The 576,716-nt window shown below is 44.1% G+C and overlaps 2 protein-coding genes and 1 long non-coding RNA gene across 52 annotated transcripts in view; all 3 read right to left on the bottom strand.

Moving 5' to 3' along the window:
• Positions 1-18,240, bottom strand: part of LOC107967317 (uncharacterized) — a 22,200-nt gene extending 3,960 nt beyond the window's left edge. Inside the window, exons 1-3 of the long non-coding RNA XR_008537994.2 lie at positions 18,032-18,240; positions 4,175-4,292; positions 3,080-3,191 (exon numbers count right to left, since the gene is read on the bottom strand). This is a non-coding gene — a long non-coding RNA (uncharacterized LOC107967317). The remainder of the gene's footprint in view (positions 1-3,079; positions 3,192-4,174; positions 4,293-18,031) is intronic.
• Positions 18,241-107,494: 89,254 nt separating this feature from the next.
• Positions 107,495-260,710, bottom strand: PARVA (parvin alpha). Its single transcript, XM_009459955.5, has 13 exons — positions 260,082-260,710; positions 163,629-163,718; positions 163,480-163,550; positions 159,574-159,676; positions 140,953-141,093; positions 133,125-133,240; positions 128,913-128,971; positions 126,037-126,056; positions 124,213-124,274; positions 123,508-123,576; positions 119,863-119,964; positions 119,051-119,123; positions 107,495-109,685 (listed from the first exon to the last, which is right to left on the bottom strand). Exons 1-13 carry the CDS (start codon positions 260,335-260,337, stop codon positions 109,609-109,611), a joined length of 1,239 nt encoding a protein of 412 aa, XP_009458230.4. The 5' UTR covers positions 260,338-260,710; the 3' UTR covers positions 107,495-109,608.
• A 17,423-nt stretch (positions 260,711-278,133) lies between these two features.
• MICAL2 (microtubule associated monooxygenase, calponin and LIM domain containing 2) lies at positions 278,134-543,772 on the bottom strand. Of its 50 annotated transcripts, none has more exons than XR_010147477.1 (38): positions 526,930-527,078; positions 499,549-499,619; positions 475,648-475,988; positions 433,575-433,782; positions 429,892-430,008; positions 428,432-428,533; positions 424,609-424,764; positions 421,666-421,766; positions 417,516-417,773; positions 416,223-416,338; positions 415,239-415,365; positions 414,504-414,594; positions 413,185-413,332; positions 411,634-411,833; positions 410,877-410,983; positions 401,756-401,824; positions 398,404-398,553; positions 396,826-396,948; positions 395,554-395,772; positions 395,221-395,322; positions 393,881-394,006; positions 388,741-388,803; positions 382,278-382,385; positions 381,057-381,243; positions 379,469-379,557; positions 378,132-378,234; positions 361,431-361,632; positions 356,499-356,665; positions 350,414-350,491; positions 345,287-345,441; positions 342,746-344,024; positions 317,784-317,899; positions 313,521-313,613; positions 310,329-310,422; positions 288,342-288,510; positions 287,923-288,025; positions 283,002-283,075; positions 278,134-279,575 (listed from the first exon to the last, which is right to left on the bottom strand). XR_010147477.1 is itself a non-coding variant. In XM_016920386.4 (38 exons), exons 4-38 carry the CDS (start codon positions 475,909-475,911, stop codon positions 279,391-279,393), a joined length of 5,880 nt encoding a protein of 1,959 aa, XP_016775875.4. In that variant the 5' UTR covers positions 475,912-475,988; positions 499,549-499,619; positions 527,870-527,942; positions 543,590-543,737; the 3' UTR covers positions 278,134-279,390. The 50 variants fall into 50 exon arrangements, 33 of the variants coding, with proteins under 33 accessions (XP_016775875.4, XP_054518070.2, XP_054518069.2 ...); XR_010147476.1 differs by having other exon boundaries at positions 287,923-288,022; XR_010147479.1 differs by having other exon boundaries at positions 350,414-350,488.
• Positions 543,773-576,716: the final 32,944 nt, after the last annotated feature.

Raw genomic sequence — 576,716 nt, 5'->3', positions numbered from 1 at the left:
GGCCAGGCTGGTCTTGAACTCTTGACCTCGTGATCCACCCACCTCGGCTTCCCAAAGTTCTGGGATTACAGGCGTGAGCCACCGTGCCCGGCCAAGGCCTTCACTTCTTAAGGCAACATGGATGACTTTGCTTATTAGGTGAAAGTCAGGAAGTTTCAGGAAAGAAAGATTAATATTTTGGGGTATTTTCCTTATATCTTATTTGTAAGTGATCTTCCCCCACATAAAAGCAGCCTGTTAAATAATTCCTTACCTTTATGAGAATTTTCTAAAATAGTACAATCAGAGATACACCTATTTTGTTAGACATTTTGATTGGGTTGGTTTAGACAATGTGGTCACTCTATGTGTGGATTTGGAGGGGGCTGCCTCATAGCCATTGTCTTGAGAAAAAGCCTTTGCTAAGGGGCTGTGGTGTGCCTTGGCCCCAAGTGTTCGAATTAACTAGCGGTGTAGGAAGCAGGCTCTTTTCCTTCTTCTTTTAATTCCCCAAGGTCCCAGGGAAGGCCTGTGATCCACAGCTCTGAGTAGGAAAGGCAGACAGGGAGGCTGGAGGCTGTCACAGGGCTGGAAGCAGGGTGGGCAAGACCAGGTCCATGGGGAGCCTGTGAGAATGTCCAGGGCAGGACTGGGAGGGAATGTCAGAGAAGAGGACAGGATCCTGACTGCTGAGCAGCACGAGACTGGGACTGGGCAGAAAGGAGGCCTGAAGCTTAAATAATATCACATGAACTCTATTGGTTTGAGGTTTTATCAAAGAGGCTTTTGAGGCCTGGAGAATTCCAAACCTCCTGGAAGGGGAAGTTCACAGGCCTGGGGTCCTGAGATCTTACTTTAGGATACTTTCACCCCTCCCAGTCAAGGCCCTGGGCTCTTGCCCATTCATAGGCCCATCCTGATTGTACCTCACAGTCTGCCTGGGGAATGTGAGCCAAGGAAATGCATGTGTAATGAGATTTGCACCCACATTTTCCACACCCTGTCTGGGGACACCAGGTCTGACAAGCATGCATGTGCTTTTGGGATTATGACCAGAATATGCATAATCAGAGATATCCCAGGAATTTGGCATCCATGTGGCCAAAACTTTGAGCATTGGATCCCAGCTTCTGTGGTTCTCACAAGCTTAGCAGCTGCCTTTTCTTAAGTTATTGTCCAAGCTAGTTTCATTTCAGGAAACAGGCAGGTGACAGTGGGAATCTGTGATGATGCTGGAGGCCCTAAGGAGTCTCTACTGAATAATCATGTCTTGGTGCAATTCCAACTTCAGGTAGGAAAGTTGGGATTGAGAAGAATCTCTCAATTCTTGATGAGAATGCTCCTCCAAAGCAATGTTGCTAGTATAAGGCCATTTTTGTCTTTTAGCAACTTTTTTTTTTTTTTTTGGCAACAGGGTCTTGCTCAGTTGGTCAGGCTGGAGTACCATGGCACTATCATGGCTCACTGGAGCCTCAACCTCCAGGGCTCAAGTGATGCTCCCTCCTCAGCCTCCCTAGTAGCTGGCACTACAAGTACACGCCACCGTGACTGGCTAATTTTTTTTAGTTTGTAAAGATGGGATCTTGCTTTGTTGCCCAGCCTGGTCTTGAATTCCTGGCCTCAAGTATTCTTCCCACCTTGGCCTCCCAAAGTGCTGGGATTGCAGGTGTAAGCTACCACACTCAGCACAACATTTTTTTTTAATGATAATACTCACTTTGGTGAAGGGTTGGGGTGAGATAGATACTACAAGTAGGAATATATGTTAATGAAAGTTTTTTGTAAAAGACATTTGTGGCTGCGCATGGTGGCTCACACTTGTAATCCCAGCACTTTGGGAGGCTAAGGCGGGCAGATTACCTGAGGTCAGGAGTTTGATACCATTCTGGCCAACATGGTGAAACCCTGTCTGTAGTAAAAATACAAAAAATTAGCCGGGCATTAGTGGCGGGCGCCTGTAGTCCCAGCTACTTGGGAGGCAGAGGCAGGAGAATCGCTTGAACCCGGGAGGAGGAGGCTGCAGTGAGCTGAGATCACGCCACTGCACTCCCGTCTGGGCAACAAGAGTGAAACTCTATCTCAAAACAAAACAAAAAAACAAACAAAAGACATTTACTAGTCTGTACAAAGAGCCTTGAGAAATTAGATTTCAAGATAGCTCTGATTACACATATTCTGTTTTATAATGCACTTTTGCCCAATAATTCTCTTTATAGTAATCCCCTTTCAGGAAATAATCAGATATATGGAGAAAGAATTGTGATGTTTATACCGGTATTGCTCATATCAAAATGTGGAAATTTACTTCAGTGTCTGATAATAAGAGAATAGTTAAATTAGTCACATTAAACTTATTTGGTGAAATATTAGGCCTCCGTGAAAAAATGACACTTAGAGAAAATATATGCACAGTTTACAGAAAATACTAATTTCCTTTTTTTTTTTTTTTTTTTTTGAGATGGAGTCTTGTTCTGTCACACAGGCTGGAGTGCAGTGGCATGATCTCGGCTCACTGCAACCTCTGCCTCCCGGGTTCAAGTGATTCTCCTGGCTCAGCCTCCTGAGTAGCTGGGATTATAGGCGCATGCCACCACGCCTGGCTTAATTTTGTATTTTTAGTAGAGACGGGGTTTCACCATGTTGGTCAGGCTGGTCTTGAACTCCTGATCTCATGATCTGCTTGCCTCAGCCTCCCGAAGTGCTGGGATTACAGGTGTTAGCCACCGCGCCCAGCTAATTTTCTTAAATATGTGAAAAAGTGCTCCACCTCACTCCAAATAAGAGAGATGAAAAATTAAAGCAACATGAGATACAATTATCAATAGTGAAAGAGTAAAATGGTTGATAATTTGTGTTATTGAGGGAGAGAGAGAACTGGAACTCTCATATACTGTATTAGTTACCTATTGTAATATAACAAACTCTTAAACTTAGTGGCTTACGACAATAATAAACATTTGTAATGTCTCCTAGTTTCTGTGTGTAAGTTATTTTGGAGCATCTTAGTGGGGTCTTTCTAGCTTGGGGTATTTCATGAGATTGCCCTCAGCTGAAAGCTCGACTGGATATGCACAGTTCCCTTCCAAAATACCTCACTCACATGGCTGGCAAGGCGATTCTAGTTGTTGGTGGCAGGTCTCAGTTTCTCCCCACAGGGACTTCTCCTCAGGGCTTTCTCATGACATGTGTTGTCATGACATGGTGGCTCTCTCCTGAGTAAGGGAACAGATTTTGGCTGCAAGACCTTTTATAATCTAGCCCCACAAGTCACACACTATCATCTCCACAACACTCCATGCATCACATAGACAAGCTCTGATTTAATGTGGGAGGAGAGCACTTGGGGATATGAATCAGATGAAGATTATCTGGGCCATCTTGGAGTCCCACATACTCTGGAAGTGGGAAGATATTTGGCAATATCTATTGAAATTTAAAATGTGCAAACCCTTTGACCCAGGAATTTAACTTTTAGGAATTTATACTGCAAGATTTGCATTTGTGTCTAATGATATATATAAATATATACAAGGAAAGTTATTACAATATTGCTTTAATGCAAAAGCTGGAAATGCCCTAAATGCCTACCAACAGGGCATTGGGTAAATAGTATGGGACAGCTTTCAATGTAACATACTATACAGCTGTTCAAAACAATGAGATTGTTCATTCCACTCATGTAGTTCTGTGGAACTATATCCTACATATATTAAATGGAATGTGGGTGTGTGTGTATAAATTGATAAACTATATTAGGAAGGACATATAAAACCCTGTTAACACTGGTGGCCCATTTGGGGAGCAGGAATAAAGGGAAAAATTATTCACTTTATGTTCTTTCATATTTTTCAAATTTTGTACCATATAGACATATTACCTATTCATTAATTAATAAAAATTTAAATGATTTTAAAAGTAAAGAAGTAGAAATACATTTTAAAATGATTGGAAATGCTCATACTATACAAATAATTTAAAAATACCATAGCAAACCATATTTGTGATATAATTTAATTTGTTTTAAAAACATTGTACATAGGCCGGGCACAGTCGCTCACATCTGTAATCTCAGCACTTTGGGAGGCCAAGGTGGGAGGATTGCTTGAGCTCAGGAGAGCGAGACCAGCCCAGGCAACAAGGCAAACCCCATCTCCACCAAAAAATACAAAAGTTAGCCCAGCACGGTGGCACGTACCTATAGTCCCAGCTACTTGGAAGGCTGAGATAGGAGGATTGCTTGAGCCCCGGAGGTAGAGGTTGCAGTGAGCCAAGATCACACCGCTGCACTCCAACCTGGGCAATAGAGCCAGACCCTGTCTCAAAACAAAACAAAAATGTACATAGGAAAAGACTGAAAAGATCATACCAAAAGTGACAATCAATGATAAAGTGTTTCCCTTAACTTTATCTTCTAGATTTTCTACAATGACTATTTTATTTCTGTAATCAGAACAAAAAACAGACAACTTATTTCTGGTTAATGAGATGAAGGGAAACTTATTTTCTTCTTCATTCTTTTTAGTATTTTTCCATAATGATTTTGTATTACTTGTAAATGCAAAAGAAAAAAGATTTAAAACCTGCAATCCAGGGTTCTGGATCAGAGTTTCCAAAATTATGCTTGGGGATCTCAGCAGTGCCCTGAAGAGTGAGAAGCACCTTTTCCTGGACTTGCTCTGGCCAGACTGGGCTCGACCCCACAGTGTTCATCTGCTAGCCCTGGAGAGCAGGGAAGAGAGCTGCTTTTCTTTCCCAGGGCTGGTTAGCACTGTTCACAATCAAAGACTTCAGATTGTTGAACAGCCACATTTGCTGCTGCAGAGGCACCCTAGGATGGAGGAGAAGTAGAGTGGGAAGTTGGGAGCAGCCAGAAAGACAGAGGCCAACGGAGAAATCCAAGCACAGAGCGAGTTCAGGCTGCAGCCATTTGGGAAACAGTGTTCTAGATTGCTTGGAACACTTCCTGACTCTAAGCTCTTTTACTCTCCAAGGCCACCACATGAGTATCTCCCATGCAGGAAGTCTTTGCCTCTTTTTCTCCCCAGGACTTTGCTTGACCGTGAGTACCTTCATCTGTGAAATTCCTGCCAGAGGACCCTGGCCCCTTGGTTCCACACACACACAAAAAGCACTCATATAAATGTAGTCTGTTAAATTCAATAGTGGAAAAACAAAGGGCAGAGGAAAGACAATTCCTGGATGCTGAGCTGAGATGGCTGCCGTATACTGCCGAGACAGCTACCATGGACTGTTGTCTAGGTTGTATACTGCCACATCTAGTAGGACATCCTTCATGAAATAAACATTAATTTGTATATTTATCATAACATTTCCAGATGATGGTTATAAATTGTTTGAACAAAATTAGTATATTATGATTTTCAGAAAGGTGTTTTGAGAAGGGACACCTTTTTCTAGTTGGTTATTGAGGGTCAGTAGCATCTGTGAATTTTAATTCAGTACTTAATTTAGTACTGAATTTTAATCTTAGTTCAGATTTAATTTTAATACCTTGCCCTTGTCTACAAACCTAGCCTAGTCTGCCATGAGACTCCTGGAGATGGGCAGAAATACTGGACAGTACTGAAAAGAGTTTCAGGTAAGGACAAAAAGTAGAATGGGAAGTTGGGAGCAGCCAGGAAGATGGAGGCCAAGTGGGAAGTTCAAGCACAGAGCAGGTTCCAGACTGCAGACATTTGGGAAACTGTTCTGGCTGCTGGAAATGAGGCAGATACTGGAAAGCAGGCAGAACCATAGACCTTCCTTGCATCTCAGATGTGCATAAGAGATGCTGTCAGTTCTCACTTCACACTTGGATTTTTGGCTTCTCCAGTTATGAAAAACTGTGTGCTGCTGTGTGTGGATTTTGAAGCAATTATTGAGACCTAAGGGCTCTATTAAGGGCAGAAATTGCTGCCTCACTAGGCAGGCTTCAGTGACTTTGTCGCTATGGTGTTTAATCCTGACTCATGGGCCCACATGCTCTTTCTCAGGTTGTGGAGTGTAGATTCTGTGATTTATTGCATCTGGCTGCTCACATCCTTTGTACTGTGTGTGTGTGTATGTGTATAAGTGTGCATGCAAGCTCACTTTTGTATAATTGCACGCTGGCTTCCCTCCAAAATTCTTGCTGTTACAAATTACTTTTGGCTATGTTCAGGTTCAAGGTAGGAAAATCCAAGAGACAAATATAGTTGAAATGTGTCAACAGCCTTAGGCTGCCATGTTTGGGGAAGTATTTTAGTAATGAGAGTCCTGAAGTCTGAGAATGGCCCCATGGTCTACCACAAAGGGCCTCTTTCTCTCTCTCTCTTCCCTCTTTGCTCTCTATCGCCTCAACTAAACTATTTGGGCAGAAAGAGCAGGGAGTCACTGAAATGCCTGGAGCCCCTGGATGTTCCTTTATGGAGATACCTGAGACTCCCTTTTCTCATAAGGCCCTTCTAGAAGTCACTCCTAATGTTCTGTCTGAGCAACCCAGATCCCCTTGTTGAATTCTAGACCTGTATATTTGGCTGGACATGGAATATCTAGGAGGAAAAGATGTATCAAACTCAATATATGCCCAAAGTCAACACATCAATAACCTTCCCTGTTTGCCACTACTGTCTCCTCCTCCCATGATTCCCTATCTTGGCGTGTTGCCTCTGAGAGTGTGTTAGCAGAACTCCAGCCACAGGGAGTGTCATTAACCAAGGACTCATCTTCTGTGCCCCAAAATCTATCACTGTGTTTGCCCTGCAACCATGCTTTCCACAGGCTGTTCCCAGCAATAATTAAGCCTAGTAAAGACACCAAGGCAGATCTGTTGCTGAGAGACATGGGACAACTTTGACAACTGACTTTGGCTCAAGGACTTCCTGATGGCCTTGCAGAATCTTCCCTAGGCTGCATGGCAGTCTAGGATGTTTTTATTCAACCTTTCTTCTGTCACTCCAATACTTGGGATCTCCTAGACTTGTAGTCTGATGCCTCTTCCAGATTTTTGCAACTCTTTCCCCATTTTCTTAAAATCTTTGCACATTTAGTTACATTTTGGCATATTTCTCAAGGACCCAGAATAAGAAACGTAGCATTGCGAATGGGATAGTAGTGCTACTGGTCCTGTTCCATCTTGAAAAGACCAGCAGTTTGTCCTCACAAGGAGAGAGACCTCTTCTGAGTACAAGTTTGCCTTTCCTGTGTTTAGATGGCATGGTATGGGATATCATCAGGGGCTCACTCTTGCCAGGGGACACAACAAGAGTCCTATTGAACTACAGGACATTATCATTAAGACCCTCTTTCATCAAAAGATACCATTAAGAGATTGAAAAATCAAGTTTACACAATGGGAAAAAAAGATTTCTAATATACGCATCTAATATGACTTGTGTAGAGAATATAGGAATTCTTCCAACGCAGATAACTTAATAGAAAAATGGACAAAGGACGTAAACAGGCACTTCAAAAAAAGAATACCCACATGGCCAATACACATTTTTAAAAGTGTTAAATTCTGCTAGTTACTTGGGAAATGTAAATTAAGACCTCAATGTGATGCCATGAGAAATGGCTAAAGTGAAAACGCAAGACAATACCAAATGTTGACAAGTAATTGGAATTGAGCAACGAGAATTCTCACACTGACACTGGAAGTGTGTATGGGAATAACTATTTCGGAAAACTGACGGCATCACTAACCTGTACATGTACATTTCCTATAGTCAGCAATTCCACATGTACATATGTTCAACAAAAAACAGGACACGAATATAGCTAGCAGCCCTATTCATAATGTCAAAAACAAATAGTGACACAAATGTACATTTATAGGAGAATGGATAAATAACTCTTCACACACTAGAAGATAGCAATGAGGATGAATGAACTACAATTACATGCAATAACATTGATAACTCTCACAGACAATGGCAAATGAAGAAAGATAGGCACAGAGCATATGAGGTGATTCATTTGTGAAATGCTTAAAAATAAAGAAAACTCGTCCAGGCTGTTAGAAACCGGGATGGTGGTTATCTTTAGGCTGTGAGTAGTGACTGGAACTGGGCAAAAGGGTGGCTTGTGGAATGCTGGTATGGGTTCTGTTTCAACATCTGGGTACTAATCACTCATGTGTGTTCACTTTATCAAAATCCATGAAGCTGTTCTAGAATTATTGACTTTATGTATGTTTTTCATTAATAAAATTTACCAAGAAGTTTACTTTTTCTCAAAATTTTCATTATCAAAAATTTAGAAAATATAGAACAGAAAAATTGCAATAAGGCTAACCTACTTTTAATATTTTAATGATTATCCTTTTGATTTTTTCTGTATGCACTCAAATGTTGTCCTCTGCAACACTCTCCTTCAAATAAAATCAGGACCATGTTCTAGATGCCATTTTGTAAGTATCTTTTAACACTTTGACTGTATATTCAACTATACACATTGTAAACACCTTTCCCTGTCATGAACATTTGTTTATCACATTTAAAAGGGCTGCAAGTCATCCACTGAATTGGAAGTTCCACTATCTGTAGAAGAACTCATTTTTCATGTCTAGTTTGTTTCCAGTTTTTCAATATTGTAAACAATGTGATAATCAGTCTTGTAGCTAAATCTTTGCCCTACATCTTTGGTTATTTCTTCTTTCTACTAAGTCTTAGAAATTGTGTTTGGGTATAAAGAATGTGTATACTCTTGAAGTTTATACATCCCACAGTTAATTTTTTAACAAGTAACAATTTCAAAGAGGGCATGGCATGATTTGAACTGGGTTCGTATCTGGTTGTTTGTGGCATTCTAAGAGCAACAGCAATGATGACAATGCTAATAGTTACTATGGTGCCTATTATTTATTTCCCACTAACAACCTGGTTAGGTGATTTTTATAGATACATTTACAAATGAGAAAAGAGGTTCAGATACGTGAAGAACCTCGTTTAAGTTCTTTCAGAATAAAGCTGGATACAAAGCCAGGCCTGCCTGAAACCAAAGCCCGTAGCTACCATGATGTCTCCCCAGAGAATGGGAAATCCTATTGTCAAGTTGTACCAGGAAGCCCAGCTGAATTAGTGATTCCTATAAGTTATATCAAAAGTTCATAATTATAGTGAGAGTTGATGCTCAATTAATACTAATAGAGATCCAAAAAGAAGGATTGACACAGGAGAAGAGAATTTGTCTGGAAGGGTGGGTGCTTACGGAGTCTGCTGGAAGTTAGCAGAAGATAAGAAATTGAAATCCTGTGTTAACCCACTTGCTGATGGCATGTCACAAACTGTATGAGCCTTTTTAGCCATCAGGGTACCAGGTTGTTTGGCCTCATTCCCAAGATCGATAAGCACATTCCATTGAGACCAGATGTAGCTGGGAAAGGCAAAAGCCAAATAGTTTCCAAGAAGACCCAGAGAGGGTAAAGTGGTTTTTGCAAGCTTTTAGGATGTGTCTTGGAGTTTTTGTGAAAAGCCAATGAAGTGAGATTGGGGGGATATTTCAGTGAAACTCCGGATCAAGCTGCATCCGTTTTTTCCATGAGGGTATGAGTGCCAGTTACTCAGAAGTGGCAAGAACACTGTGTGTGTGTGTGTGTGTGTGTGTGTGTGTGCACGTGTGAGCATGGGTAGCATCAATGAAGAAAAGGCTGGGATTGGCAAGTGTTCAGGGAAACTGGACAGGTATGTTTATCGATAATTTGCCTCAGTCCCTCTCCTTGCTGACTTACATTTCAGTTGATAGGGTGAGTAGCTCAGACAAGTATAGAGAAGAAAGAGGCAACATGGAGAAGTGGAAGAGAAGGCTTTGGTAGGCCATGGATCTAGCCTTTAATTTCAATTTAGCCACTGGTTAGTTCCTCATAAGACTAATACTAGCTAACATTTATTGAGCCTCATATGTATTTTATAATCTGTGCTAGGTGTATGTTCTCTATCTCATTTAATCTTCAAAACCACTCCATAATTCCATTTAGTCTCCTATTGTCCCATCTCATTGATGAAGAACTGATGTTCAGAAGCGTAGGGCACTTATTGGAGATCCCACAGGATTTGTTGAGAGTCAGATTTGAACTCAGGCCCTTCAAAGTCCAATGTCCCTACCTTCAAAGGCATGACTTGGAGGGTATTTTTAAAACTGAGGTTTCCGTTTCCTTTCCTTTAAAATAGAAATAAACGGCTGGGCGCGGTGGCTCACGCCTGTAATCCCAGGACTTTGGGAGGCCGAGGTGGGTGGATCACGAGGTCAGGAGATCGAGACCATCCTGGCTAACAGTGAAACCCCGTCTCTACTAAAAATACAAAAAATTAGCTGGGCGTGGTGGCGGGCGCCTGTAGTCCCAGCTGCTCAGGAGGCTGAGGCAAGAGAATGGCATGAACCTGGGAGGCGGAAGTTGCAGTGAGCTGAGATCGTGCCACTGCACTCCAGCCTGGGCAACAGAGCAAGACTCCATCTCAAAAAAAGTAAATAAGAATAAAATTAAAAAATAAAACATAAATTAAAAAATAGAAATAAAGCCAGCCGTGGTGGCTCATGCCTGTAATTCCAGCACTTTGGGAGGCTGAGGTGGGCAGATCACTTGAGGCGAGGAGTTCGAGACCAGCCTGGCCAACGTGGTGAAACACCGTCTCTACTAAAAATACAAAAAAATTAGCTAGGCATGGTGGCATGTGCCTGTAGTCCCAGCTACTCAGGAGGCTGAGGCAGGAGAATTGCTTGCAGCTAGGAGGCAGGGGGCAGATGTTGCAGTGAGCTGAGATCCCACCACTGTACTCCAGCCTGGGCAACAGAGCGAGACTCCCCCGCACCCCCCCCCCCACACCCCCACCGCCAAAAAAAAAACCTAGTCTATGACATTGTCTGGAGGCCTAAATTAATATGGTATTTTAGACCACAGTCTGACAGGTAACAGGTCCTGAATGAATGTTACCTTGTCTCCCTCCCCAGGACTTTCAGAGAGAGAGAGAGCATGTAAAAAAAAAACCACACCGCACTAAAGAACCAGAAAAACATCTGGTGGCCTGAGTAAGGCTGGATTAGATAGGGCAATACTATAAACAAGAAGTAGGTTCAGATTCAACTAGGAATACTAACAGTATGGAGGATATGGGGCTCAGAACTTCACGTATACTGATTTCATCACAAGTTTGTGGGAATGATGGTGTATTAGTACATTCTCACACTGCTGTAAAGAAATACCTGAGACTGGGTAATTTATAAAGAAAAGAGGTTTAATTGGCTTATGGTTCCATGGGGCGTACAGGAAGCATGGCAGCATCTGCTTCTGGGGAGGCCTCAGGGAGCTTTCATGGCTGAAGGCAAAGTGAGAGCAGGCGTCTTGCATGACAGAAGCAGGACCAAGAAAGAGAGTGGGGAGGTGCCACACACTTTTAAAAAATCGTATATTGTAGGAACCCACTCACTATACAGCACCGAGGGGGGATGATGCTAAACCATTTATGAGACCACCCTCATGATGCAGTCACCTCCCACCAGGCCCCACCTCCAACATTGGAGATTACAATTTGACATGAGATTTGGGTGGTGACAGAGATCCAAACCATATCAGATGGTATATGTCTAATTGACAAATGAAGAAATGATGCCCTAAAAGACTATCCCTAATAACTTAGGGATATGTTGCTGGGATTCCGTCTGATCGGTGGGAATGTCTTCCATGTTTTTATTGTTTTTCAAATTGAGATAGAATTCACAAACCACAAAATTCACTTTTAAAGTATACAATTTAGTGGTTTTTAGTATATTCATAAAGAAGTGTAACCATTACCACTGTATAACTATCTAATTCCATAGTATTTTCATCACCCCAAAGAGAATCTTCATACTCATTAACAGTCATTCCCCATTCCCCCACCCCTCAGCCCCTGGCAACCACTAATCTGCTTTATGTTTCTATGAGTTTGCCTTGTCTGGACATTTCATATAAATAGAATCATAAAATATGTGACCTTTTATGTCTAGCTTCTTTCACTTAGCATAATGTTTCAAAGTTGACCCATTGTAGCATGAATCAGACTTTTATTCCATTTTATGGATCAGTAACGTTCCATTATATGAATATCACATTTTGTTTCTCCATTTATCACCCGATAGAAGTTTTGGTTGTTCTCACGTTTTGGCTATGATGAGTAAAGCTGCTGTGAACATTTGTGTATATACTTCGTGTGGACATATGCTTTTAATGTTTGTATATACATTAAGTGAAAGAAGTTAGATATATATACTTGGTAGAATTGCTGAGTCATATGGTAATTATGTGGTTAACTTTTTGAGGAACTGCCAAAATGTTTTCCAAAGTGACTACAACATTTTTTGACGTCAGAAGCAAATATATGGGGGTCCCAATTTCCCTACATCCTCGTCAGCACTTGTTGTTATTTGTTTTTTTCATGATAGCCATCCTAGTGGATGTGAAGTGGTAGCTTATTGAGATTTTTATTTGCCATAATTTGACAAATCATGTTGAATGTGTATTTAGAGAAATATCTTCTGTTCATTTTTAAATTGGATTACTTGTCTTTTTGTTATTGAGATGTAAGAATTCTTTGTATAGTCTAGATACTAAATGCTTATTAGATATATGACTTGTGATATTTTCTCCCATTCTTTGGGTTGTCTTCTCATTTTCTTGATAGTATCTTCTGATACACAAAAATTTTAAATTTTGATAAAGTCCAATTTATCTACTTTTGTTACTTAAGATTTTGGTGTCATTATCTAATAATCTTTTTCCAAATCCAAGATTATGAAGATTTAACCCATGTTTTCTTCAAGCGTTTTATAGTCTTAGCATTTTACATTTAGTCTTTCATCTATTTTGAGTTAATTTTTATATATGGTTTGAGGAAAGGAGCCAACTTAATTCTTTTGCATTTCGATGCCTAGTTGTCCCAGCATCATAAATTGAAGAGACTGTTCATTCTACATCAAACGGTCTTAGCACCCTTGTCAGTAATTAATTGGCCACATATATGGATTTATCTGGATTCTCAATTCTATTTCATTAATCTATTTGTCTATTCTTATGCTAGTACCACACCATTTTGATTATTGTAGCTTTGTGGTAAGTTTTGAAATCAGGAAGTGTGAGTCCTCCTTTGTTCTACTTTTTCAATATCTGTTTGGCTATTTTCAAGATTATTTATATTTTCATAAGAATTTTAGGGTGTTTGTTAATTAAAATACTGCTGGGATTTTGATAAAGCTTGTGTTGAATCTGTAAATCATTTTGAGTAGTGTTAGCATGTTAACAATATTATATCTTTTTATCCATGAACATGAGATTTCTTTCATTTATTTCCTTCTTTTATTTTCCTTAACAATGTTTTGTACTTTTCAGTGTACAAGACTTCTTTTTAAAAATTTATTCCTAAGTATGCTATCTATGAATAGAAGTAGTTCTACTTCTTTCTTTTAAATCTGATGATTTTTTATTTCTTTTTCTTGCCTAGTGCCTTGACTAGATTCTCCACTACAATGCTGATTAGATAGAAGGGATGAGATAGACATTCTGGTCTTTTTCCTGACCTTAGGGGCAAAGCTATCAGCTTTCACCATTAAGTATGATGATAGTTGTGGGTTTTTCTTAAATGCTCTTTATCAGATCAAAGAAGTTCCCTTCTATTCCTGCCTTCTTCAGTGTTCTTATGAAAGGTTGTTAGATTTTGTCAATGCTTTCTCTGCATCTATTGGCAAAGTAATGTGGATTTGTCCTTTAATCTATTAATATGATTTAGTACATTGATTTTTTTTCATGAGCTGAACCAATCTTGCATTCCTGGGATTAATCACACTTTGTCATGGTGTATGATCCTTTTTATATGCTGCTGGATTTGGTTTGCTAGTATCTTGTTGAAGATATTTGTATATATATTCATAAGGGATATAGCTTTCTGTAGTTTTCTTGTGAGTTGTCTGGCTTTGGTATCAGGGTAATTCTGGCTCCAGATAATGAGTTAGGAAGTGTTTCCTTCTGTTACTGATGAATTGCCTATGAATACCTTCAAATGTGTCAAGTTCTGCTGCATACATTTCTGGGCTCTGTTTTTAAGTACATATATGCTTATAATTGTTTTGATGGAGTGACCCTTTTATCATTATAAAATGTCCTTTTTTTCTCCAGTAACAATTTTTAACTTAAAGTCTCTTTTGTCTATACTGCAACCACTCCAGCTCTTTTGTTTACTGTTTTCATGGTACACATATTTCCATCCTTTAAACCTATTTGTGACTTTGATTCTAAAATGTACCTTTTGTAGACAACATACATTTGAATCATGCACCCTCCCATCATAATTCTAGTCTTTGTCTTTTAATTAGAGTGTTTAATCAGTTTGTATTTAATATAATAACTGGTAAGATTTACATCTGCCATTTGTTACTTGTTTTCTATATGTATTATGTCTTCTTTGTTTCTTCATTCATTCCCCCGTTACTGCCTTCTTTTGTGTAAAATGGATATTACTTAGTGGGCCATTTTAGTTGACCATTTTACTTTTTTTTTTTTAGTGGTTACCCTGGGTGTTACAATTAACATCTTTTTTTTTTTTTTTTGAGACGGAGTCTCACTCTGTCCCCCAGGTTGGAGTGCAATGGCACAGTCTCAACTCACTACAAGCTCCGCCTCCTGGGCTCATACTGTTCTCCTGCCTCAGCCTCCTGAGTAGCTGGGACTATAGGCACACACCACCACGCCCGGCTAATTTTTTTGTATTTTTAGTAGAGTTGGGGTTTCACCGTGTTAGCCAGGATGGTCTCGATCTCCTGACCTCATGATCTGCCTGCCTCGGCCTCCCAAAGTGCTGGGATTACAGGCATGAGCCACAAAGCCCAGCCACAATTAACATCTTATAACAATCTAATTTGCATTAATACAAAGTTGATTACAACAATATATAAAACTTTCCTCTTATATAGCTCTAGTATCTACCCTCTTATTTGTGCTGTTATTTTCATATAAATTACCTCATTATACATTGCATGGTCTGATACATGACTGGTATACAGATTCATAATTATTGCTTTATGTAGTTGTCTCTTAAATAATATAGTAGAAAAGAGTTATAAATAAAAGATACATTTACATTGTCTTTTATATTTAGTTTTTACCAGAGACTTATATTTCTTTATGTGGACTCAAGTTATTGTCTAGGGTCCTTTCATTTAGGCAGGAAGAACTCCATTCTCTGTTTTCGTTTATATTGGAATGACCTAATTTCTCTTTCATTTTTAAAGGACAGTTTTGCTAGATACAGAGCTTTTGAGTCTTTCAGGTCTTTGAATATGCCATCCACTGCCTCCCAGATTCCATAGTTCCTGATGAGAAATAAGTTAATCTTAATGAAGACCACTTGTGCTGTATTGCTTCTCTCTTGCTGTTTTTAAGATTCTCTGTTTGTCTTTCGACAGTTTGATTATGATGTTTCTACGTATGAAACTCTTTGAGTTTACCCTATTGGAATTTGTTGAGCTTCTTGGAGGTGTAGATTCACGTATTTTAAAATCAAATTTGGGAAGTTTTTGCCCATGGTTTCTTCAAATATTATTTTTCCCCTTTCTTTCCTCTCTTTCTGGGACTCTCATGAATATATTGATACACTTGATTGTGTCCCATAGGTCTCTGAGGCTCTTTTTCTTCCTTTTTTTTTTTTTTTTTTTTTGTTCCTCGGTCTGAATAGATAGTCAAGTGCATAAAAATGACAGAATGGGAGTGAAACAACCTAGAGGTTTGTTAAAATTGTTTGTGAAATTGTTGTTTCATTGTTTGTGAAAATTCTTCCCCTAGTGAATGTGTCCACAGACAGGCAAGGCCCTCATAATGCCTGCTTTGAACATGGTGGGTTCAAAGCAAACAGATACAGAAACAGTTCACTCTTTCTTCACTTTCCCTGAGCCATCTCCTTAAATTCCTTTTCTCCCTAGGACCTAAGGGACTCAGCGTCTCTATTTTCAGCTTGATCCTTTCTCTTGAACCATAGGCTTTTGTGTCCAACAGCTGAAATTCAGATCCAGATCACTCTGACTGCAAGGTCTATGAAGTTGGTCTGATTCCTATGTTCCTTTTCTATTATTTTCCTAAACCCTCAACAGGGCCTCTTTCACAATGACTTAACTCCTTGATGGACAGGTTTGTGGTAGGGTAAGGTGGGGAATGGGGCAGATAAGGAGAGCTGCCTGTCTGGAACTGGATCTGGATGAGAAACCAAAGTCAGCTTCATGTCATTAACAATTTGGTTTATGACTATCCTGGCTATGCCACTTCAAGCCTTTTGAAAGGTCTCCTTTGCCTTATGTACTCCTGATTACCAAACCCAATCCTAGAACAATGAAGAATGGGCATGAAATATTTACTCTGCTGAAGGGATAATTTGAGACCAACGTAACAGGATAATATGGGGGAGGAAAGTCTCTCCTTTCCTGCTGCCCACTCAGGCAACTCTGCAAACAGGGAGTATGGGGAAATAGGAGGAGTCTTCTAAAAATCCTAGGATTCACCCAGTTTTGTAGCCAGCAGACTGGGAGTCATCTTCAGCCTCTTCTTTCCTCTTTTCTTCCTTCTCCTTTCCTTCTTCCTCTTTCATTGCCTTCTTTCTTCCCTCTCTCCTTTTCCATCCCTTTATACATGCCATAAGCCCAATACCTCTTTATTCTTTCACCTCCATGCCTTAGTCAAAATCTCATTGCCTTTTCCACCTGGAGAAAACTGAAACTTGTTCTGAATTGGTCTTTAACTCCAATCTTCAATTCCCATCCACCTTCCACACCAAATCAGAGATAGATTTTTAAAACCCAGATCTAAGGGGACTGGATACCCTTATAATGTAGAAGAGGCACAATGAGTACACAGCCAATCCCACACAGTCAATGCATGTTCATTCTGGTTTAAACAGAAAAACCCATCTTGTAGCAACTACTTATAAGGAAATCCCAACATAACCCCCTTTTGTTTGTAGACTAGCTTCTGAACTTCCAGTTGAAACTGCATATCACTCCTTGTTTGAGCTTCATAGATTTTTTGTGGGTAAGGATCACACAACTTGTCCTCCCATTTCTTCCAGGGTTAACGCATATATTTCTTGTTTATGACTGTTTCCAGACAGATTTTGTCTCAGTTTCAGCAATGCATATCAAAATGGTTCAAGAACCTCACCTTCTACTTAACCCTTGTCTTACAGATGCTGTTTGTCAAGAGACTTTTCTCTGGGATCTAATTCTAAAATGCATAGGCTGGGCATAGTGACTCATGCCTGTCATCCAAGCACTTTGGGAGGCTGAGGTGGGTGGATCACCTGAGCCTAGGAGTTCGAGACCAGCCTGGCCAAGATGTTGAAATCCCATCTCTACTAAAAATACAAAAATTAGCCAGGCATGGTGGTGCATGCCTGTAGTCCCAGCTACTTGGGAGGGTGAGGCAGGGGAACCGCTGGAACCCCAGAGCCAGAGGTTGCAGTGAGCAGAGATTGCGCCACTGCACTTCAGCCTGGACGGCAGTGAGAGTCCGTCTCATAAATGAATGAATTTAATTAATGAACGCATGTGGAGAGTCCAGGGATTTTAATGTGTTTTGAGTGAGAGAGATGTAAGATGTGTGCTAGATCATGCTGTGACATCTTCTTAGACCAGAGAGAGTTGAGTTGGGCCCTAGGCAAGACTAGGAATGGTGCAAAAGAGAGGAAATGTTATTCCAGATTCAGGAAGCAAGGTGAGAGGTTCCCAGCCCTAAGTGGACATACATACTGCACATGTGTAGCAATAAAGAGGTAATCTGATTAGAGCTGCATTTGGGAAATGTGGAAAGGTAGGAAATCATAGCAGAGCAGTTTTAGTACTTGGAATACTTTTTGAATTCATCTAATTAATCATTCCCCAAACTACATTTCTTAGGACACTCGTATCTCTCTAAGTATTAATAAATATTTCCCAATCAAAAAATTTAAGAGGTCCTATGGTCAAATCCATCTGGTGAATACTGTGTTAAAGTCCTCAGGGAAGGATGTCGCAAATGTGCATTATGAGTCTCCAAAGCAAGACGTATTATCCAGAATTTGCCTACCTTATTTGTCCGTGGAGTCCTGTTTTCAAGAAGGTTCAAGCAAATATATTAAAAGGAGAATGTCCTGTGAAATACAGGCAGTAAAATGTTGATCAATCCAATCTTCTTATTTTTTTAAATGTTGCCCTGAGGGAAGAAGTGCTTGCTTAAGGTCATTCCTTAAGCTGGAGACTGTGCTTGGGCTAGAACCAGGCCTCCTGATTCCAGACATAGACCAATTACAGTGGTCTTGGTTGCCATGGATATAAGAAAAAACACTAGATGCTGTAACAATGCCCAAATTTCAGTGCCTTGGCTCAACAGAATTTTATTTTTCATCCATGTGGCAGTATAGTGTGGGAGTTCCTGGCCAGTGGGCAGCTTGCTTCCTGTGGTTAATCAGAAACCCAGACCCCTACAATTGTGTGGATCTGCAATCTACTGGGGCCACAGAGTTGATAGAAGAAGGAAACATAGAGAAGCCCCACTTGCTTTTTAAGGGCTCTGGCCCTGGAATTAGATCTTACCCCAGTCACTTCTTAGCTGTGCTTCTCCGTCACTGAACTGCTTTTACCTTCGGTTTCTTTATCTGTAAAGTGGGGGCAATTATAGAACTACCTCATAGATTGTTATGCACAGTAACTGAGTTAATATTTGTCAAATACTTATCTATACCTGGTACATAGTATGGGCTTTATAAGTACTTTCTAGATAAAATAATAAAAACATTAAAAAAAGACTTCTGCTCACTTCATTAGCTATACCTGGCTGCAAGGGGAGCTGTTTTCCAGTGCCAACTCCACATTGTGGAACTGGGAAGTTCTGAATTTTTGGCAAATAGCTAACTATGTTTGCCAAACATTAGAATTTGTGTCTGAACAGGTGGGTGATGGAAATTTTTGAAGGTTTTGAGAAGAGAAATAAAATATGAATAAGCCACTGCAGATATTTCTCTCCTATCTCAAATCTTTTCTGTAAAATTTGAGTTATTGAAGATAAAATTATATTAGACTGTAAACATGTATGGCAGAGAATACGTGAATTTTTTTTTTCTTTGCTCACTACAACCTCTGCCTCCTAGGTTCAAGCGATTCTCCCACCTCAGCCTCCCAAGTAGTTGGGATTACAGGCACCTGGCACCACGCCCAGCTAATTTTTGTATTTTTAGTAGAGATGGGGTTCCACCATGTTGGCCAGGATGGTCTCCAACTCCTGATCTCAAGTGATCCACCTGCCTTGGCCTCCCAAAATGCTGAGATTACAGGCAGGAGCTACTGCGCCCGGCCTGGAGTATGTGAATATTTATTTGTCATAAGGATTTTAAAATAAAACAGGACAATGTCTCATCACACACATTATATCTGCTTCTAAGCAAAATGAATAAATGGCTACTGCCAAAATCATTGAGGAGAAGAAATTTAAATTTTCCAGAGAGAAAAACCATAATAATAGGAAATTAATTGTATAGGATCTTTATTGCTAATTTAATGTTTTTAAAAACTAATGCTATCTGATGTGCTAAAGTAATTTATTTTCTTTGAAAATTAAAAAATATTTATAAGAGATGTTAATGGTCCTCAGCTTTCCCATAAGGGGTATATGTTTCTCATCTTGAAATTCTCCTATTATAGAAGCAGGAGCTATTTGGATTGTTCACACATACTCCACTTCTCTGCAGGCACATAGTAGGATAGCACCTTCCTGCCCATTTTTGAAGATAGGCATGGGTCATGTGACTTGTCTTGGCCAAAGAAATGTGAATGGCCATCATGGATATCACTTTCAGGCAGAAGATTTAAGTATCACTGTGTGATTTGTCACGTTTCTTCCTTCAGCTGTGGGGCTTACGACCCATCACAGCCTTCTTCCACGCAGGTCTGAGTGTGTAAAAAGAATACAGTCCCACTGCCAATCAGAATTGAATATGCAGCGTAAGAAAGAAAGAAACTTTTGTTAAGCCAATAAGACCTATATTTTTTGCCTCACCATAATGTAACCAATACCAGCTGACCAAAATAATTTCAGGTTGGGAAAGCATAACTTTTAACTTTTTAGTTTTTTAAGCTAATTGGATTATGGCATATAGCATAGATGGATGGAGGCACAGCCTGGAGATTGGAACATAAGTTAAGTGACAAAGGCCTGAACAAGGCTTAGTCCAGTGGAGGCAAAGGGCAATAAAAAAGGCAAAACACTACACAGCCCTTGTTCTTAAACATCATGCTCTCCTCTGAGCCTCAGTCTGCCTCAGATACAGGGATGACTAAAGCTGCAGTTGACAATCACAATATCTTCCCAGGAAATGACTTAACTTTGCCTTTCGAACTATTTTTGAAACTCTAAGGCTAATTATGTTTAACATATTAGTACTGTTTGGTTATTGGTTTATTGGATATTGTCTCTAATTGGCAGTATTCCTATCTTGCAGACTAAAATCTCCTTAACATGGTAATTATTACTGGACAATACTGTATTCAATTTGTTCTGAAAGTAATCATGCTATAATATTAGGCATTGCTTTTTGCAATCAATGGAGATCTTTTTTTCATTATAACAGAAAGAAATACTAATTTAAGGAGTCACAATAGAAAGATAAGGTCCAATAGAGTCATTATTGGTATAGGCAGCTGATTTCAGATCACTAACCGGTACTGTTTGCTGAGTTACAATAGAGCGAGGTTCTGGCGCCATTTGCGTAGATAAAGGTACTGATGTAAAATACACACCTAAGCGGAAGGAATTACTGAGTGAGCCGGGCGTTTCCTAGATATTAGCTGAAGTATAGAATTAGTCCCCCTGTCTTGGTCTGTAGATCATAGATGGGACAAAAACCTTTATAGAAAACTAACTCATCTAACATCCACTAAATTTAGTATGTTCTCACTTATTTCCCTGAATCACTAATGGACATGTATGGGAAGGTTTTTGTTCTTTTGATATTTATTATTTTAAAAATTACAAACAGAACTGAGTTACCAAAGTCAATTTAACAAATATTTCCTGAGCACCTACTGCTCTCTCCACTTTACTAAAGCCCTCACTACAATGGATGTGGCTACTCTGGAAAGTCAGGGGTAGAAAGTGGGAAATATGATTTGAGTGATATCCCTATCTAGTCCCCCATGTACATTAACATGATTAAAATGCTATTTTAGAATTCAATTGCCATATGGCTTCATTTATATTTTTAACTTTTTATTGATATCTGGGTCTTTAATTTTTCTTTTTAATCTTTTTTATTCAATCGTATTTGGGGAACAGGTAGTTTTTGGTTTCATGGATAAGTTTTTTAGTGGTAATTTCTGAGAGCTTGGTGCACCCATCACCCGAGCAGTATACACTCTACCCATTGTGTAGTCTTTTATCCCTTACCCCCACCCCACCCTTTTCCCCAAGTCCCCACAATCCATTGTATCATTCTTATGCCTTTGCATACTCATAGCTTAGCTCCCACTTGTATTAATAAGTGAGAACATACGATGTTTGGTTTTCCATTCCTGAGTTACTTCACTTAGAATAATGGTCTCCAACTCCATTCAGGTTGCTGCGAATGCCATTATTTCATTCCTTTTTATGGCTGAGTAGTATTCCATGGTGTATATATACATACCACATTTTCTTTATCCACTCATTGGTTGATGGGCATTTAGGCTGGTTTCATATTTTTGCAACTGTGAATTGTGCTACTATAAACATGCGTGTACAAGTATCTTTTTCATGTAATGACTTCTTTTCCTTATGGGTAAATACCCAGGAGTGGGATTACTGGATCAAAGGGTAGTTCTACTTTCAGTTCTTTAAGGAATCTCCACACTGTTTTCCATAGTGTGTTGTACTAGTTTACCTTCCCACCAACAGTGTAAGTGTTCCCTTTTCACTACATCCACACCAACATCTGTTATTTTTTGATTTTTTGATTATGGCCATTCTTGCAGGAGTAAGGTGGTATCACATTGTGGTTTTGATTTGCATTTCCTTGATCATTAGTGATGTTGAGCATTTTTTCATATATTTGTTGGCCATTTGTATATCTTCTTTTAAGAATTGTCTATTCGTGTCCTTAGCCCACTTTTTGATGGGATTGTTTGTTTTTTTCTTGATGATTTGTTTTAGTTCCTTGTAGATTCTGGATGTTAGTATTTTGTTGGATGTATAGATTGCAAAGATTTTCTCCCACTCTGTGGGCTGTTGACTCTGCTGATTATTTCTTTTGCTGTGCAGAAGCTTTTTCACTTACGTCCCATCTATTTATCTTTGTTTTTGTTGCATTGCTTTTGGGTTATTGGTCATGAAGCCGTTGCCCAGCCAATGTCTAGAAGTGTTTTTCCAACGCTATCTTGTAGAATTTTTTGGTTTCCAGTCTAAGATTTAAGTATTTGATCCATCTTGAGTTGATTTTGTATAAGGTGAGAGATGAAGATCCAGTTTCATTCTTCTACATGTAGCTTGCCAATTATCCCAGCACTATTTGTTGAATAGAGTATCCTTTCCCACTTTGTTTTTGTTTGCTTTGTTGAAGATCAGTTGACTGTAAGTTTTTGGCTTTACTCCTGTGTTCTCTATTCTGTTCCATTGGCCTACATGCCTGTGTTTATACCAGTACCATGCTATTTTGGTGACTATGGCCTTATAGTATAGTTTGAAGTCAGGTAATGTGATGCCTCCAGATTTGTTCTTTCTGCTTAGTCTCAATTTGACTACGTGAACCTTTTTTTTTTATTTTTTGTTCCATATGAATTTTAGGATTGTTTTTTCTAGTTCTGTGAAGAATGATGCTGGTATTTTCATAGGAATTGCATTGAATTTGTAGACTGCTTTTGCCAGTATAGTCGCTTTCACAATATTGATTCTACCCATCCATGAGCATGGGATGTGTTTCCATTTGTTTGTGTTGTCTATGATTTCTTTCAGCAGTGTTTTGTAGTTTTCCTTGTCGAGATATTTCACCTCCTTGGTTATGTATATTTCTCAGTATTTTATTTTTACTTTTTGCAGCTGTTGTAAAAGGGGTTGGGTTCTTGATTTGATTCTCAGCTTGATGGTTGTTGTACAGCAGTGCTTCTAACTTTTGTACATTGATTTTGTATCCTGAAACTTTACTGAATTCATTTATCAGATCTAGGAGCTTTTTGAATAAGTCTTTAGGGTTTTCTAGGTATATGATCACATCATCAGTGAATAGCAACAGTTTAACTTCCTTTTTGCTGATTTGGGTGCGTTTTATTTGTTTCTCTTGTCTGATTGCTCTGGCTAGGACTTCCAGTACTACGTTGAATAAAAGTGATGAAAGTGGGCATCATTCTCCTGTTTAATTTCTCAGGGGAAATGCTTTCAACTTTTCCCTGTTCAGTATAACACTGGGTGTGGGTTTATCATAGATGGCTTTTAGTACCTTGAGGTATGTCTCTTCTGTGCCGATTTTGCTGAAGGTTTTAATGATAAAGGGATGATGGATTTTGTAAAATGCTTTTTCTGTGTCTATTGAGATAATCATATGATTTTTGTTTCTAATTCTGTTTATGTGATGTATCACATTTATTGACTTGTTTATGTTAAACCATCCTGCATATGGTATGAAACCCATATCTTTTTGATATGCTGTTGGATTCAGTTAGCTGGTATTTTGTTGAGGACTTTGCATGTATGTTCATCAGGGATATTGATTTGTAGTGTTTTGTTGGTGTTTTTATGTCCTTCCCTGGTTTGGGTGTTAGAGTGATACTGGCTTCATAGAATGATTTAGGGAACATTCCCTCTTTCTCTAATTTTTTTAATAGTTTCAGTAAGATCGGTACTAATTATTTGAATGTCTGATAGAATTCAGCTGTGAATCCATCTGGTCCTGGATTATTTTTGCTGTTGGCAATTTTTAAATTACCGTTTAATTTCTTTCCTTGTTATTGGTCTGTTCAGAGTTTCTATTTCTTCCTGATTTAATCTAGGAGGGTTGGATATTTCCAGACATTTATCCATCTCCTCTAGGTTTTCTAGTTTGTGTTCATAGTAGCCTTGGATGGTCTTTTGTATTTCTGTGGTATTGGTTGTAATATCTGCCATTTTTTTCTAATTGAGCTTATTTGCATCTTCTCTCTTCTTTTCTTGGTTAATCTTGCTAACGGTCTATCAATTTTGTCTATCTTTTCAAAGAATGAGCTTTTTAATTTACGTTTTGCATTTTTTTGTTTCAATTTCATTTAGTTCTGCTCTGATCTTTGTTATTTCATTTCTTCTGCTGGGTTTGGGTTTGGTTTGTTCTTGTTTCTCTAGTTCCTTGAGGTGTGACCTTAGATTGTCTATTTGTGCTTTTTCAGACTTTTTGATGTAGGCATTTAATGCTATGAACTTTTGTCTTAGCACCACTTTTGCTGTATCCCAGAGATTTCGATACATTGTGTCACTATTATCATTCAGTTCAAAGAATTTTTTAATGTGCATCTTGATTTCATTGTTGACCCGAAGATCATTCAGGGCAGATTATTTAATTTCCATGTATTTGCATCATTTTGAGGGTTCCTTTTAGATTTAATTTCCAGTTTTATTCCACTGTGGTCCGAGAGCATATTTGATATAATTCTGATTTCCTTAAATTTATTGAGACTTGTTTTGTGGCCCATGATATGGTCTGTCTTGGAGAATGTTCCATGTGCTGAAGAAAAAAGTATATTCTGCAGTTGTTGCATAGAATGTTATGTAAATATCTGTTCATTCCATTTGTTTTAGGGTATAGTTTTAAGTCCATTATTTCTTTGTTGACTTTCTGTTTTGATGATCTGTCCAGTGCTGTAAGTGGGGTACTGAAGTCCCCCACTATTACTGTGTTGCCATCTATCTCATTTCTTAGGTCTAGTAGTAATTGCTTAATAAATTTGGGAGCTCCAGTGTTAGGGACATATCTATGTAGAATTATGATATTTTCCTGTTGGACTAATCATTTTATAATTATGTAATGTTCCTCTTTGTCTTGCTTTAAAATCTGTTTTTTGTCTGATATAAGAATAGCTACTCCTGTTCTTTTTGGTTTCCATTTGCATGGAATATCTTTTTCCACTTTTTAACTTATATTTATGTGAGTCCTTATGTGTTAGATGAGTCTCTTGAAGACAGCAGCTACTTGGTTGATGGATTTTTATCCATTCTGCCATTCTGTATCTTTTAAGTGGAGTATTTAGGCCATTTACATTCAATGTTAATATTGCAATGTGAGGTACTGTTCAATTCATCAAGCTAGTTATTGCCTGAATACCTCTTTTTTCATTGTGTTATTGTTTTATAGGCCCTGTGAGATTTATGCTTTAAAGCAGTTCTATTTTGCTGTATCTTGAGGTTTTGTTTCAAGATTTAGAACTCCTTTTAGCATTTCTTATAGTGCTCACTTGGTAGTGGTGACTTCTCTCAGCATTTGTTTATTTGAAAAAGACTTTATTTCTCCTTCAATTATGAAGCTTAGCTTTGCAAGGTACAAAATTCTTGGATGATGATTTTGTTTGAGGAGGCTAAAGATAGGACCCCAATACCTTCTGGCATTTAGGGTTTCTGCTGAGAAATCTGTTAATCTGATAGGTTTTCCTTTATAGGTTATGTGATGCTTTTGCATCACAGCTCTTAAGATTCTTTCCTTCACCTTGATTTTAGATATCCTGATGACTATGTGCCTAGGTGATAACCTTTTTCTGATGAATTTCCAAGGTGTTCTTTGGGCTTCTTGTATTTGGATGTCTAGATCTCTAGCAAGGCCAGGGAAGTTTTCCTTGATTATTTTCTCAAATAAGTTTTCCAAACTTTTAGATTCCTCTTCTTTCTCAGGAACAATAATTATTCTTAGGTTTGGTCATTTAACATAATCTCAAATTTCTTGGAAGCTTTGTTCACTTTTGAAAAATTCCTTTTTTCTCTGTCTTTGTCAGATTGGGTTAATTCAAAAGCCTTGTCTTAGAGCTCTGAAGTTCTTTCTTCTACTTGCTCTATTGTTGAAACTTTCTAGTGTATTTTATATTTCTCTGAGTTTGTCTTTCATTTCCAGAAGTTGTGATTGTTTTTTTCCTTATGCTATCTATTTCTCTGGAAAATTTTTTATCCATATCCTTGGTTTTTTTTTTTTTTAATTTCTTTACATTGGCTATCACCTTTCTCTGATACCTCCTTGAGTAGCTTAATAATCAACTTTCTGAATTTTTTATCTGACAATTCAGGGATTTCTTCTTGGTTTAGATCCATTGCTGGGGAGGTAATCTGTTGGGGGTATGATAGAACCTTATTTTGTCATATCACCAGAATTTCCTGGTTACTTCTCATTTGGGTAGACTATTTCAGTGGAAAGATCTGGAACTCAAAGGCTGCTGTTTAGATTCTTTTGTCCCATGGGGTGATCACTTGATGTGGTGCTCTCCCCCTTCCTCTAGGGATGGAGCTTCCCAAGAGCCAGACTGTAGTGATTGTTATTGCTCTTCTGGGTCTAACTACCCAGCAGGGCTACCAGGCTCTGGGCTGATGCTGGGGAGTGTCTGCAAAGAATCCTGTGATGTGATCTGTCTTTAGGTCTCATGGCCATGGATACAAGCACCTGCTCTGGTGGAGGTGGCAGGGGAGAGAGGTAGACTCTGAGAGTCCTTGATTGTAGTTTTGTTGAGTGTGCTGGTTTTCTTGAATGCTGGTTAAGCTAGCAGTGAAGTTGTCTGTAGATAGGCTCAGGACCTCTGGTTAGCCAGGATGTTACAGGTGGTGGAATTAGCTGCTGTTTTCTCTTTTCTTGGAGCAGGATTATTCTGTCTTGAGTTGCTGTAATGGCTTGAGTTGGCTGACCTCCAGCCAGGAGGTGGTACTTTCAAGAGAGCACCAGCTGTGGTAGTAGAAGGGGGATATAAACATGCCCTAAGTTGGCCAGCACAATTATTTGGGTTTCTCAGGTGACGGGCAGGGCTATAAAGCTCCCAAGACTTTATGTCTTTTGTGTTCAGCTACCGGGGTGGGTTGAGGGATACCATCAGGTGGGGGCAGGGTTAGGCAGGTCTGAGCTCAGACTCTCCTTGGGCAGGGCTTGCTGCGGCCACTTTGGGGGATGGGGTTCCAAGGGAGACTTTGGCTTCCTCTGCTGCATCATACAGGTTGCCAGGGAAGTGGCGGAACCTGGCAGTGGCAGGCATAACCCAGCTTCCATGCAGCCAGCAAGGCCAGTCTCACTCCTGTCGTGCTCTGCTAACAGCACCAAGTTTCTATCCAGGCATCCCATGCATGGAGTTCAGATGTTGTCCCAAGTTACAATCTTCCCCACTGAGAAAGCAAGCTTTCAGACCTCACACCTCCCACCTGCTCACACCATTGACTGCAACTCCTGCAGCAATTCCTGTTTGCCCCCCACTGCCCCCGATTCTGCTCAAGAAAATCTGTGCTTGGTTGAAATTTTTACAAAGTTTAGTGGGAAGCTTCTTTCACCCTATTACCCCTCTCTAGTTCCACTGGCTGCCTTCCCTGAGGACCCCTGTGAGAAAAAGTCAGGGATAGCTTCCCTGGGCTTGAGCTGGGGACTGGGAGTGCCTACAGGGCTCTTCCTGCTGCTCCTTCTACTTTAATATTTCACTCAGCTCCTTAAATCTGTTTCAACTCTAGGTAAGATGAAATCCTCTCCCATGAGCTGGATTTCCAGATTCCCCCATGAGGTTGTGTATTCAGAGGCAGGTTTCCCCCCATCACACTTTGGGAACTCACAGTTTTCCAGCTGTCTTGTGGAGTTACCAGCAGCAAGCCGCTTATTCCACAAGATCTGTGAACTCTTTCAATTTTCCGGGCACATTCCTTTGGTGGTTCGAGCTGCACGTTAGTCCTGTCCCCTATCTGCTATTTTCCCTACCAGATTAATCCTAATTCCTCTTTTTTAATTTTTTCAAGTTTGTTTTGGCTCTTCTCAGATTTGCATTTTTATATAAATTTGAGAATCAGCTTGTCAATTTCCATTAATAAAGTATTGACATTTTGGTCAGCTTTGCATGTAACTTATATGAGGATTTGGAGAGAATTGGTATCTTAAAATATTAAGTCTAAACAGTCATGAAAATGGTCTCTCCTTCCATTTATCTAAGTTTCTCATTTCTCTCAATAACATTTTGTGGTTTTCAGTGTAGAGGCCTTAATCATAGTTAATCCAATTTATTGCTAGATACTTGATGTTTTTTGATCCTACTTGGGGTAGGTTGAAAAATGGCCTGTAACAATGTTGGGTCCTAGTTCCCAAAAACCTATAAATGTTATCTTATTTGGAAAAAAAGGTCTCTGCAGATGTGATTAGGTTAAGGATCTTGAGGTGAGGAAATTGTCCTGAATTATCTGGGTGGGTCCTAAGTGCTATCACAGGTATTCTTTTTCTCTTTAAAAATTTTTTTAAATTATACTTTAAGTTCTGGGATACATGTGCAGAATGTGCAGGTTTGTTACGTAGGTCTACACGTGTCATGGTGGTTTGCTGCACTTATCAGCCCGTCATCTACGTTAGGTATTTCTCCTAATGCTATCCCTCCCCTAGACCCACACCCCCCGACAGGCCCCAGTGTATGATGTTCCCTTTCCTGTGTCCATGTGTTCTTGGTGCACTGTTTAGTTTTCTGTTCTTGTGTTAGTTTGCTGAGCATGATGGTTTCCAGCTTCATCCATGTCCCTGCAAAGGACGTGAACTCGTCCTTTTTTATGGCTGCATAGTATTCCATGGTGTATATGTGCCACATTTTCTTCATCCAGTCTATCATTGATAGGCATTTGGGTTGGTTCCAAGACTTTGCTATGGTGAACAGTGCTGCAATAAACATATGTGTGCATGTGTCTTTATAGCAGAATGATTTATAATTCTTTGGGTATATACCCAGTAATGGGATTGCTGGGTCAAATGGTATTTCTGGTTCTAGATCCTTGAGGAATTGCCACACTGTCTTCCACAATGGTTGAACTAATTTACATTTCCACCACCAGTGTAAAAGCATTCCTATTTCTCCACATCTTCTCCAGCATCTGTTGTTTCCTGAGTTTTTAGTGATCATCATTCTAACTGGAGTGAGATGGTATCTTGTAGTGGTTTTGATTTGCATTTCTCTAATGACCAGTGATGATGAGCTTTTTTCATATGTTTGTTGACCGCATAAATGTCTTCTTGTGAGAAGTGTCTGTTCATATCCTTTGGGCACTTTTTGATGGGGTTGTTTTTTTCTTGTAAATTTGTTTAAGTTCTTTGTAGATTCTGAATATTAGCCCTTTGTCAGATGGATAGATTGCAAAATTTTTCTCCCATTCTGTAGGTTGCTTGTTCAGTCTGATGATAGTTTCTTTTGCTGTGCAGAAGGTCTTTAGTTTAATTTGATCCCAGTTGTCAATTTTGGCTTTGTTGCCATTGCTTTTGATGTCATGAAGTCTTTGGCCGTGCCTATGTCCTGAATGGTATTGCCTAGTTTTCTTCTAGGAGTTTTATGGTTTTAGGTCTTACATTTAATTCTTTTTTTTTTTTTTTTTTTTGAGACAGAGTCTCACTCTGTTGCCCAGGCTGGAGTGCAGTGGCATGATCTCGGCTCACTGCAAGCTCCACCTCTCAGGTTCACACCATTTTCCTTCCTCAGCCTCCCGAGTAGCTGGGACTACAGGTGCCCGCCACCATGCCCAGCTAATTTTTTTGTATTTTTAGTAGAGATAGGGTTTCACCATGCTAGCCAGGATGGTCTCTATCTCCTGACCTTGTGATCCACCTGCCTCGCCCTCCCAAAGTGCTGGGATTACAGGTGTGAGTCACCACGTCCGGCCACATTTAAGTCTTTAATCCATCTTGAGTTAATTTTTGTGTAAGGTGTAAGGAAGGGGTCCAGTTTCAGTTTTCTGCATATGGCTAGCCAGTTTTCCCAACACCATTTATTAAATAGGGAATCCTTTCCCCATTGTTTGTTTTTGTCAGGTTTGTCAAAGATCAGATGGTTGTAGATGTGTGGTGTTATTTTTGAGGCCTCTGGTATGTTCCATTGGCCTATATATCTGTTTTGGTACCAGTACCATGCTGTTTTGGTACCAGTACCATGCTGTTTTGGTACCAGTACCATGCTATTTTGGTTACTGTAGCTTTATAGAATAGTTTGAAGTCAGGTAGCATGATGCCTCCAGCTTTGTTCTTTTTGCTTAGGATTGTCTTGGCAATGCAGGCTCTTTTTTGGTTCCATATGAAATTTTAAGTGGTTTTTTCTAATTCTGTGAAGAAAGTCAATGGTAGCTTGATGGGGATAGCATTGAATCTATAAATTAACTTGGGCAGTATGGCCATTTTCACGATATTGATTCTTCCTATTGATGAGCATGGAATGTTTTTCCATTTGTTTGTGTCCTCTCTTATTTCCTTGAGCAGTGGTTTGTAGTTCTCCTTGAAGAGGTCCTTCACATCCCTGGTAAGTTGTATTCCTTTTATCTCTTTGCAGCAATTGTGAATGGGAGTTCACTCATGATTTGGCTCTCTGTTTGTCTATTATTGGTGTATAGGAATGCTTGTGATTTTTTCACATTGATTTTGTATCCTGAGGCTTTGCTGAAGTTGCTTGTCAGCTTAAGGAGATTTTGGGCTGAGACGATGGGGTTTTCTAAATATACAATTGTGTCACAGACATTCTTAGAGACAGAGAGAGATTTGACATAGACACACAGGGGAGAAAACCATCTGGAAATGGAGCAGAAAGAGATTTGAAGATGCTGGCCTTGAAGACTGGAGAGAGATGACTATTAGCTCAAGAATGCTAACAGCCTCCAGAAGCTGGAAGGAGCAAGGAACAGATTCTCTCCTAGATCCTCTGGAACATGTCTTTGATTTTCTTGTTTTTCCCCAGTGAAACCGATTTTGGACTTCTGGCCTCCAGAACTATGAGAAAATACATTTTTGTTGTTTTAAGTCATCATGTTTGTAGTAATTTGTTACAGCAGCCTCAGGAAACTGACACTATTGTAAGTGGTATTGTTTTTAAAGTTCAGGCTAATTCAGGCATAATTTACATTCAGTAAAACTTTCCCTTTTTAGGTATAAATTCAATGATATATGACATATATATATATATATAGTAATGTAACTACCACTGCAAGAGACACATAGAACATTTTCATCACCACAAAAAAGTTCTCTTATGCTTGTTTGAAATCAGTCTTCTCCCATCCAAGCTCCAAGTAATTAATGATTTGGTTTCTGCCTCTGGAGTTTGGCAGATGTCATGTAAATGGAATATACAAATTCTAAAGGCTATATACAGTATATAGCCTTTAGAGTTTGACTACTATTTTGTTGAAGAATTTTATGTCTATTTACAAGACAAATTTTATGCAGTTTTTTAAGTATATTTTTTTCTGGTTTCAATATTAGGAAAATTCTGGCTTTACAAAATATGTTGGTAAGTGTTTCTCTTCCATATTCTGGAAGATTTTGAATAGAATTGATACTATTTCTTCTTAAAATGCTTGATATTATTTACCAGTAATGCCATCAGGGCCCAGAGTTTTCGTTGAGGGAGTGTTTTAAACAACACATTCAATTTATGTAATAGATATAGGAATATTCATGTTATCTATATCTTCTTGAGTGAGCTATGATAGTTCACAATTTTCAGGAATTTATTTTATCTATGTTATCAAGCATATTGGCATAAAGTTGATCATAGTATTCCTTTATTATCCTGTTATGTCTGTAGAATCTGTGGTGATGTCCACATCTTCCCTGACTCTGCATTCTTATTGTTGGTAATGTGTATCTTTAAAATTTTTTTTTCTTCATCAGTCTGGCTGGAGATTTATCAATTATATTGATCTTTTCAACTAACTAGCTTTAGATTTCATTACTTTTTTCTCCTTTTTTTGTTTTCAATTCTGTTGATTTATATTATTTTGCTATAAGGAATTCTGTTTCTTGAACTCTTAAACCTCAAGCAATCCTTTTGCCTCAGCCTCCCAAATTGCTGGGATTACAGGTGCAAGCCACTGCACCCAGCCTAAGAATTTTGTTTCTATTTCTATGAAAATTTAATGTCCTTTGGCACTTTAAACATGTCATCCCATTGATTTCTTGCTTTTAGAGCTTCTGTTGAGAAGTTAGCTGTGATTGTTGTGGGGTTTTTTTGTATGGATAATATATTCTCTTTCTCTACCCTGCTTTCAAATTTTTCTTTTTCATTTTTGAAGCAAATGCTACAAAGGAAAAATCCATGCCCAATTATGAGATTCCCATCTCTGGGCTCACATCCCTTCATCTCCTGGCCAAGTTGGGAGCTCTTCTTTGTCTCCCAAAAGACATTTAAACCCACTTTTTCTAGTTGTTTATGGCAAAGTATTGTTCTGATATAAGATAGCTTCTCATAAATGGCAGAAGTCCTTTTATGAGTTTTAAAAGTACATATTTTTAGGTCTTTACTGAAACTGTACATCTTATCTTTTATCATATTGATACAAATTATGTTAAAGACTGTTTAATTATGCAATCTTTGGATCTCTGTGAGTTTGTTTCTATTGTCTGTTATTTCTGCTGGGTGTCTTTTCTGTTGCCATGCCTTACGGTATGCCAAGTTATTTTAAGATTGTGTGCCAGATCTTATATGTGAAAATTATTTTATAAATCATGTGAGGACTTGGAAGTTATGTTCCTCCTCTGGAAAGGATTTTACTTTGCTTCTGTGAAGTTTCTGGATCCACTACCAGTTTGGGATAAACTTAATGTAATTTCAGCAAGTGAGATAATTTAAAACATGGCTGCATTTCCTACAAGTGAGTCACCTTCTGATTTGCCTTTACTTCTAAGTTATAGCCCTTTAGGATCCTAACCCAAACATAGCAAGTTTATCACCTTCTATTCCTTGGCAGGCCTTGGATATCTCCTGTTGGTCCCCAGGCCTGCAAGCTTATCAAAGGCTGCTAAACATCTCAGATACTTTTTCTGGAATTGATAAGTGTCTCTAGAAGAAGCTCCTAATTCCATGTTAGCTCTGTCGTCTTATGCATCTTGGTCCACCAGTTCTTCACTATCTTTTGGGCCCTTCAGTACTCTAGGCAGTTTTAAACTTTTTTAAAATGCAGTTTTTATAGATGTTTCCAATAGAAGAATGGTTCTCTTATCTAGTCCCACATTAATAACCTCATTTGCCATTTCCTTGAGTGTATTATAATTTTATTTTTTCCCTGAGATGGAGTCTCGCTCTGTCGCCAGGCTGGAGTGCAGTGGCACGATCTCGGCTCACTGCAGACTTTGCCTCCTGGGTTCAAGCAGTTCTCCTGCCTCAGCCTCCTGAGTAGCTGGGACTACAGGCGCAAGCCACCACGCCCAGCTAATTTTTTTATTTTTAGTAGAGACGGGGTTTCATCATGTTGGCCAGGATAGTCTCGATCTCTTGACCTCATGATCCGCCTGCCTCAGCCTCCCAAAGTGCTGGGATTACAGGTGTGAGCCACTGCACCTGGCCATAATTTTTAAAAGTCTATTCATTTCCTGAATTTTTTCTAATTTGTCCATGTCTCTCTCTCTCTTCTCCCCCTTTTTTCCTCCTGTTTTTTTATTTTATTTGTCTGTTATGGTAAAAGGCTTTCCTCAAATGTATGGTAAGCCATGTGTGTGTGTGTCTTTTTAATGTTTTAAAAACAGGGACTACATGCTGATTGGAGAGGTGTGTGTGTGAGAGAGAGATCAAGGGGGGTGGGGGAGGGGAGAAAAGATGTTAGTGGACTTCACTGATCAGGGCTAACCTTGCTGTTTCCTTAGGCTGGAGGGGTCATCAAAATGTCAGTATATGTGTGTCTTTTCTCTTGAGCAGGGTTATACTCCTAGCTGCCAACGTCCTGGGAAGTCTCACTGTTCAGTTTTATGACTTTTATTTCTTCAATGTTTAGACCAATGCTTTACCACTTCTTTGAGTTGTTCCCTGAGTTCAAATCATCTCCACCTGGGAATAGAATATGACTACCTCAATTTCCGGTGTTCATCTCAGGCCCAATCAGCTGTGATCAGGGGACTTGGTCACAGGTTATAGAGTTGCCACTTTGGCACTGAGGTGAATGTATTTTCCCAAGAGGATTTGAATGGGAGGAAATTATGGGCGTATTCTTCATAAGGCACATTCTTATATCTTGTTTTACTTGAAGCACTTCTGAAAGTTCTGAAATCCTTATATTTTCAAGGAAATCACTCCTCTTGATTTGGGAGAGTGGAAAAATAATCAAGCTATTTTGAGTAGTCAGCTTCCTCTTGTCAGGGACTTCAAAATTTTCATAAGGCCCACTTGGGACACATTCCAGATGATGGGATGTCCATTTCTGCTCAGAGATGGTTAGTACCTTGGCTATTTCAAAACAACATTATCTATGGGATGTGCAGAGGACTTAAATCTGATTAGAAACTTTCTTCATTCTTTAGATAGAGTCTGTTAGTTCTAAATTTACAGGAGGGAAATTTGGGGATAACCAAGGTCCTACTCTCACCTCATATTCCCCATTGCCAACTGGTGTAGTTAAAAGAGAAAGAATAAACTTTATATTCAGACAGACTTCCTTTTGCGCCAGAGCCACTTACTAGCTGTGTGACTTAGGGCATGTTCTTCAAACTTGGAGGTTCAATCTCCCCCTCTATTTAATATGGCAATAATGAAGCTTGTTCTGTTCATACTCAATGAAAATAGTAATGCTTATGTGTTAAACACATGTTAAATGTGCTAGTTTTTCTCATGCTCTTGTGTCTCACATAATTCAAATTACTCAAAGTCCTACTGCAAACATTTTACTCTATTGGGAAAGCCAGGTTGATTCCTCACTTGTTTTGCTGAGGACATTGCTGGGGCAGGACATAGTGTGTAGGGAGCTTAGATCAATGACTGGTTGGCGTATCATTCATTTAACAGCTGAAATGGGTGGGACTGAGGAAATGACTAGAGAGGTAGTGTCTTGGAGAAAAGGCAAATTAAGAGCTAGACAGTCAATTTGTCAAGTGCAAGAAGCTCAGTTTTACACAAACTGGACTAAAACTTGAAAAATCAATCATGCATGAAACTTTAAAGTGGGGTTGGGAGGTAGGATCTGGAGAAATTCCCAGAACCACAAGATATGGCTCTTCTACTCCAGGAAGGGTGTGGTCTGAGGGCTTAAGATAGCATGATGATTTTTATTATCTTTTATTTTCTACTTATTTTGATATAAATTAAAGATCTACATAAGTATAAGGGGGTAAAAAACAAAAGCCCACCTTTCTGTTACCCCTTCTAATCTGTTTCTATGCATTTACACACATACACAAAATACTTTTTAAAAACATAGATCAATCTGTACATCTTTTAAATTTAATAATATATTTTAAAGATTCATTCAATAAATATTGTGAACTACTTTAGATAAGAGATTTCTGTTTTATTCACTCATTCACTATATCTCTATCTTTTCAATTTTTTTTCATACTGACACACATATATTCACGTCTTTTTTAACAGTGGCAGAACTATTTTACAGTGTAAGAGACATTGTTTTCTCTCAGTCTGAGTCTTACCTTTCCATTTTCAAATGATATCTGTCAAACAACAGCTTTTAACTTCAGTTAAGTTCAATTTATCATTCTTTTCCTTTATAAGTAGTGCTTTTTTGTATCTTATCTAAGAAAATCTTTGCCTATCCCTAGGTTGTGAAGATTTTCTCATGTCTCCTTTTAGAAGTTTAATGGTCTAATCTTTATGTTATATCAATCCCTTAATTAAGGCTTGACCTGGTCTGAATCACCGAGATTGGTCCAGAAATGGACAGTCACAGGATTTTTGCTTGAAAGTTTCTGGGGAGGTATATTTTGTGAGATAAAAACCTAGAGCTGCTCTTAGCCATTTTTGCTGCCTGAGAATGAAGCTGATGCAAAAGAAAGAGAAAAGAGATGGAAAGAGGCAGGTTCCTGACAACATTATTTGAACACCTGGTTCCTCCCGGACCTGCAGTCAGATGTCCTAGGCCCTTTCAGTTACAAGAGCCAATAAACCCCTATTTTGGCTTTAGGCAGTTTGAGTTGTACTTATTTCAACTACCATAAAATTTTAGGTAACTAATGAACATTGTTAAGGATGTGGCATCACTTATTTAATCTGTCCTCTATGGATGGGCATTTCAGTTGCTCAAAGTTTTAGCTGTTATAAGTCATGCAATCCCTGGAGCTGGTGGAAGGAGGGGGTGGAGGAAGATGTTGGGTAAATTAAAGAGCCAATGTTTTGTGAGAGGCACAGAGAATTTCCTAAGAATAAAGCAGCAAGAGGCTACCTTGAGCCTGCATAGTTAAACCAAGGGAGAGGTGATTGTTTCATCAGACTTTTCATTAGAGGACTGGGGGGCTTCTCTTCCACGGGCAAAGGAGTGGCCAGGAAGGAGATAGGGCTGTTCTATAACAGCATCAGCATCAGGCAAGGGGAGAAGGCAGAGAGGCAAGGCTGCTCCCTGCCCGAGGCTCCCAAGATGGGCTCTGCTCAGGCCCTTGTCACGCTTGTGATCACAGCCTTGCCTTCAGCCCTTTCCACAGACCTTTTCTCTCTACTTACATACCATGTCATAGCCCTTTGCAAAGTGACCTTTAGACCTTGTGTTAATCAGTTTCGGCTCCTACAATAAAGTAACAGACTCGGTGGCTTATAAATGATGGACATTTATTTCTCACAGTTTTGGAGGCTGGAAGTCTGAAATCAAGGTGCCTGCATGGTCAGGTTCTGATGAGGGCCCTCTTCTGTGTTGCAGACTGCTGTCTTCTCATTGTGTCTTCACACGGTGGAAAAAAAAAAGCGGTGGGGGGTGCCCTAGAGAGCACTCTGAGGTCCCTTTTATAAGGGCACTAATCCCATCCATGAGGGCTCCACTCTCATGACTGAATCACCTCCCAAAGGTCCCATTTCCTAATACCATTATATTGGGGATTGAGATTTCAACATATGAATTTTGAGACATTCATATGTCATTCAGCTCATTGCAGATCCCAAAACATACAACAAGAAACTTTGAATATAATCATTTGAATAACTTTCAAGTTTGCAAATAAAAATCTGTTATAAAGGCAATATTATTATTATTACTATTGCTCATTTGAAAATGAGAGTATAGTGGAAATAGAAGAGGGCTTCAGCATACTCTTTGAAGTCAGAAAGATCTGAACAACTAGTAGATTAAAAACCTCGGGTAAGCTACTTTTTATGCCTCAGTTCTTAATCTATAAACTGTACATAGCAAACACTTTGTTCATGTAATTATTGCAAGGATTGAATGAGATAATTTTTGGCAGCATGGCATATGGAAAATAACTGATGAATGGTAACAGACATTATTAAAAAACAAAGGCTCAGGGAAATAGAGACATGTCCAAGTTCTCATAACTAGGGAGGGTCCAGAACAGTCTTGGATCCACCCATGACTTCTGATTCTTGTTCTTTCCACTACACCGTTTTTTTTTTTTTTTTTTTTTTTTTTTTTTTTTAAGATAGGGTCTTGCACTGTTGTCCAGGCTGGATGGAGTACAGTGGTGTGATCACGGCTCACTGCAGCCTTGAACTCCTGGGCTCAAGTGATCCTCCTGCGTCAGCCTCCCAAGGTGCTGGGGATTACAGGCATGACCCACGGCACCTGGCTCCACTGCATAGCATCTGAATGTAAATTGGGCAGTCAGGGAAGACCCAGACTAGTCTCTCGGCCAGTGAAGGGAGAGTATGGAGATAATTTGTTTCCAGCTCTTTTTACTTAACTGTTGGACAATTTCCCTTTCTCAAACATCCTCCAAATACTGGTGTATTTAGAATGAGACCCTCGCAGGTGCTGACCTAACACCACTTCAAGGTTTTCTACCATAACTAAGACCTCAACGAGTTGTTCAATTTCCCAGAGCTCTCGGCCCAGGCTCCCCCTGGCGGCCGCTGCGGAGAAGCACCCAGTACCAACTGGGCCAGGGAGCCTCCGCGCTTGTGGAGCAGAAGGGTCAAGAGCAGATTGTGGCCGCCATTTGTATTTACTAAGCCCAAGCAGGGCAAACACTTCGCAGGAGGCACCCAGCTTGTGACACAATCCTTCCCCAGGTGGAGGACACACTCACATTCTGCTCTGGGGATTCCAGCACCAAGAGGACAAACAGTGGTAGGGGACAGAGCTTAGGTCCTCTGGGAGGAAAGTGGCTGAGGAATGGGGTGGAGGAGGCCGAAGCCTTTTATGGCCTCTCTAATTCTTAAGTAGTTGGCTCACATCCCTCAGGGCTGGCGTTATAATGGTACCTGCGGTGCTTAGCCAGCTTGGCCTAGGGAACTTTCTCGTCCAATCTGGACTGGGCCCTGAGCTCTGTGCAGCCTGTGTCTATTCTTGGTCACACACTTGAAAACTCCAGTTTTTGACTACCCAGTTTCTAATACATTTCAATGGAAGCCTGTGCCGTTTAATCCCCAGGATGCCCCTGTAAGCTAGATTCTTTTATTATCCTCATCTTGGAGATGAGGAGGAGACTGCAATACGGAGATCCTGTGTCTCCTGCCGAGGATCACTCAGCCATGCAATAGAAAAGTTGGCATTGAAGCCTAGATCTGAGAGCGTCAAGGGCTTTTTGCCTTCCACCAGGCTATCCTGCACTGAACACAGTAATTATTTGTTACCTATAGACATGACCAATCATAGAACTGAAGAAAAAACCTGGAGTCAAAGCAGAAGGGAGAAACCTAATTATTCACAATTCTACTTGTGTCTTCCTTCCTTCCTTCCTATCCCTCTCCCTCCCTATGGTTTGTTCTACAAGCTTTCCTTTTATCAAAGAATCACTGCCAAGCCGCAGCTTCCTGTGTTTTGTCTTATTACCCAGAGAAGAAAGTAGTGTCTGCTGGCTTGATCTGTAACTCGGGCCATAATTACTTCTGAACTGTTAGGGTTCAGAGGGCTGGCTAAAGATCTCCAAGAAATATCAGAACCTTCTGATTCTGTCATCTCTTGGGTGGAACTTAGAGACAAGTGACGTTATTGGAGCACTATTAAGTATCATATTCTGATTTATAGATAGATATTCTAAGGGGTATGTGTCTGTGTGTATACACACACACACTGTGTACACTTTGGGTCTGGGCTCTTTTGCTCAGCATAACACTTCTGAGATTTATCCATACTGTTGCATACATCAGGGGTGTGTTTCTTTTTATTGCTGAGTAGTACTCTGTTGTATTGATATACAACAATTTATTCACCATTCCTCCTGATAGACATTTGTGTGGCTTCCAATTTTGAGCGATTATGAAAAATGCTATGAACATTTGTGTACAACTCTTTGTTTAGACATATACTTTTGTTTTTCTCTCAAATGTTTTTATTTCCTGTGAATGAAATTTCTGAGTTGTATGCAAAGCATGTGTTTAACTTTTTAAGAAATTGCCAAACTGCTTTTCCAAGTGGTACTATTTTATATTCCCACTATCACTGTTGGAGTTTCGGTTGTTCTACATCCTCATTAACACTATTATCAGTGTTTCAAATTTTAACCATTACACATAAGTTTTAGTTCATGTTGTCTCATAATTTTAATTTACATTTCCCTGAAGATTGGTTATGTTGAAGATATTGTTATGTACTTATTAGCTGTCCATAATCCTCTTTTGTGAAATGGATGTTTAAATATTTTGCCCATTTAAAAAAAATCGGGCCTCTTATCTGTTTCTGAATGAGTTATAGGAGTTCTTATATTCTCGATATAAATTCCTTGTCAGGGCTGGGCGCAGTGGCTTACGCCTGTAATCCCAGCACTTTGGGATGTCGAGGTGGGTGGATTACTTGAGGTCAGGAGTTTGAAACCAGCCTGGCCAACATGGTGAAACCCCGTTTTTACCAAAAGTACAAAATTTAGCCAGACATGGTGACAGACACCTGCAATCCCAGCTACTTGGGAGGCTGAGACAGGAGAATTGCTTGAACCCGGGAGGCGGAGGTTGCAGTCAGCCAAGATCATACCACTGCACTCCAGCCTGGGTGGCAGAGTGAGACTCTGTCTCAAAAAAAAAAGAAAAAAATTCCTTGTCAGATGTGTGTATGTCCGTGTGTGTGTATACATATATATGTGTGTGTGTGTGTGTGTATATATATATATATATGAATGACTATGTAACTATATATTATATACATGTATCTGAAACTTGCCTTTTTAATATTTAAAAATGCTGTCTTTCACAGAGCAGGAGTTTTTACTTTTGATTAAGTCCAATTTATTAATTTTGTTCTTTTGTGCTTAATGCTTTTTTGTGTCTTTCAGAAAAGAAAATAACAAAAAAGAAAATCACACACACAAAGTCTTTAACCTTAAGTTTGCAAAAATTTTCTCAATGTTTAGAAGTTTAATAGTTTTAGCCTCTTTGTTATACTTACGGTAATTTTAGAGTTAATTTTTGTGTATGTTTGAGGTAAGGTTATTAGTCTGTTTTCACACTGCTATAAAGAACTACCCAAGACTGGGTAATTTATAAAGGAAAGAGGTTTAGTTGATACACAGTTCCACATGGCTGAAGAGGTCTCAGAAACTTAAAATCATGGTGGAAGGTGAAGGGAAAGCAAGGCATGACTTACATGGTGGCAGGAGACAAAGAGAGCGAAGGGGGAACTGCCAAACACTTTTAAACCATCAGGCCTCGTGAGAACTCACTTCACTATCATGAGAACAGCATGGGGGATACTGCCCCCACGATCCAATCACCTCCCACCAGGTCCCTCCTTTGACACGTGGGAATTACAATTCGAGGTGAGATTTGGGTGGAGACACAGAGCCAAACCATATCATAAGGGATGAGGTCAAGTTTTTCCAAATGAATATACAAAGTTGTTCCATCACCATTTGTTAAAAAGATGGAGGTTGTGGTGAGCTGAGATCATGCCACTGCACTCCAGCCTGGGCAACGGAATGAGACTCCGCCTCAAAAAAAATTAATAGATCACATATACTAGATCTACTTCTGGACTGTCAATACTGTTCCTTTGATTTATATATCTGCCAATATAACATTACACTGTCCTGATTGTAGCTTTTTTTTTTTTTTTTTTTTTTTTGTGACGGAGTCTTGCTCTGTCACCCACGCTGGAATGCAGTGGCACAATCTCGGCTCATTGCAACCTCTGCCTCCCGGGTTCAAGCGATTCTCCTGCCTCAGCCTCCTGAGTAGCTGGGATTACAGGCACCCACCACCATGCCTGGCTAATTTTTGTGTTTTTTTTTTTTTTTTTTTTTTTTAGTAGAGCTGGGGTTTTGCCGTGTTGGCCAGGCTGGTCTCGAACTCCTGACCTCATGATCTGCCCGCCTCAGCCTCCCAAAGTGCTAGAATTAGAGGCGTGAGCCACTGCGCCTGGCTCTGATTGTAGCTTTATAATCAGGTAATATAAGTCCCCCAACTTAGTTCTTTTTCAAATTGTTTTGGGTATTTGATGTCCTTTGTGAATTTTGGAATAAGCTTATCAATATCTAAAAATAATCTGCTGAGATTTTGATAGGAATTGAGTTAAAGATATAAATTAATTTGGAAAGTATTAACTATATTGAGTTTCCAATCTATGAACATAATATATCCCTGTGTTCATTTAAATTTTCTTTAATTTCTCTTAGCAGTGTTTTAGTTTCCATTTTGCAGATCTTGAATAATTTTTTTAAATTATACTTTAAGTTCTAGGGTATATGTGCACAATATGCAGGTTTGTTACATAGGTATACATGTGCCATGTTGGTTTGCTGCACCCATTAACTCGTCATTTACATTAGGTAATTCCTAATGCTATCCCTCCCCCTGTCCACCCTCCATGACGGGCCCTGGTGTGTGATGTTCCCTGCCATGTGTCCAGGTGTTCTCATTGTTCAATTCCCACCTATGAGTGAGAACATGTGGTGTTTGGTTTTCTGTCCCTGTGATAGTTTGCTCAGAATGATGGTTTCCTGTTTCATCCATGTCCTTGCAAAGGACATGAACTCATCCTTTTTTATGGCTGCATAATATTCCATGGTGTATATGTGCCACATTTTCTTCATCCAGTCTATCATTGATGCACATTTGGGTTGGTTCCAAGTTTTTGCTATTGTGAACAGTGCCGCAATAAACATACGTGTGCCTGTGTCTTTATAGCAGCATGATTTATAATCCTTTGGGTATATACCCAGTAATGGGATGGCTGGGTCAAATGGTATTTCTAGTTCTAGATCCTTGAGGAGTTGCCACACTGTCTTCCACAATGGTTGAACTAGTTTACACTGCCACCAACAGTGTAAAAGCATTCCTATTTCTCCACATCCTCTCCAGCACCTGTTGTTTCCTGACTTTTTAATGATCATCATTCTAACTGGCGTGAGATGGTATCTCGTTGTGGTTTTGATTTGGATTTCTCTGATGACCAGTGATGATGAGCATTTTTTCATGTGTCTGTTGGCTGCATAAATGTCTTCTTTTGAGAAGTGTCTGTTCATATCCCTTGCCCACTTTTTGATGGGATTTTTTTTTCTTGTAAATTTGTTTAAGTTCTTTGTAGATTCTGGATATTAGCCCTTTGTCAGATGGGTGGATTGCAAAAATTTTCTCCCATTCTGTAGGTTGCCTTTTCACACTGATGGTAGTTTCTTTTGCTATGCAGAAGCTCTTTAGTTTAATTAAGATCTCGAATAATTTTTAAAAATTTATACCTAAGTAGCTCATCTTTTTGAATGCTCTTATAAATTATATTTTAGTTACTTTTCCAATTGTTTGTTGCTAATATATACAGATGCAATTGATTTTTACATGTTAATCTTGTATGCTGAAACAAGGTTAATCTCATTTATTAATTCTAGTAGGAAGACTTTTTAGGATTTTCTAGGTATACAGTCATGTCATCTGTAATTACAAATAGTTTTATTTCTTTGTTTCCAAACGGTATGTCCTTCCCTTTTTGTTTTGCCTTTTTACGTTAGCTAGGACCTCCAGCATTATATTTCCTTGTTCCAAATTTATGTGGAAAAATATTCAGTTTTACACCATTCAGTATGATGTTAGATGTAGGTTTTTTTGTAGATAGTGTTAATCATGTTGAAGAAGTTCTATTCCTAGTTTGCAGAGTTTTGATCATGAGTGGATGTTAACTGTTGTTAAATACTCTTCCTACATCTATTGAAATGCACCATATTCTGTTACCATGATAATATGATAAACTAACATATTAAATTATAAATTAACATTAAATTCTGTTACTAGGTTAATATGATAAATTACATTAATTGATTTACAAATGTAAAGCCAAGATTGTATTCCAGGAATAAACCCCACTTGATTATGTATTGCTATCCTTTAAAAATATTACTAGATACAATTTGCTAATTGTGTTGGAAGGATTTTTTTTATCCATGTTCATAAAGGACAGTGATCTATAATTTTCTTTTCATATAATGTCTTTGTCAAGTTTTCTTAACAGGGAATACTGGCCTCATCTTCTATTTTCTGAAAGAGCTTGTGTAGAATTTGTATTATTTTTTTCTTGAAATGTTTGAATGTTGAATGTAGAATTCATTAGGAAGCCATCTGGCCCCAGAGATTTTTCTGTGTGTAAAGGTGATTAATTACAAATTTAATTTATTTAATAAGACATAGGTTTATTCAGATTTCCTATTTCTTCTTGAGTCAGTTTTGGTAAGTTGCATTCTTTTAGGAAATTTGTCCATTTCATCTAAGTTGCCAATTTTTTTGGCATTATATTATTGATAATATTTTATCCTTTTAATATCTGAAATATCTGTAGCGATGTTCTCTCTTTCATTCCTGATATTAGCAATTTATATCTATTCTTTTATTTATTTATTTATTTTTTCTGAGACAGGTCTGTCTTTGTCACCCAGGCTGGAGTGCAGTGGTATGATCATAGCTCACTGTAATCTCAAACCACTGGGTTCAACCAATCTTCCTGCCTCAGTGTCTCTAGTAGCTGGGACCACAGGTGTGCACCATCATGCCCAGCTAATTTTTTTTAAATTTTTTGTAGAGTAGGTCTTGCCACGTTGCCCAGGCTGTATTCTTTTATTTATTTATTTATTTAGAGATGGAGTCTTGCTCTCTTGCCCAGGCTGGAGTGCAGTGGTGTGATCTCCGCTCACTGCAACCTGTGCCTGCCTGGTTCAAAGGATTCTTCTGCCTCAGCCCCCTGAGTAGCTAGGATCACAGGTATGTGCCACCACACCTGGCTGATTTTTGTGATTTTAGTAAAGACAGGGTTTCACCATGTTGGTCAGGCTGGTCTCAAATTCCTGACCTCATGATCCGCCCGCTTCGGCCTCCCAAAGTGCTGAGATTATAGGCGTGAGTCACTGCGCCCAGCCCCAGGCTGTATTCTTTTATTTTTGAGAAGTTGATGTAGGATTTTATTAATTATTTTGATTATTTAAGAGAACGAACTTTTGCTTTTGCCCTAACCCTAACCCTAATATCTGTTTTTTATTTTATTGTTTTCTGTTCTTGGTTATACTATTTCTTTTTACATATTTTTGGGGTATAATTTGCTCTTCTTTTTCTAGCTTCTTAAGGTTGTATTATTGACCCATTATCTGCCTATCGATTCAGGTTTGCATTTTCCCTGCTTGATCTTTTATAGCCAGTGTTATGTTAAATGCTTTCCTTATTGTTATTCATTCTTTTATTATTTTGGATCATGTCTTGTTTTCTCGAATCTGTTTTTACAAGTAAGACAGAATCATACCTTGTTCTTTGACTTGTGCACAGATATTAACTTAGTGTTCTGTATATGTTATGTGCTTAATAATTATTAAAAAATATTTTAGTGTGTTTCCAAGCACCAGATCTATATGAAGAGTGGGGAACAATGCACATAAGAGGAGTGGAGCTTAATATTCCTATTTGGTCATCAAAAGCCAGCTCAGACATCATCTCTTCTTGGAAGGACTCTCCATAGGCAGAAAGTATTTCTCTCTTTCATTCTATTTTCTTTATCTTGTATAAACTCCTCTTGTTGTACCGATGTTGTATCGTAATATTTTAAAAATTAGCTTATAGGTCAGCCTCTCCTACTGTAGTTTTAGTTTTTGACAACAGGGACACTGTCTTGTTCCTTGGTGCCTAGCACAATGCCCGACATACAGAAATTATCCATTAAATGTTTGGGTGAATGAAAGAACAAAAAGCCTTTCTGTGTCTCTGAAGTCTGGTGAAACATTCAGAACATATGTAACAATCCGTGCTCTGTTGTTCTATATTTCAGAGAATAAACATGCAGGCCTATTGTGTTTTTGAAATGCATTTTAAATGGAAAAAGTTTCAGCATGTGTTATAAGTTACTGCTGTCCCTCAGAGTAGGGTCCGGAATCAATCAATGTCTGGGACCCAAAAGCACGTGGACACCACCGCTATTCACCCTCAACCCGTTAATCTGTCTCAAGAGAAAATGACTGGTTTAAGCCAAACTAACCTCTCCTGCCTTCATTCTCAGACATGGGGACTGGTTCACAAAGAAAGAGGGTCTGCAGCTCCACTATTTCAGAAATGCTGAACTCAGAGCACTTAGATAATGGGAAATGTCCCGAAACTCCAGCCAGATCAGTTTGTTCCCCCTCCCTAGGGCTATTGTCACAGTGCCCTTGCCAAAGCTCTCAACAAGTCTTCATAATCTCTTACATGCTTGGTTCTCTGTGGAGTTTTCCAGGCACTTTCCTACCCATTATCTTTTCTAATCGCCACAACAGCTGCTATATACGGTATTCCAGAGGGCACCGAATGAAGGAAAGAGATCCAGCTCTGGAGCTGGACAGCACTGATTCAATTCCTGTTCTGCCAATTACTGATGTGGCAGGGGGCAAATATCTTTACCTCACTAAGCCTCAGTTTTCTCATTTGTAAAATGGGGATAAAAATACTCAAAGGCTTCTTGTATAACTCAGAGCTAATATGCATAAGCCATTTAGCACAGGGTTTGGTACCTGGTGGGTGCTGATAAATGGTAGCTATAATTGTTACTATTTTCATGTTCTGTTAATGCAATTACTTTGGTTTCCTGTAGCAATTCAGGGTAAGATTAAACCAGGTGCCATGTGCAGCGAAATACTGCTAATGGCTAATGGACATCATATATATTGTCAATTAACTGACTTATCACACAATATTTTCTAAAAGTAAGGGTAGAGGGAACTTTAAAAACCTAAAACCAAAAAGAAAAAGCACCAAACCAAATGGAATAAAGGCAAGCCCTGTAGCTTAAATATTGCTGGAGTGCAATTATGTCTGTCCTGGAATCAGTGTAGACCTTGTGCGTAAAGTGGCTGCTTTGGATAAGTTGGTGTTAGTTTATTTGTTCCTATGAACAATTTAACAAAAAATTGAACTGGCATCTATGCAGTGCTGAATGCTAAGTTTAGAGAGAGAAATGAATATGTAAACCTTTGATTTGCTGAACAAACCTTTGCTCTTCAACAAAAGACTGTACAAAGAACACAGAGCATGGAGCCTCTAACTTTACCTGGGAGAACTGGGCAGAGGAGAGTTGAAGGATAGGTTGGCTTTTCCTCAGATGGTATTAACACTAATGGCATCTTCATACTGTGATGAGGTTTTGTGAAGAACGCTGTGGGAAGTGGTGAAGTGACGATTAGCTTGGCATGATAATCAAATATTTGCTCTATAGCTAGGCAGAACTCTGAGTGAGAATCCATGCTCTGTCATTGATGAGTTGGATGAACCTTGGATAAGTTGGTTCAGGTGCTTGTGTTTACACAACTTAAAATGGAGATGCTAGTAATAGCTACTTTGGAAACTTTCAGGGACCAACAAAAAATTTCCTGTCTTCCTCATTTAGACTTGGAACTAATTGAAAGGGTGGAAATTAGAGAGATGAGTATAAAAATGTCATGTTACTACTTATAAAACTGTATTGAGAAACTTGGATGCTTAGAAATGATGGGCTTCCTAATTCTACACCCCAATAATGAACGTAGTCACTAGGCACTGGCAGAAATGGAAACTACAGGCCCCTTTTAGGAGGAAAATGTGCTCCACGAAGCTTACTCAGCAAGAAGACTCGAATGCATTCAGGTCAAAGAGTGGTTTTAGACGTGGCTGAGCCAAGTGCATCTAGTTTGTTCTTCCCAACTAACCAATGGGTTGAGCGATTCTCCCAGGGAGAATGAGGGGTGAGCAAGAGGCTAAGAGTTTGCTGTAGTGAAGATCCTTAATTCTACAGGAAAACCTGAAGTCTGAGAAAGGGAGGGTGCTTCCAACATCCATATTAGCAAAGAACTGGATTAAATATGAGGTAAAATATACAGCGAGCACTCTAAGCATAGTGCCTGGCAGGCAGTAAACACTGAACAAATGTTAGCTTTTATTGTTGTTACTATGGCAGTAGATTAACAGGGCCCAATATATTCTCTGATATTTTTCCCTTAATGTATCCATGAAGACATGCAAAACCTCAAACACTGGATGCTACAGAAAGGGCCATATGCCAAAGTCTGAAGGGGAATTTTTTCCAGCTCTACTATTGATAAATATGTCCATCCTGGATAATACTGTTATATAGAAACCATGGAACTCCCTTTTGGGAAGCAGGGATGTAAATTGATCCGAAATATTGACAAATCTTATGCAGCAACGTCTCTTCTGCATTTGGATATTTTTTAGCTTGATAGAAGTCCTAGCCTCTCATTTTCATAATTTTTCTCCACACATAATCAGAAGCTACAACTCACAGAACATGTGATGCATTGCATCTGGAAAGTAGCTATCCAAGGAAAAGCCTTCTGGTAGAAATGGTAGAGTTCTGGGAACAGTGCAGTAGGTAGAGATGGGGTAGTGATGAAGGAAGAGGCAGGAGAGAAAGGATGGGGTCTTTATGCTCTATATAATAAAAGAACCAACAAATGCATCTAGCCCCAAAGTCAGTGAGAGGAGAGTTCTCCTCAGCCCTGATCAGTCAAGAAGGATAATTACCTACCCAGCCTAGGACTAGGGGCCATGCATATCCACTCCTACTTTAAGTCCAAATCTTATAAAAGAATACTTCAGCACCCAAAGGGACATAGAGAAACCAAGGAGATGCCATGGCCTCTACCTGTTGGCATAAGGTGGTCCTTGTACAAGGATAAGTCAATAGGTTTTTTAAAAGTGCCCTTTAAAAATTACTATAGCATAAAGGAAATGGAAAATTATTCTCTAGGCTCAAAGGGAAATCATAACTCTAAAAATTACTTGCTACAGAAGTCAGAAAATATTTTGGAAAACATTTGCTTTTTTCAATAAAATGCAAAAAGTCATGGTATCTCTGAAAAAGGACAGGTGAGCCTGAAACAGAAATGGTGTGAGATGAAAAGAGTTTGAAAGTCAATTCCAAAAGCAAGACTAATATTCATGTCCATTTTGGACATGATTTTATAAAATGAAATTTCCTGAAGAAAAGATTGGAATGAAACAAAAATATCTAAGTTTTAATAAAACAAACTGTTCTTTAGAAGAAAAGGCCAGTGTTTAGAGATTAACGTGATTTGGTATTTTCCAGGTGACTTTTATATATTGCTGATGACTTTTTTTTTAAAGTTTAAGGAAGACAAAAAAAGTTCTGTAAAAATTCATGCAAAAAAATCACAAAACACAACCAAAACCAACAGCAACACATTATCAAGAAACAAAAATCAGACTTCTCATTGGCAACACTGAATAACTTAAGAAAATAGAACAATTCTGCATAGTTTTGAAGGAAAAAATGTGAACCAAGTAATGGTCAGAGAAACCAGGTGAGGGATCTGGAAATGAATAACTGTTCAAGGAAAAACATTGTGGTAGAAACGGTAGAGTTCTGTGAACACTAATCTAGAATCTAGATCATTAGATTCTAGAATCTAGTAGAACCTAAATTAATTCAAGAATGTTAAAATTGTAGTACAATAGAACAGGTAATAAACATTGAAAATAAGTGAACAGTTTGAACATGAAAACTGTCAGGATCCTGTCAGAAGACAGAAATCATCTAGATATTTCAATCAGAGGGAATTTAATATAGGCTATTTGTTACTTAGAGGATGGTCTTCCTTACTTCTCAAACTTTAATGTCACCTGGGATCTTTTAAAAATGCAGATTCAGGCTGGGCGTTGTGGCTTGCACCTGTAATCCCAGCACTTTGGGAGGCCGAGGCGGGCGGATCACTTGAGGTCAGGAGTTTGAGACCAGCCTGGCCAACATGGCGAAACCCCATCTCTACTAAAAATACAAAAATTAGCCAGGCGTGGTGGCGCACGCCTATAATCCAGCTGCTCGGGAGGCTGAGGTAGGAGAATTGCTTGAACCCAGAAGACGGAGGTTGCAGTGAGCCGGGGTTGTGCCACCGTACTCCAGCCTGGGCAACAGAGCAAGACTCCGTCTCAAAAAAAGAAAAAAACAACAAATAGATTCAAATTTAATAGATTTGGAATGAGCCCTGAGATTCAGCATTTTAAAGATGCTCCTAGATAAAGCCAATGCTGCTGGTTCCTGAAACACTTTTTGAATAGTAAGGAAATAGGAAAAGTTGAGGAAACCAGAGATTAGCAGTAACAGGAAGACACAACTTTCCTTAGGGTTGAAGAAACACGGGAGGGGATGATATTTCAGTGTCACTGAGTGGTAGCTAGCACTGTGGCCAGGGTTTCCTGATGGGAGCTGGGACCAAGGTGAGAGGGGCTGGTAGGATCTGAAATCACAGTGGAGATGCAGCTGCTGCTAGAGACCTAGCTGGAGGCAGAGTGACAGGGAGTTAAATACCTTCACTAGCCTTTGATCTTCAGCAAGTATTTCCTGTTTGCTGCAACTACCTTCCCCAGTGCAGTATGCAGCCTTGCTGGCTCTCAGCTTCTCCTCTGAGTCAGCCTTTAATATGCTGAGCAATTAATTAAACTTGATCCCAACCACTACCTCTAAACGTAGACAATCAAATGAATCACGAGGGGCTCTCTAGGTATAGGATCCACCTCTTAGAGCTAGAGAGATGCGGTAGGGGAGAGTAAGGGGGGAGTAACAAGTTGAGTTTACATCAATAACAAACGCAGTTTTCCTCCTACACTTAGTGCCCTATGTAGCTTCTTTTCTCAGTGTGCCGACCACACCATGCTCTCTCCCACTTCAAGGCCTAAACAAAGGCTGATGCCTTACCATGGAATGTGTTCCCCCATACTCTGTGTCTGGTTAACTCCTCATCATTTAGATCTTAGCTTAAATGCCTCTTATTAACAGAAAGCTCCCTAACACCCTAGACTAGGTAAGGTCTGCCTGAAATAATTTCTTATAACATCTCTTCCTTGCTCTTCCTGGCACTTATAACAATGCGAACTTGTATTTGTGTGATTATGTTCTATGTCCCTGTCCCCACTAGGCTCTAAGTTCCATGAGGGTGAAAATGGTGTCTACTTTGTTAAATATGGTGTTTGCCATGCCTGGATGCACCTCTCCAGGTCATTAGCATAAAAAAGCAGATTGGGTGTTTTGGTGGCCAGAGAACATATTCCTGATGTTAACATTTGAGTGTGAGTATAGAAATGTGATTTCTGGAAGGCATTTTGCTTTGATAATGAGCTGGTCAGTCAGGAGTTGATATTATTCTACACTTTCAAAAGTTGCATCACATATGTAACCCATAAAAGTGGCATTTAAAACATAATAACAACTACCATTTGTTGAATACTATCCCATGCCAAACACTGTGCTGTTTTACAGACATTATTTAATCCTCACAACCACCTATAAGGTTATTCCCATTTTACTGATGAGGACGCTGAAACTCAGATGGTGAATGATGTCCTATATTTCATAAGTAGTGGAGCAAAGATTAGGATTGATGTCTTTCTGTCTTTATTAAGCAATGTAACTATTATAACTTCTAAATAACTAGTTTTAAGTTTAATTTAATAGGCTTTTTTTTTTCTTTTTTCTAACTCAAGGGTGAAGACCTAAGCTGTGAATAGCACAAAGTCTTCAGGGAATGTTCCTTCCTGGGCAAAAGGTAAGTAAAGCAGGCACCTGTTTGTGCAGGGGTGTGGCAGCCCCCAAGGAAGCCCACAGTGGAATATATATCTCTCAGCTGCAAAGAGCCAAGAGAGGTCTTTACGGGAAGTTAAGTCCGAATTGGAACCAGGAGGAAGTTTGGCAGGTCAAAGCCACTGGTGTGCCAGCTCTTAAGAGCTGATTGTTAAATTTTTAGGAATTTTGCAAGCTGGTTATTAGATATAGTCATTATTAAACATTAACTTTTATAAACCTGTAATTTAAAAGTATATTAAAAGCAAAGGTAACAAATACTTAAAACTTATTACTTCCTAATGATTTTATTACATTTCACTATTATTTATGCTCTTGAGTTACGTCTACTGAAACTGAATGGTAGAAATACTATATAGTGGTATGCTACTGTGCATCTCTTCCCACTTCTGTGTTGGGAAGGTAGCTTGAAATTGTCCATCGTCCAATGTTTACACCGTGGAAATTGGCAAGCACTACATATCAGTCATTTCTGAAAGCTGGTTGTCAGATGTTTGTCAGCACACTACTACTGCTTTAATCCCTGGGAAAGGGGCCAAGATCAGAGCCAAATGTCAAAAGCCAAAGAACAGTACAGATTAAAGTTGTAGTTGCCTGTGGTTGCTGCCCTCTGTTATTTGGGGTAGTTGGCATTCAGGGAGCTGGAGAATGGGGTTTTGGTATTTTGCAAATAGAAATGTTTAGTATAGAAAAAAATGGTTTAAATGCTTATGAGAATAAAATTGTGAAATAGAAATTAGATGATATTAATATAAACTCAATTGGTAAACATTTTTTGAGGTCTAACAAAACCCCATTAGTATATAAAGTAGTTAGAGATGAGATACTGGGATTCTTTTGTCTTTTAAACTTGGAGGTGTTGTGTGAGGCGTAATGTATGTTACAAATTGAACACTCGTCACACCCTGCCACTGCGCCGCTACTGCATGACCACTGCCTTCTCTCTATGGAAAACTACAAGACAGTTGTGTACATTTTGGAACGTTTTTGACTCTTGTTATATTTGGAAGAGGCTCTGGGATGTTGTCTAAAGAAGCTGAGAATTATTTATAAGAGGTAAAGGTGAATTGTGAAATGATGTGATGGTGCGACTGTAGTTAGAATTACTGTCAACACCTTACAATTTTGGCTGTGCTTGTAGAATCGGTTTTCCTTAAAGGCTTTAATTATCTTTGAAATCTGATTCATAGCAACCCAGGCAGTAGGGCAAGGAATATAAAATTTTATAGAAATGTTCAATTCAAATTATCTGGGTGAAGTTGGCCAGTCTCAGTAAGTGGTGTGTTTTACCTGGCATGCTTCTCCTAGTTGATTAAATGTCTTACTTGTTTTAATTCATTACAAAGTCATATGTGCTTATTGTAAAAATTCACATAACACAGACTACAAATCTCTTACACACTCACAACCCCAAACCCCAGAGGTAATATCCCATAAGTAAAACAGTTGAGTTTTTCTACCTATATGTACTTAACATATAAATATGAAAATTAAATGAGATCATATTGCTCTGCAACTCTTTTCATTTAAAAAAACATGATATGGTATACCTACAGAAGATTATATAAATGGATGCATACAAATTATAACTAAATGAACACTGGTGCAATCTCTACTTAGGGTATGAAACAGAAAATTGCCTGCACCTTTGAAAGTTGCTGTGCCCCTTCATAATCACAAGTACTTACTCCTATAACATAGGAAACGATGACCTTGACTTTTGTGACAACCGTTGTCTTGCTTTTCTTCATACTTACACTGCGTATCTATGTATTCCTAAATAATCTTTTGTTCAGTTTTGACTATTTTGAACTTAAATCAATCATTCTGAATGCATTTTTGTAACTTTCTTTCATTCAGCTTTGAGAATGAGATATATTAATTTTGCTGCATGTAGCTGTAGTTCATTCATTTTTATTGATGCATAATATTCCATTGCAGAGATAGAAATCAGTTTGTTTAGCCCGTGGATTTTTGATGAATATTTGTGTCATTTTTAGTTTTTTGATATTTTTAATGATGCTATTTTAAATACATACACACACACATACATGTATCTGGTGTAAGTATATTGAAGTTTTCTTATGATGTATACCTAGGAGAGGGGTTATTGAATCACAGGATTTGGATGTGTTAATCTTTACTAGGTAATGCAAATTGTACTCTAGAATGATTTACCAATTTACTTTCTGTTCCATGATGGATGAGAGGATCCTATTTCTTTAAATGTTTGCTAATACTTGGTATTGCCAGGCTTAAAAATTTTTGCCTTCATATATCATTATAGCTTTAATTTGCATTTATCTGATCCTAATGAGGCTATTTTTTTCACATAATTATTGACCATTTTGGTTTTCTCTCTCATGAAATTCCTGTTAAGTCATTTGTCCATTTTTGGTCTTGAATTGTCTTTTACTTAAGGATTCTTCAGTGTTCTTTATATGCAGTTTTTCATCAAATCTAAGATGCCATCATTAAAAATGTACCACTGTATTACATTAAGAACAAAAACATTTTCAATTACGTTGTAACCTGCCAGCGATCATAAGATGCACCCCAACGTCCATGATGGTAAAATGTGGAAAACTGTTTGTCTTAGATACAAAAACTATGGTGTTCTAAGTAGAAGACCTTTGCCAGTTATATGTGTTGCAAATAGCTTCTCCTGATTTGTTGCTTGGTTTTTCCCTCTCTTTCTAGTTCTCTTTGATTAACTGCAGTTCTAGCTTTTAAGGAAGTCGAATTTATCTACCTTTTTCTCTATGGCTTTTTTTTTCTTTTTGCATCTTTTTAAAGAAATTATTTCCAGCTGTGAGATAATGAAGATATATTAATTTCTAAAAGTTACATAGTTTTCTCCTCGTTTTACCTTTAATCTCCCTAGAGTTGATTTTAGTTATGGTGTAAAGTAAGGTCCAATGGCATCTTTCACCTTGTTGCCTGTGTCTTTTTCATTTTTGTCAACCTTTGTACCAATACTCTACTGAGTTTCCTGTAGCTTAACATCTGTTAGAACAACTTCCTCTCCATTTCTTCTTCTTCAAGGACATTTTTGGTTATTCTTGGCCCTTGGCACACATTTCACACACTCAAAATCCACTTCCTCCAAACAAAAAACTTGCTAGGACTTTGATTGGGATTGCTTTGAATCTATAGATCAATTTCAGAAATGACATAATAAAATTGAATCTTACAATCTATTAATGTGATTTGTATCTTCATTTTTGGAATCCTTATTGATTTCTCTTGATAATGTTTTATAGTTTTGTGAGTGTTTTGCAGAGTTACTGTAAGATATATTCCTGTGTATTTTAAATGCAGTTAAAAGCAGTATTTGTGTTTTTGTGTCTTGTTGCGATATATAAAAATATAATTGAGAGTTGTATATTGCCCTTGTATTCAGCAACATTTTATATTTCAAGTTTATTCTAATAATTCATTCATGGATTTAAAAATCACCTACATATATAATCAAAACATCTGTGAGTAATATCAGTTCTGTTTCTTTTGTTTGCCATTATGCTAGGATTTCTAGTATCATAGTATAATAGTATAACAATCTAATACTGAAGAGAGATGATAATAGTGGGCAGTCTTGTCTTACTTTTTTTTTTTTTTTTTTTGAGACGGAGTCTTGCTCTTGCCCAGGCTGGAGTGCAGTGGCATAATCTCAGCTCACTGCAACTTCCGCCTCCCGTGTTCAAACGATTCTCCTGCCTCAGCCTCCTGAGTAGCTGGGACTACAGGCACGTGCCACCACACCTGGCTAATTTTTTGTATTTTTTAGTAGAAACAGGGTTTCATCATGTTGGCCAGGATGGTCTGGATCTCCTGACCTCATGATCCGCCTGCCTCGGCCTCTCAAAGTGCTGGGATTACAGGTGTGAGCCACTGTGCCCGGCCCTGTCTTGTCTTACTCTTGATCCCAAAAGTAGCATTCCATAGTTCACAGTTTGCTGCTGGGTTTTTATTTTTGTAGTTACACTGTATAAGATTAATGAGTTTCCTTGTATTCAAAACCAAGCTTAATGGCTGAGTGATCTTTAACCAGTTTCTTTACTTGTCTGTGAATTAGTGTCCTTATCAGAAAAATTGGATGTCCTACTCTGGATTCCCTAAAATGCAAACACTGGGACAAGGATTAAGTGCTAATGCGTTAGGTGAGAGCTGTGATCCCAGGGCAGCAAGAACGGATGAAAAGAAAAGGGAGGTGGTAAAGTGTGGGAAGCAACGTAGGGTAAAGCCTTTCTGCACTGGTTACTGTCATGACTACAAACACATAACTGCATCTCAGCAGGTGAGTCAGTCACTCAGCCATGCATGAAGCCTCCCGACAGGCTGCATGGCCATCTATGTCTCAGCACAGTCAGTGGGCAGGAGGAAGGAGAGATTTTATCCTTCTGCTTCCTGTCTTTCACTAGTCAAAATTTTCCCCAATAGGAGTTAACTTTTCCACACTGTGGGTTGCATTATCAGGCTTTTTGGCAGCTATGGGTAGCCACTTCTGTGGAGTAGCATTTCATCTGGGTCTGGAGATTGTAGGAGGGGCCAGAGACTCCAGATAAGTGGCTGCTCAGCCTCAAGCAGCAGAAGGGTGTGTCCTTTGGCTGAGATGCTGAGTGAAGCAGAGCAAATGGCTGAGTCCAGGAGACAGGTGAGGCTGAGAGACTATGAGGAGGAACAGTAGATAGGTCAAGTTGATTGTGTGGATTAAATACATTACTTGCATTTAATCTTAGGTTAAATAAAATGCTCAGAAAAGTGCCTGGTATAAAGTGAGCTCTCAAATACTATTAACTAAAATGCAATCCAATTTATAATCCTTTTCTCTATAGACATTAATCTTTGTGAAATGCTTAAAGCCTTTCTCATTCAGCTATTCTAAAAGTATCATCCATCTGGATTTTATTTCGGTATAAGAAGTGAGGTCAGAATCACGCTTTATGTTTTTCCAAATGACTTGACATGGGTCCAAACACCACATATTGAACATTTCATATTTTTCCGTTCCTTTGAAATTTGCTTTGTAAGATATTGAACTTGCATATTTATTTGCTAATTTATTAGCTTTTAATTCTGTTCTATTGATACATCTGTAAATTCTATTGTACTGTTGTAAGGATTGTAGTTTTATGATAACATAGTACTGTAGGGTATGTTCCCATTTCTTGCTCTTCTTTTTAAAGATTTTCCTGATTATTTTCATATGTTTATAATTTTAGATAAAGTTAACAATCATTTTTAAGGTTTCTTCTCTTAAAAATGCTGTTGAGATTTTGATTGCGAATATATTAAATTTACAGTGTAAATTAGGAAATATGTATGATGGTGCAATATACTTTTAAAAAACAAGCTCTCTCCTTTTATTCAAGATTTAATGTTTATTAGTAAAATTTTGTAGTTTCCTATAAGTACCAAACATTTCTGGTTATATTATTGCTAGATACTTTATGACTTTCTGTAGTTGTGAATGGAATGCTTTCTTCTACCTTTATTTTACTTGATTATTGTTTGTATATTAGGAATCTATTGGCTAATTTTTAACAACCTTATTGAGTCATATTTTATAGTATTATATCCATTTCAAGTGTTCAATGATGTTTGGTAACATTTAGTGAGTGGTCCAACTACTACCGTAAACTAGTTTTAGAATATTTTCATTCTCTGAAGATATATTTTATACTTATTTATAGTGAATCCCAGCCCCTACACCCAGGGCAACACCAGTCTACTTTCTATCCCTATAGATTTTCTGAACAATTCATGTAAATGAAATCTTGCTATATGTAGTTTCTTGTGTCTGGCTTGCTTTCACTTAGCAAGGTTCATCTATGATGTAGCGTGTGTCAGTATTTTGTTTTTACTGCTGAATAATATTTCACTGTATGGTTATACCACATTTCCTCTATTCATTTACCAGTGATGGACATTTAGATTCTTTCCAGTTTTGGAGTATTATGAATAATGTTACTGTGAACATGATGTCTTTGTGTGGACATGTTTTCATTTCTCTGGGGTAGATATATAGGAGTGGAATTGTTGGGTTATACAGTAATATTATGTTTAACTTTTTGAGAAATTACCAAACTATTTTCTAAAAGGGCTATACTGTTTTACATTCCTACTAACAATGTATGATGGTTTTCTACTGACTTTAAAATATTTATGTTGTACGTGACTACGGAAAATTGTTTTTATTAACTATTTTTCTGTTGATGCTTGTATTAATATACATTCTTTCTGTTTTGTTGTTGTTTGTTTTGTTTTGTTTTTACTGGTAGGGTCTTGCTCTGTAGTCATGGCTGGAATGCATTGGCACAATTACAGCTCATTGCAGCCTTGAACTCCTGGGCTCAAGTGACCCCCCTGCCTCAGCCTCCTGAATAGCTAGGACTATAGGCATGTGCCACTTATACCTGGCTAATTTTTATTTAAAATTTTTTTTTGTGGCCTGGCGCGGTGGCTCATGCCAGTAATCCCAGCACTTTGGGAGGCCGAGGTGGGCAGATCACGAGGTCAGGAGATCAAGACCATCCTGGCTAACATGGTGAAACCCTGTCTCTACTAAAAATACAAAAAAATTAGCTGGTCGTGGTGGCAGGCACCTGTAGATCCAGCTACTTGGGAGGCTGAGCTTGCAGTCTCCTGGGAGGCGGAGCTTGCAGTGAGCCGAGATAGCGCCACTGCACTCCAGCCTGGGCAACAGAGCGAGACTCCGTCTCAAAAAAAAAAAAAAAAACTTTGTAGGTATGATATCTTGTTATGCTTTCCCAGGATGGTCTCAAGTAATCCTTCCTCCTCAGCCTCCCAAAGTCTTGGGGTTACAGGTGTGAGCCACTGCACCCAGCAGAAAATATACTTAGTTGCACATGACAGCATTCCAACTCATACTAGCTTAAGAAAAAATAAAAGAAAGTATATTGGTTTATGTAATGAAGAAGAAGAAATGAAGTGTTGATCATAAACAACTAGAATTCAGGGAGTTAAAAGACTATCAGGTGGGGTCCCTCTCAGCTATGCTTATTAATCTTGAACATCTTGACAGATGATGCTTAATGGTACAGTTTTTGTCCTTTGATTTCTTTATGTAATATGTTTATCAATCTCTTGCTATTATACCATCCTTGGATCTCGAAATATACCCTATTTGGTCACATCATATTATTTTACATCCTGCAGTTTTTTTGCTAATACTTTGATTAAAACTTTTTCTAGATACCTGGGTGAGCTTGATCTTCTTTGTTTCATACTATCTTCAAGCAATTTGGTTATTAAAATGTTTACTAGTAAAATAAATTCAAGAAGTTTCTATATTTTTATGTGGTCTGGAATAATTTAAATAGTATTATAATAATTTGTCCAATAGCTTAAAGCTCAATTCTAAAATCATTTGGAGTTAGTATTACTTTCAAAGGTAGATTTCTTGTCATTTTCTAACAGCTTTTGTAATTGATGTATTCAATTTTTTTTGCTACTTCTTGCATTAATGTTGATAATTTTTATTTTGTTAGGAAATGATACATTTCCTGTAGGTTTCCAAATCTGTAGCTGTGGAGTTGCATATGATAGTCTCTTGTAATTATTTTAACCTGTATTATGACTTTGGTTAGGAATTGGTTATACTGATTTATAATTCTACTTAAAATATAAAATGATTCCATTCCTGTTTTCTTACTTTATCTTCCACTCTGGATATTATCAGATGATAAAATTTTGCCAAACTGTTGTGTGTAAATTTTATCAAACTAACTTCCATTTTCCTGATTATAAATGAAGGTCAGTGTACTTTCGTGAGTTTATCAGACATTATGGTTCTCTGCCACTGTCAAATGTATGTTTATAACCTTTGCCTGCCTTAATAATTTATTTGAGACTTCTGGTGCTAGCCAAAATGGACTCACTCCACTATGGCCTATCTTCCCCACAGATCACAACTAATAGCTCTGGATAGAATTAAAAAAAAAAAACTACCTGAAGACTGAAAAATAAACACTAGTTGTCAGATTGGGGAAGAATGTCAAATCTTAAAGAACAAGCAGTATGGGAAGGAGTTTTCTGGGTTTTTTTCCTTGTCTTCAAGGTTTGATCCAAGGGTAGCCCCAGTGGCAGAACTGTGTAACAGGTACAGACAGCAAAACTCAGAGAAGGCCTTCCCCATCTGACCAGGAGACCAAAGGAAGAGACTCCTGCACGCCAGAGAGTGTGGGGGAAAATCCCAGTTGTTTTTCTTTTATGTTTTTTCAGCAGCCCCATTTGTGAAGCTCCCTGCTGTAGCAGTGGTGATAATAGCATAGACACTGAAAACCTTGAGAGAAAACTTATCTCTCTGGTCAGAGAAACCGAAATAAGGGATTCCTGTGGTGTGAGAGTCTGGAGCACTCCCTCTGTTTTATCTCATCATTTTACTCTGGGTGTGGCTCCAGCCATGCAAAACTGTGAAAGCACAGAAGCTAAAACTCAGAGAGAGAAACATGTATTTCTAGTCAAAGAAATGAAAAAAGGTGGGACCTCAGGAGCTGGAAAGTGTGGGAGAAATCCTGAGGAGAAGAGAGCTGGAGAAGGGAATCCCCTGATTCTATATGAACCAGTACAAGTCATCCCTCAGCTGGGCATGTGTGGAAACAGGCCCAGAGAAGCATAGCATGGGATTTGAGGACTGAACTAGAATATAATCCACAGCTAAGTCCTGGACTAATGGCGCACATATGGGGCAAACTCACTAGAGCATAGCAAAGGCTTTTAAAATTCGCATTAGAAGCACAGCCCCTAGAAAAATGAAACGGAATTTACAGTCTAGATCTAAACAGGTTCACTGCCCAAATCAACCTTCTTCAGGGGTTTTGACAAAGCCCAAGGTTTCACACACAACATTCAAATTACCCAGATGAATCCAGAATTACTCAACATGTAAAATGCTGGGAATATGTCATACATTCTCAAGAGAAAATACAAACAGATGTTAATCCCAAGGTGATCCAGATGCTGAAATTATCAATGGCTTTAAGCAGCTATTACAATTTGAAGTTAATAGAGAAATAAAAGCCTTAGATATGGAAACAGAAACTACGAAAAGACCCAATTGGGACTTCTAAAACTGAGAAATGTACTATGTGAAATAAAAACTTCACTGAATGAACCGAATAACAAAATGGAGATGACATTTGAAAATGGAGCAATAGGAAGGATCTGATTTGAAAAACAAAGAGAAAAAGATTGACAAATCTGTGAGCTCTTATCAAAAGATCTAATATTTATATCATTGGAGTCCCAGAAACAGAAGAGAAAGAGATGGATTCAGAAAAAATATTTTCAAGAAATAATAGCAAAAAAACTTCCTAAATTCAGTGAAAAACATAAGTTTATATTTCAAGAAGATCATTGAACCCCAGACAAGAAAAACTGAAGAACAACAACAAACAAAGCCCATCTATTCATCAGAGAAAAACTTCTGAATACCAAAGAAAAAGAAAAAGAAAAAAATCTTGAAAGCATCCAGAAAAAAAAAATGACATATTATATAGAGGAGGATAATGATTTTTATGACTGTGGATTTCTTATTAGTATCCTTGGAGGCCAAAGAACGGTAGAATAAAATTTTTAAGGAAAGAGAACTGTTAATCCAGAATTCTATATCCAGTAAAAATATTAATTGAGAATGAAGGAGAAATAAGGCACTTGCAGATGAAGAAAAACGAAGAGAATTCACCAAGCTGAACTGGTCTTAAAAAATGTTAAAGAAAGTTCTTCAGTTTAAGAGGAAATGATACCAGAGGGATCCTTGAAACTTCAGTATGAAGGAAGAGTAACAGAAATGATAAATATCTGGGTATATGTAATAGATAATTTTTCTTCTCAGAAGTTCTTGAAAATATGTCTGACTGTTGAAAACAAATATAAGATTGGTAGTAGGGTTTTCAACGTATCTAAATGTAATACCTATGACAACTATAACAAGAAGTGGGAGAGTGAAGAGAACAATGTGGTTGTAAGACATCTATATTTTAATTCATATGGTAAAATATTCTAAGGAGCCCATGAATGGTTAGTTGTGTGTATTATAATCCCTAGAGCAACTATTAAAAATGACCTTATTTAGTCCTGGAAATAGACATTGGCCTGAAATCTACTCAGTCTAATGATATAATCACTCCAACTATCTGACTTTTAATTAATGTTTGCATGCTGTGTATTTTTCTATCTGCCTACTTTTTAACTTATTTGTGTCTATATTTGAAGTACTTTTCTGTTTTTCTTTTTATTTTTTTTTGAGACAGAGTCTTGCTCCGTTGCCCAGGCTGGAGTGTAGTGGTGCGATCTCCACTCACTGCAACCTCTGTCTCCCAGGTTCAAGCGATTCTCCTGCCTCAGCCTCCCGAGTAGCTGGAATTACAGGCGCCTGCCACCACACCTGGCTAATTTTTTTGTATTTTTAGTAGAGACAGGGTTTCACCATGTTGGCCAGGCTGGTCTTTAACTCCTGATCTCAAGTGATCCGCCCACTTCGGCCACCCAAAGTGTTGAGATTACAGGCATGAGCCACTGCGCCCGGCCTTGAAGTACATTTTTAATAGGCAGCATATAATTGGGCTTCACAATTTTAAAATCTAATCGGACAAAATTTGCCTGTTAATTAGAATACTTAGACAATTTACAGTGAATATGATCATTAATATGGTCAGCTTTAAATCATCTTGCTCTTTTAAAATATGTGTCCCATCTAGTCTTTGTTCCTTTTTTCCTCTAATTCTTTAAAAATTAATTGAATATTTTTATGATGTCATTTTATTTCCAATATTGTGCTTTTACTTCCTTCCTCCTAAACTTTGTGCTATTGTCATATGTTTTACTTTTACATATTATAAATCTCATATTAGTTATTGCTTTAGTTTAAAGAATCAGGGACCTTCGTAGGCATTTATATAACAATGTCTTGTATATTTACCTGTGTAGTTATTATTTCTAGTGTGCTTTCTTTGTGTAGATTCATATTTTTATCTGATAACTCTTTGCTTCTATCTGAAAGACTTCTTTTAATATTTCTTGTAGTGTGGCTCTGCTCTTGGTGAAATCTCTCAGCTTTTGAATATCTGGAAAACCAATATTACCTTCTTTTTTTGCTTCTTCCTGCCAGCTCCTTGATCTTGAATCACCTCTGTTTCTGAAAGATATTTTTGCTGAATATAAAGATTGAGGCTGACAGTTCTTTTTTTTTCAGCATTTTGAAGATGTTGTCTGTTGTCTTTCCACTGACATCATTTCTGTTGAGTTATCTTTGTTCCCCCATATGTTACATATTGGTGATTTTTATTATTTTTTTTTAACCTGGCTGCTTTTAAGTTTGTTTTTTTTTTAATCGTCACTGGTTTTGAACAATTTGATTATGATGGGCCTTGGGATGCTTTTCTTTCTATTTCTTGGGCTTAGCGTTTTAGATTCTTAGATCTTGTAGGATTAAGATTTTTATCAAATTTATAAAAATTATGGCCATTATTTCTTCAAAATTTTTTCTGCTCCTATGTTTTCTCTTCTTTACTGATTCCATTACAAGTATGTTAAGCCACTTGAAGTTTTCCCATAGCTCACTGATGCTGTCTGTGCTCATTTTTTAAAATTCCCATTTCTCTCTGTTTTTGTTTGTTTGTTTGTTTTTTGCATAGTTTCTGTTGTTACATCTTCAGGTTCACTAATTTTTTCTTCTGCAAAATCTAATGTGTCACTAATCCTATCCAATGTATTTGCCATCACGCATTGCAGTTTTCTTCTCTAGAAGTTTTACTTGGTTCTTTTTTATATCTTCCATATCCCTACTTAACTTTTTAAATGTGTGGCATATAGTTGTAGTAACTTTCAATGACTATGCTTGCTATTTCTAATATCTATTATCAGTTATGGTTTATTTTCAATTTATTTAGTTTTTCTCATTACAAGTCATATTTCCCTCCTTTTTTGTACCTAGGAATTTTTTTATTGGATGCCAGATACTGTGAATTTTTCCATGATGGTTACTGCATATTTTTGTGTTTCCATAAAATGTTATAGCTCTTTGTTCTGGGACATAGCTAAGTTACTTGAAGCATTTGATCTTTTCAGGTTTTGCTTTTAAGATTATTATGTAAAGCTGGAGCAGTACTCAGTACTAATTCTTTTCCACTATTGAGGCAAGACTGTTCTGTGCAGTCTATCTTACACTCTGAGGATCATAAAGTTTTTCAGTCTGGCTGAAGGGGAAAGGCATCATGTCTAGCTGTATGTGAGCACTGGACAATGTTACTTCTAAATCTTTTGGTGGTTCTTTCCCCAGCCTTGTCTAGCTTCTCCACACGCATGTGCTTATTATACTCAGCTGAATACTCAAGGGCACTGTTCCACAGTGAGCAAGTATATGCACACCTACCTCCAAAGGCTGGGGAGCTGATAGACTGAAGAAAGAGGCTGACAAATCCAGTTTCTCAGAAAGAAACCTTTAATAGGAGCTTGCAAACAAAAGTGGTCTCAGGCAGCTGTGAGATGGTGAATTCCCCATACCTGCCCTCCAGAAAATGTCCTTTATGTAGCAAGTTTTTAAGGTAAAGACATGTGCAGCTGGTCATGCCTCAAATTTTTCTGCAAAACTTGCAACCACTGGGGAGATTAGATAAGCATCTTTATGAGGGATTATCTATGCTAGAGGCATTGCTTAAAGATCTTACTGCAGAACACCTTGGTATGTGAGGGTCAAACATGGGTCATCATAGCAGTTTCACTGCAAGATGGCATCAGTCTTGGTGTGCAACATGCTGTCTTCCTATGGGTACCCTCTGCAGATTCTCCTTTTCTGTGATACTCTCTCTTCTCTGGTACTCTGTCCTGCAAATGCTAGCCACCTTGGCTTCTCTAGACTCTCAGCTACATCTTCTCAACTCATCATCCTTTTGTTGAATTGATCCCTTCATCATCATCATCATCATCATCATCATTATTCTTATTACATAGCTGTCTTTATCCATGGCAAATTTCGTTGTTCTAAATCTTGGTATCACTAATGAGATGATATCTTTTTAAGTACTTTACTCAATGCCCTTGAATTATGAGGGTTTCCATGCTGGCTGGTAAGAATATAAACTATTCTTGGCTCTGTGTGAGCTTTGGAGATTTTTCCTTCTACTCTTTTTGGTTGATTCTTTCCTCGTCCTTGGGTAGTTTCCTCACATGCATTCTCTGATCTGTCCTCAGCTGAAGACTCAAGGCTTTGAAGATTCTGGAGTTCTCTCCTGATGTGCCCCTCTCTTCTCTGGTGCTCTGTCCTGTCAGGTCTAGCCACTTTAGCCTCCCTATCTTCCAGCTGTTTCTCCTCAGCTCAAGGAGACTGCTAGCCTCTGCCTGGATTCTCTCTTCTCATGCAGCGACTTGGAAACTCCCTCTAGGCAGTAAGCTAAAATGTCCTGTGTTTTCCCTCTCTGAGATGTCACTGTCCAGAACTGCCTGATGTTCAACGTCTGAAAATAATTGTTTCATATGTTTTGTCCTTTTCTCAATTGCTTCAGATGGGAGGGAGTATCCAATCTCTATTATTCCATATTGACCAAATGTAGAAGTCCTTATTTTTTTAATTTCTTTTTATTTTTGGCTATAGTCACTCTGTCGTGTTATCAAATACTAGATTGTATTTATTCTATCTAACTGTATTTTTGTACCCATTAACCATACTCACTTCCCCCTCCCACCATCACCATTCCAAGCCTCTGATAACTATCATTCTACTCTCTATTTCTGAGTTCAGTTGTTTTAATTTTTAGCTTCCATGAATGAGTGAGAACATGCAAAATTGTTTTCTTCTGTGCCTGGCTTATTTCACTTAACATGATATCATCCAGTTCCATCCATGTTGTTACAAACGACAAGATTTCATTCTTTGTTTATGGCTGAAGAGCACTCCATTGTGTATATGTATCATGTTTTCTTTATCCCTTAGTCTGCTGATGGACACTTAGGTTGATTCCAGATCTTGGTTATTGTGAATAGTGCTGCAATAAATATGGGAGTGCAAATATCTCTTCACAATTCTGCTTTCCTTTATTTTGGGTATATACCTAGCAGTGGGATTGCTAGATTATATGGTAGTTCTATTTTTAGTTTTTTGAAGAACCTCCATATTGTTGTCCATAGTGGTTGTAGTAACTTACATTCCCACCAACAGTGTACAAGGATTCCCTTTCCTCCACATCCTCACCATCATTCCTTATTGCCTGTCTTTTGGATAAAAGCCATTTTTATTGGGGTGAGATAATATCTCATTGTAGTTTTAATTTGCATTTCTCTGATGATCAATAATGGTAGTCACCTTTTCATATAGCTGTTTGCCATTCATATGTATCCTTTTGAGAAAAGTCTATTCAGACCTTTTGCCAATTTTTAAATCAGATTATTAGATTTTTTTCCTATGAGTTGTTTGACCTCCTTATATATTCTGGTTATTAATCCTGTGTCAGATGGATAGTTTGCAAATATTTTCTCCCATTCTGTGGGTTGTCTCTTCACTTTGTTGATGGTTGCTTTGCTGTGCGGAAGCCTTCTAACTTGATGTAATCTCATTTGTGCATTTTTGCTTTAGTTGCCTGTGCTTGAGGCACAGAAACTTTGGTTGCTTGCGCTTGTGACACAAGAAGCTTTGGCCCAGATCAATGTCCTGAAAAGTTTCTCCATTGTTTTCTTTCAGTAGTTTCTTAGTTTGAGGTCTTAGATTTAAGTCTTTAATTCATTTTGATTTGATTCTTTTATATGGTAAGAGATAAGGATCTAGCTTCATTCTTCTGAGTATGGATATCCAGTTTTCCCAGCAGCATTTATGTGTCCTTTCTCCAATGTGTGTTCTTGACACCTTTGTTAAAAATGAGTTCACTGTAGATGTATGGATTTATTTCTGGGTTCTCTATAAAAGTCCTCACCTTTAATAACTTTAAAAGTACTTTTAAAGTACTTATTTTATGGATGCAGACTATATCTACGATTCCTGTTGATTACATTTTTTTTTCCTATCAGAATCCTATGTAGCCTGTGTTGATGGAATATTCCTCAAGGGTAGTTTTGTGTTTCCTTCTACCAGATTATGTTAATTTCTCAACTTTGCAGAATTTCCACAGATGAAAATCCACTGAAAACGAGCTAACAAACATATCTGAAATAATTGTTTTTAGACATCAGACGTCTTTGGTATCCTCAGATCACATGGAGAATGTAAAATCAAAGTTGAAACAAATGTTGGTCCACATTTTTAAGTTGTTGAGAGTTCCTTTTCTCAATATGGAGCCCAAGCAAAGACTGACAAACTTTCTCATAATCCTTGTGATATGGTTTGGCTCTGTGTCCCCACCCAAATCTCATCTCAAACTGTAATCCCCATGTGTCGAGGAAGGGACCTGGTGGGAGGTGATTGGATTCTGCGGGTGGTTCCTCCATGTAATTCTCATGATAGTGAGTGAGTTCTCACAAGATCTGATGGTTTAAAAGTGAGGCAGTTCCCCCTTCGTGCTCTCTCTCTTGCCACTATGTAAGACGTGCCTTGCTTCCCCTTCACCTTCTGCCATGATTTTAAGTTTGCTGAGGCTTCTTCAGCCATGTGGAACTGTGAGTCAATTAATCCTCTTTTTTTTTTAAATATATTACCCAGTCACAGGTAGTTCTTTATAGCAGTGTGAAAATGAACTAATACAGCTTGCATGCTGATGGATAGTTTTTTCTTCCCTGGAAGATGTCAAGCTTTGTGTAGATATCTCAGTTCCAGCTCCCAGCATCACATGGGACTTTTCTGTCTCACATGGGTGTGGAACCCAAATCCTTACATTATTGAAACAAGCATTTCTTCCCTATTCTCTAGGAATTTCAGAGTTAGTTCCCATATTTATTCTGATTTTCGGATTCCTCTTCATTCATAGGATGTGAAGATTTCTCTCTATTTCTGATAGTATTATTAATTTTAAAGGATGCACATATATAAAACTACATATGTATATTTTTATACATAAAAATTATAAAGATATCTGAAAGATTATATATATTTATATAAATAAAATATTTCAGATAAACTACATATTTTCTGTGATTACTAGTTAGTGGCAACTTACTGAAGCTTCCAGCCCTCAATAATTTGAAGTCAAAAATTAAGTACCTGGCCATGCAGAGTGGCTCATGACTGTAATCTCAACACTTCGGGAGGCCAAGGTGGGAGAATTGCTTGCGTCCAGGAGTTTGGGATCAGCCTAGGCAAGATTGCAAGACCTTGTCTCTACAACAAGTAAAAAAAAATTCCAGGCATGGTGGTGCATACCTACAGTTCTGTCCCTTAAATGATGCTGCCTCCCTTAGGTATGTGAAACACACTGGATTCTTGTGAGAAAGCAGAATGAGTGTAAGATTATTATAGTCTCTTTGAATGAACATTTTGTTAGTGATCTTATTGTTATTTTTTAGTAAGAGCATACCACCATACATATATATCTGTGTATATGTACACACATAGGGACAGGGCTAAACAGTTTTTAGTGATGATGATTCAGGCTACATGTGTTATAACTGTCTGGCTTTGTTAGTGGGAATTGGCTGAATACCATTTCAGGACACTCTTGAGCAGGGTTCAGAAAACTTTTTCAGTAAAGGCCTAGAGAACAAATATTTTTGGCTTTGCAGGCCATATGGCCTCTGTCACAATTGCTCAACTCTGCAGTTATAGTGTGAAAGGACCATAAACAATATGTAAATGACTAGGTGTGGCTGTGTCCCAATTAAATTATATTTATAAAAACAGATTTGGTCCATGGGTTGTGGTTTGCTGGCTTCTGCTCTTGAGTCTATTCCATAATAAAATGCTATAATCCATGTATCCATGAACTAAGGCTTTCATTGTGCGCATGGAATTCCCAGATGCTGTCTGAGTCAGGTGGAGAGAATCTGGGTGGCTCTTCTTGGAACTCCAACAGAGTAGTGACAATGAGATGGAACCCTGGCATGTACCTCCTCTTCTCTTATCACAGACTGACTGCAATAAGAAGGTAAACAATGTTGATCTTGGCCAAGGAGCTTTTCATAAGATGAATATACTATTCCATTGACTTTTTAATCATTCTTTTCTTCCGAGAGCCTTGTAGGGCTGGTAGAATGACCAAAGCGAGGTTGAGTTTTTGGATTATGATAATGTCAGATGGAGAAGTGTGGAACTTTTAAAGAAAAAAATTTTCAACAGTTGGGTTTAGTTTTAATAGTTTAGTAATTTTTAAAAATTTATTTATAAAAAAGGAGATAGAGTCTCACTGTGTTGCCCAAGCTAGTCTTGAACTTCTGGGCTCAGACAGTCCTCCTGCCTCAGCCTCCCAAAGTGCTGGGATTACAGGCATGAGCCACCACGCCTTGCCTAGTTTAGTAATTTTACAGAAAGACAAGGTGACCGGTCCAAATAGTGATTTTTCCCATTGGTTATCTTCCCTACTGAATGCTATTGATCTTAGTTTCATCAAGGGTGTAACAGACTGGGCTGGATTTAAATAGGCACCCACTGATGTGACTGTGTACTAAATAATCTGGAAATCAGGGAATAGGTGGGTCCTGAATGCTATCCCAAGCATCAAGGTTAAATAGATTCTCTTTGCATATAGCATGCCATTTACACAAATCATGATGAATTTTACTTTGCTTCCAGTTTGGACAAGGACTTTAGGTATAGCCTTTATTTATTTTTTCTCCCTTTCTAGAGTTTGTGATTGCCTTTCTGTGTTTGTGTTGATAAAAGGATAACATGCTTTCATCTTATAATCAAATCTATCAAGTTTCCGTTTTAAAATAAAATTTTCTATTTAATTTTTTGAATATGTAATACATTCCCGAGAGTCAAATATCAGGAATTATAAGACAATATCCTTTCCACCTCATTTTTATATGTGCTCAGTTTCCACAATGGGTGATTACTGGTATTAGTTTCTTAATAATCATTTCATCGAATTTTTAAGCATATGCAAGCCAGTACACGTAACTATTTTTTCTTCTCACCTTTATATATAAGTGATAGCAAAAATATTATTCTGCATCTTGCTTTTTCACTTAATAATATATCTTAGTGATTTTTTTGTGTTAATCCATAGTTTTTTCATGCATTTTGCAACCGCACAGTTTTCCATTGTATAAATAACCATAGCTTTTAAATCTGTGTTTTATCCATAGACTTTCTAATCTCTGGCTGTTGCCAACACCATCGCAATGAATAAGCCTGTCTGTTTGTTATTTTGCATGTCCTAAGTATAGGCATACCTCATTTTACTGCACTTTGATTTATTGTGCTTTGCAGATGTTGCGTTTTTCACAAACTGAAGGTTCATGGCAACCTTGTGTGGAGCAAATTTATTGGCATCATTTTTCCAACAGCATGTGCTCACTTTGTGTGTCTGTGTCACATTTTGGTAATTCTAGCAATATTTAAAACTTGTTCATTATTATATCTGTTATGATGATCTGTGATTAGTGATCTTTGATGTTACTATTATATTGTTTTGAGGCACTATGAATCACTGTGCCTATATAAGACAGCAAGCTTGATAAATTTGTTTGTTCTGACAGCTCCACTGACCTGCTATTCCCTCATCTCTCCCCTGTCCTTGGGCCTCCCTATTCCCTGAGACAAAACAATAGCAAAATGAGGTCAGTTAATAACCTAACAATGGACTCTAAGTGTTCAAGTGAAAGGAAGAGTTGCACATTCTCTCACTTCAAATCAAAAGCTAGAAATTATTAAGCTTAATGAGGAAGACATATTGAAAGGTGAGATAGACTGAAAGCAAGTCCTCTTGCACCCAACAGTTAAGTTGTGAATGCAATGGAAAAGTTATTTGAAGGAAATTAAAAGTACTACTCCAGTGAACACACAGTAAGAAAACAAAACAGCCTTATTGCTGATGTGGAGAATGTTTGAGAAGTCTGGATAGAAGATGAAACCAACCACAACATTCCCTTAAACTGAAGCCTAGTCCAGAGGAGAGCCTAACTCTCTTCAATTCTGTGAAGGCTGAGAGAGGCAAGGGAGCTGCAGAAGAAAAACTGGAAGATAGGAGAAGTTGGTTCATGAGGTTTAAGGAAAGAAGCCATCTCCATAACGTAAGAATGCAAGATGAAGCAGCAAGTGCTGCTGATGATAAAGCTGTACCAAGTTATCCAGAAGATTTGGCTAAGATAATTGATGATGGTGGCTACATTAAACAATATATTTTCAATGTAGATAAAAAAGTTTTCTATGGGAAAAAGATGCCAACTAGGACTTCTGTAGCCAGAGAGGACAGAAGTCAATGTCTAGCTTCAAGGGACAGGCTGATTCTCTTGTTAGGGGCTAATGCAGTTGGTAACTTTCAGTTGAAGCCTATGCTCATTTACCGTTTCAAAAATCCTAGAGACCTTAAGAATTATGCTGCACTCCATAAATGGAACAAAAAAAGCCTAGATAATAACACATCTGTTTACAGCATGGTTTACTAAATGTTTTAAGCCCACTGTTGAGACCTACTGCTCAGAAAAATTCCTTTCAAAATAGTACTGCTCTGCCAGGTGTGGTGGCTTACACCTGTAATCCCAGCACTTGGGGGAGGCTAAGATGGGCAGATCCCTTGAGCCCAGGAGTTTGAAACCAACCTGGGCGTCATGATGAAACACATCTCTACAAAAAATACAAAAATTAACTTGGTGTGGTGGTGTGTGCCTGTAGTCCCGGTTACTTGAGAGGCTGAGATGGGAGGATTTCTTGAGCCCAGGAGGTGGAGGTTGCAGTGAGCTGAGATTGCACCATAGCACGCCATCTTGGGTGACAAAGTGAGACTCCATTTGGGGGGAAAAGAAAGTACTGCTCATTGACAATGCCCCTGGTCACCCCAGAGTTCTGATGGAGATGTACAGGAGATTAAAACCATTTTCGTGACTGTTAGCACAACATCCATTCTACATTCTAGATCAAGGAGTAATTTTGACTTTCAAGACTTAATTTAAGAAATACATTTTGTAAGGCTATAGCTGTCATAGAGAATGATTCCTTTGATGGAGCTGGGCAAAGTAAATTGAAAATCTTCAGGAAAGGATTCACCATTCTAGATGCTATCAAGAAGATTCATGATTTGTGGGAGGAGGTTAAAATACCCACATGAATAGGAATTTGGAAGAAGTTGATTCCAGTCCTTGTGGATGAGTTTGAGGAGTTCAAGACTTTAGTAGAAGTAACTGCAGATGTGGTAGAGCTAGCAAGGGAACTAGAATTAGAAATGGAGCCTGAAAATATGACTGAATTGCTACAATATCATGATAAAACTTGAATGAATGGGGAGTTGCTTCTTATGGATGAGCAAAGAAAGTAGTTTCTTGACATGGGGTCTACTCCTGGTGAAGATGCTATGAACATTGCGGAAATTATATCAAAGGGTATAGAAGATTACATAAACGTAGTTGATAAAACAGTGGTAGGATTTGAGAGGATTGACTCCAATTTTGAAAGAAGTTCTGTGGGTAAAATGCTATCAAACAGCATTGTATGCTACAGAGAAATCTTTCATGGAAGAAAGAGTCCACTGAGCAGCAAGTTTTGTTGTCTTATTTTCAGAAATTGCCACAGCCACCTCAATTCAGGAAACCCCACCCACCCTGATCAGTCAGCAGCCATCAACATGGAGGCAAGATCCTCCACCAGCAAAAATATTACAAATTGCTGAAGGCTCAGATGATCATTAGCATTGTTTGGCAATAAAATATTTTAAAATTAACTATGTACATTTTTAGACATAATGCTATTGCACACTTAGACTACAGTATAGTGCAAACATACTTTTTATTTTGTTTTATTTTTTTTAAGACAGGATCTTGCTCTGTTGCCCAGGCTGGAATGTAGTGGCGTAATCATAACTCACATAGCCTTGAATTCCTGAGCTCAAGCAATCCTTCCACCTCAGTCTCTTGAATAACTAGGATTACAGGCATGCACTACCACGCCCAGCTAATTTTTAAAATTTTGTAGCAACAAGGTCTCACTGGGTTTCCCAGGCTGGTCTTGAACTGCTGGCTTCAAGGAATCCTCCCCCCTCAGCCTCCCAAAATGCTGGGATTACAGGCATGAGCCACTGTGCCTCCCCTAAACATAACTTGTATATGCAGTAGGAAACCAAAAAAAATTGATTCACTTTATTGCAACATTCGCTTTATTGTGGTATCTGGAACAGAACCCATAGCATCTCTGAGGTATGCCTGTATAGGATAAATCCTTAAGATAAATTTCTGGGTAAAAGTTTATACTGACAAGAGGCTGAGAAGAGTTAGGGAGTTGGGGGGTGGGGGAATGAAGAGATGTTGATTAATAGGTCCAAATATATAATTGGATAGAAGAAATAAGACCTACTGTTCAATAGATTAGTAGGGTGACTACAGTTGACAATATTCTATTGTATATTTCCAAATAGCTAGAAAAGAATAATTCAGATGCTCCTAGTATAAAGGAAAGATAAATATTTAAGGTGATAGACGTCTCAATTACCCTGACTTGATCTTTACACATTATATGAATGTATCAAAATAGCATATGTACCCTGAAAATATTTACATCTATTAGGTATCAATAAATAATTTTAAAATTGAAATACGTTTCACAGAAAAAGGCTATATGTGTTTGAATTCTGATAATTATTGCCAATTTATCATCTATAGGGATGGCACCAATTAAAACTCCTGATAGAAATGTATGAAAGGAACTGGGCACGGTGGGTCATGCCTGTAATCCCAGTACTTTGGGAGGCTGAGGCAGGCAGATCACCTGAGGTTGGGAGTTCAAGACCAGCCTGGCCAACATGGTGAAACACCATCTCTATTAAAAATACAAAAATTAGCCGGGCGTGATGGCGGGTGCCTGTAATCCCAGCTACTTGGGAGGCTGAGGTGGGAGAATCGCTTGAACCCCGGGAGGCAGAGGTTGCAGTGAGCCAGGAGCACACCATTGCACTCCAGCCTGGGCGACAGAGCAAGACTCCATCTCAAAAAAAAAAAGAAAAAGTATGAAAGAATATACTACTTCATATCAGCATTATTACATTATTCTGAAATCTTTTGGATTTCTGCCATTATAACTGAGAAATAATAGCTAAATATAGCTTTAGTCTGCATTACTCTTATTAAGAATAAAGTTGAGCCTTTTATATATGTTTTGTGAACTGTTTATATATTCTGTGAATTCATCATATCTTTTGTTCAGTTTTTCTACTAGGTTTTTAATGTGTTTCTTGTCTATGTCCAGGACATTTAACATTCTAGGGAGATTATCCCTCTGCTGTCACACAAATTGCAAATATTTTCCTGACTCATCATTTATCTTTTGCTATTTTAATTATTTGATAAGTTAAACTTGACCTTGGTTGTAGTACTTTTTTTTGCCTTGAAAACATTTTTTTTGTTTTTGTTTTTTTTACTGCAGTCCAATTTAACTATCTTTATTTGTGGCCTTTGGATTTTATGTTTTAATTCAAGTTCTACCCTCATTCCAAGGTCATAAAGAAAGTTCTCCACTATTTTCTCTACTACTTTATGGTTATTTTGTTTCACACTTAAAGATTTGATCTTTTGTAATTTATTCTAGTATATAGTGTGAAATTTGGGTCTAACTACAGTCTTCTCATTATTCACAGATTCTGTATTTATGAATTCACCTACTTGCTAAAATGTATTTATAACCCCAGAATCTATACTCATAGTATTTTTGCAGTCATTCTTGATACAAGCAGTGGCAACAAATTTCAGTTGTGTGACATGTGAGTGTTCCTAGCTGAGGTCGAACAAGTGATGCTCTGCCTTCTCTAGTACTATAAGCAAGTGGGCTCCTTCCAGCCTATTTAGTATGACATTTTTACATTTTTGTGCTGTTTGTTGGTGCCTAAGTATAGTGCTGAAGTGTTATCTAGTATTCCCAACTGCCTTATAGAGCAAATATATGTGTTAGATTAGCTTTGTTCAGGCATGAGTTCCAGTGCTGTTGGCCATGAGTTCAATGTTAATGAATCAACAATATATATTAACTAAGGTGTCATTAACAGAAACACATAAACAAGGTTATGGATTAATCAGTTGATAAAAAATGTTGTGACCGGAGGCTTGAAGAAACTGAACCCAGCATTTCCACTAGCAGCAATGATTCAGTATTCACTAATTCATGTTTGCAGCATCTTTATAGAACTACTGCTAATCATGAGAATCAACTGTATATGTTTTTTCAAGATAACTACATAGCTCCTCTAATACAATCACTTGAATGGTCTATCTCTCACCACTGATTTGAGGTGTCACTTCAAAGTCACCAAAGTGAGAGGATCGCTTAAGCCCAGGAATTCAAGACCAGCCTGTGCAATATAGCGAGACCTTGTCTCTACAAAGAATTTAAAAATTAGCCAGGTGTGGTGGCCACCTGTAGTCCTAGATACTTGGGGGGCCAAGGTAGGAGCATCTTTTGAGCCCAGGAGGTTGGAGGCTGCAGTGATGGTGCCACTGCACTCCAGCCTGGGTGACAGAGAGAGACCCTGTCTCAAATAATAAGAAGAAGAATTTTTAAAAATCTGCTAATCTTAGTTCCCTCCACATTTGTCTTTTTAAGAGTTTTCCTGGATATTTTTGCTTTTTTCTTTCACACAAACTTCAGAATTACCTTGTTTAGTCCTAAAAAACTTATTGGTATTTTTATGGAGTTAATATAGAAATAAACTCAGGGACAACTGGCATCCTTTTGAGTCTTCCTACTCAGGAATGTGGTTTGTCTTGCCATTGAGGCAAGTCATCTTTTGTATCCTTCAGGAGAATTAAAAAGTTCTCTTCACATAGACCTTCAAATTTCTTTGTTTAATAATATCGTTACTTCAGCTGCTGCTATTTCTGTGAGATTATCCATCTTATCGAAGTCTGCAGGACATCTACGGAGGATGAAAAAACCATGTTCTGAACCTAGTTGATATATTTAAAGACTATCTTCACATGAAAATTTAAGGTGGGAGAAACAAACAATTGTTATATAGAGTAGAAGGAATGACGTGGGGAGATTAATGAAAGTGTAGGAAAGGCTTGATGTGTCATCCTGTTTATTTCATCCAACACTTTGAGTTCTTTACAACGTATCAGCAGTATTCTAAGTACTTTACAATTATTCATTTAGTTTTACAACAACCCTATAGGATGGGTACATTATCATTGCCACCTTGACTTTATAAATAAGGAAACTGAGGTTGACAGGGGCTTGAAGTTGCACAGCTGGTTCCTTGAGGGAGCTGGAATTCAGACCCAGCAGATTGGATTCAGGGGCCATGCTCTTAACCACATATGTTATATCGAACAGTTAGGACAGCAGTTGAAGAGAGTGCAGCGGGTCCTTGAATAATGTCATTTCTTTCAACTCATTTCCTTATAATGTTGATGAGAAAAAAAAATTACTCTCTTGCTGGGACCACTGTCTGTATGGAGTTTACACATTCTCCACATATATGTATGACGTTTTTCTGGGGACTCTGGTTTCCTCCCACATCCCAGAATTGTGCCTGTTAGGTGAACTGGCATGTCTAAATGATCCCGGTTTTAAGAATGTGTGTGTGAGTGAGCTCTGTGATGGGATGATGTCCCCTCCAGGGCTGGCTCCTGTCTTCCACCCTAAGCTGCTGGGATAGGCTCTGGCCACCTGTGACCCTGAACTGCAATAAATGGGTTAGAAAAGGAATGAATAAATGAATACCAATTATTGTCAAATAAATATTCGTCAAGCCTACCATAATCATACAAATGCATAACAATAAACAGTGCAGCACAAAAAAAGCTCTGCGAGCCTGCCATATTTGTGACTGTTGGTTTGGAACTATGTGGTAGGAGGAGGTGTTCCTGACCATTTTTGCTTTGCAAGCACTTATTTCTTGATTTAACTTATCACCACTATGACCACCATCATTAGCTGATTTACCAAAGATTGGATAAACAATTAGCTTGTTTTTATCAACCTTTCTTAATGTATATGTAGCTCACACTTATTTCAATGTTTAATATTAGAAGTGTTTGGGTCTCTGTTTAGAAGTTTGGTAATGTTTTGGGGACCACAGATATGCTCTAGGAACTTACCTCTTGTTTATATGTGGTAAAAGTGGTTTTGTTACATGTTGTTTCACTTAAACTTGCAGTTTCCAAGAACCTATTGATGATGTTAAGTGAGGACTTACTGTATTATGGCCCTAAGTATTCATACATCAATGCATGAAAATTTGGTAACTTGCAGAACAGATCTGAGATTATTGTTTATTACTTGAGAAGTTTTATAGTGTTATTGGCACTGTGGAGACCAGAACTGGGTTGGAATATGGTGACAGAAGAGTCACCTTTATGTAAAGAGAGAAAGGGCAAGGGCAGCAGACCACATGGCCTTGAGTGAGACCAAAGGATGCATCCTGACCCAGCTGACGGAAAGGACACAGATGGTGCACACAGCCGTGATGGGAGGCTATTTCTCTGGATCCTTTCCCAAAACCTCAGACCTCTGCCAACAGCAGAATGATTGACAAGCAGCTTTGTAAGTGATTTCACCTCTGGGAACCCTCAGAAGCAACCTGAAGAAATTCAGCCTTGTTTCTTATCCTGATCAATAAAGAAAGATTAGCTGGTTTAATAGGATTGGGAGGAAGCCATATTATACATAGCTGTAAAGCTATAAAAATGATTTGGTCAAGTGACCCCATCATCTCATTTCATTAGAAACGAGAATAGTCAGATGACTACCCTAGAATTCAGGATGAGAGATTCTAAATAGGTGAAAAATAACATAGGTATGATTCTATAGGTTGAAACTGTGGAAAGGAAAAAAAAATAGAAAGGTTAAGAAGAGGTGAGGGAGATAACTGACATTAATTATGGCCGACTGTGTTCCTGGTGCTTTACATAAATGTCATGGCACAGGACTACACAATTAGGACAATGAAGCTTGATAGAAAGTCTAGAAATAGACTCTTACATTTATGGGAATGTAAAATGCGATAAGCATAGCACATCAAAGAATAGTGATGAGAACACTTGGTCTCCATTTAAAAAGTTAGAGCCCAAGTTACATATCCAGACAGGTTCCAGATGGAATATGGAGTTTAACATAAAAATAAAATGTTAGAAGGAAAAATAGAATACTTTATCATTGTGGGTGAAAAAGGACACAAAATTCAGAAGCCATGTGTCGAAACTGATGAATTTGACTGTATCAAATTCTTTTAACTTTTGAATGACTATATCAAAGAAACCGAGATAAAACTTTTGTCACATTTATAATAATGTTCAGTATTCCAAAAAAATAATTAAAAGACAACCCAAAAGAAAAATAATGAGCAAGGAAAATGAGCTGGCAACTCATAGGAAAAATACAAATGGCCAAGAATCAATGGAAAAAAAGCTCAATGTCCCAGTTAACCAGGAGATACAAATTAAGTGAACAATAAAATAATTTTTTACCTATGTTTTTAAATTATTTAAAAACTGATAACATATGTTATTGGCAAGGGTGTTTCAGAAGCTGGTGCTGTCAAATACGAATAGGGTGAATTTGAATTGATGTAGCATTTTTTTGGATTGAAATGTTCTTTCCTTCTAACATAGTAAGTCAGTTTCATGATACTCATCCAGATAAAGGAACACAGTGGTAAGAACCTGGACTTATGAGCACGGTTGCTTGCTTGTTGAATCCTGCTTATTAACTTATTCCCTGCTGCTGCAAGTTATTTAGCCTCTTTCTTAGCTTTGTCATCTGAAAAGTGGGAATGATCATAGCTCCGACCTCAGATGGCTGTTGTGAATATTTAAAAAGTGACTACATGTAAAGTACTTAGATTAACAACTGTAACATAGTAAACACTCAATGAGAATTATTGTGGTCATAGAAACACAATGGAGCTAGGATGTTCACAACAGCATTATTTATAAAGATTAAAAAGAAGTAAGTAACCAAAATGATTACTTTAATGGGGAAAAGTTAAATATTATTGAAGACCATATAGGCATTAGAAGAATTAAGGAGACTGGTAATTGATTAGCTGAGCCTTTCTTTATTGAGTTCCTATAATGTGACAGGCCCTATCCTGGCACTGGAGATACCGTGGTAGATAGAACAAAATCCTTTATCGAAAAGCAAAATACTCCAAGAAATGTTAAGAAGGCAGTTGCAAAACAGTGTTCTTGGAATGAGTCTATGAATGACAAAAACGAGTAGCTTTACCCAAAACTATGGACATGTGAAATGCCAAGACAAATATTTGAAAGGATACTCAACATACTACTGTACCTCATGTTACCTTTTAACGTTTCCAAAACTGGAATGTGTCTTACAAGTGATGGCATCTAAGATTGGATAAAGTATGGCATTAGCAAAGGTTATCTTGGAGGTAGGATTGATGATTGGGTAAGGATGATAAGGGACTTTTTACTTTATTATTCTTTAGTTACACTTGGACTTCCAACTAAGGCACTTCTGTATTTACTTCTTATTATGTGAAACTTTGCTATGAGAAATATGTATATGACTGACTTGTGTAAGAAGGCAACAACAGCTAACCCCTTCGGGCTTTGTGGAGGAGGGAGGTCCAGAACAGATATGGACAGTTGCAGTCCCACCCTGATGCCCAGGTAGACAACTTGACCATACAAACCTTGCCTACCTTGGCCTGTGGACCTTCCTATGCTGTGGTAGCCAATGTTCTTTCAGTTACAAGTAACAGAAACCCACTTGTATTAGCTTAATTTTAAAAAGGGTGTGTGTGTGGGGAGATTTATTATAAGAACAAATGAGTATTGCAGAATCCAGGGGCTGATCCTGTGACCAGGCCTGAGCAAGGATGCCCTCCGGAACCAGGCTTGGGGTCTTTCAGCCTCTGTCTGGCCCTGTGTGATGTCTCTCTCTGTTTCTGTTCACCTGGTTAGTTCATTCCTCTCCTCTCTCTGCAGAGGGAGTTTCAGACTTCTTTCTCCACAGGACAGAAGGTGGCCACCCCATGGCTGCCAGATTACATCTTTTCAGTTCAAGTGGCCAACAGGTACAACTAGCATATCTGGATCCCAAATCTGAACTCCTGCGAGACAGAATCTGATTTGGTCTGTTTGGGTCAGTCAGCATCCACTAGTGATCAATCTGTCAGGGTCAGGGAGTAGGGCATACGTACAGATATTGCTGCCAGGAGCTACTTTTGTGGCCAAAGGAATGCAGCTACTGAGGAAGGTGAATTATGGGCCAGGCAGATGACTTAAACTGAATAGCTGCGAAATGTCATTCCCATGATATCTTATTCCCTTTATTCTTTTCGCTCTGGTCCTAAGGGTGTCTAGGATTTTGGTGCCTTGCAGGACCAATAAAACCAAGATCCCCTTTTCTTCCCTAAGAAACTACTCTTTCTCCCCAAAATGATCCCTTCCTTATAGCTTTCTCAGCCTAGCTTGCTGGCCTTGGGAGAGACTGCTAGTTTTGCCTTCAAGGGCAATTTATTAGGCAGGGCTTCGCTAACAAAACATGTGACTTGCTGGTTTATCTTTGCCTTTGTAGATGGAATGGAAATGTATCTTTTTTTTTGCAAAAACTAGGGATGTGATGAAACAGAGAACTCCATAGCTTCAAATGGCTCTATTTCCTCCATAGTCTAGTGTAATGGCGCTAGAGAAAGCAGTCTTCATAGCCAGAATCACCACAGGGAATGCTTCTAAAATGCCTATGACTCGCATGTACCATAGTCACCTTAGTGAGAAGGTAAAACAGAACTCTCAGGGCTCCCTTCTCTCAGTAGGAAGCATTTCTCAGCATGACTAGCACAAAAGATGTTTGGGGGAGACCCAGAGGCCTCTGGTTGGTTGGACAACTCTAGGCTTGAGCTTCTTTTTTTAATGTGGTGACAAAAAACTTAGGAACTGCTCTTTGGGGGAAAATATGTGAGGATCATGGTTTCTAATTTTAAATGAAAAGTCCACCTTCCACCATATCACCATCATTGTTGATCAGATGTAGCCTTTTCTAAAAGCTGGAGGGAGTTGTAATGCAGAATTCGAGTGAGCTCATCTGGTCCCTAGAGGGCATTTTAAAGGACACAAGGGAAATAGTTGAAGAAAATGAAAATGTCATTGGGTTCAAGCCCTCTTTCATGGGGAAGGACAAAGACAGGGATGGGGAAGGTAAAAGGAAGAAGGGGGTGAGACAAATTCTTCAAGGTAATTTCCTTGAGCATGGGAGAAAAAGGAACGAGTATAAAGATCAGCTGAAGAAATGGAACTCCTTGTTGAGCTTCTTTTAATGGCTCACATCCACGGTAGTCCTGGAAGTGGCCTGTACGATTCAAGGCCTTGGCAGCAGTAAGAAAGAACAGGGCAGTGCCGAGTCCTGCCTCTATCATTGATTTGAGCAAGGGCAGGGTCTTTGCCGGTGTTCTGCAGAGCATCCTTGGGCCAAAGAGGCTCCATGCATTTTTTCGGGACTTTGGATTGTTTGCAGTTTGCCCCATAACTCCCACACATTTGCTTCTTCATGTCCCAAAGCTCTGGCTGCTGCAGCGTTCCCATAGGAATGTGGATGCCTGCCAAGCGACCTCATGTGCATTCCATTCATCTCCTTGGCTGGGAGGCAGCAGGAAAGCAAATTGGCTGGTTGCTTAACTGTTTGGGTCCCAAATTCACCCTGAAAGGAATCACCAAGGTTGTTGGACTTTTCCAATAATCATGAAGAAAAAACAGAAGATAAAACAAAAGAGATATTTATTTACTCATATGATCCCATCTGGAAAACAGCTATTTTTAAGGGTAGCTTAATGAAAATCACATCCTTTGGTTTGTTTGAAATCATCTTCCACCAGAAAGGCATTTTGAAGCAATGAGGCTTTGTGAGGTGTGACTCAAAACAATGTGAGTAATTTTTTTTAAGCAATCACACCAAACTGTAGCCACTCAAATTCAGGTTGTTGCCTTCCAAGTAATCTCAGTGGGCTGTGACCCTGCAATTCCAAGATGCTCCAACCTGTGTAAAATTCCTTTAAGGAAATTACTACACTCTTGCTCTGTTTTGCTTTTTGTTTATCATTCAGTCAGCACATATGGGACACCTCCTGTGTGCCAAGCACTCTGCAAAGCTCTGGGGATAGAGCAATGGGGGAGGCACAGTCTTATTGAATGTTTGACCATGCGAAGCCCCCAGGGGCCAGTGGAAAAAGTTAGTCTGACCTGGATTTGAATCCTGGTTTAGCCTCGTGCAGATTGTGTAATCTCAGGCAACTTTCCTAAACTCTTTGAGTCACAGTGCCCCATTTCTAAAAGGAAGACGGTAAAATCTACTTGATGGGATGTCTTTGAGGAGAAAATCAGAGGAAAATATGTAGTAAGCAGCCTTAGCACAGAAGCTGATATAGAGTAATTGCTCAGAAAATGAGAGCACTTATGATTTTAATTGTTTGAATTACATAGCTAGTTCAACTGTCTTTTTTTTGGACTAGATAGACTCTTACTGTTCGAAAAATTAATCATCCTGTGCATGAGAAATATGCACAAGGTACCAAATTCAAAGTATACAAAAATTAGATGATGAAAAGAATATCTTCTCCCTGTCCTTACCCCTTGCCATTAGTTCTCCTCACTAGAAAGAATACAACCAAGTTCTTGTATATTTCCAGATTTAACTGTATTTCTCAGAGATCGGTCCATAGCAACACTTAGTGCTCATTCTTTTTTTTCTTTTTTCAGCGAATTGAGGTATAATTGACAAATAATGTTGTATATATTTAAAGGGAACAATGTGATGATTTGACATACGTATATATTGTAAAATGATTACCAGAATCAAGTTAGTTAATGCATCATCATCTCACATAGTTACCATTTGTGCGTATGTGGTAAGAACACTTATGGACTACTCTACTTGCAAATTTCAAGTGTACAATACAATAGTATAAACTGTAGTCACCGTGTTGTACATTACACCTCCACAATGTATTCGTCTTATAACTGAAAGTTTGTACTCTTTGACCAACATCTCCCCATTTCCCCCACCCCCCAGCCTTTGGCAACCATCCTTCTACTCTGTTTGTATGAGTTTGACCTTTTCAGATTTCACATATAAGTGGAATCATACAATATTTGCCTTTCTGTTTCTGGCTTATTTCACTTAACATAATGCCCTCCAGGTTAATCCACACTGTCACGAATGGCAGAATTTTTTTCTTCTTTATGGCCGGATAATATTTCATTGTCTATATATACCACTTTTTCTTTATCCATTTGTTTCCATGTCTTGGCAATTTGAATAATGCTGCAACGAACATAGGAGTGCAGAGAGACACTGATCTAACTTCCTTCAGATATATACCCAGAAGTGGAATTGCTGGATCACATGGTAGTTCTAGTTTTAGTTTTTTGAGGAACCTCCATATTGTTTTCCATAATGGCTGTACTAATTTACATTCCCTCCCACTGTATACAAGGATTCCTCTTCCTCCACATCCTCAACAACACTTACTTCATCTTTTTGATAATAGCCATCCTAACAGGTGTGAGGTGACATCTCATTGTAGTTTTGACTTGCATGTCCCTGATGATTAGTGATACTGAGTACTTTTTCATGTACCTGTTGGCCATTTGTATGTCTCCTTTGGAAAAGTATCAATTCAAGTTCTTTGTAACACTTTTTAGAAGAGATTATCTGGGATTTCTTTGCTATCAAGTTGCATGAATATCTTTTATATTTTGAGTATTTACCCCTTATCAGATATATGACTTGAAAATATTTTTTGCTCATTCCATAGGTTGCCTTTTCATTTTGTTGTTTCCTTTGCTGTGCAGAAATTTTTTTGTTTGATGCAGTCCCACTTATTTGTTTTTGCTTTTGTTGCCTTTACTTTTGGTGTCATATGTAAAAATATTGTTACTAAGGCCAATGTCAAGAAGCTTTTTCTCTGTTCTTTTTTTTTTTTCTAGGAGTTTTATCATTTCAGGTCTTATATTTAAGTCTTTAATCCATTTTGAGTTAATTTTTGTGCTGGTGTAAGATAAAGATTCTATTTCTTTCTCTTTTTTTGTGTATCAATATCTAGCTTTCCTAACTTTATTTATGGAGGAGACTTTCCTTTCCCTATTTTGTAATCTTGGTGCCCTCGTCAAATAATAGTTGACCTTATATGCATGGGTTTCTAGTCTCTCTATTCTGTTCCATTAGCCTGTGTCTGCTTTTATGCCAGAACCACACTGTTTTGATTACTATAGCTTTGTTATATAGTTTAAAATCAGGAAGTATGATGCTTCTGATTTTATTCTTCTTTCTTAAGATTACTTTGGTTATTTGGGGTCTTTTGTGGTTCTGTGTGAGTATTGTTTGTTTTTTTTCTATTTCTGTAAACAACACCATTGGAATTTTGATAAGGACTGCTTTGAATCTATAAATCACTTTGGGTAGTTGATCATTCTTACTGCCTCATACTTTTTAAATGATTATGTGGTAGTCCATTGACTGAATGTGTCATAATTGATTTAGCCACTTCCCTATCAATAAACATTTAAGTTTTTTCTAATCTTTCACCATGACAACAATAAAGCAAAGCCCATTCTTGTGCTTAGCTTTGACTACTTCTAGTCAAAGAATGGCAAACTAAAGAAATACAACAGGCTTCTTAAGGCAGCTCCTGGCAATGTCACTGGAATTGGGTGACTGCTTGAAGCAGAAAATGCTGATCTGATTGGATACATTCTGAATGTTTTCTCAAAAAACATCTCATTATTCTATTCCTAGAATATTGATACCACCCTCAAATGCTACTTATTTGAAAAGTGAGCCAGGCACAGTGGCTCATTCCTATGATCCCAGCACTTTGAGAGTCGAAGGCAGGAGGATCACTTTAGGTCAGGAGTTCAAGACCAGCTTGGGTACATACTGAGACCCTGTATCTACCAAAAAAAAAAAAAAAAAAAGAAAAGAAAAAAAGAAAAAAATGCAGAATCTATGTAATAATAATACAGAATGGTGACATTTTAGTCCAGACAGGACTGCCATGAAACCCCTCCAGGACATATAATACATAGACAAATCTTTCTTTCGCCGGCAGAAAAGAGTCAAGGATGCAGAGATTTCAGACAGCCACTCTAGAAGCAGCTGTTAAGAAGATTCACACTCTAATTTGCTGCCACAGCTTGAAACAGTGAAATGTATTAAAATGTGCCACATCAGTTAACATGGGTTCAATTAGATGGAGGTTGCCAGTTTGGAAGGAGGGCAAATGTTCCTTGGTGGCCATCTTTGCTGATGCCCAGGACTGCACAGGCTGTGTGTGGAGCTCAATCAGAGAGAACTTATACATGAGGTTCTGGCACAATCCAAGTACAAATAAGACCCAGGGATTAGCTTTCCTGGATGAATAATTATTTCTGAATCATGAGAAAGGCACACATGGAAAGGAGGCAGGGGGATGGAAGATGGAAGTCTTTCTAAGAAGTCTCCGCTGTCAGAGGCACCAGTCCTCAAATGAGCTCCATGCAAATGAAAACCGGTCCCAACAGCATCTTGAGCCAAAGAAAATTCTTGGTTGGGGTTGAAAAAAATGCCAGATAAATAGTTTCTTCTTGCTTCTCAGCAGGGCCCAGCTATCACTGCAATCCAGATCTGGCCTCTAAGCAGTTCTGGCAGGTTTAGCTTGGACCAGCTGCTGTGATGAAATTGCAATAATTCCAGGTTTCCCTCAAATCTGGACTGAGCCAAAGGCAATCTAGGCTTCTAGCATCCGCTGACTTCATTGCCTTCTCTCCTGTCCCTCCTCAACTTTCAAGCTTCTGGTTTTTAAATTTTAACTTAGATAGGGGTGATAGAGGAAACCTGTTCAGTGCAACCCAGAAGTCTGGAAAATGTTTATTTCAGGTCAATTTAAGAAACCTATATTGAGTACTCAGTGAGTCTATTTAGGTGAGCTGCGTGGTATAACTACTGGCTAACATGGATTGTGTATCCAGTGATGTGCCAGGCTTTGTTACAAGCTTCCTACACAGAAGATCTCATTTAATCAACCAACAGCCTATGACGTAGGAATGATTATCCCTGTATACAAAAGAGATACGTTTAGTCTCTTACCTTAAAACAAACAGCTGGCAAATGGAAGTATCTGGATCTGAACCCAGTGTAGCCTGAATCTCAGGCCTCTACTTGTGCTCGCTATGACACTGGCCATAAGCAAATGAGTCCTTAATTAGAGGTGAGTAAAAGAGACTCGGACAAGAAAAACTAAAGTGAACAAAGGCAGAAAACTGAGACCCACGTGGGAGAAGGTAGAAGTAGGCAGATAAAGAGTGTGGAAAAAACAGTAGAGGCTAGATTCATGCTCATTCTGAGCCCAACCTCTGAAGACCTCGTGGGTCCTGGAAGCCTAGTGGGGAGGTTTCCCCAGAAATCACTTATTTATAAAGAACTTCCAGCCATTAACACAAAGACTGAAGTATTCTGAGAAGTTGTCCAAAACTCTTTGCTCCCAAGAGAAAGGAGAAATCTCTCTGGGTGCATTCAACATGGAAGTTTTAATGTACTCTAAGAGGTTCAAGATTTCAGACACTAAGTCCCAGGGCACTAAGAGACTTGCAGTGTGACGCATTGAAGTTTAGGGAGGAATGTTTATTGTATTTCTTCTAATTAAAACAGGCTTTCTAGACCAGATGGGTGGCTCACTGCCCCTACTCCTGACCCCTGCCCCATTATGGGCACCCAGGAGAATGGAAGTAGATCTGTTTCTAGAGAATAAAGCATCTTTAACCCAGAAAGGGAAAAGAACTCTGGGCAGAGTACACCTCAGCAACATCCAGCAGTCTGTGTTGGTGAAGAACAGGGGTATGGGTTCATAGTGGAGCCATGGGATCCAGAACCACATGGCATGTCCAGAAGCACACTTTTGAGCAAAGCTGGCCAACAAATGTCTTTCATTTTTGCCTGTGGCATGGGAGACCGTGTTCTTCGGCTCATCCCGAGGCAGAGGCCCAGAGATACCAGAGGCTGGTGGTAGCAAAGGGCTGATATTCAAAATGGTGGAAATGATTCCAGGAATGACTCACCAATGGTTCTGAGCTGAGGAAGACTTATCAAAAAAGTAAAGAGGGCTGGGTGTGGTGGCTCATGCCTGTAATCCCAGCACTTTGGGAGGCCAAGGTGGGCGGATCATGAGGTCAGGAGATCAAGACCATCGTGGCTAACACGGTGAAACCCGTCTTTACTAAAAAATACAAAAAATTAGCTGGGTGTGGTGGCAGGCACCTGTAGTCCCAGCTACTCGGGAGGCTGAGGCAGGAGAATGGCATGAATCTGGGAGGCAGAGCTTGTAGTGAGCCGAGATTGTGCCACTGCACTCCAGCCTGGGCCACAGAGCAAGACTCTGCATCAAAAAAAAAAAAAGTAAAGAGAGAAGCAGCATCCCACACCCTCTTCCCTGACTGTGGGTTCTCCCTGGCAGCAGGTTCCATCAGGGAAGGGGAGACACTTTTGTTGTTGTTGTTGAGATGGAGTCTTGCTCTGTCACCCAGGCTGGAGTGCAGTGGCACGATCTCAGCTCACTGCAAACTCTGCCTCCCGGATTCACACCATTCTCCTGCCTCAGCCTCCCAAGTAGCTGGGACTACAGGTGCCCGCCACCAAGCCCAGCTAATTTTTTTGTATTTGTAGTAGAGATGGGGTCTCACTATGTGAGCCAGGATAGTCTCGATCTCCTGACCTCGTGATCTGCCCACCTCGGCCTCCCAAAGTGCTGGGATTACAGGTGTGAGTCACCGCGCCCGGCCAACATTTTAATCTGTGAATTATTGTATTGGGAACTTAATGCGTGAGGCATTCTAATAGCCAAGAACCAGCAGAAAATGATGCAGCTGCCCAACTTTGCATCTCAGGTAGGGGAGGGGGAGCCCCCACTGAATAGAGTAAAAAGTACAATGAGAGACAGACAAATATTGGTCTTTTCACAGTAACTTTTGAGACCTACATAGCCACATACTGGCTTCATGTTATATGTTTTTTATTTATACTCTGGAACATTTAGTAGGATAAGAGACATGTAGAATGTGATTCACAGGAAAGTGGTGGGCCCTGAGCAAGGACCTGAGTGTGTTTTTGGTCTGAAACTGAGTTACATGATTTGGGGCAAGTAACAGGGTCTAGCTTTGTCACCCAGGCTGGGGCGCAGTGGTGCAAACACAGTTCACTGCAGTCTCAAACTTCTGGGCTCAAGTGATCCTTCCACCTCAGCTCCCCAAGTACCTGGGACTGCAGGCATGCACCATCATGCCTTGCTAATTTTTGTATCTTTTTTAGACACAGGGTTTCGCCATGTTTCCCAGGCTGGCCTTGAACTCCTGAGCTCAAGCGATTTGCCCACCTCGGCCTCCCAAATGCTGGGATTGCAGGCATGAGCCAATGCGCCTCAGTTTCTTGTCTGCCAAATGGAGTGAAAATAATTATCCTGAATCTTGATATGAATGTTATATATTTCCAAAATCCCAAGCACATTATGTGTGCTAATTAAATGCTAGTTACTACAGTCATAAGGACAAAAATGTAGACCAAAACATATAAAAATAATCAAAAAGTACCAGATTGTAAGCTCAAGGGCAGAGACTCTGTCTCATTTATCTTTGCACCCCTAGCACACTACAGATTCTTGGCATATAGTAGGCAGCCCCTTGAATGTTTTTTGCATTAAACTGAGCTGATTTGTTGAGTATCACCTATGTGTAGAAATTGTTTCAGTGCTGCTTAGTCTAACAGATAAGCATTTGAGTTATTTAATTCTTCTGAAGATTAGTTTATTTGTAAGACAGAGAAAATGCATCTACTGAGACCAGAGATAATTGTTTACCTCCCTCAAAACAGTTTTCCCTATTTTCCTTATTGACAGACCCCAATTGTATGCAGTAATCCTATGTCTCCTGTCTCTGTCTCGGGGTAAATCTTCATTCTTTCAGATGAAGCATCCTGATGACCTCATTGCCTTTGCCTGTGATTAGTTTAGGGGTGGCCATGAGGCTCTGTCCTGGCCAAGGAGACATAAGAGGATGTCACTGGAGGCTGCCAAGAAAGGTCTTGTTGCGTCAAAGAAGAGGAAGAATACACATGAGGAGAAATAGCCCCCAAAACAGTCTTCTCTTTTCCACTGGCTATTGTTTGATTGCCTGTGATGGCTGGAACTGAGCAGCCATCTTGAGCCCATGTGGAGAACCACACCAATCCCCTGAGGATGGCGGAGCTGAAAGCTGGGAGAACCTGGGTCCTTGATAGCATCTGAGCCACTGATCTAATCAGCCCTGGGATTCTTGTTACGTAGATGAATTTTCCTTATGGTTTAGGTCAGTTAAGTCAGAGAAAGCAACCTAGATGAGATATTCCTTCATGAGGTTCTTAAATTTGGTTCCCCTCATCTCCCCTTCTGGAAGACCATCTGCCAGGAATATTGCAGGAGGGATTCCTGCCTTGTGTGGGAAACATGGTGGCTCCTTTCAAACTTTGAAATTCTCCGCTTCTGTGTTATTCACAAAGCAACTCTGAAAAGCCATTAGTTGGAGCTTCTTAGGAGAATGAAAGGCAGCATGGAGCCCTGGGAAGCATGCAGGATGTGGAGACAGAAATCCTGAGCTTGATCCTGGAGATTCCATTTTCAGCTCTGCAGCTTGGTCAAATCACATAAGCTCTCATGGCCTCAGTTGTCTTATCTGTAAAATGAGGATAAAAGTAGTCCCTACCTCAGCATAAGGATTAAATGAGAAAGTGTTGACATGCTTTACAATGTGCGCTCCTGTTTACAGACAATTATGCAGAAGAAAAACCCACATAACTAAACAAGGAGCAGAAAAGTAAGGCTTTTATTTATTGTGCTGGAAACAGAGAGATGAAATGGATGGATGTTTGTTGGAAAACAAACCATTTGGGGAAAGTGGTGATCTTCTCTAGAAAGGATTTCATGCCCTCTCCCTACCAGCTTTGCAAATAACACAACCCTTTCCCAGTGGTTCTAAAGGGCTGTTGCAACTGAGAGCAGAGGTGAAAGCCATGGAGTCCCTCGGACGATGACCTACAGCTCTGCCGTCTATTAATAGCTTTTAAGTCCTTGGAGTGCAGCCCAAGCCCCTCCCACCTCAGGGACATGAGAGGGTCACAAGGCTGCCTGATACAGTCTGCAGAAAACTGGTGGTCCCCAGAATTCTCCCAGTTAGGAATTTTTTCTCCCCTAATGGATTGGGCCTGCCTGGGCCTCTTCCCACAGAGACCCCAGCCTGATCTGTCAGGTTCACATTCAGCAAGCAGTAGTGAACTGTTTTGGCTCCTCAGGCCACTCACTAGCTGTCTTGACACATCTTATCTCATTGCACCATCACAGGAATGAGCCAGAGCCATTGTATTGAAACAGAACCCAGCTCAGAGAGGGGTTGTGGCCTGTTCAAGGTCACACAGAAAGGACCTTTGGTTTTAGATCTCAATCCGCCTGTCTCCAAGGCCTGTGCTCTAACATTTGTGTTCCATTTTGAACTCTGGGAGACTTCTGGGCCTTCAACAAGACCATTTAAACCCCTCAATCATGTTGGAAAGAACAGTAAGGAGACTGTGGGATGGGGTGAGTAAGGGAGCAAAGACAGCTGGCCTCACACTTGGACTCGGGGTCAGAAGGCATCGATGTGTGCATTGATACAACTCTGGTGGCTAAGGTGTTGCTGAGCACGTCAGTGTGGGCTCTGGGCGCAGGCAGGGCCCTTGGCCCCTTACTGCATGGTCACATCTGATTGTATCACCTCCATGCTTACAGAGCCTTAGAGACCTTGTGTGATTTCCTCTGTGCAGGACAAAGTCAGGTCCCATAGTTTGACGCTCGATGTCCTTCATGACCCAACTCCTGTCCTCCTTTCAAAACTCACTCCCACTCTGAGCCTTCTATTCCCACACAGATCTAGTTACAATTCCCAGGATAGCCATTTTGAGGGCAAGGATCGCATCTTATGACTTTTCAGACTCCTGGAGCTCAGCACAGCATCTGGAGCAGCCATGATGTTCAGGGGCTGCAGGAAAAGCTATCACCCTTGTCAATAGGGCCCAGCAAGTGGAATAGGAGGGATGAGGAGTGGGGTGTGAGGTAGGGCTGTCTACAGGAGAGGAGGCTACAGCAGAGGAAGGCCCAGTCTACAAGGCTGAGTTCTGGAGATCCTGAGCCTTGGGTTGCTTGGCTTTTAAAATGGGCCTGGGACCTGGGCACTGTCTTGGGCATTGGGTCCAGGCTGCTCCAAGGAGGAACCCTTTTACAATGGGCTTAGCACAAAATTAGACAGTGAGCATCAGTTGTCCTGGGCCTGGATGGCAGTGTACCCCATGGAGGAGTGGCAGCATGAACATTTACAGAGGGCTGAGAAGGGGCCAGGAATCAGGCTGGGAGCTGGCGTCCCAGGAAGCACATCCAGAAAGCAGCAAGTCTACCTGAGATGCCATCTTTGCAGACAAAGAATAGGAAGCAGAAAGGGAACCTCTTTGATTGGCCCATTCTGAGAACTAGGATGGTTATAGTTAGTGTCCACCCAGATTGGCTCCCTTTATCACCAACACCTGGAGTGCTCTTACGAAGATAAGAGGATTTGCAGGGAATGATTGCTCCCACACTCTGCAATGAGAACCTTACGCAGTTTATGCTGCATTCTAGCATACGGTGTGCGGGGAAGGAGGAGAATTACAAGGGGAGCCAGCTCCTCCCTGGCTCAGGCAGGATTCTCCTCTTTCCAGCTCCTGTCATTTCCAGCCTCGGATCTCACTGCTCACCTTTCCCTGGTGCTCCTTCCATGAGTCTGCAGTGGCTCAGTTTGCTCTGAGTGTAATCTTGGTGAATTCATCACCATGGAGGTCACTTCTGTCAAATCTGTCTGCCCTACTAGTTCCACCACAAATCCCCAGATGATTTCTTTCCCCAGAGTTTTGGGCCCGGATGCCTGTGTTCTCAATCCCAGTGAGCATAAGTTCCCACCTGTTCAGGGTTTGGGGACCGTATTAGTCAGTGTTCTCCAGAGAGACAGACGTAATAGGATATATGTATATAAGAAAGGAGTTTTTTAGGGAGAATTGGTTCACACGATCACAAGGCAAAGTCCAACGATAGGCCGCCGGCAAGCTGGGGAAGAAAGTGGCTCGTCCTAATTCAAAAGAAGGAAAGCCAATGGGGCAGCCTTTAGTCTGTGGCCGAAGGCCCGAGAGATCCCAGCAAACTACTGGTGTAAGTCCAAGAGTCCAAAGGCCCAAGAACCTGGAGTCTGATGTCCAAGGGCAGGAGGAACGGGAGAAAGATGAAAGCCAGAAGACTCAGCAAGCAAAATCATCCCACCTTCTTCTGCCTGCTTTGTTCTAGCCATGCTGGCAGCAGATTGGTTGGTGCCCACACACACTGAGGGTGGGTCTTCCTCTCCCAGTCCACTGACTCAAATGTCAGTCTCCTCTGGGAACCCTCTCACAGACATACCCAGAAACAATACTTTACCAGCTACCTAGGCATCCTTCAATCCAATCAAGTTGACACCCAATGTTAACCATCGCAGGGAGGATTAGCTTCTTCTCGGCCTTTAATGGAAAGAGGCATTTCCCCATTGTGGCTTCCCTACATATAGCAGCAGCATGGGGAGGGAAGTGTGGGGCATTCCTGTTTGATCACACCACACTTGTACATACGCTTTTTTTTTTTTTTTTGAGACAGAGTCTTGCTCTGTCACCCAGGCTGGAGTGCAGTAGCGCAATCTCAGCTTGCTGCAACCTGTGTCTCGTAGGTTCAAGTGATTCTCATGCCTCAGCCTCCTGAGTAGCTGGGATAACAAGTATGCACCACCATGCCAGGCTAAGTTTTGTATTTTTAGTAGAGACTGGGTTTCACCGTGTTGGCCAGGCTGGTTTCGAACTCCTGACCTGAAGTGATCCACCTGCCTCCGTCTCCCAAAGTGCTGATTACCTGCATAAGCCACCGTGCCCTGCCCACTTTTACATGTTCTTCTATGTGTCCTTTCTGAATCCTCATGGAGACTCTGAAACGGGGATAATGTCATCCCTATTCTGTAGATGAAAGAAGGGGAGACCCAAGGAGAAGCTGTAACCAGTGGCAGAGCTGGAATGGAATCTGGAACTGCTGGCTCTGCATCCAGGCTCTTTCCTCAGTACCCGATTCACATCCCTCACTGAACGAACAAGGCACATGGCCCCTGACTCAGAGGACAGCATGTGCTCAAGGGTTTCCCTACCTGCCTGTCCTAACCACCAGGGCACCTGGAAGCCACTGGATGCCTGTTGAAGTATGTGTTCATTGAGACATGATGGACCAGCCTCTGTGGGGACCTGGGGCTTTGGCTGGTTCATGCTTTGGAACACGGAGAGTCCTGGTCTGCCCTGAGTGTGAGTCATGCCTGGACGTTCACATCAGGTCACTCTGTAGTCTCATGTACTTATCTTACAGCCTTTCTGAGATTCTTGCAGGCCTTCCCCAGTCCTCCTTTAGTGGGATAGGTTTCCTGGGCAACCCATCTCCAGAGTCACATAGAATTCACTTGCTTTTTCACTTTTACTTTCACCAGTTCATGTTAAGTTTGTGCGATTTCCTTCCATGACCTGTGTCCCTAAGCAAGGAAAGTAAGGAAATCACACAGAATGAGAACCTGCTGTCTGCCAGTACTGGGGTGCATCTTCTCCTTGAATTTGATCTTTATAACAAGTCTACATATGTGTTAGGAGGGCGTTATTCCCATTTTTACAGTTCAGGATATTAAGGCTCAGAAGGATTTAGTACCTTTCCTGGAGGTACACCAGGAATAATAAGTGGCAAAGCCAGAATTTGAATCTGGGTCTTTTAACCACTCCTTTTCAGTACGCCCCACTGTCTCCTAAGGACGTTTGTTCCAACTGTGGTGGCCACTTGAATTCAGACTTGAACTCTGCTGTCTCTCTGGAATAGGTCTACTAAGCTTCTCCAGGCTTTTCTCTTCTGTCCAGTTTTTCTTTCAGTGATTTTATTTACTGAGAATCCTGGGCACTGAGAGCTGAAAGGAACTTAAAGAGGCATCCAGTTTCCCCTCCCCTGAAGCTTGAACTTCCTGCCCATCCTCATAGCCCCCTAAGAGGTAAGAAGGACAAATACTGTTGCCTCATTTGTGGGTAAGGATAAGTTTTCAGAGAGGGCATGCTGCGTGTTCTGTTTGCCCCTGCAGGCCCACTTGGAAACTCTCTCTACCTTCCCCGTGTTCCAGGAGCCTCACCTATGGACAGCGCAGCTGGGCTGCCCTGGCCTCTGGCCTCCTTCTGGTAGGTGCTGGCAGGAGACTGGAGGGCGGGAGGAGGAGGAAGGAGATGTTTACCCTTCCGCTCCCTCCCTGCCTGGCCTCAGTCTGGTAGAAGTGAGTGGATTCCTCTACCTAAAGCCATGGCTCCTGTCCAGTTTTCTCATAGTTATAGATCTTGCTGGGTTCCAGTAATAGCCTCTGTCCCTGGCATGGCACCAGCTACCCACTGCTGCCAGCCCCAGGGCTTTATCAGCCCTTGTTGCTTCCCTTAATCCTACCCCACCTTTGAAAATAGCCCCTTCCTTACATTCTCATCAATCGTCTCACTGTTAATTTTTTCTCACTCCATTTGAGTGGTCCATGCATTTTCTTAAGTGACTCGTTCAAAGTCTCTCAGCAACTCAGGAGCGGGGCTGGTTTTCAAACACAGATCTCAGAACTGTTTTTCTAATGATTCACCTCATGGTGTTACCTGGGGCTGGCTCTGCTCCCTAGTCTGCATATTTGCGTCTGAATCTTGTCTCATTCTGCCCCAGGTCCTCTCCAAGACTGAGCACCTTTACTTTTGTCCCTTGCAGCATCCCTGGACATTCCATTGCCCACCCGGATCACTTTTTTGGGATTGCTCACTTGGCATTCCTCAGCCACACATTACAGAATGTGAACATCCCAGGGTCAAGAGCCCTCATCTTTTTGCCCTGGTTGGCTTTACCATCTCCAGGACTGTTGCTGCTAGTCCAGATATAGTTCCGTCCTTCAACCTAAGACTCAGAGTCCAGCCCTTGAGGCCTCTTCTGTCCTGGGGCTCAGCCTTTCATGCTTCTCTGGAGCTTTGAATCTGCCAAGTGCCTTGTCCCTAGTCAGAACCCCCACTTTCTTCCTGACGTTGGATATTGGACACTATGTCTGCCTATGAGATTGTTTCTTCCCAGGTCCGTCCCATCCAAACCTTGCCTGAGCTTCAGGAGCTCAGAAGGAGCATCACAGGAGCCCTATAGTACTGTGCCCACGTCTGACCACCCTCTCTCTGTGTTTGGGCTACTGATCCCCAGATCTCTGCTGTCTCCGACACGGCACAGTTCTGGGAACTCTATCCCTTTGAGAAGGAACACCAATGGCCAGATTTTGGAGCATAGATACTGACATCCTTCACCCTGACACCCAGAAAAGAAAGCCAGGGGCTGGGCCTGATGTGAAAACCTCAGTCAAGCAAGTTGGCTCCACAAGCAGCAATAATTCCTTTGGGAAACAAGAGTGCCAGGCAAGGAGACCAAGGCAGAGACTCAGGTATGTTGGGGAATGGGGAGAGACCACTGCTTAGGGCCACAGCCCCTTGGATCTTAGCTGCTAGCCTTGAGTAAAATAATGTCATTGGGGCACTGAGGGTCCACAAGTATGTTCAGAAACTGGATGAGGTGGAAGTTGCAGGTAGAGGCTTTATTAGCTGAGGTACACGGGGTCCAGAGATGTGTGCATGTGGGGGGTGGTGCAGGAGCCCACAGGGATGGCAGGTCGGCCCACCTGACTTCCTGCCCATTTCCCTTTCTCACTTATGCAGAGGGAATGTCTCCTTTCCTGTTCTGGCTGATATGCAATGAGAATTTTATATTCATAGCTCCCTCATTGTATGTCATCCTGAGAGGTTCCTCCTGCCTCCTCAGTGAGCCACATCTTGGATCACAACAACAATGCTGAGTCTTGTGTACAGAGTGTGAATGTGACACATTTCTACCACCTTTGGGGACATCCCTGGGGAGAGGCAGGATATTTGGTTTAAATCCTGGCCCTAAAGCTGCGGCATCCCTGGGCTGGAATGTAGAGTAACAGGGCTGCCCTGAGGAATGAGTGGGAACTTGATCTGCCAAAGGAGACGCTCCACACAGGGGCCACACCTGGGCCGGGGCTCGCTGAGGCTGGTAGTGTGTGCCTCCTCCACAGAGGGCCTCCCTGAGGTTCTCTTAGGGGAGGGAACTATGCCCTGTGCCCTGCTACCTCTGGTTCTATGCTCAGAGTAGCAGGGCATAGGACCCACGCAGGTCTGGGAAGCCTCATAACAATCCAAAGACCCCCTCTTTCCCAAAAGAGCCAGAGGAAATGTGCCATCGTGCAAAGAATGTGGGCGTGGGAATCACACAGACCTGGGTTGGATCCCACCTCCGCCACGTGCAAGCAGTGCAACCTTGAGCAACTCACTCACAACTTCTTGGAGCCTGTTTTATCATCTGTAAAAACAGGAAGTTAATCACACCTACCTCAGAGGGTGCTGTGATGATTAGGGAAAATGCTTACATACAAATAACATTCAAACATGTCAGCAGTTTTAATATCAGCCCCAAGAATGGAGGGAATGGGGGTCAGAGGTCCCTGGAGCCAGCTTTGCCATCAACGGGCTCTGTGACCTTGGGCAAACTCTCTCCCCTCTGCAGTGGTGGGGCTAGATGCGATTATTTCTAAGAACGCTGAGTGTCCCACCTCCAGGATTCTTCTTTCTCTTTTCTTTTCAAGCAGCCCCCGTTCTGGTCTCCGGGAGGCAGGTTCTGAGATGGAGATTTATGAGCAGGTGGCTTACTGGGGAGTGAGCCCAAGAACACCACCAGTGAGGGAGCGGGAGCTCAGGGAGAGGAGCTAGGCTGTGATATGCTGTGAGGGTGGCCTCAACTGCTCCCACCTGGAGCTCTGGGGCTGGAGGGAGGATCTTGAAAGAGCCTCTTCCCTTCAGAGATGTCCAGATGGAAGGAAGAAAGTATATGCACTGACTGTGTGCACCGACCAGTCCTTGGGTGCCCATGCAAGGGCGTGTCATCTTGGAGACAGGCTCACATCTTTCTTCAGCAGGGCCTATCATGCAGTGGGAGGCAGCTGGGGGTGTGGAGGGTAGGGAGAGAGGGAAGAATGAGTGCCTTGGTCCTCAGGGCCACCTGGGCAGGGGGCACCACAGCATCCACTGCACAAGCCCTTCCTGCTTCTAGACTTCTCTAGAGTGGAGATTCAGTCTGCTGGCTTCTCAGTCTTGGACCTGGCCTGCCCTGGCCTTCGCCAGCAGGGGAGAAATCAGTGTCTGTCCACGAATACTCATCCGCTGCCTGCAGCTGCCAGGAATTCTGAAGGCAAAAGCTAAGGAATTCAAAGCATCTATGACTTAGCAGGATTGTTCCCAAACTGCAGACTTCTCCAAAGAGCCTTCTGGATTTCATTGTGAATGCTTCTCTCAGTTCTTAGAACATAGCCAAGGACTCCCGGGCCTCACTTTTCAGGGCTGTCCTCTGGCTGCTGGGGTCAGTGGGCCTTGGTGAGCTTGCCTGGGGAATGCGTGGGTGTTTGGAACCCTTGCCTTCCTGCCTAAAGGTAAGATGTTTGGAAGCTGGAGTCAGACAGTTCTACCCCTTTCTACAGGGTTATTTTGGCCACTCCACTTAACCTATCTGGGCTTCTTTGCTCATCTCTAACATGGACTCGGTACTACCCTCAGAACCTAGGGACGTGGCTTTTCTGGAGGCTAAAAACAGAACATCTTGAGCAGGTAAACATGCTGCCTTCTGGTAAATATGTAGTTTGAGTGGTAGCTACTATCTTTCTATAGATTTTACCTCCTGCCCCATCCCCAATCATAACTGATTGGTCCAGGAGTGGGCATTAAGAATTTATTTGGAGCCTTGTATTGGCATCCTAAGCTATAAAATTTGTACAAGGCTACAATGGCAAGCAGCTTTCCTTGTAATATTCCTACCTCCCTCCCACTCTACCACAGACATCACTAGTCAAAAGGCATTGGGGAGAGTGCTGGGTTGATTAGTAATGTCTGCCATAGATATGTGAGGAGCAGAGGAAGCATGGTACTATTTGCCAACCCTGGCCTAAGGCTTGCAGGAATAACAGTAGCACTAAGAACCCCTACTGCTGTGGAGCTTTCAGGTTTACAGAGTGTCCATAGCCACACTATTGTTGAGCCTCTTCACCAGCCCTGGGTTGTGGAGTGGCCCTCCTCGGTGTGGGATGATTACCCTCATAGTTGGAGCATAGGTTCAGGAGAGAGGCCTGAAGATGGCAGGGTGGGAGACACTTCTGAGCCAGGCAAAATCAAACCAGGATTCAACAAGTGACAAGCCCCCCTTACATCCTCACTACCGACGGAGAGGCTCAGAGGTACAGTGACTTGCCCAGTATCAGACAGCTAGCAAATGCCAGGCTTGAACATAGGCCCTTTGCCCCTAAATCAAAGTTTTCAGGGGTTCTGGCTGTCCTAATAAAATGTGCTTGCACTCTCTCCCCTGGGCTTCCCCTGAGTCGTGTCTCTAGCAGTGTAACCTGACTGCAGATTTTCACATTGGGAAAATCCAAGAGAAGAAACTTGCTGCATGTGACTTGTTTTCTCTCAGTCCCTGGAATTCGATTTTGTAAAATGACCTCATAGGCTTATTATAAACATGCATTGATGTACATCTTCAACTTTTGAAACAGCCAGTGTGAGTAAACCTGAGTCACGAATGGAGGAAGCAGAGCCTTTCAGTAAAGTCTATTCACATATGGGCACAGGCTGTGCCAGTGGAGCCGTGTGCTTCCAGGCAGGGCTCTGGGCTCAAGTAGGCCGTAAGTCAGGATTGCTGTCATCTTGCTTTTTCAGTCCCCTGTCTCTGGATCTACTGGTGTTCCCAGCCACAGTCTCAGGAACCAATCTGCTGATGTGCAGTGTGGGGAGGTAGAGGTTCACAGGCAGGCAATAACTCAACAGCCCTGGAAAAGTTCTGTTATTAAAGACCTAGTATCTACCTGGAGCTCCTGGACATTGTTTGATGACAGCACCTTCCTCCTTGGCTCTCTCATCCCTCTCACGGGCCTAAGCTCCTGCCTTCACCTGCCCTGCAAAGCAATTGCCCAATGGGACTCAAAAAGCCCACTACTAATTCCAGCTGGTCCCCTGTCTGAGGCTGGCAGACTGGGCCAGCCCCCTCTGTGTGGCGCCATCTCCCCTGATCTCAAGCCCTGCTTGCTGCCTGTCGCTTAGCCCTACCTGCTGGAATCCTCCTTTCCCTGTACACCTGCCTGAACTGTGACCAGCTTGTGTGTTCCTGCCTATGAGACCTCAGCAAGCCTGGCTATTTCCCTGGGCCCAGCATTGGTCAGCTGGGGTGGTGCTGCAGACTCCAGCCTCTGTACCACCCATGTCCTTCCCTCTCCCCCCAACTCCAGTCCAGAAGCTGGGAGCTCAACCTGCCTCTAGCTTTCTACCAGAGGAGGACAGCCCCCCAAGTCCCCACAAGGGCAGAGAGACAGGCCACTTGTTTGTTGGAGAGGAAGTGAGGCTTCCTCAGGCATTCATACCTGTGCCTCTTCCCAGAGTACTCCAAATAACCAAGTGTTTCGCATAAAAAGACACAGAGCATACCCTTAAAAGAATACTTCAAGGCTGGGCACAATGGCTTGCACTTATAATTCTAGTGCTTTGGGAGGCTCAGGCCAGGAGTTCAAGACCAGCCTAGCAACATAGACTCTGTCTCTACAAAATAAAAATAAAGAATTAGACAAGTAGGGTGGCATGTGCCTCTAGTCCCAGCTGTTTGGGAGTCTGAGGCAGGAGGATTGCTTGAGGCCAAGAGTTTGAGGCTGCAGTGAGCTATGGTTGTACCACTGCACTCTAGCTTGGGTGATAGAGTGAGACCCTGTCTCTAAAAACAAACAAAAATGGAACAACTTCAGAGTTCGGATAAACCTCTTTGTTTAATTTCAGAGTTTCCTGCAATCAGTTAAGAAAAGCCCCACCACTCCCCCTCCGTCAACTAACTAGATAAATACATAAAGTCAAGAGGAAACAGTATTTGTGATGGTAAAAGGAATTTGGATTCACAGTTGGAATCAAACCTCGTTGACACTGATCATGACCTCACCTCTAGCCTGTGTGGTGCTGGGGAGCCAGGGTTAAAGGAATGTGGAGGCAGCAGGATGTCCTAGAGAGAATGAAGACTTCAGAGTCAGACAGAGCTAGATTTGAAGCCAGCTGGCGAACCTCTGTTTTCTCTTCTGTAAAATGGGTAACTATAGCACCTACCTGACAGGTTAGCATCTACATGATGGATAGGTTTATGTGCATGGTACATGGCTGGAGTCCAACAAGAATTTATTTCAAGTCTTTCTTTTTCCACTGGAGATCATCACTGAGTTGCGGTCTCCTAAGCAGAAAGGGGGTTGGCAGCCGGAGCATGTGTCTCTCTTGGAACACCCTAGGCTCTGGCAGCACACAGGTTATGCAAGGCACAACCGGAGGAGGAAGTAACATGATCCTAGCAGTGACTGTTGTTGGAGAGGGTCAGACCGAGCTAAAGCTTGGAAGGAGATGCAGCCTGGTTCCATCTGGCATCTGAATCAAGGGTCAGAGGGAAGTGTCAAGGCTTGGAAGTCACTAGAGCATAAGTGCATGAGGCTGACAGCATGTCTGTTTTGTTTGCTGTGGATTCTCCCATGCCTAGCGCAGCATCTGGCATCATAGGCAGTGTTTAAATATTTATTGAACAAATGAAGAATAAATGAATTAGTGACAGCCTTATCAGTTCAGAGCCTGGTTGTTTCGGGAGTTCCATTTGAAAACAAGGCAAAGGAGAACAGCTGCTGGCAGGAAACAAAGGTGGGAACCACCGAAGGTTCTGAAGATACACCATGTTTAAATGGCTAGAACCTCAACTCTGGAGCCACGTGGCCAGGACTCAAAGCTCTGTCACTTACAAGACATGGAACCTGGATCATGTCACTAAATCTTTCTGTGCCTTCATTATGTTTTTTATTTTTTTAATTTTTTGCCTATAACATGGGGATAATAGAACCTACCTCACAGGATTGTTGAAAGGACCAAAGGAGATTATTTGTGTGAAGTGTACACTGTAAGTGCTCAATAAACACAACTGTTAGTATTAGTTGAGAGGGATGTGAAATTAGCTGTGTTTCCAGAAGTTTTGGCAGGGAATACACACAGAATGGATAGCTTCAAGAGAAACTTCTTAATATAGTGATAGATTTTAGAACATAGAAAGAAAAAAATATGGGGAAAAAAACCCTGCAACTAGTTAAGAGTCATTGCAATATCTGGGCATGAGAGGATGAGGCCTAGATTAGGGGACTAGTTGGGGGTCCACAGAGGGAGAGGACCAGTGCAAAACAGATGGTTCATGAAGGAGCAATTGGTAGAACTGATTGGATGTGTTGGGGGGAGCAGAAAATGTAGAACTCCTTTGTGGGTCTGGAAGGAGATGGTAGCTCTCGAAGAGATGAGGGATGTCTAAGAAGGAGCAGGGCTGGTGAAGGATAAAAATCCAGTTTGGAATGTGCTAAGGGGGACAAGGGGTAGCCCGCTTGAAAGATGCTGTGAAGCTGGACATGCCCACGTGGATGGGTGAGATCTTGGGGTTGGAGGGAGGGCAAGCAGGGGTGGAAGCCAGGGGACATGTAGGAAGAGACGTGTGGAGGGCACTTCCAGAGAACACCCATGTTCGGGGGCGGGGAGAGGAAAGACCTCCACCTAGGAGCACACAGAGCTATAGCCAGAGGGCGGGTGAGAAGGGGACAAATGCAGTGCCCCTGAGGCTGTGGCAACCAAGTTCCTGGAGGAGTGGAGCAGGGGAGTGGGGCCAGGGCCAGCCAGTGGGTTCAGTGCTGACAACTCAGAGGGCAACTTGTCTTCTGGAAAATTAAAGGCAGAATCTAGGGGTTCATAAAAGAAGGGAGAAAGGAAGGAAATGGAATTAGCATGGGTCTGTATGAGACCAGGAAAGTGCCTTAAGGAAAAAGTAAAACAGGGCAGAAGATGGAACTGCAGTGAGAATGGAACCTGTACGTGTTAGGAGTGAAAGTCAAGATGCTGGAGAAGGAGGGAGTCAGTCCTGGAGCAGGCAGGTGGAGGAAGTGGCAGCCTCAGAATTGGGGCAGGAGGTAGTGAGAGAGGCAGTGAGAAAAGATGTTGAGATGCTATGGAAAGAACATGAAGCAAATAGCTTTGACTTTCTTGGTGAAGGAAGAGATGAAGACATAAGCGGGGAGAAAGTGGAAGGACATGGGGATTAGGTAGGGCACAGGTGTATGGAAGATGAAGGCAATCCGTGAGAATTAGAGGACTCTCAGAAGGCAGGGAGCACGCAATGGCAATAGAAAAATGACAAAGTAATTGGCTGATGCATGTCCATTCTGGAATTTTCTGCAGGAATTTTATGTTCTGGGACAAGAGTAGAGATGCCTGCCAATGGGGATGACCAAACGGTGAGTTTAGAGAGGCAAGGAAGCTGTGTGTGAAGACAAAGTGGAAATGGCTGGCAGTAGAGCCTAGGCTGGACTTTGGGTCATTGCTGGTTATCTGGAATCTGTAGCATAAAGCCAGTGATTTCCTAGCAACAAGTAGTACTTTAGAAGAACGACCCCAAGTCTCCGTTTGGCTTTAGGGTGAGTTGTGTGATTTTTGGAGCAGCAAATCTGTATGGAAAATGAAGTTGTTGATCCTGGAGGGAGATGCTCCCAAAGATTCCATGGCAGCTGTGGCTGGGGTATTTTCTGGGAGAATCTAACTAGGGACCCTCAGTGGTATCTGATGCTATCTCATCATGTCATTGAATTACCTCAAATGAGCTGCACCTGTCATCCCCACTAAGATGGGAGAGTCATTTGGGAAGAGACCCTGGACTTTCCCAACCCATTTTGTGCAGAGAGTGGGGTTGAAGACAGAACAGACATTCCACAAATATTCGCTGACTTGACTGCATTCTGATTGTGAGGGGTTTGGGGTCCAGCCCAGGGCAGTGACCAGAATTCTTGTCCCATGGTGTTTGGAGTTCCACTTCATCAGTGTTAGGGCAGGCCTGTGCTGCCATGTGGGAATTGGAATCACATGAAAAGAATGGGAGAGAAAGCTCTGTGTCTTATTGACAAAGCACACCAAAGGGATGCTGGTCAGAAAGCCATTTAATCCATAAACAAAGACACATGAATGGGCAAATTTTGTAAATGAAAGCAATCTGGCAAAAGCCCTTGGTGGTGAGCTTGGTCTCCCCCACAGGCAATGACAGTCTTGGTCATGGGTCTAGACAACACACAATTCCAATGCAGGCTAGGAGGACGTTATGGAAGTGAGCTGGGAGAACCAATGATGCAGAAAGTAGACTCAGGAGAGGCACAGAGAATGCACCCCCTGCCCCCAAGTGCAGTGGATCAGAGAGCTCAGAACAGAGAAGAGATGAGGAGCTCATGGCCTCTCGTAGCCTAGCCTAGAGCACACTTACTGCTCACTATCTTATTGTCCATCATTTTAAGTCAAACATCCCCAGTTCAGTGAGAGTGTACATTCTCCAATATTACACACATAAGGAAAGATGGGGTAACCCCTAAAGCCTGAATGAGAAAAAGCTTCCAGGAGCTGTTTTTCAGATACACCAACATATATTTGCCAAGGGCAGGCACTGTGTTTCTCCAGGCAGGCGGTAAGGCCTTTGACAGGGTTTCCAGGAAGACACATAGCAGCCAGAGAGTTGTGCAGCCCCAACCCTGGCTCCACACAGAGCAAACATGTAACAGATTAAATATTTATCTATTGTCCTGTCTACCTCAATAAAATATCACACTCCTTTAAGCGGTTGCCTTAATGACGTTTGTGTGTCTTGGAATGTCGGCCTGTGCTAACAAATTGCATCTCAAGATGTGAAAACATGAAGATCAATAAAAAGAAATGAAAAGTCTGCTTCATTGATAAAACATCATTTATCTTAATAATGGGTACTTCTCTGAATTTCCCAAGTGCCCTTCCAAATGCCAGTATCAAAGCCAGTGCCCACATGTGTGTAGAAAGTTCAGGAGGGTTCAGGGGAGTTGAGGCAGGAACACAGGCTGCTCAGCCCAGGGGGGCCACCGAGGAGAAGCATCATTCTGGGCCAGTCACCCACTGGACTGGTTTCCAACCAAGGAGCTTTCAAGCGGGGATTTCCAAGCATATTTCTGGAATTTCAAAACTTCCAGTGAAAATAATATACAGTTGACCCTTGAACAACAATGATTTGAACTGGGCAGGTCCACTTGTTCATGGATTTTTGTTTTGTTTTGTTTTGTTTTTTTGAGACGCAGTCTTGCTCTGTTGCCCAGGCTTGAGTGCAGTGATGCGATCTCAGCTCATTGCAACCTCTGCCTCCTGGGTTCAAGCAATACTTCTGCCTCAGCCCCCCGAGTAGCTGGGATTACAGGCAGCACCACCACACCTGGCTAATTTTTTGTATTTTTAGTACAGACGGGGTTTCACCATATTAGCCAGGATAGTCTCAATCTCCTGACCTTGTGATCCGTCCGTCTCGGCCTCCCAAAGTGCTGGGATTACAGGTGTGAGCCACCGTGCTCGGCCCATGGATTTTTTTTCTGCCTCTGCCACCCCTCAGACAGCAAGACCAACCCCTCCTCCTCCTCCTCCTCCTCAGCGTACTCAATGTGATGACCATGAGGATGAGGACTTTATGATGACCTGCTTTCACTTAATGAATAGTAAATATATTTTCTCTTGCTTATGTTTTTCTTAGTAACATTTTTTTCTCTAGCTTACCGTATGGTAAGGATATAGTATATAATGCACATAACATACTAGCTATGTGTTAATTGACCGTGTTCAGTAAGGCTATTAGTATTATAGTTACGTTTTGGGGGAGTCAAGTTACATGCAAATTTTCAGCTGCTCAGGGGTCGGTGCCCATATCATTCAAGGATCAACTGTACTTTCATATGAAAGTTGTTTCACCCAACATTGTGGAGCATTAAGTGACCCCCTTTTGGTAGATTTTATATAATGTGGTGGGCATTGGAGCAGTTATAGTTCGTGCTGATTAGTATGAATTTTGAAAACGTATTATTCCACATCCAGGAGGCTTGCTTATAGTTTGTCAAGCCCACAGGCTGAATGGTGGGATTCCTGCTCCTGCCGTTGGTAAAACAGGAGTCCTCCTCCGAGGTGAGAGGGCTGGAAGCACTGGTCTCCATGGATCAGCGTTCTGGCCTGGTAGGCCCCTTATTTCATTCCCTCCACACATGCAGCCTCGTCCACTCTGTCCAGTTCCCCTAGCTCTTCTCAGGACACATTGTGGAGAGGCTGGGGGTAGTCCAGGAGTTCCTGTCCATCAGCAGCAGCAGGTTAGGAGGAGCTATGGGATGCCCAGAGGTTGCTAAGACCAGACTGGTGTTGGGGTGGGCAGAGGTCTGATCTCCTCTCCTGGTCTCCTCCGCTCCCCAGCCAGGACCATGGTATGACATGAGAAAGGCAATCCCAGACTCCGTATTGCTGACGTAGCTTTCCCCAGAGTTTTCCTACACAGTGGGACATTAAAAAAGGTAAATGGCAACCTATTTTTCAAATGAGAAAAATCAGCACTCCCGATGCCTGCGATCGGATCCGTCTTCTCCCTCACTCTGTATCCTCTAGCCATGCTGGCTTTCCGCACTCCTCTGGGGAGCCAGGTCTTCTTGTCTGGGGATCCTCCTCCGTGGTGCGCCCTGGAGTGGCAGGCTTCTCACTGGAGTAGCTCCACGACTGAGGGATTACTTTAAAATGCCACTTCGCCGGAGACTTCTCATGACCTTAAATCTACATTAGACCTCTTTCATAGATTTTAGTACTTCTCCATCGCGACAGTCACAATTTGTAACTAACGTCGATTCATAGCTATTTTTCATCTGTCTCCCCTGCTAGCTATAAGCTCTCACTCACCCTGGGACATGCTGCACTCAACACGTACTTGCCGAATATATGACTAAATGAAATCCTGAGTTCAGAGTACTCATCCTAGAAATTTCTCAGGGGACAGATACGTCCTGTGATCAAACAAGATTGGGACCCATCGTACCCCGTCTTTCCTTAGAAAGTCCTAATATGCATTATGTAGGGGACTCTGAGGTGGGCTCCAACTAGAAAACAAAAAGCCTCAGTAAGCTAACTTTCTTCACCTCATGTTTCCTAAACATATTTAAACGTGACTTTTTTTTTTTCATCTCACATTTACTAATATCCTGTAGAATTTATTTTTAAGAGATGCTTTCTTGCAGGATCCTACTGGGAAGCCTGAGGTTCTCAAGGTCATCAGGCTTGGTTTGGGGGCAGCACCCTCATGGCTGCATTGCTGTTGTCGTGAACACGTGAACATGCATGCACACGTTCACATATGCAACCACCACTGTAGTAAAGCATGGGCTATAAGCAGAGTTTGGAGCTAGCCTGGGGTTATAGTTTTCAGGGAGCAGAGAGTAAAAAAAACAATCGAAACTCTGCTATTCGTAAATGTAGCCTTTGTAGTTAGGATTGTGAGTAACTCATACTGACTTGTCTTTTGGTAAGACCCAAATCTGCAAGTATTTGGGAAGCTGATGTGTGGAGGCAGGTCCCATAGGTGGTGAGTCAGTCTACCTACCCTACCTGGCCTTGCAGCTTAATGCAGCTCTCTTGTTTCCAGCAGCTGCAGCAATTCTCTTGGATTTTCCAATAGAGTTAAGCAAATTTTCGGGGGAAATGACACACAATCTTGGAATTAGTGAAGATTTCAGGACATATCCCTCTTGCCTATCTAGGATGTATTATAAAGGTAAGATTCCTGAGGTGGAGCTCTATTAAAGGCAGCGGATCTCAAATTAGTTTTGATCAGCCTCCACTTAGGCACGGCAAAACTGTTTCACCTACCGACTCCATCTAGTCTTATTTTCCAGTGGAAAAATAAATGAGTGATAATTTGTGGGGAGTGGATTATGTATACATTTGTTCTAGCACTGGACTATGGATGATTCCTATTTGAACCACAATGTATACATGTCTCAGAGTCTAGTTATTGAAAAATTACAGCTCCAGAATACTGTTGATGCAAATAAGCTTCAAGTATACTCTGTAGGGTTAACCAAGCAACCCACAACAAAACAAACTGATGATAATGCAAGCTAACAGTAATTCATAATTAAAAAGTACCAATAGCAGCAATTGAAAATTGCAACCAACTCGAGGCAACACTGATGATGTGCTGATAAAGAAACCTTCTCCCAGATCGGGAAATGTCATCTCTGTGCCTGCACATGTGAAACTGGAGCCTTCTAATATAGCAGGCGAGCACTGCATTGCTGGCAGCTAGACTTTATAGCACAGTATTATAGCGTATGTAGTAACCTTTGTGATGCTTAGTGGATTACAAATTCGTAGTCCTGGTAATATATAAAAATGAAACCTTCATCAATCTGCATACAATTCACCATAAGGTTCCAAAAGAGGACTTAAAAACGTTCGGTTCGAGGCACATGAGGATGCCTCTGATAATGCGCCCCAGCCTCTGGTCCTGCACCCCATAGGTTTTAGACTCTACTTTTGAAATCATTGTCTAGGCAGCCTTTCCCCTTCGGCTAGGGCTTTTTTCCTTTCCTAGCTCAAGCAGACTGGAGATACGCATTTGGATTTATGAAGTGCTCAGATTGTTATTTTAAAATGTGAAAGGAGTTCTTTTTAATACCCAGGGTAATACAATATCCAAGATATAACATTAAGTGATAAAAAACAAAGTGTATGACAGTATAGATGACATCCTACTTATATTTTTTGAAGCCCGCAGATTTTATATGTATGTTTGTGCTTTACATGCCTAGAGTATCTCTGGCAGTGTGTGTAAGAAATGGATCAAAACAGTTGCCTCCAGGGAGAGGTAATGGGTGCCGGAGGAGAGAGGGAGGCTTAGGTTTTCTGCTAGATACCTATTTGCGCTTTTAAAATTTTGCACCATGTATGTATTAAGCATGAAAAATAACTGAGTTCAAATTAACAGAAAAGAAAAGAAAACCCAGTGAGCCTATAAAGTGTTGATTCTCATTTTGGTTTCTTTTTTCTTTTTTTTAAAGATGATTAAGTTTGTTTTATTTATTGTGGATTCCTCTTTTGCCTTTCAAAGTCATGGTCATATATTAAGTAGGAGATTCCAGATTCTAAAGTAAAATATCGAAATGAGATGACAGCATTAGAAAACCAGGCCCAGGACCTGGGATTCTGGGCTGAGACAAAGAACTCAATCCCAAAACACAATTTTCTGATAAATTAGAACTGTTATTTAAAAACTTTCCTAGTGTTCCAATGTATTTTCATACTGTATATATGTAAAATAGAAAAGGAGCACTCTTAATAAGGACACTTGTACATTTGTAACTTGAATATAAGAGAAAAAGACCAAAAAAGAGACAAAATTCATAAAGCAAAGCATGTTTAAATGAATGCACTCCTCTTACTTCATCCTGCTCCAGTATTGCTCAAGAAAATGAAGCAATTATTTATCTTGATTTGCTACCAGGAATTTTTTTAAAAGCAAAAGAAATATTACACTATTTAGTGTTTCCTAATAAAAAATAAAATTTCACTAATTATGTAAAAAAGAATTGTATTCTTTTACATAGATCAACACAAAACAGTACATTGCCTTTGTATGTTAAATGCTCATTATGCTGAGTGACAATTCTAAGAGCAAAGACATGTAGTTATCTAAATTTTATGGGTCCTCAATTACTGCAGATAGATAGTACAGTAAGAGACAGTACAGTAAGAAATAAAAAGGCTGAAAGGAATGTTTTGGACACTAGAGGAGGCCTAACTTCGGGTGGTGTAGATACAGATCAAAATGAATTTCTCAAACCAGAGATGGGCTTTGTGGAATGGGCCTAAAGTAGTGACAAGGTAGTCACAGACTTCTGGAGGAGGGTACTTGGGCTGGTGTCTACCTGGCATATTTAGGAGCATTCCATAACGAGATGTAATATCAGCACAATTGATTATTTAGCCCAAGGTCTCAGTCAGTTGATGGCTACAAGTGTTAAGTACCACAAGCCCCACCTCTATCTCTATATGTTTAGAGTGCAAATATTTTCCCCATGCTTCTCGTCCCCTAGTCACTGCCCACCCCCCTCCGCCCTTCCCTATTCTTACAGGACCTAGCAGGCTGGCACACTAGAGCTCTGTCTTTCAAAGTCAAGTTCACATAGAGGGGATACAAGTAACCACAAGCCCTTGAGTAACCCACGCAAAGAAACTGCTTGGCTTTGGTCTAAATGACTTACATTTTTCCTCGCCTGAATTAGCCGGTAATTACATGTGGGCAGACTTAGCCAGAATAGTCTAAATGATCAATTAGAAGGCAAAAAGAAGTTCCTTTCTTTAAAGTTCAAGGGTCCCTGTTGAAGAGCCCTACTTCCAAAGTGATGCTCACATGGGCCCGTGCCCAGCTCTCTGCGGTGCCTGAGCATATTGTACATTTGCTTAACGATAATGAATTTAGTACTTATTTTGCAGGAAAATATAGGGCATTTCCATTACATGCAATCAAGCAAAAAGGCTGCAAAATGTGCCACTCCATTAATTCTAAACAGAATCCTTCCCAAATGTCACCCTGAAACCAAAGTACAGAGTTATTATAAATCTGAAGGAATTAAGAGTAATTTTCATTTGTACAAAGGATGTGAGGGACATGACTCCTGCCACACACACACTATTAATTGGGTTAAATCCAATTTGCCAATTTCAGTGTGAATCACTAAGCTCTGACCTAGCTTGCCCCAGTGGTGAGATCAGTGGGTTCTCGTGTTTTTGGCTCAGGTGTACATGTGCACGTGCTCATATGTGCACACACATACACAACTTTAGAACATGCCAAGAACATAATTGGCTTGTTATAAACATGTTGTACTGTCTACTATTGAGGAATGCATACTTAGCTAAAAAGAAAAGCAAAACCTTGATGATTGGACTCAGAATAGTGGTTACCTTTAGGGAGAAGGGAGAGGTTATGTTCAAAGAGGAAAAAATTTCCAACTTCTGGCAAGTCATTTAACCTCCAAGCCTTAGTTTCCTCATCTGTAAAAGGGGAATGAAACACCTACTTCAATGGGAGTCCTGAAGATTAATGGCCTTGAGTATATATATCAGAGCAGAGCACTTAGTGTGGGGCCTGACACACAGTTAGCATCTTTTGAATGGTAACTAGGATCTTTATTTTCATCTTGTGGGGACTCTTTTGCCTAAGCTGGTTCCCAAATCATGGAGGGAAATCTGGACCTGGCACCGGGATGGGAACAACCTTCCCAACCTTCATTGCTAGGTTGGTCCCCAGCGCCTGGGAGGGATGGGTCAGCCCACCGAGTTATTGATGATTTCCTTCCTAATTTCAGTTTCCACTATCTCTGGGTTGCAGCTGGACTTGTGGGAGAGCACAGTGCAAGAGACAGGAATAAGCAGGGTAAGGCAGTTCGGAGGAGGGTCCAGTACGCCAACGGCAAGAACTCTTGGGCAGTGGGGGGCCCAGGGCAGCCCCTCACTCCACGTTGCGGTACTTGGTGAAGAGGTTGTACAACACTCGTAGTGTAGATTTCAGGTCACAGTTGACTATGTCTGCGTAGAAAACAAAAAACACCAATTGTTTCCATGGGGCCACATGTTCCAAAGCTGGCATACACTGCCTCTCCCTTCCACCCACCACCCAATCCCATGTACCCAGCATGTTCGGGACGGATGGGTAGAGTGGGCAGCGAGAATTCAGAGCAGGGGGCAGTGAGGGTAGAGGTGCTGGGGCACAGCATCTCCAGATAAGAAGGCCTGACCCTCCCCACTATCGCCACCTGTCCCAGGGGCTCTTTGCCCACTGCCTCCAATCTCCATCATAGAACCAACCATGGGTGGTGGAAAGGAGGGGAAGGCCTGGGGCTACAGTGGAAGACCAGGGGGTGCGTTAGGACTCAAGCTGCCTCACAGAAGCGTGCCTAGCAGAGAAGGGGGACTTGCAAGGAGTACTCAGGAAATAGGCGTCATGGGGGACAGACAGGTTCCGATTAAGAATACAGCACGGCAGAAGGGTTTGAGGTGCTAGAACTTCAGCTGGAGGTTCCTCAGCTTCTATGCTACCATTCCCTCTCTCGCTCACTTCCTCCCTCCCTCCCTCTAATCCTCCCATCCTCCCTCTAATCCTCCCATCCTCCCTCCTTTCCTCTGATCCTCCCATCCTCCTTCCCTCCCTCTATTCCTCCCTTCTTCCGTCCCCCCGGATCTTCCCATCCTCCCTCTTTGCCTTCCTTCCTGTGCAATAGGAGCTTTCCAGGTACAGAAGTGGGCAAAGAATTCCATGTGGAAAGTTTAGTGTATCTTACTAAACCCAGCTATGCTGGAGAATTCCCAATAGGCTACCATGGCTAGAGAGGTTGGGGTGTATGGGGCTGGATCCCGAAAGGCCTTGAATTCCAAGTTACAGAGCTTGCATGATTTTGTAGGCTAGAGGCTGGAAACTGGCAGCTGGCAGGCTAGCTATGACTCACTGACACACTGTGCTTAGCCCTTGCTCCCTTCATCCATCTATTTACTGGTCACCACTTTCTCTGGCTGTTCCTCTAACCCTCTGCTGGCTCCTCTACCTTCCTCCCTCCCCCAACAAGACCCCCTCTCTGCTCTTGTCCCTCTGCTGTCACTCTCCTAGAAAGCCAACCTTTGAAGAGTGGGAGAAGAGAAAACAAACAAAAAAATGGAACTCTGTCTACTATTGAGGAATGCATACTTAGGTAATAAAATTATAAAGAAAAGCAAAAACAAAGCAAAACCTTGATGACTGGACTCAGAATAGTGGTTACCTTTAGGGAGAAGGGAGAGGTTATGTTCAAAAAGGATGCAGGGCAAGTTGAAGGGAGCTCTTGGGAGCCAGCATTACTTTTTTCTTTGTCCTGGGTGGTGGCTGCGTGGTGGCTCGCTTGGTAAAAGTTCACTAACCTGTACATTTATGTTTCATGCACCTTTCTGTATATGTGATATTTTTCACAATAAAAATGATTAAAAAACAACCGTATGGGAGGTCAGATGAAGTAGGTGATTAAGAGAAGGTAATAAATGCCCTGGGATTCAAAGATGGGAGAAATTACACCAAGCCACTGGGAAAGAAGGGGTGGGGGAAGGTGTCAGGATTCTAGCAATGCTCTGGTCAATACCCACAGGGATCCTTCAAGAGTAGGCAGAGTGGGGAGCCAGGGGCTCCCAGGTCTTAGCCTTGGGACTTTTAAAAAAAAGATTTTATTTTTTATTTCAATAGCTTTTGGGGTACAGTGGTTTTCTGTTACACGAATGAATTATATAGCAGTGAATTCTGAGATTTTAGTGTGCCCATCACCCAAGTACTGCACATTGTACCTAACATGTATTAGTTCCTTTATCCCTGTGCCCGCTCCTGCCTGTGCCATTCTCAGTCTCTAAAGTCCGTTATATCACTCTGTATTTAGCCTTGGGATTCTTGCAACTGGAAGTGCCACAGCCTGGCATGCTCAGGCCCCAAGCTCCAGGCCTAGGGCCCAGGGCTTGGGGGAACCTCCTTAGGTTCCCCCCACCCCAGGGCCCCTCCTGCCTGCTCCCTCCAGGCCTTATCCTGGTTATAGACCAACCCTGCTCCACCCTGGCTGGGCCCAAGGTCTCCTACTGATAGACCAGGGGCTTCCAGAGACCCATGGAGAGGCCTGGAGTGGCATGGAGCTCCCAGATTCTGTTTCTGCTCCCATGGTGCTTCATCACATATCTGAACCTCTAACTGGGGCCCAGCTTGAGGCTGAGCCCTGCTACCTTGCCTTGCTAATGCTGAGCCAGGAGTCCCACCCTGAATCACCTTCTGCCAGATGGAATCCCATGCCCTCCAGGCCGATTCCTGTCCTCCCCTGACTGCTTGGTGTTGAGTGTTTCTTAAATTCCACTCAAGTCAAATACCAGGAAGTTACTCCAGGGAGGAACTGCTAGAAAGGCAGAGAGGGGCAAAGGTGAGCTTGCCAAGGGAGTGGGTGTAAAGGGGAAGGTAAAGTGGGCCTGGAGCTACTGCAACAGGCTCCTAATAAGCTCCCCTTACCCTTTCCAAACCATTCTACCTACTGGAGCCAGACTATGATAGGCCTCCAGGCATGGCTGTGCAGGATGTGCACTGCACAACTCCAAGGCACATCATTCACACTTCCAGGGCACCACTGTCATGGACTGCAAGGTAAACAGAGCCCCTTGGAGCTGTGTAGCTCACAGCTTGTATGGCCATACAACTATTTCCCTTAGAAGGTCCAAAATCCTAAATTGTGGCTTTGTAAGGCGTAACCTGACCCGACCTGCCTACCTTCCCACTCTCATTTGGTACCACACTGCCTCCCTCACTATGTATCACAGTCACTGTGGCTTCCTTTCACTACCCTCCCCATGGGCCATGCTTGGCCTCCGCCCATGCTGTTACAACATCTAGATCACTCTTCCCAAATAGCTGGCTCTAGGTCCTCCTGCAGACCTCAGCTCAAAGCACAGGCTCCTGGAGGGAGGCCTTCCTGACCCCGGCCTGGGCGCAGGGGTCCTGTTTTATGTTCTGAAAGCTCCCACATGCTTCCTTCATAGTACTCACTCCAGGTGTAAATCAGTGACTTGTATGCTTATTGATTAACATCTCCCTCTGTCCTGGACTGTAGGTTCCTTGAACACAGAGAGCATGGACCCTCCAAGGATATTAACAGATCCATGAATGAATGGTTGCCCAGTGTCTTGGAAGCCAAGGAAAAAAATTCCAGAGAGGGCGGACAAGAGGGCCACGTGCTCCCAAGAGGGCGAGGAGGTTAAGGACTGAAAAGAGTTCCCAGGGAACATAGGCCCAGCAGGTGACTTGGGAGAGAGCAAGGCCAAGAGCAGGTGGAGGTAAAATGTTAATAACAGCATGGGCAGATCAGAAGTGGAGGCATGAGCACGGGTCACAAAGGAGGAATTTGGGGGCCTGGTGAAGGACAGATACTGATAGAGGCACGGGGATTTGTTTTCCCTTTTGAAAGGTGGGTGAGTTCTGAGGTTGCTAGAAAAAGAAAATGTCCAATATGGGAGAATGTTTTAAACTGGCCATTTTAGTGGTTACTAAGTGACATTTTTATGTTCACAGAAGTTTGCAGTCCATCTCCACTCCAGCTGTGTGACCCTGGCAGTCACTTAAATTCTCTGAATCAGTTTTCTCACTGGTAAAATTGGGCAATACCTTTATGAAAAACACCCAGAATATATTAACGGTCCCCTAAATGGTAGTTTTCTTTCTGTTTTCCCATCTTTGCCCATTAGCAGAGCTGCTGTGTATAGCCGTGCAGTCTGTGCACTGCACAATGCCTGCATCATTCACATGGACTAAGCCCTGCTCCTTGGAAAACTGAGTTGCTTCTTTACCACCTTCACCACTAATGCCAACAGATGGGCCGGGTGAATAGGGGAGACAGCAGTCAGGGACACTGCCTATCACTTATCACCTGTTCTTATCAAGAAAGCCAAGACCTGGGCCCCCAGGTAGTCCCAGGCAGACTAGTAGGCCAAAAGGAGACTGGACTATCTCAGCCAGGAGAAGGGCTGTGGATTCCTGGGAATATATTGTAACTTCATGCTGTATAAACAGAGCCACGTCAAAGCCCTGTTCTCATAAATTATGTGATTAGCAACTCAGTTCAGTTCTGATAGCCTCTGTGTGCTGGCCCAGGGCCCCTCTCTGGAGGCAGACAGCCAGGACTATGGGGCTTCTGGTCAGATACACCAGAACAGAGGCTGTCTGACAGCCTGGGGCCAAGGAAGAGGTGGCTCTAGAGATAAAACAGCTTCTGGCCAAGGGGAAAGGGCTCATTGTTTGCTCCTCCCCCACAGAGGTATTAGTGACTCTTTCTATCAGGAGAGGACCATCAAAAATGAGTTCATGAATCTCTAAAGGATGCAGAGGCCAAAGGAAAGAGAGGAACTCTCTTCCCAGCAGAAACCGTCTTTGCACAAAGGGACAAGGCCCTCTGTGGCCATTTGTGACACCACAGTTTCCTTCATCCCAAGGCACTGCTGAAGGCCCTTCTCCGAAGCCTTCCCCCACGGTCTCTGAACCCCTTGACCAAGGTGGGAGGCCCCTGCTGGCTCAGGGCTGGCAGCTGGTGGGGGCTGGAATCAGTTAGGTGGCCACTAGGTGGTTACTTATGCTCTAGCCCCCAGCCGACCTCCCCGCGCCTCTATCTCATCCTGTCTCGCATCTCTACCTGCTCTCTATTCCCCACTGGGGCAGGATCCATGCTGTACAGATGCTCCTTTTCGTGGTGACCTACTGCCCTATCTGGTGGTGAGTTTGCCATTTGCTTTATTTATTTTTAAAAACTTTTAAGTCATTAAAAATTTTTTTAAAATATGACATACATCCAGAAAAAAAACCATGCAACATATATGTACTGTTTTAAATATTTGAAAATGAACTCCTGCCTGTCAAAAATAGAACATGGTCAGTACCCTAGAAGCATCCCCTCCCCCTTCTACATTCCCTCTCTCATTCCCCAAATATAACCACTGTGCTGACACTTATGATTACTTCCTTGCTTTTCTTACCAGTCCTAGCATCAACATACGTGCCCTTGAACAGTAGATTCGAATGTTGCCTCTTTTTGTATTTCACAGGATTCATCTATGTTGTTACATGAGCTGTCTGTTTTTTTTAACAGTTTTACTGAGGTATAGCTATAATTATCCAACTATAATTCTATAATTGTTCAAGGATAAAGCTTCTTGGCCGGGCAGGGTGGCTCATGCCTGTAATCCCAGCACTTTGGGAAGCCGAGGCAGGCGGATCACCTGAGATCAGGAGTTCAAGACCAGCCTGGCCAACATGGTGAAACTCCGTCTCTACTAAAAGTACAAAAATTAGCTGGGTGTGGTGGTGGCAGCCTGTAATCCCAGCTACTTGGGAGGCTGAGGCAGGAGAATCTCTTGAACCTGGGAGGGGAAGGTTCCAGTGAGCCGAGACCATGCCATTGCACTCCAGCCTGGAGAGCGAAACTCCATCTCAAGAAAAAAAAATAAAATAAAATAAAGCTCTTGATTTGTTGTCTACCTCTGGTAGATTTTCAGTGCTTCAAAATCATTGTTTTGATGATTTTTGTCCAGTTTTACACTTGCTTTTTTGCAGAGAATAGTCACTGATCTCTTCAGGCTACAGTAACTACAAGTTCCTCCCCTGACTTCTCAGTTCAGTCTTTTTTATTGTCATGGTTGTATTATAATCCATGATATGAATATGCTCCAATTTATGTAGCTAGTCTACTGGGATGTACACTGCAGCCTATGCTATCATGGGTATTCTTGGGCTTGTCTCCTGGTGTATGGACATACATACCTATGAATGGAATTGCTAAGTCAAGGAGTGTGCTAACTTCCTATTACTGCTGTAGTAAATTAGCACACATTTGGTGGCCTAAAAACAACATAAATATATTATCTCTGAATTCTAGAAATCAAAAGCCCCAAATCCATCTCACTGAGATAAAATCACGGTGTCAGCACAGCTGCATTTTTTTCTGGAGGCTCTAAATGGAGATCCTTACACTTGTTCTTTCCAAGTGGGGGATGGAATAAGTTAGGTGGCCATAAGGCAGTTACTCATGTTCTAACCCTCTGGGGTTGCCTGCATTCTCTGGCTCATAGCCCTCTTCCATCCCCAAAGCCAGCAATGGTTGGGTGAGCCTTTCTTATGCTACATCACCCTCACACTCCTGCCTCCCACTTCGACTTATAATAAGGACCCCTGTGATGACATTGGGACCACCTAGATAATGTCATCATCTCAAGACCCTAAATTTAATCACATCTGCAAAGTCCCTTTTGCCATGTAAGATAACACATGAACAGGTACTGAGGATTAGGACCTGGACTTTTTTGGCCAGGGGTGGAGACCACATTATTTTGGCAGGGGGTGTCTACCACATTATTTTATAGCGTATTACAAATCTTCAACTATGTTAGATGAGAACAAACTGTTTTCTACTTTCAGCTAAATAGGGACTGAATAAAAATAAAATGGTTCTAGCAATTTAGAACACCAGCAGTTTCTGTTGCTCTACATCCTTGCTAACACTTGGTATGATTAGAGTTTTAAATGTTTGTCACCATTGGCTTCCGTACACTATCTCCAAGGGGAATGGGGGAGTTGAACATTTTCCATGTTATCAGCCACTGACCAAGTCTTCCCCAAATGAAGTGATCACCTGGAACTAAGCTGCCATCACCTGCTTGGTTTTTCAGCATTGCTTGCCATCTGGTCCCAGCTATAAGACTTCTTAAATTTTAGATATTTAGTCCTACAGACTTCAATCCTGCCTGGTACTAGATGTCTTCTGAGTCCCTGCCTGCCTGTTATTCTGGAGTCTTAACCATAATTGATGATGAGTCTACTTGAAAGGTGATAACAGGGTGGACATGTGCATTTGAAGACATGTGGCACAATGCCCTAAATAAAAAGCAGCCAGCTGCATGACAATATTTCTTTTTCTTTCCTTTTTTTTCTTTTCTTTTCTTTGAGACAGGGTCTCACTTTGTTGCCCAGGCTGGAGTGCAGTGGTGCAACTTCCGCCTCGCAGGCTCAAGCGATCCCTTCCACCTCAGCCTCCTGAGGAGCTGGGACCACAGGCATGCACCACTACACCTGGCTGATTTTTTTTGTATTTTTTGTACAGGTGGGGTCTCACTATGTTGCCCAGGCTGGTCTCAAACTCCTGAGCTCAAGCCGTCTGCCCACCTTGGCCTCCCAAAGTGTTGGGATTACAGGTGTGAGCTTCCATGCCTGGCCATTATTTCGACTGCTCCACCGGTTAGGAACTTGATGCTAACCCTTGGCTTACACTAACTCAGGCACTAAACAGTCATGAAGCCTGGGCAGCAAGTCATCTCAGATACAAACCCAGTTTCTAGGGGATTTCAAGGCACAACAGAGCTTTGAGTGTTAAACAGCACAGCAGAGAATGCATTTTCCTGACCTTAAAAACATGTTGCCATGAAAAATGCCTCCACCACAACCAGTTTGATTTTGAAATGCCCTCAAAGAATTACCCACATTGGCACCCTTTGAAATGTCTGCATCATTTACTTCCAAATCTCACTTTCCAGGTAGAAGCATAAAAACCAGACGGAATGCTGGGATTCACTTCTTTCAAAGTACAATTTCATAAAATGCTATTTCCATTCCCCTTTACGTACTGGAAATTTGCAGCATGGGCATAATGCCCTGTGTCATAACAAATAAAACATGTGTTTTTCCATCCACATCAGTCTGTTAGTTTCACATTCAGCAACTTAATAATTGCATAAAAATATACCTATATTCCAAAATATTCCTATAGATTGATTTATATTGGGAAAATTATCTGTCCCAAGGGAAAGAAATATCCCAATTCTAAAATATCAGAAGTACTTCCAATCTGTAACCAGGAAGTTTCATATTAAGTGGTTGAAGAAAGTGGAAGCAAAATGATGGTCAGAACTTTCTCACTGTGTCTGTCCTCCCAGAAGCAGGGTGCTCATCATCTGCCCACAGAACAAGAAGAGTCCATTCCTAATGGCATTAGGAAGGCTGGAGTGGCCTTGCCAAAGAGAGAGCCCCAGGGGGACACCAGCCTTACTAGAGGCCCTCCCCAGGTCTCAGTTGACCAGGGGCTTAGGACAAGGTGGTAATAAATGAGAACAGGAGTTGACCTTTGTTGGCTAGAGTCAATAGATAACGAGTCTGGAAGGAGTCATGAGACAGGGTCCCCATTCTTCCCCAGGGGGGACTTTTGCTCATGCTGTCATTCTGTGTGGCATGCACATACTTCTCTCCCAGTCTCCATATACCAAAGCCCTACCTGGTCCTTATGGTTGAGCCCCACTGTCTCCATCAAACTGTTCCTCCCCCAAGACAGAAGTGGTATCACCTCCTCAGTCCTCACAGACTCTTCCTTGTACCTCTTTCGTAACAGTTCCCATGACTGTCATTTCATTTTGCTAACTGGCTGCAACTTTTCTCTTCCCTGGTTGGCTACACATGCCTTGAGGTTCAGGAAGGTCTTACCCCTCTTGTTATATCATGGTCTACAGGGTCTCAAGCCCACTAGACCAGGGCATGGCCCCCACTAGGTGGGGGTTTGGATAGAGGAGCTCAGAGCAGAGGCAGGAAGGGGGCATGAGAGCCCACCATTCCTACTCATCCACTTGCCTATAAACTACCAGAAAAGTGCGAGCAAAAGGGCCACAGATGGCATTCTCAGTGTTCCCAGGGGACATATGCAGGAGATTATCTGCAGCACAGTGGTGACCTGCCAGCTCTGGTGAAATGGAATACTTCAGTCAGTAAGGGGCAGAAAGCAAACATCCGTACCAAGACTACTAAGAGAAGTGTGCCTCCTCTGCTCACGAGTGCACGTGTGCACTCTTAGCTCGAGTATGCAAGGGCTGCAGAAGCACTTGTTCCTTCTGCATTTCCCCTCAGACTTATATTTACAACCCAAACCCCACAAATCATGGCCTGTCCTCAGACAGAGTCTGAGCAGGCAGAGCTCCGCATCTGTAAGGAGAGAAGCAGTTTTGCTCAGCCCAGAACTGTCTGCGCTGCACCTTCACCCCGACTGGCGGGGACACAGCTCTTTGGCAGGTCAGCACCCTGTGCAGGGACAGGAAAACCTGGAAATTGGGCACAGGGCAGTTCCTGCAGCAGCAGTTCTGCTCGGTCCCTGATCCCCGCGATCCCATGCATGGCATGTGTGGGATTTCAGATTCTTTTCTTCCCCTGGCTGTGCAGCTGGCAGCTCACAAAGGGTCTCTGGGACTGAGCAGCTGCACCGAGTCCCACCTTCCCCAGCAATGAAGGCTTCAGAAAATGCTTCCCTCTGCTACAAAATCTGAGTACTCATGTGCAGGGAGAGGGTCTCACTCTGTTGTCACAAACCCAGGAAAGAACAAAGTACCTTCTGGCCGCGGTTTTGGCTTTTCCAACCCTCCATCTTGCATGAGCTCAAAGGCAAAGGAGACATTCAAGACCTGGCAAGAGAGATGCAGACAGCATGTACCATTGCACACCCAGGAGCCCCAGGACCTGGCCCTGGGAAGTGAAGGAGCCCAGCACTGTAGCCAGAGGGACAGAGGCTGAACTAATTTCAAGGAGAAATATGGCTACCAAAATGGGCAGGCCACCTGGAGGGTGAGCTAGCTGATCCTAGCTTGCTGTTGGGAGAAGCACTCCTGGAGAAGCACAAAACTCCCTTCATATCCTACTGTGTTCCTGTGTAAACTGCCAGGACTTCAAATTGGGGGTGTCAGTGCACACGTCTGGAAGAATCAGATGGCAGGACATGTTCAACAGGCAGAGCAGGCTTTCTGCTGTGGACCAAATGCCTTTGTGTAGCGAGCAGGATGTGGCAGCCTATGAGAGGCCATCGGAACCAGGCTAAGCATGAGCCTCAGGTCTGACCAGCTTCACAGTCACTTTCCTTGTCATCTCTGGGGAGAGAGGAGGCTGGGCTGGGGCACTTGACAGGAACACAGGGCAGGGGACCAGGGCCAGGCTTCAGGGGAAGGGAAAGGCAGTCAGGGATGCCCAGTGGTCTGCAGGTAGCTCCTTCCCAGCTCAGCTCTTATAATGGGTCCCACCTCCAGGCACTGAAGACGTTGAGCAGAGGGGAAGCTTCTGCCTTTTTTCTGGATAGCCCCAGCATGGGTGTGGGCACATGAGTCAGGGGATGTGGGCTAGGGGGCCTCCCTTGATGTCCCTTCTCCTTACCTTCTGTTCAAAGCTGTCCGGGGTCAGGAAGAAGCTGTGCAGGGGCACAAAGTAGCCCTCCAGGAGCCCCATGAGCAGCACCAGGTACACCCCATCTGCAAACTGGAGGAAGAGCCAGGTGATGGCACTGGCCCCTGAGCCTCCCAGCCAATCCCCATCCAGGGGGCCCATCGACTTCTGTGCTATGCCACCTGAAGCCTACCACCCCAGCCAGGCTGCTAGCTGGGGGGTAGGGGCAGTGGCCCGAGACAAGGAGGTCTGCTCTGCCCCACGTCTGGCTGGCACAGGAGCCACAAGCCCAGGCCCTGATCTCAGCTGACCCAGCATTTACTGAACAGAGGCTGTGTACCAACTCCTGGTCTAGGCATGGGGACCAGAGCATGGCGGGGGGTGGGGGGTGGGGGGTGGTCAGTGTGGCTCCTGTCCTGGAGGAGTACACAGTCTAATAGGGAAACTGGTGTGGGGGCAAGGCACAGCTGCTCTGATGGAAGGAAGCTCGCTGGCCTGAGTGAGGTTGAGAAAGGTCGCCCACAAGCACTGAAGGCATCAGAGGAGTCTTCTGGAGGGGACAGAGCCTGAGTGGAGAGCTGAGGATGAGCAGGATTGGCTAGAGTGGGACAGAGGGAGGAGGGGGAGGTGATGTCCAAGGTGAATGGCATGAGGTTCCTAGGGAGATCTGTGCTTTCTGAACAGAGAAAGGACTAGTGTCACACAGGGCTGAGCATTCTTTCTCCCATCTCTCTCCAGTATTACAGCAGCAGAGTGCAGCTGTTATGAATGTGGGCTCTGGGGCCAGGCCTCCCAGGTGCAAATTCCAGCTCTCTCACCTACTAGCTATATGCCTTGGGCGAGTTATGTCACTTCTCTGTACTCATATGTCTTATCTGTAAAACAGGGATGGTAACAGAATAGTATCTACGTCACAGAGTTATTGTGAGGACTAAGCCAGTTAAATATGCAGACAGGGCCTGTAAACTGCTAGGCATGTAGCATTGAATAAATATTAAATATTGCTATTACTGTCTGGGAAAACAACAAAGCAATCAGGACATGACTTACTTGCTCTTGCTGGCAAAAGCAGAACTATGTGCTGAGGGCCCTGGCAGGAGGCTTGCAGCTCGGTCCCTTCCTAGGCAGAAGAGGCCAGATTGGTTGGGAAACCAGGCCCAAGGGACAGGAGAGTCCCTCAGCTAAGTGCGGAGGCTGCTGCTCTTCTGCTCAGGGCTGGGTGAAGTGAGCATACACTGAGGGCTCAGGACAGGCTTGTGGAGGCCGGGGATGATGGACCTTGGGGGGAGCAGGGGTTCCAGGTAGGGGGGATGGCCTAGCAAAGACATAGAGGTCAGATGCACATCTGACATTCTAGAACCCTTTCAAAGGAGGCTGGGCCACCAAATGTTTATGAGTGTATATAGCTGCTGGGGTTTACAGAAGGCCACATTTCTTGGAATCACCTTAGGAGCCCAGAGTCTGCTCAGAGAGCTTTCCAGGTAGCCAGCTAGCCGGCCTGCGGCTCAGCCGTCATTAAGGGCATAAGACCCTGAGCTTGGGCTTGCCTTAAAGGCAGCTCCTGGCCGAGTGCGGTGGCTCATGCCTGTAATCGCGGCACTTTGGGAGGCTGAGGCAGGCGGATCGCTTGAGCTCAGGAGTTCAAGACTGGCCTGGGCAACATGGTGAAACCCTGTCTGTACTAAAAATACAAAAAAATTAACCGGGTATGGTGGTGCATGCCTGTAGTCCCAGCTGCTCAGGAGACTGGGGTGGGAGGATCACCTGAGCCTGGGAAGTTGAGGATGCAGTAAGCCGTGATCGTGCCACTGCACTCTAGCCTGCATGACAGGAGTAAGACCCTGTCTCAAAAACAAAAGGGTAGCTCCTCCCAGCTTCCATCCATCAGGCCTGCAACTCAGGTGGGAACGGCCTGAGCATGACTCACCCTAGGTGGACACGGGAGAGCAGACCCCAGAGTCTGTCAAAATCAAGGCCCTTCTGGTGGGAACTGAGCAACTGGGCTTCATTCAAGCTGTGGTGAGAAGGAGTTAGGAGTAAAAGAATCCAATCTGTGAGCTCAGGGGTGACCTTGGGTTAGGGTTGGGGTCACTGACAGCTCTGAGTGCCAGGCTTAGACTGCTCCTCACCTCCCATGGCTGCTTGCACTGACTTGGTAGGAATCGTAGATAAAACTGTAGAGACCCAAAGTGCTTGGCAGTGACCCCTGTCATAGCACTCCCTGCCCTTGAAAACGGAGCTGATCATTCCAGGGCCCATTCTAGCTCACTCAAGGAAGCGTCACTTTTCTAGAACATTCCTTATTTCCTACAAGAGTACATGAAGCTCATTTCACACAGTCTAGACACACTCAAATGGAGCTCAGCAACAGGCTGGCATTTGTCTTTAAAATAAAAGGAGGTACCCAGATGACTGAAAGAGAAGTATAAGGCAGAAGCTCAGCAAGAATGAAAGGAGGTGGGGAAACAGGATTCATCAGGCTCAAAATATCTCCCCAATAAAGATTAGTTAAGTATAAAGAGAGGAAAAATAACTTTATAATAGGGAAATCCGGTGAACACCATCCTAACCAAATAATCCACGTTATCACTAGCAGTGGGACTAATGGACAGAGTGCCTCCCCCTGGGATGCCCCGGGAAGAACACAGCCTTACTTGGGGCGTGCTGTTAATGAAAATGCATGACCTGAATCTAATATGTGCAGAAAAGACAGTCTATAAACCAACTGGCCTGAACACTTCAAAAAGTGTCAATACCACAACAAGAAAGGCCGAGGAGTTGTTCTACGTTAAAAAGAGACTAAAGAGATGTGACAAGTAAATGCAGCATGTGAGCAAACTGGACAACTGGCAAAATCTGAACAGAGTGTTTTTTCTAACCACATGATGTTGCCATTTTAGTAGGTTAAGAACAGTCAGCTGGGCGCGGTGGCTCATGCCTATAGTCCCAGCACTTTGGGAGGCCAAGGTGGGTGGATCACCTGAGGTCTGAGTTTGAGACCAGCCTGACCAACATGGTGAAACCCCGTCTCTACTAAATACAAAAAATTAGCCGAGCTTGGTGGTGCATGCCTGTAATCCCAGATACCTGGCAGGCTGAGGCAGGAGAATCGCTTGAACCTGGGAGGCAGAGGTTGCAGTGAGCCGAGATCTTGCCACTGCACTCCAGCCTGGGCAACAAGAGTGAAACTCTATCTCAAAAAACAAAACAAAACAAAAAACAAAAACAGTCGAATGTCAGCAATTTCATATGATTCAATCTAAACAGATTAATGTATTATGTTAAAACTGCCTGCCTTTGATAATTGTGTTGTGGTTACCTAAGAGAATGTGCTTGTTCTTGAGAGACATATGCTCAAGCATTTAGGGGTGCAGAAAAAGAGAGAGAGGCGTGGCCAAATATTAACAATCGGTGCATCCCAGTGAAGGGTATATGAGTATTCATTCTTGTAATTTTCATAATAAAAAGTTGGAAAAAATCCACAGAGACTCAGTCCACCCCTCCGAGTAGGACAGATTCCCATGCCCTCATCCCCCTCAGCTGGGAAAGCCCTCCTGGCCAAGTGTGGTGGGCCACTTGGAACAGGGGCTGTAGGGCAGGGCCCTGCCTCTAGCTGTGCTGGGGTCTGTCACCCACCTGGGTTTCCAGTTCTGTGACCTCCAGGTTCAGTTTATTCAGGTGCTTGTTCACGAAAGTGATGAGTGTCTAAAAGAGAAGCAAAGCAGGCCCTAAGCTGGGGACTCGCACTAGTGCAGGAGCCTGTGGCTGCTCCGTGACTCCCGTGAGGGCAAGGGTGAGGGTGAAAGCAGGGGATCAGGCCCAGCCAAGAGCCCCGGGCCCAGGAGCTCTCTCTGCAAAGGCCGTTGAGTGCATAGGGAGGGCCACAGGCTCTACTTTGCAGTCCCATACAACTCAGGGCGTGTAAGGAACAAGGAGGTCCCAAGAGGCAGAATGATAGGTGGAGTGTCTGAGCCAGTGTCTGGGTGGGGGAACTGAAATAAAATGATTCCACTGGATCTCTCCTTCCTGTCCCTTCTTCGGCACAGGTGCCTAGGCCAGGGAGACAGGGAATTCTGTGAGGAGTGGGGAAGGCTGAGATTGCTGGGGTTAGCCTGGGTAGGAAGACAGGCTGTTCATGCTGATGGAGGGGAAAAGGCCCAGGTGCAACATCCAGTGAGGAACAGACAGGTACATGGATGGCAAGGGGGAAAGCCCTGTGTGTGCAGAGGTTAGGTGATGCCACCAGTTCTGGCAGGAAGCTCGCAAGCTGCAGGGATGGGTTTTCCCAATGTTCTGTTGCATCTCGCTTCCCTCTGTCCATCCCAGGCACCCCTTTCCCACCTTTTTCACCACATTCAGCTTGTCTGGGGCATGGTCGAACAAGGTGTCAAAGGCATCACGTTCTGAAAAAGAGGGAAACACAATGTGGAGCACAAGAGCCGATCCCTGGCAGGGAAGCCCACCTTGGGTCCCAGAGCCATGCGCCTCTCAAGGTCACAAGGTCAACTACCGATGGGAAGCCTCTGGGGTATAGACTGTGCTGGGAACTCTGGAATGTGATTTGGGGCTAAGATTTGGGGTGATTCTCACCCTGGGAGCCTGTGTCTGTGTCCGTGCATGTGTACATTATTGGATTGGGGCAGGCTCAGGGCTCTTTTAGGTAGTGTGACCCGGGATTAGTCATTTCCCTTCATTGTATTCCATTATATCCTAACTTAGCTATTGTTCAGGTGTTTCTGAACCTCTGTAGAGGGAGAATGTTATCCAAATATTAAATAACTTCACCCCCCAATTTTCAAAAACAGGAGACCCATGACAAACAAGCTGGCAGAGGGCACAGAGAAGAGGGCTGGGAGCCAGGGAGCTCCAGGATGGGATATGAGCTCTTCCTCTTAAGTGATCTAGGCCACTTCAACTCTTTGTGCCTTAGTTTCCTCTTCTATAAAATGTCATTTTAAAAATAACCCTCCCTCAGGTTTGTCATGAAGATGAAGTGTGAGAACAAGCATGTGCGTGCTCTGTAAACTCTGACATGTTCTCCTGAAGTGAATAATTTTTAGCATGATTGAAATATTTCAAAATATTACCCACAGTAAATATCAGGATCATAGAAAATAGCAAAGCCATGCTCCCTGCAGGGATTCTCCTTGCTGCAGCCTCCGTGTTCTCAGAACCGAGAGGTGACACAGTGGAAGGGATCTGACTCAGGAAAGGAGAAGGGTCTCCAAGGTGAACCTGGGGCTGGGAGGGTGCGAGGCCCTCAGGCCTGCCTTTTCCAACTCTGGCACCAGTGGGTAAATCTGAGACTACCAGGAAGGGGATGGTGATCCCTAACATTCATGGACTTCATAAACAAACAAACCCAGTCGTGATAAATGGAAGAGATAAGAGCTGTGATGAGGGAAGAAAGAGAAGACAGTCTCTAGAAGGACAGAGTGGGGAGAGGGGACAGTCCTTGTGTTCATGCATGTCTTCCTTTATTTCCACGAGACAATTAGAGCAAAACTGCCCTGAAAATGCCCAGGACCCATCCAGACGCCTCGGGCAAGCTAATGAATCTTTCTGGGCTACAGGTCTCTCATCTCTAAAATGAGGATAATTACAGTAAATATTTCAGTGGGATGTTATGAGCATTAGATGATTTAATACGTAGAAATATTTTAGCATACTTCCTAGGACATAGTAAATGCTCAAAACATTTTTTTCTGAGGACACTTTTGGTTCTTTTTGATTGTTGTTTATCCATCTGCACACCTATCACCCACTAAATAAGCACTTGCAAGTAGTGCACTGGCAAGAATAATAAACTCGGAGTTAAGTGCTGGGTAAACCAAGATCATAATCTCCTCCTTCACCCTTGGGCTGTGGGGTCCCAGGGGGTGTAATCGTGGCTTCATGTGTTTACTGTGAACATCAATAGCTACAAAAGTGCTTTGTAAATGGCAAGGTCAATGGCCTGATAACTTTCAAGACAACTGTGCAGGTGTAGGTAGTCTTCTTCCCGCCAGTAAGCTGTCCCTCCCAACCCAATTGGCCATGTCACCCAGGCTGGTGAAGACATATATCCAGGTGACAAGCTGAGAGCCTGTTCCCCCCAGCTGCTGCAGAATTAACTAAAGCCCCAGTGCAGCCACCAGTGCCAGAGGACAATCTTATGTGACTTACCATGCCTCCCGGAAAGAGCCCTGGAGGAAAAAGAGAAAGAAAATAGTGTGACTCTTCTCTTGTCCCTTATAAGAGGCCAGTCCTCTGAAAGGACACTCCATCACTGCTGGAAGCCCACCCCATGCTGCCTGCCACCCACCTGCCCTTGGTTGAGGAGCTCAAAAAGCCTCCTTCCATTGGCATTTTATTCTGCACGGCCTCCAATTATTGAGACTTTACCACATTACCACCCATTTCCCCCGCTCTGTTACACCCATATAGTGGTGTAATGCAAAGCCTGGCATAGTGATGCCTAAAGGATCACTTTTTGCCTTAAATAAAATCATATTATTGCCTGCAGTTAAAGAATATTGGACTCAGGGGCTGAAGATTTCCAACCAGAAAATCTTAGAATTCTTACGAGTGAGCTCAAGCAACCCCTCAATGCAGAATTTTACTGCCTAGGTTGCTGTGGGCAGGTCAGCTTTGTCTCTCTCCTGTCCACCCTGTAGTACCCACCAAGATGTACCTGCCATTGACCCAGGGTAGGTTTTCTCAAAGAGTGCAGGAACTGGAACCACACTCATAGCAGAGAAGCAGCATAGTATCAAGAGCACAAGCTTTAAAGACACATCATTGAGGTTTAAATTGCACTGAGTGATTTTTTTGCTGTGTGACTGATATGGTTTGGCTGTGTCCCTACCCAAATCTCAACTTGAACTGTATCTCCCAGAATTCCTACGTGTTGTGGGAGGGACCCAGGGGGAGGTAATTGAATCATGGGGACTGGTCTTTCCCATACTATTCTCATGATAATGAATAATTCTCATGAGATCCGATGGGTTTATCAGGATTTCCTCTTTTGCTTCTTCCTCATTTTCTCTGCCACCACCATGTAAGAAGAGCCTTTTGCCTCCTGCCATGATTCTGAGGCCTCCTCGGCCATGTGGAACTGTAAGTCCAATTAAACCATTTTTCATTCCCAGTTTCGGGTATGTCTTTATCAGAAGTGTGAAAAAAAACTCATACAGTGACCTTGGGCAAGCTAATGAACCTTTCTGGGCACCAGGTCTCTCATCTCTAAAATGAAGATAATTATGGTAAATACTTCAATCAGATGTTGTGATTATTAAATGATTTAATATCTAGAAATATTTTAGCATAATTCCTAGTATGTAGTAAATGCTCAAAACACTTTTTTCCAAATACACTTTTGGTTCTCATAATGATTATTATATTGGTTTATCCATCAGCACACCTGTCACCCACTAAGTGAGCACTTGCAAGTAGTGCACTAGAAAGAATAATGAACTTGGAGTTAAGTGCTGGATAAACCAAGGGCACAGTCTCCTTCCTCACCCTTGGGCTGTGGGGTTTTAGGGGGTGTAATCATGGCTTCATGTGTTTACTATCGATATCAATAGATAGGAAAGTGTCCCATAAATTGTACTGTGTTGTCATTATTAGGACATTGCATCCATGTTTATGTCTTTGTGGCAGAGAGAGGGACCATAGAAAGCATAACATGCATCCGAGAGATTGTTCAATAATCTGAAACTTCACACTCCCTGGTTTGGGAGTTTCTCCCAGGCCATGCTCCTCTCTGCTCTGTCGTCTTCTTTCCCAGAGGTGAAATAGTGGGCACAGGCAAGCCCAGCATAGGGGAGGGGTGGTGGGCGGTGGGACAGTGAGGAATTCTCCTTTCCCAACAGGCCTGGCTCCTCCCATCCCTCACAGAACCAAGGCCAAGTTGTGCCCTATAGATCAGTTGACCCTTCAGCTACCAAGACTGGCCTCTGAGGTGATACAGAGGCTGCTTGATGGGGTCTCAATAGGCCATAAACAGGGCATCTTGGGAAAGGCCACTTTACATCTCTGGCCCCTAGTCTCGGCCTGGAATGCCCACGCCCCTTAGTCCTTGTTAAGCCATGTACACAATGTGATCTAGACGGGCAGTGCCCCAGACTCCTGTCAGCCATGGCTGGGCAGAGGGCAGGAACCTCCTAGAGACTGGATGGGCTTGGCAGGTACGGGTCAGCTGTGCTGGAGAAAAGATGGAACAGCAGCTACAGAGGGCAAGGGAACGAAGTCACAGCTGTGACCACAATAAATCTTTCCTACCTCTCTGGGTGGGGAAACTGAGGTCAGAGAGGTTAAGGGACTCACCTGGTGAGTAAGTGGCAGGGCCTGTATTTGAACTCAAGTTGGGTTGGCTTAGCAGCCTCTGCTCTTTGCACTATGCTGCTCTTGTTCAAGGGAGACTCAGAGAAAAGTCTGGGGAGCAGGGGATGCTGAAAGCTAACTGCCTGACTTTGCATGGGGCCAGGGTTCAGTTCTCGGGATCACAAACTCACCCCACACTATGAATTTTTTTTCTGCTTGAGGAGAAAACTCCTGTTCCCCATGGCAAAATTTTGATAGGTTCTGATATCCCAATTTCTAAAAATAAATTAAAAAAAAACCCCCACCCCAAACCAAAAGACAAATCTAAGGTAGAGAGGCTTTCTGGGTCATGGCACATGACCAAATCAGATTCAGAAAGGGAAGAAAAACGTCCTTTTGAAGGTTAACAATTTAAATTCAACCCAGTGTTTATGGCATGATGATTTCATGCTGGGTTGGCTTTTTTTGGGCACACTTTTTCCTGGAGTGGCACAAAATTAGAATTTTTCAATCACTGCTAATTCCGTCTCCCTACTTCCCCACCCAAGTTTGTACCTTAAGCATTGAGAGGCATGTTTTGAATGCATGGAAAAGGCTAAACTATAATCATTGGCTGAAGTCTAATCCCTCCTGCAATCCCAATAAATGAAAACTAAATATCAGCAAATGGATGAATTTCAGAGAAACATCTGTGTTCCATTACAGAATCGCTGGCAACAATGGTGTTGACATACTCTGTGTTACCAGTTATTTCCTCTTGGATTTGCCGAGACTGGAGGATTCCTTCTCGTTTCTGAAATGGGGGTGGGGAAAGGGGTTGGGAGGAGAAGAGAAAACTATGCTTTAGAAAAATACAGAAACACTGATGAGCATTCCTGATAATGAGAAAGTTACTGGTGTTTAAGAAATGCACCCAAGATAAGATAATGCTGGAAGTGAAAGGAGGTCTTGATTTTCAGGGACTGGACTGAACCATTAGGACGCAAGTGCAATTAGTGTTTAGTCCAAACAAGTAGGCTGTTTCTTGGATGGTGAATCTTTCCTTTCTTTATTGGAAGACATTCTGCTGGAAGCAAACTGTTTGCCTCCTGGAGTAATCCACAATAAACCAAATGGAAATGAAGGCCAGGGTGTGTCTGCCCTCCAGCTGGGGCCACAGAGGGAAGCTGAGAAACACATTTAACTGGGGGGCTGGGTGGAGGAACTGAGGCCAACTCGGAATTCAGACAAGAGGCAGAGGGTTTTTTTTGTTTTGTTTTTTTGTTTTTTTTTTTTTTTAACTGATAAATATGGGAGCTTTAAATAAGTAGTAAGTCCTCACTCAGGTAACTAGCTTATTCTCTGAGAAAAGGTTAAGCACGTTAGAAACTCGTCCGTCCGTCCGTCCATCCATCCATCCATCCATCCATCCATCCATCCGTCCACACTTCTCCCATCAACTTATCCTCTTTCTTGTTTATTTCATTAATCAGTGCCTTCTATGTACAAGGCCCTGTGCTGGAGTTAGAACAAATACTATGGAGTATATGATATAGTTTCTGCCCTTGAGGAGCTAAAGTCAATCGGGATAGATGAAGTAGACACCTGAGAATGGTTACCCCAAAACAGTCCTGGTTTATCCCCACTGTCCCAGCATATTAGTAAGATTCCCTTTCATCTCAAAAGTGTTACGAATAATAGATTATGTGGTCACCCTCGGCAGAAAGTGCTGAACGCAGGCCAGGAGCAAGCACTTTTAGCTAGAATGGTCAGAGAAACCTTCCAAGGGGAGGGGGCCCTGGAGCTGGACACTGAGAAGGGGTTATTTCAGGGGTCCAAGGGGAATGGCCCCAGCCAAGAGGCAGAGGCAGGACGCACAAATGTGTTCCAGAGGCCATCCAGGGGAGGGCAGCTGCCATCAGTCAGGGGGCAGCTCTGAGTGCCAGTTTGGAGGGTTTAAAAAGCACTGTGTGGGCATGGGAGCTGACGAAGGAGGTAATGTTGGGGTGCAGGAAGACTTTCTGATGGGTGTGAGGAGGGAGATTCATACTACTACGTCCCTCCACCACCAGCACCAGACACCTGGAGGATGCTGTGACATAGCAAGCGATTGACCAAGCAAATGCATCTTCCCCAAGGCTGAGATGAGTGTGAAGAAGGAAGGAGCCTCTGAACTTGGGTGGCTCATCTGAGCCCTGCCTTCTCGAGCCTCCTGCCCAAAGTTCCACAGAACCCAGCATCCTTGCAAAATACTTTTACAGAAGAAAGGAAGAACTGGATAAGGCCAAGAGTCTATCTGGCTTAGATTAAGAATGGACTAATCAAAACAAAAAAGGAGGTAAAAGAAAAAAAAAATCTATCATTTAAAGAGGACCAGGTGAAGATAAATCAGGACTTCTTTCCACATGCAGTTTCAACACAGGCAGTGTTTTCATGTGGGGTTAATGGAATCTGTGTCCTTGTCCTGCATGGCCATTCATAGACATAAAACCTCATCTCCAACTTTATGCAAAATTAAATGGAAAAGAAATCTGGGTTCAATAACCCCTCACACAGCATCCTGATTCACCTCCACCCATTATTTGTTCCCTAAAGAGTTCTCCCTGTGGTTCAGTCTGTGACTCACCACCAATTCTGAGTCTTGCTTCTGTGCCTGTTCAACTTGATAAGGCAAAAACACCCCATAAAACCTGACGTGCATTAATGCCATTCTATGGAACATGTCCTCTTTTCTCCCTCATGCTAACAAAACAGCCTACAGGAGAAATTAAACCAACAACAGGCTTCTGATGGCCTATAATTGAGCTCAAAATAAGGCAGGAGACACAGGCTCGCAATGACCACTGTTTCAAAATAGAAGCCCCCTCTCTCCTGCTCATATTTTCAGTCATCGTTCAGTCTATAGTAATTCCAACAGGCAGATTTTATTATTTCTGTTAGAGGGCTGTTTATTCTAGCTGATAAGAAAAGTCTTAAGATGTTCAACAAATTCATGCACAAAGAACTGGACTGGATTTGTCACAAAAGAGAAGATAAGGGCAATTTAAATAAAAGTATTTATCTCCTCTAGTGATAAGAGACCTATTATAAATGAATATAACAGCAGTATGTTTACTTATGAAAATAATTTTTAAAAATTTCAATGTTAGTGATATGTGGTCACTTTTAAAGTACTCTTTCATGAACTGTTCCAGGAACCATGATTAAAAAAAAACAGACTATATTTTCCAGAGCAGTCTGAGGTTCACAGCAAAATTGAGAGGAAGGTACAGACATTTCCAGAGATTTCCTATATATTCCCTGCCCTGACACATACTTGTCCTCACCCACTTTCAATATCCTACGCCAGAATGATACACTTTTAACAACCGATGAGCTTATAATTGATACTGTCACTATCACCCAAAGTCTATAACTGACATTAGGGTTCACTCTTGGTGCTGTCCATTCTATGGGTTTTGACAAATGTATAGTGACATGTACCTAAAAATCCTCTGTGCTCCCACCTATGGGGACGATGTCCACCTATTCATCTCTGCCTTCCTAATTGTAGTTTTTAAAAACATAAAGAATTGCATTCACACATTATTGATTGGTAAAAATAACATGACAGAGATGACCTGGACTCACTAGGAAGATGCTTGAACCAGAGTAGTCTGAGTTGGCCACATATCCATAGCAGACATAAAATGCTTAGTGCCATGTTTGATACAAGTGAAGAGCTCAATAACGAGGACATTTAGGACCTTTTGGCCAGTGGCACTCGGTATCTGAGCCACACACATTCCCATTTCCTATGAGCCCTCTCTGCTTCTTACTTGTAGTCCTATCTCCTCAGCAGGCAGGGCCGAGGTGTCATATTCCTGTTATACCTTCTTAATGCTTAGTGGAGTTAAGTACCCAGAGGTGTGGAATAAATAGTTTTTCACTGGGGGACAACTGATCAGTTGATTAGGAGGACCATTTCCTCATCTCCTCCTGTTGACAGCTGATCCTTGGAAGTTCAACTCAAAGTCCTTTTGTCTTGGAAACTGGCCTGGTCTGATAGGGCAAAGTCTACCAGCCCTCAAGGCTTTTTCTTATCAAGGGATGGCAGAGCCACTGTTATCATTCCCTATTCCAGAGCCTGGATCGCCAGGGAGCTGCTTAGATGGAGAGCTCTCCTTTGCTGCATGTTTATTTGGAAAAGAACAGGAACAAGCAAACAAAAGGATGACCTTTTGCTAAATGGGTATAAAGTTGGAAAATAAAATTGAATTTGGGTATTTAATGGGGTTAGGAGCGGAGTGAGATAGTCACAGGGAGAGAGCACACCCTCATTGTGGAAATTACACAGCCATATGTGAATGGAAATTCCATCCAACAATCTGGAAAAGATGACTTGAGATCCCAGCTGTGCTTCTGTGAGTGGGTGAACAGTGGCAGTGCCTTCAATACAGACATGGCCAGTTGGGGTCTCTCTCAAACACATGCACATGTACACACACATTCCCTTATATGCACAGATATCGTTCTCCCCATACCTAAGTATCATTTGTTTAACCAAAATATTATGGTTCTCCATGGTTTGCAGGGCACCTGTACACTCCTGTACACAAACTCACACACACACACACACATACCCACATACCTTTCCTCCTGACCCCATGACACACAGCTCACATACATACCACAAACCCTCATCTACACATTACACAGAAAACTCAGACAAAAACACATAAACAATAGGCACATACCCCACACAAAGCTATCTATACACAAGCACACGCTCTTCCATCTTGTGTACACTTACCAGGGGAAGCCACCATGCAACAGAAAGCTCATTCAGTGCCTCACAATATACTGCACACCCAGGCTCACTCAACATTCATGCAGCCATCCTTCTAATGATCTACTCGACGCACCATAGGAACTCGACCTCCACGACTCTTCAAAGACACAGATGTTTGTAGTGTTATCTGTCTTACCTGGACCACAACCACTTGGATGGAAACATGGTCTGGGAGTCGAATTGGTGCCCGGAAATACTGAGACAGAGCAACGAGCAGGTGTAAGATGGCCACCAGGCTCTTGGCATGAACAGCTGAAATGAAAGAAGATTGAAAAATTACAGCATCTTCTTTCAGGTTCTAGGCAATCTAAGCAGATGTTCAAAGTGTAGTAGTACCCCACTGATAGAGTTTGGATATTTGTCCCTGCCCAAATCTCATGCTGAAATGTAATCCCCGGTGTTGGAGGTGGGGCCTGGTGGGAGGTATTTGGATTGTGGGGGTGGATCCCTCATGAATGGCTTAGTGCCATCCCCTTGGTGATAAGTACACTTGAGCTCTCACATGTGATCTGGTGGTTGAAAAGTATATGGCACCTTCCCGCAGGCCACTCTCTCTCTTGCTCCTGCTTTTGTCATGTGAAGTGCCTGTTCCCACTTTGCCTTCTGCCATGAGTAAAAGGTCCCTGAGGCCTCCCTGGAAGCCAGGCAGATGCTGGCGAATTAAACCTCTTTTATTTATAAATTACCCAGCCTCCAGCCTTTCTTAATGGCTATGCATGAACAGCCTAATATATCCACCCAATGTCCCTTTATACCATGCCTGAGGGTCAGGGGACACCTGTGGTCATCACAGGCCTCACTCTGGGCCCCCTCAAATCTTTCTTTTTTTTTGAAGCAGGGTCTTGCTCTGTTGCTCAGGCTGGAGTGCAGTGGTACAATCCTAGCTCACTGCAGCCTCGAACTCCTAGGCTCAAGCAATCCTCCCGCCTTGGCCTCTGTGGAGTAGCTGGGACTACAGGGATGTGCCACCACGCCTGGCCCCCTCAGTTCTTTGCCAGGTCCCATGGGGCTCCTTCTTGGGTCATATTATTGCCAGATTTCCAATGTGGCACCTCTCTAATCCCAGGTTCCCATGAGGATCCTGACAACTGCTGAGCTCTGAGCTCAGATCAGCTCTCTCCCAGTCCCATGTCCCTGCCCACTCCACTCCAATCACCATAAGCATGTCTGCTCTGCACTCCCTCTCCCTTCCCACTTAACCATGAACTCTGGATTATCACTACTACCCTTGTCTCAAGACTGCACATAAAGCACACCCTTAATAAATAAACATTGAGTCAGGAACACTAGGTCTCTTCCTTGGTTCAGGGCTTTAAGATCCCTGGAAGAAGCCATGAGAGAGACATTCAAAGGGCTATGTTACTTGCTTGAGTGTCACTATGGTCACTGTAGGCAATGCCCTTTAAGGAGCAGCTGGGACGGGATGTTACTGAGCCAGGGGGCTGCCAAAGCTGCTGAGTCATGTGCTCAAAGTCAAGCCATTTACACCAGAGAAGGCAGGGTCACACTGGGTTGTAGTTTTCTCACTAGATGAGGAGAAAAAGACTCAGTGAGGTGCACAGAGGGTCAGGCAGACTGGAGCCTGAATTCTAACTTTATAATCTACCACTTATTTACTGGCTACATGGCCTTGGGTAGGGTAGGCCACCGAAGGCCTCTGAACCTTAATTTGCTCATCTTTACAAATGGAGGTAACAGAACCTATGTGCATGTACAGGTTGTAAAGATTCCCCAAAAGCCTTCATTAAAAAAAAAATGAAAATAGTTACACTAGAGTGGATAGTCTTAATTTTTTTCCTATTTCAAAATATTCTTTAGAATAAAAATCTGCCATCTTTTCAATTAAAACAAATTCTAGCCACTGTTGAACATTTGTGTGCCCCTATCATTCCTGCCTCTCGACATGTCTCCTGGGAGTTTTCTCTCTGATGCTCCTGGAACACAACAGGTGGCCAGGAATGGCTGATTTTTTTTTTTTATTATACCTTATGTGAATTTACCTGGCACCTAGGCAATTAAAACATGCCAGCTTTATTCCCTTTCTTTCTCATCAAAGGGAAGATTCATCAGATATTTTGCCTGCCTTCACAGTCCTACCAGCTTCACAGCTTTTCATTACAGGGGGCATTTAAGGGAATAACAACAACAAAAAAATGCCTATTTTGTGTTCTTCGCATGCACTAGGCCCATTACTAGGATGTCATTCTGTCTTCCCTGGGATCAGTGAGTCTGATTTAGCAGAAGCTTTGAGAAATCACTAAGAAAAGAGAATGATTCAGACATTCCTTTGTAACTCATTAGGGTTTCTGGTTATCACTGCTACTTCAAAGAAGGTTTTCTACTGATTATGAACAGCAGCTCACCATCACCACAAACAGAAGCTGAACTGCTCTGAACTCCTAGCCTTCCAGAAGGTTTCAATTTTGGGCTTTCGGGCCTTGTTAACTAAGTTTTACCCAGACTTACAGCCTCAAAAAAAGATCCTGACCCACTGTGACCCACTGACATGGTGTGGTCACCATCAGAGGCAAATCCAGGTTTGCTCTTCTCATCAGAACTACCGGCCCACCACCTGGCATCACTGAGGGTTGTAAGAACATTTGCTACCCCTCTCCCCTTTAATGGCAAAATATAATGCTAGAAAAGCTGTGATCAAATAAGTTGTTCTTATACCCTGGTGACATTGTACACCATCTCCATTGTCTTAGTGAGCTATGCAGAGCTATACCATAAGCATCATATAGATGTCAGACTCATTCAATGAATGCTCTATCCTCCTGGGATTTTTTTTAGAAAGAAATAGTCTATAGTCTCACACACATACATACTACGCTACGTGTACAAAGATGTTACTGTGTAATATACTATGATGTTTTAGAACCCTGGAAAACACTATGTCCAATAACAAGAGGATGGTTTAGATCAGCATTTTTCAAACTTTTAAGTATTAAGCACGGAAATCCTTTGTTCTAAAAGTTGATAGTTAAAACTGATGAAAAAAGTACAACTGCTCCGCTTAAAGTGAGGATTCTGGAGTCCTAACTGCAGCCTACCCATGACTTCTTGTCTTCTCCTTGGTGATGCTAGAGTTTCTCCTTGCAAATCCCTAGTTTTGGACCAACCATAGTTGAATAACCACTGCTTTAAGAAGTTATGGTATATACACATAATGAATAGTTTGCATGCATTGAAAATCATAGTTAAGATAGTATAGCTATATATATGTGTATATGTGTATATATCTATATACACATGTGTATATGTGTGTAATATACATAGCTATAAATATACATTCATGGATATATGCATACATAAAAGCATATACATATGTATGTATATCTACATATACACACACAAACATGTGCTTGTGGCCAACATTTGGAAAGGAATATATTTAAAAAAATGAAAATAGTTATGCTAGAGTGGAAAGATAGTTGTTGTTTTTTTTTGAGATGGATTTTTGCTCTTGTCGCCCAGGTTGGAGTGCAATGACTAGATCTCGTCTCACTGCAAACACCTCCTCCTGGGTTCAAGTGATTCTCCTGACTCAGCCTCCCGAGTAGCTGGGATTATAGGTGCATGCCACCATACCTGGCAATTTTTGTGCTTTTAGTAAAGAGGGAGTTTCACCATGTTTGCCAGGCTGGTATCAAACTCCTGACCTCAGGTGATCCACCCACCTTGGCCTCCCAAAGTGCTGGGATTACAGGTGTGAGCCACCATGCCCCGCCAGATAGGTTTTTTTTCCCCCCTTTTTTCTTTTTTCTGAGATGGAGTCTCACTCTGTCACCCAGGCTGGAGTGCACTGGTGCAATCTTGGCTCACTGCAAGCTCCGCCTCCTGGGTTCAAGCGAGTCTCCTGCCTCAGCCTCCCGAGTAGCTGGGATTACAGGCACCTGCCACCACGCTGGGCTAATTTTTGTATTTTTTAGTAGAGACGGGGTTTTGCCATGTTGGCCAGGCTGGTCTCAAAGTCCTGACCTCAGGTGATCCACCCACCTTGGCCTTCCAAAGTGCTGGGATTACAGGTGTGAGCCACAGCGCCCAGCCTTTTTGCCTATTTTCAAATATTCTTTAGAACAAAAATATGCCATTTTTCCAATTAAAACAGATTCTACCCACTGTTGAACATTTGTGCACCCTCATCATTGCTGCCTCTCAACACGTCTCCTGGGAATTTTCTCCCTATGCTCAACAGAAGCTGAGGCCAACATGTGCCCGCAGTCAAGTCAGGAGGGAACATATGGGATAAGAGTAAGCGCCCAGGCCTCACTGTGCAAGCCGGGAACCGCAGCTGCAAGGCTAAGAGTGTCACTCTAGGGCTGGAAAGCAGTATTTAAAACAGGGCTGCTGAGTTAGAAATAGTCTTCCAAACACGTCCTGTGGTGGAAACAGAAATTGGTGTAATTTTTCTGGAGGTAATTTAACGTTATGTATTATGACCTTAAAAATGCTCTCACCCTTTGGCCCTAACATATCACTCTTGAGTATTTATCCTAAAGAAGTAATTGTGGCTACAAGCAGGGAGAATGCATCCAGCTGTATTGATATCAGTGGGAAAACGGAGAACAATCTGAAAATCCATTATCAGTTAAATAAATTATGGTAGATCCATACAATGTCACATTATATAGTATTAAAAGTGACATACAGAAGAATATTTAATGATTTGTCAATATATACATCTTCCAAACAACATAAACAGGTTGATCTCATTTTTGCTAAAAGTTTTTTATATATACATATATAAAATATTATACACTACTTATTACACACGTACAGACACACACACAACTTGAAGAACACAGCACAATGTTCACGGTTCTTGTCTCTAGGTGGGCAGTGAAAAGACAAAAGTCCCTGCCCTCATGAAGTTTACCTTCATAGTTTCTTAACCTCTGTATGCCCTGACTTTCCCATCTGTAACATGGGAATAAAAGAATTTTTACTTCAGATGGGTGAGTGAAGATTACAAAGATTAAAATACATAAAGTGTTTAGAAGAGGACAAGACATACAATAAGCATAATACATATGTTAAATGTTAATATTTAAATTTATCTGCACTTTGTAAATTTTCAATAATGAAAATTACTGTTGTGAATTAGAAAAAAAAAAAAGGAAGAAATCCCTAAAGCCCCAGATCAAGGACCTTGGTAACTCAGCAGCCTGTCCCTACCACCCTCATCCTGAGCGGAGAGGCGCCACAGTGTCCTCAGGTTTACATCCACGGAAGGTAACTGAGAGAGGAAGACAGAGCTTTTCCCCCAGGAGCTGAGCCTGCCACATTCCTTATGGAACAAGCCACTGTGACTTTGTAAACAAGCCCAGCTCTTCAAAAGCCCCAAGGCATCACAGGGAGCTAGCCACCAAGATGAGATAATTATTCCCTCTGACCTAGTAATCCATCTCAGTTCTGGAAATTTATCTAAAGGGAGTAATTCAAGAGAAGCAAAAAGAGGCACAAGCTAAGACATTCAGTTTGGTGCTATCTGATATTAGAAATAGGTTGGGAAACATCCTAAAAGGATAGGCATCAACCTAGGGTTTAAGTTAACTGTGGGATATCTACCCTAGAAAATAGAAACAGGTATCAAAAATTTTAACTACAAAGACCACGAGGGAATGTAGAAAATACGTGTGATGTAAGATCAAGCGAAAAATAACAAAACACAAAAATGTATATGACTTGGGCCAGGTGCAGTGGCTCACGCCTGTAGTCCTGGCACTTTGGGAGGCCAAGGCGGGTGGATCACCTGAAGTCAGGACTTTGAGACCAGCCTGGCCATGGCGAATTCCTGTCTCTACTAAAAATACAAAAGTTAGGTGGGCGTGGTGGGGCATCCCTGTAATCCCAGCTACTCAGGAGGCTGAGGCAGGAGAACTGCTTGAACCCAGGAGGCGAAGGTTGCAGTGAGCCAAGATTGTGCCACTTCACTTCAGCCTGGGCAACAGAGTGAGACTCCATCTCAAAAAAAAAGAAAAAAAAAGTGTATATGACCTGACCAAGCAAAATGATGCAGTGATGTAACTAGTAACAAATGAAACAGTGAAAAGAAACAAATGAAAACAAACAAATGAAAAGCTAGATTAGCATGGTAATACGAGTGATGATTTTTCTTGCACACATTTCCCCGTAAGCAATTAAAGTAAGCATAAACCAAACAAATCATTCAAAGCCATTGGAGACAATGTTCTTCATGTGGCTTTAAAAGACCCTGTTCTAGGCTGGGCACAGTGGCTTGTGCCTGTAATTCTAGCACTTTGGGAGGCCGAGGCGGGCGGACTGCCTGAGCTCAGGAGTTCGAGACCAGCCTGGGCAACATGGTGAAACCCTGTCTCTAGTAAAATACAAAAGAAATTAGCTGGGCTTGGTGGCACACGCCTGTAATCCCAGCTACTCGGGAGGCTGAGGCATGAGAATCGCTTGAACCTGGGAGGCGGAGGTTGCAGTGAGCTGAGATCGCACCACTGCCCTCCAGCCTGGGCAAGGGTGAGACTCTGTCTCTACAAAAAAAAAATAATAATAATAAAAGACTCCGTTCTTCTATCTCAGACTTTCCCAAATTGGGTGCCATGATAAGTTAAATATGTTTGACTTGTTTTTTTTGGAGGGGTACAGGGAGGTGGTCCATATTCAAAGGAGCGGGAGATAGGATCAAACCAAACTAAACAGCAGTCTTCATTAGAGGACTTCTCTAATGTTTATGACTATTGTGGATTTTTAAAATGCAGATACATTTCCCAAACTAGTCATCAACCTCCCTGCCCTGCCTTGTTCTCCCCCATTGACAATACTAGCATTCCTGGAACACAGTGAAACAGAGCCCCTCTCCTTGATAGCATCTAGGGCCCAGGGCACGGCCTCCCCTCCTCCTGCCCTCAGGTGTCTCCCTCTGCAGGCAAAGAATGCCCTGTGCCCTGTTCCCAGCGTCACTGCTGTGCAAAGCAGCTGATCAGGCTGTGCGCAAAAACGTGTAATTATGCTGAGGAGGTACTTGGTGTCTCAGCCCCAGTGTCAGATGTTAGAGACCTGCTGGAGAGATTGTGACTGGCAGTTACTGGGTTTCTAACTTTAGAGGTGAAGACTCCATTTTCTTTCCCAAGTTTGAAAAGTATTTTTTTTTTGTAGGGGGCTGTTGATTTTAAGTTGTGTAAGTGAGACGCAGTAAAGCATAGTACTTAACCCCTTAATACTTAAAGGCAAAACACAGTCTAATCTAATCTTTTATTAATCTAAATTCATATTTTTATCTATTACAATAAACTTTGGAATCCAGTTGCTACTACTAGATTCACCTAATCCCCTGATTAATTCTGATAGGGACTCATTAAGTCCGTATTAGACACCGGGCCTTTGGAGCAGCAAATGAACTAATAATTTATAAACTAATGATTATTATAAACTAATAATTTATGCTTTCTGAGGTCTCTGAGCTATGCTAGCTGTAAAAAGCTGAATTTTAACATCTTGTTTCAGTGCCTATGATTTCAGCCATATCTTTGCTCTTTCTAGAAAATGAAGGGGGATTGGAAGGGCGTGGGCTTTGGAATAGACAGAACTGAATCCTTGCTCCCTGCTTCTCAGCTGTGTGAATGTGGGGACCTCAGCTTCCCAAGCCTCTCCAAGCTGCAGACAACAGCTTTCTCAAAAGGCTGTGCTGGGACTTAGAAGAAGTAGCTCAGTGAATGAGTTTCCTTCCCTTCCCCATTTCACGTGAGGTTTCTATGCAAAGCCTTTTACAGAAGAGGAACGTGAGATTTTGACATTCTGTTATTTTTCCCCAATGGTATGGATGGAACTTCTTCCAAGTTCTGAGGAAGCGGGGCAACTTGTTCAAAGATAAATGAGTTTGACACCCCTCCCCTGAAGCCTGCCAAGCTTATGGATGGCTTCTTGGGGAAGCCCCATGGCAGGGACCACAGGCATTGTTTAATGGTGCCCCTTTCCTTTGTTCAACTCACAATCCACATTCCACTTGATGCTCCTGGGAGGAAGTTTCAGGGTTTCATTGATCTTCTCCAGGACAGTCTGCAGTTTTTGCTTCTGAGCAATCTCTGACTGGGTGACCTCAGCCACATTTAGCTTCTCACTCTCCAGTTTCTCTGAGGGTGACAAGGGAAAAGAGAACAGCTGTTATGCTGGGCCCCAGACAACCCTACTGCATGCACTTACTCAGTTATTCGGTCTCTCATGCACTCATGCATGCATGTACTTTTGCAACAATAGATACTGGATGCCTACCAGCAGAGGGACACTGCTGTCCCCTCATCACCTTAGGGTGGCACCAGCAGCATCAGTACTGTGAGAGCCTCATGATCATGACTTGAATCCCCAGATCCCAGGGGCATTTAACCTAGCCTGTCATATTTGAACACTATCATTCTGGAGTTTTCTCCTTCTTTTCAATTCTATCTTCTCCAAGGACATCTCTGTGCTCCGACTGGAAAGCCTTCTCTGTAGAGTTAGTCAAGGCATTTTGTACATTCCTGTAGTACAGTCTGGTCAGGTCCAATCATATTTATCTGTTTTAAGTACCTTCTTTCCTTTTAAACCCACCTGGAAGGTAACTTACTTAATGTGTCGTATTTAGTCAATTCTAAGGCACATATTTTTCACATTTTAACATCCTTAAAGTCAGGTTGTGTTTTACTGGCATCCTACAATGGCTGCCAGCTAGGTGGAAGGTCTAAGAGTTATCATTGTCTCCACGGGCGTGAACTTGCTTGTAGCTCTTCACAGTATGATTACTTACATGTCTCAATAAGCCTACATGAGCACCTTCAAAAAGTATAAAATAAAAATTCTCAGCAACAAGAAAGCATTGAGTAATAGCTTAAAGTGATTTTTCTCTTTCTGAGTGGTTTTTATATAATGGTGTGTTTTAAAATCAATAGTTTTTTAATGCAATGACATAACACCTTAATACTTAAAAAAAAGGAAAAACTCAGTCTAATCATTTTATTAATCTAAATTCATATTTTAATCTATTACAAAGAAAAAAACAACTTTGGACTCCTTAACAGGAAATTGGTTGCCTACCACTGGAACTCACCCAATCACTTCTAATTAATTTAAGATTGACAGAACTGCACACATTTAAAATATCTTTTCTCCTAATTTTTAAGGGCTGCTATACAAATTAAATTTTACTATGTATCAATATTTTCCCTAATGCTTACATAATTTATTTTCAAGTAACTGTGGTTTATCTAAGTCAAATGCCCCTTGAGTCATTCTTTGAAGATAAAGTTGCCCAATGGAGAATTTATGCAGGTTCTGTGGATTTGTGAATTTTTTTAAGCACCTCAGTAGGATAATCTCAAGCTATTCTTACCTGTGATGGCCTGAAATGTTCTCTTTAGTTGTTTAAGCCATTTTTATCTCTAAAGTTCAGGGATTTAACAAGAATATATCTAAATGTCTTCTTCTTACATCTCGAAGAGACCTTGTGTGTGCCTTATCCATTTTTAGGCTGAATTCTTATCTTGGATCCTCTCCTACTGAAAAAATGACAAGTTATTTTCTTTCACTTTTTCCCATTATTTTCAGATGATGTAATTGTCTCTATAGAAGCAAGTTATTTTAATCTTACTTTGCAACTACAAGCATTGGATAGAGGCTGCCCAAAATGCTAGGTTAAGAACCTTCTGGTCTTATCTTGGCTCAGAGGCAAAGATTGCAGGCAAAGATTACTGATGACTGTTGTGAGAGAGGGTTGGGTGGGGAGGAGAGGAGTGAGGAGGAGCCACTTGTTTGCTAGCTCTGCTGTGTTACATCATTGTCTATAAATTTTCATATTTAAAATCTGGCATTGAACAGATTTTCAGCTTAGGTCTCTGAGTCTGTTTTCTAGGTCAATAACTTTTTCTTGCACAGTTGTCTAGTTAATTCTTATTTTTCTAAAAATGGTGTGACATAAGAAGAAATATACATCTTGCCTCCTTGATCTCCCTTCCTAGCACAGAGCTTCTAAAAACCTTGTAACTTTCTGAAAGATGATAGTGGCATCTATGGTTATAATATTTGGGTTTTGTCCCCAGTTCCTGAAAAAGCTCTGAAATGATTAAGGTAAAAGGAACATCTTTTGTTATTCATAACAAGCCCCTTTCACCTACATCTGAGTTTATGTTAATGAGGCAACTTTTAGAAAGCTCTGAGGATGGGGAAGCTGATTGCCAGGAGAACCAAGCATATGATTAAAGGATTGGAACATTCAGCCTCATACCCCCCACCCCTGAGAAAGGGGAAGGAAGCTGGAGGTCAACTATCAATGGCCAGTGATTTAATCAGTTATGCCTACTTAATGACCCTTCATAAAAACTCTGGCCGAAAATGTTCAGAGAGCTTCCTGGTTGTTAAATATATGAAGGTGCTGGAGGGTTGTGCACATGAGAAAGCATGGAAGCTCTGTGCCTCTCCCACAAACCATGCCCTATGCATCTCTTCCTTTTGGCTGATTTTGAGTTTTATCCTTTATAATAGACTAGTAAACCTAAGTGCCTTCCTGAGTTCTGTGTGCCATTCTAGCAAATGATCATATCTGAGGAAAGGGTTTTGGAAACCCCTGATCTATTATAGCTAGTCGGTCAGAAGTACCGGAGGTCTGAACTTGGCGAATGCCAACTGAAGTGGGGACACTCTTATGGCACTGAGCCCTTAACCTGCGAGGGCTGTGCTAACTTTGGGACAGTAGTATCAAAATTAAATTGTAGGACACCCTGTTGCTGTCCATAGAGAACTGGAAAATTGCTTAGTGTGGAAAACCCACATATTTGGTGTCAGAAGTGTTAGGAGTATAGAGAAATGTGTTTTCCATTATTGGATTTCACACCTTACTTACTGAAGCATCCATTGTTTTTCTGTTTCCACTAATATATTTAACTAGTCTATGATACTAAAATTGTAGTGCATTCTTCCTAAAATTAAATTTTTTCCTTTTTTTTTTTTTTAGCGTCTGGTATTTCTCATTTAGGAGAAGCATTTTTGTGGCTTTGTTTTGTGTTGCAAATGTTTTATAAAATGTAATTCTGCTTTACTTCTTTCCATTTTAGTCATTATGCTTTGGGTTTATATTCTTGCTTTGAATTTTTGCTGTTCGATATTTTAGTTTAGGCATTGATATTGGTATTAAATGGATTTGCATAAAAATATATCTCGAAGTAATCCTTATTGTGTGTGTGTTAATATTCTCTTTTTTTTTTTTTTTGAGATGGAGTCTCATTATGTTGCCCAAGCTGGAGTGCAGTGGCACAATCTCAGCTTACTGCAACCTCTGCCTCCCGGGTTCAAGTGATTCTCCTGTCTCAGCCTCCTAAGTAGCTGGGATTACAGGCATGCACCACCACGCCCAGCTAATTTTTGTATTTTTAGTAGAGATGGGGTTTCATTATGTTGGTCAGGCTAGTCTCGAACTCCTGGACTCAAGAGATCCACCCACCTCAGCCTCCTAAAGTGCTGGGATTACAGGCATGAGCCACCACACTCAGCCTTCTCTTTCTCTTTTAATGAAAATGAGATTATAGTATATATATATTTTTGCTATTGGCTTTTTTCCACTCATATATATATCATAAGTCTTTTCAGGTCAATATATGAATATAACTCATTATTTTCCAAAACTGCATATTGCATTATATGACTTATAACTTGATATACAGCCAGGTTATAACCCACATTTTCTGTATTTGTAATAAAGTTGCAATAAACATCTTGTGTGTGTGTGTATGTATTACTAATTGATTACTGCTGGTAAACATGAAAGCTATTGCCTTACAGATTTTTTCCTTGTATGTTGTCATCTTACCAAATCCCTTTATTAGTCTTATTGCGGTTTGAGTCTTCAGCATTCTCTGGGTATGCAAATAAAACATCATTATCTCTATTTTGCAGGCTTATGTGACATATTTTATTTTCTAACATTTTAAATAAAAGATTAATTTGCGAACTTCTTCTGCTATTCCTACCCCCTCCTTTATCTTTAAGGTATTCAACCCTTAAAATATAAGAGGCCCACTCAAATAATATTTCTATAGCTTAATAGTAATTTACTCAACATTACTAAGGATTTAAAGATAATGTTCTTTTGTGGGCTAATTTCAGCTAGCTCCATAAAGTTTTCTATTGCTGAAGTTTTATTCTTCCAGGAAACTGTTTCTCTCACGTTTCCATAGTTACACAAATTGTTCATAACTAGTTTAACTCTTCATAAGTATTAGGCATGATTTTGAAATTGATAGGATGTGATTTAGAAAATTTTCTCAGGTGGATTATTTTGTGAATCTTTGAGTTGTTTTTGAAGGTATTACCCAAATTTGCTTTTGGAGAGATTATATATAGAAAACAATGAAACAGTATTCAAAAGTTCTGACGCATAAAGACAAGGCAGAATAAACTCAATTACCCTGAATGGTGGGAGAACTGAGATGTTCTAACAAACACAATTGTCATATATACCACACTATATTAATGTAACCACCCTTCAAGAACTAAAATATGTAAAATACTCTTTCCAGTATGAACAATTCCTGAGTTGTTTAAAAAATACTTTTGTCTCCAAGTATATTAGGAGAGAAACTTGCATTGTAGTCAGAGAATTTGGTCTGTATGCTAATTTGTTGAGATTTGCTTTATGGGCATAGTCAAATTTCGTAAGTGTTCCATGAGCAGTTGAAAAGAATACAGTTTGCAGGGTATCATATGCTATATACAGATTAGTTAGAGCTGATTAACTGTATTATTCAAATATTCTCTATGAACTATTTTCTTAATATGTTATTAAGAGAAGTATGTTAAAAACTACCACTGTGATAGGTTTGTCAAATTCTTGAAGTAATGATTATCATTTTAAATTTTTAAATATTTGATATACAAAAGTACATATAAGTTTAAAATTTCTATATTTTCCTAGTGACTTTAATTTCTTATTAATATGTAGTGACTCTCTGTAGTAATGCCTTTTGCCTTAAAGTCTATTTTGTATGATGTAAAATAGTTACCCCAGCTTTAAAAAAATTAGTCCAGTATACATAATTATTTCCACCCTTTTTCTTTCAACCTTTGCGTGTCCCTCATTTATTAAAACTATCTCAGCTGGGCGTGGTGGCTTTATGCCTGTAATCCCAGCACTTTGGGAAGTTGAGGCAGGAGGACTGCTTGAGGCCAGGAGTTGGAGACCAGCCTGGGCAACATAGTGAGACCCTGTCTGTACAAAAAATAAGAAGAAACTTAGCTGGGCATGGTGGCACACACCTGTAGTCCTAACTACTTGGGGGGCTGAGATGGGAGGATTTCTTTTGAGCCTGGGAGGTAGAGGCTACAGTCGGCTGTGATTGTGCCATTGTACTCCAGCCTGGGTAACAGAGCAAGACCCTGTCTCAAAACAAAACAAAACTATCTCTTGTATATAGTATTTGGCAAGAATTTGTTTTGTTATTTGGTCTGATATTGAGTTTACCAGTATACTTGGATTCACTTCTACCAACTTATTCTGAACTTTCTATTTAGTGGGTTTTCCGATTCTTCTCCCACTTCCAGCCTTGTTTTTTTTTTGGATTAATGTTTTCATTCTTTCTCATTCCATTTTCTTCCCATGATTAGTAGGGAGGTTATATACTCTGTTTCTATTATTTCAGTATTTATGATAGAAAATTTATCATTCATATTTAACTTAATAAAGTCTTAAGCTAATTGGTATCTTTACCCATATACTAAACAATACAAAGACCTCAGCACGCATTGACTCCAATTACATAATTCCTGATTTATGTGCTACGGTTGTATGGGATTCTGATTCTATCTTGTTTTAATTAACAAATTAGACATTATTGTGATTATTTTATATTCATTTAATTGTGGCTTTGATCTACCCACCATGATAATCTTTGTTCACTATTGCATTTTAGATATTTTTGGGGGGTTCATTTTCCTTCCTATTTTACATTCTTGAGAAATTCCTTTGCGGGGGTCTATTGGTAATAAACCCTCTCAGTTTGTGTTTATTGAAAATGCCTTTATTTTCTCTCTCTCTCTCTCTCTCTTTTTTTTTTTCTGAGACATAGTCTCACTCTATCACCCAGGCTGGAGTGCAGCGGCTCGATCTCTGCTCACTGCAACCTCCACCTCCTGGGTTCAAGTGATTCTCCTGCCTCAGCCTCCCAAGTAGCTGAGATTACAGGTGTGCGCCACTATTGCCTGGCTAATTTTTGTATTTTTAGTAGAAATGGGGTTTCACCATGTTGATCAGGCTAGTCTTGAACTCCTGAGCTCAGGTGATCCATTCGCCTCAGCCTCCCAAAGTGCTGGGATTACAGGCGTGAGTCACTGAGCCCCGCCTCTCCTAACTTTTTTTTTTTTTTTTGAGACTGAGTCTCACTCTGTCACCCAGGCTAGAGTGCAGTGGCGCGATCTCGGCTCACGGCAAGCTCTGCCTCCCTGGTTCACACCATTCTCCTGCCTCAGCCTCCCGAGTAGCTGGGACTACAGGTGCCCGCCACCACACCCGGCTAATTTTTTGTATTTTTCATAGAGACGGGGTTTCACCATGTTAGCCAGGATGGTCTCGATCTCCTGACCTTGTGATCCATCTGCCTTGGCCTCCCAAAATGCTGGGATTATAGGCGTGAGCCACTGCACCTGGCTGCCTCTCCTAACTTTTTAAAGCAGCCTCTCCTAACAGTTTTTTTGGCTGTGTATGAACTTACAAGTTGATCATTTTTGTCAGCACTTTAAAGACATCAAAGTGTTTTGATATCTTCAATATTAATATCTTTTGGCTTTTTTTGTTCCTTGTGAAAGACAGCTTTCAGTCTGTTGTTCCTTTATAAATAATTGATTTTTTCCTCTATGCTTTTAATCATTTGTCTTCAGTGTTCTTAGGTTTCACTGTAAAATGTGTAGGTGTAGATTTGTCACTACTTATACTATTTGGGATTCACTGAGCTCCCTGAATCTGAGGATTCATGTCTTTCATCAATTCTAGAAAATTCTCATTCATTATGTTTTCTTTAAATATTTACTCCATTTTCTTTTCTTCTAGAATTCCAATTAGCTATGTATGTTGCATCTACTTAGACTAACCTCTATGTTTTCAAATTCTCTTTCTCGTTTTCTATTCTGTTGTCTCTCTATACTGGATTCTGGGTAATTTCTCTAGTGCTGTCTTCTGGTTCATTAATTCCTTCTTTAGCTGTGTCTAATCCATTGAGGTTTCTAGTTTCATTATTATTCATACTTTTCCATTTCTAGAAGTTCTATTTGGTTGTTTTTCATATCTACCTTCCAGTCTTAATAGTTTCTTGTTCTTTTATCATTTTTAAGTCTTTAAAAACATTTATTTTGACATATTAAACATACTCATTTTATATTCTATAACTGAACACTTTTTTTCTTTTTCTTTTTTTTTTTAAATAGAGGTGGGGTCTCACCATATTGCCCATGCTAGTCTTGAACTCCTGGGCTCAAGCAGTCCTTCCACCTTGGCTTCCCAAAGTGCTGGGGTTACAGGTATGAGCCACCATACCCAGTCTATAGCTCAACAGTTTCTAATATTTATAGTATTTGTGGGATGAATCTATAGATTATTGTTTCTGTTGACAGTGCTCATGGTGGCTTACACTCATGTCTTTGGTGATTTCTAATTTTGAGGTCATATTCCTTGGAATTTTAACTCTGGGAGTTCTTTGTGGTCTGAAATTAGAGTTCCTTCCTCTTTAAAAGAAGGACATATGTTTGCTTCTGTCTTGGGGCACTAGTGACCTGGGACAACTTGTAACTAAAATTTCAATTTAGATTTTTTAAAGTCACATAAGTACTGTGAATCCTAGCCTTAAATCTGTGTGAGTGTAGACTTTTGATGAGGAGTTATCTGAAGCAGACTTCTTTTTAATTGTTCTGTTCACATCCAAGGCTAAGATAATTTATCCTTATTGCCTCCTTCTGTGGGACAAATTTTGTACTCATTGAAAGAGTTGCCCTTTCAAGACCATGGCTCTATTCAGGGGGCTCGAATCCAACCCTCTTTCTTGCTCAGACTCTACCCAAGATTTGTCTCCTGACCCTGTATGTGTGACCCTTTAAACTTCAGGCTATAGGCCATTAGGAATGATAGATTATTAGGAATTAGCACTTATCCCACTAGATTTATACTTCCTTCTTGTTCTTGGAATCAGAAGAATTTCCTTCCTTTTCACACCAGTTTAGCCATCCCATACAAAAATATGTTCTTAAAGGCTTATCCAGATTTTAAAAGTATGCGGTACCAGTAAGATTTATCTGAACATCTAGTCATCAGCCATAATGCTAAAAATGAAAATCTATTTTCTTATTATATTAATTAGGACCTCTGAAACACTTATAATAGTTGTAACAGCCATTATTTCTCATTTGTCCCTAATACCACATCTTTGATATTTCACTATTTAATATGTTCAGTTAGGTTTTATTTAGTGGTCTTTATCATATTTAAGTAGTTTCCTCTTTCTATTTTACTTGAAATGACTGTTCAAATATATATCAAATGTTATTTGATATCTACTGATGGGTTAATTCAGTTTTGCTCCTGAAATTTACATATGCACTCAACCAATTTCAATAAGACTGATAATATACAAACAGAGAAAATTCAAGCTGTGAAAACTGTCTCCTCTCCATGGCAGTCCCAAGTTCCCTAGTCCCATTCATAGAGACAGTTTATTATGACTATTACCAGAAATATTCTATGCATACAAACATTGTATGTGTCCCTTGACACACACACACACAGTCGTTCTCTACCATGCCTTTTTCTATATAGTAAGACATTTTAGAGAGCTTCTCTATTATTTATAAAGAATAATAATAAAAAACTTTCATCTAACTTTTGAGTTTCTGAGATGAGAAAATAACTCTTTCAGTTTAAGAATAGCAGCATATATCAACAATCCTAAAATCAGACTATTATAGGAGGAGGATCTTCAAGCAGTGCTATTCAACAGAACTATCTGGTATGATGGCAATGTTCATTTTTTAATTGTCCAACATGGTAGCTACTAGCTACATTTGGCTATTGAGCACTTGATATCTAGCTGGTGTAACTGAGAAAATGAATGTTCCATTTTAATTGCTTTTAACAGCTGCATATGGCTATTGGTTGCTGAATTGGATAGCTCAGCCATAGAGGTTTTTAAAGCCACCTTCCTGACTTTACAGGAGAGTGATTGGAGTAACGGAGGTATGTTTTAGTGGTGAAACCAAGACTGGAACTGAGATCTCCTGTTTCTTCATTCCTGCTTCAATTTTAGCATAGCTGCCACTTCAGCCCAGCATTTTGGGGCATAGAAAAGTGACTCTCAAAGTAAACAAGATCAAACTCTTCAAGATGCATCTCCTCCTGGGGTTCATGGAGTCATACCTGTTCAACATCCACCACATAGAATCAGCCTGGTTTACTCTGGCTACTCTCCCTACATCTCTAGATCCTCTTCAAGCTTTTCCCCATCCAAACTGACACTCCTCTAGTTTGACACTACTATCCTTTTCTCATGAGGAGATGCTCTGCTGGAGTTCCTTCCACTCTCTCTGAGCATCTCCCATACTGCTCCTATGTTATTTCCTAAAGCCCCATTTCTGACTGTGTTGTTTTGCTCATAAGGCATCACTAGTTGCCGCTACCAAAACAATACAGTCTAAAACTCTTAGTTCATGGTCCTCTAATGTGAGCTTCATCTTCTTCCTTTATTTTATTTATTGTTTTGAGACAGAGTCTCACTTTGTCTTCCAGGCCGGAGTGTAGTGGTACAATCTCAGCTCACTGCAACCTCTGCCTCCTGGGCTCAAGTGATCCTCCTGCCTCAGTCTCCTGAGAAGCTGGGATTACAGGCGCCCACCACCATGCCCCACTAATTTTTGTATTTTTAGTAGAAATGAGGTTTTATCATGTTGGTCAGGCTGGTCTTGAATTCCTGGCCTCAAGTGATCTGCCTGCCTCGGCCTCCTAAAGTGCTGGGATTACAGGCATGAGCCACCGCACCCAGCTTTATTTTATTTTATTTTTATTTTTATTTTTGAGACAGAGTTTCGCTCTTGTTGCGCACGCTGGAGTACAGTGATGTGATCTCGGCTCACTGCAACCTCCGCCTCCCGGGTTCAAGCGATTCTCCTGCCTCAGCCTCCCAAGTAGCTGGGATTACAGGTATGTGCCACCATGCCCGACTAATTTTTGTGTTTTTAGTAGAAACAAAGTTTCTCCATGTTAGTCAGGCTGGTCTCGAACTCCCGACCTCAGGTGATCCACCCACCTTGGCCTCCCAAAGTGCTGAGATTACAGGTGTGAGCCACGGCGCCCAGCCCTTTATTTTAAATAGACTTTTCATTTTAGAATGGTTTTTAGATTTATAGAAAAGTTACAAACAGTACAGACAGTTCCTATGCACTCCGAACTCAGTTTCCCCTCCTATTGTTAACAGCTCACATTACTATGGTACATATGTCACAGCTATTTATGTATGACATTAGTACATGACTGTTAACTCTATATCTTATCTGGATTCACTAGGTTTTTTCTAATGCCCTTTTTCTGTTTCAGGAAATGGTCTAGGATACCACTTCTTTTCTTCATGTCTCCTTAGCCTCCTCTGTTCTGTGATGGTTTTTCACACTTTCATTGTTTTTACCATGACCTTGACAGTTTTGAGAAGTGATGGTCAGGACTGCTTGATTTTTCCTATATTTTTCTCATGGGTAGGCTGGGGAGGAAGACCACAGAAGTGAAGTACCCTTTCATTACACCCTCCCCCTACCCTGTCCCCACTTCCACACCCTAATCATGGGAAGCCTGTCACTAAATTCAGCCACTCAAGGATTGTGGAATTAATTGCCACCCTTTTTGAAGGGGTTATATCTACACAAAGTATTTGAAATTCTATAAGGCAGAGTTGTCTTTTTGTTCCCATTTGCTTATTTGTTCAGTTATTTATATCAGTATCAATTTAAGGATATTTAGACTTTGGGTTATAATCCAATACTGCTATTATTAATTTTTCCCCCAAATAATTCCAGCTTTGGCCACTGGGAGCTCCCTCAGGTTGGTTTCGGACATTTTCAATGTGTGGCCCTGTATATATATTTTTTCTTAGCACTTCTTTTTGGCACTGCAAGATGCTCTAGGCTCATCTATTCCCTGCCCCCGGTCTAAAATTAGCCATTTCTCCAAGAAGTCCTGGTTTCTCCTGTTGGAAATGGTGCTAAAAACCACGACCTGGGAGCTGGGTCTCATTTTCTTTGTTAGCCTCATATCCCAGTCACCCAACCCTGATGGTCATCTACCCACTGGCTCCTGGACTCTACAGCATTTTCCCTCCATTAGCACCAAAATTAACAGAGGCTTCCTGGAAACTCTTTTGTTGTCTTGGCTAAAGTGCCCTTCCTCCTTCCTCATATGGTTGAGAATCTTTTTCTGTAAGGCCCCATTCAAAATGCCCCCTCTGGCTGGGTGAGGTGGCTCATGCCTTTAATCCCACCACTTTGGGAGGCCAAGGTGGGTGAATCATTTGAGCCCAGTAGTTTAAGACCAGCTTGGGCAACATGGTGAAATTCCATCTCTACAAAACACACAAAAATTAGTTGGGTGTGGTGGCACACACCTGTGATCCCAGCTACCTGGGAGGCTGAGATGGGAAGATCTCCTGAGCCCGGGGAGGTCAAGGCTGCAGAGAGCTATGATTGTGCCACTGCACTCCAGCCTAGGCAATAGAGTGAGGCCCTATCTCAAAAAAAAAAAAAAAAAAAAAAAAAAAAAAGTCAACAAAAATCAAACACCAAAATACCCCCTCTTTCCTGAAACCTTTCCCAAACTCCTACTTGATCTCTTACAGACCTGTATACTACCAGGCTGTGAGTTTCCACAAGACAGCAATATGACACATTTACTTTTATATTCCTGAACTCAGCAGTTAGCATATAGCACACCAAATGGTTTTTGCCTAGTGGATATTATTATCTGACTGATTAAGATCAGTGTAAAATGCACTCTTTAGGGTCTATCAGGGAAAAAGAAAAACACACACACACACACACACACAAAACAAAACAAAACCACCCTCCTGCAGAACTTTACTGCCACAGGGAACCTTTTGGTCTCAAGCCTGAAGAATGATATCCTGTTTCAGTCACATGTTACTGTGAAAACCAGAAAGAAGAGCCCTGGAAGCTTATGACTCTCATCTCTGAAAATAGGCCTTTTCTGTTCCCAGCACATGTACATGTTCAAATATAAGGATCAGTCAAATGAAACATACTACAAGGAAATTCACATAGACATCCCAAGTCAGGAAACCTCAATAAGAAGCAGGCAGTGGGCCATGTTCAAATGAAGTGATGAATTATGTTGTATAGGCATCTTCCTGGAATCGCTTATCCCATCTCTCACTCAGTCATGCCTACTGCCTAGGTGTTGTGAATGTAAATATAACCAGGTGACCATGGACATACCTGTATAACTGAGGTATTCGGAAATGTGTCCCAACTTTGGATGATTCTGTGACTTCTTATTGATGCCATGGAGTAAGAGTATATTCTGGGAGACCTAAGGCTCTTTCTTCCATCAATCACCCTGGAAGGGGGTAATCCTGGACAAGAAATGAGGTGACTTTTTGGCTGGGGTAGGAAGGAACTTCCTCCTCATTCTGGGGTTTGAAAACCTCTGCTCTGAGGTTTGGAAAGGGCTAGGGCTGCTCCCGTGAGAGGATGAAGTGTACGTCATGAAGAGGCAGGCCAGCGTTGCTGGCAGCTAATATTTGATTGGCAGCAACACCAACAGCGCAGAGAAGTGGCCAGTGTCCCCACAGCGGGGTTGCTGTCCCTGTGGTCTCTCTGGATGACAGCGATGCCCCTTCCCCCAGCTCCTTGGCCCACCTGCATTCATCTGCAGCTACAGACAGCTCCTAGCACACTGATGGCCATCTCTGGCCCCAAGGCTCTCTCCTCTGTCACCACAGGAGCACAGCCTGGAAGTTTTTCTTTCCTGCACAGGCCACCCTCAACCACAGGGGGAAAGGAGCCATAGGATAAACGCCCTTGCTACCTTGCACTGGGAAGGGTGATTCTGAGATGTGTTGTTACGTGGTTTCTCAGAGGGCCCAACTATGAGCCCTGGTTGAAACAGAGCTGCTGTTCTGATTAACATACTCGTGTTTGGCATTTCTCTCTTCCCCTCTCACGTGCCCTACTCAGTTATTTGTACGTTTTAAGGTCACCTTCTATATAAGCTTCCTCCACCCACATCCTTGTCTTGGCATCTGCTTTTGGGAAAACCTAAACTAAGATCTGCTGCCAGGGCAAGTGGGAAGACCCAGGGAATACAGGCAGCAATGGGGCAGCTGGGTTGGGCAGCTAAGAAAGGACTAGGGAGAGGCTGTTCTGATAGAATCTACCAGAAATGCCTGGGGCCTGTGAGAAGGGTGATTTTCCTGCAAGGAAGGCAGACACTGCTGTGAGCAAGGGGCATGTGGCCACACAGAGGTGAGCCAGGCATGCTATTGCTCCCCATTGAGCTCACAATTGGAGAACACCCAGCCAGTCCTTGCCAGCCAAAGTCACATGGCATCTCAAAGACGCTCACCTGTTCAGGCTTTCACCACAGCAACGAAACATATACAACTCTCTGCCAAGAAGTCCCTGCCTAATATGGTTTGGCTGTGTCCCTACCCAAATCTCACCTTGAATTGTAATAATCCCCATGTGTCAAGGGTGGGGCCAGGTGGACATAACTGAATCATGGGGTAGTGAATAAGTCTCACAATATCTGATGGTTTTATAAATGGGAGTTCCCCTGCACAAGCTTTTTTGCCTGCCACCATGTAAGACATGACTTTGTTCTTCATTCGCCTTCAGCCATGATTGCGAGGCCTCACCAGCCATGTGGAACTGTGAGTCAATTAAACCTCTTTCCTTTTTTTTTTTTTTTTGAGATGGAGACTTGCTCTGTCACCCAGGCTGGAGTGCAATGGTATGATCTTGGCTCACTGCAACCTCTGCCTCCTGGGTTCAAGCAATTCTCCTGCCTCAGCCTCCCAAGTAGCTGGGATTGCAGGTGCCTGCCACCACGCCTGGCTAATTTTTGTATTTTTAGTAGAGATGGGGGTTTCACCATGTTGGTCAGGCTGGTCTCGAACTCCTGACCTCATGATCCACCTGCCTCGGCCTCCCAAAGTGTTGGGATTACAGGCGTGAGCCACCACACCCGGCCAGCTTTCCTTTTTAAATTACCCAGCCTTGGGTATATCGTTATGAGCAGTGTGAGAACAGACTAATACACTGCCACACCTTCTCACACACTTCTGCCTCTAGGTTCTGGGTCTTTGCTCCACAATGTAATCAACATGGCTTCCTGGATACCATGTCCTTTTTTTTTCTTTTTCTTTTTTTTTTTTTTGAGACAGAGTTTCGTTCTTGCTGCCCAGGCTGGAGTGCAATGGCACGATCTCGGCTTGCTGCAACCTCTGCCTCCTGGGTTCAAGTGATTCTCCTGTCTTAGCCTCGCAAGTAGCATGCACCACCATGCCCGGCTAATTTTTTGTATTTAGAAGAGATGGAGTTTCACCATGTTGGTCAGGCTGGTCTCGAACTCCTGACCTCAGATGATCCACCTGCCTCAGTCTCCCAAAGTGCTGGGATTACAGGTGTGAGCCACCACGCCTGGCTCTGTATCCTTTTCTTGATGTCAGATGTGTATGCTCCTGGGCTACGAGAGGCCCCTATGCCATTTCCATCATCTTCTAAGTGCTAGTGTTTCATAGTTACTTTACTAATCTCAAACTCAGACCCCTCCAGCTCGCTGCCCAAACAACTCAGTATTAAGGAAGCTCAAGCCCCAGTACGATTAGAAGCTGGATTTCTGGGAACAATCATGCCTGGTTAATACCACCACGTAAGGGCACTGTACCTAGGTACAGATGTTTGGTTATTTATGCTGCAGACAACAAGTTAAAAACATCCACTAATATACCCAAATCTTGATATCTAAATTCCATTCTCCAATAAAATAAATCAGGGCTCGTTGGAGAAGCGATTGATTTCAGGACTGGAGTAAGAAAAATATAAGATGGTCTTGGAGTATCTTATGATGTGAGAAACAAAGGAAATGCTCAGAAAAAAAAAAAATATGGGCAGCTTGTTGAAAGTGTCCAGGAGGCAACCTGAAAGAGCTCCCAATGGCCGAAGCTGGAGGCCAATGAGCAAAAAAGTGAATGATAAAGTAGTACTGGATTAAACCCAAAGTATAAAATAAATATGTCCATAGTGATATAAATAAATAGAAATGACAACTCTTCCTTTTAGAATTCCAGCTAATAAATGCAGAAGGAATACAGAGAAGAGACCATCTCTGCTAGAACACTACCATAAGAATTGCGGCAGATGCATTCTAAATGGATGCAAAAACTAGAGGGAGAAGTTTAAGGAGAAACAGGATATTTACCTGGTCTCAAAGTATCTCTCCCCACTTAAATTAATTAAAAAGAGAAAACAGTCACTTTATAATGAAGAAATCTGGCAGATACCACCCTGACAATGTGACTGAGGTTAACATGACCAGTGACACGAAAAATAGCCAGAGGGGAACGTAAGGTCAGAGTGCTCACTCAAAACTCTGCCTCCTTTATACTCACAGGGTCGTTAAAAAAAGAAAACAAACCGAAACATTCCCCAAAATCTCTGCTTCCAGACTGATCCCTCCCAGGAGCTCCTGATGCATATTTTTTTTTTTTTACCGCAAACTGGTTCCCTCCACCTGAGTATCCTACCCATTATGGGCTTTGAATGTGTATGCCCTGCCTCAGACCTTTGAGATTAGGGTCTAAACTTAAGTTCACAAAAGAAGCATCACCTCCATAGTGAATCACCTTTTCAGCATGAAGGGTGAAATGTGAAATGATCTAATCTGCTTGTACGCAATGCCTCACTTGGGGTTGCATAGATGTGATGCTGGATGGTTTTGTAACCATTCCTGGAGGCAAGATTCCTCCACAACCATGTTCCATTACTCTGTGGCCACGTTCTACCTTGCTTTGACAGCCTAGCATAGAACATTTTGGCAGTTTCAGATCCTGACTAGATGTCTGCTGGAGGAGTTAAAAGCTGTAGTCACTGGGACAGATGCGTGGTGAGGCTCCCGGCTTAGCCATGTCTTCATGTGCCGAAGCTTTTTCATTTCCTCTCTGTATTCAGTTGGAGTTTACAAGCCTTTAAATATTAACACTCATTAATACTGATGTCTGAGAACCAAATCAGTTTAACTTCCTAGAAATTACATTAGCCATTCATTCATTCAATACACTTTTTTTTTTTGAGAGGGAGTCTTGCTCTGTCCCCCATGCTAGAGTGCAATGGCGTGATCTCGGCTCTCTGCAACCTCTGCCTCCCAGGTTCAAGCGATTCTCCTGCCTCAGCGTCCCGAGTAGCTGGGATTACAGGCACCCGCCACCATGCCCAGCTAATTTTTGTATTTTTAGTAGAGACAGGGTTTCACCATGTTGACCAGGCTGCTCTTAAACTCTTGACCTCAGGTGATCTGCCTGCCTCGGCCTCCCAAAATGCTGGGATTACAGGCATGAGCCACCGTGCCCAGCCTCATTGATTAAGTGCTAGGCAACATATGCTAGACAACCTGATGGTGCTGGAGAAGCCTGGATAAATATATAGGACATGGCTCGTGCCCTTGGGAAGCCTATACACATTTACCTAAACAGCTACAGATGACATGGAAAGTCTTATAATAAGGCATGTATATATACTTACATGTATGTATACAGATGTGTGTACACGTTTATATCTACACACCTATACATATATGCACATATGTGCAAGTGTATATATAGTCCCTCAGAGAGAGAAACATTTGTGTGTGTGTGTGGGGGGGAACACAAAAAAAAGTATATGACTATCTTTTCTAAATGTGACTATAGGGCCAGGTGCAGTGGCTCACTGCTGTAATCACAGTACTTTGGGAGGCTGAGGCGGGTTGCTTGAGCCCAGGAGTTTGAGACCAGCCTGGGCAACATGGCAAAACCCCGTCTCCAGAAAAAATACAAAAATTAGCTGGGCATGATGGTACATGCCCTGTAGTCCCAGCTACTCAGGAGGCTAAGGCAGGAGGGTCACTTGAACCCTGGAGGTCGAGACTGCAATAAGCCAAGATCATGCCACTGCACTCCAGCCTGGGTGACAGTGAGAATCTGTCTCAAGAAAAAAAAAGTGACAGTACTGTAAAGGCTATAATAGGGAGGCACATTTGATTAATTTGATTAATTCTAGAGATCAGAAGGATGAGCAATAATGGTTTCCCCTGGTGGGTAAAGGAGGAAGGCAGGCCTTAGAGGCAGAAGGACTAGCATGATCAAAGATACAGGCATGTTAATATGTGTGGCATATATAAAAATGCAGCAAAGGTATATAAAAAAAATAGTAAAACCAATGATGACAGACATTTATCGAGCATCTACTATGTGTCAGGCACTATCCTAAGCACTTTACACGTATTACCACACGGATGAGCCACATGTGTGGGTGAGACCAAGGAGACAGCTGGGGGTCATCGGATGATGGAATGCTTTGAATGTTGTGCCAAGGGGTTTGGACTTTGTCCAGCAGGAGAGAGGCACTAAGAGTTATAAATAAGTACAGGCAAGACTGGACTTGTGATTTTAAAAGTTTCCTCTGCTAGCTGTGTAGGGAATAGGTTGGAGGAGGTGAGATGGGAAGCAAAGAAGTGAGTTTGGAAGTTTTTTCAATAGTTCAGAGAAGTCGAAATGGCAGAGGATGTATTCAGGAGAGGTAGAAATGGGTCTTGCTGATCCCTGTATACATGGGGGCAGAGGAGGAAGGGAGAGGATTCTATGAACTCAGAGGGGATGAAACAGCTTTAGAAAAGTGGATGAATTCAGTCTAAAGCAGATTCAGGTAGAGGTGCCCAGAGGGCAGCTAAGGATTGAAGTTGAGAATCTGAGGGGACGGTTTGGGCCACAGTTAGATTAGGAGCAGTGGGGGACACCTTAACTCCATTCAAGCTGAAATTTGTCCTTTCAACACTAAGATTACCCCTGAATTCTCCTTTCTCTCCCCATTGTCCTTACATTTTCACATGAACAGCTGCAAAGTGACCCAGGGAGGAATACCCACACACACAAGTCCACAGATGACAGAGGAACACACACACATGCATCTGAAGGTGACAGAGGTCTAAAAATGCATACTCATGCCAATGCATGTAAATATACCGACAGAGGCCACACAGGCATGCTTTTCTGGAGAGGCGGAGGCGTGCTTTCTAGTTATTAATATACAGTGGGGTCTTTTCATCTAGCTGATGATTCTTGGCTGCTAGAAGGAGCAGGCCCACCTAGTCATGGAGACTCCCTCTACAATTCATTCATATGAAACATCCCAAGAGGACATCTAAAGCCTTCACTGAGCTGTTATTCCATGCTCCACACATTTGTAATCCATTTCCAGGTAAGCCACTGTAAACTGAGAATAACTCCTTCTAGCTACAAGTAGGTGATCCAACCACCTGCAATTAAACACACATCCATTGCAGCACTCAACTCTCCTACCGAAAAGCTTCTGCAGGACTTGTCCATCATATAAATCTTCAGCTAGGTCTTTCACAATGATTCTTTCTCCAACCAACACATCATTAATCCAGTCAATTAATACCTACAGAGAGAGAGAGGGGGAATGTGCAATAGTAAGAAAAGAGTTATGGGGTATTTTCTTACAGACCAGCTTTCTTATCCTAAACAATTAAAATCTAAATGAACTTTAGATTTTAAGTTACATTTTATTTGAGATGGGGTCTCACTATGTTGCCTAGGCTGGACTTAAACTCCTGGGCTCAAGTGATCTTCCTGCCTCAATCTCCTGCGTAGCTGAGACTATGGGAGTGTTCCATTGTGCCCTGCTTTGAACTTCAGATTTTAAAAGCAGGAGAACTATCCACATAACCCAGTGTGTGCACAGGTAGCTGTAAGTGTGAGCCCTACTGGCCTTCTTAATTTTCAGATGTATATCCTGCTAGTGCCATGTCCCTGTTAATATCTATGTCCCCTATTATTCCTTACTCTAATGGCAAGCAACACTCACAGTGTACGGCCATAAAAAAAATTTTAGGCTGGGCGTGGTGGTTCACACCTGTAATCCCAACACTTTGGGAGATCGAGACGGGCAGATCACTTGAGGTCAGGAGTTTGAGACCAGCCTGGCCAACATGGTGAAACCCTGTCTCTACTAAAACTACAAAGATTAGTCAGGCGTGGTGATAGGTGCCTGTAATCCCAGCTACTTGGGTGGCTGAGGTAGGAGAATTGCTTGAACCGGGAGGTCGAGGCTGCAGTAAGCCGAGATCGTGCCACTGCACTCCAGCCTGGGCAACAGAGTGAGACTCTATCTCAAAAAAAAAAAAAAGTTAAGTATACAGTGATATGTCTTGGTCATTGTGCACAGTAGTTTAATCCCCACCACAATCGAGATACAGAACAGTTCCCTCCCCAGTAGGATGCTTCCGTAGGTCCCTTTGTACTCAATCCTCATCCCTGACCACAGGCCTGGGGGACCCACGACAGTTTTGACATTTCTCCGATTTCTTATAAGTGGACATCGTCCTTTGTGTTGGACGTCTTTGCCTTAGCATAAGTATGCTGCCTTTATAACACAGCAATAGCCAGACGGTGTTGCCATCCCTGGGTGGGCTGATGTTGGAGTCTGGAGGCTTTTGTTCTGCTGTCCCAAGGCAAGAGGATGGCAACTGTAATACCTACTGTATACCAGGCACTGCACTGTATCCAGTAGAGTAAGACCCAGCCTCTGTCCTGGAGAGGCTTATGGGGGCAGAAAACCGGTCAACCAAAGGATTATAACATAAAGAGTTCAAATCCTGGGGTGGGGAGGACATGGTGCTATGACAGAGTAGAGAAGAGGCCCCAACAGGCTGGGAGTGAGCAGGAGAGATCAGGAATGAGGGGAGGCTTCCAGAAAGCCTTGTGTTTGAGGAGACTTTTTTTTTTTTTCCTTTTGAGGTAGGGTCTTGCTGTGTTGCCCAGGCTGGAATGCAGTGGCTATTCACAGGTGCAATCATAGTGCACTATAGCCTCGAACTTCTGGCCTCAAACCTTCATCTGAAAGTAGCTGGCATTATAGGTACATGCCACTGTGCCCAGCTCCTAAGAAGACTCTTAAACTAGGAGTTGACCAGAAAGAGTAGGATTTCAAGGTGGTCAAAGCAGCCTAGATCTAGAAAATTGAACCTCCCTCTGGAAGTACGGAGGTAGCTGTGCCTTTGGTCAGCACCCCGGTGCTCAGGCCTATGTGCATCTCCAATCCTTCACTCTCTCAAACAGGGCCCGAGTGCAGGTCTAGGTCTGGGAGATCAACATTGAAGCCTAAACCATTTGGAGCCCATTCTGACCGTCCTTACCCTTAGAGGTCTCCTGAGCAAGTAGTAGCATACCCATTCTAGCATGGTGAGCGCCCTCTAATAGGAGCAAGCCCAGGGCTAGCCCCTTTCCCCCTACCCTTGCCCACACAGGCCCAGCACCCCGGAGAGTGTGCAGTGGCAGGCACAGCCTGCACCTCAACTGTTCCATCTTCTTCCTGCACAGAAAGGTGAGGGCTCAGGGTCTCACTGGGCAGGGGCAGTCATCTGTGGATGCAGCACAGACTGCATCAGGAAAGGCCAGATACCCAACATGCACAGCCTAGCTGCCTGTGGGGCTCCGGTTGTGATCCAGGGGAGCAAGGGGCTGCATGGCAGCCTAGCCAAGGCTGCCTCCTTTCTCTTAAACTCTGGGGTCAGGGCACAGACTCCCTTCAGCAGACAGAAGGGACATTTACACATCTCCTCTGAGATGACTGCCCTCAGTCCTCTAGTCCCTAGTGAGATGGCCCAACCCTCACATGGGTTTGATTTTACTTCTGAATACTCCTGGCTGACTTTGAAATTCCTACCCATTCATCCACCCACCCTTCCTTTCCTCCATCCATCCTCTAATGTTTATTAAATACCTGCTATATGTGACATTCTGTGCTAGGTCCTTGGGGTACAATGATAGAAAAAAAAGGCAGTCTCTAACCCCAAGAAGCTCACCATTTAGTGAAGGAGACAGAGAAGTGCATGAGAAGCTATAATATTACGTGGAGACGACAACAGAACTAAGGATAGGGTTATAGCAGCCGTGGAGTGGTTGAGCCATGGCACTAGAGTTTAGAGCAAGCTTCCTGGAGCAAGCAGCCATGCTGAGACTTTCAGATGAGGGGCATGAGAGGCATTCTACTCAGAGTGGACTGCATTAGCCAGGCTTTGGCGGTGGGGAGCGCTGGGAGCACGCATGGGCTGCTGGGAGCAGCAGTTCTGGCATCCTTGTGTTGCTGGGTAGTGGCTGATCTCAGGTTGAAGAGGCAGCTAGAGCAAGGCGTCTAAATACCACCTCTTAGGAGTCGACTGCAACCTGTGGTGGATGAGAAACTCTGAGAGGTCTTGCACAGGGGAACCGTGTATTCAGATTTGCATGGGGGAATGAATCACTCTGACATTCAGTGCTATTTTTTTTTTTTTTTTGAGACAGGGTCAGGCTGGAGTGCAGTGGCGTGGTCATGGCTCACTGCAACCTCTGCCTCCCAAGTTCAAGCCATCCTCCCACCTCAGCCTCCCGAGTAGCTGGGATTACAGTCATGCGCCACCACACTTGGCTACTTTTTGTATTTTTAGTAGAGATGGTGTTTCACCCTGTTGCCCAGGCTTCAAGTGATCCACCCACCAGCTAATTTTTTGTACTTTTAGTAGAGATGATGTTTCATTGCATTGCCCAGGCTGGTCTCGAACTCCTGAGCTCAAGTGATCCGCCCGCCTTGGCCTCTGCAGAGTGCTGGGATGACACTCATGAGTGCCTTTTGTCTTAAGTGCAGCTTGGTTAAGCTGAAGAGGAGGAACATAGGACAGGGAATAAGACGCAGGGGAGAAATGAACAGTTTTGAAAGGACAAGCGCACGCCAGCCACTGCGCAGGTACGTTATGCACAGTATGTCACTTCATCTCCTTTATTTCTGCTTGAGTTCCATCTCCTTGTTTATGACCATAAACAAAGCATCTGGCTTTTCTGAAACTTGATTTTGTCATCTGGAAAATGGGGATGAGACTAATTACTGCTTCACTGCCTGCTTTTGAGGGTCCTTGAGAAAATAAGCATTTTGTACACTCTGGAATCCTGGCCATCGTGAGCTTACCTGTACTGAACTGTCTGGTGCTGTGACCAGCACCACTCACTGGGCATTTGTCACATCCCACGCTTACACAATCGGTTACGTTTTCAATGGCCATCTGCTAGACCACTCACTGCCTGAGGCAGGGGCTGCCATGACTTTTTACCTTCTCTGAGGGGCTCGTGGGGTGCCTGCACAGAGCAGGTGGCATATGGACACGTGGTGGGTCAGTGAGGCACCTGAAGCCGCTCCTGATTTCTTCTTACCTTCATCAGTTCTTGAAGCTTGGGGTCACTGCGTGAGTTTGGATCCACCATTGTTCGCACCTCATTCTCCTCTTTAAAAAGAAAAGGAATTCAGTGGGGGTGCTGGCATAGGAAATCTTAAGCGAATTCAGAGACAAGAGCACAGTTACCCAGCATCGTGTCCTCGGGGTCCAGCTCGAAGGGAATCGGGCTGAGGGGCAGGTTGATGGCGTTCATTCCCTCCTCCTGCAGCTCGGACACTGGAAGAAAAGGAAGAGCAGGGTCACATTTCAGCTGACGGACGGCAGGGGGTTGGAGCTCTGTAACAAGGGTGTTCGATATTGACACTGAGAAAAAAACCCACTAAGGGTAGATTACAGCTGTTACTCAGCCTACGATCAATTCATGGCCTCGCCTGGCTGAAAGGACCTAATTGTCCCTTTAATCTCACCTCTGCCAGCTGTCACTTCACTTGCTTTCCTCAGGGAAGCAGGGAGGTCTCAAAAGCACAGAAATCTCCCTCCTCTCAGAAAAGATTTCGGAATGAATGGAAGCGAGGTGGGCACTGACTTCTTTCTGAGTCTCTACCTCCTGCCTGTCCCATCTTCCAGGACTTCCTGTCTGGTGCCCGGTGACTGTGTGCTGACAGGATGAATGGGGTCATGGGTTTGAGGCTATATGTACGCTGTAAGGCATTTCCATCCTCAGTTCAACCGTCCTCTGACTTCTCACCTCTCCTGGCTTCCCTGAGGTACTCTCCTAATTATCTGCCTTCCCACCTCCACCCAACCCCAGCCACTGCTCAAAAATACCTCAGTTCTGGCCCTTCCCTGAGCTCTGGTCCTATCCCTTGAGATGGAACCAGCTGTGGGACCTGGGGCCAGGCACTTCATCTCTCTTGGCCCATTTCCTCAGCTGAAGATAGAGTTTGACTGGATGAACAGTAAGCTCTTTTACAGTCTTCAAATCCTAGAAATCTGTAATTCCACCTTCCTCAGAAAGAAAAACAAAAACAGGTAAAAACTACCAAAGATTACCAGCCCACGCTCCTCCAAGTGACCAGCCCCCACATGGAGCCTTAGTACAAAAAAATTCCTCCCACAAAACCAGTTGTGTGACAGACGTTTGGTGAGTGCTGACCTTGGATTACCCCTCCTAAAAGCAGTGACTTAAATCCCCTTGCTTTTTGCCAATTAAGCACAGAAAGGCCATTTTCTCAGAAGGCATTGGTCACCAAGAGGTTCTTAAAGAGCTAATACAGCAGCTGCAATCAACCTTAATAAAAGCAGCATCCCATCTTTCCATTTTATTTTTTTTATTGACTCTGGCCTCACCAATTGCCAGCATAGACTTGCAAGAAATCCTAAGCACAAGGCAGCCACTTACAAAGAGTTCTTTCACCTCAATACACTCACTGATAGCTGCAGTTGGACTGGAAGGAGACTGAGAAACAAAGGGAGTGAAACACTCTCTACGCCCTAAGAGACACAACTTGCATGGCGAGGCTGGTATTTAGTACCTTTGCAGCAGGCCTTTGACATTCACATAGGGTACCAGCCAGTCACCACCTTGATCTCCACATTCACAGACACCGACTATTTCATAGAATTCTCCATAAAACATGACAGAAACACAGAAGGGGTACCTTCAAAGCTTAAATCAAGCTTGTCCAACCCACAGCTCATGGGCTGCAATGTGGTCCAGGATGGCTTTGAATGCAGCCCAACACAAATTCATAAACTTTCTTAAAACATTATGAGATTATCTGGAGATTTTTTTTTTTAATAGCTCATCAGCTATCATTAGTGTTTAGTGTATTTTATGTGTGGCCTAAGACAATCCTCCTTCTTCCAATGTGGCCCAGGGAAGCCAAAAGATTGGACATCCCTGGCTTAAATGATTCTGCAGGTACAGATTGTGTTTGTTTTCCAGCTAAGCACAACGGTTTCCTTAAAATTCTATAGTTTCTTCTAATATCTCCCCTAGAACTACCAGTTTTCTTTCTTTCTCAGGCTATTTCTCGCAAAGAAGCACAATTTTCATTACTTTGTTAACAAGCATTGCTACGCAAGGAGTGAGCAGTGGAAATAAAGTCATGTTTAAATGTGGCTGCAAGGCTAGGCTTACTGGCCAATGAAGGAACTTGCTCCTGCCTGGGACTTTCTCTCCTGTAGCTACACTGATCTGCACTGTCCAATACAGTAGCTACTAGCCACTTGAGCTATTTAAATTTCAATGAATTAAAAATTCCGCTCCTTAGCTGCACCAACCACATTTCAAGTACTCAATGGCCACAGGTGGCTGGTACCTACAACACCGGACAGCATGGATGTAGAAAGTTTCCATCACAAGATCATCAAGTATGTTCTCATGATTTAAGTGAGGACATGCCATATTTGGTTTTCTGCTCCTGTGTTAGTTTGCTAAGGATAATGGCCTCCAGCTCCATCCATGTCGCTGCAAATTACATGATCCTTTCTTTATTCACGGCTGCATAGTGTTCCATGGTGTATATGTACCACATTTTCTTTATCCAGTCTATAGTTGATGGGAAAATAATCCATACAACAAACCCCCAGGACACAAGTTTGCCTATGTAACAAACATGTACCCCTGAACTTAAAGTTAAAAAATAAAAATTTTAAAAGAGATTAAGTGGATAATGTCCTAGGTCATCCCATTCAACTAATGTCCATGTCCACATTTAAATCTCCAGCCTGGAGCTCCAAGCTTATGAATCTAATCGCTTATTCAATGTCTCCTCTTAAGTCTACTAATAGAGATCTCAAATGTACACATCCAAACAGAACTTGTGATTCTCAACACCCTCATACCCACCATACCAGCACTAAAATGAACCTGTTCTTTATTCTTATCCTTTTCAGTAGATGGCACCACTGTTTACACCATGGTTCATGCCAAGCTCCGAGGAATCACTCTTAAGTTCTCATTTTCCTCATCTTTTGCATCTGTCCAAAACACTGGCAAGTATTGTGGGCTCCGCCTCCAAACCAGGACCCAATTCCAAACACTTCTCACCATCTCCCTGCTCTACCATCCTGACTTGAGCCACCGTTATCTTTTGCCTGGCCTATCAGAACCACCTTCTAACTGGTCTACCGCTTTGCTTGCATTTCCCCCACTCTCACCTACTTCCCACAGTGCAGCCAGAATGTTCTACAAAAATGTAAATAGGATCATACATTCTCCCACTTCAAGCTTTCTTGTGACTTCCCATCATACTCAGGTCATAGGTAGGAGTTGAGGTTTTATTCTATGAGACTCTGATTAGCACCCTCCCACCTCCCTCTCATGTTTTATTTTCTAATCATGATCTATTTTCTCATCATGATCTGAAATAAAAACTTATATGTCTGTTAACTCTCTCCCTCACCAGAATGTAAGTTTTGTAAGGACTGGCACGATTTCTCTTTTGTTCACTATTAGATCCCCCATGAAGCCAGAGGGCACAGTGGTTAGAAGCCAAGCTGCCTACATTCATATCCAGACTCTACCACTCACCAGCTCTGTGGCCTTGGGCAAGTTCATCAACCTCTCATGCCTTAGATTCCTCACCTGCAAAATGGGAGTGACAGCAATATTGCCAACCTCCAAGGGTTGCTGAGAAGATTAAATGAGTTAATATATGCAAAGTACCCAGAAGCATGCCTGGCAGCTGGTAAGAGCTAGGTAAATACATGCAACTATTATTATTACTTAAAACAACACCTCAAGCATTGTAAGCACTCAAGAAATATTTGTTGAATACATAATCCAAACTGTCAAGACCACCCTTCAACTGCACAGGTTATGAGTTGAGGCAGAATTTGCCAAAGCAGAGAATGGGATGCAAAGGATTTTACCTTTTTCCCAGAAAAACAAAATACATTTCCATTTTAGCCTGACTGTGTGTGTGCACATGTGCGTACACATGCACGCACATTTCTGGGGCAGCATTTCCAGCTTACATTTTATAAGGTAAGTAAAGTCACACCTGTCCCAAGACTTGTTGTATAGCCAAAGTGAGCCAATTTGTAAATAGAGAGGTATTGAAACATCTCTAAAGTGTGACTAGAAACGCAATATTTGAAGCCAGGACTCCTAAAGGTGGGTCTGAACAGGATCTCTTTTTCTGTGTAGATCATTGTTAAAAATGTTTTCAGATGAAAAATCCCCAGTCAGAAACATTCCCCTCTGCCCTGCCTCTTTAATTCACTCACAGAGACATAACAAATCCAAGAAGAAAGGCCAAGATATGTTTGCAATTGGAAATGTTTTTTTCAGGAAACGATTTGGTACAGGAACATCATTCCCATTCCATTAACTGCTGACTCTGAGCCAACTGTTTGTAAAAGTGAATATGCAAACTGCCCAGTGCAGGCCTGGCCCTTGCCCCATGGGGCCCCATTAGTGGCCACTTTCCCAAAACAGCCCTCCTGCTTTGGAGGTTTCATTTCTATGAAACCAAAGCAGGACCCAGCAGAAGCCCCTTGCCAATCCTCACACACTGAAAGAGAAAGAGCTACAACTGAATTTTCTCGGCACAGAATGGGAATCTGATGTTTATCCACTGAAGCTCCTCTAACAATCTAAAACTAGGTCCGAATGTCTCGCAGCGCCATTAAGTCATAACTTAATAAACAGATCAAATGCCCAGCTGAAGGTCAGGCTAGGGAAAGCAGGGAGATTGCCTGAACCCCTGAAGTGCTCACCGTGAGAAAAGGGGCTTTTGTTTCCAGGGATATGTGGTCTGACTCTGAGGCCACATGAGCAGAAGAAAGTACCTGGATGGGCTTTGGCGTGTGGATTTGAACCCTACTTCTATTTTTATCAGCTGTGGAACCTTATATAAGTAGGTTAACCTCCCTGAAATTCGGTATAAAACAATTCTGTACATAACAAGGGTATAGCTGACACTGGTGGTTTGCTCCCCAACATTTATCCGTTTTCCCTGCTGAAAGAACCCTCATTTTGTTCCAGTATACACCCCTCCCTCCTATGCCTCCAGGTAAAGCCACTATTGGTTTAAATGAATCATGATGATCTTGATCCCTGTAGCAGTGGTTGGCTCAAGCATCATCATGTCAATTCTGGTCAATGAACTGTGACAGAAAATTTCTAGAAGCTTCTGGAATCACTTTCCTTCATTCTAAAGAAAGGCCCAAGGAAGAAAAGGCAACCTTCTCCTTCTAATCATTATTGTGTCAGGATATTATACCTGGATTTGTTGCAGCCATTTTGTAGCCATGCAGTGAGTAAGCTCAAGGAAGAAGCTAGTGTGTTGAGGTTGGCAGAGAAAAAATATAGAAAGATGGGGTTCTTGTTGATACTATTAAGCCACCACCCCTGGAACCACTCAAGCTCTATATGTCTTGTTATAGGAGATACAATAAATTCCCTTACTGTTTGAGCCAATTAGAAGAGGTATTTTTCTGGGCCTCAGAGCCCAAACTCCCTAACTGATAACATGGGGATACCAGGATTCTAAAGTCAATGGGTGAATAGAGTAGGTCTGCAATGAATGGTGATTTCCCCTGATTTTTGTTCATGAAGAAAAGAAATGCTATGGCATCTCTTTTACTCCAGAATACATCTAGGGACTCAAAGAGTACCAGGGGAAAAGCAAACATGGAGAGAATAGACAGAGGTCTCTAAATATGCAAGGCCAGTAATTTCATTCATTCAACCAATAAGCATTACTGGGTGCCTCCCCTGAAGCAGTCCCCATGCCAGCACTGGTGATACAGGTTTGGGGATTTGACATAGGCCTGCCTCAGTCTGCTCAAGGTGGTGGGAAAGGCAGGCCCACAGATGCAATGCACACGGTGCTACACTCAGAGGTGATAGAGATGTAAGGAGAGAGCCACAGGGCTCATGTAGAACAAGGCTAACTTTGGATGGAGAAGACTGGGAAAGAGTCCTAAAAAGGGAACATTTGAACTGGACCTTGAAAATGTAAATTTTCAACCAACACAGGTGCACTACAAAAGGCACATCTTGTGTAAAAATAGCAAGATGTGGAAAAACAGGGCAGGTGTTGAGGGAGTAGTGATTATGTCTGAGCACAGGGAATGTAAATGTGCACAGGGGAAGGGGGTGAGGAATGGAATAGCAGATAAGTAGGGCGGGGTTCCAGAGTGTTAGGGTCTTGAATTCATCTATTCTCCACATTCCCTGAACCACGCCCACTGTATCTGTACTTGCAAAAAATCATTCTGAGAGAGGGCAAGAAAAGAACCAGGATGTTCTTTCTCCTTCAGGGCCAGTGGGCCCCAGTGAGATGTTTAGGCTGCTCTAGATCCTTATCAGAAATCTGATTATTAATTTCTAGTCCTCTTGAAAGTTATTAAAGTTCTCTTAATTTCTAAATAGTTCCAGGGCCTATACAGAAGCTCTTGGCAGCTATATTGTCTGGTCAGCAAGTCCCAGCAATGTTTCTCTATGTGAAAAATCAATCTGAAAGAACATCTACAACAACAACAACAACAAAAAAATTAAACCCAACATCATACATTATGGTGAGAAATTGGATGCTTTGCCCCTAAAAAGTGGGAACAAGTCAAGGATGTCTCCTCTCACCATGCCTATTCAAAATTATACTAGAAATCTTAGTACAATAACAAACACAAGAGAAGAAAATAAAAGGTATACAGATTGGGAAGGAAGAAATTGTCTTTGTTTGCCAGTGATATTTCTAAAGAATCAACCATAAAACAAACAAACAAAACACCAATGCTCCTCACCCCTAAAATTCCTACTATAAGCAATTCTAGCAAGGTTGCACGATACAAGGCTAATATACAAAAATCAATTGCTTCCTATATACTAGCACTGAATGGTTGAAATTTAAAATTAAAAACACAGTATCATTTATAGTAGCACAAAAAATGCAATACTTGGGTATAAATCTAAAATAATGGGCACACTATATCTTCTGATATGCAGAAGATTATAAAACCCAGATGATCTAAATAAAGGAAGAGATATTCAGTGTTCATGGACTGGAAAACTTAAGATTTCAGTTCTTTCCAACTTCATCTATAGATTCAATGTTAATCTCAGTCAAAATCACAGAAAGCTATTTTGTGGATATTGACAAACTGATTCTAAAGTTTACACAAAAAGGCGAGAGACCTAGAGTAGCCAACAAAATATGGAAGAATAACGAAGTTGGAGGACGAACACTACCATACTTCAAGACTACTAAAAACATACAATCATCAATTGTTAAAATGATCACAGACCTAAGTTAAAACACAATACTATAAAACTTCTAGAAAAAAAAATAGGAGAAAATCTGTGTGACCTACGGTTGGATAATGAGTTTTTAGATACAACACCAAAAGGATAATCAGTGAAAGAAAACTTGGTGAGTCGGGCTTTATTAATACTTCTACTCTACAGGCCGGGCGTGGTGGCTTATGCCTGTAATCTCAACACTCTGGGTGGCCGAGGCGGGCAGATCACAAGGTCAGGAGTTTGAGACCAGCCTGGCCAACATAGTGAAACCCCGTCTCACTAAAAATACAAAAATTAGCCAGGCATGGTGGCGCATGCCTGTAGTCCCAGCTACTTGGGAGGCTGAGACAGAAGAATTGCTTGAACTCGAGAGGCAGAGGTTGCAGTGAGCTGAGATCAGGCCACTGCACTCCAGCCTGGGCAACAGAGCAAGACTCCGTCTCAAAAAAAAAAAAAAAAAAAAAAAAAAACCTAAATAAATAAATATTTCTACTCTACAAAAGATACTGTTAAGAGAATGAAAAGACAAGGCATAGACTGAGAGAAAATATTTGCAAAATACCTATCTGATAAGACTTGTATGCAAGTCTGACTCAACTACAAAATGGGCAAAAGATCTGAATAAGCATATCACCAGAGAAGATGTACATATAGCAAAGAGGCATATGAGAGGGTGTTCATTATCCTTTGTGATTAGGGAATGACAGAACACCAATGAGATATCACTAGACATCAATTAGAATGGCTAAAATCCAAAAAAAAACTGACAACACTAAACACTGGCAAGGGGTGTGGAGCAACAGGAACTTTCATTTATTGCTGGTAGGAATGCAAAATAGTAACAGCCACTTTGGCGTTTTCTTACAAAACTATAATTTTACCATATAATCCAGCAGTCAAGCTCCTAGGTATTTACCCAACTGATTTGAAAACATGTTCACACAAAACCCTGAATGTGAATATTTATAGCAGCTTTATTCATAATCACCCAAAACTGCAAGCAACCAAGATATCCTCTAATAGGTGAGTAGATAAACTGTAGTACATCTATATGAAAATTATTATTTAGTGATAAAAGGAAATGAGCTATAAAGCCATGAAGAGACATGAAAGAACCTTAAATGCATATTCCTAGACAAAGAAGTTGGTCTAAAAAGGCTACATGCTATACAATTCTAATTATAGGACATTCTGGAAAAGGCAAAACTAGAGAGAGTAAAAAGATAAATGGGGGAAAATGCTGAATAGGCAAAGTACAGAAGATTTTTAAGGCAGTGAAAGTGTTCTGTATGATACTGTAATGGCAGACACATGATATTTATAGTATAAGAAATGTCTTAGTCCATTTTCTGTTGCTTATAACAGAATGTCTGAAACTGGGTACCTTGAAAAAAAATATTTCTTACAGTTATGGAGGCTAAGATGTCCCAGGTTGCGGGGCCACATCTAGTGAGGGCCTTTGTGCTGGTGGGGATTCTCTGCAGGGTCCTGAGGCAGCACATGGCAAAGGGGCTGAGTGTGCCAGCTCACATCTCTCTTCCTCTTCTTATAAAGCCACCAGTCCTATTCCATAACTCATTAATCCATTAATGGATTAATCCAGGCATCCCCATCCCCCAGGCTATGAACTAGAACGTGGACCGGTACTGGTCCATGGCCTGTTAGGAACTAGGCTGTACAGCAGGAGGTGAGCAGTGGGTGAGTATTACTGCCTGAGCTCTGCCTCCTGTCAGATCAGTGGCTTAGATTCTCATAGGAGCGCAAACCCTATTGTGAATTGTGCATGCAAGTGATCTATGTTGTGTGCTCCTTATGAGAATTTAATGCCTAATGATCTGAGGTGGAACAGTTTCATCCCGAAACTACCCCCGACCCAACCCCATGTCCATGGAAAAAACTGTCTTCCATGAAATTGGTCCCTGATGCCAAAAAGGTTGGGGACTACTGGTTTAATCCAGGTAGAGTGCTCATGAGTCAATCACCTCTTAAAGGCCCCACCTTTCAATACTGCCACATTGGGGATTAAGTTTGAACATGAGTTTCAGAGGCGACAAATATTCAAACCCTAACAAGGAGTAAACCTTAATGTAAGCAAATTAAAAAATCATTTAGAAGGTTAGAGGACCCAAGGATGGAATGCAGATTGTGACAATAGAATCTAACTGTATTACAAATGTATGAGATGACCTCAATGGAAGGGGTGATGGGAATGGTACTAACTTAAGTATCTCTGGAAATGAGATGATTCTATAAGACCAAAGGCAAAAGGAACTGCATTTAGGCACTGCACTCTAGTTGATAAAGTTGTTTCCCATAGGGTATGGGTTAACAGTGCTGATATTGCTATATGTGTATGCTGGAATTGAACAATTAAGTAAATGCATGGTGGATGGTAGGAGCCAGTTTTCTCACTGGAGTGGGAGGTTATAGATAAACAAGGGGAGAAAGCTAGAATGGTCCATGTGGTAATGCATTGGAGTTAGAGACATCAGTAAGAACTTATGTTTACCTTAATATAGATACAGATGGTTACAAGATATGTGTATATATCTCTAAGTATTTCTATAAATTAGTGCACACACATATATTTCCTTACTGTGTTAACTGAGAGGGCCTAGATGCATCAATACTCCAGTAGCAATGAATGTACATAGAGCCCAGATGTTTGTTTCTAGTCCTGTTCTCCAATAAAAGTAACCAGGGCTCCTTGGAAAAATGGCTGAGTCTAGGACTGCAGAGAAAATATATGAGATAAGCTTGGAGCCAGAAAGGAAGGAAGTACTCAGGAAAAAAAAAAAAAAAGGAGGGATGTCAAAGGCTCACAGGAGCTGATTGAAAGAGCTGGCCAAAGTTGGAACCATTTGAATAACAAAATAAAGTAGTATTGGATTATAATAAAGTGGATTATCATATAAATTGTATTATAATAATCTGAAGCCCACAGATAAAATAAATGTCTATGAATCCATAGTGATATAAATAATTGAATAAATTAACACATGGAAGAGAAGAAACTAATCTGTGCAGAATTTCAAATTTACATAGATCCTCTGTTCTGAAAGAATGGAGCATAACTCCCCACTCTTTATGTGTGGGCTGCGTCTAGTGACTTCCTTTGAAAGAGTACTGTATAGGAAGGAGGAAAAAAGTTAGGCTTTACAGTGGAGAAATGTGACAAACACCACCTCAGCCAGGAAAACAAGACCAATATCCACAGTCATAAACCATGTTGATGTTATGTACCCTTGATATGATGTGATGAAAATGGCACTTTACCTCTGTGACCTTCCTTCCAGAAACCCATAACTATAGCCTAAGAATGAAAAAATGTCAGTTCTAACAGGAGGGCATCCTAAAAAATACTTGACCAGTACGCCTCAAAACTGTCAAAGTCATAAAAAAACAGTCTGAGAAACTGTCACAGCCAAGAGAAGCCTAAGGAGACGTGAAGACAAAACGTAATGTGGAACAGATAGAGTATGTTAAGTACAAGCTAAAGAAATCTGAATAAACTATGGCTTTAGACAAAATATAGTAATATCAATAATATAACAAAAGTAATATATCAGTAACTGTAAGTTAGTAATAATATATCACTACTGTCCATTAATTTTAAGAATTGTACCATACTAATTTAAGATGTTAATAAGAAAGAAAAGTGGGCGTGGGATATACGAAAACTCTGTACTCCCTTTGCAATTTTTTTTGTTTTTGGTAGATCTAAAACTATCCTAAAAATATATAGTGTTCATGAAGGGGGGGGTGGAAATCCAAGATTTTATGAGACACAAATGTTTCCTCCCATCACCAAGGAGATAGTAGTAACTTATCTGACTAAGCTCTGTAGAAGCATTTGGACAGGAGGCAAAGCCCAAAGATCACTACAGCACCTGAGAACTCAAAGTTGTTGGTTGTTTCCAGGGCTGAGATGAGAAAATTTAGGAGAAGACAGAGCTTCCTCCTAACTTAGGGATGCCTGGCAGGGTCATTTCTACTTTATTAAAAAGGGGTCTGTCTCACTAGTACAAGTGTCACTGAAAGTTCGGTGGTCTCTTCAATGACTTTTCTCTGGAATTGCATCTATCCATGGTCACCTATGGAGGTCTTTATACCATGGGCTTTTGTATTAGTTCTCTATTGCTGTAGTAGCAAATCACAAACTTCATGGCATAACACAATACAAATGTATTATCCTTGCAGACCTGTAAGTTAGAAGACCAACATGGGTCTCACTGGGCTAAAGCCAAAGTGTCAGCAGGGCTGTGTTCCTTTCTACTGGCTTAGGGGGTAATCCATTTTCTTTCCTTTTCTAGCATCTGGAGGCTGCCCTCATTCCTTGGTCTGTGGTCCCTTTCCTCCATCTCAAAGCCAGCAGTGGGGTCAAGGCTCAAATCCCTCTCACTGCATACGCTAAATCTCCTCTTCTACTTTTAAGTTTCCTGTGATTTTATTAAGCCCACCTGAATAATGCAGGCCAATCTCCCTATTTTAGGATCAGCTGATTAGCAACTGAAATTCCCCTTTGCCACATAAAGTAACATATTTACAGATCCTAGGGATTAGGGCATGGATAGCTTTGGGAGAGTGATTATTCTGCCTACAATAGCTTTTTCTGTTAAGGGAACAAGTTCTGTTCTTAATACCCTTCTCTACAACATATGGGTTCACTTTTTTCCCACGTGAGATTGCCAGAAGAAAATGCAAAATCTGCACCCCCCAACCCAGTCCCTTAAACAAGAGAAGTTTTACTACATTTAACTAAAAGGATACTTGTTTCAGTGGTTACAATATGTGGCTTCAGGTAAACATGGGAGCCAGCTCTTGGTGGCCTCAGCAGAATGTTGGGGCCTCACCACACTCTCTTGTACTTGACACAGCTGTCTAGTCACCAAGGTTGACATATGGCCCTTGGAGCACAGCCAAAAAAGAGAACTTAGAGGCGGTGTTGTGATGGGAGCTGACAGCAGGATCTATAGTCCCAAGTCCTACAGTTTCCACCCATCTTTGTTTTGGTCTGTTTCATAGGCTCTGCAGAGTTGGAAGTCTGCCAAGCAAATGGCCCCTAGGCACTTATTCACTGTTCAGCCAACCATGTGATGCGGCTGTCCTCCAATTGCTCGTAGGCACGGAAGGAGATGGAAGCACCATTGGATGGCTTCATGCAGTCGAAACAATCTGAGTTAAAACATTATTTGAGGTCTCATGTAAGCCATGGGAGTTAAATTTAAACACAAAACAGGCATACAGGGCCCAGGGAACAATATTCATCACTGTTCTTTGTCTTTTGCCGTGCCATACACTGTTATCTTTTTAGATTGAGAATGAGAACCATTTCCTTGGTTTAAAAGTCTGCTCCTACTTAGAGAAGAAGTGCCATGCCTTTGTGCATGGGTGTGCATCTGTGTGTGTCCACATGCCCTAAGCATTTGTAACGGCCTTGGGGAGAACATAGAACTTGACCTGGTAGGCTGGCTAATTACATAGGAAATGTAGATACAATAAGCCACCTAAACCAAGGACAGCCAGGGTGGAGCTGGCATTACTTATCTCACAGATTCATAAGCATGTATGAGTATCTCTGGTGCTAGGAGATGGGTCAGGAGCTATGAATACAAAGACAACTACCTGCCTTCCAGAGCTAGTTGGTTCCTGAAGGGCAGCCACCTTGTTGGCCCTCGGAGCCTAGCACAGCGCCAGGTACCTGATAAGCACTTATTAAGTACCTGGAGGATGTTTTAATGTGAGAGGGGGGGACACTGCATCCCGCAAACTGCAATGCAATATGAGGGCCCTCACACAGTCCTGAACCAAGTCCTGAGAGCAGCGTACTCTTCCAGGGTTGAGGCAGCAATAGATGAGCGTTTTGGAGCCACAGGCTGTCAGCAGGACCCCTAAGCAAAGGCCATGTGGGCACAAGAGGCACCTGGTGAAGCCTTGTCATCTCACTGGCCTTCGTCTTCATGCATCACCTGAGTTAAGTTTCCTCTCTTCATCTCATTCTCTGTGGCTCTTTGACCTTCATGTCTATATCCTTCTTATTTATGAATCCTGAACAGCTAGTCATTTATTTTTGCAGTGGCTCAGTGCTGCTTAAAAAGTGCCACATCAACTACTAGTCCACTGAATTCCTAAGAGGTAACCTTGGAAACAGCTCTCAGTGGGGCTAGTAAGCAAACAGACATGCTGTGTTCTGGTTGGATCGATTTGCTGGTGAGTTAATTCTGGGTTTGTCTGAAGAGTCAGTGGTTTACCCTGAAGAGCATTGTTTGTGGAAACTCTCTCCTGTCATCGATGATGATGATGGTGAGGGCACACACATTGTATGTCCCTTGTATCAGGTGCATCGATATAACACTTTGTTTTTTACATGTATTAACTCATATAATCTTTGCAACAATCCAATGAGTAGGTACTATTATTATCCTCATTTTACAGATGAGGAAAATGAGGCCCAGAGAGGTTATATAATCTGAACAAGGCCACACAGCTAGAAAGTGGAGCCAAGGTTTGATCCTGAGCCAGCTGGCTGCACAGCTCTCACATCCTTAACACTATGCTATATGTTGTCCCAGTTTTATGTAGCAACATTTGCTTTTTATACGAAAATGTTTCGTCCATTAGGTTAGGCAGAGGAAGTGCTCCCCAAACACAATGCATATCTCTAAAAAAGGCCTGAAAATACATATCACGCCATTTTTGCAAACCACATTTGTTGTGAAGGCATGGGAACACAGTCACTTCTGCATTCCCACATAAAGCCAGGAGAAAATTTAATGGAGAATAATCTTGCATAAGCTAAGCCCTAGGGGTTGCCTGGTCATTCTATGGAGGCTCAGCCCCTGCAAGGACAGATTAAAAAGGAGGTGATATTTGAGCAGTGTTTTTGTTTGTTTTAAATAATGGTTGATTTTTTTTCTGACTATAAAAGAAAAACATGCTCTTTAAGATAACTTGGAAAATATTTTTAAAAAGAGAAAATAATCCTACTGCTTAGAGTTAAACTCTGTAACATGTTATATTTTCTCACAAGTGTGTCTATGTTTTATATATAGTTTCAAAACATACTGGGTTCTATAGCCTGCTTTTTTCATGTCATATAATCTTGTTATATTTCTATATGCCATAAAAAATATCACTTTAAGTGGCTTCTCAATCTCTATTGAAGGTACACACCGTACATAACCATTCCGTAACTGTTGAACGTTTAGGTAGTTTCCAGTTTTTGGAAGGGGACAGTTGAGTCATTTCCCAGCTATGAAGGGTGAGTGGGTGCTCACAGGCAGACCAGCAAGGAATGTGGGGCCTCTGGGAACTCGTGCACAGTTCTATATGAGAGTTAGGGCACACGCTATATTCTTTCTTCTTCTTTTTTCTTTCTTCTCTTTTTCTTTTTTTTTTTTTTGAGACAGGGTCTCTCTCTGTTACCCAAGCTGGTGTGCAGTAATATGATCACAGCTCACTGCAGCCTTGACCTCCTGGGCTTAAGTGATCTTCCCACCTTAACCTCCTGAGTAGCTGGGACCATAGGCATATTCCACCATGCCCAGCTAATTTTTGTATTTTTTTTTTGTGGAGACAGGGTTTCACCATGTTGCCCAGGCTAGTCTCGAACCCCTGGGCTCAAAAATGCTGGGATTACAGGCTCAAGCCACCATGCCCAGCTGGCACAGGCTATATCCTTTCTCTTTCATGGGGGAAGCCAACATCCAAAAACTTCAGGGACTTCCCTGAAAAGATCCCTAACAGGATGATCCTAACAGTGAGTTGTCTCCTTTCTCCAATGTCTTAGTTTGGAGTTGCTTGAAAGCAGGAAAGAAATCCCAGGAAAGGAAAGAAGAACAAAGAAAGTATGACAGACCCAAGAAGAGACAATAAAGGTGAGTTTCTGAGCTGGTCATGTGGGGGTAACTGGGGCTTAATCCCTACTGGGGCTCTCTGAGAAACTGCAGAAAGTGTCTCAAGGCGACTTTCCCACTAGTTGAGGTTACCCCCAGGGAGTTCTCTCTCTCCACACTTCCAGGCTGTGCAGAGTGCAAGCTGAGGGGGCTTCAGAAGCCAAAGCCTTGAGACAGAAAAGGGGAGGTGTGAGAAGCTGCCACCCTGGGCTGCCACAGAGGGGGTAGGATGTGGGGTGCACAAGCATCTGCTGTGCCCACCCAGAGAACTGGGGGCCAGAGTCTTTCTCCCCTCTTCCCAGGAGAGAAATCACAGGAAACTGGCGGGGAGTTAAGAGAGTATATTTTTAGGAGCAAATCCGGGAACAGAACATGCTCTTTTCCTCCAAGGAAGAAGCAACCAAGAATGAGCAGGTTGCAGAATCCTGTTCCTTATATATGACACTAGGCCAATGCCATGCAAAAACGCATTTCCTCAGTCCCAACTCTATGGCAAGCCCATGCTGCTGAGATGATCAGGATGTCAGTCCTGTCCCTAGCCTGGCTCAGGTCTGGTCTGAGAAAATGCAGGCCATGCTGGCTGGGCAGCTCACTCTCAGTAGGGTATGACACTGTCCTGAGAAAACTCCTGGGGCCAGGCCCCTGCGCCGAGGACTGTCCATTCATTATTTCATGCTTTACAACTCTTCTGGGAAGAGATACCTTCCTGGGAACGGGGCTGAAGTTTTGGAGCTTGTGCATCGTGTTAATACAATCATGATCACAGCACTGGGGAAAGCCAGTGACCCCTTCATCTGATGGAATGGGGACTTGGAAAATGTACTCATTCCTTTCCTCCCAGTCTTACAGAATGATTGAGTACCTACTGTATGCCACACACTATTCTAGGAAAGAATGAACCCTGGCCCCAGGAGCTCACAGTCACACATGACCCCAGTCTCAGTGGGCTGAGGGCCGACTCTGGTCTAGCTCCAGTGGTGAAGGAGCACCCCCAGGTGAGCCTTACACTGCCAGGGGGGACCAGGGAGGGCTTCATGGCAAAGGCAGTGCCAGACCCTTTTGTGGACAGATCTCTACTCTTCTATCTCACTCACCACAGTTTGCAACTGTGCATCTGTGTGCATATCTGAAGGACACCTGTCTCCCCCAACTATTTTGAGTGGTCCAAGAGGACTGAGGCTTTGCGTACCACTGTCCTGCCAGGACCTGACACACAACACATGCTAAATACATATTTACTGAATGGATGAGTGGTCTGTCGACGCCGGCCCTGAGCAGTCTTCCCCTTCCAGCAGAGTCCCACATCCAAATACACAGCTCTCCCTTCTACACCAGAGCCAGGACGTTAATCATCAGAGGGTCTGGGCTTTAAGAAAAGAAGCTGGAATGGGGAAGGCTGAGGAACTGAGGCAGCAATGGAGGAAGCAGAGAGGGTGAGCAAGTGCTGATTCTGAGAGTAGGGGTTCAGGACATTGACTGTGAAGCATTTTTGCTTATAACTTAGGCCTTTTTAGCATGAATGACTAAGCCCTGTCAGCAACTGGAAATCCATGGACTACTGCATTTGAAACAGCAAAACATTGCCAGTCACTGTGCAGCACAGACCCATTGCAGCACCCTGATTTTTTTTCCTAAACCAACAATTCATGTTGACAGCAAATCTGTACAGAGAACCTATTAAAAGAAATTGTAGTAAATCGAAGATGCTTTAACTGCCTGTCTGACGTTCTGCTGATTGCATGCCTGACACTTCCACTATAGCTTCCTTTTGTACAACCTTCCATTTGATTCGATTCAATGGATAATTATTCAGTCTTGACTGTGGGCAAGGCAATGTGATGAGAGCCTCATTCCAGTTGCATCTTCTAGGCCTAGAGCATAATTTAGCTTGTACACAAAAATAAACACGCACAATATAAGCATAGAGTGGCAAAGGCCATAAGAAACTATAAAAACCATTTCAAAGAAGATAACATTTTACCCATGTGAGCAAGTGTGGGGTAGCTGGTACAGACTCATTCATTTAAATGTGCATTTGACAGCATTGCTGACCAATGTTCCCAGGTCAGGCCCTGTGCTGTGTCCTGGGGTAAAAGGGATGAGTAAGAACCAGCCCCAGAGTACAGCATAGTACTCTATGGGAGCCCAGGGATATCACTTAAGTCATCTGAAAGTGGAAATCAGGGAGGGCCTCACGAGGGAGGACATGCTTCAGTTGCTTCTTAAAGGGGATTAGGAGTTCACCAGGTGAAGAGGGAACAAGACATACAAAAGGGCTGGAGACATGAGAACAGGGAACATTTTTGGGAAGGTTTGCTGGAGGGTAATGGAACTGTGGAGTGCCGTTAGAGAATTAAGTCAGGGCCATACAAGCCAGAACATACCAAGTATGAGTTTAATCCTGAAAGCAATGGGGGCCACAAGATACAAGCAGAGTTTTGCAAGTCTGTAGGATGGCTGGGAACAGGTTCCCTAATGGATCCATTCAAGCAGAAGTCTTCATAGGATGTACACTACCCTGATGATACAGTTTGAATTAGCCTGGGCTCTGTAGAAAGGTAGATCTTGGATTAATCCCAGCTCTGACTATTACTTAACTTGTTCCCCCTCTAAAATGGGAATCATGATACTTAGCTCACAGGTTTATAATGAAGCTTAGATGACACAGCACATATGAAATGCCCAGCACAGTAGTGCATGCCTTCGTAAGCATCCTCTAACTCTTGGTTTACCCTTTCCCTACCTTTTCTCAGTACATGCCAACAACGCATACATACTGGGAGGGAGGGAAGGACTGCCCAGTGATGACCTAGTGGAATAAGAATGACTTGGCAAGCCAGCAGAGCTCAAAAACAAAACTGGAGGAGACTTTAAGAAATTATCATCTATCTCCTTGTCTTGGGTTTCAAACAGATGCAAAGAGACAGCAAGGTGAAAAAGGGACTAGAAAAGCCCCACACAATGCTTCATGACATTGAAGGACATTTTGGAACAGGTGGCATGGTGAAAGTACCCAGGCAGACTGGAGAAGGAATATTTTACAGGTGTTAATGGAGTCTGGAAGCTGGACACTTGAGGAAAGATGAAGATGGTATGGTGATGGCCTGGGGGCTGTAATGGGTGGTGGTGCTGATAGTGGAAACTGTGTTGAGATGAAGTTTCAGAGGTGGCAAGAAGCAGAAAAAAAATGGTGCTCAATTCTCACAGCACCTGAACTGTGGTCTCTAAATAAATATGAATGCTATTACCCACTAAAAGCAATCAGAGCTCCTTGGAGGAATGGCTGATTTTAGATCTAAAAATATATAGAACAAAAAATAGACGAGAAGAGCCTGGAACTAGAAACCAGTAAGCAATAGATTTCTACTAGATAGGGTTGTATCAAAGAGGCTTCCAATGGCCAAGGACAGAAAAATTTGAGCATCAATAAGGATATCAGCAATGGACCAAAACACATCAAAAATATTTAAATCCATGAGTTAATAATGACACTAGAAAAACAATATATAACACATTGCTAGTCACCTCTGGAGGATGCTAGGAAACCCACTCATTTTGAAAACTGGTAAATAAAGGGAAATAATCTAACATATATCCTGTTTTTCTAAATCGAAATGTATCTCTGGCTGGTCAAATACTTAATGAGGAAATGTTTAATGAATGAGAGTATTACCACTTGGAAATCCCTAATGGATTAATTATCTAGGCAATGATCATCAATAGCTCCTAACATCACAAAAAGAGAGACAACCAGAAGTAATGCTTCCCCATCTTCCCTGAAGTGACTCACCACCATCAGTCCTATATCTACCCATCAGTTTTTGGGAAATGCAGGGGTCAGGGGAACATGACACCATCAAGATACAAGTAGCAAAGTCTAGACTGTGGAAAACTCTACAGGTTTCTTTAATAAATATATTTTATGACAGGATGTCCACCAGCTGCAGTGCATGGGCCTTATTTCAATCTTAATTCTAACAAACCAGAAAAACAATAAATAATAAGTTGGGCATGTGACTCATGCCTGATGAAACAATCAAAACTATGAGACTGAATAGCTGAACATGTTAAGGAATTATTAATTTTTTTACATGAATATAGTTGTGTTTTTTAAAAAGGATCCTTATTTTTAAGAGCTATAAATATATATGCTAAAATGATATATCTGGTAACCACTTCAAAATAATAAAATAATCTTCCAGCAGGGGCAGAGGGTCAGATGGGAAGTGTGAATGAAGCCAAGATTGGCCATGGATTGATCATTGTTGGCTGCTGGGTGCATTGGTAGTGTATTACACTATCTACCTTTGTAATTGTTAGAAGTTTTCCATAGTCAGAAGTTCTTCTTTTTTTTTTTTTTTTTAAATGATACTTTAGAACTGGATTGCGGGGGTAAAGCAGAAGTGACACACAGGCTTGTTTTGTAACATAAGGAGGCAGATCAAAGCAAGAAGCTTTTCAGACTCAGAATAATGTCCATCTGAAAAAAATATTCAACTAATGTAGCAAGCACAGATTACTATATTTAATATATAATGACTTTACTGTCAAAATCCATAATGAAAGTCTATCAAAGCCCCTAAGGAAAGTCAACAAATTACATTAAGTGGCAATTTGTGTAAAGAAAAAAATTATACTATTTAGTCAATATTGGAGAAAATATCCATCTTCACTGGTCTCCACTGAAATGTAGGTGAAACAGTGAAAGGGCTCTTTTCTATGAGTAGCAGCCCAGGGTCCTCTCACCACCTTCTTCCCTTCATATCTGCTCCGCCCACTTCCTGGATCCAAGGGCAAACACCAGCTCTGCTGAGGAGCCTCCAGGGGTTGCTTGTGACCTCTGGATCCCTCAAAGTCTCCTGTTTTCCCCCCAAGTTACTGTCTTCTCTGGCTGTGACCTTCAATACAAATGCCTTCCTGGAAGGGGCAAAGGAGTGGATTTGTGGTTTATACATTCATCCGTTAGGAAGGGGCTGCTAATCTGTGATGACAGCACAAAGGACCCCAGGGAGATGCTGTGTCCCCCCCAATACGTCTTCAGGGGAACCAAGAGGGCTCGCTCACCATGGCCATCCCTTGGGCTCCACTGTGGCTGAAGGTTGCTTAGAGCCACCCTTTTTATTCCTTTATTAGTTATGTGTGTTTTCAGAACCCAATCAGTGAGCCCAAACCAATGTAACCTTTAACCTGTCAAAATCTACAGGGAGGCGTTTCAGCTCAGCCATCAACCCAAACATATGAATTTTCAAAACCATGTTTAACCTATGGGTGGAAGCCGAATGGAAAATCTTGCCAAAAACTTATGTGCACATCAATAAAACCCACCTCCGTTTCTGTTTTAATCTATTTATTCCAAACTATGTGGGAGAATTGGAAAGGCCTATTAGCCTTCACTGATTAGGAGCTCTTACAGTAAGATACTTGTACTTTTCCTATTACCGTCACTAATCAGAATGACAACACCCTCTCTACTCCAGCTATGGAGTGGAGCTCACTGTCAGGTCTTAGGAAAAGCAAGTAGCAGGCTCACAACTCACAAAGGCCCAAAGCTTCTTTGTATTGTTTCAGAATCCTACCATTATGTAGGAGCACAGAACAGCAAGCAGTAAACTTAGGTAGAGCTTTTCTTCCATAAGTCCTTTACTCCTTCATTTCTTTGTTCATCTTCACCCCTTCCCTCCTATCTCTAAATATCAGACACCCCCACCTACCCCCCATAGCTACCTCTAACAACAGAGCCACAATAAGGCAGGTCAGGATGATATAAAAACCCTTCAAATGCAAGAGGAGGAGCACTCACCATCTCAACTCAAACCCCAGAGACGAGCCTGGGAGGTGGCCAGGGCGCCCCCCAACAAAGAATCGCTCCCACCACAGCACGTTCAACTTTGTCCAGGCTCTGACCTACCTTGAGGGCAAAGTGCCCCGCAGCCCATGGTCTAGGATTTCATGGCAATCATGGCATCTTCTGCCCAGAGCTGACCCCCTCCCTATGGTTTCTACCCTTCTGCTTTCAGACCAACTGGAGGTCTGTGAAGCTATAGGATCTTCTCAAATGCTTCCCGAAGAGAATGCCTCCTGCTCGGCACAACTCTCAGCTCAGTGCGTCAGTTGCAAACAAGTGGCTGCCTATATAATTTAATACGATGCCACTGGAGACTCACAGACCTGCTGCAAAGCAAGCAGGATTCTGCCTCTCGCCTCTTGGCAACCTGAAATCTGAAGTGCCTGCTTGTTTCTGCTCATTCGGGGTATAAGTTACCTGTAGAGCAGGGTAGGGGTGAAGGCTGGGCTGGGTACTCAAATGCTGGGGGCTACTGAGAAAAGAGTCTCACCTGGGGGGATCTGAAATTTCTTAGCTGACTCACAGACTCAAGGTCATGGGGATCTGACAAAGGCAGAGGTAAATTGTGGGTATAGCTGGGTGACCCCAAGGCCACACTGGACACAGAGTGGCTATGCTGTGCTCTCAAAGCTTTTTCTCAATTGTTGTGGGGAGAGCCTGTCCTATCAGGTGAGATAACTTAAACTAGATCACAAAGATCTAACTACTAGTTTAGGTTGTCTCATATGATAGGACAGGCTCTCCCCACAGGAGAGGAGGGCATTTACATACACTTTTCTAAGCACAAGTGTGTAATCTTAGGCATGCATTAAGGAAAAGAAGAAAACTTTCTCATTTTTGAATAACTGTCATTCTGGCCCTTTGGGTTTGCTGCTTGGTTGGCTTAATGCTAAGCCCTGCCTGGAGGCAGGCCCTGGAACCAACCGTATACCTGTTTCCGCTTGCATATAAGGCAGGGAGATGAGCAGCACTGGCCCTCGGCTAAATGGATTGCTCAGGTGCCGGGACCAGTTCATCTGCACCCTGCTGGAGTAGCCCTGCAGGGGGGTGGTGGCAGGAGACTATTTGGGGTACTTCACCCTTTTGGAAAAGGACAAAACTCTAAGTCTCCACAGATCCCCTAAAAGCCCTAGAAGGAGGAATCCCGAGATGTAATTACTATGCTACCCATGATCATTTGAGAAAGGGGCTCTTTCCATAACCATCGGCTTTATGATGATCAGCTAAGAAGCGCGATGTTCTTCAAGGAGCCAATGGCTAAAAGGTACAGAGTATGCAAATTTAGCTAACATTCTTGGATTAATAACTATTATGTAACTGTTAGGCTGAGCCTCTTGCACACATTATCTCATTTAATCTATAGGATGCAGACTTTGTAAATGAATTTATCATACCTACTGCCTAATGCATTAGAGTATGTAAAAGAGAAATCTAGAAATAGCACTGTAGGACTGAACTAAAAGGTTTTGATTCATGGCAAAAGAAATTTAATTAAAGCATGTAATGTCAATTACTGTCATTCATAATCATATTATACCTCCCCAGAAATAATACAGATATAAAAGTCTAGAGTTACCTGCATGTTTGATATAAATAGGATAAAATTATCTAGGTTCTGAAAATATCCAGATATCAGACAGAAAAAAAAAAAAAGCATCTCTACCTAGCCTCATGTGTCATCAAATTTCATTAGGTAGGGACGTGAGTATCCAGCAGCAGGAAAACCCTTCCCTCCTCTGAGAGCAAGTCATAAGGCTTTCGAAGGTGCCTGAAAATCTGGGGTTTAACATACTCATGAGCTTTTAGCTGCTAGAGATGAGATGCTCTCCTTGTTTTGACAAGCCCCAGGAGAAACCAGAGAACTCTCAATAAACTTCCACTAGTTTGGGGACCCTGTATAGTGATAAGGACCAGATCCTCTCATGGGGCAGTTTTGAGGTCTAGTGGAAAGAAGGAGCCACAGGAAAGCATCAGGGCAAGAAAAACACAGCACACTGACCAAGCCACAGCTAGGCCTCAACTGGTCCTTCCAGGGTGTGATGGTTAACATAGAGTGTCAACTTGATTGGACTGAAGGATGCCTAGATAGCTGGTAACATATTGTTTCTGGGTGTGTCTGTGAGGGTGTTGCCAGAGGAGATTAACATTTTGAGTTAGTGGACTAGGAGAGGCAGACCTGCCCTCAGTCTGGGTGGGCACCATCTAAATGAGCTGCCAGCACAGCTAGAATAAAGCAGGTAGGAGAAGATGGAAGAGCAGACTTGCTGAGTCTTCCGGCCTTCATCTTTCTCCTGTGCTGGATGCTTCCTGCCCTCAAACATCAGACTCCAGTTCTTCAGTTTTTGGACTCTTGGACTTCCACGAGTGGTTTGCCAGGGGCTCTCAGGCCTTTGGCCACAGACTGAATGCCATGGGTCTCAGACTGACCCACCACTGGCTTTCTTGCTCCTCAACTTGCAGACAGCCTATTGTGAGACTTTACCTTGTGAGAGTGTGAGTCAATTCTCCTTAATAAACTCCCTTTCATGTATGCTTATATCCTATTAGTTCTGTCCCTCTAGAGAACCCTGACTAATACACATGGGCATCCAACACCCTGAGGCTTCATTCTCTTTTCCCTTAATCACTTAGCATATGTAGTATTGGCAGACCCAGAGCTGAATAGTGGGGTTAACACAAGATCCACCAGATCAGCAAGGTCCTTGCATTCTTTGGATTACAGTGCAGTGGGGAAAACAGACATTAATCTAAGAAATACACAAATTAATAAATACAAGCAAAGTTCTACTGTGTCCTAGTTTCTGCATATCTGAAATAGATTTAGAGAATATCTATTCCATGGGGTCGTGGCAAAGATGAAATGAGTCAATATGTACAAAGATCTTGACTTAATAAAAATTCTACTGGTACTACTATTATTCTTATTACTAATGTGTAGCTTCAGCTGTTACCAGATGTGTGACCTTGGGCAAGTTACTTAACTCTCTCATGTCTCAGTTTTCTCATGTTACAATTTTCCCATAATGATCAGTTTTAGTAAAATGGGATAACAACAATTCTTCATGAAAAAGATTAAATGAGTAAATATGCAGGAAGGGTTTGGAACAATACCTGGCACATGGTAAGAATCTATCTGATCAATGTTAGTCACTAGTGGTGATTATTATTTTGCAAGAATCTGGGGAGTAGAATCCTAAGACAATACATCAGCTCATAATATGCTTACAATCTAGCTCAGAGTTTCTCAACAGAGGCACTATTGATCTTTGGACAGGATAATCCCTTGTTGTGGGGGGCTGTTCTGCACACTGTAGAATGTCTAATAGCACCCCTGGCCCCTACCCACTAAATGCCAGTAGCATTCCCCCACTCCCACAGTTGTGACAACCAAAAATATCTCCAGACATTGCTTAGTGTTCCCCGGAGGAGAGGCTGGTGGGAGCAAAGTCACCCCCATGGAGAACTACTGATCTAGCTGGGAAGTACCACATACAGAGAGGAAGAAAGAAGAATGCGGAGCTAGAACCTGTGGTAAAAGAGCAGCAGTAAGTCCATGAAAGGAACTCATTGACAGAAACAGGGAAGGTTCCTTAGAAGACAGAGCCTTAAATGGTGCTTCATGACCATTTTAAATGTATGTCCCACCAGGTGCTGTGGCTCACACACATGTAATCCCAGCACTTAGGGAGGGTGAGGCAGGCGGATCACTTGAGGCCAGGAGTTTGAAGCCAGCCTGTCCGACATGGCAAAACCCTGTCTTTACAAAAATACAAAAATTAGCCAGGCATGGTGGTGCACACCTGTAATCCCAGCTACCCTGGAGGGAGGCTGAGGCGGGAGAATCACTTGAGCCGGAGAGGCAGAGGTTGCAGTGAGCCGAGATTGCGCCACTGCCCTCCAGCCTGGGCGACGGGGAGACTGTCTGTCTCCAAAAAATATAAAATAAAAAATAAATAAATAAATAAATAAATAAATAAATGCCCCTTTTGGTAAACATAAAAATCTTTTTATTGAGATTGAAATTTCAAAACAAACATCATGCCTAAACCCAAATTAAAGCAACTATAATATAGTGAATATTATTTTCCATTACAAACAGTTCCTTCCTCTCACTAAAATTCTGATAAAGCTTCTTAGCTAAATGTCAACTCACAGTGGTTTAAATAAGCTGGGAAGAGATAAAAGACAGACAGAAGGGAGAGGGGACAGAGAACCTAGGTCATCCCTGAAGAACTTGGAGAACTTTGGAGCAACGTCTGCTGATATCTCTGGAAATGAGTCTAAATTTTACCCAAGTAGTAGTGAGTCTGCTTTCAAGATAGACAATGATCCCTGGCTTCCAGCTGTTGTATCCCATTCCATCCCGTCCCCATGACAGGGACCAGCTGACCTTCAGCTGTAACTCAGTTCTGCCTCATTTTCTAAGACACATCTTGACCTGAGGCTGACTTGGGCTCAACAGCATCACTGTCTGATCCCAGGGCACTGCTTCATTCCAATAAACGACAGTTCTAATCCATTACTCAGGTTCTTATAACTGAAGACCTGCCTTGGTCCCTGTTGATGAATCCCTGTCCAAGAATCTGCTGAGCACCTCATCCCAGAGAATTGCCAAGCACCCTTACCCAATGTCTGGAGCTACAACTCCTGGGTGTCCTAAGCCTGCCTTTCTGGACATCTGAGCATCATCCCATCCAACTGCTGCCGCACTTATCTGCCCTTGGAAACATCCTACTACTTTGTCTTGGATCCTTCTGTGTTGCTGTTGAATCTCAGAAGGATCATGGCTGCACCCATGCTGGCCAGGCTGCATCTTCACCATTAGCGTGCAGGCCAGCAATCCTAGTGCAATCCTAGCCTGGCGGAAGGGTCAGATCTCTATGACCCCCTGCCTTCCTCATTCCATTGTAGGTAACTGGCCATGCTGCAACACGACCAAAATCTCTGAGTTTTGGTTATCTCTACTGTAAGGCAGGTTAATCAGACGGCAGCCCTGCACGTGATTCAATTGTAATTTATACACATTATAAATTGAGCACCTCCTGTATGTAAGATACCTTGACAGGTGAGGGAATGAGAGGGAGAACTAATGCTGAAGGTTTATTTTGTACCAGACATTGATTTCTTGCTTTACACAATTATTTTAACTCATAACAAACCCAAGAGGTAGATATATCATCATTAACATTTTCTGTATGAGAAGACTAAGTTCAAAGAGCCAGCAAAGCATCAGGCAGGGCCCTCAACAGGGGTCCCACTGACTTCAAACCTCATGTTCATTCCCCAACACTGGGAGTGGTCTTTTTGATGGGTGCCTGGAACCCTACGAGGTTTTTATCTTTTTCTTTCTTCCTTTTATAAATTTTGATAATACATTGGGCATCTACCTTCAGGGTTAGTGACTGTACTCAGAGTATTCATACAAACTGCTCTCAGCATCCTCTCCCAGTTTTTTTCTACTACTAAAATTCAGGTCACACAGAAGATGAAATGTGGAGTTCTCCAAACTCTCTCAAGGGAGCTGAGTACAAATAAGTATTATAACTTTATGGGAGCTGCTGTCCCAGCAAGCAAGGCATGAGTGAGACTTGGATTTCCCAGAAGGAAGTCAATGCACCCATACTGACTGGGACCATATCTACAGGGCTCGGGGCTCGGCAAGGCGCTCTGGTCCCTCTCTCTCTCTGCTGAAGACATGAGGTATGCCAGGGATTGCCCATGGTGAGTTACACACCAGCCCTGATGGGGTACTGTTTATGAAAGGGACACAGGGCAAGGTATTTGAAAACTTCACATTTGCATAATGAATTATCTCCTCTCCTGACCCCACCCCCACTTTTAAGATTAGCATTTCAGGCTTTAAAAATACCACCAAAAAAAATACACTAGAGATTATACTGGCTTTTCCCTACAGTGAGGCATGGCAGGGTTGTGTCATTAGATTGACCTTTACATGGGTTGACCTGAGCAATTTTAAAGTCAAGTATAAACTGCTACATTACAGGGTTTGAGTAACACAGAGATGGAACCTCATCACCTGTTACAGCCAGGTGCCTGGGCATGCTTATCAGTCACATTTAGGACACAGAGAGGAGACAGAGAGCCAAGCATATAACACAGGCCTGGAAGAAGTTACTCATCCTGTATGGGAATTTTTCTAAAGACACAACCAACATTTATCCTGAGACTTAACCTATAGACTTATAGGAGTCATAGCCATGTTCTTAATTTTCTCTATTTTTATGGAAAACTTGGCTACATTGAGAATGTATGAAACCAACAATCATGAAACAGCAGGCCAGAAACCACAGAATACACTTTTACCACAGGAAAGCAATGAACTGCAAAATTTAGACTCATCTGATCCTTATAATCGGACAAGGCTAGCTTTCACATGATGACAATCATTACTGCTATATTATTGTATTTTTGTCAATATTTAAAGTGTATCTCTCCACATACTTACAAAGTGAACCTATTTGATATTTTAATAATATTCATTGATCCTAGCCTATTTTAATATATTTAAGTCATCACACAATTGTTGGCCATTGGGTTGTTGCAGTCTAGGTAAAACTCTCCATATAATTTTTTATTACTTTAGGATATATTTCTAAAAGTAGAATTGCTGGGTCAGAGTGGAGGACTGATTTGGTGATATTTTTTGCATATCATCACACTGTTCTCTAGGAAGGAAAAAAAATTATAATGCCTTCTTGAGTGTATGGGTGTATCTCTGCCCATGTTAGATTTTGTAGGTCTTTTTATTTTTGATATTGTAGTAGGTGGGCGTGGTAACTCACAGTTGTTTTAACTTGAATTTATTAACTTACCTCCCTAGGATTTGTGTACAGCTGTGTGAATTGTCTACACATAACCTTTGACCATCTGTCCAATGAAGTCTTGATTGGGACCTCTCAGATTTTTCTAAAACTCCCTCGAAGTGTTTGGATATTATGTTTTTAGATGTCATGTTTATTACAATTATTTCCCCGATCTGTTGCTTCTCTTTTTACCTTTTTGTTTTGTTGATTTTCTTTGTACAAAAAAAGGTGTGTATTTTTTTTTAAAGTAATTGAACCCGTCAAACTTGTCACTGATAATTTCTTCAATTGCTTCAATAGTCAGAAAATTGTCTTTCCTCAACAATTGGGATAAGAATACTATTTAAAAAATTAGCTCTTTAAACCATCTGGCATTTGTTGCGATATAGGGATACACTGACCATATTTTCTGAATCAAAAATTGGAACATGTGATCTGACAAATGCCAGTGTTCTCATGGGTAAAATGGGACAGAATATTTGAAATTGAGACTTTCCTGGAAAATTAAGGACATATGGCCCCCATATGTATGGAGCAGGCTGTTATTTTAAACGTCCCGCTTTTTTCAGCCCCTATCAACTCTAAGCAATAGAGCTTTTTAGCCTAAGATTCAATGTCACCCAAGTCCTGAGCCCAACCTTACGAGGGCAGGCAGAATGGCAATACAGCCATTCCTACCAGAAGGAAGGATCCAGAATTAGTTATGTTACAAAGAGCCTGGTATTTGCCCCTCTAGATCCATGCCTTCCCACCTTGTTCCCCGCTCCATGTTTCAGTGGGCACACTTGCTGTCTGTCCTCAGCTCCCATTAGATCAATGGGAAGTACCCCAAGAAATCTGGGAGAGAGGGGAGAGACAATCAGGGTATTTATGTCCTGATTCCCCTGCTGTAAGGTCACCATGATCAAAGGTCATAGGCCTTGTCTGTTGGGTGGCCCTCCCCACACCACCTTCTCTATCCTGGAATTTAGTAACCATTCACATCCCTCCCGTTTCAGGCTTAGGAGCAATAACAGCTCCCCACAGTTCCCAGCCCCAGGATAGAGTATACTTAGCCCATTCCTATGTGAAGAAACCCTTTATTAAACTGTAGTTATGTTAATCAATTGGAGTGTGCCATGGTGTCCAGCGGGGACCCTTCCTCATATACCCAGTACCCAGGCTGCCTCAGTGAACAAGTACATATACAATCAGAGTTAGTTTTCCCCAGACCCCATTACAGTTGGCTCTGTGCACTCAAGGGTTAAAAGTCTAGTTCCTCCTAGAAGTACAGCCCTCCCCTAGACCACTGCCTACTTGGCTACTTTGCCAGCCCCTTCTTTATACGACAAGCCCTCTCAACTCCACCTACGGACAGCAGAATTGCTACACTCCAGATAGACCACCACGCACAGCAATCCAGCTGCTCATGCTGACCTGAAATCCTGAATTCCAGTCTTGGTTCTACCCCGTCCTAGCTGCTTTCTTTTCCCCTAGGGCCAACGCTGAGGTCTCAGCATGCCTCTGGGTTCATCTATGTAGTAATAACCAGTGGCTTCTTCCTTCAGGGGCAACCAGAATACCAGAGATTATATAATGCATTTAAGATAAACTGGTTGGGAGGCTGAGGTGGGAGGATCACTTGAGGCCAGGAGTTTGAGACCAGACTGGGCAACAACAAAAAAATTTAAAAAATAGCTGGGTGAGGTGATGCATGCCTGTAGTCCCAGCTACTCAGGAGGCTGAGGTGAGCAGATCACTTGAACCCAGGAGTTCCAGGCTGCAGCGAGTTTTGATCTTGTCACTGCACTCCAGCCTGGGCAACAGAGTGAGACCCTATATCTCTATAAAAAAAAAAGAAAAGAAAAGAAAAGAAAGATACACTGGGCTGAGTAAGTATTATACATAAGGATTGGTTCAGTCATCACCATGAATTAGTGAGTATTAATTGTCTAAGCTGCCTGTTCTGGCCCTCAACACCCATCTTTATGGGCTATCCATTTCTTCTGGGTCCTTGAATTTTGCTTTTGGTGCTCTTTGGAAGATTTTGCAATGCCTCCACTGACCCACCTCTTACCAACAGCACTGCCTGATATCCTCCTGTGTGTTCCCATTAACAACCTGGATTCCGCTTCTGCCAAATCCTTACCATTTGGGGCCAACCTCAACATGCCCCTCTCTGTGAGGAAACCATGAGCAAAGGGATGCTGGGGCGTTAGGGGGTGGGTAGGAAGCTGCAAACCTGCCTCCCTGAAGCCACCACATGGTGTCTGAAGTGAGGACCTCAAGATTCAGCTCAACAAGCATTCATGGAGCCAGGTTCAGTACTACAAAGGCACGCTGAAAATGACATGAGGCAAACGGGAATGAGATAGTAAGGCAGTAAAATGGGAGCACAGACAACAAGCAAGTGGTGACAGGACTGGTAAGGCTTTGGAGAAGAAGCAGGGCTCAACCTAGAACTTGAAGGTAGAGGAGAAGAAGCAAGCCCAGAAGCAAAGTCTTCAGAGCAGGAATCAGCAATGGTGGCCATATTGCCTAAGGGTACAGGCAAGGGAAAACAAAAATTATGCTACACCTGCTTCCATCCAAGCACCTCGTGTTCCCATCTGATATCCACTAGGCTGCATCTCTGAATCCCCAGAGCCTAGAAACATGGTTGAGAAAGTATCAGTAAAATAAAAGCATGAATGAATATATTTAAAAAGCATGAATGAATATACTTAACTGTTATTGCCAAAAGCCAAGAGTTCAGTAGTTCCTTTGAATCCTACACCTGCAGGGGAAACAGGTCACCCAAGAGAAGAAGTGGTGTGTGACAGATGCTTTTAAGAAGTCAAGTTGGCCAGGTGTGGTGCCTCACGCCTGTAATCCCAGCACTTTGGAAGGCCAAGGTGGGCGGATCATGAGGTCAGGAGATCGAGACCATCCTGGCCAACATGGTGAAACCCCGTCTCTACTGAAATACAAAAAATTAGCTGGGCATGGTGGCACGCACCTGTAGTCCCATACTCAGGAGGCTGAGGCAAGGGAATCGCTTCAACCCGGGATGCGAAGGTTGCAGTGAGCTGAGATTGCACCACTGCACTCCAACCTGATGACAGAGCGAGACTCCATCTCAAAAAAAAAAAAGGTGGGGGGGCCGGGCATGGTGGCTCACGCCTGTAATCCCAGCACTTTGGGAGGCCGAGGCGGGCGGATCACAAGTTCAGGAGATCAAGACCATCCTGGCTAACACGGTGAAACCCCATCTGTACTAAAAATACAAAAAATTAGCTGGGTGTGGTGGCAGGTGCCTGTAGTCCCAGCTACTCGGGAGACTGAGGCAGGAGAATGGCGTGAACCCGGGAGGCGGAACTTGCAGTGAGCCAAAATCGCACCACTGCACTCCAGCCTGGGAGACAGAGCGAGACTCCATCTCAAAAAAAAAAAAAAAAAAAAAAAGGAAGTCAAGTCAGCAAACAGTACAAAACACCTTGATATATAGCATCCCACGTTGTCCCATGGCTTTTGGAAACTGCCCTTATGTCATTTATTTTATGTGTAGCAGCCTCTGCCTTCTACCCTCCTGAAGCTTCGTGGGGAGGCTCTTTTCCCCTCGGTTCTCATGGTGCCTGGATTCTCAGTGGGCCTGGTGAATAGATCATAGGGGCTCTGCTCTTAGGCTGTACCCCTAAGAGCTTAGTCAATGTACCTGTGGACAGCCAAGCAATGAGGGCTTTTTGTCTTGTACCTGAGACTTCTGCCCTATATCTCCTCCACATCTCCCTCTTTAAAGCAGCCTCAAGCTCCTAGTGTCACAGCTATTGACCTTGAAAATGCAGTCTTTTGCTGCACTCCCAATACCTGTCTTGGGCTCCACATACCTTTTCTTCAGGCACTGGCCATCCACCATCCTAGGTTAGAGTCTCACTTTCTTCCTGTTAATAGTATGAATACCATACCTTACATTTGCTTAATGCTTCCCAAAGCTTACATATGCATCTTATTTAACTCTATAGCAATCCTGCTAAGTAGGTATTGTGATCTCCATTTGATGCTGAGGCTCAAAAGAGGTAAGAAATTTGTTCAGCTGGACAGCAGCATCGGGCACTGCCCAAAGGTCCTCCCTGTCCAGGACTCCTTATCCTCAGTCACAGTTTCTGCCTCACTACTTCTCACTTGCTCTGAAGAGTATGATTAAGTAGAGCTGATGGCTTCCTGCCTCCATGCTGCTGAACTGGTCCACGCATCAAGTAAAGTTTGGATTGGTAGGCTACAAGGGGCAAGGCCCCTTCCAACTCTGAGTCTCTCTGACTCTCTAACCCCACAATCCTTCGACCTGTCGGCAGTTTTCCACAAAGCAAGCTTCTCCCTTCAACTCCCCCCAACTTACCACATGCTATTTTTTGACACTCAACTATTACTATACATTTTGTGGAGCTAGGCAGTCAACTGGATAGCAATTCCCTATCTCCAATTTCCTACAGCGTTGTGGAAAATTGTGTTACATTGGGCAAATGAAAGAGCTAACAGCAGCAGGGGGAAAAATCATTAAAATGTAGTCGTCTTTGTTTAATCCTGCCTCCCTCAGCAGATTTGGTTGGTGACCTCTCTCTGAGTCATAAAAAGGCTTTAAAACTTGCTCTGATTTACATCTGTAGGAAATAGAGTTTATGTCTTGCGTTTTAATTTTTTTTTTTTCATTCTCAAACCATACTTTATTCCCGTCTATGTGGAATTTCTTGATAATACCTCAGGACAAAAATATACATACATAATAGCTTTTCGGCTTTATGGTGTGGATTAACCAAAACCACTCATTTTAACAAGATCCTGGAGGCTTTAAGCCAATTACCCCCGAATGTATTCTGTGAGATTTAGCTGGGCGGTCTTCTCTTGGTCAATTAAGTCATGGGAAAAGGCTCAGGATCACCAATGATCTCACTTGGAGAGTGATCCACAAGGAAAAGCAATTAAAGAAAAAAAGTTTTCTACCAGAGTATAGAGGCAAAAATTATCATTATTTTTGGCATCTGAAGCATGGCAGATGGTCTAATCTTTTGCATCTCTATAGTCTGAACTCAATTCTAGAGGAAAAATAAAGAACCACAATTTAGTAGAGGTCAGGAATGCAAAGTTTGTAACTTCAGCCCCACCTCCACCCCCAAGGCTGGGGCCTCTGTGGATTATGGGCCATTACTCTTTAGTTGTAAGAAACAGAATCCCCCTCCCCTAAGCTAATTAATTAAAGGAGATTGCTTAAAAATACAGTGGTAGGCAAAATCCTGTGCCTTAAGATTTCCTGCTCCAATCCTGGGACTGTGAATGTGATGAGATATCATGTGCTATGTTAGGTTACCTGATAGAGGGATTATGTAGATGTAATCATGGGTACTAGTTTTGATTTGAGTTACCCTAAAGGAGATGATCTGCATAAACCTAACCTAATCATTCTTACCCTTTAAAAGCAGGTAGCAGAAGAGGAAGTCGGAGAGACTTAGTATGAGAGGGATTCGTTGTGTGGGTGATTCTCTGTTGCTGACATGGAGGGGCCCTGTGGCAAGGAGCTGAGAGTGGCCTCTTGGAGGTAAGAACAGTCCCTGGCCAAGGCCAGCAAGGGAATAGGGACTCCAGTCCTACAATGCAAGGAAACAAATTTTGCCAAGAACCTGAATGAGCTTAGAAGCAGATTCTTTTCCAGGGCCACCAGATAAAAACCCTGCCCAGCCAACAACTTGACGTCAGCTTTGTGAGATTCTAAACAGAGAACCCAGTTGAACCCACTGGACTTCTGACCTATAGAACTGGGATATAATACATGGATTGTTTTAAGCTGCTAAGTTTGTGATAATTTGTTACGCAGCATTAGAACACTAATACAGAGCCCCAGTTCATGGGCACAGGAACCCAAATGTGGCCAGGCCCCAGTGGGAAGGAGAGAAGTCCCAAGGAAGCAAAACCTCTCCACCGGCCACCTGGACTCTCCCCCTTAGCTTCTCTTTTGATCTTGACCGGCTTCCTACACTTATCTGTGATGACATATGACTGCTGGCCCCAACCCTAACTGAACTCACGGGGCCAGCACCAATCACTGACCAAAAAAGCCACTGTGTCCTTACTTCAAATTCTGAGAATTTGGAATGAATGGCCAGTTGGTCGTTGGCCATTTATTCATCCAACAAATGTTAACTGAGCATATACAATGGTCAAGAATTGTTCCAGGTGCTGGGGATACAGCAATAAACAAGATGCCATCCTGCTCACAGGGAGTTTATATTCTAGTGAAGGAGAGAAACAATGGAAAGGCAAACAAGGAAACATGCATGCTACGCCAGCAGTGACAGGTTGTAAGAGAAAGCAGAATAGGGCGATGGGAATAAAGAGAACCAGGAAGTGCTATATTTAAACAGGTGGTCATAGGCCTCTCTAAGAAGGGTTGTGCATAAGGAGGATTTGAACAGAGGCTGGAGTGAAGGAGCCAGTCTAAGAAGGGTTGTGCATAAGGAGGATTTGAACAGAGGCTGGAGTGAAGGAGCCAGTTATGCAAATACATAGGGAACATTCAGGAAGAAGAAACAGGAAGTGCAGAGGCTTTGAAATGTAAATGTACTTTGCTCCTGTAGGGAACAAGAAGGCCAGGGCAGCTGGGGCAGAGAAAGCAGAGGGAGGAGGATAGGAAGTGGGGTGGGAGCAGCAGCATGGGCCAACACAGGTAGGGCCAATATGGGAAAACCATCAAGGAGTTTACTGCGAGGTAGTGACACGGATTGCTGGTCTTCAGTCAGAGATCCAAACAAGGTCTCAAACATGGCAACCCAGGCCTGTCCCTTCAGCTGGGCCTCCGGGTGCCATCATTCCCAAAGAATGGGGGTGATGAGTGAGTCAGGCTAGACATCTACTTCATGCTCCCATTATCACTAAGAACAACTTTGGTTAATTCAATAATGTCTCAACCATCTTTGATTCAAGCTGGAGGACTGAGTCAAACGGGCAGAGTCCACAGGAGGTAATGGAAGGTCAGTGGCAAATGAAGGGACAGTGTCTATACCAAAGTCTACAGAGATAGCTGGGCCTTCTTTTCATCTCTCCTGCAGTGTAGTTTGGGGGAAGAATTAGCAGAACCACTGGCCAAGGAGTTGTCCCCTTCCCCATTCACCCTCATATTCCTAGAGAGATGCATCCAATCAAAAGAACACAGCTCAGAAACCATGAGAGAGACTCCAAAAGAATTACTGTTCCTAAAGTGCCCCTGGGATCAGAACTAGTGGTCTCCTCTGTCACTTTCCCAAACCAGTCTACTGTCCATCCCAAACACAGTCTTATTCATGCATCCTCTCTTTCCCATATCATTAGGCCCTTCTGAAGACATGAGCCATCCCAGGCACTACAGTACCTACCCTAACACCATTTTGCCTCAATCTTCCTCTGAACTGCTGGGCCCATTTTTAATCCCAAAGAGCCTCTTTCTTCCCATCCTGGTTTCCCAATTTTCCTGGAATTGATCCAGCAAATGTTTACTGAGTGCCAACCTTGTGGCATTGTACAAGGCAGGAGGGATTTAAGCCCTGGGTTCAAAACCTAATGCTGCCACTGACTATCTTAATTTGGGCAAATAACTGAACCTCCCTGAGTCTCAACTATGAATGGGAACAATAATACCTACTTTAAGGAGGTGTTTAGGGGTTAGGAACAATAAAAGTCAAGTCTCTAGCATGAAGCTGGAGACAAAGTAGGCCCTTAGTGGATATTTATTGAATAAATGAATAAATTAATGAATGCTATGTTTGAATGTCCCCTTCAAAACTCATGTTGAAATTTAAATGCCATTGTAACAGTATTAAGAGGTGGGGACTTTAAGAGGTGAGTAGGCCATGAAGGCTCAGCCCTCATGACGAAATAAATGCCATTATTGCAGGAGTGGATTAGTTATCCTGGGAGTGGACTCCTGATAAAAAGGATGAGTTTGGGCTGATTTCCTGTCTCTGGTGTGCTTGCTTGCTCTCTCATCATAGGATAAAGTAACAAGAAGCTCCTCACCAGATGAAGCCCCTCAATCTTGTACTTCCTAGCCTCCACAACCATGAGCCAAAAACTAGTCTATGTATGGTATTCTTTTTTTTTTTTTTGAGATGCAGTCTCGCTCTGTCACCCAGGCTGGGGTGTAGTGGCGCCATCTCTGCTCACTGTAAGCTCCGCCTCCCAGGTTCACACCATTCTCCTGCCTTAGCCTCCCAAGTAGCTGGGACTACAGGCGCCCGCCACCATGCCCGGCTAATTTTTTGTATTTTTAGTAGAGACAGGGTTGCACCGTGTTAGCCAGGATGGTCTCGATCTCCTGACATCGTGATCCACCCGCCTCGGCCTCCCAAAGTGCTGGGATTACAGACGTAAGCCACTGCGCCTGGCCTATGTATGGTATTCTTTTATAGAACCAGAAGACAGACTAAGACAATGAATGACAAGGTTGGAAGTACATCTGATGATTGGATATTGATGCAACTCCATGATGAATGCTTCAGCAGAGGTACAAAGTCACGGGGTGAATGGGAAGCACCGACCAAGCTGCCACCTTTCCTTTTTACTCTCTCTCTGCCTCCCCTGCACATTCCCCACATGGGCTGCTCAACCTGATTCTGTCTTCAGCTTCAGCGTATTCCCCACACCATCTGATTCCTTCCCAAAGGAGACCTGGACACTAAGCACAGCCTTGATGCTCTTTTATTCCCACCCCCTACCCCAACATAGCATCATCCCTATATCCACTCTCTAAGTCTGCTCTCTTAATTCATGTGAACAAACCTTCACTGAGCACCTAAGATGTGCAAGACAAAGTGGATATAGAGATGAAGAGGCCATAGTCTTTACTCACAGAGCTCATATTCTAGTGAGAAGACTGCCAAGATGGCCAGTTCATACACTGTGATGATGCTGGCAATAGAAATACGTCCAGGGCACAATAGCACCACAAAGGCTAATTAACTTGTGATAGGAGGCTTAGGAGGCTGGGGAGGATGTAGGGAAGAGAAGGCTTCCTGGAAGGAGGGACCCAGGAGTTGGGCTTCACAGAATGAATAGGCACATGCCTGGCAAAGGCAGGGAGAGGATATCCTTCTTGTACCTCACCTCTTCTTTCTGCAGTCCTTTCTTGTTCTTCTAGGAGAGGGTTCCTTAAGTTCTCTGAAGTAAAGGACCAGTTTCTTTTCTTTTTATTTCCAAATAATTGCAGACTGATACTTTGCAAAAATATAATAAAATAAACTACTATAAAATATTGGATTATAACACAAAATACTAGCATGCCAATCCCATGCTCAGATGTTGCAACAATGTCAAATTGCTGTAAAAGTTTCTCCCTTGGTGGTGATGATACCACATTGAACTGGGCACTTAAAGATGGTGAAAACAGCAAAATTTATGTAATGTATACTTCAACACACAAAAAAGTTTCCCTTTCATTTTCATAGTATCCCCATATTTCAAGTTTCATTGAAACTCTGGAGTTGTTCTTAAGCCACTTTTGCTCTCATCTCCAACACCAAATTTATCATCAGTACCTTTAATCATTTTTTCTTTTGAAATAGTTTGCATTTCCATCCTTTCCTTCCCAATCTAACCCCACACTTCTTCAGATCAGGGTCTGGTTCCAGCAACAACCTGCTGAATACCCTTCCTGCCCCCATCCTCCCAAGCAAAAATGCCTTATATATAAAAGGAAGCTAAATTGATCTTCCCAAAACACTGTTTCTTGGTGTTCTCCCTCAATAATACTCAATGGCTCCTTGTGGCCTCTGGCATCAATTTTAGTTCCCCTAACTTTCATAGAAGCCTTTATCACTCATTACTCACTTTATACAGGCAGCCAAAGGTCCTCCTAGGCCACTTGTCACATGTCCCTCTGCTCTGGCCCACACAGATCTCTCTCCATCTCCAGGACTCTTACTTCCCAAGGCCACTGAGACCTTGATGGGAGACTGTTACTGAATGGGCTCTAATTGTGTTGTGTGTAGTTTCCGTAGTCTGAGACCAGCAACCAGTTCTGCTAATTCTCTCCCTTCAACTCTGATACCAGTGTATGAGACAGGTTAATAAAAAATTTTTGGTGAGTTGTCAGGTTTATAATTAGTCTAAGAGAATTTCACTATACGGGCTCAATCATCCTACCGAATTAAGTCTAGCAAATAGTATGTTCCTAATATGCACATTATCCCTAATCCTCAGAAGAGGGAGATATTGCTATCTATTTTACAAATAAAAACAGAGGCTGGGTGAGGTGGCTCATACCTGTAATCCCAGCACTTTGGGAGACTGAGGCAGGTGGATCACAAGGTCAGGAGATCGAGACCATCCTGGCTAACACAGTGAAACCCCATCTCTACTAAAAATACAAAAAATTAGCTGGGTGTGGTGGTACGCGCCTGTAGTCCCAGCTACTCAGGAGGCTGAGGCAGGTGAATCTGGGAACTTGAACCCAGGAAGCAGAGGTTGCAGTGAGCCGAGATCACGCCACTGCACTCCAGCCTGGGCGACAAAGCAAGACTTCATCTCAAAAAACAAAACAAAGCAAAACAGAACAAAACAACAACAACAACAAAAAAACAGAGATATAGCCAGGAGAAGTCACTTGCCCCAAAATCAGACAACTGTTGAGAGGAGAGAGGGATTCTAAATTTAATGTGTAACTCCAAACCCTACACTGTTTCCACTGCACAGCCCAGCTTTTGAAATGGAAGCTCTTCTCCGGAGTTTAGGAACCACCCACTCATCATTCCTTATGACCTATGAGAGTTTGTACACCCAACATGCAGCTCAAACCCCCCTGTAATTCCACGGGTTTGGCTATTTGGAGCATCAAACACAAGCACTTGCTATCATGACAAAAACAAGAACTCTTCGGTCCTGGGACTTAGAAATAGACCGGAAGCTCTGTCACCCATCTGCGTGTTTCACATCTCATCTGTGTTGAATGACAGGGATATTTTCAGAAGCAGCTTTGGAATGGTCAACCCTCTGTACTTTTCCCCATGTTCTGGAATCAGGATCTTGGCTGGAGTGACAGGAGAAGGGGAAGAGGATGGGAACTAAGGAGGAATAATTTTTAAGAAGAAAAGGGAGAGTCAGTGGGGAAAATGGAACAAGTGATCAGAGAGAGGGGGGAGCCTTGAGCAACACCTGTCACAGCTGAGGAAGAGGAGAGCTTCAAGAAGCAGGCAGCTGAAGAGAGAGATCAAGTAAGATTAGGAAAGAAAGTCTGGAAATTGGGAAGTCCCAGGTAAACTTTGCCAGAACAGTTTCAATGGGTGTACAAGTCAGACTGCAGTTTGGTGTATGAATAGAAGCAAAAAAGCAGCACCTTATCTATACGTGAGTTTTCAAGACATTTGGTGAATACGGGCAGGAAAGAAGCTGATTGAGAAGGGACTGGTGTGTGGGGTGGCGGACTGAGGACTGGGGTTATGTTAGAAGCTGGGGGTTTGTAACCAAGTCACTTAGGCAGACTAAGTGATTATCTTCAGACCTGGAGCAGGCTCGGTAAAAATGCCTTCTGGGTTGATTCAAGTTGGGGACTGCTCAGTTTGAGCAGTAAGAACAAAAGGGGTTGGTGATTGGCGGTGGGGGCCACTGAGGATGCTGTGAGTGTGGCTAGAATAATCAACAGATAACCAGGCTGGGTTGGGAGGGTCTGGAAGGATAGAGGCCCAGAAGCTAGAGGCTGAGAGCAAGTCTTCATGGGAGTTACAGAGTAGAAGAGACCAGGAGGTGGAGGATTGTGGTCAAGAAGGGGAAGCCCAGAGGGCACTATGTGTTCAGACATAGAATGATCCAAGCCATGAACCATGGGAGCAAAGTCACATGGTTGGGGGCTGTGACAGCCAGAAGAGCTGAGGAGGAACTCCAAGGCTGGGAGACAGGTCAGGAGGGAGGCTGTTAAACTCACCCGGGAAAGAGAAGGCCTATTTGATAGGGACCAAGCGCCAGAGTCCCTGGTAAGTACGAAAAGTACTGGGGGTCCCAGCAGGCGGGACCTGCAGCTGAGATAGCCATCAAAGCAGTGGGAATGCAGAATTTATCCACACTTCTCAGGCTGCAAAATGCCACTCACTGCTCTCCCTCAGGGAGCGCAGGGCTGCAAAACTCCTCGGTGTCAGTATGTGGGCCTTGCCCCCCACTGCCTTTCAAAACAGGATGGAAAAACTGCTTACGTGGTATGATATTTTAACCAGAGGGCACTTGGAAAATCAGAATTCGAGGGTAGCCTGCACACAAGTCCTAAGGCCAACCTTGGATTTATGAACACGTAGAACATAGTGCTCGCGGTGCTCAGACATGAGCCATCGAGGTAAGGCAAGCTCATTCTCGGCCAGCCTCACATTTTTCTCCTTATTTTTATCTGTGGGATCAGGCGTGTTGGAGAGAAACAAGAGAGGCCTGGTAACAACAGCTTCCCCGTCATTCTTGGTTACTTACATCTGTGGTCAATTTTCCACACTTTATTCCATAAAAGGTAAAGGAGGCACGGTACTTGCAACAGGATAATCTAAACAATATGAACCATGTTACTGTTAAAGACCATCTGGCCGATCACGCCCAGGCCCGGACTTTTAACTCCTTGAGGTAAGAAAGATGCCAAACCCAGAGAGGCCGGGGCCTTTTTCGGGGCTCTTACTCCAAGTCTTTTCCTCCCTCTTCAAGTCAGTTAAAACAACAACCTCTAAGGTCTCTGCCAATCCTAATATTCTCTCTGATTCTAGGCCGGCTGCTGGTGAATCTGCGAGCTTTGTGAATGAGCAACTTGCAAAATGCTTCTATGAAATGCCTCTTTTATTTCTCTTTAAAAGGAAACATTAGAAGCTTAAAAAAAAAAAAAAAACCAAAAACAAAACAAAAAAAACCTTCCACACAACCCAAATTGAAATACTCTCAAGTGCTGGGGTTGCTTCCTTCATTGCTGATTCTCTCACTTAAAACTAAGGTATCATTTACATAATTTTAATTTTAAGAAGCAGCTGATACCAGTGAAGAACCAGTGAAGCCCATGCTTTGCTTTTATTTGGGCTTACACATTTTGTGGCCATCTGTTATCCAAGAAAGTTGCAAACTCAAATAAGAGATGGGAAAACTGTAAATCAGATGGTGTTTTTCATCCTTTGGGTGGGGAGCTAATGATAAAAGATTCCGGGAAAGTTTCAGCTGGGTAAGGTCATCGCAAAAATGAAACTTGGCCTCCCTTGTGAGGTGCAGCCTTTCCACCTGCAGAAGGAATTTAGCATTTGACCTAGAGGTTCGGGTGTATTTTATTCTTCAAATAGGTCAATAAGAACTCTAGCTTTCCCTAGCTTCTCCTATGGGTATTAAAACGATTCAAAACAATTCAATTTAATATACCTTTTAATTTTTTAAATCGTGTCTGGCAACATTCCATCAAGGAAGCATCTTTCAGTACCACGGCTATGACAGAGCCCTCATTTCTAGCCACCATCTCCTTTGTGTGTAACCACAGGACCTAAGCAATCAGTTTTCTGGGAATGGATTTTCAGAGGTCATGATAGAAAACAGGTTCAAATACAATAGCTATGCCTGGCTTCAACAATGCAGCACCAACAGTGCTAGAACAGCTCTCCACTTTTTAAAATATTCTCGAAAATCTTGATACAGAAAAAAATGATGCAAGAGCCTAAATAATGTACACATGACAGAACGTGGTTCTTTGTCAAATTACTTTAACTTGCACAGGCCCAGATAAGCAGTTATTTTTTGGTTTGGTTTGGTTCTGTTGACTTGCCAAACAAACTTCAACATCCTTCTTTCTTCCCCCATCCACCTTGCAAGTTACCTCTTTGGATTCAGAAAGACAAGAGGTGAACGGTTAACGGCAGAGCCGTTGGGAGACAAAGCATCATATCCCATGATCATAAATCTCTTTCAAGGCAAGTTAAACTAAATTCTACAGCTCCCAAATTCAGCATTCATCTTCAATTAGATAAAATGACATTCACATCTATTTGTACTCTCTCCATTTCCCAACACATTTATCTCATGAAATAAAAACTGAAAGATACTACTGTCCTAAACATGCACATTATTTTCAAAAAGAGTTAATGAATCAGGCTAATTTAATAGGCCTTTTATTGGAATTCACTTTTAATATAAATTCTTTAACATGTGTGAGCAATATTTTTCAAGAGACAGGTGAGAAAGAAAATGAGGAAAAACGAGTCACTACTCAACTATAGTAGTAATTTCCCAACCCAAAGCAAAGTAGGAAAAATTTTATGTTAATTGTAAAAAGAATTTTATTTTGATTTTATAATCAGATATTGGGCGTATTATAGCTCCTTTGCAGAGCTCTTCCCTTTTGGAGAAAGGAGTTTCATTTCGTTTATGATTCTGATTCAATGGACAAGCAACCCCAGTGTAAACTAGTATCCTCACCTCTGTGAGGACCAAGGCTGCAGCCAGAGTAAGAAAGTTGGGAATTTCCAACAACTGCTAGATTCAAATGGTTGCTTAGATTTAGAAGCCACAGAACAAGATGAGAAAAAAGTCCCAAAGGTCAAGCAAGGCAGTGTGGCTAAGTGTTGATGGTAGCAAAAAGAGTAACATGAGTGAAGGAAGTTGGCAGGGAGTGGGGGGCCCATGGTGACACTGGCCTCAGGGCCATGCAGATACAGGCATAAGGCCCAGCCGAGCACAGGGCCTGCATTTAGGAGGTCCAATAGATGGTTAGGCCCTAGCATGGGACAGGTGGCCTTTCAGGTCAGGTGAGAGCACACAGGTCCTTTAACCCATTTAAAAGACCTAGGGTGTGGGAATGAATGAGTGAAGCCATCTGGGAACATGTCAGGACTGAAAATGTGGGGCAAGAACTTCAGAGAAGGGGCCTTGGGTTCTGCAGACTCTTGCCTGATTCTAAGCTGCTAAGTTCTTCTCTATTGAAAAACCAAAAATCAGATGGGTCCCACAGCCACGTGGTGGGCCTGAGCCTCCTGGTTTGGATTGCAGGCAGGGGCTGAATGCACAGGGTGTTAAGTGGCTCAAGGCCAAGATTGAAAGAATGGAAGTAGGGGTGACAGATATGTAACAATGCGTAACATCCAGGCACTATCCAGTCTGATACCACAGCAGGGTCTGGAAGCACTTGCTGTTGCTAGATTATGGGAGGGTCTGGCAGGCCCCAATGGGGACAAGGCTGCCTACACAGGATGGGAAACACTGGCAGGGGTATTGGGGGATCAGCTATTTATCAACCACTGCTAAAATAAACTGCTGTGAGTCAGCCCTGGGAGCAGGGGCAGACAGGTTATTCCCGCCTTCCAGTTGGCACTCTGTCCACATCTGTGTGAAAGGGATATTGCTTAAGAAAGGAAAATAAGGCTGAGGGTGGAGCCAGGAGGAGCTTGTTTTTGTCAAATTTCTCAAACATTTGCTTTGCTGGTTAGCACAAACAAAAGCTTGTGCTTTTGCGATTAGGAATCGTGTCTCTTTGTTGTTGTGGCATGGTTGAGGGAAAAGAAAGTCATAGACTTCTCTGCCCTGTCAAGCAGGTTTGGATTTCTTTTAGGAGGTGAGATCAGGAGGGAACTTTTGAACACTTTAGAGTAACTAATTTGACAGCTGCCCAAGTGATATGTCTATAACTATCCTCTATTATAGCCAGGCATGGGCCCTCTTTCTTATTCCTTTTTTTAAGATATAAGGGAAAATAAGTGTGAGATGGAAAGGTATTAGTAAATACATTAAACGTCATGATTCATGTGAGTAATAAGGCTTAGGCAAGATCCATGTCAAACCCCCCACAGCATCTTGGTATGAGATTCAGGAAAGAAAGGAGCCTCTGTGTGTGGGTTTTCTGCTGGAGGCAGCGTGAGCAACAAAGACCTGCGTGTCCAGGAGGGGCAAGGTGACGAAAGGTACTCACTCACCCAAAGAGGAGACTTTTACCCTCGTTAGGAAAGAGGGCAATGGGTGTGTTGGAACTGGCTCCTACCAGCTCTCAAATGTTAAATTTTCAGGGATTCAGGGAGCCAGTTGTTAAATACAGTTATTATTAAAATTTAAAATACAAATTTGCAATTAAGTAAATTATACTTAGAAAGGTAATACTCAAAACTCATCACTTATATTGATGATCTACGTTCTTGAGATGATGTTCTGCATCTATATGGCAGAAGTACTACTACACAATGGTGTGCTGCTCTTCCCAATTCCATGTTCAGGGATACCACAAAATTGGCCCTAGTGGGGGTATTTACTTCTGGGAAATCAACCAACATTGCAAATCAGGGTTTGATTTCTCATTCTGTTGATTATCTAGACTTAAGAAAATGATGAAGGAATGTCAATGATGCAGATTAAACTTAAAGGGAGTCTGTAAAATTTAAAAGTGTCTGTAGTCATTATATCATGAATAACATTAAAAAAAGGAAAATATTCTTCCAGTATTTAAAACTGTTATACGATCAGCAAAGAAGGTGCTCATGCCATTGGTGAATGAAGTTATACTCGGTACTGAAGCTGAAAGAGGTTTCAGTTTATCCCAGTTATGCCTAGTGTTCCATTATTGGAACGCTAAGCTTGTGGCAGTTATTTATATCCTACTGCTCAAGGTCATCGCCAAGGTCTGATTTTTCACAAAAAAATTTGCAACCACCGACATAAATGGGTTAATAGATACAAAGATGAAAAATAGTTTAGTGATCACATATCAGATTTAATGACAATAAATTTATTGGGAAAAGGTTAGTGGACTGATGAAATTCCACGCATCAAATCATGGCTAACCATAGGTTAGCTATGGCTACCAGAGCTCAAAGTATCAAAAGTATTCTGTGAGAATGGATTGGCTATATGGAATTTACAATAAACAGTGTTGATATTTTATTATTATTTGTAAACTGTGTGCTATACATCCTTTATATCAGTGAAGTTTATAATTAACTTATATATGCATTTGTATACACACTTTTTACTGGAAAGCTGGTTGTTAAACATTTACCAACGTGCACCTTATTGAGGGTGCTGCAAATGCAGGCCTCAGGGAGGGGTTTGTTCTCCCTATTTCTCACTGCTAAAGGGCTAAAGGGTTAGTACTTGTTTTAAAACTTTGAGCCAGGCATGGTGGCTCATGCCTATAATCCCAGGGAGGCAGAGGCGGGAGGACTGTTTGAGGCGAGGAGTTCAAGACCAGCCTGGGCAATGAAGTGAGACCCTGTCTCTACCAAAAATTAAAAAATTAACTGGGCATGGTGATGTGCACCTGTGGTCCCAGCTACTTGGGAAGAAGCTGGGGCAGGAGGATCACGTGAGCCCAGGAGGTCGAGGCTGCAGTGAGCTATGATCGCACTGCTGCACTCCAGCCTAGGCAACAGAGAGAGACTGTGTCTCAAACAAAACAAACAAAAACTCTGAACCTGATTTGATTCTAGATTAATAATACACATCATGCTTTTACCAACCCACACAATTTACCCTTCCCCCAAATTCCTGAAGCTCCTTCTGTTTTTATTCACTTAGCAAATGATACCCCTGTATTGGCTTTTTAATTTATAACATTTTAAATTTATGTTCCTTCTCGTTTTAGACAAAGGTCAGTCTCAGAAGCTTTCTCCGAGCCTTTTAAAGGTGCCTGCGTGGGGTGAGCACCAAAAAATTGTATTTGCTCCGTTAGTCAATTGGCCAACTTACCATCTTGACCTCTGCACCCGACACTGAGCCAAACCAGGGATTCAGACACGCATGAATATCTCATCATGATGGAGATGACGGTAATGCCATGATGGCCAGAGTTTACTGAGGACCAAATAGGTGCCAGATACTATGCCAGGGACTCTGCATATACTATCTAGATACAGCGGTATCTGTGAACATGTGGCTAACTAGTCAAAGATAGTGACTTGAGACTGGGTCTTGGTCATCTCAGTCCTCAGGCCCCAGCCCTGTCCTGGCTTAGTAATGTTGAAGCATACATGTCTGCATGAATGATTGATTGAGTACCCTACTGTTAGCATTTAGTTATAGATCTGCTGTGTCTTCTCTTCTTTCCTCTTACCTTCCTTCTTTCCCTCCTTTCATATGAGAGACACTATATGGAAAAGGAAGCTGAAGTGGCCTGCACACGATATGGAAAAGCCATATTACTTTCCTAAGACTGGTAATCCGGCAATACCTAATGCAGCACATGGCTAGAGACTCCACATTTGCCCAACTTCTCTGCTCATCATTTGCTACTGCTCTGTAAATTTCCCAGTCCCCTCACAGAAAGCACATGGCACCATTTAAAATGGCTGCTCACTCTCTAAGGGAGGTCTCACAGGCTGGTAGTGAGCCCTGTCCCAATAGTGAAGTTCTCCACAAATGGGGAGACTTCTCCCAGGAGGAGGGGAGGCCTGGAGATGGGCATGCAGTGGGCAATGTCAGCTGCCCTCCAGGTTCTGCTGCCCTTTTCCGCCCTGGTCAGTATACAAGCTTCGGGGACACACGCCTGGACCAGAAGCAGTTGTGTTACCTAGAAATCGGGAACAGGCTTCCTCATCTCTCAGTTTGAGAACCTGAGGGCAACTGACTTCTAACCACTGTCATTCACCTTTTCTCAAGAGAGTAAAAGTTAGGAACATAGCAGCTGTATTTGATGTTTTTACCTAAAGCTTACAACTTCAATTTGCCAACAGATACTTCATTCTGACTTTATTCAACCCTGCTGATGACCCATAAGACAAAAGTTTCAAGATAATTGTTTTTTTGTATGCCTTTAAAAGTGTCAAAACTTGCTTTAAAAAAAAATGTCTGTTGTAGATGGAAACATTTCTAAAGAAGATTAAGCCCATACTTGCTTCCATCAACAGAGAAGGCTGTACATAATTTAACCTTTGCCTCCACTAATTCAAGGCCATCCTTAACGCTGATAACTGTTGATTTGGGCTAAAATAGCCATGTATTCATGTCAATGATTTTCATTTTTCTGTCCTAGGAAGGGATTTGAACAGGGTCATGAAGACTGGTCAGACTTCAACAGGCAGGGAAGGGAGAGGGGAGAAAGTGAAAGGGTAGGCCACATGCAGGGCAGGAGACTGCATATCAGATTTTATGACAACAAATTGTTGACCAATTTCATTATCTCATGCTATCTAAGTATCTGTTTCAGCTGGGTTAGCTAATTCAGCAAGAGTTATAAATAATATGCCATACATATGACAAATTTCTTTTATAATAATTATATTTCCTTTCTCATTCAGTAGCTCTACTATATTAATTAAAATTTAAAACCCTGTCTTATTAGCCTGATTTTTACTTCATTTCTGTTCATATTTTTATTTTCTTTCTCATGCTGTTTGCTTTAGCTTACTACTTTGTTTCTTTTCTAGATTCTAAATTCTTTAAAATGAGACTTCAAAGCCTTTTTTTGGTCCAAATAAATCATGTCTATTTATTTCAACACATAGTTCCCTTTCTCTCCCCCGTCCTCATTCTGCCCCCAGAATATCCATTCCTCTCCAGTCACACTGCATACCCTGGTCCAAGCTACGGCCTCTTACCCGGACTGCTGAAAGAGCCTCCTAATTTCACCTGCTCCTATACTTGACCAATTCCTCCAGCCACACAGTGGCCAAGTAATCTTGTGGTGGTCAGGCAGCGGGCAGAGCTTAGGCTCTGGAGGCACAAGACAACCTGGTGATACCCTGGCCCCTTTCACAAACATACGATGTGACCCTGGGCTAGTTGCTTAACATCTCTGGGCCTTGGTTTCCTCCACTGAAAATGAGCATATTAAAATCCCATAATTAAAAGCACATACGTCATCTGGATGCTCTCAGTATTAAATGAGAGAATATATTTATTGCTTGGAGCAATAAACTGGCTTTAGGCACTTTGAAACATCTCTGAAAATATATATCAAACTGCTTAAAACCCACTTCAACCCAAATACTCTGCCCTGGATCATAAGGGTCTTCAAGATCAGGGCCTGCCTCACCCCATGCCACTCCCCCTCCTTACTCACCACGCTCCAGCCACACACTGGCTCCTGGTTGCCTTTCAGGCCTACTAAGCTCTTTCACACCTCAGTGCCTTTGCATATGCTGTTCCCTCAGACAGGCTTCTTCACCCAGCTTCACATGGTTAGTGACCCATCCTTCAGCTCTCAGCTTAAATGTCACTTCCTAATCTGAGGCCCTGCTCAACCACCCAGGCTAACTTTAATGGTCCATGTCATTGTCATTCCTTTACAGTACTTAACAAAATTTGAAGTTATACACTTATTTGTCGGTTGACTTGTTTAATACGTCTCCCCCGGTACTGTGAACACCATGAACCATGTTTGCTTTGCTTGACCCTGTCTCCCCAACACCTGGCACATGGGAGGTACTCAATCATTATCTGTTGAATGAATGGGAGTGGATGGCTGATTAATGAACTTCGAAGATGAGTTTGGTTCTTTGTAGAAACTTTTGCCTTTATCTCCAAATAGGTTATAATAGTTTACTAAAGCGAATAAAACCTGTCCTTGGCCACAGATTTTACTGGCTCTGCCTGGTAACGAAGTAAGAATTGTTAACGCCTCAACACACTTATTCAATAAGTATTTCTTAACGTCTGCCATATATTTAGCACTGTATAGTGGACTCTGTTTGCTAAACAAAAGAAATAGAAGACTTCAGATCTCCCTCTGCCCCATCCCTACAGGGATATTAGACATATGAGATGTACATAATAACACAGGAGGTAACTAGATAATATGACAAGGCTATGAATAATTATTTGCCAAGATGAAGGCACACTGAAGGGAAACATTAAGATGAGAGCAGAGAGAAATCACTCAGGGAGAATCACAAAGACAGGAACTTTGGGATGAGTGAGAGGTGAAAAGAAAAAGGGCATTCTCTGCAAGAGAACTTTTGTGTTGGGAAGAGGCAATGAGGAGATCAAGGTATTTTGGGGTTAGGGGTGCAACTAGAAGACTGACCTGGTAAGATTCATGTTGGGGAAACTGCAGGCTGAGGGAAGGCCTTGAGGAATCCAATGAAGAGGTGATATGACCATTCTCATTTCTTTCTGATGGCCAAAACTGTGTTCATCTTATCCTCCAGCATGTTGCCTAGTGTTTCACAGGTGGTTTACATTCAGCAGTGCTTGCTGAACTAATTGTGTTGAATAAAAAATTAAAAACACAGACAAATGACAGAGAAACTGTTAGGGAAAGTTCTGTCCTCTCTACACACTTCTAAAGGAAGCCCCTAATGGATTCTCAGAACATCTCGAACTGTTCAAATACCAGTTACATAAATGATTTCAAAATACAGACAAGATTATATGTTATATAAATAAGATCTTGATCTGAAACACCTGAGGACAACACCAATTGAAAGAGGGGGAGACAGAGCATGTGGATTACAGGCCATTTAATTCATAAATATAGTTTAATCACAAATAATATCCTACACACAGAAAAGGGAAATGTTTCAAAAACAAACAAGTATGAGGTATCCTACAAAGACAGAGCTAGCACATAGGGAAATGATTAGGGTAGTTCAAAACTTTGATAGAAAAAAAGGGTTTTACTGTAAGAATTATTTGGTGGATGCTGAGGCCATCAATTCAACATTAAATCTTCAAAAGAACTCAAAATCAGAAGAGGAGATTTATTCCTTAGGATAAAACAATGATTATAGACGTAAATCTGGGCTTGAGGGTTATTCTTTATGTGGAAATTCTAGAGCAATGCTATCTATTAAGACTTTCTGCAATGATGGAAATATTTATTTCCGCACTGTCCAGTACAACTGGACAACTAGTATTGGTAGCAACTAGTTATGGATGACTATTGAGACTTCGATGTGGCTAATGTGACTGAAGGACTGAATTTTTTATTTTATTTTTAAATTTATTTAAATTTGAATAGCCAGAAGTGGCTATTAGCTACTGTAATGATGGCACTGTCTTAGAGACTTCACTTTGCAAACACAGGTAGAAGCATAAGATGTTCCTCTCAGTACTCATGTTGGAGGTAATAGGAAATGCTGCAGGACAAGATGAAAAATAAATAGAGAATAAATATAGGAAAGATGGAAATGGACATACCACTTGTTTTGCAGATGATATAAAAGTGTAAATAGAAAAAGCAAGATTAACCAAATGCATACCACTGCTATAAAGTTAGAAAAGGCAATGAAAAATGGTGCTATTCACAATATTAAAGAACATCTGAGAATTTATATATCTAGATAAATATCTAGCGAGATAAAAATAATACAATTATAATGGGAAAAATAAAGGAATACCTAAAGAAACAAAGTTATATCCATTGCTCTTGATTTAGAAAATTTAGAGTAATACCAGTAACATTAATCCATAAAACAAAAAATAGATTAACATAATAACAATTATATTCCTGCAAGAATATTCTAGAATGTGATAAATGACTGGCAAAATTAATAAAGAAAAATAAATACACAATAATTCCAAAGAAGATTGCAGGAGGATGTAATAATCAAATTTTAAGACGTATTATAAAGTGATCTTCATCAAAACTGAATTTTGCTGAATCAAAGCCAGGACAAAGACTCTACTAAAATAGTGATTCCAGAGATGGATTCAAGCACTTATAAGTCCTGAGGACATGGCAAACCAAACAAAACTAAGAATCACGATAATAGATGTCGGAATCACCATTTAATAAATGCTGGTGGAACAACCTGATATCAATATGAAGAAAAGTATATTATATCCATAACTCACCATATACAATAGTACTTTCTAAATTGGTTAGTGAACTAATTAAACATGGAAAGCATTTAAAAGAAAAAAAGGAGAGCATATTTATCCCAGCTATAGCAGAGAGAGAAATTCATGATTAAAAAACTAAATAGTATTATAAGACTGAGGTAGGTGAACTCGAATATCATAAAGTCTATTTAAAGTCTCTTTGCACTTTGGAAGGCCAAGGAAGGCAGACTGCTTGAGCCCAGGAGTTCAAGGTCAGCCCGGGCAACATGGCAAAACCCTGTCTCTACCAAAAACAAACAAACAAACAAACAAAAATTAGCCGCGCATGGTGGCGCACGCCTGTGGTCCTAGCTACTCAGGAGACTGGGGTGGAAGAATGGCTTGAGCCCTGGAGGTCAAGGCTGAAATGAGCTGTGTTCACGCCACTGCAGTCCAGCATGGGTAAGCAAGACCCCGTCTCAAAAAAAAAAAAAAAAAAAAATCTCCTTAATGAAAAGTAACAAAACATCTGGCTAGGCGAGGTGGCTCACGCCTGTAATCCCAGCACTTTGAGAGGCCAAGGTGGACAGATCACCTGAGGTCAGGAGTTCGAGACCAGCCTGGCCAACATGGTGAAAGCCCGTCTCTACTAGAAATACAAAACTTAGTTGGGCGTGGTGGCAGGAGCCTGTAATCCCAGCTACTCGGAGGCTGAGGCGCGAGAATTGCTTGAACCGGGAGGTGGAGGTTGCAGTGAGCTGAGATTGTGCCACTACACTCCAGCTTGGGCAACAGAGCAAGACTCAGTATCAAATAAATAAATAAGAAAAGTAACAAAACAAATACCAAGGGAGCCCCCCAAAATTTTAAATTATGATAAATATAATGGATAAATATTTATAATCCAAAATAATAATAAAATCTTATAGTGTGAGATAAACATATATTGTCATCAGTAATGAGACTTCATTTGACAAATGGCTAAAGAGTAAAGGGGGAAAGCAGGAAAGAGAAGGACACTAGCAGGTGGCAGCCCTGTGCCAGGCACTTTATAGGTGCATTACACACACTGGGAAATGTACCCTATAAGCTAACACAGGGAAGGTGTTCAGTCTCACAATTAAAGAAACATGAATTAAAATAACTGTTTACCTACTTGAACACAATAAGAAACACAATGGTAAAATACTGGGCAGAGCTGTTGGACGACAAGCCCACTCAACTACTGCCAGGGGCATTGTACATTACTCTAGTGTTTCTCTCAGTTGTCTAACGATATGGAACTAGAGCTATAAAACCATCCATATTTTTTATCCTTAATTCTTCTTTAGGGACTATATCTTGAAGAAATGCTCAAAAAAGAGACCCACAGAAAGAAACGTAACCAATGTGAGCAATGTTTCTAACAGCATATTATTAAGAACTAAAATGGAATCTGTCTAAATATCCAACCACAGAGAAATGGGTGAAGTAAATTCAATATAGCAATTCAGTAGGATTTCTATGACATTATTTAAAACTTTAAGTGATCATGTGAATTGACCTATGGATAGAAATGTAAATACAAAACAATTTTAAGTTAGGAAAAAAGCATAAGAACCCTAAATGCAAAACATTTCAAATTGTACATAGAAGATGATGATTATGAATCAAAGTCCTTTCTTGGCTGGCATATCCTCCAAATGTGGGGAGAAGTCAAGTTAAAGCAGCAATAACTGGCTTAGCCACCATGGAGGCTCTGAATACTATCAAAAGATCTTGAACTACTCAATCAAGAATGTTCTGGGCCTGACCTGTTCCATATTTCTAGAACTTAGTTTAACTCCAAAAGAACATAATCAGATAAAGATCTGATCAGCCCCAATATTTGTTGAATGCATCCTTTTGGCTTTTCCTTTTATTATGTGGATTAAGGAATGGAGTGTACAAACTATATTTGCACAATTGCAATTCAAGAATTAAGGCCATTGTTGGCCCCTGAAACACATCAATAACTAAAAACACTACAACTAGAGCATTGCTGGTGAGAGCCTGGTTTGTGACAGCCCATGGTATCATCACTGATCTGTCCACAGAGCATGGCCTGGACAGCTGTGATACCACCATGTAGGCAGCTGACAGATGCCCCTCTGGCTATCTTAAGACCATGAGAAGTCCACTTCAGCAAAACTGTACTCTGCAATCACTTCAAAGGTATAAGATTTTAAAAGGCAGATTAAAGAAAAAAAAATCTGTTGCTGGGATTTTTCTGGAATTTAGACTTCCAGAGGAAGAATCTGATAAATGGTGTTGAGGTTACCATCCTGCACACTCTCTCTAGGAAAGTCCATCCATTCTCATGGCTTACTGGCCACCACCAGTGCCCCACAACCTAAAGTCTAGTCTCATGTCTTTACTTGGACTTCCTAAGTATATAATGTAAACACTTCAGTTTTGGGCAGAGATATTTCTAATCCCTCTTGGGTACCATGCTTGGATAGCCTCATCTGTGCAACTTTTTGTAGCTGGGTCAGATCCTTAGTTGCCCCTCTTACCAGCCCACCACCTTGTCCATCTCATGCCTAGCAATCCATAATGGCAAGCTCCGAGTCCACCAAGACACACCAAGTAGTAAATCATGGTAGTATCACCTTTAGAGCCGGTACTGATTGAGAAGTACAAAAAAAAAAAGTCCTAACATGCTGATATAAACAGATGGTTGACCACTGTTTGAGTGATCATTGAAGGATCCAGGAATTTAAGACCTCTGGCAGCTAACTCCTTCCATTCTCGCTGGGTGGGGTGGTGTGAAGAGGACAGGCTCTGGACTCTACCGCCTGGACTTGAATGCTAGTTATGCCATTTACTAGCTGTGTGAACATGGGCAAACAGCTTCACTGGGCCTCATCTTTTTCATCTATAAATTGAGAATAATGATGGTTCTTGCCCCACAAGATTGGTAAGAAGATTAAGTGATTTAAGACCTGTAAAGTGCTTAGAACAGTGTTTGGCATGTAGTAAGCAATCAATAAATGTTAGCTATTATTATCATTCTCATCATCCACTAAAAACAGGTGTTGGGCTCTGGATCTGAGCCTAAAGGACAATCCTTACTTCCAGGAGCTTACAGAACCATACTCCTTATTATTAGGTGGAAACATCCTCAGTGCTTTTAGGTATAGGTATTTTCCATGTGTCTGCTCCAATCTCTCAAGACACATTAGCTTCACTGTCCCTCTGTTCTAGATCTTTTCTCTATATTTAAGAATTTGAATACACTGTTTACACTTCCAAACAGAACAAAAGGTTTAAACCTACATTTCCTCACTCTTGCTTGGTGCACTTGGGAGACATCTCATTCATGAAGTTCCCGTTCAAATTAAACACACAATAATTTGATCTAGTGTTTTTCAAAAAAACCACAAACCTACATTCTTTGCTGAAATTAGTGCCTCCAAAAGGAATAACAGATGTGTACAATAAATGCCTATTAGGAATTTTTAATGGGTCCACATTAGAAGGTGAGTCTCCCAGAACTAACCCTTTTTTTCTCCTAAAGTCTTCATTCCTGTCTAGAGCCATGAATGCCTGATTTCCTTAGTTTTCTTTATTAGTGGAAACTCAAAGACTTCAAGGAATGCATTTTGAGAACTAGCTACATATGTATTCGGAATATTACTGAACAGAACTTATAATTAATATAGTTGATTTAACATCTGCTAAAAATAATATATTTTCCTCATAATGATGGGAGACATTCTGAACAGCAGTATATATGAATCTTAAAAGTGTTTCTGCCAGCATTTACCTAGGTTTTGCCCCCACACCTTCAGCAACAACGTAAGAAGAATTCAGTTTGACATTAACCATGGTAGGGCTAGACTCTGCTTCATATCCATTAGGATGGTTACTATTAATAACAAAAATAACAATAATAAGTATTGGTGAGGATGTTGGGAAACTGGAACCCTTGTGCCCTGCTGTGGAATGTAAAATGGTGCAGCTACTGTGGAAAACAGTATGGCCGTTCCTCAAAAAATTAAACATAGAATTACCTGTAAGATCCAGCAATTTAACTTCTGCATACACTCAAAAGAATTGAAAACAGTCTTGAAGATATAGTTGTACACCCATGTCCAGAGCAGCATTACTCACAATAGTCAAAAGATGGAAGCAACTCAAGTGTCCAACAATGGATGAATGGATAAACAAAATGTGGTATACACATACAATGGAATATCATTCAGCCTCAAACAGAAAGAATATTCTGACACATGCTACAACACAGATATAGCTCTGGACATTATACTGAGTGAAATAAGTCAGTCATAAAAAGGCAAATATCATATGATTCCACTCATAGGAGGTACCAAGAGTACTCAGATTCATCGAGACATAAAACAGGATATTGGCTGCTGGGGCCTGGGGGGTGGGGAGAATGGGGAGTTGTTTAATGGGTATAGGGTTTCAGTTTTGCAAGATGAAAAGGGTTTAGGAGGTTGGTTACAAAACAGTGTGAATGCACTTTATACTACTGAACTGTACACTTAAAATGGTTAAGAATTTAAGTTATATGTATTTTACTACAATTTTTTTAAGATGGCTGGAAAGACTTTTTAAAACCAAAAAATTTTTAAAAAGCAGCTCCTTGGTCAGAGCCTGGTTACTTCATAAATTCAACCACTTAATAACTTTGGCAAGTTATTCAATCTCTTCATGGTTCAATTTACTCATCTGCAAATGGGATTGATTAGTACCTACCTCATAAACCATTGTGAGGATTAAGTAAATTACTACATGTAAAGGGTTTCTAAGAGTTCCTGGTGCAAAGTATTGTTCAATACACATCAGTTATCACAGCAATAATGGTTATTATTGTTACAGGGTGCAAGGCAGCATTCAAAGTGCTTTCCTATGTTGTGGCATTTAGTCTTCAACCCCCCACTTCCACTCTCAACACAGCTAAATTTTACAGATGAGGACATAGAGGCTCAGAGGCATTCAGTGATCAGTCTATGTCACAAAGCCGGTGGCGGGGTGGTAATGGGGAGCAGAATAAAGATGGAATTTGGCTCCAGTGAGGTGCAGTTGCCTGATAGAGAATCAAGCAGTCATCACGCTGGCCCAGACCATGAACTGGGTGGGGGAGGCTGTGGCAGGCACGCTGAGAAGCTGGGCTCTGCTCCAAGCCAACAACCCACCCGCTAAAGAATCCCAACTGTCTTCGCCCTCCTCCCACACCCATCCTGCCCCAGGGATGAGACCAGCTGGATCCAACAAAGAGAACGCAAGCCCAAAGTGGGAAGCTGGATCCAGAGGTCACCACTACGGCCCTCAAGCAGACGGAAGGGCAAGACCCAAACAGGAAGCCACAGAGGCCTGTGGGCGGGGCCTGCTGGGCACCATCACCCAGCCCAAACTAAGGGAACAAAACTCACATCACCCACCCAGGGACCAGGAGTGTCTGTCACAGAGTATTAGGCCCAGGTAGGCGGTCTGGGCTCCAATGACCCACTTCCACCTCAGACTCTCATTGGGCCCCTTGGCCCATGCTGATTTCCTTAGAAAATTTCTGAAATGTGGCAGGAATTCGGTTCCTGATTCTTATCTGAGCCCAGAGGGGGTGCCAGCAGGAACCTTCCAATGACTTGCAGTTTCAGATGTTTTTTGTTTTTTTCTCTCAAGTGACTTCTCTTCCCTACCCCACTCCAAGCCAGCCTTAGGTGGCCTACAGGCACTCTGCATCAGCATCTGGCACTGCTGGGGTCTCTAATCTGGAGGAAAGGGTGCTTTGTAGGAGGTGCTCCCTGGCCAGAGATGCCTCGCCCCTGGGAGCTGCCCAGCTAGAAGGGGCTGTTGGCTCCAGAAGAAAACTCAGGTCAGGCCATAAGCAAGAAGGAAGGCTTGGCACCGGGGGGCCCTGAGGACAAAAAAGATGCAGAAACAGGATTTTGACATTTGGGAAAGTTTTTTCCCTTCCCAACATTGGGAGGGACTCTGTAAATACAAACTTAACTTGGGCCCTTCTCTGTGGAAAAACACTTAAATAAATCCTCTTGCATTTTTCAGTCTTGCAGAGTGAAAAATCCTCCTCTCCTACTGATTGTTTTTATATTAGGCAAGTAATACATATTCATGGTAGAAATTAGAAAATGCAGACAGAAAAATTAAAATCACTCCAAATCCTACCTTCCAGATTTAGTCACTGTTAATACTGTAGGTACACACTTCCAGACTTTATTCAATGCAAGTATAAACATATATATTTTTACATATATACCCTTACAAATATATATAAATACTGTTTTTAAAAAGCTTCAGTTAATATAGCATAAAAATTATTCCAGAAAATAATATAGAACTGCAGTATATTTTTAATGTTACAGTATTTTATTATGATACACCATAATTTATTTAACCAATCTTTTCATATTAGACTTATAGTTTATTTCAAGTTTTTCACAAGTGTGAACAATGCTGTTATCTACACAGGATTTACAACCTCGTCCAATTATTTATTAAGAATAAATTCCTAAAGGTGGAATTGCTGGATCAAAATGTTTTTGTAATATGCATAAATCTCCCTAATCAGTCGATTTCATTGATATACAAGTTTCCTTACAGTGACAGACCTTGGAATTGTGCTTATAGTCTGAACCAGCCCTTGGCCTTCTCAAACACAGTTCTCCATTATAAGTAGTTCCAACAAAGTGACTCAGGGGCATTTAAAAGATACACAATTTTATTTTGACTTTAGTAATCTAAAGATTACTAGAGACCCACAAGACAGATGTCCCAAGATACTGGCCATACAAAACCCATTTGTGCAAAATTAGACTTAACGACCCACCTTGTGATCAGCCCTCATGCTCTCACCTTCCATCTCTCTGCCCTCGTGCCCTCCCCTCCTTTCTCCCTCCCTCCCTCCTCTTCCCTTCTTTCTCCCTCCATTGCTTTCTTCCTTCCTTCTCTGCCTCCTCCCTATCTTTCCTCTCTCCTCCTCTCCCTTTCTTTGTAAAATTGTTCTCCTTCTTTCTCTCCATTCGCTTCTTTCTCTTTCTCCCCTGATTTCCTTCCTTCTTTCCTTTTCTTCCTTCCTTCCTGAAACAGCAGGGACCCTTCATCAGGGTAGATGGCGCTGGAGTCGGCGAAGGTTCCAGCTGTACAGAGAGCCATATAAGCTGTCTGTGAAATCTTCAGGTTTTGGTATTCATTATTTAGGTTCTGTGGAAATGAGTTTGCTTTGAAGTCTACTAACTCATCCTTCTCTTCAACTTCTTATTTCCTGTAAATGATCCATTAGTTTTTGGCAAGATTCATGTCACACAGCATTTCCACCAGAGGGGCTGTTCTCCCGCTAGGGACAGTTTGAATGCTGTCTCTTGAGGTGGAACTGGATGAAAGATGGGGACGTGTAGACTCTGCTTTCTTAAAAGCTGCCTCAACCAGCCCTAAGGTTGCCTCGAATTAATAATGTGAAACACATGCTCTATCTGCCTGCTAACGGGTGACAAAGCCATTTATGTTCATAATGGCCAAAATTATTCTACGGATGAAAATTTTTCTAAAACTGTGCTAGTCAATCAGTTTCACCAAGGGGGAAAATTCCCCCTCAATCATTCCACTTTCAACCTCTTTCCCAAAACAGCCAGTTCACCACAGCATTATGATGTTGAAAGGGACAACAAATGGAGGTTATAAACAGTTCTAAGTTTTCAAACTTTCTGCCCCTAATAAGGCAAGCATAGATTAGTGCCAACAGCTAAGTAGAGAAGGCGCTACGCCTTTTCACCAAGATCCAGGGGGCTATGCGGGACTCTTGTGGGTTTCAGAGACCTAACAAATCAATTACAAGGCTTCATCTTTAAATAAAATTGGGCTGAAAAAGTACTCAGCAAAATGCCTAATCTCTCTCTCTCTCTTTTTCCTGGCTGGTGGGAGCAGAAAGATATCCCTTTGATATCAGAGCAAATAAAATTTGAATTACTGACTGCTCATGTTAATGCTGAATTTTACTGCCACCATATTTCAAAATGAAATTATTCTAACATGTATGTCTCAAATTAACATCTGTGATAATATATATTGTAGTCCAGAAAACATCTTAGGCTCAGATGATGTAAAGGCTGATTCCCCTTGAGAGTAAAGTCTGGCCATTGTTTCTCATAGACTAAAGCTCTCCTGGTCCCTCCCAATAAATCTAAGTATTGATGACATCAGGGAGTGCTGCCTGGTTATTGAAGCACATGTTGGGGTGGGGGAGGGGATGGGGTGGGCAAGGCCACGCCACTTCATTGTCAAAGTGGTTGGTATGTCTTAAATGCAGGGTTGTCAACATACGGCTTTCTCCTCTGATTTACAAAAATGAAAGGCCTAGGAGAAAGCTTAGCATATGACACATGAAACTTTGTGTACTCTTATTCTGCCATGCTGGAATCCTAGTTTCAAGTTTCTCATGCCATCTTTGCTCCCATGAGCCTCATAGTGTCTTTTGGGGGTATTCACAGATTTCCAGTCCCAAAACGCCCATCTGTGTAAGCACAGCCTGCAGCTGACATGTCAAATAAACTCTCTCCCTAAGTCATGACATTCTCAATATTGCCTTTCCTGTTGTTAACACATCACTTCATCAAGGTGTTGGGATGGGATGGAAAACAAGGGGTTAAGCCAGCCCACCAGTGCCCAGGCTGGTTCCTGACAGCCGACGCTAGGTCCACCCTTACATTCTGTGAAGAGCACTGCCCTTGAGACTGTGGGATGATTCCTCCTTAGGGAGGAAAGATGTCTTCACCTCCCCAAAGCCTTCTTGTCCAAAGGCTTGCCAACTTCCACCAGGCCCACTAATTAGATGTTAGTTCACATCGATCCAGGGCTGGCCACAACCCACAGAACTCCTGGCCTAGCCCTGCAGATGGCTCCACGCAACTAACGCTGTAAGAATCTAATTCCATGTTTTGAATTACTTTTCACAATTCTTTTCACTTCATATGAAAACAAGATCAAATGTTTATAAGGACTCGTTTGAATATATTTTCACTTTCCAAGCACAAACTTAGAGACCAAAAAAAAAAAAAAAAAAAAAAAAGAAATTTTCAGCAGCCACAAGACAAGAATGCATTTCTCCGGCTACCAAGTCAGATCATGGTGCAATAAAAACATCTCCAAACGCTTTCTGATACATTCTCTCATTTAATCTTATAACTCCTTAATGTTCACATTTTAATTGCAGTTTTAGAGCCTTAAGATCCTCCAGCAGCGCTGAAAGATGAAAGAATTTAAAAATTATTTAATACTAACTCGAAGCAAAAGCGAAGGCATTTCAGGCGGCTAACACAAAAGTTTCGCATTTAAACCACTCAAACTTCTCAGAATCTGCATAAAACTCAGCAAACGAAGTCTGTTGGATCTTTGACTAAGGAAGTGGGCGGTTGTAAAATGTAAACTCCTAACGGGCATCTCTAGCTCTTTTTGTTTTAATTTAAAAACTGGAGTGTAATTATCTCTTATTTACAAGAGTCACAAACACTGCCGAAGGGAAAATAAACCTCCTCTTTTGGGATGAAGTTGCTGACAAAGGTTTGACAGAGAAAAATAATTAATAGTTCTGTGCTGGCACGGGGAGAGTCCCAGAGCTTGGAGAAGTGAACTTGAAGATGTGCCACGCACGGCTGCCGTGTGGCCCTGGAATCCCAGGGGCCCGGCCAAAGGCAGGGTACACGTCTGGTCCTGAGAATCTGGGCAGCTTTGAGAGGGACTTAGGCTATGGCATGAGACAAAAGTCCAAGAGGTTTTTGAATATCCTTCTTAAGTGATTGTTTTGTGCAGAAACTGCTTTGTTCTCTGGTTACAAACTTTCTCCTGTTCAAGAAACCTGTCCATGGGTGATTAATGTCTTTCAGCTGGGGGCTCGAGTGTTCTCCAAGTTTGGTTCTGGGCTCTGCTGTTTAGAATCCCCATCTTGGGAAATAGAGGCAAGAGAGCCTTCAGGACAGGGAGCCGCCCGTGCCAGCTCCCTGGAGCCTACGGGGCACCTCGCCTGACTACTGAGGTTAAAGCAGAGGAGAGGTGCACGTAAGATCATGTGCAGCTGGGTCAAAACCCTTGGAAGGAAGAGTCTGCTTCTTAAAAATGTGTGAGTGTACAGGTTCCATCATAACACTGCTTTTAAAGTAAACTACAAGAATCTTTTGAATACAAACCATATCGCATTCTAGCAGACATCCCTCTGTATTTTCATTTGCCTACATGAATGCTAGGAAGCCCATGGCCCAAAACAGTAAGATATTATCATCCTTTTGTCATTATTATTAACGATGGATGTACTTGTAATGCCTATACATTTCTGCCTCGTGTGATAATCCCTTCCCTTCCCCTGGAGCACAGTCATGTTTTAAGATTGGCAACTATTTTATATCCTTTTGAGGCATGTTTGGGTGATTGGAAAGGGTTCAGATCTTGAAGCTGGAGAGAATCTGATTTCTAGCCTTAACAAATCATGCAATGTTCCCGGGCCTCAATTTCCTCATCTATGAAATGGAGATAATATCTTTGTGGCAGAATGGGCAGAGATTATCCTGGCCTAATTCCCCTTGTATGCCCAAAGACAAATGCCTGGCACAGGCAGACACCTGCATCCCAATGCCTGGCACAGAGTTGGCACCCCATGCACAAGAGCTATTGTTATTATTACTGTTAATAACACAAACAACAAAAAAACAAAACAGTGGATGTTACTGACCAGAGCAATTTCTAATTCCAGCTTCATTATTTCAAATTAACTCAGCTGTTTTCCCCTCTTCTTATAGAATTCAAAAAAAAGCCCTGAGATTTTGACTCCAACTTCTCAGTGATACTTTTGGCCTTAGGAATATCTATTAAGAGTTTGCGATCCAAGGAGAACTATTAACACTGGCGTGGAAAGGGAAATTAGGAAGTCTGAATGAAGTAAAGGTCTGCTTGCACATATAACAAGACCATTTTTCCTGCAAATATTATTTCTTGGCTCTCAGGATCTTTTGTCCCTTTCTCTGTAGGCTGGGACCTCTGGGGCAAAGGACAGTGAGGGGCCCACACATGTTTGAAGAACAGGCTGGTACATCCTGTCTTTGCTACAGAGCCTGGCACATCGGTAGCAAAACAGACCTCTCTTTTGACACACTTTCTTTGAGGATTCTGCCAGACCCAGGCTTGCTGCTGAAGCCACCACTGAGCCTTCCTCTAGGCCTGGGCTGGTGAACTGCATCCCGGAGCCCCCTGGTGGCCCTTTCCATACTCACACCTCATTCCCACACCCTCTGGGGCAGGGAGAAAACGGCCTTAAAAGATCCACCCAAGGGTTAATCTCTGGTATCCATCATCCACTGGGGCAGCCCATTTTCTTAGGATGAAGGCAACATGCTCTGTGTTAAAGATGGTATAGAAATGGCAGCTTTCTCTAACATCAAGAGTCACTCATTAAGCATCTCTTAAGCACCTACTGTGTGCCAGGCTCACGCTGGACATGAGGAATAGAGGATTATGACTCAGCTCCTGCTCTTAAGAAGCTTCCAGTGTACAGGAAGAGGCGGACATGAGAGCTGAGAAGGACAATAGAGAGATGTGCCCAGGGAACCCTAGGGACAGTGTTAGTCTCTGTGAGGAAAGTGGGAACTGCATCAGGGAGGAAGGATAAGTTAAACTGGATCTTAGAGTCTTTGCACAGAGATTAGAAAGAAACTAGGCAGGCAGAGAAAGGAGGGAAGGCATTCCTGGGGGATGAGTCGATATGCCTCAATGCCCGGACCTATTAGGGGAATGCTGAGACGCTGGGGGTGCCTGCAGCAGGAAGGAGTGATAAAGCAGGCTGGTGATGTGGGCAGGGCTTGGAGTGAGAAGGACCTCGTAGGTCACACCAGGGAGTGTAGACTTGATCTTCTCCACTGATTTTTCAAACCATGTTTTTAGACTCCCCATAAACATCTGATTCTAATTTCATGGATGCTGAGACCAAGGGAAAACTGGAGTGGTCATCCATAAGCCGCTAACTTTACATTTCTATGTTCAATTCCGTCTAACCATGAGAAGAATATCAGATAAATTCTAGTAGAGGGGCATCCTACAAAACACCTGACCAGTACTCCTAAAAAGTGTCGAGGCCATCAAAAACAAGGAAAGTAAAAAAGCTATTATAGCCAAGAGGAACCTAGGGAGGCGTGACAACCTAATGTACTATGGTACCTTCCCTGGTGGAACCTTGGAACAGAAAAAGAAATCTATTAGGGAAAAACTAAGGAGTTTTGAATAAAGTATGAACTTTAGTTGATGATTATGTATTAATATTGGTTCATTAATTATAATAAATGTACCATACCAACGTACAATGTTGACAATAGGGGAACTGGGTACAGGGCATATGGGAACTCTCTGCACTATCCCACAATTTCTTGTAAATCTAAAACTGTTCTATTAGGTTGGTGCAAAGGTAATTGTGGTTTTTACCATTAAAATGGCAAAGATCGCAATTACCTTTGCAGCAACCTAATAAAAAGTGAAATCTGTTTTTAAAAATCCTTTGTTCATCCAAACAGCCAAATTATTGTCACTGATGGGCTTTATAACTGTTATAAGTTAGAACTTAGAAAATTAACTTGTGCTCTAGTAACATTAGCTAACATTTATTTGGTAGCTATACCAGGCCAGGTACTCTGCTAAGTACCATACTTGATCTCCACAACAGCCTCATGAACTAGGGATCGTCAGTATCACACCCCCATTTTACAGCCGAGAAAAGTGAGGTATGGCGAGGTTAGACAGCTTGCCTGAGGTTATACAGGTAAGTGGCAGAGCCTGCATTTGGACCCAGGTCTGTCTGATGCCAGAGTCCAGATGCTTAATGACGAACATTCCATGTGATACTTTATTGAAAAAGAAGGGTCCACACAACTTTCATTTCTTTCTTTCTTTTTAACACTGAAAGCCATAGCTATAGATGGGGTGGGGAGAAGAAGGGATCCTCAGTAGTTTTCCACTGGAGGAGGAACTAGGTCAGAGTTTGGTTTGGGAATGAACATTCTGGCAGCTACAGTGTGAAAGATGGGCTGGCGTAGGCACTGGGCTCCTGCTGCTGAGATTTTCTAGTGATGTCTCCAAAAGGAGGAGGAGAAGCAACCAGAGAGAATGAACTTCCCTAAAAGGATAAAGCAAAAGCCCTCGTATAGCAATCCTTCGGATCTAGCCCCAACCAATCAAACCACAGGCATTGCTGAGCCCCTGAATGTATGCCTGACACAGGCCTGTCTCCACAGACAGGAGCCGACAGTAAAGAGAAAATAACCACAGCCCAAGAGATGGAGCAGCTGGCCCGGAGTCCCTGCCGGGGGGAAAGGCAGACCTTGGAGGGAATGCTTCCTGTGGCCTGGGGTAGGCAGGGGTGTTCCTGGAGGAGGCCTGTGGGCTGAGCCCTGAAGATGAGGAAAGGGCAGATAGGAGGACTTCAAGCAGAGCCCAGGCCAGCACAAGGCAAACCTGATCCCTGCCCTGCAGTCCCGGGGCCTGGGTGGCCCAGCCCGGAGATGCCTAGGGCTGAGAGCCTAATGCCTTACCATGAGCTCTGTAGTCTCTCCTGCCCTCCTGGATCAATTAAAAGTGGGAGTCACTTCACCAGTGTACTTGAGAGGCTACTATGTGCCACCTAGAGGCACATTTGGAATTTGGTACTCCTAGAGTTTACAGAAAACAATAGCAAGTCCCCTAGATAGTCAACTCTGCAGAAGCAAAGATGCTGTCTCAGACAGCCTGGCATGTAGCAGGTACCAATTAATAGGCAGTGAACTCAAGAAAGAATTAAAATTGCATGGGTCAAGGGTAATACTGGAATGTACTAAACTGCAGTTGACAATGTTAGGTGCAAAAACTTCGTACTTGCTTCCAACTGCGGCTCTAACAAATTATTAAATGCTAAGTGGCTTACAACACTAATTTATTATTTCACAATTCTGGAGGTTAGAAGTCGAGCTAAAATCAACATGCTGGCAGGGATGCATTCCGTTCTGAGGGCTCTAGGAGAGAATCCATTTCCTTGCCTTTCCCATCTTCTAGCAGCCACCCCTATTTTTTGGTTTGTGGCCCCTTACTCCATCTTCAAAGCCAGTGATGTCACATCTTCATGGCCATTCTTCCACAGTCACACTTCCTTCTGACTCTTTCTTCTGTCCTCTCTTCCACTTTTAAGGACACTTGTGATCACATTCGGTGCACCTGGATAACTCAGGAAACTCTCCCTATGTTAAGGCCAGCTGATTAGCAACCTTAACTCCATCTGCAACTTTAATTCTCCTTTACCATAGAAGATAACATACCTACAATTCCAGGGATTAGGACATAGACACTTTTGGGCTGCCACTATTCAGCCTACCACAACCCCAGATTTTAAGGTCAAACTGTAGGAGATAACCATTCTGTCTCCAAAATGTGAAAACAATAATTACCTCTTCTGAAGCATCTCTGTGTACCAGGCACACCACTACATATTTTATATATATAACCTTACTTAATTGTATTTGATGTTTAATGAAGCAGGCACTGTTAAGAAACCAGAACTGGTCACTCACTTGCTAAAATCCTCTAATGACTTTCCATATGTCCTTGGGAAAATTCATAGCCTTCCAGTGGCCCTGCAAGGCCCTGTGGGACCTACCTTTGGCCCAACATCTAGCACCATCCCCCTCGGCCTCTCCTAGGTCCTCCGTGCTTCAGCCATGGGGGCCTCCTTTTGGTTCCTTGAACTCTCGTGGCTGTACCTACTGACCCCTCTTTCTGGAACATTCATTCCCAAGATCATAGTTAGTCCCACTTCATTATTCCAATCTCCACTGAAATATCTGTCCTCAGGGAGGCCTTCCTTAGCCATCTGCTCTGAAGTGACCACCCCGCTTCCCACCAAGCCACTATTATCTAAAATTATCATTATTTGTTTTATATCGCCTGTCTGGTCCATGGGGTCAGAAACCTAGTCTACCCTATTCACTGCTATATCCTCCAACCCCTAACATAGGGTTTAGTAAATAGTAGGGTCTTAAGAAATATTTGTTAAGTGAGCAGTTCTGAACTGGATAAATGAAAAAAACTAAGTGATATGGCCAACTTCCCAGAACTAGTTAGCTGGGATTCCAACAAAGCATGTACTCTACACCCCAGCCTCCGAAGGAACCATCCCTGACCTCTTCATCACAGGGTCTGGCTGAGAGGCACAGGGATGAAAACACTGGGTCCAGCTCCCAAGCAGTCCCCAGCTTTGTGAAGTGCAGTGAAACCAAGACAGAGGCCTCCTGAGAGGCTGCTGTGGCCCAAGTAATCAGTGCATCACTAGGTATGGTCTGCAGCTCAGCCAACCGAGAGGGCTGAGAACAGGAGAGGGTGTGGTCACCACAAACCAGGAATGCACAATCAATTTGGGAAAACCAACCCCAAACATGAAACGGTCAGTGGCACAGGAGGCATATGAGCCTGGGTTCACTGCTGCGACAGGAAAGGCTGCAGGGCCAGACATGTAAGAGACAATGGGGTCGCAGTGGCTGGATTTAATAAGTAGGGCCAGGTCGGGGTGGGGGCATGTGGTGACAACAGGGAAATGCCCAAGCAAAGGTGCAGACCTTAGAACTGGCAGGACACACGTGAAAAACAGTCAGTAGAAATTGCTATTATAAAGCAAAGGAAAACAAAGCCAAGTAAGAGCCAGACTCTAGAGTCCTTAAACCTGGACTAAAGAATTTATACTTCCTCTTTAAAAGGATGGGGACTCATCGCAGGTTCCTGAACAACAGAGAAGCCTGTGTTTTAGGAAGACTTATTTTAGCAATGGAAGGCAGGATGGATCAGATGGCAGGGAGACCTACTCCTTATGAGGTGCAAAAAGGCCTCCAATCACAAAACACTTCTGCACCTCAAAGCCACCTGTCAGGGCTCTGTCCTCATGCTGAGGTCCTTCAAGAGGGCTGAGCCATGTACACTCTGAGGGTGATGCAGGGAGAACCTAATACTTCCAGGCCTTAGAGCATCAAACTGCTTTCCTCTGTGCTGGTGATCATTTGAGCAGCTGGGGACATTTAGGAGGGTGTGAGAAGAGACCAAGAGGAGAAAAAATTGGACACTGTAACATGTAACTGGAGCCTAAGAAATCCCTTCTCCCATGTCCCCATAGTGAATATTTACAATTTCCTGATTTCAAAAAACACCTTTAAAAGCTGGCTGGAAAGAACTGTTTACTGGGCATCTTTTAAATGAAACATTAAAAAACATCCTTTCATGGTTTATCTCCTCTATGCTTCAACTCCAAAGAATAGCAGTGTACATGTCTATGGGCTTTCCCTAGCATCAGTTCTATCTATGATGCCTACAGTGGAAAGCTAAATTTATCCACTATTTTTCCTGAAGGCACGCAAGGTAGAACTGAAACATCAGAAATAAGCCTTAAAAAAGATGGTTCCAGCCTCCCAAGGAATTGATATTTCCAGGTGCTAATATATCACAGATATACACATTTTAAACATCAAAACAGTGAATCTGCTTTGATACTAATGATATTGGCCCAAGGATCACACTTTGAGAAGCAACATCCCAGGGAAATGTTAGCAATGTACATCAAAAGCTTAAAATCTTCATACCTTTTGACCCAGTAATTCCAGGCTAATGAATATATTCTAGGGTCTAATAAGACATACATAAGAAGAAAATGTACAAAAAGATGTCAATAAGAATGTTTATAATAAAAACCAGATACAGGCCAGGCACGGTGGCTCATGCCTGTAATCCCAGCACTTTGGGAAGCCGAGGCGGGTGGATCATGAGGTCAGGAGATCGAGACGATCCTGGCTAACATGGTGAAACCCCATCTCTACTAAAAACACAAACAATTAGCCGGGCATGGTGGCGGGTGCCTGTAGTCCCAGCTACTTGGGAGGCTGAGGCAGGAGAACGGTGTGAACCTGGGGGGCGGAGCTTGCAGTGAGCCGAGATTGCGCCACTGCATTCCAGCCTGGGCAACAGAGCAAGACTCCATCTCAAAAAAAAAAAAAAAAAAAAAAAAAAAAAACAGATACAACCTAAATAGCTAACAATGTGGAAATTTTAAATAAATCATGAGAAAGCCATTTGATGAAAAGTCAATATAGTCATTAAATATCAAATTCTTGTAGAACGTTTGGTGTTACGGGAAAATGTTCATGACATGTAAAGTAAAAAAAAAATCAAAATACAAAAGTGGGATATGCAGCATGTTATACTTTAGTTTTATATGTCATCTTGGCTAGGATACAGTATCCTGTTATTTAATCAACCACTAATCTAGATGTTGCTCTGAAGGTATTTTGTAGATGTGGGTAACGTCCACAATCAGTTGACTTTAAGTAAATGAGGTTATCCTCCATAACGTGGCTGGACCTCATCCAATCAGTCAAAAGCCTTAAGAACAAAAACTGAGATTTCTCAGAGAAAATGGAATTCTATCGTAAAACAATAGAATTAATTAATTCCTGCCTGAATTTCCAGCCTGCTGGGTTGCTTATGGATTTTGGACTTCCCAGCCTCCACAATCACCTGAGCCAACTCCTTAAAATAAATGTGTGTTTGTGTGTGTGTATATCTTCCCTACTGGTTCTGTTTCTCTGGATAACCCTAATACACAGTATGATTTCATTTTTGTAAAAACAAAGCTAAAAACATATACATGTATAAATAACACTGAAAAAGCTCGGGTCTCATAATTGAACATATAGTATGATTCCAATTCTTTTTTCTTTTGAGACAGACTCTCTGTCACCCAGGCTGGAGTGCAGTGGCAGGATCTCAGCTCACGGCAACCTCCGCCTCCCAGGTTCAAGCAATTCTCCTGCCTCAGCCTCCCAAGTAGCTGGGATTACAGGCACCTGCCACTGCACCCAGCTAATTTTTGTATTTTTAGTACAGATGGGGTTTCACCATGTTGGCCAGGCTGGTCTCAAACTCCTGACCTTAAGTGATCCACCCACCTCAACCTCCCAAATTGCTGGGATTACAGGGGTGAGCCACTGTGTCCAGCTCTAATTCTATTATTGCAATATTAGATATATGAACAATGAAAGAGAAAACATATACAAATATTAATAGCAAAAACACTATGGTTTATTTTTTGTCTTTATTATTATTTTCTTGAGACAGGGTCTCACTCTGTCATGCAAGCTGGAGTTCAGTGGTGGACTCAACGGCTCACTGCAGCCTTGACCTCCAGGGCCCAAGTGATCCTCCCGCTCAGCCTCCCAAAGTGCTGGGATTACAGGCATGAGGCAACACTCCTGGCTTTTCTTTATACTTAATATATTTTTCTAAACTTTTTCCTATACGCATGTGTTAAATTTGTAATCAGGGAAAACATAATTACAATGTAATTTGAATTCAGTAAAGCAATTTCAATGCCCACTCAAAGGTATATGGTGCAATTTTAGGCAATCTGAAGAAGACAGCATGCTTCTTTACCATCTCACATCAAAAATCTGATTCCTGGCCTTTCCTCTGGACCTGTCCCAGCCCCACCTTTTTGTTGTTCTTGTTCCTTTCTGCCTTTGGACTCTTTTTTCTTGCCCAGAAGGAAAAAGCCTATTCTCTCAAACGAAAAACCTGTTAGATGGGTCAGGCAGAGACTTTTATTATCTGTTTTATAAATGAGGAAACTGAGGCTAAAAGGGTTTAAATGAGTTGCACCTAGATACCCAGACGGTAGCTGACCCAGCCCAGATTCCCACCTTTGTAAACTGTAAAACTAGACACATGTGAATGACTTTCACTACTGCTCCCATATGGACCTTGGGAGAACCATGTCAATTACATTACAGGGTTTTCTCCTTGGCCTTCCACAGCTTTCTTCAGTGACTTCAGACAATGGGTCATTAAGCTCCAGAAAAGATGAGGATGTAACGATGGCCAGGGTCAGGTGCCAGGACCAAAAGTGCTTTGGGCTATGCCACGTGTCCAAAGCATCTGGCCAGGACCCCTAATGACTCAAGCTCCACAGCTGTAAGCGAACAGGGCCACCCGCGCTACCCTAAATGGGGCCAAATTCAGCACTTTCTTTCAGTCTCAGCAGCCTCTCCAGTCCCCATCTAATTATTGGCACATGGCCCTGGCCACCTGCCATCCCATGCCCATGAAGGGATAGCCCAACTGCAGAAGATTTAGGATACAAAAGGAACTCCTTCTGCCAGCAACTTCAAATTCTGCTTCTGTGGAGGCTCTGGTTGGGTCCTAGCACCAAGGGCTTTCCCTCTTCCCTCCTGGGCCCACCCAGACTGAGCGCACTCTTGAATCCCTTTAGGACTGGACCCTTTTTGGGGGCCCTCATGCTCTCCTTTGCATCCCCAAGGAACTGGACCTTGCTCTATCAGCATCCCTGCAACAAATGGACTGATCTCTCCAAATCATAAGCCTTTCATTCCTAAGCACTGGTACCCTGGAATATCCTGCTATAATCTGCAACCCTAAGACCTGATGGTAATGCAGGCTGGGATAACTTCCAGTATTTGCTGAAAAAATGAATAAATAGACTACACATAGGCCATACTACTGAGGTCCTGGCAAGCCTCCTATCCAAGCATTTCTCAGTGATTAAAAAAAAAAAAGAGCTATATTAAACGGTGAGCCAACTGGGCAGCTGCCTGGGGTGCGAGTTTATAAGAAATGCTGAAATATCCCTAGAATAAATTGGAAATATGGTACCAGTTAACTCAGGTTTCTACATGCTGCTTCTTCCATAACTGGTAAAGTGTAAATTGTTTCCATTTCTGTCAAAGAAGATAGTGCATTTGGTGAGAGAGGGTTAAAAATCACAGTTCTCTCTGAGAGCTACTTTGGATGAACATGTTTACACTGCCAAAAGTGCAAGGTGCAAGGTGTAACTAGAGGTGCCACCAACCCCAAAACCAGCTGGCTGACAGAACCTGATGTTGGGAGGTGCAGGTCAGCTGAAAGTTTGAAACTAAACTAACCCTAGACATTAGAGCTGTTTGGTGGGAATGAGCAATGTATCTGAGTAGCTAAATTTTAACTCCTTTACTGTATTTTCTAAGACGTTGCCTAGTGCAGAAAATGACATGAAATAAACAAATCTAATCTCTTATTTTGAATATAAAGAAACCGGCTTACTGGCTTTGTTAATGTAATGTCAGTTTCTCCTCATAACTAAACATTGAGCACATACCTCAGTTATTTGACCTGCTACCTTCTGAGTCCCACCGCATCAGAACCTCCCACGCACACAGTGGAAATGCTCAGAGCACTGGCTGGGCACAGAGAAGGCTGGGGGCCTCCTATCATCACCATGCAAAAGCCTTCAGCTTCCCTAAAGGTTGTGTAGGCTTCCATCACCTGCTAGGGGACTAATCAGGGTACCTGTTGCTCCCCATCCTAGTGACCTCAAAACTAAGGACTCAGGCTGCTCCTGGCAAAACTGGAAAAACAAGAAGATTCCTTCTCCCCCTCCTCCTATTACGATAAATAGGAATGGAAGAGGGAGGGGGACAGGAGTGGGTTAAATACAAGGCAGAGTACAGTAGGGGTTTCACAATGAAGCCTTGGGAAAAAGGGAGAGAGAAGGGAGACTGAGAAGAGGGGACAGGCCCTTCGAGCTGCCCTGTGCTGGCCCCTGTGGGGAAGGAGGCAGCGAGGCATGTGCCAGCAGGGCTGATAATATGTGCTTTAGTACCAAGATTTAATGGGCAGGGCTAACCACAGGCTATAGAGAGGGAACGAGAACGACATATTCTCAGCCGTGCCAAGTACATTACAGAAAAGTTACCATCAGCAACAGAAAAATGTATTTGGATTTCTGAGACTCAGTCGAGGCCCAGAATGGAGACTCAACCACTCTGAGTAAGAAAATGAGAGAGGCATTCAACTTTCTGACAGAGGGCCAGACCCAGGAGGAAAATAAGCTCCTTCTTACGTATGTGTGTGTAGTCTCTGAAACAAAGCAGAATGTACATGTCAACATCTCTTTGAAATTGTGAAGAAGGAAAACAGCTCACTGCTTCACATTTATTGAGAGCCTACTATGGGTCAGACATTATTTGTTCTATGCACTTGATGTGTATTAACTCATTATCTTACTTACATCATGGGAATATACTAGTAGTATCTCGTTTACCAAGACAGAAAAAGCTTAGGCACCATGTGGTTAAGTAATTTTCAATTTTCCAAAACTTACGCATATAGTAATAGCAATCCTATAGAACTTCTTGTGACCAAGGGGGGAAAAGGAAATTAACTGCATAGTACCCATCAACCTTAGTTAACATTTACTATGCTAAATATCCACTTGCCCCTCCAGATCCACTCTGTACTGTGGTTGAGTTTGGCCAATGGATGATGTCAGGAATAATGGATGTTTATTCCCCTGGTTCCCTCCCTGCTGGGCCACACATTGGCAGTTATGGTTTTGCTCTTCTGAGGGCCACAGTTCCTGCTGAGGCCCTCTTCTGTGCCAATAGCTTTCTCCCCAGCTGCTGGTCAATATCCTGTCCCCTTACCTCTTATCTAAGGGTAGTCACTGCTCCCTGCTGTTGCCTTGGGGCATTTCACCCTCATTGGTTCCCTTCAAACCCACTCTTCATAAATGGTCCCTCCACTACTCTCTTCAATCACTCCATAGAGTATGCAAAGCGTTCCCTCCCAGGGCCTTGACTCATACATGAGGTTATAACACTTTACATGAATTTTTAATCCCTCTATCAACCCTATAAATGGGTGAAATTATTATCTACATTCTCTAGTTGGGGAACTTGAGAATTCTGATGGGTTGACTAACTGCTTAAAGGTAATTAAGTGGCAAAGTCTAGATTTGACACAAGCAATCACACTCCCATGCCTACATTACACCTTAGCTACTGTGCAGTAAGTATTGCACTGGTATTGTAAATTGTATAAAATATCCTAACATACTAGGCTGTCTTGATTGTTTTAAAAACATTTTTTCATGCCCTGCGATCATGGTTTCCCAATCCTATTGTTCCCTAAATGTTACTGTTCTGTCACTGGACACAAAGGAAAGTTGGGGGACGTGAATGCATTTCAAATCCAGCCCTTTCTAAAGTAGGGACCATCATTCCCACTTCACAGATAATTCTATACTTCAGTACGATGTCCTCAACTTCGTAAGATTCATGACCAAGGTAAACATCAATGCCACAGACACTGGGCTGGCACCAGCATGCTCCATTGTCTGTGTGTGCTGCAGAATGGTACTGTGCAAGAAGTTAGTAGGTGCTTTTTGAAAAATAGGATCCCATTGGCAAAAAAAGTTCTGAAAAAACTGCATATTAAATCCCACCTTTGCCTCTTCTTTGGAAATTGAAATAGTGTGTTAAGCCTTAGCAGGAAAAGAAGTCCCTTTAACCTTGCTTTTTCCAAAAAGTTGAGCATAATACATTTTTTCTGTAGATATTTAACACAGATTTCCTAAATGTAAAACAGATATCCACATATTTTAGCCACTTATAATTATTTGCCTGTGAGGTCGCTGCAGATTCCAAGTATGCTCTTTTGTCTTGCTTAAAAATAACTACCAGCCCAGGGAAAGGACCCAAGGCTTGTTAAGGTGGGAATCGACCGTGATGGAATACCCTGGTCCCACTACATGCCGCAGTGGCACACATTTTGAAAGTGTGCACTTTGGTGCACACTGAGAAATCACTGTCTTATTGATAAACATCTCCTCATGTTATTAAACAACAAATGAGCCCTCAAAAAGTCTTCAAGGGAAATACAGGTCAACATTTATTGCCAGACTCCAGCCCCAACTGCCTATGTTGCTCCTCAGGCCTCCCTTTGCCCACACTGCTAGTATAGCACAGATCACATGGGAATACAGTTAAATATTTGTGTTCAGGCATCTAGAAGTTCCCAAAATAACCCAGATTTCAAATATTCTTCTTGCTTTCCCTATAATTAACAAAAATATGTCAGAAATTCCATTGGATGCAAAACAGTTGCAAAAATTAATTAATTCAAACTGGTATGTAATACTTACAAAATAGGCCCAAATCACAAAAAAGAGACGGAAGGAAAGAAAAATTTTTAATAAGGCTGAAGAAATAATTGGAAATACTCAAGAAAAGTCCCATACACTTGCTACATTATCAATACATAGTATTTGGTTGGAATTCAAGTGCATTTTTCTAAAGACAAGGACCATCAAGGTCATATAAAAGTACTCCCCAATTCCAAGAGCAGAGAAAAGGAGAAGGATCCAGACAGTGGAGATAAGGTATGTCCATATGCACAGACTTTCTACACACATTGACTTGCCCTCCAATCTGAAGAAGTTTGAAATCTACTCAAAGTAATATATTTTTATTCTAGTGCTCAACTGATTATAAAGCAAAAGGAGAAATATAAATGGGTTTATGCACAAAAAACATTCAACCTCACTGGTAATCATGGAAATTCAAATAAAAACTATTAAAGTTGTTTCCACAAAGCAAATGTAATAAATTAAAACAATAAATGCTAAAAATAATATAGTTAAATAAGCACTCTCATAGACTATGGCTGGGAACATATGTTGGCACATCCCTTTTAAAAAGTAATTTGAATTTGATCAGGCATATATATCAAGTAATTTTTATTTATTTATGTTTTAATTTTTATTTTTTAATAGAGATTGGGTCTCACTATGTTGCCCGGGCTGGTCTCAAACTCCTGGGCTCAAGTGATCCTTCTGCCATCTATCAAGAAATTTAAAAGCCTTCATAATGTTTGACCCAGTTGAATATCACACTCTGGGGACTGTGGTGGGGTGGGGGGAGAGGGGAGGGATAGCATTGGGAGATATACCTAATGCTAGATGACGAGTTAGTGGGTGCAGCGCACCAGCATGGCACATGTATGCATATGTAACTAACCTGCACAATGTGCACATGTACCCTAAAACTTAAAGTATAATAAAAAATAAAGAAAGAAAGAAAGAAAGAAAAAAAAGTTTGACCCAGTAATTCCATTCTAGGAAATTTACCCTAAAGAAGTAACACTAAATATGGAAAAAATATTTATATAAAACTTAATCAATGTATTTTTATGACAGCAAATAACTGAAAACATACCTAAGCTCCAACAATGAGGGAAAAGGTTGGTAATCTATGGTACATCTTCCAAATGGCTATATTATTTACATTATAGTCACTAAAGAAGATATACAAGAATTATTTACTGTAACATTGTAATGGGAAATGCAATGAGAAAAAAATCAAAAAGTATATACAAGCTAAAAACAACAAAATACACACACACAAAAAACTTGGAAATAAATATGATAAAATGCAAACAGTGTTTATCTAGGTCAGTGCTACACAGAGTGTGATCTGCAGACCAGCATCAGCCTGGGAACTGTTTGCTCCCTGTCCATGATAAGACAAGAACTTATAATAAACATTTAGAAATATTTAGCAATTTGATATTGCTATGACATTCAGGAGGGTGTACCATGGCACTGTCTAGTTGAACAGGGTATAGACCAGCTTGACTGCTGTCCAACTCCAGTGGAGAATTACAGGTTACACAAGCTGCGTAGTAGTCACACACAGTAGGACATCACAGTCCACAAAGGATTGGAAATAAAAAAGAACTGCCCCTCTGCTGTAGGTAGTAGCACTGTGGGAAAATATTGTTATATTTCCATATGTTCAAAATTTTTTATAATGCTTTATAGCTATTACAAGAAAAAACTTTTTTAATGAAAGAAAAAAGAGAAAAGTAAATGTCAGTGGACTGCTATGTTTGGAAAACTTTTCTATAGAAATGTAATATATACTGAGCGGCAGAATGACATCATGGTTAGGAAAATAGATTTTGGAACCGACAATCTTGGTTTGAATCCTGGCTCCACCATTTACTAACTATGGGCTAGTTGCTCAACCTCTCTGTGCCTCAGTTTATTCATGCGTAAAATGGGGATAAAAACAGAACCTATCTCATAGTTACGTATAGGGTTCGGCAGGATTAAATAATTCAATAAATACAAAGTGATGGAACACAATAAGGTCTATGTAAGTGCCCACTATTATTATCACAAGTCATGGGCATGGGTGACAGCCACAGTCAGACCATATCTTCCAATGTCTTATTTGCAACATGGGTTAAGAGGAGTGGTATATGTGGTAATAACAGCAAGGAATATTAAGTGCTTTATATGAGCCTGGTTCCATGCCAAGCACTTAACATGAATTAGCTCCTTAATTATTAACACTAGAGATCTGGTATTGAGTTCTTATGCCCATTTTGTAGAAGGGAAAACCAAGATTCAGAGAAATGAACTGACATGCCCAGGGTCACCAAGCTATTAGGTCTGTCTCCCTCCAGGACACTGGGCTAGGCACAGGAGGACGGGGGTCCCTAGAGGCTAGACTGTGAACCCCTTATAAAAGTAGAAATGCCCTGTGTCTCATTTCTGCTCTTATAAGGGGTTCACGGTCTAGCCTCTAGGGACCCCTGTCCTCCTGTGCCTACCCCAGTCAGGGCTCTTAAAATAGCCAGGGTCACCAGCCTATTCAAAAGACCAGGCCAAAATAAAAATCCAGAACTTGTTTCCAGCCAGGGCCCTCACCTGGTCCCTGTCATGCAGGCCAGCAAACAGCAGCTGGTCTTCCTCCGCAGCCTGGTTGGGGTGTTGTTCTCAGGGAGTGATCTAAGTCCCAAGGAGGGCAGCTCTTGGAATGTAACGGGAGGATGCAGGGGCTCTTGAGTCATTCAACACTCCCTCCTCACCATGGCTTTGGATGTAATTTATTACCTTCATCATTTGGGTGTCTGCTCCTAGTTGGCTGGGGGTTGGTGGAGCAGTCATCCCTAAAAGGAAATCAGCCTGTTAACAACTCCCATCTCTCCCTGCCAAATGGACTGGAAGCAGAGGGAAGGACACTGGCAGGGCCCAGCTGTTCTGGGCCTGGAGGAATTCAAGGGGGCAGAGAGGCCCGTGCTGGGCTAGTGGAACACTTAGCAACCACTGGCTTCAGACCTCTGCGTGTGGATGCTCTTCCATGACTTCCTCCTCTAGTCAGAAATCTGGCCCCTCTGCATCCAGAGGAGTGTGAAATCTCTAAATGTTTATCCTCAAAGTTGAAGAAAAAAAAAAAAAAAAAAGACCTTCCCCCAGAAAATGGGGGCAGGGGACTTGGGAGTGGAGAGATGGTTAAGAACACACAGGATTTCGCCTTGAGATCCAGAACATCCTGTCTGAACCAACATGCTGAAGCTAGGAGCCTGAGAATTTGTTGCCTAAAAATGTGTGGCTAAAGAGAAGTATTTCCAATAAGATTAGAGATCGGGATAACTTTTAGTTTCCACCCTCTCTTTTCAAGACTGAATTCTTAACAAGAATAAGAGTTTTACTAAAATGTGTGTAGGTGTTTTTCTTCCCTAGCATTTCCTTTTTGGAGAGCAATATGGTAAAATCCAGCAAAATCCAAACTTAAAAACGTTTTGCCTCAGCAATTCCACCTCTAAGAATTTATTGTGCAGATAAACTGGCATAGAATGTTGTTTGCAAGCATGTTTAATGCAGCATTGTTCAGAGTAGCAAAACGCTAAAATAAATTTAAGCTGGGTGCAGTGGCTCATGCCTGTAGCCCCAGCTACTGGAGAGGCTGAGGCAGAGGGATTGCTTGAGCCCAAGAGTTCAAGTCCAGCATAGGCAATATAGCAAGACGCCATCTCTAAAAATAATAATAAATAAATGAAAGATATGATTAAATAAATTATCTTTCAGCCTATGAAAAAACTTAAATGTTCATCAATAGGGAACCTATTAAACACCTTTATGCATTGAGTGGCACATCCAAGCAATGCATAAAGCTGCTTATAAAAATGAGGTCAATTCCCCATGTGAAACATACCCAGGACAAATAGGTACGTGAAAAAGAATAAACCGCTGAACACTCTTAACAATAATATTGCAGTTGTATATAAACAAAACAAGTACATGAAAGGAAAGGAAAGGAAAGAAAACAAGTACATGAAAGGAAAGAAAAGGAGAAAGGAAGAAAGAACAAAACAAGCATTTCTCACAGGCTACACTACTACAGTCAAAGCCTGGAAGTAAGAAAGAGGGGGCCCTTACTTTTCAGTTTATATTTCTACCCTTTAAAAATTCTGTTTTACCATAAACCTAAACAGTTTTAGCTAGGTTAATACACATAGAAGTCATAATACCAACTGGTTAAACGTACTGTGAACAAGAGGAAGTTCCATGCGAGCAAAGACATAGAGCTTGGGCAATGCCTGGCAGGGGATCCTATTTCTGGAATGCCCACTGAGGGCCAGGCCCTGTTTTAAACACTTCACAAGTATCAATTCCTTTCATCTTCAAGACAACCTTATGAGACAGTGCTAGTCATGCCATTTTGCAGATGAGGAGACTGGAGCTCAGAGAGAATGATGAAACTGTCCCAGGTGACACAGCCAGTGTGTGTTAGGACCAGGCACTTTGCTTCCAAGGCCCAGACACCTCCTTCACAGGCTTGCCTCACAATCAACATTTGTTGAACAAATGGACAAACTAGACAAATTGCCAGCACCTTTAAAGACTAGAAAAATGGTAAATTATTAAACAGCTTCTATTGTCACTGTTGATTTATCTTATTAATAATTATTATTGATGAATGAAAAATAAATACTTCAGAAAAGCCAGCTGTGGTACAGTGGGCAAAGAGTTAGACTTTGGTATGAAGAAACTAGTTGAAATCTCTGTTCTACCAATTAATAGCTGAGAGATCTTAGACAAGTCAGTTCACTTCTCTGGGCCTCAGTTTCCTCATCTGTAAAATTGGGACCTCCCAGGGTTCCTGTAAGGATTAAATGTGATATCATATATGGAGGTCCCTAGGTGCTTGACATATGTTGGATACGTATACAAATAAAAGGAAAAGATGCTGAAGATGGAATAAACTATGCTCAGAGCATTGCCAAGGATAATCTTTCTTTTTCGACCTTCTGAGTTTTAAAAGTGAACTGAAAGTCTTATATCCACTCATATTCCAATGGTCTGAATAGGAAAGCTGGGTTTTAATTGTTCTGATTCTGCCTCCAAAATATTGATTTAGGACATTTAATACCATCTCCAAATGCCAGGCTTAATTTGCATTGGGTCAGAAGCTGGGCTGCCAAGTGTTGGCCGTTGATTTTAGGTGGAGAATTGGGAGGTCCTCCTGGCCAGCCATGAGCAAGCTTCACCTGGGACTCAGGAGAACTAGCCAGTGGAAGAGGCCGAGTCTTTGATGGATTTTCACTGTTTAATTAACGTGCAGCTGGGATCTGGGCCGCACCGTACCTTTCAAGCAAGATATGTGTCATGGGTTGAACAACTAACCCAGGCTGAGCCAATCTGGCCAGGGCAGAGCCCAGACTTTGGCCTGGCTTCCCTGTTACCCAGGAAGCCTGTGCTTCTAACTTTTAGAGGCTCCGGCGCTCATCTTCAGCAGCCCGATTCTCCCGGCACTGACCACTACCTCCAGGAGTATCTCAGAATCAGAGTTCAAAAGCTGACCAATGGCTCCCAAACAGAGCCCCTGAAGACCTGTGTAAAGCTATTCTTCGGTAAACACATTCGGTGCTCTTAGTTTACTATCTGGGGACTACAGAAAGTCTACACTCATGATTCATTAAAGTCTTTTTTTTTAAATTATACAGTTGACCTTTGAACAACAGCAGTTTGAGTTGTGAGACCCACTTATATGTGGACTTTTTTCAACCAAACGTGAATCAAAAATAAAGTATCTGCAAGATGCAAAACCCATGTAAAAACTTCCATAGGGCCTCTTCTTTCTTTCTTTTTTTTGGGGGGGATGGAGTTTCACTCCAGTTGCCCAGGCTGGAGTGCAATGGCCTGATCTCGGTTCACTGCAACCTCCACCTCCCGGGTTCAAGCGATTCTCCTGCCTCCACCTCCCAAGTAGCTGGGATTAAAGGCATGAGCCACCACGCCCAGCTAATTTTGTATTTTTAGTAGAGATGGGGTTTCACCATGTTGGTCAGGCTGGTCTCGAATTCGTGACCACAGGTGATCTGCCCACCTCGGCCTCCCAAAGTGCTGGAATTACAGGCTTGAGCCACCATGCCCAGCCTGTAGGGCCTTTTCATATAGGTGGATTCCGTAGAGCTGACTGCAGGACTTGAGTGTGCTCGGATCTGGGTATACACAGGGGTCCTGGGACCAATCTCTTGTGTATACAGGAGGATGATTGTAATCATAATGGAAAATTTCAGATATACCCAGAGTAGACAGAATACTACAGCAACTCTCCACATACCCACCACCATTCTACAACAAGGAACAACTTGTGCCTACTCTTCATTCCATCTTTACCTTGACCCCTACACTGCATTATTTGATGCAAATCCTAGACATTTCATTGTGTCATCCACAAACATTTCAGTATGTACCTTGAAAAGATAAGGACATTTTTGGTAAGATAACCACAACATCATTCTCACACCCAGTAAGTTAACAATGATTCCTTAATATCATCAGATCTCCCATGAGTGTTTACATTTTCTTGATAGTCTCATAAGTGACTTGTAGAAGTTGATTTGTTTGAAGCAGGATTCAAAACAACTAGCTTGGGTTTTGACTTTGAATTGTGTCTCTGGTGGCTTTGCATCTTTCATCTTCTTTCTTCTTCCCTTCAATCCCTTCCTAGCACAGTAGTTGTATGGGGGCATTCCAAGCCCAGTGATGCCTCTTACTAATAATATGGCCTTGGACATGGAACCAAGCTCTCTGCTTCAGCTTCCTCACCTGAAAAATGAAAATAATAATAATTCCCTATCCCATAGGGTTTTGTAAAAATTCAACAAAATAGTAAGTGTGAAATGCTTACAACAGTGCCTGGCATAGGGCAAATACTTGATTAATATTGGTTTTTATTGTTTCTCTTTTTCTAAAAGGCAATGACTTCAACAGCATCCAGGCAACCAAATATAGTTATATGTGGGAAGAAAACTGAGTAAAAACTTGTGCAACCACACATTTTTCCCAGACCTCTGAGCTACTATTCAGAGGAAGGTAGAGGAGCGTGCCACTCAAGAGCAAGCTTCTGGAGCCAGACTGTCTGGGTTCAAATCCATGTCTTCCACTTGCTACCAGTGCCAAAATGAAACATGTGTTTGCTCAAACCCATTTCCTTTCCCCTGGGGCCAAGAACAAAATTATATATCTCTTGCACTTAGGTGTGGCCACACAGCTGAGTTCTGGCCAGTGGGAAGTGGCAGATGTGACATATGCCACATTCAGGCTGGTCCCCCAAGAACTCCCACTGAGTCCTTGCTTTCTTTCTCACCCACCAGCTGAGTGATGAGGATTTGAAAAACCTTCAGGAAGGTAGAGCCATAAGATGAAAGGGGCCTGGATCCCTGAATGACCATGTGGAAGGCAACTCAATCAAAAACAATGCCACCAGGTTGTGCTGTAAGCAAGAAATAAGCTTATTATGTTAACCTTCCAAGAACTTGGGGCTTATCTGTTACAGCAGCTAATGTTATCTTAACTAGTACACTAGTCTTGACTTTGGGCAAGTTACCTGGCCTCTCTGTGCCTCAGTTTCCTCATCTGTAAAGGGGCAAAGATGCTAATATTAATACGTATTTTGTGAGGTTGTTAGGAAGACCAAATATGTTAACAAATGTAAAGCTACCACATTACCTGGCCCATAATCGCACTTTATAAGTGCTTGTCCCTGTTGCACTTACATTATTATTGTTGTTATTAATAGTAGTATTATTTGAAAAATAATGGTACATCATCGAGAATGTCTACATTTCACTTACGTGTAAATCTTTGCTACTTTTCTGGTATTTTTTTTCTTTCTTTTTTTTTTTTTTTTTTTTTTTACAATTTGAGGTTAAAATTGTTTCCAGCCAACAATTTCCAATTTAATAATAAAAGCCAGTGATGTAACGGGATTGTAACAATTTTCTTCACAGGAAATATTTCAGGAGCACAGCCATTCTGCAAGATGAAACACCTAATACAAGATGCAGCATGTCTCTGGTGTCCCAGTCAGGGTTAAAAAATGGGTGAAGGAGATTCAGTGTGTACCTTTCGGGGTTAACAGTCAGATAACTCATAAGGCTCAGGACTGAGGAGATGTGCACTGAACTCTGTAAAATTTTTAAATACACTTGAGTGTATACTCCTAGGTATATACCTAAGACAAATAAAAATATGTGTCTACACCAAAACTTGTACATGGAAATTCATAGTCACATTATTCATAATTACCAAAAAGTATGAATATCCAAGTGTCCATCAACTGATAAAATGTGGCATATTCAAATAATATTTTTAGTCATAAAAAGGAATGAAGGGTGTGGTGGCTCATGCCTGTAATCCCAGCACTTTGGGAAGCCGAGGTGGGCAGATCACTTGAGGTCAAGAGTTCGAGACGAGCCTGGCCAACATGGTGAAACCCCGTCTCTACTAAAAATACAAAAATTAGCTGGGCGTGGTGGCAGGTGCCTGTAATCCCAGCCAGTTGGGAGGCTGAGGCAAGAGAATTGCTTGAACCCAAGAGGCGGAGGTTGCAGTGAGCTGAGATCGCACCACTGCACTCCAGCCTGAGTGACAGAGCAAGACTCTGTCTCAGGAAAGAAAAAAAAAAAAAAGGAATGAAGTACAGATACATGCTACAACATAGACGAAACCTTGAAAATATTATGCTAAGTGTAAAAGGCCAGTCACAAAACACCATATATTATTCTATTCCATATATTATATTATTCCATTATTCCACATATATTATTCCATGATTATAATAATATATATTATTCCATTTACATGGAATGTCCACAGTAGGCAAATTCAGAGAAACAGAAAGTAGATTAGTGACAACTTGGGGTTAGGAAATGGGGAGGGGAGGAGGAGTGACTGCTAATGGGTACAGGGTTGCTTTTCGGGATGATGAAAATGCTCTAAAATTGATTGTGGCAATGGTTGCACAACTATGAATATACTAAAGACCACGGAATTATGCCATTTAAATGGGTGAATTGTATCTCAATAAAGCTGCTATATTAAAAAAGTGCCCACTCCTCCAAATGGATCAGACCACCTCTCCTCTGGACTTGAGCTTCCATCAGAAGGCAGAGCACATTTCCAGCTCATAAGAAGTCTTTGGGAATTCCATGCTGTGTGTTAAAATCCAGGTCCATTTCTGTGTGCAAGTGACAATGACATGACACACACATGCTAATGAGTCTGAAGTGAAGATGAGAGGTCATGGCTGGAAGTGTAGCTTGGGGAGTTAGCAGCATATGCAGGTAGGAGATGAAATTGTCATCCACACTCACGTGAGAACTGATAACCCATTGATACCAACCTGCACAAACACAACCTTCCAACCCCAGAGATACAAGCAGGGGTGTTGTTTTTCTTTTTCACACAAGAGCATAAGCTAGACCATGAATCACACTTCCCAGAACCAGTAATACTGAAAGGGCTAGGTAGCTGGGAGCCCAAATTACTTAAATTGATGCCATATCATCTGAAGAGGCGACACTGGGATCTCACAAACTGAACGACAATTGCCATCTAGCCAATTCATGGCCCTGGACTCCTGTTTCCCACCTGCTCCAACACCAATTTAAGCAATTCCGAACTTTGATCTCCACAGCAGAATGTCTCAGATTTATTGAAGCGTCAGGTCCCAATTGCGCTAACATCCACCCTGGCAGGGCCATTACAAGGTGTAAAATCTGGGTGCCCATCACTCTGGCCACATTCAGCACAGTGACAATCAGAAGGAACAAATCAATCTGCCTCTCTATAGTCATCATGAGAGCCTTGCAATTTACTGTAATGATGGCCATGGAGGAAATGCAGGCGAAGGGATCATTCTGTTCTCTGGGAACTTGGGCATGTGCTGAAGGAGCTGCTGAGCCCACCAAGAGAGGCCTTGTAACACTCAGCCAAGAGGCAGCTGCTACTCCTTACATGGGGCTATTTCAGGACTTGCCTGTATCCTGAGAGCTGCTTTAAAATGGAATTGTGTTACCCTCCTCCTGTGTTTTGCAAACAGCATCAAAACTGTTGGTTCCTGCTGCCCCAGCTTCTCCCAGCTGTCATTATTAATTACCTGTCATCTGCAGGTCTGCCTCACCAGGGCTGAGAGCCAGGGAGAACTCAGCCTCACGGTAAATAGGAAAACCCCTCCCAACAGAGAGGAAAGTTTACTTTCAAGTCTCAAGTGTGGGAGAATGGAGTGAGGGAGGCAAGAACCAGGGTCCCTTTGTGAGCCTCCCCACCGACCTCTACTTTGCAGGGCCAGGAGTTCTAATTCCACATAGAGACTACAGCAGCCTCTGCCCCTTACTTACTCAGCTAGGGTCGTAACCTGCCTGCTACATTCAGCCCGGTTCTGTCCCCAGGACTCTGAATCTGAGACCTCACCCTGGACTCTGAGGAGTCTCCTTCATTCAGGACTCAGGCACTCAAGAGATGCCAAGAATTCTCTGCTCAGAATCTCTGCACCCTGCCATCTCACTGCCCACCTCAACAGACCTGGTGTGCCCTGCTTCCTAAACTTGGTGATTAGAACTACAGACCCCTCCTGAATTCCTCTCTCCTTCCCCATCCCCACCAGGGGCTCTCAACACATCCCACAGCCAAAACCATGCTAGCCAAGACAAAAAATGCTTTCAGAATAATTGTTTTGAATTGGAAAGTCAATGTAATACTGCAATTGGCAGATTAACGATTCTGCCTATGAATGTTTCCTGGAAAGAAATGAGCACAGAGTCTGCTCCACCTGGGTTTATGTCACCAAGGGAGGAGAAACAGGCCCCCAGCCAAGCCCCTTGGTAGTTCATCATCATCCCCAAGAGATGGGCTGCATTTTCATGAAGAGCCTCATTCACAGCTCCCCAGAGCCAGGCTGCTTTTCAGAGTAGAAGAGGAGCATTGCCTCTGGATTTTAAAAGAGATAAGGGAATGAGTGAACGGAAAAGAGTATGATTCAATGATGAAATAAATGCCCTGACACATCCCTCCCAGGGAGAGCATCCACCTCCTCCAGTGACTCCCCAGAAACACTCTCTGAGGTGTCAGGTGTGATAATGACGTGCTCCAACTGGCTCAGATCCATTCTTCAGAGATGCAATGAGATACCTGCCTACTGACTTCTAATGCAGGTACAGGAAACTGAGCCCCTGAGGCATCAGCCCAACCCACTCTGTCAAAACCAGCTGAAACTCAGGTTCCCAAAGCCCATCCCTTCTCTTGTTGCCCTGGAGGGGAAATGGGTGGGAGGGGATCCCTTTGCTGGCTTCAAGACCCAGCTTGAAATCACCATGTCTCCTAAGGGTTCCACCTAAATGCTTCTACTGCAGCACTCAGCCCACTGTCTTGCAATTACCTCCCATGTGTCTGTAATTGCCAAGTTTGGGGTAAGTCCAAGAACTCAGAAGCTGGGAGGTGGGGAGAAAAGTGTGCAAGAGAAAGAGACTTCTTGACCAGACCTCCACTGGGTCTCACACAGGAGTGGCGAGGGCTCAGAGGGGAAGAGGGGATGGTGGCCATGCTTCTCAGACAGCTTCAAGGATGGCAGTTCCCAGGGCAGCCACGCTCTGGGCTCTGTCAGAAGGGAGTAGACACTAGGGTGATATACAGGGCCATCTATGGATGGAAAGATGGCCATAGAGAACATTCTCAAATAAAGGCCTGCTTCTGAGCACATTACTGGCCAGGCTGGAAATCTCCTCTCCCTGACCCATCATCCTCCCATCCTACACCTTAGGTAACCTGGTCCTGCCAGCCCAGAGCAAATAGAAACTTTCAGCCTCACAATGTTGGTTTTAATTCCAAGCAACCTATCAGAGGGATCACTCAGATCCCTCTGATAATGATTAATGGCAATCATTTCTTCTTGGCTATCAGTTCTAACCTATTGATGATAAGCTAATTATCACACTCTGGCCCTGTAATTGCACTTTTAGGACTTTACCCAAAGTAAAGTACTCTGAATTTTTTTAAAAAAGCTTTAGGTTGCATTATTTACAGAAGAAAACAAATGAGACCAAAGTAAACAACAAGATAATCACTCAATGGAGTATTATGTGCCTATAAAATTGTGTTTAATAAGATTTATAACACAAAAATATTTACATTATAATAAATGAAAAAGATAAAAAAAACCTTATCTTTACAACATACATAGTATACTCACAATACTAAAAAAGAAAAAAATTATAATAAAGAAGAATAGAAAGAAATGAAGCAAAACGCTAATAGCAATTGCCTTTGGGAGCTGGAACTTTGCACAAAGGTTTTATCTATTTTTCCATAAATCCCATATGCATGGGCTAATTTTATAATGGGGAAGGAAAAACTTTTATTAAAAAAAATCAGATGGTAAGTGATTTGGTTCATTCTTCTTTCCCCCAAGAGAGTGTGCAGTCATTAAGAATGTTTCTGTTTAAGCTGATAAAAGTTCACTGCCTCTTCCATCCATGGCCTCTCGTTGCCCTAAAGCTGGTTTGAAGCAAAGACAGTGACACTGGTCACGTGTCGGTTTACTAAGGCTTTGGCAGGCTGGCCTGTTCCAAGCAAACAGAATTATCACTTATTAAATGCTAGTAGAACCAGATTTTAGGTAAGTCCTATAGTGATCCACACATTCAGCTAACATTTGTCCCAGGCCTGAACAAAAATTAAGCAGCTGCAATTAACTGAGGCTAGGCAAAGCTCACCAAAGGTGTGCCCTCCAGCCATCTTCTCCTCTTGGTGAGTTCTGTCTTTTGGGGGAGGGCTGAAGTGAGGAGACTCTTGTTGAGGAGGAATGATAGTGGCTCTGCATCTGGCTGATTTTCAGCTGCCTTCACTTTGCACTTTAGTGAGGAAATGAAGCTGAGATGGGCAAGAGGGGATGGAATAGGCAGGGGAGGGAGAATGAGACAGACTTTGGGGAATTAAGGGAACTCTGAATCTCTCCTATAGAGTTTTGGTCTGTAAGTCTCTTATCTCTCCTAAATCTTGCTATTGGGCTCTTTTACCTTAGTCCTCCTTCATATAAATACATACCATGCCATTTCAGAAAAGCAAGCTTTTCTGGATGAAAACAAAGAAGTCAACTGGCCTTCACATTCCATCTGGTCACCCCCTGCACCCCCACCCCCACCCCAAACCCCCAACCGATGGGCCTCCTCCGGGCTCACTGCTGCCACTGGGAAATCAGTGCCCATGGACTCTAGGACCCTCTGGTCTCACAGGCCTTTGTCAAATAACAGGATTAACTGACAATGTCTTCCCGCAAAAGGAAAAGAGATTCCTAGGGGGTAGGGATGAGGCATTTTCATAAGCTACATACATACACATACACACACACACACACACACACACACACACACACACACACACACACACATACACACACGCTCAAAAATAGAGACCTGGATAGAATCTGGGGACCGGAAGAGCCATCCAAGGTTAAAGCAGAGTTTGGGGTAACCTGGGGACTCCCTCTATGGGAATAAGATGCCCAATGATGATTCAGACAGTTAGTTAAGAAGCATTTTAGGGAGCATTGGTTAAGTACTAGGTAGTATGCTAGGCACCAAAGATACCACAATGGCTCCCCTCATGGCATCTGCAGAAAAAACAGAAAAGAAAGGATGCTGCCTAGGGCCTATGCAGGAGGAGGTCTCCTTGTGCTGGTGCTCTGGTCCTCGGGCAAAGCCCTCATTGGATTTCCTACTGATTTCAGGCTGCACAACCTATTGAAAACCTAACAGAATGTGTTTACATATACTTTTAAAAAGTATTTTATTTTTGAAATGATTGTAGGGCTTTCCTCAAATGTTGTTCTTTGTTCCATGACAGTGAGTGGAGATTTTAGATGCTTACAAATGTTTACATGAGGATTTCATCTCTTCTCCTGGACTCATGGCTGGAACATAATTATGAACTGTGCTTGTTAACCAAATAGAGATATTCCATGAGACAAGACGGCTGATTCCTAATATGGAGGTGTCCTTGGGCCGGGGCCCACTTATCCTGGTATCCATCTCCTCCTCCCGACACAGAGGTGCCTTCATTAGTAGAGGAAAGAAAGAGGTCTTTGTGATGATGTAATTCCCAGACCACCCTACACAGACAATAAAACTGAATTTGAGAGAAGCTGGGTGAAATAAGAGCTCAGAAATCGTAGAATACCAGTGCAGCAGGGGCCTAAGAGGTTATTTAGTCTAATCTTCTAATGTTAGAAATGGGCAAATAACACCAAAAGGGGAAGAGATCTGTCTAAGATTACATGGCCAGTTAATGGTGGGCTATTTTCATCAAGGTAAATATGGGGAAATTCATTCCACAGAAATTCTAATAACTATGTGTTTGATGATATTATGGTAGGCAAGAGGGCTGTCACCATAGTGTGTGACAAGCAGCTGCAATGCAACATGACGAGTGCTAGCACAGAGTATAGACAAGGCACTGTGGAATCACAGAGGAGGAAGCATCTCACTCTTCCTGGGGGCACTGTGGAAGGCTTCATGCAGAAGAGGACTTCTGAGTTGGGTCTTTATGAATGAATAGAAGTTGGTTGTATAGGAAAGGGAAAAGGTCTTTCCAGAATATGGAACAGCATGTAAAGGCATAAACATGTGAAAGAAAATGACATGTTTGGGGGATAAAGAGTGGTTTCCTATGGTAAAAATGGAGATTTATTGGAAGGGAAATAGAGGAGACAGCAAAAAGGTAAGGGAAGGAGTAGCTGTGAAGGCCTTGGATGGCATGCTAAGAAGTTTGTCCTGGAGAGAAGTCATCTTTGTGCTTTAAAAAACAATGTAGTGGCAAAAGGATGAAGAATGGGTTGAACAAAAATGGACCCATGATAGGAAGCCTAGCTGGGTGGATAACACAGTATTTCAGGTGGAAAATAAGAGTAAAAATTTTGAAAATGAACGAACAATCCAGAGCACTTGTGAAGGCTGAATTAAAGCAGTGATATTTAGATATTTAGTGATGGTAGACTCAGCAGGATTTCATAAAAGATGATTAGACATGGGGAATAAAATGGAGGATGGGGCAGCAAACTACTGCCCTTGGGTCATGTGCAGGCTGCCATCTATTTTGTACAGCCCAAGTGCTAAGAATGGTTTTTACATTCTCATGTACATGTACATGCTTCCTTCAATAGCTGAGAAGAAACAAAAGAAGCATCTTTTGTAACACATGAAAATCATGGGAAATTCAAATTTCAGTGACCATAACTAAAATTATATGGGAACATAGCCACACTTGTTCATTGACCTATTGTCTCTGGCAGCAAAGGCAGAGCTGAATAGTGCAAACCAGGTCATAGGTCTCATAAAGCCTTAGATAGTTACTATTTGGCCCTTTCAGAAAAAGTTGCTGACCTCCTTCAGGATTCTCCAACTCAATTAAAATCAGTTCATCTTTTTAGTTGCCCAGACCAAAACCTTTGGGGTCATCTTAATTCTACTCTTAGCTGCCATCCGATCTTTCATCAAGATCTGCTGTATTTTAAAAATATATCCAGAATTTGACCCTCACTCCTTCCCTTGCTACCACTCTGTTCCTGAGCACTATCATCTCTCAGCTGGGTCATTCTGGTAGCCTTTATTTATTTATTATTTATTGAGACAGGGTCTTGCTCTGTCACATAGACTGGAGTGCAGTGGTGTGATCATGGCTCACTGCAGTCCCAAACTCCTGGGCTAAAGCGATCCTCCCATGTCAGCCTCCTGAGTAGCTGGGACTACAGGTGTGCACCACCACCCATGGCTAATTTTTTTGTAGAGATGGGGTTTCGCCATGTTGCCCAGGCTGGTCTTGAACTCCTGAGCTCAAGCAATCCACCCACTTCGCCTCCCAAAGTGCTGGGATTACAGGCGTGAGCCACCATGCCCAGCCTCATTCTAGAAACCTTTTGCCTCATCTCCCTGCTTCATCTCTGCCTGCTTCAGTCACTTAACACCATCTGAGTGATGGTGTTTTAGCACCATCAGTTAAAACAGAAGTGAGATCACGCCATTCCTCTGCACAAAGTCTTCCCGAGCCTTCCCATCTAACTCTGAGTAAAGGCCCAAGTTTTACAATGGCTTCCAGGGCGCTACAAAACCTGCCTCTGCCCTTCCTGTTACACCCGGGACCAACCCCCATTCCACAATCATGCTCACCCTCTTCTCCAGTCACATCAACCTCCTTCTTGGTCCTCAATAATGTACCAGGTCCACACCTGCCTCAAGGTCTTTGCATCTGTCATTCCTTCCACCTGTAATGTTATTTTCCAAGATATACATATGGTTCTCTTCCTCACTTCCTTCAGATTGGGACTCAAATCTACCCTTCTTAGTGAGGCCTTCTCTAGCCATCCTACTTAATACTGACAACCATCCTCATACCACAACCCTCTATTTCTCTTTTTCTTGCTTTATTCTGCTCTCTAGCACTTACTACCACTCAAACAAAATACATACGTTACCAATTTATCTTGTTTATTACCTGTCTCCCCTGTTAGAATGTAAGCTCCAGGAAGGCAAGAGTTTTTGTTTTGTTTTCCTTTCTAGCACCTAGTACAGTGCATGGTACATGTTAGGCACTCAATAAATAGTTGCTGAAAGAATGGGAATAATGGATCAGAAAGTGACTGGGAGATAAGAAAAGACAAGCAGGTAGAGATAACTCTTTCAAGGCATCTGGTGAGTAGCTAAAGAGGAAACCAGTATCAGGAGATTTTCTCCAAATAGGAAAGACTCAAGCATATTTACAGAACGTCAGGGCAACAGAGTGGCAAAAAAAGATGGGATATGAGAAATAGCATATCTGGCTATGCCAAGTCTGGGAGGAAGCTGAAAGAAATGGCCTTATGAGCAAGGAGAGAAGGGACCTCCTTGGAAGGGACTAGGGCAGGTGGGGAGCACAAAGACAGTTGCACATATGGGTGGGACTGGCCAGATATGGTAGAAAGGGAACTTGAAGGAGCTCATAGCTGGTCTCAATTTTCTATTTGAAAATCCAGGGAAGGGTTTTAGGGGCTATGGACAACAACATGGGTGCCATTGTTCAAGGCGTGCCCCTTGAACAATGCAGGTTTGAATTTCAGGAGTCCACTTATATGCAAATTTTTAAAATAAATGTATTAGAAACTTTTTTGAGAACTGCAACAATTTGAAAAAATTGCAGATGAATTTTGTGATCTAGAAATATCAAAAAAAATTAAGAAAAAGTTAGATATGCCCAGGAGTTTGAGACCCACCAGGGCAACATAGCAAGACTGTGTCTCTACAGAAAAAGATGTACTTTGGAAAAATGAGAATGCACCCTGATTAGAAGAAAAGGGTAGCTCTGCAGTGCTAAGGGTTCTACTCACTCTAGAAACCATAAATTTGTTGCAAGGTTTGTGGATTTTTCTCCAGCAACACTGGGCAGCCAATGAGAATCAAGTGGTAAGAACTAGTATTATTAGAAGAATTATGAAATTAAAGCCTTCATTGGATACCTCAGGTCCTGATCAAAATGTAAAACTCTGGGGGATAAAAACTTAAATGAATGGGTAAACGACAGGAATGACCAGTGCTGCTGGCCTAATTCGGGTGCCTTCAGCAGAGAGGTACAATTCAAGTTAGTGTTGCTTGAAAGAGCACGTCTTGAGGACAGTTTCAGGGAAAGAAAGTTGAAAAGTGGCCCTCTGGCAAGTAGACTCTGAAAGGGCAGTGAAAGAATCCACACAGGAGGGCCATGTCCAACAGAAACGGAATTGAAAACCCAAAAGAAGAAGAAAAAGATCAACAGAGAAAAACAAAAGCCGCTTAAGCTACAACTCATAAGAAGGGGCCCAGATAAAGTGCTGAAATGTGTCATCTTGGGAAAAGGGAGGCTCTCACTTGCAAAGAAAGATCCCTTAACTCCTAAAGGGACAAAATAGTGTCCCACAGGCATATAGTCATGGGCCACTAGGCTATTTACAGAACCTGAAAAAGCCAGTGCAGTCCATAATAAAAAGACTATTTCAAATTTCAAAGACCAATGAAAATTGAGTTGTCAATTTTAATAGCTACCATTACTTGTGCCATGCAATGCATTTTACATTCTCGATCTCATTTAAACCTCACAACTTCCATGTAAAGAAGGAATTCTTATTCTCATTTTATAGATGAAGACACAGAGGCTTACAGGGGTTAAGTAACTTGTCTTAAGTCATAGAATGAATAAGGGGTTGAACCAGAAATCCAATTGAAATGTGTCTAATCCTAAAGACCATGCTTTTAACCCTTGTTCTCTCTTGGACTCTAACACTGTTTTTTCTTATGAAAACACAGGAGTGATGACTAGTTGAGTGCATTCTTATGAGACTCATAGTCATTCTATGATGTAGTTTTCCTTAGGAGGACATTTTTTACATGAAATTATTAACCTAAATAGAGTTGATCCTTGAACAACACAGGTTTGAACTGCGAGGGTCCACTTATATGCAAATTTTTTCAATAACTATATGGGAAAATATTTTTGGAGATCTGTGACAATTAGAAAAACCTTGAGATGAACCATGTAGCCTAGAAATATTAAAAAAAAAAAAAGAAAAAGTTACTCATGTCACGAATGCATAAAATATACATCGATACTTGTCTGCCTTCTCATTTACTACCATAAAATATAAACAAATCTATTACAAAAAGTTAGAACTTATCGAAATGTCAAAATGTACACATACACACAAGAACTGTGCGTGATGCCATCTGCAGATGAGAGAAATGTAAACGTAAAGATTAAATCCTCACTGCACGAAACGAACTGTAGTACATACTGTACCACTGTAATAATTTCACAGCTACCTCCTGTTGCTATTGTGGTGAGCTCAAGCGCTGCAAGTATCTGCTTAAAACACCGTGTGACGCTAATCATCTCCACGTGAACAGTTCATCTCTCCAGTAAATTGTGTACCACAGTTAAAAGTGATCTCTTGAGGTTCTTGCATATTTTTCATGCTTAGTGAAATACCATAAACCTTGACTAACACCATGGGACTCTAACAAAGTGCCACTAGAGATGCTGGAAGTACTCCCAAGTATCAGAGAAAAGTCATGACATTATAAGAAAAGTTGAATTGCTTGATATGTACCATAGGTTGAGGTGTGCAGCTGTGGTTACCTACCATTTCAGTCAGACAATGTAAACTTACAGTATCGGTAATGCAGCACAGTTTTGCAAATGTATTTTCTCTTCCTTATGATTTTCTTAGGGGGTAACATTTTCTTTTCTCCAGTTTGTTTATTGTAAGTATACAGTATACAATACAAAATATGTGTTGATTGACTATTATCAGTAAGGCTTCTGGTCAACGGTAGGCTATTAGCAGTTAAGTTTGTGGGGAGTTAAAAACTATACACAGAATTTTGACTGTACAGGGGGTCAATGTCCATAACCCCCACATAGTTCAAGGGTCAACTATATTCTAACAAGTATTATATCTTTCCATTTGTTGTGTCCTACAGTGGGACATAGCAGGTACCAAATGAATGAATGGGAGTCCTTGGGCCTCGGAGAATGCTACACCAAAGCACTGAGATAATCTGTGGACAGACTGATGGCAGTGATCTTGAGGAATGAAGAATGAGAGGTTCAAGAACACCAAACAGAAAGTTGAAGAAGGCAGATTCTACAGAGCACAAAGCTGTGAGCTTATCCAGGATGCAGAGCAATATCCAGCCTTATTTTTACTGAAGTGATGGTTAATGGGGCCCCACACCTACTAACCATCACTTCAGCACTGATCATTGAGATCCAGCACATACTCACTAAGGACAGTCATTTCAAACCAACCCACTGCCTTCTTTGCCTGGGCTTGCAGAAATACCATATGCCGCAGCAAGCAGCTGGAGCTGGGTGGTGGCTGGCCCTTCAGAAGAGGCTCTGTGTTCTTCCATTCACCCATTTACAGCCCCTGGATTAGTTGACAGACTGAATGAAGGAATCAGGACTTTACAGTGAAATATAACAGGGATGAAAATAAGATCTTACACTTGGTTTCAAAAACCCAACTGAGTAAATCCAAGGTAGGGAAGGCTGTGATTTAGGAGCAACAAATATAAAAATGTCTTTGAGTAAGCTGATAGCAAGCTCAATGAGCGATCACAGTGCAACGTGGCTGGCAGAATAGTTAGAAGCAACCTTAGCTGCATTAAAAGAACATTGTGTCTGTGCTAGAATAAGGGAGGTGACAGTCCTAATCTGGGGTGGCTGGCTTGCACTACAACTGTACTATGGTGACTTCTGGAGAGCTCACTTTGAGCGGGTCTGGTAACAGGTTGATCTGCTAGGTATTCTCCATTTCCACCGTCCCCACTGTGATCTATTCTCTGCACTGCTCTGTGCCCTATGGACGCTGCCCCTATCTATTGCAGATCCCTTGCTCTGATGGCTTCCCACTGGGTTCAGCACCAGTAGGTGACGCACGGGCAAGAAGACAGAGAACATGCAGAATGTGCATTTATTGTGCCACTCTCTCCTTGCTCTGTCTGCATATTTCGGACAGTAGCTGCATCCCTCTATGACTATAGTTCCAGTCCAGCAGCCCCTCGTCCATAACCCCAGCTTGTAATAGGTTCCAATTTGCTTCCCTTGTCCCTCAGGCCTCGGAGTGATTAAGAGCTTCCTCCTGTTGCTAGCCCCTAGGGACCTCAGCATCCCTTCTTAGTTCCCTTAACCCTGCCCACAGCTCTGTCAACAGCCCTTTCACTAAATTATTTTCAAAATCTCAACTAAATTGGCCTTCTTTTTCCTGCAGGGACCCTGTCTGAAACTAAAGAGACAGGATGCAAAAGTCCTTAAAATTATGTCTGTGATGAATAGAGGATGTTGGGCCTGGTGGAGAGAAGACTCTAGAAAGCAGGATAGCCTACTTCAGCAAGGTATTAATAAAAGGCCACCCCAGACTCATTCTCTGGCTCTACCAGCAGTGATAGGTACAGAGAGAGAAATTTCTACAGAGTAGGTAAAGATGGTTATCCTGGTAGGTCATGAGCTTCAATATTTCTCAGCTGCCCCATCTTAAACTGGATGAGACTATGTCAGGAATGCTGCAAGGAAGAAGTTAGAAACATGGTCTAGAAAAGAGCTTTCCAAGCCAGGGTTTCATGATTTGCCACCAACTGTACACTACTCAATGGGTTACCAAAATAACCAACGTGGGGAAACTTTCGTATGTTTTTGCTGCTTCTCGTTTCAATCTAGGGAATAGAAGTCTAGTTCTTCATCAAGTCTGATAATCCTCAACGCTGAAGATGTTTTTATACTTTAAGATGACTTACAAACATGAAACATTTCACACAGCATCACAGCTTTCAAAAGGTTATTTCCAATTCACGGAGCAATCTATTGAAAACATTTTTTAGGGGGGAAGAGAAGTTGATTAATGGTTACAAATATACCATTTGATATAAGAAGACCTAGTGTTAGACTGGTAAACTAACTATATTTTACAATAACGTCTTGTATATTTCAAAATATCTAGAATTCCAATGGTCTAGCATAGAGAAAAGACAAATCTTTAACGTGATGGATATCCCAAGTACAGTGATTTTGTCAGAGGCATGTGAACCAGAGCAACTCCATCTTGAATGGGGCCAGGTAAAACAAGGCTGAGTGAGACCTACTGGGCTGCATTCCCAGAAGGTTAAGGCATTCTAACTTACAGGATGAGATAGGATGTGGGCACAAGAAACAGGTCATAAAGACCTTGCTGATAAAACAGGTCGCAGTAAAGAAGTCGGCTAAAACCCACCAAAACCAAAATGGCGACAAGAGTGACCTCTGGTCGTCCTCACTGATACACTCCCAGCAGCGCCAGGACAGTTTACACATGCCATGGCAACGTCCGGAAGTTACCCTATATGGTCTAAAAAGAGGAGACATGAATAATCCACCCCTTGTTTAGCATACCATCAAGAAATAACCATAAAAATGGGCAACCAGCAGCCCCAGGCTGCTCTGTCTATGGAGTGGCCATTCTTTTATTCCTCTACTTTCTTAATAAATTTGCTTTCACTTTACTGTGTGGACTCACCCTGAATTCTTTCTTGCGTGAGATCCAAGAACCCTCTCTTGGGGTCTGGACTGGGACCCCTTTCCTGTGCAATTTGATCTTTACAAATTATATGAATGTATTACATTATCACATGTGCCCCAAAACTATGTACATCATGCATCAACTAAAAAATGTTTAAAACAAAAATGTTTAACTCAGCAACTTCTATCTACACACCAGTCCCCACAGTGCTTCTTGAGAACTGCCACCTCAGTTTTCAAACCAAAAACCAGGACGCAAAATCTGTGCATGGGAAAAAAATATGCTACATGCAAACTACCCTGAAAAAAAAAAAAAAAAAAAAAAAAGAATAAGGTCGCCTCAATTCACTCTGGCGGGGAAAAAACAAAAGTTTTTACAAAAGCCCTGAATGCCTGAGTTCACAGCAGGCCCATGACGAAGTTTGTGTCTCACGCAGGTTTTCTCGTTTGGTGGGAGTTTATTGTGTATTACACCGAGGGCACGCTAGGTTTGCCAGTTTTTCGCTCATTCATTCAACAAACACTCGATGTCCACCTACTCCATTAACAGAGCCCTTCTCCGCCCTCGGGATGGACAAAAGATCCCGAAGAGGCCAAAGCCACGACGCCGCTGCCAGAGGACGTCAGCAGGTCCAGGAAACGACCTGATTTTAAGGACCAATGAAGGCAACGAGTAAGAGTGACGGCGCCCAGGAAAGTTGCAGCGGAAACTTGGGAAATGCCAGCCTTCGGGCGCAGAGGGCGGGGCAGGGCCTACTGGATCGCACTGTCTGCGGGCAGGGGCCCCGCCTGGGCTCCGGTCCCGCCGCCTCCGGCCGCCAAGCGGCGCCCGCCCACGGCCCGGCGGGGGCGTTGGCCTGGTCCCCGGCCCAGGAGGGCAGCGCCCGGGCGACCGCGAGCGGGCGGGGTGGCCTCGATGGCCCGCGAGCCCCGGGCTCAGTGTGGGGTGCGCGTCGCTCCTGCCCGACGTACCCGGGAAGCGCGCGCACGCATCGCCGCGCGCCCCACCGCGCCGGGCACCCGCGGCGCGCTCCCGCCCGGTCCCAGCGCCCCGGCCCCTCGGCCCCTACGGCACCCCCGGCTCCTACCACCCGCCCGGCCGGCCTGGCCGCACTCACCCTCCTTGGCTTTCTTCCTCCGGGCCAGGGTCCCTCCGAGTTTCCCCAAGAAGGAATCATCTTTCTTGCGGGACGGGGGCGACTTGGGAGTGGGAGACTTGGGGACAGAAGGCGACTTCTGCGGGGAGGTGGCCATGGCGCGGCGCAGGCTGCCGCGGGCCGGTCGGGACGCGGAGCTGGCGCTGGGCGGACGCAGCGGGCGGCGGCGGGACTGAGGCTGCGGCTTTCCAAACGGAAGCGGAATTATTCCAAGCATTTGAGGCAGCTCACGCTCGCCTTTCCCTTCCCTCGCTCCCTCCCTCGCTCCCTCCCTCGCGCCGCCCTCTGCCCTGGAAGGAGCTGTGCTCCCGGGGCCGCGCCTTGCGCCCCCGGGTTGCCCCAAGCAGGGAGGATGCCCCAAAACTGCCCCTTGCAGGACAGGAGGCCGTGTGTGCCCAGGTTGGGAGCGGTCGAGCCGGAAAGCTTCATTTACCCAGGCTCTGCACCCACCACACAGCCTGGCGCAAAACACATCTGAGAACCAACCCAACCCTGCTACTCTCCCGGGGTCTTCCAGCCGGCGGCTGGTGAGCTCGCTCTGCCCCAGCACTACTGCCTGTGGGGTTATCAGGCCCACGTCTTGCGCCCACAAGACTGCAGCTCCTGGAAGAAATTATTGCAGTGAACCAAAATGTGTCCAGGCCCCACCAAAGTGGGCAGAACCAATCACTCCTGAACCTATCCATGACCGTCAACCTCCTCGTCTCTACTCCCATCCAAGACTGAGAAGCTTGGAGTGCACAAGGGTAAAGCCGAGGCTTCTTACTCTTGTAAGACATCCGTGTTTCTAGCAGCTTATACAAAGGAAGATCCCACATGGTGGTGGAAACATGAATGGGAAAAGCACAACCATGAGCTCCTACAGGACTTCCCGCAAAATTTATCCTGCCTAAATAAAAGCAAGAGAGTGACAACCAGACTCATTTGAGATAACAGGGGAGTCACACAAAGCACAGTGTTTGAAGGACTCATACTGGAAATGATTAAAAGGCACGTGTTATTGAGTTTGCCCATCTCAAGTTCTCACTCGGGCTCTTTGTCCCTCTGTCTCTCTCTCACACACAGACTCACAGCACCTTGGCAACTGTGTTTCCTCCTTGTGGCCCCTTCCTTCTAGGCTACAGCTGATTGAACCTGGGTGAACACCTAATCCAAAGGGCGCTACTGCTTTACTGAAGAGCAGCCGATCAGCTGGCCCCAGTTAAGACTGCATTAAGCTGGAGAGACTGTTGTCAGAAGTTGTGCTCGTGACTGATGATCATTCGCAATCAAAACTAGGGTGGCTGTTTCTAGCCACGTGCATGCTGAGGAGTAGGGAAACCAAAGAATGGAGCAAAGAAGTGTGCTCAAGAAGCCACGTGGTCTGAGTAATGGAAACCGTGGGGAGTAGCTGCTTGGACCTTGAATCTTTTCCCAGACCCCACTTGCACTTCCTGCCAGGGCCAGCTGTGCTTCTTCACAGGAGATGTTACTCAGCCTTTTATTAACCCATCCACCGTTCCTTAAACTAAATAAAGTGACAAGCAACAGTTTCTGAGTAGAACTAAAATTTAACAAAAAGATAGTCAACAGATTCTCAACACCGTATAGGTTCATTTTATCTTGAGTCTTAATTTTACCTTTTTAAAAAAAAAAAAATTCTGCTTTAGTTGGTGCCTCTTACTTAACAGCAGAAAAGTCATGATGTCTGCTAGCCTGGGAACATTACTACAACTCCTCCTAGACAATAAATCTTAAAGGGATGGTGAGAAGCCAAAATATAAGTGTGTTTTGATTACATCATTAATCATTTTTGTTCAGGATATCAGATATAGGACATCTCCAAAAGCGTATCTCCAGCCCCGAGAGCTCTTGTCAGGGAATTAAGAGACACGTAGCTCAATAGCGGTGTGATCTTGGAAAGGTTTACTCCCTTTTCTGAGTCTCCATTTCCTCATCTACAAAATGAAATGGTTGGCACAGAACAGTGGTTCTCAAACTTGATCGTGCATCACAGTCCCTTAGAAGTTTGTTGCATTCACAGGCCCCATCTCCAGAAATTCTGATTCAGTCGATCTCAGGTGAAACCAAGGGATAGGTGTTTTTTAAACAGACTACATCAGGTGATTTCGATGTATTAATAGCTGATTCACACCCTGATGTCTTGCCATTTAGGGCTACTTTCAGCTCTTAACAGTCTGTGGTTCTTTATTCTTTCAAAAATTGCTAATATCTGTATGCAAGGCTTAGTCCTAAATGTGCCATAATCAAAATTACCCATGGAGATTCCTTCAGTTGCCCATGCATGCTTTTGCATATATAATACTCCTCAGTAATTGTTACGTTCATTAAACTTGGAAAACCACTAAGCAAGGCTAAAAGGAGGAGTAAAGTCTTGATTGTTGAATGCTAGCTCCCAGAAAATATCAGCAAAATAAGCTGTGGAAGAAGGCAAAGCTGAATTTTTTTGTACACCATGATAAGGAGAGCCCTGCCTGGGCAGAGTCTCAGTAGCATCTTGGAGTAGGGGAAGGGATATTTATAAGGTTTTGGAATCTTGATGAAGACAGGCCTTCCAGTGGGATGGTGCTTGATTAAGTTTGACTAAGGATCATGATATAATAGATAAGGACTGGTAGACCCTAGGCAAAGCTTTCCAAGAGTCTTGGAGAGTAAATAGTCTTTTTAATGCTATCTATTGAAAAGTCTAATGGGTTTATGTTCACTTCAATGAGATTTGGTGGGGAGTTCTTGAAAAGAACAAGAAAGTTATTCATAGCTTTTTATCTTCCTGGGCAAGAAATTTTTGGAAGACAGGGGAACAATAAAGTCCTGTTAATGTATGCAGTAACCTGCATTGGTGGGAATGGTTCCCAGGGTCTCCTCAATATTATGCTGATACCTTGTTATTCAAGCATTTCTACTGGTAAGATCATTATCAATCTTTCTGGAAAGGCCAGTGGGAATGGGTGGTGAATTATAAATCAGTGCTACTCACAGTGTAGTCTGCAAACCAGTATTGATCTGGATACCATTATTAGCTGCCAAGACCAGCTTGGTCAGGGAGACCCTAACCCAGCGGCGCTAGAGGAATTAAAGACACACACACAGAAATATAGAGGTGTGAAGTGGGAAATCAGGGGTCTCACAGTCTTCAGAGCTGAAAGCCTCGAAAAGAGATTTACCCACGTATTTATGAACAGCAAGCCAGCCAGTCATTAGCATTGTTTCTATAGATATTAGATTAACTAAAAGTATCCCTTATGGGAAACAAAGGGATGGGCCGAAATAAAGGGATGGGTTGGGCTAGTTATCTGCAGCAGAAGCATGTCCTTAAGGCACAGATCGCTCATGCTATTGTTTGTGGTTTAAGAACACCTTTAAGTGGTTTTCCACCCTGGGCGGGCCAAGTGTTCCTTGCCCTCATTCCGGTAAACCCACAACCTTCCAGCGTGGGCGTTATGGCCATCATGAACATGTCACAGTGCTGCAGAGATTTTGTTTATGGCCAGTTCTGGGGCCAGTTTATGGCCAGATTTTGGGGGGGCCTGTTCCCAACAATTAGCCAATGACATAAATGTAGAAATTGAGAGTTTTTAGAAACTTTTATAGCAATTTAACAACACTTTATGTCTGTTTAATCTAATAATAAAAATCAGAAGCTTATATTTTGAATATGTTTTCATTCTATTTTTCTAGTAATTTTTTATTTTTATTTACAAAAATATTGCTGTATGATGAATTGGTCCTTTAGCAGATTGTTTGAGAAGCACTGTTCTACATTGCTCTTGTTTACTTACAGAGTTCATCTACTCTCATTTGATATAATGCTTTTAGAATCCTTAAGAATGTGAATTGATCTGGTTTTTGTTTAGAAGAGGAAATGAGATAATCTATGGGAAAGCACCATCTACAGGGCCTGGCACTGAAGTAGGCTGAATCTAAATCTTACTTAGAGACATGCTGCATGCTATTCTTTGATAGGATGGGAAGAGCTTGTACCAGCTCCCTCCACTCTAAATTGGTATTTACAATTATGTCCCCACTGAACAGCACCCCCTCTCATGCTCGGTCATTGTTTTCATCTTACCCAAGGGGTTTGATTCTAAGGACAGATCATCAATTAAATGTGTGATACGTAAGACTCTGCTGAATCTCTAGGCTGCCTCTTCTTGAAATTGGGGCCTAGACAAATGCACTGGAAGAGAATAAACTCAGGTTCCAATCTTAGCTTAGCAGCCAGGTGATCTTGGATAAATCTCTTCCCTTTCTGCATTTATTTTTCCCATCATCTATAAAATGAAGCCAAGGCAGTACCTACTAAAGCCAACCATCATACATACCTTATGATCAACAATTTCAATTATAGGTTATACCCAACAAAAATGAGTACATGTGTACACACAGATATAGGCTCTAGAAAGTTCACAGCAGCACCATTCAGCTGCCTGTTAACAGTTGAATTGATTGTGATAACCACAGCAATGAGAGTGAACAATTTGCGACTACAAGCAGCAACAGGAATGGATCTTACAATATAATGTTGAGCGAAGGAAATCAGACACAAAAGAGCACATACTGTATAATTGTATTCATGTAAAGTTCACAAACAGGCAAAACTACTCTATAATGTTAGAAGTCAGGATATTGATTAGCCTTGGACGGTGTAGTGACTAGAATGGAGTGGGTGGCATGAGGGAAACCACTGAAGCTGCTAATGTTCTGTTTCCTGATCTGGATACTGGTTACGTGGATATATTCACTTTTAAAAATCAATGAGACATACACATAGTACTTTCAGCAGATTTTCTGTATGTATTTTATACTTCAATAAAAATCTACAGCTGGGCATGGTGGCCCATGCCTGTAATCCCAGCACTTTGGGAGGCTGAGCCGGGTGGATTGCTTGAGTTTGGAATTCAAGGCCAGCCTGGACAACATGGCAAAAACCTAGCCTGGACAACATGGCAAAAACCTGTCTCTACAAAAAATACAAGAATTAGCCAGGTATGATGGCATGCGCCTGTAGTCCCGGCTACTCAGGAGGCTGAGGTGTAAGGATGGCTTGAGCCAAGGAGGCAAAGGCTGCAGTGAGCCGAGATTGTGCCACTGCACTCCAGTCTGGGCAACAGAGCCAGACCCTGTCTCAAAAAAAAATTATGAATTTATCACAAACATGATTAATTTTTAAAAATGAAGCCATGGGACTATATGCCCTGTAGGGTTTCTTTTATGTCTAGTCTCCTCCAAATCCCTGGGTGGCCCATGTCACTCAAAACTTCACAGTTCCTAAATGAGGCCAGTTCTGTCCCCAGCCTTTTCTTAGGCAATTACATTTCTAGATAAACTTGTGGCTACTCTCAGCCACCCAGCAGCTTTCCTATCCCGGTCCTGTCATCTTCCTTCAAGAATGCCAACAGGCAGGCTGTGTGTTGTACAAGAAAGGGTCACGTAGTGGTGAAGCATATGGGTTCAAATCACCATTCTGCAGCCAAAGCTGTATAATCCTGTGCAAGTTACTTAACCTTGCTGTTGCCTCACTTTTATCATAAAATGAGGAATTCCTCATGAGGTTGTTGAGAGGACCAAGAGAGTGAGAATAAATAAGCAACTCAGCTCAGTGCCTAGCAGATGATAAGACCTTAGTTTAATAAATACTGGCTATTAGTATCTCTCTCTTTTTTTCTTTTTTTTATTATACTTTAAGTTCTAGAGTACATGTGCACAATGTGCAGGTTTGTTACACAGGTATATATGTGCCACGTTGGTTTGCTGCACCCATCAACTCATCATTTACATTAGGTATTTCTCCTAATCCTATCCCTCCCCTAGCCCCCCACCCCCCAACAGGCCCCAGGGTGTGATGCTCCTCGCCCTGTGTCCATGTGTCTCATTGTTCAAGTCCCACTTATGAGTGAGAACATGCAGGGTTTGGTTTTCTGTCCTTGTGATAGTTTCCTTAGAATGATGGTTTCCAGCTTCATCGATGTCCCTTTGAAGGACAGGAACTCATCCTTTTTTATGGCTGCATAGTATTCCATGGTGTATATGTGCATTTTCTTAATCCAGTCTATCATTGATGGGCATTTGGGTTGGTTCCAAGTCTTGGCTATTGTGAATAGTGCCGCAATAAACATACATGTGCATGTGTCTTTATAGTAGCATGATTTATAACCCTTTGGGTATATACCCAGTAATGGGATAGCTGGGTCAAATGATATTTCTAGCTCTAGATCCTTAGGGAATCACCACACTGTCCTCCACAGTGGTTGAACTAATTTATACTCCCACCAACGGTGTAAAAGCGTTCCTATTTCTCCACATCCTCTCCAGCATCTGTTGATTCCTGACTTTTTAATGATGGCCATTCTAACTGGCGTGAGATGGTATCTCATTGTGGTTTTGATTTGCATTTCTCTGATGACCAGTGATGATGAGTATTTTTTCATATGTTTGTTGGCTGCATAAATGTCTTCTTTTGAGAAGTGTCTGTTCATATCCTTTGCCCACTTTTTGATGGGATTTTTTTTTCTTGTAAATTTGTTTAAGTTCTCTGTAGATTCTGTATATCAGCCCTTTGTCAGATGGGTAGATTGCAAAGATTCTCTCCCATTCTGTAGGTTGCCTGTTCACCCTGATGATAGTTTATTTTGCTGTGCAGAAGCTCTTTAGTTTAATTAGATCCTGTATGTCTATTTTGGCTTTTGCTGCCATTGCTTTTGGTGTTTTAGTCATGAAGTCTTTGCCCATGCCTATGTCCTGAATGGTACTGCCTAGGTTTTATTCTAGGGTTTTTATGCTGTTAGGTCTTACATTTAAGTCTTTGATCCATCTTGAGTTAATTTTTGTATAAGGTGTAAGGAAGGGATCCAGTTTCAGCTTTCTACATATGGCTAGCAGGTTATCCCAGCACCATTTATTAAATAGGGAATCCTTTCCCCATTGTTTGTTTTTGTCAGGTTTGTCAAAGAGCAGATGGTTGTAGATGTGTGGTGTTATTTCTAAGGCCTCTTTTCTGTTCCATTGGTCTATATATCTGTTTTGGTATCAGTACCATGTTGTTTTGGTTACTGTAGCCTTGTAGTATAGTTTGAAGTCAAGTAGTGTGATGCCTCCAGCTTTGTTCTTTTTGCTTAGGATTGTCTTGGCTATGCAGGCTCTTTTTTGGTCCCATATGAACTTTAAAGTAGTTTTTTCCAATTCTGTGAAGAAAGTCAGTGGTAGCTTGATGGGGATAGCATTGAATCTATAAATTACTTTGGGCAGTGTGGGCATTTTCACAATATTGATTCTTCCTATCCATGAGCATGGAAAATGTTTTTCCATTTGTTTGTGTTCTCTTTTATTTTGTTGAGCAGTGGTTTGTAGTTCTCCTTGAAGAGATCCTTCACATCCCTTGTAAGTTGAATTCCTAGGTATTTTATTCTCTTTGTAGTAATTGTGAATGGGAGTTCACTCATGATTTGGATCTCTGTTTGTCTATTATTGGTGTATAGGAATGCTTGTGATTTTTGCACATTGATTTTGTATCCTGAGACTTTGCTAAAGTTGCTTATCAGCTTAAGGAGATTTGGGGCTGAGACGATGGGGTTTTCTAAATATACAATCATGTCATCTGCAAACAGAGACAATTTGACTTCCTCTTTTCCTAATTGAATACCCTTTATTTCTTTTTCTTGCCTGATCGCCCTGACCAGAACTTCCAACACTATGTTGAATAGGAGTGGTGAGAGAGGGCATCCTCGTCTTGTGCCAGTTTTCAAAGGGAATGCTTCCAGTTTTTGCCATCAAGTACGATATTGGCTGTGGGTTTGTCATAAGTAGCTCTTATTTTTTTGAGATATGTTCCATTAATACCTAGTTTATTGAGAGATTTTAGCATGAAAGGCTGTTGAATTTTGTCAAAGGCCTTTTCTGCATCTATTGAGATAATCATGTGGTTTTTGTCATTGGTTCTGTTTATGTGATGGATTACGTTTATTGATTTGCATATGTTGAACCAGCCTTGCATCCCAGGGATGAAGCTGACTTGATCATGGTGGATAAGCTTTTTGATGTGCTGCTGGATTCTGTTTGCCAGCATTTTATTGAGGATTTTCACATCGATGTTTATCAGGGATATTGGCCTAAAATTCTCTTTTTTTGTTGTGTCTCTACCAGGCTAGCCTCATAAAATGAGTTAGAGAGGATTCCCTCTTTTTCTATTGATTGAAATAGTTTCAGAAGGAATGGTACCAGCTCCTCTTTGTACCTCTGATAGAATTCGGCTGTGAATCCGTTCTGGTCCTGGCCTTTTTTTCGTTGGTAGGCTATTAATTATTGCCTCAATTTCAGAACCGGTTATTGGTGTATTCAGAGATTCAACTTCTTCCTGGTTTAGTCTTGGGAGGGTGTATGTGTCCAGGAATTTATCCATTTTTTCTAGATTTTCTAGTTTATTTGCATAGAGGTGTTTATAGTATTCTCTGATGGTAGTTTGTATTTCTGTGGGATTGGTGGTGACATCCCCTTTATCAGTTTTTATTGTGTCTATTTGATTCTTCTCTCTTTTCTTCTTTATTAGTCTTGCTTGTGGTCTATTTTGTTGATCTTTTCCAAAAACCAGCTCCAGGATTCATTGATTTTTTGAAAGTTTTTTTTTGTCTCTATCTCCTTTAGTTCTGCTCTGATCTTAGTTATTTCTTGCCTTCTGCTAGCTTTTGAATTTGTTTGCTCTTGCTTCTCTAGTTCTTTTAATTGTGTTGTTAGGGTGTCAATTTTAGATCTTTCCCGCTTTCTTTGTGGGCACTTAGTGGTATAAATTTCCCTCTACAGACTGCTTTCAATGTGTCCCAGAGATTCTGGTATGTTGTGTCTTTGTTCTCGTTGGTTTCAAAGAACATGTTTATTTCTGCCTTCATTTTGTTATTTATCCAGTAGTCATTCAGGAGCAGGTTGCTCAGTTTCCACATAGTTGTGCAGTTTTGAGTGAATTTCTTAATCCAGAGTTCTAATTTGATTGTGCTGTGGTCTGAGAGACAGTTTGTTGTGATTTCTGTTCTTTTACATTTGCTGAGGAGTGTTTTACTACCAATTATGTGGTCAATTTTAGAATAAGTGTGATGTGGTGCTGAGAAGACTGTATATTCTGTTGACTTGGGGTGGAGAGCTCTGTAGATGTCTATTAGGTCTGCTTGGTCCAGAGCTGAGTTCAAGTCCTGGATATCCTTGTTAACCTTCTGTCTCGTTGATCTCTCTAATATTGACAGTGGGGTGTTAAAGTCTCCCATTGTGATTCTGTGGGAGTCTACGTCTATTTGTAGGTCTCTAAGGACTTGCTTTATGAATCTGGGTGCTCCTGTATTGGGTGCATATATATTTAGGATAGTTAGCTCTTCTTGGTGAATTGATCCCTTTACCATTATGTAATGGCCTTCTTTGTCTCTTTTGATCTTTGTTGGTTTAAAGTCTGTTTTATCAGAGACTAGGATTGCAACCCCTGCTTTTTTTTTTTTTTTTTGCTTTCCATTTGCTTGGTAGATCTTCCTCCATCCCTTTATTTTGAGTCTATGTGAGTCTTTGCACATGAGATGGGTCTCCTGAATACAGCACACTGATGGGTCTTGACTCTTTATCCAATTTGCCAGTCTGTCTTTTAATTGGGGCAGTTAGCCCACTTACATGTAAGATTAATATTGTTATGTTTGAATTTGATCTTGTCATTATGATGTTAGCTGGTTATTTTGCCCATTAATTGATGCAGTTTCTTTGTAGTGTCAATGGTCTTTACCATTTGGGATGTTTTTGCAGTGGCTGGTACTGATTGTTTCTTTGCATGTTTAGTGCTTCCTTCAGGAGCTCTTATAAGGCAGGCTTGGTGGTGACAAAAATCTCTCAGCATTTGCTTGTCTGTAAAGGGTTTTATTTCTCCTTCACTTATGAAGCTTAGTTTGGCTGGATATGAGATTCTGGGTTGAAAATTCTTTTCTTTAAGAATGTTGAATATTAGCCCCTACTCTCTTCTGGCTTGTAGTGTTCCTGCCAAGAGATCTGCTGTTAGTCTGATTGGCCTCCCTTTGTGGGTAACCTGACCTTTCTCTCTGGCTGCCCTTAACATTTTTTCCTTCAATTCAACCTTGGTGAATCTGACAATTATGTGTCTTGGGGTTGCTCTTCTCGAGGAGTATCTTTGTGGTATTCTCTGTATTTCCTGAATTTGAATGTTGGCCTGCCTTGCTAGGTTAGGGAAGTTCTCCTGGATAATATCCTGAAGAATGTTTTCTAACTTGGTTCCATTCTCCCCATCACTTTCCGGTACACCAATCAAACGTATATTTGGTCTATTCACATAGTCCCGTATTTCTTGGAGGCTTTGTTTGTTTCTTTTCACTCTTTTCTCTCTAATCTTGTCTTTTTGCTTTATTTCATTAATTTGATCTTCAATCACTGATATCCTTTCTTCCACTTAATCGAATTGGCTATCAAAGCTTGTGCATGCATCATGAAGTTCTTGTGCCGTGGTTTTCAGCTCCATCAGGTTATTTAAGGTCTTCTCTACACTGTTTACTCTAGTTAGTCATTTGTCTAACCTTTTTTCAAGGTTTTTAGCTTCCTTGCGATGGTTTTGAATATGCTCCTTTAGCTCGGAGAAGTTTGTTATTACCGACCTTCTGAGGCCTACTTCTGTCAACTCATCAAACTCATTCTCTGTCCAGTTTTGTTCTGTTGCTGGCGAGGAGCTGTGATCCTTTGGAGGAGAAGAGGCACTCTGTTTTTTGGAATTCTCAGCTTTTCTGCTCTGGCTTCTCCCCATCTTTGTGGTTTTTGATCTTTGATGTTGGTGACCTACAGATGGGGTTTTGGTGTGGATGTCCTTTTTGTTGATATTGATGCTATTCCTTTCTGTTTGTTAGTTTTCTAACAGTCAGACCCCTCAGCTGCAGGTCTGTTGGAGTTTGCTGGAGGTCCACTCCAGATGCTGTTCGCCTGGGTATCACCAGCGGAAGCTGCAGAACAGCAAGTATTGCTACCTGATCCTTCCTCTGGAAGCTTCGTCCCAGAGGGGCACCCACCTGTTTGAGGTGTCTGTTGGCCCCTACTGGGAGATGTTTCCCAGTCAGGCTACACGGGGGTCAGGAACCCACTTGAGGAGGCAGTCTGTCCGTTCTCGAAGCTCGAACACCATGCTGAGAGAACCACTGCTCTCTTCAGAGCTGTCAGACTGGGATGTTTAAGTCTGCAGAAGCTGTCTGCTGCCTTTTGTTCTATTATGCCCTGCCCCCAGAGGTGGAATCTACAGAGGCAGTAGGCCTTGCTGAGCTGCAGTGGGCTCCACCCAATTCGTGCTTCCTGGCCTCTTTGTTTACACTGTGAGCTACTCAAGCCTCAGCAATGGCAGACACCCGTCCCTCTGCCAATCTGCAGCATCGCAGATCGATCTCAGACTGCTGTGCTAGCAGTGAGCAAGGCTCCGTGGGCGTGGGACCCACTAAGCCAGGCATGGGAAGGTATCTCCTGGTCTGCCAGTTGCTGAGACTGTGGAGAAAGCGCAGTATTTGGTCAAGAGTGTACCGTTTCTCCAGGTACAGTCTGTCATGGCTTCCCTTGGCTAGGAAAGGGAAGTCCCCTGACCCCTTGCACTTCCTGGGTGAGGCGACACCCTGCCCTGCTTCAGCTCGCCCTCCATGGGCTGCATCCACTGTCCAACCAGTCCCAATGAGAGGAACCAGATACCTCAGTTTGAAATGCAAGAATCACCTGTCTTCTGTGTCGATCTCGCTAGGAGCTGCAAACCAGAGCTGTTCTTATTTGGCCATCTTAAAAGTGCCCTTTTTTCTTTTTTTTTTTTTAGACTGAGTCTCACTCTGTTGCCCAGGCTGGAGTGCAGTGGCATGATCTTGGCTCACTGCAAACTCTGCCTCCTGGGTTCAAGCGATTCTCCTGCTTCAGCCTCCTGAGTAGCTGGGATTACAGGCGCATGCCACCAAGCCTGGCTAATTTTTGTATTTTTAGTAGAGACAGGGTTTCACCATGTTGGTCAGGCTGGTCTCAAACTCCTGACTTCGTGATCCGCCTGCCTTGGCCTCCCAAAATGCTGGGATTACCGGCATAAGCCATTGGGCCCAGCCAAGCTATTAGTATTTCATTTGAGACTCATACATGATATTATCATCACCACCATTTTATGGACAAGTAATTCAAAACCCAGAATTTAAATTATGGGCTAGAGATCACATGTAGCCAATAACTGAGAGACTAATATTAGCAAACCGAATCCAGCAGCACATCAAAAAGCTTATCCACCATGAGAAAAATTATTAATAGTTGATCCAAACAAGAGGAAATACTGAAGTGAATGGCAGAAGGAAAATCATCCCAAGTGAGGGTAAGTATATGGGTAAGCATAAAAGCCTATTCACTATACAAAACAACATAAATAATACAGGATTTAAAAACTAAATCAAAATAAAATACACAAAAGCAGAAGCATTCAAATCGGGAAGTGAATAAATGGAGTTAAGTGTTTTAAGATCCAGGCATTGTCTGGGAAGAAGTAAAAGTAGCAATTTCTATTGGACTCTGATAAATCAAGGCTCATGTTGTAATCTCTAGGGTAACCATTAAAGGAATAATAACATAGTAACTATAAGTACCAAGATAATGGAACGAAAATTGGAGTCTAGGTGCTGCATTCAGATTTCATAAATTACATGTGATCTATATCTGTCATATAGAAGGAAGCTTTTCTTTTGTATTCTGTTATCTATTTATTTTACTGGGTTGCTTTTTATTGAATAGCTTAAAAACCCAGGATAGAGGTAAACCAATCATATCAAAGCAAATTAAGGCAAAATTCAAGCCCAAAGTGGCTTTCACTAGGAAAAGATATTCTTCCTAAATGTGAAGGCCATCTGTTATGGGTTGAATTTTGTCCCCTAAAAAAGATAAGTTGACGCTGTAACACCCAGTACTTCAGAATGGGATCCTGGAACTAGGGTCATTGCCAATGTAATTAGTTGCTAAAAATTGTATTTAGGTCATACTGGAATATGGTGGGCACCTAATCCAATGAGACTTGTATCTTTATGGGAAGAGGAAAATTTGGACACAGATATGCACAGAGGGAATGTGATGCAAAGATACAGGAAGACGATGGCCATTGGAGTGATGCAGCCACATGCCAAGGGATGCCTGGGACTTCCAGAAGGTGGAGGAGGCGACAAAGAATCCTCCCCTAGAGTCTCAGAGGGAACATGGCTCAGCAGACACCTTAACTTTGGATTTCTAGCCTCCAGGACTGGGAGATAATACATTTCTGCTGTTTTAAACCTGCTGTATTTTGTTAACAGCAGCCCTAGGAGACTCTCACTCTTCCAGATCACACTGACCTCGGAAAGGATTGGGGAGGGGAAAATCAAGAACTTGGTGTCATCTCAGTGGCCTGGGACATGGACCACATACCATCTAAGGGATAAAATGGCATCCCCTGCAGATCAAGATGAGGGTTTTACAAAAGCTCTGGATCCCAACCAATAGTCAGAGTTATTTGACTGCAGCAAAGCAGGAGGGGGAAGAGAGAAGCCAGCCAGAGCCTCTTGAGGATCTCTTTGATCACTGCAAGCAAGATGTGCTCTTAGGATGAAAGGAATGCGTGAGAAATGAAATGTCTGTGGAGTGGGGGTCTTAAGGGACAAGCCTCATTGCATGTCCCCCTTGGGAACTCCGGAATATTAGTGGTGGCCTTTGAAGGTCAGCCTGCCGGTGAGCATGTCCTCCAGGAATTCTACCTGTCTGGGTGAAGGCTGTCCAGGTGGCAGGGATGGAGTGGGAGAATAGGAATTCTTTTGGTGGGCAGGGAAGTCACAGGACAGGAGGAAGTTGGACAACCTCAGCCTTAGTTGGTAACATGGTAGACTGAAGGCAGGGCTGTTTTTGAGGACCACACAGGATGATGCCACTCAAATTGCCTCTGATTCAGCCATGGGGGAATGAGTCCAAAGTTCTTTGAGACAGATGACCTGCTCACCTACCCTTCAGGGGTAATAATGAACTACAGACAGTGGTGGAGAGATTTTCTCACCTCAGCATGCTAGCTGAGGGCCAGCTGCAGAAGTGAAGCCCTAAAATCAGTAGTTCCTTCTTGGGTAATCTAACAGAGGAATGAATAACACACAGGTAAACAAGAGCACAGCAATGCTTTTAAGGGCAGAAAGCAGTAGGTGTGAGCCAGTGCAGACTCAGCCAGGCAAGGGGGAATACCTGGGGCCCCAGTGATTATACTGGTGTGTGGTCCATGTCCCAGGCCACTGAGATTATACCCATGGTCTTGATTTTCCTCTCCCCAATTCTTTCCTAGGTCAGTGTGATCTGGAGGAGTGAGAGACCCCGCTTCCATCTTTCTTGGGGGGAGATATTATAGCTATTCATACGTTGGATGTTTCCTCTTAGGGAGGAAGGTTAGAAGTCTTATATCTAACAATGAAATGGAACCAAATCACCAAGGCCAGATGTTGTCTGCTGGAAACACTAAAGGGTATACTTGAAGGAGTATTGGCCAAAGAGCTGTGCAAGGGGCTGGACATCTGGTCAGCAGAGGGCAGTCCAAAGAGATGGTCCCCAAAGAGATTCCACGAGCACTCTAGTGAGTCAGACGAAATCAGAGAGGTGACAGAGTTCTGGGGAGTGAGTCTCCTGGCCTAGTTCACCTGGTAGGTGAGAAGAGCTGAGTTCACAGTAGCTGTTACCATTATCAGGGTCAGAGGGGCTGGGGGAAGGGTGCTGTGATGTTTGGTTTTGCTTTCTTTTATTTCTAAGTGAACTGGGAGAGGGAGTGAGCATGAAATTACAAAGTGTGCCCTGAAGGCTCAGAGATGGTGAGTTGCAGCAATGGCTGAGAGTCTGCAGCTCTGTGAGTATGAGGATGTCAGCTGAGCCCCAAGGAAAAACTTGCAAAGTGCCATCAGAGGTGGCTGTTGCTTGGAGCTCTTCACTCCCCACATTAGTGCTGGTAAAACAGGAACTCTCATCTGCAGTTATGTATATTTGTTGTTGATGCTCAATGGAAAAATAAATCCTTTCAAATATTTGATCAGCAGACCAAAGCTTTCAAACAAATGGGGCACCTTCGTGTGGAATGATGGGAGCTCCTGGGACTCATGGGTTGATTACTGTGATGTGGCAATTCTGGCGTATCCTGCACTCATAGTTTAAGAATATGCATGTGCTGGGGTTAAGAAAAGAGGTAATAAGAACAAACTAAAAGAATGTGACTTGAAGGAAGAGGCTAGATCTGCGCAGAAGGAAACGTTCCTGTTGAGCGAATTAAATACAAAACCAGGTGAGAGAAAGGTGAGAGAAAGGGAGGGGCTGGGGCTACCATAAGCCTCATCCCTCCCCTTCCCCAGCCTTGAAAACAGCTTTCTTTGTTGAAGGAATACACCTGAGGTGAGCCTTCTTCGCTTCTCCTCCCATTCAAATCCAATTTGCTGGTCAGGTAAGTCCTTCTAGATGCCCCATGGTAATAAAATCTCCCAGGTTAATTAACAGACTCCCACACAAAATCAAAGCCTTGCCCAGGCTCTTTCACTGAGAGCAAATAAATGAAATGGATGCTGCCCTCAGAGGTGCCAGACCAAGCCCACATGAAAATGTTTTGATTCCTGAGACACAAAACCATTTATTTTTGGTTCATTTCAGTATCTATAGCAGTGCACAAATAACACATTTCCATCCACATGAATAGTTCCCAATTGTTGGAGCAAATTAATCTTTTACAAGCTACTCAGCAGTGAGGTTAGAAGATAAACAGTAGATGAAATCGTACACTTTCCCCTGTATGTGAACTTTCTTATTACAATAAACTCCTACATTTGAGCTCACCACATCCAATGACTGCCGCTCTGTGTTCATGTGGCGGCCCCGGCTGCCCCCTGCCACCTCTGCCCTGCTGAGGTAGTTCTCTGATCAGCCACCTGGGTGGGGCATGCTGCCATTTTCAGTTTGGAAGGAAAAGCCTGTAAATCTGCTTCCTGGGAAGAGAGACACTGCTGAATTGTCATTTGCCTCCAGAATGCAGAAAACATCAATTTCATTGCAGCTCATCAGGGTTGGAAACACCTGCCACTTCCTTTCTCGGTTGCAATTAACATGGTGCATCTTGGCATTGATTGATTCCAAGCAGCCTAACACTGCCAAAGTCAAGGTTTAAATGAACAGTACAACCTGAGATGATTTTTCACAGTTTTAGAAATACAAACTTATTTTGTATTTCTAAATACAGCCCAAGAAGCCCTGTGATAGTGGGGGATATTCTTTATGCTTGAGATAAACGTGAGTAGAATAGGTTGATGCTTATAATGAAAATAGCTTTTCATCTTTGTATTTGGGGATGGTACCTACTTCTTGATCTTTCTATTTATTTGGAGGTGGAGTTAAGGACTAATATTCTTTCTGTATCTCAGCATCTGGCACAGGGCTGCAGAACCCCATGGGCATTCAGAGGATGTTAAATAAATAGACCAATAAATCAATGGTTTGGGAGAGCAAGCTTAAGAAATGTCCTCTTGGCCCAACTTAGGTACAATTCTGACCTTATAACTATCATAAACACTTTGATTTAACTTAGAAGCTGTGTGAGACTGACTGTGAAATATGACCTGAGGCTGGGCTTTCTGTCCCATTCAGAGTCCTATATAGTTTGGCCTTGATCACATTCACTAGTGCCCTTTTATGGGGCACTGCAGACTCTGTGTGTTTTCATCATAATCCTACTCATATTGCATACAAAGAAACTGTCTTCAAAATGTACAGTATTTTACATTTTGAGAGTCTTAGAATGCTCTCTCTTGTAAATAAGGAATGGAATCATTTTAGATAGTTCAACAGACACAATATTTGTGTCCATTGGAAATGTTGAAATGGTTTTTATGTACTAGTAAAACAGAAAGGCCAGTGTATATAGAAAACTGTTAAGGATGAAGTTTACGTTTTAACTTGGCCAGATAAAACTGAGCCATAAACCACACAGCACAGCCTGTGAAAGCAAGTGAACAAATTGCTTCTCTCATCTATTAACAGAATACTAGGGGCCAAACCACCTTCTCTCTTGGCCCTCTTGGGAGATTCATTCTTTGGGATGGAAATATAACAAATTAAAGTAAGTGGCAATTAATTCTTTTGCACAATAACAACTCAAACATGACACACTTGAACATCATCTGTTAAATGTATGCAGGCATCAAAGGATGCACTTTTATGCAACTGACAGAAAAGACTGGGGCCTGAATATGGCTGCATATTCTAGAATGAAAACTGACGTTATAAATCTTTTTCTTATAATGAGTTGATATTCTTCTGCATCCATAGTCTTACCTCTAAATGCCTGATAGCTGAAATCTTTAATACTATACAACTCACTGCCCCAAACATCTGGGTTATTTGTATATTAAATAGCTTATGTACCAATTTCTTAGTGCTAATAGGTCTTCTCCAAATTATAACACCTGAAAACCTGAATTATGAGGAAATGATATTATCAATTCTCACCAATACACAAATAAATAAAAATAGATAAATATCCAGAGGTGGTACAGTTTTCATAGGTAGGTAGGTAGGTAGGTAGGTGCCTCCTCATATTGCCTAATAATAGAATTCAGGCCCTGGAAGACCTGATTCTTATCTTTTTTTAAAAAAAAGGAAGGAAGGAAAGAAAAGGAAAAAGAACTGCAACCTTTGGAACTTGCTATAACATAGAAAGGTTGTGCTTAAATGTAACCCAAAGCATTGGCTGACTCAGAGGAAATCCAGTTATACATCTAATTTCTGGCTTGTGAGCTGGCCAGATTGGTGCGTGCAGAGAGCGTCTCTGACAGAAGTGGTTCATGGATTGATTTGAGAGAAATTTGGTCTCCAGTCAGAGCCAACTGTTGCAGAGCACCTTTTGTCTAATGACACATTTAAACACTTGCCGAAATGAGAGCGGCCAAATACACAACCAAGAGTTCTTTAGTGTTTCTCTTATCGATAATAGACTAAATCTTCAAAGAATCCGAGCAAAAACAATCAAATGTTTTATGACAACACATCACCATATTAAATCTTCTCTTCTTTGGCCCCCATGGGAACCCTCATAATGCCCCAGGAATTCCAACATGTCAGCACACAAACTCCATCTTCCAGCTTTCTTTTCAAACTGAAATGTCATTAAAAAAATTCATGACCCAGTTTGGGATTTGGTAAATAGGGTCACTGCATTCAGCCCTCCCTCTAAGTCAGAAGTGGTTTTGTCCTTGCTCTGTAGAGTTCCTGGGGAGAGGGAGAGATACTTCTCTCTTTAAGAAGAGCACCAGCAAGAAGCATTCCTTCTCTTGTACCCTAGTGTGTTCCGTTTCAGTAGCAGCACCAACCTCACCAATATTTTATCAACAAATAAAAGAAGTTCCCCTCTTTTGTTTTCTGCCATCATCAACACTTATTTAAAAAGTACTTTAAAATCATTCATTTTCTGAAAATGCTTTTCATTATTTTCCAGGGTCCATAAAAAGCATAGCACGGGGACGAAAAGCTTTTCTAAGCCAGCAGTGTTTGGTGAACACTAACAATCCCACTGGCATAAAGTTAAAGTTTTATTTCCTTTTTTCTTTTCTTCTTAAAATAAAATTAAGGCTCAAATGTTCTATTAAGCTCTCATTGCTTATGTATATTATATTAAGGCTTATAAATGCACCTGGTAAATTAAATTCACCCTGGATTGAATTAACACCTGCTATATGAGTTATTTGCTTTATGTAATCAGTAATCTCAAGGTTTCTCCTCTTTCTCTGGAAACACAATTTAAATATTAACCTAATCTTTAAACTGCGGCTGCTTCTTTCTGACATTTGGAAACTGGTCATCCATACAAAAAAGGCAAATATGGACATATTAATGAAAAGGCAGCTTCTCAAGAATCTTAAAGTATGTAACTCAATGAATTGGGAAGGAAAATGATAAAAGTAGCAGGAAAGTCAAGTCTTTGTGTCACTTTCTAGGGAAAACAATGCTGGTCATCTGCCAACAACACCTCCAGTCTGAGAGCCTGGCTGAAGTTGACTGCCAATTGCCAAACAGTCTTTGGGTTTTCTTCATTTGAATCTCTGGAAGGACCTTGGGAAGCTGCCATGCGTGCAAGAGAATTTTAATTTTAAAAAATGCAGTAAGGTATAACTTAAGTTCCAGGGATGATAAATCCTGCAGAAAGACCCATGAGGGTGTGTGGTGCACTTGGCCTGATCCGGTCCCAACGTGCAGCCAGGGAGAGGGACTACGGGCCTCCTCAAGTCCTGCTCAGCTGACAGCCTCTGGAGAATACGAAGCTTTCAAAGTGCTGGTCCTCGGCTTTTTCTCTGATGTGTTGTTCCTCTAAGGAATCGACGAGTTTGTCCCTTTGCTCAATCACTTGCATCAGCTCGGTGAATATTTCTTGCTCTTCATTTAGATCCTTCTCATCTTTCTGGCTCTCTAAAGAAAAAAAAGAAAACCACTGGGCTCAGAGAAGATTGGGCCCCGGGAGAGTTTTTGGCATGGACATTCTCGATTGTTATGGACTTGTTCTGCCTTTAATTTTAATGGAGAAAACAAGGAAATGAATTTAACACCAAGGAACCGCCCTTAGAGCGAGAGATGAGAAAGGTGGGTGCGGTGAAGCAGTTCACTCAGTTTTCATCTTGAAGATATGTACAAAGCGACAGGGAAAACCCCTTTGTAAGAAAAGGAATTTAATACCAGCCAAACCCTATCAAATCCCCCAACCTTCCCTCTGCCCCAAAGAGAAGCTAACAAAACAACAAAAAAGGCGGTTTCCATAAACATAGCTGAGCCACAGCAAAGAAATCTGTGAGAAGTTTCTAAGTAAACCACCTGCACCAGTGGCTACTGTTTCAATGACCACAATCTTTTTTTTTCTTTTTTCTTTTTTTGAGATGGAGTCTCACTCTGTTGCCCAGGCTGGAGTGCAGTGGCATGATCTTGGCTCTCTGCAACCTCCACCTCCTGGGTTCATGTGATTCTCCTGCCTCAGCCTCCTGAGTAGCTGGGATTACAGGTGTCTCCCACCACGCCTGGCCAATTTTTTGTGTTTTTAGTAGAGACGGGGTTTCACCATGTTGGCCAGGGTGGTCTCAAACTCCTGACCTTGTGATCAGCCCACCAAAGTCTCCCAAAGTGCTGGGATTACAGGCGTGAACCACAGCGCCCAGCCAGAATCTTTTTCATGTGTAGTTAATGACAAACTAGCCTTTTGTTTAGGGACCACAGGGAAGCAAAGTGAGGCTACAACTGTCTGATAGGAAGGTGTTTCCACACTGACTTTGCTTTTCCCTTTGTCTTCTTGATAATTGGCCTGAGGCATTCGGTTGCCTGGGGGAGATAGGATTGTTAGAAAATGAAAGGACAGAGTAGGAAACAAGTAGTAATGAGCTTTGGACACAGAAAACAGGATTCTGAAGCCAGATTTAAGTCTTGTCAAGCAGACAATTGCCTTGGGAGAAGACTTTCTAAATTCCTAGAGCCCCTGTGTCTAACACACGGAGGACTGGGTGGGGAGCCTCCTCCCAGAGTAGAGAGGGTGCCACTTCCTTCATCAGGCTTAGCTCTGAGGTCTGGGCCGGGAAGCAGGTAGGTCTGATGAAAGGGAGACAAAGAAACACCACCCCATTGCACCTCAAGTTTTAAGAAGAAAGAAGAGAGGCAGGAGGGGCAGAGGGTTAGAGCCCCATGCTCGGTCTCTCCATTCTGGGTCTTAGAAGCCCCAAAGGGGACAGGTAATGTCATATCTCATTGGTGGATGGGCAAAGGACTCTTGCCCTGCCCTTGTTCAGAATTCTGGAAAGAAGCCAGCTTAAAGGGCATCCCTATGTATAAACATAAGACTACTGTCTTATGTTATGGTTGGGCAGAGAAGAAGGGTCTGAGTGTGGCCCCTCAGATCTTGGTGTGCTGTATGCGGCATGGGTGGAGCCTAGAAGGGTCCACTTGCCCCACTGTTACCAGAGACAGCTGGCTAGTGGACCTGCCACAGGGTTCCCCCATGGGGCAGAGTGACCCCACAGGAGAGACTGTCTAGCCATGCTGAATGGAGGATGTGCTGAGGTGAGGCTGGGTGAGCCAGGAATGCCCGCAGGCTCTCAGGCACCCCGAGAGAGTGGGCAGGCTATGGATGAGACCAGCACACACCTCAGTTGCAGATGCCACCAGAGAGAGTTGCAGTCCAATGATGGGGGATGCCATGAGGGGACTCAATAAGCAGAGCACCCCACACAGAGTCCTAATGCCACCACAAGGTCACACAGACCTGCCTTTTCCCATTACCTGCCAGTCACCCTGGGGAGAGACAGAGAAGGGAGGGGTGGCATCTTCAAGACTGCACATTTTCATCCCAAAGAGACCGAGCATCTCCTACACGGATTGTTTAAGTTATTGCATCAGATTAAGTTTACCATGGAGGGGTAAAGAGTTCCTATTTTTTTTCCTTGCTAATCAGTGGGAGGATGCGTAGGCAGAAGATGAGCTCAGGTACAGACAGAATAAAGAAACTACATTTTTTGGATACATCTGACAGGGTTGAGAAAAACCTATGACCTTCACTTCTTAGTAAGAATTTTTTTTAAAAAGAATCAAAGGTGGCAAATAGTCTTTGGTGGTATTTATTTAGTATCCTGAAACAGAACAAATTAAACTTTTCAAATCTGATATATAAATCAGATATCAGTTAGAACCTATGGTTTATTAAGTTAGGTATATTCCAGGATTACTATTCATTTAATAAACAGCACAGAAAAATAAAAAAAATCCTCTCTCAGTTTAGGCTTGTCATGGATGGACCCATCTGAGCCCCTCTGACATATAAAAAATGATTTATACCACTTTAGTCTGTACAGTGCTGCTGCATAAGGATTTTGTTAGAATTCTGTTGCTATAAAGAAACAGTCTGCAAATTACTGACACATGGGAAAGAACAGGAGACCCTGATCTGTGATCTGTTCCTAAATCTTAGCCCTACCATTCACCTTGAGCATGGGATTTAAATTCTCTGAGACTCAGTTTTCTAATTTGTAAATTGGGCGCGAAAATACCTAAATACAAATCAGTGATAATAATGCCTAACATTTGCTCAGTACTTGCCCTATACTGGGCAACCTCATAAGGTAGGTGCAGTATTAGATCCCTGAGGTATAGACATTCTTTAAGTTGTTCTTTTAGATCTAGGTCTGAATATGGGAAGGTCATGCATGGATCTGGCACTGCAAACACACAGGTGCAAAACAGAGTGAATATGCCTTTCTGGCAGGAACTAATAAATGCATACAGCAGTATACTGTGTCAGTTGAGTTTATCTCTACTCTCCTTGCTTCCTGGTGGAATCGTTTTCTCATGTGTGATGCCCTGGCCCTGCCCACGCTGGGAGGGAACGTTTCCTTTACCAGCTCTAGTGCCTGGCAGCACTAGGCCCGCCTTTCCCTGGGATCCCAAAGCCCTTCTGATGTGGCCTTCATCTCACTGAACTAGCATTACGGAACTGGGGGTGTTAGTCTCCCCAGTGAGCCCACAAACTCCTAGAGGGCAGGGCTTGCTCTTCATCATAAACCAGGACCACAGTTCCTAGTAAATGTGTGTTAAATGAATGGGTGGATACGTGAATGAATAAGTGAACATAGGACTTTGTTCCTACTGCCACTTGGGATGGGGGAAAGCACTGCCCTCACAGCCCAAGTGAATGAGGCTAAATGGGGCTTGTGGTGCTGCTGGTGGGAGGCAGGCTGGCTTTGTACTTTCCTCTGACTTGCAGGCTGGCAGGCAGGAAGAGCGCCCCACTCTGGGATTTGTGGCACACGCTGCTCAGGAGCCTTTCTAGGGGGAAGTTCTGAACAAAGGCCCAAGCATACTCACCCTCCTTGAGCATTTTCTCTCTCAGTTTCTGCTCCAGTCTGCTTTGATGATCTTCTAATTCCAGTTCCTGGGCCCTGGGTGAGAAAATGTTCAAATTTTATAAATACTATAGATTTGTGAGGAAACATTGACGAATAAGCCCATTGAGAGTAGCTACAGCATTCTTTTTTCCTTATTAAGACTAGAGTTTTAGCCTATCTTTATTTTTTATTGTAATTATTATTTTTTTGAGACCGAGTCTTACCCTGTCGTCTGGGCTGGAGTGCAGTGGCACCAGCTCCCTGCAACCTTCGCCCCCCAGGTTCAAGTGATTCTTCTGCCTCAGCCTCCCAAGTAGCTGGGATTACAGGCGTGCACCACCACACCTGGCTAATTTTTTTTTTTTTTTTTTTTTTTTTTTTTGGAGACAGAGTTTGCTCTTGTCACCCAGGCTGGACTGCAGTGGCACGGTATTGGCTCACTGCAACCTCCACCACCCAGGTTCAAGCGATTTTCCTGCCTCAGCCTCCTGAGTAGTTGGGATTACAGGCATCTGCCAGTGGGCTAATTTTTGTCTTTTTAGTAGAGACAGGGTTTCACCCTGTTGGCCAGGCTGGTCTCGAACTGCTGACCTCAGGTGACCCGCCCTCCTTGGCCTCCCAAAGTGCTGGGATTACAGGCATGAGCCACTGCACCCAGCCTTAGCCTGTCTTTAAACTGAAGGTTCTGCTGCTGCTGGGATCTCTGAAGGTACATGGAAAAATTGCTGAGATACACTGAACTCAAGAGACCAGGGGGAGCAGCTGAAGGCTGCAATGTGCTCTCAGTAGGCTTTGGAAGGCCATCCAGACCACCCTTTAGGGATGGGGTGGGGGTGAGGAGAATAGTGAAGAAATGACTAGCATAGGCCCGGGAGAAGCAATGACAATCAAAAGCTTTTCTCTCTTTTAGGAGTAACTTGACTTAGAGCATTAACTCCAATGATGCCCAAGTCTCTGATTGTGGTACATGAGAAAACCAAATAGAGGAAACAAAAGTGAGACATTTTGTGTGGGTGGGGTGGGGGACTTAAAACTCAGGCAACTCTCCAGCTGGCTGTAGGAGAGGTGGAAAGAGTCAGTGATGCTTTGGGGTGGTCAGGCTTGAGTGCTGGGGGCTCAGCATTTCCACTGAGAGGAGCAGCAAAGTCAAGAAATGAGGTGAGTCCTCAGTGAAGGTTACATGGAACTTAAGTTTTCCATGCCAGGGGATGCCCCACTGATATCACCGTGGGTGTGTGAGCTCCCCACAGGCTAGCCCATGTGGTAATGTGGAGGCTCCCAAATGCCACTCTGGAGTTCTCAGAAGAAAGGAGGACCACACACAGATGTGGCAGTGGTCAGAGGTGAGAGTTGAAGTTGTGTGATCCCTAAAAGGAAGGCTATAGATAAAGAAACAGTTTGAAGACAGAAGCCTGGAAATACCTACATTTAGAAGCCAAACAAAAAAGGTAGCCAGGGAAGAAGCCATCCAAAGGTTGGAAGAACAAAACAAGAAGTGCACCATCACAGAGACAAGCAAGGGATGTTTTGAGAGAAAAGAGAAAGGTCAAAGGTGTTCACTGCAACAGAGACTTGAAGAGGGTGAGGGCCGAGACTAGGTTCCTGGGTTTGACCTGGTGGGGCCTCCTCTTCCAGCCTCCACCTGCCATCTGCATGTGTATCACACATCACCCCTATAGGTGCTGGGGTCACTTTGTTATACCCAGTTACTGGCGTTATTTTTACTACATCTGCTACTACGTGGGCCAAGGTCCCTGCTTCTTGTTATCAACCCTGAACTTCTTGTGGCCCACTGTGGTAGCCAATGGAGACGGACCGGTCAGATCTTCCTTTAAGAGAACTTTCTGGGAGAAGCATAATGAGCTCACTGCTGCTGCAAAATCCACTTCCATGTCATGCAGACCGGGCAGAGACGAGGTGCTGCAGTTGCCCCGTTCCTGCCTGCATGGAATTCCTCGATGGGCAGTCTTTGCACTGATGTTCCCATTGGCCTGGCCAAGACTTTCTCAGAGCTGCGCTGCATCTGGGGCTCCTCCTGCCCAATTCTTCTCCCTCCCCACTCTCCTTTTACAGGCATCAGAACTGCAGTGGAGTCTGAAGACTTCTCACTTCCTCCTGCTCCCTCTCCCTTCATAGGCATTTTCCCCAATAGACCTCTTGTTCTTTGAAGTGTCTTGGCATCCGGTTCCCAAAAGCCTTGAATCAAGATACCAATAAGACATTTCTCCATGCTCATTCAGGGCTTTCCCCAAACTAAAACCCATGCTTTAGCAGAGCTCCTACTAGCCTTTGTCTAGTTCACATGCCAAAGTTTTCCTATTCACCCTCCTTTGGAGAGGAAAGTCCTTCCTACAGCGCGTTGACCGGGGAAGCTGCAGTTATGGGACACAGGCAGCAGCCATGCCTCCCTGACTCTCAGGCAGACCCTTCTATCGCCATGGAGCTCTTCTGAGTTTTCTTATCACTACTGTGCTATGCACGGGCCTATGTGTTTCCCTTAAAACCACAAGATCCTAGAAGATAGAGTCTATGACCTTATCCATCTTTATTTCCACAGAACCCAGCATAGTCCCTGGTGCATAGAATGTGCTTGATAAATTTTTTATACTTTTAAAATAATTTTTACATTTTTACAATTTATCATTCATACCTGGCCTCAATGCAGACACAGTAGCTATATAAAAAGGGCTTTGTAGTCAGGTAGAGTGGACAAATTACTTAGTTGCCCTGAATCTCAGTATATGCATCAACTTAAAAAGTTGTAATAAGGCTGGGCATGGTAGCTCAGGCCTGTAATTCCAGCACTTTGGGAGGCTGAGGTGGGTGGATCACTTGAAGTCAGGAGTTCGAGACCAGCCTGGTCAACATGGTGAAACCCTGTCTCTACTAAAAATACAAAAATTAGCTGGGTGTGGTGTGCACCTGTAGTCCCAGCTTCTTGGGAGGCTGAGGCAGAAGAATCACTTGAACCCAGGAGGTGGAGGCTGCAGTGAGCCGAGATCACACCACTGCACTCCAGCCAGGGTGAAAGAGCGAGACTCTGTCTCAAAAAAAAAAAAAAGTTATAATAAAACAAATCATCACTAGAGATGACCCCCCTTCTTCCCAATTCCTGGCATTACCTTCCATGTCAATGGAACTCGATGAATGTAACTCCGGGCCACCTCTCCCAACCCTACCCTTCCTCACTCACCAGGGGAGGTAAATTTGGGAAAAATAGACTACGTGAGCTCAACTCACTCCTCTCTTTCTCTCCCAGGCTCAGCCAGTCTTCAGCAAACATGTGTTCTCAATAAGCCTTGCCATAGTTCTAGGGCAAGGTTTCTTAACCCTGACACTTTTGACATTTTAGGCCAAATAATTATTTTTTGGTGGGAGGAAGGACTGTCTTGTACTTTGTAGGATGTTTAGTAGCATCCTTGGCCTCTGCTCACTGGATATCAATAGCACCCCTGCCCCTAGATGTGACAACAAAAATGTCTTCAGACATTGCCAAACATCCTCTGAGGTTATTGCCCCTGGCTGAACCCCACTGGTCTAGGATAACAGCCTTGCCCCTAAGGAGCAGGTGAGTCTACTACCTTTTGTGATTAGGCAGGTATATGTCTAATTCTGGGGTTGGTTAGTGTAGTAGGTTGAATGGTGACTCCCTAAAAGATATGTCCACGTCCTAACCCATGGAAACTGAATGTGACCTTATTTGTAAAGGGTCTTTGCAGATGCAATTAAGTTAAGGATCTTAAGATAAGAACATTCTGGATTATCTCAGTGGGTCCTAAACCCAATGACCCAAGTGTCTTTATAAGAGCAGAAGAGAAGACACAGACACACAGGGAAGGCTGTGTGAAGACAGAGGCAGAGACTAGACTGATGCAGCCACAAACTCAGGAAAGCCTGGAGCCAGAAAAAGTGGAAAGGGCAAGGACAGGTCCTTCCTTGTGTTTCTGCAGGAAACACAGCTCCCCCAACACCTTGATTTTGAACTTCTGGCTTCCAGACAGTGAGAGAATAAATTTCTGTTGTAAGCCATCCAGTCTGTGGCAATTTGTTATTGCAGCCTAGGAAACGAATAAAGGTAGCAAGCTAATCTGGGCTGTCATACTTAGCCAGGTACAAGCCATTATCATATAAGCCATTATTGGTAATAAAGATAATATTTTGATGTTTCCTCTATTGACTTGGTTGTCTTATTTCTCACCTGGCTCAGAACCCAGGCAGGGAAGAGTGATAGTATTTATTACACTCCTTCAAAAGCCCTTAAAATTACTTCCTGGGGTTGGGGCAAAAATGAAACGAGACAGCATAAATGGAAGCACCCAGCACAACTTATGGCACTTCAATTGATACTAAATGTTACTTTTTTCCCTCTAGAATGATGACAGGTATAGTGACCTTCAGCTTTTTCAGAGTGTGGTGACATCCATCTCCACTTTTTGGTCTCCCAACGAGGCTGCAACTGCATTCAGAGAGGACAGCCAGACAGATCTCAGTCCTTCATTCTCTTAAAGCCACAGGAAGTGGTCAGGCGTATGTCACTGAGTCCTTCCCAAGATTTACACTCAGAGGCCAGACACAGCCTTCCCATTGCAGGTGTGTGATCCCTCTTTTAAGATGGACCCAGGGAACAGGGATGGATTGAAAACCAAATGACCTTCAGCTCCAGACCCATTACCCAAAACCTATTTTAGCCACAGGACTCTGCAGAGAGAAAGAACAGACAGCTAAAGATTCTTTGCACTAATGCCAGCATGATATGCAAGACATAAAATATCAATTTGCCTCAATCACTATTCTGTATGCACAAGGAGAAAAAGTCCCGAGACTTCGGCCTAGGAGGGTAAGCCACCCCCCTTTGCCCCTTTGCTTTTAGGACTCGCTGGTATCTGTGTTGCCTTACTTACATGATTAGGAGCTCCGACTCATATCGCATTAATTTATTCTTCTCCAGAACCAGCTTAAACCATTCCTGCAAAAGCTGTGCTTCATCCTGTGTGCCTGAATCTGCTTAAGAAATCAACAGCAAATGGGTTAGATTGGCATTTCTCTCCCCATGATCAAACTGCTTTGAGCCACTTTAGCAGGTTATGTTTGTAGTGACAAGGGCTCTGCAGGCAGCAGCTCCCTGACACCCTGTAGGTGCCTCCAGGTTATGGGTATGACAAATAAAACCCACCTGTGCATGCTGTGGGTACGTGCGCGGGGGGGTCTTCTTGGACACTTAGGGCATGACTACTCCAGTTCCAATTGTCACATAACCACGATAACATCCCACCACAAACGACCCTCCCCCGCCTACTCGTATATTCTTTGTAAAACTTACATATGTGTATGCATCACATCCTTCACCAAGGACAACCCTAGCTGCTGGTCCTCATTTCCTTCTTCTTTTTCTCCCCCAGATCAAATGCCTACTGAGTGCCCAGGTGGCGTGTGGCTCCTTCCATGGGGCAGGGAAGCTCGTGCCACATTTGGTCACAGAGGAGTGCTGACTGGCATTTTGATTTTTTGAACAAAGAAAAGCCAAATAATAATAATAAAAAAGTTATTAGCTTTGTGTCTCATGGGGGAAAAGTTATATCCATATATTCTAATGACTTAGATTATGACCTTTATTAAACAGAAGAAGAATCACGAGAAAACTGGCACTGCTTCTTAGATGTTTAATGTTAGATACTAAATATCTAGGTACTAAAATGTTAAAAGGTGGCTTTCAAATATTTCACCCTGAAAGGAGAACACAAGCTGTATGGCAAAGCTCATGGCCATCCTAGAAGGATTTATCCTGGAGGGTCCCATACGCCGAGGGGAAAACAAGGCAGACAGAAGCTTTGTGTGACCTTGTGCAAGTTGCTTAACTTCTCCGAACCTCTGCTTCTTCACTGGTTAAAGTGGAATAATAAGACACACAGGCAATACAATAATAATGAGCTGCTGTTTATTTTGTAGTGATTACATGCCAGTTGATGGGCTATGTGCCTTATATGCAGCACCTAATTTAATCCTCATAACAAACTTTTCTGTAGATACACTTATCATCACCACTTGACAGCTGAAGAAATGGAGGTTTAAAAGATTAAACTTGCCCAAGTTCACGGTAAGCAGCAGAGCTAGAGCCTGAACTTAACGGTGTCTGATCCTAAACCCACAATCTTCACTGCTATGTATATTTCTCCCTCCCTCCTGCTAAAATAGTCTAAGATAAATAATATGCCTAGTTCATTGCCTTGCACATAGCAAGAAATCCATAAAAATTAGTTCCCTTTTCTCCGTGTCTCCTGGACCACCTTGTTATTGATAATAAAACCGGGGCCCAGAAAGATTTACAGTCATCTCTCAGTATTTATGGAGGACTAGTTCTAGGACCCCCTCTTGGATATCAAAATCCATGAGTGCTCAAGTCCCTTATATATAATGACATAGTATGGTCAGCTCTTCCAATCTGTGGGTTCCTCAACTGTGGATTCAACCAACTGTGGATCAAAAATATTCAGAAAAAAAATTTCACAAAGTTCCAAAAAACACAAATTTGCTGCACTTCAAGTACTATGTTGAATCCATACAAATGAAGTAATTTGTAGGCATTGTGTTTGGTATGGTGAGTAATCCAGACATGATTTTAAAATATGGGAAGATGTACATAGGTTATATGCAAATACTATGCCTTTTTTTTTTTTTTTTTGAGACAGAGTCTTTCTCTGTTGCCCAATCTGGAGTGCAGTGGCATGATCTTGGCTCACTGCAACCTCCGCCTCCCGGGTTCAAGTGATTCTCCTGCCTCAGCCTCCTGAGTAGCTAGGACTACAGGTGTGCGCCACCACACCTAGCTAAGTTTTGTATTTTTAGTAGAGATGGGGTTTCACCACGTTGGCCAGGATGGTCTCGAACTCCTGGCCTCAGATGGTCCTCTCGCCTTGGCCTCCCGAATTGTTGGGATTACAGGTGTGAGCCACCGTGCCTGGCCTGCTATGTCATTTTATATCAGGGTCTTGTGCATTCATACATTTTAGTATCTGCACAGGAGTTCTGACCCAGTCCCACACAGATACCAAGAGGTGACTGTATTTGCATATAACCTATACACATCCTGTAGTATACTTTATATAATTTCTAGATTATTTATAATACTGAATATGATATAAATGCTATGTCAATATTTGCCATATTGTATTGGTTTTTCTATTTGTATTATTTTTTATTGTATTATTTTAATTTTTCTCTAAATATTTTCAATTTACAGATGCAGAAGGGTGGACTGTATATGCAATATCCCAAATTATTTACTTTATGGGGAAACTGGTGCTAGAATGCAGAGCTTGGCTTCTGTTTCATCCATTCACTTAATAACATCTATCTATCAGACACCTCCTATGTGTTGGTATTGCCTTAGGTACTGAAGATACAGTGATATATAATGTTACATTGCATGAGAAATTTGCAGATAGTAAGGCATTGTGCCTACCAAAAAGGATATCATTAGATACTCTTTGGATCACAGGGACTCAAATAGCTAGAATAAAATAGAATATTAGAAAACAATCACAATAAAGCAACAAAAAGCACTGTGGGCACACAGGGGAGGGAGGATTTTCCTGATCAGGGTGTGAGGCTGGACTTTCTGAGGGACTGGGGTGGAAGAACAGGTAACACTTTTGAGAGGAAATAATGAAGGTGGAAGAGGGCATTTTTCAAGAAGAGGGAACAACTTGAGGAAACACAAGGCAATGGGGAAGAAGATGGTGGAGACAGAGATTGGGAGGGGCTGAGGGGCATGGAGGGGTGGGCAAGGAGGCCTGGCATTTTTTGATGATCTCATCACAGAGAGTAGTGCTAAGGCATTTGCACGTCATGCTGTAGAACACAAAGGGACATTAAAGGAGGTGGAGTAGGAGAATGATGTGTGAAGTGTTGTGTGTAAAGGACTAAAGTGAGAAAGGGAGGAGGGAGGGAAATAAGGTGTTAATTTTTCTTAGGCTTCTTGAGTGAAGGAATGTATGAGCAAGCAAATTTATAAACATTGAGGGCCAACATCTTCTACGCATTGTTAGTGGTGCCGGACAGGGGCGAGTAAACACTGGTTCCAGCTCTTTAGGTAACTGGGAGCTCATGGTCCATTGGGGAAAACCAACATAGCCAAATAGAATACAACATGCCTCTTGTGAGAACACAGGAGGCAGGCAATTAATTGTGTGTGGAGAAAGCCAGGGAAAGCCTCAGAGAGGAGACAGCAGGTGCGCTCAGTCTAAATGGATGACAGAGTTTGCCAGGGAGAGGAGGGGAAGAACAAGGCATTCACGGACATTTGTTATTGGAGGAAAGAATGAAGTATGTACGCCAGAGATCATATAGAACATAGAAGTTAAGAATGTACACTTTAAACTCAGACTTGGGATCAAAATGCCACTCCTCTACTTCCCATTGTGTGGGCTTGAGCAATTATCATAGACTTCCTAAGCCTCAGTCTCTATCTGCCATGCAGCTGCAGTGGGATTATGCACACAAAGCCCTTATCCCAGTCCTGGCACACAGTATAAGCTCAATAAATGGGAACTGTCACTATTGAAATCATACAATACACATGGTAGAAGAACCCTCCGGGGTCATCTGGTCCAGCCATGAGCCAGTGCAGGAATTCCCTCTGCTCCTCCCTCACAGGTGGCTGCTCTATAATTATCCATGGGACGAGGGAGCTCTCTCCTGTCCAGGAAGCCCACTGCAGGGCTGTGTACTTTTAAGTCCTGAAAACTTCTTTCTATTGGCCTTCAATGGGTTGGCCGCTAACCACTGATTCCAGTTTTTCTTCCTGGAGGAAGATGGAAAACAGTAACTATATTTTACATGACAGACCTTTAGATATTTGAGGACACGTCTCACAATTCACTAAGTTTGCTCTTTTCACAGCGCCTCCAGATCGTCAGTCATTTTGTCCTAGGAAGGATGCCCATTCTGCTTACCCTCTAATTTTCCAAGATATATCTTAAAGATAGTCTATAATTAAACACTATATAAACAACCCAAAATGGAGAGACCCTCTCTCTCACACCTTCATCCTATGCCCAGAGATTGCAGAAGTCTTTTTAGCAGCATCTTCACTGGGGCTCTTATTTACCAGTAAATGAACTCTGGCCTTTCCACAATGGTGGTAGTTAAGTCTGATACCTTCATCTTTTACTTGTGCAACTGATCTTTTTCATAACCCAATTCAAGACTTTATATGCATCTTGTTAAATATCACCTTATTTATTTGGCACGTTATGGAGACATCTTTTGAATATTTTATCCAGCTGATACATTTCTCCTGAGATTTCTGCAGAATTGATAAATGGGCATCCTGTACATTTATGTGATATTAGAAAGCAAAATGTCAGATGGAACTGGACATGGAAGACAGCCATCTGGACCATCATTAGGGACCTTTCTCAGCCTTTGGATGAAGCCGACTCTATATGCATCAAACTGGTGTCATCCAGCCCACATTGCTATATCTTGTCTATGAGGCTGTTAGAGAAATGACCAAGGTCAAAATAATTTCCTGAACTGAAGCTCCACAATGTCTGTCATGTTCATTGGCACTACAAACCTTGCAACTCCATCCAGAAAAAGAAATGACATTTGTTTTTCACAGCTTCTCACGAAACACGAGTGGTTTCTAGTAATATCAAAATTCTTTCTAAATATTCACAATCTTTCTTTCTTTCTTCCTTCCTTCCTTTCTTTCTTTCTTGCTTTCTTTCTTTCTTTCTTTCTTTCTTTTTTTTTTTTTGAGATGGATTCTCGTCTCGCTCTGTCACCCAGGCTGGAGTGCACTGGTGCAATCTCGGCTCACTGCAAGCTCCGCCTCCCGGGTTCACACCATTCTCCTGCCTCAGCCTCCCGAGTAGCTGGGACTACAGGCGCCCACCACCACACCAGCTAATTTTTTGTACTTTTTTTTAGTACAGACGGGGTTTCACCGTGTTAGCCATGATGGTCTCCATATCCTGCCTTGTGATCTGCCCGCCTTGGCCTCCCAAAATGCTGGGATTACAGGAGTGAGCCACCGCACCTGGTCCACAATTTCTTTGATAATTATTTCTAGGCTGGGCGCGGTGGCTCACGCCTGTAATCCCAGCACTTTGGGAGGCCGAGGTGAGCGGATCATCTGGGGTCAGGAGTTCAAGACCAGCTGAGTCAACATGGTGAAACCCCATCTCTACTGAAAATACCAAAAGTTAGCTTGGCATAGTGGTAGGCACCTGTAATCCCGACTACTCAGAGGCTGAGACAGGAGAATCCCTTGAACCTGGGAGGCGGAGGTTGCAGTGAACCCTGATTGCACCATTGCACTCCAGCCTGGGCAACAGGAGCAAAACTCCATCTCAAAATAATAATAATAATAATAATAATAATAATAATAATAGTTTCTAGAATTTTGACAAGGATCATAATTCATGCTTCTTTTCCATATGAAAAATGGAAAATGTGCTCCAAGACCTCTAGCCTTTTGGTTCCAAAATTCTCCATGAGTTTTCAAAGACTGAGGTCATATGTATAAGCTATTTCTTTTCTTTTGTTTTTTGTTTTGTTTTGTTTTTTTGAGACCGAATCTCACCCTGTCACCCAGGCTGGAGTGCAGTAGCATGATCTCAGCTCACTGCAACCTCTGCCTCCCCGGTTCAAGAGATTCTCCTGCCTCAGCCTTCTGAGTAGCTGGGATTATAGGTATGTGCCACCATGCCCGACTAATTTTTGTGTTTTTAGTAGAGATGGGGTTTCACTATGTTGCCCAGGCTGGTCTTGAACTCCTGGGCTCAAGCAATCCACCTGCCTCAGCCTCCCAAAGTGCTGGGATTGCAGGTGTCACCAATCGTGCCCGGTCAATGTGCAAGACATTTCAAAAGCAGGGGCTTAATTCAGCAAGTTCTGATTGAATAATGCTACATCCAAGACACTGTTCTATGTTCCATCTTTCACCTGGCCTTACAGCTGTCTCATTTTTTCCACGTATCTAGATTCAATCCCTTCTAGATATTTGTTTAATGTTTCTAGATTAAGGATCGTTTTTCCTTGATAGAGAAAACAGAAAAGCTGAGAGCTGAGAATTCTGCCTTTCCTCGTCATCTAACATTATACCATCTGCCACATGCACTGGGCCTATCCTTCCTTGTTCTCGATCCAAAAGAAGCAGCTTTCAAGACACTATTTTGCTGCCTTTAGAGCATTTTTTGTTGTTGTTTTTCAGATTCAGCCTCTTTGCTGCATTATACCCACACGTTCTAGCTAGACTTTTATCCGGGATTACATGTCATTTTTTCAGTCTTATGTGTCCTAAAATCTGGCCTGTTAGAGAGTTCCCTGTGCTGCTACACTGATTCCCCTTGACACTGTACTTGACAAACACAGGTTGAACAGAATCACTCAATTTAATCATTTTTTCAGTGGAGTAACTTCTAATTTTATTGGCTACAGTTTTTGTTTTGTTTTTTTTTTTTTAATGAGATGAAGCTCTTGTCGCCCAGGCTGGAGTGCAATGGTATGATCTCGGCTTACTGCAACCTCTGCCTCCTGGGTTCAAGCAATTCTCCTGCCTCAGCCTCCTGAGTAGCTGAGATTACAAGCACCTGCCACCATGCCTGGCTAATTTTTGTATTTTTAGTAGAGATAGGGTTTCACCATGTTGGCCAGGCTGGTCTCGAACTCCTGACCTCAGGTGATCTGCCCACCTCAGCCTCCCAAAGTGCTGGGATTACAGGTGTGAGCCACGGCGCCCAGCCTATTTTTCAGTCTCCCTTTCTTCGGTAGTCGAAAGCACTTTGGGGGATCTTTGGGTGTGGAATCAAGTGCAGGTTTCCAGGGAATCTGCCTTCCCAAAGTACTGGGTTCAGGACGACTGTGCCCAGTTCAACCTTGCCTTGCTCTCCACTCCAACCACGCCCCAAGAGGCTCCTCTACGATTTCCATCAGCTCCCTGCCCCCTCCCGGTAAGATTCCTTCCTGTGGGTCCTGACGAAGGCAGCATTGCCCCTCACTATAAATGCAATAGAGCAAAGTGAAAGAAGCATGGGCTTTGAAGTCAATCAGACCTTGCTCTGCCACTTACAAACATGTGACTTTGGGCATGTAACCTCATGTCTCTCTGCCTGAGTCTCCTCCTGTGGAAAATGGGGATGGTGATGACAGTACCTACCTTATAAATTGGATTAAATGAGCTGACGCATGTCAAATGCTTAGCATTGTGCTTGGCTAAGCATTGTGCTTGGCATATAGTAAACACTCAGTAAACTATACCATGCCATTTCTATAGTAAACTATACCATACCACACCTACCTTGCCATTTCTTCCAACGTCTAGTTCTATAGTTCAATATGGATTATTTTCTGTTCACCTTTAGAATTCAGCTAGAGTATAACCCCTGCCTTGATTATACATGGCTAAACTTTATTTTGTAACTTAAAGTGAAGTTAACAAAAACTCATAAATAATAATTTTTTTTTGGCCTCATGTAAATGAAAAGGTCATGTGGCTGTGTAGATCATCCGCACTTCTTGGGAAGACACAAGCACCTGGTACCTATGCGATGGTTTGCTTATCCACATCTCCATCTGGTCCCATAGCTGCTGGTGCATGGAAAGCCCTTTCAGGGCATGGCTGGGACTCTTATGACCAGCTAGGAACCAGGATGCAGCTGCAATGGTGCAGCCAAAAGGCAAGCAGCCTCTGGCTGTGAATAGAATGGCCCAGTTCTCCAGCCCTTTCTTCCTCTCACTCTCTGCCTGGGTCCACTGTCAACTGGCTCTTCAATTGCTCCTGTGTCCTCATCTCATGCCTTTTCCTGTGTGAAATGTAAGTATCCCACTTGCTGAGGTGAAATGATCAAAACCCAACACAAAATGACTTTTTATTAATAGAGTCATTTATATTGACTCACTTTTGCCCAAGAGTACTCTCAAAATTGCAAAGCACACTATGTTACTTCCAACCACCAAGGCTGGTGAATCTTAGTCCCTACTTACCCTACGATGACTGGCATGTAAAGGTCAATAACTTTTTTCTTTTCTTTTCTTTTCTTTTTTTTTTTTGAGACAGAGCCTTGCTCTGATGCTCAGGCTAGAGTGCAGTGGTGCAATTTTGGCCCACCACAAACTCCACCTCCTGGATTCAAGCAATTCTTTTGCCTCAGCCTTCCAAGTAGCTGGGACCACAGGCATGCACCACCATGCTCGGCTAATTTTTATATTTTTAGTAGAGATGGGGTTTCACCATGTTGGCCAGGCTGGTCTTGAACTCCTGACCTCAGGTGATCTGCCTGTCTTGGCCTCCCAAAGTGCTGGGATTAGAGGCATGAGCCACCGCGCCAGGCCAATAACATTTTTTGGAATGGATAGTAGTAGAGAAAAAAAATGATCTATTTATTCTTTAAACTCATGTCTTTTTTTTGTTTGTTTTTAACCATTTTTTTTGTAGGTAATGCTGAAGGCTTCTCTGATTATGTATTGGTGTGTGTTTTTTATCCAAGTTGGGTCTTGTTTTGCCATGTGGTTCATAACTATCTATCTCTTTTGATGTGATTTTGCACCTCCTTAGAATCTGTGAGAAGTCCTAATTCAGTGTTCACTCCAATTTTGTTGATGTAGTCTTCATCCTCACTGATGATCTAGGGGCCTTCAAGGGGCTTTAGAGAAAGTGGAGCAGGAACTCTCAATAGCACTGTGCAGGGCCTCTCCCCTGGAATGGCTGGGTTTCAGTCCCTGCCTTTTGTTCTCTGGTCTCTGGTCAGCACTCCACTCTGGAGCTCATGCACAGACCTGTTTCATTCAAGTCTCTACCAACCTTCATATGTGGAGCTCTGGGTATGTCTGCCTCCCACAGGCTCCTTACACAGAATGATGATAATCCAGAAAGCTGTGCTGTGAATCTGGCCTGATTCAGTCTTGACAAGCCCAAGATGCTAGTAGCTAGCTCACAATTCTGTTCTGGGAGTCAGAGCATGCAGCTGAAAAACAAAAATTCTAATCTTTCCCTTTTAAATTACTTTTTGTTTTGTTTTAATCTGTATATTTTTTAGAAACAAAAAAATTAGTTTTTATTGACTTTGGGCTTTATTGAAATTATATTATACTGTATGTATTCTTCCATAGCTTGCTTGTTTTAAATTCAAAATTATGTTGTAAAAATGCATCCGTGTGACTGATTCATTTTCACTGCTATATATATAAAATTCGGTTGTATGACTATACCACAAATTATCCATTTTCCTGTTAATGGATATCTGAGTTGTTCTTAGAGTTCTGCTATTATGAGTGATGCTGTTATGAGCATTCTTGTATGTGTCTTTTTGGCCATGTGGGTAAGAGTTTCTCTGGAGTATATATTAGGAATGAAATTCTTAAATTGTAGGGTATGCACATATTCAACTTTACAGCCTAAAGCCAAATTGTTTTCCAAAGTGTTGTGACAATTTGTGTTCCCATTAACATTGAATAAGAGTGCCCCTTGTCCCTCACCCTTGCCAAATGCTTAGTACTATCAGATTTTTAAAGTTCTAATAATTTAATAGTTTTCCATAGTTTCTTACTGTAGTCTGAATTATTTGTATTTTCCTGTCTTTTTCATAGATTTATTGGACATTAAGTATTCTTCTGTGAAGAGAATATTTATGTTATTTGTCTATATTTATATTGGGTTGTTTGCCTATTTCTTACTGATTTGTAAGAGTGGGAATATTCTAGAATGCTGATTCTTTTTTGGTTATTTTTTTTGCAAACACAGTTGACCATCTGTATCTGAGGGTTCTATATCCTCAGATTCAACCAACTGTGGATTGAAAACATTCTGGAAGGTAGAGCCAAGATGGCTGAATAGGAACAGCTCCAGTCTATAGCTCCCAGCGTGAGCGACACAGAAGACGGGTGATTTCTGCATTTCCAAATGAGCTTTGAAGAGAGTAGTGGTTCTCCCAGCACACAGCTTGAGATCTGAGAACGGGCAGACTGCCTCCTCAAGTGGGTCCCTGACCCCCGAGTAGCCTAACTGGGAGGCACCCCCCAGTAGGGGCAGACTGACACCTCACACGGCTGGGTACTCCTCTGAGACAAAACTTCCAAAGGAACGATCAGGCAGCAGCATTTGCGGTTCACCAATATCCGCTGTTCTGCAGCCACCACTGCTGATACCCAGGCAAATGGGTCTGGAGTGGACCTCCAGCAAACTCCAACAGACCTGCAGCTGAGGGTCCTGACTGTTAGAAGGAAAACTAACAAACAGAAAGGACATCCACACCAAAAACCCGTCTGTACATCACCATCATCAAAGACCAAAGGTAGATAAAACCACAAAGATGGGGAAAAAACAGAGCAGAAAAACCAGAAACTCTAAAAATCAGAGCGCCTCTCCTCATCCAAAGGAACACAGCTCCTCACCAGCAATGGAACAAAGCTGGATGGAGAATGACTTTGATGAGTTGAGAGAAGGCTTCAGAAGATCAAACTACTATGAGCTAAAGGAGGAAGTTCGAACCAATGGCAAAAAAGTTAAAAACCTTGAAAAAAAATTAGACGAATGGCTAACTAGAATAATCAATGCAGAGAAGTCCTTAAAGGACCTGATGGAGCTGAAAACCACGGCACGAGAACTACTTGACAAATGCACAAGCCTCAGTAGCTGACGCGATCAACTGGAAGAAAGGGTATCAGTGATGGAAGATGAAATGAATGAAATGAAGCGAGAAGAGAAGTTTAGAGAAAAAAGAATAAAAAGAAATGAACAAAGCCTCCAAGAAATATGGGACTATGTGAAAAGACCAAATCTACGTATGACTGGTGTACCTGAAAGTGATGGGGAAAATGGAATCAAGTTGGAAAACACTCTGCAGGATATTATCCAGGAGAACTTCCCCAATCTAGCAAGGCAGGCCAACATTCAGATTCAGGAAATACAGAGAATGCCACAAAGATATTCCTCGAGAAGAGCAACTCCAAGACACATAATTGTCAGATTCACCAAAGTTGAAATGAAGGAAAAAATGTTAAGGGCAGCCAGAGAGAAAGGTCAGGTTACCCACAAAGGGAGGCCAATCAGACTTACAGCTGATCTCTCCACAGAAACTCTACAAGCCAGAAGAGAGTAGGGGCCAATATTCAACATTCTTAAAGAAAAGAATTTTCAACCCAGAATTTCATATCCAGCCAAACTAAGCTTCATAAGTGAAGGAGAAATAAAACCCTTTACAGACAAGCAAATGTTGAGAGATTTTGTCACCACAAGGCCTGCCCTAAAAGAGCTCCTGAAGGAAGCACTAAATATGGAAAGGAACAACTGGTACCAGCCACTGCAAAAACATGCCAAATTGTAAAGACCATCAAGGCTAGGAAGAAACCGCATCAACTAACGAGCAAAATAACCAGCTAACATCACAATGACAGGATCAAATTCACACATAACAATATTAACCTTAAATGTAAATGGGCTAAATGCTCCAATTAAAAGACACAGACTGGCAAATTGGATAAAGAGTCAAGACCCATCAGTGTGCTGTATTCAGGAAACCCATTTCACATGCAGAGACACACATAGGCTCAAAATAAAGGGATGGAGGAAGATCTACCAAGAAAATGGAGAACAAAAAAAGGCAGGGGTTGCAATCCTAGTCTCTGATAAAACAGACTTTAAACCAACAAAGATCAAAAGAGACAAAGAAGGCCATTACATAATGGTAAAGGGATCAATTCAACAAGAAGAGCTAACTATCCTAAATATATATGCACCCAATACAGGAGCACACAGATTCATAAAGCAAGTCCTTAGTGACCTACAAAGAGACTTAGACTCCCACACAATAATAATGGGAGACTTTAACACCCCACTGTCAACATTAGACAGATCAATGAGACAGAAGGTTAACAAGGATATCAAGGAATTGAACTCAGCTCTGCACCAAGCGGACCTAATAGACACCTACAGAACCCTCCACCCCAAATCAACAGAATATACATTCTTTTCAGCACCACACCACACCTATTCCAAAACTGACCACATAGTTGGAAGTAAAGCTCTCCTCAGCAAATGTAAAAGAACAGAAATTATAACAAACTGTTTCTCAGACCATAGTGCAATCAAACTAGAACTCAGGATTAAGAAACTCACTCAAAACCACTCAACTACATGGAAACTGAACAACCTGCTCCTGAATGACTACTGTGTACATAACGAAATGAAGGCAGAAATAAAGATGTTCTTTGAAACCAATGAGAACAAAGACACAACATACCAGAATCTCTGGGACACATTCAAAGCAGTGTGTAGACAGAAATTTATAGCACTAAATGCCCACAAGAGAAAGCAGGAAAGATATAAAATTGACACCCTAACATCACAATTAAAAGAAGTAGAGAAGCAAGAGCAAACACATTCAAAAGCTAGCAGAAGGCAAGAAACAACTAAGATCAGAGCAGAACTGAAGGAAATAGAGACACAAAAAACCCTTCAAAAAATCAATGAATCCAGGAGCTGGTTTTTTGAGAAGATCAACAAAATTGATAGACCGCTAGCAAGACTAATAAAGAATAAAAGAGAGAAGAATCAAATGGACGCAATAAAAAATGACAAAGGGGATATCACCACCGATCCCACAGAAATACAAACCACCATCAGAGAATACTATAAACACCTCTACGCAAATCAACTAGAAAATCTAGAAGAAATGGATAAATTCCTCGACACATACACCCTCCCAAGACTAAAGCAGGAAGAAGTTGAATCTCTGAATAGACCAATAACTGGCTCTGAAATTGAGGCAATAATTAATAGCTTACCAACCAAAAAGAGTCCAGGACCAGATGGATTCACCAGAGGTACAAGGAGGAGTTGGAACCATTCCTTCTGAAACTATTCCAATCAATAGGAAAAGAAGGAATCCTTCCTAACTCATTTTATGAGGCCAGCATCATCCTGATAACAAAGCCTGGTAGAGACGCAACAAAAAAAGAGAATTTTATACCAATATCCTTGATGAACATTGATGTAAAGATCCTCAGTAAAATACTGGCAAACTGAATTCAGCAGCACATCAAAAAGCTTATCCACTATGATCAAGTCGGCTTCATCCCTGGGATGCAAGGCTGGTTCAACATATGAAAATCAATAAACGTAATCCAGCATATAAACAGAACCAAAGACAAAAACCACATGATTATCTCAATAGATGCAGAAAAGGCCTTTGACAAAATTCAACAACACTTCATGCTAAAAACTCTCAATAAATTAGGTTTTGATGGGACGTATCTCAAAATAATAAGAGCCATCTATGACAAACCCACAGCCAATATCATACTGAATGGACAAAAACTGGAAGCATTCCCTTTGAAAACTGGCACAAGACAGGGATGCCTTCTCTCACCACTCCTATTCAACATAGTGTTGGAAGTTCTGGTCAGGGCAATCAGGCAGGAGAAGGAAATAAAGGGCATTCAATTAGGAAAAGAGGAAGTCAAATTTCCCTGTTTGCAGATGACATGATTATATATCTAGAAAACCCCATTGTCTCAGCCCAAAATCTCCTTAAGCTGATAAGCAACTTCAGCAAATTCTCAGGATACAAAATCAAGGTGCAAAAATCACAAACATTATTATACACCAATAATAGACAAACAGAGAGCCAAATCATGAGTGAACTCCCATTCACAACTGCTTCCAAGAGAATAAAATACCTAGGAATACAACTTACAACGGATGTGAAGGACCTCTTCAAGGAGAACTACAGACCACTGCTCAATGAAATAAAAGAGGATACAAACAAATGGAAGAACATTGCATGCTCATGGGTAGGAAGAATCAATATCATGAGAATGGCCATACTGCCCAAGGTAATTTATAGATTCAATGCCATCCCCATCAAGCTACCAATGACTTTCTTCACAGACTTGGAAAAACTTCTTTAAAGTTCATATGGAACCAAAAAAGAGCCCGCATTGCCAAGTCAATCCTAAGCCAAAAGAACAAAGCTGGAGGCATCATGCTACCTGACTTCAAACTATACTACAAGGCTACAGTAACCAAAACAGCATGGTACTGGTACCAAAACAGAGACATAGACCAAATGGAACAGAACAGAGCTCTCAGAAATAATGCTGCATATCTACAACTATCTGATCTTTGACAAACTTGACAAAAACAAGAAATGGGGAAAAGATTCCCTATTTAATAAATGGTGCTGGGAAAACTAGCTAGCCATATGTAGAAAGCTGAAACTGGATCCCTTCCTTACACCTTATACAAAAATTAATTCAAGATGGATTAAAGACTTAAATGTTAGACCTAAAACCATAAAAACCCTAGAAGAAAACCTAGGCAATACCATTCAGGACATAGGCATGGGCAAGGACTTCATGTCTAAAACACCAAAAGCAATGGCAACAAAAGCCAAAATTGACAAATGGGATCTAATTAAACTCAAGAGCTTCTGCACAGCAAAAGAAACTACCATCAGAGTGAACAGGCAACCTACAGAATGGGAGAAAATTTTTGCAACCTACTCATCTGACAAAGGGCTAATATCCAGAATCTACAATGAACTCAAACAAATTTACAAGAAAAAAACAAACAATCCCATCAAAAAGTGGTTGAAGGATATGAAGAGACACTTCTCAAAAGAAGACATTTATGCAGCCAAAAAACACATGAAAAAATGCTCATCATCACTGGCCATCAGAGAAATGCAAATCAAAACCACAGTGAGATACCATCTCACACCAGTTAGAATGGCGATCATTAAAAAGTCAGGAAACAACAGGTGCTGGAGAGGATGTGGAGAAATAGGAACACTTTTACACTGTTGGTGGGACTGTAAACTAGTTCAACCATTGTGGAAGACAGTGTGGTGATTCCTCAGGGATCTAGAACTAGAAATACCATTTGACCCAGCCATCCCATTACTGGGTATATACCCAAAGGATTATAAGTCATGCTGCTATAAAGACACATGCGCATGTATGTTTATTGCAGCACTATTCACAATAGCCAAGACTTGGAACCAACCCAAATGTCCATCAACGATAGACTGGATTAAGAAAATGTACATATACACCATGGAATACTATGCAGCCATAAAAAATGATGAGTTCATGTCCTTTGTAGGGACATGGATAAAGCTGGAAACCATCATTCTCAGCAAACTATCACAAGGACAAAAAAACCAAACACCACATGTTCTCACTCACAGGTGGGAATTGAACAATGAGAACACATGGACACAGGAAGGGGAACATCACACACCGGGGACTGTTGTGGGGTGGGGGTAGGGGGGAGGGATAGCATTAGGAGATATACCTAATGCTAATTGACGAGTTAATGGGTGCAGCACACCAACATGGCACATGCATACATATGTAACTAACCTGCACGTTGTGCACTTGTACCGTAAAACTTAAAGTATAATAATAATAAAATTAAAAAAAAGAAAATATTCTGGATAAAAAAAGGATGGTTGTGTCTGTACTGAACATACACAGACTCTTTTTCTTGTCATTATTCCCTAAACAACATGGTATAACAACTATTTACACAACATTTACACTGTATTCAGTATTATGAGTAATCTAGAGATGATTTCAAGTATGCAAGGGGACCTGCATAGGTTATACGCAGTGACTATGCCATTTTATATCAGGGACTTGAGCATCCTCAAATTTTGGTATCTTCAGGGGTTCTGGAACAAATCCTCTGTGGATAACAGAGTGTGACTGTATATTTTCCAAATGAGTGTCTTTTCATTTCCTTTATAGTATCTATTGACTAACAACTTGAGGTCAAAAAAAGATTCTTCTTAACATCTCAAGTTTCAATTTTCACATTAAAGTCCTTAATCTTTATGGAATTGATTTGTTTGTATGGTACGAAACAAGACTCAATTTCGTTTTTTCCTCTATGGAAACCAATTGTCTCAGAATCACTTACTTCCTGTGATCTCTAATGCTACTGCTGGCTTATATCAACTTTTCACATATATAAGATTACGTTTGGGTCCTTTGATGACTTTCAGAAAAGTATTAAAATTGGCTCCATAAGATAGTACATGTTTTTTGCTAGATTTACTCCTAGGTACCTTATATTTTTGATGTTAATATAAGTGATATCTTTGTTACTTCATTTTCTAGGTGTTTCATGCTGAGATATTGAAATGCAATTAATTTTTCTAGTTTGAGCTTATATCCAGTCACTGTTATTTAGGTCCTTATTATGTTTAATAGTTTACTTGTACATTTTGGGGTTTTTTTCATATAGACAATCCTAGCATCTGGAAACAACAAATTTTTTTTTCTTTCTTTCCAAACCTCTTGCCTTTCTCTGCCTTGTCTTACCACACTGGTTGGGATCTCCTGCACAAAGTTAAATAGAAGACTTAAGAGTAGGCAACATTATTTTATTACTGATTTTTAAAGAAATGCTTCTATTTAACAGTGATGTTTGCCGCATGGTTTTGGAAAATATGTTTCAATTAAGAAAGTTCTATTCTGTTCTATTGCTTTTTTTTTGCTAAAAGTTTTTAGCAAATGGATGTTAAATTGTGTCAAATGATTTTCCTTCTCCTATTGAAAAGACCATAAGATTTTCCTCTTTAATTTTTCAATATGGTAGTTATAAAATCACCCTTAGATTGCCAGATTTAAAAACTAACGGGATTAAGTGTTTGTTATATTCTTTTATCTTTTTGAATCTTTGCTGTATCTGTGGTTGCATCTGCCCTTTCCATTTCTTCTTTATTTCTGTCTTCTGTCTTATTTTTAAAAAACAACTTGCGAGGGTCAGCTTTAGTCTCTCATTAATACGTTTGTTCAATATTTGGCTTGCAATGAGGCCATGGACTTCCTTCCTACAGAGTGGCCAGTGAAGCTGGAAACAGAGGTGAATATACAGCAAGCGGACTGTCGGTATTTGTTGAGTGAGCCAGTCTTCCATAGACTAGGAGTGTCCCTGTACATCTTTGCTGAGTGAGTCAAACTGCAAGGCCCTACCATCCTCTGAACCTTAGCCATTCCTCTAACTAGTCAGGTAGAGAATTCCAAGAAGTGGGTCAGGATACTACTGTGTGACTACTGCACAACTACTTGCTTCCTGGGAAAGGGGAATTAGCTCATTTACTGCTTGCTATAAAAGCTGCTGAGTCCTTTTCCTGGGGCTCCCTAGCTATGGGACAACTCACTGCATGCACAGGTGCCACCTGGGCTCATCACGTCACACCATGGGACTTGGGGACACGGCAACTTGGGCTACCGAGCTGATGTTCCTGCTGTTTGCTATGCTGTGAATAATAAACTCTCTTGCTCTGATGTACTGAATTTTGTTGTTTACTTTTTGTACCTACATAGTTGTGGCAAACAACCCAAGTTCCTTGCATGCTTAATCATCCACTTTGAAGTCTTATTACTCCTGACCATTATCTATAAGGTTGGTGTCCTTTTCTGACAATATCCCATTATATTATGTGACAAAATAATATTATCTGTGTTTCTGTGTTCATGGCTACCTGTATTTAGAGAGACTCCTTTAGAATCACAGAAGATCTCAAGCCTTCCCCTGCTCTGCTGACTTATGAATGCACTGCAACCAGCCATGTCTAATGATGGATGAAAGGGTACAACCTTTAACTCATTGCCTTCCAGTACCTTTTGAGAACAAATAGTTATGGAAGGAAACCTAAAGAATATCTATTTCCTAAAACCCATTCCCAAATTGTGGCAGAGTGTCAGAGAGGCATGCCTCAAAACCCATAGTCTGCTATCTTTGTTGAACAGCTTTTATTGCATTACTGTTTTTGGGGGGCGGTGGTGGCGGGGGTGTGGGAGTGATAACAATGAGTCCTCATTGAGATCCTTGTTTGGATCAGGCACGCAAAATTCATGTATTACAAATATTTAGAGAAACCGGCTTAAATCTCTTGTAGGGAGTATAGTTACAAATGAATGTGAATGGATGAACAAACAAATAAATACAATTTGAGAAGTCATTGACCATCCAGCTGTGTTTTATAATAATAGGGATATAAAATAAAAGAGAAGGAATATTTTTGGATACCTATTTTATTTCAGGCCCTTTTGTGGGTACTTTACTAACATTATTTCACTTAATCTTTTCTTCATAGCACCCCTGTGAGGTTGGTATTATTCATTCAATTTTACAGATGAGAAAATTTGGCAGAAAAGTAAATAATTGTATAAGGACTACATTGGGATTCAAACTCAGGAGTGTCTGATTCTAATGCCTGTGCTCTGTCCAGGACACCTCACTGTACATTATCCAGGAATTTTTATTCCTCGGGTCCTCAGCAGCAGTGAAAACCATGGAGTGTAAGCTCAGCTACTTCCCCGGTCCTGGAGAGGCTTTCGCTAGCATTTCCCACATAATGTGTGCTCCTGCTGCCACCTGCTGGCACCTTGTGCATCCTACTTTTTCTTGGTAAACCCCTCAATCTCCGGGAAGAAGAAACCATCTGGCTCCAAAAAAGGCAAGAAGCTCCATGCAGACAACTAGCTGGTAAATCTTCCCCAAAGCTGGTAAAGCTATAAGGGAATAATTATTCTCATCGACCTCCCCTGGGGAGAAATCCTTTCTCTTTCGAAGTTACTCGGTTTTCATCAGATTCCAGGTATTGAAAGAAAGCCCAGATTGTGTTATCCAGACCATTTAAATTTGAATGGTGGTCTCTTGCTAGACTGGGGTATTCCATGCCCCTAGTGTGTAACACTGATCATCATATTGACAAGCAACAAGCCAGTAGGTAACAGTGCCTCAACCAAGAAGAGTCTAAGTGGCTGCAGAGCTGGGCCTGGCCTCTTTCCAGAAGGTGGTAGGGCCCCCAGGAATCAGGTTACTGCATATCCTGGTCCTTCACCTGGGCAGCTAGGACCAAGAGGGGACTCTCTTCCCTCTGTCAAAGACATCACACACACACACACACACACACATACAGACACACACACACACACACACACTCTCTCTCTCTCTCTCTCTCTCTCTGTCTCTCCCTCTCTCTCTCTCTCTCTCTGTCTCTGTCTCTCTCTCTCTCTCTCCACGTCCTGCAAAACATAATGATTTGTCATCTGGGGTGGATTATTAGATTTTTGTTTTCCTTTGTTTCCCTTTCCTTGACAAAATGGGGAAAAACCCTTCCCGGGGGCGGGAGAGCTTATTTCTGACTGCTGGAAAAAAGAAAGCAGGAATTGTTGTCACGACAATGAGGAGCTCATCAAAGCCTCATTTTGCTCATCAGCCATCATTGCCCTCCATCCCGCACCCCCGCATGTTCCTCTAATTCAATGCCCGCCTAATGAATAACTCCCAGAACAAAAGCCCCTTTCAGGCTGCCTACATAATTATCAGAGGAGCCTTGCATAACTGTCGCAGACTACTCATGTTTTCAGGTCTGTCTCTAAATTTGGTTATTCACAACCTTTATAGCTCAATATTATTGCCTAACTGTGATCATTTTCTAATTATCCTAATAATACCTATTAAATAATTCCCATTAAATCACTTGAACCGGAGCAGCACAGGCCAGCTCAAATACAACTTAACCTAATAAGCATTGGTCATTCATTAAGCAACAGGGCAATCTCTTAAAGGGACTGAATAGAATATTAAACCACCAAGGAATATTATTATTGCACAAATGTTATTACAAGTTAGAGTATATTAATTTTGGTGGCTGGTCTGCAAAACTTCCATTTGGTTGCTTTTGAGGCCACTCTCCCGACTTGACTCTTTTAGTCTCCAGCCCCTTGTTGATCTGCATCTGTCACCCACACAAGGACAATCAAGGGAAAAAGGCCCATAAACTTAACAGGGGAATTAAATTACCAAGGATATAAAGGGAATGAATGGAATCCATCTTCTGGCTGGCTTGGCACACCTCTGAAACGTCACAAGCTGGCCAGATTTCTTTTGCTATAACTCAAAATAGCTCTCTCTTTTCTTTTTCTTTTTTTTTTTCATATTTGGGGATGAGGAAGATTTTCAGAAGATGCTTTATAATTTTGGTTTCTATCATTTAAATTTCAAGCAGTAAAAATTAGACAAATTCTTTAAAAGAAGATGTGTGTGGATACTTAGTAATATTTTGTAAAATGATATGAGTAGTGTTTACTAAATGCCTACAACGTAGGCAATACTCCGGTAGAGACTTTGCCTATCAACACTTCTAATTCTCAAAATGACCTGATAATATGGGGATTATTATCTTCATTTTTCAGACAAAAAATCTAGGACCAGAGAGGTTAAGTGATTTTCCCAGGACTATTCAGCCTAAGTGGAGTGGAATAGAATTTGAACACAGGGCTTATTGGCTTATTGGCACCCACAGCTCCCCACTTCCCACCATGCCACCTCTTGGCCTGTGTTGCTGGCGGCAAACTGAAGCACACCCTGGCTTTTCTGGTTTTTCCTTTTCTTTTCTAATGCTCTCACTGAGATCAGCAGATTGTCAAAGACAAGGACCAGAGCCTTCTGGACTGGGAATATGACCAAGCACCAAACAAGGGCAGTTCATTCTACCAAAAGTCCCACAGCAGCTGTAGAGATGGACAGTGACTCTCAGTCCAGGCAGCAAGAAACTCTTTATATTTGTAATAAGCCTATTTCTAATGAGCAAATTTGGGTCATCTTTGCAAGGAAATCCAGTGCATTTTAGTAAAAAAAAACAAACAGGTATTGATTAATCATCTGCTCCATGCCAGGCACTGGCTATGGATATTACATAAATTATTTTAGCTAATCCTCACCACAAATACAAGTAACAAGTATTATTAGCACTCCCAATTTACCAACAAGAAAACTGAAGCACAGAAGAGGTAAAGTCTGACTCTAGCATTTCCCTGAAATCTAGTGCTAAATTAACCATGCAGTTAATGAAACTGAAACCTCAGGACCCCTTACTTGGATGGGTCCTTGCAAGGTTCTGGAAGCAGCCCTCACAATTTTACATGCATGACTTTGCATGAACTCCAGGCCTCAGGAAATCTGGGTCTGCACCTGCTAGTTTCATCGCTCTCATGTAACTGGACTCTTAAAGAATTGAAATCCTAATGTTTCACTTGTTAAGTAACAAGTAACCTGTTGTTTATATTATTGCACATTATTTCAGTGCTCAGTTTTTCACCTTTTATATCTCAAATGCTGAAGGCTGAAGACATCACATTATAAAACTAAAGAGACAATACCCCCAACAAACTCTTAGGGCCCCCCAATTCATGAGCCACACCCCTACTGGAAGATTTCCGAAAATGTAGGTTTCTTTAAGCCGCTCCTTACCTGAAAACCCTTCACTAGCTCATTTGTGAAGATATTTCATGTCTTTCCACATTTGACCTTTGCAGGTGCTGTTCCCTCTGCCAAAACAATCTCCTCTTTACTGGTTAACTCTTGTTCCTCCTCTGGTTCTCATCTTATAGATCACCCCTTCCCAGAAGCCTTGCTTGATGGCTTCCCTCGCCCCAAGATCAGTTAGGAACCTCTTGGTTCTGTTCACGTTGTACCCTAATGCTTGTTCCTATGACAGCATTTGTCATACTGTATTGTGGATTACCTCTTTACCTATGTGTGTCTCTCAATGGACTATAAACTTCTCAAGGTAGAAACTGCATCATACTCATTGTTACAGACCCAGTGTTTTAATGTCTAATGCATAGTAGGTCTTCACCAGATGAGTTCTGTTTGAATCCAAGAATCTGAAGCTATTACTGGAAAAGTTACCACTTATTGCTTTACCTTGGGCCAGGCAATGTGTTAACTTAAGCATCAAATATAATTTCTTCTTCAATCCTTATATCAGTTCTATAAAGGAGAAAACCACTATTATCCCCATTTTAGATGAGAAAATGAAAAAGTATAAAGGTTTATAATGTGACTGGCTCAAGGTCATACAGGTAGTAAAGGAAAAACCAGGACATTGACTCTCACTCTGAGTTTTGAATTACTACCAACACTGCTCCAATACCCATATATTTCTCCTGAATTTATCTTAATCTTTGAATTGCAAAGAACATTCGTGTTAGCCAGTGGAGAGGTGGGGCTGAACAGAAGCCCAGTTACAAGGCCCGCGGGCTGACCAATGCTCCTGGGAATTTCAAAGTGGGCCACTAGTTTGATTTTTACATTTGATCTTGGCCAAAAGGCCGAGAAACAATAGTTTGATGTTTAAAGTGTGCGGCAGTTGTGGATTTAGCACCATATGTCCATGCTGACAGATCTCCAGCAGGTGACAAGGTCTGTTTTCCTCAGATGGTTACGCTAGCACTATTCTCAGACCATGCCCACTGCTCCGGATCTGCTGGGATGCCGTACCTGCTTCTCCTCGCAACGCCTTCTCCAGCCTCACACCCTGGATCTCAGAAGCCCTCTGCCGCTCCTCCACCTCCTCCAGCTGCCTCTGGATGGCCTGCAACACCAGGATCAGATGTCACACAAGGACTTTCCACATAGAGTCCCAAGAGGGGCTGATTCTGCCACTTACTTTCCAGGAGAAAGAGGCCCTTTCACTTGTGATGGTCCTGCCTTGAATAACTAGGCAAGGACCTCTGAATTCCCAGACAACTATACCCTGATGTTTCCCTTCCTTAGCATGCAACATAAAGCAAGGAATTTGTATGTATGTTCAACTGGCCCTTAAGTAGACATTGAAACAGTCCCCTTAGACAAGGCCAATCACAGATGTCCTCCAAGACAGAGGCTGTTGGGTGAGGTGAGCAGTCATCATGGCTCCTAACTATGGCCGTGGCATAATGATTGGAGCTGCAGTCACTGTTCAGAGTAGGGTAGGGGGTCCAGGGGCAAACAAAGTACTTGCATAATCTATTTTCCCCAAGAAGAACCAGCCTATACCTCCCAAGGAGTCAGTCTGGAGCAAGAGAACTGGGCCAGCTCCCGGGGTTTCGTGCTCCTGTTTTAGATTGTCCTGCTCCTGTCCTTAGCTACAAATTGTACCTGTTCTTTCATTGCACCATGGGCAGATGCCCAGCGTTCTTCCATTGTGGAAGTGTACTGTGCCTTTGTTACTAGCAGGTTATTAAGGTGAGACACAAGATGTTTAACTTGTTAGGGGATGACATCATACTCTCCTTAGGTTCATTATAGACACCTGTTAAGGTCTGGGGTCATGACTTTATTTGCATTTACATATTTATTTTCCTTACTATTAATCTCTTGTGTATATTAGAAAGAAGTTAGGGAAAAGCCATTCCTATATAAATTTTGTTCATCCCCATCCATTTTCTCTGCTTTCAAATACCATGCTGTCAAAAGGCACATCCCTTGGCAGAACAGACTTTGCACCTGGCAGAACAGGCATATTCAAGGAACAGTCAGTTGTTTGGGCAGACAGAATGCCTGTGTTCCTCCTCTGTTTTACTTTACTCTGTCTCACTCCCCTCCTTCCTTAACCCCACGTCTTTCTAAATCTCCCCTGGAATCACAAGTACAGCAGCCGAGGCCCCTCCAATCCTGGAAAGGGACCCAAGCAGGGAGGGGTGGGGCCTGCACAGCCACCGGGCTCTTCTTGTCCCAGCTATGAGTGCTTAAGTCCCAACATAAAATCCGAAATAGATGGAAAGTCTACTTAAAACTATTTGTAATTTCATGCCCTCTTCCTGTCTCTCCCTTAAAGACAATTATATCTTTATAAATCCATCTCTTGCTGGCATGCTGTAGAATTGCTAAAGAAAGGAAGCACCTAAATGGCTTTATTACCGAACACTGTGCAGTAACAGCTATCTGGTTCTTAGAGACTAAATTGTGTCCCACCCCAAATGCATATGTTGAAGCCCTAACCCCTAGTGTGACTATATTTGGAGATAGGGCCTTTAAGGAGGTAATCCAGGTGAAATGAAGTCACAGGGCTGGGGCCCTAATCCAATGTAGCTGATGTCCTTATAAGAGGAAAAGACACCAGAGATATTTTTCTCTGCTCATGTGAACTCACAGAAAGACCATGTGAGGACACATGAAGAAGGCAGCTGTCTATAAGCCAGGAAGAGAGGCCTCACCAGGTGCCAAACCTGCCAGTACCTTGATCTTGGACTTCTCAGCTCCAGAACATGAGGAAAATAAGTTTCTGTTGTTTAAGCCATCCGGTCCGTGGTACTTTGTTATGGCAGCCCAAGTAGACGAATACAGTGTCATTCTTTAGACACTAAGGATGAGGCTGGGCACGGTGGCTCACACCAGTAATCTCAGCATTTTGGGAAAATGTGGTGGGAGGATCACTTGAGCTCAGGAGTTCGAGACCAGCCTAGCTAACATGGTGAAAACCCGTCTCTACTAAAAATACAAAAATTAGCTGGGCGTGGTGGTGGGCTTCTGTAATCCCAGCTACTCAGGAGGCTGAGGCAAGAGAATCGCTTGAACCTAGGAGGTGGAGGTTGCAGTGAACTGAGATCACACCACTGCACTCCAGCCTGGGTGACACAGCAAGACTCTGTCTCAAAAATAAAAAAACAACAAAAAACAAAAAACAACTAAGGATGAAAGTCTCAGAGATTAAAAAGGGCTGCTATGGGTGCCAGCAGGACTCAAAAGGCCATTGTAATTCCTCTCTCATCACAACCATCTGGGATGAAAATACAAGGAAGAGGCATTGCCTAGTTTGCCAATCAATATCATAAGACTTGTCTTGTTCTTGGAAGGAAAAGTTGCAGTGTTTCAAGGAAACCTGTTTTAGAGGTTGCAAGTAGACAGAAGTGACTTTTCCCCATTCACTAGGTGAAAGAGGTAGCTCCCAAGTCAGCCATGGGGAAGGGTAAAGGAGGGTGGATTGAATGACGTCACTCTGTCAGAAATAGTGTATAGGATTATTAGCCAGATAAAGGGAATAAATGGAGAAAGGGATGTGAGGGTATACTGGATTAACATAAGTGGTCATTCTAAGTCCGCGTATCCTAAAACCCAACTCTTGTTCAAGACTAGGCTTGGGTTCCTCAGAGAGGTGGAGGATGCCTTGAATTTCTGCTTCATTTTGCCTGTCTGTGATGGAGTTGTGGCTGAGCAACTTGGGAGGAAGTGTTTGAAGTAAGCAATCAGGCCAGGAAATCTGTATTGGAATGCTAGATACTTATGATTTCAACTAATCTTGAAATAGAGACAGCCCTTAATAGCTGTCAGTTTAGTAAAGACACTGTCAGGGAGTTGGTGGAAGATTTGCGTCCTCACAGAAGACAAAACTAAGTTCACTGCTATGTGGCAGTCAGGGATGACTCCCAAGGCCATGCGTTGGCTCTTGTTCCAGCCTCACATGTCTGCAGATGGAGGGGTGGCTGAGAATAGGCCAGATTAACAAGGGGGCTCTCCAGGACCCAGAGTCCTACTGAGACTAAGCCAGAGCCTCTTTAAAACGGCCACAAATCTGGTTCCTCAGAGAACAAGACTGACCTTTCTCCAGCCTGCTTTCCCTAATACAGTGCAGACTCCCAAAACTCTTTCCCATCCAGAGTCCCAGGATCCTGGACCCAGGCCCACTCACTCATCTCCAGTCTATTTACTGACCTGAGCCTTATAGAGTCTTTTCAATTCTTCTTGCTTAACCAACTGCTTCGTTGCTTTTTCTAGCTTCTTTCTTCTTCTAAGTGTCTTCTTCTCCTATGAAAACCAATAGAGAAAAAAATTATGTCAGAGAAAAATGGGGTTGAAATTTACAAAATATCATTATAGGCTTCTACCCTCTCCAACTAATGATTCCCAGCCACTGCTTACCTTCTAAAATAACGACATCTTGTAGAACTCTCTGCAATGATAGAAATAAGCTATAGCTGTGGCTGTCTGAAATACAGAAGCCACAAGCCCCATGTGGCTAGTGGACACTCGAAGTGAGTGTGGATTAGAAATTGAATTTTAAATTTTATTCAATTTTAATGAATTTAAATGTAAACTTAAGTAGCCACATGTCGCTAGTAGGTTCTGGATTGGGAAGCTGCTATGTGTGTATTGGGAGGGAGTGTATGTGTAGGTCTGTAGCTGGGAATTGCTATAATAGAATACTGTCTGGGTTCAGCTGAGAGAAGGAATGGTATAAGAATTATACTTTACAGGGGTGCTACGATATGGCCCAGGGATGAGGGGCTTGGGAGAGAGAGAGACAGGTAGGCAAGTAGACAGACATACACACACATACTCGCTCTCTCTCACTACATGAAAACCAGTTAACAACTTTAAATAGTGCTTAGGTTGAGTCTACAGTGGCTAATTAAACCTGGAAATGGAGAAATGTATCATTCCAATGAAAGTGTTTTTTGGCTTGAGGGAAGCATGAGATTGCTTCTCTTCCCAACCTCACTTTGTTTATACAATTATAGCATTACTGTCACTGGGTTGTGTGTGTACCTGTGCTTGTTAAAAAAATTTTAAATTGATGCATATAAAGTAGAAGTCTAGATCTTGATAGTATCACTTCCAGGTTTTAGACACAAGAGAAAAACGAAGTGATGGTGTGGTTAATTCCACATACTGGAAAGTTCAGGAGGCACTTAAAAATGGGAGAAATAGCAGAGACTAATGGTTGAGCACTGGGCCCACAAGACAGGCAAAGCTGGCATCCAATCCCAGCTGAGCTGTGTGAGCTTCAGAATGTCACACAACATTCTGAACTTCAGTGCTCTCTTTAGAGTAATGAGAAGAATTTACTGCCTACTTTGTAGGGATACACTAAGGACTAAATGAAATAATAAGGCTAAGCCTTTTGTAGAATACCTGAAAAAGACATGGGATAAACACTCAGTAAATACTAATAGCATGATTTTTATAGCATTCGTATATTATTATATTTTAAATTAGCATGATTATCACATTTTACTAAAATCTATTATGATTTTTGTGTGTAGGAGTATATATTATACATACACACACAGACATTCTGTATCTACAAAATAAATGTTCAAATTGGGCTATTTTTACTCATTTTTCCTTCTCTGAGCATACACATCAACTTTCTGTATACTAGGATGAGGATTAGAGCATGCTAGACATTTCTTTTTAATGCTGGAATAAATAAATATGAAATTTAAAAATTGTCGTAGCTAGCTTGGTGCCTACAGGCTATTTTTCTGGAATTCTCCTTAGGACCTAAAATCCTAAAGATCTTCATCCTTGGAAGAAAATTTTACTCTCAGAACTCAACTTATTCCATATCATATCACCTCTGTTTCCATGAGATGACTACCAGATTGACTGTCAATCACTCTGAATGGGGATTCCAGACCTTTTGCACGGGGGATTCTTCATGGGGCAGCTAGGATCTTTCTGGAAAGGCTCTAGGGAAGAGGTGGTGGGGATCAATGGTAACTGTCATCCAGAGATTGTCTAACTTAGCCTATATGGAGTCAGTTCATTTATTAACAAGTGCCCCTTGAGCTTCCATTATACTAACCTATGTAATAAATCCTCTCATTTACCAAATGTTATATGCCAGATACTGTACTAATTATTTCACATGTATCATCCCATTTATTCCTCAAATTGCACTTACATTATAGGTAAGGAAATAAAAACTCAGAGAGGAAATTAACTTATACAAGATGATGCAATTATTAATAGGCAGAGCCAGGAGTTCGGCACAGGTAGCCTGAATCTAGTATCCACATTTCATTTGGTCTATACTGCCTTTCCTTGTGCCAAATACCGTTTAGACACAACAAGGACCTACTCTACTTTTCCATAGTGGGACTATGGAAAAGAAATGTCAATGTTCCCCCTAAATGAAGACCACTGAATGCAATTCCCAGGCGAAAGGTGGGGGGAATTGCCTCAACAGCATCATGTGGTCTTAGCGCTTCCCAGCAGCAAAGCTATCAAACTCTGACTCTTTCTCAAGAGTCAGCAAAACAGAACCTAGAGGAGGAAAGAAAGTCATGTATTGCCTTTTATTAAAAAGTTGCTGATACAGAAAAGAAGAATGCTTCATTAATAAACACTCACACAGCCTTATATATACAAGGCACAGTTCTTATATCCTCACTGATGGTGATGATGCAGAGAGGGAAAGACGCCAAGGGCTAGGGAAGAAAAGATGCAGAAACTTGGCAGAATCAAAGACAATCTGCTGCGTCTCTTCCTGCCTTAGTCTCTTAGATCTGGGTGTGGTGTGGGAGGAGAGGCAGTGGGGAGCAAGGGTGAAGCAAAGGGAAGAGGCCAAGAGGACACATCCTGCCTCGTTTCCTGTGCAAAGGTTCATTTGAGCTGTCATGGTCTCCGTGCCACCTGGCTGGGGACACACCTGCATGGGATAGAAGAGACAAAGAAACCAGAGGATGAAAACCTCCTCTCTTTCCTTCAGTGTGAGCCCTCGAGAACTTGGAAAAAAGAAATCTTCTTGCCAGCTTCCCTTAGTGTAAGAGTGGGCCAGGTCAGAAGCCAGGTGAAGCGGGCATGCTTTACCACCTGGCAAGCTGACGTGATGGCGGGCTCTGTTCTGGGCCAGCAGGAGAACAAGGAGCTATTTGTGAGACTGGTCCTAAATACCACCGTCTTGCTATTTCAATATGTTTGGGCCATTCTATTCTTTTATTTTCCATGAGTGTCAAGATGGCTGATGCTGGGATCTCTGCCTAATTTGAATATAGAATTAACTCAGGGTCATTCAAGGGGGTGAGAGGGGCAGTAAGAAAACCACAGAAATCAACACAAGACACACGGAATTCATTTGTGTTGAATACTGAATTAATCAGGGACACCACTGTTAGAAATGAGAAATTCATACATCTTTCTCCCTCAACTCTCTCTGTCTCTCTCTCTTCTCCCTCCCTCTTTCTTCCTCTCTCCTCCCCTCCCCACACCACACCTCCCAGACCCCTCCTGCCTTGCTCCAAGCTGGGCCATGGGGAGTTGGAACCCCAGAGTGACTTGAGATGATGTCAAAACTCCTAATGCCAGATATGGAAAAGTTGAGTGTAAGTAAATAAATTTGGTTCTCCTCCTCCCTCCCCAGATCCTCACTACTCCAAAAAATAAACACTACCAGAGCAGTGAACTGCTTCTCTTTCTACCCGGGAAGCATTTTAGGTCCAACCATTCAATAACCCCTGCCACCCCCACCCCACCAAGTACTCTACTGTCTCAGTGAAAATGCTCCAGCTTCAGTGGATAAAGAAAACAATGATGGGCTTTGGTTATGGGACGTCTGTCTCTGTGTATGTGACATACAGACACATTTATAAACATATAAAACGTTTGTGTTTTTTAATCTATGGATATGAGAGTTGTTTAAAGAGTTCTCCAAAAACATTAATGTTCATTGAGAAAAGAAGTCTGCCATCTCCCCAGCTGGCACGGGGCTTGTCCCTTCCACAGCAGAGATCTTTGGAGTATCCATGTCTAGATGCAACTGCATGGTTCATTTCATATTTCTGATTAGAATAAACATAACATTTTCCATGCAATCTGCCTCTAGTGCTTCTTAAATGAAGCTGTGCTTCCCCCAGGGAAATATGCATCTGCTTGTTGTAATGTTTTCGATGGTTTGCTTGTTGGACCACATATTAAACCCACTTTAAGAGCTGCCATCACCAAATGGTTTCAAGTAAATATGTCTTTTTTTTTCTCCCCAATTTGTGTCTGAGAAAGGCAAACTTCTACAAGTTTTTTTTAAAGAAGATAATTCTTTGGGTGTTCAAGGTAAAGAGAGCACTCTGTCAGATGCAATGAAACATGATCCTCCTAAGGAAACCACTGCAGCTGGAGCCCACATTGGTTCTGAAATCCGGATGGTAAGCAGCCCCCACCAGCCAAGGCCCTCTTTGGCTGGTCAAGTGTTGTTACCTTTAACTGCAAGGAAAGCTGGGGATCAAATTCTTCACCTGCAGAGGAGGAGGAGGTTGAAGAGGCAGAAGAGGAAGCCTCTGTTACCTGTGCTCTGAGGGGAAAGTTCTTGGAGTCTGAAATGGGAACAGAAAAACTCAATGAACTGCTAGCTTCATTTCCTGCTTTATGAACCAAAGCTGCTGCTTCCTCCTCCCCCACTTACTCTCATTCCCTTCCTCCCTGCCCTCCCCTCACTGCACCTGCCGTGAGCATGAGGCAACAGTACCTAAGGGCAACTGAAAATTTGGCCCTCCACGTTAATTACATTTCTGGGTCCCTGCCAAGAGCTTTGCAGCTCTCTTTTCACATTAAAAAAAGAAAAAAGAAAAAAGAAAAAACCAAGGTATTATGCAGAAATCAATTAATTCCTTAAACACCATTTATATGGTGTGTTGCTCAGAATGCATTCAGAGATAAAATCTATTATTAAAATGCATGTCTGAAGTTAGTTGAGTTACCTAAATGCTTGTGTAAGGTTCGTTCTGCAGAGTAATTGAATGCAAAAAAGTTGGAGCCAGCTCTTAAACAAATCGCCCTTCTGCGGCTCACAGCATCTGGCACCCATTTTTACTACATGACATCTGCTCAGTGTAAAAGAGCTGGCGTCAGAATGTCTGGTCATAGAAAAAAAAAATCCCAAATGTAATCAGAAGCAAAAGGACTCTAAGCCTAAGGTTTTATCACATAGTCTCATGCAACATAAATATTTCATTAATTATGGCTAAACAAATGCCATTTTTATTTTCCCAACTTGCAGATATTATCACATCATCGAAGTGGTGATTCAAATGCCAGGAAAGGCAGTTTAAGATAGGGATGGCTCAACAACACAGGGCCCAAGGGAGAGCCGAATTCGAGGAGATATGCCAGTCTCTGAACAAGAGGTAGATGGTTAGAGGCAGCAAAGTGCCCACGTTAACTAGAATCGCTCTGTGATCTGGCCAGGGACCACGTGTGATAAGGTCTTCCAGGTGCCACAGGAGGCTTTTATTCTTCTCAGCAAGAACATCTGCCCCTACACATCAACATGATGCAGAGTTAATGAGTAATAGCTGGATTAACCCACTCTGATTACTGAATATCAGGACCAGCTAGGACTCCACGATACGAAATTTACTAATCTTTATTTTGCTGTGGCTGCTTATGTCTGAATAGAAATAGGTGTTGGATCGGGGGAAAGGAGAAGCACCTCCAAGTCAGCTAACATTCTCTCCAGTCTGCCTTTTCCTCCTTAAAATTTTCAACTATTCACCCTAGTGAGAGAGGCCAAGTTTGACAAAATAAGGGTGCTTTAGCCTCCAAGAGCACATTTACATATGTTGTTATTCAAAGCAAAATAATGCAAAACATCCCTGTTTTCTGGTTTAATGTGCCAGATGGAAAGCTCAGGTAAAGATAGAATCAGAGAGCAGTATAATAATGGGAGGAAGCATTGTTACTGATGAGCTGAGATTGTTTCCCATTTCTAGCCACTAAATGACCACTGAGTAATTCAGTCACTGAGTGTTCACTTCTTAGCATATGACCTTGAGGAAATAATTTTACCTCCTTGAGTTTCTCAGGATCATGATTTCTAACTTGCAGAATTGTTGTGGAAGGGTGGAGATAATCAGTGTAAAGTGCCTAGCACAATGCCGGTATATTAGCAGTGCCTGAGTAAATGTTCTTATTGTTGGTAGCAGCAAGAGCAGCAGGAACCACGTGATCATCATCACTGATCTAAAATAACAATACTGCAACATTAGAAAAGTTAGCCTTTGTTTATGGAATATAAACTAGGCAGAAAACTGCCTAGTTAGCCTTTGTTTATGGAAGAAATATAAACTTAAGTTGAAACTTCTTTTAACTTTCAAAAAATAAATATTTCCATTGAAGTTTCTTTTGAAATTGAGGAGAAAATGCTTCCAAAGATAAGGCATTTCTTACACTTCTGGCAAGAAAGAAGTTATATAGTTGCCACTGAGTCTTTTTCTTGTTACTCTCTCCATTACAGAACCAATCATTCTAGTACTTTTTTTCTGAGATGGAGTCTTGCTCTGTCACTCAGGCTGGAGTGTAGTGGCATGATCTGGGCTCACTGCAACCTCCGCCTCCCAGGTTCAAGTGATTCTCATGCCTCAGCCTCCTGAGTAGCTGGGATTACAGGCGCCCACCAACATGCCCTGCTAATTTTTGTATTTTTAACAGAGATGGGGTTTTGCCATGTTGGCCAGGCTGGTTTCGACTCCTGATCTCAGGTAATACACTTGCCTCAGCCTCCCAAAGTGCCGGGATTATAGGTGTGAGCCACTGCACCTGGCCTAGTACACTTTTCATTTGTAAAATCTTGAAGACTTTGCAGCATTGTTCCACTCTGGCTGTGTTAGAATGACTGATTCTGGAATTCATCTCCCAACACAAAGCACTGAAAATTAAGACAAAATACATGAAGCATCTATTTTCAGGCACTGAACAACAGGCAGTGCAGAACTGTGATAAAGGCAAGAACAGAAGCAAATGAGGAAAGTCCTACAATCACAGTAACTTTCTGCCTAGAGGGTCTTTCCAGATCACAGTACAGGTAAGAAGAAACTAAATAAAGCATAACAGATTCATTGAGTTGAAAAGATAGATGAAAGTTTGGGCAGGCTGAGACAGCTGGAATACGTGGGGCAGAGTATTGGAGAAGAGGGAGCTATGAAAAGAAGAAATTCACACCTAAGCATAGAAATCCCCTTGAGTCTATTGCTTATAGTAAACTATAGATGCATAAAGAGAAACTCTATGAGGTTGGGCAAATAGCTGCTGGAAAGTTGTAGCCTAAACAATCTTGAAAGCTTCTTTAGGACTGAGAGACGTTCAAGTTCTACCTAGCCAGCGTAGAACAAAAATTTGAGGCATTGATAGAGACCACAGAAAAATCACGGGGAATGAATTAGCCCTAGAGTAAAGGTTGTTATAGATTCACCTGAACAAAGCTTAAAAGCAAGCCTTCAAAGGAAAACAAGTGATCTGCAAGTTACCCTACTTCTGCCTGCCAAATATTCTTTACTGCCTATTTAATTCCTTAATTAAAGAAACAAAACATAGACATGCTACAATGTAACATTCAGAGTCTGGCAGCTGGTGAACAATTACTAGATATGTAAAAAAGCAGGACAAGTCTGATAATCAAGAGAAAAATTTGTCAATAAAAGCAGACCTAGAAATGACAGATATGAGGGAATTAGCAGATGAGAATTTTGAAATAGCTATTATAAATGTGCTCAAGAACTCCACCAAAAAAAACTATTATAATAAATCAGTAAAGTTGCAGTACACAAAATTAACATAGGAAAATTAGGAGCATTTCTATACATGAACAACAAACTATCTGAAAAAGAATGAAAAAAATCTCATTTATAATAACTTCAAAAAAAACCCACCTAGGAATAAATTTAACCAAGGAGGTGAAAGACCTATACATTGAAAATCATAAAACATTAATAAAAGAAATTGAAGACACAAAGAAATCAAAAGATATCTCATGTTAATGTATTGAAACAATTACTGTCAACATTTTCACTAAATATATACAGTCAAAGCATTGCAATTAAAAAGAAGATACTGTCAGACTGGATTTTAAAAAAGCAAGAACCTGCTATATATTGTCTATAATAAATTCATTTTAAATATAAAGAGAAATTAAAAGTAAAAATTTAGAAAAACTAGAGTGTGATAACTCGAATCAATAAGAAAGATCATGTGGCTGTATCAAAGTAATCTGTGGACCAGGAATATTAACAAAGATAAAGAGGAACATTCCATAATAAAAGGTAAACCTATCAAGAAAATGAAACAATTTTAAATATGTGTGCACTTGATTAAATTAAAGAAACAAAATACAGACATGCTTGATTAATTAAATATTAATTAATTACAGAGCTCCAAAATACATGAAGCAAAAATTGACCAAACTGAAAAGAAAAATAGGCAATTCAAAAATTATAGCTAAGGGGTATTAACCCTTTTCTCTTGGAAATTGATAGAATAAGTTCACAAAAGTAAGAGTATGCAACTTGTACACGCTATTAAACAACTTGACCTATTTCACATCATAGAACACTTCACCAAACAGCAACAGATTATTTGAAAGTGCACAGGAAACATTTCCTAAGTTAGACGATATCCTTGGCTTTAAAACTATCTTGATAAAGTTCTAAGGAGATTGAAATAATAAAAACCATGTTCTCTGACAACAGGAGAATTAAAGTAGAAATTAGAAATTAATAACGGAAAGATACTCTGGAATATCCACAAAATATTTGAGAATTAAATAATACACTTCTAAATAACCCATAGGTCAAAAAAAGAAATCACAAAGAAAATTAAAACAATGTATTTTTGAGACAGAGTCTCACTCTGTCACCCAGACTACAAAGAAAATTAAAAACAATTTGAACGGAATGAAAACACAACATATTAGAATTTGTAGGATTCAGCTAAAGCAGTGCCCAGAGGGAAATGTATGGCTTTACCTTGTTTATATTAGAACAGAAGAAAGGTTTAAAATCAATGATTTAAGCATACTGTAAGAAGCTAACAAATATGTATTGATTTCAAAGAAGTAAAAATAAGACTGACAATTGACTTTGAAGAGAAACAATGGAAGCTATGAACAATGGCATGATATCATTAAATGATGAAAGACAGTGCCTACTGTCAACTTGCAGTCTATATTCTAAAGAAATATCCTTTAAAAACAAAGGCAAAAGTGAAATGTTTTCAAACAAAACCTGGCAGAATTATCCTCAGCAGACTCACACTAAAAGGAATGCCACGGAGAGTTCTCCAGGCAGAAGAAAACCAATCTAAGATGAAAGTATCGTGATGCAGAAAAAGATGAAGAACCACTAAAATAGAAAATGTGCATGAATCCATGCACATTCAGGACTGTTTCAAACCATAATTATAATATCTATGGGTTTAAAATATGTGTTGAATTAAAATATATGACAGCAATCACACAAAAGTTGAAAGAAGATAAATGGAGTTTAAAGTTTTCTGGCTGGGCGAGGTGGCTCAAGTCTGTAATCCCAGCACTTTGGGAGGCCGAGGCAGGCAGATCACGAGGTCAGGAGATCGAGACCATCCTGGCTAACACGGTGAAACCCCGTCTCTACTAAAAATACAAAAAAAAAAAAAAAAAAATTAGCTGGGCGTGGTGGCGGGCACCTGTAGTCCCAGCTACTCGGGAGGCTGAGGCAGGGGAATGGCGTGAACCCAGGAGACGGAACTTGCAGTGAGCCGAGATCGCGCCACTGCACTCCAGCCTGGGCGACAGAGCGAGACTCCATCTCAAAGAAAAAAAAAAAATAGAGTTTTCTAAAGTCTTAGGTTATCCAGAAGGAGATAAGAGAATTAATTTAATATAGATTCATTTTAGTTATCAATTAACATTATAGTCTCTTGGGTAACCGCCAAAATAATAATGAACAAACTATACATAATGACAAGCACTACATACTATGTATTACATAAATAATAAGTAAAAGAGAAGAAATTGAATTTTTAAATTCCGGATTAATTAAAAATAAAGCAAGAAAAGAGAAAAAATGAACAAGTCAGATGAGACAAATGAAAAACAAACAGTAAACGGATAGATTTAAACCCAAATATATCAGTAATTATGTTAATTGTAAGTAGACTAAATATTCAAAATAAAAGAGACCATCAAATTGGATTTTCAGAAACCCAAACTATAGGTTGCTTATAGGACAGACACTTTAAATATAATAATACAGTAACATTAAAGTAAAAGAAGGAAAACGGGATATCATGTGAAAAACAAACCAAAAGAAACTTTGTATAGCTATCCAAAAAAAAAAAAAAAAAAAAATCAGACCAAGACATTAAGGCCAGAAATACAACAAAAATCAGGGACATTTAATGATTATCAAAGCATCAATTCAAAAGTATACTATAACAATCAGAAATGTGTACATACCTAACAGCATAGCCTCAAACTATATAAAGCAAAAACTTACTTAACCAGAAAGAGAAATAGTCAAACTCCTCAACCATTGTTAGATATTTTAAACAAAGCTCTCTTAGCAAGTGACAGAAAAACCAGACAAAATAAAAAAAAATCAGCAAGGATATAGAAGATATGACTAAACACTATTAATAAATTTGACCTAATTGATAAGCAAATATAGAATATCACATCCAATAACTAGAGTATATTAATATCTATGTACATATACACATATATAAATTATTTGAAGTACATAAGAAACATTTATTAAATTGATGATATGTCAAGCTATAAAGCAAGTATCAACAAATCTCAAAGGACTTAAGTCACACACAGTATGTCTTTGGATAACAGTGGAATTAAGCTAGAAATCAATACAATCATGTAGAAATTGTAGGGTCTCAGAAGCAGCTTTCTCTGACCTTCTCCTGCCTTCCTGGCCTCTCATTCTCCCCCCGCGGTTATTCATAGAAACTAGACTCCCTCTTCCTCAAGGCAGGTCATAACAACCAGAACCCCTTTCCCTCAAAGCCAGACATAAAATCTAAAAATATTACTCTAACTTTCCACCCACCTTTCTGTGTAAATACTGTCCATAAAGAAATGATCTGACTTGCCTTGTTTGACTCTAGATCTTTTTTTTTTTTTTTTTTTTTTTTGAGACGGAGTCTTGCTCTGTCGCCCAGGCTGGAGTGCAGTGGCGCTATCTCGGCTCACTGCAAGCTCCGCCTCCCGGGTTCACGCCATTCTCCTGCCTCAGCCTCCCCAGTAGCCGGGACTACAGGCGCCCGCCATGACGCCCTGCTAATTTTTGTATTTTTTTAGTAGAGACGGGGTTTCACCGTGTTAGTCAGAATGGTCTCGATCTGCTGACCTTGTGATCCGCCCATCTCGGCCTCCCAAAGTGCTGGGATTACAGGCGTGAGCCACAGCGCCCGGCCGACTCTAGATCTTAAGACTCCTATTCCAGAGACGATCCTGCCCCATACCCAAAATAAAGGAATGCTGTACAGAGAGGCCAAGAAAGATCTGAAGAGACAGGCCTTGCTGGGTTTCCCCAGTCTATTAGCATAAGATTTTACTCTTTTTGTCCAATTATATTTCTTCATGACAATCCATATGTTGTTGAACCTAAGCATAAAAATGAACAGTTTCCCTCTATCTTTGGATCTGAATTCTGAAGACTCCCATGTCACAAAAAACTATGATCAAATAAATTTGTATGCCTTTTCTCCTGTTAAACTGCCTTTTGTTGGTGATTTTCAGCAACCTTTCAGAGGGTGAGGGAGAAGTTTTCTCTTGGACTTGACAAAATTAAGTAATATTTTTCTAAACACCCTGTGGATCGAAGAAAAAATATAAATAAATTTAAACTGACTGATGATAAAAGTGTGTCATAACAGAATGACTGGGATGCAGTTAAAGTAGTAATTAGAGAGAAATTTAGAGCCTTACATAAAACACACATCATGCAAAAAAAATAAAAAAAAGTTGAGAAATGTTGTTCTAAGATCCATTTCAAGAAGCTAGAAAAAGAACCACAATTGAACCTAAAGAATGTAAAAGGAAGCAAATAATCAAGATAAGAACAGATTATGAAAGACAATAAAGATAAAGCAGAAATAAAATTGAAAATCAACAAAGCGAAAATTTGACTCTAAAAATACAAAATTAAGAATGATTAAGCAAAAAATGGGCAGAAAACAAAAATTACCAATATTAGGGATGAGAAGTCCCATAGAGTATTATTAAAGGAAATTATTATATAAACTATTATATAATAATAATTTAAAAAATTTGTTTTTATATAAACTATTATAATAAATTAAAAAACGTAGGTTGAATAAATTCATTGGAAACACAATTTGCCAAAACAAACACAAGAAGAAATAGAAAATGTGATTAGTTCTCTATTAAAGGGACTAAATTTATAATTAAAAAACGTTCCACAAAAACAGTTCTAGGTTATATGACTTCATTTGTTTCCCGATGTTTAATAAAAATGTCACCAATATTAAAACAAAAAGCTCTTCCAGAGAACAGAAAAAGGACACTCTCAAGTTGTGTTATGAGACTAGCGTAAGCTTAATACCAAAACCTGATAAAGATATAAAGAAAAATTTGGCCAGGCATGGTGCCTCACACCTGTAATCCCAGCACCTTGGGAGGCCGAGGCAGGTGGATCAGGCCAAGGCAGTCAGAAGTTTGAGACCAGCCTGGCTAACACGGTGAAACGCTGTCTCTAAGAAAAATACAAAAATTAGCTGGTGTGGTGGCGTGCGCCAGCTACTCTGGAGGCTAAGGCAGGAGAATCTCTTGAACCCCAGAGGCAGAGGTCGCAGTGAGTCAAGATTGTGCCACTGCACTCCAGCCTGGGCAACAGAGCAAGACTCTGTCTTAAAATAAAATAAAATAAAATAAAATAAAATAAAATAAAATAAACCAACAACACCAACCAAAAAAAAAAAAAAAGAAAGAAAAATTTTAGGCCAACATCATTTATAAACACAGGTGTGAAACTCTGAAAAATAATTAGTAAATTCAATACAGTGATACATAAAAAGGTAGTACATTACGACCAAGCTGGGTTTATTTCAGGAACACAATAATGATTTAATATTCAAATATCTAAATAGTCCTAGCCAGAGCAGTTAGGCAAGAAAAAGAAATAAGTGGCATCCAAACTGGAAAAGAAGGAGTCAAATAATGCTTATTTGCAGATGACATGATTTTGTATTCAGAAAAACTGAAAGACTCCACACAAAAACCCTTTCAGAACTGATAAACTTAGTAAATTTTCAGGATACAAAATCAATATATAAAAATTAGTAGCATTTCTATACACTAAGAGCAATCAATCAAGATTCTTTTCTGAAAAAGAAATCAAGAAAGCAATCCCATTTATAATAGCTACAAACAAATTAAAAAAAACACCTAGGAATAAATTTAACCAAATAAGTGAAAGATCTCTACAAGAAAAACTATAAAACAATGATGAAAGAAATTGAAGAAGACACCCAAAACATGGAAAGAAGTCTCATCCTCATGAAATGGAAGAATATTGTTAAAATGTCTATACTACCCAAAGCCATCTACAGATTCAATGCAACCCCTATCAAAATACCAATGACATTCTTCACAGAAATAGAAAAAAAAAATCCTAAAATTTGTACAGAACCACCAAAGACCCCAAATAGCTAAAGTATTCCTGAGCAAAAAGAACAAACCTGGAGGTATCATATTCCTTGATTTCAAATTATATTACAAAGCTATAGTAACCAAAAGCATGATACTGGCATAAAAACAGATACATAGACCAATGGAACAGAATAGAGAACCCAGAAATAAGTCCACACACTTACAGTAAACTCATTTTAACAAAGGTGCCAAGAACATACATTGGGGAATGGATAGTTTCTTAAATAAATAGTGCTGGGAAAACTCAATATTCATGTGCAGAAGAATGAAACTAGATTCCATCGTTCACCATACACAAAAATAAACTCAAAGTGAATTAAAGACTTGAATTTAAGGCCTGAAACTATGAAGCTACTAGACAAAAACACTGGAGAAGTGCTATAGGACATTGGTCTGGGCAAAGATTTTTCTGGGAAAGACCTCAAAACACAGCTAACAAAAGCAAAAATAGGCTATTGAGATTATTCAAGCAAAAGAGCCTATGTACAGCAAAGGAAACAATTAACAAAATGACGACACAACCTAAAGAATGAGAGAGAATGTTTGCAGAGTATCCATCTGAAAAGGGATTAATAACCGGAATATATAAGATACTCAAACAACTCAGTACAAAAAACCAAATAATTCAAATAAAAAATGCAAAAGGCCTGAATAGATATTTATTAAAAGAAGACATACAAGTGGCCAACAAGTGTATGAAAAAATACTCAACATCACTAATCATCAGGGAAATGCAAATCCGAGCCACAATGAGATATCATCTCACCCCAGTTAGAATGGCTATTATCAAAAAGACCAAAAAATCAAAAATGCTGGCAAGGATGTGGAGAAAGGGGAACATTTACTTATACACTGTTGGTGGGAATATAAAGTAGTAAAACCATTATGACAAACAGTATGGCGGTTTCTCAAAAAACTAAAAACAGAATTACCATATGATCTAGCAGGCCTACTGCTGAGTATATAACGCAAAGAAAGGAAAACAGTATATTGAAGAGACATCTACATTCCCACATTTATTGCAGCAGAATAGCCAAGATACAGCATCAGCCTAATTGTCCATAAACAGATGAATGAATAAAGAAAATGTGGTATATATATACACAACGGAATATTATTCAGCCATAAAAAATAAAATCTTGTCATTTGCATCAACATGGATGAAACTGAAGGTCATTATGTTAAGTGAAATAAACCAGGCACAGAAAGACAAATATCACATATTATCACTTATACAGGAGCTAAAAATGAAAAAGTGGATCTCATGGAGATAGACAGTAGAATGGTGGTTACCACGGAAGCAGAAGTGGGGAGGGAAGGCTAAAGGGAAGCTGGGTAATGGGTACAAAATACAATTAGTAGAAGAAATAGTTATAATATTTGATAGTACAATAGGAAAATTATAGTTAACAATGATTTATAGTAAATTTCAAAATAGCTAGAAGAGAAGAATTGTAAGTTTCCTAAGACAAAGAAGAGATGAATGTTTGAAGTAATTGATGTTTCAATTACTGATTGATCATGACACATTACATATATGCATCAAAATATCACATGTATCCCAAACACAAACAAAACTATGATTTATCAAGTAAAAAATACAAAAAAGTTACATATAAAATCATGTCATTTAGCACATATTGACTAAAGTAACAAAAGCATATGATTATCCAACAGATGCAGAAAAAGCATTTGCTTACATTTATCATTACTCATGATTAAAACTCATAGCAAGCTAGGAATAGAAGGAAATTTTGTTGATCTAATAAAGGACTAACAAAAGAAATCTGCAGCAAACATTATACTCAATGGTGAAATACAATCTCTCTCATATTGGGAAAGAGACAATGGTGTACACTATCACCACTTCTATTCAGCACTGTATAGGAGGTCCTAGGCAGTGCAATAAGGCAAGAGAATGGAAAAAAAGGTATACAAACTGGAAAGGAAGATGTCAGTCTGTCTTTATTGGCAGACAACATGATTATCTTGCTAAAATTCTATTTAAAAGCTATTACAATAATAAGTGAGTTTAGTAAGGTCAATATAAAGTTAATTTGCTTCTACATATTAATAAGGAACAATTTAAAAGCAAAATTAAGGAAGCAATTTTATTTACAATGGCAACAAAAACATGAAATACTTAAAAGATAAATTTAATATGTGTGAAAAATCCACACACTGAAAACTAAAAAAAAACATTCTAAATTAAAGTGAAAGAAACTTAAATAAATTGAGAGATACACCATTTTCATGGATTGAAAGACCAAACAGGTGTCAGTTTATCCCAAACTGATCTATAGATAACAAGCAAAATTCCAGTAGGCTTCTTTGGTAGAAACTGATAAGCTAATTCTAAAATTTATATGAAAACACAAAAGACCTAGAACAGCCATATTAATTTTTAAGAAAAACAAAGTTGTAAGACTTTCCCTACCTGTTTTCAAGACTTATTCTAGCTGGGCTTGGTGGCTCACACCTATAATCCCAGCACTTTGGGAAGCCAAGGCAGGAGGATCACTTGAGCTCAAGAGTTCAAGACTAGCCTGGACAACATAGTGAGACCTTGTCTCTATTAAAAAAAATTGTTTTTTAATTAGCCAGGCATGCTGGTGTGTGCCTGCAGTCCCAGCTACTCAGGAGGCTGAGGCAGAAGGATCACGTGAGCCCAGGAGTTGGAGGCTGTAGTGAGCTATGATTAAGCCACTGCACTCCAGCTTGGGCAACAGAGTGAGGCTCTGTTTCAAAGACAAGACAAGAAAAAGAAAGGCTTACCCTAAAGCTGCAATAATCAAGAAAGTGTGCTTTTAGTGTGAAGATGATTGTATAGATCAATGGAGCAGATTAGAGAGTACAGAGATAGACCTACACATATATGGTCAATTGATTATATATAAAGGTGTCAAAGTAACTCAATGGGGAAAGAACAGTCTTTAAAACAAGTGGTACTGAAGCAATTAGATACCTCTGGGCAAACAAAAACAACAACAAAACCCATGACTTACATTCACTATAAAAAATTAACTAGAATCTTGCATTCATTGCAATGTAAAAAAATTATCTAGAATCAGATTAAAGGCTGAAGCCGAAAATCTAGAAACTATAAAACTTTTGGGAGAAAACATATGAGGAATTCTTAGTGACTTCGAGTTTAGCAAAGATACTTAACTATAACTCAAATTATAAAAGAAAAAATCAATAAATTTGACTTCATCGTATTAAAAAGTTCTGCTCTTTGAAAGATACTGTAATGAAAATGAAACAACAATCCACTGACTAAGAAAGAATGTTGCAAACATATATCTGATAAAGGATTTATTTATATGCAGAACTCTTAAAACTCAAAACTAAGAAACAACACAATATAAAAATGGGCAAAAGATTTGAAAGCTACTTTACCAAAAAATATACAAATAAAAAATTCATACATTAAAAGAAGCTCAACATCATTAGTCACTAGGGAAATGCAAATTAAAATTGCAATGAGATACCACCATAGGCATTAGGATGGCTAGAATTTGAGTCTGACAATGTCAAGTGTTAGCATGGATGTACAGTAACCGAAACTCTTGTGCATGGTTGTATGGCATGTCACTTTGGAAAATAATTTGACAAGTTTAAAAATAAAACTCAACATGCACTTGCCAAATGACCAAACAACCCCATAGCTAGGAACTTGGCTAAGGCAAATGAAAACATGTCTCTACACAGAGACCTGTGCATTAATGTTCATAGAAGCTTTATTCGCATTCAGAAACTAAACCCCATCTCATGTCTATCAACTGGTAAATGGATAAACAAATGTTGGCGCATCCATACAATGAAATCCTACTAGCAATAAAAAGGAATGGATTACTGAAATGTGCAACAACATGCATAAATCTCAAAAGCATTATGCTAAGTGAAAGAAGCCAGACACAAAAGACAACATGCTGTATGATTCCATTTATATGACATTCTAGGAAAGGCAACACTATTGAGACAGAAAACAAATCAGTGTTTTCCAGGGACTGGGAATATGGAAAAGGGATTAATTCTAAAGAGTCATGAGAAGACCATTTAGGATGGTGAAAATATCTCTATTTTGATTTTGGAAGCAGTTCCATTACTATATACAACTGTAAAAACACATGGAACTGCACATTTTAAAAGGGTAAATTTTATTGCATGTAAATTATACCTCAATAAAAAATTAGAGTTTGGTAGAGTAGATGAATTCAATTGTTTTCCTACCTAAATGACCATATAGTCAATCACAGAACCGACGGATAAATCACTGTATATTCCCACAATGAAATATAGTTTACCAGAAGAATAATGCAACCACAAGAAACAATGAGGATAAATCTCAAAAAAAAATGTTGAAAGAAAAGGTTACATTTACCTAATGAATACTGTTAGAAATCAGTGGTTATCTTTGTGGTAGATGGTAGCCATGTGGGATTAGTGACTGAAAGAAACAGAGGACTTTTGGGGTTCTGGTAATGTTATGTCTTCCTCTAGCTTCTATTACAGGTATGTGTTCAATCTGTGAAAAGCTCTATACTTACGAGTATTTTTCTTTTGTGTATTATAAGCAAGAAAAATGACTATCTAGAAATAAACCTTCAGAAATGCAAAATACCTTTATCAACAATACCGTCAAATGTAAATAATTTTTAAAAATCTGACTAAATAGAGGGCTATAGGGTGTTCTTAGATGGGAAGACTCAATATTCTAAAGCTATCAAATGTCTTTAATCAATTAAAAACCATATCATTTGAATCCGCATTTAAAAAACCCCACATGCCTGGGAAAATATCTAATGAAAATTGTACAAGGTCTCTACAACTAGAAAACATTAAGAAAAATTGAAGACCTCAATAAATTCAGGGATGTATCATGTCCATGGATTTGAAGACTCGCTACAGTAGTACCCCATGTTCACAGTTTCACTTTCCTCAGTTTCAGTTATCCACAGTTGACTGTGGTAAAAAAATAGGTGAGTACACTACAGTAAGATATTTTGTGAGAGCTAGGTCACAGGCACACAACTTTTATTACAGTATACTGTTATAATGATTCTATCATTAGTTGTTAATTTCTTACTGTGGTAATTTATAAGTTAAATTTTATCATAGGTATGTATGTACAGTAAAAAAATGTAGTAGTAAATACAATGATATGGTTTGGCTATGTGTTCCCACCCAAATCTCATCTCCAATTCTAATCTCCAAGTGTCAAAGGAAGGACCTGTAATCCCATATTGAGAGAGGGAAGTGATTGGATTTTGGGGGTGGTCTCCCCCATGCTGTTCTCATGATAGTGAATTCTCACGAGATATGATGGTTATATAAGGGGGTCTTCCCGCTTTGCTTCTCGCACATGCTTTCTCTTGCCTGCCACCATGTAAGATGCGCCTGCCTCCCCTTCTGCCACAATTGTAAGTTTCCTAAGGCCTTCCCAGCCATGTGGAACTGAGAGTCAATTAAACCTTTTTCCTTTATAAGTTACCCAGTCTTGGGTAGTATATTTATAGCAGTGTGAGAATGCACTAATACAGTATTATCCATGGTTTCAGGTATCCACTGGGGGTCTTGGAACGTACCCCCTGTGGATAAGGGGGAAACTACTGTATTGCAAAGATGTTAATTCTCCCCAAATTTATCTATAGATTCAATACAATCCCATTCAAATTCCCAGCAAATGTAGAAATTGATGAATTCATTCCAGAAGTCACATGGCAATGCAAAAGCCAAGAATACTAAGACAATGTTGAAGAAGAACAAAGTGAAGGATTTACTCTAGACTATGACGATTTATTATAAAACCGCATAATGAAAACAGTGTGATTCAGGAACAAGGTCAGACAAACCAGCCAGTGAGACAGAAGAGAAGGACCCAAAACAGACTGCCTAATTTATAACAAAACTGTCACTGTAATACAGTGGGAGGAGAAGAATGTTGTGTGTGTGTGTGTGTGTGTGTGTTTGAGACAGAGTTTCGCTCTTGTTGCCCATGCTGGAGTGCAATGGCACGATCTCAGCTCACTGCAACCTCAGTCTCCCGAGTTCAAGCAATTCTCTTGCCTCAGCCTCCCAAGTAGCTGGGATTACAGGCATGCGCCACCACGCCCGGCTAATTTTTTTTTTGTATTTTTAGTAGAGATGGGATTTCTCCATGTTGGTCAGGCTGGTCTCAAACTGCCCACCTCAGGTGATCTGCCCGCCTCAGCCTCCCAAAGTGCTGGGATTACAGGTGTGAGCTACCATGCCTGGCTGAAGAATGGCCTTTTTAATAAATGCTGCTTAATTGATTGGATAACAACATGGAAGAAAGTAAACCTTCACCTTACCTCACAGAATACCCAAAAATCTATCCCAGTTTCATCATAGATATGACTGTGAAAGGAAAATAATAAGGCTTCTGTAACAGTGTTGTCCAATAGAAATATAATACAAGCCATGCATGTAATTAAAAATTTTCTAATAGCTACATTAAAAATATTTTTAAAATAAAATTAATTTTAATATATTTTATTTACCACCAATTTCAAAAATCATATCATTTCAACTTTTTATTTATTTGTTTATTTGTTTGTGACCAGTATTGGTCTCTTGCCCAGGCTGGAGTGCAGTGGTGCAATCGTGGCTCACTGAACCTCGACCTCCTGGTCTTAAGTGATCCTCACACCTGCTGAGTAGGTGGGACTATGAGCATGTGTCAACATCTCTGGCTAATTTTTTTAGTTTCTATAGAGACAGGGTCTCCTTATGTTGCCCAGGCTGGTCTTGAACTCCTGGACTCAAGCAATCCTCTTCCTCAGCCTCTCAAAGTTCTTATATCTAACAAAGGACTTATATCCAGAATCTATACAGATTACAAATCAATGACAAAAGGGCTAATAACACAATAAAAGTATGGGCAAAAGACTTCAACAGAGACTTCTGACAGAAGAATATCTAAATAAGCATGTGAAAAGTTATGCAACATCATTTGGCATGAGCCACTGCACTGAGCCAAGAATTATTAATGAGATGTTTTACATTATTTCATTCATACTAAGTCTTCAGAATCTGATGCATATTTTACACATATAGTATGTCTCTGTTCAGATGATACATTTTTAATGGTTAAAGTGAAATGTAACCCTATCAAATAAAGTTGTGTTTAATAGAAAACCATTTTACACTGCTTCAGTTTTTAAATTTAAATTAATTAAAAATTAAAAATTCAGTTCCTCATTCACACTAGCTACATCTCAAGTATGAAACAGTGGCTACTGTATTTGGACAGCACAATTCTAGAAGGTAAGCGAGAACATCTACATGACCTTGGAGTAGGGAAAGATTTCATAAACAAGATGCAAACATCAACAGCAATAAAGGAAAGTGATACTGTTTGGCTCCATGTCCCCACCCAAATCTCACCTTGAATGGTAATCCCCATAATCCCCATGTATCAAGGGTGGGACCTGGTGGAGGTAATTGAATCATGGAGGCAGTTTCCTTCATGCTGTTTTTGTGATAGTGAGTGAGTCTCACAGACCTGATGGTTTTATAAGCATCTGGCATTTCCCCTACTTGCACTCACTCTGTCCTGCTGCCCTGTGAAGAGGTGCTTTCCACCATGATTGTAAATTTCCTGGGGCCTCCCTGGCAATGTGGAACTGTGATTCGATTAAATCGCTTTCCTTTATAAATTATCCAGTCTCAGGTATTTCTTCATAGCAGTGTGAGAACTAATACAGAAAGTATTGATAAATTTGGCTTTATCAAAATAAATACTTCTGGCCAGGTGCAGTGGCATCTTCCTGTAATCCCTGCTAACTTGGGAGGCTGAAGTGGGAAGATTGCTTGAAGTCAAAAGTTTGAGGCTTCTGTACTTTATGATTGTGCCACTGCATTCCCAGGCTTTTATTACAGACACTGTCTCTTAAAAAAAAAAAGGTACTTCTGTTTATCCAAAGACATCATTAGAGAGTGAAAAAGGGAGCCAAAGAGTAGGAGAAGACAACACAATAAAAGTATGGGCAAAAGACTTCAACAGAGACTTCATACAGAAGAATATCTAAATAAGCATGGGAAAAGTTATGCAAAATCATTATCAGGCAAATGCAAATTAAAACCATAATGAGACACCACTGTACACCTGTAAAAATAGCAACATCAACAAAACAAAACAAAGCTGAGACTGTCAAGTGTTGACAAGGATGTGGAGCAAGGGGAGCTCTCATTCCCTGCTGAGAGTATATACATTGGTACAACCACTTTGCAAAACTGTTTGATAGTATCTACTAAAACTATCATACATACCTACCCTATGACCTAGCAATTCCACCCCAGGTATATGCTAATGTTCTTTTCTTAACCAAACCCAAGCCAGGCTCCTCTGAATCCTCTTCTTAACTAGGCCTCACCTTGGCCTATGAAAAGAACAGACTCGTGACATAAGTGATTTTGTCCATCCCTTTTCTCTCCACATTAAAAGGCTTAAACAAACACTAACATAGTCTCTGAAAGCTCAAGACCCTATCACTAAGATGGCCGTAGCCTCCCTTAAAGTTCCTGCCTAAGAAAACTCAAGGTTGCCAGAATAATGGACTGCTTGTTTTAGCCGACACGGGATGACAGGCACCACTGTCACTTGTTCTCAGAACATTTATTAAAAAGAGCTTACAACATGAATCCTTTCTCTGTCCGTTTGAGACATATATGTATCTCCTACAACTCAGGAGTGTCTTTCTCAAGGACCTGATAAGCCATTCCTTTGAAATGTAATCATTGGAAGGATAGGGCCACTGTCTCCCAGTCTCTGTGGAAAGACAGAATTCTGACTTTATTAACTGCCAGCTAACAGATGCAGCTGGACTAACCTGCATGGACACTGACCAGCCCTTTGTGATTTTTCACTTCCCTGACTCTACTGAGCCCCAGCCTGACCACCTCCCTATGCCCTCCTTCTCCCTGTAAAACACTCAGTCGCTTCTGTAGAAATTGAAGTTGAGCTCAGTTTACACTGGAACCTCTATCTTATTGCAATAGCATGTTACTGATTAAAATCTGCCCTTACTGTTTTAACTAGTGTCCAGCTTTATTTATCCTTAGCAATGCTCAACAGACACAAGCACATATGTACACCAAAAATACGTACGTATAAGAGTGCTCCTAACAGCACTATTCACAATCAAAACAACTGAAAACAACCTCAATGCCCAAAAACAGAAGGCACGAATAAATTATGATATAGTCATACAATGGAATAAAATGGAGCAATGGAAAAGAACAAACCACTTCTGCACATAACATGGATAAATCCCCTCCAAAGAATGTGATATGGTTTGGCTGTGTACCCACCCAAATCTCAACTTGAATTGTATCTCCCAGAATTCCCATGTGTTGTGGGAAGGACCCAGGGATGGGTAATTGAATCATGGGGGCTGGTCTTTCCTGTGCTAGTCTCGTGATAGTGAAAAAGTCTCATGAGATCTGATGGTTTTATTAGGGGTTTACTCTTTCACATCTTCCTCATTTTCTCTTGCCACTGCCATGTAAGAAGTGCCTTTTGCCTCCTGCCATGATTCTGAGGCCTCTCCAGCCATGTGGAACTGTTAAGTCCAATTAAACCTCATTTTCTTCCCAGTCTCGGGTATGTCTTTATCAGCAGTGTGAAAACGGACTATTACAGAATGTTTAATGAAAGAAGCCAGGCACAAAAGAGTATATACTTGTATGGGTTTTTCTATTGTTGTGGAACCAATTCCCACAAGTTTGGAGGTTTACAACAACACCCTTTTATTATCTTACAGTTCTGTAGGTTGGAAGTCCAGGCATGGCTCAATGGGGCCCTTTGCTCAGGGTCTTATAAGGCTGCAATTAAAGTGTCAGCTGGGCTGCAGGTCTCATCTATAGCTCAGGGTTCTCTTCCAAGCACATTCAGTTTGTTGGCAGAATTCACTTCCTAGTGGTTAGAGGGCATAGGGTCTGTTTTCTTGCTGCTTGTCAGCTGGAGGTCAATCTCAGCTCCTAGAGGCCTCTTGTTCATAGGCCCTCCCACACCATAGCAAATTTACTACTTCTTCAAGCCCAGGAGGACCATGTCTCTCTCAAGCTATGAATCCAGTCTCTGACTTCAGGAAGTCCTTGTTAAGGGCTCATCTGATTGAGTTAGGCCCACCCAGGACAATCTCTCTTTTGATTAACTCAAAGTGAATTGTTTTGGGGCTTAACTATATTTGCACAATCCCCTAACTTAATCATGGGATGAAATGAAATCCATCATATTTATGTTCCCACCGTATTCCAGAGGACTAGATTCTTTTTTTTTGAGATGGAGTTTTGCTCTTGTCACCCAGGCTGGAGGGCAATGGTGTGATCTCAGCTCAATGCAAACTGTGCCTCCTGGGTTCAATCAATTCTCCTGCCTCAACCTCCCGAGTAGCTGGGATTACAGCGCCTGCCACCATGCCCAGATAATTTTTGTATTTTTAGTAGAGACGTGGTTTTGCCATGTTGGCCAGGCTGGTCTTCAATTCCTGACCTCAGGTAATCCACCCGCCTCTGCCTCCCAAAGTACTGGGATTACATTTGTGAGCCACCATGCCCAGTCTAGAGGACTAGATTCTACACAGCAAGCACACTAGGGAGCAGGAAGCATGGGGTCCTTTTAGAATTCTGCCTACCACAATAATGAATGATTCAATTTTTATAAAGTAAAACCAAATAAAATAAAAACTGCAAGAGTAATCTAAGATGATAAGAGGCAGATGATAAGTACCTTTGTTGGGCAGGGCATATAATGGGGAGAAAGCATGAGGGAGTCTTCTGGGTGTTGATAACATTCTATAGCTTGATCTCAGGGGCGATTACACAAATGTGCATTTTGCAAAAATTCATCAGCTGTAGGCTTAATATTTGCGGATGTTACTGTATGTATGTAATACTGCAATAAAAATGTTTATGCAAAAAATTAAAGGTTCTCAGGGCATGTTCTTTAATTATACACAAGAATGATAACTAGCATTAAAATTGTTTCTATAAGATGACCACTGACAAGTACCTGAAATTAGTTTATGCCTCCAAGTAATTCAAATATGCTGATAAGTTTATGTACACCATTAATTTAATTGGAAAGTTGTCTTGTAAAAATACAAACAAATTAAATAATTTCAGCCTGGCTCTTATTCAAATGATCATAAATATTAGGTACTTCAATTTGAATGAGCATGATGCTGTTTTCTCTCTCCATTGCATGGAAGTGTGTACCCCCAAGTTAAATGCAGAGGCAACAGTGTCAGTGCATATATGTGAGTGTGTGTTTGCTGGACTGAGCAAGGAAACTAAAAAAAAAGACTGATGGGTCTAATCTGATAGGCTAGGTAAAATCTTTACATTCTTAGGATACTGACCTAAGAACACTTGAAAGAAACACAAAACTCTTCTAAGAGATAGGTGCAGGCACTACTTCCAGCGCTAACTCTAACCTAATTCCATTCTGTACATTCCCATTCTGTTCCAAGGCAAGGAAGTCATACTATTTTCTGATGAATATAAATGAATGTAGCTCTCCATGCTAAGCAAGCCAGGAAAATATATTTACCCTAAGTTATTGTAATTAGCACATACAGAGATCATATAAAAGTGATATCAATGAACTGTAGGCCAATATTCCCTATGAATTAAATGCAAAAATGTTAAATAAATTATCAAAGATAATCAAAAAGTAATAAGACATCATGCAAAGTAATAAGACAAAGTAATAACACATCATGACCAAGTGGTATTTATCTCAGCAATGCAAGGATGGTTCAATACCCATAAATCTACTATATAATTCATAATATTAATCAAATTAAGAAGAAAAAAATCAGACATCTCAAAAGATGCTGAAAAGACATTTGATGAAATTCAACATCCATCTGTGATTAAAAATACTCTCACCAAAACAGAACTAGATGGCTATTTCCTCCAAATGATAAAATATATCTCAGTCAACCCAGAAGCCAGTTACCGTGCTTAACTGGGAAAAACACCAGCAGCATTCTCATTATGAGTAGGAATATATTAAGGAAATAATTATCACTACTTTTATTTAACATTTTTCTGGAGAGTCTAGAAACAAAAGAAACCAGGGAGACAAGATAAATCAGAGGTATACAATTTAAAAGCAAAAAGTAAAGTTATAATTTGCAGGTGTTATGATTGTATATATGGGGGGAACTCAGGGGAATCCATTGAAAAACTTTTATAACAAAGAGGAATTAATAAAATGGATGGGTACAAAATTACCACACAAAAATCAATAACTTTCATATATACAAACAACAGTAGAATGATAAACTGGAAAATATCTTGTTGACAATAGCAACAAAAACTAATATATCTATTAATAAAATTAATAATTATGCTAGATCTATATGCTGTAAAGTGTAAAATATTCCTGAGGGTCACAAAAAAGACATGAACAAATGGAAAGATAACTCATATCATAATTTTATAAGTTCTTGCCAAGTTACTTATAAATTTAACTCAATCCCATGAGAGTATTCACAGGACTTTTTTTTTGGTAGATAGACAAGCTTATACTAAGTTCATATAGAACATCAAAGGAGCAAGGAGAGCCAGGAGATTTTAGAAAAAGAAAATCAATAATGGAATACTCTTCCTATCAGATAGTAAAATACCTAAAATAAAAAAATATATAAATACATAAAATTAGAAATTTAAAACAGTGTGGTATTGATATATAACAGACAACTAAATGGAATATAATAGATGGTGTGGAAATAAGTCCAAGTTCAGGAATTTTATATATGATAAATACGTCATCTCACATAAGAGAGGGAAAGAGAGATTATTCACTGATTTTTTAGGATAGCCAGGGAAACATCTAAAAAGTAAGGCAGAATCTATAGCTCACATTTTATACTAGGATAATTTCTTGATGTAAATACTTAAATATAAAAATATTGAAAACAATCAAGAAGACTAGAAGAAACTGTGAGAAAATTCTTCTACAAACTTGGAAGAAGCTCTTTCTAACTACTATATAAAACCCAGAAGACATGCAATAAAAATGTTTCAAACTACTATATAAAGCTAGAAATTTTACTTAAGAAAAGCCACTGTAAATAAAGTCAAGCACAAACAAGAAACTGGTAAAAAGTACTTGTAATTTGTATCATTACAAAAAAGGGCTAAATTTCCCTTTTGATAAAGAATCCCTACATACTATTAAGAAAAACCCAACAAACCAATAGCAAACTGGACAAAGGACAGAATCAACTGGTCACAGAAAAGGAGATGCAAATGGCTTCTCAACATATAAAAAGATGTTCAATCACGTTATTAAACAAAAAATGAAATTCACACCACTCCGAAATCTATATTTCACCGTCAGATCAGTAACACACCAGTTAGTGCAAATGTAGAAATTGAGTTCTCATACTTTGCTGCTGGGAATGTGAACAAGCACACTGTGATGAAGGACAAGTTGACAATATCTATCAAAATTCCCAATTCACATATCCTTTGCTCCAGCATTTCCACTTCTAAGAATTTATCCTAAAGATAAATTCACGCACATGCTTAATGGCCTAAGCTATCAGTTAATTATTGTAGCACTGTTTGCAATAGCTAAAGATTTGAAATAACTTAAACTTTGCATCATAGGGGGCTGGCTACATCAATTATGTTACATCTACACACTGGGATACTGTACAGCTATAAAACAAAAGAAGAAAGTGCTTTACGTACTAATATGGAATGAGCTCCAAAATAAAATGAAAAGTTCACAAAAAGTGCACACAGCATGCTGCCATGCTATCATTTGCGTTAAAAAAAGAAAAAATATAGTATATAAATTTGCTCTTACATGCATAAATTCTGTCTGCAGGAATGCCTAAGAAACTGATGACAATATCTATCACCAGGATAGGACCTGGATTGCTCAGGGACAAGGAAGGGAAAGAGGACTTTTTATTTTGCACCTTTTGTACCCTTTGATTTTGAACCATGCAAATGTATTATCAAAAAATGCATAACACATTAAATTTTGTGATGTGTGACATAATATACCCTTATGTCACACATCACAAAATTTAATGTGTTATGCATTTTAGTAGTTTATTAAATAATCTATTTAATTTATTAAACTAAAGTTTAATAGTTTATTAATTTATTATGCATGTTTAAGAGTTATACTGCAGCCTTTCCATGCTTATCCTAAACCTGGTTGAAAATAAAGTCTCTTGTTAATCTATACAGCTGTTTGATTAAGGTACTACTGAAGAGAAATAATATATTACTTGAAAACTTATGTTTCAAAATAGAAGTTAAATAAGAAAATAAAAAAGCTTTTTAGGAAAAAAGAAAAACAAAGTTGATCAACAATAGGGATGGTAGGATCACAGTTTGTTCAAAGCAGTCAAACAAGTATCAACGACAAAAAAGAACTCATGTGAATGTTTAGCTAAACTGTCTCTAAGGGAATAGACTAAAACTTTGGCAAGGAGGAGAGGGGATGAGATAATACATTTTAGTTTTTATTAGATATTTCCATATTGTTGGATTACTCTGATTATTTGATATATTAATTTTAGAATTTAAAAATTTTAATCAGGTTTAAATTAAAAAGCCTACATTTTCATTGGTGGTAAGCAAATACGCGTTAAGTGTTTAGGCTAGGAGTTTAAAGGGAAAAACATTATATGCATAAAGATGTTCATTCAACACCATATGTAAAATATAAATATATGCATATATAACATATATACAAATATAAGTTAACAATAAGACAATAGTTCATTAAATAACATACCCACCAGACAGGATATTCAATTAAATCACATTTATGTATACTACATGGTAATTGGCATAATATCTATGATATAATGTTGACTTTTAAATGATACAAAATTTTTGGCTAGGCATGGTGGCTCATACCTGTAATCCCAACACCTTGGGAAGTCAAGGTGAGAGGATTGCTTGAGGTCAGGAGTTTGAGACCAGCCTGGGCAACATATTGAGACTCCATCTCCACAAAAAATAAAAAATTAGCTGGGTGCTTCAGTCCAGGAGTTTGAGGCTACAATGAGCCATGATCAGGCCACTGCCTTCCAGCTTGGGGGACAGAGAAAGACCTGTTTCTCTAAAAAAAAAAAAAAAAAAAAAAAGAGCCTGGTGGCTCATGCCTGTAATCCCAACACTTTGGGAGGTTGAGATGGGTGGATCACCTGAGGCCAGGAGTTTAAGACCAGCCTGGCCAATATGGTAAAACCCCATCTCTACTAAAAATACAAAAATTAGCTGGGCGTGGTGACACACATCTGTAATCCCAGCTACTTGGGAAGCTGAGGCATGAGTATCACTCGAACCCAAGAGACAGAGGTTGCAGTGAGCTGGGATCATGCCACTGCACTCCAGCCTGGGTGATAGAGTGAGACTCTGCCTCAAAAAAAAAAGATACAAAATTTTATGTACAACTTAGTAAAAAATATTCCTATGGAAAGAAAGAAAATAAATGAGAAAGTGGTGGTAGGGTTATGGTTGACTGGTCTCTTTTCAACCTTCTATAATTTCAAAACTAATTTTTTCAGATTTTTTTCAAATTTTTTGCCTTTAAAGTTTTCCTACTTTTGTTAGTATTTGAGAAGCAAAACGAAGTGAAAGATGCCTGCTTGTCGATGCAATGAAGATAACTAACTGCCCAGCATGAAGGGCAGACATTTATCAGGACAGAGCCACTTACCTGCACCTCCCGCTGTAGGAGGAGGAGGAGGAGGAGGAGGAGCTGCCTGGCGCAGGGAGGTGCTTTTGAAAGGCTGCAGCAGCTTCTCCAGGGCCTGCGCACTATCTTCAGGCAGCACCTTCCTCTTGGGGCTGCCAAAGAGGTCCCTGATGTCCTTTCTTTGTCTGGATTCTTGGAGGAAATTCTCAAAAGATTTGTCTTTGAGTCTGAGGGAGGAAAAAAGTGAGATTCTTTTCTTTGGAGGCTTAGAAGCATCTGGGAAGTTCTCTTGCAAACTCACTTTCTCGAGGAGTGTGGGGACATCTTCAATCTTGCTGCAGGGTGGGGACCTAAGTGCAGGAAAGACCTTGGATGGCCGATTGGGCAAACTGTGGGTGCGGAGGGCAGGGTCAGGAGGGCTAAAGGCTGAGGACTGGTTTCTCCCAGGGGAATGCTGGTCCCTGTCTTTATTGGAATTGGTTTTCCGAAGGCTGAATGAGCGAGTGCAGGCCTGTGTGGGCAAAGTTTTGGATTCTTGCTTGGCCCAGGCCTTCTTCCCACCTTCAGAGTTGGAAACGAGGGGCTCTAGAGACCTTCGGATGGCATTGGCTATGAGCCGCAGTGGGGACTTGGGTGGAGGCACGCTTCGCTCCCCCTGAGCTTGTTCCGCAGGGGTCCCCATCTTCTCCTGAGCCCCTCTCTGGGTTGGCAGGGGCTCTCTTGCTGCCCTAGGGAGCAGCAGGGGGCGGACTGGTTTTAGCACACGGCCTCCTCTACCATTCTCAGCACTTTTCTGGGAAAGTCGCTCCCCAGCTTTGAGGTGCACACTCTCAGGGATGGAGTCATTCCAATCCAACAATATGGTCTTCTGCTCCTGAGTGAGGACTAACTTCTTCAGGCCCAACTTCTCCTTTGCCAGCACTGGCCCTCCCTCTTCTTCCTTCCTGGCTCCAGTACTCCCTTTTTCCCGGTCTTCTCCAGCCAAGGGAGATAGCTCTTGGCCTGTCCAGCTCCTGTCCTTCCCCCAGATGGGGTGTGGGTCTCTGTGGTTGCTTCCGATGTCCCCAAGAGGGGCCTCTGCTGGCTGGCACTCATCAGAAGTCATCTCTGCAGGGTCTGAGAGGCCATCTTCACCAGGGCTCACCAGGCAGTACTCTGCCCACTCTGGCTTTGGGTGATGAGGCAGATACAGGGGAATTTCCCTGGGTGCTCCTTGGGCTATGGCTCGCCTCCGAAAGGTTGGGGTGGGAGGACTTGGATGACCTCTCGAGACTTGCGAGAGGGGCCCAGAAGCTGTCATCTAGATGGGATGGGCAAAAATAGCAGTTATTTAAAAATTTTCATCATTTATTTATAAGATGAAAGCAAATCTCAATCTACAACCCCCTCCCTGTTTTTTCTTCCCATCTCAGATGCCCAAATTAAAAAATAATTTTGCCTAAGATGATTTTAAAGGGATACTCTTTGTTCTAAGTAGCTGCCTTGGGTCCTGCCAGGATCTGCCTGGAACCCCCGAATCAGTACTGACGAAAGGCTTTTCTGAATCCCAGATTAGCTGGGTTGGAAGCCAGGGGGAAGGCAAAGGTAGGACCCTGCTGTTGATAAGCTCCTGGGCCCATGATGGTAGGACTGGCTGGGCCTCTGTGGGTGGCCAGGCACATAGGGGAAGATAAGCTCTTCATTTTCTTGCTCAGCCATTGTCTCTACTAAAAGGCATGATCCACCCATAGGTATGTTCCTCCAACAACCAAGAAACCAAGGCTTCTTCCTTGGAGGCCATCAAAGTAAGAAGCGACAGTCACTCTCTGGGCTGAAGCTTGGTGGCACAAGGGTGGCCCTTAAGACCTTTCAATGACCCTTTTTAACCTCCCACATTGCACCACTGAGAAAGTAGCTATTTCTAGCATGCAGGAACTTGGCCCTTGGCAAAGAGGGAACATGAGTGGACTCTAGGGGTGGCTGTGCCCTCCCAAGAGCTCTGGTGCCTGAAGGGCAGGTCATAGCACAGGGGCTTCACCAGAGCACCCATCTTTTCTGTCTTGTGCATTCTACTTTCCAGAGTCTAGAACAGGCCTGGCAGGTAACAGAGGCTTCATAAATACATACAGAAGGAAAGAGTCCAGCCTGCATACCAATGATGACATTTTATATTCAAGGGAGATGTTGCTTCCAAGGTTCTTGGACCCTACCAAAGGGATGCTCACTTCTGTGCCTGCCATCCTACAGCTGCAAATTCCTCAATGCCCTTTGCAAGTTCTCAAGGGAAAGGTGTCCTAGCAGCTCTGTATCTCATGGAGACCTGGCATGGAGTCTAAACCCTGTAAAGTTTGCTGAGGGAATGACTGTGTCCTCAGGGATGGCTGTGAAGGAACAGCAGGAGCTTTTGTGAAAGGTATACATGAAGGCAGCTGGGGTAGACCCTTGACAGAGTATCTTCTGGCGCTGGCTTTGCACTTAGGTTGACCTATGAGCACGTGGAATCCAGAGATAAGTGTGGAAGGTGGGAAGAGTACAGGTAGCTTAGCTTCCTGACACCTGGGCAGGACCCACAGGGACACTCACCTGAGGCGGGGAGGAACCATCTGGAGCATTCCCAGAAACACTGGTTGAAGAAGAAGATGGTGGGGAAGATGAATGGGAAGACAATGAAGGAAGAGGAAGAGAAGGAGAAGGGTCCTTAGGAGGTGACATAGTTCTTTTGTTCACTGGCGTCAAACCTACCAAGGAAAGAACACGCTCTTCATTACAAAGGTGTTATTATTTTATCAAGAAAAGAGGAGGCTTTAAGTGAAGCTCCAATTCTATAAACAGTCAGAAAGAGGAAGATGTCAGAGCCTGACTCAGAGGTTCCTGGTGCCCGAGGCGTGGGACTCAGAGGAATGGGTAGAGCAGTGGCAGGGTCCCGTGGGGCAAAGGAAGTCCCAGGGTGAGAAGTCTAATAACCATTGTGTTTCAGACTCATGCGATGATGCTCTTGAGAGATGTATCAGGGCATTTCCAGAACATTTCTTAGAAATGCTCATCTGCCTCCAAAGAGCATCCTAAAACCATTGTGGTTGGGAGCTGGGCTGTGTTAAATCACTCAGTCAATAAACCACCTGAGCTTTCTTCTCACGAGATGCTAGACCCTTAGCCATGGGCACAGACAGGATAGACATCCACAACTAATGAGATGGGCTCTTTCTTCTCAAATGTGTGCCAAGAGGCTCTCAGACAGGAAGAGTCGTTTGAGATTTGAAGAGCACACAAGAGAGGGAGGTTACAGTGAGTATCAAATCATTGGAAGGATATGGAGTGGGCCCATGCCAAGCTCCTGTTGGTCAGGGAACAAACAGGATATAGTGTGGCTACTCAGAGATGGAGGTGAAAGGAGTGGGGCAGGGCCCTGAGGACAGGCCTGGTTCAGTGCTGTGGGGGGCTGAGATCATCTAGTCTGCTTAGAGCAGAATTCTGACAGTCATAGCCTACTGTAAGATCAACCAAGCTCACATGTGTGCACTGTCTTCCTCTCCCTCTCCCCTCCTTCTCCCGCTCTCCCCTTCCTCCCCTCAAGCATGGTAACCTTAAATCTAAAATCTCAAACATTTTGTCTCCATATTGGGTCATTTGAGATCACTTGTCCTCAAATTGATTCAGTAAAATGCCATGCACCTTTTCAGATCTGCCCTCTCAGTACCTACCCCCAGCCCAACCAGCCCTCCCATGAACCGTGGTGGCACGTAGGGATGTCCCCCAGAAACTCCCCAGGACCGCCACGTGGAATGAGTCCACTCTCTTGTTCAACTCCCTGCTTCTGGCCACTCAGCCGACCCATTCAGATTTTCATGCAGGGTGTCTAGCCTTCAGATTTTCATCCGCTTCTTAGCGCAACACAATCCCCTGGTCTTAGTTTCCCCAAAGCTCTGAGTGATAAGCTCTTCCTCAGGGACCCACACAGGCCAGGCCAAACCCACGTCCCATCCCAAGAAGAGTCCCATTGAGTCCCCTCCACCCCCAGGAGGCCACACCGTTCTCGATATTCTGTCCTGCCTTCTCCCATACATCAATGCGAACATGTGCGACTGTGTGTCCCAGCCGTGGGCTCTGAACAGATGGCACCACTGCACACGGTCAGCAAGCTCCCAGAGGGAGGCCTCGCAGAAAGCTTTGGAGGGAAAAGGTAATTCTGGGAACAGATCTGATCTGAGGGCGGCAGGAAGGAGCTGCTGGGGAGGCGGCTGGCCTGCCTCCCACTACCACACCCCCATCGCAGCCCACGATTAGAAGGTTCAAGCCTAAAAAGGCAAAAGTTGTGAGTCAGTCCTTGCCTTGCTTCCCGTCCTTGTCCTCAGCTTGCCAAATTCCTGCCAAATTCCTTCTTCCCTTCCTCCTTGCACCCTCATTCTCCCTCTCTGCCATCTTCTGAATCAAACTCCTTCACTTGCCTCAAGTCCCCTCAGCTCAGCAGACTGCCTTTTTGTTCCCCCTGAGCATCCCTCAGGGACTTCCTGACAGGAAGCCAGGGCCACCTCAGGAAACAAGCCTGACAGAAACACCTCAGGTCTCACGAGGTCATGACCCAGAAGCCACTCCCTTCTTCTCCTTTCTCTAATTCCCACTCCCACCCCTGCTAGGGGGTCTCTTTCTCTCCACATGTGGTCCTCATGCACTGCCTTCAAGATGGAACTCCAGCAGGGCTTGAGGAGATGGGGGAAGCAAAGCCCCAGCTCAGGCCGAGCCACTTGTCCCTGGGCTGCCATTCAAGCCACTGCTTGGGAGGTGGGCACAGCCTGGGGAGAGAGGTGATGAGAAACCTACCCTTCCTGATGCCCACTGTGTCTTGGGGTTCTCTCAGAAGATGGTGAAGGGGAGCCTGGAAGTCCACTCCTTCACACACATACCAGCTGCCTGGCTCTGAGCAAGTTACTTAACCCCTGTCTCCTCATCCAACAAGTGGGCTGTCTGCTGCAGCTTCATGGGGTGGTTGAGCGGATAACATGGGCTAAAAAGAGATTGCCAGTTGGCCAGGCATGGTGCCTCACACCTGTAATCAGAGCACTTTTGGAGGCCGAGGTGGATGGATCACTTGAGCTCAGGAGTTCAAGACCAGTCTGGCCAACATGGCGAAACCTTGTTTTTACCAAAAATACAAAAATTAGCCAGGCATGGTGGTGCGCGTCTGTGGTCCCAGCTACTCGAGAGGCTGAGGTGGGAGGATCACTTGAACCTGGGAGGCGGAGATTGCAGTGAGCTGAGATCACGCCGCTGCACTCCAGTCTGGGTGACCAAGTGAGACCCCATTTCAAGAAGAAAAAAAAAAAAAAAAGAGGTACCCAGTGGCACAGGACACAAAGTAAAAGCTAGTTGTCAGCAAAATATGAACTCCATTAGTTTCCCACCCTCTCACGCACTCAAGCCGCGTCCAGTAAAGACATTGCTGAAGCCCTGGCCCATTCCAGAGGGGGCTGCACACTCTATCCAGCCAGGATTTCTCCAACTCTTGAGCCAAGAGCTCCTCATTGGCCAACTCACATCCCCCTCTGCTGGCTGTTTCCTTGAAACCTTGGTATGGCCCACCCGGGGCTGCCTTGCCTTCTGCAGGGGTCTCAGTCACACGTGCAGCTGGCCCTTAGGGTTGTTTTGTGCGAAGGAGGCTGACGCGCACACCAGCGCCTGAGTTTCAGCATCCAGGCTACCTCTGGGTCAGGCGCTTGTGCTACCTCCTCTCTGGGCCCTCTGGCAGCAGCAACCTTTCTCGTAGATCCTAGAGGTCATCTGGCAGCATGATCAGCTGGGGAGGGTGCCCAGGGCAGCCACATAGCCCCTCCGGCCCTCCCACCTGGGGCTTGGGGCCAGAACCAGCTGTGATGGGGCAGTAATGCCTCTGGACAGGAGGGATGGTACCATGCATTCTGCTTCCAATGGCAAGGCCAGCCCTGCTCCCTGAGGTTTTCTTCTGGGCAAAGAAAAGACAATAAAAAAGATGGCTCTCGTGGCTTTCAGCTCTGGGGATTTTCCGGAGACTGGGACTCCACGGTGCAGCTTCCCAGAACTTGGAGGTTTTGCAAGGCTCAAATCCCTCTCAAAGTCTTGGAGCGCCCTCTAGGGGCGGCAGCCTGAGCAGGCCTGAATCCATGTCCTCCCTTTGTACTCAGTCCAGCCAGCTGGCTCCTTGGTTCCTTACTTCATTCATTGATTCAGCAAACAAGGATTGGGTTCCTCCTCCGGGCCAGACCATGCTAGACACTAGGCTGATTGAAATGATCAAAACACAAGCCCTGCCCTCAAAGCAGCTTTCATATACTCTCGAGAAACGCTGTGCAATACTCCTTGATAACTAAAGGCTGAGTTTCCCAGGCCCATCCCAGACACCATGGGGCTGTTCAGCAGTCCTCTTGTTCCTGCACCTCCCCCAGCGACCCAGCCCTATTGGGAGGGTCTCCCACCAGCCTCCCTGCTCTCGCCCCAGGCTGGGAGCTTCCTGAGGAGGGACTGATCCCCCACACTGGTGGCACACAGTAGAGTGGGCTGGAAGCCTTGGGATGGACCCTACACCCATACAGTCCGGGCCTGGGCAGCAGGCTTCCAGGGACTTGGGGAGGGTCAGAGCAGGGCAGTAAAGGCGATGACCCATGTGTGGCAATGCTAGCTCCTCTGCCCTCTGCTGTCGCCGCTGGGGGCTGTCAGAGGATTCAGGAGTGACTCTAGGCTGTCCCCAGATGAAGTGGCCTGCCCAAGAGTGCAGCCCTGGGTCCTGCTCCCAAGGTGCCCCTGTCCCAGCCTGACCTGGTGTGACGGTGGTGCGTCTGGGGATGGTGGGGGAATGACTCACTGGCTGGGAGCCTTGACTCAGAAGGAAGGAAGACCAGGGCTCAGTTCCAACTGCAACAACATTTCTTGGTAGAAACCCCTGTCTAAGCCAAGGCCTTTCTGGGTCCTCCTTTCCTAGGGTGAGGCTGGAGAGGGAGTGGGTGTGGGGGGAGGTGGAAGGCAGCGATGAGCCTGGAACTGGATGAAGAGTCTCTGCCCCTCGCTCAGGGCCTGAGGAGGTAACTCTGCTCAGTAAGTGCTGCAGTCCCTGGATCCCTGGCCTGCCTAGATGCTGTGAGACTGTGCGTGTTCACTGCGCCCCCTGGCAGGGCCTGCTGCCTCAGCACCTGCCGCAGCCCTGCTCTTCCCCAGGACACTGGGACCAAGGGTGACTCAGAAAAAGGAGCAGGTATGTACGTGTGTGTATGTGTAGGGGTGTGAGTGTGTGTGCGTGTGCATGTGTGTGTGGATGTGTGGGTGTCTGTGTGTAGCATCCTGTTTTGTGTGAGGCCGTTAATCTGATGCCCCAGTCTCACTCCAGTGTACAGAATCAAATCATAGAGTTCCTGAACCTCAGTTTACTCATCTGTATTTCAAAAAGCTTAGAGGCGATGATGGCTAAGGCCCTGTCTGGGTGAAACTGTAGAATCCTAAGGCTCCATAATTCCTGAGCCAGGGGTGGGGTGGAGGGGGATGGGAAGATCTTGAGTCCCTTGGAAAAGGCTCCCTCTAGTCAGCAGTGGAAATAAAGTCAACCTTATATTTTATTTCTTGCCTCTGACAACCAGGAGCCATGCCAGAGAGATACCATGTAAGGAATGAGAACAGCTGCCCCTGAGAATTAACCAGAGATCTTCTGCCCAGCCCCAGCCTCCCATCCCCAGAGAGCTAGTGACTCACTCCACCAGAATTCTCTCCTCCAGTTCTGGTATTTGCTTGGGGTTGGAGACTGGAAGCTATTGGCCCGTTGCAGAGCTGCTGTGGAAAAAGAAAGGGACAGGGAAGATGGGGTGGGAGGAAGAGTCCATTAAATGTGTAGAGAAAGTAGGAATTTATCTCCTATAGCTCAATTACCACAAGTCAATAGACTAATGATTATAATAGATTGAACCCTCTCCTTCCCTCACACCATACTGCTGTCCCCACAACACACTCTACCAAACTTTTCATTTGTTCACACATCAAATATTTTTGTGTTTTTGTTTGTTTGTCACCAGGCTGGAGTGCAGTGGTGGGGTCATGGCTCACTGCCCCGTCGACCTCTTGGGCTCAAATGATACTCCCACCTCAGGCTCCCGAGTAGCTGGGACTATAGGCATGCACCACGACACGCAGATAATTTTTTAATTTTTATTTTTTATAGAGACAGGGTCCCACTGTGTTGCCCAGGTTGGTCTCAAACTCCTGGGCTCAAGTGATCCTCCCACCTTGGCCTCCCAAAGTGCTGGGGTTACAGGCATGAGCCACCACACCTGGCATCAAATATTTGAGACCCTGCTATGGGACAGGTACCACCCTCAGAGAATGCCTCAAATTATGAACCATCATTACTAAGATCATCAGTAAGCATCTACATGCATCTATGCGTATATGCATATGTGTAGACATATTTATACAGGCATGTGTACATACATACATGCACATATTCATTCATGTCAGAACAGTTATTTAAAGCTAAGGTCATCACGGGCCATCAATGTTCCATATATGTAATACATTAAAAACTGGAGCTGCTCTGATTGAAGCCAGGAAGCTGCAGGAAGTTCTACTCTCTGCCTCCCCTTTCCCCACAGAGCCCCCCAAACCCTTTGGAAACCAGGTTTAATTGAGGCTGTGGACCATCATTGCTGTGGCCCTCCCTTGGCCTGGTTCCAAGGGAAACATATTTGCGGGACACTGTACTTCCTGTGGAAGACCCCTCTGCCAGCTGGGCCTTGAGGATTAGCTGAGCCAAATGAACATCACATGCAGAAGAAAAACAGGTCTTGGTCACTTAGGGTGTGAGAGTGAGCAGTGGGGTCCACGTGTTCCCTGTTCCCATGCAAGGCCTGCAGATGCATTCTCAGGCTTCAGGCCCCTGCACCTCCATCATTGCTGGAGAGAAAGGATGGGGACGGTGAACATCTGAGTGTGCACACAGGCAGGGCCAGGAAGCATGAACGGAAAGGAAGCCCAAGGGCATGATGTGGGTGTGGGAGATGGACGCAGGGAGGGTCTGAATCCAGGACCCTAAATCCAAGGCCCAGCTAGCCCAGCCCTCTGTCTTTCTTTCTGTCTAGAAACAGTCCTAGATATTCCACTCCCTGCCAGGTCTCACAGTGGAACTCTTTCTTAGCAGCCAGGCTATGGAGCACAGGTGTCAATTACTACCTGGGGGCTTTCCTTCCTCAAGACCAGCTCCTTCAGCTCCTCTCTCTCCCTTACTCCATTTGTGAAAATGCCTTTGCAAAAATTATAACTGAGAAAATTATGACAGTGACAGAGATCTGACTTAACCAATCCCTCTTGCTTCTAACCTCCACCCTGTCTTTGTTCATTCCTGGGCGTAGGCTGAACTAACTTTGGGAGGAACTTAGTTTATAGTTTAGTTTGGAAACAAAGATGATAACAGCTCTTTCCCCAAACAAACCCCCTTCCTGCCTGGGGACAAGACTGCCTTTGCAGGACTAACAAATTAGCCGCAAGATTAGAAATTGTGGTTTAAGAGTCATGCAGCTGGAAGTTGCAAGATTCTGAACCTTCCCAAATTGCATCTTGAGGCTAACATCACTATTGTAAAGCCTAAGATCAGTGCTTGGGATATTTTGCAGACCCTGAGCTCAGAGGATCAACTGGCACCACCTAGATTGATAAACTGGCTCATCTGGTCTTTTAGCCCCCACTCAGGAACTGACTCAGTGCAAGAGGACAGCTTTGACTCCCTATGAGTTCATTTCTGACCTGACCAATCAGCACTCCCCATTTTCCGAACCCCTTCTCAACAAATTATCTTTAAAAACCCTGATCCCCGAGTTTTCAGGGAGACTGATTTAAGTAATAATAAAATTCTGGTCTCCTGTACAGCCAGCTCTGTGTAAATTAAACTCTTCTTCTATCGCAATTCCCCTGTCTTGAGAAATCAGCTCAGTCTAGGCAGCAGGCAAGGAGAACCCGTCGGGTGGTTACATTTGGAGGCGCTTCATGTCTGCTCTGTCTGGCAGGCTCCCAATCCCACAGGCCTGCTCTCAAAATCAAGCCCATGGGTTTGAGGAGGAGCCTGTGTGGATGGGCACACAGTCTTCCCAGCTCCCCATGAGGAGATGAATAGCCCACCCCCCAATTGCTGGCTGCCTGGGCTTTCCAGGCTGGATGTTTTCCATAAGGAGCAAGCAGGTCTTAAGCACAGCTACATCCTGCTGGCCAAAGCTAGCCTCTTAATCACTTAATGAAGACATTTCTAAAAAAAAAAAAATTGCATAAAGCTCTAATTGCTTCTTCTTAGCTTGTAACTTTGTGGAATGCAAGCTATTGGAAATGGCTAAAGTTCAAGAGAGATTTTCCATCACTGGTGTTAATAGAGCACACATGCACACATTTTTACCACAGTGGGAACAATAGGGTGGGTAGTAATGACTTCATCTAGTAATGCTGAGCAGCATAAAGTGGGCTGATCCCTTCTTTTTAGCTTATATTCTATGTGTGTTTATTTATTTTACAGGAGCACTTTCAGAGATCTTAGTGCATGACCCACTGTAAAAGGAGTGAGAGGGTATTTTCCCATGTGGTGCTGATGATATCATTTTATTGTTACAAACTGATAAGTGTCCTCCATATTCCATTGGACCATCCTGTTATCAAATTATTGCCAGAAAAAAAGATGGATAAATATCAATTCCTCTAAGCCAGAATAATTCGGGGCAGGTTGTTCTCCTAAATCTAATTAGTTTATAGCTAAGAGTCCAATGCACTAGATCGATTCATTTAGTTGCTTGGGTGTGGATTTCACAATGAATTCATCTAGGAAGGCCTTCCATAAAAGCTGCATTTCTGAAATTCCCAAAGTGTAGAACATGGTCCACTGTGTCAAAGCCCCTGGGGACGCTTACACAGAATGCACACACTTGGCACCACTCCAGACCCACTCAATCTGAATTTCTGATGGTGAGAACCTGGGAATCTGCCTTTTAAACAAGATTATCACGAATCACTGACCCTGATGTTTTAGGGGGCTTTCTGCAGCCTCCATAACATAGGGTGTGAGCTGTATTTCAGGCCATCCTCTTGGGCATGCTCTGTGAACTTTGAGGATGTAATAAGTTTCTTCATGTGCCAAGGTAGTCCCCGAAGTCTTTTTAAAAATTGTGGAAAATAATATACATAATATAAAAATTGTTACTTATACATTTTTAAGTCTAGATTTCAGTGACATTAAGTACACTTACCCTGCTGTGCAGCCATCACCACCTCACCACCACCCATCTCCAGAACTCTGCCCTCATCCCAAACTGATGTATGTCCTTTTATGACTGGCTTATTTCCCTTAGCAGCATGCTTTGCAGGTTCATCTAAGTTGTAGCACATGTCAGAGTCCCTTCCTTTTAAAGTCTGAATAACATTTTGCTGTATGGATATACTGCGTTTTGTTTATCCATTTGTCTGTTGAACATTTGATTTGCTTCCCCCTTTTGGCTAATGTGAATAATGCTTCTATGAGCATGGCTGGACCAACGTAGAGTCTTTTTTTTTTTTTTTTTTTTTTTTTCAACTCCACACTGCAACCAGGAGTCTTTTCAAAGCAATATCCTGGTCTTGTCTGGCATTCCCTTGGTCTACCTTAGAGGCATTTATCCAGGTGAGAATTGTGGTTAATGAAGCTCCATAAAACCCACACAAGGGGTCAACCCTGCATTATTTGGTAAAGTGATGGGGTTACCATAACCAGCAGCACAAAGCACAGCACTTAGACCTGTGCCAGAGAGCTTAACTGTACAATGTGGTCCACCTAGCAATGATAAAACAATGACTGATGAAGACTAACTCAACAAAGAATTGTTTGAGAGTCACGCATTCTACCCACTTACCTACTCTGTATTTTATTCTGGAGTTAAACTGGACTGTCAGAAACAAAATGCTTTGGCTTCACTACCCAACCCAACTAGTCTCTCAACACAACCCCATCCCGCTAAGAAAACTGCTATCACTGAGTCATGTTTTTTTGTCATGCCCTCACCTTCCAGCAAGGGTTGCTGTAAGAAACAGCCTCGAGAATACTAAGGCTGCATTTTCTGAGGAACTGTTAAGACATGATCGAACACATTTCTCAATATCATCTATTTGGTATGAGCCAGAAACTACAGAGTTAAACATTAGGAGAAGTCGTGCCTACTCAGAGACCTGCTGCAAACCAATATATGTTTTCCTCATAAACAATGAGAATAACGATGTTCTGTGTTTCCTTTTAAATGCTGGAAGCTAGAAAACTCAGAATCAAACTTATGATTCAATTAGAGCAACTGTTTAGGATTATGGTCTGCCTCTCTGGGGTCTATCCCTCCTAAACTGGTTTTGTTAGACCTGATTTTGAGGCTTGATCTTTCATATTTATAAATGTACAATTTTGTTTTATGTTTTTCTTGTAAGTTGCCTAAAACCGTCTGGCAATTGGAGGGGAAATGGAGGGAAGGGATGAAAGGCAGGCCAACTTCATATTTGGAAATGGGGAGCTGGAGCCCAGGGGGATGGAAGGGTACACCAAGGCCACGCAGTAACCAGAGGTGGGGCTGGACCCAGCTGGGCACAGGAGAGTACTCAGTTCAGTGCCAGTGCTGAGCCTTTCTGCACAGCCCCACAAATGGTACTTAACAAATGTGTTTGGATGATAATCTGTCCTTTTTAAAAAGTGTCACTTTTTTAAAAAATGAGGGTAAAATTCAACATTTCTAGAGTAAATTCAACAATTCCAGGATTTAAAAATATCTATATGAGTTCTTTCTGCCCCAGCCCTCGTCTTCCTGGGAAACCATCACTCCTGAAAACATTTCACGGACCAGGTGGCAATTCTGCTCATGACCACCAGGTGACGATGCAGGACAACTTGAGCTCCAGCTCTCCCAGGGCAACTAAGGCTGTGGGGCCATTGGGCAGCACGTTTCCGTCAGGTTAGCCTGTTTCTTCCCAGGCTCGTCCAGAAGTTACCCATAAATCAGACGATTTGGTCCCAAATTGTTGACTGAATCAAAACACTCAGTTCCAGGTCAACTTTGTATTAAACACAAGCTGGGCTGCTAAAGACAGCTACTTCTTAGTAAGCCAGAGCTTGGGCAGTGGTGGCTGGAGGGTGGCACCAGCACTGGCTGAGACTTCGGGAGACCACTCAGCCTGTTTGCTCACCTGTGAAACAGGCTTCGCACTAGTTACCCCACAGGGTCATCCTGGGATGACCACACGTATGGGAAAAGTCCTGGTCCATTACAGTTATGCAGTAAAAGTGTATTAATTGTTGTGTAGAAGTTTGGGTGCATCCCACAAGCCCCAAACACTGGTAATGGCCCCGGTGCTGTGCAGGTGGTCCCAGGGAGATGATGCCATCCAGGGCTGCATGTTGTCCAACAGCAGCCGGACCCAGCTCCCTTCCCTCAGGGGCTATGGGATGCTGGAGGGGCCCCTAAGGAGGTGCCCATACAGGAGGCAGGAGAGCGATCACTCCAGGCAAGAGAGACCTGCGGGCCCCTGATCCCTGCCGGCCTGTGACCAACCACAGCCAGCCAGGCCCCATGATGTCTTCCCCACTGGGATTCCAAAGCTTCTCATGGAGAGGGAAGCCAGGCCTGGTTCAAGTCCCTTCACTGCCACTTGCGTCCCACTCCCCAAAGGTCCTAGCCCCACCGCCTTGGAGCCTGAGGGCGAGGCTTCCTGTCACCTGGTCCTCCAAGAGGGAAATTCAGCTGTGGGGGTCTCTGTTCCCTCCCCACTTCCCAGAATCAAGCCTGGTGGGCTCTCTGCTTACCGTGCACAGCTCTGGGCTCCTCAGGGCACTGTGGAGAGACCGCCCTGCTCAGGGCCTCCCCTAGGGACGTGTGCGGTAGATGTGGGGATCCTGGCCGCCGGGGTTTCTCTTCACAGGGCTCTGTGTGGGAGGCCTCGCTGCCACCATAGTCAGACTCTGTGTCAGAGCTGGAAGGAGGAAGGAGTGGGTGGGTGTCAGGGGGCCTGGAACCCACGCCCCAACACACCCACACTGCGTCCTGCCCAGCACTGCTCCAGTGCACCTGGGGGGCCTGGGCTTAGTCCTGTGTGCCCAGAGCCCAGCTTCAGACTTTGTTATGGGTTGAATTGTATTCCTGAAAACTCATATGCTGAAGTCCTAACCCCAAGTACCTTCAGATATGACTGCATCTAGAGATAAGGCCTTTAAGGAGGTCATTAAGGTAAAATGAGGTTATTAGGCTGGGCCCTTGTCCCATGCACCCGATATCTTTCTAAGAAGAGGAAATGTGGACACACACATGCACAGAAGGAAAACACTATGCAAACAGGAAGATGCCATCTACAAGCTAAAGAGGGAGGCCTGGAACAGATCCTTCCCTCCAATCCCCCAGTAGGAACCAACCCTGCCCACACCTTGGTCTCAGACTCCAGCCTCCAAATCAGTGAGAAAATACGTTTCTGTTGTTTCAGCCACCCAGTCTGTGGCGCTTTGTTATGGCAGCCAGAGCAGAACAATACAGGCTTGGCTCAGAGCAGAAGGGGCCCAGCAATGCATGAGGAGCTGTTTGAATAAAGCCTGCTCTGCTCACCTGCACCTGCCCCGGAGCATGACTCCTAAGGTCTCTCTGGTCAGATAAGCTCATCACTAGGGACTTGGTCCCGAAACTTCAGGCATTTAAATACTGCTCTCTTCCCAAGGAATGGATGAGGGAATGGAAAATTCTACTTGGGTGGGGGTGAGGGGTGGGTAGTATTTAACATGGGCCTTAAATAACTGGAATTCAAGTGGCAAAGACGTGGAGGCAGGGTGTCCTAGACAGAGGGGCAGCCCAAGCACACGCAGTTCCAGGATGGGAAAGTACAAAACTGGTCAAGCAGTGATGTGTTAGTGAAACTATATATATCCACACACTCTCTGTACATGGAAATCCAGCAGGGTTCCTTCCACAAGGTCACTGCCACTCGTCCACCTGTGTCTATGGCAGACCCCCTATCCATCAGAGTGCCCAAGCCTGGCTGGTCATGGTGCCCCAGTCCTGTTCACCGATTGTTCCCAGAGGGAAGTATGTGATGTGGGAGTAGCAGCTGGAGGCCTGCCTTGGCATCCTGACCTGAGGACATGAATTTATGGATATGGTCTGAGACCCTCAGTAACCGAGTTCCATGTGTGGAGACAGCCTCTCTGCCAACGGCTGTAAAAGCAGCAGAGAGAGAGGCAGGAAGGGAGAGTGGCTGTTTGAGACTCTGGCTCCAGCCTTGCCTGAAGGAAGACCACCCTTGGACTTCCCAGTCAGACGAGCCGATGCATTTGCCTTTGTTACCGAAGCTAGTTTGAGTTGGGTTTCTGCCTGTTATTATGGAAACAGGCCTGCCTACGTTGAGGCTTAGAAGACTCTGAAGGCTGTGTGATCCAGGGCAGGTCATTTCCCTTCTCTGGGCATCAGAATGAATCACCTGTGGGATGCTCAAGCCTATGTTCCCAAGCCCCATTCCAGAGTCTGCATGATCAAGACTTGACGAGCCAGTTGTCTACAACTGCAGTCCCTGCTTTCCCTTCATGTTCTCCCCACATCTACTTGTTCACTCCACTGAGGCCACTTTGTCCAAGTTAACAATGAGCCTCCCGTTGGAAAGTCCAAAGGTCATTTCTCTATACATATCCGACTGGGCTCTCCAGCAGCCTCTGATGCAGAGAACCAAACCCTCCCTCTTGAGACACTTTCTTCTCTTGGCTTCCACCACGTGCCATCTCCTGGTTCCTTTGCTCCCCAGTGGGTTTTGCTAGCTCCTTCTCCACTTGCCTACTGAATGTTCAAATGCCCCAGAGCTCTCTTCTGAGCCCAGCTCTTCTTTGTCTACAGGAAGATATTCTTACTGTGGAAACAACCCATCAGAGCCCTGGGCTTTAATAGCCTCTAAAATCACCATCTCCAGCCCTGCCTCCCAGAACACTTACATATTCAACCACTTACCTGACATCCACAAAGACACCGGCATCTCAAACCCAACGTGCCCAAAACAGAACTCTTGACTTTCTCCACTAACGTGCACCTTCCACCTTCTCTGAAATCTTCCCCACCTCAAGATAACTTTAGAAATGACCATACCAGCCATTCAGTCACTCTAGAAAAATTCTCAGAGTCACTCTGAAATTCTCTTTCCCTCTCATTCAGTCCATTAACAAATCCATCTCCACTGCTCCCATCCTGACCCCGAGCTCCAGGCTTCCACCTGCTCTTCCTGCCTTTATCCTCACACACCCCTGCTTCATCCATTCCCCAAAGCGAGGCCTGCTGATCTGTGAAAACTGTAAATGAGACGTTACTCTTCTACTTAAAAATTCTTTGAATTACAGTCATGTCTTTCATAATGATGTTTTAGTCAGCAATATAACCCATATTTGATGGTGGTCCCATAAAATTATAATGGAGCAGGAAAATTCCTATCACCTATTTATGCCGCAGCCCTTGTTAACATCGTAGGGAAAGGTGTCACTCATGTGTTTGCGGTGATGCTGGTTTAAAACCTACAGTGCTGCCAGTCAGTTAAGAAGTAAAGAATAAAAAAGCTTATAGAATAAGGGTATAAAGAAAGAAAATATTTTTCCAGCTATTCAATGTGTGTGTGTGTTTTAAGCTGTGTTACTACAATAAAGAAGTTTAGAAAGTAACAAAGTTACAGTAAGCCAATTTATTATTGAAGAAAAATATTTTTCAAATAAATGTAGGGTAGCCTAAGTGCACAGTGTGATAAAGTCTACAGTAGTGTACAGCGATGTCCTAGGCCTTCACACTCACACACCACTCACCCACTCACTCACCCAGAGCAACTTCCAGTCCTGTGAGCTCCATTTATAGTAAGTGCCCTATATAGGTGAACCATTTTTTATATTTTATACTGTATTTTTACTGTACCTTTTCTATGTTTATATATATTTAGATTCACAAATACTTACCATTGTGTTACAATTGCTGATAGTATTCAGTAGAGTAACACAGTGTGCAGGTCTGTAGCCTGGGAGCAATAGGTTACACCATATAGCCCAGGAGTGGAGTCAGCTTGCCCATCTAGGTTCGCATAAATGCCCTCTATCATGTTCACACAATGACAGAATCACCTGATAACACATTTCTTAGAACATATCTCGGCTATTAAGCGATGCATGACTGGATACCTAGAACACAATTTAAACTCCTTACCTTGTCTTATAAGCCTTGCTCCTGCCTTCCTTCGGGGTGTAATCTCTTATTCTTTTCCCACTCAGGGTGTACCTGCCGCACCGACCTTCTCTTAGCCCAGACACACTCAGTCTCACCCAGGGGCCTGTCACTAGCTGTTGTCACTTCCTGCATTCCCCTTCTCCCTTTGCTGTCCTTTCTTGCCAACTAATTCTCAGCTTAAATGTCACCTCCTCCGGGAGGCTGTGGGAATTTGTCTGCAAAGATGGTTGCAATCATTCCCCTTAGATCCATGCCCCTTTGCAATGGGGGCTTTGCAGCTCTTCCCCTAAAGAGAGCAGCCTATTCCCCACTTGTTGAATCTGTTTAGGCCTTGTGACATGCTGTAGCCAATCAGATGGCACTGGAATAGCACTGTGCATTGTCAAGCCTGGGGCTCAGGAGATCTTGGATGCCTCCCCTCTTTCTCTTAACAAGCCTGGGCTGCCAGTTGGAGGATGAAAGACCCACGGCCCAATAGCCCTCTGTCACCCCAGCTGACACTCAGGCTCCAGAGCAGAACCCTACTGGCCCAAACACACAGGCGAGCCCACCAAGACCACAACTGCCCAGCTGCACCTGGCTTACTTGGTCAGGGTTGGCTTACTCTGGTCTACTTTTTTATACATTCGTGGTGTAATGAATGGTGGTTGGTTTAAGTCACTCGCTTTGGGGCTGGTTTGTCACTCAGCATTATTGTGGGCATCAATAATTGCTACAGAGGCCTTTTCCTGGCCACCCAATCTAAGGCAGCTGACCAGCCACTCTCTAGCATATGTGTCTATTTTATTTATCGACCTGGCGCATAGGTGATGCTTTTCTTGTTTAGCTACTTAACTTGCTTCCTAGGTGGCTCCCAATGTGATGGAAACCATGGGAAAGCAAGGACCTTGTCTTGTGTTGGCCGCTGCTATTTCCTCAGAGTCTAGTAAATAATAAGCAATCAATACCTGCTGTTGACTTACCTCTTGAGTGAATTCAGTGCATCTGGGCGAGTCCTGGAGTCTGCATGTCTAATAACCACTCCAGGTGCTTCTGATGCAGGTGATGAGGACAGTGCTCTGAGAAACAGTCACCTAAGGCACCAGGGCTTCGCTCCTCACGTTCCCCACTCTGAATCCTAGCCTGCCCAGCCCCGTGCATCACCATCTTGCAGTGGGCAGCCCTAGGGACAGGTGACACCCATTCTGCACCCCTCACTACAGTCAGCATGACACTGCCTCCTGAGAAGAGCATGGGGCCAGGCCCTTTCTCTTCCCGAGAAAATAACAATTGCTAACACTTACAGTGCTTATGATGTGTGGGCACTGTTCTATACACTTAATACATATGAATTCTGTGAATCTTACCACTCCCTCTGAGATGGGTACTATGATTGTCACCATTTTACAGATGAGGAAATGGAGGCACAGAGAGGCCACAGTGCAAGCAAGTAGAGAGAAGACCCAATCCCAAATGCGATTCCCTTCCTCCAACCCAGCTTCTGTCCCCATCTGGCAGCAGCCTGAGCATACCTGCTGTCCTCGCTGGTGACCAGGACACGCACAGCCAGCACATCCTGTCCAGCTGCTTCCTCCCCAGGGCTGATCCTCACTGAGGTCCACTCGGAGGGCAGGGGAGAGGCGGCGTCCCCTTCCGCATCACTGTGCTGTGGCTCAGAGATGCTCTTCGGCCTCTTGGGGGAGGTGGGCTCATCTGCTGAGAGGAGAGCAGGGTCTAGAGAGATGGTGCAAATGAATGGCCTAGCAGGACCCTTCCAGGGGCTCAGGGCCCGTCTAGGCCTGGGGTCTACTCAGATACTCCAAAGCTGACCTTCTTGTCCTCTGTGCCACCTCTGGAACCCTCACCCCCAAGCCCGCCAGATGCCCAGGCATTTAGGGCATATTTCCCACATGTAGGGCGTGAATGCACAGATCATCCTATTTAGTCCACAGGGAAGGTTCTGAAACATTCAGAGGGGCCATTCCAGGCTAACCAGCCTCTGAACTGCTGCTGTCAAGACGGCAACATCCAACATGTTGCTAAATCCAGTGGTAACATCTCAGTTCTCATCTTATTCAACTATTCTACACACCAGCAGCCTTTGACCCAGCTGGTCACTCCGTCCTAGAAACAGCTCTCTCGGCTTCTAGGATGGCAAGGCCAGCCCAATCCCCAGCCCCTACTTCACTGGCTGTCTCCTTCATTTCCTCTGCTGGCTCCAGCTTCTTCCCCTGACCTTGTAACACTGAAAGATCCCAGGACTCAGTCTCTGAACCTCTTTTCTTCTCTGTCTACACTCATGCTCTTGATGCCCTCATCTGGTCTCATGGCTTTAAATAACCCCAGGCAACAATGACCCCCAGATTTCTATCTCCAGCCCGGACATTCCTGATTCTAGACTTATATAGACCACTGCTCACTTGCATCTCCATCTAAGTGTCTAACAGACACATCAGACTCATCAAGTCCGAACAGAGTTCTTCACCTTCTCCACCCACCCAACATGTCTTGCCCATAGCCTTCCCCCTCTCAGTAAATGGCAACTTCAGCTTCCTGTTGCTCCAGCCAACACCTCGCCAGCATCTTTGACTGCTCTCGTCCTTTCATTCTTCATTCAAGCCATCGGCAAATCCTGGTGGGTCTGCCTTCAAAACACGTCAGGAATCCAGACCCTTCTCACCGCCTCTCTGCTTCCCACCCCTGGTCCGGCCACCATTGTCTTTTGCTTGGATCATAGAAACTGCCTCTGCCTGGCCTCCGTCCCTGCCCTCTTGCTGTGCCCCACCCCCACAGTCTATTCTCAACACAGCAGCCAGGGTGACTCAGTTAAAACCTGAGTGAGATCATGCCACTCCTCTGCTTAAAATCCCCCAATGGCCCCTCATTTACTCAGAGTGAAAGCTGAAGGCCCTACCGAGGCCTGCAAAGTCCAAGATAACGTAGTCCCCGTGCGTCCCATGACCTTGTCTCCTAGCACTGGCCCCAGGCTTGCCCTGCCCTCACCATGGCACCTCCGTGATGCTCCTCCAGCACTCTGGGCACACGTCCTTCTCAGACCCCTTGCACTGCTCTTGCTTCTGCCTGGAAGGTGTTATACCCAGACGTTTCCATGCAGGCCTCACTCACTCACTGGCTGTCTTCAAGTCCCTGTGGAACGTCACCCGCCCTGACCATCCTATTTAATATTGCAGCCCATGCCTCAGTGCTCTCCACTCCCCTTGATTTTCATTCATACTGTGTCTCACCCTCCAATAAACTATACAATTTCCTTTTTTCATTTTGTTTATTGTCTCTTTCTTCTATGACTAGAATGTAAGCAGTGATTTTTGTCTGTTTCATTTGTTGCTAGGGTGGTACCTGGTGAACGGTAGGCGTTTAGTGAGTGTCTGCTGAAGGAGTTCATGAGTGAATGCGCCCAGCTCTGTCTTGGCCACTAACTAGCTAGGTGACCTCATCTCCAGGGACAGTGTCCAGAGAACAGGTGTCATTTTTCCTCTTCAAGATGGAGCCTTCACCTGAACTTGGCTCCCTCTCACTTCCCTCCTCCCTCTCCACAGTGTCATTCTTGTGTCCTCATTTGTCTACTGAATCTTTCCTGTCTATATTTAAATATGCTGAAAGTCTCCTGTCTTAAGAAAACTTGTTTTAATCCCAGTCCTCACCCCCAGCCCCCAGCCTACTCTTTCTTCTTCCTTCTTAGCCAAGCTTCCTGGAAGGGTTGGCTACACTCTTCTCTCTCTCCTCTTCTTTATGAACCCCCTATTCCTATAATCCTGCCTGTGCTTCCACCACTCCCAAACTACCCCCAGCACAGTCCACAGTGACCTCCTTGTTGCTAAGTCCAATTCACAGGACTTTGGGAGTCCTCCTGCGGTCATTGAGCCTGCCCTATCCCTGCTCCCAGGGACACCTTCTCTCCCTGCCCCTGTGGCTGGCCGTCTCAGCTATCCAGTATTCCAGCCAACCCTTAAACACCGGAGTTCTCCATGCATCCACCTGAGCCCTCTCATCTTTTTACCCCTGTGTTCTCTCTGGGAGATACAATCTCTTCCCAAACTGTATTTATCACCTGTGAAGATGACTGAAGAAATTTTGATTTTTATGTGAAATACCTCATCTTAAAATATCAGACACATCAAAAAAAAAAAAAAAAAAACACGTCTGCAGCAGACTGAGCAAGTGGGTTGCTAGTTTGTAGCCCCTGGTGCATGTGGATGCTTGCTGTGTGCACGTGTCTACACTTCTAAGTTAGTGTAACTGGGGATGGAAGGCATTTGAGGAATGTAATCAGATGCTTCACTACATAATAATAATGACATGGCGATGGTGGTGGTGGTGGCAGCATTAGTCATAATAAAAGCAGTTGCAGCTTACTTTTATTGGGTGCTCAATATATACCAATAATTGTTTGAGCATCTGACATGTATTAAGTCTATTAAATCTCACCCGATCCTCTCAGAAAAGCATTGTTATTACCCCCATTTTCCTGCTGAGAAAACTCAAGCACAGAGAGGTTACGACACCAGCACAAGGTCATGTATTCTGTCAGAGGACGGGGATCAGTCTGCGTGTCTGTGAGCACAACAGAACCATGAATGGACACTGTTGCGCATGACCTTTGTGCTGGGGGTTTTGGCTGGAAAGTGCCCCCAGTTCTTTACGCCCTCCCTATACTAGAGTTGTGCTTTACGCTGTGACTTTGCAGTCCTTCCTGCTGGAGTTGGTGGGGTGTATAGCCCTGCCCCATGGACGTGAGGCTTGGCGGCAAGGCTTGCTTTGACCTGTGGTAACTCGTGGATGGGACGTGAGCAGAGGCTTTAAGTGGGCCTGCCAGTTGGCTGTCACTCACGTTCCTGCTAGGTTACCATGAAAAGAACTTGTCGCAGGTGGCCACTACCCCTTCAGTCAGGGTCCCTGATTGAGGGCACATGGAACAGACCTGGAGCCAAGCTATAGCCTGGAGCCAACCCAGTCAATCCCTTGGGGCCTCCCTTGCCCTTAGACCTACAGCCTGAAGCAGGGCTACTCAGTCAACCCACAGACTCCTGAGCAAGAAAATAGGTGCCATATGCCACTGAGACTGGGGAGGCTTGTTACATAGAATGACTGTGGCAAAGACCCAGCTCCGTGCCTTGCTTCTTGTGTGCCTATGAGCTGTGTGCCCAAATGCTTGTATTTCCAATAGATGCTAACTGTGTACTCCTCAGATCCAGGCCTGTGCTAGGGGTTTGGGGATGAACCTGCCACCACAATCCCTGCCTTCAAGGATCTCTTTCTGTCTCACAAGGGAGATAAGGCATGTTCATAAATATCTACGTGATAAGACAAAGCATGTAAAAGTGAGGCATGGAAGAGGCAGAAGGGGAAGGAGATCTGACTTCCATGCAATAGCAGCTTTGGCTTAAAGGCACTGCTATGACTGGGCTTGGGGATGAGGGGAGAGAGTGGTGGAGTCCAGGGTGGCCTAGCAGGACGAGGTGGCTGTGGGTGGCCAAGGCAAGCTCAGCTATGCCAGTCTGCAGAGGTACCAGACCCACAGCCCCCACACCTCAGAGCCCAGACCAAACCTGTAAGGAACACCCAGTGCCCTGCTTTTCTCTTTCCTCCTTCCATGGAGGGATGGAACAGGCCAGGGCTCAGCCTGGCTCCCTGGGCTCCAGGAGGGTGGAGGGCACGGCTGACAGATGGCCTCTCAGAGCACAGAGCCAGGGCCAGCGTCTCTCACAGTGAACCCAGACATCAGGGCAGGGGCAGCAGTGTTGAGGTAGAGACTCTGTAAAAAAGAAGCTGGTACTTCCTCTGGGCCCCCTTTTGCCAATGTGCCCAGGCAAAAAGCCTCAAAGGAGGCCAGTCTCCTCCCCGACTTCTGCAGTCTAACACTCAGGCCATGGCTACTGCTGGGTTTTATGGGGTTCAGTGCCACCTCCACGAGGAAATTCCTCCAGTCAAGTGGCTACTTCCAGATATCTCTTTTCATTCCCAGACAGCTCCGTCTGTGTGCGTATAACAGTAGTAATACTAGTGGCACTGGTACAAATACTGGAAATAATGCTAATGACAGTAACAAAAGCAACACTGACTCATCGAGTGCCCATATGCCTTCATCCACCCTAGCATCCCAACAGCCCTAAGACAATGGTATTAGCATCCTCACTGGATGAGTGGAAAAGATTGGAGTCCAGAGAGAACACCCACCAGGCCAGCCAGTGAGTGCACAGTGCTGGGTATCACCGCAGCTGGGCCTCCGGCTGCTGGGCACAGAGCAGCTGCACATGTGGCCAGCCCCAGGTGAAGAGCCAGATGTGCTCACCTGTGCTGCATGCCCACACCACCAGCCCTCTTGCTGCCTCCTTGAGGCTGGCTGCTCTTTAAGACTTTGCCTGAAGCCATCTTTGCTCATTTGGAGAATGAAGGACTCTAATGGGGGCTGGAGGATGACAGGAGAGGAGGTACCTAGGAGTCATGGGTGAGAAGGATCCAGCACCCTGCAGAGCAGCTGCTGCCAGCCTGTGGCACGAAGCAGCTTTGCCCAGAACTGAGCACCTCAGCCTCATCTCAGCTCTGGCCAGATACCTGCTCCCTGAAAAAAGATAGGACTCCAAAAATCCTAAGTGCCGGGTCCAAGGCCTACCTATGAGCCTGGGAAAGGCAGAGCCAGGCAGGGTCTGGGGAAACGTCTGTCCTCACACACGGCTCCCAACAGCCAGGTCCCGAGGCCCTTTCCTGGCCAGGCCCCTGCCGCAGAGTTATGGAGAGGCGCGGCACTCCCTGGTTCTGCGGGTGAAATTGCTGCTGCTTTCTACTCAAGTCTGAGACTCTTCCACTCACCCCCAGAACCCAGGGAGATGACAACGCAACAGGCCTCCTGTGTGCTGCTATTAACCCCACTTTGCAGGAAAGGAAACCAAAGCTTGGAGGAGTTATCACACTTGACCAATGTCACACAGCTCCTAATGGCCAGAGCCATCTCTGGCCACTGTCCACTGTTCTCTCTGCAGAGAAAAGTTGAGAAAGAAAGCGGCAAAACTAAGAGGATCAGGATCCAGTCAGGAAGACAGGGCCAAGCCGGGGAGTTCAACAGAAGCATCCAGACAGGAAATGAACTGCAATGGTGCTGGAAGAGCTAAAAGCCAAACAGGGAATGAAGCAACCCAGAGAGGAGCAGCAGCAGGCCACTGTCCCTCAACAGCAGAGGGACAAGGAGAAGAGCTGGTGCCACCAGAGCCCAGAGGCCACAACACTGCCACTGCTGCAAGGCAGGGAGCTGGGAGGGACACCCTGGCTTCCCCTTGGATCCTGCCCTCCAGCCCCGCACCAGCGCGTCCAGCAGTCAAAACTAACAGTAAGCCAGTTTCAAGGGAGCTGGAAAATGTAGTTTGCAAGGGATACGCCTTTTCAATACAGAGCCAGCCAGAGAAGGGCGGGGAAGGCATCTGAGCACACACAGGCAGATATCTGGGATTCTGAGCAGAGTGGCCTCCCTGCCTTCTTATAAGAGGGGACACTACAAGTCCCTAGCAGGATGAGGGAGGGCCCTAGGAAGATGCTTGTGGCAGGCAGTCCTTCTACCCACTGCCAGGGTATGTCACAATTGCTCTGGGAAGGAGACTAGTCGATGCCAGAGCCAAAGTCCTTTTCAGTGTGTGGCCCTTTAGGGAAAAGGCACAGGTGCCAAGATGGGCTGGCTGCCCTCATGGGGGCTTCTGAGAGTGACCCCTCAGGGTGCAGTCATGGGAACAGGAGTCCACGGATCTTCAGGGGGTGAACCAATTGATGGGCAATCTTGGGCCTCTGGCTCCTCTGCCCTGGGGCATGGCTGTCCTGCCTTGCTGTACTCCTTCCAGGAGTGGACCTGGCCCTTGTGTGTAGGTGTGCAGATACACACAGACACACCCTCCACTGCCCACAAGCCAGGGTGGATGGCGTCATTCAAGGGGCCCTGGCTGGCCCTAGCAGTAGCCTTTGTGCAGGGACCAATATATTAAAATGTAAACCTGAGGAAGATGCAAGCTTTGACAGGCAGTGCCAAGCCTCAGCCCCTTCCCCACGGCCCTCAGCAGAGCTGAGCTGCTCCTCCCACGAAGCCCTCATCCTGGACACTGGGCCAGACACAGGGAAATGCTGCCACAGACAGCTGGCGATCTGGCACCAGCCCTTAGCACATGGCTCCCTCTGGACACCAGGACTCCTCCATTCAGGTGAGGGGTGGGGGCACACGCTGTATCTTCCCAACAGCTCTGCAGGCTCCAGAGTATCAGGGAAGCTGAATTTCTTTGCTAACAGCAGCATGTCTGGAGCCTTCTTCTTGGAATCTGCTTCTTTTCTTCCTTCTTCTTCTGCCACTACAGGCACTGTGTCTGGCCAGCTGTGAGCCTTCAGCTTTGGGCACAGCCAGGACCTATACCCGCATTCCTCTGAATGAGGAGGGCAGGAAGAACTCTAAGTTTCTCGGAAGGCAGCCCAGCAGCAACCCTGTAAAGCAGGAAGGGAAGTAGCCTGGGGCCCACCGTCCTTCCCTCCTGTTCAGAACCTGACCAGAGCAGCAGCAAGACCCCAGCACTGAGCAAACAATCCCCGTCCAGCTGCCACATGTCCCCAAGGGAGTCACAGCCAGGGCCTGGTGTGGGTTGGGGGTGGCAAAAGAGAAAATCTGATCTTCTGGCATTTCTAGGCTCCTACAAATGGAAGAGTTGGCCTCTTATTTTTTTTTTTTTTTCTTTGAGACGGAGTCTCGCTCGTCGCCGAGGCTGGAGTGCAGTGGCACAATCTTGGCTCACTGCAAGCTCCGCCTCCCGGGTTCACACCATTCTCTTGCCTCAGCCTCCCGAGTAGCTGGGACTACAGGCGCCTGCCACTACGCCCGGCTAATTTTTTTTTTTTTTTTTGTATTTTTAGTAGAGACAGTGTTTCACCATGTTAGCCAGGATGGTCTCGATCTCCTAACCTCATGATCCGCCCACCTTGGCCTCCCAAAGTGCTTGGATTACACGCGTGAGCGACCGCGCCCGGCCGAGTTGGCCTCTTTATCTGAGGGTGGGTCCCCTGCTTCCTCAGCCCCTCTGCTGCCAGGCAGGCAGCCTCTCTTGGTCTCAGTTATAGGCACTTGTAGGATAACTGGGCTCAGGGGATCAAAGCCATGCTGAGCCACCCACATGCCTTGGCATGGGGGCCACACCCTCCAGCCCAGGTTATGGTGGGTGGAGTGTTCCCCACCCTGTCCCTTGTCTCACATCTGCCACCTGGATTCCTGTGTCAGGACCCCAGAGCAAGGCACAGTGAAGAGGGGACAGAGGATGTGTGTGGGCCAGTGGCCTGGGCCTTGATGCCCCAAAAGGGATGCTGCTGGAACTGCTCTCTGCTGCCAACCTCAGCTTGTCCCTGAGAGGAGGCATCCAAGGCCCACCTGCTGCTGTGCAGACCCAGCTCTCCCAAGAGTTGTACGTGACAATGATGCCCCTCAGAAGGCAAAATAGAAGTAAAATCAAAACTCCCTTCTCATAATCAGGGGGTCTGCAGTGGCAGCCAGGACACACAATGTCAGACTTCTCTTCCTCCAGGTCTCCCTCCTGAACCATGCTGGATGCCAGCCAGACCTTCCCCAGCCCGAGATGGCTGCATGTTCTGCAGTCTGAGGTCCAGGCCAGAGGGCATATATCCTAAAAATATTTTTTGAGGGCCCACTATGTGCTAAGTGCTATTCTGTCGGGGTTATACAAGCATTCAAAGGCAACCAAGACCCCTGCCCTCATGGAGTTTGCATTCCAGCAAGGTTGGAAAACATAAATAAGCAAGACATATAATAAAGGAGTGAATTACACAATATGTTGAAGGCAATAAATGTGTGCAGTGGAAAAACTGTCTAGTAGGGTAAGGGGGAGCAGGACTGCTGGGGAGGGCAGGTCTCGGGACTAAAAGTAGATCTCACTGTGGGGATTGGGGGACACATGGACAAATTTGAATAAAGGACAGGCTCAGCCATGTGAATGCCAGGGAAGGGCGTTCTTGGCAGAGGAAACAGACAGCACAAAGGCTCTAAGAGAGAATGTGGCTGGGTCAGAGTGTGTAAGGGAAAGTAGAAGAGGAGGTCAGAGTAGGGGCCAGACCCCATAGAGCCCTTTGAATCCATCATGCTTTTGGCATTTGCATGCAGTGAGCTGGAGAGCTGCTGGAGTTCTGAGCAGCGGTGAGACATAAATTCTAAAAGGATCATCCAGGCCAGGCACAGTGGCTTACACCTGTAATCCCAGCACTTTGAGAAGCTGAGGCGAGAGGATCACTTGAGGTCGGGAGTTCGAAAACAGCCTGGCAAAACCCTGTCTCTACTAAAAATACAAAAGTTAGCTGGGTGTGGTGGCAGGTGCCTGTAGTCCCAGCTACTTGGGTGGCTGAGGCATAAGAATCACTTGAATCCAGGAAGTGAAGTTTGCAGTGAGCTGAGATCACTCCAGCCTAGGTGACAGAGTAAGACACTGTCTCAAAACAAACAAACAAATAAATAAAAGGATAATCCAGCTGTTTTGTTGAGGAGATTGAGGGGTGAAGGGAGAAGCAGGAGGCCTCAGAGGGGTGGCTGCAATAACTTGGATGACAGTGGCAGAGGTTGGTTAGCGTGAAGGTGGTGAGGAATGGACAGGTTCTGGATATTCCTCAAATTTGCTAATGGATTTCGTGTGAGGTCAAGAGAAAGAAGAGTCAAGAATGACTCCAGGGCCTTTGGGCCGAGCAACAAGAAAAGGGGAATTGCAGTCTCCAGAAATGGGGAAGGCTAAGGGCGGAGCCTGTTTTGGGGGAAAATCAGCAGTTGGAGCGGACATTTGGGCTGGACATGCCCAACAGACATCAGGTGTGGAGCAAGCGGGCAGCTGGGCACAAAGTGAGAGCCTATGCCCCCTCCTTGCTGAGACTCGGGCACTCACTAAGGCAAAACCAAAGTCCACTGGCAGGTGGTAGGAGGGAAGGGGAGCTCCAGAGCTGAGGCCTGGGTGTCCGAAGGGAGGTGGCTGTTGCCTTTAAGAAGGCTGGGGAATCAGAAACCTGGAGAAAAACAGATGGTGCCACCAGTGTGAATCAAGACCGCTGTCTAGTTCCCAACCTGAAGGTGTCCTGTCAGGTGTTCTGAGCCCCAGTTAATCCAGAATGCCCGACAAGTTTTCCTCTGGGCGCTCTATGCTGTGCAAAATCAGGAAAGTGCTATCTAGAACATGGCAAAGAGATCTTGCTGTCCTGAGAGTCAGACACCTTGGAAAACCCTACACTAGAGGCATCCTTAGCCCCAGTTCACAGAAGGGACCTGTCTAATGCCACTGAGTCAGTACCAACTGCTGGGAGCAAAGCCTGGTCTTTGGTGGAGCCCAGGCCCTCAGCATGCACCGAGGTTCCTCTTCGAGCAGGCACCTGACTCCTAGCCTGGGCTGTGGGACTCAGTCCCTTCACAGTGGAAAATGTGGCTCTAGACTTGCTTCTGCCTCCCTAGTATCAGGAGCTTCTTTAACATCAGTACTGACCGCAAGGTTGCCACAAGGAGGTGAAGAGCTAATGAAATTCTGCACATAAAATTCTTGGCCCAGTACCTGGCACAGAGAAAATGTTCCCTATATAACAGCTGGCTGGGGGGCAGTAAAAGATGCAGTAACTTCTTTTACTTACTTAAGCCTTTTTTTTTCTTAAGTTGTAAAAATGAATGCATTTACAGAAATAAAGGGGAACAGCCCACCCACTCTGCTTGACCGACTTACACATTCAAGTTGCACAGAGATTTATTTCTTCTGCTGGATTATTTCCTCAGGATAAATTCCCTGCAGTAGAATTATTAGGCCAAGAGGTCAGAGCCCTTTTCTGGATCTTAATCAGGGTTGCCATAATGCTTCCCAGGAAAAGATTCTCCCAGTTTACTTTTTACTCAATACTTGGGATGAAGTTCATATTTTTTTCTTACAGTTTTACTTTTCTCTTTACTAATTCAGTAGGTGCACTATAATTTTTATTATTTTCTTTTTGAGACAGAGTCTCACTCTGTAATCCAAGCTGGAGTGCCGTGGCATGATCTCAGCTCACCGCAACCTCTGCCTCCTGGGTTCAAGAGATTCTTGTGCCTCAGCCTCCCAAGTAGTTGGAATTAAAGGCATGTGCCACCATGCCCAGCTAATTTTTTTTTAGTAGAGACAGGGTTTTGTCATGTTGGTCAGGCTGGTCATGAACTCCTGACCTCAAGTGATCTGCCCGCCTCAGCCTCCCAAAGTGCTGGGATTACAGGTGTGAGCTACCGCACCTGGCCCATGTGCATCATAATTAATTTACTTCCTTTAAAAACCAAGTAGGAATACTTTTGTAAATGCTTGCTTTTTCTTTTTAGCGTTTACTTTTAAAATTTGCTTAAGGGTAAATTGCCTGTTCATAGCCTTTGCCTATTTATCATTGACTCTTTAATCAACAAATATTAACTGATCATCTACACTATGAGAGGTGCCCAGGAACATCTGTTTTAAATGAACCTTGAAAATACCATGCAATGAACTTCTTTGTTATTACATTTAGTTCATATTTTTCCCTAGTCTAATGGTCTATTTAATATTTTATTACTCTACATTAAGTTTTAAAAATGTATATAATCAGATTTGTGTCATGTTTTCCCTGTGTGGTGTTCTTCCTATTAGAGGATTTATGCTTAGAAGGTTATCACCCCATATCTAATCAATACTTAATTCCATTTAATATTTAATTATATGGTTTTCCTTTTAAAATTCTAAGTCTTTAATCCAATATCTCTGAATTAAACACTAGTCTACCAAAACTATGTATGTAGAATGCAATATTCAAAAAAAGCAAACCAAAACCAAAACAAAATGTTCACATAAGTATGGGACAGCTGACTTTCACAAAGTTGATTAAACTTCCCTACGAGGATGCCTCAGAGACTTAACATGCTAATGAATCTTGCGAGTCTCCAGGGTGGGGGAGGACTGGCAAGATCAGTACAAAATATTCCTCAAATGTTGTGATCATGGACCCCTTTGTTGGTGAAGCACCACTTGGGGTGTCACGCTTTGACAATAAAGTGACAATTTTTGTCTGCTTTACTCCCTGCTGTATTCCTAGTACATAGTAGATGCTCAGGAAATATCACATAGTTGAGCAAACAAATGAGCACATGCACAGTTAAATATAACAGATCTCATCTAGTACAGCAATACTGAGCCACATCTCTAAGGTGCAGGGAGGTGTGGGGACTTCGCATGGTTCCCTGCTGTACCTAGGGCTTAGAATAAGGCCTAGGACAAACATTTGCTGAATAAATGAATGCATAAAGGAATGAGTCACTTGCACAGCCCAGCACCTGACTTACAGTCCCTAACATCCCTCCTTGAATGGAAGTGGGAATATATCACCCAGGTAAGAGTACAGAACCCTTGGTCATGACCTGAGGCAGCTCTGAAGGTAGATCCAGGCATCAGAGACCGCAGCCTCAGGAACACCCATTTGGAGGTGCCAGGGACCTCATGAGGTTCCCAGGTGACTTTTCATACCAGTGTCAGAAGCCCAGCTACACCCAGCCAGGAAATGGCAGGCATCCCACCCAAGGGAGGCTGAGGACCAGATGACTTTGGCACTGCCCAGGATAGCCAAGTGAGGCTCCAAATCTTTCCCTTAAACACAGCCTGGAGTTGCCCGGGACCTGCCATGAATACTATACTTAGGGTGGTGCTAGGGCAGGGCCTCACACCATAGACACTGAATACCCTGAGCCTTTGGGACAGGAGAGGTCTCTTAGGATGGCAGTGGCTCTCCATCTGATGAGCACACTGCCAACTTCATTGCCATCCTAATATTGATGCCCAGTCCTTCCTCCTTACCTTCCACTTGCCACTCAGCTGTGCACCAGCGTGAAGGGTTCCAGACCAACCTTTGCTGAATAGGAACCTAAATTAGTGTAAGGTTCATAGGGAAAGCTCTCCTGTAGAGCCACGCTTGGGTGTGCGGGGGAAACGGGTACAGGTAGCCGTCAATACAGTCTGTATCTAATCGCTGAGGGGACACTGACCCTCACCCACTATGCCCAGCATCTAGAACAGCAAAGTACAATGAGTGTTCAAGAAAGAGATCCCAAAGCCTGGCCCAGGAGCATTGGTGACAGTTTCCAAATATTACCCAGGGGTAATATTTCCTTTCAGAGTGCCCAGTGCAGCCCCAGAGAGTCCTGTGTTACCTCAAGTGCAAGTCCCGCCAGCAGTTTAGGGAAAATGAACCCCCTACACCAATCCCTGTGTGTGAGGTTTTAGAAGCTTCCACGGCAAAGAAGAGAGGAAACAATGAGCTTTATAAAGAACAATATTTATTTCCATTTACAGCATCAAATACCATAAATAAAGCTAAACATTGTTTGTTTTGCTGTGTGCAAAATACAGGGTTCCATGTGGCACTGTAAATGATTACCAAAGGTCACAGACATGCGTTGTGATGAGATGGGGAGGCTAGCTAAAGAGGAGGCTGAGAGGGTAGGAGAGCACTCTTTGGTTGACATTCTATAAAGGGAGGGAGACTCTGTAAGAGAAGATAAGACAAGAGCAACGACTTTGTACTGGCCAGGATCTGCACAAATGCAGTGAGCGTGCAGCATGCAGGGCCAGGCAGGCAGGCCCAGGGGTCAGGGTGGTCTGGGCCGCATGCAGGACAGACGCCCACCGCAGCCTGAGACCGCGAGTGTTGCCTAGGACAGCTCCACTGTGCTTGGTGTGTTGTTTCTCGTTAAGAGTGTATTGGTGATTATCCTGCTGCCCCAGGTACAAGAGTCAGCAGAAATGTATGCTTTAAGCAGAGTCACAGGGGCCTGGGGCTGAACTGAGTCATTTCTCAAAGATATCCCTGCCTGGGATGATCATGGCTCTAACTGAAGCTCTGGCATCATCTGGGGCTTTATGAGCCAAGGGAGATAAGAAGAGCCACAGCAAAACCCTTGGGTCTACAGTGCAGGCTGCAACCAAGGCAGGATTTGCTAGAATATTTGTGATTATGTGTTCAACCTACAGAGCATGTGTCAAGCTTGGGATGAGGCCTGAGAGTAATTAAGTTTTTTTAAATCCCTCCAAATAATCACCTATGGTTTTGATAAATGACATTAACAATCTTTACATTAGAGCCAATTTAAGAAGGCGCTGGTATGTATGAGCTTTTTGAGGCTGCTCAAAAAGTGTTCTTTTCAAAGGTGACAGAGGCCCCCTCATGGTATTGTTTCATGATCGAGGTCGACCCTCCCAAGAAAGTAGGTAGCTTCGCAGGCGCAACTGGAGAAGCATGCACGCAGGCAGACCCAAGGGAGAGAGGAGAGGCGGGGCATGCACTTGGGGTAGACCAGGCTGCCAGCTCCATGGGAAATGAACACAGACATGGGTCTCAAGCTGAACACCCCCCCGCCATGCTGTTAGCCAACCATGCCACCAAATGAGTCCATCAGTATGCAAGACACTCACAGTTAGTGCAACCAGTACTGCTGGCGGAGAGGACGGGGTGCGGAAAGCGGGTTGGGGGTTAGTACCACTCTTTGAAAATTGGCAAGAAAACCAGTCACCTTAGAGCAGAAGTGTGTCAGCCAAGAAGTGGGTGTAGCACTGGAAGGCTGAAATGAACTGATGGCCATGGTGTAAGATTGGAAAGAGAGAGAAAGATAGAAAAGAGAACTTAGTGTGGGGAAAAAAGGAAATGATTAACATCACGAGAAGGCACCGGAGTTGAAGATAAGTCAACGATCGAAAGAGGGAAACTTCCTCTGAAAGAGTCGCTGTTTGCTTAGGAGAGATGAACCTTTCTGGTTGTGACCAGCTACTTGTTTACAAGAGTGGATGCACACAGTTTGCATCTTGCTCCCTGATATCCTCTCTGCCCCCATTTGACTCTAGTGTCTCTTATTCATTCTTGAATATGTTGCGGAGGCCTAGAGGCATTCAACCTCTGGGGTCCACCCCTGGGTGTTGGTGCTGCCCACCAGAAAGGTTCAACATCTCAGAGCATACAAACATCTCAGATTTCTGACAGGCACACCCTGTCTCACCACAGTAATTCAAACCAGTCTCCTTATGGCTGTACATGACAGTCAGAGATTCCGACTCGGGCTTCATGGAACACTCCACAAAGCATCTCAGCCTATCCTGAGCTGAAGATAATCACAATAACATGGCCGTTCACATCACGACCTCGAAAATTTACTTTCTATACTCAAACAAAAGGAATCAAGGGTTCCTCCCACCATGCTGAACATTAAAATCCCAGCAAAAATTGGAGAAAACACAATGCAAGTCATCGGACTGAGAACAGTGCCAACAAGGACAGAGGCGCCAGTTCCCACAGAGTTGGCCACGGCCATGCCTCTGTTTTTCCCAAGGATTTCAGGGAAGTGTTTGTAGAAATGCACCTCCTTCTTCCCGCCCCATAGAAACTGTCATCTCAAAGCTCTCAAAGGTTCTGACTCCTCACCCACACCCAGGCACACCTCTTAGTTAATCCAGAGGCATCTCTAGTGATAACTCCACAGAGCTATCTTGGGCCCAGCAACTCCAGATACACTGCACACCATAGATGGCCTTTCTCTGGCAGCCCCTCGATTGTTCAGGCAGACCCTGCAGCTGTGTATGTCTAGGCAGCGTGGAGTAGGGAGAGCTGAGGACTCTTCTAGATACCCAGAATGAAGAATGTAGGTGGACCTGCATGCTCATTTTTACCCTTACTAATGCATATTTCCTGTGGATCAGTCCATAAATAGCTTCCACTCCCAGCCTTCCCTGCCAGTCAAGATATGGTAGAGCTTCCCCTGGAGGTCAGACTCATTCCTTTCCCAGGGCAGTGTGAAAATGGTTTCTGTTTTGACCACATATGTGTGGCAGCGGAGCAGCTAAGCAGTCAGGATGTCCACAGGCTATGCTCACTGGGCAGGCCACGCTTCCCAGCAACAGCCTGATGTGCTAACAAACCCCCTCAGTCCCAAAGGACACCACATAAGTGGACAGAGTCTTCCACTCCACTTGGCCTGACCAATATGGACCCTGCACAGCCTTGGCTCAGCCTGCAGCCTGGGCTGGGGGATCTGCTGGGAGCCACAGGGGCTAAAATGCCATCAGTTGAAAGAGCTCATCTTCGGCACCGCATCAGCTCCATGGTCAAATGCCAATGGGCTTTCCCTGCAGTGCCCATTAGTGGGAAGGGAAAATGCATGTTTGTAGAATCTGTTGAAACCCCACGGTTCTTTGTCATTTGGCTGTGAGTTGGTATGGGGGGGAAAGCCTTTAAGCTACTATTTAACATCAAAACAAGGGAGCAAAACAGTCCTCCTTCCAGGGGGACAGATAACAGCCAACCACACACTACTCCGTGCTTTTGTAAGTTGAATTCTATTCTGCCCTTCTACTCTCTTCTTCTAAAATAATTATGCTTTCATGTTGTAAAAAGTATCCTGCTGCTGACAAGTGGCATCTGGGTACCTAAGTCAAAAGGCACTGGTCAGGAGATGGCACACTCATTTTCATGTGTGTAAAATCTTAAATCATCCACTTTGCAGGCAGTGGCTTTGATAACTCACTGCAGTGTTCAAGGGGTTTATAAAACTGGTTATAAGCTTCAAACCCATGTTTAGAAAAATTGACACTCATAGAAAAAAATGCTTTCTCTAGGCTAATTAAAATTTAAAAAATTGAAATGTAAACCCAGAAGTATGGCTCACTTTGGTGTATATATATATATATAAAAGTACAAAGCTATAGAAAAGATCCTTCATATCATCCCTGGCCCTAGCACCGTGAGTAGATGTTCACCCTGATAAGGCCAGGCGGAGGTGGCCCATGTGAAACTCTTTGGCTTTGAGCTAATTGCTTAGAGAATGCTAGGCTTCCTGGCCAGAGCCTGAGCAAACTGCAAACGCACTGCCATCTGAAGCCTCCCTGGAAATGTGAAGGCACTTTGGGGCAGCCAGCCATGTCAGCGGAGCTTGACTGGGAAGCACCTGAGCACCCAGTTGCAGATGCTCTCGAGGGAGCCCTCAGATTCCCTGTACATGGCTGCCAGGACCTCAGAGAACGCCCAGAGGAGTGGCAGCCCCAGGCTCAGGAGCTCGTACATGTAGCAGTAGTTGTAAGCATTGTCCCTGATATGGAGGCCAGCGGCTTGCAGGAGTCCCTGCATCCAGTTACACAGGTCCCTCGGCAGCCTGAGGGGCCAGCCCAGCACCTTCCTAAAGAAGGAGGTGGAGATACCTGGGGGGCTGCCTTCTGGGGTGCCAATGGCGGCCACTGCGCAAGAACTTTCGGTGGGAGTGTCTCTCCGAGGGGCTTCCTGCTCTTGCCATGTTGCCTCCTCCTGAGAAAGAGATGGAAATGAGGGCATTTGTCTGTAAGTCTTCCAGAGGACTACTTCAACAAAGCCAACAGCCAATACAAACTGAACTCGCCAGACCCTGCAACCAGCCCCCACAATAATCTCAGCCCCCCGACTCATGCTGAAGCCGGTGCTGAACACGGGCACTTTTCTAGGGGCCAACTGACCATAGGAGTCACGAGCCTTCAAAAATATGCATGCCTTTTGATCGGCAATCTCACTCCTAATGATATACATCAAGTAAATAATTTGAAATATGGATAACAATAGGCATACTAGCATACACTGTAAAAACATTTGTAAGATAAAAAATTCCAATGACGTAAAGATCCAGTAATACAGAAGTAGTGAAGTAAATTATTGACCATTTATAGACTAGAATCTTCCAAAGGCATTAAAAATTATGCTCCAACAGGATTTTTAATGTCATGGGAAACTATTCTTGATATACAGTTAGTGAAGAAAAGGAAGAATATAAAACTCTAGGCATAGGATTCCACTTTGGTTAAAATACATTCACATAGAAAAAAGCCTGGAAAGGGATGTTACAAAATGTCAACTGCGGTTTTCTCAGGGTAGAGTGGTTACAGGTGATTTAACTTTGTTTCTTTATATTCTTTCATTCCCATGTTTTTACACTGAACCTATATATTTGGCTAATTAGAAAAAAGTTTTAAGTTATGGGTTGTTGCTAGTGGTAGATGATTAATCAAGCCCGAGAGAAGATATTTGCTAAGAGATGCCAGAAGAGATGCTTCCACAAACCATCTATGAATTCAGTGGGCTGGTCACTTTGTTGACTTCGAGAGCCTGGGAGAGGACTTGGAAAATGTAGAAGGGTCGGTCCTATACCAGGCATTCTTGCAAACAGCACCTTGTGGCCAGGTGGGTTCCAGGTACAGAGGGCCACGTGGCTTTTGTGTGGCTAAGCATATCACCCCATCCCTGCCACATGGGCAAGCTCTTCCAGGCTTCTTATGAGAAGCCAGCATGGCTACTGTCCTGGGAGCTCATCTGGAATGGGACACACCCCAGAGGCTGTGGAACCGACTGAAGCAAAAGAACCCTCCACACCAGGAAGCAGAGGCTTTCTTCTTTATCTGTGAGTCATCTCAATCCCTCTAGGGCCAGCAAAGCTGGCCTAACTTTGAGGATCACTGGAAACCCTTATCAAGGGGCCTTCCCCGTTTCACCAGCATGTTTGAGACAAACATACCTCTCTTTGTTGCTTCAACTCTGCCCGTCTCTTCCGTTGTTTGCTATTGGTTTTACAGTGAATGAAGTGAGGCTTGCAGTAAAATTTGCCTGTAAAAAGAGGCACACACATACAGAAAAATTTTTCTCCTGTAAACTAGAGCTAAGCAGACAAAAGCCAAGTGCCCGCCACTGTCCAAGTCAGAAAATAGTAACGATGGAAATAGCTCAGGGTGGCTCAAACTTGGGAAACGGCTTCTGTCACCTTCCTTAAAGAAGTGGCACTGAGATGACGTAGGAGGGCCCTTTGCTGCCTCAGAGACAAGCTCCAGCAATGGGGGGCTCCCGGGGATGTGGCTAAGACCTTCAAACCATGCCGGCTCCCGTAGGGTGGCATGCCCGCACCCGGAGAGGGCATGGGAGCTCTGAGCCCCTTCTCCCATACCACACCCCATGCCTCTTTTCCATCTGGCTGCTCCTCTGTATCCTTTATAATAAATAGGACAACATTTTAAAAAAAAAATCCCCAAATCAAACTGAGGCCAAGTTTCTTCATAAGACCGGTTGCCAGGCAGCTAAATAGACAGCTTCGAGTATGAACACCCTCAATCTTTCTTTGTGGAATACCTGGCGGGTGGGAAAGGCTGAGAGCAAATGGCAGCAGTGATGGGGAGGAAAAGACCCAGACGGGGCACACACTGGGAAACTGCCACTGCCCAGGACCACTGTGAGCCTTCCAGAAAAGCCTTCCTTGCTCACTGCTACACTGGTAACAATAGCAATAGTAAAAATTGTAACAGTAGGGGACACTTACATAGGAATGACTGTATGCCAGGCATGATGCTATGAGCTTCACATGAATTAACTCGTCAGTCATCACAACCACCCTGAGAGCTAAGGACTACCGTTAACCTCATTTTACAGATAAGGAAACTGAGGGACGAAGAGTTTAAGTAACAAGCCCAAGGTTCCATGCTTAGGAGGTGGTAGAGTCTGGAGTGGAACCCAGGCAGTTTAGTTTGAGGGTGTGTATTGAGCACCATGCTATACTGCCTCTCGTTATAGGTGACAGAGCAAATGTCAAGTGCTGAAAATTAGAAAATAATCATTCGTTCCGACGAGCACGATTCCTCCATTGATGTCTTTGTTAGGCCACTTATCAGACGGAATGTCATTATGATGGTTATTTTAAAAACACATACTATGTAAGTAATATTAACATTGCATCATTTGGTGAACCTTACTGCATGCCAGGTGTGGTGCTGAGCATGCAACGGAGAGTATCAGGTTGGATTTTCTTGGCCATACAGGGACAATGGAGGGTGGTGAGGCTACATAAGAAGAGGTACATAGAGCCCTGGGCACACAGGTGCCCACCAGGATCTGGTATGCCATACCACAGTGCTGATGCTACCCCTTCCCTGGGACCACAGGCAGCCTCCCCTTCTAGCAGGAGCTCCCAGTCTCCCTGAGCAGCTTTCCTGATGACATCATACTTCCTTTTGGGTATGTTTGGGTGTCCTAGAGCCACCAGAGGGACAGGAACCTGAGCCAAGGTCACACCTGAGGCCAAGGCCAGAGCCCAGTGCTGCCCTGGCCCCTGGGGTTACCTTCATCGCAGTCAAAGGTGTAGGCGGCCAGGCGCAAGGTGGTGGCACAGATGCTGCAGCGGAAACACTCCCGGTGGAAGAAGTGGCCCTCGGCGCTCAGCCGTTCCATCACGTACACACGTTTCTTACAGAAGTAACATGTGTCGCTGCCTCCCAGGTTAAGGGGAAATGACTTTCGCATAGATTCCTGGGGATCGGGAGAGAAGAGTGGGTGTATTATGGCTTATCCCGAGCCTTCAAATGCCAGGCCAAGGCTTTTAGAAATTCCACACTGAATGCTGGGGACCTCGTGGGCTTCTGCTTCCTGCTACTGCCACTGCAGCAAAGAGGGAGGGGTAGGAAGATACACCCCCAACCCAGACCCCAACCCTGCAGGGGCTGCTGTTAACTGTACTCCCAGACAGGCCCGAGACAACAAGGTGGGCCTGGGAGGGGCTCTCCCCGAGGTTGGCTGCTCTGGTTTTGGGGTGGGAGTGATCCTGGTCTGACGGAGTGGGCTTTACTTACAACCCTGTCCACCCCATGATATTCTTTCCAGGATCTGTCCTTGGGATTAAGTGTCACCTGGTTCTGGACAAAGGTCCTGAAACTGGCCTGCTGAGGATGTTTTAGGTGTCCTGTTCCCCTGCAGTGGCACAGGTTGGGTGAGGAAAGCTTGTGGCATCAAATCTGGTCAGTTATAGTCCTAATTGTGAATTGGGAGGGCACGGGCCAGGGCAGCAGTACCCCTGGGCGATTCCAGGGCAATGTGCCAAAAGGAAACAGAAAGAATGGTCAACTAAAATTCCTGGTGATGGCAGCGAGCAGCCTAGTTTAGAGAAAGGGAGAATTCAAATCAAAGGCATATTTTCCCCATGACTTTTTTCTCAATCCAATGCACAGAGTCTGTTCAGGTTGGACACTAAACACTGAAAGTGATGGCCATTCAATTACTCTCACGGCCTCACCTGGGCCTTTCTACCAGGCCGTTCTCCAAAGCCACAGACAGCAGGAAGATCTCTATTTTCAAAAAGACCGCAGGGGACCTGAGTCAGATCTGTCTTTAAGGAAATGCAGGCTCCCTTTAACTTCTGCCCTGATTCAGCTCATTCTCAGCCCCCTCTTGTTCCAAGAGAAGAGGAGCCTCGGGAGGGCCAGGGCATCCTCTCCACATCCCATGTGCCCGCCCTGGGATGCCAGAGCCAGTGTCTGTGGGTGAAGGCTGGGGGTGCATGTCCTTACCAGGTCTGGAGAGGTGGCCTGGGCCTTAGGTCTGTGATCATTCATGTACAGATTGACCAGGACTTCAGCTGCAGCCCCTATTCCGCTGGACACTTTCCCTACCGTCAGCTAACCAAGAGCAGAGGCAGAGGAGACAGAGACAAAGGTAGAGGCCAGTTAGCACCCAGGAGGAAAACACAAGCAGGATGGATGGGGAGAGGGCTCCTCACCCACATGCAAATAGCACCCCACGACCCAGGAGAAGCAAAACCAGCCAGGAGCAGAATGCGGGGATTCTGGAGGTGGAGAAAAGAAACTAAATAAAACCCTGTGGCCGCAAAAACACAAGTACTCTAGGATTCCACCTATATGTGGTACCTAGAGTAGTCAAAATCGTAGAGACAGGCAGTAGAACAGTGGTTGCTGTTGTTTAGTGGGTACAGAGTTCCAGTTTTACAACAACTAAGAGTTCTGGAGTGGGAAGATGGTGAGGGTTGCACATGAAGGATGTATTTAATACCACTAAACCGTACCCTTAAAAAATGGTTAAGGCTGGCCGGGTGTGGTGGCTCATGCCTGTAATCCCAGTACTTTGGGAGGCCGAGATGGGTGGATCACCTGAGGTCCGGAGTTCAAGACCAGCCTGACCAACATAGAGAAACCACGTCTCTACTAAAAATACAAAATTAGCCAGGCATGGTGGTGCATGCCTGTAATCTCAGCTACTTGGGAGGCTGAGGCTGGAGAATCACTTGAACCTGGGAGGCAGAGGTTGCAGTGAGCTGAGATCGTACCATTGTACTCCAGCCTGAGCAACAAGAGTAAAACACTGTCTCAAAAAAAAAAAAAAAAAAAGTTAAGGTGGTAAATTTTATGTCATGTATATTTTAACACAATAAAAAAATTCAAGGAAAAAAAAGATTAAAAACCAAAAGCCTTTTAGTCCTGGGTGGGCCGCCATGGGACTGTTACATCCACCGTGGGGTGCAAGGCCTTCCAAAGTTCCTGAGCCTCTCATTGCACAGATACGTACATGAATCCCAGAGAAGGGAACGGTCTATCTGAGGCCGCTTAGCAAATAAATTCAAGATTCCAGACTGTACTCTGGTCTCCTGCCCCCCAGCCCTGGGGCATTCACAGCTTCACTCAGCAGGGGCATGGGGTAAACGTGATACTCAGACCCAATCATTACCCCAAAGCCCCCAAAACCTGCGAGTTAGACAAGCCAAGCAAAGAAGAGAAGAAAATCAGGAACCAAGCCCCCTCAGACAGAAAGGTAGACTGCCAGACTGCGGCCACCCTCTTCCAGAGACCCCTTGTTCCCGGAGGGCTGCAGGCAGCTGCTCAGGGACCAGCAAGACCAGGGGAAGGGTATGGGCCCAGCTCCACCATGGGCCAGTGCTGAGACTTGGCGTAAAGCACAGAACTTCTGAGCTCAGTTCCTCATTTAGTAAAATGGGGAGAGTTATACCTGTCTCCCGAGTTTGTGGGAAGGACTGCACGAGAGAATGTGTGTCCTATTGCCTGGCACTTAGCAGGCTCTGGGCCAGGACTACCTTGTGTGATATTGTGATATGGTCGGAAATACATATTTGGACTCTGCCCCCTGGTTCCTGAGGCAGAGCTCCTAAGACCTTTGTACCTTTCTGAGTGACAGCAGCATCTGATGCAGAGATCCTAAATCCCCTGGGATTTCCTGGGTGATAGGAGCATCCTTTGCTGGAATGAGGTGACTCTTCAGCTCCTGGATAGTTTCAGGATGGGGCTGGTTGCCAGGGGAACCAACCCTGTGATTAAAGGGTTGGAACTTTCAGTCCCACACACTGACCTACAAGGGCGGAGAGGCTGAAGGTTGAGTTAATCACCAACAGCCAGTGATGTAATAGATCATGCCCTTCATAACGAAGCCTCCATAGAAACCGAAAAGGTTAGGGTTTGGAGCTTCTGGAGGGTGGACCATGCAGAGGCCCCTGAAGGGCAGTGCCTCAGAGAGGGCAGAGAGGTGCCCACCCTTTCCCACATGCCCTGCCCTGTGCCTCTCCTCACCTGGCTGTTCCTCCCTATCCTTGATAAGATCCTGTATAATAAACCAGTAACCGTGTTTCCCTCCTCGGGTTTAACTAATTTGCAAGGATCGCTCGTAGAACTCAGGGAAAACCTTTCCATTTATAGATTTTGTTGGTGGGGAGAAACATCCCCACTTTATTTGGTGACCAGAGGTGAGTGGTGTGAGAGTAGAGAGAAGCAGTTTTTTTCTTATACCTTGATTCCTCCCTCCCTTCCCTCCTCTAGATTCAGCCTGCCCTAGCCTGCCTTGAAGCTCCCAGGTCCCTCCCAGCAGGACCACAGCCCACCCTGCCAACAAGAGCAGTATGTGGAATGGGCGCACACTGGGCAGGTAGGACAGGATGGGGACTGCAGCAGGCTCCAGAGCTAGCGCCAGGCAAGGTCAGCTTGGAGACAGCGAGGTGGCAGCTCTGCCTGGGCCCTGGGGTGCATGGCCCAGTGACAGGTTGTGGGTGCCTGTGCTCCTGAGGGTACCTACAAATGCCTGGACCCCCACCAAGGTGTCAAAGAGCTGGGGAAGGGGTGGAAGCTGACAGCCCAAAGAGCATGGCACAATTACACATACCCCCTTCTGCAAACCCCAGCTTGCTCTCCCCTTCACCCCTCACCCCCGGCTCTGGAAGCCTGCTCTGGAAGCCCACCCTGGTATCGCTGCAGTCTCTTCTTGTGGGAGGTAAATACACATAGCATGAGATTCTAGAAACACTGCTCCTGATCCCAAGATCATAGAGGGAGGGAAGCTCTAGGTCCTCCCCAGCTTCTGAACCCAGCCTCTGGGAGATGTGGCCAGAGAGAGCAGCAATGGAGGCTGCAGGGCCTCTGGGCAGGGGTTGATATCCATCACCACACCAAATAACAGTAACTTGTGTGTGGGTGAAATGATGACTTCCATCAAAACCCAAGACTGCCCTTGGGAGGCCACATCTAAACTGATAAGAGAAAGCCTCAAATATAAAGCAGGGAGTCCAGGGAACTGCAAAGCAGATGACGGGCTCACCACAGCTCCCCTATTCCTGGTAGCAGTGCCCATCCTCAGGGCCTAAGGCTAACTCACTGGCTTCCAGCAAAAGCACAGGCACTAAATAGGGCTGAGCAGGGAAAGGAGTGCCCGGCAGACTGGTGCAAACAAAGCCCAGGAGCTCCTTGCTCCCTTTCTCATTAGGAAGCCCAACATTACAGCAACTTTGGAATGGTCATTCCAGACCATGTGTGTGGCTTTGGGGCCTGCAGAGGACATGGATGCAGGCTTGCTGGGGGTGTCTGATCCCTTGAACTTAGACAGATGGGACCTCATCAGAGTTTACCAAGCCTGCCACTTCTTGGGAGCAGCTGTCAGGCCTGGCTCCCCCTTCCACCCTGGCCTCTACTCTGGCCCAACCTGGGAGGGATTAGGATTCTGCTTCTAAGCATACTGTCTGCCATTTCCAGGAGGCCACAAATGCCAAGAAATTTAGCCCCTGCTTCCAAGAAAGGTTCAGGTGTATCAGCTCAGGACAATAAGCCATTGTTTGCCTGATGTTCCATCCCCTGCTGGGGCCCCCAGCTTGGCCCCTCAGATAGGGGCTATAGGATACAAAGGACTTCCTGGGCTTTGTAGGAGGAAAGGCAGGGAGGTCAGTTATATTCTCAGCACTGCCTGCCCAGCCCCTTGTGTGACTGCCTCCACTGGCACAGTGTGTGAACTGGCTCCACAGTATTCTCCCAGAAAGGCACCACAGTGATGCCAAGATACCCATGCACAATTACTGCCTCCCCTGAGTAAGCAGAGACTATACTTTTTGGAGCTTTTAATACAAATCCCTAATGAGACCTTATTAACTACTTAGCTAATAAGCACTTTGTGCACTGAGCTTCTGAGCAACCGTGACTTGGGGAGGCATTACTGAAGCATGCAGAGGGCTGCGAGGTTGCTGGGAGGTGCTGCCAAAACTGAGCAGCTGCAGAGCTGCTCCATTGTCCTGCAGCACAGGGCACAGTCTGGGTCATCTGCGCAGGGGATCCAGGATAAAGACCACACCTGGTCCCACCTTTCATTAGGTCCAAAAGCCCCCTTTCTCCCCGTGGCACCCACACATCCACCCCGAGACGGTGACATTCCCTTTTTTTTTTTTTTTTTTTAAAGTGAAATGGAAGCACCCTTAAGGAAATCAGTACTGGGTCTCCTACCTGCCCTTCCCAACCTGATGAAATGCATTCCAGAATCACCAAGAGGTAGACCAGCACTTCTTTGAGAGGCCACAGGGAAATAAGGTGATGGAGAACTTGTCTCCTGGGATGAGGGGAGAGCCTTTGAAGCCAACCCCAAAGGCCAATGTGAAGGTGAATGTTGCCCTGGGCATCAAGGGTTATCTTCTATTTCTTGACAGCAGGACGGCCTTACCAGCTCTCAGAGTGAGGATATAACTAACTAGCTGGCTTCTGTTAGCTCATTGCTCCTCAAACTATCTGTGGCTAATGACAGGTTTTTTCTTTGTAAACATTTAATCCACTATGGCCTGTTATTTCCAGATACAATGAAAATAAACTAGAAATATGATCACACACTTGAATGTGTGGCAATATCAAATGGTTCTACAAGTTTCCAACACTTACTCTCTCTCACTTGCTATAATCATGGGATTACAGCCCAGTCCCTGCCTGTGGCCCACACTTTGAGTAGCACTGCTCAGGTTCTCACGATCCTGAGAAATAAATGTTCAACTCATGGAGAAATCCTAGATAAGTCACCCTGGTGTGGACCTCAGGGTTAGAGCCAGTCCAGTGGTTCCTACCAAACAGAAGCATGCATTGATGGCAAGACACCACACTCCTGGGGAGGCTGGTCAAGAGAAGAGCTTATAATTAGGCTGGGAACAATTCATCTAAATGCAAAGTTGGGCAATCTGATGATCTGGTCAAAGATGATCATGTTCTAGCCTCTAGTTTTTTAAGAACTAGTAATTTCAAAGTCCCATGGGACTGCTTTTGCAACCCTTTAAATACCTCTCAATATTCTTGTAATTTTCAAGAATTTAGGTGTTTTTCATTACCTTTTCCTGCCTTTTGAATTCTAATTATTTTTCAGCAAATTAATTAGAACATTTCAGGAGGGCAATCATCTTGCATTACACGAGGTTAACCTCACATACGCCATTTCCCTTCTGTGAGCCTCAACTTCTTCATCTGTAAAATGGAGAGACTTCCACCAACCTTGCAGGGCTGAGGAAAAGACTCCTGAAAGAACCTGGGCCATGCAGGAGGCACGCGGCAGATAGTGAGTCCAAAGCACGGCCATTGGGATAAATGCTTGAGGGAATGGATACCCCATTCTCTGTGATGTGCTTATTTCACATTGCATGCCTGTATTCAAACATCTCATGTACCCCATGCATATATACACCTACTACGTACCCACAAAAATTAAAACAAAGCACGGCCGTTTGGGCAGCTTTGCATTTCCATGTTCTGGGACTTCTCTCTTGTCTTAAATCACTTTCCTCTGCACAAGAGTGGCATGGCCCACACAGGAGGAGCTCCCTGCCTCCTCTCCCCAGAGCCAATCTAGATAGAAACACGGCGACGCAGCTGTTGTCACACGCACCCATGTCAGAGGCTGCAGACGATGGCTAGACCTCTACAAAGAGGCATTTTCCAAGTGATCCTGTGACCCCACGCAGAATGATGGTCCCCGCCTAGATATCAGAGCATTCCTCACACTGCACCGAGCTGGCCCATCTCTTCCTCAGTTTGCACTCCCTGAGTGACCTGTCTTATTCACCTCGACATTCCTGGCACAAGGCAGAAACTGTGAATGCAGGAAAAAGTAGGCTCCAGGCCCTGTTTGTGTGAGAACAATGGAAACGTTCCTCCCTGTGCCTGGAACTGAGCCAAGATTACCAGGTGTCCGGGCTACACTTCTCTGCTAAGTTTGGCCACCTGTGGCCACACAGCCTGCCAGGAGCATCGAGCAAGCCCACGTGGGTAAGGCAGCAGTGAGAGCAGAATGTGCAGGGCCTCAGAAGAGAGGGCTCACAGGAAGGGGGGCTTTTGACAGGTAGGGCTAGAGGTGGTCTGTTGGATCCACTTGGGCAAGGACATCCTCACTGAGGAGTCCCTGTATGAGAAGACATCAGAGGACAGCCTGTTGGATCTGATTCCTCGGCCATATGCCCAGGGCTGGGGGTAGGAGGGCAGGCAAAGAACTGAAATCACTGTGTTCAAGGGTGTCTGGAAATTACAAGTTCAGAGCTGAGACGCAGGCAGGCCTTAGGGGCTGTGAGCTCCCAGTACAAGCACATGTCTGCCCACCTTCGTCCCCTGGTGCCAGGCACTGTACTGCTGCTGATCATATGCGCTTAACTCCCAGAGCCCTGCAGGTGGGTCTGATAATCCCCCTTTGCAGGTGAGGCAGCTGAAGTTCAGGGAGGCTCTAACTCACCTGAGGATGCACTGTTCTCAAATGGCTGGGATGAAAATGGAACCCTGAAGGTGACTTCTTTTCCTTTAGAAAGAGAGGGATCAACATGCATTTTAGGTAAATAAGCTTTCTTTCCGAATTCTCTTCCACTGGGGAAAGAGAAGCTTTACAGGATACTTCAGGCATTTTGCATAGGTTAGGACATTGCAGTATTCCAGTTACCCTCAAGAGTAGTTGCTGTCCTCTCCACTTTATAGGTTAAGAAACTAATGCTCAGAGAGGTTCACAAACTTGTCCAAGGCCACACAGTGAGTAATTGGTGCTCTGAACTGAAGTCTGATTTGAAACTCATATCCTTCTTCCACACCAGCACTCTGCAAATTAAAATCCCCCAAGCTGGGATGCACACAGGAGACCTCCAAAAGGTTGCCTAGCTCTATTCCCAGGATAGAAGGAGGAACAGTGAGGTTGGAGGCAGCCTTGAGACCTGTCCCTGAGATTTATCCTCCTACCAGGTCAAACAAAGGCGGGATGCCCCAGACAAAACTTCCCAGCATTTCCCTGTTTCTCTCTACTATGCAAATCTCTAGAGTAAACCCTGCAAATCCAGTTTTAAAACAAACACCCCAAGGGTAGAGAAAGCTCCTTTTGCAATGCTCAGTGCTCTTCTGACCCTGGAGGACTGAGGGGCAATTCCCAGCCCAGTGAAGGCCCCCACCCCTCCCACTTGCCCAGCTGTGCAAACGCTCAGTGCCTTCTTGTTCCTGCAAGAGCTCAACAGCATGGCAAACAGCCAGCAGCCAATAGCCATTCCATGGGCCAGAGCAGCACAGTGGCCTCCCTTCTGGAAGAGCGAAAGTAACTAATGGCTGATAGGGAGCCGAGATCACAGAAGAGGGCTGGTTTGGTGGGATAGATGAGGAAATGGTGCTGGGGACATAAAACTGGGCATAGGTCTCACAGTCCACAGGCTGGAAAGACAGACTCTGCCAAGGATCTGAGCCCCCCGTGAGAGCCCTCAAGACTCCCTGTGACCATTCAGGCCAAGAAACCCACAGCACCACTCTGAATTTTAAAGTGGAATATCAATCTGAGAGGGCGGGCAAGTGGAGTCTGAAGGCAGAGCCCTGGCTCCCTGTCTTGGAGTCAGCAACTCAAGTTTGCATCCCTGTGAGTAACAATTGCTCCTCATAGTAAGTTTGGCTAAGTCTGTTCCCATGAGGAGATTATTATTCACGGATCCTCGGAATCAGTGTGGAAGACCATAGGGCAGGAACAGAGACATGCTGCCTGCCAGGAAGTTGTCAAGGACTAAGCATCAGTTTCCAAGTGCATTTTTCTTCCTCTTGCTCCCCTGAATTCAGGTGAACTTGGGCCCATTGAGCAAAAAGAGCAGCCCAAAATCTGTTTGGAAGAAGTATTAAGGCCCCAGACTCTAGGAGAGAAACTCCCTAAGCTGCACCAGGATAGAATAAATCTGTTTATCACCAAATCATCACCTACTTTAAGGAACAGCCAGTTCTCTCCCTAGAGAAGGTTGTGATTCTGCCAAATTCTGCATGTGCAAAGCCCAGTGCTGAATCAATGGTGGGGCAGAGTTTGGGGAGCGAGGGAAGTCAAGGCAATGGGTGAGGCTGGCAATATCCTTTCTAAGACTGCTTGAAACCAGAAACTCACCACTCCATCCATAACTGCCTAAAATGGCCTCACAGTGTGACCTGCATGAACCTGCGAGTGTAGGTATTCAGAGAAACTGAGGCACAGAGAGGCTAAGTGACTTGCCCAAGAGTCCATTCTAAGAGGTCCTCCATCATTCCCAGCCATACTGTGAAAGAAACATCAGCCAATAATTAAGATGTTGGAAGCTGTCGAAATAGCCCAATTACATCATCTAATGGCCAACGCTGGCTAGGGAGAAAGAATTTTTTAAAAGAACAAAAATGGGGCAATTGTTCTACCACAACTGGGGAGGAGCAAGGAACAAAGCTGTAGAGGTGGGGACAGCAGATCTGGGGTTGGCCACCCCAAAGCCCTCCCTGTCCCTGAGTGTGAGGGTTTACATGCACACAGCCTCTGGGCCTCTGACAAGGCCTCCATGCATGCATGGCTTCTGCAGGACACAGGAGAGCACTGGCCTGGGAGTCCGAATGCTGGGCTCCAGTCTTCTCCCTGAGCCTTTGCCTTCTTACCTGTGACTCTGCTCCTGCTCAGTTCTCACCATCACAGGAAGAGCTCTCCAGCCCCCACCCAACCACTCCATTTAAAATTGCCACCCTTCCCTCCCCAGCATTCCAGGTCCGCACCACCAGCTCTAATTTTTTCATAGGAAATATTATCTTGCCCTCTAACACATTATATAATTTACTGATATATTGATTGTTGTAGGCTACTAGGGTGTAAGCCTCATTAGGGCAGAGATTTAACTCTTATTCATCAATGCATATCCTGACAGCCTGAAATGCCTAACAATGGATTTTCATTCAATAAACATTTGTTTACTGAGGGTGGTGATTCACGTCTATAGTCCCAGGTACTCAGGGGTGGAAGGCTGAAGCAGGAGGATCACTCGAGTCCCAAAGTTTGAGGACGCAGTGAGCTATGATCATACCACTGCACTCTGGCCTGGGTGACAGAGAGAGACCCTGTCTCCAGAAAAACAAAAAAATTAAATTTGTTGAATGAATGAATGTTCACACATTGGCTTTTGGAGTGACATTGGTGGAGAAAGCTCCTTTTGCAATGCTCAGTGCTCTTCTGACCCAGGAGGACTGAAGGGTAGCTCCCAGCCCAGTGAAGGGCCCCCCCTGCCCAGCTGTGCAAAGGCTGTGCCTTCTTCTTCTTGCAAGAGCTCACCAGCATGGCAAATGGCCAGCAGCCATGTCACAGACCAGATCAGCAATGGCCTCCCTTCTGGAGGAGCAAAATTAACTAATGGCTGATAGGGAGCCGAGTCCTCAGGGGAGGGCTGCCTGAAGAGCCAGAGACAGCGGCAGGCAGGGCCTCAGCCGGTGTGATGCTGATGTGATGGGGACACGCTTAGTGGCTGACAGCATCTCTGTCTTACCCAGCAGCTCTGCATGTTTCCAGCAGGCTGCTCCCTGCCGTCTCTTAGAAGGATCTAATGCCCGGTGGAAACCAAGTCAGGGTATTTGGGAGGTGTAGGAGCTTTTCTTGCAGCAGTTTTGGCCCCAACAGTGACCATGCCAGACTTTTCTGGGGATGAGAGAAAGGCAGGGACAAGAGAAGGCTTTGCCTGGCTCTACCCTGAAGGGCCCAGTCAGCTGGAGTGGGCTGGGCCAGAGAGAAGCAAGGTGTGGGCCTGGCTGACCAACTATGGGCACAAGCCACTGCCTGGTCTGTGCCTAGGTGCCTTCTCCCCTCCCACCATCCTGCCAAGGGTGCCATGACCTTTTCCCGTAGTAGGGAGTATACCCTGGGGAAGGTCCCTTTCCCTAACTGGGCAAAAAGCCTACCCTGCAACCTTGCTGATGGTGATGACAAAAATGCCTGTCTCCACCCATGTTGCTCACTGTAACATGAACCCAGAACCACTCTTACTGAGGAGGAGGAGGAGGCCCAGACAGGTCAGGAGACTTAAGGTCAAACAGCTGGCCTGTGGCTGACCTGGAGCAGGTGGCTGGGGATCTTGATATGCTGACCATGGCTATTTTCAGTGGCATTGAAGATCCTGTTAGTGTTTCTCTGTGTTACCTGCTGCTGCCCTTTCTGGGGTGCTTCCCATTAACACTGGTGGCCTCAGATGGGATGGGGCTGGTAAGATTCCTTGCTCCTTTCTTAGGGACTCTACCTACACCGTTCTCCTCACAGAGGTGGAGGCCAACAGGGGTGGGACCCCCAATTACACACCAAGAGGCAGCTTCTAATTTTTCACTAATGCAATAGCATGGAGCTGGTTTGTGCATCAGTGTAACAGCACAGAAACAGACCAGCACTCCTTCCGGCAGTGGCACGTGCAGCATGACACACAGAGCCTCGGTGGGAGCCAGACGCACTGGCTGTGAACAGAGAAGCACAGTTGGTGGGTGGAGTGGGGGAAGACTCCAAACCTACTCCACGAGCAGCAGCTCACGAGGTAGGCTTCACGCCCATTTCTAGATTCATTCATTCCAGAGGCCAGCCTTCCCAGAAGACAGACCCCCTCCCACCCCAGCCTGGTATTGTTCTCAGCACAGGAGGTAACAGGAGGACAAGTGAAAAACATGAAAAGCACCCCAAAACCCAGTCTTAATCATTGTTTGTGAGTGCATTTCATTAACTACTTAACCAAAGTTAGCTCCCCACTCTTCTCATCCTCCAGGCTGATCTCTGCACTACTATCTGAGCTGTACTTCTAGAACACAGAGTAGATCCTGCAGTGGCTTCCTATGACCCAGAGGATAAAATGAAATTCCTTTACACAGAGTGTGCTCACTTCCACTCTCCATGCCCCCATAAATACTTTTATCCCCAAGTTCAAGTCACACCAGACATTCCATCTTTCCATGTCACGTAAGCCCTGCCTGCCTGCCTTTGCACAGGCTAGCCCCTCTCCAAAACACCCTTGCCCTAAACTTCTCTCTAGCAAAATCCCCCCATGGAACCTTCAACACTCACTCAGTTCCCATATTACCTTCTCTGCATTACCTCCCCATCTTCTCCCCTCTCCATTCCTACAATCTTGCCCTTTAAACCTCTTATAGAATGAATGAATAGTGTTATGTTGTTTATCATGTGAAATTGCCATCTTATTAGGACAAAACAGGCAAATATCAGCAGTATGTGATGTGATATTTCGTATTATAAAAATGTCACTTATTTCTATGCTAATGTGCTATTTCCCATCTCAACTGTAGTAAGGGAACTGCACCGCCCTCTCTGTTTTCTCAGCATCTGGCACGAAGGGTGGCATATGGTGGGCCCTGATTAATGCTTGCTGAATGAATGAGCCCTGTTTGGCAAGCTTTTGTACACTGCCTGTTCTGCCGTGTTGTGTGCTCTAACACAAAAACAAAATCGAATCCAGCACTGGTGTAAAATATCTTACAAATTTTTATTCCAGCCAAGCCAGGCTCAAGATGTTTGTCTGTGCAGGTCAAGTGGAGCATGAGAACATCTGGGAACATGCAGGGAATGGGGAAAGCAAATTGTTCAGGACAACTACCTTTCTGGCAGGAGAAGCAGAGTCAACAGTTGATGGAGAGGAAGAAGCAGCTGGATCAGGAGACGGAAGGCGAGAGGGAGGAGATGGAGGATGAGTATGAGACAGGCCTTTAGAGAGTAGTTTATTCTGCACAGAACAGAAATAGAAGAAACAAGGATTATCCCAGGAGTCACACATGGTGATACATGCCTCAATCATGCAGTCCCATGCCTGTGCACTCAAGAAGGCAAAGAAAGGAGACCCATGTCTCAGGACAACACAGAAACCCCTGTCTTTGGAGCCAGAAAGGATTATCTGGCTCCTGGTTACACTGCATTCTGCTGCAACTATTCCAGCTCCCTTGTCACACCAAAATAGCTCATGCAGATTCAATCTGTTCCTGCCTACATCCGCCTCAGACACCGATGCCAATTACCAAAGCCCTCACCCTGGAGCTTGGTATGAAGTAGCAGCTGCGAGCTTAGGAGAGGAGAACCCTGGGCTGGTTTAGGGCAGGTGGCCACAGCAGGGGCCTCTATAGCTGCAGCAAGCAACTGTGCTAGCCTCCTGGCAGGCATGAGGAATCCTAAAAATGAACGAAGTGTAAAGCATCCTTCCCATGCCAGTGACTCCACCAAGTAGCAGAAGAGGAGACTAAGTGAAAACAGTGGAGAGGCAAGTTCTAGGGACAGGTGTGCTGTGAGGGAGGGAGGACTTTACACATACACCCACCTGTAGGATCTCATTATCAACTCTTTCATTTCCTCTTGAGCACATGCTCTTCTTTTCAGCAAATTTCCAAATAAGTACCTGGCTTGGAGGAGGCTGTACTTCCTAATTCTAAGGCAAAGCCATTCTTGTTGGCTTGACTTTATCCCATGGGGAAGCAGAGCCCCAGTTACAGCATGTGGTTGGCCTCATCATTCAGTATCTTCCTGATCAGGGCCACAGGGAGATTTCTCTCCCACTCAAAAACATCACAAGCAACTGGGTAAAGGCACTGTGATTCTGCAACTGATGACTGTTTCCTCTTTGTGTTGACCCTTAGGAAGCTCAGAGCCTGCTTGGAAAATATCTAGGGTCTACCGGCTTGTGCTTCTTATAGTAATGCCTTTCTCGATCTGTGTTTACTTTCCTGTCTTAGTTTTTCCTTTCTCATGATGTATTTATTTATTTTGAATCTTCGCATTTGGGTCTTTTCTAGATGCCAGCTTGTATTATTTGGTGGCTTGAAAAATAAAGAGCTCTTCATGCTATAAAAGGAGGAAGGAGGAGAAAATTGAGCTCAGAGCCTGATTCAAGGTCACCTGGCTGGATGTCCAGCATCAGGTTCCTGGGGGCTCTGAAAGCCCCATGTTTACCTGCGGGAAATCCCCGTGTCCAAACATGGAGGCAAGGTGAGCCGCCTTCTCCTTAATGTTCTTTGTGTGAAATTCCCTGTTGGCCAAGTTCTGAGCCCTCTTCTGCAGTGAAGGTGAGAAAGAAAAGAGAGATAGTGACAGAGACTGAGACAGTTGGCTTCCAAGAAGTGGGTGAGGGAGGCAGCCGGGGGCCTTGCCTGCTCACCACACACAGCAGGATGAGAGACAGGGGGTGGGCAGAGGGAGGAGGAACCCACCTGGGTAGGAGGAGGGAGGGGAAGAAAGGAAGTCACCCAGACACGGACAGAGACGGGCAAAAAGTGAGTCTTTCACCTGGAGAATCTTTTCCTCCACTTGCTGCAGCCGCCACAGCACCCCGGAAAGAGCCTGCGCCCTCGGGCGGGTAGAAGGCAGGGTAGCGAAATTTTCTGTCCCACCCAGCTGTAGGTCAGACTTGGCTCTGGCTCTCCAGGGCCTGCTCAGGCACTCGCTGCCAGCAGACACTTGCTTGAGCTCTCTGAGCACGTGCCCCGTCACGACCACAGAGGGGAACTGGGAAAGAGGGAAAATTAAGCTTCCTTCCCTACTGCGGCCCTTTCATACACCCTCACCATGAGGGATCCCCCGTGAAGACCAGAGACAAAGGGCGCACCAGGTGCAACCCTAAGTAAGATTCCAAACTAGCCCCAGGTGTTGACTCTCCACCACCTGCATCAAAATTGTCTGGCCTCCTCATTCACAATACACAGTCTGGGGCCTCACCCCCAACCCCCTGAATCAAAACCTCTACAATGCTGGTTCTCAATCCTAGCTGCATACTGACATTTAGGGTACTTAAAAAAAAACACCAAGCCTGGGGCCAACCCCCAGAGATTTCGATTGGATTGCTCTGGACTGGGCATGAGACATTGGTAGTTTTTTAAAAGTTCCCCAGGTGAGGCAGACAGACATAAAATTGCTGCATTGTAGTCACACTGACTTTACTCAACCTCCATCCACCACCTGGGAGCAACACACAAATCCTAATGCTGACCAGACAACTTTGTGGCTTATGGTCAATAACAGTGATTCGGTTCAGATTCCAAACTCAGGAGCACTACCTGCCATAAGCCACACTCCGTGACTGCCAGCTGCCTTCCCGCCCGCTATGCAGGTCCTCAGCTACTCTGGCACCGGGAAGGCCTTCGCCACATCCCAGCCTTACCCCTTCAATGGGTCCAGCCAAGTGGCCACCTGGGCCCATTCCAACATCACTTTTTCATTGATACGGAAATCAGCCTATTTGAATGGTCTGCAGATAATGCTTAGTGTTATAGGGCATCATACAAAATACCCTGTGGTACAGTTTATTTTGCCCTAGCAGCACCATCGAGAGCATGGTATTTGGTCAATTGATACCTCTGACTGGCTAAGGGATCAATAAAATGTATTTTGTGATGTTGCATACTTGGTTATTCTTACCTATAAGTGTGGTGACATCAAGGTGTGTCCAGAAAATCTACAATCAGCCCTACTTGGGGTGTGGGAAGAGCCACTGACCCCACCCATCTGGATCAAAGTCCCCTCTGGCTTCACCAAAACAGCATCCACTGGAAGGAGCCCTACCTGCCTTTTCAGAGGAGGTGATGGGCTGGGTGTGGCCTCCTCCGGCTTGGGGCAGCAAGAGTGAACAGGAGGGCCGGAGGAAGAGCACAGGACCGGCTTACCTATCCCTGAGACACGGCGTTCCTGGGAGAAGAAAGGCGAGTCCAAAAAAAGCAGCCACAGGAGACATGAAGGAAAAGGTGAGTCAGATTGAGAGGCTTGGAGGGAGAAGAGAAGAGGAGCAGGGAGACGAAGTTTGCAAGTGCAGAGGAAGCACTGGGCTGAGCTCCTGCAAGCCGGGCCCAGCTGGGAAACTTGAGCCCTGGCTCCCTGTCCATGTGAACAGCAAGTCCTGGAGTCCCCTTCTCATGGACAATGTGTGAATCCCAGGGTGGCTTTGCTTTTGGCTCAGACACAGGGCCTTAAGCAGGCACTGCCAGAACCCATGCCAGGCCAGGGTGGCTAGGCCAGGGTGGCTGGCCCAGGAGTCTACCTGGAAACAGAAAAGCTTCCTGCCCACTCAAGGACAGGGACGCTCCAGTGCTTCTGATGGAATTGAGCCCTCATCAGCACTTGGGGACTGTGAGGGGCCAAGCCTCCAGAATGGGCAATCAAGAAAATTTGTGGAGAGTTACAAGTCTCAAGGAAATGGCCCCCTTATAATAAAATCCCTTCACTTCCTGGAGAAGGTCAATTCTCCCAGGAGGGACACAGTCCACATCAAGACTAAGGAGACATCTATGGTTGCCTCAAAAGCTAATTAACTATGAGTCTGTCCTCCCAAAAGGAGTCTCATTCTGTCATGTGACAGGTGTTCACCATAGAAAAACCCAACCTCTTTTCCCAAGCTTCTGTAATGTGACAACAGCACCCTAAAGGAAGTTCAGGGGAGCAAACGGAACCACGAGGCACAGACCTCGGAGCCGGAGTCAGGAGGAAGCCTACAGCCTGACGCAGCATTCTGCCTCCTCCAGCCTCACACTAACCCCCATCAGACAAAACAGCCCCGCCAGGCTGACCCTGGTGCAGGGAGAGAGGGGAGTGCCAGGAAACACCTGGGAGGTTGGCCTTCAATACTGTGAGCTCGGACTCAGTTCCTCTGGTTTGGATGGATCTTCTCACTGTGGACTTTGTACTTTCCCAGCCAGCCAGCCTCTCAAAGCTCCTTCAAACTGTATCACCTCAAAACTGGCTGCAAACCAAGTCATGGTTGGAAAGCAAAACCAAATTAGGGAATGGATTTATTTAATGCAGAACCACCACCAGCAAACTAGGCCCATGGGCCATATCTGGCCTGCTCCTGGTTTTTGTAAATAAAGTTTTATTGGAACACAGCCAGACTCATTTGTTTAGGTATTGTCTACTGCTGCTTTCATACTACAATGGCAGAGTTGTAACAGAGACAGTATGGCTTCCAAAGCCCTAAAAAACGGCTATCTGGCCTCTTATAGAAAAGTCTGTTGACTCTTGATCTAGAAGGAGCTCAAGTCTCCTTGGGACCAGGCCTGGCTGGCGTATCTGAAGTCTATCAGCAGCCAGAACATTCCTGCTGAAAAGTCACCAGGAAGTTAGATCCAGTGAGTATTTGACATGACTCACCTGCTTCATGAGTGAGGGGTTCCGAGTGCTCTCCTCAAACTTGGCCAGCAGCTGATTCGCCATGGACTTGACTTTGTTCTGATTTCCACCTTCCTTACTGCTCCCACACTCTTGATTGGAGCCCAAGCTACGGCTGGAAAAGTTTGAAGGCTGCAAAGGTTGAAACGGGACACTGATGGTTGGATCCTGGAATCTGGATATCAGAAAGCAGACTTGGGGACTCAGGACGTGGGACTAGCTTCCCGCAGAAGGGCTCCCTCCATGGTCTGAGGAAGGGAGGCAGAGGCAGCAGGGCCACCCCCGCAGAGGCAATGCTCACAGGAGGGATGCGTCTTTCCAAAGGATGGGCACAGCTAGGCTTGGGAGCCAGGTGGTTGGGGTTTGAATCCTGACTCTCATTTCTTATCCCTGTGATGTTGGCGATTTACTTTACTTCTCTGACATTTTTTCATGTATAAAATGAGAACAGTAATCTACTTCACATGATTACTGCAAAAACCAAATATAATCATGAAGTGTTGAACAAAATGGTTTTCAAAAATACATCATCTGGCTGAGAAGAGGAGAAGAGCAGGGGTTGGGGGCCAATGAAGGAAGCACGGGTGGGGGTCACTCAGGCAAGGCCTGGGCTCTGGAGATCTTTCTCCTTTCTCCTCTGTACCCACCCCCAGCTTTAACCAGCCCTGCTCTATTTTTGCTATCTTTTTAAAGAAAACTTTTTAATTTAGAAACAATTTTAGATTTACACAAAAGTTGCAAAGATAGCACAGACTGTCCCTGCATACCCTTCACCCAGCTGCCCACAGTGTTAAATCTGGAATAATTGCTCCTGTCATCAAGATTGAGAAATTAACACTGGCACAATACTATTAACTAAATTATACACTTTATTCGGATTGCATCAGTTTTTCCACTAATATCTTTTTTCTGTCCCAGGATTCAATCCAGGATCCCACACTGCATTTCATCACCCTGTCTCCTTGGTTTCCTACAAACTGTAACAGTTTCTGTTACAGAATGACACTTTTTGTAGGGTACTGAGCAGCTGTTTAATAGAAAGCCCCTCAGTCTGGGTTGGTCTGATGTTCTCTCATGATTAGACTTTGGGGAAGGACACCACCGAGGTGAAATGCTCTTCTCATTCCAGTACAGCGGGCTGCATGATATCAACGTGACTTATAAGTGGTGATGTAGACCTTGATCATTCGGTTATGCTATTTTATAAAACGGAGTTCCATATAAGATTTCTCTAGCTCATCTGCTAACAGTAAAAAATTGAAAATGACCAGTGTTTACTAAGAACGTCTGTTCCCCCTTACTACGGGATCTCCTCCCACAGGCCTCAGGAGTATAAATGGTGCTGCCACAGCAAGTGGGCAGTAAGTTTTCCCAAGGACACCAGGAATGTCCCTCACAGGAAGAGACATTCTCACGACAACAAAGATGTGTTCATTTAGAAGAAAATCACTGGAAAAGGCAAGCTATAGTTAATTTTTTTTTAAAAAGATCCCTAGGTGTGGCAGCCCCATGGGGAACCTTGTATGTAGAGCCACTCTGAGTGTTGGACGAACACAAACCGAAGAGGCATACCCTCCTTCAAAGTGAAATGTAACTGTGCACAACAGCACAGGTTTGAGTGAGAAGAGGCTGTGCTTACTTGGGTGATCACTATTTGTACAAGACCAAAGTTAGCCAGGACAGTGGGCCATACAGGCCAGCACTTTCAGACATTAACGGGCCCACGAATCACCAGGAAATCAATCCTCAAAAGCAGATTTGCTTTCTGTAGGTCTGCGGTGGGCCCTGAAAGCCTGTATACTTCTAACAAGCACCCAGCTGCTGCTGCTGCTCCTGGATCTTGGATTACATTTTGAGTAGCAAGAATTTAGAAAGAATATTGCTTTGTTAAAACTGACTTTAAGCAAAACCATTGCCCCAGGAGACTGTCCAGGGCTGTCTCAGAAAGGGTAGACACAAACCAGATTTCTTCCCACTCCAACTCCTAGGTTGCCAATAACAGAAACAACACTCACATACCCTTAAATAAGCCATGGGTGAAAGGTAGGAAAAGACTTCCACCTGAGACAAAGTGTACCCAAGGGAAGCTTCTTGGGAACAGGCAGGAGCAAATCCCAGGCCCTGAAGCTAGAGAGCTGACACCCGTAATCTGGGAAATGGAATGTGTCTGTAGCCTTGTGCAGTCTCCGCTTCCTCTCTGTGTCTCTATTTGCTGGCTTCTTGCTTACACCACAGCCAAGTGGTGGAGAAGAAACAGTGCTTCCTGAAGTGCACCTTCAAGAAGCTCTAGGAAAATGTTCAACCCAGGGTGTTTTGAACTCATTGGGTAGAATGGGTTTGTTCATATTTTAAGATGTGAACTGAACTCGTTTTTCTTTGTCAGCGCTTCCCTTTGACCATCACAGATAATGGGTTGAATGGCTGGCTGCTGCTTTCCCCAAGGTGAACCTCATGACTCTATTTATTATAAAGCTCACTGTTGTGAGGGGCAGCAAGTCAGACACGAACAACCATGTCATGCAACTATACAGCAATAAAAACTCTTCGACCATAAACAGTAGAAAAAGTCCCTTCTACTTCCTATCAATCAGATATCAATGTATTATACAGACCGTCCCTCATGCCTCTAAGTCATCATTTTGAGGTCAGCCAGTAGGCTGGCAAAAGCTGGCATCCCACACTTCGCTGACAATATGCATGCTTGTGGAGTTGGAATGGCTTTTTTTGAATGACGTGTGTATCTCAGGTCTCTTTTAAAAGCTGCCCAGGGAAGCAAGAACTGACACTCTTTCCCCTTGATCAATTTTTCAGAAGCAGGCAAGAGATTCAGGCTCTCCTTTGACAAAGTAACCTGTAATTTTCTTCTTTCACCAGAAGGTGGCACTTGTGGGCACCAGGACATATGCCTTAAAGGCTAAAAGCAAAGGAAACACAAATGGATACAAACGATGATTGGGAGAAAAGTGGGAGTGCTGATGCCTCTTTACTATTTACTGTTAACAGTGGTTGTATATTGATTAACATGTGTCAGATGCCATGTTCATCTTATTCATCTTTAAAAGTCCTGCGAAGTTTCATGTATTTCAAGTGTATCATTGCACGTTACAGACATGAACCACATCCTGGGAGGTTGTGTTTCTCAAGGTTACACAGCTAGTAAGTAGTGAAGCGAGATCCAAAACCCCAACTGTTTTTCCATCACGCCAAGCTTGGAACCCAGTGGTTCATGAGAGAGGGAAGGAACAGGGCCAGGCTGCTATCACAGTGAGGCTGCCTATGGCCACTGGTTGTCAGGAAACGAGCCTCTGTTTAAACCCACACTGTGTACACAAACCTCGTCCAGGTTATTGAAGCCCTTCCGCCTCCGTTTGTTCATGTCATTCTCTCCGGTTTGACCATCCACCTGCAATGGCCAAGAAAGCAGGGTGAGCTCTGGGGGCCACCAAGGGCTTCAGTCCCACTAAGATCCCTGAGGGCATAGGGCTGGCTTTGAGCTGGCGCTGAGGATGTGTCCCTGCCCACAAACAGCTGTCAGCCTACAGGCAGGAGTGGTAGTAAATTACTCCGCACCGTGACAAATGCTGTCACAGGGTTTTGTTCAGGCACAGTGGAGAGAACCTCACTCCACCTAGGGAGCCAAGGCTTCGTCAGAAGGGGCTGGAATTACATCCCAAAAGATCTTCATGAAACATCAAAGCAAAAAGAATCCCGGTGACATAGGCAGGGCAGGGATGATCTCCATTGCAAAGTGGCCTTGGGCTCAGAGCAGTTTAATGGTTTGCCCAAGGCCACAGCCAGGTCTGCTGATGCTTTCAGTGTGCTGCCTTATGGAGACCAGCTGGGGTCTCTCTGCACCCAGGGAGCCTCTCTCCTACAAGAAGGTGACCGGGTTCACCTCACATGGACTCTCAGGGCTCAAATGAGCTGCCTAGGGATTTGATGGCAAATCAAGTCTGCAATTCACTCACCATCACAGATCCTAGTAAACAATATTTTATTAACTTCAAATAAGCATTAACTATAGCCTGATGACTAGCGTGACCATACAGCCTAGTTTGTTGGAGGTGGAGGGTAGTTCTGATTTACCGCTTTTTACCCCTAGCCTGATTGTTAACAGTGCCCCCTTCACTCTCAGAAGTCTCCTGGTTTAGATGATACATGACATGGTTGCCCTACTGAGAATGCCTCACAGCCCACTCTCTGCTGCCTGCATCTGGACATTGAAATCCAGAAAGCCCTGCTCTACCCAAGCCCATTGCATCACCCTGCAAGGGCTCCCAGAGGGCACTCGGCTGTCAGGCTTGTCTCCTCAGGGAATGAGCAGAACTCTGGAGGCTGAGCTGATGCTATGGCTGGAGTGGGAAAGACTGGATTTAGTACCTCCTCCGTACCCCATGGGTAAGCCTACCCTTGTCGCTGGGCTAGGGTCCACCTAGGCTCCCCCATCCTTTTCTGGGGTAAGACCTCTCTGCTACCAGTCTTCAGCCACTGGAGCCTTCTCCAAATGGCTAGTTCTGTCAGAACCAGGGAGCCATGTCCCATTGACCATAGATCGCTTCTGCAGGGAGCCATCTACCCTCTCAGAGGGGGCTTCCATCGCAGGCCCATATTAAATCCTAGCCTTTCTACCACTTTGGATGCAGGGGGAAGTGCTGCAGGCCACCTGCTCACCTCAAACCCAGGCATACAGCCCAATCAGCCCCGTAAATCCTAACCTACCTGATCACAGGAGGATTCTTTTACCTCCTGGTTGTTCTGAAACAACAACCCTAGCTATGGGTGCCCCAACACACAACCCAGTATGCATCCCCTCCCTCCAACGGAAAGCACCTGCATCCTCATCTCTTGTCCTCTTCATCATCCCCTGCCCTCTCCCCATATTTACCAGCACCAGATTTTTTTGTTTGTTTTTAAAGACAAGATCAATCACAGTTTAGTCCATTGACATTTGTTCAAAAATTTGCCCCAGGCAGCACAAAACAACACATCAAAGGGCCCTGCCTTCTCTTGAACATTTTCCTCAGCTTCTGATAAATCATTATTCTGTGAATGGAAAAGATTTTAAGCCAAAAGCTTGGGCAAACACCAAGAGAAACAGATGATCTTATTTGCAACAATGTTGGGTCTTAGAGGAACAGGCTGTCTGGACCCCCAGCTCCACAGCCTGGGAATGCTACTCTTGCCAGCCCAAACCTGGGGCCTGTGAAAGTACAGAATGTCCTACCCAACAAGAATGCTTCATGCATAATCTTAGGGTTTTCTGTTGTTTTTTTTTTTTTTTTTGGTTTCTACCTTAAATGAGGATTTGGCTTTTCCTCCAAAGGGCAAAACATTTTACTCTCTTTTGTACTCAGCAAGCCCAGGGTGGGACTGTTCCACGGGAGCCTATATAGATTGAAGACAGCCATATTAGCCATGGGCTTATGAAGGGCATTCCTGGGGAGGCCGTGCCCACCAGCAGCTCCTAAGAAGACTCCAAATCCTTCAGGGGGAATAAAGGACATGGACGGGGACAACCTCAGCCCCTCTGACCCACCCTGACCCATGGGACAACCAAATGCAGTCTATGGAAAGGTTAGCAACACACATACCCAAATGGTTTCTACTCTTCCTTATGAATTTAACATTGAAGCACTGATTCTCAACTAAGAGCTAGGCTAAAACAAAAAGGTTAAGAACACTCAAACCTAGAGATTTATCTACTTTTTTCTTATCTGTATATCTATATTTGTGAACCAAAATTGCTTCAGTACTCCCTTTTCCTTGGACCCTGTTTCACTCTACAAAGAATTCAAAGTACAAGAAGAAAGAAAATACTTACTGTGCCCAAAGAGAACATGAGAATAAATAACTTATGTTCTTTTCCCATTAATGTTTCCAGCTCTTCCGCCCTAAGAATACTTTCTTATCATGATTTCCCAATGATTTGAAAGAGTCTATATACCAAAAGGCATTTATTAAACTAATTGGTTTTCCTATTAAAAAAAATCAAAGACGTAGATATCTGCCAATCTGAACATTTATTTGATCAGCACAAGATAACCATGTTCCCATACTGCCCGAGTTAATGTGATTTTAGCTCAAAGCAAACAAACTTTATATTTAGTTAGCTGGTATAGCCTAGCCCAGGAATAATTTAGATATGGGTCATAGGAAGAGAGGTTGACCATTGCAGGCTATGGTTTTGTTGATTTGGGCAGCAGCTATGATAGTTAGGAAGATGGCCAGTGATAGCAAGAGAGCCCTTTCTTCAAGGAATCATGGATTTGAGCATTGGTACTAATTATTTCCCAGCTGTGTGATCTCAGGAAAACCATCCAACTACTTTGACTTCAGTTTCCTTAACTATAAGAAGGGATCTTATATTGTTTAGTTCATAAGCTCTTGTGAGAGTAATGAAATCACAGATGTAAAACACTTCTTAAACTATAACGTGCTAGACAGTAGTCTCCCCTCATCCATGGCAGATACATTCCAAGGCCCCCAGTGGAATCCAGAAACCATGGATACTGCCAAACCCTAGATATGCTGTTTTTTTGATCTGGTAACTGAGACAGCTAAGGTGACTAATGGGTGGGTAGCAAATACACCATGGATATGCTGGACAAAGGGATGATTCACATTCCAGGCAGGATGGAGTGGGATGCTGTGAGATTTCATCATGCTACTCAGAATGGTGTGCAATCTAAAACTGAATTGTTTCTGGAATTTTCCTTTTAATATTTTTGGACCATGGGTGAACACAGGTCACTGAAACCCTAGAAAGCAAAACTGCAGATAAGGAGGGCACTACTGTACAAGTATTAGACACTATTAGTGAGGCTAGTGTTAGTAACATAATTTATTTTATTTATTCTCTTTTTGGGGACAGGGTCTTGTTGTGTTGCCCAGGCTGGAGTGCAGTGGTGTGATCTTGGCTCACTGCAACCTCTGCCTCCCAGGTTAAAGTGATTCTCATGCCTCAGCCTCCCAAGAAGCTGGGACTACTGGTGTGCACCACCACGCAGGCTAATTTTTGTATTTTTAGTAGAGACAGGGTTTCGCTTTGTTGGCCAGGCTGGTCTTGAACTCCTGGCCTCAAGCAATCTGCCCACCTCAGCCTCCCAAAGTGCTGGATTACAGGCATGAGACACCGTGCTTGGCAGAGTAACAGAATTTTAAACATCTGAGTTCTACTTCTGGCTTTGACATTTACCACCTACATGACTTATCAAAATGTAATCTCCCCAAGTCCAAGTTTCCTCATCTAAAAACTGGCATGAAAATATGTTCCCAGCCTTCCTCCAAAGGTGACATGAGGAGCAAATGAGATGCATGTGAAAGTGTTTTGTATGCTGCAAAGGGCTGTATTGATTGTGGTTGCAGTACAGAACCAAGTGTTCAAGCCAGATCATTTTACTCATCTTTTGAGAAAACAAGCATCTTCATTTAATCATCATTTCTAAAGGAAAAGAACTATCATTTACTAAGCGCCTTGCACCTGCCAGACATCGTGCTCAGACCTGCCGCACGCATTTGATCACCTCATCTTTGCAGCAATACAATGGTGTACATGTTGTTACCCTCATTTTTCAGACAAGCAAAGGAGATTTCTGAGAGGCTAGAACATTTGCCAGACCCCCAGCAGACGTAAATCTGTGTTTGTCTGCTTGACTTCTAACTGCATTCCCAATCTGTAAATCAGCTCTGAATCCTGGACTGAGATTGCACTGAGGAAAGGAGAGAGAGTAGCTTCAGCCATGACCTGCGCGCACCTGGAGGGGATACTCCAGGGCCCTGTGCTGGCCCAGCCTTGGAAAGCGGCACTCTTGACTCCCCTAAGCCTTCTTCAAACCTCTGCCATGAGAAGTCCTGGAAACCTAGTGGGGAGCTTTGGCTGCTGGGCGTGTGGTTCTGTGAGAGAAGTTGGGGAAGTGAGGTGAGAGGAAGTTCGTAAGTCCCACTAGAAGGTAAGCTGCCTAGGCAGGGTCCTCGCTTGTTTCGTTCACTGCTCCATCCCCAGTACTGAGGAGAACTCCACATAAAATAGGCACTCAAGAAACAGTTGTTGAATGAGTAGATGGAAGGAAGAGGCACCTTCGCACGTAATGCCACCCGGCTCTTCGGAAAGTGTGCAGGTGGCTCAGGAAGAGGAGGGTTGGGGAGGGGGAGCTGGACCACTCAGACCACACACTGACAAAAATGTCAGTCACATTTTGTGAATGCCACTCTGTCAGGGACCAGTGCTGGAGGAGGAAGAGGACCTGGTTGAGCAGGATCAAACCTGGGGCTACCCATCTGGCTTCTGGGATGAGCTCTCCAGGGACAAGTAACAACTTCTGTTTTATCCCCCCAAGGAGTGGGCTCAGAATGGGACAAAAATTGGTGTTCTGCATATGTGTACAGTAATGACCGTAGTGGCCATAAGTACAGGTGTCACCATGTGTGGCAGGTCTAGGAGAGTACTGGTAGGTATTGTGAGTCTGAGGGTGTATGTCTGTGTGTGTGCCCATGCACACAGGCATGATAGATGCCCTGGTTATATGTTCAGGTGTCACCTACATGCATGATGACAAGAGCCCTGGAGCCCCCAGGAACTGTCCCATGCCATGAGGCTTTTAGATCCTCACCAGGACCACAGACAGATCTGCAGAAGCAGACCAAGGGCCTTTTAAGAGGAAAATATACTCCCCAAGCTCTCCTCTTTCCAGGCATGGGCTGCCCAGTTTTCAGAACTAATCAACCCAATGGGTTACCACTCACGGTGGGAATGGAAAAGTTACTCTCTTTAAAAGTAAATGAGATCCTTGATGGAGAAAAAGCCTTTCATTTTGCTTGAAGTTGATACATCTTGCTTGGATTGCATGTTATCAGGAAGATAAGATGGGGGGGGGGAAGAAGAATTTAACATCGTCAGTGAAAATCAGGGAGGGAGGTTCTTAAGCCTGACTCAGCAGAGAACCAGCAGATCCTCTTCAGATGAAGACGCCACATTGTAAATAAATGTGCACTCACAGCTCAATTCCCACATCAATATATTCCTCTGGAAGACGGAGAGGAAGTTAGGAAGGGGCAGGGAGGAAGGTCAAATACGGATGCACCTGTATGTACAGATATTGTCTGTGTTTGTGGGGAGGGCTATTGTATAGACTCGTGCAAGCATGCCTGCCCTGTATCTCCACTCCAGAAGGGCTGATGAGCAAGGTCATTGAGGGTTGCATGTTTTGTTGTACTGATATCTTGGTGTAAATGTGAGGGAGCCTTTATGTACAGATGTGTAATTGTGTATGGATTTCAGAGTCTTACGTGCAGACATCCCCTGTGGCTGTGCAGGACCAGACCGGGGTGGACTCAGTGTTCTTTGCTAGAGGGAAATGTTGAGGCCAAAGAGCATTGCCATTAGGTTCCCCAAATCAAAAAAGCGTTCAGATACAACAAGGTATCTGGTAGGATGGGAAGAAGGTACTTTCTACGTGGCCCTGATCACTGTGCTGGCATTGAGTGGTAGACAGAATGCAGAGGTATTTCAGTGATGGCCAAGGCACAGTGTGGTGACCCAGTAGCCTTACGAAACAACCTAACCCACCCACAGGAAGTGCTCCATCGCTCTGAGAGAACAAACAATGCCCATGCCAGGCACTTAACTCAATGGCCAAATATCTCTACCTATCCAAAGATGGGGTAGAGTGCAAAGATTAAATGAGGCTGTGGGAGAGGACAGATCTGTGGGCCTTGACTCCTCTGAAAATGGGCAGCCAAGGGACACACCCTGAAGAAGACTGAACAAGATTCAAAAGGGGCCAGAATTGGGCTGGGCAGAGCCCTCCACCACAAGCATTTTCTAGCAGAGCCAGAGGGAAGTGGAGTGAGGCCCTCAGCCCTTGGGAGGCCTGGCTAACCTTGCTGATTCCTGACTTTTAACCATCCCCAGCTCCCAAGCCAGTGCTGGCCAGGCTGTTTCAATTCTGTCACTCTGTAAATAGAGGTGTGGTGAGTGAAAGGTGGAAACATCCCTCTCCAGTTCCCTCTGAGGGCCAAGCGGCAGAAACGCGGTGAATGGAGAAAGGCAGTAAATGTCTGTTTCGGAGAGCTTCCAGAAACACTGACTGGCTTGCCTGGGGCCAAACAGCCCAAGACAGGGGTCCTTGGGCTGGAGGTAGAACAAGCTGACCACTGGTACCCAGAAGACAGCCCCATTTACTCAGTGGGAACATGGCGGACAATGCAGCCCTCACACAGAGCCTCTAGGTTGGGCCGGCTCAGAGTGGGAGAGAGGCTGGGTGCAGCTCATCATTTTAACTGCTCTGTTGCCATCTTCCTTGCCCAGCTAAGGCCTTGCTAGCCCATTCCTTCCTAGAGATAGGGAGCCACAGAAGCATGAAGTATCCTGCTCCTGGGGTTGGCAAAACAGCTGCTGCAGCATCCCAGGGAGCAGGGAGTTCAGGCCTCAGTGGAAAAAGTGACCACTGCTCACACAGCCCAGGGAAAGGAGGCTGGGTGGCCCCATCCCACCCTGCTAGGTATGGCTGCCTTGGCCAAGCTTAAATAGACTCTTGGCCACCTAGAGAGACTCAGAAACTTGCAGAGGCTTCCAGCCCACTGTCCTGTTAGTGGAGGGCACCCTGCCATCCTGGAGAGGGCAGGCAAGCTCTGGGCAGGTACTTACAACTGCCCCTACCCCAAGCCACCCCTGCTCCCACCAGTGGCTTCACTCTGGTCCTATTCTCCTCCACCCATCTTCTCTCCCCTGCTCCCACTGACCACCCCAGGAACTCCCCACTCCAGTCCTAGAACTCTGACATTTGCCATCTGCCCCAACACATCCAAATCCCATAGCCTGTCCTCAGCCCCGACCCTGGCTGGCTTCCCTGTCGCCTGGCATGGTCTCCAGGGCCCATCCCGTAGAAGCGCTCTCCTCCGTGGGCTTCCCGACTCCCTCTCTGACTTTCCAACTGTCTGTTCCCCTTCCCATCTTCTTTCCTGGCTGCTCTGCCTCTGCCAGCGCCTCAAACTCCCTTGTTCCCCAAGGTTCGGACTCTTGCTTCTCAGTTTTCTCCCTATCTTCCCAGCATCGACCTTCCTAACTGGACTCCAAGGTCAAGGCTCACATTACTTCTGTATGTCCTATCACTGGATACACAACAAATGCCTTTCGATGAGTTGATTAATTAGTGTGAAGGAAGCATGGGGTAGGGGCAAAGTAATGAAGTACAACAGAGTAGCAGGTGAGCTGGCCAAGGCACCTAGCCTCTCTAGGCCTCCAATTTTTTTTTTTTTTAAGTGGAATTTCACTCTTCTTATCCAGGCTGGAGTGCAATGGTGCAATCTCGGCTCACTGCAACCTCCGCCTCCTGGGTTCAAGCGATTCTCCTGCCTCAGCCTCCCGAGTAGCTGGGATTACAGGCACCTGTCACCACACCTGGCTAATTTTTTGTATTTTTAGTAGATACGGGGTTTCACCATATTGGCCAGGCTGGTCTCAAACTCCTGACCTCAGGTGATCTGCCTGCCTTGGCCTCCCAAAGTGCTGGGATTACAGGCGTGAGCCACCACAACCATAGGCCTCCATTTTTATCTGTAAAATGTGCACATTAAGCAAGAGAACTTGCATCATGCCTCCCACAGAGATGTTAGCACTCACACAAAACTGTCACTGCTCCTTAGGCATGTGATGCCCAAACTGTGTCCCATGGCACCATGTGAACTCACAGAGGTGCCACAGAATATTTTTAATTTTCTAGGAAAACACTATCATGTCTGTCAGACATCTTGAAAAATGCTCCTATTAAGTTATTTGGTCTTAACTACTTAATAAATGAAACTGTTAGGTATTTATTTTGGTATAGGCACACCATGAAAAAAATTACAGAGACACTAAGGGTGCTATAAGTTGAGAAAGTTTGGGAACCTCTTTATTAGGCTCCGAGCTCCTCAAAGGCAAGGTCCATATATTATTCACTTCTGTATATTTGCTCCCCTCATCAGAAACAAAAAATATAGCCCTGAAGTTGAACTATAGGAGAGCCCAATATATATTTGTTGAATGAGTGAATAAATACAAATTAATGGAACAGATGTGTAAACAGAGCATCATCACCATGCACTTCTGCCACTAAACTGATGGCCGTCATGTTCCAGATCTAAACTGCTCAGCACAGTGAGAAATCATTTCATCCCCATCCCTCAGGAAGCAGAGCTGATCTGATTTACTTGTAAAAGCATTCACCAATATGTTCTATCAGCTCGCTACTATGTCCTTCCTATAACCACTTTGAAGTCATTGAAACTAGCTACACAGTGCCAGGAAGAACTTCCAAAAACACTCAGTCACTAATCCGAGTTTTACTAGCATCTTCCGGGAGCGCCTGATCCATGTAACTTACTAGCCTCAACAGGCTGAGAATGTGACAATCTCCGTTCCTCATACCCCGTCCATGTGCAATGGGAAATAAAACCAAAACCAGGCCAAAACTTACTCGTGGAGTCCTCTTCCTTGGAAATGTGAGGTTGAGATAGTTATTAGAAATGGATGATTTGGCCAAGCTGAGGTCAGCATTTTCTCCATAGTTTTTGCGCCAAGAATCTGTTGGGAAATAAAGCGCAACTGTGATTTGGAACCTGGCTCTGGGAAGTATGGCTATACCAAGGAGGTGTTGGCGGGGTGTGGTGGCTCACACCTGTAATCCCAGCACTTGGGAGGCCAAGACAGGCGGATCACGAGGTCAGGAGATTGAGACCATCCTGGCTAACACAGTGAAACCGCGTCTCTACTAAAAATACAAAAAAAATTAGCCAGCCGTGGTGGTGGGCACCTGTAGTCCCAGCTACTCGGGAGGCTGAGGCAGGAGAATGGCGTGAACCCGGGAGGCAGAGCTTGCAGTGAGCCGAGATCACACCACTGCACTCCAGCCTGGGCGACAAAGCGAGACTCCCTCTCAAAAAAAAAAAAAACCCAAAAACAAACAACAAAAAAACAAAAACAAGGAGGTGTCATTGTAACCAGGTCCCTCTAAAATAATTCTCTCACCCCAAACTCAAGATGTAAATGGCATACAGATCCACTTACATGCACAGGGGCTGGGTGAGTGGAGTCACCCCTGTTTGGCCTCAAAGTCAAGGGGAACACACTGGGCAGCCCCAGAACAGACCATACAGTGTTAGGAGCAGCCAGACTCAGAGACAGGGACAGAGTTGGCTCAAGGGGCTAAGCAAAACCTCTGTGCAGGTGCTTACCCACGGGCCTCAGTGGGGTGCCCTGGAAGAGCTCGTAGAACTTGGAGAGGTACATGACCATGCTGAGCTTGTCAGGCTCCCGGGCAGATGCCATCTCTTTGCCCGTGGTCACTGGAGGGATCCCAAACTCTCGCTCGGCCACATCAAATGCGAGCTGGTTGTTCTCCACAGCATCATCTTCATTCAAAGAGTCAAAGTTGCTAGAGAATCAAAACAAAGCAGAGAAATTCAGGGAGAGGAGGCAGAGGTGTGGTGAGCTGAGCACCTTCAGGTGGTAAGGAGCACTGAGGGTGACACTCTGCCAGGTGTCGGCAGGGTACAGGGGAGGAATAGTGACCCCAGCCCCTACTCCCAGTTCTCACCCACCACTCCACTGGTCAGGAAGGGACAAAATCAGACTCGGGCCATGATGACGTTATTGCTGCCCGGGCTAAAGCCATCAGAAAATGATTTAAACCTCTTGGGAACATTTATAAGCTATTTTACTTTTAAATATATCCCTTACTTTTTTTCTTTTTAATTACAAAAGTAAAATGGGCATCTTGTAAAAAACATCAAGTTATATAGCATATAAAGTAAAAAGGGAGACCAGGCGCAGTGGCTCATACCTATAATCCCAGCAGTTTGGGAGGCAGAGGCGGGCTGATCACTTGAGCTCAGTTCGAGACCAGGCTGGCCAACATGGCAAAACTCTATCTCTACTAAAAATACAAAAATTAGCCGGGTGTGGTGGTGGGCACCTGTAATCCCAGCTACTCAGGAGACTGAGGCAGGAGAATTGCTTGAACCTGGGAGGCGGAGGTTGCCACGGGCTGAGATTGCGTCACTGCACTCCAGCCCAGGCAACAGAGCAAGAGACTCCAGCTTAAAAAAAAAAAAAAGACAGTCCATCCTCCTAAGGCCACCTCATTTCCTAAAGTACCAATTGCTAGCCCTTGGGTAGGTTTGCTGCCAGCCTTTTTTGTGATTTGCACCTGGCTGTGAAGTTCTGCTGCTGCTGATTTAAATACAGATGCACCATGCTTTAGCATCACAGTGTTTCCTCAAACATAACCTGATCTCCCCAATGACCCTGCTGCTATTTCTAATTTGGAGACGAAGAATCTAAAGCTCAGAGAAGGTAAGTGGCTTGCCCAAGGACACACAGCTTATGGATCTGGGTCTCAAACCTAATTCTATAAAACCCTCAAACTAGTCCCTGGAATTAGGTCTGGCCCATACTCCTCTCTTGAGGGTGAAGCTCCAAGGTGTGAATGCTCAAATTCCAAAGAGTGTGGTGATGGGGCTCGGGGGGGAAGGGTAGTGGGGGGTGAGGTGTCAAGAGTGCCATCACTAAGCCTGAGCCAATTTTTATCCTCACATATTAGGAACACAGATCAAACACACTGCTGACAGAGTAATCAGTGCAAAGGGAAAAGAACAAATGTTAAGAAAAATCTCAAATTGAAACACAGAGAGAGAAATATTGAACCAAGTAATGAAGATTCTGCATGCAGCAGAATGGCCTTGGCATCCCTCGTCTCCAGGGGCCAGCCTGGGCCCCAGACTCACATGAGCTCAGGCCGGAAGCGGTGGATGATGGCACACAGGGCCAACCCACTGCGCCAGGATGTGGTCAGGTCGGTGACGTTGACATGCTGGTAGCCCTCTGTCTGCTGCTGGCACCAGGTTAGGAGCTTGCTGGGCCGGATATCTGACTCTGCAAGAAGGAGAGCGCAGGCAGTGAGGCTCTGCAGGAATCTCACACGGTCTGCCCTGGCGCTCCCTTCTCATTGCCACCATGGCTGGGGACCAGGAGGAGCGGCCCCAAGGCAAGGGGCCAGGGCAGGGGGCCACTGGCATGGGTGCAGCTCCCTGAGGACTGCTGCTTGGGGGCCTGGTCAGGAGTGTGGCAGGAGGGGAGAGGAAGCATGTTCTCTTCCAGCAGAGTTCCTAAGACCTACTGTGTTTAGGCCCTGCCAACAACATGCTCATCTAGTGGGGAAGATAGTCACAGAGCGGGTGATGCTGACACAGTGCTGCAATGGAGGGAGAAACAGGGGGCTGTGGGAGCACATTAGCAGGTTTGCCTGAGTCTGCGCTGGGAGGGGAATTCTCCAAAGAAAAGTGTAATGGGGAGGTACGTTTGAGCTTGTTCTTTGAGAGCACCTAGGAACTTATCAGACGGAAGAAGTCATTCCAGGAAGACAGAAAGGACTGTGTGGTGGCTAAGAATCTAGAAAAACCTGCTATGTTTGCGTAACAGTAAAATGGTTGATTATGGTAAGTGGTTTATTACAGCAGTGGGGCATGTCGTGGTGTGTGGAGGGGAGGGAGGAGTACAGCTGAGTTTGCCTAAGGAAGGAGAGGAGGCAAAGCCTGGACAGGCACAGGTAGCCAAAGAGGTCTGTAAGCAGGAGAGCATCCTGAGCTGAGCTGGGCACTGGGAGTTCCTCATTTAACCATCCCATCTCCCTGTGTTGAGCACTGGTCCTGGGTCCAGAGCACTGCTAGGCCCAGGATGATCAGGAAAAGGGTGAAGTGCATTAAGCTCATTATCTACTTAAGGGGACAAGGCCCCCATGCAGGAAACAACAGCAAAATAAGAACAAGTCCCGGTGAGATAATCCTCTGGTTCATGTTTGCTGTGTGAAGCTCTCGACACACACTAGCTCCTTTCCTCCTCATAATGATTCTCTGGGCAGGGCTTCTCTTGGTCTCACAGAGGAGGAACTGGAGTACAAAGAGGACAGGTGCCTGCCCATGACCACACAGGTAAAGGGGGAAAGCCAGGCTGGTTGCAGTGCCTGTGTCACCATGGTCACCGAGCAGTCCTCCTCCCCTCAAAGCTCTTCCTAGCCAATCACCAGGGTCCCAGGAGGGCCGCTTACCCTTCCTGGAGAGGTTGACAGATCTCCTCACCGAGCCCAGTCTCTCGAGAGGGTAGTGCTCCAGCTCCTTAGTGATATACAAATGCTTCACCTATGAGCAAGAGAGACATGCTTGCCCACCAGTTTTCCCCCAAATCCTAGTCTCAGGGCCCCTAAACTCGACCCACCCCCAATTCAGTGCCTGCCACCATTTTCCTCTACTGCTGGGAGGCATGACCTTCGGCAAGGGAACACAGGCAACTTCAGTCATAGAGCAATGGGCCTCAATCCTCCACCCAGATGCAGGCAAACTAAGTGGGAATGTCTGTAGCTAATTTTAAAAATTCACACAATTTTCTGTTCTATTGACCAAAGAGGTTGAGAGTTTGGTGGCTTTAAATTAGTGGAAGAAGAAATGGACCCCAGGACCAAGGGTGGTATGCAGAGATCATATGTGGCCAAGTAGATTATTTGAGACAGGTAAGATCAGCAATGCATATGCATAGTGACAATATATATAAATATATGCACATATACATATAAATCTCTCCCCCTACATGTGTTCTAGTTCTGTCCTGTGGGTTAGAAAGAATGCTGACTCGAGTGGGGAGAAGAACTGGTCCCACCATTAGGCCAGCAGGCCTTGGTGGCCTTAGTCCCAGGAATGGACCAAAATTTAATGTGACCCCCTCCCCACCGCCTCTTCCCACTGTTCAGTGCAGAGTGATTCAGACAGGGCCGCAACAATGGACTTGCCTGATGGGGCCTGACACAGTGTGAGTTGAGGTTTGGGTACCGTGTCCCTGGGTCCAACGTGTACTGCTCAAAGTTCTTGTTGATGTTCTCCGGGGTTGTCTGAGGTAACAGCCGGTAGAGACTTTCCCTGGAGGGAGGCGGAGCCTGGAGGTCAGGGATCACTTTTGCCACCTCAGGCCTTGTCCCCACCCTTCCCTACTTCCCCCTTCCTCTGGCTCAAGGGCTTCCTGGACATGTTTGTCTAACCCTTCCCTGAAATACCTGACTCTCCTGGTTCTTGAGATCTGCAAAGTGGGGAGAAGGTCAAAGGGGCCGAGAGGAAAGGGGTGCCTGGGTGACGGGGATGCTGGGCTCCTCCACCCAGGCAGGGGGAGGGATGCAGGGCTGGCAGCACGGTGGCCTGTGGTTTTGCCATAACCATGTTCAGCCACGCTGCCTCCTGCGGCCTGCTCCCCACGACCACAGGCTTCCACACCCAAGATTGTCAGGGCCTGCCTCCGCCCACCAGCCCTGACCTCCCCCCGTCCACCAGCTGTCACAGCCACGTGGCCAGCAGCAGGGGTCTGGGAAGAAGCCCAGGATCTCAGTGGTGTGAGAGGCCTGGAAAGCCAGAGAATCCAACCCACATCCAGGACAGGAGACTCAGCACTGCCCTGGAAGATTCCCTTAAATAAACCTCTCTGGCTCTTCGGTGAATGAGCGATGCTGGGGAGCCCCAGCTGCAGGGCCAACCTAGATGAAGATTTCTCTTTGTCATCCAGGGCCCAAGGTCCTGGCCCCAGAGAAAGTCACTGTAAGAGTCAGATAATGATGGAGAAAGCATCCTTGGGGATGCTGATGATCAAATCAGGCCACACATGGGAAGGTAGAATGGAGGAGGCAGAGGCTCCAGGTATATCCAGCAGTCACCTGCGGGGTGATCTTGCCCCCTTTCCTGCCTGAGTGCCCTGCCCCCCAGTTAGGAGCCCTGCTGTCAAAGCTCACCTTTCAGCCAGCAGCTCCAGGGGAGGGGTGCCCTGGTTCCAGCTTTTCACCATCCATGCCGTGTCAAAGGCTGCCAGGAAGCCACGGGCACAGCCTGTACCCATGGGCCAAAATGGCTGCAAAAGAAAACGTGCAAAATTCCAGTTGATTCTGATGACTCCCAATCTATGATCTCATTGTACCCAGCACACACTGATTGCCAGGACCGTGCAGGGCACTGGAGGGACAGAGAGGTGACAGGGCAGGGACCCTGCTACCTATGAGGATTCATCACAAGGTCAAATAACTATAGCAGAAGGTTAAATGTAAACGGTGCTATGACGCAGGCATAGCAAAACTGCTTTAGGGCTCAGAAAAGGCGAGACAAATTCCCATCCTGGGAGAGGGCGATGGAAATCAGAATAAGCTTCTTAAGAGTTGCATTAAGCTGATTTTAACAAATGGATGAGATTCTGATCCTGAGCTACTTGGGAATGGTGTGGGCAAAGGCATGGTGGTTGGAAAATGCTGGCGCCTGATGGAAGAACAGCCGTCTGTTCTGGGTGTAACATGGAGCATGGGAGGTGGGTAGGGAGAAACTGAGCTGGGAAAGGAGTCTGGGCCAGAAGCAGGATGGGTACTGAGGGCTCAACCAAGGGTCTTAGGTTCAAGTCCATGCACAATAGTGCCCAAGGACCAAGTCAACCAAGCTGAGTGCTGACTAATCTGCTCCATGAGCACCCAAAGCATGGTCTGGAATTTGACTCTTAACTTGGAATAAATACATAATCAGTGCTCACACTAAAGAGAAAACTTTCTCCTTTCTGAAAACATTCATTTAATCTAAGGATCCTTGCAGATTTTCTGGGAAGAATTTTCAGCAGGGAAGCTATGAATGGAAAGGAGACTTTGGGGCCCATAGGCCTCTCCTGCACTCTGTGTGATCTCAAAGGCCACAAAGGGCCGCCCACACGAGGAAGAAGTCTTGGCCCAGCTGAGGGTCCACATACTCTGAGAAGGATGGCTCATACGGCCCAGACCAGGGCTGCCTGATTTTGTACTTCATCAAAGAAGTCAGTGCAAAAGAGCCAGGAGATAGGAGAGAAGGCTCTCCTAACTACACAGAGGCAGAATAGGCTCCTCTGAGTGCAGCAACAGGACAGGCTCTGAGGCCGGGACAGGCTTGGCAGAGTCCTGCCAACTGGCTGAGAGCCTGTCCTCTCCCCGCTGCACAACAGCAGATACTGCCTGCCAGAATACAAACGTGGGATCTGTCTCGCAGAGAAACATGGGGGCTCCGAGCTCAGGCAGTACCTCAAGCAAGCTGTCACCCACAAGGGCCACGAGCAGCTGGTGCGCCTGCCGCTCCCGCACCAGGGCCGCGTTCTCTGAGGCATACATGCAGGTAAAGTCAAACATGGCCACATCAGGCTGCCCATAGTGGTTCATGGCAAAGTCTAAGGATGGCAGCTGGTAGTTGGTGGCAAAGTCTGCAGCTTCCCGGGCATAGGATAGCAGGTTGTCTTGGTTCACGTTCTCCGCACACAGCAGCATCTCTGTGTCGATGTAGTCCTGGGGAAGATGAAAACATGGTGCAGCAACCTCCCCCTCTGAAGGGCTAGCCTTCATACCCACCTCTTGGCAAAAGGACTTGGAATGGGTCTATACAGTGAGGCTAGTCAGAAAAGACATACAAAAACCAGGACCAAGGGAATAAAGAGGAAATAAATCAGCCAGCTGTGAGGGTTAACACGGTTGTGATTAAGCATCAAATTTGGCATTGAGCTTCCTGGCATCCAAGGCAAAAGGGAAATGTGATATGCCCCAGGGCTCTCCTTATCAGAAAGAAGGAAGTGTAGAAATTCCTCAGGGGAGGCAATTTTTCCCTGGCATTAAATTCTAAAAGATCTGTCTCACGTAGGAATTTCAACAGGGCGCGTTGAGAGTTGTAATGAACAGTGCACTTGATAATGGTCTTGGAGCAAACAACGAGCACATTTCATAGGTCTGGTTCTCATGAGAACTTTCAGTACAATTAAGAGACAAAGGAGCCATCAGAAAGTGTGATTTTATAATAAATTCAGCTAAGCGAGTATGATCCAAATATGCCATGTTTAGTGGTCAAACAAGACCAGAAAAAGAAAATGGGAAACCTCTCACACTTTCCAAAATCAGTGACTCCTTTACTTGATGGGCCGAGGGCTCTCACAGCATAGCTTTTTTTTTTTTTTTTTTTTTTTTTGAGATGGAGTTTCACTCTTGTCTCCCAGGTTAGAGAGCAATGGTGTGATTTTGGCTCACTGCAACCTCCGCCTCCCAGGTTCAAGCAATTCTCCTGCCTCAGCCTCCCCAGTAGCTTGCTTTTGGTGCTAATTGTTATGCTTCTTTCATGGGGAGTGCAGAGCCCTGAGCTGCGAGGACTGGAATATCCATCCTGGAGGGACACTAGCAATGAAACACAGGATGTGAGGATTGAAGAGAGCTGGCAAGTTTAGTGTATCCCCAGAGTCCAAGCTGCTCACCATGTGGCTAAAGAAACTAAAAGACCACCTTTCTCAAAGGTGACACAAAAAGTACAGACACCTGGAGTGGGAGGGGACCAGTGTGTAACATGAACACAGGCTTTGGGGCCAGTGAGAGCAATGGGTCAAAGTCCACCTCTGCTGTTTACTAACTAAATCTGGGCCAGTTATTTAACTTCTCAGAGTCTCCACTCTCTCATCTGTAAAAAGGGAATATCAAAACCGACTTCACAGAGCCACGTGAGAAGATGGAATGAGTGTACACAGGAAATCCCTAGCCCCATGTGGGAAGTGACTGACGAATGGGAATTCCTGTCCCCTGTAATTCATGCTGGCTCCAGATATGGCTTATGATGAAGTATATCCTGGACCCAGCCAAGGCACCCTCAATTACAAAGGTCTTGACAATCACAGAGTGCCGCGTTTACAGCCAGAGTGACCACTGCCTCAATTTTCTGAGTAGCCATGATTTCAAATACCCTGTTCTGGAAACTCATATTTCCCCCATCCAAACCAAACCGCCCAAATTGCATCCAGCACTGGTCCAAGAGCTCTTTGTCAGGCCCCAGTGTCCAGGATGGAATTCCTGTTATTTGATTTCCTTTCTGATCCCTGTTTCCGCGGTCACATGATCACTTCTCTCTCCGAAGGCGTGGAGGTGAGATGGGGGAAGAGAGAAGGGAGAGGTCTCAAACACCCCCCCGTCAAAACATGCCCCAAGCATCCCTAAGATGGAGTGGGTGACATTACACAATGAAGACAGTGCCTGGCGTGGACACCTCATGCAGGAGAGTGGGGACCTAGCAAAGGGAAGACACTAGGCTAGAGCTGGCTGGAAGCCTAATGGCCTAGGGCTGCTGTGGAGTCTCTTAGCGGCTGGAGGGTCCCAGATGAGTGGGGGGATGGAAGAAGGAGCAAAACCATAGGGAGCAGATGAGGACAAGGACAGGAGGACAGAATCCCAGCCCACACACGTATGGGCCAGCAGAGGCAGGGGCCCAGGGATGCTCTGGGATGGGACATCCTCCCTGTGGGGAAGAGAAGATGGACACAGCTGAGAGCCCAGAGGCACGGCTGCTTGAAGAGAAACTTTACTCTTCCTTCGGTAGCCATGGAAAGAAGCCCAGAGATCAGCTGGAATCAATGGGGAAGCAGGAAAACCTCTGGTCCAGAGGTCAGTCATTCATTCAACAAACATTTACTTGGCACCTTGTGTGGCTATAGGAAGATACGGATCCATGTAGGGAGAGGAAAACAGAAAACTTGCCATTCCTCCAGGGAGCAAGAGAACAATGTAAATTTAAGCGGCTCAGGGAAGATGGGTTGGGAACTTGGCTGGACACCTGGACGCTCAGGCTATAGCTCTTGTTCCAATCAGGTGTCCAGCCTGTGGCCTCCAATTTCTTTCCCATCTTTTACCTTGAGGCTCCTCAGCACCAGCTCAGGAGCTGCTCCCAGGGGCCTCTGAAGGAGAAAGAAAGGCCTTGGTGAAGACAAGCATGGGCCTGGAGGGGCTTTGACAACCGCCAGGGAAGCGAGTTGCCATGAGCAAACACCTGGGATGACCTGAGGGTGACCTTAGCATCCCAGGAGGCCAGGGTGCTCTGCAAAACACAAAACCCATCAAGCTTTGCCTGCCTGCCTAACCTCTCCTCTGCAAAGCTGCCCGCTACCCCTACACCCCTGCACCCCCCCAGTTTCAGACTAAGGCGGCAACTTCAGGAGGCAACTTCTGTGAGGCAGAGGGAAGAAGGGGATGCCACCACTCCCAGACTGACAGTCAGCAGTGGGACACTGCTGAAGCCCATCGCCCACCCATCTGCTGGCGTGCTCAGCCCACTTCACCAAGCCCGCATTCACAGCCTCCATCTACAACTCAGGCTCTCAGCAAAGACCTGAGCTGAAGTGGAGAAGGCCCACGGGGTGGCTGGGTTACTAATGCCACCCAGACGGCTGCCAGCACACGCAGGAAAGAAGATAGCTGCATTCTTCTCTGACAAGCAGCAATGAATGGCCACCGTGCTGCCTGGGCTCCAGGCTGACACCCAGACAGCAGGCTGAACTTGGGCAGTGTGATCCTTATCTTGAGGTTGCAGCAGCAGCAGTGACAGTGGCAGCAACAACAGGGGCTCTGGAAGGGTTGTACACCTGTCCGAAGAAGCTTCCAGTCAGGGACCACTGCTCCATGTTTCTTCCCTCCAACCCTGCTCCGTGCTTAAGCATGAAGTCGCAAGGCCACGAAGCAGAGGCCAGGAAGCCAGCAGGACAAAAAAGCCAGTGTGCAAACAAGGCTGAGAAGTTACAGAGGGAATCTACAAACCCATCCTCTGCCGGGCACTGTGCCAGGTGCTCTATATATATCTTCTATTTGCTCCTTCCAAGAACCCTTTCAGGCAGAAACTATCATTCCTATTTTGTAGATAAGAAGACTGAGGTTCAGGAAGGAAACACAGTTTGCCCACAGCCTGGAGGAGGTATGTGGCAGAGTCAAGATGCAGATCGAGTCTTTTTGACTGCATGAATAATGAAATTCCCCCACACTGTGACAAGGCTCCACAGCATGAAATTCACAAGTCAAAGGATGCCTATGTCTCATTAGGACAAGGAGCCCCCATCTGCCTCCAAATGACATGTGACCTCCCAGAGAAGAGGCAAGGCTGGATGAGACTTGGGAAGGAAAAGACTCAGTTGATCCACATTAACACCTGGTAAAGGTCTCACAGCAGCACACGCCCCTCTGCAGAAAATTCTCTGTGCATATTGGCGTGGGCTCCTTTATCCAACACTCATGTAACACCAAGAAAAAGAAGGGTGTAAGCTGGTGGCACCTTCCCCCCTCCTCCCCTCGCTCAGTTTCTGGCAGGACGACATCTGCCTTCACACCTGCTGATGTCACCAGCCCAGGTCGCGAAGTCGGGAAATCGCGGCCAAGAGGTACGTACGTTAATGATGACACCTTTGTCGAGCAGGCTCTGCTTCTTGGCTGTCATTACAAAATAGTGGGTGCAGTCCTTGTAGTAAACAATGTTCTCAAGATCTATGCCTGAAAAGAGAAGCATTCACAAGCTCAGTGTTACTTCCTCGGCACCAACTGTGTGCCAGGAACTGTACTTTGCCTCACTATTGGTCTTGTTATTTATCTGCAGAATATTCATGTTAGACCAGTTTTTAAGGCACACAAGGCTGGCAAAGATAAAACAGAGTGCCAGAATCTACCCAAGTCAAAGCAGCTAGCTTCTATAGTTCTATAGCGGCATTATTCCTGTTAAAACTCACAATGTCTGTAGGGGTTGTGGGCCAGTATTTGTAAGTTAGAGCCGGGTAATTGTGCAGAAAAGACAAGTGCCGGCCATGGCCACAGAAGCTCAGCAATGACAGGGCTGGGATTTGAACCCCAGCCCATCTAGCTCCAAGTCCTGTCCACTGTGCCCTCCATGTGCCCATAGTAGCATAGAGCTGTGGGAATTCTCCAATGACAATGCCAAGGAATATTTCTACTGTTTCCCGGCTTGTATGTGAAAACCCGAGTGCAGTGGTAGGAACAACTCAGGTTAGAAGGCTGGGCTGTATCTTTTTGTGCTTTCCACCAATCACAAGACATTTTACACACTAAGTTCCTGCATTTAAAACCATGCTGTGCAATGAGAGCTTAGCTCCACGGTTCTCAAAGGGAGGTCCCTGGCCAACAGCATCAGCATCACCTGAGGACATACTAGCAATGCAAATTATCAGGGCCCTTCTTCAGACTCACTGAATCAGAAACCCTGGGGATAGGGCCAGCATGCTGTGCTTTAACAAGCTCTAGGTGATGCCAATTCATACTCAAGTGTGAGGCTGACTGGCTTATTTGAAGGGAGAGAAAGGAACAGGCACATGGCGACATATCAGCACTTACACAAGGCGTGCTGGGTAACCATAGGAACACCTTTATTACGGTTAAATAGGAAACAGGCATCAATGCAGAGGGCCCCCAGGAGAATCAGGAAGGTCACGACTGTCACTGTCTGAGGGCACTGTTGTGAAACAATGGCCGAAGGTGACAACCACAGCAAAGTTTAAAGGAAGTTCACTGAAACGTGGAAAAACACACTCAATGTCCTGCTCTCATTTATATTGAGTGACTTAAGTATTTATTTTCTTGGTTTTTTAGGGGAAGGGAGGGTTGGAGGATTCTCAAAGCATTCAAAAGGACACCATATGCTGGCAGGAAATATTCAAGCTTTTAATGAAATAATGCAATGGAGGTGAAACTGAGAGGGTTGTGCAGTGAGCACATACCCTCCAGGCCAGTGAGAAGTACAATCTTGCTCAACAACTAATGCCATTCCTAGGAAATGATGTTAAAGAAATAATTTAACAGAAGCAGTGTTATCTGTAACAGTAAATAACTGGAAGGCCTAAATCAGAGGTCAGCAAGTTGTGTGTGTGTGTGTGTGTGTGTGTGTGTGTGTGTGTGTGTGTGTGTGTGTGTGATGGACAAGCTAGGAAATATTTCTGGCCTGTGGGCCCTATGGTCTCTTTCATGACCTCTCATGGTGGAAGCAGCCATCAACAGTTATGTAAAGAAATGGACATGGCTGGGCGACAATCAGCTTTTATTTATGGATGCTGAAATTTGAATTTTAAATAAACTTCATGTGTCATAAAATATTCTGATTGTTTTATTCAGCCTATATATAAAACCATTCTTAGCTCGAAGGCAGTATAGAACCATGTGGCCAGCCATAGTTTGCTAATCCCTGGTTTCAATGCTTAGGCAGTGACAATACATCAATTTGATGAGATATTCCACAGCCCCTAAAAGTCACCACCAGAAGGATGATGTTTGGAATGTGACACTGAATGAGAAAAGCTGACTAAAGAGTGTGGACACTGCGATTTAAGCTACAGTCACATAACAAGCAAGCACGCTGGTGGAAAATTACAGAAAAGGAGTAGGTGAGTCTGAAGACTATTCTCGTGTGGGGCGGTCAGATTGCGGATGATTTATTTTCCATATACAGATTTTATTTAACATTGTTGTTACATTGCTTTTCAAGGAGAAATCTGTGTTTTTAATCAGGTTAAAAAGAAAGGAAAAGTATCTGGAATTTACTTAATTGGAGACAGGTGACTCGTCCCCCTTTCCCCTCACCCTGTTTTTCTCTGCCGTCCCTATTACCACCTGATGAGTCACTGGTTTATTTGTGTATTGACTGTCTATTCTCGTAGAATATAAGCCCAGGAGGGACGGATTTTGTTTTGCTCACTGCTCATTCTCAAGCCCTAGAACAGCATCTGGCACATAGTAGGCATTCAATAAATATTGAGTGAATGAATCAATACCTCCTATCCTCTAGGCCCATGGCTGGGTGACAACTGATGCCAGTATAGGTTATGTTCCTGAGCATATCCAGATGTCCCTCTTGGGGAAGGGCAGTGCTGTATTGCACAAAATCACCTGGGAACCTTTAGGAACCATCCATAGGTGACTGGCTCCCTCCTTAGCATTCCCTAAATATCATGCTGACCTCAGGTGCAGTGCTGGCCACCTGCCTTAGGATGGTTTATACAGATATCCCTTACTGGACAGGGAGCCACTGTGGGAAGGATCGTGTCAACCTCCACTTTTTACCTAACACTGAGAATTGGCATGTAATGAGCACTCAGCAAATGTCCACTATCTCCTTTCATGTACAACATCCAGAACATTCCCTCAAGAATCTCTCTTGTCCCAGAAGAAATCCTGTCTGTATTCACTATCCTAGGGAAAATCGTTGCTTCCACTCTATCAGAGTGAGTCCCTCGAGGCCCAAGAGCCCAGAAAGCCAGCACACGCCTCTGCACACTTTAGAAACTGCAAACTTTAGATCTTGGTCTGGTTGGGAGAAAGGTGAAGGTCCCACCTGTTTCTTCTTTAAGGTCCTGAAAAAATTTCTGATTGAAGATGAAAGCCACACCACTAATCTCTTCCACCTTGGCTTCCGCTGTGCTGTTTCTGTTTATGAAGTTGGCGGTGATGGCAATCGCCAGCTTCCCACGGAATTCTTTTCTTCTGAATCCTGCATGAGGAGAAACGAAAAAGTGGGTCTATCTTCTGGACTTGGTGTGAAAACTGAAAATGATTATTGGGAGAGCTGTTCCCAGATGCCTCCCAGGCCAGTGAAACCAGGATTCTGGATCTCTAGTGGACAGGAGCGGGCAGAAATACCGAGGTTTGCTCCCAAGCCTTTTAAAAGTCAGTGAGACTGTCCGTTTCTAAAATCTATAGGACCTGGTTAGGCTTCAATAAACAAAAGGAAAAGCGATCCTTTCCAACAGGCAGTCACAGGGTGTACCCTTTTAAGGATGTGTCAGGCATCGTTGCTAGATATACTCATGAGAGACCCACATGCACTTTGAATTTATAGGATTAAAACTACTCTGTTAGCATTTCTCATGGTGCCACCGCTCCTGACCCCCTTGAAAAGTAGATTACATTGAATTCCTGCAGGACAGGGATTTTAACAAATTTTCTTTGTATCTCCAATTTTTTGGGTTGTATTATGTGCCTCTCCAACACACACACACAAATTCGTGTGTTGAAATCCTAACCCCAGTACCTCAGTATGTGACTCTATTGGAAATAGCGTCATTGCAGGTGTAATTAGCCAAGATGAGGCCATACTGGAGTAGGGTGGGACCCAGCTTACTCCAATATGACTGGTGTCCTTTGAAAAGAGGAAAATAGTGCACCAGTTCCCAGTAACTGGCATTTAGTACATCTACAATGCATGTATAAATGAATAAATGGAATTCTAGCTCTCATTCGTTTTTTGTTTTGTTTTGTTTTTCAGACAGGGTCTCGCTCTGTTGCCCAGGCTGGAAAGCAGCGGTGCCAGTCATGGCTCACTGCAGCCTCGACCTCCCAGGGTCAAGCGATCCTCCCACCTCAGCCGGCAAGGAGCTGGGACAATATGTATGTGTCACCATGACTGCCTTATTTATTTTTTTTTAAGTGTTTGTGGAGACACAGTTTCATCATGTTGCCCAGGCTTAGTGCTCTAATTCTTGTTTTCAATGATTTACATTAAAATTGCTCTTGAATGGCAGTGCTATGGAGGATCAGAGCAGCTGGTGCAGGGTAAACGCACCTGACAGCAATAACTGAAGCGCACCTTTAGAAAGACCCTGTATGGCTGATGCACCGAATGTGTGTTCTGAGCTGGGGAATCCAGGAGTGGCCAACCTCGAGACTTCCTCTTTGTCTATGAGGGACATTTGAGCTCCTGGCCCATCCCGTGGAACATGGACCATGCAGGGGGATCCAGGCCCTGAGTTCTGGGTTGGATGAAGGTTGCCAGGTGGATGTTAAGAGGAGGGTGTTAAGTGAAAATGCTGAATAAACTGCATGCTGTTTGCAAGCAGTTGTGGTTTTCCTGCCCAGGTTGCCACCACTGGGCTGTTGTGCTGTCCAGCCCGCCACCATTGGACCGTTTCTGTAGGGAAGCCGGGTCTCCTGTCCAACCCACTGCCACTGGACTCTCTCCCCTGTGAATCCCTAATAAAACCCCATGTCTATTTTGCTGGCTCTTGGTCTCTTCTTTGGCCTCTTGAACTTGGTACTTTCCCTATTGAGGTTAATAGGGGTTCCACACAACAGACGGCCACTTTTCAACAGTGTGTCTCCCTCCTAGTCCCCCATCTTGCTGTCATCTGACCTTTCCTGAGTGCCCCTGCCCCCAGGCATGCTGTGTACTTTGTGTAAGGCCAGGTGCCTGTCACACAGGTGCAGACCTCCAGACATAACCTTTCCTTAGCCACCTTTGGGAATGCCCCACACATCTGCTCACCATGTACTCCAGCCTCATGCTGATTCTCACTCATCTGTCAAAAATCCCTTTTAGTGACAACCTTGGGGTTTTTTTTGTTTTGTTTTGTTTTTTTCTGAGATGGAGTCTTGCTCTGTCACCCAGCCTGGAGTGCAGTGGTGCGATCTTGGCTCACTGCAACCTCCACCTCCTGCGTTCAAGCGATTCTCCTGCCTCAGCCTCCCGAGTAGCTGGGACTACAGGTACGTGCCACCATGCCCGGCTAATTTTTTGTGTTTTTAGTAGAGATGGGGTTTCACCGTGTTAGCCAGGATGGTCTCGATCTCCTGACCTCAGGTGATCCGCCCACCTCAGCCTCCCAAAGTGCTGGGATTACAGGTGTGAGCCACCGCGCCTGGCCAACAACCTTGGGTTTCCATTCAATAGTCCTCTTTTAAGTTGTCCTTCATTAGACCTTTGTCAAAAGGGTCAGAAATGGCCATAATTCTCATCTAGCATTTCTTAGCTGGAGGTGATTTTGTTCCTAGGGGCCACTTGGTGATGTGTGGAGACATATTTGGTTGTCGCACCTGGGGGTGCTGCCAGTGTCTGGGGGCCAGAGGCCAGGGATGCTGCTAAACACCCTACAATGCACAGGGCAGTCTCTGTGACAAAGAATGGTGTGGCCCCAAACGTCTGCAGTGTTTATACTAAGAAGCCCTGCTCTAGTTTACCCATTTGGCCTTGAGTGGCTCAAATGGCTCCATCACTCTCCACCCTTCTTTCCATGTTCAAGAAATGCCCAACTATACTCAAGCTGAAAATGGGTCCTGGATTCTCAAATATTCTAACTTACACTTTTACCAAGTGTAAAATTCCAACAGTACTACATCCAAGTTGGCAGCTTAAACATTCCCTGTCAGATATTGATGACCTATGGTTGGCAAGGTGGGTATGGAAAGGGAAAAGGGAGTGGCAAACAGCCCCAGTTATGTGGCAGATGGGAAGGTCCTGAGCCAGGCGGCCCACAGATCCTGAGTTTTCTAAGATTAGCCCTGTTCCAGGGAGCATGTCCCATCCTCAGAGTGACGTATCCTCTCAGTCAGGCATCTGCAGCCTGTGGCTCTTGAGGGGGCAGGCTCAAAAAGCAGAACTGCCCTATTTGGGGCCATGTTGTTTATAACCCATGGTCTCAATTTAGCATGGTTAATATCAATGAGTACAGCCTGTGGATGGATCAGTCTTGGTGTTGAGGTGGAGGGGACGGAAGCATTTTCTGGCAATGGGGTTTCTCTCACAAACTGACAGGATCTTACCCCACGAAAGATACTATGCTTCAGCTTTAGAACTCAGAGAAGTGTGGCCTTTGTACCTTGACAGTTTGGCAAGACATACCTGCCTGCCCAGCAGTGGGTGTGCTTAAAAGTTACAAAAAGAGGTGAGTTCCTCCTTCAAGTATAAATAATATTACACTTGAAAGTAAGCGAATACCATTAATAGTATTATAAAAATGTTTATCTTAGCTGAAGTAAGTATGAAAGTGCTTGGCACCATGGCTCACACACCAGGAGGTGCTCAATAATGGATGTTCATTTTTCCCCCATGACACTTTATCTTTATAAAGCATTTTCACATACCAGTCCTTTCCCAGCCCGCATAACAACACTTTGAAAGGGTTCTGTGATCCACATCTTACAGTTGAGAAAACCGAGGTTCAGACGGAATGAGATGGCTGTCCCCTGAACTGCCCACCCCACAGGTGGATGGGCTGTTCTACCTCAAGAGGGACAGGATGGTCTGCCCTCCTATCAAGACCTCCATCCAGCTCTGGCATCTGCATCTTGCCCACTTTCTCCAACTCTTCCCCAATGTACCCTCTCCCATTCCCATCCCCCCATTCCCATCCCCCCATTCCCACACCAAGAAGAAGAGTCTTCACCTTCCAGGGTGTTCCTGCGGCCATCGGCACCAATGATGACGTCAAACTCAAACTCCGACAGAGAATGGTCTGTAGGGAGAAATTCTGCCCGCCAGCCAATTTCTACCAGGACAGAGAAATGAGATGAGTTGGCAGAGAGAGGTGGGAAGAGAATGATTATACCCCCCGTGTGGTGGCTATGAGAAATGGACAGTGCAGCCAGGTCTGTGTATCACAGAGAGAGCCTCCAGGGGAAAGGCTAGAGCAGTCCAGATTCACTCTCTAATCTGGTGTCCTCTGACCTGAGTGTCAGTTCAATCCAGGATGAAGTAAACCAGCAACACCAACTCCATGCCTGGTTTTGTTGGCCTCCGCTAGGAGTCTATCCTCAGTGCTCCATAAACTACTCTCATTTGCACCTTATCATTCTCAACAAAGTCCACCATCTTCTCTTCACCTTCTCCCACATCCTTCAGTGCCTCTCATTGCTAAACAGACCCAAAAGGATATGTAGGGTGTAAGGAAACCACTTTTAATTTCTATTGTATGCTCAAAATGTTCTGTTGTACACTACACTGTCTTTTATTTAAAAAAAAAAATTCAGGTGAAGCCTGGATAATTAAGATTTAATGTCCACCAGAGGTCTGGAAAAGGTTAAGAGTACACAGTCTCTGAATGCCAAACAGTGAATGCTGTCCTGCTCCAAAAGCTAGCTAAAGCCTCCCCTAAATTCTCAAATAATCTGGGCAGAGGACAGGAGAAATCAGAAATGTACCCTAAGCAGGAAACCACAAGGTCTCTGACACTAAGCTGGTCCCAAACTCAAAGCCCTTCCCAGGCGGTAGATACTTTTAATAATAAGTAAGATGCAGAGGCATCCTGAATAAACTCTCTGACCATGGTGTGTGTAAGGGATAAGAATTTAAACAAACATGCTAAAAGGAAAAAAGAGAAACATTATGATATGCCTATACGGGCAAATATCATAGTTTATAAATGATACCTCAACATGGTTAAGAGTATTATATACCAAATAACATCTTGAACCTTATTTCACAGTTGCTCTAGAAGCTTCACTTTACTGGATTTTAAAATGTGCCATGGGTACAAGTACAACCACATCTATGTGTTAAACACACACACAGCTTGAAGAACACGTGAATGAACCTTACCAAACAACCAAATCTATGTCTTCTGTCCTATTTATTGATTAGATTTCCTTTGCCAAAGTAGCAACCCCTTGGGACAGGGTAACCAAATTATAGGTTTAATGGCTTAATCATAAATCCCCTTGGAGCCAAACAGCAAACCTAAAGTCATAGCAATGGTAAAAAAAAAACAGTAAAATACCCTTCAGTGGCGTTATGCCAACCAGCTCCCAGTAAGAATAACTCCTACAGAAACACCCTTTGGAAGCAGCAAGTGGAATTTCTATTTTGTAGTATCTGCTTTCTAGGCAGAAAAAGAAAATTATACTGTACTTTGATTTTCTTGATCTTCAGGAGGCTCTAGAACCTTCACGAACTCCACATTCACATGGATTTCAACTCCCAGCATCAGGGCCACCTTGAATAGGATGAGCTGTAGTTGGCGAATACCTGTCAGGCAGGAAGGAGAGAGGAACTGTCACAGCAATGCCTGAACACCACCTATATGCAGAATGCTACATAATCACTGCCGCTCAGTGACCTTTGAGCACAGCAGTATACCAACAATGATCATTACTGAGCGGGATTATGCACCAAGAGCTCTGTGTTTTCTCATCTAACTCTTACAGTGGCCCTTTGGAATCGTTATTATTCTCATTCTGTAGATGAGAAATTGAGGCTTAACAAAGTTAAATGACTTGCTGAAGGCGACACAGAGCAAAGCTAGAACATGGACCCACATCTGTCTGATTTCTAGACCCTGTTCTAGCTGCTAGATGATGCTGTAACAAGGGAAGCTCTGTCTTTCCAGCCTCCTTCCCCAGCTGGGCTCTGGGTTTGATGAAATGAAGAGTAAAGGGCCTCAGTGAAGACCGTGATCAGTGACTCATTACATGGGGCCTATGCCTCAGCTCTTAGACATCCAGTGGTGAGGAGTGGGTAGGAAATTTTCCCCACAAAGCTGGGTCATGGTTCCCCATCTCTTACCCACACTTCAAAACTCCCCTAGTGAGTGGAATCTCATTTCTGTTTCGTCTCCTGCCATTCAGCACAAATGGGTATGCCTCCAAATACTTTTCTGTAGAGTGAGAAGTTTTAAATTTTCTGTGGGCCCTTCTGTATTTGGTGGGTTTGATTTACTTAGTATTTATTGAGCATCTATACTGTGTCAGGTGCCATGCTAGGCACAGGAGATACAGAACACACCCTCTAATGGAGGGAAGAGAGGTAAACAGAATGGGGCAAGACATGGTGGTTGGGGGAGGGTGGTGGTGGTAGAACAGGGCCTTAGTGGGGGTCCTGGAAGCCAAGAGAGGAGGGACCAAGAATATCAAATCCCACAGAGAGAGGAAGGGCTGTGAAGGTGACAAGAGCCCAATGAACTTGGGGGTTTGGGAGCTTTTGGAGACACTGCTGAAAATCTCTTTAGCACACAGGTGGGGAAGACAGCAGACTGCGATGTTAGAAGGTTTGAATGGAAAGCATGGACCAAGTCTACGCCCTTCTTTCTAGAATAAATACCTTACGGCAAGGAAAAGTGGCAGGGCAACAACAGGGCTGGAGGGCTGGCACGAGGGGAGGAGCAGGAAGACTCAGTGATGGGGCAGGTAGAAAGGAAGGAAGGAAGCCAGAGGGATTGGAATTGGAAAGGAGGCACAAGCTGTGATCTGGCATGAGACATGAGGAAGGAATGGGTGCTGGGGCAGCAGGGGAGAAAAGCGGGCCTAGAACAGGAACACAGGAGGGAGGCCATCTGCTAGGAACGAGGTCACCGTGCTGGAGGTTTGGAATGGCCACAGTGGGAACTGGAGGAGGAAATTAACACAGACATGGAGAACTGCTGAGCAGTGCTGAGTATGATGGTGCAGCTGAGGCTAGAGATGTGGCTGGGGTGATCCAAAGCCAATCAGCTTAAAGAGCCCAATCCACCTCCTGCCATGAACCACCCTGCCAGGGGAGACCTGGCCTTTCCTTATAGTCCTGAGGTTCCTATTCAGTATGGTTCCAGCACACAGTAGGCGCTCAATAAATTCTCCTTGCCTCCTTTCTCACAAGTACTGGAGCTACCCTTGACAATGATCATTCTGACCATCTCGATGTTATTTCTAGAGTCCCACCGGCACTACGGCACGCTGCAGGATTTCCAAGGACTAGGGGTTAAATGAAAGCCCCATCAATGAGGGCAGAGAAGGGCTCCTGGCCAGGAAGCCAGCCCAACCAGCCCAGGGCCCCACAAGGCATCCTGGTACCCAGTTCTGCCCCCCAAGAGAACTTGATGAGAAAGTGGTGCTCAATACAGTGGTTCTAAATTGGTAACCGACATACATTCTTCCATAGGTGGGAGAGCACATCTTGAAAGCTGACACTGCAGCTTTCTGAGTAAATCCAAATTTCCACTGGACTCCTGGAATTTTCTCATCTCAAAGTGTGAATAAACTCTGGGGGCACAGCTGGTAAATTCTCCTGTGTCTGAATAAATTATAACCTATGTGACTGATAATTCTCTCCAGTTGTTCCCGCCCAAGCCTCATTCCTTTTTCCCATCAATTCTTGTCCTCATAAGAACATGGCTCTCAGGGCCCTCCTCCCACCTACCCCTACAGAGAAAGCAGCTCTGGATTCTGAAGTCTGGGGACGATGGCTGCTTCTTGCTCACTGTACAGCATGGGATGCAATGTGTTTTCCTGAGCACTTACTATGTGATAGGCATAGTGCTAAGCACATTATAAACTTGACCCCATTTAATCTTCTCAGCAATTCTAGGAGACAGAAATTAATCACACTTTACAGGAGATAAAATTGAGGCTTGAAGAGGGTAAGGGATTTGCCCCAAGCCAGACAGAAATGGAAGAGACATATTTTGGACCCAAATCTGTTCAAACTCTTGAGCTTTCCCCATAGTGTTAACCTCCCTTTCATGGGTCACTATTGCTATACAATCATCCCTGAGTATATGCTGGAGATTGGTTCCAGAACCCCGGAGTATGCCAAAATCCATGCATACTTAAGTCCTGCAGTTGGCCCTGTGGAATTCAAGTATACAAAAAGTCAGCTTTCTATATAGGTAGGTTTTACATCCTGCAGGTGTTTGGTTGAAAAAAGCCATGTATAAGTGGACCCTTGCAGTTCAAACCTGTGTTGTTCAAGCGTCAACTGCATATAAAACAGCTAAAGACCTCCCTACTGCAAAGCTGCAGGAAGGAAGGCTGCCTTTCCCAAAACCTGTCTGCACAGACCTAGCCCAGAGAGCTCCAGGCTTGAGGAACATCAGAGCAGAAGGGCCTCAGCACTCGTCTCTCCCTATATAAGCATTCAGGGATGCCCAGGACCTGAAGTCCACATTCTCTATTTTCCTTCCTATTCTGGTTGAAGTCCCATCATGATGTTCTCTCTCTTTTTAAAGCTCATATTTTTAAAACTTTGGTATGGGATCCATCAGGAAACAAGGATCCAATTATTTCTTTCCTCTGCTCTAAAACCTGCCATGGCTCCCCAGCAACACCAGCACAATGCACAATGTCCAAACTCCTTTGTATGGAAGGTCTTGACTATCTGGCCCATTAATGGTTTTGTGTGGCCCCTTCCTCCAAATTCCTTAAGCAAGTGTGACTAACCCTGTTGAAGCACATTACCACCAACAAAATCTCAATGCGCTCCATCAGGGTGCAGACTATGCTATTTACCTCTGCCTCTGTTTCTCTGTTTCACTCAATCATCCAACAGATGTTTATCAAGCATCTGCTATGAGTCAAGCACTCTTTCATGTCCTGGAGATAGTCTGGTGATTAAGGCATGCTGCAATCCCTGACCTCATGGTGCTTACAGTCCACTGGGGGATAACCCAGGGCCCAGAACAAGGCACAAAGCAGGCCTTTTACTAGTTGTCTGTTAGTCTGATATATGGTGCCCCCAGGGACTAAGATGGAACAAGCTGGGGACTCCTAGACCTGGAGAGATATGTCCCACCCAGGGTCAGTCCCCTCCCTTCATGGGATATCACCATAGACTCCACTCACTGATATGGTCGATGGAGCCAGCACAGAACTTCCCATAGAACTTCTTGGCTCCCAGGCCCCGAAGGTCATGGATGGTGAAAGGCCAGAGGTGTAGCACGTTGTTCCGGGAGAAGGAGTCCCTCTTCTCCACCACGACCACTTTGGCTCCCAGGTAGGCAAGTTCAATGGCAGTGCGCAAGCCACAGGGTCCTCCCCCAACTATGAGACACTGCAGAGGTGAGAGAGGAGAGAGACTCTTGGTAACCTCTAGCATCACAGACACGAACCCCCAGTCAGCAGGAAAACTGAAGCGCAAATCCCACTCTTCCTGAACCAACCAGCAAGCGCAAGCTGTGTACCTGTTAGGGCCTGTCATTCATCCACCCAATGTACCTTACCTGTGGGCCTACCACGCACTAGCCACTGCACCAAGCCCTGTGAGGAGTGCAGAGGTAAAGGGACTTGGCGAGGAGGCACAGTAAGATGCACATGAACTTCAGAGTCAAAGTGAACTGGGTTTAAGTCCCAGCTCCAGCATTTGACCACTTAGTTTCCTTATCTGTGTGGGTCTACTACTCTCCTCATAAGGTTATTGTAAATAAGATCACTTTTAAAAAGCATATGGTACATCTTTGTGGTCTTGAATTAGGTCATAGTGTCTTAGATATAACAGGAAAAGCACAAACAACTAAAGAAAAAATTAATAAATGAGACTTCAAAATTAAAACTTGGTGCTTCCAAGACCACCATGAAGAAAGTGAAAAGACAACCACACAGAAGGGAGAAAATAGTTGCACATCATATATCTGATATGGGACCTGTATCCAAAACATATAAAGGATGTTCACAACTCAATAATAAAAATACAAATAGCCCCACTAAAGACTGGGCAAAGGGATTTTAGTAGACCTTTCTTCAGAGAAGATATACAAATGGTCACTAAGTACATGAAAAGATGCTCAACCCCATTTGCCTTCAGGGAAATGCAAATTAAAGCCACAGGGAGAAATCACTTCACACCCACTAGGACGGCTGTGATAAAAAAGAGAACGGCAAGTGTGGTGAGGATATGGAAAAATTGAAACCCTCATACATTGCTGGTGGGAAAATAAATTGGTGCAGATACATGAAAACAGCGTGGCCATTCCTCCAAAAGTTAAACATAGAGGTTTAAACCACAGGAGCTAGCAATTCTAGATATATATATCCAAGAGAAATGAAAACGTGTTCACACAAAATCCTGTACGTGAATGTTCATGGTGGCGTCATTCACAATAGCCCCAAAGTAAAAGCAACCTAAATGGCCACCACTGATGAAGAAACCAAATGTGGTATATCCACACCATGGAATATTATTCAGCCATGAAAAGGAAACAAATTCTAATACATGAATGAACCTTAAAAACACTGTGCTAAGTGAAAGAAACTAGATACAAAAGGACACATATTGTATTTCGTTTATATGAAATGTCCAGAATAGGCAAATCCATGAGACAAAAGTGGATTAGTGATTGCCAGGAAATGGGGGAGGGAGAATTGGGGAGTGACCGCTAATGGATACAGGTTATATTTTTGGGAGGTTCTGGAATTAGATAATGGTGATGTTGCACAACTTTGTAAATATACTGAAACCACTGAATTGTGTACTATAAGAGGGTAAATGTGAATTATGTCATAATTTTAAAAAGCGCATGAGAAAAAAACATGGTACAGAGCTTGGCACGTACTGGTGTAAATGTTGTCATTCTTATTGCCTAGACCTAGGCCCTGTCTTCTAGGAATTCTCAGGCTAGGGGTAAAATACCTAACTTATAAAATAAATCACTAGAACATCTTGTGGCTGGTCTTTTTCTGGAGCCCAGATGGAAAAGCTAATCCTGCCTGGTAGGTTGGAAAAGATTTTCACAGAGGAGAGTCTTTAAAATTATTACTTTGGCCTACATTTGTTGAACACTTACTGTGGGTTGAACGGTTTCAAGTGCTTTCTGTGTTTTAGCTCTTAATCCTCACAACAAATCTAAGGAACTATTATGGTGCCCCTTTCACAGATGGGGAAATTGAGGCACAAAGCAGCTGCTTAATTGGCTCATGCTTTTACAGATTGAAAGGGGGAGAGCTGGGATTCAAACCCAGGTAGTCTTATTCCAGAGCCCACCATGCTGGACTGCTTCTGGTTTGCCAGGAATAAAAAAGAAAAAAGAACATTTCAGCAGAGGTGACTGCCCTTTCAAAGAGAAAGAGAAAGAAGCTCAAGGTGGATGGAGAGAAGGATACTTTGGGAGAAGAGACGGGAAGGAGAGAAAAGAGATGAGAGTTGGTCTGCAGCCTAATGGTAAAAGCCTTCTTCTTTTTTTTTTTTTTTTTTTTTGAGACACAGTTTCACTCTTGTTGCCCAGGCTGGAGTGCAATGGCGTGATTTTGGCTCACCGCAACCTCTGCCTCCTGGGTTCAAGTGCTTCTCCTGCCTCAGCCTCCTGAGTAGCTGGGATTACAGGCATGTGCCACCATGCCTGGCTAACTTTTTTGTATTTTTAGTAGAGATGGGGTTTTTCCATGTTGGTCAGGCTGGTCTCGAACTCCCAACCTCAGGTGATCCGCCCGCCTTGGCCTCCCAGAGTGCTGGGATTACAGGCGTGAGCCACCGTGCCCGGCCGGTGAAAGTCTTAAGTGCCAAAGGCGTATTTTATGGCCTTGGTCCTGTTGGCATTTGGGACATGTGGGCAGAAGTGACAAAACAGGATTCTGTACAAGTCCCACGCTCGGTCCTCAACGGACACTGCATGCTGGAAAAGACAAGGATACTTCCCCACAATGACCTAGGACAGCTACATTGAGCAAAAGCCTTTTCATTCACAGAAAGTCTTACGAGGAACATCAATACTGTCTAAAACCAGAGGAAAATGGCAATACTCTGGCTGAAAGAATCAGAGGAAACTCTTTCCTAAGGCAGGAGTTTGCCTGGGGGATCTGACTACCCCCACCAAGGCGTCAGGCAAGGGAATGTGCACCCACTCCTCACTGCTTGACATTGCAGAGGCATCTGGTAACTGCCCTTCTGCTTGAGATCAAACCTTATCTTAAAAAAACACATTCCCCTTCCTCTAGCAAACGTTCCATCATCCAGTTATCACTCAGCTGGGCCTGCAGGGTCCCAAAGGGACAGTGCAAACAAGCATATCAGGAGCTCCCACACCACAATCAGTGTGGCTTACTGGTTGGAACCTTCCAGAGAGTTTGTAGACACCTAATTAGGGGAAATGAAGTCACCGCTGAGATCCAGCTCGAGACTTCAGGGAGTGAGTGGGTGTGCAAGCCCACGTGCTTCCTCTCTGGATAGAGCCACCGGGAAAGAACCAAGCCCCGCTTCCCAAGCCCAGCACTGCTCTTTATCTCACTCCACAAACAGCTCCTTGGCTTGGACATAGCCAGACAATGACAGTCATTTCAAAGCACGACTCCAAGCCCCGACACTGGTGAGGTTTGCTTCAGGGTTAAGTCTGGATTCACTGCATTTCTTTGCAGTTAGTACATCTTTTCCTGTTTTGGAGCAGGGGTAGAAGGATGTGGGGTGAAGAGAGGCAGGAAAGAAGGAGGGGAGCCCCCTGCATCCTTCTGTCCACCAGGCCCGACCCAGCACTGCTCCCTGGACAAGGCAGGAGACCCCTTTCCCACCAGTCAGGGAGCTGCCATGCATTTTGCGCGCAAACAGTAGCTGGTGTACAGTTTCTGATTCTCTTGGCTAAACCTAAAATCCCATTGGCGAAAGCTCGGTTTTCCCACCATACTGGGCCCCAGTACATATTTTGGGCCTGAAATTTCAGAGATGCCAGTCATACCGTAATCTAAACTCAAAGCAAATACCAACGGGCCTAATTATATAAAGGGAGAAAATTTGGTACAGATGTTATCAAGGCCAGAGAGACGGCTTGTTGGCAGGGGCCAAGTCAGGTCTTCTCTGAACGCACTTGTTGTGATTAATACGGGAACTCGGTGTTCTGACAAGAGGCCAAATACCATGGCAGCCACATGCCCGGGCAGAGGAGTGGGAGAGACGAGGACTTCCCCAGCATGGCCACTGTAGAAGCTCTGGATGCTGGATGTGGTCCAAACAGACCACAGATGCAAAGGGTTGTGATAACTCGACCCGAAGGAGCTCTTTCCTCAGACCCAGCTAGGCCTTATGTCCAAGGAAGGAAAGCTTTTCATTAAAACTCAATGAGATTTTGTGCTCCTGCCCCGTGCTCCCGTGAGCTCTGTCCTTTCTGCTTCCCCAGAACCAGCTCTGCGGGTCATATTGTCTGTGTCTAACCCACAGCCAGTCCAAGGGTTCCTCTAAGGCTGCCCCTGTCCTCTGTATTTCTGTGTGTTCAGAGCCCAGTACCAGGCCTGCTACTTAGGAGGCCTCAATAGACAGCTGATGAACTCTCCACACCCTCTCCACCCATCCAGTTCTGGCTCTCCATTCACAACTGGGATGTTTCAGTTCACACCAGTTGGGGGTTCACATTTGCAGATTTCCACCCAGACTTGGGGAGCCAGGGTCTGCCAGGGCCACCAGCATCATGGATGTCAGCATATCTGTGTGCTCAGGTGACATAAATTATTACCCAGTGGGGAGCAGGGCAGAACCAACACCTGCAGGAAATCCATTGTATAGATAAGCTCGGCGGTGTTCAGGCCTCCACGTTAGCACAGAGGAGAGACAAACGCCTCATGGAAAAATCAGCTCTTTATCAAGGGTCAGGATGGGGGGATGGTGACCAACTAGCCCACAGTCAGGACACAAGGACTGGGCGGCCCCAGCTCATGTGCGACTTCTGCTCCTCCCCAGGGGAACCTGCAAACACAACCCACTTCTTGACATGGTGCATCTTCCAGCCGCCCCTCTCACCAGCCTACAAGTGGGCAAGTGTGCTGGGGCTGTCAGGAGGGAGATGCCGAGGGGACCAAGTGCTAAGCCAGGGGTTAGCAGTCTGCAGGCTTCATTTCCACTTCCGAATCCCGCCCTTGTGTTCCTTGAGAGCTGTGTGTGCAGACACTGCAGCGAGGTCGAGTGCAGAAGCTAGCACTTGACCAGGGTGTGGCGTTCTCCAGCTGGCTTACCCACCCTGCACCTCACCTAGAAAGGACAGTTGTGAGACCTAACTGCATGGTGCCTGGCACATTCTATTTGCCAGGCACTGTCCTATTTGCTTTGTGTGTTTCATCCTTGCAACTACCCTATGAAAGTGTTATTATCATCCCCACTTTATAAGTGAGGTAACTAAGGCACTGAAAAGTTAAGCAACTTGCTCCAGGCACCCTTATTAACTCTCTTTTTGAGTAAAGAGGGTAAGAAATGTCTTTAAAGTCACATAACAAATAAGCTGTCAGATCTGGATTTTAACCCAGGTAGTATTGGTCTAAAGTCTATGCTCTTACCGGCTTGACTGACAGTGAAGCCCGACCTCAGTGGTGAGGTCAGGATGAAGTGAGAGGACTTGGCTCCTTCCCTGCATTGAACACACTGTGATCTCCTGAAAGGAGCTGGGGTTCAGGCTGGGTTCACAGGGGCTCTGCAAGGAACAAGCAAGCCAGGTCCAGCCTGAGCTTCATGTGCTTCCGCAGGGTGGGAAATCATAGGCTGGACAGAGCTTGAGCCTGTGCAAGTCACACTGGCAGGTGCCACCACAGTGGGAGTTTGGGCTTGGATAGTGCAAGCCTCCTTTGGTGAGGGTGGCCCTGGCAGCAAGCTGGGCATGGGGGAGGTCATGCATGGTGCTGTCTCCCTGGTAGCCGCAGTCCTCCCAGCACACTGACCTGCAGGCCAGCTCCCCAGGGCAGTGCACTGGTGCCAGGGACGTGCCACCATACTTCCTGGTGTGGCTCTGCAGCCTCCCTGGCTCTCAGCTCCAGCCACTTATCTGAATCCAGGCAGGAAGCCCCTGGCTGTTACTGGTTTACCGTGAATAAGAACAGCTTGATTCAGAATCGCAGGATGGAGAGTTTTCAAATTCAAGGTGCCACCCACCTGCCAGAATGTGTGTGTTGGGGGAGGGCTTGCAATAGGGACCTGGCTGCACAGCCTCACCCCTGCAGGGCAGTGCTGGGGTTTACTCATGAGAGATGGGGTTAACACTTACTGCCTGCTTATAATGTATAAGAACTGTGCTAAGCATGTTTTAAGAAATGCATCTCACTTGATTCTTACAATAACCCTGAATTAGGCATATTCATCATCATTTGGCACATAGGAAACTGGAGCTCAGGAAGGTTAAATGACATAGCCGTGGTAACAGAACCAGGGTGAAAACCTAACCTCTGATTCCAGGGTACATGCTCAAAATCACCTGAGGTTCTAGCTGTGGAGGAATCTCTGAGAGGGGGTTGGCCAGTAGGGGCTCCCCAGGGGAACTTCAAGTGCTGCTCTGGGAAAGGAGTTACATCTCATCTGACTTGACATGGCCCTGACATCTCCAGACTCTCTTCTGTATCCAGTTATTCCTGAGTAACAATTACACACCACTTATCAATCTTAGAAATTTACAGAAATAAAATGGAAAAAGGTATCCTATGCTTTGTACGTTCCCTAAAAAAACCAACTAATTCCTCTGAGAAACATTCCGTTTCTCTCTGTTCTTCCCTTCCATCCTGAGCCAGTGCTCTCCTCCTCCGTGACCAACTGTAACCAGTAGCTGCAGGGTCTGGATTTTCAGGGACAGTTTTATTCGCAGACATTCTGCCTTTTGGCCTCAGAAGTTCGTTCACACTGCTGCCTAGTTTAGAAGTTATAAGCACAATCCTCAGGGCTTGTACCTCTCTCTGGGTACCGGTTGGGTCTCATGGCATCTCCCCATTTAACACAGAGGTTCCCTGAAGTCAGGGTGTGAGGGCCACCCCCGTACCCCTGCCAGCAGCAGAGTCGAACACCTCACTTGAGATCTGAAAGTATGGAGTGAACAGGTCAACACAGTCCCATCTTTGTTGTTGCCTGTGCATCTCTGTTGGAAAGACCAAGAATAATAATAGTATTAATAATAGCAATAATGAAGACAAAGCTACCGCTTATTGCCTGCTTATAATGTACGTGAAGTGTGCTAAGCATACTATAAGAAATGCATCCTGCATCGTTCTTACAATCACCCTGAATTAGGCATGTTCATAGCCATTTGGCAGATAGGAAAACTGGAGCTCAGGAAGGTTAAATGACTTGGCCATGGTAATAGAACCAGGGGAAGGACCTAGCCTCTGATCCCATACTCAAAATCCCAATCCTATATTAATCCTTCCAGGTTTCCATGAGTGTTATGTGGCAGAGCATCTAAGATATGTAAAGGACTGGTGAGATGGCTCTGGGGATTACAGGCTCATGTTCCCAAACCTCAGGAAATTGGCTGGGAACTAGAGAAGAAGAAAAACAGATACAATGAATGCTGGATTGTTTGGTATTACCTCTGAGTACTTTAGGAATTTAGAGAAGAAACAGATTAGTGACTTCAGTCAAGAAAGGATCCCTCCAGGAGATAGACCATGAATGGAGAATTAAGGCTGAAGATTTGCAGAAAGAAAACAAATGGCATGCTGAGAAAGAGGGAGGTGGTTTGCAGGGCAGTGGCCAGTGAAGTGAGGGTCAGGGGTTGGTGGGGAAGGTGAAACCAGGAGATTAGAGAAAGAAAGAGAGAAAGAGAAAGAAAGAGCCAGACCGTGGAGGGACTTGGATGGCAGACTGAAGAGTTTGGACTTTATTTCTCCCCTTTGGATTTTATGAGCTTGGAATAGGATGGAGGTGCTACTTCAGGACAATTGGTTCCAGAGCAATAACAAAGATGGTAAGAAGAGAGAAAAGAAACTAGAGGTAGAGAGGCAGTCAGGGCAGCCTTTGAAACAGTTGACCTACTTTCTTGACTCTCTCCTGCCCTGCAGTTGCTCAGGCACCCTTGCTGCTCCTCCTCATCTTCCTGTCCTCTATACCTGGAAGTGCCTGGGGCTCAGCCTTTATACCCTTCCCTTATTGACCCTGACACCATCTACTTCCATGACTTTAATTACCATCTACATGCTGATGGTGCTCAACCCTGAATATCCCGCGGAATCCGGCCAACTGTGCACTGACATTTCTATCTGCTTCAATACGCATTACTCACATAACAGATCTACAACTGAACTCTTATTCCCCCCCTGCAAAAACCTGCTTCTCCCCCATCAACATGGACTTGGTAAGTGCTACCTACTTTTCTACTTGCTTAGACCAAAAATCTGGAATCAGTCTTGGTTCTTCTCCTCTTAGCTCACAACCAATCCACCAATAAATCTTGTTGACTATCTTCAGAACAGATATAGAATCCAATCAATTTTCACCGGCTCACACGCTGCCTCCTTATCCAAGTCATGGCCATCTCTCCTTTGAACTGATATCAGGGCTCCTATCTGGTCTCCCAGCTTCCACCATTGTCACTTTGCAGTCTGTCCCCACACAGCAACCAGAGCAGTCCTCCTCAAGTCAGATCACGTCACTCAATCGTAGCTCACATCGTTTCATGTCTGCCTGTGGCACTCAGAAGTCAGAATCACAGGATGTGGCTAGGCCTTAGGACCCTATATGATCTCAACCTACTGTTTCCCTTTTGTCCTCAGCTCCCACCACCCCCTCCTCTCACACTCCAGCTGTACTGGCTTCACTGAGCCCACACATGGGCTTTTCACTCGCTTTGTCTTCTGTCTAGAACACTCTTCCTCTAAAAATATATATATTGCTATTTTCTAATACAAAAAAAAAAGAAATCTATTGCAGAAAATACACGGGCGTAGTTTTATTTTTCTTCATATTCAACTCTAGTTTTCCAAATAGCATTTTAAACATTTGTAAATATTTCCAGCATCTACTTTTATATTTTCCCATTGTAATTTTTTTGTTTTTAATCTAGTAGCTTTACAACATTTTTTGGCAACATTTCATTATAATACTTTTCAGATATACAGAGAAGCTGCAAGACATCCAAATACTCACCACCTAGATTCTATGATTAGATTTTGTTCTCCTTGCTTTAGCATGTATCTATTCACATCCGTCTATCCTTCTACTCACTCGTCAATTTATCTTATTTTGTGGTGCATTTCAATTAAATAGCAGAATCAATACATTTCCTCCCAAATATTTCAGCATGTATCTCATGGACTAGAGTTCAATATTTGCTCAAGGTTTTGTTTGGTTTTGTTTGGTTTTTAGAGACAGGGTCTTGCTCTGTAGCCCAGGCTGGAGTACAGTGCCACAATCATGGCTCACTGCAGCCTCGAACTCCTGGGCCCTAGTGATCCTCCCACCTCAACCTCCCTAGTAGCTGGGACTATAGATACACACCACCACACCTGGCTAATTACAAAAAAATGTTGTAGAGAGAGGGTCTCCCTATGTTGCCTAGGCTGGTGGGCCCTCAAGCGATCATCCTGCCTCAGCCTCCCAAAGTGCTGCTGGGATTATAGACATGAGCCACTGTGTCTGGCCCAGGTTTAAGGTAAAATGTATATAAAATGAAATCCACATACTTTTTTTTCCTACTGCCTGTATAACTGCAGAAAGGTGCACATATCTTAAACATATCATTTGATGTGAAAAATTACAATATATTTTCTTCTTATAGCCTCGGTTTTCTCCCTGTGAATGGTCATTCTTCTAACTGACCCTGTAAATTCTTGTCCCTTGGGCTCTGGTGCTGGTACCCTGGTGTTTTCTTTTAATAGCACAGAGCTCCTAGTCAAGGGGTAAGGCCTGGGTCTGGCCAGCTATCTTCTTCTGGAGAACAGGAGACACAGGGTCTTCCAAGACCCAAAAAGGGGTGTCAGATAAATCTCACATTTCTTTAGGAGAAAGAGGGGAGGCTTCTGAGATGGGCTGAGTCAAGATATATTCAAAGCTAAAAAATGTAGGGCCAGTTGTAACCTACATGTGGGCAAAAAGCAGAGCTAAAATATATAAATAATATAACATCCAGAAATAGAGCAGTTCATTTCTGCCATTTTCTATTTCTTAGTTGCTTAGTAACTGTTAAAGCCTATCAGTTCAGTCATGTAGGGGTCCCCACACTGCAATAATAATAGCTAACACTCTTTACTACATGCCAGGCCTGTTATAAGGCTGTATTCACAACAACGCACATCCATCATCCATGTCTTAGAGCTATAGCTATTCAGTGGTGAAGCTAGGATTCAAATCCCGGTATCTGGTTCAGAGACCATGATTTTAACCATTGTGCCATAGAGATGACAGCAGTTAGTGAGGGAGAGGACAATGGCATCCACCACCTAGACTTTCCTAGCCCAGAGAACTCCAGGCAGGACTGCAAGCAGTGCTGTCAATCTACCCAATGACAAACATTTCCACTCAGCAGATGCCATGGCCGGGGGCCACTTGAGGTCAGTAAAGGTGTCTATTAAGTGTCTTCCATATTATTGCCAGACCTGCTTGAAGTATATTCACTCATTTAGCCCTTGCAGGAACTCCTAAGAAAATGGCATTGCTGCTCACATTTTGCAGTTGAGGAATTGAGGTCCAGAGGCAAAATGATGTAACATAGCCAGCATGTGCTGAACTCTGACTCCATATCCAGCACCAGTTGTCACATGTATCAGTTCATTCAAATCTCACAACAAGCCCAGATTACAAAACCAAGACATGAAATGCTCAAGTAGCATGCTCAAGGTCACCTCACACAGTATGTGGAGGAACTGGCATCTGAATCCAGGTGGTCAAGCTCCAAAGCAGAAACTCATATCCATCATGTTACCCCTGCCTGGCTTCGCACAGCTGATAAAGGGTGGAGCTGGGAGTCACTGCCAGGTGTGACTCCTGCATTGCCATCTCTGCCACCTTTCTTTGAGGTATTAGGGCCCACTGTCTTTCTAGGCCCTTCTCTCTCCCTCACAGGCACTTGAATCCTCTACTGGCACCACCTCATCCCATGACCACTCATGACCACAGACAAGGCTGATCCTATCCATGGACAACAGCTTTGTCTCAGGCTGGCCTCTATAGAAGGGCCATGATGAGGCCTGGAAGTGGATCTGTATGAGAAAAGGTCAGGCATTCCTTCAACTTCACCAATTCCTATTGCTCTAAGGTCAACAAGGGAGAGACTACTTATCTGAGTTTAGCAGCTGTTGCTGCAGCCCAGAGCTGGAGCCAAGGAGTGCAAGCCTACCATGCTATTCTACAGCCGTATCTGGACCGGCTGCTATGTCCACAGCTAACCACCTTGCCAAGAGCCTTAGAATGTTCCCCTTCTCTTTCTATGAAGTCTCTCGCCCTGTAGACAGGTGCTGAATGAACACAGCTTAGGGGTCTGAACATGATTTAATTCAGGCCTGCAAAGAGGAAGACTCACCAGCCCTTGACTGAACATCACTGGGAAAATAGCGGATATGGTGGTGTAGTGAGGGACCTGAGACTAGAAGCAGGCAGCCTGTTTGCTCGCTATGTAGCTTTGAACACAGCAGCTTATTACATCTGATGTCAGTTCTCTCAACCATAAAAGAGGAATAAAGCAGTTCCTACCAGGCAGGGTCGTTATGGGGATGGAGTCAATACACTGCAGAATTGTTCATAAAATAGCCTCGTATGCATATGGCAAGCACTCAGTAAATGGCAAGCAATGACCCACGGCTCCTCTCCTCCCTCCTTTCTCAGATGGAATCCTTTATTTTATTTTTTAAGACTGAGTCTCACTCTGTCACCCAGGCTGGAGTGCAGTGATGTGATCTCAGCTCACTGGAACCTCCGCCTCCTGGGTTCAAGTGATTCTCCTGCCTCAGCCTCCCAAGTAGCTGGGATTACAGGTACCCATCACCGCACCTGGGTAATTTTTGTATTTTTAATAGAGACGGGGTTTCACCATGTTGGCCAGGCTGGTCTCGAACTCCTGACTTCAAGTGATTCACCCGCCCGCCTCAGCCTCCCAAAGTGTTGGGATTACAGGCGTGAGCCACCGTGCCTTGCTTCAGAGGAGAAATCATTTAAGTGAAATCAGATTTTGACCTCTAAGAGCTCAGAGTCCAGTCCATCCCATTTGGGGACATGGACACCGTGATCCCAGCAGTTGAAGGCTGATGGCAGTTTGCATTGCTTGACAGACACACTGCCTCTGTTGGGGTATCTCCAAGGTGGTGAGTGAGTCCCACCTGGAGCCTGGGTGCCCAGGAGGCTGCTGAGCTGACTTTTCCTGCACTGGCGAGCTGCCCTGCCCACCTGCACTTGCACGTGTGTGCACTGTCCAAGCTGAAAGGGACCTTAGATCCCTCAGATTAGCACATTTTTTCTATAAAGGGCCAGATAGTAAATATTTCAGTCTTTTCACCAAATGCAGGCTTAGATCATGCTGTCCAATGCATCCCTCCCCATAACCCCTTGCCCTTGGTGGGTTTTGGGTGGCGGGCGGGGGTGGGGGTGGGGGTTCCAAGAAGTTATTTCAGGGAGCCCAGAGGCTATTTTTTGTACCTCTGAAAGTCTAAGGGAGCTCCTTGCTGGTCCTCCTGCCCTGGACACCCTTCCTTCAGATCTTTGAACACAGCTCCTTCTCACCATTCAGGGCTGAGCTCAAACATCCCACTCCCTGGAGATGATACCTTCTCAGCCCCACCCATTACTCTCTCACATTTCCATTTATTTTCTGCATGGTGCTTATCATAACCCAACATCTCTCTCTTTTTTTCTTTTTCTTTTTGGAGACAGGGTCTCACTCTTGCCCAAGCTGGAGTGCAGTGGTGCAATCACGGCTCACTGTAGCCTTGACCTCCCAGGCTCAAGCAATCCTCCCATCTCAGCTTCCCGAGTAGCTGGGACTACAGGTGTGCACCACCATGCCCAGCTAATTTTTTTGTATTTCTTTGTAGAGACGGGGTTTCACCATGTTACCCAGGCTGGTATCAAACTCCTGAACTCAAGCAATCCACCTGCCTTGGCCTCCCAAATTGCTGGGATTGCAGGTGCATCTGGACTACATCATTTTTTTTTTTTTTTTTTTTTTTTGAGACATAGTCTTGCTCTGCTGCCCGGGCTGGAGTGCAATGGCATGATCTCGGCTCACTGCAACCTCCGCCTTCCAGGTTCAAGCAACTCTCCTGCGTCAGCCTCCTGAGTAGCTGGGATTACAGACGCATGCCACCACACCCAGCTAATTTTTCTATTTTTTTTTTTTAAATAGAGATTGGGTTTCACCATGTTGGCCAGGCTGGTCTTGAACTCCTGAACTCAAATGATCTGCCCGCCTCAGCCTCCCAAAGTGCTGGGATTACAGGCGTGGGCCACCGCACCCGGCCATCTTTTTTATTTGTTAAATAGTTCACTTTGTTTGTCTCCCTCTAGAACATAAGTTCCACTAAAGCAGGGGCCTTGTCTCTGATTCATAGCTGTATCCCCAGAGGCTAGAGCAGTCCCTCATCCTCAGCAGGTACTGATAAATATTTGCCAAATCAATCAGTCAATCAAATCAAATCAAATCATACCTTTACCCCAAATCAGGATGCACACTGAGGCTAACTGAAATATAATAGTCTATATTTAAGAAGATACTGTCTTGGGGCTTTACATATATTATCTTATTAAATAAGGGATAAACTAACTTATAAGGTAGGAACTATTTTATCTCCTGATTTCAGGTGAGGACATTGAAGTTGAAGTCCTGCTACTTAAAGATGCTTATCTGGTAAAAGGCAGAGCTAAGTTTCAAACCCAAATCTGTTCAATTCTGGACTCATGCTATTAATCACCACTCTTGCTTAATTTTGCATGGGATTGTGACAATTTAGTGTGAACACAAATTATCTGTGGCTGATTAGAAATGCTGACAGGCAGTAATGTGACTTTACACTTTACAAAAACAGAGAGAAGATATTGTCACCTAACATATGCAACCTTGTCTGTGAAACAACTTATTCTGAAGCACAAGTTTTGGGGTCAGGGGAGAAAAGGAATCAAAGCTGAAAATAGGTGGGAGTTTTACTACCTTTACCAATGAAATAACTAGCTTCAGATACAGGAAACAACTTCAGATGTCACAAAGCCAGTTAGAGGTGACAGAAAATCCTCAAGTTTCCCAAGAGAAAAGCCATTTAGTCAACTGCACCTTGATCCATCTTCTGGGGGTTGGATACACATCTGATATCCAACCCACAGAAGATGGTTACGTAGGAGAGTCCAAAACCCTGATTCTTCAAGAGACAAATCCCAGGGTGTTTGCAGAAGAAAGTCTTTCCCACCAGAGGAACTTTGAGGCCTTCCAGATAGTAAAAGAACAGCGAGCCCCTTAGAGCAACTCACACATGTCTTCCAGGCCAGAAAACCCATACTCACCAGTGGAATGTAGTTTTGAGTCAACTTGCAGCTGCCACAAAAGAAGTTAGCAAACTTACTCAGAAGTTCTTGATAACTCCATGTGGGTCACCTTACACCATAAAGTGGTTTGTAATTAAAATGTTTTTGAAACTGTGAACAGACCAAAGTGTCTAGACATCGGGAGGCTCCAATCCTACACCATCCCGACTGCCCATGATTACTGTATGATAGATGCCCACAACCTGCCAAAGAACATGTTATGTTTTCTCTATCAGAGCATCTTTAAGGGCAAATTTCTGGAAGGCCTCCCCTCACAGCCTGCTGGGAGCTGCCTGGGGAATCTTTGGCCACCAAGAGGGAGGCATGCCTGGGCATCTAGGGCACTTTCCCTCTGGTGGCAGGCCTGGGCTTGCAGAATGTGAGCCATAGCTGGCTCAGGCTGCCTGCGGAAGCCCACATATGGAAGGCAGGATTTCCGAGACCCAGGTCTAATGCATCATTGCTGTAACCCTTCAGAGAAAACAAACTGAGTCTCCAGCTCAAAATCGGGAAGGTGGTGGAGGTAGTGGGGGTGGTGTGATAAGGTAGGTTAGGAAATGCATAATTTAAACCCTGCAAAACTATTAAAGGGAAATAGGGCATTTGGAAACTGCTACCCTAGCTCCCTGTAATACCTGATCCTACCCATGTACCAAGGGGAAAAGGATATCTATCATTTATTTATCTATGCATTCATTCAAAAAACACTGAATGAACAGCTATTTTCTAGGCATCATATCTGGTGCTAGGGAAATACAGATGGATATGTCACATTTTCTGACCATAGGTACTCACACTTTAGCAAAACAAAAACAAAAACAAAACAAAACAAAAATCAAGGTTCCTGAGCAAAAGAACTTTACACATAGTGGGGACTGGGAAAGAGTAGAGGCAAGGACCTGGAAGGAAGCCACTTACAGCAGATGCAGAGGTCCCACTAGGCAGGAATGTAAAGGAGGGGTTGGATGAGACACAGTTAACGTATAAAGGTTAAGAGATTACAAATTCAGGCTAGAGGGTAGAAGGAAGAAGTGAAACTGACTCAGGTTCTCAGAGTGGGAGAATGGTGATACTGTGCGCTAAGACTGAAAGTCAGAAAGAAGAATAAATTTAGGGAGTGGGAGGGGAGAGGAAGTGTAAAATTATGAATTTAGTTTTCTATTTGTTGAGTGTAAGGTACTCGTTGAAAATCTAAAAGAGGTGTAGAAATCCTAATAGTTGATCCAGAGAGTCCACATAGTGACACAAATTTTAACAATAATGCTAATTTCTACTTAGTGGAGGTCTACCATGTGTCAGGTACGCTATGTTCAATTTCATTGAGTCCTAACAAGCATCCTATAAAGTAGGTATGATTGTGTCCATTTCACAGATGGGGAAGTGGAGGCTCTGAAATGTTAAATAACCTGCCCAGGGTCACAGGTATCTGACTCTGGCCATTATGCTCTTTCTACTATGCCCTAAGCCCTCCAATTTTAGTGTCATTGTCAATGAGAGAAGATTGGTTCATCAAAAGTGAGAGTAAAACAGTGCTATACAATAGAACTGGGTTTCTCAACCTCAGCACTACTACATTTGGGACCAGATAATTTTTGCTGTAGGGTGCTATCCTGTGCATTGTAGGATGTTCAGCAGCATCCCTGGCCTCTTCCAGCTAGGTGCTAGTGCCAACCACGCCACTCTCCCAACAGCATGACAATAAAGAAAAGTCTTCAAATATTATCAAATGTCCCTGGAAGGCAAAACAGCCACCAGTTAAGAATCACTGCAATAGAAATATAATGTGAGCCACACATGCAATTTTAAATTTTCTGATAGCCACATTTTTTCTAAAAAAGTGAAAAGAAACAGGAAGTTAATTTCGATATTCTAATCTATTATATCCAAAATATTATCATTTCAACATGTAATCAATATAAAAAGTATCGATAAAATATTTGATAATCATTTTTTATACTAAGCCTTTAAAATGAGGTGAGTATTTTATACTTACAGCGCAGCTCAATGTGGACTTACCACATTTCAAGTGCCCTAGCCACGTGGCTTGTGACTCCCATAATGAACAGCAAAAAGCTGGAGAAAAAAGGAGGGAATTGCCCACATATATGGATGGGAGGAGGAGGAGGGGGAAAAGCAACACTGAACAGTGGGCAGAGAGGGTCACAGACAACCTCTGGGGTCCTAGCAGTTCAAGCTTTTCCTTCCCCACCCCACCCCGGGAACTGCCCCTCCCTATCAACAACCCGCCTACCCCAGGGAACTAGGGCAAAAGACGAGACTGAAGAAAGGTGGAGGGAAAGCCCAGGGAGGGTGCCCTGGGAAGCCCACCCACACAGACAGCAGGGAGTCAACCTGGGCTTTCAGGGAGGCAGCTGCCAGCCACCAGCAAGATAGCCGAGAAGTAAGACAGATACGGACAACACATCCACTCTCGGGTACACCCAGTCACCTCCACCAGCAGCTGCTGACACAGGGCTGATTCCAGCCCAAGGAACCGCTAAAACAAAGCCTTCAAAACCACAGCGTCTGAGTCCATCTCAAGTGAGTTCCAGAAAAGCCGAGGCCGCTGCCTGGGACCACTCAGTAACAACTGACATATCCTTGTGGTAACTCAAGTAGAAGGGCCAGGGCCGGCCACCGTCTGGATGCATTCAGTCCCTCATTTGCTCACTGCTGCCCCGGAGGGGGAGGTGTTGCTCTCCCCATTGTAAGGATGGAGACCCAGGACCACACCCCTAGAAACAACCCTGGCCAGGATGCTTCACTAATTATTTAGAAAAAAATATTAACTGAAGCACACATAATTCACAAATAAAGCAATCTTAGAGATGTTCTCCCTTGACTATGAAACCATTTAATGAATTAATGTTTGATGTAAGGAACAAGAAACATAAAATACAGTTAAAAACCAGTCAGCTCCATGGGATTACAGAGGAGGGAAGAAGAGAAAGAAAAGATGAATGAGGGCAGGAAGAGGACAGAGGAGGACACACAGGAAGAGGAAGAGGCAGAGCCCCACACGGGGAGAGAGCAGAGGGGACACAGGATCAGAGTCCTTGCTGGAGCCTCAGGCAGAAAGCACACTGCTGCTCTAATTCATGGAGGGAAATCCTATTCACCACTCAGGGACTACACTCAAGAATTAGCACAGTCGGGGACAGGGACACAGGCAGATCACCTTGAGAACCAGGTGTAGGAGGGCAGATGGGTACACAGCCCAGCGGCTCATGGGTCCGTGGGCCTCAGCCTCCCCATCTGGCTTCAGGAAGAGACAGCTCTGCATCCTCTGAGCTGGCAGCATCTGAAGGGGACCTCCCTGCCGCTGATGTCTGGGGTCCCCACCACCTGTGCTGGGCACCCTTGAATGGCCCAATATGTTCAGAGTCAACTCAGCCCCCACTCTCTGCACTCCCAGTAGGCTCTTGAGCCCGTAAGAGGCAAACCTTCCCTGGATCCATCTCTCCTATTGTCTTCGTTTTGCAGCTGGGTAAACTGAGGCCCAGAGACTGGAAGCCTGCCTGTGTTATTTCCACTATACTACAGGCAAAATGAAGAGACTGTGCGTCTTTAAAAAAAAAAAAAAAATCTTTTTTTAAAAATTGTCTAGGCGCCCTCAAATCATGGGATAAATAATCTTAAAGGGGAAGGTCACATATAGTATTTATATACACATACAGTGCATGTGGAAAGGGCTTTGTAAATTATGATGCCTTTTACAAATGATAGTTGTCATTAAATTTACTCTAAACAGAGAACTCACTGTCCTCTACACAAGTTTATGGACCTACTTTTAAAGGGTCTAAGGCCCACTTTGAACTTTGAGAGTTCCTTCTAGCCTGTTATTCAACCAAACCAAAAAAAGAAAAAAAAAGAAAAAACTCCCCCAAGCCATGTCTAACCTTTGCTTCATTCCTATTCCTGCGTAGGCAAGATCTTGTTTGTTTTCCAAAACCCACTTCTTAAGCACTGGAGAGCTCTCAGCCACTTTCCACAAGTTTCCAGCAAAAGTGCAGGCGCCAGTTAATCCTATAACGGAAGACCTCCCCCTGCAGCTGGCAAGAGGGCTGTCATCTCCCTGCCTAAGTGGAGAGGAAATGCTCGCCAGTGCCCAGAGCTGGGGCTCCATCAGAGCTACTGGGCCAACCCTCTAGTTCCATGACTCCTTTGCTGAGCACCTGCTATGTGCCTGGGAAGCACATCATATGTAGCAAAGAGAATTTCAAAGCCTCGGCAGTATTTTGAAAACATGATCGCAGGCTGGCGTTGGGGTTCAATTTGAAGCAGTTTATAGGAAGCATGACAGAGTACAAAAGGGTCACTATGGCTTCCTCCAGGCCTCCAGAGATCCTGGATCTTCTTTTTCACGCACTGTATATGGGTTTGGATGTCTTTATTGCCTCTGCTGGGAGAGCTGAGCAGTGCAGAGTACTGTACAAAGAACACTAAGAACTAGGGCTGAACAGAGAACTAAGAATTAAACACTGAAATTCTCGTCCCCTTCAGGTACCTGGTCTCCTCCAGCCACAGGCTGCTCATCCATGAAATGGTAACAGTAACACCTAACACACATCAGACACTTGCTAGGAGGCTCAGTTTCCAGCCCCAAGCAATACAGCAAGTGACGGCTTTGAGATGGGTAGATCCTGTCATGGGGATGGGAAGGAAGCATGAGTGGCTTGGATCAAGATGAAAGGATATAAGGAGAGAAGCTTATCTTCTTTGTGGGAAGGCATGATGGAATGGCCAATGTGTATACGTCTTCACAATTCCCTCTAGCACTGAACAACAGTAATGGTTTTTATCCCAGCAGTGCTTATTGAGTGCTTACTGCTTTACCTCCAGCATCTAGAAGAGTGCAGTCATGACTCCAACCATTCATCCACCCATCTACTTACCCAACCATCCAACCATCCATCCTGCCACCCACCCATTCCCCCACCCATCCATCCATCCATCCACCCACCCATTCATCCACACACCCACCCACCCATCCATCCCCCCACCCACCCTCCCACCCACCCATCCATCCCCCCATCCATCCATCCATCCATCCATCCATCCATCCATCCATTCATCCACCCACCCACCCACCCACCTATCCATCCCCCCACCCATCCAGTCAGCCTTGCTGAATGAAAGCTAACTGTTATTCTAGGTCTTCTACAAACACCTCATTTGAACAGGAAGAATCTTGGAGAGGGCAGATGGGGACACCCTCCTTGGGCTATCGGCCTTTTCCAAACTCACTAGGCTACATGAAGCCATGCTTCCTCCCCTCCTGCTATGCAAACTCACAAGGCAGATAGATTCAGGAGGCCTGGCTAACTAGAGAGATTCTGAGCACAAGGCAGCTGAGCTGACAGTTCCTTCGAGCAATCTGTGTGGTGGGATAACCTCACCAACACCTGAAGCAGACGGGGGCTTTGGAAACTGTATGGCTCAGTATGGGTCAGTTACTGCTGTTGTTACCAGCCACCAAATTAAACTCACCCGAACTCCCTCCCCACAACTGACTGAAACAATGATTCTCCCAAGCTCATTCTTGTGACAGTAAAAGTACAGAAAGGCCCAGCAGTAGGCTTGGTTTAATACTGTATTGGGAATTTATTTATGAAATCTCTCAGAAGAGCTTAATTCCATCACAAACCTTAATGTCAGACATTCGCTGGGACAGATGACAGTTCAGGACACTCAGGAGGATGGCATTTCCTTAGTTTACCTCTCCCGGGCTGGAATTTCAGAGAAGCAGCTGACTACCACATTTTCGGCCTCTGTGGGCAGGTATGCTGGTGGTCAGGGTCTGCAGTGGAGCCCTCTCTTGGGACACAGATGCCCGTACTTAACCAGGAGGAGAATGGTGAACAGGGAGCGGCTTGCAGGACAGGGAGGCAGCCAGACAGAGAGCTTCTGCTCAGAGTCCTTTCAAACAGTCCTGACAAACAGTAATCATGACGAAGGTAATCATCTTCCTCTATGCCGGCCACTGTTCTAAGTGCTTTACACATATTATTTTATCCAGGCCTCACAATCACCCTCAAAGTTGGAGACTATTATCATTTTTCAATTAAGGAAACTGAGGCACAGAGAGGTTAAGTAACATGCTTAAGGTCACACAGCCAAGATCCGACGTGGTGGCTCACACCTGTAATCCCAGCACTTTGGGAAACCAAGGCGAGTGGATCACTTGAGCTCAGGAGTTCAAGACCAGCCTGGGCAACATGGCAAAACCCATCTCTGCAAAAGCACACAAAAATTAGGCAAACATAGTAGTGCGCACCTGTGGTCCCAGCTACTCGGGAGGCTGAGGTGGAAGGATCACTTGAGCCCAGGAGATGGAGGTTGCAGTGAGCTGATTTGTGCCACTGCACAACAGCCTGGGCAACAGAGTGAGACCCTGTCTCAAAAAAATAAAAAAAAGTCACACAGCCATAAGTGGGATGCAAACCCGGGTTGGTCTGACCTCAAAGACCATGCTCTCAGGCCCTGTGCCACACCACCGTCTCACTCTGTGGCTTGAAGAAATAAGAGCTTCGAGGGTAGTCTATGTCAACAGTGTCCACAGCACACCTACTTCTCCTGTGTCCTGAAGCAAGAGTGTCCCTCTCACCTCCACAGTCCCTAGCCAGCATCCTACCAGTGATATTTAAGACCCCAAATGCACCATCCACCTCTCTTGGCTCAGTTCAGTCTCAGAAACATCTGTGCCTGAGAAGGGCACAGGCGGTTAGATTCTGGGCTCTGAGCTGGAGCAGAGGCTCTGTGTCTGGGCCAGGACAAGGGGGAGGACAAGCTGAGTGTGGACAGATGTCCACCAGGCCACGACTCTGGCAATCATTTTAATGAGCAATGCAGCGGTCAGCTGGGCACACCAAACGTGTTCACCCACTCTGAAAACTGAGTTGAAATAGAGCATGATTCCAAGGCCCAGGTCAGTTACATGACAAAGCAGCAAAACCACAACAATGCATTACATCCAAACCCAGTGACCACAAAACTTTTCTGATTCAGGATTTAAAAAAAAGAAAAAAAAAAAAAGGAGTCAGGATATGGTTTCATGAAGGCATTAAGCCATTTCCCCCACCCCACATACTCCTAACTTCCTGAACAAAGAAAGCATCCCATCATTTTAGCGCCTTTCCACCAAGACAACAATAGGCTGCATTTTCCACCTAAGAACAGTTGGCTTGGAACAGCAGATAGAGAAGCAGTGAGAGTAAACGCAGGTCTGCGGGGCCACCGAGGACAATGATTAATGGGTTTCCCAGGCCTGCTATCAGCTGGGGCAGGCAGTATAGGAATAGGTCTCAGAACATGTTACCCCAAGGCCCTCTTGCAAGCACTCCAGTGAGCAGAGGATCAGCCTACACATTCCCAACCCATGAGCTCAGGCTGGAGGTGAGCCAGGGAGAGCCAAGGTGGACAGTGGGAGGAGGGTCAGAAAGGGGCTGAACGTCTCACTGCGGCTCCAGGAAGGGAAGACTAGCCATCCATTGAGGCATTACGACACCACCTCTGACTCGAACAATGGACTGTGTGGTGTGACCTTAATTAAAGGAAAAACGTAGAATCACAATGATTTAAAAGACCTTAGAGAGGCCATCTACTAAAATCTCTCATATCACACAAGAGGAAACAGAACAGAGTTGGGAGGAAGGGAAAGAGGAATTTACGTTTCTGACAATTTCCTATCGCTAGGAATGGTGTCGTGTGTGCTAAAGCCGCTACGGTGTGTTAGAATATTGCTGTTTTACAGATGTGGAAATTTGGTCTCAAGCCAGTAATTGGCCCCCAGTCACAAAACTAAAAAGCAGAGGAGCAGAGATTTGACCCGGATCCCTTCCAAGTTCTTTTCAGCAACTCCCCCACCCCTGACCCACTATACTGGCAGGCCCCACATGGCTCCTGACCCCTCTATTCCCAGCTCTATGGCATCAGAACAGGGGTCCTTAACCATTTTTATGCCACAAACCATCTCAGTAACTTGATAAAACCTATGGACACCTTCTCAGAATATTTTCTTTAAATCATAAAACAAAACATTAACAGATCTAGCATAGCTAATAGTAAGTAACAAGATCTAGTTGTAGGTCTAACACCTTACAATAATTTCAATAATTATTCACTTATAATAATTTCTAGTTGTAAGTGTAAATCCTAGCTTGAGATATCTGCAACCACTGCAAGAAGGAATGAAAATATTTGTGATTTCTATTAGTGATGAAGTCACAGGCACTCCTAAGATGGATTTGTTGCCTACAGTGTCCCTGTAATTGGGGAATATATTACATTTCAGTTAGAGGTTAGTAAAAATAAAGGGTTTTTTCTTCATTCAAGTTCACAGACCCCTGAAAATTAAAAATCCATGTACCAGACTAGCACTACCATGAATCCCCAGCATGGGGGACAGTTGTCAACTTTTCCTTAAACCTGTAGGACAAAATAATAGCAGTTGTGATTTATTGAATGTTTTAACGTTGCAGGCCCCTGTTAAGCTAACTCATGTCCTACTGACAGCTATTCTTTAAAGTGGGTGATGCTGCCTTGATCTTACAAAGCAGAAAAGTTTGGTTTCAAGGTTGAATCTTAAAGCAAGTTAAACACATCTACCTACTTCATGTTCAAGTTTTCAGATTATTGTAATTGAAGAGACTGTAAAGTAAGCTGTTAAAAAAAACCATTTTACTTGAAATTCTCTTCTTGGCTGGATGGATTTTGAGTTCACGTAAACAAAACAAAATAAATTAGACATTGAAGCTGATATAAGGCTACAAATGCCATCCTTAACTCCAAATTGAAAACTACTAAATCCATCAAATTCATAGTACCAGGACTTTAATCGAGAATTTCTAATAAACAAAGGTGAAATTCTAAAACCAGACATTCATAAATATAAAATAATGCTGTTGCCCTCCTTAAATATTTCTGACAGAATTTCTTTTGAAAATAAATGTAAGAATAGGCCGGGCACGGTGGCTCATGCCTGTAATCCTAGCACTTTGGGAGGCCAAGGCGGGTGGCTGAGGTCAGGAGTTTGAGACCATTCTGGCCAACATAGCAAAACCCTGTCTCCACTAAAAATAGAAAAATTATCCAGGCATGGTGGCAGGCGCCTATAATCCCAGCTATTTGGGAGGTTGAGGCAGGAGAATCGCTTGAACCTCCGGGGGTGGGGTGTGACGGGGCGGAGATTCCAGTGAGCTGAGATCATGCCATTTCACTCCAGCCTGAGCAAAAGAGCAAAACTCCATCTCAAAAAAAAAAAAAAAAAAAGGAAAATAAAGGCAAGAATAATTTCTGAGCCCTCTCTGTATCCTTATCACCCAAGATTAACTGTTGAAGAAATAGTGTACTTGAAAATACAATATATCTCATATCTTTCCCATTTTCTCCACTGAAGTCCTCAAAGGTTGAGCAACTAAAGTCTAGGACTGTTGGTTTTGAACACTGTCACATTCTTCCGTTTATCCCCAGGAAATTCTAGGCAAGTCCCTTAATCCAATGAAGCCTCAGTTTCCTCATCTGTAAAGTGGGGATAATAATCCCAGCCCTTATTACCCCACAGAGTTATTGTGTGAATCAAATGAGATACTCAATGCAAAATTCCTCTGTAAACAGAAAAGCTTTATACTATTGTGATGTTATTAAACCCTAACAAGGGATAAGTCATTCGGTATGATCAGGAGCTTCAGAATCAATGTGGGAGGCAAAAAATACAGGAGTTTTCTTCAGCACAAGAGATCATAAATCAGTGTCACCCACACCTGTGGCCGTGTGCAGCAGCACCAGAAGAAAGGCCAGTGGTATGCCCTTCATGGGAAACCTTCCTGCCAAAAAAAAAAAAAAATATATATATATATATATATATATATATAAACACTGCAAGAGTCTGGACCTCTTAAAACTCAGATTTACAATTTCTCACAAAGGAGTATAACCCTCATTCTCCCCTCCCTCAAGGTGTCTCTTCAAGGAGAAGAGACTTCAAGGAGATGGCAACCCACCACATCTGATGTCTGAAAAAGGCCAAGTAGACAATACAAGGTAGTCACGGTCTTTGCTAACCCCAAGGCCTCTAGTAGCCCTGAAAAAAGCATTTCTACTAGCACAGGGGAATGAACCCTGATTTCAGTGTGTTAGGGGATAAGGGGAAGGTGAAGATATGGGAGCAAGGAGTACAGAGTTACTTTCCCCAGAAATTTGGTGGAGAACAGAAGACAAAACAGAGCTGATAATATTGATTTTCATGAGAAGTCAGATGGCTGCTTAAAGGGAAGGGGCTGAAGAAACAGAGAAGGAGGTAAAGGATGGGAACAGCTGCTGTGGGAATTGATACAGACAGGAAACTGGCTAGATTTTCTGAAAAGGCTGTCCCAGCAGCACTGAGAGGCTCAGCATTAAGTTATCATAACTTGGTAACAACACCAACCAGCTGGGCTCTGCGGCTCTCTCTAACAGTGCCAGGCAGCCCTCGAGAGCAGGACGCAGAATTAGAGACACTAGAGTCTCTTTGGGTGGGGCCAGCCTGAAGTCAGGAGCACTGAGCAACTGCTGAACATGATTGCAAAGGCACAATGTGGGCTCCCAGATGGGCAAAAGAAGGAAGCCCTTGGGAGGCAGGTGGATGGGGAGGACAGGCAGGCATTGGCTAAGGATGGGAACGTGGATTTGCAGCAGGTCTCATGAGAATGACATGGTAAGAGAAGCAGCAGCTCCAAGTCATGGTTAGAGAGGAGCATTTCCAGTGGGAGTTTAGGTGGGACAGTTTTGGGCAGTGGAAAACTCCTAGGTGCGGCTCTGGGCTGGGCTGCTGGGGAGAAGGTGAGAGGTGGGAGGAGGTGGAGGCTGCTGGAGCTGCAAAGGTGGAGGATCTCCAAGGACAGGATTTCAGCAGACTGAACACGGAAAGTGCCTACAGTGCTGGGCAGAGGCAGGTGGAGGAGAGGCTGAGAACTAGGGGAAGAGCCTGCCAAGAAGGCGGCCTGTGAGAAGGGAGTTGTGGGAAACAGGTTGGTGAGGCAGGAGCTGGGCTGATCAGACAGGTCACTGGGCCAGGCTGCAGCTGGAACTTTAATCCACAGGCAGTGGGAGTTTTGAATTTGGGCAGTTACAATCTGAGCTGTGCTTGGGAAGAGTGAGTCTGCAGGGGCCAGTACTGGACTGGAGGGGAGGAAAGGCCAAGAGAGCTCAGAGGCTGGCAGGTGTGATCACTTGGGTAAGAAATCAGCCAGTCCCTGAACCAAAGTGGGACAGTGGGGGCGAAGAGCAGGGGACAAGCATGAAGAGAACTGCAAAGGAAGGTGTGATTGCATGTGGGAGGAAGAAAGGAGATGGGCCTGGAGTCCCAGCTACTCGGGAGGCTGAGGCAGTAGAATTGCTTGAGCCCTGGAGGCAGAGGTTGCAGTGAGCTGTGATCATGCCACTGCACTCCAGCCTGGGCAACAGAGTGAGATATTGTCTCAAAAAAATAATAGTAATAATAATAATACCGTCTGATAAGAGACATTTACCATCTAGTTTCTCTTAAGGAGACCATCTAGTCTCCTGTTACTTGGAGGCTTCATTTAGGTAACACGAACCTTAGCTTCCACAACCCCTTTTTTCTTAACTCAAACATTTCTTTATGCCAACTTAAACTCTTCAGGCAAAGCTTAACTCTTTCAACCAATTGCCAATCAGAAAATCTTTGAATCCACCTATGTCCTGGAAGCCCCCATGCCTGCCCCCCGCCCCATACCTTACATGTATTGATTCATGTCTTTGCCTATAATTTCTGTCTCTCCAAAATGTATAAAACCAAGCTATAACCCAACTACTTTGGGCACATGTTCTCAGGACCTCCTGAGGCTGTGTCACGGGCCATGGTTACTCTTATTTAGCTCAGAATAAACCTCTTCAAACATTTTACAAAAGTTGGGGTTTTTTTGTTCTTTGTTTTTTGTCAGCAGCTTCCATGCCTTCTCTGAGCACACCACCCTTCAGTCACTGCCACGTGTTCAGCTAGTGGAAGATCCCTGAACCCAGTCCTTTTGGATTTTTATGGCAGCTTCATCATGTAGGCACAGTTGATGAAATCATTGGCCATTGATGAGCGAGTTAACCTTCAGCCCTTCTCTCCTCCCTGGAAACTGGCTTGGCCTTTCAGGCAGCAGCCTTCATCCTGAAGCTGCCTATGGGCTGCCAGCCACCAAGCATCTTATCAGCATGCAGAAGACACTCTTATCACCCTGGAGATTCCAAGGGGAGAAGACCAAATATATATATTTCACAATATCAGATTACTTCAATGGGGTCATGGGGCTCAAGAGAGAGGTACAGGCCAGAAATAGAAATGTGGAGAGTCATCTTCATGAGGGTGACAGGCAAATATAACTGAGATTTCCTGAGAAAGCAGGCCTCACAGAAACAAAAGGAGTTGGAGACAAACCTCAGACACCAAATATGTACTACAGAAAAGAAAAATAAAGCATAAGACTCTTAAAAATTGATCAGAAAAGTTGTGCCATACCCGTACCTCACCCCATATACAAAAATTAATCAAAATGGATGAAAGACCTAATTGTAAGAGCTGAAACTAAAAACTCCTAGAAGAAAATTTAGGGCAAAAGCTTCATGACAGTAATTTGGTCAGGATTTCTTGGATATGACACCAAAGCCACAGGAAACAAATGGAAAAATAGACAAATTTGACTTCATCAAAATTTAAAACTTTTGTGCAACAAAGAACACTATCAACACAATAGAAAGATAACCCATAGAATAAGAGAAAATATTTCCAAATCCCATATCTGACAAAGAGTTAGTATCCAGAATATACAGAGAACTCTTAAAAGTCAACAAAAACAAAACAAAAAACCTGATTTGAAAATGGGCAAAGGACTGGAATAAACATTTCTCTAAAGAAGACTTATGAGTGGACAATAAGCACAGGAAAAGATGCTTAACATCACTAATCATTAGGGAAATCCCAATCAAAATCACAACGAGATGCCACCTCACACCCATTAGGATGCCTAATATAAAAAACAAAAAATAAGTATGATGAGGATGTGGAGAAAATTCAGCCCTTGGACATTGCTAGTAGGAATATAAAATGGTACAACTACTTGAAAACAATAGGACAGTTCCTCAAAAAAGTAAAAATAGAATTACCATTTGACCCAGTAATTTCACTTCTGGGTATACCACATACCCAAAAGAATTAAAGCATGATCATGAAGAAATAGATATGTATATCCATAGATCATGAAGAAATAGATACGTATATCCATAGTGGCATTATTCACAATAGCCGAAAGTTAGTAGTAACCTGTGTCCATTGATGAGTGAACAGATACACAAATGTGGTCTATATATACAATGGAATATTATTCAGCCATAAAAAAGAAGGAAATTCAGACATACATTACAACATGGATGAACCTTGAAGACATTATGCTAAGGGAAATAAGACAGTCACAAAAGGACAAATACTGTATGATTCCACTCATATGAGATACTTAGGTAATCAAATTCATAGAGACAGAGAGCAGAATGGTGGTTGCCAAGGGCTGAGGGGAGGGGAGAATTGTCAGCTATTGTTGAATGGGTAGAGTTTCAGTTTTACAAGATGAAAAAAGTTCTGGGGATGAACGTTGGTGATGGCTGCACAAAAATGTATTGCCACTGAACTGTGCACTTAAAGATGGTTAAAATGGTCAATTTTATGTTAAAAAAAGTTGTGTCACAAAAGGCAAGGGGATAGTTCAAGAAGTAGAAGGAGGCGATTAACGGTTGCTGGGCACTTAATATGTTTTACATGTGTTTTCTCATATAGCCTTTACCCCAGTCCTATGAGATAACAACTATCATATATTACTCTCATTTCATAGGTGAAGAATCAGAGGCTCCAAGATACAAGATCACACAATAAGTCATGGGTAGTGTTAAGTGTCATGGGTACTCAGGAAGGTTTTTTCTTCCAAAAAGACTTTAAATCAGAATGGCCAAGTCTGCCCTAACCTTGGCAGTGAGGCTGGTTTCAGCCTGTCCCTGAGCTGCTGGTTTGTGGTGAGAGAGTGAGCAGCTCCTCTAAGACATGATGAGCACAGGATGTAACACATTCCTTAGGCCTGAGATGGTTGTGACTCACAGATGGGAGAGACCCTAGTCTTCCTTTACGTTTTTCATCCCCAAGATTTCACAGTTCCTTACCTGAGGAAGTCATGTCACTTTCCACTCAAAAGCCTCCCGTGGCTTTGCATCTCATGCAGAGTGAAAGCCCAAGTCCTTTCAAGAGTTCCAAGGCCCAACACCACTCTCTCTCTGGCCCATCTCTTACCACCCCCAGCCTGGCTCCTTCCAGCTACATAGGTCTCCTTGCTGTTTCCACAACATCCTGAGCACACTTGCTTGTCAGCACCTCTGTACCTGCTGCTCCTTTGCCTAGCATTCACTCCCCTCTAAGAACTGCACACTCATCACCTTGCTCCTTTAGGTCTCTGCTCAAATGTCACCATCTTCTAGCAGCCTTCCCAGGACATCCTATATCAAACAGCAACCTACTCTCCTCTCCCTGCCCTGCTGTATCTTCTACCTAGGATATGCACACACCTGACATACACATACACACACACACACACTCCCCACGCATTTGTTTATTGTCCCTCTCTTTCTCTCTCTCTCTCACTGATAAGAACATAAACTCCAAGAGGACAAGGATTTTGTCTGTTTTCTTTTTTTTGTTTTCGACCCAGAGTCTTGCTCTGTTGCCCGGGCTGGAGTGGAGTGGCGCGATCTCGGCTTACTGCAACCTCCACCTCCTGGGTTCAAGCAGTTTTCCTGCCTTAGCCTCCTGAGTAGCTGGGATTACAGGCACCCACCACCACGCCTGGCTAATTTTTGTATTTTTAGTAGAGACAGGGTTTCACCATGTTGGCCAGGCTGGTCTCGAACTTCTGACCTCAGGTGATTTGCATGCCTCAGCTTCCCAAAGTGCTGGGATTACAGACGTGAGCCATCGTGCTCGGTTTGTCTGTTTTCTTTACTGCTATGTCCCTAGCACCTGGCACGTAGCAGGCACTTAAAATGATTTTTTTTTTTTTTTAAGCAGAGTCTTACTCTGTTGCCTAGGCTGGAATGCAGATGTGTCATCTCATCTTGCTACAGCCTTGATCTCCCAGGCTCAAGCGATCCTCCCATCTCAGCCTCCCAAGTAGCTGGGACTACAGGTGCATTCCACCACACCAGACTACTTTTTTGTATTTTTTTGTAGAAATGGCATTTTGCCATGTTGTCCAGGCTGGTCTCAATCTCCTGAGCTAAAGCAATCTACTCACCTTGGCCTCCCAAAGCGCTGGGACTACAGGAGTGAGCCACCATGCCTGGCTGAAAATGATTTTTTGAATGAATTAATAATTGTGAAAAGTTTAACTCAGGGATGGCAATTTAAAATATAAGGGTAAATGGAAACAGTTTGGTGGTTCCTCAAAAAGTTGAATTACCGTATGACTCAGCAATTCCACTCCTGGTATATACCTAAAATAACTGAAAACAAAGACTCAAACTGATACTTGCACGTCAGTGTTCATCACCACATTATTCATCTTAGCCAAAAAGCAGAAAAAAAAAACAAGGGTTCCTCACTGGATGAATGGATAAACATATGCAGTACATACATAGGATAGAATATTATTCAGTCCTAAAAAGAAGGAAATTCTGGCATATGTCACAGATGAACCTTGAGGACATCAGGCCAAGTGAATAAGCCAGCCACAAATACTGTATAATTCCGCTTAAATGAGGTACCTAATAGTTAAACTCTAGAGACAGAAAGTAGAATGGTGGTAGGCAGGGGCTGGGGGTGGGGGTGGGGAGGAGAGGGGAGTGACTGATTATGGGTACAGAGTTTCATTTTTGCAAGATGGAAAACCTTCTGGAGATGAATGATAGTAATGGGTGTACCACAATGTAAATGTACTTCATGATACCAAATTATACATTTTAAAATGGTTAAAATTTTATGTTATGTATATTTTACCACATTTTGCTTGAAAAAAACCTCAAACTCAATTCAGTTACTGGAAAAGTTTTAATTATGACTGGAATAACTTGGATATGTAAATCTACTTTTTTCAACTGTAAGTTTTATAAAATTTAAATATAGATTAAGTATTTCTGACTAAAATTTAGCATCTGAATTGAGATGCTCTATAAGAGTAAAACACACACCAGATTTCAAAAACTTAGTACAAAAAAATGTAAAATAGCTTTAAATAATTTCACAGTGATTACATGCTGAAATAATAATAATTTGGATATATTTGGTTAAATATATTATTAAGATTGAAAAAGAAAAGAATGAAATTCCAACACATGCTACCATGTGGACAAACCTCAAAAATATTATGCTAAGTGAAATAAACCAAACACAAAAAGACAAAGACAATATGATTCCACTTACATGAAATATTACAAACAAATTTACACAAACAAAAAGATGAGAGGGTACCAGGGGCTGAGGGAAGAAGGGAAGAGGGAGTTTTTGCGTAATGGTCACAAAGTTTCTATTTGGAGTGAGGAAAAATTTTGGAAACAGGAAGTGGTGATGGTTGTACGTCATCCAGAATGTAATTAATGCCGCTGAATTAATTGTACACTTAGAAATGGTTGAGATGACAAATTTGTTAAACATATTTTACCACAATTTAAAAAGACACATTGGGAATGCCAGGGGCAAAGAGTAAATGCAAGAGCTCATTCTCTTAAAGCTAGAGAGGAGCAACAGGCAGCTGCACGTAAACATGAGCATGTTCTCCTTGGCTGGAAGGGGACATGAAACTTCCCCTGGACTTAAGTCTTATAGATTTGAACTTAAAAAAAATCTCCCCCTATATGTTCCTCAGATTTTGACAGCTGTCCTCTGCAGAAAGGGTCCTGAGAATAAAATCTTTCCACTGCAGATTTCCCATAGACCACCCTTTGGTATAGCTCGCTACCCTGTATTTACATCTCTTAAGACTATAAGACCGATAGCAGGAGGTGTAGAATATGCCAGGTTGCAGTGAAGTCTGTCACATAGAGCCAAAGGCTCTGAGCAGCCTCTGAAATTATAATAGACTCGGTTTATCTTTCTAAGAAGCTGCATAGAAGTTTGAAATGAGTAACTTTTTAATGTAATATAATTATAATACATAAAAATATACGTATATACTATATTTACAACTTCTCTTAAGTATATATTTCTATAACTATGTATGTTATATATTTCAATATTTGTATCGGGATATATGTTAGTACATGTTACATGGAGAGCTGGTAGCTTATGGCTGACCATCCTAAGGAGACAGCCGAGTATAAAGAGATCTCCAGAGAACCTCTGACCTGCCTGTGCACTGGGAGGATGGGCTGGGGCCTCGGGAAGTTTGCACCATTAGCAGGGGGAGGAGACTGACCTCTCCTGTTCTGGGTGGTACCTGGGATTCAATGTGTGAGATGGGGGCCTGTTAATAGGAGCCTCTCTGTTTGCTGAGTTTTTTTGTCTTCCTGTTCGCCCAATACATTCCATTTTTCTCACCCTTCAAAGTGTCTTTGAGCCCAATCTTTCATGGCCATGTGGCAAGAACCCGGCTTTTCCCTGAACTGAGGAGAAAGTCCTACAACACTAATATCAACTGAGAACCATGATGTCTCCCACCTTGTTTCTTGCAAAACTCATCTACTGAAAGGCCAAGTAGGAAGAGACCTAATTGCTTGAACCTGCAGACATTTGAGTCTCTTGTACACAATCTGACTTCTTCCTCAGCTCAATCATCGTCTTCCCCATTCCTTTCACAGATGTTGACTGCTAATGAGCACCCTGCACTCCAAACACCTACTAAGCATCTGCATTTGAAGAACTCAACCTGAGACAAACACATGTTATGTGTCAGGCATTTTCCTAGGTGCTGGGGAATCAGCCGAGAACATATAGGCAAAAATTCCTGTGCCCATGGAGCTTACATTTTAGCAGAGTTTCTGGGAACACTTTTGCCTACATGATAAAGAGATGTATGTAGCTAGAGCAACCCCATCTACCTTCTTCCTGCTTTGAAAGCAAATGTGATGGCTGGAGCTGCAGCAGCCACCTTGTGACTACAAGGTGACAAGCATGAGGAAAACTGCACTGTCCAATTTGACAGCCACTAGCCACATGTGGCTAGTAAGCACTTGATGTGTGGCTAGACTTAACTGAGATGAGCTGTAAAATACACAGTATTTCAAAAATGTAATATACAAAAAGCAAAATATCTCAGTAATCATTTTTTATATTTACTACATGTTGAAATAGTGTGGATATATTAGGTTAAATAAAATATATTATTACAATTTCAACACGTCTTTATATTTCTAAAATGTGGCTAATAGAAAGTTTAACATTATATATGGGCTTACATTATATTTCTTTTGGGCAGCACTGGCCTAGAGAATCAGAGAATATAGCTACTGAACCTCCAGCCACTGCCTCTCTCCTCACTTCTCCTTAAAAACATAAGCCCCTATTTGTTTTCGCCTCTGGTCAGCATCTCAGTTACCTGCAGCTGAATGCACTCTTACAAATTCAGCGCAGGAGAACAACCTGAGAATCAGGCTCAGTGAACTGCCCAGGACCTTCCCTGTGGCAGGAGGCTGAACTGAACCTGGTACTCCACCCTGTTGAGTAGGAGATAGACAGATACATTCACATCAAGTGGGACAATTATCTGGTCAAGGAATACACTGATTGCCAAGATATTTTTAATTGTGGGAAAAAAACAAAGCAGAACAAGAGTCCCCAGTGAGCAAGGAAGAGGGAAGCCAGGGTTTACCTTTTAGTCTGGGAAGGAGAGCGTTAAACTGCTTCATGGTTTCCTTTCTCCCTGCCCAGAGATACACATTTATTTGGATAATCCTGGCCAGAGACTCCCTAGGGCCTTGTACAACCCTGGGTGGGCCAGGAGCTGCAAGAGGGTTTTCTTTTTTTCTCCAAGAAAAGGGAGGCTCAGTCTTCCAGCTTCACAAGCCTATTGGCTAACTTCCCGTCTCTTCTGAAAGCTCCACGGGCAGCCAGATGCTAGTCAAGGGCCAGACAGGGCTGTGGCCACCATCCCCACCCTGCAGGGAAGGAATGCTCAGATGCAAACTTGGACAGATGCTTAAATAAGGAAATGAAAGGATTGTCTGGTTTTGTCTTCCTCAAACCCACCATCAAAGCTTGGAAACACCGGGGCTCACACAGTAAAGCTCCAGAAAGAAGCCCTTTGAGCCACAGAGTTCGCTCCTCTATCCCTGTGCATCTTCCCTGTGCCAAGCCCTGTGCTGGGGACTTGAGACCCGGGGATGAACCAGGCATGCTCCCTGTCCTTAGGGAGCTCACCGTCAAAAGAGACAAAGCCATCAATGTGGGGCACTGATCAGCAAGATAGCAATAGGACCAGAGAATCTAGGAGCCCACTGGGGCACCAAACCCAGATTGGGGATGGAATAAGAGGAGGCAATGGGGAGGAGATGGTCAGGGAAGGCTCCCAGGAGGAGGTGATGTCTGCTTGAACTGAATCATAAAGAGAACAAGTTAGCCAGGCCAGGCCCCTGCTCAGCACTAATAGGACAGATCCTCTGTGGGCCAGGGCCCTAAAGTCTCCCATTATTTGATGAAATTTTCAAAAGAAATATAAGTGCATTTGATTTGATACACTTACATGTGTTTTTTACTGATACAGCAATCTTTTTTATTTTTATTTTTTTGAGATGGGGTCTTGCTCTTCACCCAGGCTGGAGTGCTGTGGCACAATCACGGCTTATTGCTGCCTTGACCTCCCAGGCTCAAGTCAGCCTCCCCACTCAGACTCCCCAGTAGTTGAGACTATAGGCATGCACCATCACACCCGGCTGATTTTTGTATTTTTTGTATAGACAGGGTATTGCCATATTGCCCAGGCTGGTCTCGAATTCCTGGGCTCAAGGGACCCGCCCACCTAGGCCTCCCAAAGTGCTGGGGTTGTAGGAGTGAGAAATGGGGACTGACAAAGTAAATCTCTTAATGAAATGATGTATATGGAACTGTGTTGTGAGCTGTAAAGCACCACGCAAATGTTTGGTGGTGGTAATAAAACTGTTGTTGTTACAAGGATGGCAGTAATCCCTGCCACTTCACTGCTGGACTGCTCTTCACCCAGTGGCCCCATTCAAGGTCACCTAGTCCAGGCTGCAGGACTCAGAGGGTGTCTATTAATGCCCACTCAGCAAAGCCCAGGAAATCTAAGTAGGCAATGTCTTACTGCACTCTCTTTTTAAAGAAGGGCTCTTCTTGGTACTCCCTTGCACTATTGGTGGGAGTATCCACTCCAGGGAGGAGAATCTGACAATGCCTATAATTTTTAAATGTAGCACACATACCCTTTGTCTCACAATTTCACATGTATACCAACAAGTGTGGTTAAGGAAATGCACTGCAGCACTGTTTAAAATGGCAATAGACTGGAAATAAGCTAAGCTAAAGAAATTGTGCTATAGACGGTGTGGTGGCTCATGCCTGTAATTCCAGCACTTTGGGAGGCCGAAGCAGGCAGATCACGAGGTCAGGAGTTTGAGACCAGCCTGGCCAACATGGTGAAACTCCATTTCTACTAAAAATACCAAAGTTAGCCGGGCATGGTTGCTCATGCCTGTAGTCCCAGCTACTTGGGAGGCTGAGGCAAGAGAATCACTTGAACCTGAGAGGCGGAGGTTGCAGTGAGCTGAGATCGTGCCACTGCACTCCAGCCTGGGTGACAGAGCAAGATTCCATCTCAAAAAATAAATAAATAAATAAAAGAAATGGTGCTATTGTGCTATAGCCATAAAATGAGAAACCATAAAAGACATGAATAAAAGAGTTAGATCCACACCTACTGAGATAAAGCAATCTCAAAGATATATTTTTCAGTGAAAAAAGTTCAGAACCAGTGTAGAAAAAATGTGTGTAGATTTTTTTTCCCATTAAGAAAATAAAAGGGGCAGTGCATGCATCCATAACACACATCCACAAACATGCAGAGATTTTCAGGAAGGTCACAAAAGAAATGGGAGAGTACTTGCCTCTAGGAAGGAACACTGGGGGAATGGAGAAAAGAAAGTTCTTCCACACTAAATTTTCTTTCCTTTTTTTTTAATTAGCTTGGCTTAGGCTCAAATCCACACTGTCTTGTCTTGTCTTTTTTTTCTCTCTCTTTTCTTTTCTTTTCTTTTTTTTTTTTTTTTTTTTTTTGAGACAGGATCTTGCTCTGTTGCCCAGGCTAGAGTACTCTGGTGCAATCATAGCTCACTGAAGCCTTGACCTCCTGGGCTCAAGCAATCCTCCCACCTCAGCCTCCCACGTAGCTGGGACCACAGGCATGGTGGGGTGCACCACCCTCAGCTAATGAAAACACACTGTTTTCTCACTGTGTTGGTCCCACTTGCCCGGTCTCACCCTATATTTTCTTACCCTACTTGAGTTATTTTTTATCATGAGCAGGCATTTTTTTCAAAGAAACCTTTTCTTTTCCTTATAAAGAAAAAATATATATATAAAGAAATATATATGGAAATATATAGATAAGTATGGGGGCAGAAATATATATTTATATATACATATTTAAAGAAATATATATGTGTCTATATAAAGAAATAGATATGTGTGTAGTGTGTGTGTGGTGTTATGTATGTGTGTGGTATGTATGCATGTATATGTGTGTATAAGTGCATGTGTATGTGTGTGTGTGTGTGGTGTGTGTATGTGTGTATATGGTGTGTGTGGGGTGTGTGTGAATGTGTGTATGGTTTGTGGTGTGTGTGGTATGTGTGTGTATGTGTGTATTTATGTATATATGTGTGTATTTGTATATATGTATGTGTGATGTGTGTATGTATGTGTGTATGGTGTGTGGCATGTGTGTATGTGTGTGGTGTATATGTATTTGTGTATCTATGTGTGTATGTGTGTGTGGTGTGTGTATGTGTGACTAAGTGTACGTGTATGTATGGTGTATGTGTGCATAAGTGTGTGTGTGTGTGTGTGTGTGTGCGTATTTGCTGTAGAGACCAGGTCTCACTATGTCGCCCAATTTGGTTTAGAACTCCTGGCCCTGAGCATTCCTCCCAGCTTAGCCTCCCAAAGTGCTGGGGTTACAGGCGTGAGCCATCCCACCTGGCCTAGTTTTTTCATAAAAAGACAAAAAAGTCTTTATTTAGAAATATATTTATAAAGTGAACTCAGTAAACCTGGATTAACAACTTCCTATGAAGACAGCTAAAAAGGAAAGTTTTTTTCTTCTCCATATGACATTGCTGTGAATTGGACTTACTCAAGCTCACATATAATGCCCAACACACACAATCATGCAAACCCCACACATTCCATGTGCAGCTGTGGTAACAAATGCAACCATTGGTACAACCCGACTGGCAATCCAGGCTCAGAAACATGTTCAATGTTGCAGGGCCGGCAGTCTATTGTCAGGTAAGCAGACAAATCCAGAGTTCTTTTAAGCTTTTTCTTCAACTCGCACAGAGTTTCACACCCCAGAGACCATCTTCTGCTTTATCGGTTATGACTGGAACTGCCCGTATCAGGCAAAGTGGCCCTTGAAGTGTCTGAGCCAGCACAGCCATGATGGATGACTTCAGACGTCGGGAATGTCAGACAGGTTTATCCAGGCCAAGGGGTAGCAGCCTTTGCTCCCGGTGTCACCCCTTCCACCCCTAACACCCTTGCACCCTGCCTCGCTGCCTCCCTGTGTGATCTACGGAGGAAACTGGGGACCATAGGGCCGTCTGGCCCTCAAGCACAAACTGGGGACTGGGCTACACACAGGGGAGGGGCCCAGGAGCAAAAGGTGTGTGGTGACCCTGCTGCATACTCATAAAATACAGTCACATCCTTCTAAAAAGATAACGCAAGAGTTTTCATTACATATGCTGGCCTGATTCCTGCTGGTGACAAGAGTCCATGAGTCATTCCCTGCGAGTTTTTATGGCAACAATGTACAAATACCCCCTGGTCTGTAATGGTACCTGTGATTACTGAGCAATCCTGTGGGGAGTGGTGGAAAGAACCCTGGACAGGATTGGGAATCAGGCGCTCATTGTTAATGGTTTCCCAGGTCCTCTGTTTGAGTACGAGACCCTCTGTTCACAGCCTGGACCAGGAGGTGTTTTCCTCCAGCCTTTCCTACCATCCATCCACTCTGTTCTCTCTGGCTTTCACCCTTTCCCCACACCCCACACACTCCTCCTTTCCCATTACAGAGCAACACACTCTCCCTAGAATATATGCACTCCCTTTAGCTGTTTCCTCAGCTCTACATGGCAAACTCCTACTCATCTGCCAAGCCCCACATCAAACCTCCTCTTCCAGGAAGCGTTCCCAGACTACCCCTGTCACAGTTAGTCATTTGCTTTTCTATCCTCCTGCAGACCAGTATATATACCTCTCTCATAGCTCTTAAGATATTAATGATAATAAGGGCTAAATGTTTACTGATCACTTATCAGAATGCTAGACAGCCTTCTACACTTTACAAAGGTTACCTTATTTAACTCTAATGGTAACTCCATGAAGTAGCTACTCTTATTATCCTCATTTTACAGAGAATGCTACTGAGGACCAGAGATATTAAGTAACTTGCCCAAGGCTACAGAGCTATTACATACCTAGACAAATGCCTGACACATAGTAGCTGCTCAATAACTATTCACCTGATTAATGATGAATAAGTGAATACAGAAATAATTACATATCTGTCTTTACATAAAGCTCAAGTAAGAACCACATCTTATTCATCTTCCAAACTATCTATCCTCTCTGTCAAATGCCTGGTAAGGTGTAGGGCACTGGAAACACCTGCTAATGAGCAAATAAACAAAAGAATATAAGAGCAAACCAGTAAATAGAGCCCAAATCCCAGTAATGCCACTCTCTTCAGCTTTCTGGACCTCAGTTTGTGGCCTGTTAAATGCAGAGATTGCACATAACATCTGCTTAAGTTCCTTCTAGCATTAAAGATTTATATATAAAAATAACCAGAGTCCAAAATTTTGTGATTATAGCATTTCCCACACCAAATTACATATTGCAGGTTCTTCTGGGTTGTTTTCCTCCGTAACACTACTCAGTTGGGTGTGACATTCGAGTCAGGTGTTACCCTAATACAGAGCCAGTATCAATCCTGAAAGAGTTCATTTGGCATGATCCTCAGTTCACCCTCATTCTTATCCAAACACAGTCACGCCCAGGGAAATAATTATTAATATTCAGTGCCAATAAAACCCTCATAAATAATCATCAATAATAAACAATAATCCCAAGTGAGATTTTGGAACTGGCACCTGAGCCACTGCTCTAGAGAGCTCTCAGGCCACTCTCCTTGTCCCCTGACACCTCCATTAGAGTCCTTCCCTCTTCTCCAAATAGATCCTGGTCCCCAATCTCTCACCACTGTCACACGCACGTGTGTATACACACACATATGGTGGCACGGAGGCAGGAGCATGGTGCTCAGCATATGGCAGGGGCTGATAAATGCTTGTGAAATGCTTAAGCCCAGACCCACTCCAGGTGGTGCTGAGATGCATCCACTTCAGCACAAAGGTCAAGGTTCTGGCTGAATTACATTTATTCTTGCTCTGCCTATGGCTAACCAGGAGCTTGGCTTTATGCCTGGTACCTGACAAACCTGTGTCATCTGGCTTAGCATTAATGATCAGCCACATGTATGCAAATGCCCAGCATTTCTTCCTTGACTAATGCTCAGCATAAACCATGACACCAAAGGATGCCTGAACATGGTATGTGAGCAAGACAGTGTCTGTTCATGTTGGAAGAGGTGAGGACCCCTGTTCTGTGTTTTGACTCACAACAAGGAGTACAAGCACCGGCCTCATGGAGCTGGCCATTAACCACCCACACATAAATGTGATATGCCAGGGGCCTATATCATGGCCAGAATACAAATCAACACTCACTGTAGATGACACCCATTTTTTGTGTGATTTTTTCTTTCTTTCTTTTTTTTTTTTTTTTTTTTGAGATGGAGTCTCGCTCTGTCACCCAGGCTGGAGTGCAGTGGTGTGATCTCAGCTCACTGCAACCTATGCCTCCTGGGTTCAAGTGATTCTCCTGCCTCAGCCTCCTGAGTAGCTGGACTACAGGCACTTGCCACCACACCCGGCTAATTTTTTTTGTATTTTTTAGTAGAGATGGGGTTTCACCATGTTGGCCAGGCTGATCTCGAACTCCTGACCTCAAGTGATCCACCTGCCTTGGCTTCCCAAAGTGCTGGGATTACAGGCGTGAGCCGTGACGCCCAGCCAAGGACACCTGTTGATTATCTGTCTCACACTCCCACATCCTTGGGGATTTGCTCCTCCCTCACATCAATCATGTGATGCTTGAAAGGGCTGCCAATCACAGTAACCAGTTCCTCTGGCTTTGGCCATAATAAATCCAGAAGTGGGCCAATCGGAATCCTTCTCTGAGGTTTTTTTCAATATTGACCTGGAAGACAGATTCCAGCCTTTTGGAATGGAGCTATAAAGATTTGAATGAGAGGCTTCGAACATGGAGAAAAATGTGTTTGCAGGAGGGAAGCATGGAGCCAATAGAGAGCAAAGCATCAAAGCATCCAAGTTAAGGTCAGGACTTAAAGTGTCTGGACCTTCCTGTTAATATGAGTCAATGATTTTCCTGTTCTTTGTGGTTATTTTGAGCTGCGTTTCTGAAAAGCGCAGCTCAAGTAGCCTAACACAGTCACAGTTCATACTTACAATGCATTCTCAAATGTATCTTCCACTCCTCAGCATTCAGGCGGTTTTTACAAGATGGGTTATCTCACGTGTGAAATGTCTTTGTTCCTCCTCACAAGACAGGCATAAAAATTCCTGGGCAAGAGGCACCTTACCCAGCATCCCTGACAAAAGGAGCTTTCTTTCCCTTTGTATCTCAGAAGCCAGTGGTGACCTGCCAACCACAAGATGTGATGACTGTTCTATTTCAAGCTACCAAAGCTTGTAAAATAGAGGCTGGCCACACCAGCTAGGCAACTGGCTAGCACGTTTTGGAAGAAGGGTCTCTTCTTGGTGGTCAGCCCTCCGTTCCATCCCTCTGCTGGCTGACTCCCTGTGACAATCTGTCTTCAGATCACCAAGAGGGTCCCTCAGCAGCCACAACATGTTGGGTGTATGGGGCAATAGCATTCCCTAATAAAAACCAGAGCTCTGAAAACCCTCTGTGAGAGAACATAGTGCAACTGGGCCACCTGACTTTTATGGGACCTTTAAAAAAAAGAAGCCACCATATACAATTACTAAGAGGGATGACACTTTGGAAGCGAAAAGCTTCCCCTCCTTTAACTCTGAAGAGCCACCCAGTGAACTCTGAACCATGAAGTCACAACAACGAGGAAGGGAGGCACTGGGCAGGAGTGGCACCCAGGACATTGGTCTCACCTTCTCCTCCCCCTTCCTTTTCCCTACCTCCCCCATCTCCTCTGCCTAGCTGGAGCATAGTAGGTTATGAACAGGCACTGCCTGGATAGCTAGTCTGCTCTGGGCTGAGGCGACTGGTCTGTTTCAACCTGATGGAATGCTTTTCCTATGTCCCGCAGTGTCAGTGTGCCCCAGGCTCACAGGAGCTTGGCAGCTGTCTCCCCAGGGGCAGTGGAAAGCAGCATATCCCATGGTGGACTCGACAGCTTCTCATCACCAAAACAAAAACACAACAGTCCCGATTGCCATGGAGAGTTCAATCCTCTTGTCCCGGGATTGGCACCGGCTGGAATTCCTAGGGTTCTAGCTGAGCTACCTCCTGTGAGGTCTAAATACAGCACATTCGATTTTAAACTAAACACACAGCCTGCACCAGTGCTCAGGGCTGATAGTCCCCAGCGGCCACCAGGGAAGTCAGCTGAGAAGCCTGGACTCCCACCTGCCCATCTGGTGCTGGGCATTTCAGAAATGTCAGAGAAAGGTTGCGATAGTGAGCCTATGTTCGCCGATGCTGTCTATGGCCAAATGATGGGGGATGCAACCAGTTCGTGTAGGCTTAACTGTGAGTGTGGTCCTAGGTAGAGAAATGCATCCTGAGGAAGGGAGTGGGCAGGCGGAGAATGCAGGGGTATCAGGAGGAAGAGAAAGAGACAGGGAGGAAGAGGCAGTAAGGACCTAGACCTATTTCTTAGCCAATTAATCCAAAACCAGGGGATCTTTCTAAAATGTCCACACCCAGGTGAACACAACTCTGTAACTATGCCTCTCCCTGAGATTTAGGACTTAGGCCCTAGAATCAGACGGACTAAGGTTGCCCTCTAGTTGTGTGACCTTGGGCACAACTGACTTCTCAATTTCCCCATCTCTAAAATGGCCTGAAGGACTGCTGTAGCTGTTCATTGAAATCATGGACATAAAGTACCTTGTACCTAGAAGCTGCTCAATAAATAGCAGCTACTAGAAGTAGTAGTAGTGGCAGCAGGGATAATAGAAGTGGGGGTAATATCAAGCATGGGCTTCTCTCCCTCAACTTTGCCTCTGGCTTCCCTCCCTTGGAGAGGGCAGGAGTGGAGGGAACCTCCCAGCCAGGAAAAGCTGATGCTTAGAGACAAAGGAAACCTTTACCGGAGGAAAACAATGCAACATTCACACCCACACCTAAGAACCGTAGAGTGCCAAAATGGCAACAGCTTCCTAACCTCCCAAATGTCAACCCACACGCCCTGCAAAGGTAAGACTAGGAGGGTTTCCCCTTACCTTGGTGTTCGTGCACGACTTCCCTCGCTTATACTCTTTGTGGGAACCACGCTTATCCAATTTGTACCACAGGGCTTTGGCTTTCCAGGTGGTCACCTTGGACTTCAGCTTGGAATAAAAGTTTCTGTGGTCCAGAGGGTCTAGGTCCAGGTGTCGTGTGAGAATGTTGAAGGCCTGGAGGGTACCTTTGCACGTGGATGCCTGGACAAAGTTCTCAAAAACCTGCCCCGCCTGGGCCTGCTTCTCATCCTCGTTTTCCCCCATGGTTCAGGAGTCGTGTGCGGCAGTGGTGTGGCGAGGACACAGGTGAACAGCATGAAGTATCTGGAGAAACGTCACACCTGTGAAAGTAGGGGGAGGCAGAGGTCAGCTTTGGACGATGAGCTTAGGGTGGGGGATAGGTGCTGAGAAGTAAAAATACCATTTCTTTAAGACATTCAAATATTAACCACACTATTTAGTGTTCAATACTAAACATAAATATTTGTAACAGATACAGAATTGTGCCTTTTGGCCTGTCGATGTGGCATTGCAGGTAATCTCTTCCCCTATGCTCTGCTCCTCTTGCTGGCTGAAAAGTACCACAGATTGCACAGGGCTATGCCCTGGCTAATGCCAACAGTACCTAGTCAATCTTGCTCTAAGCCAAGCGGTTCTGCAAATAGTGACTAGGAAAAGGGAAAAAAACCCAGAAAAGTACACTACATATAGCACCATTGAAAGTCTATCATTCTCGGTGCTGCAAATTGGTTGGCTGATGTGAATATAACCCAGCCACATTATACTAAGGCACAGACAGAAAAAACTCCAGAGAACATCTCTCTAGATATTTCATGACTGCCCACCTCTCCGTAGACACCCAGCTTTAAAGCCTTTCTTCATTCGTTACCAGAGAGCAGGGCTTTCCACTATACACATGACAAACAGTCTCTTCTCAAAACTTCTGCTCCTGGTATCAGCTGGAAGCACACCATCTACCTCAGTCAGACTCACAGACAGACAGACAGAGACACGTGGACCTCCTCCGCCTGTGCAAAGGGGGCCTGTGCTTTGTAAGTCCAGGCTGTGAGCTATTTGGAACAAGCGCTCCGGCTCATGGAAGGGAAAAATGCGATGGGTGCTCATTCACATCCCAAAAATAGCTTGCCTGGGCTTTGGCCATGGTCCTTTCTGCACCATTCTAACCTCAGACATTTCTTAGGAAAGTCATTTAAGTTTCAAAGGAACAAAAATAAAGTAGAGCTGATTTTCCAAAGCACTAGCTGTTTTTCCAGAATCCAAAGCTGGCGCAAGAAAACAAATGTGGAGGAGCTGGGGCTGACCCAGCTGTCAGGAGGGCTGGAGGGGTCTCTGAGCAAGAGGGCACAGCAGACCGAGCTCCACCGCTGAGGCCTGGTAAGAGGAGGTCAGCAGCACACAGAGCGCAGGCCTCACGGCAGCTCTGCGCTCCCCAGAGGGGCAGTGTTCATCGTGGACAAGTTGGAATTGTGGGACGGTTTTATAATACTAAAAGCAGAGAATGGTGTTTATCTTCCTCCTTAATCTCTTACTTATTCACTCAGCAACAATTACTGGTGCATTAGCAAGAGTCGGGCACCACTCAAGGGGCCGGGAATACGTAGGCTCAGGCCCCGCCCACAGGGGCAGATGGATTACAAGACCACAGGCAAGTGCTTGCGGAATATGAACCAAGGGCATGGAAGCCCAGAGCAGGCGGTGTCCAACAGAGCCTCAAGGAGTCCAGAGGGGCCACAAGAGAGAAATCTCAAGAAAGCTTCAATTTTAGGAATGAGATTTATTTTACTAGAAGACTGGGCAGTGGACATTCCAGGCCATGGAAATACCCACACAGGGATGTGAGTGTGGAAAGAGCGGGACAGTGGTGGAATGACAGCAAGTTCAAGGTTCAGGATTCGTGAGGAGGTGCGGTGGGGATGTCCAGCGCACGTGGTGGCAGGTGTCCCCTCCAGGCCAAGGAGGGGGACTGGCCTCTCCAGTGGGTGGTGAGGAGCAGAAGACAGAGGAGCAGGAAGAGACAAGTCTTTGGGAAGATGATAGGGCAGCAGTGGACTGGAGGAGGAGGCTGGAGGCAAGGAGGCAGCTAAGGGGCTGTCCAGGCAGCAATGAGAGGAGCTGGAAGAGAAGGGGGAAGAACAGCACATGCAAAGGAGCATAGGAGCCCACTGGGCACCACCTGCCAGGAGGAGCCTGCTGGGGCTGGCGAGGTCTCAGACACTGGATGCCCAGACTTGGGGGTGACAGGATCCCAGCAACTTTGTAGGGCCCTACCCGACCTTCCCTCTTTCCCGGAGAGCTTCCGAGGTGCCTGGCACTATGCTTGGCTGAAGGGAGACTAGCACTCATTCCCTGCTCAGGCCTGGCCAGCTTCCCTGCCCTACCCAGGCTGGGTCCTCCATGAGGCCTTACCCAGTGACCCCAGTCTATGACACTCAGCAACTTCAGTAGACTGGGGAAGGGGGCTCTGTGCCCTGCCTGGTGCGACAAGCATGGATTCCTTCACAGATCCTCTCTGGGCTCTGTGAGCGTCCACTCTGCTTACTTGGGCATGACTCACATAAACACTGCCTCCTACTATGTCTCCACTTTCCCCATGTGCAATGTTGCCACCCAGAGAGCATAAACAGAAGGAAGGACTCATTTGCTTTGCAGATCGTATTAACATTCTCAGTCTTTATCTATCTTTGGAACCACTTCTGTGCCCAGCATTGAACAAAGGCTGCAGTGGCTGGCCGAAAAACACAAGGCTATTTGAACTTGCCTGCTACACTACAGTCTTTTCTGAGGACAGGCAAGCAGTACAGAGAAAACTGTAAGGCTTCAGAGCTATTGCCTCACACAAGCCACTTCTGATTCTCAGTTCCCTTACTGTAACAGACAAATTATAATCTCATCCTTGCGGGGTAGCTGTGAAGGGCAAGAAATGTGGATGACGGCAGAGACAGGTCCCGGCAGGCACTCAGTAGATGTGGTAACGCACGCTGCATCTACCACAGGAGGCAGATTTGTACCTGGGGAAATGTACCAGTTTAGAAAATAGTCTTGTAAATCAGTTCTCCAAGTTGCCAGCTCCTCCTTGTCTAAAATTATGAACAGTTTAGAGGCATCAAGCCAGACAATAATTTACAAACTGGAAGAAGCTGTCTCCTCCGCACCCCAATGGCCACCCCTCCTCCCCTAGAAGAAGAATGAACAACTTCGTCTTCGGGCTCCAGTGGAAAAAGAGCTAAAGGTGGTGCTGAGGGCTGGATAGGCGTGGGAGCTCCAGGAACCAGCCCTTATCTAGAGTGAGATAAGGGGAGGTGGAGGGAGATGGTTTGACAGGAGAAGATAAGCGCAGCTTGGATATGTAGCCCAGCAGCCTGTACCAGGCTCAGACTTGCCACCCTGGACCTAAACACCCGTCTCACCCTTTACAACTGGCTTTCCAAGTTAGGTCATAGACCTTAAAAATGACTCTAACACCCACGGCGGGTAGCTTTCCTCGTGGGATTAACATCAGAATATTTAGAGTCAGGGCAACCTGAGTGTGAATCTGCTCTCAAGCACTTGCTAGTCATGTGACCCTAGGCAAGTTCCCTCATCCATCTTGGCCTCAGTTTTCTCATGCGTGAAATAGGGATAATACAGGCTGCCCTAAGTAACCATGGGAGATTGGTTTCAGGATCCCATGCAGATACCAAAATCCGTAGATGCTCAAGTCCCTTATATAAAATGATGTCATGTTCACATATAACTTACACACATTCTCTCGTATACTTTAAATCATCTCTAGATTACTTATAATACCTAATACGAGTGCTATGTAAATACTTACATTGCATTGTTTAGGAAATAATGACAGTAAAAAAGTCTGTACATATTCAGTACAGATGAAATTATCTCTTTTTTTTTTTCCTGAATATTTTCAATCCACAGTTGGTTGTATCTGTGATGTGGGACCAGTGGATGCAGAGGGCCACCTGTTCTCACTTCATGGGGCTCTAAGGAATCAGTGAGATCATGTATGTGATAACCAATACTCATTACGATTCTTCAAACAGCCCAAACATCATCACATCAAAAGGAAGGGCAAAAGAAACATCATTCAAGACTACTGAGACTAGCTTTCTGGGTCAAGGAGTTATATACAGGTTGAGTATCCCTTATCCAAAATGCTTGGGACCAGAAGTGTTTTGGATTTCTACTTTTTCTTTTTTTTTTTAGAATATGTCCATCATACTTACTTGGTTGAGCATCCCAAATCCCAAAATCCAAAATCCAGAAGACTCCAATGAACACTTCCTTACAGCATCATGTCAGCACTCAAAAAGCTTCAAATTTTGGAGTATTCTAGATTTCAGTTTAGGTATAGTCAACCTGTATACTTTAAAACTAGAGGACAAGGGCCTTCCATTTAGAAGGTCTGAGTTCAAACTCACTTCCTCTCTGTGTAGACTTAGACAACTCATTTATTTTTTGGGTTTTAGTTTCCCATGTATAACTAGGGAACCTCATAGAAAGTAGTTTTGGTAATGAACTGAAAACATACAGAATTCAGGACAGTGCTGGGAATGAACTGGGAAGGGCTGACCTAGCACTCAGAAGGACTCAGTGATTCTGAGCTTCAAACCTTTCTTCCAGAGAACTGGAGTGCAAAACCTTTGGTGGCTATCCTTCCCCTCACCCCAAAAGAACGTAGTCAGGATTTTTTTTTTTATCAGAGGATCCTGGTAACTAGCTCTTATTAAAGTTTTCCTTGTTAACCACCACCCAGCTGTTGCCTTTTTGAGGTTTGATATGCAATAGAAATAAAACCAACTAGCCAGAAATATGAGGCTTTCTGCATTTTCTGGGAAGAAACAAGATGTGATGCTTTAAGTTTCCAAGAATAGCTTTGAAGCAATTTGGTTTTTGCCAAGTGGAGTCTCTTATTTGTGGTTCTTCTGCTCCCCTGCCTATGTGACTTCATGAGTCACAAAGCAACTTCCTTTCCCTGCCTCTAGCTGCTAAAAATTATAATTAAGGGCCCCGGATTGCAGGCAACAGCATTGGTAATGGGCTAAGCCCACAAAATCTGAGAGTCAAGCTCAAGGTTTATGCAGAGTCCCTGAGCACCCCTCCAAATGAGAGGAGGAGCCTCCCCATCCCGATCTGCAGGTGCCCTCAAATTTAGGACTCTGATGCCTCTTGCCTTCCCTGAGCCTCTTCTCCCAAATGGCATATCAGACAGTGCAACCAGGGTTTTGATAAATGATGGAGTTTATACAAACTTAAGGAGATATGGGGGTGGACACTAGGCAGAACCTTCCCACAAAGCAGCAGTTTGCCCAGGAGAAAAGCTCATTTTTCAACCCACCCTTGAGGCTCACAGACAAAATCTGTTTCAAGGTCAATGCAATCCAAAAACAAAACCCATGTATACTGCCAAGCAGCCCTGTTCAAACTTACCCTCTCCCAGCTCTACGTCACTAAGGAGCTCTTGGCAATGAAGTGGGGTGTTCACCCCACACTCGCAGGGTGCTCAGGAAACTAAAAGCTCCAGCTCTAACTCTCGCACACAGAAGACCTTCAGTTATGGCCGTCTGAATCCAACACCTGAGATGAGGCAGGAGCCAGCCAGGGGCTCAGCAGTGCGAGATGCCTTCCACACCTGGTGCATCCCCACAGAGCCCACCATGGGCAGGAACACCTGGCTCCCAGGTGGGGCCTACAGACCCCATCTTCCCACCTGGCCCAGGTAGGGCTGGCTTTCCACCTACCAGGGCACTAGGCACCCAATTTAACCAAAAGGAGCACTTCCAGGGTTGGGAAGGGACTGAGAGGGCCACCTTGTCTTCTTGGTAATCTTTCATCCAGGTGTCCCCAGCCTTGCCTCGGTCACTTCCACAAACAGAGGAGCGTGTACTGCCTCCTGGGGCTGCCTGCTTCACCCTTGCCTCCTCTGGAAGACAGCCTCAGTGAAATAATTCTTCTTAGTCATTCCCCGGAAAGATAAGTTCCACTTCTCCAAAGCCTTCTCTATTGCTCCTGGGTGTTGCCTTGAGATCACCTCCAGGAAGCCAAAGCCCCTTTCCATGCACACTGAAGGCACACATGGAGAGTCCTCTTATACATGCTGTCTGAAACCCCTACTAGGAAAGGCCAATGAAAGAGCACCCAAGAGACTCACCATGAAGCTCAACCAAGTTTCCAGGAGGTAGCAAGGGCCCAGACCTTCCCCCTTTTGCCACACAGCCTCAGGGCTGGAGTGCTGGGGAGAGACCCCAGGTCCACTGCAGGCCCTGGCCTTCTATGCCCGCTCCTTCACTGAGAACCCAAGTTCTTTGACTCTTGCCCTTCTGGCCCCAGCCCTCTTCCCCACTCCTTTTCAATAGTTAGTAGACTACACTGGTCTAGCTTGAAGGCGCCTCATACATTCCCCCTTCCTCACCTCATCCATTGCTTCTTATAGCCACTCAACAGTACCAGGCGCCGGGAGGTCCCAATGAGGCAGCGCCCACCCTCCAGGCCTCCCCTCCTGGCATCAAGAAACATCTGTATGCTGACCAGTCACAGTGCTTGGAATGGCAGAAGGAAGCCAACGTCATCAGGGCCCAGTACCACCCAGGCACTCTCACCAGTGTTAACCTAAGGAATCCTCACAACACGTCTATGTGGACGTGGGGGAGGTAAGACTTTTTTCTTTCTTTTTTCATTTTTATTCTGCAAAAAGCAAAGGCCTTAAAAAGAGAGAGAGAGAAGTAATTGCAGAAGTTGCCTATCTTCCTTTTCTGTAACACAACTATGTTTGCCATGTGTGATTATTTCATGTATGTATATATGTGTGCATGTGTGTATGTATGTGTGTGCATATGTGTATATATGTATGAATGTGTGTATATGTGTATGTGTATGTGTGTATGTTTGCAGGGGTATACATGTGTACATGTATGTGTATATGTGTGCATGTGTGTATATATGTGTGTTTGTGTATATATGGGTATATGTGAGCACATATGTATGTGTATTCATGTATGCACAAACACACATGTATATGTAGCATGTGTACGTACATGTATGTGTATGTGTGCATGTGTGTATATGTACATGTATGTGTGGTGTGTATGCAAATATATCATATACATATATATATATTTAAAATTTTCCATAAGGATTTCTAGCCAGCACTCCATATCTTCATCTGTACCACTAAGTCTCTCTTCAAGGACCTTCTAGAACAGGGGAAGCCTTTGAGGTGGAAAGAACTCTGGCCTAGGCATGAGGATACCTGGGTTCAAGCCCAGCCCTCACCTTGCACCACCCATGTGAGGACACTGACAGCGGGCACTCACAGTGTACCAGGCCTTTACCATCCTGTCTCATTTCACCACCCTTGTTTGATAGAAGACAGCTTTACAGAGGTGAGTAAATGCCTCCATATCATGCAGGCAGCTAGTAGGGGTGCTGTGAAATGAGCCCAGGCCATTTCACTTTGAAATCCATGCTCTTAGCCCCAGTCCATATGAGCCATATATACAGAAATAGTATGGTCTTCCTTTTCTGAAGCTGCTGTGTAAATTAAATCAGTTAACTTCTATTGTCTCTCAAGTTATTCTGGGCTTGGAGAGTCTACAAGTATCAAATGAGGCATGGTCTTATAAGTCATGGTACAACCAAACAAGTATCAGGCAGTCCTTTAAAAATAATATTTATAAAGACATTTAATCCATGGGAAAATGCTTATGCCATAATGCAGAGTGAAAAGAGCAGGATATGGATCCAGAAAGTCAATACAATTTCAACTCCATAAAATAATGTCTAGTGTCTATAGGAGAAGAGAAATAAGCCAGATGTGAACAGTGGTGATGTGTGTGTAGGATCGCATTTCAGATAGCTGTTAGTATACTTTTACTCTATACTTTTCTGTATTTCCCAAAGTTTCTACCAGGAACATGCGTGACTTTTACAACCCCTCTTACATACACATTCCAAGGCCAGGAGTCTTCTTTCCCTGACTGTCCATCTCAACAACAGGAGGTGGGCTTCCTGTATCTTATCTTCTCCAGGCCTAACAAGCGCTCAGGTCTTGGTGGAACTCAGCACCTGGGCCCTTGTGTGGCTACACAGCACTAGCAATGTGATCTTTCTCCAAAACAGAAAGGGTCATCCTGCATGAAACCCTGACATTGTGCTAATTTAAGGAATTAGCTTAAATGTTAACAGGTCAGGGCCAAGTCCCCCAAGGCTGTGTTCCTTCCAGCAGCTCCACTCCCGAGGGACTACAGGGCCCTTGCATCCAGTGCAGCAGGTGTCTTCCAAAGCCCATGCTCTCCCACCCACATTCCAGAGCAGAATGGGAAAGGCATTGCCTCCAACCCAAATCTCATTTCCTGCAGGATCCCCTGCTGGTGAAGTCCCCAAGAAGGAAACCTGTGCTGTGTTGACAAAGTAACGTACATCTTACCCCACATGCAGAGCTCATCTTACCACCAAAACCTTTGCAGACACTTCTGCATGTGACCTGAATCATCTTGATCCCACATTGGGTGCCCAGGAAAACTGTGAACTCTGAATCCCAATTTCTAGGAGGCCAGCCTATCTCAAAACTAACAGTGAGAGGTGACCACAATAAGCAAATTCATAGAGACATAAAGTAGAATGGTGGTTACCAGGATCTGGGGGAAGTGGGGAATGGAGAGTTATTATTAAATAGGTGCAGACTCGAGGTCAGGAGTTTGAGACCAGCCTGACCAATATGGTGAAACCCCATCTCTACCAAAAATACAAAAATTAGCTGGGTGTGGTGGCGCCTGCCTGTAATTCCATCTACTGAGGAGGCTGAGGCAAGAGAATCGCTTGAACCTGGGAGGTGGAGGTTGCAGTCAGCCAAGATTGCGCCACCGCACTCCAGCCTGGGTGACAGAGCGAGACTCCGTCTCAGAAAAAAATAGGTGCCAACTTTCAGTTTATTCTGTGGAAGGATGGTAGTGATGGTTGCATAACAACATGAATGTACTTAATACCATTAAATCTTACAATTAAAAATAGTTAAAATGGGCCAGCCACAGTGGCTCATGCCTGTAATTCCTGCTCTTTGGGAGGCCAAGGTGGGAGGATTGCTTGAGTCCAAGAGTTCAAGACCAGCCTGGGCAACGCAGTGAGACTCTGTCTCTACAAAAAAACAAAGAAAAATTAGCCAGGTGTGGTGGGGTGCGTCTGTGGTCCCACTTGTGGTACTTGGGGAACTGAGGTGGGAGGATTGCTTGAACCCAGGAGGTCGAGGCTGCTGTAAGCCATGATCATGCCACTGCCCTCCAGCCTGGGTGACTAGAACAAGAGCCTGCCTCAAAACAAACAAACAAAAAAAAGGTTAAAATGATAAATTGTATGTTATGTAAATTTTACCACAAAAACAATAATAAAATGCAAACAAACAAAAAAAAACCCTACCACCACTACCACCATCACCACCTTCTATAAGTGGGAGCTGCCCAAGGCCAGGGAATAGAATCTGTGGTCTAATTAATAATCTTGCTAACTTTCTGAAATACTTTTGAGTTAAAATACAATAAACAAAATAAATCATTAGGTCAATGAAAGACATTTGCTGTTTTTTATTGGTTCAATGAAATATTTTTTACCTGTTTTTAAAAAGTCATCTAGGCTTCTCTCATTCTTTCCAAATCTCATTTGACTGCAGGAAGCCCACCAAAGCTCAGCCTTGCCAAGTTCCCCATTTTTATCTCCTATTCTGTCTTCCCCAGACTCTCACCACAGGTACACTCCTCCCCCACCACTCTGCACCTGTGAAATATTCTTCAACACCCCAGGGAAGGTTGGGCACCAGTTCCCTGGTCTTAGCTCTCAGGGCCTACCATACATCGCCCTACCCAGGAAAAACACTCAGACCCTGTGTTCCAACGATTCCTATACAGAGTGGGTGGTGCCCTAAATAAGCATACCCATATTGCTCCCACACAAAGTAGATGGGGCCACAGGCACACAAGCACTACTGTCTTGCACACCACATCAGGATGTAGTCTCTGGTCTAGACCTTTGATTCTTTTTATTTTTATTATTTTTTTTTTTTTTGAGACAGAGTCTTGCTTTGTTGCCAAAGCTAGAGTGCAGTGGTGCAATCTTGGCTTACTGCAACCTCCACCTCCTGGGTTCAAGTGATTCTCCTGCCTCAGCCTCCCAAGGAGCTGGGATTACAGGTGCCTCCCACCAGGCCCGGCTAATTTTTTTTTTTTTTTTTTTGTATTTTTAGTAGAGACGGGGTTTCACCATGTTGGCCAGGGTGGTCTCAAACTCCTGGCCTCAAGTGATCCACCCTCCTCGGCCTCCCAAAGTGCTGGAATTACAGGCATGAGCCACCAAGCCCAGCTAAGACCTTTGATTCTTAATACTCTGCTGCCCTTCTTTCATCAAACTACAAAATGCTAGGATCTATAGATCAAATGAGAACAGCATCCAATCCACCAGTGAAAGCTAAGCTGAGAGGTATCTTTGGAGCCTTGGTGGGTGTTGTGGAGATGAGCTAGCTCACCACCAGCTGGACCGCTCCTTCCTCCTGGACCCTGGCTTGCAGCTGTGAGTCCAGGTGACCAGGTTCTAAGTCATGGAATCCAAGCAGGAATGGCGCATGCCACTTCTAAGACTGACTCATAAGAATCCCCCATAGTGGTTTTTGGTGCCTTTTCTACTTCTGCCAGGGCACAAAGACCTTGGAAACTGTGTGTTGAAGTTGGTGAGCCACAAGAAGGAAGGGACCCAGTCCCCTGGATGCCTGCATGGGGGAAAGCCCTCTTTGACCAGAACACATGTTTTGGACTTTACATATGTGAGCTATAAATATGCAGTATGCGAAGTCACTGAGAACTGGGAACTTATCTCTTAGGCAGGAGGCATTACCCTAGCTAATACAGTAGGTATTAGGAGTGGGTATGTCAAATTTGGCCTGGATCAGAAGGCATTCCTTCCCAATGTGAAGGTCAACCACATGGGAATTAAGATGTCTCTTACCCGACTGTTGCAGGCCAACTTCCAATAACAACCGGGTCCGTCATTTTACATCTTACCTTCTATTAGTACCTTAGTGTTCTGCAAAAGTTGCCTGACCCCCGGAAATAAGCCTGCCCACCCCTCTACGTAGGCACTCACACATGTGCACCCTATCTTGAAAAAGACATCCTTTCCCTCTTTGCAAATAGCATAAGACAGGAGACTAGAACAGATAAGCTAGTTCATTTCCTTGGTTTCAGAAACACCCCCAGGCACTCAGCTCTTGAGTCCCTGGAAGCCAATGTGATGTGGTAGAAAGAACATGGGCTTCTGAGTCACTAAGTGCTCCTTTGAGCAAGTCATAAACAACAGAGTTCCTGCGAAAATTAAACGGAGGGGCCTCTCACAGCGCTGGGCCCACAGATGAGCTCAATAAGCATCAGTTCCCGGGAAGCTGCATGGGGATAACTCCCACCACCTCAAGCTCTAGGTAGCCCAAGCCAAACCAAGGCAGAAATTGATACATTTTCACATAAAAGTTTAGCGTAGCTCATCCTCGCCTTAACCAACTCTCTGCTATGGTAAGATGGCTAAAAACAGATTTTCCACCAAGTCTCTGCCCGGCACCCTCTTAAAGGCACTCTCCAGGGGAACCTTTGTATCTGAATGGCACTGTGTCTTGCTGAAATTAGGCCTTTGGGACTTGATGCCAGTAGAGTAATTAGTCTGGAGGATATAGAGGGATGCTGGGGAAGAGGCATCAAAGTCACAGCCAAGTGAACTTGAAAAGGATTTCTCTATGCCTGTTCACTGTGTGCATGGTACCATACCTGGAGCCCAGGACGACTGCAGAGCCGCCCCACCCAGAGCAGCTCATAACCCAGCTATATCTGATGGAGTCTGTCCCCCAAAGATCCCCTATGTTTTGTGTGCATTTTTTGTTTTTGTTTGTTTGTTTTTTCAGACAGGATCTCACTCTGTTGCCCAGGTTGGAGAGCAGTGGTATGGTCATGGCTCACTGCAGCCTTGACCTCCTGGGCCAATCCCTCTGTTCTGAAGAACTGTACCATTTGACCTCATTTTTCTCAAACACCCTTAGAAAAAGTTCACTGCTCAACAAAAGTTTATTTTTGTTTCTCTGATTTGTGAATTTATCAATATGAAGTCATTCCCCCAAATGCGCACAAATCCAACCACAGGTAGATCTATATTTGCTTTTATGGGAGAAAACAAATAGCACTCTTCTTTCTTCCCCTCACAGCCTAGGTTTCCAAATGAATAGTCCAGCCTTGCAATGTGCACTTCCTCACCTCCCACTCATCCATCAAACTACCACAATCTGGTTTCTCCTCACACGCCACCCGGTGCATCAAGCCAACGTCACCACCAACTGCTGCTAAATGCAACCGCCACTTATGGGGCCTTATCTTGAGGCCCCATAGAGAGGGCAGACCCCTCTCTACTTGCCCCTGAAAATGAAGGTTCTGGTCTTCACTGTCATGGACCGCAACACTCCTACAGTTCAACCAGTATCTGTGTCCTCATGACTCCCCAGGCTGTACTTGCACCACACAGCTCCCTGCTGCATTTCAGGCCCTTGTGTCACCAACAATTGGACATTCTCCTCTCACTATCTTATAGAGACCTCACGTGTGGCCAATTTCCCTTGCAACCCCACCTGTTCCTTCTCCTGCAGCCCCAACCTCAGTGAGCAGCCCCATCGTGACTCTGCAGCCAAATCCTTCGAGTCAAATTTCTCTGCCCCTTTTCCCTCATCTTGCAGAGCCAGCCAGTCACCAAGTCCTGCCTCTTCAGCAGCCCCATTTACTGCCTCCCATCCTTCCTAGGAGGGTCAGGTCTCCACCTGCTGTCACCTGGAACTCTCAAAATCTCCTCGTAAAAACATTTCCTGCCTCCAGATTCACCTCCCTCCAATCCACCAGCCTAGTCCTCAAACTGTTGCCAGAGAGATCTTTATTTCAAAAATGTGCACTTAGTCAGGTTCCATTGCCGTTCAAAATCCTTCAACAGCTCCCTGACAATCTGCAGCGTGAAGTCCAAACATCTTAATGGAGCAAAACAAAAACTACCTTCGTGATCCAGCCCTAGCTTGCCCCTCCAGCCTCTGCTTTCATCACTTCCCCGCCCCCTCATACTCTAGACTCAGGAACCATTTGTAATTTCCTGATAAACTCCACTCCGACACACTTCCACCCACATGCCTTTGCTGATGCTGATCCCTCTGTCTGGAATGCCTATCTGGACTCTGTTTACCTTGTGAAAGCCCAGTGGTCTTTAGGGCTGAAACATCAAAGGCAGCAGAGTGTCACAGGTCCCAGTTTGGACTCTGGAGTCAGGCAGACTGGTCACCAAACCCAACCCACCATTTACTAGGTGTGTGAGCCTGGAGGAGTTGCCTAACCTCTTTGAACCTCAGTTTCTTCATCCATAAAATGGGTATAATAACAGTCCTGACCCCTTGGGTGACTTCGGGATGAAACACAGTGACGCCTGGCTGGGCTGCATCCTTAGCTGCACTGTTCTTCTTTGAAGCATTATTTTGCCCTCCCTGGGCCCCCTTTTCTACACTGTACTCTGGGGAAGTTTGTATGATGGTTTTGCACATACCCTTGCATTGATCTACTTGTGGCCCCTCCTACCTCACCTGACTGTGCGCTCTGAAGCTGAAGGCTGCAAGCCCCGGGGCCTGGTGCCCATGCGTCTGACAATGGTGGGTGCTCAATAACCACCACTGGTAGATACAATCAAATCAAGAGTATCGCACACAATTCAGGGTGTGTAGTGGCTAGGGTGTGGCTGCCCTTTGTCAACAACCCTGCCACTTTATCTAGGACCTGGCCAGCTCTGACCTGAGCTACCATGGGCCTCCTCACTGATCTCCCCCTTCCCAACTCACCAGCTTCACCTTTATCCTGTTCATAAATCTCTCAGGGCTCCCTACAGCCCTTGTACAAATCCAAACCCTCCTGCCAGGCTCAGTGGGTTCCCACCCATCATCATGCAGCCCTCTCTTCCTTGTTAGGCTCAATTCCCAAAGGCATTTGGGCTTATCCTGTGGCTGCCCTCATATCAAGTCTCTGTCTTACTTCTCAAACCTCGCTCATCCTCTGAAGCCCAGTCAGCTGCATGGTGCTGACTGAAAACCTACTACAAGCTGTGCCCCCTAGGAGCTTCACAGTCTATTCAGGGAATCCAAACAAACTAACAGTTATTGGTAAGAGCTGCCGGGGAGGTGAGTGCCAAGACATGTGGATGCAGAGTTGGAAGATGGAGTGACTCAGCACCTGAGAAAAGCTCCCTGAGAAGGTGGCACCAGGGCAGGATCTTAAGGGATGGGCTGGAGCATTCAGGTTCAGAAGCCCTCCACCACCCCATCCCTTACCCATCTGTGTTCGTCTAACTCAGAGTCTATGCCTAAGCTCACCAAACCTGGCTGTCGGGCAGATTCGCCCAGGAAGTCTATGAAAACTCAGTTTCTTGGGCCTGTTCCCAAATAGAATCCCTGCAGCCTGAGGTTCAAGAGGAAAAGATGTTTTTAACTCCCCCAGGGAATTCTGTTGATCAGCCAACTTTGGGAACCACTAGCCACATTCAATTCCATTCATTCAATTTACTGAGAATCTATATTGTGACTGGGGCCTTGCTAGGTGCTGTGGATGCCAAGGGAACAAGATGCTTCTTCCCATCTTCTGAGAAATGGGGGAGATGAAGAGTTCCCACACAGGTCACAGACCACACCATTTGGCTCTTCCTTTAGTCTTGAACCTATCATGTGTTTTGTGCACTAATCTTGTCTGGACAATTTAATGTGTAAACTTAAGGAAAGGCAGATTTTTAAATTTATTTTCTATTTCCCAGAGTATTCACCCCAGCTCTGGGTTCTCAGTTGGTAATCAATATTTAAGGTTCAAATAATTCAGCTTTCTGTATTATGGTATTTTGTAGCTAATTCACTCATTGATGAGCTGTTTACTGATCTTCATCTTTGTAATTCCAGTGCCAACATGGTGCCTGCTCCCAGTAGGTAGTATATGTTTGTTGAATGAATGAATGCTTACCATAGAAATCTGGCTCAGGAGGGATGGAACTGCTTCCATGGTAGCACCTTTAGAGTTCACTTAAAAGATTTCTAATTTATTTTTTTGCTTTCTTTTTTTTTTTTATTATACTTTAAGTGCTAGGGTACATGTGCACAACGTGCAGGTTTGTTACATATGTATACATGTGCCATGTTGGTGTGCTGCACCCATTAACTCATCATTTGCATTAGGTATTTCTCCTAATGCTATCCCTCCCCTCTCCCCCAACCCCATAACAGGCCCCGGTGTGTGATGTTCCCCTTCCTGTGTCCAAGTGTTCTCATTGTTCAATATCCACCTATGAGTGAGAACATGCAGTGTTTGGTTTTCTGTCCTTGCAATAGTTTGCTGAGAATGATGGTTTCCAGCGTCATCCATGTCCCTACAAAGGACATGAACTCATCCATTTTTATGGCTGCATAGTATTCTATGGTGTATATGTGCCACATTTTCTTAATCCAGTCTATCATTGATGGACATTTGGGTTGGTTCCAAGTCTTTCCGTTGTGAATAGTGCCACAATAAACATATGTGTGCATGTGTCTTTATAGCAGGATGATTTATAACCCTTTGGGTATATACCCAGCAATAGGATGGCTGGGTCAAATGGTATTTCTAGTTCTAGATCCTTGAGGAATCGCCACACTGTCTTCCACAATGGTTGAACTAGTTTACAGTCCCACCAACAGTGTAAAAGTGTTCTTATTTCTCCACATCCTCTCCAGCACCTGTTGTTTCCTTACTTTTTAATGATCGCCATTCTAACTGGTGTGAGATGGTATCTCATTGTGGTTTTGATTTCCATTTCTCTGATGGCCAGTGAAGATGAGCATTTTTTCATGTGTCTGTTGTCTGCATAAATGTCTTCTTTTGAGAAGTGTCTGTTCATATCCTTCGCCCACTTGTTGATGGCGTTGTCTTTTTCTTGTAAATTTGTTTGAGTTCTTTGTGGATTCTGGATATTAGCCCTTTGTCAGATGAGTAGATTGCAAACATTTTCTCCCATTCTGTAGGTTGCCTATTCACTCTGATGGTAGTTTCTTTTGCAGTGCAGAAGCTCTTTAGTTTAATTAGATCCCATTTGTCAATTTTGGCTTTTGTTGCCATTGCTTTTGGTGTTTTAGACATGAAGTCCTTGCCCATGCCTATGTCCTGAATGGTATTGCCTAGGTTTTCTTCTAGGATTTTTATGGTTTTAGGTCTAACATTTAAGTCTTTAATCCATCTTGAATTAATTTTTGTATAAGGTGTAAGGAAGGGATCCAGTTTCAGCTTTCTACACATCACGATTTCTAAATTTTTCATTTGAATTACAGACCACCAATTTCAGGATTAATTTCCTGATATACAATTACAGAAGCTTTGTTGTTTATATTGTCATTAATGTTATTAACAACACAAATAACACCTTCCTGGCTCTCAGTAGTCTGCTGGCCTCTGAGATGCTTGTGCACGCCTTTCATTGGGCCGTCCATCCAACTGGCAGTCCAAATGGCCATGTCCCTCACCCCAGAGTCTGCACAAGAGCCTATACACTGCATTCAGCCTTTATAAGCAGGTGTATACACCTGCATGGACAGGTGAGCCCTGCCTGAGTCAGAAATAACTAATGGCTATTCGAAGCCTACCAAAATGTCAACACACTTGGGAAGTCAGGATCTAAGATTTAGATGTAAAATTGCCTGCGCTGCAGAGAGGCAGCATGACAAAGGAAGAGCCCCATCATGAGGTTCCTGGGAGACCTGTCCAAGCACAGGACATTGGGCCAGCTAGGGTTGGCTAGGTATGCAGGGGTTGCCAGCAGAATGACTCCCCCTGCTTTCTCCAGGGCCAGCATTCCCAGTAGATCATTGTCGCTATTGATGTTTGTTTGTTTTAACCCCTGAAAACAGGACTCGTCATCTTGAGGTGATGTGGATTAAACATCATCTGTCTTTCCAGGCCCTGGCCTAGAAGATGCCTTTATCGGGTAACTTCCTTTATGCCAAACACCAAAGGGGTCTTTTCTGAAGTGCATGCTGGGTCCTGATAGCATGCAGGCCACATAGTCTGAGGCCTGTTCACTTCCATTTTGTTCTGCTGGAAAACAGAAGGATTTCCTTGCTGGTCATTCATTCAACGCTGATTACCATGTGCCAGGCGATGTGCTACATGAACCCAGCTGGACAGTTCTTAGGTACAACCTCAGGAGAGTGAACAGACCAGAAACCGGCAAGGTGAGACAGTTCTGAGAAAGGATTCCTTCCTTCATCAGGATGTGGGCTGAGAGGAGCTCTCTGCCCACGGAAAATATGCTGCTATCAGGAGGCATTTCAGACATCTGAACAGAAGTGAAAGAGATCAGGACAGTTTTGACCCAGTCCTTTACTATACAGAGGAACTGAAGTCTCTCGGGAACTTCTCCCCAGATGTCTATAAAGCCAAGTAAGGTTACAGATGGCAAATACAAAAATGCCTGTCTGAGAAGACAGGGTAGAACCAGTCCCTAATGTATACTCAGTTGCTGAACTAACTGGAGGAGGTTATTGGTCTGACAGGTTGTAGCTGAACTGACTGGAGGAGGTTATTGGTCTGACAGGTTGTATTTCACTTCCCTGAACTAGGTGCACGAGCACTGAGGTTTGAAAGTCCTATAACATTTGCCTACTTGGCTCGGAGGCTGCAGAACCGTTGCAATTTATGGTTCTGAGCAATTCACTACATTGAGAGCAATGCAGACCTGTGTGGGACAGTCTCGGGGAAGAACGCTGCCTCTCCAGGCTACACTCAGAGGCCACATTCCTGAGAGCTCAGAGAGGCTGGGTCATAGGTTCCAGGGCCCAGAAAGGGCCTTGACCATTCAGGGGGCCAAAATGTCCCTCACCAGCCCCAAACCCCAACATCCAGAAGCCCCAGAGGAGGGGAGCCCCGAAGGTATGGCCCCGATAGTGACTCTTCCCTGGTGGGAGGGAGACAGCCTCCCATCATCCTGATGAATACATTTCTCTTGGCTGAATAAAGACATTGGACTCTTTCCTTGGTATTTGGGCTTATGCTCTGAAAAACATGTTTACTAAAATAAGCCCCAACTGTTCCAAAAAAGATTTTTTTCTTTTCTCATAAAGATACAAAACCCACGGGCAGCAGATAGGGACTGTTGATACAAGACCAAGAAGTCTTAGACTCCAAATCACTCTCTGGTTTATTGGTCTGCTCCTCTCCACAGAAGACAATTCAGGCTCCAAGTTCAATGTTTGAAACTCATTTCCTGGGGCAGACCTCAGCAAGGTATTCATTAAAGTGGGGGTGTGAGGGAACAACCACGCCCAGGAGACAAGAGTTCCTGGAGCTCTCTCTCTCTCTCTTTCCCTCTCTCTCTCCGCCATTATTCTTTCCACTCTAATGATCTGATATTTTTAAAAATTCTGGCTCACCCTCATGACAAATAATCTACTTCCTGGATACTTTTGCCTTGCAAATGTCATCCTTAAAAACAACTATATTTTTTGTGGGTCTTTATTTTTAAGTAGCTTTCTCAACCCAGAGCCCCAGCTCCTGCAGAAATATTATGTGACCCTGTCTGGAATGCAAAACGATCCCTGGAGAGTCAATCTGTGCAGGAACTCACAAGGGTGTTTGCTATCAGCTTATCTGGCAAGAGGAATCTGAGACATTTTAAATATGAACTGTTGGTGTGGCCCGTCCCACCCCATTCACTTTGCCCCATCAATAATCACTTCCATTGGTGTGTGAGACACAAAATGCAGAAAACGGACACAAACTCTCTGAAAATGAGCCCCCAGCAGAAGTTCCTTTCTCTATATGGAAACATCCATCAGACAGCTGCAGAATTCATATTTGGAGAAGCTTTCCTGGTCTCTGCTAATGTTTCTTTCAATGAATCTCACCTAGCAGCAACTGTTTTGCAAAGCCCTTGACAGTCTAATTCTGAACTCCCCTCCTCTCCCACTTCAGAGCTGATCTCTCAACTGAATGTCTCATTCCTTGCACCCTCAGCTAAGAAAAAAGCATGCACACTACTCCTCCTTACTTCCAAACACCAAATCAGGCCCTTTCACACCACCACCCAGTTTCCTTGGAGAACTGTCTGCCTCCTTTTCTGCCTGGCAACCTTCTGATCATCCTTCAGTACCCAAGTCTCACAGCCCCTCCTTGGTGCAGTCTTCCCTGTGTGCTGCTCTCTTCTCAGTGCTTCCAGAGCGATAAGGGAGCTATGACTGTCATCATATACATCTGTCCCACCACCAGGCTAGGCCACAAGTCCTAGGAGTAAAGGGACTAGGTCTTACTCACTTTTGCATCCCAAGAACCAAGCCCAGGACCTGGCATTTGGAAGTCCCATAATAAATGTTTGACGCTTCAGTCAATGCCTTGCCTATTTTTCCCCAGCCCTTCCTTCTGTGTGCAGAGAGCCATGTGAAATGTGGAACCAGGAAGGGCTTTAGAGTCAGATACCTTGCATTTGAGTCCTGGCCCTTGTGGGCATGGACAAGTTATTTAACCTGTAACTGTCTCAATTTTCTCCTCAATACAACAGGTAGCCATGCCTATCTCTCAGAGAGCTGCTATGAGGAAAAACAAGGTAATATATGTAAACCTAGTGCTTGCCCAATGCAAAGTGCTCAAGATGCATTTCCTTGAGCTCAGCAGGAAGTGTTGGGCCAAATGGAGTTCTACAGAAAAAGTGAGTGGTTTCCATTCTGGTTTATGTGCCATCAGCATAGTGCTGGGATGGCCAGTCTCTGACTGAAAAAGCCCCTCTCAGAGCAAGCAACAGTGTAATCCATGCCCTTTGCTGGAGGTTCTCACAACAAGGCCTGCTTAGCAACAACGCTCATATGATTTTGATTTGAATGGCAAACTCACAAGAGGCTACTCCTGCTAAGGCTGGGCCATCTTATAGCCTTCATTTCCTGTCTTGAATTAATCTTTCACCCCAAGACACATCATAAAACAGAATAACGGCAACTCAACAGTGTTAAGTCACTAAATACAAATCAAAACAGCCTGCACATAAGAAGCCTCAACCTCTCCATGCTGTTGCACCCAGGTTTTATTAGGCCTTGATAAACAATGAGGTAGGAGCTGTGGGGGCCCTGCTAACACCTTAGACATTCAAGTGCAGGGTGGAGGAGAAAAGAGGAAGGCACGGTGGCTGAACCCACATGAGGAGGCAACATGGAACTGCAGAGAGAGCCACTTGCTGGGAATCAGGAGACTTAGCTTCTGTCTCACTTCTACCACCAGCTTGCTCTATGGGTGTGCTTGAGTCATGTCTCTGGGCCTCAGTTTCTTTACTAATAAACGGGAGAAGTGGATTAAAGGATCCGTCATTCTTTTCAGCTTTAATACTTTACAATTGTAAATGTTAGAGACAAATCCACCTTCCCTAGCCTTTCCCCTTTTCATATTGGTTGTCCATCTGAGGTATCTCTCATCTCTCACTGAGCAACCTTCTACCAATGCTATTCCCTTTATTTCTCCAAAGTGTCTGGTCACCCCTGATCACAAGGGTTGGCCAACTTGGGGCCATATTCTTAAGAACATATTGACTACCCTCTGATCAAAAATTCAGTACAATCCAGGTACCCTGGGGCATCAAGGACTTGAAAATCCCAACAACCTTTAATCCCATTTTCCTCTGATACCAACCAACTTTCACTCCTTAGATCTCTAAGAATCTCACAAGGTTAGAGTTTTCTCCCATGCTGCTTGGCAGAAGAGTAGGGCAACAACAAGGAGTTCTTATCTGCACTCTGGCATAACTCAGGGTGGCGCAGGGGAGAGATGGCAAAGCTACAAAGATCAGGATGAAAGTGCTTACAGAAGCAAGCTCTGACCACATGAGGAGGAGGTGACCTGGAGGAGAAGACAGCGCTAATCACAAGGACAAACTGAGAGAGACACTGAGGACCAGGACCACAGAAGTCAAGGAGACTTAAGATACCACCAAACCTCCACCCCTCCCTGAATTCCTGAATAAGAAATCTGAAGGCCCCTGAGGTTCTGTGACTCGCCCAAGGCCACATAGCTAAGCTGTGGACAGTCAACACTAGAACATGGCTCTCTTGGTCTCAGCCCACTCTTATTTCTACTCTATTCTGTTGACCTCAAGAGTCTAACAAGGCCAGCTGGACCCCTTGCAGACTCGAAGAAAGATGACCCAAGTATCACTTAGGGAAAGAGCAGACCCAGCGGATATTTTGATAACTGCCTCCCGGAGCCCATGAATTCTTTCCCATCTTGACATGGTTTTCTTGTTGTTTCTCCAGCCCTTGCCACAACATATGGAAAAGTTCAGAGGTCAGTGAGAAGGAAGAGGTAGGCTCCCCTAACTGTACAGAACCCTGCATATCTAAGATAATACACACCTGTCCTTCTTCCTCAGTCTAGAGAAGGTTGGTGGGGGAAGGGTAGAAGGAGGAGATGAGTGAACTGCCTGGAAGGCTGACCTGTTTAGGCCACAGGTATTATTCATGGGCAATTAGATGGGTCACTGAAGGTCTGTGACAACAAACAGTAGGATCTGCTTCTCCCAAGGACCTCTCATAGATCAATGTCTAACGTAGCATCTCAATGTCAGGAGGAGGAAGCTCCGAGTAAAAGTTAAGGAATTAATTATTCAGTGTGCATGACCTAGTTCCCAGAGGTAAGGCTGGGTGAGAAGAGAGCTCACCAGTTCCTTATCATGGCAAGAAACTCAAATATTCCACAGGGTAGTGTTCTCTTTGCTGCCAAAGAGGGTCCACTTATGGTTGAGAGTGGCCAAAAAAAAAAAAAAAAGAGCCAAAGTTCACTCATTCCACAAGTGTTTATTGAGCTCCTCTTATGTCTCAGGCCCTCCAGAGATTTACTATGGTTGGAGTTTAGCAGAGGAGAGACATGGAATTTATAAACAGTAGGACTGGGCCATGTCCCAGCTCAGCCCTTAGACAGCTGCATTGCCTTGGGCAGGTTACAGCCTGCCTAAGGCAAATTTCTCATCTGTAAAATGGGAGAAGTCCACCTGCTTGATCATGAAGATGAAATGACCTTTATAAAACATAAAGTGCAAAGAAATATGAAGTGTAAATAATAATGATACAACATGACACACTTCCCCTGCCCTAGAGAAGTGTATAATTTGGGAATGCTTTGGAAAATAATCCAAGGTACCTATTTGGCAAGCATCACATTCTCTGTAATTTGGGGAAATTTTATGTTTCACCCTGCCAATGGAGATGAAGCTGGCAATCAGTCCCAGTCCTCAAGTCCAGGAAGTTGCAAGAAAAGGTAGAATGAACACAGAAGAGTAGCCAGGACCCACCTGGCCCTGGGTCAAGCCTGGGTTGAATGGATGAGCCAGGAGGGACCCAAGATTCCAAAGGGAAGAGAGAACAACAGCACGTGTGTTCAACAGAAACAGAACAAAACAAAAATTCATTTGAGGGCAATAGGATTGAGCCAGCCAGAATTGCTCACACTCCCCTCCCCACACATTTCAGACAACATTGGAATTCACTGTTCATTGCCTGACCCTCCTCTGTGGACAAACTCTGTATTCTGTTTCTCCAGAGAGGGGACAGTTTCTCAGGCTGTGGCAGACTGGCCAATCAGCTCTGTGCCTGGGTCTTTCCCCAGATACTAAGAATGAGAACTCCTGGAGCAGCTTTCCCTGAGGTCCAGTCAACCCCTTGTCATCCTGCCATTCAGGACTCCCGTGGACTCCTCACCCCACGTGATCCCTCAGCGCCCACCAGGCCAGCTGCCAAATGCCCTGACATGCACGCCGGCTGCCCCTCCGCCGGGGCCTCCGCCCATGCCCCACCTTCTTGGATTGGGCCCTGATGCTCTCCCCTCACCCTCACCTTCATCCTCCCTCCTCCCACAACTAAACTGAGCCGCTTCAAGGCCCTGCCAAGGCTCACATGTCCAGGGAAGCTCCCGGAGAGAAGGGAGGGTTTTATTCATCCCTATGTTCCCTCTAACTCATGGCTTTCTGTAAGTTCTTCACCCTCCTGTAAACACAGATATATGGTCCCAAAATGTTCTCTGATTGCTGAATACAGGAGCAGGGCAGAGGAGGAGGGAGGAGGGGTGCCAAAACGCCAGACAGGAAGTCCAGGGCCTGCGTTTCAGTTCTCCATTGGACACCAGTGAGCCCTGTCACCTTGAGGAAGTATCTTCAGGCCGGGCCTCAGTCTCCCTGTTTGGCAATGAGGGGTTTACTCTAAACAACCTTTCTAATTATAAGGTTACAGAAACCAGGCTAGCCTGGGACACAGAAAACATGAGTCCTGGGCACTTACTAGCCTACCACCTGTGGCAGGCTATCTGACTCCTCAGACCCCAGCCTCCATGTCTATAAAATAAACAAGGATAATATGACCACCCCACCCAGGACACAAAGGTTCCCATAAGACACTGTTTGTGATGAAGCTTTGTGGACCATAAAAGCCCTGATCAAACCTCAGGGTTGAGACTCCTTGAGTCCACAAACAGCTGTTGGTCACCTGTGATGTGCCTTGTACTGTGCCTGCCGGGAATTGCTGCCTGGCTCAGACAGGAAGGCTGGAGTCTGATTCCTTGCCCTTGAGGCTCCCACAGCCGGTAGGTGGGACAAGCAGGTGAACAAACCCTAACTCAGTGGTGTATCTGAGGCAAGAACACAGCGCTAGGGGAGTGCAGAGGAGGTGGTGCTGACTCAGAGGGAACAGCCCGCCCTGGGCACGGCAAGCTGCCCCAGGATGGTGGGAACATCCCACACTTTCCTAAGCCTAGGACCAGCCCCCAGGAGCTACTCCACGGTAAACAAGATCCACCACTGTGACTTACTCACTGGATTCTCAGGCATCACAGTGGTTAAAGTCTTCTCTTTCTGGGATGAGACACACACGGGTTGCCATGTTCCTTTAAAAACAAGAGCCCAACAATTAATGTCAGTGACATCATCGTAGCTTATGCCTCCTTTCTAGTCTCCTCCAAGAGGTCACGCATGCTTGTGCACTTTGCCTTGTGGGACACTTCACCCAGCAAGAGGAAATGGACAGAGAATCTCTCCCTGGCCTCCAACAAGTTTTGCACGTGAAGAAAGGAATAGCAAGATGGATAAACAAATTCTATTGTTGGCTGCAGTCAGGGCACCCTAAGGGCTTATCAGATCTCTACACAAAGACTTTGCTGAGGAGTAGGAGGGATCCGGAAAACAATGCTTTATTCGCTGCTTTAGTAAAAACAGAAAGTGTCAGAATTTTTAAGTGTGAGACACAATGAAAGTAAATCAAGCAGGTGTAAAACTGGATAACAAGTCCCCAGTGTGAAATGGGTCCCATTTTCTAACACTGAGTAAACTAGGGAGTTATGAAAGTGCACCAGCTGATCATGGCTGAGTTTCCTAAACCAATTTTTCTCTTGGCTTCCAGTGACGACCCACATTATTTCATGACATCCTATTGCTTCTGCAGAAAATGCCTCTACACCTGTTTGGAAAACGAAGCCCAGAGTTACAAAATATTTCTAATGATTTACTTCCACATTAAAAAATAAATCAAAATATTTAAGAGGTAACCTCAAAGGGACAAAAACTAACACAGGTGTGAAATTTGACATCTATAAGAGGCAATATTCATACTCCAGGGAGGTATACGCACACTTTGCTCAACAGAGTGGTGCTCCCCCCCCCACACACACTCACACACACACTCTCTCTCTCTCTAGCACACAAAGAGCACACATTGTTAGAGTGCTGGGAGATGGGACTCACGGTTCAGAATTCTCAGCCTGTTAATGGGAGACAGCCTATGAAGTGCTGTGTACTGGTCACACATGGAACCATCAAGGGTGGAGACTAGATCTGTTTTATCTCAGTGGCTCCTCACAGACAGCAAACAGAGGCTTACAGAACAGATGGCACTTGCCAAGCCCCTACAGCAAGGCAGGATTGGAGCCCAGGACTGGCTGCCCCTGTGCTCATGGTCGTTCCCACCAAGCTGAGGGAAAGGTGTACTGGACATCGACTCTGATTGTAGTCCTGGTGGGCCCACACACCGGGCGAGCCTGGCAAGCTCCAAGGGCGGCCACCTGGGCAGAAGCGGCAGCCCTGCCCGCCCGTCATCATCATTACCAAGCCCACACACCTCGGGGCTTGTGCCAGCTGACAAACAGGCTGGCCTGCCTGGGCCACATTCTATCAGCCTGTGCTGCAGGCTCGGTGCTGCTGCTTCCAGCCAGAAGTCAAAGCGGCTAGAGGCCTTGACTTGTCTGCCCTCTGCTTCTCAAGGGGAGCTTCTGGGATCTGTGGGTGGGGAGCTGGACATCCTGGTACAGAATTCCATCATTGGTCCAACCAGAGTTTCAGAAGCCAGGGACCCCGCCATGCTCTCTGGATCTCAGGAACAAAAGTCCCTACCCACCCTAAGGCATTACGGAGACCAGCAGCAGGGACACGGGGCTCTTCAAGGTTCTGCTTAGGCTGTCTTCATGGTGGGTTGGAGGCAGGTATGACTGGACCAGGCTACAAGGGCTGACCACTGGTCAGATGCTCACAGAAGCCTGGGCACACTGTGTCCAGCCACTCAAAGGACCAACTCGTACCCTTTGTCTGACCAACAGCCAAATACACTTGAGCTCCCTGTAACACCAACAAATTAGAAGGTCCTAGAGCCCAATACCTTCTGGCCTTTGAGGGTCAGGGCCTCTGTTCCCTCATCCGTAAAATGAGGAGCTTGATACAGTTGGTGATTTCCTCACCTAAGACCCCATTCAGCTGCCCCCCTCCAGGTACCCTGACTTTTAGAGACACTGACAAAACTACTTAGTTGTTATAAGAGGGAGGGATTAACCTGTGTAGAGGTATTGCCTTGGGTAGTTAACACTGCTACCTCAGCTAATCCTCCCAGCAACCCTGTAAGACAGGTAGTACAGTATCATTACAGAGGGGGAAACTGAGGCATGGCACAGCAAAGTGCTTCACCCAAAGTCTCGATTAGCAGAGACCACAGCAGCCCTGGGACTCCTGATGGAGCTGGCCTGAGTCCACACCCATGCTCATTCCCTGACACTATATTTTCCTTTGTAATCAACCAGAATGAAGAAATGCTGTCTCTCCTTGGACTTGCCATCAGGCCAGTGCCAAGCAAAGAAGCACGAGGTCTCTGGTCCCTCATGGGCCTGATTTGGGTGATACAGGGAAGGTTTCCTGTGAGATTGAGTGGGACATGACAGGCCCAAGTGACAGGAACTCCGGGAACCTTCCTCTTGGATGTTTTCCGAGTCTAAGCTCTTCCCTGAGGGACCCCAGCACTTGGACAGGGCCTGGAGCCTCCAGGCACTCAGTAAATATTTGTTGAATGAAGAAATGAATAAACTCAGAGTTTCAATGCACTGAAGACTTGTTCAAGAACCATCTGGTGTAGGTCAGTGTGAGATAGATCAAGACCAGCTCAAACCTCACAGCCGACCCCTCAGCAGCATGCAGCAGGTAGGGGTCTCCACATCCCAGCCCCTCCCCAGACTGTGGACAAAGACTCAGGTGCTGAGCCAAACCAGGGGAGCTTCAGACAGAGCAAGAGAAGTGTCTAAATGTGCAGGCTACCCAGTGAGGCAGTTAAGAACTTGGGCCCTATGATCAGTCAAACCAAGGGTCCTATCCCAGCTCTGTCACTTTAAATTAGTTGGGTGGCCCTAGGCAAATCACATCATCTCTGTGAGCCTCAATTTCTTTTTTTAAAATGTGGATGATGTTAGCACCCACTTCATAGGGCTTCTCTGAAGATTAAATGAGATAATGCTATAAAGGACTTAGCCCATTGCTTGCTCAGAGCAGGTGCTTGGAGGTGATGTCTGTTATTGTCTGCATCAGAGTGGGTGGGTAACGGCACTTCTGGAGCCCTCTGCTTGGGTTCACTTCCAGCTCTCCTCCTAACTAGCTATGTGACTTTGGGCAAATTGCTTAACCTCTCTCTACCTCAGTTTCCTGGTATGTAAAATGGGTTGACTGTGAAGATTAAATGAGTTATGCAGGTAAAGAGCTTAGAATGTGACTTGCATAAAGTAGCTCAAGAAAAGTGAGCATTATACTTAATTATTAATATTACTAGTATTCTTCTCTCTGTGTCTCTCTCCTGATAACAGACTCCACCCCATCTCCCACTCTCCAGCCAAAAAGGAGGGTATAGGACTCAAGGTGGGCTCATGGGAGTATCTTTTCTCCTTAGCAGTGGTACATGGGGTGTGCACATGCTCCAAGCCAGGCCAAATTCCAATCTGAAAACTCCTGGGGAAGGCCTGGTCCTCTTAGGTTGGCGGCAGGGCTGTGTGGGGTCAGCTGGGAGCTGCCTGCAGCCATAGTGCACTGAACAGGGGACTCTGGTCTGGGGATGCTGGAGGTCACATGCTGTCTTCCTGGGGCTTGATTCTTCTGCACCTCTTTTGAATCTTTGAGCCTCCTCGAAACCTTCCAATGTATCCTTTTTAATTTAATTTAATTTTTTTTTTTTTTGTAGAGACAAGCTCTTGCTATATTGACCATGCTGATCTTGAACTGCTGGACTTGAGTGCTCCTCCAGCCTCAGCCTCCCAAAGTGTTGGTATGAGAGGCATGAGCAATGCATCCCATTTTTGCTTAAGCTCATTCAAGTTTGGTTCCTGTGCCTTGAAACCAAAAAACTCCCAAGTAATAACAGCCCTCAACAAGTGCCTGCTTTATCATCACCAAATCCCACCCAGGAAGAAAAGCCAGCTGCACACCCAGTGAGACCCAGGCAGCCGAGGGAGAGCAAATATGTACAGCAAGGTATCTACAGACTGAAGTGAGGGGAGGCCACTGCAAGCCCCTGGACCAGGGCCCTTCCTGGGAGAAGAAGGTACCGAAACCAACAGCGAGCAGCCCAGCCCTGTGCTTCCTGGTTGAGAACGGAGCCTCAGACCCAGCCCCGGAGCCATGCCCATTATGAGAGGGGAAGAAGAGAAAGAAGGAAGCTAAAGCTGATTTTCATTGACTTTGAAGTGGTGCAGAAGAAAAATCCAGATAGCTATTTAAAACAACTCTTTTTAAAGGAGGAAGTAAGGGAGAAAGTGGGGAGCATGGATATGGGAAGAAAACTTGCCTTGTTTGAGTACTTAAATGTGCCATGCACTGTTGGTCACACTCATTGAATTGTATGATCTTGTCTAACCTTCAATGAAACACTGGGAACTGGATGATCATCCAACCCATTTTCCAGGTGAAGAAACTGAGGCTCATGAAGGTCAATAACTAACTCGCCAAGGTCATGCCACTAGTGCCTCATGCCTGTTCCATCCAATGCACACCACCTCCTCAGTACACTCTGATTTCAGTGGAGCCTGGGGTCTTTTCCTCACACAGCCCATTTCTACTGTCACTCACATCTGTGCTCAGATCCCTCAGAGGTGATGGCAATGTCCTGCTGCTCCTTTATTCATAACTACTCAGAGGAAAGCGCAGCCCTGAGACACAGACAGGAGAGGCAGTATCTTGACAGCTCAGGTGCATCCTTGGGCAAGTTTCCTTTTCGAGACCTTAGTTATTTCAATCTCAAAGAGCTCTAGTGTGATTTTACTGGATGGCATGTATCAGTGGGTTTCCTGCTCTTGAGGGCAAGATTTGCCTATGCCTGACAACCAGCCAACAGGCTGTAAAACATCATCTCCTTTGCATGTTTTTTGTTTTACTTTTGTTTTTTTTACTCAGTCACCTGTCCCAAGAGATTCTGACTTAATAGGGACGACTATAGTGCCTGTCACAAAGCATTGTGCTAAACAATATTATCTTTGCTTGTCTCACTTACTCACTACTTTCTGGACCAGCACCCAAAGATGATCTATTCCCGTATCCCATGCCTACTAATAGCATGGTTTTAATTCCCTTCAGGAAAGGAAGCTGCACCTTCAGGTGTGTTTTTAAAGGGTTTTAAATGGAAAAAATGGCCGGGCACAGTGGCTCACACCTGTAATCCCAGCACTTTGGGAGCCCGAGGCAGGCAGATCGCTTGAGGTCAGGAGTTCAAGACCAGCCTGACCAACATGGTGAAACCCCATCTCTACTAAAAATACAAAAATTAGCCAGGTGTGGTGGCGCACGCCTGTAATCCCAGCTACTTGGGAGTCTGAGGCACAAGAACCTCTTGAACCCAGGAGACAGAAGCTGCAGTGAGCCGAGATGGTGCCACTGCACTCCAGCCTGGGTGACAGAGCAAGACTCTCAAAAATAAAATAAATAATACAAAATACAAAGCAACAGAAAAAAAATCCATGGCCTGGTAGCAAAAACTAAGAACCAAAATATGCTGACAACCGCCCACCTCTCCTGCAGCATGGGCCATGAGATGAACACACAAATGAGCACAGGCAAGCGCCTTCTTCCACAAGCCCCAGGGAACCCAGCACCGAGGTCTGCACGGGCATAAACTAAATAACCAGTGGAGTAAGGAGTAAAGATACAAGCATCAGTTGGTACAAAAGAACACACAGCCAAGATGGAAGTGGTAGCTTCTAGCATTTGCTAGAGAATTAAACTGGGAACTATGATCTGGAATGACATGAAAATCTTCCTGACTACAATCATGTCAAGAAGAAAAGCTCTTGGCAGAGCCTTGGCTCTATCTGTGGGAATAGGGAAGATCAAGAAGCCATCCCAAGCAGGAAGCCTCGCCTGCTGACCCTCACAGGACACAGGCTTCATAATGCCACACCGCCCAGTGCCCAGCTGGCAGCTAATGGCTATTCTCTTTGTTTTCCAGCTGCCAGCTTCAGACAGTGGTTGCCCCAGTCATGGGGGATTATCCAGGCAGGTATTTCCCTTACTTTTCTTTTTCTTTTCATAACTTTATTCTCTGCTATTTAAAAAATAAAAAGGAACCGGCTCATTTTCCCTGAGGGCATGATTTGGTTTCACTCCTGGGTGAGATATGGTGCCACACAGCATAGCACTGCCTGGTGTTGGAGTGGCATGCAGTACACTAGCAGGGATCCATGGGCAACTTGGACCAGATAGAAATCTGAAAGAGAGTGGAATGTTCAAGGGGTCGCATTTCCTGCACTCCTGCTGCAAACCTGGTTTCCCTTAAACCAGCCAGGAAAGATTATTCAAACAGCATTTGCTGAGTGCCCTGGCTGGGACTGTGAGGAACATTAAAAAGCATGGGAAACAGGGGCCAGGACTCAGGAAGCAGAGGTGGTAGAAGGATGGGTGTTGCCTCAGAGCAGCCCACCCCTAGGCTTGGATCCCTGCCTTGCTGCCTGTCTGTTGTGCGACCTCAAGCAAGTCATTTCAGCCCTAAGGCTCATTTGCTCCCCTTTGTGGAATGATGTCTACCTTATAAAGCTAGGGTGAGGATTCAATGAGATAATACCTATCAAAGAATAACAAAAGCTGCCATATGTTAGCCATTTACTATGAGCCTGGACCTGTGTGCAAAGTGCTTTGCATGGAATATTCCATCCAGTTCTTACAACTTCCCTCTGAGTAGGCATCACATCCTCAATCTCAAATAAGAAAATGAGACTCAGAGAAATGAAAACACTTACCCAAAGTCACACAGCTCATAAAAAACAGAGCTAGGACATACCCAGCCTCCATGCAACTGCCTGGAACATGGTGGGTGCACAAAACATGTTGCCTGCCTTCCCTTCAGGAAGCAGAGAGGGTGAGAAAGAACTCCCAGGAAACAGGTAAATGCTGAACTGGGGGCTGTTGATTCTCTGCCCAGCAAGCATATGGAGAAAGGAGGGGAAACTGGGTCTGAGAGGGTTTAGGAAGCCTTTCTGAAGACAGCAGGGCTGAATCCAGACTTGGGGGATGAGGGTGTTGAAAAGGCAGAGAAGAATGAAAGTGCTGAAGAACCAAAGCAAAGAGTTGGGGCCAGGGATGGCCCAGGGGCAGAGGAGAGGAGACCAGCCAGCTTGGAGGATGAGAAGGGGGAGCTGGTCTGACTGAGGGATGGGCAGCCTGAGCCATTACCTTGGGGCAATTCTACTGGGATCTTTCTCACCTGCAACCCAGAGGCCCTCCTGCCTCTGCTCCTCCAGTCATGCGACCATCACAGAGGGAGCTGAGAAGCAGTTCCAGATGCCAAAGCCCAGAAACCTCTCTCTTCCCACAGCAGGATCAGGGTCCACCTCCATAAGCAGGTGTGTTTGCCAATTCCCAGTCTGTGCTGCTCTGCAGACCTGCCAGGCCTTAATTCTAGCCCAAGTGCTGGGGTGCCAGGAAGCTAAAATGCTGCCATGTGCACTTAAGAAGCACCACCCTCAGAGCCTCCACCCAAGCATTCAAAGTTGGCAGGAGGGAGGAAGAGGCACAGGTAAAGCCGAGGTTGTAGGACCTGAGCCCCTTGTGGCACGGTCCCTGTCTTGCTGGACTTTGTATTCCTCATGCCTGCTGGGACACTGTAGGTACTTCCTCAATAAACTTTTGTTGGGCTGAACTAAACAGGAGATTCTTCTGCTTAAGGAACAACTCCAAGGAGTTTAACAAGTCTGAATTAAGGGCTGACTTTGAGCCCTGGGTTTAGTCCCACCTTGGCTAGAAGGATCATTTGCCTGTTTGCCTCCCAGGGAGTAAGTACTCCCCATCCCATCCCTCTGCCCTGTGGCCTCTGATTCAGCCCCCTGCAGGCCCCTGGCCAGGCTCCAGGCAGTGATTCTGGGCTCTACACCTCAGCACCTGCTCCTCCTCTTGCCTCCTCCACCTTCAGTTGCAGGGTCCCTCATGGCACATTTATGCTCAGGACAATTTCATACTCAGGCACTGCAAATGCTTAAAGCTACAATGCTCTCCCCCATTGTCTCCCACTCCCCACCAAGTTCCAAATGCTGAGTCCCAGCCCAGACCTCAGATCCACAGAGAAAGGACAATGGAGTGGGGATGATTTGAGCAACTCCAATAATCAGCTCTGCTCAAAGCCATCACCATGTGCTTAGTTCAGGAGTAACAAGACCTGGGAACAAAGGGTGAAAGTAGAATTGTATAGCCTGGGCGCAGTGGCTCACGCCTGTAATCCCAGCACTTTGGGAGGCCAAGATGGAAGGATAACTTAGAGTCCAGGAGTTTGAGACCAGCCTGGGCAACACAGGAAGACCCTGTCTCAACTAAAAACAAAAGAAAAAATTAGCCAGGCATGGTGGCGTGCACCTGAAGTCCCAGCTACTCCAGAGGCAGAACTGGGAGGATCATCTGGGCCCAGGAGGTTGAGGCTGCAGTGAGCTATGATCCCACCACTGCTCTCCAGCCTGGGTGACAGAGTGAGACCCTGTCTCATATAAATAAATGAATCATAAAATTAAGAGAAAAACAAATGAAAAACTGTCCACGTAATTGAGGACCACCAAAAAAAAAAAAAAAGAAGAAGAAGAAGAAAGAGAGTAGAATTGTATAAAGGTCGGCTGGTCACCCATGACCTCCTCCCAGTCCTCTTTAGGAAAAGGGCTAAGGGGGAAATGATGACTGGCTTTAGGGGAAGAGTCAATCTGAAACTCCAGAACAAAGCTTTCTGGGATAGGAAGGGGGGTGCGTGTTTCATTACCTTCCACTTGCACGTTTTGGAGCAAGTTATTCAACCCTGCAGAGCATCAGTCTCCTGACCTGTTCAATGGGGACAGTACCCAGTAACCGCACAGGGTAACTGTGAAGACCAAATGAAATATGAATGGGAATGTGTTTGGCAAACTGTAAAGCACCTTTGGAAATATCAGACATTTTCCAAATCCTGAGAGGTGGGGTCTTCAGGTCAGAATATGTGGCTTGAAGGGTAAAAGAAAACCAAGAATCACTTCTTTTGGCACAAGTCTCTATTGACAGCTTCTAGGACAAGGCACAAGTCTTCAGGGATTTTAGAAAGATGCTGATTGAATTCTATTCATGGTCTTGTAAAGGGGAGACCTACACCCACATCTATATAATAAGGCAAAACAGAATGTGTTACAGAATGATCCTGCAGAGAGGATGGACATTCTATCCTGACCTCAGAGATTAAGAAGGCACTTACAATAATATTATAATATAAAAATAATATAAGAATTGTTAACATAATAATAACTCTTTCAGAGTGCTTGCTATGGGCCAGGCACTGTTCTAAGTGTTGACATAGCTTCTCTGATATTCTCATAACAACCCTATGAAGCAAGTTTGCAGATGACAAAACTGAGGCACAAAGAAATTGACTTCTATCTTGGACTTACATGGCTGGTAAGTGCTGGAGCCAGGATTTGAACTTGTCAGGCTCTGCTCCTTTTGGGAAACCAAAATGGGTTTCAGATAGACTCTGAGAGGGTGGCTGAAAGGCTCTGATAAAGCCTGCAGGGCTGAGTCATTGAAGAAAGGTACTGTTTCACCCACAGTGTCTCCCACCCATGCTTTCCCCACTACATTCACACTGCCCCGATCTGTCCTGGAAATTGGCCATGCCTCTGCTCTCCCTGCACCTCTTTGTGGGTACCTAATACCAAGGGAGACTGATATGAGAACCTATATGTCAATGTTTACATTTACACAATGGAACACTCATGGATTAATCCCAGCTCTGCCATTTACCAGCTATGTGACCTTGTCAAGTCTTAGTCCAGGGCTTCTGCTTCCTCATCTGTAAGATGTGGTTAACACTTATTATCTTGGGCAGTTATTGCAAAGATGAAATGGGATATGTCTAGTGCAGCACCTGGCATGTTGCAGTCTTGATAAACAACTGTTAAATAGGAAGACTTTACAAAGGATTTCCATTGCAAAATCATTTTCTTCAAGGTAAGATCTGGTGGTAACAGTAGTACTTTTAACTAGTATTCATCTGGTTTTCATCTGCCACTAACCTACACCCACAACATGGATGATCTCATTTAATCCTGAAAAGCGCCATTATTTTCTTCATTTGACTTGGCTTCAGGACAAGAAAGGATGTCCCTAACACATTAATTTTACACACACATACGTATATGCAGACAGAGGGACAGACAGTAGAGCAAGACAATATTTTTAGGCACTTATTATAGGTCAGGTGCTAGTCTAAGTATTCTACATTCAGTAACCCACTTCATCCTCTTGAAAACGTGCCTGAAATGGTAAGTACCATTTTATCTCCATTTACAGATGTGGAGCTTGCAGCACAGTGAGGAAAGTGTCAAATGAGTAGACTTTTTTAGTCTACAGTGGTCATCTCCTCCTGAACCTCTGCTCCCCTGTCTCAGCCGCCAATATCCTATCCCCTACAAAGCCACTAGGGAGATCTCCCCACACATGTCACTCCTCTGCTCAAGAGCACTCAAAGACTCCCTACTGCCTAGTCAGAGACCCCCAGCAGGTGGAAGAGGATCAACTGTGGGCTCAAGATCCCAGTAGGATCAGGCCTTGCCTCCTTCCCTGTGCTCCCAAAGTCCCAGTGACAGGGTGAGTCAGTGAAACCTCCTCTAACCACTCTGTTTAAAATTACAGCCCTCCCCAAGCTGCTCCCCTCTCCATGCAGCACACACCATCTCCTTCCCTGCTTTGATTTTCTCCACCCTACCTCTCATCACCTGGCCTCCCACGCATTTAGCTCACTTGTTTACTGTCCCTCTCCCCTTCTGGGAATGTGGCAAGGGATGTTATCTTGTTTTGTTTTTTTCCCTGCTGCAACCCAGCACTGAGAGCAGTGCCTGCCACAGAGTAAGAGCTCATAAATACCTGCTGAATGAATGAATGAGCAGACATGTAAAATGCCTAAGAAGAAAATGTCCCCGTAGAGCAATGGTGAAAGAATGGCTCCAGGAGGCTGGAGGCTAGAGATGCCTAGACTGAAATGTCTTGGAGCTAGACCCTTTCTTGCCTATCTTCCTGAGATTTACCTGTGAGACCCTGGGCCTTCATCCTCCCATCCCTGTTCTGAAGTTAAACACAGTCCAACTCAATCTCTCTCTCATTAAAGCCTCTTTGCATCTGTCCTAAACTCACCTGCCTAGCCTCATTTCCCGCTGCCCACCTTCAAAGCAGGCAATTCCCCATTTCTCCTGGCCTCAACACCCACTAGAGATGCTCTCTTCTTACTCCCAACTTATCCATCTGCACTGCAACTACCCATCAGGATCCAGATCAAATGCTGCTGCTGCCGCCACCTCTGCTCCCTCCTCCAGGAAGCTTTCCAGGCCCTCCCTAGCCCACAGAAAACACTCCCCACACCCACTGCTGCCTCCTTCAGGCAGATGGACATTAGTCACGAACTACCTTGTGGTTTTTCTTCTATGATTGAGCTGAACTGTTGCAAAAATCTCCTGTTACTTAATTTTTTTTTTTTTTTACACACATAAGCCTTGCTTTCCCAAGCCCACTGTAAATACTTTAGGAGGAGAAGTTCAGCCTTATGCATCTTGTCATCCCCACAGCACAGAGCCTAGGGCACATAGTAGGTGTTCAATAAATGCTTCTTAATTGCCCAGGGTAAATAAGTCACCTCCCCAATCAGGTCACTTCCTCAATTATAGGTACCTGGACTGGCCACTCCCAAGAGGCTGCATTTTTTCTTCAGAGCCAGCTGTGATCTCAGTTACCTGCAAACCTCACCACGGGCCTATATTTTCAAAGGATCTTAGACCTATTCTAATCTCACTCCACTGAACTGGGCAGACGAGATGATTTGTAAAGCATCTCAGGTCTGACAAAGCAAAGTACATACTTCTTCCAGGCAAACCCAGAGATTCAGAGCTTCCAATCTCCTTAAATACTGGAGTTCACAAGAGGAAAAAACCATGGTGTAAGTTTTAAGTGACCGACAGCAGAAAACCAACATGAGGCTCAGGTGCACGCCTTGAGCACCAGCTATCACTAAACCGAGATTACAGTTTACTGTAATGGTCCTAAAATCCCACATGACTTCTGAGGGAGAGGCCCTGTTTACTGCAGACCCTCCATGTGCTGGCCTATGCCAGGCTCTGGAGGAGGGCCTCCCTGAGTCCCCTCTGCAAGGTAAGTGGGCTGGGACCAGCCAGCTTTACACCTGAGGAGCTGAGGCCCAGGTGGGTAGGAGGCTGCAGAGCCCTGACTCAAGCAGGTGAGTCACTCACTCCACATGGCCTCCCCAGTTCACATTAGCCAATCAGGCATCCCAGATTATCTGTTATTTAAAGAAAAAAACTGAATAAGAAATACTTGCACTGGATTCCAAAGTCAAAAGAATACAAAAGTATTCAGAAAAAGTTTCCCTCCTACTCCTGTCCCCATCTACCTACCACGTCCCCACTCTAAAACAGGTCACCACTATTATCAGTTGCTTGTGTCTGTTTCCGGACCATGATTATGCATATATACACAAATATAAATATGTGTCCTTTTCTTTACATTAACTGATAGCAGACTAGACACACTTCTCTGCACCCAGGCTTTATCTTTTAAAGGACTAGACTTGGGACAGGGCAGAGAGATAGAGTATCTCTACATAACAAAAAAGAGATGCCGGGCACGGTGGCTCACGCCTGTAATCCCAGCAATTTGAGAGGCCGAGGCGGGCAGATCACGAGGTTAGGAGATCAAGACTATCCTGGCTAACATGGTGAAACCCCGTCTGTACTAAAAATACAAAAAATTAGCAGGGCATGGTGGTGCATGCCTGTATTCCCAGCTACTCGGGAGGTCGAGGCAGGAGAATCACTTGAACCCAGGAGGCGGAGGTTGCAGTGAGCCGAGATCGCGCCGCTGCACTCCATCCTGGGTGACAGAGCGAGACTCCGTCTCAAAAAAAAGATGTACAGCTATGTGAAAAGCCCATGAAATAAAGAGAAATATTCTGGAGAACACATGGGTGACAAGGGAAGAACTAAGGCATAGAGATACCATGGAAATGGACCCCACTGGGCTGCTGCTGATACAGATCCCAGGCTAGCCAGAGATGAGCTCTGGTGGGTGGGGCTGAGATCAGACACCCTGAGAGCGCAGGAAGCCCCAGTGGCTAAAGGCTAAGCCTGGCTTTGCAGAGAGTTTCATCATCTAGAAAAGAGAGGATGTGTCCATAGAAACAGGGACTAACCTAGTTCCCTAATTCCCACAACAATGGTGGAATGGGTTAGTGACCAGAAGGACACAGGAACTGTGGAGGAAAAACAATCATTTCCTGTGAAATTAGCAAAAGACCAAGAAGGGGAAGTTGGTGCTGGAGACTCAAAGAACACAGACTTCAAGTGGCTGGGAGATCAGAAGAGCTGCTAGATGCGAGATGGAGGAAGTTAATGACTTGGACTCTGAATGCAACTCCAGCCAAACAATTGAGGAGACCAGGACAGGGGAGCAAAGAACCAACACTGGAATAAAGAGTAGAGTGGAGATAGAGGTTTAGTTTTTTTGTTTTGTTTTTTAAAAAGGATATTTAGACATTTGCAATGACTTCAAGTCCCCTAGCCCGGGAAAGTGACCTTCCAGAGCACTGAAAACGTTCACAGATGAGATGCTAAGCTGCCTGGTGCAATCTCTGGGGAGCAGCCCAGGAAGAGCTGAAAGCAACCTTGGAGCCCTCGAGGAGCTGAGAACACGTAACGTTAAGGCTGTTCATGTCCTTTTTGATGAAGCACTTGATAGTAGATGCAGAACTGCAATGGGCATGGCCTATCTAGCTTCAGAAAGGCGTCTTAGGTCAGAGAAGCAAAAGGACAGAGACTAGGCTAGGGGCGGCTTCAATCACTCTTCCCAAAGTAAGTCGGTCAAAGATCGCAAGTCCACTGAGGGGAGGTCTCCAGGAGTGTGACAGAGGGGTCCCTTTGATAAGCATTTATCATGACTTGGGTGACGCTGTGGAAGGCATACTTAAATAGGATTCTGATCAATGGAACAGGGCTGCACTGAATTTAACAAGTTGAAACTTAACAGGAATGATCATTCTGAATCAAGCAGGAGCAAAATAGGAGGCTCTGCCTTTAAATTCTAAAGCCACACAAGTTTAGGACAGGGGAGAAGCAGCTTAGCAACAGCACATGTTAAAAAGACCTAGTCAGCAGTAATGTCTGTGATGTGATGCTGCTGCCAGCAAAGCTCATAGAGTCTTGGGCTGCATTAAGAGAAGCAGAATGTCCGGAACTGGAGGTGATAGCTCCCTTCTTCTGCTATCCTCATACCATAAACACAATATATGGTCTGGACACTGCCTTCGCTGTATAAAAAGATCTGAACAAACTAGGGCATGTTCAGAGGAAAACCACAGAGAAGGTAAAAATCCTGAACCCACACAGTGGGTTGTTAATCTGGAAGAAGATGCAGTAGAGAAACAGAGGGCTGTCTTCAAATAACATATTTCACTGATCAGAAATGCATTTTTCCCATTATAAAATGTCTGAAAGCAGAATGTGTCTTAAAACCCCTCGAAACCTAACAATCTCTCCCGGGATGCAGCTGTGGCATAGCTGTCACCGCCTCACATATGGAAATTTGACTCATTCCTGGTGGCATATCTGAACAACCATGATCTAAAACATTTCAGGAGCCAATACTTTTAAGGACCATTTAAGAAAGGAATGTGAGTCCTGGTTGTTAACAAAAAAACTTTCATTGATGCCTTCTGGTAAAATCAAGAAAACACCAGAACTGACATAATGGGTGTCAGCAGCTGGAAAAAATTCCAGGGACAAGAGAGATGAAGAAATACATCCCCACTTGACTAGAAGAGAACAGTGAGTCAGAAAAACATGGACATTGATGAATCTCAGTCAAAAAGTGATTCAGAAGAGTTAGATTCTGAAAGCGAAGTTTTAGAAATGCCTTAACCAATTTACTTTTGTATATATGCAAGAGTGATATAAAATTAAAAAAGTATGTCTAAAATCTTAAAAAATTCAGAAAATATAAAATAAAAATTTTAAGCAATGGCGAAGCATTGTGCCACAGTTTAATTGGCAGCTCTTCTTCTTTCTTGAGGGTACATGAAATAATGGTATATATTTCAGTTGATGGTGTTAGAGATTTGATTTAAAAAAAAATTTCTGAAGAGCTATTGATTGGGCGGTAGACAGATTAGACCTACTCTCCATGGCACCCAAGAGGAAGAACTGGGACCAAATGCCAGAAGCTATAGGAAGCCATCAGGAGGAGGAGTTCAAAGACAGGATGGATCACCTCCAACCTATAAACTCAGGCTAAACCACCACTGGGGAGCGATCAAGCATCCAGTGGGGTTGATGATAAGGCTCTCCCAGACCTGCAGTTCCAAGGTTTATGAGAAGAACTTCTCACCAGGAAGTGAAAGGTGGCCCATCGTTCTTCACTGCACACACAGGTGCTTTGACTGAGCCATTTCCTTTAAAAAGTCATTAAAGGCAGGCCAGGCGCGGTGGCTCACTCCTGTAATCCCAGCACTTTGGGAAGCTGAGGCAGGCGGATCACTTGAGGTCAGGAGGTTGAGGTCAGCCTGGCCAACATGGAGAAACCCTGTCTCTACTAAAAATACAAAAATTAGCCAGGCGTGGTGACACGTGCCTGTAATCCCAGCTACTCGGGAGGCCGAGGCAGGAGAATTGCTTGAACCTGGGAGGCAGAGGTTGCAGTGAGCCAGGATCGCACTACACTGCAGCCTGGGTGACAGAGTGAGACTCTGTCTTTAAAAAAAAATTAAAAGTTATTAAAGGTAAAAGGCACTTAGGGGCCAGTACCGAATGAGAGGCCTGAGGCAACAAGGAACCCTGCCCGCATCTGTGCTCCAAGACTCCTGTGGGCCAATTCAGGAATGAGCCAGAGGGGAAGAGGCCACCTGCATGCCACTATGTGCCAGGCACCATGAGAGGTGTGCTATGCCCATTTACCCCATTTAATCCTCACAACCTCCCCGTGAGGTAAGTAGCATCACTCCCATTTTACAGAGAACAAACCCAAGGTTCAGAGATAGTATGTGTGTGTCTTGTCCAATGTTTACAGTGACTGAAAACCCATGGTCTGTCTGTGACAGCATGCTTCAAATTGAGAGTACTCCAAAAATCTTGGTGGACAGAATGAATGCACTGAGCAATCAATGTATCAATCAGTGAACAAATCAGCTTGTTCTCATATGGGTAGCACTGATCCTAGGATAAACAAGAAAGCAAGCCCATTTCAGTGCCCCACCCCAAATCCCATCAATACCTCCCATCAATAGCACTAAACTCATTACATTTGCTGCTTGCAGGAACAATTTATTCCATCACATAAAGCAAAAGTGTCCCTGAGACATACATGGAAGAGAACAGGTGCCAGCCCCGCTCAAATGTCAAAGCTGAAAATGCACCAGGCTGTGGTGCCTCCCATCTGCCAGGTTAACACGGGAGCAGGCGGAAGCAGAGCTCAGCCTTTATCCACCTCCCTGTGGCCACGATGGCCAGAAGGCTGGGAGGCAACCAACCCCCTACCTGCTCCACCTGTCCAGGCCATTCTGTCCAGCTCTAGGTTTGCCAGCCTCTGCAAACTCTCTCTTCAACTAGAGAAGGAAACTCAATGTGCACACAGGAAACCCAGGGCAGGATGCACTTGAAGGGGATATTCAGGTGATTGTGAGGCTGTGCAGAGGAGAGAATCAGCATCATTCCAGAAGATGTACAAATGCTCTGACAGCCGCTGACTCCTACAGAGCCAATTCTTCCAAAGGCGCTTTCTTTGGAGGAGGTGGTCAGCTGGGTTCCTGCACCATCCCAGCTTTGCTGCCTCCCTCACACACAGACAGGGAACTCCTGCTCCTGCTCCAGCAGTAGCCCCCAGAGGAGCTCAGCACCTCGACTGCCCTATTTATTCCCCTCAAATTGACCTCGAGTCAGGAGAAGATCCGTGTGAAGAGCTTAGCCCGCAGCGAGGTGGTGAAAGTGAAGCAGATGCTGTTTGCTACTCAGAGTCAAGAGCCACCAAAGCTCAGACAGCCACACTTGGGTGTACAAGCTGCCGAATGTGACAGATGTCCCATATCCTAAGACCCTAACCAGGAGTTCCAAAAAGGGCTGCCCTCCTGATAAACCAAAGACAACCCTTTGCTTGCAGACTCCCTTCACAAAGAAGGCTGTGGGTCAAAAGCCAGGATACAGACAAAGTCTTTTTGGGGGCCCAGCCTTACTGCCCCCCACCCTGTTCCCCACAGCCCTCCTCAGTCCAGGGGAATGGCAGCTGTCTGGCAGTGTGCACCTCCCGTGAACGGAGGGCAGTGCCCTGAAGGATGACTCTGACTATCCCTCTCTGACAGCTTCCCACAGTCCGCTGGGTTCAGTCCACACCCACACCGCCCCCAGAACTCAGGGCTCTCCATGCCTCAGAGCAGCCTGATTCCAGCCTCAGCTTCTCTAGGCAGCCCTCACGTTTCTACCACATGGTACCCCGACTGTGCCCTCACTTTTCTACATCTCTTTGTGCTGTTACCTCTGCCCATCTCTGCCTATGGAAATCATACCTATCTTCCAATACCCTTCTCAATCTACAAACTCCACCTCCTCCAGGAAGCCTCCCCTGGTTCCCCTACTGTGGGACTCTGTGGACATTCCATACTCTGTCTTGGTGTTCAGTCACAGGTGAGCTTGTCTAATGCACCTCCCTCCATGAGTTAGAAGAGCAGGCAGCTTCCACCAGTCATCACAGGGACTCTAGCCCAGCAGCTGCACACTGTGAGCTCCGAGCCTGGGCCTATGGCTGTTGATGCCCCCAGCACCCTATTTGCCATCTCTCAGGATTCCCTCCTCCTCCTATTCCCAGCTGACTCATCCTATGCCCCATCCTCTTAAGGTTCAGCCCTTGGCTGACAGCTAATCAAAGATAAACTCATCTCTGTCAACTTATGGTCCTTCCCAGTTAAATTCTGTATTTTTAACAAAGGGCTTCTGCGGACAAGGGTTAGGAACAAAGGTGGGAATTCTAAGCCCCAAGGCTCTGGGGGAGGTGTTTATGATAAGAAAAGATCTTGGGACTGAGACCAGCCAGTGCTGCAAGCGTACACAGCATAAATTCAAAGAATGTGGGAGGTTTTAGAAAGGGAGGATGAGGCTCTGTCCTTCAGTACACGCAGCCAACTGTAAGCACAGCTGCCTTAGACTGATCAAGGACCACAGCCTGGTGGGAAATGGTAGATGGAAAAGAGACCTGACTCTGACCTGGCTGGGTGACCTTGAGCAAGAAACACACCTCTCTGTCCACTCAGCATCAGGAAGCATCCGAGTGTCAGTTTCTCCATAGGTAAAACAAGGTGGCCAGGATGAGAACTAGACCATCCCATGAGGCCCATCCAACCTGACATCCCAAGGCTCTGTGACTCATGGCCTCTGTGGCCTCCTCCCTCCTGGGAGGTCAGTGTCATTTGAAACTACCCCACTCTCAAGCCCCACCTGAGTCCAAAGGGAAAGGGAGAGCTAGAGATCTCCCAGCCAATCCGCAGGCGGCCTATGAGGGCGGGCCTCAACCACTGCAGGTGGAAAGAAGGGGCAGAAGTGGGGGAAAGGTGTTGCATTCTATGCTCTCATTCATGCCATCTGTCTCGGCCTAGACAAAAGACAGTCAGCCAGTTGCCTTCACCTCCTTGGCCTACCTTTTTTAGAGATTACAACTGTCTGCTAAATTTAAGTGCTGCTCTAAAATCAGGACATATAAGGTCTCTCAGGCTGGATTTGAAGGGTTTCATAATGGATAGAGCATAAGAGCGATGAAGAATTAAACTTGGAGGCAATCTAAGCTGTATTGTGCAGCCATGCCAATTAAAGATCTTTAAAAATAGCCTCTCTCCTCTCATGCTGTAGATGAAGTTTCAGCAATAAACAGACATCTGCTAGGAGCTTCTGAAGAGATACAACATAAACACCCCAGAGAGCAGCCATAAACAGCCCACAGCACTCTCCAGGCGGCAGGCAGCATCCTGTTCACGAGGGGAGCGGCGGGGGGGGACCCAGAGCCCAGGGAAACAGAGAAGAGGGTTCAGGGGTCAAGGGCAGAGGAGGAGGTGGTATCCAGTGGCTGGGAAGGATGGAGGGTGGCTCCCTACAGGAGGAGGAAGTAGTGGGGCCAACTCAACTTGGTAGAAAATGGAGAACTGGTTGCCTTCTGCAGGGAAAGAAAAGGTCAGGAACCCACCTAGAGGATTTTCAGAAAGCCATCCAGATGACTCCATACCAGTGTCATTCATTCTGGCAATGGGTCACTCGTTAAATGTGAAAAAACAAAACAACAACAACAACAACAAAAACCCTGACATTTTGGAGTGCATATCCAGGCAAGGGACTTCACAAATATTTTAATTTCATCTCCAGATCAAGCTCTTGTAATAGGTATAATTACCTCCTTTATGTAGACTAAAATACTAGGATTCATTAACTCGCCCAAGGCCACAGGGCTCGGATTTGAGCCCAGGTCTGTCTTAGTGCTTTTTGTTTTTGCCTATGTCACCTGCATCCACAACATGCCCCTGAGGTTTATTCGCAGATTCCAGGCTCTTTGAACCCCCAAATCGAACACAAGGGGACTCCTAAAGGAGAGAGCTGGCAAAGTAGAGTGGAAGGGGAAATGGTTAGGCCTTGGCCAAATGAGACAATGGCCAAGTCTCTGCAGCCCTGTGGGCCCTGTCTCTTTACATCCTGGTTGCTTCTTCAGCAGGCCGCAGGAAGAGCAGAAGGGGAACAGGCACCAGGACGTGCCTAGACTATGTCTGGAAGGATCCACAGGGGGCTGGGGACAACAGCTGCCAAAAAAGTAAGAACTGAGGGCTGGAGGACAGGGAAAGAAGGGAGATGTACTTTTCATTCAATTTCCTTTGTACTGAGTGGATATCTTACCGTGCATCTATGTGTGCGTGTGAAGGTAGGTCCTATGCATCTATGTATGTGTGGGATGAGTACCACACATATATGTATGTATGTGTGGGTAAGTCACTTTTAAGAAAGCCCAAGATACAAGATAACCAACACGCCCAAGCAAGACCTTCTAGGTCATCTGGTTGGGGCAAACCTGGAATCCAGAAGAAGCCTGAAATTTCACACAGTGCTTCCTCCTACTCCTCCTTCACAACAGTAATGTGTGGCAACTCCAGGCATGTGGCCGGGAAGCTCTCCCGACATGGACCCCATGGTCCCCAAGGCTCCAACTGCATGAGCCTCACAGGACATTCCCTGAAGAAAAAGACTGAGTGAATCCTCTCCCTGAGGGTCTGGAAAGAGGTTGGAAATCCCCCTGTGTGTTTCTCTATTCTGTTTTCCTTTCATTTAGCCATCAGACAAATGATGTAGCCTCCTTCTTACAAGCAGGGAGATCCTGATCTTACTACCTTTGCATCAGATTGTGCAAAACCTGGCTGTCCTGATACATGGAGCTGATTTGACAGCAGCCACAGACTCTACACACAGCACCCAACCCCCATTCTGCTCCTTTTGGATGAACAGTTGTCCAATGAGGGCTCAGCAACCAAGACCCTGGCAGACCCTGGGCCCACTCTGTTTCAGAGGGCAGCTCTTGTTAGTGAGAGCTGCTTCTTCAGTCTCCCTTACACCTCATTATCCTGGCTCCAACACACTATATACTGAGATCCTGCAAAGCTTCACCAGATAAGTCAGTATTCAGATAAGTGGCCAGGGCCAGCCATTCAGAGTCATGGGAACAAAGAAGTAGTTTCTGCACCTCAACATGTTGGTACTGCTGCAGCAAGGCCAGAACAGGGTGTTCTTAGACTCCCACTCGTGTCTCCAGCATGTGCTGGGCTTCCAGGCTGTGTGTGTCAAGACCTTGGGTCTGGAGATGTCCCAGAAACCTGCTGTTGCAGTGGCTCAGAGCCCAGGGACCACCGTCCAACCCCTTGCTGCCCTCCTCTTGCTGCCAGCAGAAAGAACATCTGCACTAGACATTCTCTCTTGCCCAGCAAAGGAGAAAAACCTGAGCCCCAAACCAGCAGGAAGCACAGCTCCGGTTCTTCTGCCTGCCCTTACCTCTGTAATTCATCAAAAGAAATCTAACCAAGCCTTGGAAGGAATGCAGGTGCCTCAAGGTATCAGGACAGCCACTGGGAGGTGGGGATTTGAGAGAAAGAGGAAGGCAGGGAAATTACCCTGACCCTCAGGGGAGAGAAACATTAGCTCAAATAAAGAACAAACTAAAAATTTCAACCCTAAAAACACCAGCACTATCCACATACGCACAGCTCACTGCCAGACACCACTGAGATGGGCGGTTTGTCCCGTGATGATGGTAGTGATGTTTAGACGCAAAGACAGGTACAGTGCAGTGGTACTTCAGACACTATTCCATACATGGTCATCACAAAAGGCTCTTCATTTGAGACATGAGCAGCTGACAGAGAAGGGAAGCATCTCCAAATCAGACCCCATGGTTGACCCAATCCTGCCAAGAAAGTTTGTTCGTGAACAGAGGGCCAGAGTCACCTATCACTCCCACCGGCTCTGAATTTCTGAGGCCACGTGATCGATGTTTTAGGAAGAAGAAGCCTTATCAGCCCAGGCCAGCCATGCTGTCTACCTCTGGGGAGGGTGTAGGGAGGAAAACAGAAACTAGAGGAGGGAGGAGTCCAGGCACCCCAAAGTGAGGGAGCAGGGTGTTTGGCCATTGGGCACTTTCCTGAGAGGACAAGACAGGCCACTGGAGCGTGGAACTTTTCCCTGCCTTGTCTTAGCACTCTGTGCCATTTTGTCTTCCCCTGAGGGCTCAAACTTCCTGAGTTAAAAAAAAAAAATCAAAATCAAGAGCCTAACATTAGAAAGATTTCATCTGAGGGATAGCAAAGGAGGAAGTAGAAAGGGAAAGAGGGGCCAGGCGCAGTGGCTCACGCCTATAATCCCAGCACTTTGGGAGGCCGAGGCAGGTGGATCACGAGGTCAGGAGATCAAGACCATCCTGGCTAACATGGTGAAACCCCGTCTCTACTAAAAATACAAAAAAATTAGCTGGGCATGGTGGCCGGTGCCTGTAGTCCCAGCTACTCAGGAGGCAGAGGCAGAAGAATGGCGTGAACCTGGCGGAGCTTGCAGTGAGCCAAGATGGCCCCACTGCACTCCAGCCTGGGTGAAAGAGCGAGACTCCATCTCAAAAAAAAAAAAAAAAAAAAAAAGAAAGGGAAAGAGGGTAGTATTTTCTAACTTTCAGAAAGTCGGGATATGTTCATCGTGGAAATAATGATCCAAGCAAATATCGAAATCCCAGTAGTGCTGGGGCTTTATCTGCATGTATAACCGTTCCAAATACATGTATAATTCTGTCTACCTCCTTCAAATTGGTTGAAAGAAGTCTTCTTTTTTAAGAAAATAAATATTTGGATTTTTCTTTATAAACATAAAATATTTGTCCTACAAAAATTTTGAAAAATAGTACTAAAAAGCAAAAGATAAAGGAAAAAATCAACTGTAGCACTGCCATCCAGAGTCAGAAGACTTAAAATTTTGTTAGATTTTGTCCTAGTGCAAAAGGCTAGGCCAGGCATAGTGGTTCATACCTGTGATCCCAGTACTTTGGAGGGTCAAGGCAGTTGAGTTGCTTGAGCTCAGGAGTTTGAGACCAGCCTGGGCAACATAGCAAGACTTTGTCTCTACCAAAAATAAAAAATAAAAATTAAAAGCCTGTCTGTGTTAAAAAGGAAAAAAAGAAAAAAAGCCCCAAACAAACCATGTCTTCATGTTGAGGGCTGTTCGCAGGGAAGGGCCATTACTGGATGGGTAAAAGACACCTATCGAGGTGTCCAGCACCCCTAAGGACATCTGGTGAGGGAACCAGGTGTGAAGTCCATTACCAAGAGAAGAAGGTACATCTTCTCCTGCCCTCCTAAACCTCCGGTCTCCTTCATTAGGTCACCCACAAATGTGCCAGTGGTGGTGCTAACTCTATAGAACAAATTCAGACAAGACACTTGAAGGTTATAAACACTTATTTTCCATCACGACCTGCCCCAGTTGTGGATGAATAGTGATTTGAAGAAGGCACCACAACTTGCCCAAGAGTAAGGCAGGTTAGAGAAGGCTCTGAAAGGCACAGGAGAAGCAGCACTGTCCAGAGACAGAAGGAAGAAGAAAAGATGAGTGGTCTCCACCAAGCCCAGGGCCAGGTTTCTGGGTCATAACATGGTCATTCCTGTGGCAGAATTCAAAGCTTGGACAGAAGTGACCTCAGTCTCCGTCAGCCCCACGTGTGACCTGTGGAGGCCGGTTGCTGATCAAGGCACAAACGCAGCTGTCTCGGCTCCCCACCACAAACCAGCACAGTGAGGGGGAGCAGCAGATAGTTCTTCTATTATTTTAGGATGTTTACAGACTGACGCGTGCTGAGGAAACGTCCACACGTAAGCAAGTCATTTTTTTAAAACCTCTTATCTAAGCACCTGCACTGGTAGTCACACAAATCCGTGACTGGGTTCATCAATTCAAAGCACATTTCCTGAGTGGCTATGATACAACTGGACAAATGCTTATGGAGCCTCTGCGTGTCCCAGTCACGGCGTTCAGTGCTGAGGATCCAGCACAGCCAAGAGGTGGGCTCGTCTTACGGGGCTCCCTATGTAGTAGGGGAGATGGGCAGTTAACACAGAGGGTAATGGCTAGAAAGGGGGCGCTTCTCTAAACTAAAACCAGGCATACAAGGACCAATGGCCTAATGCGGCATACAAACTGGATCCTCGTTCAAACAAACCAACTCTAAAGGCCATTTCTGACACAATCAAGGATATCTGCATGTGGACAGGTGATGTCTAAGAAGCACAGTTAATTCTGTTACGTGCAGTAGTGAAGTGTGGTTATGCAAGACAACGTCCTTTTTAAAAGAGTTGTATACTGGATTATATAGAGGCCAAATCACATGACATCAGACATTTGCTTTAAAATATCTCAGGAATAAATATTCCTTTCAGAGGGAAAGGGAGAAAAAGAGAGAGAGGAAGCCAACCAGGCATAATCTCAATAACTGTGGAAGCTGGGTAATGAGTATATGGGGCTGATTATGCATTATGAGTTTGTGTATGTGAAAATGTTTGTAATATTTTTGAGAGAGGACTGCAATACATCCTGGTAGATACCCTCATGGACATAGCTCGCATAAAAGCTAAGGAAATACAGAGCAAAGAGCACAGAGGATTTGCAAAACCAGAAAATAAATCTGCCAAGTTTATGAGTGTTTTAAATGCCATTTCATAGTGAGGTGAGAAGACATGTTCATAAATAATTACGATATAGGGTGAGAAAGGGTAAGTACTGTAGCCCCCCTCATCTCAGGGAGATACATCCCAAGACCCCCAGTAAATGCCTGAAACCTTGGATAGTACCAAACCCTATATATGCTGTTTTTTTTTTCTATACATGCAGGAGCGACTAAGTTTTCTTTACAAATGAGGTACATTAAGAGATTACAACATTAATGATAAAATAGAACAATTATAACAATATACTATAATAAAAGCGATGTAAATGTGGTCTCCGTCTCTCTCAAAATACTATAATATTTTCAGACCATGGCTGACTGTAACCGAAACCTCGAAAGGTGAAACCGCGGATAAGGGAGATGACTGCGCAGCAGAGGAGCTGTGCCTGCCAAGCCTCCAGAGTGCAGAGACAGCCACAGGCTTTTCCTGCTTCCCATAGCATTTACTTCTCCACACTCAAACCGCACTCATACATGCTGTGTGATGCAGGCAAGTTGTAACCTTTTTTGTTGTTGTTGTTACTAAAGACAGCAGTCTTGCTATGTTGCCCAAGGTGGCCTTGAACTCCTGGCCTCACAAGATCCTCCTACCTCAGCCTCCAAAGTGCTGGTTTTACAGGCATGAGCCACCACACCCGGCCAAGTTGTAACCTTTCCGGGTCTCAGCTTCCTCATCTGTAAAATGCAGTTAACCCCACTTCTTCAGAGGCAGAATGAAACAATAGAATGATGTAAAGAATGAAACATCTCAGCATGATGAACAGTATTCTCTTCTCTGACTCTTTAAAGAATAGAGACTGTTAGCCCTCAGAGGACATCTAGGATCAGCAATGTTTAACCAAGTTATTCTTTTACCCATACCACGTCCCGTCCTGCCAGAGCCAAGGCTTCCACCAAGAAGACAAGACCTCTATACTTCAGCAGTGGGAAGCAAAGGGGGCAGGCCCATGGCTGGGAGGCAAACCCAGGTGTGGGTGGAGAGAATAGAAACATACCCCAATTACAGGCAGAGAAGGAATCTGGGATCATATGGCTGCTCCTTGCAGCCTGGGAATGGGCCTCCAATGGCCACAGCCACAACCAGGCATAGTTCTTAAAAGCTGATTTATACTAAAGTATAATGGATTGGTATCAGTTTTCATGATTTTCATGACATCATGAAAATCATGACTTATCATGATTTTCTTTTGAAAGAGGAGATGAGCAGAAAGCCAGAGCCCTAGGCCTAAAGGAAGAAGAGGGTGGAGATAAAAGTGATGTCATGTTTTTATAGAGGTATGTTCAAACTGGATTTCAATTACCCCACAACCATAACACTACACCCCAACACCTGCCCCCCCACCCCCAAAAGCCCCACGAAACTAGAATCCGTCCTAAGGTAGAGGTTATTTCAGCTAACGCAGTCCTCCTAGACTATACCAGAAGCCAGCTTCTCAGAGGTGAGGCCAGGTCAATGGTAGAAGCAGGCTTCCTTCCAAAATAGCACCCAATCCCTCCCCATAGCAATCTGGCCAACACTATCCACTACTCTTGACTAGGGGGAGGATAAGGGGTTTGCAGGTTGAACAACTTGGCTAACCTGGGTCACTTCAACTGTTTTGCCAAAGAAGCATCCCCTGAAATCCTGGTGGAGAGCATCTTTTCAGAGGCTGGAAGGCTCTAGTCAGCACGCTGTGGGGCCATAGTCCTGCACACAGCACGCCACTTCCCACAGCCATGAAACAAGAGCACTGGACTCACACTGACAGGGCCAGGACCTGGCTCAGACACTTGTTGTGTGACCTTGGGCACCTACCATACCTGAGCCTCTTTCCCCATCTCTAAAATGGGGAGGGCAAAACTCTCAGCGTTTTTGGAATAACCATGAAATTGGCTGCAAAAGTGCCACAAGACAGGACCTGTTGCCCAGTAGGCACTTAATAAATCCATCTTCTCTCTGCATGAAGAAAGTGAGTTCTTACGGTATTAGAGTCTCCAGGGCATTGCACAGGACTACCCTGGAGACCGGAGGCCCACTTGTTGGGTCGACTGCCACTGGGGAGGGGGAGCAGGACAGAGTAAGTGCAGGTGTCAGGGAACCTGGCACAATCGTTGGAGGGCCAATTCACCTCTGGCTTTTCTCCCGTGGGACCAGCCCACAAGGGGCCTGGCTGGTGACTTCATCCTTCACCAAAATCATTGTAGACTGTAGTTAACAGGCGACAATCACAGCAAGAGAGCCGGCGGGGCCCTACAGGCTTCCAAATAAAAGCTCTTTCTGCTTTAAGAACCCAGGCCTCAGAATAAACAATGTGGAAGGAGGCACACTACTCTGGTTTCCACATCCCCTCATCCCCATCCAGTAAAGGCCGTTCCCAGCTCTGCCAGTGAGTCTGGCGGTGAATAAAATCAACCCCACCTGCTCCGTCTGGCCCGGCAGCGGCTTAGACGCTGTGGGCAAGATCCCACCTCTCCCCGGGGCCAGCCAGGCACCTACAGGGTGGGTGCCGCGGACACCCTGCGGGGGTGCTCCTGGGCCTGGAGCGAGAGCGGGCTACTGGGGATGCGGGAGACGCGATGCAGAGCGGACAGTGCCGCGGCCCCTCGGACCACTGCCACGACCCCATCCCGACTGGGTTCCAGCCCGCGGCCAGCCAGGCCACTGACATTTGGCCCAACTTAACTTCCTGTTACTCAAGAGGGAGGGGACAAGGGAGGGGGAAAAGGGCGCCCAGTGAAGAGCTGGAACGGGGCGCGCAAGGCTCGGAGCCCCAATCCTGGGAAGTTTGGGGATGGTCTTCTGCCAGGTGACAGGCAGCACTGCAGGCGCGTCACTCCCACCCCGTTTTGGCGCTTGCGATTTTCTAGGCTTGGAACTGCAGGGTTTGGGTGTTGCGGAGCGGAGTAAGAGGTAGTTCGGCGTGCCGGTGGGAGGCTTTTATTGCGTTCTAATTGGTTCAGAGGCCGGCCAGGGCCGCCCCGGGCTTCGTCGCAGCGCCACCTGCTCACCGTGCGCCCCGCCGGGTGGGTTTGAGGCGGGGGATGCTGCTGCCGCACCTGACCCTCCCGGGCGTTGGACACGGCGCAGAGTCCAGCCGAGGCTGGCACGGTCCCCACCCGCGCCCGCCCGCCCTCCCCACCCGGAGGCCAGCGCCGCCCCCGCCTTACCGAAAGTCGCGCGGGCTGCCCGGCCCCGGGTCAGGCCTGCCTCGGCCCTGGCCGCGGGCGCAGCGATCGGGCCCCGCGGGCCACTGACAGAGCTGGGAGCGAGCGAGGCGGCCCGGCGCAGGCTTAGCCAGCCGAGCGCCTGCGGTTCTGCGCCGCGCGGTGGACCGGGCTGGGGAACGCCCCCGACAGCGGCGCGGCCAATGACAGGACAGCACGGAGCCCGCCCCGCCCCCGTGGGGCCGGCTGTCACCGCCGCTGCCGCCGGCGCACGTGGGCTGTAGCCCGGCCCAGAACGCAGGGAGTGGCCGGGCGCTCCCACCCTGACCCGCGCAGGTCGGAGACCAGGGGAGGGCTGCTGGGAGTGGGGCGTGGTGGCGCTGCGAGATGAAACCCCCGGTGTTGGTAAGCGGGTATCAAGGGAGCGGCGAGGGCCTGGGCCTCACGCTTCTTGGTCTAGGGGGCTGGAAAGCAAGCCACCGCATCCCCTTTTGGACATGGGGGAGCAGCATGGCACTTCTAGTACCGACTGTGTACGTCCTGTGGACCTCCCTCTTTGCTTGGTTCCTTGACCATCCTGAGCTTCCGCAAACCTCCTTGCTAGCTAATAGGATCTTCCCCTCACCTGGCCTTGCTTAGGCTAAAGCTAGTGGGAAGGGGGCGGTGGTGCAGACTACCTGTGTTACCTTGGTCAGATCACCTAAACACCCTCTACCTTTGGCTGTCAGTTCCCTATCTTAATCTCTGCTCTGCGCACCTTCCCGGGTTACCCTTACCCCCCACAGCTCCAGAGAGCAACATTCACAGACAACCCAGTGTGAATGGAGTGGGGCCTAGTGAGCAATCAGAAGCACTCTGTAGACTATAACTACTGTAAAACACCTTGTGTTTAAACGGCTCTTGTAGCAGTTATCTCCATGGGCAGGAACCATGTCTGACTCACCTCTGGAACCCAGGGCCCATCACAGGGTTTGGCCCGGTGTAAGCATCAATAAGTGTTCTTGGAACTGAGCTACCTAGGCAGAGGAAAACAGGCAGGCTTGAGCAGTGAGAAACAGTATTGTGGCTCCAGGCTGCTGGAATTTCCCCAGCACAAGACCACCTCCAGGAGACACCATGTTCCCTTGCCAGACAAGTGCAAACAGAACAGTTTGCCTCCCCAAACCTGCAGCTTATTATTATTTTTTCTCTACTCTACTTCTTGCCATGTGATCCTACTCTCAGCCCTTTGGTGTTTACCAGGTATTGTCCTACCTGGCAGCTCTCTTAGCTCTCTCTTCAGAATTCAATCAACTTCCTGTAGATGAACTTTCCAGCAAAAGCTGTTCCTGCCCAGTTTGCAAGGCCCAGTCAGCTTGTACTCTCCGAGGGCCAGCACTCCACTCTGATGGAAATCTGCCTGTGATGCCAGCCTGGGGAGTGCCCTTCACACGTGATCTCATCTAAGCCTGGCTTGACAGGTATGTATTGTATCATCATCCCATTTCACAGATGTGGAAACTGAGACCAGTGAGGTAAAGCAACTGGTCAACATCACATGGTTAGTAAGTATCAGAGTCCGGATTTGAGCCAGATCTGGTTCCAGAATCTACATGCCTAAACGCTATGTGCTGGGGCCTCTACAGCACTGCCCATGCCTCTAGGGTACTTGACAGGTCAAGTCTAACCCTGAAAGAGCTGCTCTAGGCCTGACCCACTCCCAGTCTATCCAAACAGTCTGTCAAGCTCAGGCCACGGCACTGTAAGGGAGAGGAGACTCCACTGGCCTGGCCCTACCTTATTTAGAAGAGTGATATGGAAAACCCAAGGCAGTGAGGAGCTTCAGGAAGCAGTGTTACATCTGTCCCCACCTTGACTGCACTGGACATAAAGCCTCTTGCTATTGGCCTGGACCTGAGACACCCATGTTGTGGATAGAGATGGAGACAGAGTCATTCATTCATTTAAGAAACCCTACTGGGAACCAAATGTGGTTCCTGCACTCATGTAACTTATAATGCAACAGATGGATAATCAGAAGTACACAATGCTGTCCAGACATGGTGGCTTAGGCCTGTAATCCCAGCACTTGGGAGGCTGAGGTGGGCAGATCACCTGAGGTCAGGCGTTCAAGACCAGCCTGGCCAATATGGTGAAACTCCGTTTCTACTAAAAAACACAAAAAATGATCTGGGCATCATGGCACATGCCTATAATCCCAACTACTCAGGGGGCTGAGGCAGGAGAATTGCTCGTACAGCGAGACTCCATCTCAAAAAAAAAAAAAAAAAAAGGAAGAAAAGGAAGAAGAAGAAGAAGAAGAAGAAGAAGAAGATCACAATGCTTTGGGAGCTGTATTCTTTATTACTCTTTTTTTTTTTTTACAGTTTTATCACCTTACCAATAGCACAACATTGTCCCTTCAGATTAAAACAAGCTTAATGCTATTTCAGGAGCACTGTGGGCCAACCAAGTTTAACAAAGATAGCATTGCTCAGCACAGAAGTTCAAGCAACTTAAAAATTCAAACTTACCAATGCATTCCCAGAACCTCTGCCTCCTCTCCCCAACCCTACTCCCAATCTTTTTAACTCAGGGGGCTCAGATAAGAAAGACTCTTGCTAGGTTGGTGCATCTGAGGGCTGAGAGGTGAGCTTTTCCTTGGACGCAGGGCAACCTGGGAACTGAGAAGGGTTAACTGCATGGAGGAAGATAAACCTGGGGACTTCTTGAGCCAGTGACCAGAGCCACTCACCACCTCACACAAGCCACCCTTGCTGACCATCTTCCTGGAGAGTGAAGAGGAATGGGTTAAGGATGTCACAACTCACCTTCCTCTGGACTAAGCAGTCACCATGGGATGTCCTGCTGGGCTGTGACTATGTCTAGGAATTATACAACTCAGCTCTTCAAATGAAAGATCTAAAGTTAGGGAAAACTTTAGAGGAATATTTATCTAATCCCTTACCTAGAAGATGAAAGAAAAGAAGAGGCCAGGCATGGTGGCTCATGCCTGTAATCCCAGCACTTTGGAAAGCTGAGGTGGGTGGATCACTTGAGGTCAGAAGTTCAAGACCAGCATGGCCAACATGGTGAAACTCTGTCTCTACCATAAATATAAAAATTAGCTAGGTGTGGTGGCACACACCTGTAATCCCAGTTACTTGGGAGGCTGAGGCCAGAGAATTCTTAAACCCAGGAGGTAGAGGTTACAGTGAACCGAGATCACACCACTGCACTCCAACCTGGGCGACAGAGCAAGACTCTGTCTCAAAAATAGAAAAAAGAAAGACAGAGAGAGAAAAAAGAAGGAAGGGAGGGAGGGAGGGAGGGAGGGAAGGAGGGAAGGAGGGAGGGAAGAAAGAATAAGGAAGAAAGGAAGAGAAAGAAAAGAAAAAGAGGCCGGGTACAGTGGCTCATGCCTGTAATCCCAACAGTTTGGGAGGCCGAAGCAGGTGGATCACCTGAGGCTAGGAGTTTGAGACCAGCCTGGCCAACATGGTGAAACCCCATCTCTACTAAAAATACAAAAATTAGCTGGGCATTGTGGTGTGCACCTGTAATCCCAGCTACTCAGGAGGCTGAGGCAGGAGAATCACTTGAATCCAGGAGGTGGAAGTTGCAGTGAGCCGAGATCACACCACTGCACTCCAGCCTGGGCGACAAGAGTGAAACTCCATCTCAACAACAACAAAAAAAAAAAAAAAAAGAAAGAAAGAAAAGAAAAAGAAAAAAGAAAAGAAAGAAAAGAAAAGGAAAGAAACGGAGGCCCAGAGACAGAAGGATGCTTCTGATGGTCACACAGTGAGTGAATAAGTGTGTTCCAGGCATGCAATGTCCCTTTCTCACTCTTAGCATGACAGACAAACTAACTCAATCTCTTTATGCGCAGGCTCAATAGTCTATATTTAATAGCCACCTCTTCTCCAGGCCACTTTTCCAGGATGCTGCTTGTGGAGGTTGTCTGGGAGATGCAGATGGCCACTTAGCATGAGAGGGAGGAAGAGAAGGAAGGCCCAGATTCATCCCTAAATATAGCTTCATCTCAGACGGAAGCAATGGCCTCCACAGCACTATGCATGCCTCCCCCTGAAAGAACCCAGCTGGTGCTCACGGGCATCATCGGTTATCCACCTGATGGTGTTCAGAGGACTGTGGGGGTGGCAGTTCTGGCTTCCTTTTATTTCCAGCCTAGCAATATGCTTGAAGAGAGGTCAGAGTTGAACTAAGTGGACTCCTGATGAGAGATTTTCTGTAATGAAGCCAGGGTGCCCCTCAAGATATTTGAATGGCAGAGAAGACAGTTGCACCGGGCTCTGGATCTCTTCCTGGAGGCCATAGATTCCAGAGAAGGGCAAAACAGTGAGTGTGGTTCTCACTGGCTTCCTCCCCAAGCTGCTATCAAAGTGCTTTGGTCTTTCGGAAGGAAGAGGAAGGCTGGTATCTAGACAGAGTCCAGTGACCTGGTTAAATGATGAGAAAGGGCTGATTGGCCCCGGGCACCTTGGGAGCTGTGCTTAGAGGACTTTCTAAGCCAGGAAGTGGAAACATTTGTATCTCCCGCAGACAGACTCAGCAGTATGTGAGAAGCAAGATCCCTGGGGCCTTGTTCAAGCTCTTCATCATCTTCATAGTCCTCAGAACAAACCGCTTGTTCACGGATAACACATCTAAAAGTTTTCAAGGTCACTAAAAACTCATCAGGCCTACCACGCTTTAAGTGGCTTTTCCAGAGGTGGTTTAGAGAAAAATGGCACCGGTCTGGGACCTGCTGAAGTCAGTAATGCCCTCGGAGGCACCCCAGCACTTTGGGGAATGTGTGCACGTTGCCAGCAATGGTGAGAAAGTCAGTGCTGGAGAGCAAAGAGCTGTGGCTGCAGGCAGGAGGTGACATCCCAGCCAGATGTAGCAACCAGAGCAAACAGAGATGGAGTGGGTGTGCAGAAGAGAGGGGAAGAAACATAGGTCATGTAAGTAGTCTAGCCTTAGCCCCAGATAGACTGGGGATTCACAGACAATTGTGAATTCCAGGGGCATAACATAATTCTGACCTCTAGAGATCAAACGATGCCACAAAACCCAGAGCACCCTCATGGCAGGCTGGGTCACACCTGCAGCCTGGGCAGATTCCTGTCCACATAAACCCGAAGCCCATTCCAGAACTGCTGTAACTGATGGATCTTGGGAGACAGCTTTCAACTTGTACTTCCAAACCCTTCCCAGAAGAGCTGGCTAGAGGCAAGGACAGGAATATTCTTCTCTGTTCTAGTCCAAGGAGGGAACTCAATCAAGTTGATCTGTCTATCTACCCATCATGTGTCCACCCCAGAAATATGTACAGTGCAGTTAGGCTGGAGGTGTCATAGCCAAGCCATTAATAGCACAGACTCTGAAGTCAAGATGACTGGGTTTGAATCCCAGTTCTGCCGCTTATTAACTGTGTGACCTTGAGCAAGTGACTTAACCTCCTTGTGTAGCAGGTAGTAGGGGAATAGTAATGGGAAGATGCATGCTAGAACAGTGCCAGGCACATAATAAATCATATGTAAGGGTTTGTGAGTAAATATACTTGGTGATGATACCACTAAGGGTATAGAGAACTAGAGTCTGTAGGAGGCATCAATTCTGTAAGCAACTCCTGGTCAGGGACTTGCCTAGTCCCCAGCCTCAGACTTGTGTGTATGTTATAAAGGCAGGTACTATTTTCATCCACTCCTTAGAGATGAGAAAATGGGATTTTGGAGAAGTGAAACCACTGGCCCAGAGTCTCCTAGGGGCCAGCATCTGGCAAAATGAATCGAATTGGTGGCCTTCCAAGCCCGTGCTCTTTACAATTCCCAATACTGCCTCCCCAGATCTATCTGGGGTGCTGGGGGACAGCGAGGAGGCTGAGGGGAGTGGGAAGACTTCACAGAGGTGGCATCCCTTCCACTGAGCCTTGAGAGATGAGTGGCAGGCAGATGGGAAGGAGTATGGTGAGTGCTCAGGACAGGCAGCAACTGAAACACGGAATCAGGGATGAGGGGCAGAGCCAGGAACTGCAAGAGATTCCTTCCTTCATTCATTGAGCAGATGCTGACTGAGTGCCTGCCATCTTCCATGCACTATTCTTAGTGGAGGGGATGCAGCAGGGAATAAAACATGAAAGTAATCCAAGATGAAGCTAGAGAGGTGGCAAGAACCACACAGGGGACTGTGGAAGCTAGTTGTTGTATGTGGAGGAGGGAATTAACTGGCCAGCTCCTCCATTCCTCCTTGTTTTGGTAACATCCCTGCCCTCCTGGCTACAGAACTGGACACAGTTCCCAGGCCTGGTGAACCATCAAGCCCCGATGGTGATCAGTCCAACAGCCAAGCGCCTGGTCCAAGCAGAATTCTTTAAGACCAGTGTGTAGATACACAGTGAGAGAGGCTCTCTTTCCATGAAACTTAGGGCTACCAACAATTGTGTGGCAGGTGCAATGGAGGAAACCTGACCACAAGAAGAGAAAGAGAGAAAGAAACTCCTATAACTGAAGACTGCAGGGGTGAAAGCTCCAGCCACCTTACTCTGCAGTTGTCTCAGCTCTGCCCTCCTCTCTGTCAGCTTCTCTTCAGACTGGTTTTCCTCATGGTAGCAAGTGTCATTGCTCTCATTGCCACACGCTTCCTTATCCAAAAGAATATTTCTGGCCCAGCATTCCAAGCATGGTCCTGAGCTTCATCGGATTGGAGTGGGTCACATGCCCAGTTGAACTGGTGCCATAGCCAGAGGAATGGAATGTGCTGATTGTCCATGCCAGTCAAGGCCCCCTCCTAGAGCTGGGGTGGACTCAGCTTTCCTGAGACACCTGGGCTGCATGGGAGAGGGGGAACACCTGAGTGAACACTGAGAGCAGTTAGGAAGGGAGGAAGGACACGTATTAGCACAGGCAGTTGGTTTCCATATATGCCACTGGCTTTCTAATGCAAACATCTCGGACTCTGCCTGAGGGTTCTCCCCTAGCCTCAGCAGTAAGCTCAGCCAATGCACAGGGCAGAACAGAAATACAGGTGATTTAACACCACAGGGAGCAACCTTCAACACAGTGTGGGTGAGGGTTTGTGGATATATACCCCGAATTTCTCACCCCTCCGGGTAAGACATCTTAAAGGTGAGTTCTCTATCTCTAGCTCTGTCTCAGAGAGCCCCAGCAGGACTGGGCTCCAGGTCTCACAGCAGTAACCTGTATTGGCTTCCTCCTGCCACTTCTCCATCACACTTCCCCGGTCCCTCACTGGTGCTTCCTGGGGTTACTTCCCAATAAACTGCTGACATTCAGACTCTTATCCCAGGGTCGGCTTTTGCAGGAACCCACGTGAAGACAGGAGCAACTCATCTGCGCCCTTGGCTTTAAAACTCTTCAGGAGGCTCCTCCGTGTGGTATGCAACATTGTAACCTCAATGCACATTGCTTAAACAGCACCCAGCAGGTGGGAGGTGTCAGGAAATGTTTGTTGAAAGAATAAAAGGAAACTATTTAAAAACAAACAAAAAATAGACTAGACAAGTGCTTGTACCACCCAGCAACTATTTCGCTAATGAGCCTGAGCCCTAGTTATAGACCTGGGCCCATATGAAATTTCAGAGGAATTTATGCTTTTTACCTCTGGGAAAGTCACATCATCCTGACCTCCTCCCGTATTATCCCCTCCCCACCCCTACTTTCACACATCAGCCCTCACATTAAGCTGCTCTCTAAGTGCAGTACATTGTGTAGTAGATTAATACTTTTAAATGAAAATTAAATTCCTACCTACTTTTCTCTTAAAAGCTTTCTCCTAGGAACAGCTTAGATGCCAAGAGACAACCCAGGGCAGCACTAGCTCTGATTGGTTCAGAAGGGGTGTTCTCCTCCTTTTCAGGTGAACGAGGTCCACAGGGGCATTCCAAGCATTACTGTGATGGAACCAAGTTCCCAAATAGAAAAGCCCAAACCAGCTTCACTGGTCAAATTCCCTTGAAAAGAGTTCAACCTCCAACAACCTGGATTCCAACATGTGTGCTCCCTAATGGTGTGAATTGGAGCAAGCCAGTAGATGGAGATAATAACCCTGTGTTTGTAAGATCAGAGCATAGATCAAATAAGATGGCATATGTAAAGGCTCTTAATTAATGTTAGTTGCCTTCCCTCCTATTTATAAGTGTGGTGGCTTTGTATTATAACAACTTGCTAAGCTAGACCTGTTTTCCAGAATTTCCTTTCCTGGATGGTTCTGAATTAGGACTGGCCATAAGGGATATTTGCATGAGATCAGGAAGGATTTTTTTCTTTTTTTTTTTTTGAGACTCCATCTCACTCTGGTGCCCAGGCTGGAGTGCAGTGGTGCGATCTCAGCTCACTGCAACCTCTGCCTCCCAGGTTCAAGTGATACTCCTGCCTCAGCCTTCTGAGTAGTTGGGATTACAGGCATGCGCCACTGCAGCCAGCTAATTTTTGTATTTTTAGTAGAGACAGGGTTTCACCATGTTGGCCAGGCTGGTCTCAAACTCCCTACCTCAGGTGATCCTCCTGCCTCAGCCTCCCAAAGTGCTGGGATTACAGGCATGAGCCACCGTGCCCAGCCGTAGGAAGCAATCGTTGTGCCAGATCAGCACAGGTCACCAGGCAACACTGCCACTCATGTGTTGCTGGCATGGGGCAGTTGCCAGGCTTCCAGCTCCTGCAGCTCACGCAGATTCTCCTCCTTCAGCTTTGCTGAATCTAGGGCCAGGTGCGGGTTCACTTATTTGGTGAAAGGTGCAACCTTCTTCTAAGGGTCACCACATCGTCCAAGTTAGAGGTGATGAGAAATAGACATGAATTCCACCTTCTCCTCAAGGGATCCATTTGTCCAAGTTTCAGCTGGCTCTTGATTTGCCCCTCTTCACATCGGGTTTTCTTCTCACCTGATGACCCTGTGGATCTACAGCAATTCAAGTCCACAAGTAAACACTGAGGCAACAGCTTTCTGTGATCTCTTTGTCAGCTCCCACAATTATGTGAACTCTAATCCCTATAGTAATTCCCTCTTCTACATATTAATGGTCTTGCTTCCCTGATCAAACCTTAACTGATACAATAGGTAAATAGAAACTGCCGTTTTTCAGGCACCTACAATGGGCCCATATATTACCTTATTTATCTTCACAACATCCATATAGCAGGCTGAGATTTTTAACCCCATTCTACACTTGGGGAAACCAAAGACCAGGGTGGTTAAGTCATAGTAACAGGCAGAACTAGCATTCAAACCCTGATCTGTCCATCTCCTGAGCCTCAGCTCTTGTCAATTAGTCACTCAGTCACTCTGAAACTTATCACAAGCACATATCTCATTAGCAGTAAAACTACTGCAAATGTGATATATACTTATTAGAAATAGGAAAAACTTTTAGATATATCCAAAGACATTGCCAAAGAAGTGGCAAAAACAAAAAAAAGGAGGCCATCCCCCCCACAAAAGATATAAAAACACAGATGAAAGGAAATGAATTGTAGACTTGCTGGTCATCAGGTAAGTGGCAGATTGGGCAACCTGGTTTAGGCAATATCTCAAGTGCAGGGGTCTGGTCCTTCTGTATAAGGGCAAGGCTGAAAAGAAATTTGACTTCTGGCAGAAATGCAATAGTTGTTTCTCTGCACAGTTTACCACTCAGCATTCTTCCCGCTGGCCAACAGTCTCTGACAGTCCAACTGGGAGAAAATCAAAGAAGCCATTGAGTGAAGGCTGTGCTGGGTCTGTGCCCGAGAGTCACAGGATCCCAGAACAAAGTGGGAAGGCACGAGCCACAGCGGCCTTCTAAGAATGCCTGAGCGGCCAGCCCTCGAGGTTTTCTATTTCCCTAAGGACCAAGGGAAGCATCTTAGAACAAGGCTATAGCTGCTCTGTTGACAGCAGAGAGCAAAGCAAATTTATGTTGCATGGCTCACTGTGGGCAGAGGAGGGGGAATGGGAACTGGAAGAGGGGCAGAGGGAGGACCAGGAAAGAGATGGCATGAAACATCACCCTATGGATCCAGCCTGTCTGTCCGTTCCTCCCCCATCCCTCCTGATCTCGGCTTCAGGCTTAGTGCTACCCTTGTAAAAGGCCCTCCCTGTTCCTTTCCACCCAGTGAGAAGAGTGTACTACAGGTCACCACCTTGGGAAGTCTTCCTTATTGCCCCAGTTCATGCTCCTTTCACATTCTGCAAACAGACTCACCCACGTCCCCCTGAAGTTTCACATCCTCGCTAGTGGTTGCTTACATGCCTATGACATCTCCTTCAGAGAAGCGCCCTACCTCTAACATCTTTTCCTCCTTGTATTAAAAATAGGCTTTATCTTTTTTATAATCAAAGCTGTGCCCAATCAAAAAGGTCAATCAAAAGGAATAATGTAAAAATAAAAAAAGACATTCTCATTATCCAGGGATTGGGGCCATTACACCTTGGAGAATATGGATCAATTCACATTATCAACATATGTACTTATGAAATCTTGTAGCTGTAGAGGCCAGATGAGAGGGTTAAGGGTTTGGGCGTTGTAGTTAAAGCAGCTTGGGGTGGAATCTCAAATCTAGCTGTATGACCTTGGATAAGTGAGTCTCTCTGATTCTCAGCTTCCTCTTTCATCAAATAGGGGTAGTGAAGTTGTTATAAAGTTGTCATAAAGTTGGCCAGGTGCGGTGGCCCACACCTGGAATCCCAGCACTTTGGGAGGCCAAGGTGGGCAGATTATTTGAGGCCAGGAGTTCAAGACCAGCCTGGCCAACATGGTGAAACCATCTCTACTAAAAACACAAAAATTAGCCAGGTGTGGTGGCACACAACTATAATTCCAGCTTCTCGGGAGGCTGAGGCATGAGAATCTCTTGAACCTGGGAGGCAGAGGTTGCAGTGAGCTGAGATGATGCCACTGAACTCCAGCCTGGGTAACAGAGCAAGACCCTGTCTCAAAATAAAATAAAATAAAATTCAAAGTAAAGTCACAGTGTTGTACAACCACCACTATCTGATTCCAGAACATTTTTCTTTCTTATATGGGAGCTGCTTCACACATAGTTTCAGAACATTTTTATCACCCCAAAAGGAAACCCACGCCCATTAAACAGTCACTCCACTCCCCCTTCCTCATAGTCCCCAGCAACTGCTAATCTGCTTTCTGTCTCTATGGAAAAATCACTATCTTTTATCTTCAGACTTTCTCTCTCCTTTAGTTTTTCCTGCAGCATTAATTGTAGTCAAACTTCTCTCATCAAACCGAACTTTAAAAAGGAAACAAATCACAAAAAGAATGAAAAAAGATGTGGCACATCTACTTGAGCCACTGGCCCTGTCTCTTACCATCAAACTTCTTTAAAAGTGATCCATCCATGCTTTTTCTCTCTGCATCCTCCAGTTTCACTCACCCTAAACCCTATAAGCTGGCTCTTGTTAGGATGCCAGAGCCCTCCTAGTGGTCAAATCCCTGTTATAGAGCCAAAAATACTTTTGGCTTTTAACTTCCTTAATTTCTTTGCATCACAGGACACAGTTGACCACCCCTCTTTGAAACTCTGTCTTCCTTTTTCTTTTTTTTTTTTTTTGAGACAAGGTCTCACTCTGTCACCCAGGCTGGAGTGGCACAATCTCAGCTCACTGAGGCAACCTCTGCCTCCCCGACTCAGGAGATCCTCCTACCTCAGCCTCCCAGGTAGCTGGGGCTACAGGCATGCACCACCACACCTATTTTTTTTCTTGATTTGTAGAGATGTGGTTTTGCCATGTTGCCCAGGCTGGTCTTGAACTCCAGAGCTCAAGTGATCCTCCTGCCTTTTCATTCCCAAGTATTGGGATTGCAGGTGTGAGCCACTGCGCCCAGCCATCTTCCTTTGTTTCCCAAACACCACTGCTCCACCTCAATTTTCCATGCCATAAGAGCTTCTCTTCCTGCTCTTCTCCCTCAATGTCTCTCCTTGAGTGACCACATTCCTCACCCCTGTCTCAGCTATCATATGGGCACTGGAATTCCAGCTGTCTCCCAAATTCCAAATTCATGTTCATCGGCCCTTGGATGTTGCTCCCTGGATGCCTTCAACACATCTCAAAGTCAGCATGTCCAAAGTGCATTGTCCAAAACCCTCTTAATGATCTATATTCCAAATCTCACTGATGGTATCACCATCCACCCCATTTCCCGAACTGGAATTCTTAGTGGTTCTTCTGTGGTTCTGTGGTTTCTCTCTTTGTCTAAACCTTCTTTTCCAGTTGGTTAACAAATCCTTTAAATTATAGTTCAGACACATCTCTTGAATCCCCTCCCCACTATTCATCCCTATTGTTGCTGTCTTAGTTTAGGTTCCCAATATCTCTCCTCTGAACAACTACAATTACCTTTTTAAAAGAGACTGAGTCTCATTCTGTCACCCAGGCTGGAGTGCGTGCTGCGATCATAGCTCAATGCAGCTTCAAACTCCTGGGGCTCAAGTGATCCTCCCACCTTAGCCTCCTGAGTAGCTAGGACTACAGGCATGAACCACCACATCCAGCTAATTTCTCTCTCTCTCTCTTTTTTTTTTTTTTTTTTTTTTAATACATAGGGTCTCGAACTCCTGGGCTCAAGTCACACTCAGATTGCTCCTTCCTACTTTGCTCTCCCTAGCCTTTTCAAGCAAACCTCCATTTTAGCATTTGTCACAGTATGGTCATTTACCTGTCTCCTATCCTCTTGCCTTGGCATGCAAAGCACTGGGATTACAGGTGTGAGCCACTGTACACAGCCTATACACCTTTTTAAAAAATTCATGACCAGGCTCATGCCTGTAATCCCAGCACTTTGGGGCCGAGGCAGGAGGATGGCTTCAGCCCAGGAGTTCAAGATCAGCCTGGCCAACATAGCAAAATGCCATCTCTATTAAAAATACAAAAAAATTAGATGGGCGTGGTAGTGCACGCCTGTAGTCCCAGCTACTCTGCAGGCTGAGGCATGAGAATCGCTTCAACCTGCAAGGCAGAGGTAACAGTGAGCTGAGATCTCACCACTGCACTCCAGCCTGGGTGACAGAACGAGACTGTGTCTTAAAAAAAAAAAGAAAGAAAAAAAGTTACACGTTTTTTCCATAACTGGCAGAGTGGCATCTTAAAATACAAAAGTCATGTTATCATTCTCCTACTTAAATACCTCTACCTCCTACAAAATACAGCAACTCTCCTCTGTCTAGCCCTGACTACCTCCTCACCCTCATCTCCCTGCAGGATCTGTTACAAATCCTCCATTCTCTACCACGGCCTTCTAGATGAGACTGCCTCCAATTTCTGGCCCCAGAGGTGGGACACATGACTAGATTAAGCCATCAGCAGTCTCCACCTCTGTGGCCCCAGTCATTGGCTCAGGCCCAAACCAGAGCCAATGAAATGCAATGCTGGGTTTTTGAGATATAAGAACCTCAGACCTCTTCTTTGCACTGGATGTGAGGGAAGCAGGAACAGAGATTGGAACTGCTGCATCTTGCAACCAATGGGAGACTTAGAATGCAACCATCACTGGGAAAAAAGGAAAACATTATCCTGGTGACATCTTTTGAGACCTGGATCAAACCCTTTCAAGAACCATATAGCCTTTGACCATCTTTTAAAAATCTAAAGTAAGCCAATACACAACTCCCCTCCTTTATGGTAGATGCATCGGTGCATGGTAGACGCAACTGGCAGTCATAACTTAAGCATACCCTGAGAACGACCCTGTGTAACAGACGCACCTGAATGTGTGTTTAGAGTTCTGAGCTAAGGAATCCCAGAGTGGCCAACCCGGAGACTCATTCCTTAACTATGAGGAACATCTGAGCGCCCCCAGCCCAGCCACAATTCCATACATGGGATCCAGGCCCTTTTGAGGGGTTAAATGCAGTTTGTCAAGTGGAGGTTTTTAGGGGGAGGGTGTTAAGTGAGAATGCTATGTAAACTGCATGGTTTCGCAGCATGTGGTTCTTCTGCCCAGTCCGCCACCACTGGACTCTCTTCCCTGTTTGTGAGCCTCAGTAAAACCCTATGTCTCGTTTGCTGGCTCTGGGTCTCTTCTTCAGCCCCTTGAGGCTGGTGCCATCTCTCTGGGAGTTGATAGGGGTTTGGCACAACACCTTACCCACTTCATTTTCTATTCTTAAGATAGTTTAAGCTAGGCTTTGTGTTGTTACAAACCAAACTCCCTACTCATTACCCTTGAAGCCAGTGTTTCCCAAATGTTGCTGAACATTAGAATCACCTGGAGAGCTTTTAAATCCAACTGCCATGTCAATTAAGTCATAATATCTTGGGGTGGGAGGCAGGAATTGGTAGTTTTGAAAGATCTCAGGTAATTCCAATGCATGGTGAAATTCGGGAACCACCGCTATGAGCAAAGTGAGCTGCTTCCCCTGGGCTTCCCTAGCCCCCCGCCACCGATTTACCAGAGCTCTTCTTATGCTATATTGCAGGCCTGCCTCCCATTTTGGACTCTGAGCATGTCAACAGCGGACTCATGTCTTTCTCTTGTCTTGCACATGGTAGGCCTCCAGTAAGTGTTAAATAATGAAGAAATGAATGAATCAATAAATGAGACAAGTCCATGCAACGTTCTTGTGTATTTTTTCATTCAAGGTACCTTGCAATGGGCATAAGGTGGGGAAAAAGGTCTAAGAGCGTACCTTTGCCCAAATCCTGGTGATCCAGGGCAAATACTTTGCTATTCAGTGCCTCCTTGTCCTCATCCATAAAATGTAGATAACAATAGCACTTACATCACAGTGATGTTGTCAGGCTTCCATAAGTCAATACATGTAAAATTCTTAGAATGTTGTTTGTTATGTAGCAAGCAATGAGATGGTAGAGACTGAGTATAGATGGTTCCTTGCAGAATCGCTTATGACTGGAAGGGGCACACAGTGGGGGAAGAAGCAGAATAAAGAGTAGTTTGTAGTACTTTCATTTTTAGGCTGCAAGCCTTGAGCATGTTTAGAAGCTAAAAGGAAGAGCTAGGTGAAAGGGGGAAACTGAGGTGTGGAGAGAAGCAGATTCAATACCCAATAGAGCCAGATCTGCAGTAGATGGGGAGATGGGTCTGGAGAAGAGGGGACAGGACGTACCAAGGACCAGAGGGGTGTGGAAGCCTCAAGACAAGAGGAATCACAGAGAAGACAGATGCACAATATTCACAACTGTGTGTGCTCTGGGAGTTGCTTTGCTTCTCGTGCAGTTTGTTAAATTAGGTGAATTTCATTCAGGTGGCTGGAAGTTTACTGCACTGGGGTGGAGAACCAATTACTGCTTGCTGGCAGAACAAAAGACTTGTAAAGTTCTGCTGGACTTGCCCTGCCCACAGTGGCGACAGCACACAATCAGGTGCTTTCGGAGCCACCTGAATAGAACCTGTTATTTGGACCCAGGCCAGGTGAAGGCCTTACTGTTTCGTATTATTCATCACAGAGCATTTCGATCTATTTTAAAGGAACTCTTTTCCTGCCTGAGAGGAAAGCACTTCTCTATGAAGACCACAACTTTATAACAAGAATCGTTGTCATGGAACTTTACCTGCGGAGTGTTTGTTATTCAGAGCTTATTGTGCTTATAAGTTTGTCAGCAGAATGGTTAGAGGTCTCTTTACTATTTTAGATAGTAAGTTTCTAGCCAAGAATGTCCTTGAACACTCCTCCACCCGTCCCAGCTCTGTCTCCTTATCTGTAAAAGAAGGGCATGGGCCTGCGGGCCTGCCTGCTTCCTTCCTCCCTCCCTTTCATCAACATGTGTTTGAGCTCCTATCATAAGAGGGAACAATGTAGGTACTCTGCAGAGATAAACAAAACCTGATTCGGCGCTTGTCCCTCCATCAGAGAATTAGCAGTTTTGCAGGGAAATTATAACCAGTCACTCTGTTGTAGCTGAGTTTTTCTTTTTCTTTTCTTTTTTTCTTATTTATTTATTTTTTTGAAACAGTTTTGCTCTTTCGCCCAGGCTGGAGTGCAGTGGTGTGACCTCAGCTCACTGCAACCTCTGTCTCCTGAGTTTAAGCAATTCTCCTGCCTCACCCTCCCGAGTAGCTGGGACTGCAGGTGCCTGCCACCACACCTGGCTAATTTGTGTGTGTGTGTGTATATATATATATATATAAAATATATATTATATATAATATATTTATATATAATACATTATATTAATATATTATAGATCTATAATACATTATATTAATATATTATAGATCTATATTATATTAATATATTATAGATCTATATTATATTAATATAGATCTATAATATATTAATATATTATACATATATATAGAGAGAGTTTTGTTTCTTTCTTTCTTTGTTTTAGTAGAGACAGGGTTTCACCATGTTGGCCAGGCTGGTCCTAAACTCCTGACCTTGTGATCCGCCCGCCTCGGCCTCCCAAAATGCTGGGATCACAGGTGTGAGCCACCTCGCCCAGATGTAGCTGAGTTTTTCATCACCTCTCATTTAAATCCACTTTCAGTGGATTCCCAGTCGATCGCTCTGACTTCACTCATTTTTCTGCCCACTACCTGCCAGAAGGATCTTTCTGAAGCACTTGTCCAGTGTGAATGCTGCCCTCCAGCCCACAACATGACAGACAGTTCCTTTGTTTTCTTTACTCACGTGCTGCTCTCCTCATCCTCTGTGTCTGGCGAACTCCTCATCCTTCAAGCCCAGTGCCATGCTTTCTCGGTACTCACCCTCTCAGCAGAATGGACTGTTCCTTCCTCCTGTGCTGTCTCTAGCCTTTGCAAGCACATCCCCGTTTGAGCATTTGTCACAGTGTGATCATTTACCCGCCTCCTACACTGGGGAGGGCCGGAACTTCATTAGTCTTGGTACCTCAGTGCTTGACCCTTAGTGGGTGATGAATTAATGATTGTGAAGTCATTGAGTGTCATATATGAGAAATAGACAAAAACACCCCTCCTTTTCCCCTCCCAAGCCATAACCAGGCTACTGGGGGAATCCTGCAGACCAGGCACATGGGGGATTTTTTTTCCCTAATGTTTCATTTTCTTTCTTTCTTTTTTTTTTTTTTTGGAGATGAGGTCTCACTATGTTGCCCAGGCTAGTCTTGAACTCCTGACCTCAAGTGTTCCCCCAGCTTCAGCCTCCCAAAATGCTAGGATCACAGGTGTGAGCCACCATGCCCAGCCATGCTAATATTTCAAACATAAGGAAACAAAGTATGACACCGCAAACGCTCATGCGCCGGCCATCCAGCTTTCATGAATCTTCTCCGTTTGCCATATCTGCTTCAAATATTTTCTTCCTTTAAAGACATAAACGTAGTTAATGCACACTCTGTGCCCCACAGGGATCCATTCCCTTTCTCTGGAATTTGGTGTTCATCATTCTAATGCGTGTTTTTACACATTTACTACAAAGGCGTATGTTTCTAAACAATGTTTTATACTTTTAAAAATGTTTTTAAACATCTTACCTTCATGAAGACTCCTGTATGTGACGTTACAATTTGATTTTCCTGTCAATGTTATCCAGATACATATGAGCGTCTTTCTGTTCCCTGACTTCTGCTCCAATGTCTGTTTGTCTATTTGTGTGGTGATTCTTTAACATCAGTGCCTTTATAATGGATTTTAATAGCTGGCAGGCTAAGTCTCTCCTCCTTGTTCAAAGTAATTTAAGCTATTCTCTGGCCTCTCTTCCATGTGAATTTTAGAATTAGCTTGTAAAGCTTTGTGAAATTGCTTATTGAAGTAGGCATTTCATTCAATGCATATATTACTTTGAGAGGAATCCTCATCTTTATGGTACCACGTCTTCCCCTCCATGCACCTGGTAAGGCTCTCCAGCTATGGAGACCTTTTGTGTGGGATGTGGCAGTGCACCCCAGGGCATCATTCCCAAGGCATCCCCAGCAGCAGAACAAAGAGCCTCTGAGAGACCTCTCACTGCGTGTGAGCAGAGTCCAGCCAGCAGGAACCAACTGCCAAAGTGAGGCCAACCCAGAGATGGCAAATAAGCTGAACGCACGATTTCTATCACCTCCAAATTCCACTTGCAGCAGATACTGCTAATCCATCCTAGTGCTCTCTTCCTCCAAACCCAATGCCCTCAGCCTCCTTTCTCACATGGCACTTCAGGCAGTCCCCTAAATAAGTCAGGCACACCAAGTGAAACCTCTGTGCACCCAGCCTAAATCTCACGAAGCAGACAGGCATTTTCTGGGACCCTATGACAACCCAACACTGATGGCTCTGAGGGGACTTCATGGGGCCTGCATGGGGCTCTGAGCCTACCCTGTTCCACAGGCACAAGTGCAGGCACATCAGATGCACACTCTCCTCACCATTTTAAAGATTGCTTCCCCAGGGAGAAACAACTGATTTCAGGCAAACCAATGAGCCGAAAAGGCTGAATGGAGAAATATTTTGCTGGGGGAACTGGTGTTGACTTTTCATTCCAGCCACCAGGCTACTCTGAGTTTTTCAATGTGCAGAAGGCCTTCACAGCTGGTGCCTGAATGCCTGGCGGTAGAAGCTATTTATGTCTCCTTCCACCTCTTTTGGAAACAAATAATTACCATGTATTACAATAAAGATCACAACAGAGGTCTGTTTAGGGATCTCTGCCTTGCTCCCTTCTGTACCTTTTGTCCCAGCACGCAGTAGACACTTACCATATCCTGATGCAGATTAGAGCTCAGCAATGTTTGATGAGTGTCACGTGTCAAGCCCTGGGTTAAAGGATACTTTGTCCTACTTTGTCTGCACCACGGTGGTGGGTAAAATCTCCATGTTGCAGGTGAGAAACAAAGGCTCAGGGAAATAAAATGACTACTCCAATCAGGGCTACTTAACTACTCAATGACAGGCTTGTGAGCCAAGATCTACCCACCTGTGATGGTGGAATCTAAGTTCAGTGCCACCTGCTCATTGCTGCCTGCTAAGGAAGGGAGGAGAAAAGGGAGGAAGGAAGGAAAGGAAGAGGAGACAGAGGGGCAGGGACAGATCATAGAAGGAAGAGAGGGAAAGGAGGAAGTTGAGAAAGAGGGGAAGGGAGAGAGGAGGGCGTGAGGGAAACTGGTGGTGGTGGAGGCTCCAAACCTGCCTTCCTCTTCTCTCTCCCGGAATCTGCGTCCTGGGGGAGGTCCTATGAATCTGGAAGCCCATTCCAGACTGATCTTGTATTTCCCTTGCAGTAAGAAGAGGAGGAAGAGGAGGAAGCTTAGGAATCCTCTCTGAAGGGGACATGGTTCTTGGAGGCCTGATTTGTATTGGGGAGAATCCTGAAACCAATCACTGAGGGAGCACTACCCTTTATGATGGGGATGGAAAAGCCACAGCAACCCTATGGCCTCTAGTTTTGGAGAGGGACTCAGCTAAAGACCGAAAGAAGAACTGAAGAGTTTAATTTGGTTAAACATAAATAAAAATAAAAACATCTCTAGAATATAGAAACTATCTCTAGAAGTCCAGGTGTTGTGGCTTACACCTGTAATCCCAGCATTTTGGGAGGCTAAGGCAGGTGGATGACCTGAGCTCAGGAATTTGAGACCAGCCTGGGCAATATGGCAAAACTTCGTCTCTGCCAAAAACACAAAAAATTAGCCGGGTGTGGTGGTATGCACCTGTTGTCGCAGCTACTCGAGAAGCTGAAGTGGGAGAATTGCTTGAGCCTGGGAGGCAGAGGTTGTAGTGAGCCAAGATTGCGCCACTGCACTCCAACCTGGGTGAAAAAAATAAAAGAAAAACTATCTCTAGGGGTGGAGCTCTGGGGAATGTTTTCTCTGTTCAAATGTTCTACCAAGCAGATGTATTACAGTGGATGTGATTGCCTTTAATTTGCTTGATTTGCTGGACATCGTTCAAAGGTCATCCCCAGGTATCAGTGGACGGATAGGAAGGAAAGTGTGTGCACTGAGGGTGTGGCTGTGGGCCCTGCAGGGGAGGCACCACAGGGAGGGGCTGGCACTCCTATGGGCTCAGACGCTCAGGTGAGTTGCCCATTACATAAGGTGCATTGCTAGGGCATTAGCTCAGCCAGGAAGGAACCACTCTGGACTTGTGACTTCACTTTCCGCCCTCCCTCTCTCCTGTTCCCACCCCCCACCCCGGCTCCTTATTTTTTCTTTTTTCTTTTTTTTTTTTAGACGGAGTCTTACTCTGTTGCCTAGGCCGGAGTGCAGTGGCACGATCTCTGCTCACTGCAACCTCTGCCTCCACGGGGTCTCCTTCTGATAACTACTGAAGGAATTCTATGAGGCTATCTCTCCCCCAAGCTCTCTGGGGGAATGGATTTAATTAAAAACCAGTCAAGTTTGCCCTCAGTAGGAAACAGGGCAGACAGGATGTTGGTGCAAAGCAAGCCAAAAACCTAGTCAGTATGGGAGGCATCTGCCTTCTTCCTGTTGTAACCCTCTGGGCTCAGTTCTGAGACCTGCTGGGACAGGAGTAGCGGGGGCCTAGGGCCCTCAGGGGGGTTAACATACTGGCTGCTGACCTGGCAGGGGCTCTCAGGCAGGTGGGCAGGGCTCTGACAGGAGGAGTCTCTGGCTTTTGCCAAAGATACTTGTTTTCAGGTGGGTAACAGCATCTGGCTTCTGAAGGAACTTCCTCTTTGAAGCAGGAAGTGGTTTTGGATTCAGGAACAGGGCGTGGTCTAAAAGGAAAAATGATAGGGGAAGTTGGCAAGACCATAGAATCCCAGCTGAATGGGGTTAAGGGGCCTTCTTGCTCACTGGAAAACCTGGGGCAGAAGCTCAGTTACCCAGATTGGGCTGGGGAAAGGCTGGAGCTGAGAACAGAGGTGGAGGCCCAAGGCAGGGAGCCTTCACAGGAACCTTGGGTCATAAACGCAGATCTTTTTTCTTTTTAATTATTTTAAAAATTTTTTAGTTTTACTTTAAGTTCCAGGATACATGTGCAGAATGTGCAGGTTTGCTACATAGGTAAACATGTGCCATGGTGGTTTGCTACACCTATCAACCCATCACCTAGGTATTAAGCCCAGCGTGCATTAGCTATTTGACCTGATGCTCTCCTTCCCCCTGCCCCTGCCACAGGCCCCAGTGTGTGTTGTTCCCCTCCCTGTGTCCATGTGTTCCCATTGTTTGGCTTCCACTTATGAGTAAGAACATGCGATGATCACAGATCTTAACCCTTTCTCTCCCACTGCCCAGATGGGGTTCCCACTACCAGGCCAGGTCTAATTTCAGCAGCTCCTGGGCCTGGGTGAAGCTAAATAAGGCAGTTGAATATCTCTAGCTTCTGTGGGTAGGCCTGGCTGGGGAGAGCAGAAATTGATACCTTTAGTCTCTCTGTGTGAGTAATAAGGTGAGAATCTCAATTTGAACCTGTGAATAATCTAATTTTTTCCTCCACCGCACCTTGTACTGGCAAAGCACTTGGCTTGCATTGCCTGGATCCACTCTCTAATGAAATTAGACAATTGTATTTCCTCATACCCATAATGAAGAATCCTTAGAAAAATGTAAAAGAGGAAACCAAGACGCAGCGAGGTGAAGGGTACAAGCTCATTCATACCAGGGCTTTCCCCTCTTCTCGTGGTCCTTGAGGCAGTGATCACTGGTCAGTCACTGCATTCTTTCCTGCTGACCCCAGAGCTGGTGACAAAGCTCAGAAGGGCCCTGCAGGCCTTTCCCCCAGCAGCTCAGTGTTTGCCATTCCCTGTGTGATGAAGTGGGTAGGCAGGGAGGCTGGACAGAAAGCAGTGCTGCAAGGAAGATGGAGACCCGGAAAATAAAAATGTCTGTCTGTGTTACTCATTGCTTCAATAATGCTACGCAACTGTGGCAGATTGTATTTCCCAAAGATGGCCCCAACAATATCTCCCATCCTATCTTCTCTTTTGAAATGTGACCTTGCCATTTCCCTATCAAGATGTGACATCTATGTTTCCAAGGGTCGATGCCGTGATTGTTTTGACCAATAGAATAGAAAGAAAGTGATGCCGTGCCAGTGCTGCCACAACTCTTACCTGGCCTAGCAGCATCCTCTTCCTGCCTCGTGGAACCCAGCGCCCCGGTGTGAAAAGCCCTTGCCCATGCAGAGGCCATGTGCAGTCAACAGCCCAGCTGAGTCCAGCATGACAGCTGGCATCCAGTGCCAGCCACCTGGGTGAGCCATCCCAGGCACCCACTCAAGCTGAACCTTTCAGATACCTGCAGCCCTAGCCGACATCTGACTAATCATCTGAAAGCCCCCAGGTGGGAATTGCCCCCACGGCGACTAGTCAATGCGTAGAACCTTGGGAGATTGTAATAAATGAGTATATAATACATTGTTTTAAATCACTAAGTTTTGGGGTGGTGTGTTACTCAACAATAAATACTAGAACAGAAATAGACTACCCCCAAAACGTATGCCTTAAAACAACATGTATTATTTCTCATGAGTCTAGTTGCTCATGCATCTCGGGTCCGTTGGCAGGTTGGCTGGAGGATGGCTGGCCTGGGGTGGCCTCTGCTGGGACAACTCGGCTCTGCTCTGTGTGATATTTCATTTCTCATAGGCTAGCCCCAGCTTGTTCTCATGGCAGCAGCAGGGGTTTAAGAGAGAGAGAGTAGAAGACACAGGCTTCTTAAGACCTAAGCGTGGAGCTGGCACATTGTCGCTTCCAATAAACACTGTTCAAAGCAAATTTCAAGTCCAGCCCATATTCAAAGGGTGGGGAAATGGATTCTGTCTCTTGATGGGAGGAGCTACACAGTCACATTGCAGAGGGTGTGGATTGAGGACGCAGAGGGTGTGGACTGGAAGGGATAGACGATTGTGGCTGTTTTTGCAATCAGTCTATCACAATAACTAATGAGGATATTAAGAAGTTTGCTAGGAGCCGCGTATAGTGGCATGCCTCTGTCATCCCAGCTACTTGGGAGGCTGAGGCAGGAGGATTGCTTGAGCCTAGGAGTTTGAGGCTGCAGTGAGCCATGATCATGCCACTGCACTCCAGCCTAAGTGACAGGAGGATGCTGTCTTTAAAAAAAAAAAAAAGAAGAAGAAGAGGAGGAAGAAGTTAGCTGGGGAGTGTAAATTACAAGTTCCTTCTCTGTTTTGACTGACATCATTAGTTAAGCCTCCATTGCTCAGGATTACCTTTCACTGTTTTAGCTTTCCAGCCTCTATGGAGAAAGGAAAGACAGAAGGAAACCGTGAGGAGCTGTGTTTGGGTGGCCAGCCAGACTTGCCAAGTGCTCCAGTCCTGTGGCTTTCAACAGTGCTGGGCGACGCCCTGGTGCACTGTGGCAGTTTCTCAGGGCTACCACAAGGGAAATGGTTGAGTGTAAGTGTGAGAAACCCTGAGTCCCCACCTTAACCAGGGCAGTACTCTTCTTTCCTTGTGATTTCCTTTGGAGAAAGGTTATGCAGCTTTAAAAAATAAAAATATTTCAAATCCAGTGAACTAGTCTAACCTCTCAATCTTACAGAAAAGGAACCAGTCTTAGTGAAACGGAGTGTTCTATTCTACATTACTCTGCCACTGAGTGTCTTGGCCGGTGTCAGACTCCAGGCTGCTGACGTGCCATCCTACCTGAGCTCATTCTCCTGCCTGACTCACCCCTCCCCTCACTGGGTTCAAGAGACAGCAGATTGCTGAAGCCCAGAGAACAGGAGAGAACTGAGGAACATCAGAAGGGATGTCCCTGACCTGTCACTGCTCCAATTCTCTACTTTCCCACCATGGTCCATAGTCCTTGAATCCTGAGCCTCAGCCACCGCCCTTCCACACATACACACCCTTACGTGATGATCCTGACAAGGCTTGGTCCCCAGAACCACAGACAATTCCAGGCATCATATTGGCAGGCAGGCTGAGCTGGCTGGTCAACCCCAGGGTGGAGCAGGGCACACTTGGGGGAGCTGATCCTGCAAGGGCAGATGGAGCTCCATCTGGGAGAAAAGCTCATTTCCCAAGAGAAAGCTTGGTCTTGCTTGGAGCCTGTGATCTCCTTGTTCTCCTCCCAGTTTGTTAATTCCATTTCTTCCCAAGTTCATTTTTTTAGGACATGGGCTATTTATAGCTCCTCCTAAGTCCTTTCCAGTCTGTTTCCTGTTCAAGTATACTGCATTAGTCACCAGAAAGTGTCTCAAGCAATCTCTGTGTCCCTGCCTGATCCCGGCCACAGGGAACACAGGGATGCTGGTCAGACTCAGGGCGGATCCCCTTGGAGAGATGGGAAGCAGGAGGCAGGAGGCTGGCTAAGGGGGCTCATGGGGGCAGAGGGAGCATCTCTTATTCCCCATCCTTTGTGGCATCAAGCCCTGAGTCCTTCCTGGAGTTTATCTAGTCCTTGGAGACACAGAAACTGCAGGGGCACCTCCATTTGGCTGCATACTTTTGCCATTACTTGATGACCTATTTGCATGCAGCTCCTTGCAGAGAATTTCCTCTCAAGCCATATAGGGTGATTTCATTGCACCACATGAAGCTTTTATTTGCAGTCAGTGATCAAGGCTCCTTCCTGACTTCCTCCTGCCAGTCCCACATCCCTCCTGTCCACTGTGACCTGCCTAGGCTGCTCTGAGCTCCCTGCAAGCTTGGTTCTCTCCAAGTGTGGTTGCTCCAGGAAATTACCAGCTTTATCTGAGGAGAGGGTGCTGGAGATCCAAGCTGAGTTTTTGTATCAGCAGGATGCCAACATTGCCCAGCAGCCCTGGCCACCTTGAGGGCTTTGATCAGCCTCCACAAATCCCTAGCAAAGGAGTTGAGTGCAGGGTTTCTGACCCTGAGCTTGCTGACCCTGAAGGGTCAAAGGAAAGAAATGCGGAGGGAAGTCCGAGGTTCTGTTTGCACAGCTAGTCATCAGGCAGCCTACATCTCAGAGACCAACATTTTCCCAAACTGTAGTCTCAGTACTCCCCAGCCCCAAACAAAGGACTTAATGTCCCTTGAACAAAGCTTCCGAGGGCCTCAGAGATAACTTGCTCTAGGCTCTTCTTAAGGGGCAATGACCTCTGTAGTCCCAACCTCAGTGTTGCCCAACTCAAAGCAGCAAGGGACCAACTGATACCCACTGGTCACTGAGCATCTGCTTTATGCCAGGCTGCCTGCTGGGTGCTTCAGAAACAAGCCCTCTGAACCCTCCGAAATAGTCTTGATGAGAAGGTGCCTGAGCTAAACGCAATCTTCCTGTCTCACTCAGAGAGGTGGCATACACACCAGCACCCTGAGCGGAGGAGGTGGAGGAAATCAGGCATACAACATGGATGCCAGGTTCCAGCCCAGGCCCAGGCATCCCAGGGCCACTCCTGAGCTGTGATGCACACCAACAATCTGGCACAACTATTTTTATTCCCACTTGGTTTCCATCCGAGGAAATCACGAGACTGTCTCCCCACATAGCACACTCAATTACATCCTTGGGAGCACAAGAGCCCAGAAGATGCCATCAGGGATGGCTGAGTCAGGCGCAGTCAAGGATGAGTTTGCTTCTGACAGTGGAGGTCTCCGGACTGATCCCCAGGGGATGGGGGATCCAGGAGAAGGGTGGAGACATGAGCACCAAGCAGGGACTTCTCTTCTGGGACCACAGTGGTAAATTTGGAAGTGAAAAGAAAGTGGAGGGTGACACTGTCATCCAACCTCCTCTTAAAACAAGGCTGTCTCCCACTTCTACTTTTTAGATCATGAAAATGAATGCACACACAGAAAAGTGCATAGAAAATTATACATTCTAATAAATAACTATAAAGCAAACACCCATGTCCTCACTACTCATGTCAAGACATAAATCATTGGCTGGGCATGCTGGCTCACGCCTGTAATCCCAGCACCTTGGGAGGCTGAGGTGGGCAAATCACCTGAGGTCAGGAGTTCAAGACCAGCCTGGCCAACAGGGTGAAACCCCGTCTCTACTAAAAATACAAAAACATTAGCCAGGTGTCGTGGCACATGCCTGTAATCCCCGGTACTCGGGAGGCTGAGACAGGAGAATCGCTTGAACCCAGAAGGTGGAGGTTGCAGTGAGCTGAGCATTGGGCCATTGCACTCCAGCCTGGATGACAGAGTGAGATTCCGTCTCAAAAAAAAAAAAAGATGTGAACGATTGCCAGCACCCCAAACCCCTTGCGTGGCCCTATCTGATCATACTCATCCCCTCTTCCCTAGAATTTGTGGTGTCTCCGTCCTTTCCCTTTAGTTTTACCACCTGAGTTCGCATCCCTAAAGAAAATAGTTTCATTTTACCTACTTGGAGCTTTACATGAATAGAATCACATTATGGAGTTTATGGGGTTTCTCCATATCTGGCTTTTTTTGCTCAATTGTGTCTATGAGATTCATCCATGTTGTTGTGGTAGCTATAGTGAATTAATTTTCATGGCTGTATAGTATTCCACTGGCTAAATATGCCATATTTATTTATCCATACTACTACTGATGAACATTTGGGTTGTTTCCAGGTTTTAAGTACTATGAGTGATGCTGCAATAAGTATTCTTGGTATGTATATCCTGAAGTAAATGTGCACATATTTCCCCAGGGTTTATATCTAAGAGTGGAATTGCTAGGTCATGGGGTATGTGTTTCTTCACCTTTACCAGATAACAACACATTGTTTTCCAAGTTGTAGTGCCTTTGCTCTCTTTTTTAGACAACTGCAACAGATACTTGGGGAAGGAGACCACAGGTCCAGAATTGCTGGACCTGCAGAGATGCTTCAGGTGGAAAAACTTCTCCAGAGAAATTAATCTGTATGCACCTTTGTTTCTCTCTCTTCTCACTGCCGGTCCCTGCCTCATTGTTCCAGACTCTGCTATTGCAGCCCTCCATAGCAAAGCACACTACTTCCCAACCTCGGGTTCAGTTCATTGTGGTTTCCAGACTCATCTGGTTAAGGACATGGTGGGCAGTTGTCATGTGAAGGTTAGTCCAAGGGTAGTGGGACCCCAGTCATCAGACAGGAAGTCAGAGGAGATGACTCAGGATGGGGGCTTACAAATCTTACAATTAAGACCAAAAACTCACATAAATAGTTTAACAAAAAAGGAGAATCTATGCGCTTGTAACAAAATATAATGATAGGCCTGCCTTTAAGAGAAGCTTGATCTAGAATCTCAAACGATGTCATCAGACTGGGTTCTTGGAATATCTTGTCTCTGCTGTAGGAGAGTCAGCAATCACCAAGAAAAGGTAAGATGAAGATGCACAGAAAAGATGAGACCTTGGAACAGGAATGGACAGCAGCAGTCCTGTCATCGGCAGGATCTATAACTGGGGACAACTCAGAAAGTGCCCCTGCATCTCTGGACACAGTGGGTGCCCCCTGGTGGTCCTAGTACCTGGGGAACCACTCTTTTAAGCTTAGGGGTTGGCAGACACACACAACTCTATAAAGGCATGTTCACATCCTCAGATTCCTAAAAATGTTAATCTATTATTATTCTGAGCTTTTGGAGAGGACTCCCAGAGAGGAAAAAAAAAAGGAATGTTCTTATTAAAGAAAAATTTTGAATACATTTTCTATACTAGAAATTGGAACCTGAGGTCTGATTTAAGATTTGGCAGTACTTCCAAGTTGGGGAGGAAGTTTCATTTCTAAATGCTGTTAAAACTTCTGGGACATTTCTTTAGTGTATGAGACCAAACGGACAGCATATTTGAACTCATGGCTGTCTTGGAAAATCCTAGAAGTACAGTAGCTGCATTGATTTTTAATAGCATGTATTAGGTTTGTTTTTTAATTTAAAAAGCTTATCCACCATGATCAAGTGGGCTTCATTCCTGGGATGCAAGGCTGGTTCAACATACGAAAATCAATAAACGTAATCCAGCATATAAACAGAACCAAAGACAAAACCATATGATTATCTCAATAGATGCAGAAAAGGCCTTTGACAAAATTCAACAACCTTCATGCTAAAAACTCTCAATAAATTAGGTATTGATGGGACGTATCTCAAAATAATAAGAGCTATCTATGACAAACCCACAGCCAATACCATACTGAATGGACAAAAACTGTAAGCATTCCCTTTGAAAACTGGCACAAGACTGGGATGCCCTCTCTCACCACTCCTATTCAACATAGTGTTGGAAGTTCTGGCCAGGGCAATCAGGCAGGAGAAGGAAATAAAGGGTACTCAATTAGGAAAAGAGGAAGTCAAATTGTCCCTGTTTGCAGATGACATGATTGTATATCTAGAAAACCCCATCGTCTCAGCCCAAAATTTCCTGAAGCTGATAGGCAAATTCAGCAGAGTCTCAGGATACAAAATCAATGTGCAAAAATCACAAGCATTCTTATACACCAATAACAGACAAACAGAGAGCCAAATCATGAGTGAACTCCCATTCACAATTGCTTCAAAGAGAATAAAATACCTAGGAATCCAACTTACAAGGGATGTGAAGGACCTCTTCAAGGAGAACTACAAACCACTGCTCAATGAAATAAAAGAGGATACAAACAAATGGAAGAACATTCCACGCTCATGGATAGGAAGAATCAATATCGTGAAAATGGCCATACTGCCCAAGGTAATTTATAGATTCAATGCCATCCCATCAAGCTACCAATGACTTTCTCCACAGAATTGGGAAAAAACCACTTTAAAGTTCATATGGAACCAAAAAACAGCCCGCATTGCCAAGTCAATCCTAAGCCAAAAGAACAAAGCTGGAGGCATCACACTACCTGACTTCAAACTATACTACAAGGCTACAGTAACCAGAACAGCATGGTACTGGTACCAAAACAGAGATATAGACCAATGGAACAAAACAGAGCCCTCAGAAGTAATGCCGCATATCTACAACTATCTGATCTTTGACAAACCTGACAAAAACAAGCAATGGGGAAAGGATTCCCTATTTAATAAATGGTGCTGGGAAAACTGGCTAGCCATATGCAGAAAGCTGAACCTGGATCCCTTCCTTACACCTTATACAAAAATTAATTCAAGATGGATTAAAGACTTTAATGTTAGACCTAAAACCATAAAAACCCTAGAAGAAAACCTGGGCAATACCATTCAGGACATAGGCATGGGCAAGGACTTCGTGTCTAAAACACCAAAAACAATGGCAACAAAAGCCAAAATTGACAAATGGGATCTAATTAAACTCAAGAGCTTCTGCACAGCAAGAGAAACTACCATCAGAGTGAACAGGCAACCTACAGAATGGGAGAAAATGTTTGCAATCTACTCATCTGACTAAGGGCTAATATCCAGAATCTACAATGAACTCAAACAAATTTACAAGAAAAAAACAAACAACCCCATCAACAAATGGGCGAAGGATATGAACAGACACTTCTCAAAAGAAGACATTTATGCAGCCAAAAGACACATGAAATGCTCATCATCACTGGCCATCAGAGAAATGGAAATCAAAACCACAATGAGATACCATCTCACACCAGTTAGAATGGCAATCATTAAAAAGTCAGGAAACAACAGGTGCTGGCAAGGATGTGGAGAAATAGGAACACTTTTACACTGTTGGTGGGACTGTAAACTAGTTCAACCATTGTGGAAGTCAGTGTGGCAATTCCTCAGGGATCTAGAACTAGAAATACCATTTGACCCAGCCATCCCATTGCTGGGTATATACCCAAAGGATTATAAATCATGCTGCTATAAAGACACAAGCACACGTATGTTTATTGTGGAACTATTCACAATAGCAAAGACTTGGAACCAACCCAAATATCCAAAAATGATAGACTGGATTAAGAAAATGTGGCACATATACACCATGGAATACTACGCAGCCATAAAAAATGATGAGTTCATGTCCTTTGCAGAGACATGGAGGAAGCTGGAAACCATCATTCTCAGCAAACTATCGCAAGGACAAAAAACCAAACAATGCATGTTCTCACTCATAGGTGGGAATTGAACAATGAGAACACATGGACACAGGAAGGGGAACATCACACACCCGGGCCTGTTGTGGGGTGGGAGGAGGGGGGAGGGATAGCATTAGGAGATATACCTAATGTTAAATGATGAGTTAATGGGTGCAGCACACCAACATGGCACATGTATACATATGTAACTAACCTGCACGTTGTGCACATGTGTCCTAGAACTTAAAGTATAATAAAAAAAAAAAAGAAAGAAAAGAAAAGTAAAAACTAAGTGGCCCAAAGTCCCACTGATGAGACAAACTCCTTGGCATTAAAAAAAAAAAAAAAAGATCTCATGCATGTTATTTATAGAGAAAGGTGTAAAATGAGAAAAAGCTAAATCCTCTTCCTTAGCCTCCCTTTCCACAGGGACCCACTAATCAGAGTTTCTTACTTTCTAGAAGATTATTTCTTTAGCCACCAGACCCAGAGCAAAGGAGGATTGGAGAATTGCTCTCTTAGAGGTCCCACCTGAATGGGGACAGACCCAAAACATTCCAGGCCCTCTGACCCCCTCCCAAGCATGCCTCCCTGCCCTGGCTCCAAGTGCAATCTTGCTAATGGACTTGGGCTGCCTCCCGCTGCCCCCCGCAACTCACCACGGCACCGCCTCTTGGGGAAACTCACAGCAAAGGAATATTTACTGAATGAGAAAGCCCTAAAGGGAAGAATTTTCCCACTGATTACATGTCTGCTGCTTGAGAACATTTACTCTTATTTTTTCCAACAGTGATTCATCCAGCAATCATCAGAGACAGCCTGATGGGGATGATGACGTTTTTCCCTCCCAAGCTTTGATCAAGGTTATATAACTTTGTGCTGGTTTGTGCTTAGAAGCCTCATTTCCCCTTTGCCACTTACGCCCAAAACTTAGGGCAGAAGACCGTATAGTGCCTGGGGTTTACATTAGTACGAAATCACTTTCATTCAGGATAAAGTCCTGTATCCACAAACATGCCTGTACATGATACCGGGCATACATGACACGGGACCTGAAGAAAAGGACAAGGCGCTGAATAATTTTTATTTATTTATTTATTTATTTACTTATTCATCACGTATGTAGTGACTGAGAATTTGCCAATTACCAGGAACTGCCCTAGACGTTTAACACTTTTATGTGAGCCTTAAAAGATGACACGTTCATGTCCTTTGCCTACTTTTTAATGGGATTATTTTTTTCTTGTAAATTTGTTTAATTTCCTTGTAGATTCTGGATATTAGACCTTTTTCAGATGGATCGATTGCAAAATATTTCTCCCATTCTGTAGGTTGCCTTTTCACCTTGATGGTAGTTTCTTTTGCTTTCAGAAGCTCTTTAGTTTAATTAGATCCCATTTGTCAATTTTTGCTTTTGTTGCAATTACTTTTCGCAATTTGGTCATGAAATTTTTGCCCGTGCCTATGTCCTGAATGGTATTGACATGAACAGACACTTCGCAAAAGAAGACATTCATGCAGTCAACAAACATTAAAAAAAAAGCGCAACATCACTGATCATTAGAGAAATGCAAACCAAAACCTCATTGAAATACCATCTCATGTCAGTCAGAATGGCAGTTATTAAAAAGTCAAGAAACAACAGATACTGGCGAGGCTGTGGAGAAATAGGAAGGCTTTTACACTGTTGGTGGGAATGTAAATTAGTTCAAACATTGTGGAAGATGGTGTGGTGATTCCTCAAAGATCTAGAACCAGAAATACCATTTGACCCAGCAATCCCTTTACTGGGTATATACCCAAAGGAATGTAAGTCATTCTGTTACAAAGATACGTGTACACATATGTTCACTGCAGCACTATTCACAATAGCAAAGACATAGAATCAATCTGAATGCCCATCAATGATAGACTGGATAAAGAAAATGTGGTACATATATACCATAGAATACTATGCAGCCATTAAAAGGAATGAGATCATGTCCTTTGCAGGGACATGGATGGAGTTGGAAGTCATTATTCTCAGCAAACTAACACAGGGACAGAAAACCAAACACCGCGTGTTCTCACTCATAAGTGGGAGTTGAACAATGAGAACACGAGAACACAGGGAAGGGAACAAACACACCGGGACATTTTGGGGAGTGGGATGGGGGAGGGAGAACATTATGAAAAATAGCTAATGCACGCTGGGCTTAATACCTAGGTGAGGGGTTGATAGGTGCAGCAAACCACCATGGCACATGTTTACCTATTGAACAAACCTGCAAGTCCTGTACATGTACCCCAGAACTTAAAATAAAAATAAAAATTAAAAAAAAAAGATAACCATGTTTTCCTGAGGCCAATAAGGGGAGAAAGGCAGCTCAGAAGTAAGGCACAGTGTGTGCAGAGGTGCAAAGGTCTGAGAGGAAATGCAAATCACCCACTATGATTAGATTCTGGAGTAAGTGAGGGCCAGTGGCAAGCATGAAGCTGGAAAGGTAACTCGGGCTGGATGATGCAGGGCTTTCAATCTCAAAATCATCAATGGGGACTTGACTTTATTTAATTAATTAATTAATTTATTTTTGAGACGGAGTTTTGCTCTTGCTGCCCAGGCTGGAGTGCAATGGCGCAATATTGGCTCACTGCAGCTTCCTCCTCTCCCAGGTTCTTGTGACTCTTCTGCCTCAGCCTTCCAAGTAGCTGGGATTACAGGCACCTACCACCATGCCTGGCTAATTTTTTTATATTTTTAGTAGAGATGGGGTTTTGCCATGTTGGCCAGGCTGGTCTCGAACTCCTGGCCTCAGGTGATCTGCCCGCCTCTGTCTCCCAAAGTGTTGGAATTACAGGTGTGAGCCACAGCGCCCAGCTTGGGACTTTATTTTAAAGGCCTGTGGGAACCATTGAGGGTTTTGAATGGGAGAGCTGAATCACTCAGGGACCCAGTAGAAAGAGATGACACATTCAGATGAGGGTAATTTGAGGAGTCTTATGAAGAGACTATTTACAAAGGTTTGGGCAGTGTGTAGTACCACTACTAGGTGTAATGCTCTATGCAGAGCAAGTGATGTCAGGGCTACCGAGCAGGAAGAGATTCGTAAGGAGCAGTTGCTGAAGTCATGTGAAGGTCACTTTGGAAGAAGCTGTGGCCTTTGGTTGCAGTGAGGAAGCTAGGGCATAAATACCCCAACCTCACTCTCCCCACCATCTGACCCCCTGCAGGTTCCCTAACACTGGCCAAACCAAACAGAAGCCAGAGCCAAGGGAGGCCATTGTCATGGTCCATATGGGTCAGCCTCCCAGGGCAAAAAGCAGGATAGAGAAGGGCAGAGAGTGGATCAGAGGAGCAAATGAAAGATGTCCTGCATGAGTGGTGTGATCGGATGAGCTGTTCAGCAAGACCATCTGGGCAGAGTGGAGAATGAAAGAGGCAGAGGGAGGAGGACAGGAAGAGAGTTCAGGATCTGAATTAAGCATCATCATGGAAATGGGGAGGAAGAGAAGGATTCGAGGTAGAACAGAGACAAAGGAGGAGGGAGGCTGGATGGTGGCACCATTAACTAGCAGAGGGAGTCTCTAAGAGAAGGCACTGCTATTGGACAAAGAAATCACTCTTCCAGCCAGCAAAGGTTGCTATAGGTGGGAAGACAGATGGCTTCCCATGTCCCTGTGCTGGGTGGAATCATAGCGGTTTCTACTGTCCTTCTCCTTCCACTTCTGTGCCTTTTTCTCTACCACTCAGCAGCTCCTGAGTACCCATGTTAGTGTAGGTCTGCCCTCCTCAAGCTTCCCAGGCTGCAGAAGGATTTCTCTGCCCCACTTCTCTCCCCTGTCCATCAGTCAAAACACCTGTTCTTGAAAGAAAAAACAGTTCCAATAAAAACTGAGTGACTGCTAGCTCTCTGTGGATAGAACTGCACAATTTAAAGGATATACTATGATGAATCTCTAAGAGTCTAAGATAAGGAGGTTTTTACTTTTAACTCCAGACATTCCCAGGGGCACTCTGGAGCCCCAACTCCACCCAGTTCCCTCCTCCTCAAAAGAACACAGTGCCTACTCAGAAATGTGGCAATCCCTAATCTGGCATTATGCATTTACTCAGGACTTTCAATGGTGGGTGCACATTTTAAGTTTCACTTCTTAAGAAGTGCATAGTACATTTGGAGACAGTGTAGACCTAAGCAGATTCTAAAACAAGGCAACCTCAGTAAGCTTTGACAGTAGGGTCTCCATGGGTGCCCTCTCCCTCCCCGAGTGAAATCGAATTGTTCCACCCATGGAGCTGCCTTAGGGTAATGGAAGGTGCTGGAGGGGGAGGCTGTGTTGCTAGGTAGCTGTCTGCTGTCCTGCGGTTGCCCTGGTGATGATGGTTTGTGTGTATGAGGGGGTGCTTGGTAGTTACTTGCTGAGTGTCTGTATAAGCAGGCTGGACTTTTCCACCACAATACATTCCTTGAAACCATGTCATAATGTGGTTCATCAAAATTCCCCAGAGGAGCAGGATTTGTTCTCCTCGAGGGGTTGCGTTCCTGCCCAAAGACGCAGCCGGAGATAAATCATAACTGTGATCAACAATCTGTCGTAAGCAGAAGGCACAAGTGCCCAAATATCCTCAGTGAGTTCCAAGGCTAAAATTATACTCCAAGGCTCACCAGCAAGCTATCGCTTGACTCTGTGTGAAGCCCTGTGTACCATGTTCACTCATTCACTCACTCATTGATTCATTCGGTGGCTGTAGGGGTCACCGTGGTTCGCTCCCAACATCTATTCCACCTCGGATGATTCATCTTCTTAGCCAGGATAATGGGTTGAATTGTGTTCCTTAAAAAAGATATGTAAGCATCCTAACCTCCAGTGCTTCAGAATGTAACCTTATTTGGAAATAGGGTATTTACAGAGAAGATCAAGTTGAAATGAGGTTATTTGGGTGGGACTTAATCTGACTGGTATTCTTATGAAAAGGAGAAATTTGGACACAGACATGCCTACAGGGAACCTGATGTGAAGACACAGAGGGAAGGCCATGTGAAGACAGAGGATTGGAATCATACATAAACGAGCCACAAAGGCCAAGACTTGCCAGCAAACCACCAGAAGCTAGGAAGAGGCAAGGGAGGATTCCCCTGCAGCCTTCAGAGGAGGAATGGCCCTGCTGACACCTCAAGTTTGGACTTCCAGCCTCCAGAAGTGTGAGAAAATACAATTCTGTTTCTTCAAGCCACCCAGTGCATGGTACTTTGTTACACAGCCCTGGGAAACCATGTAGCCAACCATGGTAGTCCCATCCTGTTGGCCCAGTCCTTGCCAAGGAACCATAAGAGGAAGACTGCTGGGCTGGATTTGGAGAAAGGTTTCTGATCTTTTCCCCACCTGTGCCTAGATGTGACTCTAGTAGTTGCTGCAGTCATCTTATGAGAGCCTAAGGGACAAAGCCCTTGCCAAAAAGGACAGAGAGTGGATGGAAAGAACCTGGTGGCAGAGGACCTTGCTGAGTGGCCATTTCAGCTTAGCTGCTTGTCCTGCCTCTGCACTCCCCGTTATGTGAAACAATCCATTTCCCTGTGGTGTAAGCCAGAAGTTGGAGTGAAGCCCCCTAACACGTGTCCATGGATCGACTGCATGTGCTCAGTGGTTCTCCCTGCCACCTCCATCTCAGGCTAACTGAGCCTCCACCCCTTCCCAACCTCTAGCCTGCCTTTCAGTTATTTCAGTTATTGATTGTGGGAAACTTTGCAAAGATCACTGTAATGATTTCTCCTATCTCTGTGCACTTCGCGATATGACTTTACTGTTTCTCCTACCAAGCAGTGGAGTTTATTTCTTCATCCCTTGAACCCAGGCTTCAATCCATGTGACTTGCTGTGGACAACAGGAAATGAGCAAATGAGACACAGATAGAGGCTTATGAAGCACCCACTTATCAGGGCTTGCTCTCCTGGCTACAATGGGAGCCCTGAGGCCAGGATGCGAATAGGCCTGAGCTAGCCTGCTGAACAGGCCATGTGGACGCCAACCAAGGTGTTCCAGCTGAAAGCCAGCACTAACTGCTAGATGCATGAGTAAAGCCACCTCGGAAGACCTAGCCTTAGCCACACTGCCAGGAACTGCAACAGCATGAACGATCCCAGGAGAGCTGAGCCCAGCTGAAATCACAAAACCCACAGCAAATAAAATGGCTGTTGTCTTAAGCCACAAAGTTTTGGGGTGGTTTGTTACACAGCAATAACTACTGGATACACTGACAATCTGACACAGCCCTTTCAAGTTCATTCACATGCCAGGCACTGTAGGAGGCACTGTGGATGCAGCCACGAGAAAGAATGCACATGAGCTCTGCTGTCTCAGGACACTTATGACATTATCACATACCAGGCACTGCCAAAGGCTTTCCATGCTTAATCCAGATGAGAATGTCACAGTGTCACCACCATCTTCCTGATGAAGAAACCAAATCTCAGAGGAGGTAAAGAAATTGCCAAATGTGGCAGACTGTATTCTCCAAAGGCAGCTGCAACAATATCTGCCGACTGACATGCTCTGCTTGGACCTTGCCAGGGCCCTATTAAGAGGCAGAGTCTGATGCCCTTCTTGAATCTGGGTGGGCTTTGACTGTAAACCGATACAATGAAGCAGAAGTGACCTACCATGACTTCTGAGGCTTAGTCATAAGAGATGCTACAAGTTCCATCTTATGAGCTGGGGCACTCGCTTTTTTTTTTTTTTTTTTTAATGGAGACAGGGTCTTGCTCTGTTGTCCAGGCTGGTCTCAAACTCCCGACCTCAAGCAATCCTCCCTCCCCAGCCTCACAGATTGCTGGGATTACAGCCATGAGCCACCAAGCCCAGCCTGGCACTTACCTTTGAAGCCCGGACTTCCAAGAAAGAAATCGGGTGACCCAAAGTTGCCATGCTATGAGAAATCCTAGCACACACAGAGAGCTCACATGCAGGTGTTCCAGTCTAGGTGGAAATCCAGGTGATTCTAGTCCCCAGCTGTTGAGTCATCCCCAGACATTGAACCTTCCACCTTGAGGCCCAGATGTCATAGATCAGAGAAATCCTGTCCCCACTGTGCCCTGTCCGACCCACAGAATAAGCATAACTAAATGGATGTTTACTCTACTGGGTTTTGGGGTGGCTTGTTACACAGCCAGAAGATAGAATACCTATGTTTACATTGCTAGGTAACAGGAAGGGGAGTGAAGATGCTTCAAACCCTAGCAGTTTAACTCCTGAGTCTGAGTTCCTAACCACTCTCCTGTTTTCTCCCCGTCTCCTCTGTGATCCTTCTGCTCCCACACTCCTCCCTCACCAGAAGAGAAGCATGGCTCCCCTGATGCCACCTCGTCATCATCAGAAACCACTCCATTCCCCACATGCTGGCCCAAAGAGGCAGGAGGAAAGGAACAGGTGTGCTTCTTACTCTGTGGCTTCCAGGACATCGCCTTCCGTGGCATCTCCTTTTTGCAATTTCAGTCACCCTGTCTTACCTTGGCTTTGTGAAAACACTCTCCTAACCTTTAGGACATGGTCCCCCCTTCCTCCATCATTTCAGTTCCTGCTTCACAGGTGCCCTTTGCTCCCCCATTGAAACCCACATGAAAAAAATGTGCCTACTGTGTGAACCTCCAATGGATCAGGCACATAGTAGGGATACAACATTGAGAGAGCTCCGTATCCATTTCCTATGGCTGCTGTAACAAATTGCCACAAACTTGGAGGCTTACAAAAATGCAGATTTATTATCTCATAGTCTTAAAGATCAGAGGTCCAAAATGGGTCTCACTGTGCTGAAATTAAGGTGTTGGCAGGGCTGCGTCCTCCTGGGATTCATTCCTTCACCTTTTCCTGCTTCCAGAGGCTGCCTGGGTTCCTTGCCCTTTCCTCCACCTTCAAAGCCTTCAGTACGGCATCTTCAAACCTCTCTCTGACTCTCCTGCCTCCCTCTTGCACTTCTAAGGACCTTTGTGATGACATTGGGCCTGCCCAGATTATCCAGGAAAACATCCCCATCTCAGGATTCTCAGCTTAATCCCATCTGCAAGGTCCTTGTGCATGTAAGGTGACATAGTCACAGAGTCTGGGATCAGGATGTGGACGTCACTGGGGACACCATCATTCTGCCTACTGCAAGTTTTTAGATGAAGCACCCCCTTGGGTGAGGTTATATATTTACAGCAGAAACTGCCACTCCTCAGCTACATGCATCTTCTCTCTTTTCTGGACACACTGTTCCTTTTCTTGTGGTCAAGCACAACAACGATGCCACTGTTTATCAGAGAACAGAGTTCTGGCCAATGGGGTGTGGGTGTAAGAGATGGGCAGTGCTTGCAGGCTCACACAGACTCACACGACCACCTCAGATGAACGCTTCCCTTTGCCCATCCATAAGTTGAGTGAAGAGTACCCAGGGTAAGGTAGAACCACAGGATGGAAGAAGTCAGGGTCCCTGAATGACACTGGAACAGTCTCCCTGCTGACTCACTTTGTATTTTGATATGAAAGTAAGATATTAAGACATTGACATTTGAAGGTTGGTTGTTACAGAGGTTAGTCTACACTGGCATTATACAACTATAAAAGTGTACTTTAAAAGAATTTGCAGGCCGGGCACAGTGGCTCATGCCTGCAATCTCAGCCCTTTGGGAGGCCAAGGCGGGTGGATCATGAGGTCAGGAGATTGAGACCATCCTGGCCAACATGGTGAAACCGCATCTCTCCTAAAAAAAATACAAAAAATTAGCCGGATGTGGTGGCACATGCCTGTAGTCCCAGCTATTCAGGAGTCTGAGGCAGGAGAATCGCTTGAACCCGGGAGGTGGAGATTGCAGTGAGCCAAGATCGTGCCACTGTACTCCAGCCTGGCAACAGAGCAAGACTGTTTCTAAAAAAAAAAAAAAAGAATTTGCATAAACATACTTCATAAATGTTATATGGTACTAAATTTTGTAAGTAAGTATAGCATTTGCTTATTTTCACAATAAGTTGGTCTATGACATAAACTCTATGTGAACAAGAAGTTTCCTTGACCAACAACAAAATGAAATCAGGGATTCTGCTACTCAGCTGTAGTCCGCCCTCTGCACCTGATTTGTCTCTGTGTTTTGTATTGACTGCTTACACAGTATTGAAGGAGTTCTGATGAACATAAATTAGTAACTGCACATGGTAACAAGTATTTTTTAACTTGTAAGCTCCAGAAACTCTTCAATAAACAGATTGTTAGAAAAGCTCGATTCTGAGGTCAACACAGAAATTAGTTAACTGCGCAACAGGAGTTAATGTTTGAGAGAGCTTCTACACAGATTTATTTACTCATTGTTTACTTTCAAAAGGATCAAAGATGATTTACCCAAAAACCTGCAGGAAAAATGAAACCAAACAAGGCAAGCAAGAACAACAAGATATGAGCCCAGTGGTCAAGCACCTGGAGTTAGGGATTATGTGGGCCAAGATGCAAGAGAGAGGGAGAGAAAGAGGTAGGGTGGGGGGTGCTTGGGGAGGGGTGGGCAGAAACATTCCCTGTGTTCTTGGAAATGTCATATATTCTCCAAAACGGTCCTCATAAGCAAATGACCAAAGGGCCTTACAACTAGATGATCATGTGTCTGGCTAGAGTTAAGAGCTGAGATTCCTACAGTTATTCATCAGAGTCTGGGCCCCCCAGCACTGGTACATACAGACGTGGAAAGAGAGGCTGGGGAGAGCCTGGGACCCCAGAGCAGTCACTTCAAGGCAGGGATCAGCATTGGTACAGGGACTGGGTGGAAGGCGAGTTCTGAGAAGCCCCTGTTCCCTCCGCTGCCAGAAACAGTAGAAGGTTCTGGAAGCCCTGCCAATGGCCAAGCAAGGCAAGTCTGAGAACTGGCCCCACTGTGGAGCCCAGGACTGCAGGAGAAACCACTTCTCCCAGACTGGCCTGGGCAGCTCACACCTGCCGAGTATCTGCTGCACCAGGAAGGAAGCTGGTGGGGAGGAAGGCCACTCCCATTAACCAAGCACCTATTTTGTGCCAAGCAGCACACTATGCCCATTGCACATATTTCACTTTGAACAGCAACACTGTGTGTGTGGTAGGTGCTTTTAACCCCTGAGTTAGAGATGGAGAATTGAGCCTCAGCAAGATTAGAGAAGTCAGCCCCAAGAGCATATGGCCATTCATGGTGGAGCTGGGATTCGAGCCCGCACTGCCCGGAGCCAACGCCCATGTGCTCAGACAGCTGCCAGAGGCTCCAGCTGCCCCCTTCAGGCTGCACACGCCACGAGTGTCAGGTCACCCCCTCTTAACTTGGCTCTGACAGAAATAGGCCAGAGTGGGGAGGCACTGTGGCCCTCATGTCACAATTAAAGCTATAAATGTTCTGAAGGTGGGGGGTTTAGAACAACCAACCTTGGCTGGGGGTGAGTGAGATGTCTGAGGGAGCCGCAGAGCCAGGGTACACAGCGTGCACACCATCGTGGCAGGGGACAATGTGTTCCCATCTTCGGAGGCCCTTTGGTCCTCAAATTTCATAGACTCAATGACACAGACCTTCTGGAACATCAGGAGACTCCTCAGAACACTCTGAATCTCTTATTGTTTACACAACAGCAGCTGCTATGAGATTCCCAGAGCTAATCCTTGTGCAATTACCCATGTTAGAAGTGGGGAGACTGAGGCACAAAGAGATTTGCACCTAAACTGGGATCCAAAAACTGGTGAGGGCTGATAAGTGGGTGGGCTATGGTCCCCAAGAATGTCCATTATAGGTCTGATGCTCTGATGGTGGGTTTCAATTAGTAGCAGCAGTAAACATCTCCAAATAAAATGTTGACTTTACCTCTGTGTTGTGGGCCCTGCCATTTGTGAACCAGATGGGCAGTAGTGGATGGTGATGCTCAGAGTTCTAGATGCCAGGGGTTTGATGGTAGTAGAAGTGGCCATCAGAGCAGGCACCCCACATAATTGCCCAGCCACATCCATAGAATGGGGCTTCTCTCATCATTAAGACAACAGATATGCGTCTTCATAAGGCCCCCAAACAACCAGCCTTTTAAATTTTGTTACTTGTTTTGTGACAGTATATAATCCTAAGTCACCCTTCTAAGTGACACTGACACTTATCTGAATCCCAGCAGCCCAAGCAGGATTCCATGGATAACGAAACCCACTTTGTCCTTTTCTTTAATAAAGTTGTCACCCGAATCCTTGCCCTCTCAACTCTCCACTATGAAATATGTAAGCCGTGATTATTTTTCCAAATGATACTGAAGTGTGTAGACTTTCAATAAGAAATGACTCGGGGTATTTTATTCGGCCAGAAATTGATAGAAATGTGGATGTTTCTACAAAACTCTCATTTGGGTACTTTCTTATTTAAAATTTTTTCATGAAAATTAAGCAGCATTTTTGCATAATTGAGTGTTCTTGGGCATTTAGTCTTTTATGGCTGAATGTTTTATTTGAAAGTCTCCATAAATTCCTTTGTGAAGGGAGGTGGAGCAGCAAGAAGAGGGAAAGAGGAGAGAGGAACGCGGCGCAGGGCCTGGCTGCGTGGGCCCAGAGCACGTGTCGGCTGGGCAAGGGAATGGGCAGATGAATGAATGGAACGATTGTCAAGCAGGGGACGTACGTAATCATTGCTCCTCCCTGTCATCTGCAAGATCATCCAGAAATCTCTGATAAACAAACACCTGCCTGTTCAGGGCTCAGGGCCCTCTTCAGAGATTGGAGACTACATGGGACCCAGGATAGAGCAGTGGCTGATGGGTACCAGATGCCCTGAGGCAACACCTACCCTTCCCTGCTGGCCGCCTGCTAGTTTATCAAGCCCTTCCACATGGTTTCCTCCTGGGAGGAACACCCCTCCAAGGAGGCGGAGCAGGGATCATCCTGTTGTACACTTGGGTTCTGCACCTGGAGCCAAAAGGAGCACTGTGCCCAGCTGGAAGAGGGGGAAGTCAGAATCAACATGCAAGTTGGATGTCAGTGTGGTGAGGCCACTCTAAGCATAGGAGACCTGACAGGTGCCAAGTCCCAGCCAGTGTCTCAACCTTCATAAACCTGCACACTTAGATATCTCTCCCCACAAGCCCGCAAAATTGAATTTATAGATTAAATTGTGAGAATAATAAGAATATCATATGTCCATTTTCTTTTTCTTTCTTTCTTTTTTTTTTTTTTTTTTTTTTTTGAGATAGAGTTTTGCTCTGTCACCCAGGCTAGAGTGCAGTGACGCAATCTCGGCTCACTGCAACCTCCGCCTCCCAGGTTCAAGAGATTCTCCTGCCTCAGCCTCCCGAGTAGCTGGGATTACAGGTGCCTGCCACCGTACCCGGCTAATTTTTGTATTTTTAGTAGAGACAGGGTTTCACCATCTTGGCCAGGCTGCTCTCGAACTCCTGACCTCATGATCCACCTGCCTCGGCCTCCCAAAGTCCTGGGATTACAGGTGTGAGCCACTGCACCCAGCCCATATGTCCATTTTCAAACAGCACACCCCCTTCATCTCAGACTCTGGAAAAGTACCCTAGGGGCCCAGGCCCCACATACTCCACCCCTCCCAAGTGAGACTGCCCTTCAGTGAGAGACAGGGGGCTGGTCCCCTCTTCTCTGTAGGGTGGCACCATAAAATACTTCCGGTATGGGGGAAACAATAGGGCCATTTGACCCTGAAGATCCAGGGGCCCCTACTTTTGGCTGTTGCCCACTAGAAAATTTGGGCAAAGAAACAGAGAGAGAATTGGTTAAAAGCACCAATCCTCAATTAAACCCACTGACTGTTTTTCTACATGAAAAATCTGAGCATGAAGAAATGAGCTAAGTGTTGAGTGGGAAGTGTCTCAAAATCTGCAAACTGCCAAGACTTACTAAGAATCTCAAAGACTTAACCCAACTTATTGAGGGACAATGGCTCACTAGACCCCTCCCGAGGATGGTGAGTAGGATGACAATGACACACGAGAGACAGCTAAAAGAAACAGGGACATTCATCTTGAAAAGCATGCAGCTGCTGTTTTTGAATCTCTGAGGGGCTCCAAGAGGAGCAGGCTAGTTCAGAGTGGCCTTACAAGTGAAGACAATGAAGGGGGGTACACACAGGGAGACAGCAGGGAAAAATGAGGAGGGGCCAAGAGTGAGAGCCATCAGACCCAGGCTGGGCTGATCCATAAGGTCCTGAGCTCTCTGCCCCTGGCAGAATCACAACAGTCATTAATTCATTCATTGAATCAACCTATCAAGGTGAAAATCAGTGTGATGAGGCCACCACTAAGCTTAGGAGACCTGAGCAGGTACAGTGGTAAAACTGTGCATTCAATGAATGAATGAATATTTGGATACTGGAAGCAGGGCGCTCAGGACCTTACAGGCCAGCGCCTGAGGTCTAGCAATGTCTGGATGTACTGAGGTCTAGCAATGATTTGAATGCCAGAAGTAAAACTGACAAGACAGGCAAGGCTGTTGCTTTTAGAAAGCTCACATTCAAGCAGGAGAGATAAACAACCCACACATACACACACAAAAAAAGCCATGAAAAAACTAAAATTTATACATACACAGTAGAGATAGGGTTATGCAAAAAAAAAAAAAAAAAAAGAACAGGATTATGGGAGAGGGCATGCTTGTGTTTCCTTTGGATTGGGGAGTAGGAGTTAGCTTTTAGCTAGGAAGGTGGGAGGGGAGCATCAGGAGAGGACGGGAGAGAGGTCTTGGCTCCCATTAGAATGACCTTTGAAATTCCTTCCTTTCCGAATCCACAGTCTCACAACATACCACTGCCCATTTGCTTACTAAGATCTGCAGAGGGACCCGTGCTGCAGTGAATACAGCTAAGGCAACTTTGCACTAAGCCCCCAGTGGGTGTTTGGATAGGGCCAGGCGTCCTGAGCATGGTAAAGTGGCAGCTTCCCCTTCCTCCCACCTGCCGCTCCCTGCACATTCTGCCTGCCTGGCAGGCTGGATTGTGTAACTGCTTGGGCTTGTGTTAAGAGCCTAGCTCAGCATGGAGCTTGTAAATCTTCTCTCACATCATGAAATGCCAGCAATTTCACAGCCAGGGATTCCTGTTCTCATAAAGTCCCCACACCAGCAGACTTACATCTAAAAGTGTCCTCTGGAATGACAGATTGATGTCAGAGCTGCCTGAAGCCAAACACCAGGGCAGGCAGCCTCGTGGCTCACTCGGAAGGAAGGGCTCCTCTGCAGCCCCTGGAATTGGATGTCATGATCGCCAGGCCTGGTTGGTGGGGCTCTGCCTGCAAAGGGATTGTAAAACACAGCTTCCTGAGGAGAAATGGAAATGATGGCCCCACACTGAGAACCAAGCACCTGGAACACATTTGTGTTCAACACTATTTGAGGAGATAAAAAGAAAAAAAAATGCTTCTAAGCATATATGCAGTTGTAATCCATATGGGAAATACTCACTTTTGAGTGACTCTTACTTGGCTCCCATTAGAATGACCTGCAGAGCTTTTCAGAGATAAGCATACAGAGAGCTGCAGTTCTCAGGAGATCCTGATTCAGTAGAATCTGCAATCTAGAAAGGGGCCCCTGCATCTGTGGAAAAAGTTCCACAGGTGAAGATTTACCACCCAATACGTAAGAACAACAAAAGATGAGGAACAAGAAGGACATCGTGGCAGCCTTCTAATACGGTCCCCAATGACCCCCACCTCCTGGTATTCAGCACTTGTGCAATCCCCTTCTCTGGAGAGTGAGCTGGACCTGGTGACTCACCTCTAAGCATTCAGCAGGACACAAGATAAAGGGATGTCACTTCTATGAATAAGTTACAAAAAGGGGGTGGCTTGTTTGGGCACCTTCTTGCCTGCTCTTGTTTGCTTGCTCTCAGGAAAGCCAGCCGCCATGTTGTGAGTTGCCCTGTGGGGAGACCCACATGGCAAGAAATTGATGCCTTCAGCCAACAGCCAGTGAAGACTTGAGGCCTGCCCACAGCCACATGGGCAAGCTTGGACATGCACCCTCTTCCAGCAGAGCCTTGAGACGATGGCTGCCCCAGGGGACACCTTGACTGCAGCCTCGTGAGTGATCCTGAGCCAAAGGCACCAAGAAGAGTGCTCCCAGATTCCCAATCCACAGAAGTTTTGAGATAATAAATGTGTTATTTTAAGCTGTTACATTTTGGGAATAATTTGTTATACAGCAATAGGTAACCAATAAAGACGTGTAACAAAACATGAATTTTGGGGCAGGGGGATTATGAGTGAGCTGTAACTTCCTCCTTTTGCTGATCAACATTTTCTTTTTCTTTCTTTTTTTTTTTTTTTTTTTTGAGACAGGGTCTCAATCTGTCACTCAGGCTGCAGTGCAATAACATGCTCACAGCTCACTGCAGCCTTGATCTCCCAGGCTCAAGCAATCCTCCCACCTCAGCCTCCCAAGTAGCTGGGACTACAGGCATGCGCCAAGATACCTGGCTAATTTTATTTTTTTATTTTTTTAGGCGGAGAAGGAGTCTCACTCTGTTGCCCAGGCTGGAGTGCAGTGGCACGATCTCCGCTCACTGCAACCTCTACCTCCCGGATTCAAGTGATTCTCCCATCTCAGCCTCACACACTCACACATAGCTGGGATTGCAGGTGCCCACCACCATGCCTGGCTAATTTTTGTATTTTTAGTAGAGACAGGGTTTCACTATGTTGCCCAGGTTGATCTTGAACTCTACCTGCCTCTGCCTTCCAAAGTGCTAGGATTCCAGGTGTGAGCTACTGTGCCCTGTTTATATTTTCTATTTGTTTTTAATGTTACTATGGATTATGTTCAAAATGAAAAATTATTTTAAAATTATATTTTAAAAACTTGTAAAGGAAAACATAGGAGAAAATGTTTATGACCTTGTTAGGCAAAACTTTCTTAGACAAGTCACCAAAAAGGGCAATCTAAAAAGAAAAACAAGGTAAATTGGACTTTATCAAAATGAAAATCTTTTGCTCTTCTAGAAATACCATTAAAAGTATGAAAAGACAAGGCCAGGCATGGTGGCTCATGCCTATAATTCCATTACTTTGGAAGGTCGAGGCGGGTGGATTGCTTGAGGCCAGGAGTTTGAGACCAGCCTGGTCAACATGGTGAAACCTCATCTCTGCTAAAAATACAAAAATTAGCTGTGCGTGGTGGTGCATGCCTGTAATCCCAGCTACTTGGGAGGCTGAGACACAAGAATCGTGTGAACCTGGGAGGCGGAGGTTGCAGTGAGCTGAGATCCTGCCACTGTGCACTCCAGCCTTGGCGACAGGGAGACTGTCTCAAAAACAAACAACAACAACAAAAAAACCCGAAAAGACAAGCCACAGACTAAGAGAAAAGAATTGCAAATCATATATCTGATAAAGGACTTATTTCCAGAATATATAAAGAACTCTTACAACACTAAGACAATCAACCAAATTAAAAATGAGAAAAACATTTGAACAGACATTTCTTTGAAAAAGATACACAAATGGCTAATAAACACACGAAAGGACATTCAACACCCTTAGTTATTGGGAAAATGCAAATTCAACCACGAAGAGGTACCACAGGATGTGAAGAAAGTGGAACTCTCATACGTTGCTGGTGGGAACATAAAATGGAGCAACCACTTTGGAAAACAATTTGGCAGTTTCTTAAAAAGTTAAATATAAACTTATAATATGACCTACTCCTAGGAATCTAACCCAGAGAAATGAAAACATACGTCCACACAAAGACTTGTATGCAAATATTCACAGCAACTTTGTTCTTAATAGGCAAAAACTGGAAACAATCCAAATTTCCATTGACAGGTGAATGAATAAGCAAAATGTAATAAACGCATCCAATGAGATAGTACTTAGCATAAAAAGAAAAAAGTAGTGATTCATGCCACAACATGAATGAACCATAAAAACAGTATGCCAAGGGAAAGAAGCCACACAGAACAGAATACATGTTGTATGATTCTGTTTATACGAAATGTCCAGAAAAGGCAAATCAATAGAGGAAGAAAGTAGATTTGTGGTTGACTGGATTTAAAGTAGGACTATATTTGACTGCAAACGAGCATAGCATGAAATGTTTTGGGTTGATAAAAATATTCCAAAACTGATTGTGGACATGGTTGTAAAAGTATACAAATTTATTACAAATCATTGAATTGTATATTTACTATAGGTGAATTTTATGTTATGTAAATTATACCTCAATAAAGCTGTAAAAAGGTTATATTCTGACTGGGTGCAGTGACTCACACCTGTAATCCTAGCACTTTGGGAGGCTGAGGCAGGTGGAATGCTTGAGTCCAGGAATTCGAGACTAGCCTGGGCAACACAGCAAAACACTGTCTTTATTAAAAATACAAAAATGAGCTGGGTGTGGTGGTGCACGCCTGTAGTCCCAGCTACTTGGGAGGCTGAGGTGGGAGGATCACCTGAGTCTGGGAGGTCAAGGCTGCAGTGAGCTGTGATTGACTGTGCCACTGCATTCCAGCATAGGTGATAGAGTGAGACCCCGTCTCAAAAGAAAAAAAGTTATGTTCATGACCTTGAACCCAGTAAGTCATGCTAAGGGCACCATCAGTAATGTATATAAAGGCTTACATCAACCGCGCTCAAAAGAGTGTGTGTGTGTGTGTGGTTTTTTTTTTTTTTTTTTTTGAGTTAATGAAAAACTGGAAACAACTTGCACGCCTGGTAATAGAATAAATGACTAATAAGTGGTGATCCACTTGATAGAGTAGAATGTAGCCATATTAAATGATACGTACAAAGAATTTTTAAGGACCTGTGTTAATGCTTAGGATAGAGTATAAAATTGTTATTATGGCCACATTTCTCCAAGAGTAAAAAGAGCTTATATATAAATGTTTATTTTTAAACATAGTTGAATTTGAGCTGTGAATGCATGACTCTCTATATATAATATAACCAGATGCATATATGAATATAGCTTTTTTTCCTTCTGGACATTTATACATAGTAAACTGCTGGTGGCTATATAAGTAATATCTGTTTTCTTCTTTGCTCTTCGTTATATTTTCTGATTTTAAAAAAAATTTTGGCCTGGTGCAGTGCCTCATACCTGTAATCCCAGCACTTTGGGAGGCCAAGGCGAGTGGATCACTTGAGCCCAGGAGTTTGAGACCAGCCTGGACAGCGTGGCGAAACTCCATCTCTACTAAAAATAAAAACAATTAGCCGGGGTTGGTGGCTCGTGCCTGTTGTCCCAGCTACTCGGAAGCTGAGGTGGGAGAATCACCTGAGCCCAGGAACCTGAGCTGCATTGAGCTGCAATTAAGGCACTGCACCCCAGCCTGGGCAACCAGAGTGAGACTCTGTCTCAAAAATAATAATAATTTTTTAATTTTTAAAGATAATATATCACTCTTTCTGCCCAGGCTGGAGTGCAAAGGCATGAACATAGCTCACTGCAGCTTCAGTCTCCTGGGCTCAAGTGATCCTCTGCCCAGGTAATAAAAAGATTTTTTTTCTGTAGAGACAGGGTCTTGCTCTGTTGCCCAGGCTGATCTTGAACTCCTGGCCTCAAGTGACATTCCTACCTCAGCCTCCCAAAATGCTGGGATTACAGGCATGAGCCACTGAGTTCAGCCTGATTATTTTTTTCCAAAAAGCATGTATTTGTTTTTAAAAGAAATAAAAAAATTGTCTAGAGAATAAAGAAAGCAAAGAGATGGCAGATCTCCCCTCTCCTGGTCAGATGAGAGGCTGTGGTTTCCTCCATGAAGGGTACGCCCTGGGCTCAGTGAAATGATGCAGAGGGGCTCTCAGCAGCTGCAGACATCAAAGGCAGTGAGCCCACCTGGAAACAGTGGCCTGAGTCCCATTCATCCCAGCTTGGACTCCTCAGTCCGTTAGAGATTCTGGAACAAGGCAGCCTGATGCAAGGACACTTCCCTTCTCAATGGCCAAGGGGAAGAGAGGATCCTGCATAGAGAGGCCTCCAGGGCTGGCTTGTCACTGCAGGGTGCCAGGCAGGAAGGGGAGCAACGACTTTGGAAACAGACACCTGAGACTCACTAGAAACCACGAAAGCCCGGGTCTGAAGGATGCAGCTGTGGCACCAGGGAGAGGGTTAAACACTGCGGACGCAGAGAGCCGGGTGTGAGCTCTGACACTGCTATGGAAGCCACACTCTGTGGAGCCTGAGGAAAGCTACTGATCCTCAAAGAATCTCAGTTTCCCCATCTGTAAAGTGGGGACAACGACATTGCCTATTTTCAAAGTGGTAACCTGTATCACTGGTTAATAGGATTCAAGGTATAAAGGGGTCATATTAGTTCCCCGTGGATGCTGTAACAAATGACCACAACCCAGGTGACTTAAAACAACAGAAATTTATTTTCTCACAGTTCTGGAGCTAGATGTCCAAAATCGAGGTGTCAGCCAGGCCATGCTCCCTCTGAACCCTGAGGGGAAAGCTCCTTTTTTGCTTCTTCCTAGCTTCGGGGGTTTCCGGCACCCCTTGACGTTCCTTGGTTTGTGGATGAATCTCTCCAGCCTCTGACCCTCTCATCACATGGCCTTCTTCGCCATGTGTCTCTGTTTTCTCGTCTTCTAAGGACATCCGTCATTGGGTTAGGGCTCCCTCTACTCCAGCGTGGCATCACCTTGATTAATTATGCCTGCAAAGACTATCTCCAAATAAGGCCACATTCTGAGGTTCTGGGTGGACTTGAATTTTGGGGGGACACTATTCAATCTAGTATGGGGCATTTGGGTGAAATAAATTTGGGGGAAACTGCCTGTCATAACCTCCCCCTTTGAGTTTCACCACGCACATTAGGCTATTAAAGGCACTGAACAAAGAACTATAGAATTTCCCAAAATTGCACACAGAATCTATTAACATCTGAAGAAAGTACCATTTCTCAGGACCCAGCCTTGGGGAGCCTGGCCTGCATCATAGGGCAGTTGGGGATTCTGTGAATGTAGCACACAATAGCAGTCACACTGTAGGAGCTTCATCTATTTCCCTTTCTCCCCAGTAGCCACGAGTCCAGACTTGGGGCCATGCCCTTGACTGCTACCCGTCTCTTACTAATGGCTTCTACCACATGTTGCATGCTCTGGCTTCA

This window comes from Pan troglodytes, chromosome 9 (assembly GCF_028858775.2).
Source record: "Pan troglodytes isolate AG18354 chromosome 9, NHGRI_mPanTro3-v2.0_pri, whole genome shotgun sequence".
Taxonomy (NCBI): Eukaryota; Metazoa; Chordata; class Mammalia; order Primates; family Hominidae; genus Pan; species Pan troglodytes.
The sequence above is the reverse complement of the archived record's forward strand: the minus strand, read 5'-3'. Positions and strand labels throughout refer to the sequence as shown.

Excerpts from the sequence above, each read along its gene's own strand:
- PARVA (XM_009459955.5), bottom strand. The coding sequence starts at position 260,337 with ATGCTTGGAATAATTCCGCTTCCGTTTGGAAAGCCGCAGCCTCAGTCC. Across the intron at positions 123,577-124,212 it reads AGCTGAATGTGGTGAAAAAG|ACACTCATCACTTTCGTGAA; the intron begins GTGGGAAAGGGG and ends CTTCTCTTTTAG. Across the intron at positions 109,686-119,050 it reads GCCAAAACCGCGGCCAGAAG|ACATAGTCAACTGTGACCTG; the intron begins GTACTTTGTTCT and ends TTTTCTACGCAG.
- MICAL2 (XM_016920387.4), bottom strand. The coding sequence starts at position 475,911 with ATGGGGGAAAACGAGGATGAGAAGCAGGCCCAGGCGGGGCAGGTTTTT. Across the intron at positions 401,825-410,876 it reads CAAGGAAGAGGACTCCACGA|GTGGATGGTCAAACCGGAGA; the intron begins GTAAGTTTTGGC and ends TGGCCATTGCAG. Across the intron at positions 398,554-401,755 it reads GCTTCAATAACCTGGACGAG|CCTTCAAACTTTTCCAGCCG; the intron begins GTTTGTGTACAC and ends CAACCTTTGCAG.